The 496,196-nt window shown below is 37.1% G+C and overlaps 1 protein-coding gene across 1 annotated transcript; it reads right to left on the bottom strand.

The window, feature by feature from the left end:
• Positions 1-16,286: 16,286 nt before the first annotated feature.
• LOC124167659 (neural cell adhesion molecule 1-B-like) lies at positions 16,287-299,245 on the bottom strand. Its single transcript, XM_046545643.1, has 13 exons — positions 299,119-299,245; positions 237,059-237,267; positions 188,003-188,113; positions 161,297-161,500; positions 158,742-158,887; positions 151,841-151,985; positions 120,485-120,615; positions 82,437-82,596; positions 77,722-78,015; positions 70,929-71,414; positions 28,469-29,053; positions 24,341-24,666; positions 16,287-18,410 (listed from the first exon to the last, which is right to left on the bottom strand). Exons 1-13 carry the CDS (start codon positions 299,160-299,162, stop codon positions 18,105-18,107), a joined length of 3,147 nt encoding a protein of 1,048 aa, XP_046401599.1. The 5' UTR covers positions 299,163-299,245; the 3' UTR covers positions 16,287-18,104.
• Positions 299,246-496,196: the final 196,951 nt, after the last annotated feature.

The raw sequence follows: 496,196 nt of genomic DNA, 5'->3' as shown, positions 1-496,196 counted from the left end.
AAATTCAATTCTGGAGTGTTATTTCTCATTTTTCTTACCTCACACTGAAAACGTGTTCATAGCAATAACATTAAATCCAGGATTGGTATTTTACATTTTTCTTACCTCACACTGAAAACGTGTTTATAGCATTAAAATTCAATTCTGGAGTGTTATTTCTCATTTTCCTTCCTCACACTGAAAACGTGTTTATAGCAATGAAATTCAATTCTGGAGTGTTATTTCTCATTTTTCTTACCTCACACTGAAAACGTGTTTGTAGCAATAAAATTTAATTCTTGAGTGTCATTTTGCATTTTTCATACCTAGCTTTGAAATCGTGTTTAAAGGTATAAAATTCAATATTGGAGCGTTTTTTCTCATTTTTCTTACCACACACTGAAAACGTGTTTATAGCAATTAAATTCATTTCTGGAGTGTTATTTCTCATTTTTCTTACCTCGCACTGAAAAAGTGTTTATAGCAAAAAAATTCAATTCTGGAGTGTTATCTCTCATTTTTCTTACCTCACACTGAAAACGTGTTTTTAGCAATAAAATTCTTTTCTGGAGTGTTATTTCTCAATTTTCTTACCTCACACTGAAAACGTGTTTATACCAATAAAATTCATTACTTGAGTGTTATTTCTCATTTTTCTTACCTCGCACTGAAAAAGTGTTTATAGCAAAAAAATTCTATTCTGGAGTGTTATTTCTCATTTTTCTTACCTCACACTGAAAACGTGTTTATAGCAATAAAATTCATTTCTGGAGTGTTATTTCTCATTTTTTTTACCTCACACTGAAAACGAGTTTATGTCAATAAAATTCAATTCTGGAGTTGTATTTCTCATTTTTCTTACCTCACACTGAAAAAGTGTTTATAGCAATAAAATTCAATTCTGTAGTGTTATTTCTCATTTTTCTTACCTCATACTGAAAACGTGTTTAAAGCAATAAAATTCAATTCTGGAGTGTTAATTCTCATTTTTCTTACCTCGCACTGAAAACGTGTTTATAGCAATAAAATTCCATTCTGGAGTGTTAATTCTCATTTTTCTTACCTCGCACTGAAAATGTGTTTATAGCCATAAAATTCAATTCTGGAGTGTTATTTCTCATTTTTCTTACCTCACAATGAAAACGTGTTTAAAGCAATATAATTCAATTCTGGAGTGTCATTTCTCATTTTTCTCACCTCACACTGAAACCGTGTTTATAGATAAAAATTCAATTCTGGAGTGTTATTTCTCATTTTTCTTACCTCACGCTGAAAACGTGTTTATACCAATAAAATTCAATTCTGGAGTGTTAATTCTAATTTTTTTTACCTCGCACTGAATACGTGTTTATAGCAATAAAATTCAATTCAGGAGTGTTATTTCTCATTTTTCTTACCTAACACTGAAAACGTGTTTATAGGAATAAAATTCAAATCTGGAGTGATATTTTCTCTCATTTTTCTTGCCTAACACTGAAAACGTGTTTATAGTTATAACATTCAATTCTGGAGTGTTTTTTCTCATTTTTCTTACCTCGCACTGAAAACGTGTTTTTAGCAATAAAATTCAATTCTGGAGTGTTATTTCTTATTTTTCTTACCTCACACTGAAAACGTGTTTATAGAAATTAAATTTAATTCTGGAGTGTTATTTCTAATATTTCTTACCTCACACTGAAAACGTGTTTATAGCAATATAATTCAATTCTGGAGTGTTATTTCTCATTTTTCTTACCTCACACTGAAAACGTACAAATAGCAATAAAATTCATTTCTGGAGTGTTATTTCTCATTTTTCTTACCTCACACTGAAAACGTGTTTTTAGCAATAAAATTCAATTCTGGAGTGTTATTTCTCATTTTTCTTACCTCACACTGAAAACGTGTTTAAAGCAATAAAATTCAATTCTGGAGTGTTAATTCTCATTTTTCTTACCTCGCACTGAAAACGTGTTTATAGCAATAAAATTCCATTCTGGAGTGTTAATTCTCATTTTTCTTACCTCGCACTGAAAATGTGTTTATAGCCATAAAATTCAATTCTGGAGTGTTATTTCTCATTTTTCTTACCTCACAATGAAAACGTGTTGATAGCAATATAATTCAATTCTGGAGTGTCATTTCTCATTTTTCTCACCTCACACTGAAACCGTGTTTATAGAATAAAATTCAATTCTGGAGTGTTATTTCTCATTTTTCTTACCTCACACTGAAAACGTGTTTATACCAATAAAATTCAATTCTGGAGTGTTAATTCTAATTTTTTTTACCTCGCACTGAATACGTGTTTATAGCAATAAAATTCAATTCAGGAGTGTTATTTCTCATTTTTCTTACCTCACACTGAAAACGTGTTTATAGGAATAAAATTCAAATCTTGAGTGATATTTTCTCTCATTTTTCTTGCCTAACACTGAAAACGTGTTTATAGTTATAACATTCAATTCTGGAGTGTTTTTTCTCATTTTTCTTACCTCGCACTGAAAACGTGTTTTTAGCAATAAAATTCAATTCTGGAGTGTTATTTCTCATTTTTCTTACCTCACACTGAAAACGTGTTTATAGAAATAAAATTTAATTCTGGAGTGTTATTTCTAATTTTTCTTACCTCACACTGAAAACGTGTTTATAGCAATATAATTCAATTCTGGAGTGTTATTTCTCATTTTTCTTACCTCACACTGAAAACGTACAAATAGCAATAAAATTCATTTCTGGAGTGTTATTTCTCATTTTTCTTACCTCACACAGAAAACGTGTTTATAGCATTAAAATTCAATTCTCGAGTGTTCTTTCTTACCTCGCATTGAAAACGTGTTTTCAGTCATCAAATTCAATTGTGGAGTGTTATTTCTCATTTTTCTTAGATCACACTGAAAACGTGTTTATAGCAATAAAATTCATTTCTGGAGTGTTATTTCTAATTATTCTTACCTCACACTGAAAACGGGTTTATAGCAATATAATTCATTTGTGGAGTGTTAATTACTATTTTTTTTATCTCAAACTGAAAACTCTTTTAAAGCAATAAAATTCAATTCTGGAGTGTTCTTTCTCATTTTTCTTTCCTCACACTGAAAACGTGTTTATAGCAATAAAATTCATTTCTGGAGTGTTATTTCTCATTTTTCTTACCTTACACTGAAAAAGTTTTTTTTATAGCGAAAAAATTCAATTTCGGAGTGTTATTTCTCATTGTTCATTCCTCACACTGAAAACGTGATTTTAGCAATAAAATTCAATTCTGGAGTGTTATTTCTCAATTTTCTTACCTCAAACTGAAAAGTGTTTATAGTAATAAAATTCATTTCTGGAGTGTTATTTCTCATTTTATTTACCTCGTAGTGAAAACGTGTTTATAGCAATAAAATTCATTTCTGGAGTGTTATTTCTAATTATTCTTACCTCACACTGAAAACGTGTTTATAGCAATATAATTCAATTATGGAGTGTTAATTCCTATTTTTTTTTACCTCGTACTGAAAACGTGTTTTTAGCAATAAAATTCAATTCTGGAGTGTTATTTCTCATTTTTCTTACCTCACACTGAAAACGTGTTTTTAGCAATAAAATTCAATTCTGGAGTGTTATTTCTCATTTTTCTTACCTCACACTGAAAACGTGTTTATAGCAATAACATTCAATTCAGGATTGTTATTTCTCATTTTTCTTACGTCACACTGAAAACGTGTTTATAGCAATAAAATTCAATTCTGGAGTGTTATTTCTCATTTTCCTTTCTCACAATGAAAACGTGTTTATAGCAATGAAATTCAATTCTGGAGTGTTATTTCTCATTTTTCTTACCTCACACTGAAAACAGGTTGGTAGCAATAAAATTTAATTCTTGAGTGTCAGTTTGCATTTTTCATACCTAGCTTTGAAATCGTGTTTAAAGGTATAAAATTCAATATTGGAGTGTTTTTTCTCATTTTTCTTACCACACACTGAAAACGTGTTTATAGCAATAAAATTCATTTCTGGAGTGTTATTTCTCATTTTTCTTACCTCGCACTGAAAAAGTGTTTATAGCAAAAAAATTCAATTCTGGAGTGTTATTTCTTATTTTTCATACCTCACACTGAAAACGTGTTTATAGCAATAAAATTCATTTCTGGAGTGTTATTTCTCATTTTTTTTTACCTCACACTGAAAACGTGTTTATAGCAATAAAATTCAATTCTGGAGTTGTATTTCTCATTTTTATTACCTCACACTAAAAACGTGTTTATAGCAATAAAATTCAATTCAGGATTGTTATTTCTCATTTTTCTTACCTCACACTGAAAAAGTGTTTATAGCAATAAAATTCAATTCTGTAGTGTTATTTCTCATTTTTCTTACCTCACACTGAAAACGTGTTTAAAGCAATAAAATTCAATTCTGGAGTGTTAATTCTCATTTTTCTTACCTCGCACTGAAAACGTGATTATAGCAATAAAATTCCATTCTATAGTGTTAATTCTCATTTTTCTTACCTCGCACTGAAAATGTGTTTATAGCCATAAAATTCAATTCTGGAGTGTTATATCTCATTTTTCTTACCTCACAATGAAAACGTTTTTAAAGCAATATAATGCAATTCTGGAGTGTCATTTCTCATTTTTCTCACCTCACACTGAAACCGTGTTTATAGAATAAAATTCAATTCTGGAGTGTTATTTCTCATTTTTCTTACCTCACACTGAAAACGTGTTTATACCAATAAAATTCAATTCTGGAGTGTTAATTCTAATTTTTTTTACCTCGCACTGAATACGTGTTTATAGCAGTAAAATTCAATTCTGGAGTGTTATTTCTCATTTTTCTTACCTCACACTGAAAACGTGTTTATAGCAATAAAATTTAATTCTGCAGTGTTATTTCTCAATTTTCTTACCTCACACTGAAAACGTGTTTATAGCAATAAAATTCATTTCTGGAGTGTTATTTCTCATTTTTCTTACCTCAAACTGAAAACGTGTTTATAGCAATATAATTCAATTCTGGAGTGTTAATTCCTATTTTTTTTTACCTCACACTGAAAACTTGTTTGAAGCAATGAAATTCAATTCTGGATTGTTATTTCTCATTTTTCTTACCTCACACTGAAAACGTGTTTATAGCAATAAAATTCATTTCTGGAGTGTTATTTCTCATTTTTTTTACCTCACACTGAAAACGTGTTTATAGCAATAAAATTCAATTCTGGAGTGTTATTTCTCATTTTTCTTACCTCACACTGAAAACGTGTTTATAGCAATAAAATTCAATTCAGGATTGTTATTTTTCATTTTTCTTACCTCACACTGAAAACGTGTTTATAGCAATAAAATTCAATTCTGGAGTGTTATTTCTCATTTTCCTTCCTCACACTGAAAACGTGTTTATAGCAATGAAATTCAATTCTGGAGTGTTATTTCTCATTTTTCTTACCTCACACTGAAAAAGTGTTTATAGCAAAAAAATTCAAATCTGGAGTGTTATTTCTAGTAGCAATAAAATTTAATTCTTGAGTGTCATTTTGCATTTTTCTTACCTCACACTGAAAACGTGTTTATAGCAATAACATTCAATTCAGGATTGTTATTTTTCATTTTTCTTACCTCACACTGAAAACGTGTTTATAGCAATAAAATTCAATTCTGGAGTGTTATTTCTCATTTTTCTTACCTCACACTGAAAACGTGTTTATAGCAATAAAATTCATTTCTGGAGTGTTATTTCTCATTTTTCTTACCTCGCACTGAAAAAGTGTTTTTAGCAAAAAAATTCAATTCTGGAGTGTTATTTCTCATTTTTCTTACCTCACACTGAAAACGTGTTTTTAGCAATAAAATTCATTTCTGGAGTGTTATTTCTCATTTTTCTTACCTCACACTGAAAACGTGTTTATAGCAATAAAATTCATTTCTGGAGTGTTATTTCTCATTTTTTTTTTTCTCACACTGAAAACGTGTTTATAGGAATAAAATTCAATTCTGGAGTTGTATTTCTCATTTTTCTTACCTCACACTGAAAAAGTGTTTATAGCAATAAAATTCAATTCTGTAGTGTTATTTCTCATTTTTCTTACCTCACACTGAAAACGTGTTTAAAGCAATAAAATTCAATTCTGGAGTGTTAATTCTCATTTTCTTACCTCGCACTGAAAACGTGTTTATAGCAATAAAATTACATCCTGGAGTGTTAATTCTCTTTTTTCTTACCTCGCACTGAAAATGTGTTTATAGCCATAAAATTCAATTCTGGAGTGTTATTTCTCATTTTTCTTACCTCACAATGAAAACGTGTTTAAAGCAATATAATTCAATTCTGGAGTGTCATTTCTCATTTTTCTCACCTCACACTGAAACCGTGTTTATAGAATAAAATTCAATTCTGGAGTGTTATTTCTCATTTTTCTTACCTCACACTGAAAACGTGTTTATACCAATAAAATTCAATTCTGGAGTGTTAATTCTAATGAGGAACTTGCATGGGTCGTAGATTGCTCTAAAAACTATTTTGAATAAGTCAAATGGATACATTAGCTCGCAAAAATACCTTCATTTTCTCCATTCAACATCAAAAGAAATAAAAGAATTGCATTTAAAATCGAGAAAAATTTCTCTGAGCCGACCACTGCGCGAAGACACCCGAGCGTTGCCGAGGCCAGGCGTGACGTCATAGGTGCCTAAACAACCGTAGGGAGTAGGGAAATACGCTGAGTGCATGGTGTAAAATTTGTTTTGAGGGAGTATTTAGCCGCTCATCGTCACTTTATTTTGTTCTGTTATTCTTGGGCAAGTTTTCCTATTGCCATTGTGCCTCGATTATTACTTGGGATATTAATAATGCGACATCGGGATGATGAAGGACAAGCGTTTCACTTCGTATGTTTTAGTTATCAGAGAAATGGATGATAACGTTGCCGCTCGTTCGAATAGCACACCTGAAATTCATCTACATCTACATAATACCCCTCAACCTGCCTAAAAGGCGTGTGGCATGGGGTGATAGGACACCAGCCTTTTTATAGGACACCAAAAATTGATGCCACGACCCTCATGGAATTTGTTAAGACAAATTATTGCTATACGTCGGCGGCAAATCGAGATGTAAAAGAAACTTGTAATACTGGAGGATAACGATCGTAAGCTGTGCTGTTGACATTAGAGTAAGCTGTGCTGTTGAATTTGGCAACGCCGAATTAGCGGAGAAGGTCCTATGGTACGAATTCACAGCAAAACAGTCTGCACACAATCCACATGTGAGATCGCGAATCGGTTCCGCTGCCAAAACACACACAAGCTACAACCTATTTCAATACTATAGGTAAATCCATAAACAATATAATAGCATATACCATAAAAATAGTGGGAAATAGGCAAATACTCTTATCAAAAACTGGATGTCACTATCACATTCTTATATTCATCACGTACAACTTACAATATCAGAACTCGTTATGATGAAAACAACTATTTATTCACTGTTTTAAACCCTTAAATTAGCCCACACAAGTGATACAGGTGATTTTTCTCACTACTATTCGTTGAAATAATGGAATAACAAACTTCACACTCAGTTTTTATTTCAATAGCATGATCGTGAAATGTCATATCTACGGTGAACAACGGAGATTAGCACGCCACTGACAATTTTTACACTACTGTTAGACATTTATCGATAGCGTAATAGCACTTTTTACAATTCAATCACGATGGAACACTGATAACTCATGGCCGATATTTTTCAATCTTGTCAAACTTTGTGCATTACAGCCACTGGCACTGTGATTATTAGCAGTAGCTTAACGGGAGATGTCACGTTGAAAATAACACTATTTTGGCACAAAAATGTTCCTAGATGTCTCCAATCAGCGAGCAAAAGTTGCTTTGACTGGAATTCACACCATAATACAAGCACAGACTGTCCTAAACGACGAATTCTCCGATACCTACGAATAAACGGACGAAGTTATTGTATATAAAAGTATAGCGGACATTATAAGTAAACATCAAAATCGTTCTAATTACATACTTAAATGAATGATATGCTGTCAATAACATCAACTTACAATTAACGTATCCCCCTTCCAATGGCCGTGGCTCAGACTCCTACAACGATGTTATTTAGGTATTATAAAATTTTTGGTTTAACTGCTCCATTTTTATATTTTATGCCCTTACTCGGATATTAATATTATAAATAATGCAAAATATGAGGGCTTCCAAGCCTCTATCGTCGGATATTTATCTTTAAATATAAAATAATCAACACGTCTAACAAACGAAGCTCTAAAAACTGCTACAACTATTACAAACAATGACAACAATAGCTTCGCATGATGTTTAGGCACCTTTGACGTCATCGAGGCTTCGTCGGCAGTGGCTTGGGGGGTGAGGGAGTTTTTCCCGCGCTTTAAAATTCGTTATATTTATCATTAAATATCTCGCGAAGGAAAACTCAGATATACATGCGGGTTTCTTTGTTGTATTCAGAAAATAATTTTCTGTCCGCCTGTAAAATAAAAAAAATTCATGCAAGTTCCCCATTTTTTTTACCTCGCACTGAATACGTGTTTATAGCAATAAAATTCAATTCAGGAGTGTTATTTCTCATTTTTCTTACCTCACACTGAAAACGTTTTTATAGCAATAAAATTCAAATCTGGAGTGATATTTTTTCTCATTTTTCTTGCCTAACACTGAAAACGTGTTTATAGTTATAACATTCAATTCTGGAGTGTTTTTTCTCATTTTTCTTACCTCGCACTGAAAACGTGTTTTTAGCAATAAAATTCAATTCTGGAGTGTTATTAATCATTTTTCTTACCTCACACTGAAAACGTGTTTATGGAAATAAAATTTAATTCTGGAGTGTTATTTCTAATTTTTTTTTACCTCACACTGAAAACGTGTTTATAGCAATATAATTCAATTCTGGAGTGTATTTCTCATTTTTCTTACCTCACACTGAAAACGTACTAATAGCAATAAAATTCATTTCTGGAGTGTTATTTATCATTTTTCTTACCTCACACAGAAAACGTGTTTGTAGCAATAACATTCAATTGTCGAGTGTTCTTTCTTACCTCGCACCGAAAACGTGTATTTAGCAAACAAATTCAATTGTGGAGTGTTATTTCTCATTTTTCTTACCTCACACTGAAAACGTGTTTATAGCAATAAGATTCATTTCTGGAGTGTTATTTCTAATTATTCTTACCTCACACTGAAAACGGGTTTATAGCAATATTATTCAATAATGGAGTGTTAATTCCTATTTTTTTTACTACTTGTAATCAAATTCAATTGTGGAGTGTTATTTCTCATTTTTCTTACCTCACACTGAAAACTTGTTTAAAGCAATAAAATTCAATTCAAGAGTGTTCTTTCTCATTTTTCTTTCCTCACACTGAAAACGTGTTTATAGCAATAAAATTCATTTCTGGAGTGTTATTTCTCATTTTTCTTACCTCACACTGAAAAAGTGTTTATAGCAAAAAAATTCAATTCTGGAGTGTTATTTCTCATTTTTCTTACCTCACACTGAAAACGTGTTTTTAGCAATAAAATTCAATTCTGGAGTGTTATTTCTCATTTTTCTTACCTCACACTGAAAACGTGTTTATAGCAATTAAATTCATTTCTGGAGTGTTATTTCTCATTTTTTTTTACCTCACACTGAAAACGTGTTTATAGCAATAAATTTCAATTCTGGAGTGATATTTCTCATTTTTCTTACCTCACACTGAAAACGTGTTTATAGCAATAAAATTCAATTCAGGATTGTTATTTCTCATTTTTCTTACCTCACACTGAAAACGTGTTTATAGCAATAAAATTCAATTCTGGAGTGTATTTCTCATTTTCTTTCCTCACACTGAAAACGTGTTTATAGCAATGAAATTCAATTCTGGAGTGTTATTTCTCGTTTTTCTTACCTCACACTGAAAACCTGTTTGTAGCAATAAAATTTAATTCTTCAGTATCATTTTGCAATTTTCATACCTAGCTTTGAAATCGTGTTTAAAGCTATAAAATGCAATGTTGGAGTTTTATTTCATATTTTTTTTACCTTTGCACTGAAAACGTGTTTTTAGCTATAACACTCAATTCAGGAGTGTTAATTCTCATTTTTTTATCTCGCACTGAAAACGTGTTTATAGCTATAAAATTTAATTTTGGAGAGTTCTTTCTAATATTTTTACCTTTGCACTAAAAACTAGTTTATAGCAATAAAATTCAATTCTAGAGTATTATTTCTCTTTTTTTTTCGTCGCAATGAAAACATTTTTGTAGAAATAAAATCAATTCTGGATTGTTTTTTCTTATTTTTTTTCTATCACACTGAAAAGAGGTATATAGCAATGAAATTTAATTCTGGAGTGTTAATTCTCATTTTTCTTACCTAGCACTGAAAACGTGTTTATAGCTATTACATTCAACTCTTTAGTGTTATTTCTCATTTTTTTTACCTTGCACTGAAAATGTGTTTATAGTTATAAATTTTTATTCTTGAGTGTTATTTCAAATTTTTTTTACCATTGCAATGAAAACTTGTTTAAAGGTAAAATTCAATTCTGGAGTGTTATTTTTATTTTTTTTATCTCGCATTAAAACGTGTTTATAGCAATAAGATTTAATTCTGGAGTGATTATTCGCATTTCTCTTATCACTCACTGAAATCATGTTTGTAGCAATAAAATTCAAATCTTGAGTGTAATTTCGCATTTTTTTACCTAGTTTTGAAATTGTGTTTATGGCAATATTATTCAACTCTGGAGTGATATTTCTCATTTTTTTACCTCGCACTTATAACGTGTTTATAACTAAAAAATTCAATTGTGGAGTGTTATTTCTCATTTTTTTACCTCGCATCGAAAACGTGTTTATAGCTATAAAATGTAATTTTGGAATATTTATTCGCATTTTTCTTATCACTCACTGAAAACGTGTTTATAGCTTTAAAATTCAATTCTAGAGTGATATTTCTCATTTTTTTTACCTTGCAATGAAAACGTGATGATAGCTATAAAAATCTATTCCGGAATGTTATTTGTCTTCTTTTTTGCATCGCACTGAAAACGTGTTTATAGCAATAAAATTAAATTCTGGGGTGTTATATTCGCATAGTTTTACCTCGCACTGAAAACGTGTTCATAGCAAAAAAAATATATTCTGGATTGTTATTTCTCATTTTTTTTGCATCAAAGGAAAACAGGTATATAGCAATGAAATACAATTGTGAAGTGTTTATTCGCATTTCTCTTACCTCGCACTGAAAACTAGTTTATAGCAATAAATTTCAATTCTGGAGTGTTATTTCTCATTTTTTTATCTCGCACTGAAAATGTGTTTATAGCCTTAAAATTCAATTCTGGAATGTTATTTATCATTGTTTATACCTCATTTCTCATTGTTTATAGCAGTAAAATTCAATTCTGGAGTGATATTTCTCATTTTTTTTACCTTGCACTGAAAACGTGTCAATAGCAATAAAATTCTATTCTTTAGTGTTATTTCTCATTTTTTTTCCTCGCACTGACAACGTTTTTATAGCTATAAAATTCAATTCTGGATTTTTATTACTCATTTTTTTCACGACGCACTGAATACGTGTTTCTAGCACTAAAATTCAATTGTGGAGTGTTAATTCTCATTTTTTTTTTCTCGCACTGAAAACGTAATTATAGCTATAAAATTCAATTCTGAAGTGTTTTTCTCATTTTTTTTACCCTCGTTTAATACGTATTTATAGCTATAAATGTTAATTCTGGAATGTCATTTTGCAATTTTCTTGCCCAGCTTTGAAATTGTATTTCTGGAAATAAAATTCAATTCTGCAGTTCATTTACAATTTTTGTGCATCAAAATTTTTTTACATTTCATATTTTTCATTCCACAATTTGAAATCGTGTAATTTTCAATAAAATTCAATTCTGGAGTGGTATTTCCCCTTTTTTTTCTCTCGTACTGAAAACGTGTTTATAGCAATAAAATTTAATTCCGGAATGTTATTACTTATTTTTTTTGTCTCGCAATGAAAACGTGTTTATAACTAAAAAAATCAATTCTGGAGTGTTATTTCTCATTTTTTAACCTTGCACTGAAAAAGTGTTTGTAGCTATAAAATTCAATTCTGGAGTGTTATTTCTCATTTTTTTTACTTTGCACTGAAACATGTTTATTGCAATTAAATTCAATATTGGAGTGTTATTTCTCATTTTTTTACTTCGCACTGAAAACGTTTTTGTAGCTATAAAATTCAATTCTGGAGTGTTATTTTTCATTTTTTCATCTCGTTTTTTTCATTTCCTTATCTTTTTTTTTAATTTTGCGTCCTATGTACATTTTCTGCGTATTATGAATTTACTCCTAAAGCAGATATTTGGTCTGTCAGGCAAAAATATTTATAACAGTGATTATAAAATTCACGTCAACTTCACTTCATTTTTTCACTTTTGTGGAAAAACATGAAAAACTACACAAATTTGAAATACGCATCAAGGGAATTTATTTCCAGGGCAATATTTGAAACTCTAAATTTCTCGCTATCAAATCTCTTTCCTTTTTGCTATTTAACAATCTTTCACGCTTGTTACTAATTTTCGTCAATTATTAGGTAAATTCTTGTGTATTGTTAAATATTAAATGTACTACGAGAGTTCATAATATTTGCGCGCAAGATAGTAAACAATAACTATTGCAAAAATGTTACATTACTTACGTAACTAAGCATTGTTTTTCTTCTGGAGGAAAAATGAAAAAATAATACTTTATATATAGACACCGTTTCCGGAAGAGTCTTGAACGTGCGACCTCTGGTTTGGTAGGCCATGCCTTCGTCATTAAGGCCGCATTTTTTCCATCCTGGCGTAAAAAAGGTAAGAAACGCGAATCTTAAAATGAACTACGAGATATGACACTACATGAAATATTTCTTGAGCAAGAGTTGTACATAAATTTAAGACAAATGACAAAATTGACGTCTGATCCACATTTTCACGTTCCTGAGGAAAAATCGGGAAAAACACAACCGTGTGTATTAAAAAAAAACAGGCAGACATTTTATGCGCAAGAGAAAAAGTATAAAATTAAGATCCTCTCTTGATAGGTTGAAAATCACGTTTGATGCATATTTTTTACGTTCCGGAGGAAACGCTATAAAAGAATGTAAAAAAGTCACAACGAGAGCATGTATTTTGCGGGCAGGAGGAAAAATGTACACTGAAGACTTTTTTGTTAGAAATCACGTTTTATTCGCATACGCTGCATCCTTGAGGAAAAAAACAGAAATTTTAAAATGCGCAAAGAAGACATATTTCATGTGCAAAAGAAAAAATATAAATTTATGGCAATGCTGGCAAGATTCTTGTCTATTTCGCATTTTTTACATTCGGAGTAGAAATGAGAAAAAAATCACAGAAATTTTAAAATGAACAATGAAGGCATACATTTCGTGACAAAGAATAAAAATGTATACTTTTTTTATAATAACGATAATACTCCGGTATTACTCGATTTTTTTTACTTTCTGAGGGAAAAAAGAGGATATAGCTCAAATGCACTCTCAACCTTGTATTATGTGTTCAAGAAAAAAAATTAAATGAACATAGACTGATGATAAGATTCAATTTTTTCATAATTTTTACATTTTGACAGAAAAATGATGAAAATCAGGGAACTGCTTAAATGCAAATCCAGAGCATATGCTTCTTGCACAATGGTAAAATTATAAATTTAATATAAATAAAAAATATAATTAATTAAGTTAACGTTGTTTAGCATATTTTTTGTTCTGGTGAAAAATTGAAAAAATATTGCTAAAATTCAGAGTGAGAGAATTTATATTTTATTTATTCTTACCTTGGTTTTGCATGTGTATTTATTGTCCATCCAAAATTTCTTCTCTTGCTCACCAAAAAAGTGCTAATTGGCGATAATGGATTTAAATACATATTGCCTGTCATTCATTCCTGAGGCTGGGAATTTTCTTGTTCTTAGGAAGTAACTAAACGTGATGTTTTTCTTAAATATTAAAATTGTACTGTGAATAAAAATACTTGGAGATCTGGAATTGATTTTGATGAAAAATAATCGATAAATATAAACCTTAAGAGACCTAATAAAGATAAGTAGCCCTAAGAAAAATGTAGCAATATTTTGTGAGAAATTTCGTCAATAAAGTTTTTAAGACGGTTTTTGTAAAAATTTGATTTACATTATACAACCAGAAAATGAAAATTTTGGGTGAATTTGTTATTTTGACAATGTGTGTGATTCACACGTTTGACTGAAATTCTCAAAAAAGGGATTATTGAATGATTATTAATTGCAAGGAAGATGTGATGATTTATAAATATTTATATTGAAAATAAAAAGTAAAAAAATTAATAAAAAATCAATAAAATCAAAATCAATATATGTAGTATTAATATAAAGTAATGAAAAGTAAAAAAATGTAAATATAAATGATATTGAATAATTAGCTTGAAATGGCCTTAAAAATGGAAATAAAGATAGGTAAATGAAATCTGAAAATTGGTAGAGTAGAACTCTTCTTACAATGTTTTATATAAGGAATGACTCATGCGCTCAAAATTGGAAAATGGAATATCTTGAATCACTTTACAATGTATCACTTCACATTGAAAATAAGTGAATGGAATGGCTACATATGAAGAAATCAACTCCAGAAGAGTAAAAGTAAAAATTCAACACATTTAAATGAAATCTTTTTTCAACATTATCTAGAAAATAAGGGAATCGGAAGGTAATGCTGTACAATTTGGAAAATAAGTTAAAAATATGAGTCCTGAAAATTATCTCGAAAATGAAACAAGGTTAGGGAATATTTGGAAATTTGGATATAAAATGGAAGGAAATGTTTAACAAAAATGTGGAATATGATTGTAAAAATAACAAAAAATAATGGGAGCGTTTATAAACTTATGGGTTAGATAAGAATGGATGGAAATCTATTTTATTGATATGTATGTGGACGCAGCTAATGACTCGAATCTAAAAGTAGTTCTGGAAGGAAAACAAGGAAAATTGGCTCTAAATAAGAAAAACAGCACAGTAAACGATAGAGAAAAATAAAAAATCATAGATATATATGATATTAAATAGTTCCTTTGAAATTTCCTGAAAAATAATAATAAAGGAAGGCAAATGCAATCTGAAAATTGGCAGAGTAGAACTCTCATTAGAATGAACTCAAATCAAAGACAAGACAAAGAAAAATAAAAATTATTAACTAAGAAAACTAATTAATAATTAACTTATTTTTTAAATATTTTTATTTTGGATTGGTAATTATAATAAAGATAATTTGATTCGTAACGTAAACAAATTGTTGGGTGAAACATCAGGAATGGAAATGTTTGCAGGGAGACGACCATGGGTGATGACTTGTGAACTTGAAGTAAAAATTGGGATTGTTAGAAAAATTGGAACAAATTCAAGGTTTTTTCCAATCTTTGTTTGAAAAAATATTTTGATAAATAATACGTGGAGGTGTAAATTTTTAATAAAGTAAAGAAAATTAATAAGAAGACCCGTAAGTGTCTACCAGAGGATGAAATTGATTTGGAAGCAGAATTTTTTAGTTGAGTAGTTAATTTTTTGGATTTTTAAGCAATTCAAAAATTGATGAATCATATGGAAATACGAAATCATATTACTCAATGGAGGGGTGAAACTGATTACAATGGAAATATTTTGCAGGTTGAATATAAGGTTAAAGGTTAAAATCGTGCAAAATAAAGTGAAAATTTTTTAGCCATGAGATAAATAAGATAGGATCTCAAACACTAAAAAAAAACATCAAACTGGCGTAAAATCGAGTGATAGATGGAAGAAAATGTTTTGTGATGATGCCACATCCCATGCACATCTCAAATTCTTGTGTACTATAAAGCCGAATTTTAATTTCATGGAAGATGATCTTTTGAGCGATGAAAATGATTAGGACATACATTGCTCTATCACTTTAAACTACAATGATTTGAATGAAAGAAAGGAAAAAATTTAACCACTGTAAAAAATGGGTAAATATAAAAGATTTATGTCTATTGAAAATTAGAAGTTAAATTATGTAACAAGTGACAGTAAAATTATGTAACAGACCGTTGTCTTGTTCACCGAAATAATCCCACTTCGATGATTTATGTCGATTGGAGCGTAGAAGTAATAGTTTGTAACAAGTAACAGTTACTCCATTATTCAAAGCCAGTATTTTTTGCTATTTTGAGCTTTCCTCGAATTAGTACTTTTGAATAGGCGAGGCTCAGTGAAAGGGAAGAAGGTTTACATTGAAATAGAAATAAACTGGCATTAAAAATTCATGAACTTTATTTGCACACCAATACGGACATCATTTATAATTCATCAAACTCTCGGATTTTACAGTTCAACGATATTACACTTTTGGGGGCTTCAGCACAAAAAAGTATACATGTTAGCCTTATCTTTTTGTATTTTTTTAAGGCATGCAGAGATCATTGATCCCAGATTATTGACACAAAGGACTTGAATTCTGCTGGCAATATTCAATAACATTTAAATGGCTATTTGGGATTGATATGGATAAGAATGATATGGAATATTCAATTAACATGAGGATGCTGAATAAATAAATACCTTCCAAATGACACGTGACTTCTTGAGGGAAAAGGGTCCTGTCAACAACTGTGGCATTATCCAGAATCGCCACCACGAAGCAAGAGGAGTATTAATTTTTTTATTTTTTCACTGAAGTACTTCACATAGAGTAAATTTATTTGCTTGAAACGTAGTGAAGCAGGGATATTTCTTTAGATTTCTTCATAATATTGTCATGGGATGATAAGATTAATTTGGAGTGATAAACTTAACCTCGAAATTGACCGTTCTCTACAATTTCAGATTGTCCACTGAAATAAAATCACTTACAAAATATAAAAACAGGCAAAAGTGATAAACTATCCATCGCTATTATGAAACTGCGATGAATAAATCTTCGGGGTAAAAGTCTCATCATCTGACTAGGAGTTATCATAAAATAATAATTCTCAGACCGTTGTCTTGTTCACCGAAATAATCCCATTTCGATGATTTATGTCGATTGGAGCGTAGAAGTAATAGTTTGTAACAAGTAACAGTTACTCCATTATTCAAAGCCATTTTTTTGCTATTTTGAGATTTCCTATAAACAACTATTTTTGCAAACACTTACTCTGAGTTCTGACGTAGAAAACATGCTTCCATAGCTCAAATACAAAACTCACAGGACACGGAGGGGAAGGTTATCACTTTCGGGACACTTTTCTCTTGACGCATAGTACCATTCACTCATCCACTTCCAATTAAGTACAACTTTAAGGGTATTTTTGAAGGAACATCTCACAGTAATCGATGACAACATATTCTTAAGAAAATGTTTACTGCATCTCCTACGACTAAGTAGGTATTCGACGGCCATGATAGGTATTTGATTTGGGTAATCATCAATCCAACAAAGTTCATGTCAAATATCACCAAGGGATGCACTCACGGCTAAATTTCAAACGACGCATTTTTGATTCACTATTCCGCTTCAGATTAATTTACAAATTTTTACAACGACTACACACAAGACACTGTAACCTAGAAACCAAATCAACAATGAAGTAAAAGTTTAACCACATCAGGGTTCACTTCGTGGAAGTTAATTGGATTCAATATTAGTCATTAGTACCTTTCAGCGAGATTTAGTGAAAAAGTACGAAAATCCAATTATGAATCACGTAAAAGCTGCGATTTAGGCAGCTGAATTTCCAATTAGCACGGCTGGTTTATTATTTCTCTGCTTCATCACTTTTCATTGAGAACACTGAGCTTTCACAATAATCCTGTCCGTTTGAAGCACATCTTCGCTGCATTTCCCGTTTATTTTAATTCAACATCATGCTAAAAAAAAACATTTGAAAAATGCAATCTGTCTTTTCAGTCACATGTCATTCAGCCACAATCAACCCTTACCTTTCATGTCATTCTGTCCTCCAGAAAAAAAAACGTTTCGATGTCTCATTTCCGAGTCATTCTTTTTCGCTATAAACAAGCATTCGTCACCACCACCACCAAAGATTTAACTTCTTACGTTTTTTTAAGCTATGAAAGTCTTTATGGTTTGCTTTAGACGCAACTTTCAGGAAGACGCCTCGCCTGCATCAGGCGCTCCTTTATGACAACACCGTTCAACTCGAAGTCCGAACTCGGGTTCGCTGCCGCCGTCGTTGTCTGTTGAATCGTGGAGACGTCGCTGGGTGGTAGCAGGGGCTTCTGGGCCGCTGGCATGATGGCGCCACCGTTGAGTCGCGTGCGGAGGTTAAGGTCATGTGGTCTCTCCCAGGCGAGTGAGGGCATCGAAGTCGGTACCTGCACGATGGCGGGTGGAGGGCTGCTCAAAGATGGCGACTTATCCACCTGCTGCCGCTCACTCTGTTGAACAAAGAGAGCGGTTCGAAGTCGGTATAACTCAAATGAATATATGTAATCAGATATACAGAAGATTTCGTTTAATGGGTCCACCGGTTACTTGGGGCAGCCTTTTAATTGGGGCAGATCTTGAAGAACAGAACTCAATATCCCAGAGTATTCTCCGCTTAATTGGGACAGCATGCCGCTTTATTGGGCCATGAGTCGGCGACATACACTCTATACTCGCGACGAAATTAAACTTTTTTGTTTTCAGAGTACTATATTTTTATTTTCCTTCTTTAATTTACTCTTATTTTTCACAAATGCTCCTATTCTTGCCCTACTTTGAAAGATTTTGTTGTTATACTATCCGCAAGAGGATAAGACTTTTCTTTAATAGGACTTAGTAAAAGACATTCATTCAGCGTCGCCCGAGGCGTGAAAAATATTTTTAACTTAATTGTTATAATTCTTCAAAATGACAATAAATTAACTAAACTTGCTGATTTAATAGTCGAATTAATAGTTTAATAAAATTATTTTGCATTATGAACACTCTTTAGTCTTATTTCTATCATTTCAACGTTTGTTTATGCCCATGTATAGGGTCGTTTGCCTAATTGAAGCAGCCGCTTAGTTGGGGCAAAGTGCGCAAGTCACCATATGTCCCAATTAACCGGAATCTACTGTATTAAGATTCATTTCATTAGCAAAAAATTAGTAATCTTAAAAAAAAACAAGAGCGCTCCAGTTAAGGACACAAAGGTTAAAGTGAGCAGAAGTATACATGCAGGTATCACAAACTGAGAGAAACCGTAAGAGAAGAGTTGATTGGAGAATAGTATGAATTATTTGGAAAGGCAAAGTGATTGATAAAGAATTTGTGTAGACAAAAGAAGGTCGTTAGGAACGGGATGAGACATGGTTTCTGCATATCGCCACCCATTTTTTACAATTAATGCAGAAATACTGGCGAAGAAAGTATTGGAAAAGACTGAAGATTCCACTAGTACAGGAGAAAGAGTTACATTGATTAATTTTTCTAACAATCATACATCGCTAGCCGGCAATTTAACAGTAAAGAGCAACAGAGCAACAAAAGGTGGAATACTATAGTTTGTGAATTTTTGATCCACACAAATGAATGATTGAAAAAGATTTAGCGATCAATATAACTCATAAGAGCATAAATCAATAACCATTAATCTAAAAGTATAAAAATAAGGAGTTGAAAAGTTCGAACATGCATTGCTTTAGTTCAGATGCTCAGTTATATATATTTAAAACTTTTCCCAAGGTTTGTTTCAAAGAATAAAATTAATTATTTCGATAAATTGCTGGAATAAATTGATAGCATTAAGCTGATGTTTAAGAAATAAATCGTGTATAGTTTAACTTTGTTAATACGCTGGTACTGAAATATTTTACGTTAATATATTCAATGATAATATTTAAACTATCAAATTGTCTGTTCATATATTTATTCGTTAAGAAATATTTTACCTACTTGTAATATACCTTAAAATATACACATGGAAACATCGGCAAATAGGGGAACTCTTTCGCCCCAAATCCTTTAAAACTCCAAAATGATTACCTCCAACAAGAGAACAACAACTTACTACGTGAAATATCGTGAATGTAAATGTTCTTATGAGAAACGTGGACCGTGAGAACAAAATATAATATATGGGTCATTCTAGCTCCATTCAACAAACGGTCATCCCTTAGGGTCTCAGATTTCTCAGAATTTTCGAATAAGCGAATAATAAGTTATCCTAGAAAGTACCAGCACATATCAGACTCAGAATCGTTATAGCAACAACGGTATAGAATCTGAAATGAAAAGCAACCACACATTATACACATGAAGTAAGTCTGGATAAAGAATGATATTGAATAATACGCAAGAATAATTTCCAAGAAATTAAAATTCACAAGTATTGTTTAATGCAATACCTCTCATTAAAACTTCGACTAATTAAAATCTAAACCAATGAGTCATTCCTACTTTCAGCTTTTTCTTACAACCATTCTACGTAAGTAATACAGTAACATAAACACCAGAGAAGAGATCCCATAATTTCCAAGGAGACCCAATTTAGTTTATGGCAAAAGTGTAGAATATTGGTGGAGTTTGTCACTCTACATCGTTATATAGGGTAAATGTGAAGCGCAAAATAGTAAAATTCATATACGTATGCAAAAATGGATTGCAAAGAGGCTAAGATGTAATGCAATTGTTTTTCTAGGAGTTTCAATGTCAAGAAAAAGCGTTTTTTTAGCCGTAGTCGGTATATTAAGGATAGTAGCCTCTGAAATTGACATAAGCATTGGATTGAAGATTTGCATTGTGCATACAAGAGAAAAAAATGTAATTCAATCCTGTTAACATGACCTGCAATAAATCTATCTAAATCCATGACCTAAATACAATCTATAAATTCCCAAATTTTTAGTAGTCTATATGAGAATCGGAACAGAATAAGTAAACCTAAAAGCATTAATTTTACAAAATACAAAATATATTTCACAAATTAAGCAATATACGCTTATAGCCAAACATGCGCATTGCCGAATAATAACAATGTGAGAAGCTGCGATTAATATATCATTTAGTTTGGTTGAATTAAAATAAATTTGGAGCAATAGAATATATTTAATTTCAATCACTATGAATATTCTCTAGGCTTTTTTTTATCCCACACCCATTTCAAAAATCTGCGGAGAATGCTTTCATGTAGCTTTTTATTCAACATGATAATTTTCCACCTAGTGGCGCCTAAAAATACCTATTCCATGCTCTTATTCTTAAACAGTTCCTTAAAACTACTAAAAACGCAAAACAATTACTAATGGCTGAGAGGATTGAACAAATAAAAGTCTGAGTTTTTGGGAAAGAATAGAATTTTCAATAAGAAAAATCTAACTCAGAGTTTTAACTTCAAGTTTTTAAATATAAATTACTCTTTTGATTAAAATATTTAGATTTAGGTTTAAAGATAGATTATATTTCTTCTCCGTTAACAAAAGTCAATATTGAAGCAATCGTACACCTTAGATTTCATCAGCGCGAACATGAGATCATTCGCCACAAAACCAGGCAGTGGAGCTCTCAGGAGAGGTAGCTCAGTGGATGAAATCCCACTAGGCTTCCTCTCCTTCGCAGGCGTATGTTCAATATAATTCATTCCGTAACGCACTTATCTTCAGCGAGGCGCGTGTTTACTCTAACCACCGTCCCGGGGAAAAATTCCACCCCTGCTTGTTTGCGACGCATGTCGGGATCAAATAAAATGCCAGGGGCAGCGGCTATTTATTTTCCGGACTGTTTGTTCAGCGAGCAGATTCGAGGGTCGATTGCCTGCCATCGCCTTCCAAGACGAACCCTCAGGGGCATTCCCGCATCCCCTCCTCCTTCATTTCCAGTCCGAGTCCTGCTTTGGTTCCCACGGGAGCGAAGGGGAATAATGAAAATCGCGAGATCAGGTTCTCGTTTTAGACAGATCCAGACATCGAGCAATGTCATCAACAGTCGAGCACGATCCAAAATAAATATTTTTTTTCCTGGATCTCAAAACTTTTTTATCTTAGCTAAACTTATAGGGTCAGAATAAAATCAAATCAATCATAATAGAACTAGCAGAGCAGTTTGGGAATGAAAAAATCGTTTTTAGGTAAAGCTGCAAGCAATATTTAAGGAAAAATTACGAAAAACGCTAAGAGGACGTTACCCAACGGTTTCAGAATTATGACAATCGATTAAGCAGTCATCGCACTGAGGATTAATTTTTTTTCTAGAGATCATGCATCAATTTATGCTCACATTCTATATACTACTTGATGGTCAAATTCACCCCAATGTGAATGAATATCTGAAAAGCCTTTCCTATGAATTTTATTAATTTTATTTATTTCCTTTTTCTCCTTAGTTGTAAACACACTAATGTTGTCACAAGACAAGATTCCTGTTTTTTTTATGCCCCACAGTTCCGCACAGCCACAATTCAGAAATCATTTGCTGTTGTTGCCTCAAAGCTGTGGACCGATTTGCCGAAACAGGTAAAAGACAGTGCATCACAGGAAATATTTAAGAAAAGAATTGTCACCCACTCACTTTCTGGCAACCAATGAAAACTGATCGTTTAATTCATTTATCTGCTCATTGATATGATCCATTGTTGTGTGAGAAGTAGCAGTTTAGTTCTTTATTGATTTGTTAAGCTAAATTTCCTTTTTTTAAAGTTGTGTTATTTATTTATTGGTATGTTTAATGTTAGTTTTTTTGTTAGAAAAAGAAATTAAGTTATTTTCCAGTTCATTGTTAAATGATAACATTGCATATGTCTATTGGTAGCAATGAATATGAACACTTCCTTTATTCGTTTTCAGATTGGTGTGTTTCCATATTATCTGTCTTGCGAACCGCTTTAATATTTTATATGTTCCAAAGGAGATCTCTCCTTAAACAATAAATGAGTTAATTATTAATTATAATAAATATTGCACGTCATTGCTATTATGTTTCAATTCTTAGTTGAATAACATGATAGGTGTCTATTGAAGGAGCACTTCCCTATCCTCTCCGATGTCTCATTGTTCTCTCATAACTGTCGAAAGTTTTCCAAGTAACTCTGTAATAGGTGGGTTTTGCACAGTTCATAATAATCAAGTTTAAAAATAAGCGAGTCAGATTCTTATTCGTAACGGAGCCAGGCATAAAAAGAATAAAATGCACTTCTTTATTGCAGTGGCAATTTGCGTTTTTTAAAATTGCATCGTTTTTTAAACGGTGTTGTAAGTTTTCTCGTAAGAACTTCAAAGTGAAATTGTCAAGGACATGTATAATTTTAAATATAAAATAAATAATGGCTTCTCAGTTGGATCGAAAATATGTAGGTGGATTCCGAATTTTTAAAAAATAACGTAGAATATCTTTCCTCATGGGCTGATTTGGTTCCCAATAGAAGTGAAGTCTCAGTTTCATTAAAGATTATAGACAAAACAAAAGATTTCTTGTATCTATCAAAACCATAACTACGCAGAAACTATTTCGCTATTTATTTCACCATCATTACCGCTCCAGACTTAATTAATATGTATGTGCTTCTCGTATCCTTTTGTTTCGCCTTTTATACCTTAGTTATCATAGCGTTTGAGTCTTTGCTGTTTTTCATGAATTTAAAATTCATTTTTTTAAATACTAAATGCTTTTTTTGGTTTTTTCCTTGATTGAAGGTTAATCAGTATTGTTATAAATATCTTCCGGATCTAGACATAACAATTAATTAACAAACTTAGAAGTGTAAAATTAGAGTTCAATAATCTATAATATCCTTCCTCACGTGCTGGTTTGATCCCCTAGTAGAGTGAAGTGAAACAGTAAAATCTGCATGCATTGGAATCATAATTACCTACACGTAAATTATGATTCTGACGTCCAAAGTGCATGACTTATTTAAATTTATTCCAGACTCATTCCAATTCAGAGTTATTAAAACACTGAGTAACAATGCAAAGTGGGAGTATCTCATAGTTGCCAAAATATGCAGAAAGTAAAATTAAAATCATGAAACAATGAAAACATAAAGAAAACTGAGAAACGCAAATGAAAAAATATTCACGGCTATCCCAATTTACATGCAAAGCTCACCGTGACTCTGTTAATTATATAATGTTACATTCTATTACGAAGAAAGTAAAAATAAAATCGCGAAATAATTACATTTATAAGACAAATATGACCATAATTCAGAATACAATCAGACCTATTTTTTTTTACATTAAAGTACGAAGAAAGCAAAAATCGGATCGCGAAACAATAAAAAAATTAAGGCAGTCATTAAATGCGAATTGAAGCTAAGCGAAACGAATAAAACAAATAGAATTACCAATTATCACAACTTATTCACAATTTGAGTTTTAAATGCGTTTTTTTACAGCGAACTGACCGTGGGTGTGTTGGCCGCTCCGGCGGCTGATGTGGTGGAGTCCGCGATGAGCGAAGGCGTGGGTGCGGGCCGCATTGTGCACGCGGACGATGACGATGAGGAAGGAGGGGTGTTGGAGGGGGAGGAGGTGGCCAGCCACGAACCCAGGCCCCCTGCGCCCGAGGGCAGCGTGTTGTAGCCCGGGTGCGGAGGGCCGAAGAGCGGTCGCGCGGGGAGCAGCGGCTGCGGCGGCGGAGACACGGATGCGGACACGGCGCTCGGGCCCTCCCGGAACACGGCAGAGCCATTCCTCAGCATTGAAGCCGTGCGACCTTGAGAATACGGATCTGTGTGCGGAATATAGCATCACATTAGCACATAATCAACAAAGAATGAGGCAGGAGATAAGCTTAAATTGAGTCACTTGTGAATATTTAAAAAAAAACTTGTAAATTCTCCAAATAAATAAATAGATGCAATCAATGTATATAGTTCAAATAATAAAAGATAATATCGATTATGGTCTGAGTAAATTTGAACATTTTACCATAGTAGCTGCTTATCTGATTTTCACCACAACTCTCGCATAAGGTCCAACGAGAGAATATTGTTAATAATTGAAGTAATTTATATGATTTGGATGGATTGCTTGTTAAAGCTTTGTAACTCATATGTTCTCATTTGAGAATAAAATATTTTTTAGAAGAAAAATAAATGATATCCTAATAAAATAGTGCAAATTATTTTGGAATTTGCAGTGCTGCAAAAGATTTTCAATGCATTTGGTATGAATGCTTTCAAAAGGTTGAATACCTTAATGTATTCTTTATGTTTAATGCTCGCATGTTTTATTAATTTAATTTGTTGTTGTGCTTTAGTATATCATATAGTATTTGGCCATAGAATACAGAGGTGAATTTGACGTTCATTCTGAATGAAAATACTTGTATATAACATTTATTGCGTTGACGAGCGATGAAGTGGTAAGTAATTCTAGAAATTATTATAAAAAAGAATATGAGATTCATTGTAAAAACACACATTGTATGTCAATAAGAAATTGACCAGTTTTAGCAACATACTGTATGATACTAGATACTGCAATGTATGTGGATAAAGAATAGCAAAATACGAGGTACCAGGCATTTTGAATTACATTCTTAAGCACATTAAGAGATCTTAAAGGAATGGCAGAGGTGAAGCAAGAGGTGTTATGGACGGTTACTAGAGGAAATTAAAACTTAAAAAAAAATTATGTTCAATATATTTGGTGTTAATGCTCGTATTTTCTGAAGGTGGGATGCCTAAATGCATTCTCTATGTTTATTATTCTAATTCCCTACATCCACAGATTTGTATCATACACGTTATGCTTTTCCAATAAGGAGGCTAGAACGCCATGCGAGAGGATAATGTGAAGGCTGCAAAGATATTCTAAAAATCCATGTTTGAGGTGTCAGTAAATTTTATTTTTTAAATGGTGAATAGATATTTATAAACTAATAGAAAATATATAGAATATATAAACTAATAAACAAATATAGACTAATATACTTTCGAATAAAAGTTTGGGCCTACTATAAGAGGGAGCATCTGAAATGATTAATTATGTTTCTCATAATATCAATGGATTCGAAAGAAAGAGTGGAAAGTATCCATAATCCAAACTCTTAGCACTCTTCCACTTTTTGTTTTAAATTTAAATTCGAAAGATAGAGTGGAAAGTATCCATAATCCAAACTCTTAGCACTCTTCCACTTTTTGTTTTAAATTTAAATTCGAAAGATAGAGTGGAAAGTATCCATAATCCAAACTCTTAGCACCCTTCCACTTTTTGTTTTAAATTTAAATTCGAAAGATAGAGTGGAAAGTATCCATAATCCAAACTCTTAGCACTCTTCCACTTTTTGTTTTAAATTTAAATTCGAAAGATAGAGTGGAAAGTATCCATAATACAAACTCTTAGCACTCTTCCACTTTTTGTTTTAAATTTAAATTCGAAAGATAGAGTGGAAAGTATCCATAATACAAACTCTTAGCACTCTTCCACTTTTTGTTTTAAATTTAAATTCGAAAGATAGAGTGGAAAGTATCCATAATACAAACTCTTAGCACTCTTCCACTTTTTGTTTTAAATTTAAATTCGAAAGATAGAGTGGAAAGTATCCATAATCCAAACTCTTAGCACCCTTCCACTTTTTGTTTTAAATTTAAATTCGAAAGATAGAGTGGAAAGTATCCATAATCCAAACTCTTAGCACTCTTCCACTTTTTGTTTTAAATTTAAATTCGAAAGATAGAGTGGAAAGTATCCATAATACAAACTCTTAGCACTCTTCCACTTTTTGTTTTAAATTTAAATTCGAAAGATAGAGTGGAAAGTATCCATAATACAAACTCTTAGCACTCTTCCACTTTTTGTTTTAAATTTAAATTCGAAAGATAGAGTGGAAAGTATCCATAATACAAACTCTTAGCACTCTTCCACTTTTTGTTTTAAATTTAAATTCGAAAGATAGAGTGGAAAGTATCCATAATACAAACTCTTAGCACTCTTCCACTTTTTGTTTTAAATTTAAATTCGAAAGATAGAGTGGAAAGTATCCATAATACAAACTCTTAGCACTCTTCCACTTTTTGTTTTAAATTTAAATTCGAAAGATAGAGTGGAAAGTATCCATAATACAAACTCTTAGCACTCTTCCACTTTTTGTTTTAAATTTAAATTCGAAAGATAGAGTGGGGAGTATCCATAATACAAACTCTTAGCACTCTTCCACTTTTTGTTTTAAATTTAAATTCGAAAGATAGAGTGGAAAGTATCCATAATACAAACTCTTAGCACTCTTCCACTTTTTGTTTTAAATTTAAATTCGAAAGATAGAGTGGAAAGTATCCATAATACAAACTCTTAGCACTCTTCCACTTTTTGTTTTAAATTTAAATTCGAAAGATAGAGTGGAAAGTATCCATAATACAAACTCTTAGCACTCTTCCACTTTTTGTTTTAAATTTAAATTCGAAAGATAGAGTGGAAAGTATCCATAATACAAACACTTAGCGCTCTTCCACTTTTTGTTTTAAATTTAAATTCGAAAGATAGAGTGGAAAGTATCCATAATACAAACTCTTAGCACTCTTCCACTTTTTGTTTTAAATTTAAATTCGAAAGATAGAGTGGAAAGTATCCATAATACAAACACTTAGCGCTCTTCCACTTTTTGTTTTAAATTTAAATTCGAAAGATAGAGTGGAAAGTATCCATAATACAAACTCTTAGCACTCTTCCACTTTTTGTTTTAAATACCCCAAGCTCACACCTGGAGATGCTTATGTTAGCTGCAAACAGTGAAGTGTTGTAATTGAAACATAAAAATGGAAAAATGTTACAAATATGGATTATGTTATTGAGTGGGCTATGGAAATATGGATAATGATATATCAAATCCCATCAAATGCCATGCAATAACCAAATCATATCATTGCAAAGGAAAATATACACCAAATTCATTTGACAAGGTAAAGATAGCAATGTAAAATTTTAAGCCACGTCATATCATAATAGGTATGTCAAATTACACCTATAAGCTATTTTGACATAGGATTATTTGTTACTTTCTGAAGAATATTATTCTATGTTAAGGTTAAAATATATAAGTTTTGTTCCGTATATTCAGATGGTTTCATTTACAGTGCCAGTTTTTCCATAAAAGATAGTAAAAAATATAAGGGGAAGGTACAAAGATGTACAGGTTATCAAGAGGTACTTAAAAATCCGTTATAAATGCAATATATTCAACCTTCCATAGTGTGGAATTAAGTAATTTAAGCTCATTTTTGTTTAGGAAATGCAGATATTATGACTGAAGAGATTACAAAATCAACTTTTTCCCCCTGGGAAGACATCCGTGCTGACATTGAATGAGTAAATATTGGCATAAATAACAACCTGTAGGGTTCCACAACAATGTGGTGGTGAAATAGAAGGAACTATTCGATTAAAGTCGTAATTTTTTAAATAAAAATACGCAAAAAATGAAAACGCACCTTCTATGGAATTGATAACCCGTCCTACATAATCCATTCCCATACTCAATTCAGTTGAGATAAATAAAGTCTAGATTCCTCCATGGTGTGAAAAAGACTCACCGAAGTTGGCTGGGATGACGTCCGGCTCACTCTCCTCCCCGCACCCCGCCCTTCCCATTCCCGCCGAGAGGGTGGCGTAGCCCTGGGGGTAAGGGACCGCCTCGCACCCGCCCATGGTCTCCTCGGAGGCCGACAATGGCCTCCGGTGGATGTGATCCCTCTGGCGAGCCACCGCCTCCGGGGGCAGCTGAGTGTTCCCTCCGCCCACGGCCACCTCCGGCTGCCTCCTCACGAACTGCCCCCCGCCTGACACCACGCCCCCGGCCTCCCTCAACGCCTCCACCCCCGCCTCCAACCCGCCGCCCCCGTAGGCTTGCCTAAGCGTCGCCGACAGCAGAAGCGACTTGGCCTCCGCGGTGGCGGGCGCCGCCTTCCCACCGACCACGGCCGCAGTCGAGTTGTCCCGGAGGGCGTTGGGTTGCTGGTCCCCGTTGGTGGTGGGCCGAGGGCCCTGCCTCCTCCTGCGGCCCTCCCTTTGGGCCCTGCGGACCTTCACTGCGATGATGAGGGAGACTGAGAGGAGGGACAGGGCCGCGCCCAGGGCCACGCCGAGAAGGGGAGAGAGGGCCAGGTCACCATCGGATGCTGCGGAAGGGAGAGAAAAAAACAAATGAAAGTGCATATGGCGATACAATTCGAAGGTTTCTAAATTGGATAACTTATACTTATACTCCTTTCTTTCTTCTCCTCTTCAAAAGAAGTGGTATATGCATAATTTATCCAACCAAGATACCTTAAAATGAAATACCACACAGTTAAAAATTATACAATTTTGATACAATTCCAGTTATATTACGAAGTACTTCAAAATAAAGGACGAAAAATAAATACAGCACAAGTTTTTCGTAATTAATATTGATAAATAAATAATGCTCTTGTACATCTACTACGTAATTTCCCAAAGTATCTTGATTCAAATGTGTATTTTTTACACTTTTTGGTATGGGCAACATGAGCGTAATTTCATTTTGTATTTTTTTCCTCGCATATTTCTCTCAAAAATTTCAATCATTGTGGAATAATTAATATAATTTATATTTAAATCCTCAGGATGCAACCTAGATTGTAATTAATAATGATAAATAAATAATTATCATAAGTATCTACCACGAAATTGCCCGAAATATTTTGATACAATTCCAGTTTTCATGTCTGAGCCAACAAACCAATACGACCCCCTTAATTAACTCTGAAATTTTCCGCTCCATCCTTTTTTACACTCTTTGGAGAAAGACTTTCATTTTTTGCGACTATTTTCGAAAAAAGGTTCTTCGTAACCGTATATTATGATGGAACTGATATAAATAAAGATATACAGTATTATTTGTTGTAAACTGCCAATGAATTAGAGCGCCGAAGGTTTGAATATTCAGGGAGACCGCCATTAAAGCCGAGTATTCACATTACGGTAGCAGTTCTTTCCTCAACCGACTACGGCGCTGCCAAATGGAAACCGGGAACATCACCGATACGAAAGAATTCTCGCATATAAGCTCTCTTCAGAAAGGGGTTATCAGCAGAATAAGACGGTGGATAACATGCCGTATTATTAAAATATAAAGTAGTCCTGTTCGAAAACAGCTCAACGTCTCATTATTGTCTCGTAATAATCAACTTTTATGCTGCCGCCTATTTTTCACCTTCGAGTATAAACAATGCGCAATTGGAAATTTAGGAAAGGATCGTCATTAAGGAAAGCATTGTTGGAAGATTTGCGTGATCGCTAGAAGAGGAATAAGTTTAGTGAAACGTTTAGTAAGCATGGGATCAAAGCATCGACCGCATCTCGGAATATTACAAGGAACTTGGATGGTTAAATATTACCTTGAATGATAATATATTTCAGAAATGAGTTCAAGAAAGAATATATTTAATACTCAGGTCGCCAAAGCATTCAAATATTGGGGTACAAGTATCCTGACAATAACATTGTTTCAACTATATTCGTCTATGTATTTCATCAGAATGATCAGATGCATCGGTCATAGATTGGTTTCAGCTGCTCTCCACTCAGCTCTCGGAAGGAATTTATTCCAAGATCATGGTAAATATTTGAAGAGAAACTGCATAAGAGCCATACCGAAAGTGCGCTTGACAAATGTGAAAACGCTCAGTGCTAATATAAACAGAGCAATACAAATTCCATCGTAAACGATATCGAACGAAGTGAAAAGGCGAAAATGAATTATTTATTACTAGGCTCGAAAATTTACTATTAAAAGAGAAAATTTGAAATTTTATTGAAAATTAAATTTCTTTCGTCACCAATAAATTTAATTTAAGATAGTTTTGCCACATATTGAGACGGGACAACACCAGGATTTTAAGCATTTTAAACACCAGCATGGTAAGACAACAAATGGTAGAAGATTTCGAGGAAGACCACGACTGCGTTGCATAGAGCTAGTACTGCAAGTTATAAAAGGATTTTGAGCAGAAATGGAAAAAAAGGAACGACAGAGAGGAGTGGAAAAGGGTCAAATGCGAGGTAAAAAATCATTTCGGGTTTACAAGGCCACAGGAGTAAGTGGTTAGTAAGTAAGTAACCAATAAATGAAATAATGTTGGACGAGACACTTTAGAAGAACAAGGATGATCAAAGCCACCAATTAAATGCACTTTTAATTGAACCAATGCAATGCACAAATAAGTCTTTTCCACTCTTGATAGAGCGAAAGCATTCTCAGCCATACTTCAGAAAGCGTTCTTCCACACTCCCTCCTATCAATTCCTTTTTCCAAACCACCTTCCCTTCATTACCGTTTGGACTTCAACTATAGTATGGGGACGTGTCGAGTTTACTTTGATCATAAATTGCATGCTGATGGGAAAAGTATGTCAGTTTTTTCCTAATTGCTTGCATATTGACTCCAATTATTTATATTCTAGCAATATTACATTCCAACGCTTAGGTAATTACCGCTAAAATTTAGCATAATTGTGCCATTTTGTTACCAAATCCGCCATTTTGTTATATATCTATGGTTATTGATGGAACAAAATCTTTAAAAATCCATAAAATGAAAGAAAAAGAAGTGTCAATTAAGATGGTGTAACAGTTTTGTCGATAAAACTATTCATGAAATCACTTCATGAGGATAAAGTCGTCAATTTTCAGAAAAAATCGAGGGTGGTCGTTTTTCGCTAAATTGGTTCAACTTTGACCTCACATATATTGTTAATGTTAATATACTGGAAATAAATTATCTGGAAATTTATGCACAATTTATTTGAGAATATGTATGCGAAGTCTCAACTTCCTAGCTCAAAAAAATCGATTTTGAGGTTTTGGCCAGCTTTTTTCGATTCTAGCCCACTGCGCGACGCGACGTTTCGATGAATGACTTATTCATCGTCATCAGGGTCGTTGATGCTGGTTCTCGAGTAGCCAGGTTTCTGTAGCGTGTCTGAGTGGAGGTTGGTCCCTATCGATGGACGCATTTCCGCTTTTCTCCGCCATTTACGGACCGCTCCTGAGAGAAACGCAATATAAACCTGGACACTTGAGAACTAGCAACAGCGGCCCTGAATCTGATGGATAAGTCATTCATCGAAACGAAGGCAAGGATGGAGATAGAGAATCTAACCCGGACGTAAGCCCGAGAAGTGTTTACGTCATCCATGAGTTGCGCTTACGTCATCCATGAGTTGGAGGACCTTACAAGGTGTGAAACCCGAATAATTTTGTGCAGGAATATTTCTCGGGTTTCCCACCGGGTGTCGTATCGGGTTGTAGTTCCCAATGTTTCCATGACTAAGTCCGTCATCGTCATCAGGGGTTAATGGTCATCGTCATGGAAACGTTGGGAACTACAACCCGATACGACACCCGGTGGGAAACCCGAGAAATATTCCTGCAGAGCATACGCCGGGAAAAAAACTCAGATTCTACACCGAATAATTTTCCCTGCTATTCCGGGATGGCAAGTGAAACGAAACGAAAATGTTTCGTTTAGACCCGGAGGGGAAACGAAAATACGAGGCCTGGGTTTTGTTTCGTTCCCACACGAAATTAAAATTACCTAGGAGCTTATATTTTTACCCAAAACGAAACTTTACTCCCAGGAACGAAACTAAATTAATTGAAACTCTCCTGCTCATAATTAAGTTACGTTCCCATCAGTTGATCTTAAAAATCGAATGGCTAGTTCGCGTTCACCGTTCTCGTGTAAGTTGTAATAATATGAGTGCCCCATGCATCTAATAACGGTTGGCCGAACCTCTGCTTCATTCAACCTACGGTGCGAAAAATAATCTGTATTTCGTTTCGAACCAGAGTTTGAGTTTTGTTTCAACCCGAAGTAGTTTTGAGTCCGATTTCGTTTCAACCCTGAGTTAAGCTCCCTGGACTCAATTATTTTCTGTTACGTATCTAAATTTTGCTCGCGGGAACGAAACTATTGAAATTTTGCAGGTTTTGCCTTTCGCTTGGTTATAGATCGCCATTGTTCACCGTGAAATAACCAGAGGATACACATCGTAATTAATACATCGATCATCTTAGACGTGACACTGGAAGAGTAAAGAAGGGATCAAAGACATCAATTAAATGCACCCAGAGTCAATCATAGTGCCTTTTCCACTCTTGCAGAGAATAAAGGATTTTTCACCCACCCACCAAAAGAACTACTTCCACACACCCCAGTTCCTTTAGGCACACCCCGACTTCCTTCTAACTCACCTCCCCTCCCCAATTCACCGAAGGCAATCGCAGTTTACCTCAAAACCAGTCCCCTTCCTCTTCAGCAAGGCCCTTACTCCCTCTTCCAGTCCTTCACAAAGTCTGCTGCCCGATCAATAGATTGATTGGAGGCGAGTTCCTTAAACGAGTGGACCATCTCGTTGGCTATCGGGCCCAGTTAAGGGTCTCTCCTCATCCCACCATAAGACTCCGACCTCTCATTTCTTAGCCTCCATCCGCAGCATTTTATTTTCTTCAATAAATCCATCATTTCGAGGGTTTGCATCCCTCCTCTACCGTGTACAGCTTGCTTTGCTGGATGGGCCATTTATGTCACCTATAATCGGTGACTATAATTAATTTCGATGTTATGGTATAATATGGTATTTGAAGGAGGCGACCGACAGCCGAGGTAATTTGCGCCATGAGGGACGGGTATGGAAGAAAGGTTGGAGAGAAACCCGGCGTCGGCATTAGCCTGCTCTTAACGAAAGGCGCCAAGGGCACCACGGCTTAACGTCCCATCCGACGGACGGAGTGTTGCGCTTGAAATGTCCTCCACACAACACTCAAGCAGGGATCGGGCAGTCTCTGAAAACTCGAATTTCGATGTTTTTCTATTATACTATAATTTTAATATTATGATATTATATTATACTATGCACAGCTCCCTTGATGATTTATTTTCACTAATTCCATAGCGATCGACATTCCCGTGCGTCTAAATATGTTTTCATAATATGATTATGTGTACAAAAACGCCAATATTTACTCACTCTTGTGGCCTTTGGTTCCAGAATAAGCACTGGAGTCGCATGGAGTAACTTGGTATGAATGCTAATATTTATTGATATCATAATTAACTTCTACATCTGAATTAGGTCAAACAACTAGTTACATATTTTGTTAACGCACTTAAAGCATTAGAGCTTGTTATATGAATGCATGGAGTTTTGGAGTAAAAAATTAAGACTTGGACCACTTTTACTTATAGATATTGGTACTCAAATAGATATTGGTTTTTAGAGTAATTTACAAAATATTGCACGAAGACAGAGTGGTATAAGACAGATTCAGCGAAGTAGTAGGTACGCCTTATAGTGTAACCAGCTGATTGCAGTGAGGCACACCACACTGCTGCGATTTGTTGGCGCTTTAGTAGAACTACGACTTGAGGTCTCTTTGCCATACGGTGAATCTTTCAATTAAGAAGTCGTTTATTGACTTAAGCCCGATTTCGGAGAAGGAGATCTGAGAAACCCATCTTATATTGTTGAATTCGGATTGTTTGATGAGCCATCTGTCGCCAAAGTGCTAAATTTTGATGCTATGAGCTGAAAATTTGCATATATATGGAGCATGGTTCTTAATAAGAGTGAGGATTGGACGTTGGCAGGTGCAGAGAAGTAAAGAGTGGAAATATTCAAAATGTGGTGCCACCGAAAAATGATGAAGATAAAATCAATGGACCGAGTAAGTAATGAGGGAGTAATAACAAGAATGGGAGAGATAGAAAGTCTTTAGAAAACCATGTCGAGAATACGGTACTAAGGTGGTCACATTAAAAGGCATGGTGGCCCGATGAAAGCAATGGTAAAAGGACTGATGGAACAGAAGAAGGGCCCGAATGAGTTATGTACGAGAAATATGTTATAAGGAACTGAAAGAGAAGAAATACGTCGCGATGAAATGGCTAGCAGCCAGGAGAGCGGAATCTAGACCTGCGTCAAAGCAATCTTTAGACCGTTGACTTATGATGACGATGATAATTAGCGAAAACCAGACAAGCAATCATCACAATTAGGAAAAAATATTGATTTGTATTATTCTATTGTCCGAAGATCACGCATTAATTTACCAAAACCTAAACTTACCTACGCTGTGTAAACGTTGTTTCTTGTTCAAATAGATACATATATATAAAGTGTATAACTTATTACCTGATTCATATCTGAAAGCAAAAAATAATAACGCAATTATGAAAAATATACAGTCTTGGTTGTTTAGAATGCAAAGTACGGAGGATATTTTTCTTTGATATAATACCATGTAATACATGTACGTAGTTACTTCAATTCAAAAGCTGTGCCTAAAACGTTTCTATGTCAGCATGACCCTATGTAAATGATGGTAGCCATAAAACTGATTGTCCTTAATGGCTACCTAAAGCTACTCCTTTCTATGCAATTAATACTATTCTGTACTTATTATTTTCTCTTTAGTAATAAAACAATTTATTTATTTATTTATTTCACTGAGTCAGCGAGTAGAATATGAGCCGTAACAAAAATGCACACCCGTTCCTTCATAACCGTGTACTCTCACCCCAGATATGGTGTCCCAAGAGCCATCTTTCCTTATGGAAAGCCTCCATCGAAAAGGCACGCATGGAGGCTTGTAAGAAGGATCTCCCATCCAACATTACAATTGGGAAGGTGAAGGAAGGAAAGCCCCATTTCCACCCCAAACCTATTTCGCTCCCATCCCTCCCTCCCCCTGCTCCCTTTCCCTGATTGCCTCCCCGTGCTCTCTGCCACTTCCAGGGCACGCAGTCGATCCAGGTTTATCGCCTCGAGTAGTGCAGCCTCTGAGCGGGGGGCGGGGTGGAACGATTCCCTTCCCATAGGAGAGGTTTCCGCGGTCCCTCCATCTTAGGAGCGCGTGTTAAGGACTACAAGGGGAACTGGAGGGATCGTTAAAGAGAAAATCTTTCCGGCGACTGCCTTTACTGGTTTACTCTTGGAGATGAAATCGACAGAAATTTACCCTTCGATTTCGATTTCTCGTGATTCAATCGCTCAGTGATTCAGCCCAAAAGTTGGTCGGATAAGGCTTCACCCAAAGGTAGAGCTCACCCCAGGCTAAGGCACGGGGATGTGATTTATTGCAGATTCAGAGTACCTTTCCATGGACCAAATCGCCCTAAGCACGCTCCGCAGTCTTTTATTAGGAATTCTTTTCGGAAATGCATCAGATGCCATTCCATGGACAAATTGAGTGCAGCGGGTTACCACTGGCACCTAAGTATGCAGTGAATACATTAAAAGTACGCTATCATCTTCAACAAAATATAAATCAGTTTTCAACTCTTAAAACAGTTTGTTTTTCATTTTGCTAATATTAAAAAAATATTCTAGCTCAACTACCTTTCAAATGATACTGCTGTCACTGAACACGTATTTCGTGATGGAAACCTTAAAAGAAAAAAAAATAGGAAAAGAAGCTTCTTAGAGGAGGAAATAGTGTTTGAATAGAGTGTGTAAGTTGCAAGTACAGATCCGATCAAATTAATTAATGACTTGGTACCTCCATCGGTCCAAATCATCAAAGATGCGAAATAAGCAAAAAAGCGACATCGTTCATTGGATGGTCTAGTCAAATAAAAAACTACCGCGATGGTATTGTCTCTTCGATTTTGCTTGAAACTTGGCTCACCTATGGAAAAGTTACCTGTATTTTCTTCTTTTTAAATAAAGAATACGCAGCCACCTGACCGCCTGAAGTAATTTTCCTCGGCGCTCGGTCTTCATGGAGGCTTTCTGCACTAATTTTTCAGTGACGATACAATGCCTTAAGGAGACAGGACGACATTTCCACCGGACATTCCAATCAGTGGAACGTAAACCACGAACGAGATAGACGTTCCATGTTCGTGTAACGACAAAGACTATACAAGGCCCACGTCTAGAATTTCAAATGGAAATCTAAGCTACAGAGGATAAAAAGCCTTTATCGTAACTGTAAGGTAGAATTAACATCACTCTCCGCATATGTACCATGTGAATTGAAGTAGAGCAGGTAGTCACTCAAGATTAACCACGTACATACGATTCTCCCGGAAAAATTTTACGCTTTAATTGCGCACCAATATAACTCACGAAAAAAGTTCACCATCCTAATGCACTACCCATGGTGGATTTTAAAAGTTATTTTTTAAAAACTCTCACTTAACAAGTGGTCGCAATTTATTCAAATATTGCTGCTTATTGAGCACATGTAAGGTATGCTTTTTTTGTAATTATGTGGTATAACTCGTGTAAAAGATAATCTCTTCCTTCAGTGCACACGAAAAGCTACTATAGAAACCGTCGAATCCATTATTGAAACAATTTTAGAAGACAAAACCCCGATTTTAGTACATCACGATACAAAAAGTGCAGCAAATGATTTGGCATTTCGATTTAATGATTATTTTTAACTTAATAAAAATATTGAACTTATTTTTAGATTACAAAAAGAAATACTGCGCAGCAAATAATGCGTTCAAATGCGCATCATGGATAGAGGATTTTTCTCACGTCCTCACAAATTAATCATCACATCTACAGAGAATTTTTTCTCCAATATCCCAGAAGGCAAGAGTTATGTTTCAAAAAAAACATTCCCTAATAATTCGCTACGTTTCACCCAAACTTCTCATAAATATGTCAGTAAGTAACGCTATTATTATCTTAAAAAAATGAGAAATTTATTCCTACTTTGATGGAACATGCTTTGGAAAAGAAAATAAGAAGTATTTTATGAGAATACACAAGAAAAACTAAGCGACATGCTCTAAGTAAAATTTGATTTACAGGGTCTCCAATGGCTGTAAAATTTGGCACCACTTGCCAAGCCAAAACTAGAAAATCTTCCTGTAGTATTTAACCAGAATAATATTGTCCCTGTTTTGAATATTAATATTCCCGTAAACTACAATAGGAGAGTTTTCTAATTTTGGTTTGGCGGATGGTGCCAAATTTCATAGCAATCAGAGACTGCCTCTCTGACTGTTAATCTATAGATGCCGTTATGATTATTTCCCTTTATCTGCATAAAAATTAGGCAAAATAACAAAGCCCAGATGGGTGGTTCAAATCCCCGTCAATCACGCATGGTAATTGAAATTGTTTATGGGCGGAAGAATTGCATCTCGTTCCAGATCTAACTCTGTTTTTTCAATGACGGACGACGGCAAGAAATGGCCGCAGAATTTTCGACTCCCGACACTCGTAACGCTAGAGATACGACGAAAGGAGTTCTCGGAAGCACTATCATGACTTTGTGGATCAAGGGTGATGATTTCCGTGAACCATTGCATGAAAAAGCCGTCGCACTTGATCGTTTCCCGATATCTTCCTTGGCCGACGCTCCTATTTCATCTCTGAAAATATTCCTTCCAGCGATCAGAAATCTAAAGTTTATTGACGGTTTCCTGAGATTAAAAAATAACCCCGTCCCAGACAGTGAAATATTGTTTTTACCATGCCTGTTTTCTCAGGTCATAATACCAATGATGTCTTTGCTACCGGAATACAAAGAGATTTTTCTCATTGTTTGTATGTGCCGAAAGGCGAAAAGGTGAGAATTACACTAGATAGAAAAGGCTCATGAAAAGGATAGGTATTGAAAATCGAAATAACCTCCCACACCTCTCTGTCACCAAGGAGGAATCGCATCTCGGTAATTTATTTCCGTTTAACACAGATCGTACATAAAACTTTTGCCTAGGAAAGAGCATTTGGGTATGGTAATCCAGTCCCTATTATCGAGTAGCGCAAATGAATGGGGAACTTGCATGAATTTTTTTTATTTCATAGGCGGACAGAAAATTATTTTCTGAATACAACAAAGAAATCCGCATGTAAATCTGAGTTTTCCTTCGCGAGATATTTAATGATAAATATAACGAATTTTAAAGCGCGGGAAAAACTCCCTCACCCCCCAAGCCACTGCCGACGAAGCCTCGATGACGTCAAAGGTGCCTAAACATCACGCGAAGTTATTGTTGTGATTGTTTGTAATAGTTGCCAGCAGTTGTGAGAGCTTCGTTTGTTAGACGTGTTGATTATTTTATATTTAAAGATAAATATCCGACGATAGAGGCTTGGAAACCCTCGTATTTTGCATTATTTATAATATTAATATCTGAGTAAGGGCATAAAATATAAAACTGGAGCAGTTAAACCAAAAATTTGATAATACCTAAATAACATCGTTGTAGGAGTCTGAGCCACGGCCATTGGAAGGGGGATACGTTAATTGTAAGTTGATTTTATCGACGGCATATCATTCATTTAAGTATGTAATTAGAACGATTTTGATGTTTACTAATGTCCGCTTAGCTTTTATATACAATCACTTCATCCGTTTATTCGTAGGTACCGGAGAATTCGTCGTTTAGGACAGTCTGTGCTTGTATTATGGGGTGAATTCCTGTCAATGCAACTTTTGCTCGCTGATTGGAGACATCTAGGAACATTTTTGTGCCAAAATAGTGTTATTTTCAACGTGACATCTCCCGTTAAGCTACTGCTAATAATCACAGTGCCAGTGGTTGTAATGCACAAAGTTTGACAAGGTTGAAAAATATCGGTCAAGAGTTATCAGTATTCCATCGTAATTGAATTGTAAAAAGTGCTTTTACGCTATTGATAAATGTCTAACAGTAGTGTAAAAATTGTCAGTGGCGTGCTTATCTCCGTTGTTCACCGTAGATATGACATTTCACGATCACGCTATTGAAATAAAAACTGTGAGTGAAGTTTGTTATTCCATTATTTCAACGAATAGTAGTGAGTTAAGTCACCTGTGTCACTTGTGTGGGCTAATTTAAGGGTTTAAATCAGTGAATAAATAGTTGTTTTCATCATAACGAGTTCTGTAATTGTAAGTTGTACGTGATGAATATAAGAATGTGACAGTGACATCCAGTTTTTGATAAGAGTATTTGCCTATTTCCCACTATATTTTTATGGTATATGCTAGTATATTGTTTATGGATTTACCTATATTATTGAAATAGGTTGTAGCTTGTGTGTGTGTTGGCAGCGGAACCGATTCGCGATCTCACATGTGGATTGTGTGCAGACTGTTTTGCTGTGAATTCGTACCGTAGGACGGATACCTTCTCCGTTAATTCGGCGTTGCCAACAGCACAGCTTACTCTAATGTCAACAGCACAGCTTACGATCGTTATCCTCCAGTAATACAAGTTTCTTTTACAACTCGATTTGCCGCCGACGTATAGCAATAATTTGTCTTAACAAATTCCATGAGGGTCGTGGCATCAATTTTGGTGTCCTAAAAAAAGGCTGGTGTCCTAACACCCCATGCCACACACCTTTTAGGCGGCTTGCGGGGTATTATGTAGACGTAGATGAATTTCAGGTGTACTATTCGAACGAGTGGCAACGTTATCATCCATTTTTCTGATAACCAAAACACACGAAGTGAAACGCTTGTACTTCATCATCCCGATGCCGCATTATTAATATCCCAAGTAATAATCTAGGCACAATATCAATAGGAAAACTTGCCCAAGAATAACAGCACAAAATAAAGTGACGATGAGCGGCTAAATACTCCCTCAAAACAAATTTTACACCATGCGCTAACCTTATTTCCCTACTCCCTACGGTTGTTTAGGCACCTATGACGTCACGCCTGGCCTCGGCAACGCTCGGGTGTCTTCGCGCAGTGGTCGGCTCAGAGAAATTTTTCTCGATTTTAAATGCAATTTTTTTATTTCTTTTGATGTTGAATGGAGAAACTGAAGGTATTTTTGCGAGCTAATGTATCCATTTGACTTATTCAAAATAGTTTTTAGAGCAATCTACGACCCATGCAAGTTCCTCATTAATTGAACTAATAGCAAAACCATAAATATAGCTGGCTAGAAACTAAGCAAAATGCCGTTAAATTAGTAATTCATATTGGTACTATGATTAAATAATTGAAGAAAATTGTAAATTCTTTGATGTGGAATTACAACGTGGAATTTTGACGAAAAATTACATGCGTTTATGCTTCGTCGGATGTTAGTCCCATACTAACAATGGTCCAGATATTTGGTAGTTGAATCATCCGAAATAGCCTGTAGCTCTGAAAAAACGATATGTAAGTATTATAATGTATTTCATACAGTAAACTCGACTATTTTCGATTTTCAATTAGATATTATGCGATTGCTAATTTTTTTTAAATATTGTCAGGGGGTATAATTTTTCATTAAGAAAGCGTTAAGTTATTACGTAGCACAATTTGGGCTATTCATGTGGTTTTTCCCCATTTAATCAAAAATAATCACTTATTCTTCTTTCCTCTTACTTCTAGTTTAAAATTTATCGACTTCTCATGGTTACTTCGTCCAAAGGAAACTAGATATTTATAAATATTTTCGATATTCAAATGTATAACTATAAAAAGCGAAAAATTTATAAAATTCAACAATAATAAATATCGAATTATTATTGGTGTGCCTAACGCTGACTACAATCTGGGTGTTCTATATACGATACAAAATGCTCAACTCAACCAAACCTCTTTCTTGCTAGGATAGCAATGTGCTTGTGGAAAATGAACGATAGGGTGTCCTGGACTGCATTCTTGCAAACGGAAATCCAATATTTTAGAGCACCTCGCCCAGAGGAGCGTAGGACTCTCAAACTAGCGGTGGCATATACATGCAACAGTCTTAAGGTAACTCGCAGAGGGGGAATGTAAAAGTTAAGCACTGTTCTCATTGAGAGGCACGTGAGAGTGAGGGCAAAACTTTTCCTGCACGGAACGTTTTTTTATGCTAAAATGCACATGAATTGTCAATGCTTTTCTAAATTTCTTACAGATTAATATTTGAGTGGTGAAATAAACTGTAAAAAAATGGCGTTATTTTTGGGTCATCTCTAACTTACGGACTCATTTTCTAGTAAGGTTTATTTCCGTTTCACTATGGCTCGCGTAAGGTCTTACGATTTAAAATATCCATATACTCCGGTGTAGTACAGCTAAAGCTGAATGAAATACAGGCGTGAAGAGGTCTTAAGAGTGAAAGAGAGAAGCGTGATTGTATGTAACCAAAAGGGAACATTGGCAATTTTCAAGATCTCCGCGACTCACAGCCAACTTCTTCCCATTCCGGAGAAGAGGAAAAGAGCAAAGAAAAGAGTCGAAAAAAAAAGGAAAAGTCGCTTTCCTCACTATTTTCTCTCTCGGACGTGTGGAGCCATCTCTTAGGCATCAGTTGAACTACACCCTCGAGGACACTTCCACGCATTCCATGGCAACGACACCCTAGACTCCTAGTTCCCCCCCACCCCCAAACTTCACCCCATAGTTCTCCCAGTTCCCATGGCTACCGTTCCACACCCTTTGTCCCATGGGGATGACTGAACCCCTTGGATCACAGTTTTTGTCCAAGAACGTCACCTAGTTCCAGAACGGCAAGCAATATCCTCATGACTTGTCGCCTTCGTAACTCTCACGACTATGAATAACTGTTATAGAGGTAGAGTCGAAAATGTGAGAATGTGTGTTTCTTACCCAAAAAAAATTGGAACTGGTCTTTTGACTTTGTTCAAAAATCAATTCGTGGAAATTTCCGCTAAATTCTATTGGACAGCTCAAAGATTAAACTTTTTTAATGACATTACTTATCAAAGTTCTTAAAACTTTGGCGGTCCATATGTTATTATCAATCAATAAAACTTTTGTATTAACCCGCGTTCCTTCTCCTTCACATTAGTCCTGAAGACGTCCAAAAAGTTTACTAATTGGTAACATGTCTAAACGATCTAAACATTAGCCAAAAAACCAATATAATTCAATAAATGCTCACTTCCATTTTCTATTGTAATGAAATATATTTTAGCATTGATTAACATTTTCGAATATCTTTTTAAGTAAGGAGTAGCATAAATTTTTCTAAGCCTGTGTGAAGAAAAATACAATTTTTTCCTACTTTTCTTGCTTTTGTTTACAGAAAATCTCCACCTAAATTAAATATTATACCACTAATCGATTCAACTACGGCATGAAATGCATTTCTTGATATTCTTCACGACAGTGACCTCAACGTTCTCCATGGGATTACCCTCCTTGACACTTGAACCCCGGTACCAAAGGAAACGCATAAAAACCAGGTGCTCTCCTTTTGAACGGAAGTATTCTTACCTTTTTTCGAAGACGTGATTTTGTCTTAAGTCAACGTGAGTGCTTTGACTTAAATTAAATAATTAAAATTTTAGTATAAGGCAATGGAATTTGAACTGCTAGTCTCACGCTTAATGCTTAAAAAAATAAAATTTCCTAATTCTTGGTTCTCTTCGATTTTATTAGTTACTAACGTTTCACTACTTGAGGGGTGAAGTCCATTGTTACTAAATTCCCAATCATAGGACTGGATGAAACATTCACTTGTTTATTTTAGTGCCAAAAACGACGTTACGCACTACGTTAATGATGTCGTACAGATAAAATATCAGTTTGGAGTTTAAATTAGTTAATGTAGGATAACCTCGCTCTTCAATTGTCTTCCTCTGAGAGTGTAACAATGCTATACAAAACCTCCAACAGCTCCCACAATTCAGTACTTACTGCTTAAATGATAGGTGATCATAAAAGAAAAAATGAAGCAATCTTCTTAAAGCATCTCAATCTTTCCCGGAAAATAACTTCGTCAAGCATTTTTGGGCTCACCATCGAGTCAGTTATTCAAATGAAGCCAATTTGAATGAAATTCCCGTCCATACCTCAACAGGACATAAACGGTAAGATTCTTAAATACTATATTTACAGAAGATATTATAATACTATTGTCTAACTAAGTCATAGCGTAGTGCAATTAAGGAGATACGTATTAAAAGGATGAATCTGAATCTGAGTCTGATCAGGTTTTGCCTAGTGCCACAAATTTTAATTACTTTTCGACACAAATTGCTATGTCAATATTGTGGTATCATTTGATTAATGTGTTAAATGTACTTGTTGCCATTGCAAGGTAAATAAATATTAGAATATGAGAGCTTACGTATGATTAGCTGCTGAAAAAAATCAGCACAAACTTAGCTATTTTTTGAAAGTCAAATCGCCTTTCAAAAGGTGCTCAATTGATATTTTAACGGATATTTTTTCTTCGGATCCCTGTCGAAAATATTTCGTAGAAACAAAATACTCGTATACTCAATTTTAATCGTGTTTATTTCAATTTTTTTAGATTTTTTTCTCAGTTTCATCATTTTCCCAGAATTTCTACGACCTTTATGCGGATCAAAATGTCCTCGTATTCTCTTCCGGGCGTATCACTAAATGGCGTATGACAGGGTGATATGAAAGGCCCCATCACAATAGCCCTAGCTGTGTGTCGCTGTGATGGGTCAAGCCGATTCTATGCGATGAGACGTGCCTAACCAGGTTACCATACCTCAGTGATTCTGGGGCGGAGAGTATCGATTTCATACCATGGGAAAATGCGAAAGTAGGCTAAGTATGTGTATTAATAAAAATGTCTTTACATATGTACGCAATACAAAATATTACTTTCCGCAGTCTAAATTTTCTATGATACTTATATCAATAGATGTATAGTTATCGGGCCTTAACGAAAATTTTTACCTACTGATCAAAGATAAAAAAGAGATAATTTTAGTAGCCTAGTTATTCTGGTCACATTTCCAGAAACTATGGGAAAAGCAATGGCTTTTACTCATGGGAATATTTTTTACACAAAATTGGGGAACCAAGGCCATATCAGATCCCCAAATTAATAATTTAATTTCTTAATAACTACGGATATTTTGTCAAAATCACCATTCTTTTTTTTAGTTTAAATTGTTTTCAACAGTTGTAGATTATTAGATTTTGATATTTTCAATATTTTATATTTTTTATTATTTTTTAGAAAAAACCTTGCATTTTTTGTGGAAACGTAAGATCATATTTAATTTTCTCTTCATTCAGGTTTACGGAACTCATAATTCAATTAATTATAACAAAATGCAATATAAAAAATATATATATTCACCACTTCAATTCGCAACGGTAATTACTTCAATGCAAAAAAACGAGGTATCTATAACGCAACTAGTGCAAAGAAGAGCCGCAAGGTATGTGAAAGGTCGTTACGATAGTTTTGTTAGAGTAACTGACCTCTTAGATAAACTCGGATGGGAATCTATATCGGACCATAGATTGAAAAGTAGACTAAACCTTTTAGATAAATTCAAGACCAGTGTCTTCTCTGACGAAGTTAACAATATCTTACGAACGCCAACATACTACAGTAGATCAGATCATGTAAATAAAATAAGAGAGATAGACTGCAGAACAGACAGATTCAGAATGTCTTTTTTCCACGATCAATATGAGATTATAACGGCAGCGTTGAACTCATTAATAGATAAGATGACTTTGTAGTGTAGCCTACTAACTTACATATATGTATGCTTTGATGTATGTTTCCGAATTTTATTGTTATTTCTAACAGCATGTGGTAGTATAATTTTTAATATGCGTAACGTTTTTTGGACGGTGGGGTGTGCATGAGGGAGTCCAATTGCATGCTGGTGATTGATCACCCCTTGCCAAACACCCTAGAGGCGGCTCGCAGGGTATTATGTAGGTGTAGATGTAGTGGCGCGGGTACATACCAAGTCCCCAGATCACTTTACTCAATGTTTACACTTCACAAGGGTGAGATAGAATGACAAAAACCAGTTTGTTGGGAGGGGGGAGTAGACTTGAAGATACGTAGCAAAGCGATGTTGTGAAATCACCCGGGAAGTAAATAAAAAAAATTTACCAGCCTGAGGATCTACCATCACCCAGCTCCAGTAGATAAGGTTTAAAGAAATCACATTCATTGCAAAAAAACCTAATGAAGGCATAAATAAATATATTGAAACGTTGGTCAAACATTTTGCATTAAAATATTAAAGACGTACAATCCAAGACACTAATTATTGTTAAAAAATGAGGTCGAGAGAAAGAAAAAAAAACTCGATTCTTATCAACCGCTCTTTGGTAAACTGTTTACTAACCGCGAATAACGAACTGTTTACTAAAACACGAACTATGTTGAATGGGTGAGGTCTGCTTAGGATACAAAACGGTTTTAATCCTTTCACTTCTCTTCAATCTCCGAAAACCTTCTCACATGCGGCGAAAAGGTTGGTCTTAAATGCGTTTCGTGAGCCCATGGAACAGGTACTTCAATAATGGACGTGGTATCCTCCGAAGGGTCGCTAATCCGGCACCCTATCCTCAACGAGCTCACCCACGCAGGACTGTCTCATCGACCCTACCAGCGAGGGGCCTCCCTCCCAAAAAGTGACCGCTCTGATTGCAATTTGAAAATCAGCCAACCAATCCGATCATCAAACAATGATTGTGTAAAAAAGTGGCTGCGGACCACCGGAAAATAGCCAATTTAGCAAAGTTAACAAAATCGTTATTTTTCATCGCAGAAACACGGTTCAAAGACGTACTTGATTGCTTGATTGGCAGGAGTGCGATGAAAACAAGCATTTTTTGATGATCGGATTGGTTGGTTGATTTTCAAATTGCAGTCAGAGTGGTCGCTTTTCGGGAGGGAGGCCCCTCGCTGGTAGGGTCGATGACACGGTCCTGCCTGGGTGAGTTCGTCGAGGAAAGGGTCCTGGATTAGTGGGTCCCTTCGAAGTGCTTCGGCGAAAGTGCTGACCGCATGGCAGGGACGACGAAAAAGTATGCTCACAGGAGTCTGCCGTGCGAACGTACTAGGTACGTTCACAGCAGTGAAAGAGTTAATCGTTGTACATACCCAACGTTTCGACGGACGACTCCTTCCATCAACCGACACCATCATCAACCATCAACGGATGTCCATCGTCATGAAGACGAATGAATATTTTTTACTGAACATAAAAAGAAGACATGCTACAATAAACAGCGACAACAATCAGGTGACTCCCTATTGGCCGGAAAAATCTAGGTAATTCGGATGAAAAGGAGGAGGCCTATCATTTTTTTATTTTTTTAAAATGGCATTCCACACACTGCTAAGTTCATGTCTCTTGTTACGCTAAAAAGTGTTTTTACTAAGCCTGATATCAATGGCCTACCTAGCAAGCCTATCGCAGAAGTTTTCGGCACGGAAGATTAACTTGGCACTATCCTATTTTATCACGTAGACCCTATTGACGCTATGAACAGCCTAAGCAGACGTATTGGACTGTCCAAGGCTCAAATATCTCCGATGCTCCTTAACCTTAGTGGCTATCATAGGGTGAAATGGGAAAAACTAAATTGCATTATATTGGGCGTGGTTTTTAAATCTACATATTGCCCCGTAAGCCATATCAACAGGCATGTGGTGGTCAGGGATGGTAAGTGAAATAAAACGACAATGTTTCGTTTTGACCCGGAGAGAAACGAAATAAGAGGCCTACTGTCTGTAAAAAAAGCAAGACACTCGAGTTTGAGGAGCTCTAGCGTCCAAACGAAGCGTAAAAATTAACGGAGTTGTTGTAAACAACGCAAACCTCTGCTAACTTCTAAACCAGTGAGTCATTTGAAAATTGATTGGTACTGTTGTCTTCCGTAGAATGTTAGTAATGCAAACACATGTGAAATGTATATTAAATATCAATAATAACGTCAATATCACTTATTATTTATCTGGATGTTTCCATGCGCGTACCGGCAGCTCCGTCGTGGGAGGGGGAGGCGAAAAGAGGCGAGAAACGATTTTTGTGGTATAAACAATTTGTTTTCGGCAAACTGCTAGTAATAGATGTGGCTTCTTTATATCGAAATTGCAAGTTATAGGAGCGAAAACTACGGGAATGCCAAGCGCTCAAAGTTGGGCAACTTGATTTTACGCGCAAAGAACGAATACTTTTTCGAGAAAAAATTAAGTACAGGAAATACTATTTAGCCGAAGAATTTTTAAAGTGCATGATAGAACGTAGAAATAAATTCTCTTTCGTATGCTTTTTATTGCATTGAAATCGATTGCTTCATTTAGACTCTAGAGCTCCTCAAACTCGAGTATCTTGCTTTCTTTTACAGACAGTAGGTTTACTTCCGTTTCCCCACGACATTTAAATCACCAAGGAGTTTAATTTGCATCCGGGGCGAAACTTTATTCCCAGGAACAAAAATAAATTGATCAAAACTCCGCCGCTCAAAGTTTAGTTTCGATCCCAGAAGTTTAGTGGAAGGAATAGTTTCGACCCCTTTTATGACGGAGTAGGGAGAGGTTAAAACATTGAGCTTAACTATCGAATGAGCAGTTTAAGTTCACCTTTCTCCTGCTTGTGGTATTAATATGAGTTCCCCACTGCCCCATGCATCTAATGGCGGTAGGCCAAATCTCTACTTCATTCAACCGTACTTCTTACTCGGTGTCTGGGTCGAAATTAAACTGTTCGAAGGCGAAGCATGTGGTCCCTCCGGCGCGAAACATTATCTGTGTTTCGTTTCGGTTCGTCCCAGAGGTTTAGTTTAATTTCGACCCGAAGAAGTTTTGACTCCGATTTCGTTTCGACCCTGAGTTTAGCTCCTCGGGTTAAATTCTTTTTCATCTTTCGTTTCTAAATTTTCCGGCAACGTAACCATTGAATTTTACTAGTTTTAACTTTCGTCTAGCTTCGATTGCCATCTATGGTGTCTGGTTGCTTGAAATCCATTCGGCAACTTATGAGAACATTATAGGTCTGCGGTGTAAGGTTTTATTAAGATATTGCACGGTTAGTATTGCTGCTAAAATAATCTCGGAAAAAATTAATTGTGACACGAATCCGTTCGGCAAAGTACATCCCCTTTTATTTCATAGGATCTCATGAAATGTCTATTTTGGTTGCTCACGCAATTTAACACATGCAAACCCAGCAACGAGTAAATTCGCAAAAAGGCTATTTCTTTTTTTTAACTTTGAGGAAGATTGATTATTCAACATGACTGCATGAGTCGAGGAAAAAGTATGAGCATATCAAAAGGTTCACCTGAGATGATAAGCGAAGGATGGAGCGGTACTTGACAACACCTTTTTCATTTTAAGATGAAAATACTGTATCAGCGAGGTTCGGTATCACTAAATATACTCCAAAGCAAAAAACTGCCCTGAAAAAAGAAGACCTGGACAACACGCCAACGGTCATCACTGGAGTGGGCGGGAAAGCAGCTGTCACTGACGGTAGGTAGGTCCACGCGCGTCCAAGCGTCCCAAATAGCTACCGAAGGCGTTATCACCCACTGAATCGCCTCGCTCTACCATAGCGACCTCATCCGACCATAACGTCCTCCTCTGTCCCATAATAATGACATGCTCTCACGGCACATGACATTACCGATCACCCATCCTCACGACGACGTTTTGGCCTAGATGTTTCGCCACCGATTAAGGGCACAATTTCGACTCCAGTTTGCGGGCGCCCTCAGGGCTTTTGATCACGCATTCAAGCGGCACACATTCATACACATATATACAACGGCAAATCACTCACAAAGAGCTTAAACGTGGAAGGGATCGGGCACGATACCCCCTGGCGTTGAAAGCATGATGCAGAAAACGTGTTCGAAAACGTGACCAGGTCCAAGAGTGTATTACGATGATCGCAATGATTTAGTAGAATAAACAAAATTGAAATAGACACTTGAAATTTGCTACAAGTATAAAATTTTTAATGACATAGGTTTAAATGTAATTACATCATCTCAACACGTTCCGTGCTCATTTCGTAACGTCTGCGTAATGCCGCTAGCGAGTGACTGGACGTAAGGGCTACGTCATTATTCCCCCTTGTGGTACAATCCTTTCTGACCGCCAGCCAGGGTAAAGGAAGAGTGTCAGTTATTCGTCTTCACCCCTTTGTCATGCGGAAAGCTTCGGAAATTTTTTTTTCCGATTTTCTCTGTTTTTTTCCTTTTTTACCCGTTTTTTTCTGCAAGGATTCCATTGGAGGGAAGTTTAAATTACATATTTAAATATTACTTTCGTTTGATAAAGCGGAAAGGAGTAAAATCTTGGTGTGTGTACAAATCGATACCTCCACCTCACAAGCACTCAAATATCGCCCACTGAATCAAATCTGCTCATCTAGTAGCACAATAACACGAATGCGCTCAGCTGCTAATAGCCGGAGCAGAAACGCTAACCTCCGGAGCTTTGAGAATTACGTTTTTGCTCTGGATACTGCCAGCTGAGCTCATTCGTATTGCTGGGCTACTGGATGAGCGGATTAGATTCGCTGCAGGCGATCGTTGAGCGTTTGTGCAGTGGAGATATCGAAATGTTTTGTAGTGCATTCAATTTTTACAATTTTGACTGTAGTTGGGAAAATTAGATGTAAGGTGAAGGGGGAGGTGATGGAAAAATCGGAAGAAGTGAACGAAATAGGGAGGAGAAGAAAAGAGGGAAAGGTGATGATCCTTGGAAAAACCGGAGAAAGAGAAAGTGGGGGTTAGTAAGTGAAGAAGCACGGGTAATGCAGGTTTTTTTTGGTGGACAAAATGTTTCCACAGAACTATTCAAATATCCAGCGGCAGTCTTCCTTTCTAATGAGGTTAGGGAGCGTTTTTCGGGAGGCAGTCCGTAAATGGTGTCGGCGGCAGTGCGTCTTCTAAGCAGGCAGGCAACCGAGCGGGAATTGCCATAAACTAGGCTTCGGAGTGTGAAAAATATTTATAGTGGTTCATTTTCCTACTCACTAATTCAGGGATTCAACCCGGAGGTTGGTTTGGATAGGCGAAGGTAGAGCTCACCCTAGAAACAGCCACATACGCGTGAATATCACACAAGAAAGGTATAGGGGACAGTTCTTTTCCATAAGCCACCTCGCACTTCAAGGATTTTATTTGGGGATGCTCGATTGATTTACCATGGGATACACTACAAGGGAGCGTAATCGGTCTGCTTTTGTTCTTAACACTAGAAGGCCGAAGGGGTCAAATTTGACCCCTCGGCGTTTTTAAATTGCTGACGATTTCTTAATTTTTTTCTGATTGAATTGAATTTTTGTGACTTTTCATCTTTTATGACAAGACGTGAACACGGTGAATTTCATAAAAAACGGTTGAACGGTTAATTTGGAAATTTAACTTTTACCTTCGAGCCCGGAGGGGTCAAATTTGACCCCCTCCCTGTGATAGAGTTTTCAACGTTCCCATTTCTTTGCATCATAGCTATTATACTATAAATGTGTTTTTGAACTGTTTGAAAATACTCTAATGAAACACGATCTCATCTCTCTATACCTTCTAAGTCGTAAAAGTCCATATTTTACTCCTTAGCCACATCAACATGCTTGTTTTGCATTTCCTGTCTGATGTTTACTTGAAATATCAGTCACCGTGGTGTTTGAATTGAAACTTGATATTCGTTGAGTGTGTTCATACTTTCAATGTGTCTATTCCTTCAATTTGAAGCTTACTCATTCACAAGTCCGCGTCGTTGATTTTGAAATCTGATAGTTTTTTACTTGGCAGGCGGAGTGTTGACTGGCGAAGTTTTTTGATGCTTAGTGAGCGTCGATTTGAAACTTTGTCTCTGCGTGGTGATGGTGATTACATTTTCTCACATCATTTGTTCTCATATTTCTACTACCTACCATTCAGTGTTTGTTTCAAAAGCCAGTCGAAGACGAGCACTGTTGGAAGGTGGACTTGTCGACAGCGAACTTCACTCGTTGTCCGTGTTCTTAGCTATGGCTCGGAAAGGATTATCCCACGAGGAGCTTCTCGCAGCCTTACAGGACATAAGTGGAAATGAATCGGGTTCTGATTGTGGTTTAGGGGAAGATAGTGATTCGAGTAGCGACGAAGAACCTTTTTTGCTGACAAACCATTCCATCCCATCTTCCGAATCGGATTCAGATGTCCCCGATACAAGGTTGGAAGACAGCAGTGCACCCCCTCAGCAAGATCTAAGGAAAAATACTATTGAGCATGGTAAGTAATTTGAAATAACATGAGAATGTGATGTACTAAAAATAGTACTGGTAGATATTTATTTCTTTCCTTGAAATTATTTTTCAGAGAAAAGGAAGCTTTTAGAAGGAAGCAGGGGCCGTGCGGTTCGAGGAAGTAGGGGCCGCCGAGGGATCGGAGCTGTTCGGAGAGCAACGAGCCTACGAGGACATCTAAAAAGTCGTGGGAGTCGTGGAGGTTATGTCATGACGACAGCTTTAGATACCACGGATTCGCAAATGTGTCTCCCAAGAGGTAAAGAATCGGAGGGAGAAAATGGCATAGGTACTATTCTATATGCCGCTGATGGTAGTGAGTGGAGAGTAGTGCCCCCAAATGAAGGTCTTCCTGGGAGGCTTGCGAGACAAAATGTGTTCGTGGATAGGGCAGGACCCACAGCGCATGCCAAGCGCTTTATAAATGAAACTTGCTCGAGCGCCTGGAGGCTGATTATAGACGAAAAAATTCTCAGGATAGTAAAAAATTGTACCGAAACAGAAGCTCGAATGAAGCTTGGAGATCAAAATTGGTCTGTGACATTAGAGGAGCTAGATGCTTTTTTAGGAATTTTCTATTTGAGAGGAGTCCTCGGGGCCAAATCTCTTCCCATAAAATCATTATGGTCAGTGAAGTGGGGTTTGCCCTTATGCAAAGCCGCAATGTCTAGAGACCGTTTTCAAGAAATTTTGCGTTTTCTTAGATTTGACATAAAATCAACAAGGCCAAGTAGACTGGCTACAGACAAATTTGCGCTTATATCCGAGGTGTGGAGCAATTTCATTGAAAATAGTCAGGCATGCTACATTCCAGGGCCCTACGTAACAATAGATGAACAACTTTTCCCCACAAAAGCCCGTTGTCCATTTTTGCAATTTATGTCAAGTAAGCCGGATAAGTACGGGCAAAAATTTTGGCTAGCTGTGGATAAGGATAAAAAGTATATCATAAATGCTTTTCCCTATCTAGGAAAAGATGATTCCAGGCCAAATGATATGCGTCTCGGAGATCACGTGGTGCTACAGTTGATTTCCCCCTACTTAGGAAAAGGAAGGAATATAACTTGTGATAGTTTCTTTACTTCTCTTTACCTCGCAGAGACTCTGAGGAGTAAGAACACTAGTGTAGTTGGAACTATCAACAGATCTCGAAGGGAGATCCCTTCTGAAATCAAAACCTGTCGCATGCAGCTGCACGAAACTAGAGTTCTGAAAAAGGATAATGTCACACTCACCGTATATCAAGGCAAGAAAAATAAAAATGTTCTTATAGTAAGTACTATGCACCCAAATGTGACCGTTAATTTAGGTTCTAAACATAAACCAGAGACAGTTTTATTTTATAATGAAAACAAATACGGCGTAGATATAGTAGACCAAATGGCGAGGCTTTATTCAGTAAAGCCTGCAGCTCGACGTTGGCCTCTTCACACTTTTAGCAACATTCTGGATCTCGCTGGGATAAATGCTTGGATTCTCTTTAGAGAGGTAAACAATTGTAAGATCTCTCGCCGTAAGTTCCTTCTTACTCTCGTAGAGGAGCTAACAGCTGCTAACACCCTCGCACGTCAGGGGCCATCGCAGATCGAGGACGATGATAATCTGTGTGAAGCAAGCGCGAAGCGCAAGAAATGTCAAGTGCGTTTGAAATGTAAAAAGGATGCTAAGGGATTCCTAATTTGTAAAACTTGTAGGAAACATGTGTGCAACAAATGTATTTTTTAGAGCGAAAGGTTGTTACATGTGTGGGCTGTCAAAGTAATTGATTCTCTTCTAAGGATGCACAGCAGCTGAATTTAGTTCCGTGATGTATGGTTCCCCTTGAATGTAATCATGGCTTATAAAAATAAAAAATTGTAAAAAAGTATGATTTTTATTGTCATTTGAAATAATACTCAGTTAACCAATATAAAATATGTTTTTCTGTACTTGTAGTCTAAAAAGCGGTTAATAGTCTTGACAAATAACTGAAAAAAAAATTAAAATGAGGACCTGCTGGCATTCATGAGAAATAGGTTCTCACAAGAATAGTTTAAAAAAGAGAAAATGTTATAATAATACATCTGATTGGAGAATAAAGTCGTTATTTACAAGTATTATGTAATCCCTAATGAATAGCATAGCATAAATCCCATGAAATAAATGGATGAGTCAGAAAAAAATAAGGGGGTCAAATTTGACCCCTCCGGCCACCAAGGTTGAGCGAAATTGCCGTCCTCCTAGTGTTAATTTATATAACAATTACTCACAAGTTAGAAGTGACAACTGCATAGGTTGACAACGCTATCAGCTATCGCAAAATTGATGAAGGCTCTTGACATTGGCTACCAACGATTAGTCCAAAAAAAACACTCATGCCTTTAAGAGAAGAATGGGGCTTAGACAAAACCTCAGGATGTCAAATCACAGCATTGCCATTATTTCGAAGGCCATCTCTATGAATTTAACTGGGATAGACCGGAATGCATTATTATCACACAAATATCAGGGACTTAAGATAATTCAAACGTAATGCGGCGAACATATTTAGACATTATTTATAACACATCTAGGACTCGTTAATCATACTCTAAAAAACGTCTAGATTAGATATATGAAAGAGAGGTACCAATTTGAACTCGCCAGGCCACACATTGAGCACGCGGTAAGTATACGCCACAAACGGATTTAATCTGTGAGATTGGCCTTTCTCCTTTTCCCTCACTGCGGAGGGAAAACAAAATTCCTTAGCGTTAAATACAAGATTGAAATAATGGCATATTAGACGATGAAACATGCCATACGGAAAACGGTATCACATAAAATATGAAACTACTAATGGGTATCTAGTGCGATATATCATTCTACCTGAATAGCATAAGATTATTCCACACAATTCTTCGCGTATCGGAAATAACGCGGTGGATAAAGTCATAGTAAGCTGCTGCCATCTCTTAGAGTTTTCCCGAGCAACGTTGATGCTTCATGAATTTAGCATTGGTAGGTTATTCATGATTGTAGCATTGGTAAGTTATAGTTATGCAATTTATTGTTTATGGACGTGCGCAATTCAATGCCATTCTGCATTATGTTTGTCATAGAGTCTCTTTAGGATTTATATTTCACCTATGCATATTAATTATTTAAACAAGCCTCAGAAGATACATTGCATCATTCAATATTGATTAAAATTTATTCAAATAAATAAAATGCACTTATATCCTTTACGTTATACATACTATGCTTGCACGTAAAATAATATTTTCACCTTTAATTCCAGTTATTAACAAATTAAAGGATAATTTAGTAATAATAAACACCCAGTCTCAAAATCTGGCGTAACATTTCTATCTAAGATCGAGCCTAATGAAAACAAGGAACATGAACCTCCGTAATTAAGGTTTCAGCTATTTCATGCACGATTTTTTTAATCGAGAAATATTGGGCCATTCCTGAGGAACTCTAATAACGAAATCATTACATCAGTGACAGAAGGCATCTAATTGAAAAGTAAACACGAGTTATTGCAATTCCATTTTGTTTCCACCAGAAAATAATAAGAAAAATTTTGTGTCGAGGCCTTTGGACGAAAAATATCCACATTTCAGTTTCTCAGAATTTGTTATGCACCACTATTCTGCTACGAACTATTCCACTCCAAACATGCGAGAAATATTTGATTGCGAATCTTTAAAAATACTTGGAAGATTTTTATGAGCTCGAAATTTAAATTTTTCAATCTAACAGGATTAATTTCTTAGAACTAAAATTTTAACCGGTGGTGACTAACGTATAGACCATGGGTGAGGACCTAGCTGTCAGCAATACGGAATAACTTCAGATGCAATCGAGTTCCTTCTGCCCTCACTATGAGCAATCTATATTGCCTTCACAACGGTCATTATATTATTTCAAAATACTCAGAACAAATTAATACAGCAACTGTTTATCAGTAAGAAAATAAAGAAATATAGGAGCGCGTCGTCACAATTTTGACTGCCTAATTTCGAACTTGTGTTTACGATTAATTAAGTCAAATATTTTTCGCAGGAAAACGAATTCCTATGTGTATTTGTCAAGCTCTCTCCAAATTATCATTTTTGTGGGATGTGGAAGTAAATATTGGCTCTGAGATGACGTTCTCCGTATCGCTCTGAAAAATATACGTTCTTAATTACTATCTAAATTTTGAACGCAGTCTCCGAGGTTGCAGCACCTCCCATCCTAATTCGTTTAAAATTCTTCATGGACTTTCTGTTTTTGAAGGACCGTACCACTTAGTTCAATAAAAAAAATACTTGAGACGAAAAAGAAATCGAGGGAAAAAGCGCTAGCAGGCCATTGGAGTTTATGAAAACTCTAAAAATGTTGCGGGAGCATCGTGCTAAGGAGACTATTTTGAGCACTAAGAAGAGAAAACGGTATTAGAGAGGTAAAATGATGGCAGGAAACGCAGCACTTTAAGCTAGATAGGTTAATGAAAAATGCACACTGTAAAACTTTCTATCTTAAAGAGGATAAACCAACTGAAACATCAAACGGCTTTATACGCTTTACTATACTAAAAAACTTCCTTGAAATACCTGCGTACGGACATATTTAACTTTCAAATAGGAAGTATTTCATTCCATAGTCATCATAAATGACCGTGATTAGTGGTGAATGTATGTCGTAAAAAAAGAATATTGGAAATTACTACTGCACCAATGAGTAAGCCAAATTATAGGAAAGAGCGACGCTTTTTAAAATATTATCGGAAAATCACACGCATTAGCTTTATCATTTACCATTATTTACAATAGCACGGGCAATTACACACTAAAAGTCCTTGAGAAGTTCAAAATCTGTCTCCAAAATAAAGCATCGCATATTCGCTTTCACATGGTAAATCCACCGGATTTTCAATACTCCAAGGTGCTATTAAAAAAAATTCTTATTGGAGCAACCATATATCATTTTCAGGATCTAAAGTACGTTATGCCGATAAAGACAGAGGCAACTTTCTTAACGACTTTTTCATATTGAAATGCATTTCATTTTCACTAAAGGTCAATAATGCAAGTCTGGCTACGCATAGGTTCGTGAAAATTTTTATCTCAGCATATTAAATCGGAAAAGACCCAAATAACTGCTTTTATGTATGTTGTTTTGAGTGAATGCATTTCATTCACGCGGTTTTTTATCGGATATTAAGCTGATCCTTGCGTTTAGATTCGCATATTTCTTTATTTCACCATAATTGATTTTGAATTAAACTTGGTTTCAGCTACTCCTTCCATTTCTTTTCGCTTCAACTTCCTTTTCATTTTTATTCGCTCACTTTCTGATCCACAAAGAATCCCCTTTACTTGGTACGGTGGTGTTGGGTTAGAGTCCTCGCCTGCCAAACTGGAGGTCGCGGGTTCGAGTCCCGCCTGGGCAAGTTATCCCTATCCAGGGCATGGCTGTTTGTGTACGTTAAAGAGTTAATATGTTAATAGCCCCGATGTAAAAGGCCGTATAGAGCTATTTTCAATGGAATGGAAATAAATAAATAAACAAACAATTCTGTTAAGTTTCCCATTCCCTTCAGTATGTATTAAATTCTCTGCATGGTTAAGGGGTGAATTTACTGACATATTAGGAGAATAGGATTCAAATACGGATTTTAGCGCACGTGTCACTTACTAGAATGCAATTAACATGGTAGGTATCTTATCAAAACGATGCAAGGCTCATACACGCACAGGGATATATTGCAATACCCATCGCAGAAGTGGAGCAGACGGGGATAACCTTTATTTACACCGTCTCACATCGCCTCTGACCCCGAGTCAAGGAAAGCAGCCCTCACACGATCAAAAGCACTCGGCATATTAGTCAGGTTGGAGACGTATGAGGCCACAGCGAATACCTTATTGGTCGCAAGACACGCATATAAGACCCGCCGGCACGCTTTGGTTTCGTGCGACATGATTTCTCAAACAGCGCTTCAGGGATAGATAGCTTTGGATTGGCCGGATCGTCAAATGGGGCGGGAAGGTTCATCAAATGGAAGGGATAGTCGAATGCGGCGGGATGTGGAGGATTTCGAATGGGCCGTGCAATTTGTTCTCCTCTGAAGCGGTAGATTTCGCTTTAACTGCCGTAAAACCTCTCATTCCGAAGCCCGCGGAGGAGCACCTTAAGATTAAGGGGAATCTCACTCATCCTCATATACGGAAGAGACCTGACTACCTGCCTCTCAATTCCGTCCCGCCAAGCAATCAAGGGAGGGTTAGGGATGTTACAGTTATAGATGGCATTCCCCGAGACGGATGGATGGGCTTTGAGATGTGGAGGCACTCGCCTACAGTGGAATGGCTCATATATGATGTGAGCTGCTCTCAGTCATCGCGCCGAACTAATCGGTTTTAGTCACGCGCTGAATTAGGCGCAGCGGCGGCCAGTTTAGCCGAGACCGATTCAAATCAATATCATGACATGCTTATCAAAATGATATTACTGTTGTACTGTTTATCCCAATAGAAAATGATGGAGGCGTTGCAAGCTTGATGCTGGAGGAGGACACGTAAAGGGTGAGAAAAATGGAGGCATAATGAAAAAGAGGAAAAAAACGACACAGCGTGGATCACAGTACGCCAAAGGAGAGAAAGTTCTATTGGCCACTTCATTAGACAAAGCAGATACCTTGGAAACACAGCGGAAGGAAAAATTGATAGAAAAGTTCCCAGGAGACGATCATGGGGCAAAGATAATCAGAAAAACGTTTGAAGTAAAATAACCACAGCCATTACAATATGTTTTATATTTAAAAAAATGAAGCACTGAATGCATCTGATAAATATCAAGATTGCTTACTCTATAATAATTCCGTCAAACAGGACATGGGAAATGCGGAACACATCTTAAATATAATTTGAATCGTCCTGGCGCCAATAATTCTATCATATATCGTAAGGGCCAAGGGCTATAGATAGTAATCAAGTAATAGAGTAAATTCAGGTGTCGGTCTGATTTAATTATACATTTGACTTATTTATATATACATTGATTGAAAACCTACTTGAAACATGGAAAATAATATCTAAATACTAGGAAATGGACTAGAAAACTAACTCCTTAGGAATCAAATGATAAAACGCATCTATGATGAGAAAAAATTATCTGAGCCTATCTACAGTGCACAGCTATTAAACAGAGCGCACATCAGTGTATCGATAGAACGCTGGCACTGGATAAATAGGTACCTTCGTTCATACGAGTGCATAGATTCGAGAGATTTTCATCTCAGAGCAATTATTCGACTTCAGCATCGGGGTTGGAGTCCACTGCCAAATATTTCGTCCTCCTCCTCCAAACCCGTCAACGCGATGGGCAATTTCTAGTTTGGCACCCTCGTCGCCCGACCGGCGGGCCGCATGTCGCGGGCCGCCACCCAAAACACATTCCCCGGCGGCGCGGCCAAAGAGGGCGCGCGTAAATCACCGCTCCCCGCGTCGCGCTCTTCCATTGTTTCGGGGTCGTCATGGAGTTAACATATCCTCCGCGGACTTTCTGCCCTTTGTGAAAAACCAGCCGAACGTTGTGTTCCGGCCGTGCGCGCGACGAGTTTCAGCTCTTTCTCACAGCGCGCGGATCGTTTGTCCCGCTCATTCTTTTCACTAATTTCCAAAGCTTCCGCCGCCGCCGCAGCGGCACAAGCGTTGTTTATTGCGTCGGCCAGATTGTTGCCATGACGACGGAGCCACAGAGGAAAGCAAATATGTGCTCATGGCTCGGCTGGCTCATTGTTGCGATCACGGCTCCGAATTACGAACGAAGCGACAACGGAGCCGTCCACTTTGTTTTCTGCATCGCCTTTGAAAACGTCGCCGTGTGCTTTGTAGCTTCCCCACCAGAGCTCACTACTGTTCCACTGAACTGGTCGCGCGCCCGCTGAAGTGGTTCTAAGTCAAATGTAGGCACTACCTATTAAACCACTATGCCATTCTCGATTCCTCCATAATTTCCATAAGAATATGATTTGTACTAGTATCTCGTCACTTTTCTTCATAAATAACACTCTTTTAGTAAGATTTGGGAGACGAATTAATCATTTTTAGCCGTGTCAACTGAGGTTACATAAATGCATCAAGCTATTCTCACATCATCTTCCTTGCGAATATGGCGATAAACTGTTACTAAATATGTATTTTTATGAAATTACACTGTATAATGCAGAGCGAAGTCAATATATTTCCTCAAGTTTTGCACAAAATACTATCGATTAATAGATTTATGCAATACAATGGTACCCCTGCTAAAAATGCAATTATTAGCCCCGTCTGGTCTAGATTGACGCAAGGTCATTATACACTGGATGAGAGGAGTACTATGAATATGGATGATAAGTGTTTTATTAATTAGCTATCCTCTCCAATCTCTTTAAATCTTACGAAGGACGCGTTTGAAAATTTTGGCGATACATTTCACGCATTTTTTATATTACAATTTACGCATGTTATTACAAAACTTTATGACCTAGAACGTAAACAGTATGACTTCCTATGAAAGAGTCGCGGGTTCAAACATTGGGTGGGGCCTTCGTACATCCCAAGCTAAACGGGACTTGGCTCGGAAATAAAAAAGATAGCTCCTCTGTCTTCAACTTATGTGTACCTAACACTGGTAAAGACTCCAACGTATGAAGTTTGCCATGAAAAAATATATTTGACTAAGCCAGGATTCAAACCCGGGTCTCCCGATTTCCGGTCAGGTGTGTCAGCCAGTTACACCACGAAACCATTTTCTCAGAGTGAACTTCGGGACTTTTTTTCCTAACACTCCTGATCGCTAATCGGCAGATCCGGGTTCGAATCCCGGCTAAGTCAAATATTTTTTCGAATCCCGGCTAAGTCAAATATTTTTTCATGTCGAACCTCATCCGTTGGTGTATTTAACTTTGCACCCGTGCGCGTGACTGCGTACAAAGTCACTTGTTCCTGCAGTGCTTTGAGACACTGGGTTCAGTTGACGGCCGTGAAGAGAGAGCGAAGAATATACACTTGGGCTCTGCGTGCCCCGAAACGCATGTTCCTGTCTCTTTCCTGCTATCGTGTGAGTGTGTACCTTTCCTTTCATCCTTGTGTCCTCGTCCATTCCTTCTGTTGGTGCATGGTGAGCTGCCCCAGTGCCATCTATTGGTTACTCTTGTGGGCCAAAGCAAAGGGAGTTTACTGTGTATAAACCTCCGCCGGAATCATGGTAAATCTAAGCGTCCTGGTAGCGCAACTGGTAGAGCACCTGGCCGGCAACCAGGAGGTTCTGGGTTCGAGTCCCAGTCAGGCTTCATTTTTACCCTCTGATTTCTGGCTTTTTTTCCATCTACCACAGCACCGTTGTCCTCGTCCTTTTTCTATTACCTGTTCCTATCCCTTTCTTTCCTTACCTGTGAATTTATAACTACAAATAGATATAAAAGAATTTTATTTCAGATTTTACCGAATTTTTCATTTGGCTTTACTTCAAAATACATTTCAAAAATAGATCAAGATAGATGTTTTTAAGTGATAGTTGATCTATGATACGCAAAAATGACTGTCATACAGGCACAACTTGTAAAAACAGCTGTTGATAAAAATGTATTATCTTATTCGATTTATTAATTCAATTGACAGCAAATTCATTAAGAAATATTACGCTAATATCTATGCATATTCCTGTCATCATCATTCAAAAGTTTGAAAAATGAGATACAATGCAAAGATAAAACGTAGCTTAAATCATTTGACTCGACTAGTTGCTTTGCTTTACATAACCATAAATTTTTAGAGGTATTGCAATGCAATCGAGCCAGCCAAATGTCATGCAATATTTGGTGAAATTTGAAAATTATCACCATCCAGTGAAATCTATAATTCAAACTTTAATTTTAAGTTGAAACTAAGTCGGAGATATGTAAGGTAATAGTTTACAAATGTTTAACTCTCTGATAAGTTTTTTTACACATCATACTGCCAACTGATTTGTCGTAACTTCATAATTAATTTTACAAATTGTATGTCGCATTAATAAATTTAGAAACATTAGGCATAGATATCGATGAAATTAAGTAAAATAATTTGCAACGTCGCTTTTAAGTTTTCATCGATATCGTTTTTATACATATTATAGTTTTATTTATCAGAATTATATCATATTATCACTTCATTATTTCGATTCATTCACAGCACTATCATTAGCTTTGGTTTTTTATTCAGCATTTCTTACTGCAATTCTCGATGAACAATAATTTACCACATGCTACGGCCATGGCTTTAACTTGATTATCTCCGTGCGAGAATAAACAACATAAGTAAATTTTTGTACAAAAATCTGGTCGTTTTTGCTTGGACATGCAAGAACCGATCCATCATATATGGAGGAGATTTTGGAGGCTTCACTGAAAAACGTATTTCACTAAATAACAGGTGCAAATGGGTCTTTCAAAGACACATTTCAAAATGAATAGAAAGCAAAGATACGCATCCGTATTGTATTGAATGAAATTTATCCTAGTGTACTAGCAAAATTCCTTCCATTTCCCAACAATTTTTTAAATTTATGAAGTAAATTACCTAGGTAATGATATGAGGAGCCGAAAAATTGTTCGTTCAAGTAATATAATTATTGAGTAAATTTAAAGCTGATTTATTTTATTTTGACTTGAATGTAGACATGTTTAAGGCTGATACGCTTATAAATACTCCTCTACATCTCGGTGTTTTCCTGCTTGTCTTCAATTACTCGTTGTGGAAAGCTTTATTTGTCCGAGTTTATTCTCATTATTCTCAGCCTTTCTTGGTTTAACAAGCATCTGGAGCGGTTCCAGAATTAAACGGAAAAGGGTTTTAACAGAAATTCTTGGGCTGAATCTTTGCCAACTGTAAATGCGCTCCTAGCTTAGGGAGTATTTTTCAAAACAGGGGGGGGGGCGTAATCCGACATAACTTTAATTTAAGGTGGACTGGACGTTGATTTTGTCGCCTGGGAAAAAAAACACAGTTGCTTCTTCTTTCTCCCCATACCTGCATTCACTTTGCAGTTGAGGCGAAAACATCGCGATGGATTGAGAACTCACTTAGTTCAAACCTCGAAATTCAACAGTCCTTTTATTTTGATTTCCCCAGACCTAATATTTTTACAGTCCTATAGTTTATTTACCTACGAATTTCCAGAGCAACGCTATCATTTGGGTTATGAATATGTATGTATAATTTCTTAAATACGGTGCAGCTATGCCTTGCATTACCGTCAAACCGCCAATATGTTTATCATTAACCTCATATGAATTAATTTAAAATAGAGTATTGTCTACTTGAATACTAATGGCATAATATGGACTATAAATTCTAAGCTCAAATTCCATCAGATTTTTCTAATTCAGAAAACGAGAAGGGAATCGGATTTGTATTCACGAATAGAAGAGCTCACAACTTTTATATTATCTATGAAATATTGGTTCATTCATATGAATCTATGAAAACTATAAAAAAGAGGGGGAGCATGAATTTCACATTCAAAGACATATGTTGACGAAACATGGCTTACATCTTAGGCTTAGAACCTTTCGCTTTCATGAATTGAACTTTCTGATTCCTACTTCATAAACACCAGGGGATAACATTTCTATCCGTTTTTCATGCTGACTTCTTTTCTTCTGGGAGAACATGTTCAACAAAATACAAGCATGACATTTGTTTTTATAAGTAGCACTAAATGTAAAACATATGAAGAACGTTGCAGTGGCGTGAAAAGCCATAAGGTGATAACTAGATTCCTTTGCGTTTCCACCGATATTTAAATAATATGTAAGTATTTTCTTCGCTCTTCAAAACTTGGGAGAGAATATTTAGCTGGGTGGTGTGAATCAGAAGAATGGAATTTGATGAGAGCAGAGGAGCCTGGTTTTCCCTTACACTTCGGTGGTGGGAATAAAAACAAGCACCTCGGGCACAAAGAAGCATTATGGCTTAAAAGAAGGAGTAGGCTGGAGAGAGAGAGAGAGAGAGAGAGGCTGGAGGGGATGTTTTCTTCTTTCTCCGTTGATGTGTGGGATCGGAAAAAAACTGGTGTCACACAATTGCCATCCCAGGTATAAGCGATTTTCCCATTTTAAAGCTAGAACGTTAGGATGATGTTACTGCCTAAATAAACACTCTCAGCCTTCTTAGATACTTCAAGTAAATAGAGTGTAAAGAAACATTTCAATTCAGCAGGATAGAAATGTGATTTATGATACCTTCGACACGTTAACGGCGAAATGATACGCATTGAAATTGTTCACACAATGGTCGAAATAACGAATGTGAAAAGTAGTATTATGAGAAAAAAAGAATTTTTACACGAAGATGTAACCATAAACCGGGATATTTAGTTTCCTAGATGACGACTCCTTGTTATTGCAACCTGTTCGCTTTGCTATGCAATATCTGGTTCAATACTAATGGACTTTTACATCATAACATTAGATCACTTAAGGAAGTAGAGTCTGGCTCATTAATTGTAACACTTGCTGCATCATTATTTCAATTCCTTTTAGTTCAATCGCTGATAACCCCATTTAGACTTGCCGGAATTTAAATATTTACCATTCAAAAATCTAATTTGACCATAGATTCCCTTCACCTGACCGAAAACCTGCCCCAGTCTCTGAACATGGGACGAGTTAGCTGGTCAAAATATATCTCGGAACACTATTCCTCCATTACTTGAATCCCATCATAACTTAACCTTTACCCAGACACATCCTTATTTCTTGGATCCTCCAAGTTCTAGTAGCAAGCTAACGACGTGTAACTATGGAGTCAATCGTGGGAAGTGGAATTTTAGTGCCAAAATTTCAAACAGGAAAATCATTAGCCTAGACCGGGAGCAGAGCCCGAATCTTTCAATTATGCACCAGATCTTCTGCGACTTGCACTACAAAGGTTTCACCTCTCCTGAGCTACTCTTTAGGTGACTAGGATGTTTGTGCTATCAAGCCTAAAGTCACGAGGAGACAGACAGTGGCACGAGAAAGTGCCTCACTCTTGAGGTAAAAAGAGTCTATCATAATTAAATCGTTACACAACAAAATACGTTATCATAACAAAATCCTCCCACGGAAGTGAAAGGGTGTACCGGATGGATTTCGAGATGCTGATTACGAATATCTCACTGAGAAAGTTCCAGCACGTAAGGTTTTTTTGTCAGGGTACTGTTTCCATAATCGATTGAAAAATATTTGACTGACGTATTTTTGGTACTTAATATGTGTTTTCCGTGTTTGGAGTTCATAATTCTGAATTTTTATTTTAATCCAAGAGCTGTTACTAGGCTACATCCCAGGAACATTCTTTTCTCTAACTCAAGACCCCCGGAAACGTACCCACTCCCCTTGGTTTGCAAAGATTTGTCGTTCTACACTGCATACACTAAAACCTAGGCGTTATTGACGGATAAAGGTTTCGTAACCTACTTGCAATCATTCGTCGACTCCCGATTATAATCACACTACCATGATTCTGCAATACTTTGATTAGAATTAAATTGCAAATGCTGCGCCGAATTAAAATATATACCTCATCATTGAATTGAACTGTTAGGGATAATTCACTGAGATTAAAACGTAAGTTTCACCAACCGCGCTTCTTCAGTTGACGTGGTGAGGTAGTTAACATCACATTGCACTCATTGTCTGCCACAAGAGTTCGTAGACTTCTGTGCCGAGACGGCGAATCGTCCCTCATTATTCTAGCCAATTTCACCCGCCGCTAAGGAGACCTAGGAAGAAGTGGTGTTTCCTTTAAGGGAGGCCCCATATATCTACCTGTCACAGATGGCCGACTCTTTACTTTTTCAGCTTACAAAAAGATGTTTCGACAAAGGAAAGAATGAAGGTTATTGTTAATTGAATTCCTTTTCATGGTATAACAGCCTGATAAAAGAGACGCATCATTCCAGATCATATCAAATAAAATAATAAGAGTTTCCCGTGAACTTAAATCATGATCAGCCACGTTCTTTTGTATGGATCCCAATCATGTAGTACACGGAACATTGACCTGCATGGATTTGCGATACTTTAAAAAAGAATACTAAGAAAGCTTTTAGCTCTGCCCTTTCGAAACAGGAGAAGGAAGAAAACGACATAAAGAATAATTATAAAATATCCATAAAGAACCGAAAATTATAGGAGTGGTAAGTTGTAGGAGATTGGAATATGCTGGACATGCAATTAGAGTGAGTCGGGAAAGATTTTCTAAGATGGCTATGGATATGACAATACTCGTAGAAAGGGGACCAGTTGGGAGACGCCGCAATCGATGGATGGATTGAGTAAGAGAAGATTTGCAACAGCTAGAAACATGGCCGAGGCGGTGGAACATATCAGAGGACAGAAGATAATGGAAAGCCTTATTTGTATCATCGCACGGTCCTCTGAGCCTGATCCCGTAAAGTAAGTAATCACTCCCGATCAACTGATCTGTGACGTATTTCTGGCTTAAACCATGCGATATCATATTGAAACTTTCTTAGTGCATTAGAGTATACCTGATTTTAAATTTTTTCCGTGGATCGGCAACTTAACGGATACCTACGGCGCATCTTCAGATAACTTTTCGGTGATGATGATAGCATGCCATAGTTACCGCATTCCTGGTTGGTACCGGCTGAAAAATTCCTCCGAGGAAAAAGGAGAAGAATTTTTCGGCCAGATCGGTAAGGCGGGAGACTTTTGTTTTGCCTGCAGCAGTCAGATGGAACGGGGCAGAGGGAGATTGCAGATGACGGGCCGAGGGTTTTCAAGGAACCACAAAAAGACGAGGGGAAAAGGACAGCTATCTTGCGAAAGCAGTCCAAAGCGAAAACATTATCGATTGGCCAACCGGCGGAATTCTCTTGGAGGATCTGATATTGTGGATGATAGGAATTCCTTTTTATTCCATTTCCTCTTTTCTACAAGAAGAGAAGCAAATGATAAAAAGAAAAAAGAAAATACATAATGGCATTCTGGAAAGGCTGAGGGATAACGGATACAAAGTTGGTATTCTTTTACCATATTTTCCTTTTTATCCTTCCGGAAAAGGATTCTTTAACTTTTTGTTCCCATCTTCCTTGCGTGTTTCTTTTTGGTGATACATAATATCATTGCAGGTAAAATTGCGCCATATTTTAATTTATTATTTAATTTAAATTCCTCCTTATCCTCTGATTTAAATTCATTCATACGTGCAAAAGGGAATTAGTGCTATCGTCACAGAAGTTCTGTCATTTGCGAAGTGAAACCTCATCTGCAGTAAGAGTAAATCCTTTATTAGCAACCAGACACTCATATTTTTGAAAGTCGCATTTTATTGCTACCTCAAATCAGTAATAAAAATAACTGAGGTATGGAACATGTAAGGTATGTGGAAGCACATCCTGAGTGAACTAAAAAAGAGATGGAAGAAAGGAAAATTAAAAAAAAAAAAAGTTTATTACATATCGCAAACATCTTTTAGACGGTTTAGACGCCACGTACACTAATAGTTCACCGTGAGGAACTGCAGTTTAATTGAAAATGACCTGACGGCCGGAACGCGTTATATGGTATGCGATGATCTTGTGGAAAAGGATTTTTTCCATTATTAATTTTCGCTAACTCTACTTAGGAAGTATAAGACATCACTGTCCAAAGTACATTACGCAATAATATAACATAATTCCGGGTGTTGCCCTACGCATAAAATGATCAATAATATTAAAACAGAGGATTTATAAATAGACGTTAACAACAAAAAAGGAAACAATATAAAATCCTTCAGTATGAATTAAAATTCCTATAGCTATTCTCTTGCGTATTCTCTCAGTATCATTGTGCTTGGACTAAGATATCGGCAAAATGAATGGTACTGTCACTATAACGCTGCTTCTTGATAATTTAGGGGTTTCCTCATTTTCGCTAACTCAATTTAGTAAATTTATGACACCACTTTCCGAAGTACAATACGCTATTATAAAATATCATCCCAGGCGTTACCCTACGCATGATTAAAAATATTAAAACTCAGGATTTATAAGCAGTTTATAACGATAGAAAAGGAAAAACAAGCAACCCTCCAGCCTGAGATAAAATCCATATGTAGTTGCTCTTCCGTTTCAGCACCATTATGTTTGGACTGAGAAATAAGCAATATCAATGATCCCGTCTCCATAACACCGCTCTTTGATCATTAAAAGACCGCTTACGGTCATCTTTTCCGATGGAGTGCTCATTGAGGGCGGAGGGGAGCCTTTGATCTCTCCAATCGAGATCGGTCGCGAGGAATGGGCAACTAATTTGCAGAATTGACGAACTAATACGCTCTTCAAGGCTGCGTGATGGATAGGATCATGGCGGGATGCGACGTTTAACGTTTGCGCACGAGCCGGATAATCACTATTTGGTCTCAGTATAGCACAAAGGCTTTTGAGCTATCAGTCGTTAATGATGTGCACAGGGATGCAACAAGCTCAACCTAAAGTTACATATACACGTACTTCCTTTATGCGCTCAGGAGTATGAATAAATCCCTCAAGGTTGTAGGCAGAGGAATTAATTCTGGTAAAACAAGTATTATATTTAGATAGCGTTATGTTCCTGGATATATCACCATGGAATAGTAAGGTCATTTACAGTATTACATATGTTCTGTTTCTAATGTAGTTTTAATAAATGCCTGGTGGCTTTAGATATAAGAGTTTATTCTTGTAAAACACGTGTTATATTTAGATATTGATGTATTGCTCGACGTATCACCACGTAACCATAAGGTCATTTCCATTAATTCAGGTATGAAGTTCCTTTTATGAATTAATGTAAAAGAGATAGTGAATGCGAAAAAACTCTGTGAACAGAAAAAGAATGGCACGGTAAATATTATTATTAAGTCGGAACTTGGTAAGAAGAAAAAAATCTCTGTATCCATGATGTCATTGACATAAAAAACCGCAACGGATGATAACGAAAGAAGGACTCACAATCCTTTTAAGATGAAGATGGTATTTACTTCAAAATGACTCGTTTTAAGGGAAAACCATAGCATGTGTTTAATAGCATGTTCATCTCTACTGCTGACTTTAATATCATAGCGTATCATAGTTTGAGGAAGTAAATACATCATAAGTAAAAGTGATTGTTAATCAATTAGAAAACTTCCTGGATAATTATTTCACTTTCTTAAAATTCAATCAATGATTCGATGACCCAATGTTAAGCTAGCGGAATCAAATTTATAGCATTTCAAAAACTATGCATTTCACATGGATTTGAATTCTTTAATTGTAAGAAAGGGACTACTAAGATTTCTAAAATATGGGAAGAGCTAGCGGTTTACACATATCGGCGGAATACTACAGCTATTGACCATAGCTATAGCCAAACATGGATAGCGTAGTGCCCTGTGCAGCGGCTCGGAAAGCCTATGGGCCGTGATTCAATTCCCAGTCCGGGGGAATTTTTTTCTTATGGCTTTTCACGAATTCAGTGGTTAATGCCTAAGAAAAAAGAAACATCCGTTTATGATCTATGCACTACTTGGGACTACACTACTACTCAGGGTAAAAAAAGGAATCCTTTTATTCCTAAGGCTATCTTATACTCCAAGAATTTCCCAATAATGATTTTATCATTGTTTCTACAATGATTTGAATATCTAAATTATGCGCATGATTATCTGTGGCGTATTTATTTTTGAAGTGGGAGTTTAATGTGCTAGTTTCGTCAATGTTTTCAAAGACATGCTTAACATCTTTATCAAGTAACGAATGTACACTTGAAAGATTTATCTGAAGCTCTCTCGCTTAGGATCAAAAGATTTACAATTATCTTCTAGTTATTCCCAGAGTACGTAATTTAATGCGCAGGTGGTTAATAATGGTAAGAGATTTAGATCAAGCCATTCGGAAGATCCCCTGAGGGTAACGACGTAGCTGTTCTTCGAAATGTCGGGAGACCCGTTGGAGAATTCGAGAATACCGTCTGCGGCTAATAATGTTGTTCAATGGCTCCTAAACAGCCCTCATTCACAGAAGCGCGGTATAACCGCCAATAGAAAATTCTAAATACAGCTTACTACAACAATATTCGTGCCCATAACTGTGATAAATGGTATAATTTATGCCTTCAGAGCTTAATTAACATTTCCATATAGTTAATATCAAATCAATGTAAACAAATATCGTTTATAAAATAAACTTATTTAAGTCTCATCTCATAGTACAGGTTTTCTTATGACGTTTCACGACCCCTTCTGGTCTCTTCTTTAGAGGTGATTGGGCTGCTTCCGGTTTGGGTTGAAATATATACTCTTCAAGTTGGTGGGTTGGGTGTGGAATGGAGAATGTGCAAGGGGTGGAGTTTGAGGAGGATAGTCTGTTGAAAACAGTCAACCAGGAAATGCTCAGCTGGAGGCCGCAATCTCCGTTGAATTGTGTTTTTGATTTCGGATTTCCATCACCTATCGGAACAGCCGAAGTAGGGTCACGCCACGGTCAACAACTTTAAAGTTAACATTCCCTCTACAACACCCAAGCCATCAACTTGAAGAATATATGTTTCAACCGACATCGAAGGCAGCCCAATCACCTCTGAAGAAGCGACCATCAGGTGTCGCAAAACGTCGGGATATAATGTGAACTACCTTATGAGACCTGAAAAAGGTTTTTTCTAAAAAAAACTATTTTCATCAATAGTCGTACTCAAAACTGTAATAAACGGTACGAAGTATGCTTGCAGAATGTGGTTGACATTTTCATGTTGCCCATATCACAGCAATGTAAAGACAAATCGTTTAAATGTTCCCTTATATCTCGCTATTTGTGAAATATCGGTCAATGTTCTAATTGAATTATATTTTACTCATTGGTCCTCTTCTCGAGGCCAATGAAACTAATATTCCATCATCTAGTATGAATAAGAATCGATGAAATTGGACTCGTGAATCATGAATCTATTTAAAAGAATCGGAGTCGAAAAAAAGTGGAATCGACTCATCCCTAGTGTTTAGATGGAACGGAAGAGAGTAAGCCTTAACTTACTTCTTAAAAACTCCATGGTAACTACCTCAATCGGAGGAATACTTAAATAAAAACTACTCACCGGTCCTCTTCTCAGGGTCCCTGAACGTGACTTCGTCGAGCACGACCGCTTGGCTGCGTCCCTTGGAGTTGACGGCGAACACGGCCACCCGGAAGGACACGTCCGGCTCGAGGTCGGACAGCGTGAACGAGGGCCTGTCTGCAGTGATGGACATGAGCGGCCGACCGCTTCCATCCTCCGGCTTCGGCTGCCGAGGCTGCGGCTGAGGGTGCCGCGAGGCGTCGTGGTGCTGCTCCGTTGCGGATGCCGCTGCCGTCGAGAAGGAAGCCGCACCCGCGTCGGAGTCAGGGTCGTCGGGGTCGGGGGCGGCCGGGTGCAGAGGCACCACCACACCCGGGATGATCTCGTCCAGCCCCTCGGCCTGCGAGTACAGCTCCAGAAGGAAGCGCTGAGGGAGGCCTCCGTCAAAGCCGGGAATGCAGCTCACCTCGACCGATGTGCTCGTCTGGTTGAAAAGGGTGCAGTTCCGGACTGGGAACGGCTTGCCTATAGAAGTATAGATAAAGAAAAGTCGTATCAGCATGATTCTGCTTTTTGTAGGGTACATGTTTGAGAGGGCGTTCATATCCGTTCTCCAAAACTTCGTATTAATTCACCAACCGCGGTAAAATGGACACGTAGGAAGGAGGACGGGGTAAGACTGAAGGATTAGGAGACGTGGGCATGGAGAATTCCACCATTCATGAAAACTTATCACAAGAAGACCAAGGCAATGCGGTTGAGTTATTATTACTATTACTATTTGGGGTAAAACCAGTAAGATACATCAAATAAAAATATACAGTATACAAAACCGGATCATCAAAACGATTGCTTACAACAACAAAAAATATAATAACTTATCAGCGAACTCAGACTCTCATGATATAAATAATTTGTATAAAACCCTAATAATACTACCACTTGAAAAATTTCTGACTTATATTTCATTAATAGATAATTATCTTTCAAACAAATATAAAACATTGAAAGACAATTTTCATAAAATGGGAAAACGAAATGTATACCAATATAAAATCCCCAAATTTTTTAATGAATGTGGTGAAAAATAATGATGGTTAGTGTACCTAAACTATTTAACAAAATTACCAAAGGAAATGCATTGTTTAGATACATATTCGGCTGTTAAAAGTAAACTTTTTAATTTTCTGCTGGACTATAATTTTAATTTTAAGGCAATATGAGTATTTTTATTGTTTTTAAAAATGTTTTAGATGTTTTAACTACTTGCAAATGAATTATGGAGTACCCGCTGATGAATTGCGTTGAGGAATTTACTCGTGATATGACAGGTTGAAATTATTACAGCCTTTTGCAATTTGATGTATGTATTTGGATGAAGGTTGACTATTTTGAAACTGTTTTGTATATGTTTTGGGATGATATCGGTAGCTGAGATGACAATTGGAGCTATATAAACCTGTTCCATATTCTATGTTCTTTTTATTTCTGTTGCCAATTCTTGGTACTTATTTATTTTTCCGGCTATAGCCTTTTCAATGTTATGCGACAGTGGCACAGCAATATAAACTATGTGACAAGTTCTGTATTTCTTTTCAATCAGCATTATATTATTAGCTTTAATTTTATCTGTTTGGATAGGCAAATTGTAGTAAATTTTAAATGCGCTGTTTTCAAGCACTGTTTCGGGGTGGTACTCATAGTATGGGGTCTTGGTATCTATTAACTTGTGTTGGTATGCCAGTTTTTGGTGGATAATTTTTGCTACTTGATTATGCCTTATCATTATTATTATGGACATTGAAATAATTTATTGAAACTTTTTTGGCACTATTTCCATGGAAAGATTTATGTACCTCATTATTGTTATTAAAATATTCAGCATATCAAAGTTGGTATGCAATAAAGCACTTTGCCAATCACCCTTGTCCTTCCGCCCATACAACCCAAACTTCCCGTTTAACTTCATAAAAAAGACCCAACCCCTTTCATTCTGTCCAAATATCCTATTCTCTTCCTTTCTCTCCCTCGTTTACCCAGCATAGTAATCTCTAACACCGTGTTCAACATCCTCTCTACACTAAGTACTCCCTCCATCCATATCTTCTGTCTCCTATGATTATGAAGTTACATCAGAGCCATTATCGATGGATAAGTTCTAACAACACGTACCTCAAAAATAGCAACTTTTCAGGAGAGGAAGAAAACGATTTATTTTTTAATTGCATGTAATTTTAATTTAAATTAAAACCAAAAATACATAAAACTGAAATAGAAGCATCCATTTGCAAAAACATAGTTGTTTTTTGCTTCGATTTTATTTTTTTATTAACAAAATTAATAATATTAACTCAGACCGGGCAAATTTTGAGATACGTGTTGTTAGAATTTAGCCATCGATATAGTCATTCTCCCGATAGAACTCCCAGTAAGAGGACTGAAACGTTGGTAGGAAATGAATCAGACGCAGAAAGAGCTGGAAGAAACAGCTATTTAATGAAGCCATGGCCGGTGTCGATAAATATTCTCTGATACACGCAAGTAGTAATTTTTATTTCCCTCTCACGCACTATTGTTTCGAATACAAATGTCATTTCTACAGGTCTAGGATGATAATATTAAAGTTACATTTGTATTCTTTAATAAGGTTTAAGTGACGTACATGAAACGCATCTATTCATTTTCAAGTTACAGAAATAGGGAGTATTGTTCTTGAGATCATAAAACAGCTGAGGTTAAAATGACCAAGGTGGTAAGGTAGCATGATATAAATATGAAAATTGTTTTTAGCAAAGCTTAACATATCAAGGTCGCTTTTATGAAACCAAAGGACATTTCTCTTGTTTTTTATTAGCACCAAAAATTATTATACAACTCATAAACGTCGTTATATAAACTATTTTGTGAGTTTGGTGTCATTTATGCGCTGGTAACATGGTCGGCTATATGCGACTGCAGGTGAAGAAGGTAGAGAGCTATTTTCCATTGAAATGCATTTTAAGTCATTGTGTCAAAGTAAATGCTTGTTTTGTAGAACAGTTCCGAAATGAAAATTGCTTTGCGTCAGTAAAACATGTAAATAAAACGCTTGGGCAAAATTTCAGTTTGAGGCATCAATTCATCTCAAACTATTTTCTTTAACCTTTGTGCTAATTTATGATGGAAATAAAACGAGGTGGTAGAGCTATTGACATTTTTTACTAGATAAGAATCAAATTAAATGACTATGGGGGCTGTACCTACTAGGGATGAGCTATTTAGTGAAATCTCACTATTTTGTCTGCTGCAGTGAAAGCCAAATGAGGAATATAAAAATTCTTACCCAAAGATAACATGACGCGAAAAAAATGCATCCAAAATATTGAAAGAGCATGGTATAGCATTTTGCTATGCAGAAGGCAAACAAAACATATTAAAAAGAAACATTTGATGTATGTCAAGCCCTTAGAGGAAATAATATTAAATATTATTTATTTTGGTGATATTATTGATTAACAAGGAAATTTTCTTTTCGTTAATACTCGAGAAAGCCGTCCGTATTCATGCGTAAAATTCTTGGTCCGCGTGAAATTTTGCAGAACTCCTAGACCAATGTTAAAGAAAGGGATCAAATGGCGTACTCATTTTCCATACACCTGGAAGTGAGGCCCATCTCCTTTCCCTACCATCACAAACCAATCATTTTTACTAACTTGATCAGAAAATTCGACGGATGGTTCATAAACAATACATATTCAATGTCAAAAATGCAGAAGTAAAGGAATTAAATTCAGCTGAATGAGAGGATATTAGGACACCATTATTATTGGAACTACTAGCAAATAAAGAATAAACTACTACTCGCAAATATCATATGCCATGTGAATCTCTTAGAACAAATGGTTCAGATGGATACTTTAATTTCATTTACTTCATTTCTTGCTCCTGATTTACAAAGGATGAAACATTGCCGATTGAGTAAGATTTTGTTAAAGATAAAACTTACGTATTTCAACTTCAATAACTATAATTAACTTAAATAGTATATAATATAAATTTAATTGTATGGCACAAATACTATTCAATCAAATAAATGAACAATGAAGTATGCATGTGCAGTAACGTGACACAAAGCTATGGTTAGGCAAAGAAAATAGGAGATTACAGCATACATGGAAATTGCATTCATTGAATAATCAAGCTAATTTAGAGCAGTAAAAACGGTTTCAAATAAAAAATCTGATGATGATTTTTATCACTCTTCAGGAGTATTTTGGCACATGCACAAGAAAGAACTTTATGGAGTTGCAAAAGCGAAGTGTTGCGTGGTGTAAATACCATCCATCGCGAATTCCTCACTTTTTCCAAATATTCTACCGCTAAATCTACCGATTTTATCGGTTGGTCTTGGCAAATAAAAATCGTGTGCCCCAGATATAAATTTACAAAAAATTGATCATAAAAAATTAAAACTTCCCAGTTGAAAATTAATTCAAATTTTTGATGAAATTTGACATTTTTAAAAGATTTGTTGTAATTGCAAAAAGGTAATTAAAAAAAACTTAAATTGGATAAACAACGAAGGATAAAGCTAGGGTTTTCGACCGAATCCTTATGAATTGCACCGTTCATAATATTCTGCACACAGAATCCTACGCGCATGATAGCTTAGCACTGGTCGAGGATTTAATTTGCTTGGAAGTCACGGGCGTGCGGCGCTAGTAGTTTTGCTGGACCGCACAGCGGCAATGCGTGCCCTAACTCGCGGATATTCGCTCGGAAGCGGATCTGCACGGAATTGCAGCGCAAAATCGACTAAATGAAAACGGGCGCAAACGCTGTGAGCACTAATCAACGTAGGAAACTCTGATGATGATTTTCAAAAAAATAGAAATCGCATCTCCCCGAAACGGAATGTGAATACAAATGCGAGGAAATATTAGTTGTACGCTCGCAATGAAATTTTCATCTCGATTCAGAAGGATTTGCCACACTTGTACAAGAAAGGACTTTATGAAATTTTGAAAAGAGAAAAGTGTTACGTGGCTGCAATAGCATCCTAAGCGGGTGCCTCTCTTTTTCCAAGCATTCTACCGCTCAATTAACCGATTTCATCAGTTGGTCGGGGCAAATAACAATATTTTGCGCCAGAGAATGGAGACATCAGATTTGCGAAAACCATGGATAATCTGATTTTGGATATCGACTAATTGAAGCTTTTTTTTCGCGTTTTTAGAATGTGCGTTTGCTCTTTCCTTTTAAATATATTCATCCTCATGAGATAAATCTGAAAAATAAATGTAAGCTTGATGATTAATTTTATGAATGATGATATAATTTTAAAATGCATTTGATAGTAACTAGTGCGCCAAATAAAAAAACTAATGATTGGTTAATATTTCTGCTGTCGCCAGGAATATAAATGGAAGAGGAATAAAGTCATGGGAGCAAGTCTTTTGTAAAGTACGTTACCTCTACAAACAAACAGTATTTGTCTACCGTACTCCTTAATATTTTCAATGCATACGGATTTTATTTTTAAAAATTCGTTGATATTAAAATATAGGGTTAATTTAAGGTAAAAAAAATGCATTTTTAAGGAAGTAATCAAAGGACGATTCATTAAATATGGAAGAAGTAATAATACTAAGGAATAAGCAAAGAAATTAATAAGCATTATAAATCATGATGAGTCTGACGGCGAAGGGAATGCTTGACCAACGAAATTACTACATTCAGTCGTACCGATAGTAGCTAGATTGAACTAGCATTTCCTCACTTTCAAACTAGCATTTCCAGACACAATGGTGGACGTGTAGGCAGTTATTTTTCACAAAAATGTTGACTGAAAACTAATTGTCCGCATACCTCAAACATTATAATATGTTATACTGCATATATAATTTCATAAGTTTACTATCATTGTTGAAGTAACTCCATCACTTTGCGTGACGCCTACAGGCAAAATTTCGTAGGAGTAATTGCCAGCCCTTAATTATTATGCTGGGAAGCCCAATTTTTAATATAGTCTTGCTTAGTTAAAGGCAAGTAATTTCCAGGGGTCTGCTTTAGGAGCTAACCCCCCGAAATATATTTCCATTGTGGCGGCTACCCGTGCTTACTTTAAATATTTAATAATCCCATGCATTTCTTTAATTTACTTAGTTAAAGGGATTGTAAAAGTTACTGCTTAATTCCCGCTAAAACTTAATGAAAATCATTGAACTGACCAGTGCTGACCACTTGTGATGGCCACCCGCAATGCATCTGCTGAGAAGGCCACCAGCCCATCTATATCTAACTTGACAACCAAATCTAAATTGACAACAAAATATCAGTATAGGGAAACCGAAAATAACCCAAGTTCCCCCACTAGTAAATTTTTGGCCACGTACCTTGTTAAAGGCATTGAGCCTACGGAATTTACTTCATCGTTGTCACCATTAATTTAAGTACAACGTGGTTACTCAAGTAACTTTTAACTGACGTAACATAGAGTTTCGAAATATCTGTTGCAATGCATATATCATAATATTTCGCTGTTTTGGACGTGGTTTTACGAAATAGAATTAACATGGTGAAATGTAAATATTTTATAAATCCTTTAATGCTTATGCTTTAATAAATTAAATACTGTACAACCTTGGTTTGACGTGGTACGTCATCATCTGGTACATATGCATGGAAAACAGAAAATAAGTAGTCGCACTGTATTGAAAATGTGACGGATGCAAATACGTTAGACGTAAATGATGACGTGCCTAAACCTAGGCTATACATCGTTAAAGTGATCTGAAATTGCCCATAAAGTTTTTTTTACATTTCATTACACATATACAATTGTTAAACTGACCAGCGGCGACCACTTGGTAGACGCAGGGCGCTCCTTGGTGTCCGACCGCGTTCTCCGCCCAGCACGAGAGGGTGCCGTAGTCTAGGTCGGAGGCGGGCGAGTACCGGAGCAGCGAGGCGGAGCCATTGCTGGAGAATCGGCCGGGGGCCACGTCCAGCGTCTCGCCCGAGTTGTTGAACTTCCAGCGGAAGGAGGTGGCCGGAGGGTCAGCCTCCACCTCGCACCAAATGTCAACCTCCTCGCTGCGAGACGCACCCACCACCAGGATCTTCTCGTGACGACAAACGGGAGCAACTGCAATGAAGGGAGAGAGTGAGAGAGAACGGTTACATTTGAGTTGTGTGAGCAGTTTGCAAGGCAAAGATATAGAGAAATGAATGCTGACTGAAGATTGGAGGAGTAAGGTAGATAGATTAAAAAGAAAACTTTATATTCGACACAAGCGGTTTCACACTCAACCGGTTTCAACCTTTTCAGATCAAAATAGAGCTGAAGAGAAGACCTTGAAAATACTCTGTGGAATACCACAAAGCTTACTTTCAAACCTAAAATGCCACGATTCCCCAAAGTAACCTTGCATACTATTATTTTTATAGTGACGTAGATATCAAATCCAGAATATAGTATAGGAAAAGAAGCATAGTATCATCAGATGAAAAAGGTGTTTTGGAACTGTAATGGACCCAGGACTGAGGAAGATACTGGTGCAATGCGGATCTTGGGAAAGAATGACAAGGATAGCATCAACGCTCTTGACATGTAGGCGTGGATGTTGTTCATAATGCATTGAGGTTAGGTTAGCAGATCATAAGGCAAATGTAAGATGCTGATAGAAGATTCGAGGAGGGAGGTAGAGATCAAATGAAAATGTTTCTACAGGAAAATTAGCATTTAATAAGAAGAGAAAGGTGGTACGGAGCAGAATATACCTAGAACTGAGGAGGAGAGAGGTGAAATACGGACCTTGGGAGTAAGAGACAAGAAAGGACCAATGCTTTAGAGATGGGGAAGTGGTGGACACTATAGATAGAAAAGTGAGAAATTGTATTGGTATTTGGAGGAGGCGACCGACAGCTCAGGTCATTTGCGCCATTAGAGAAGGGTATGGAAGGAAGGGTGGAAAGGAATCCGGCGTCGGAATTAGCCTGCTTTTAACGAAAGGCGCCAAGGGGACCACGGCTTTACGTCCCATCCGCGTTTCGCTTGAAATGTCCTCCACAAAATACTCGAACAGGGATCGGACAGTATGTGAAAATTCTCTGCCACTGCCACTTATTATTTATATATGCATATTTATGGCTTTTAACTGTTATTACCGATCGCACAAGATCATTAAAAATGTATAAATTTTGCAATTTAGCCGGTTTTTCAGAGTTGTGTCATAATAACTTAAGGTAATATTTTAGTCTAGAATACATGTTTGATTATGCAGCTCCTTTGTTTATATATGATTTAATAATATTTAAACAACCCAGAACTCACCGCAGAGAGGTGGCTGCACTTTGAGTTCTACCCACACCCTCCATTCATCCAACCAATGAGGGTTACTGCTTCTACGATATTTAAATTTGTTGTCCTTCTTTTAAATTTTAACTTTTGAAACCTACTTTGTACTGCGATTTAGTGGTAAGGTCTGGCATAATGGACCTTGATTTGAATTAGCCCTAATAAATCCATCTCTGGATCGATAGCCATAAAGCTTAAGGGATGCCTCCGTTACCAATTTCACACACGGCTCCATTACTTGCGTTTGATATGGGAAGTTATAATGTCCCAATCTTGTTTATCGCCAGATTCAATGAAGGAAGCTATTTCTTCATTAGTAATTATTCTCATAGGAAGAGGTGGAGTAGATAGTTTGACTACATTCCAGTCAATAAATTCTATATGGTCAGTTATTTCGAAGTTCGTGGTAGGAGTAATGAAGTTTACGATAGGTTTGCCTTTTGGTTAAGTCTGTCTGGCTTTAAATACTCTTTTTAGCCCTAGTGCCTTCTGTAATCAAAAACCATCGCCATTAATACATTCTCTTCGTGATCAAAGTTAGAGTTCCGTTCAATAACAGGGAAAACTACTTTCTTTTAATATTCAGGTATGTATCGAGAGGTTTCCTTTGCTCTGTTCACACGAGCCATCTAGCATGTGAAAATGGTCCAGTATCCCGGTTTGCTAAGTCATTTGGAAAGTCACCACTTGTGATTGCTTGACTAATGTCAATAAGGTATTTTAGGTCCTTGCTCAAAATTTATCTATCAACTTGTAGAATTTCACATTCAACTGTTTGGAAATGCAGTTTGAAAGCTTTCCATAACCATTCATATTAGTCCAATTGGCCCAATAAATGATTTTTGGCCACTTGTTTCACCATCTAAATACTGAAAAATATGACAAAAGTAATTCAATGAAATGAAGTAACCCAACTGCCCACTGCAGCGGGTGTCATTGGTGTTTTACGAGCTTTCTAATAGTGCAACCTTTCCATCTAATGTTGATGCTCGTGCCATCACAGCAAACTAACTCTAAGAACTCTAATGATACTCCTTGATCAGAGAGATAAGATAGTATGGAGACCACTTTATCTTTAGCAGACCCGGAGCTTGGAGAAACATAACTCAAATACACAAAATCCGGTTCTTTTATTAGAGAATGGTGTTCCGCTATAACTGTCCGACAGGACTCCTTCGATTCAATCATTTCTATGACTATGGTATTGTCTACCCTTCCGTCAAAGTATAACCGTGTAGCTCACCTAAATCAAGATGGATTTGCTGTAAATCGCTTATAATATTTTTCTTTTCCCTTTTTATTCTACATCAGTCAATGAACTTAGAAGTATATTCTTCAGTTATAACTCCAATGTCTACAAGTGCACTTGATGCTATAGCAGCAGCTGTACGGTGTACCCCAACATCCCCGTATTGATCACAATGAAAAGTTGTACTTTGGAATTTTACCCTCATTTGCCATTATAATTTATATATTTTTGGATGTACTAGGCAGGTAATCTTCCTAGTCAATAAATTTCTCCTTGATTGTTGAACTTTGCGTTGCGTCATTTAAAACCTCAACATCTTCACTTTCGGTTTCAATAGGGTTAACATGCTGAATTTTTAAAGTGTAATTTTGCCTTTCAATTCTAGTGGTCAGTTTTATTGTCATTTATGATCTAAAGAGCTAATTAAAACTTCTCAAAAATTATCCTCAAGTAATTATTACAAAACTCTGAAAAATAGGCGAAATTGCAAAATTTATACATTTTTAATGATCTTGTGCGATCGGTAATAACAGTTAAAAGCCATAAATATACATATATAAATAATAACCTATGCTATTTGTAATCATTTTTTGCTACAGCGCTAAAAGATATTAATTTAATTTAATTTTTTTACAACGAAAAAAAAAACAATTTTTTTCATTTTTGTCATTTTTTCAGGTGCTTTGCGGGATCGGAAGATGACGTCCGATTTTAATAATTCTTTTTTTGTTTTTCTTGTACTAACGTATCGCAACTTTTCCGCACTATTACGACACGAAATTTGGAACTTGAGTTTTTTCGCACCACCCTAGTGGGAAGCCAACTGTCTAGCCACAACACCAAACCGATCCCGTGAGAAATAGGTAAATAGAATAATGAGGAGGTGATGGGAAGAGTTTGGGAGGAAAGAACATTGTTGAAATCCTCACCAAAGAAAAAGGAGGTTGTATCGGGTATAATTAAGTAGAGGAGGGTAATTTGAATGTTACAGCAGTTAAGGGGACGAAGGAAAGAGGAATTAGAAGAAGGCTGAAAGTGACAGACCAAGTGAGGATTAGTGGAAGATAAAAGGAAGCCAAGGAAAAGGTGGAGACGCTTTGGTTTTTACAATCTCCCAGTGGGTGTACTACCAGTTCACGATGCATTGAATTATGTAGTTAATTATTAAAATATATTTAAGACAAGACAACAGTAACACTAAGAGTTTGCAATGCTTTGGTGGTGTGCAATACCTCTCGGCGTAAAAACGTCTGATACGCGTAGAAACGGCTTTTGGGTATCCATGAATTGTTAAAATAAATAACATTTTTGGCAGCGAAATAAAAAATCAATGGGCAACCACCTTATATATTGGATATTATAATTTTTGCTGAAATTACCATTTACTTTAATGTTTTTATGACCTCGCTTTGCTGTTTGGCATCTTATTCCAGTTAAATCTTGCAACTCCATTTGATCCAACTTTCCAATTAGCTGTCAAGCTGAAAATATTTGGGTGACTCAGACCAATGCTATATCATAACACGTTTATTATAATTTTTACTGTAACTCGATTGTTATTCAGAATATAACTTTAAATATTGAGATTAGTGCAAAAGAATGACCAACAAAATCCAATGGTGGCGCTGTGATCATTTACAGGAGCGAAAATGGCAGAGAACCATGGCAACATATTTGTTTATATTAAAGCTCAGTTAAAAATTGATTGAACGAACGTTTACCAGCAAAATATTAAGAAAGACATAAAACAAAAGGAGGAGACAGATAAGGTAGAAAATTTACAATGTAATTTTATGAACGCTGTTTTTTATAAACATTTATTTTCATACTGTAAAATTTTTCAGTTGCATGATTGAATTAATGGGCGTTGAATACACTATGTATGGATGTCATCCGGCTGATTGCTTCGCTCTACATCCCCTCAGGCAATGCCTGTGGTCCTGTGACCGATGTTACTCACATTTGACCCTAAAGTCTAACTCGTTGCTGACCCCTTCACCCTCCGGGTTGACGGCTGCGCATGCGTATTGCCCGGCGCTGGCCCTCGTCACCTTCTGCAGCACCAGGCTCTGGTTACTCCGAATGACACGCGCCGACATGTTGTGGCTTAATATGGTACCCTGCCAAGAATAGAAAATACTGTCAAGTCAGAGGGAGAGAGATACATATGCATATGGTATACATGTACACTCCGAAAGCAAGGTTATCAAAGAATAGAATGGAATTCATTTGTTGCCATTTTCAAAAATCATAATAAGGACGAAGAAAAAAATCTAGCATTTCTATAATCTATTGGTTACCATCAGTGTGAAGTGGCTTCGAAATCCACGTAAACTTCAAACTTTTCTTCAAATTATGATATCAGTATATATACTGCGTATAATTCAGCAAATAATATATTGTATACTATAAAAACATGCATATATAATACCGTTTTAAAGAAAATGCTGTACGGCTCACACCAAAAATAAATAATTACGTCTCAAAAATGTATTTTAAAAATATATAAAATTAATACAGAATTTTACCACATTTCCCACTACAAATATCCATATTTTAAATCACTATGAATTACATTTTAGTTTTTTTTCCATTTAAATTGCAGTAGGAAGTAGTTGAATATACTTGGATCTGAGTAAATATAACTTATCTCCAAGGTATTTAGGTGAGTGGATCATTGATCTTTCGAGAACTGATTCCATAGGTAGAATAAGAAGATGAATTAACTAAATTACGCTGGGTTAGTGAAATGAAGAAAAGAGCGTGGAGTAAATTTTTCAGTCTACCAGAAAATATTGCGCAAAACTTGTGAGAATATGAGCAGATAATATATGTCTATAGTGTCATTATTCACTCAATATGACGGGGTGCTATTAAAGTTTTGATGGACCTTTCAGGGACAAAGCATTTTACGTGCAGTGCGATACACACTCACTCATTCAACAAAATATCTACAAGTGCTGTCAATTTGATGGCCTATAGTTTTGAGCAGGATTTTAGCAGGGCCGCCTCACCACATTAATCTTCATATCTCCCAACTTTCCTCACTTAAACCTCCTATGATCTATTGCTATTATTTTCCCCAGCTGCTCTGGCGTAAGGTGACAGATTTTCTATCCATCGAATAACATGGCGTCTTCAGAAAATGATGTGTAGTAAAGTAAAGGGTTTTTTGATTTTCTTGACGGCATAGGTAACTTTGTAGAGAGCATTAACGAACGTGTTCTGCTCGGCAGTCTTATAATTGCATGCACTTAATGACTCGCACGAGATGAGATTTCGCCGTAAAAATGAGTAACGATGTGAGGATGTTAGAACCCCCTTTTTTTAGGCAAATCCATTATCAAATGACCCAATTCAGTTGTAAATCCACGAGAAGATAATAGATAAGGTGCACTCAACCATTAAGGCTGGGCCGTTCACTTTTAATTTCCGATACTCTCATCAGGGACCCTAAACCAAGATGTCACGCTGAGATCATCAGGGAGAGAGCTGAACAAAATAGACACCAACCCTTCTGGGTCGAGAAATATTGGTCAAGGTTTAACATTTAGCGGGTTACGAATGCATGGAAGGGACTAACGCGGCTCGCTAATGTATTGCGCGAGTAGTATTGAGTACCGACGACTAGTAGCAGCAGTAAATAAGTGGATATATTGCAACGCCTTTTTACTCATAATATAGTCAAGGTACTTTTCTCCCGTATGAAGGACTTCACTGGCCTTTCCTTAACAATATACATCCCACTGGTTTCCAATGAGGTACTTTGCGTATCCACATAAATGTTCCGGAGTATACTACCGGCCCTGATTGTGGTTCATTAAAAAAAATAAATCGTAGGAAAGGAAAAAAGTGAATTGATTCCTGCATCTGCATGCGTAATATTATAGAGTGTAATAATTTACCTGTACTAACTGACTGCCTTGAGATTATACCTCGTTGAAGACTCACGTGGGATGAAATTTCGAGTTAAAAATGAACAAGATGGGTAGGCAACCCTTTTAAGGAGCAATTTTACCAGAAAATGACGCGCTTCGCTTGAAAATTCCACGAGCCGATAACATAGATCAGGTGGACTACACCACCCATATTTGGGTGGCTCACTTTTAATTTCCGATACCATCAGGGAAAAAATCCCCATCTGGGTTCCATCTATCTACACGAGGGTGGCACTCCGAGATCACTAAGGAGCGAGTTAAACAAAATATCTATCCGTAAAAAGGTGCCGTCACTTTGTGGGCTGGGAAATATGGGTCAGGGTTTTTAGGAGAGGTAGTAGTAATCTCGGCGCTAGAGAGGATTTCTCCCTTTGAGAGACAAATGGAAAACCTTCATTTCGGCGTTCCCCTCCCTTCCCGACGTCCCTCAGAGGGTTTGCGAAAGGGATGGGGGGCTCTCTTACGGCCTTTCATCCGACAAATGACGGGGACTTGTTCCTATATGAATGGCTCGCCTCATGCGTCGCGAATCTTACGCGAAGGGGTATTGCTCAAAAGGGTGTTTCACGCGGCCGCAACCACGGGAGACATTCCTACTGATTGGATTGCAGGAGAATCTGCCCCGGCGTAAAGTGCACCCAGCGAAACGCAGCCCAAGATGAAGCACTACTACGTGAGAAAGGTAGTAAAAATATCCTCTCAGGTAAAATTATTTTTCGTTACAATGTAGACGTAACACTCGTTGACTTATATCAATCCAGGCTATAAATATTTTCATGAAAAACTGATGTTTAGTTTTTGAATTAATTGCAGGACTGGTAAAATTAATGAAATTAATACTTGCTATTGCTACAACCAACGTTTTGAATTTGTATTACATCCTTATGGCATCTAAATATTTGCTTTGCCATTTTTGGATATGTAATAAAAACAGGCTACACCACTGTTGGTCGGAGGACTGCTAAATTTAATGTAATTACTACTTGAAGAAGTACCCTGCGATGAAAGCAGAAAAAATATCCTCTCAAATAAAATTGTTTCTATTAAAACGTGGACGTAACATTCATTGACTTAAATTAATCCAGGTTGTAAATATTTTCATGGCAAAATGATGCATAGCATCGAAATTTTTCGGGGGACTGGTAAGATTAATGATATTAATACTTGCTATCATTGCAACCAACTTTTTGAATTTATGTTACACATCCTTATGGGTTTTAAATATTGACTACACCATTGTTGAACTTGATATCTTTCATTTACCCAACAGAGTAGAGAATTATTCATAGTCGCCCATGTAATGATGGATAGCATAGTTGGTAGAGGATAAATACTTTTATAGGAATTGAAAATTTCTTCAGAAAAAGCCACTGACGTAGAACGAAATTGGACTTACTGAAATTTTCTTCTATTACAGGAGAAATATGCTTTTCCTTTTGTGTGTTTTGCGCATTTAAAGAATGGGAAACACAAAAATAACGTTACCGTGAAAAATTATCGAACCTATTTTGATATATATGAAGAATAACATTGGATATTATTGCTAAAAAATATTAGTTGGCGTTTCGTCATAAAAATCAAAGTTTTATTTCACGCCACCTTTTAAAGAAATCCTTTTTTAAATAATTCTATTTTATTTTTTAAGAGTTTGAATTTGAAATTGCTTTAAATTACTATGGTGTAGTTCTTTTTTCAAGCGTGTGCAATAAAAAATCTCTCATTATAGAATTTCAGGGGCCTTCATAGTTATCTTTAACTTAGTGGTGTGAAAGTAGTAAAAATTTATGTACTAATTATCTTATAATTATATGTTATGGAATTAATGTTTACGCCTGCATTAAAGTGTTTAAGGGTGTAATTATACGTTTAAGAACTTCAGGAAGCCAAAGAAATAGCCTTTTGACACGAAAAAATGAATGGCAGCAAAATGGTTACCATAAGATAGTATTGCTATGAACAAAGGGTTCATTTACTTCAAGTATGATGTGGTACTAAGTTCGGCATTAAAATTTGTGAATGAGTGCTATAATTGCAGAATCGATGACATATTTGTGCACGACACATACCTAAACTCTTCGACAAGCATGATTTCTATCACTCATGAAACATTAAGTAGCCATCTGGTAATGAATAAAAGCTCAGAGGTTTTGGGTCATAGTATATATGCGACGTAAGAATGGGTTACGAGGTAACTCAATAGTTTTTTTCTTATCGGTGACCGATAAAATCTCAGCTCCTACCGTAAGCAGCAATTCTGAATCGGCCAACTTCTTGAGCCTACTTTTCCGCAATCAACACACATTCGGGGTGGACACATGATGAGGAAAAAGGGTAACAGATGAGCGTGGAAAAGCGTTCTTTTTCCGTTTTCCGCGCCAACTCCGCTTCCACGCTTAAGCGGCGTGCTTTGTCTGGAGCCTTGATTAATGGCTCCACTCCTGTAGCTCCTACTTCTACCAACGGTGTCGCCCCCGTCTCACGACAACGAGCGCGTCCATCTCCTTCTTTTTTTTCCTCCTATCCTCCGTTCGGGAAGGGTGACGTTTTCATTTTCCTCGATTTTCCTCTTCATCACTCACTCCTGTTATTTTTTTATTATTAGTTATCAAACACGTAGTAGCAACGCGGGAAGATAAACCGGTGCAGGATCAAATTTCGTCGTTTTTATTTTTCGCCTCCACTGCTGCAAACAACCCACCAATGATGCATCGCATGATGTGATCTGTAGCCGCGAAAACAAATTCAAAGGCACGTTTTTGAGGTGGAGTGCAAAGAAGCAAGGAGAGAACAAGGTGATGGATCGATGAAATCCAAGATTAGGCCGTCGAAAACTATCTACGCCTATTGATAATGCTCGGAGCTCGTGAACGACGTACTTTGTTACACCCTGCAGGGATAACGAAAAGGCAGAGGTATTGTTAATGAACGATTAAAATTAGTTGAGAATAAATTAATGTCAGTTGGAAATTATTATTAATTTAGAAAATATTTCTTTCCTCGAAGGTACACTTGTTTTGCTCACACGATGTTTAGTTTCTCCAAGATAAAAATCATGATTAGTACGCATTTTTTGAAAGCATATTACAAATTTCAGCAATTTTTCTTATAAATTGCGATACAATTAGATGCATAAAAATTGGAAAAAAAATCATTTACGCAAATATAGAAATAATCGATATTATCGTTAAAAACTAGCTATTCTTATTAACAGTGCTAGTAAGTCACGCCCGAGACACTTTGTTACGGCTGTATTTACAAGGAAAATGCGTTGCTTATAAGCGATAACCATTAATTTGTAATTTATTCATAAATAATTTGGAAAAACACGAATCCCTCGTGCAGTCATTTTGCTTAATTCACTCTAAGTTTCTCCAGGATGAAGAGAATGATTGGTAGTCATGTTGAAGTAACAATTTTTAAATTTGAGTACTAATTTACACGCAAATGTAGAAAGATTCCAACGTCAAAATTTAGATAACCAAATGATATCTTAATAGCGTCATTCTTAACTTGATAACATTTTGGCAGGAAAGTTAAATAATGCTTGGAAAATATTGCAACATTGCAATATTTTTCCATAAATTTATTTTTGCACGATCCTTACAATTTCCACTTGATGCACACATGTTAAAATGTAAATTTTCTACCCTTAGATTATCAACGAGTTTTGATGATTTAAGTAATTCATTCTCACGGATCGTCAACTGACATAAAATCAGCTCGCTGATGAAATTTTTACCCCTAATCAACGAATTTATGAGATATTATTGCTATCATCTAATTCTTCTCATTGTGAAATAACAATAACTATCAGATCGGATTAGAAGTCATACGGTAAAAAAAATGCTAAAACTATTTTGCAGTCGTTTATCATTGTTTAACACTTTGTTATTCTGTAAAACATAGTAGTCCGCATAATAGCCTGTGGATGCAGCGCCTGACTGCGATTCTAATGGCCCCTGGTTCATATTCCGGGTGATGACTATGGACACCCCAAACCAAAACCCTCGAAGTGCATTGTGGTACAGGGAAAGGATCCGACCCTCCTACCATGAATATGTGAAAGTAAAGTATGCCAGTGGCTTAGCTTGTGCTGAGCTCTACCTTCACCGTTCCAAACTAGCCTTCAGGTTGAACCACGAGATTGGTTGACTCGATAAAATGCTACAATGAATGAGAGAGCTCTTTGGAATTAAAAGAAAATGGCATTTTCATCGGCTGCCGGTGGCACGTGCATAATGTTAGGGGAATTATAGATGATATCAAAAGTGAATAATGAATGAGAGACGAGAAGATTCACTGCAAAATTAATGATCTTAGAGGAGTCTTCACTTAATTTACACTACGTCTTTATCTTTAGGGCCCATATTAAAATTAAAAAATGAATAACTTAAAAAAATGTTTACAATTAAATTTAAACTCCCCGTGAGTTAGTTAGAGGTAAACTTTATCCAGACCTTTCGAAACCAACCTTCCACTTAAATCTTACGATCGGTTAACTCGGTAAAGTACAACAAAAAAAGAAGAGGGATTTAAAGAAACTGACATATCCTTCGTTTGCCGATTGGGCCTGCATAATCCAAGAGGATTTATAGATGATATCAAAAGTAAATAATGAATGAGAGACGAGAAGATTCACGACAAAATTAATGACTTTAAAAGAGTTAGTTAACTTTACGTTAAGTTTAACTTTAAAAGTCACTTAATTCACGCTACGTTTTTATCTTTAGGGCCCAAATTAAAACAATATATAAAATGAATAACTTAAAAATTTGTTTACACTGAAATTTAAACTCGCCTGTGGGTTAGTTAGAGGTTAGCTTTGCCCTGACCTTTCCAAACCAACCTTCGAATGGAATCTTACGATCGGTAAACTCGGCAAAGTACAATAAAAAAGATAGGGTATTTTAGAATTTAAAGAAAATGACATCCCCTTCGTTTACGGATAGGGCCTGCATAATCCTAATAAACCTGAATGAGGAATTATAGATGATATCGGAGCCCCACTGAAAGCCCTTTCACGGGGCCAAGGCGAATGAACTGGGGTGCTAACTCAATGCGAAGAAGAGAGAGAGGACTGCATGGAGATCACTAAGGCTGGCCACGCACGGTCCATTGGGCATTTGGCTAGCGGGCGTGTTGTCCACGGCGACCGCTTCTGAGGCCAAATGCGGGAGAGGCGACAGCAAGGGTAGGCAGGTAGGCATATCAGTGGCGAGGGCCATTAATCATACTCAGCGGACTGAACTCTGCCGCTTTTAAAGTTCTCTCTCTTGGCTCGTATGACGAGCTGTTGAGCTTCAGTGGCGCCGCGTTCGCCGTGTAAGCACGGGAGAACTCCGGTGTCATTGAGAACCCTTGCACCAATTGTGTAAATTCTTGAGTTAAAAATGAGAGGCGAGAAGATTCGCGTTAAATAAATGATCTTACAGGAGGAGGCAGGTGAAGTAATGCAATCAGTGTACCACGAAAGATGCGAAGATTAAAAAACAGAAGCTCTTGATTAGAAACATTACGTCGCGTCGTTACGTTACATCTTTATCATTAAGGCCTAACTTACAATCTATAGAACGATTATAACATTAACAGACTAGAAAGAACATAGTTCTAAGTAGAGAGAACATAGTGCAAACTAGTGGCACCAAAAAAATAGAAAAAAAAAGAGTTGTATCACCTGGAATGCCTTGTAATCAAATGGTAGCAAAGAGAGCTAGCCTAAAAAAATCTAAAAAACCGTGTCCATGGGGGAAAGACAACGTAAAGGACTCGTTGAAAAGGAAAATAATTCAGCAATAATATGCAATAAGTCATCAATGTATGAATTCAATACGATAAAAGAAAAAATATATAAAAAAACTATCATTCCAATGGCAATTTATATTAAAAAATCTTCACAGCAGTCAGAATAACTGTCTATTTTTCGTGGAATATAGGTCAAAAGGTGCTTTAATTAATTATTTACACTGTCATGGCGAACGAAGGTAAAATTATTCGACATACTACTCGTAAAACGAGTTCATTTGAAATGGTTTTTTTTCACAACGAGGCAGAGAGATGGAAGCTGAGTTATCGTTCCGATTGCAACGGTTAGTACCTAACCCTGTAGCCGGCTTTAAGTTTGTTTCCTTTCCAGGGTAGATGCGATTTACTGCCCAGGCAACGGAGATTGAGAAAAAAAGAAGAGCTGATGAATCTCGCCACACCTGAGCCCGCAACGCGCGCTGCATTCCGGGAATGCTCCGCCGAGGGAGACCGGGTGAAAAGGAGTTTTGGGAAGAAATGAACCAATTCCCCGACATGCGAAAGAATTATGCGACGGGAGATGTTATGGAGAAAAAGGACACTCGTCACGACCACAATTATTTCGCGGACCAACCTCTGGTGAATGACTGGTTAATTATAAAGGTATCATTTGAAAAACCCAACCACACTTTTAATATTTTGTACCGGATTAAGTAGGTACTCATAAAATTCTTGCTATTGATATTTTACACACTTCGTCTTTGCCTATCAACATTCAATCTTTCTATCATCGAAGGTTGTATGGTGTTATAAGAAAGTTTTATTTCAACTTGTCAGTCGGGAAAATATATTTATACTGTCAAATATATTTGACCGTCTTTCCAAAGCACGCCCGGAAATAGGGCAGGGCAGAGGGGGCCCCAAGCGGAAGATTTCATGGGACGGAATATTTGAAAAATTTATCAAAAATAATTGATTTAATTTTTCAGATTAAATTATCTGACAATAATGATTAATGTTTAAGTTATTAATAAATATATTATTAAAACTTCTTAATTGAAAACATACGATATGTATTTTCAATTATCTACCGCATCTCAAAAAATAACTTACGGATGCATTATATTTTAGTGATGAGAGAGGGTGAGGGAAAGAACGAGGGGGGGCCAGGGAAGGGGGGTTTAAACTCATCTCAGCCCCCCCTTACAAAACTCCTAATTCCGACCCTGATCTAAATTAAAAATGAAAACGGAAGCCCCATTAAAAACGGAACGTACGATTTCACGGAAAACGGTGGAGTGTTTTAAATTAGAGAAGGAAATACTGATAGCTAAGAATTTGTAACGACAAATGCATTTACAATTCATTTGCACAATTTGAGCATTTAATATTCATTCCAGTTCCCTTTCAAAAAGATGAAATTATTCGACACATATGATAACTTGGGGCTAGCTCAAGAGCCAATTATTATTTATTAAAACCTAAAATAGCGGAATGGAATACATTCTATCAAATATAATTATAGACCAAGGTTTGCACTAAAATTGGGGACTTTTTGACGGATTATCGTCTTCTATTAATATAGAATAAGCAAGATAGTTTTGTGAACCTGGCCGGAAAAAGAGAATAAGTAAGGATTTTGCGGAATTGTGATAGGCTGACAAAAATTTTATGTGACGAATTCTTCTAGTTTCGATATTTTTTCTCTGTATCATTCGATATTTATTCTCTGTTTATCATATTTGTTGGACGCCTATTCCTGAATATTAACGATGCATGAGAAATTATTCAGCTGCTCATTTTAATAGAGAGCAATGATATGGTGCGTTATTGGCCATAAAACATTTTTACAATGAACTTCCAGCACCAGTTATGTATTTTATAAAGAAAGTATACATTTACACCGACACCTAACATGCATATGCGGTAACCCGACATGGATATGCGGTAAATTGACAAATTTAAATGTAAGGTCATCTTCTGGATTACGGATTTGAAATATTTATTGATTATTTCTAACCAGTATTAAAGCATCAAGAGCTGCAATGATGATTGTTAATTTTCAATTTACGACAACTTTTGCGACTATTTCGGTATATATAAAAAATACGTAATGGCTTACCCTTATGGCTTTGAAGCTATTATTTATATACACTAAGCTATTGCATAAAATTATTTTAAACATGAGAAAAACGATCAAATAAAAGTAAGTGTATATGCAAAAATATAGAACTATGCTACTTTCAAAAATGAAATTTTCCATTTATTTTTCCGTGCCTAATTTTGACTGGTCTCTATTCAAAACTCATCTTGAATTTCATCTCTGAAAAAACTTCCAATCACTAGTTTCGATACAGAGAAAAATATCGAAACTAGAAGAATTCGTCACATAAAATTTTTGTCAGTCTATCGCAATTCCGCAAAATCCTTATCTCATTCTCTTTTTCCGGCCAGGTTCACAAAAAAATCGACCCCGGGTGGAGTACAACAACGAGAGCCGTCCATACCGGTCCAGACATCACTTACAATCCTAACCCACCCACTCCCTGTTCCCAACGCGACCTATTGTTGAGCCGAGGATATCCCCCCCGTGGAGAGACTGGCCCCATTTAATTTCTCCTCCTGCGCCCCATTTTACTCTCCCAGTTATTCGATTCGCAGTTGCCAGCTCGGGAGCGGTGCCAAATGTGTGGTGGTGGCAGCACTGTGCTCGGTGAGACACTGCGTGCCCTGTAGTACTGACACTCGGTACGATTGTCCCGCTCTCTCTGTACCACTCGTGCTTTCTGTTTGGATGTCCTCTCCCCCAACCCTAACTCAATGTCCACGCCTACCTCCTGTTCTTTTACCCCCGATCCAAGCCGCTCGTTTTACGTAATGAGTTTGGCTTTAATTACGTTGCGCTCCGCGGGAGAAATTAAGAAAGTTATGGGATGAAATGACAACTCTTCTTAAAGGGTACCATCACTCCTGAGTCACATACCCTGAGTTAATAAATTACAAAATAATAGGAATTGAACAATAACTCCATGATCCAGTACAAAGTTAAATAGCCATATAACTCTTCCCGACATTCTGCCATCACTCCTTCACTTGCTCAAACAGAATAGCCATCAGGCGAATGAAATTGGTTAAAAAGTAATATTAACCATGTTTCAAGCGGTTTTCTTCATGCCACTAAATGAAAAAGAGGAAATCACGTGTTACTAAACTGGTGAAGTAACTGTGATCATCTGTTTGCGAAAATTTTTTTTAGGTCTCTTCAAAACCTTCATTGCGCGTTGCCAAAAAAAGATATTTCCATCGTTATTCCACGAAATAACCTCAGCCTGGAGTTTCCTTTGCATGTAAAATTTCACGAGAAAAAATCTCGCCATATCGCATTCCGATTGAACGTGTATCGCCTTAATTTATTCACCTCGATGTTAGTAGTTATTACATTTTTCATATTTCAAATACATAGCAAATATGCGTTTCACTCAAAGGCATTTCATTGAAAAATAAGCAGCTGAAGGACAACAAATTAATTTATGTCTTTCCCGACTGACAAGTTGCAATAAAAGTTTCTTGTAACACCATACAACCTTCGATGATAGAAAGATTGAATGTTGATAGGCAAAGGAAATGTATACCAATATCAATAGCAATGATGTAATAAGTACCTACGTAAAATTTTACCGTGGAGAATTGGATATTTGATGAGTAAATACCTAATTTTTAAGAGAAAAATTAGAACTTTTTAAATAAAGTGATAGGGCAGTTTCAATACTTCATAAAATATGAATAAGACAAAAATTAAACCGCTAAATATATCTCGATACTAGAAATCAAATGAAAAAGTTAGCATATCATTACTATTAACGAGCAGGAGAATGTCTCCATGGAAGAGGTTTCATAAATTTGTTACACATACAAATAAAATTGAGAAACACGAAGTTTCTTTTTAGACTTATCTTTGGCGTTAAGGGGACACTTGAAATGCATGTTGTTTCCAGCATTGCAGTTTTGATAATTGCAATTTTTTTATAGCCGTTATACTGCAGCACTTACAAAGTTTTGGACGTATAAAGATCACTTCAATTTTTTCGTCGACATCTGAGCAAACATAGACGCATTACAAGGGTTCACAATTGCAAAATAATGCATGAATTATGCAATTTCTGGTCAAATAATACCACACCACCCAAGATATTTTTAGCATTCAGATAAAAAAATATAATTGGTAAAATGTTTTAGGCCAACATTCCCATTTCTTCAATCAATTCAATTGTGTTCTACGGAAATCAGCATACAAGAAAATGATAAAAATATTAATCTACATCTGACCGGACCAATTGACATAACAATACCGATTTTTAGCAAACATTTATGATAAGTTGGATTTTAAATTAATAATCCTAAAACACAATCGACACCTTGAGTTATGACCCCATTTTCATAAAACTATTATAATTAATACATAGTTGCAGAAAACCGCACTCCCTTCAATGCTAATAGAATTTGGATTTAATTTCAAAGAATTTCATGCTTTATCAATAATAAAATCATGCCGGGGATTTTTCAGCGTCCATTCTCCCATTGAAGGTTTTACCCAGCACCAGATGAAATTGCAGCGAGAAGTGGACGAGGGAGTGAATGGTCTCGTAATCTCTGATGGGAGGTGAAACCACAAATATTTTTTGTGACAACTGGTAGAGTGTGAGAGAGAAATGAAAGCGAAAGAAAAAAAAATCCAGTAATTTCCTAATGGACGTCGCTTTGTTTGTGCTCTATGTAGAATGCATGCCCACGTCACTGAAGAACCTTCAAGGGCAGCAAATACCGCGCATTCCCATTTTCCTCATTCGATGTAAAACTTTAATGAGAGATTGGAAAAAAAAGACAATAGAGTTACAGGGATAATGGAAAGGTTGCGATGTTTTTTTCTTTCCTGGAATCGGCCCGCGTGACATTATTTTAACGTCGTCATCATGGAAGACCCTTGCCCTCCATTAATCTATTGAACCCGTAAGAAAATTTGGCCAGCATTAAAAGCAAGTAAGGGATTCCCTTAATGGCGCATTAATATGATTTCAAGGATTTTGGCAGGATATCATTGATTAGTGTTACTGCGAAATAACTTGGTAATTATATAAGAATTTCCGCATGTGTATTCATTGTGTTGGTAAGAGTATCACCAAACTGGCCAAAGCTCTTTACAGCTGGTTTGATTTTTAATTTTTCCGGGTTCGTCATTCACTGCTCTGAAAATTCTCGTGACATATTTATAGGAATTATTCAGGCCAAGTATCCGTTTATACTTATTGAGGGGAAAAACAATAACATCGTAAATTCTCAAACAATAATATATCACCAAATCATGGGGTGGTCCAAAAATCAGTTCTCCATTCGAAGAGCTTTAAGAAAGTAATTTCTGATCTTTCATCGATACTGTGAACACTACCAAAGCATTGTACTATGAGGTGCTTGCAAAGTGGTCTCTGATGGAAGGTAAGGTCAATCTGAAACGTTAATATTATCATGAAAAATAATAGTATTCTAATTTGCACTCTCCGAAGAGAGTTTATATATATTATCATATACTGTATTCTGTAAGTAATACATAGAAACCATGAACATGGTTTGTAGCAGTGACTGACTGCGACTCTGTCGTGTGAAAATTTTCATTTACATTTCATCCTATTTCGTCATTTGGTAGGGTGTATTCAACTCAAAGCATTTTGAGAATCATTGACTCACCTATGGTGGAATTCGAACAAAAAAAAGAGCATAGTCATTCCGTTTTTCTATGCACCGTCGACTGCTCGAGAGTATTGAGGGAAAAAATTCGATGGACATACTTCTTTTTAAGATAAGCTGATGGCGTGACGCATTCCGAACGGATAACCGTTTGTCAGCCACTCCTCTAGATCGTAAATTGTCCTTTTACGGTGCGCAGATTTTCCCATTCTTGCAAGCGATTCTTTTCTCAACTAAGCACTTCTATTTGATCAAGGCATACATTTGGAATTTTAATTACACCACCATCTCACATAGGTAAAATGGAAAAAAAAATTCATAACAGTGGGAAAAGTTGCTTTTCCAATTTGAATTTACTACGCATTTTTAGAAATAGGTTGTAATGGTGTAGCCAGATTTTCTTTACACCATCTATGTACTAACACGCAAGCCACCTCAACAGGCGTGTGGCGGAGGTGCCAGCCGTTGGCCAAAAAAGGGAATGCTCTGGTGTAGCTCCGCTAAGCGTTTATTAAAGTCCCTTAAGTTGTTCGGGGAAAAAAACTCCAATACGTATCTGTACGACCAGTCGCGTAACAAGGGGGAGTCCGGGGGTTCCGGACACCCCCAAAATATAAAAACACATTTATTTCCTTTCATAAAAGAAAACAAGATATTGAAAAATCATGAAAATGCACAATATTTTTTAGCAAATGAATTTTTTTCGGTTGTGAAAATTGTTAAAATTAGTTTAAAACCCATAACTTAGTACCCTGTTTTTCAAAAATTTCCCCTCCTGATTTTGGACCCCCCCGCACGAATTACCTCGCTACACCACTGCGTTTGGAGAAATATACATATGAAGATTCTTCGTTAAAACTTTCGTGTGTGCTCGTCATGTTTTATAAAATAATTATTTCGGGTTTTCGTACTTGGCAACCCGTAATCCAAAAAAAAAACACTCAACCTCCTACTCCTCCAAGCTCCCGCTCCCCTACCTCCACCCCCTGACACGGATACCTATATATATGGATATAAATTCCCACCCCATGGGAAAGCATTCCCTTGAAAAAGCGACCAGCATAGGTTGGGAAACGTAAGGCCTCCCAAAAAAAATTGAAGCGGTGACATTGCCCAAAAGTTTTTAATTGACATAGATGTAGATTTTTTTCCCTGAATCAATATCTTGCTACTATCCCTAAAATGTTTCATCTTTTCTTATCATATTTTATACACGATTTAACCTTACATTCATCAAGTACTACGCTATCTTATATAAGAGCATGCTGTAAACGTTTGTTTTGGCGAAGGAACTCCTTGTCTTAGAGCTAAGCCTGCTATCAGCACGCGGGCTAAACTCTTGGCAAAAAGTCCCATTTTTTCTGCGATATCTACCTTTGCTTTCCTCCAGACAGTTGAGACTGGTCTCCTCAGATAACAAATATTCTCCTCCTGCTTAAATTAGGCCATCCGATATGATTTCGTTTTCCTGGGCTGGTACGGGAAATACGTTATCTCACCTGTGGTTTTCCTAGTTAATCGCAACAGGTTCTAGCATGGGTACATATCTCCATTAGAGTTCGCGACGGGTGAAGGTTTTCAGTTTCCCTCAGAATCTAATCCTTAAGTATATGTAGTTGAAGAAATTACGCTCCACAACTCTTTGAAAAGGTATCATCATAAGTGTACATGACACTTAAAAAAAAAAAAATATTTCGAAAACGTACGGAGAGATAGGCTAATAAAAATTCATGTCAAAGAATTATTTTCAGAGAAATTCGTGGGTATATCGTAGCCCTGTTTACTTCTTTGAAATAAGAAGCGGCATAAAGTAGGAGAATGTATGAACTGGATAAGCCAGCAAAATCGCGAGAAGAAACTATGAATATGAAGTGGGTAAAATTATTGAAGACAGATGTTCAAAGCGAACTTATAAACAGAAAAGTAGCTACCATTGTGATAGATTGTTTAAATTTTCTTGAGATAATAGCCTTAATAGAAGTCTTAATGAGGACCAAAATTTCGTAAATAGTTATCCATTGAATATTTTTTTCATTTTGCGTTCAATTTAAAATTGCCAAAATAGCGTACCTAAAACTAAACAACAAGTGTTGGAAGATACTGCGATAATTTCACAAACTCAATGCAAAAAACAGGTTCGGGAGCCAATACTCCTTTCCCAGCGGAAGGCAAGCACAGCTTTAACGCTCCGGTTCCAAAATTGCAACGACGAAATTATACTGCTCCTAAATATGGCCCTTTGCTATGCAACATAGCGACGTGTGAGTATCAAATAACTTGTTACAATGCGGAGTAAAGCGTGTAAAAATAATTTTACTGACATAGCTATTTAGAGTTTCAAAATTAAGTATTTGCTCGAACTACTTATTTATGTACACGTGTATTAGATCATTTGGGACAAGAATGACCTTTTCAGCGAAAAAAAAACTGAATGATATTTTAGTTTTACCGGATAGGCAAAGTGGGAATAAAATTTTAAAATTAAAACTTATTTCTGCTTTCAGAACAACATTACCATAAAATCCGTGCAGTGCGTTACAGTTAATTATGCACGACGAACAGGATAACACGGTTATACATTGACATAGCGTATGAGGTATGATGAGCTCACTTAAAATAAACTAGCATGATACCGAACAAAAAATTGGCTACCCTATTGCCCTACAAAAATGCGGGTTACACGGAAATGAAAAACGTGACTAGAAAGACCGTAAAGGCATTAACCATTCCCGAACTAATTAACGTCGCGGAACGCACTTGTGCAGCGGCCACGAAAAACTCCTACACACACTCGCAAAATCTCCTGAGCGAAGTGGATTTAACATTTTTAAGTACAAAGGAGGGAAGAAAAATATAACTGTCCTCCACCTTAATTAAGGCAACTGCTAGCGTTAGTGGAAGGAGCGACGACGCGCCTGCGACTCTTAATTGTTTTGGGTTTCCCTTACCGCCGTTAGATGTCTCTCCTCTCCTCTTCTTTTTTTCCTCAACGTTCCAGTCGAAGAAATAACGAAATGGGATGAGAGAGGTCTCTCCTTCTTTTCCCGAACGACACCTGTGACCTTCCATCCCTCCTGAGGATGCAAGGGAGAGGACATCACAGCCTCTAGTCCACTCAGTTGGTCCTTCAGTCTGAAATCGTATTATTACGCCATTCGCAGACATTAGGAGCCTGTGGGCCCATTGTTGCCGTTTCTACGCTCACAAAAGAGATATCCGGTTGGAAGTCGTCCTTGTCTTTCCGGAGAAAGATTCTCGACCCGGCTTTCCAAATATTTGAGCTCTTGGTGTGGTTATGAAACAGTGAATAACGAAAAAGGAGCCTTATTATAGGTATTAATTTAATCGTGAACTGTTTTATAATTATTTTGATTTGCTGCCCAATTTGTAATTTATTTTTTCCCCTTAACTTGAAACACATTTTCTCATAAAATCGCACTCTAAGATTTCTAATAGCAATACATCGATTCGTCTTTGAGAGTGTTTCATATAATCTCTAAGTTTGATGACATATCACTGAGATACGTCACTTGGCTACAAATAATATAAAGTGGAATTTAGGTACCAGAACATCTTAACCATGGATTCAATACACCATCAAGATCTATTCTTTGGAAAAAATTCTTTATTGGTTTCGTTAAATGTGAGAATACTGAGAAAGGATAGTAATCGCATGCCGATTACTAAAATTCCAATGATAGTAATTCCATGATTACTATCATTGGAATTTTACTTTTGTCTGTGTCAAAATATCAATAATTAATATGTAATTATATTTTGGTTCTGAATATTTATGAAATTAATATAACCAATAGAAAATATTGCTCTAAAATACAGTCTGTTGTTGACTAAGTACCTCAGCCTTCAATAAATTTACTACGGCACTCTAAAAACCCGAGAGCCAATAACCCGAGGGAAAATAAACAATATTTCCATTCCCATGCTAAAAAAAAGCCATAAACAGGTTAGAGTGTCCCTTGCCTCACCGAGGAAAGCTTGTGTATCCGTAAAATATTTTCGAAGGGAAAATTAATTCATGCTCAAGTTTGGATATGAGAAATTAAATAGCAAAATATGAACACAGTTACTTATTGTAAAATATCCTCACGGCTGTTTTTAAGCTATGATGTAGCGCTGAGTTTCTACAATATTTGCATTTATTAAAGAAATGTTTTAACCACGGGAATCAATAGATATGATAACTCATTGCTCGGAAATATCACTCAGCTACAACCAATATAAAGCAGAAGTTAGATACCAACACATCTTTCTTTGGACATAGTTTGTTTTGCTATTTTTTGTTATTTTGCAAGTCATCAAGGATTATGTGCAGCAGATAAAAAAGGCCTAGAAAGATAGACCTTTCAAAACGCAATCGTAACTAAAAATTTGTCATCTTTATTAGTGTTTCATCAAATTAAAGTTGATAATACATCTCGGAAAAGTCTGTCAATTAAAATCAACGTTCTACACACTTCAGGTACTCATGTTTGATAAAAAGTATAAGTTTTAAACATTAATTTATGGCAAAAACGGCTTTAACCAGTTGATAAACTGTTAGCAGATTAAGATTTAGGTGCTGAATTCCTCAAATTACCGTTCATAATTAAGTTGTAATTTACACCTCTCACTTAATTCAACTTAACATGACTTAAATTTCAACTGAAATTTATTTGCAAATGTAATTGGTGACAGGTGGATCAGGGCGAGAAAACGCAAAAACTTGGCTTTAACATGTGTCTCTTTCTATTGTATGCTAAAACACCCCAAAAGAAAGACCTCGTCACCTTGCAGTCAGGAGACCATGCTTTTACCATTAAAACAAAAAATAACATCGTAATCTGCTGGCGAGTATGAAAATATAATTTCCGTAAAAAAAAATGCTCTCAACGAAAGGGAATAAAGAAAGCTTTAGCTTTTTTATCTCATAGTTCTCCGCCAAGAAAAAAAGAAGGAAATATTTTAAGCTGAAGCACATGTTATCTTTGTGCCCACATACTATCTTAAGAAAGAGAAGGAAAAAGTATTTTTTTAAATCCTGTTTCCGTTAAATGAATGATAATTAGTCATATTCTAAAGAAAGGATAAGGAATAAACTAGATGAATCAAAAATAAATTTTCTGGTATAATGTACGATTCATATTCGATAATAATTCATCTTTTAAATAAAGTTAAAGGAGAAAAATGAATTCGATCAAAAATAAATTTTCCGGTATAATGTACGATTTCTCGAGATTTAACTCGTATTTAATGCCTCGACTATAACCGCACGCACACAAAAAGTTACCCTTAATGGCTTAGCTCAGTTGTGAGAGCATTCATTCATGCGATCTTGGAAATGTGTTTCAGCTGCTCCATAAGAGGAAGAAAACACTTTGGAATATTCCGAGCTAGAGTCGAAGATTAGAAGGCAATTGTTCGCGGAAATAAACACAGTTGCAGAGGAGAGGAACCCATGAAAACGTATGCTAATTGCACAGTGGAGGCAAGGAACGAATTCAAAACGGCCAAAGATATTTTCCATCTTTACATTTTATTTTCCTCCGGGATCGCCTTAATTACATCGGCATCGCTTGCCGACGGCATGTTTACGACGCTGGTTGTGGTGTTCTCCGGGCATAACGAATCCATTTACACCTGTCGCAGAACCTTTTGCACCGTTACCGTTTGATGTGGCCATTTTGGACTTCAACCCGCTTCGCAAGGTGGCGTGGCAGGGAATTGTGGGAACAACAGCTGCGACTTTTTCCAGTGGTTCAAAGAGCGCTATTTCTCCGATTATTTACGAAAATATTTATATTTTTAAAATTTATGTCTCGATCTTTGTTGAAACCAGCCGTGTTTGCAGCCGTTTCCCAAGTTAAAAAAATACACTCTTTTTCAGGGAACGTGTTAATGGATGCTTTGGCGGGTAATCATTTACCAATCATAATCGCCAATGAATTATACCTTTTAAAGTAAGTGAGTATTTTACTCGTATTAACTCGCAGTTACCAGTAAATAATTTAACTATTGACTTACGCAGGAGGGAATGACTAGGAGGATTGAAATTAAAATAATGGGCGTTGAAAAATTAACGTAAAAATCTTACTTCACTGCATCTAAAAGGATTTATTTAAACAATGCTTTCCCCTCCCTTTATTTGAAGTGCTGCAAAAATATTTGTACATGTTCTCGGTTTGCCATAATTAATTATTCCTACGCCTCTGAAATACAGTATTTGAGGCAATGAAATTTTGAACAAATCCTCAAGAACTCAACCTCGTAAACAGTAGATAATAACTAGAGATGGTAACAGAGTCCAAAAGAAAAATGGTACCTTGTCAAAGAGAATAATTTCTGCTATGTGTTTACGACGATGATCATATTGGAGTGAATTGCGATCCAGGATTTATTCGACTCCTACCCAAGACGTATGTCAAACTGGTGGCAATAATGTAAAGCAAATTGTTTCTCATTTTTTCCACAACCAATTTCGTCCTGTGAACACAAAGTGGCCACAACTACAAGGAAAACTGTCCTATCTTCCTGCTTGTATGCTTACTGTCATAGTCATAAAAAAATAAAAATTCGGATGGTTCGCAAAACTGAAAAAACTCAATAAAACCTTCTAGTTAGGTATATGCTAATCACGCGGCCATCACCATTAATTATTTTGCAATTCTCCGTATTCAAGTCAATCAAAGTCGAGGCATTTAGTCTTCTTCTAATTCCCAAGTATGGCTTTGAATATGCAAACGGCATTTATAGGGCTTGGAATGAGTTGAAAGTGGATAAAGTATATTTTTAGGAGAGTGCATAGCATACAACATATTGCTACACCAAAATATAGTCGAAAGTTTTCACATTTTCCTTCCTCTTAGAATTATGCACGAAACAGTGACTTTTCATGACCTACTCGTCCACGTGTGTACGGTGACACACAAAAATTACACTGCTCCCATGGAAACTGTCTCCTCTTCCAGCTCGCATACCTATTGTCCGAGTTACCCAAAATGCAACTGTCACCACGATTCGCCAACCTTTCCGGCCGGACGCATCGCTTTGCTTAAAAACGTTCCAATTCGTCCTCTTGCAGCGACGCCCAGTGGACTGCAATACGGACGGAAAGGCCAGGGCAGGTATGCGGAGAATTCCGCTACATCTGTAGAAGCGCACAGACGCAAAGTTAAAGTCTCTAGCCCTGCCCTCCTTCCTTGCGTAGTACAACTGCTATCCGGCCAACGTCCGCGACAAGGCTTCTGCCGCCTCTCAAAAGAAACAATTGCCGGCGAGAGGTCGCGTCGTGTGATTGAAGTGGCCGTCGCGGACGATATAAGAGACGCGCAGTCGGTACGGTATGCGGTGTTCCTGGATTCGTCGCCGCCCTCAAGGATATCCGGCGTGACAGGCGAGTTTTAGCCTCCCATCATGGGGGAAATGGGAACATTTCGGTATACGGAGCAAATTATGACTTCCAGAAACTCCTGCGGAGTCAATTTCATACCCTACCGTGCAAATTCTGCGTATAGGTGACGAATAAGATTCTTTATGCGTGCTCGGAAGATATGGTTTGACTTATTTGATTAGTGAATTACTGGTGAAAAATATTGAAGGTTATCAAGGCAAATTGATAACTAATAAATTATTGAAGAAGGAAATTAGTAACATCTACCGAAGTCATAAAATTAAAACAGAAGACCAACAAATGAATTCGATGCGCGCACATACGAATAACGCCATGATTTAACCAGAAATTTACTTTTTCTTTTAATCTATCGGTTAAGTCGTATTTTTACGCATGAAAATGGTGAAATTTTGGTATGGATATGTTTTTAATTGCATAATTGTAGAAAATTCGTAAAAATTTGAATGAATTCCATGTTTCCATAGTTTTTGTCATTTTTTCCGGTTTTCTCCGATAATGGTGAATGACAAACACACTGGACCAAAACAATAGCATTATTTTGAAGTAAAAATTGCGAACGATGGACGAAGAAAGAAATGAATAGTGTGTAGAATAGCAAAGGCGGATAGGGAACTCTGCAAAAAGAAGAATCTACTCACAGCTGAGAACACTAGCATACAGATAAGGACACAATTCATAAAATGCCACATGTGGAGGGCATTCCTATGTGGGAGCGAGGCTTGGACGTTGGAGATCGTAGAAAAGTCACAGTGTGGAAGTATTCTATATGTGGTGCCACCGAAGAACGATGGAGGTAATATGTATCGACCGATGAGTAATAAAATATAAGTTATGACGAAGTGCTAAGAAGAGAGGGAGAAAATGGAAGTATTCTAAAAACTTAAAGAGAAGATGGTACAACTTAGGGGCAATATTATGAGACATGATGACCTGATAAAAAATAATCGTCGAATGACAGGAGGAAGGGGACGGCTCCGAATGATGTACACACGAAATATTATTAAAACTATTAAAGAGAATAAATACGTCACTATGGAAACGGTTGAAATTATTAAAAGCGGAATGGATAGCTGCGCTAACCCAATATCTGCATCATGATGATGAAAGAATTATCATTTCCTGACCAACACTCCAGAGAGGACCCAATATGGATACGTATTACATAGCTTTTTACCAAGCCGTTTTATATTTACCCTTTGTCACACTGAAAATAAGAATATTTATGCACCTCAGATAAGCTAATGGAATTACCTGAGTTGGAAAGCTATGTTTAAGGCAAGTGGTGCATTTGCGCAGTCGCCGTGTCTCGCTCCCTCGTCACCCTTTCGGCCTCTAACCCCCGATATCTCCTCAGGAGGGGATGAAGATATTTTTCCCGGGCGTCTGTATTAAATTCCACCCTCGTTCATATTATATATCGATTGCTTTCGCCGGCTGTTATTCATCTCCAAGACGATGTCACCTCCCTTCTTCCCTTCCCTACGCGCCCTCTGCTCCAAAAGGAATTTATTTTGCCGGTCACAACGCGTAGCCGCCCGTACATCGTCAACTCAAGAGTAGGAATTCATGTATTCGGGAAACGTGACATCAGAATGGATAGTGAGACACGCCACATTGGTATATAAATATAAGTACTGCAATATTTAACGAAAAGTATGCAAAAAAAGAATACATAACATTTTTAAGTAATTAATGTTTCTTAAAAATGATTTATTGACTTATGGCAAAAATAAATAGTAAATTTGTGTGTCATTTCCTACTGAGCCTTTCCTAACTAACGAAGGCTTGCTCTAGATATAGGCACTTATAACAGGTAATATTTATCTGAAGATGCAGTAAATTTTTGTCTGAAAATTTTCAGAAATTCATGGCTTTTATTTTCGGAAATAAAAGTACATTAATATGAATACTTGCTCGATACGTACCGTTTCAATAATCTGTCGGTTATTCCTGGCCTATAAAACGTATTCTTCTTTGTAATTGTAAGATGGCATTTATCTTTCAACATGGAATTGATCGCTTTGTTTAAAGTTTTTCGTATTCAAATTGATAAAATGAATGCCTTATGCAATTTATGTGAAATTATGGTTACCATAATTAGTGTATCTTCAATAATTAACCATTAATTTAACATTCACGATTCGTTTGACACATTATCAACTATAGACTATTTGAATTTGCAACTACCCTACCTCAATGACTTGAAATTATTTCATTTGGAATCATTCTCTCTTCTACCCCCTTTTTCCCTAGACCCTTTGGTGGAAAATGTACAAGGAATTGTATGGAAAATGACCTTTCTTCCCACTGTCTTCAATTCTCCTTACCCTAACTCTATCCTTCCTCAGGAGAGAGGTTTTTTTTAAATAGCAGTGAAAATTTAAGGAAAAACCTGGCTGTCCATGGTGCCCTAGAAAATGTTCTTATAACAAAGAAACGAGTTGTGTGGAAATAAAGTCATTGGATATATTGAAGTGTCTTGTTTAACCCAGAACTTAGATTAACGGCTGAAGGTGCCATTTCGCGGACATCCCGAGCATCAAACATGGTAAATGAAATAAAACTTCGCATTTTCCACGCAACATTAAACTTATCCCGATTGATTATGACGATTAAGCGTCATTTAAAAAATATTATTGTGGAGATTGGGATGCATATCTGACTGTAGAACCTTTTAAAGCATCTAAGAGGGTTTAATAACCATTAAAATAATTTCAAATAGCTATATAGATTTGGTAAAATGTTGTGCCTTAAAATTTTCCATCAATTATAACTAGATTTACTCCATTGTTCGGGGGAAACAAATTAACGTACCTATTTGTTCTTATTAAACGGATATGAAATTCGGAAATTATTCTGGAACTCATGGGTCGTCAGATTAGCTGATGGCATTTTGAAGTTCTTTGTTTCCTTATGTTTTTTATGCACTTTATTACAGGTGTCAATAAAATATAAGGAAGTGTATAAAAACTTCAAAAGACCATCAGGCAATCGGACGGCACCCAAACGTCATTGTTGTACCCGCCAAACAGTCAATGCGGTTCAGTGTGAAATTGCACATTCATAAAGTAACACGCCTTGATAATGAAAAACAAGTCGTTTTCTAAAACGTCGGCTAATACGGCTGAATTAACCTGGTGTAGAGCCCGACAAGAATAGGGTAGTTTCCTTCATCAAAGAAAACGAAAGGAATTGATTGCGATTCGTTACCCACCATTAGTGTATTCATAATATACATATTATTTGGTTTAAGAAATACCAGTTTAGACGAATGGCAATAGTCAACTTTATCCTCATTTGAAAAAGGCCAGATTGTCACCCATGCGATGCAACTCAACGTGACGTCAAAGGGACCTAGTTTCTATACGAATAAATAGGAGTTTTACATCGTCTAAGATTACCAATACATGTACGAGGCACTGAGCTCAGGGACACAAAATAATCACCTATTAAAACTGGCTAAGGTCGGAAAGTTTTCTTCGTTTGATAAGGTATTAATAATCCTTATTTAAGTCAAGCGCTACCAGCTAGCAGGGTACCAGGCTACCTGCTAGCATCTTGCGTCGTATCAGCGCTCAAAGCCTCGCCCCAAGGTCACCTCAGTTGTGGCAGCGGGAACCAGAACGACGTCACACGGAGTTTTCCCAGCATTGATACTTAACCGTTGCGTTTTCGCGCGCTTGAAAATTTTCACTTTTCAATCAATCGCGAGCAATAGATATCGTCATTTAAAAATCTAAAAGCGTGAAATACGTATTTCAGGAGTAATAATATTTCGAATTAGGCAAAAAAATAATAGGAAACCACCCTATTCCTGAATATTATTCACCAGAAAAAATTGAAATCGTTCGATATGAAATCGTTTTACTTGTGTCTCGAAGCGTATATTTTTCTCCACCTATGGTCTATGGTTTACGAGCAAACCCACTTCCTTCAAACCTGCGTTCGCATTCCCCATCTGCACCTATTTTTCCTCACCCCCATCCGATCAGAGCTCCCTTCCCGTGCAATGGGAAACATACCTCCGCCCGCATCCTACTGGCCAAATCCCCAGACCCGTAAAGATGGTGGCCCAAGGCGACAGCAGCGAGGGTTCGGGGTGGCATCAATCTCCCATGTCCTTCCTTTAGCAGAGGGGATCGGAAAAAATCGTCCAACTACGTCTTTGTCTTCACTCCCGCTGCACACACAGCATTAGTCCTTAGGTCCATCTCAATTTGATTGCTCACCCATTGCCTTAAGGTGTCTACACTAAGATGCTTCGCTTGTGCACTCTTTTTTCATAGAAAGTTGTCATGCCTTTCGAGTTTAAAAATTATCCCCTTAATGCTAATAACGTGAAATAAATATTCAGTTATAAGAGCTATCAACTAAAGAAAATTTAACATTGAATCGCTTAGCTTCATGCTCAATAGTAAATCTCATGTCTCGAGACAGGGCATGGTGACGCTGTGCTGGTCCTACATTAAATTAGTTTATGTGTGTGAAGTATTCGGAAATACGTACCCATTTGATACCAAACGCATTTAAAGAAAATCTGAGTCATTCCCATATCAAATGAGAGAAAATGTATTCGCAAAATTTTAAAAGGGACATTTGTCAACCGTAAACTTTGGAGAATTATTGGATTAATGTTACTGAAAACAATTTACTTGAAGAATAACCCATCGATTTAATTCACTGTTTAAAGAGTACATTGTGTTACTGCTGTATTTTACACGCAAAACCGTATTCATATTAGAGGTCCGTGGTAACTTCCCAACTCAATCAAACGTGCTCATGTTAGTATGAAGGACTTTAGCTATCTATTTTAAAAGGTAGCTTGAGCATTCAAAGATACTTATGGCAATTTGAAGATATTTGAAACAAATTATCTGCTGCTTCGTAAGTGATGAAGTCAATGATTCCAGTGGAAGCGTTGTAGAAAAGTAAGGAAATAGGGAGAATCGAAATGAGAGAATAATGATACCCTAGCGTTAACGCATAATGTCATGGGAAGTCACTTGGGTCCAAGAAAAATGTGTTAAGTTCCGGGAATGTGCCTTCAACTCAAATGATGACAAAACTGGAGCATTAAAATTCATTAGCAAGTTTCCACAAATACTTTAACCTTACTTCTCGAAGAGTTTTAATAAAACATTTTAACGTTCTAATTTGGTGTACATGAAAAGTGTATTGGAAAATTTCTTGTAACATCTTTAACTCCTCCTTTTACATAAACATAAGAATTTTGAGGTTCAGCTCATTTATACAAAAAACTTATATTTGCCAAAGTTTTGGAAATTTATTGCTCATTTTCATGTCTGATTAAAAGAAAAATGAGAAATACGATAAATAAAAAAGTGGTCAAGTGTAAAACATTAATTTTACAGTGTCAAAACTATCAAAAAAATATTTTAACAAAGATATTTAAAATTTGAAAGGACGACTCATGGAACTTCATGTGAAATACCGTTTATGGAGTCACTCAGTGTGTAATTTATAGTGCTACAATATTACATTTATGCATTTCACATTTAACTATTAATGAATTAATATGTTGAGATTCCGCCACATTAAGACTGAAGCAATTTTCTATGAACACCATGCTATCACAAACATTCCTCATTGTGCCTTGCGTCCCACGCACATGAGGTGCTACTTGACAAAAGTCGTTCAAGAAAGTCATCAGGCGTGACGGGAGAGTAAAATGAGCAAAGTTCCTGCGCGAATGGGTGTAAACATTCGAACGGGAGACGAGGGAACTAGAATTCAAAGTGAATCAGGAACCACAAACGAAACAGAAAATGAGATCCAAGAGAGAGCCCTCCCTCTCTCTCTCTCTCTCTCATTCCCAGAAACAAGAAGCAATCTCAAATTTGCTGCAACATACGAGACCCGGACATGCCTTGTTTTCTTTTCTGATGTTGAAGAAGCAAGCATTCTCATGAGTGCTCTTTACTATTTCTTTAAAACTTATAAATGATGTTTTTAGTACCACTTTTATTGAATTTTATGTTGTGTTGTGGTAAAAAAATTCTATTCTTGGGAGTGTTCATCAGTATTATTTTTTTTATTTTGTTATATTCACAAAAAACCGGATATAGCTCTTATTGGCCATTTTATACCGGTGTATTAAAAAAAATGTAACTAGTAAACGCACATGAACATTTATGCCCTGAATAAGGGGATTTTACCCAGGCGGGACTCGAACCCGTGACTTCTATTTTGGCTGGCGAGGACGTTACCCCGCCGCCACCGAGGCCGGCAAAACTATATGTATGTTAAAATGTATTTTTTGTATGCATTAATATTGAATAAATTCGTATAATGACATTTTAAGGTTTCTGAGCAGAGTACGATATTTAATTTCGATACTTTTCTCTTTCCCCAGAGCATCTATAATTACTCATGGAGTCATTCATTCATGACAAATGTGATGTATGGGCTACGGCAAATGGTAGAGGAGTTGATATCAGCATAACCCACTAAATTCGCTTACTATGACCCTCACTAATAAGTTAAATTGCCCATAAATCTTCTCTCCTCACGTATAAATGAAAGGTCTCATAAAAACCGCCAAAGATCGAACTTCACTACAAGTCGAAGGGGTCAACCGAATTCCTTGCCAGACCTGTGGGAAGAACTACATCGGCGAAACAGACAGATTGGTGCAAAGACGCCTAGAGGAGCACGAGAGAGCAATTCCACTGGGGCAGTCAACGAAGTCCACAGTGGCTAAATAATTGACCTTAAGGAAGCGAAATTTGTTGCCAAAATGAAAGGTTTCAGACTGAGACTTGTCAGAGAAGCCATCGAAATAACAAGAGAGGAGAAGAACAATTTCAACAGGGACATCGGCCTTAAAATTGGCCGTACTTGGCAACCCGTAATAAGAAATAAACAATCAACAACCTACTCCTCCAACCTCCCACAATTTAAATACATAAACGGTCGGGAAACGTTGGGGCCACCCAAAAGTTTAGGCGGTGACATAGCCCAAATGTTTTTATTTTACATGAAGAATAACCGTGAAAGTTTTAACGAACAATTAATGAATAGTTTATTTTTATGTGTTTTATGTCAGCTATTAATTTGGAAACATTCACGAAAATTATACAGCGTCATAAATAGCTATTTATCGTGTAAAAATGGGTGAAACATCTCCCATACCCATGCTGTGATACATGGAATGATCATCAAATTAAAATTCCACGTGAGGTATTATATATTAAACCAATAATTTCAGCGGAATGTACACTGCATGAATTCATTAGTCAATGAATTACTGTGCAGCAGATTAAAACGCGGTTTCTTTGAATGCACTTCATGCATAGTTTTGCACACAGTTCATGCATAGCTTTTTGAACATAAAAGCAGAGAGCTGATTTTAATTGAAGAACTGGTAAATACAATGGCTAAAGGGTAACACGATGGAACTAAAATTAAACTATAACATTGGCGTACATAAACAATGAGTAAGGGTAATTACCGCATAGTAATAGAGTAGATCAGATTGTGCCGGCGTGGTTAGGCATGAATACATCTAATGAAACGGACCAAACTTGATTAGGAAAATTAATGAAGCATGCAGTACGTTCCGCGTTGAATGCTACGGGAAGATTCCAGAAATATTCATAACAACCAGTGACCAATGCTAATGCATACCTGTGCTTCAAGAGGCAAAAAATAAGGATATCATCAAATATACATTTAAAAAGGCCATTATTTCTAGCCTATTCTCCGATAATAAAGCAGCGGTGTCTGCTTCAATATGCATGAGAAAAAATACTCTTCCGATCAAAATGAAAAAAAAGACTACCTAAAAATCAATTTGTTGGATAATAGCTGGAACCAATAAGAATCTATACTGTAGACCTTTTCATAGATTTTCCAAAAGTAAGTATCCGAAATAAAGGTGAACAAGAGAGTGATAGGAAGACAAAATATGAATAGAACAAGGTGAACAACGTGAAAAAAAGAAATTTAACCCTCCGAAATTTGGTGGTACCGAAGTGCCACCGAAATTTGGTGTTACTAGCGAAAAGTGCCAACCTAAATTTAAGAGTTTTGTAGCACTTTATGAAAAAACACATTATGGTGTTACTATTATAGATATCAATGTAATGTTTTTTTAATTTTACTAAAAAGGAATCATTTGTTGATTACAATATTCTAATATATTGGATAAATGATACATTTAATTATTACGACAATACTAGTTTGAAAATCCGGTCTACGCTCGAGCCGATATATCGGCTCGTGGCACTTTTCGCCCGTGGAGCATAAGCCGATATATAGGGCCGTGGCACTAAGAGGGTTATGGCAATGCAAAGCAACAACTCCCATAGTATGAACACGATAATTATTTACATGACATGAATGTGTTCGTATTTTGATATATGTTATAACTTCAAATACCAAAAATTAACTCAAAATTCACAATTCTATGAACTAAGATTTCAATTGCAACCCTAGAAGTTTATGGTTGATTTGAAAGTAACAGCCCAAAGAAGTTTTGGATCGAAACTTGCCATAAAATCAGGTTGAAATTTTCTGTGGAGTTTCTGTGAAGGCTAAAATTCTGAGATGTGTTTTAATATCCAATATCAGCTCGTTCGGTTTGTGATTAATAGAATATAACTGCAAGCATAGCTTAATTCACAGCATAAGAGCAAATGTTTTCAGAAAGCGGATTGCTAACTTTCTCTTTGGTAAACTATGGTACCAATCATATGTATTACGTGACCTGGGAAGTTTTGGCATGAAGGAGCCCGCAAGGAAAAATTAAGCATAATTCAAAATGAAATACGATGTACCATAAAATATTTTTAACTCTACCAGCCAATGAAAGGCCGTTGAGCTTACCATTAATATATAATGGGCTTTCTTTGTAAACTGAGTTTACACCGTGAGTTTACACCGTGAAAATTCACATTTGATGGGACAAATTTCAAAATTCTGTTTTTGCCAATGTTGATACACTTCGACTGATTTCAATGCATTGAACTCGTTAGCAATATAAAATTAAGGTAATTTTATAATCCTGGATAACTCAAACGCCGATACATTTGCTCCGTGGAAATTAATATTGTTTAGAAAAAACATCAAATTCGTGTTTTCCACACATGAAATCTTCTTCGACTGATTTTAACGCCTTCAAGACAATTGCTCGAGGTTCAATTGATTGAAACGCATTGACTTTGAGGTCAAATGAGATCATTAGAATAGAGAAAACGCCTTTGTTCAATTGAATACGTTATCAGAAGTATGCATATGAAACACCAGATTTCGCAGCAATCCCTATATCATAAACCAATACCGTATCGAGGCAACATTACAGACTACAGGGTAAGGTGCATCATTGTCCCAATATAAGTAAGAAAGTAAAAGAAAGATTTTATTTTGCTCTCGTCCGACTGCACCTTGAATACGCAGCGAGCGTATGGGATCCGGTGCAGAAAGACTTAATCCGCGAACTGAATAAAATACAAAGGAAGGCTGCGCGTTTCGTCAAAAACAGCTACGGGCGTACATACAGTGTTACCCAGATGTTAAGCGAATTAGGCTGGGAGCCGTTGGAAACTCGGAAGCTGCGCACTAGGCTTAGATTGCTTGAACAATTGAGAATTGATATCTTTAAGAGCGTCACGGAGAACATAATATTAGAGCCACACTATATTTCCAAGTCCGATAGAAGCTATAAATTAAGAGAGATGTTTTGCCGAACGGATAGATATAGGAATTCGTTTTTCCCCCGAACCACAAAGGACTTTAATAAACGCTAGTCCCAACCTCGTTAGATCACTTCATTTTTTCAAATTCAGCTGTAAACGGCTGGCGTCCTAACACCACCTGCCACACGTCTTTTAGGCGGCTTGCGGGGTATTATGTAGATGTAGATGAATATATCCTTAAACATGGATGAAGATCATCCGATTTGCCGATGCCTCCCTGTATCTCCAAATCAACCGTACAGATCATGTTGTTTGCATCACAACATCCAGATTATCTTCGGCTAGAAGGATAGCAACAGGGAACTCCCGATGGAACACGAGTCGCTCAGAGTAGCTCCCGTCTCCGGATGAATAGGCTCAGAGAAAACCTAACTAGCACACATTATGGGCTCACGCACGGTCGTGGATTGACGAGGGTAATCGCGAGAAGCCATGCGATCATCGTCGATACATAAACTCACCCTCCGCATAGTTTCCGTTCGCCTCAAAGGGAAACCACGGAGGTCTTCGCCACCTAACCAGCGCCCTCTCTCTGTCCCCCCCCCCCCCCCTGCGATCCAATTAGACGGCTCTTTGGCGTCCAATTTAACTCCCCTCTAATTGTGAGCACGTGCGCTTACGCGGAAGACTCGTGGAGCGGTGAACGATCGTCTCACGTTGCTTAAACCCCCCATAACATCCCTCTCTCTCTCCTACTACATATAGGGGGCGCACGCTCCCCCTTACAGGGGTCGCCTGTATTGCCAAATATTACAGAACCACAATTGTAATTGTATATGTGTATAATGACTTCAGTTAAAATTTTCTTAGAAAAGCATGTTACTTACTATATGAAAAATGTGACTCAAGGTATCTTTTGCGCCCCCCTTGATTTTTCTGTATCCACTACTGTCTCCTATCCACCCCTTTTATATATACCTCTTCCATTGATTCTTCATCCCCTTAACCTCCCTTCCTAGCCCTAGACTTAGCCATATCAAACATTTTCAAGGGTAGAAAAGTTATATTCTATTTGGCAATTTAATGAAATAGCATTTCTCATAGAACCTCTCCATCTCTAACCCACAGCTTATGTACTAATACATAGCTTCTTCATTCCCATAACCATCCCTTCTGAGCTTCAGACTTAGCCCTCATTGAAATTTTCGTAAATATACTGGGTGGAGAAAAATTTTGTCACGAAATTTGAACCCTGGTTAGCTGATGCATGCCAGTAGGAACCAAAATTAATAATAATAGTTCATCATAAAATCCTTTCCTCTTGACCTTAAGATATAGAAGGGTGTAATGGGAAGTTAGCGCACCTCTTCAAAGAGTACCTAGAGTAATATGCAGTAGAAAATAAATATACGTGTGCCATCGCATTAAAATTAGCAAAAGAAGGCTTTTACCTAAAATAGAGTTTTCAAATAAAATTTTGTATTATATTTTTACACGAAATAGCATGGGCCATGAATAAGTGGCTTCGTTGATATCATGCAATAATTTATAATACGTAGTGTAAAAAAATTTACTTTAAATTAATACGATTCGGCTGCAAAGTAAAATTAAATTATTTATCATTTATTATCCTAATTACGGACAAATAAACCTAAGGCAATAAAATAACCCTAATGAAAAGTAACTTAATAATTATGGAGAAATATAATCATTAAAAACATGCTCGAATCAAAGTCTTTGTTATGTTATTCGTTAGAATACCCGTATTGAGCTTTCTGACCAATTACCAAAGCTTATACATGTATGCGAAGCAATATGGGATAGATGGGGTGGTTTTGTTGATATTACATGCTAATGGATATCAAATATGTGACGGCGAAACACTCGATTTTTAAGGGCTCAGAAGGAAATGCCAAACTAAGGATAAGATGGTCGTAGAGATTACTTAGTTATCGAAGAGAAATAGCCTGCATAATTTCTGCACGATAAGGGCTGAAGATCTATACTTTGGAAGGGTGTTAACGAGGGTATAGGTATTAAGGAGAAATATGAAGGTTGTATTTCCCTTGTTGGTTTCTTTCCTTGAAACGAATTAGTGTTTCGCGGCGGTATTCTAGCAAATAGCTAAAATAATTAAGGCGGAATGTCCTAACTTTAACTACCACGCACAAAAACTTTCCCATTGACTAGGACTTTGGCGTCGAAATACGATGTGTTTTACAATGAACAGCGTTTTTCAGATGAACATCCGACATCTCTTTCATTCATATCGGAGCAGTTCGAGCACGGTAATATATTTTGAATTCATCAATTCGGCGCGTTGTGTTGATGGCATAAGCCACCAGGATATGGTGGTGGTATGGTAACACTGTTCCCCATAAAGTCTGTGCTGTCAACTGAATGTGGAACTCTCCATAGCAGCCGCAGATCACCCCATCGTAAGGCGCTTGCCAACCCACTCGACTCGATAACCCGTAAGTTTATCGATATCCCGTAGCCCTCCAACATTTAACCCTACAACATTTAACCCTTCAACTTAACCCCCAAACATTCCCGCCCGTCTGCGGCCTCGGCATTTTCGCTCCACCCCGTCACCTCAAACATCGCCCCGCTAAACAATACACCCTCCTCCAGAACCCTCCCTGCCAAAGGGTTGAACAATCGGGGAGCTTGGATTACTCACACTCTTGACGACGCGTCGCGGAGGGAAAGTCTGTGGCGGCGTGCCTGCGAGTGGGTCTGGAGTGTGTGCAAGTTGCGTGGAATGAGAAGAGGTGTTTCCAAAGCACGGATGGCTTTCAGCAATTTGATGCCATTGTATTTGCGCGAGACGGGAGGCATCCCTTTGCCTAACATCGAGGGCTCAGGAGTTTTCCCACGCTCCATTGAAATCATGGGGTGATTAACTGACGATCGGGTAACTAGCGTTTCCTCATGTACGAAACGGGCCAAGTTAGAAGACTTAATAAGTGATTAAGGAAAAAATATATCTTTTATAATAAAAAACATGTATACCTCTTATAGTATAAAACATACTGAGCATTTTTCTCTATGGACGTTGTCAGAAACAAAGAAGTCAAAAGTGAAAGCATTCGAAATTTAGTTTCGACTTAATCAATTTTTAATATTTACATCAATAAAGCCGTGAATTAAATTAAAGAGAACGCTTAAGGTGCCAATACTCACGAAAGAGAATAGTATTCGGTGATTTTGTGGTGACATTGCAGATATAGGTGAGACAATCCTTCAAAGAAGACTTGTATGAATATGAAAAGACAATGGCCTATAATCAGCTGGAAATCATCAAATAGAAGCTAAAGATAGGTATGAAGGAGGTTAAAACAAGCATTTAACTATAAAAACAATAGCTGAAGAGGTCTAAGAGCTTTATTTTAGTAAGGAAGCCAAATTACCGGTAATGGACGAAGCAAGAAAGAAATAGTCTCTGGAATAGCAAAGGCGAAGAGAGAGGTTTCTGTACAAAGTAGAATCTTCTTACAACTAATAATAAAAGCATAGAAGCAAGGAAACAAATCGTCAGATTCTCTAAGGAAGCGAGGCTTGGCCGTTGTCAGCAGCAGAGAAGTCAAGAGTGGAAGCATTTGAAAAGTGGCGTTACCGAAGAATGATGAAGATAAAATGGGTCAGCCGAGCAGGTAACGAGGAAGTTCTGAGAAGAGTGGTAGAAAAGAGAAGTCTTTAAAAACCTTAACCAGAAGACGCGGCAACTTAGTTGGTCACATTATGAGACATGATGGCCACATGAAAACAATCGTATAGGGACAAGTCAAAGGGAAGAAGGGAAAGGAAAGTCCGCGAATGGTTTACACATTCCCGGTGATAATAAAAGAAATACGTCACTATGAAAAGGCTAGCTGATAGGAGAGAGGAGTGGAGAGCTACGTCAAACAAATCTTAGGATTGCTGAGTAATTGCAAATTTATTATGATGAATTATGATGATGGTAAAAGTAGAAGAAACATTAGTATATGTGAGGTCAGAGTAAATGATACGCTCATGAGCACTCAAACTGGTGGTAATGTAGTCAAGATCCCGACTAACAATAAAGGAGAACAGCCAATGAGATGAATTCTTCTGGGGTTTGCAACCGGGTCACGCCTTCCACTGACGACAAGGCGACAACACCCTAAAGACCTTGGCGGGGATAGATATTGAAACACCATAAGCAGACGAGCTGACCAGTTGGCAAACCTGAGTGGAATTCATCTCATTAGTGTGTCATAAAAGAACTTAATTTGATATTGACCACACCCAACCAATTCGCTATTAGTACGAAGAATAAACCAAGTTACCATATCAGTGATCGACTGATAAAAATTCCGGTACTTTTTTTCCCAGCGGGAACAAATTAAGAGAAAGCATATCACAATAATCAGTGCGTACACAAACGCTTTCATAATACATTCATTCCACTTAATTTTCGGAGGTATATTTCCTTTCAATTGCGATGCATTGAATTGACGAATCGGCGATCAAAAAAATGTTAAATTAATTTAAACAAGTAACTATACATTTAAGAATTTAGTATGAGATATTATGATGGTAATAGCAGCATCGGAGATTACGGAAGAAATTAATTTTACCTGGAAATCTAATTTTAATCTTTGTTTTGAACATTCCAGATTTCTGTCCCGAAATTACTCGTTTGACTGCAGTACTTTAATTGTTCAGTGAACATAAATAGCCACGTGCTAGTTTGCATGCTCCTTACTCCACTATCTCTCTATAGCCGAAACGAGGTTTCATTAAAAGGTTTGCACCGATAAATCTAGATATCCTCCGAATATCAAGACCTTAATTTTCCCAAATGTGGAGTCTTCAGTAATGAAGTTAGCGAAATCATAGGAAAACTATTTTGGAGATTATTAACGCTTGCTTGTCAGTCCCTCTTAGGACCCCTGGAAAATTGTATTCCGTGCTAATGCAGTTCTTGCGATGCCGTTTCCCGCGAATTTGTACTGTGGAAAGTTCCATTAGCGAAAATACTTCGTAACGTTGCAAGGTTCGAGTCTTTTCCTTGGGGCAATGGTGTTAACGTCGGCCGGCTGTGTCTCTGGCACCCACAGTACAAATATTATAGATATGAAAAATATCTTCTTTAACCAGCATGAGTGTAAGCATTGATAACATGCGATACAAATAAAATTTATTAATAAGCAGAGGGCTTTTAATTTTTGAAGGAAATAGATAAGTCAAAAGTTTTAAAAAAATATGAGCGTACATATCACCTCGATAGTCGTGAAATACATAAATAGTCTTCGATATTAATCTCTTAAAAATCATGGTTACATCATGACTTTAAAAAATCAAGTATTGTTCGATTTCAATCCTTTTTCGGCTGAAAGTGCGAAAAGGCGCCAGAAATAGAAACAAAAATTGGCAGTTACGCCGTAGCTAACACACCTCACTTAAATAAAAAATCAAAATGAGAAAATTGGAAATCTGCGATATAATTCTATACAAAATTCTTGCAATTTAGTACGTTATGATGCCAATGCCACACTTTCCCTCCATTTACCGCGAATTTTTGCGTACTTTATTCGGCATATTTTTGTTCAAAAAATGTCTAAGGTAAACAAAAATTTTCAAAATACATTAATTGAAAAATGTCACAAATGTATTTAGAATATATGTGCTACGAATGTACAATCATTAAATATTGGCTTAGTAATACACATAAAAATTTACTCATTGGATTTTTGAATGAATAGTCCACTTTAGCCCGAAAATAGCAATAATTTATTGTGGAAATGCAGCCCAACCGATAATTTTGATTTTTAAAATGTTATAGTTTACCATTTCACCTGTCGTGACAATACATATTTTATGAGGTTTTGTATTTAAAAGAACAAAAATTAGTTCACTACGACTTAAAAAGGCACAATTCCATTCTTTTATGCATCGTTTGAGGAGAGCTCCATATTTTCTAATCGTGAACTGAAAGTAACGATTTAAGCTTATCAATTATTTAGACGACGCATTAATCTCGCTTGAACAATCTTGTTTATTGATTTATTTTTCTTTAAAAATTACGCCACTAAGAGCGCATTGAGTAGACCTGCCTGTATCTACAATGGAAAACCTTCACCGCAGCATATTCTTGGAAGAAAAAAATTTGGAGCCATGAAATACCTTGCAACGAATAACGCACATTCTGGCAGAGAATTTCAAGATGATAGGCTAAGTTTGAAACCACTGGTACGTCACGAATAAATTAAAAAATACCGCACGCCAAGTTTTATTGATTGCTGCACTTAAATTCTATACAAAGCAAAGAATATCTACTATGGCAAGTGACAAAATCTCCGTTCCTGGCAGACAGTATTTGAAGGAAAAATGTCCGAAATAGTTTCGTTGGAAAATCCCAGGGACGTTGTAATTTACTGAAGGGTATTCTATGATCGGAACCTCTGGTTTCGAGCGTGGAACGAAGCGTGGCAGGCGTGCTTAGGTAGGATAAGCTTCGCCTGCTTTGATCAAAACATTGGCAATCCCGATAGGGTCAATGCTTATCTACTATTTGATAATAATTTTGTTCACGACACGTCAATGTATTAAAATTAAATATGGAAAGCACACCGTAAAACTTTTATTTTCTGACTTCATAGGTAGGCTTCGCGAATTCATCTCTCAGACTTTTTTTCCAAAGGATAAATTATAATTACTGATACGTGAAAATCACATAAGCTATAAATGCGATATTGATGCGATACACATGAATAAATGCGACATAGGCGCAATAAGTGGAATTTTGTGATATTTACCCGAAAATTTGCCTTTTCGATGGCATAATTCGTAAAATTTAGTGCAGAGCCCGCCCCTCGCTACGCCACTGGATGTTGGGCCTTACTGTTTCATAAACTGTTACACGTATTTTCACCGGTAGCTACTAGAGAGGTTGAGATAGAACCCTGGTAGCTTCTGCGATGCTAAGCAAATATTTCTTCCCAGAAAAAACTGAGTTTGGTTATACTGCACTCCACTTAATCTGGACACCAGTTAGCATTAAAATTTTACGAGTGTAAACTTGTGATTTTCCTCCACTTACATTGGTATTCAATTTTATTATAGCCAATGTAAATCTAACAATTGCATTACAAAAGTAATTTTCCGTGCTATCCCCATCAATGAAGTGGTTAGCAGGACGCAGAGTTTATAGTGCATTAATAAAGGTATCGCGAATTTCGGAATGGCAATCACCGGCTAAATACAAGTGATAGCGTTTTTCATTTAATATAGCAAATTTGTGGAAAAAACTTCAGTCAAAATATCAGTCAGAGAATGAGTCCAAAAATTGGCAAACCAAGATGGTGGAACTCTGACCAAGCCATCAACTCGGAAAGAGCACCTCCAAATATTCCAACCTCTTTTGAAAATCCAAACAATACTGACAAGTGAATAGAGAGAGAAACCCAATTACTTGGCGAACAACACTGAAAATAAGCGATAATGTACGAAAAAAATATCATAATTTTGAATGTAAAAGATAGATGTGTTTACTCACGTCGTGTATCCATGAGAGTCTCCTCCAGGGTGGGTTCGCTTGCACGTGACATTCGAAGTAGACGTCATCGCCCTCCTTGATGTCGTCCGGGTTCAAGGTGCTACCCAGCCGCAGCGACACGATCGGCGGATCTGAAAAATACCCAGAGAAAACGGTTATTAATTTGTAGGATCGTCAGGAAACTATGCGGTCATAGAAATGTTTTTAGAGTAAGTGGCGCAGATGGGGATGATGTGCAGTTTTAATTCTGCCATTGAACAAATATGAGTTTCTGATAGAGGAATCATATTTTTTTCATTATATCGAGAATTATTACGGTAAATATTAATGTCCACGCGAAGTGTTTAGAATATAATGCATATAAAACAGGAATCCAAATTACCAATGATGGGCAAAGCAGGAAAGAAAGAGTAGAAAGCACATAGCTGAGAATACAATAACAAAAGTAAGGAAAAAATTCTTCAGATGGCATTATGGTGTGATGAAGACAATCGTAATAGTACAGGTGGAAGGGAAGAAGGGCAAAGGACGACCCCGGATGAGTTACGTAGGACAGGTTATAAAAGATGTAAAAGAGATAAAATACGTCGCTGTGGAAGATTAGTGGATGGGAGAAGGAATGGACAGCTGCGTCAAACCAATCTTAGGATTGTTGGCTGATGATGTTGATAATGCTAATAAAACCAGCGGAATTTTAATCCCACTAAGGTACTATCTTGTACGAGGCCTGCTTATATAATAACTATACATAGCAATATATGTTTGAATATCTGAGTAAAAAGAAAAAAATTACTCAAAAAACATCACAACGATTTGTGTTCACATAAATACTGGATATCAGCGCAAATTGTTAAACTTTGGTTAAAGAGTAAACAGATGGGAATTTTTCCGTTCCGATGTATTACTCTTTCCTTCATGGATTTAATGCTAGCTTACATTTTCTAGTTCCATGAGAACTATTCAGATTTAATTAGCAATAGTATATATGTTATAAAAACAAAAGAGTCATATCGCCAGTACGTAGGCCATAATTACCACGTTGAGTATGATGCCACATTTTCCTACAAAATACAAATATTTCCAGGTGAGGTAAACAGTAGCTACTAAATATGTATACGAAACAATTAAAAATTTTTAATGTGAAAAATTACATACATAATGACTCACTAACAAATGGAGTATATAATAATAAATTACACCTATGATAGGAAAAGCCGATCCCAATTGTATAATTCGTTCATGTAATATAATTTAAACAGGATATACTGGGTGAAATCAACTCATCGATTTTATTGAAAAAGGTGCCGTAGCATTTTCGTAGCAATTTCAACGCTTGGGTAGCGAAAGAAAAAAAATATCGAAAATTAGAATAAGAGGGGTAAGTGAAAGTAATTTACGTCAGAATTCGAACAAAAGACAATCAGAAAATGTTCGCTTACCGAGGGAATTGCGAAAGAAATGTGGAAAAGGAAGAACCAAGAGAGAATAGTTATCAGGTGTTCAATCGAATTTGGATTGGGAAAAGGAGAAAGAAATAGAACGGGCAGGGTTCTGGGAAACAGGCATTAAAAAAGGAAGGAAGAAGAGAAAGAGAAGAAAGGGTCTGGAAAAAGGAAGGGATAGAGAAAGGAATCGAGATAAAAATTAATGGGAAGACATAAGGAACGTTGGGTTAGAGAGAGACTTTCGCATTCCGAGCCATCTCTTAGCAACGGAAAATGTCGGAAACTATAGGTGGCTACTCATTACACGGCTTCCCCGTTTGAAAATCGTATCATGAAATTCCTGCATTCATGCCTTCTTTAATTTCCTCGCAGGAGTAATTATCATTATGTTTTTTTATAAATATATGTAAGACTCGTTGGGTGTGGCAACAGTAAAGAATGAATGGAAGTCGGGAACGAAAGCATTGGGAGAATTAAAAAAAAAAATAAGTGGAACCTCATAGAAGGAAAAGGAAATGTGTGTTACATGGTTTTAAATTTATTCGAGAGTATTTAGAGAAACAAAAATGAATGAGTGTCGCCTTAATGTTCGCGAAAATTTATTTCAGCCCGGAAAAATAATTTCCTGCCCTTATTATCAAATACTCGTTAAGGCATTCGCTAAAATATATAATTTACAGAGCGGTAATGGGAAATTTATTCAATTCGAAAACGTTTAATTTGAGAAAATGTTCATAGAGAAAATAACGCTAATATGTAAGAGATAACAGGAATTCCCTTGTGTACGCTAAGTACAGGATTTTGATTAATTGCTGAAAATACGGTTTGAGTAAAAGAATTGACTAGCAGGCGTAAGGTCCACCTCCAGGGAAATTTATAAGAGACTTGTGCGAAAATGAAAGTGTCTTATTAAAAGTATTCAAATAAGATGGCAACCTTACTCACTGCAGTACAACAGAAGGAGCAGTTTAACGTATATGGAAATTGTGGGAAACTGTTTGATAAAATGGAGTTGGTAGTTACATGAAGGTAATAAGTTAATATGCTTATAGTGATATAAACAAGACCTTAAAAATTATGCTCTCATAAATACCACCGTGGACTCTTGCCGTATGGAAAGCACCGAAACTCGACCATTCAAATTTGTTCGCTGAAGTGGAAAACCATCACCTTCTTCACTCACTGATTCAAACTGAAGGTTGGCAAGGCTAGGGTAGACCTCGCCCCGTTCTAGGCTACAGTCGTGTGAAAATCACACATTTAAGGTAGGGTGGCCAGTTCCTTTCCCTGGCTTTTCTTGCATTTCGAGGATTTCTTTGAGGATTCCCGAAGGCTTCAACCGGGACTTGAAACCAATACTCCTAGATCAGCAGCCAATCGCTCTACCCATTGTGCTACCACGTTCCCCTAGCAAATAATAACCGCTAAATGACGCACGTAAGTAATTAGCATTAAGGCGCAAATGGCGCGCATATGTAAGATAAAAGAAATACAAATCAACTCGCGGTTAAGTTTAAAACCACTGAGTGCGTACACTTGATCCCGATTGAGGACCTCTACACATACAATTTAGCTGCTAAAAAAGCGAGATTACTCGGCAAATAAGTAGTTGTGGAGAAAAAGTGACGGGAGAACTAGGCTGAAATGAAAAGTTTACGTTTGAATTTTTCAGCGTTCCCATCCTCGTCGTCAGAAATGTGGGTTCAAGACTGAGTCTGTAACCTCAGACTATGTTTTTTTCCTAAAAACCCTTTAATTTTTTTTCAAATTAGAGTTTTTTCTGGAATCGGGTTGGTATGGTGGCTGGAGTGTAGGCTTCCCACTCCGTGGGCTCCGGTTCAAATACCGGCGGTGGCATGGAATTTTTGGGGATTACCCGATCCCTGCTTGAATGTAGGGTGGAGGACACCTCAAGCGTAACACTCCGTCCGTCGGATGGGACGTTAAGCCGTGGTCCCCTTGACGACTTTTGTTAAGAGCAGTCTAATGCCGACGCCGGGTTTCTATCCGCCCTCCTTTACCTACCCTTTCCTCAAGGTGCAAATGACGTGAGCTCTCGGTCGCCTCATCCAAATGTCATATATCTTTTTTGTATAGCTCTTTCAAGCAAATATCCATCTCTTTTCTCCAAAGCAATCCCCCTATCTATCCATCAACAACTCCATGACATCATTAAATAACAGTTTCTAAATATCAAACGATACCTTTCACGCAACCGTAACACCGTTCATTAGTAACATGTATCCAACTCAAGTTAGAAGCTCCAAGTTCAAGTCGACAACGTTCACAAAGTAGGCGCAAACCGTGGAGAAACCCGAGAAGAAATCGTACGAAGGAAAAGCCTTCGATTCTAGGTGCTCGAGGTGAATTGGGGGGAAACGCTTAGATAGGTATAGATCCATTCTACTCAGTCAATGAAAATGTTTAATGAATACGGGGATATGTGCAGAGAAAGGCCTCGGAGGGGGTGAAGGAAGGGGTAGTTCTGGTCCCGTGGGATTCTGGTTGTTGGGGGATACAGAATGAGGAAGGAGGGTATGAGGTAGCGGGGTTGTTTGGGAAGGAGTCGTCTTAATGAAGGCTCGGCTGCAATTAAGGGTGAAGGGAGGTTGTGCTGAAGATTGCTCCGCGGAAGGAGCTGGGCGTGGTTTGGGCTCAAATGGCCAGGAACTGGAGTGGAGAGGCAAGATGGAAGGTCAGCGCAGATAGGAGGGTGGATTTCGTCCGTAACTCCCTCTCTTTCTCGCCTTTTGATACCCACCACCGCCTCAACAATCATTGCGCACCTTTCAACCGTTTAAAGAATACTAAGCAGATAGCTTTCGCTTTGGATTCGCCTTAGCAGACGAACAATTACTTGGTTTGGAATTTTAATCAGTTTCGCCAAAAATAAATGACATTTATTCCATTAGAAATACGTGCCACACAGCAAACAATGAAATATATAAGAATTGATCTTTGTAATTTCTGAATGTGACCTTTAATGGGCAGGGCGAGGGTTGTGCGACGCATTTTTATCTTCTATCAAACCAGGACCCTCTCAGGTAATTATTTTTTTTCATAGTGGCAAGTTTTCCCATAGTAAACTGTAAAGTTATCCGTAAAGGCAGGCCAGGTTGGGATGAAAGCTTCTCGGGTTTCCAACCCTGACCCGGTTGGAAACCCGAGAAGCTTTCATCCACGCTATTCACCGGGTAAAGCTCAGATTCTTCATCGTAGGCCAGGTTATCTAAAACGCATAATAATACCGCCATACTACTGTTTTTTCCAGCTGAAAAAGCCTTTCATCCATTCGTGAAAAACAAATTAAATAATTAATTAAAATATTTAAATACCATTGTACTATTTATTACGGTAACTATTCTACTATTTTACGCTTACTAATTTTGATATTTTGGTTAGCTCATTCGTTCATTTAACATTCCTAATTAAATTTTGAATGGAAATAAGCAGCATGTGTGCCAGCCTTGGTGGCGGCGGGGTAAAGCTCTCGTCTGCCAAGCAAGAGGTCGCGGGGTTCGAGTCCCGCCTGGTTACCCCTTATCCCTAATTAATAATAAGTTATCCCTAATCATGTTATGGTTGTTTGTGTATTTTAAATTGTCAACATGTTCATGACCCCAGTGTGAAAGGCCATGTAGAGCTCTTTTCGGCGGAATAAAATAAATAAATAAAATAATAATGCGGAAATAAATAATTAAAAATACCGAGTGACGCGTGCTATGCCCGGGCAGCAGAATCAGGACCCACGTAACCGCTGTGCATTAAATATTTTTAAATGTAAAATGGTTTGCGAAACATACAAAGTTGTATTGATGAAGGAAATATCCATATTTAATGAAGCTATCAATTAATTTTATCATACGTGGAGAAATGTTAAAAATATAAAAAATATTAGAAGAACAATTACCTGTCAAAATTACGGCTAATGGTCCTTCCATGTCACCGATCCTTCTAGTTTATGAACACATATGTATAGTATAATCTACATCTATACCTACATACCACCCCGCAAGCCGCCTAAAAAGTGTATGGCAGGAAGAGTTAGGACACCAGCCGTCAACATATAAAAAAGAAATGCTCAAAAAGTTACGAATATCATTTATTAAAGTCCTATATGGTTCGGAGGAGAAACGAATTCCCACATCTATGCGTTCGACAAATTATCCCTCTTAACCCTCCGTCGGGCGCAATGGATCTGACGGGCACAGCGCGAGTGCTTTTACATTTCTTCGCGCAATTAGGCGGCATACTTAGACTCTTATACTAGCTGTTTGTTTTGAAGCGCTCTACGCAGCCTTTTCGCTTAGTTTGGCTTCGGCCCTCCCCACGAGAAGTTGTTTAATTTTGGATCAGAGAAGCTCATTGCGCCCGAACTCGTCACCATTTTAAAGGTACGTATTTTTGATAGGCAGAGTATTTTTTAGGCATTTTCACTCGATGCTTCTACGATGTTTACTACTCGATGCTTGAATACATTTAGTGAAACATAATTACCCAAGGAGCGCACCTAGCTGGATCGGTTTGGAGCCACATGAAGGGGTGAAAAGGTGTGTACTATATATTACACGTGAGACATTGTTTAAGTGTTGAACTACACTAATAATATTGCATTAACGTTTCAAGTTGCAGCTCTGAGCCATGCTTTGACTTAATAATGTCTTCCCGTATATTCGCCTAACAGGCGCATTCGCCTGAACTCGGGAGCTCAAATATTGCGCCTGACGGAAGATGATTTATTGCTTCAGTCAAACCTGGAAATATAGTGTGGCTTTATTAGTATATTCTCCATGTCGCTCTTAAAAAGATCAATTGCTCATGCAATCGCAGCATAGCGCGCAGCCTCCGAGTCTCCAGCGGCTCCCAGCCTAATTCACTTAACATTTGCATAACGCTGTCTGTACGCTCGTAGCAGTTTTGACGTATCGCACAGCCTTCGTTCGTATTTCATTCACTTCACGGATACAGTCTTTCCGCACCGCATCCCATACGCTCGCTGCACATTCAAGATGCGGTCGGATGAGTGTGAATTAGCCCCTTTCTTTTACATTCTCATCCGAATATTTTTGACCAACAATATTGCAACAATGCACTGCGAAGGTGGTAAGGGAGCCATTGCAGTGTTTGCGAAGGAGGGAGGGATACGTCTGGATTGGGCCCAGGAGTACGTCGGCGGGCAGAGTTGGGAATGGGTCGGTTGAAGATCCCATTTCCTGAGTCTTCGGAGACACGGCTCGAATACGGATGAAGCTATTCAATCACGAAGAGTCCGGCCAGAATTCCATTCGGACATTGCCGAAGCTCAGATGGGAAAATGCTTTGCGCGTCGATTCGACCCGCCAGGAAAAAAGTACCCCATTTTGCGACGAGATAGCGACGCCACCGTGCGAGCATGAAATATTTCGATTTTTTCCCACTGCCTGAAAAAGTAAATAAGTAACATTGCGTACTAAATCCATAATGAAACGACATTTGCGATAAGTGGAACCCTTCTTGTGCATCAGAAGACATCAGCGCTCCAGCGGCGAGCGAGTGAATTTAGAGTTTCAGGCTTTTACTTGATTAGTTAACTAATTAATAATATAATAAAGAAATTATCAAACAGGTAGAAGTGTAGTAACTAAAATTTTCAAAGAACCATTCATTTTATATAATCGAAAATAATTGAAACATGCCAAAATCACCGATAGGAATAACATTACCTCGACAACTTTACTTCAAATTTAAGTAAAGTTGTCGAGGTAATGAATAACAGTACTTCCACTATGCAATGTCACTTAATGAAGAATATATCCATAAAAATTGATTATGTGTTTATAGATTAAATGTAGATAGAAAAAAAAGATCCTTAGTAATTTTTTTATTCAATGAAAGTTACTGTACCCTTTTTTAAGTTCTATTTTGTTAAGAGGTAGGTTAGCCATCTAGATTCCGTCTCTTCTCACCCACCATGTCTAGCACTTCGTTGTTCCTTCTTCTATCCGTCCCATTGACTTTCTCCATTCCACTCCACAACATCATCTCCAAAAGGTCCCGTCTTTTCTCGTCCTGCTTCCATAAGTGCCCATGCTTCCACACAGTAAAACGCCACAATCTACATCAGTTCACTAGCCTATAGCGCCACCTATGTTGGCGCAATTCTACTTTGACGTTCCTGCTGCAATATCCATTTTCCTATAATGCGTTACCCAGACTGTTGTATTGTTACTCCTGCTCAAATATCAATATTGATAGTTTAGTGAAACATACTTTCTCTCATATTTAGGACATGCATTCGAAATGAATTGTAGCACCTATTCTCTATGCTGTTGTTACTCTCGCAAAAGATTTTTACAGAATTAAATGAACAGCAAAAATAACGGTAAAACTTTCACAGTTATAATTTCTAAAACTATAGTAAAAATAAAAACCAGGGTGATAAAGCAAATTTTTTCCGCAGTCGTATTCTCCGTAACATTTTTTTTGATAATAGGGTAAATAAATGCATTTTTTACCATCTTAGCTATCCCAAGGTGTGACGATTTGGAATCAAATTCAATGTTAGTGAAAGTACAATTTCGTCCATGAGCGTAAGCAGTGATGCTATGGAAAACACATTTGAATCATAGCACTTGCACCATGGTATATGATTGTTCTTAAATCCTGAAAATTTCGCCCCAAAAGTGCGACTCAGACGTGAGAAATGTAAAATTTTGATTGTTGCTGCCCATGGAGCAGGAAAAGATCCGATATGCTCTTACATTTAATCAACAGCAAAGGTGATGGGATTGAATAAAATTAGGAATGAAAGATTAATAATGTGTTCAAAATATACCACCACAATCTACGAAACAAAAGTTCGAGAAAGTAGTATCAATTTAAACAAATTTCAGATTGTGATACATACACATTATCTCTTAAATGCGTTGCTGGTCAATGTTGCCCATTATTTTAATGGTACCAACATTAGAGGATATCGATTAAAATCGAAAGAAATTGTAGTGGAAAAAAATAAATTATACTCCACCCATTTTATGAAAGGAATGGAGGAAATTATCAGCGAGTTGATTCAAAAACTAATGACAGAAGTGAAAATTTTTTCCCCTAGATGGCGACACTTTCATATAACGGAAATAAAAGTAGATTTTTGCTACTCTTTCAAGAAGTAAAGAACCGCTAAAGTGCAGTTACTCACATAAGCTGTATTGTATAATTCTCAATTGTACTAAGGGTGAATAAAAAATCTAAAGAAGTATGCATATTAATGAGTTTAAATTAAACCACCTTAAAATACAATGTACGAGCAAAAGTCGTAGATATTAAAATTGATTTCAGCAACTATCAGTGACTCGTGTTAATTAATGTATTATCCACTCTTGCCCATTCTTGCATTACACACGGGGAATTTGGAAAATGACGAACATAGAAATTAACTATTGTACATACCTATATGGGCACGTATCATCAAAGGAACCAATTTGTTCATTAGTAAATGTTATTTTCCGGTGAGTTTAAGGTAAATATGCGAGCTTTATCCAATTGATCATCGACTAAACAATTTATACCCCAATATTAAATTTAAAAAATGAAAGAAGATACAATATCTATTGAACCACTGCAAATTAGAATGCTCTATCTTATGTAAGGATATCTTAATTTTATCTCAATGGCTAAATTATTTCTGCGCAGATTTAGAAAATAAATCCTCAATTTAATACCTCATTAGGTACTTAAATGATACGTTCTGTGGTAACGTATGGGTTATGAAAAGATTCATATCATAGCATATGAATGATTGACTACCACTGTTACTCGTTTTCGTTTGATTTGATTAGTACCATTCGGATGATGAATCGCCTGAGGGTCAAATAATTGTATAAAATTACTATTTCTCGTAGGTACGAAGAGAATTTCACAACTTCAGCCTATTACGAGGACGGGATATGAAGCCCAGTTTTAATGAGAAACATAGAAGGAAAATAACGACCGGTCGTCGAATTACATCGGCCCTCGAGGGCAAAAGAGATAATTTTGGGTCAGAAATGACCCATATATGGACCCGTCACATCGGCATTCCCGGTAATTCGCTATCCATTGCGACAGAGAAAATAATCGGACGTGATAACTGGATGGGTATAATATGCATCAAAGGAAAGAAGCAATTTGCGAGCTATCATTACAGTCGGGCTGCGGTACGTCGGGCGACCCATGAAATTGACGCAAACGAGAAGGAAGGCCCCCGCGTCACAGAACACACGAAATATTGAACTCCAACAAATACCTGACAGAGAGAGAGAGACAAAGAAAGGGAGATGGGAATAGCTCTATTCCAAAGCGAATTGGAGATATAATTACTGGAATCAAACGAAATTCGGTGAAAAGGGAACATAATTGAAGAAAATTAAAGAAATTGACCGCAAAAAGTGATATTTTTTCAATGCATTCTACTGTGCTCCCACAAGTTGAATATTTTATGTATTTAATTCATTTGACTAATTGTATTTTGCATGCATGTAAAATTGAATTACGCAATTAATCTTATTACACTTTATTTTTTCATCAGGAATGTCAAAACGATATGCTTTGGAATTTAAAAAACCAAAAGTGTAATCGAGAGCGCGGAACGACTATCGTAGATCAAAAACAACACGTAACTACTGAGAAAACACCAACAGTTAGTATCGCTGTCGAAAATTTTATGCTTATTTGCATCTTATATCGAATTCGTAAATATATCATTGCGTTTTCTTGTCTTCGTGAATTCGATTTAGCAGAAAAATCTAGCCTCGCTCCGAAATGAATTACATCTAACGTTGATCAATCCTCCACTTTGAGGGTGATTGAATTTACATTCTTCGTTACTTGGTCACTCATTACGACGCTTGAAACCAAAATATTGCTTCCATATTGTCGACCCTTTGCACAACTGTCAGCGTTTTCGTGTTATTCTAACAGGTTTTACGTGAATCATTTGCCAAATTTAGCCTTAGATGATAGTTTGAATGAGTATCTATAAAAAAACATACTAATAGAGGTGAAGCATGGGGAAAGAATTATACCACATCCTAACAGAGAATTTAAATAAAAGTTTGGAAATTTATGATATAATAAATACATTATATGGTGAACATTGACGGAAAACTAATTTAGTGTTATATTACTCTAGAAACCTTTCAGTAGGGAAAAAGTTAGGACTAACCATAAGCATGTTAAATTCTTTAATTGCAACATTTCTCGAAAAATTTATACAATATGCATTAAAAATTATAAAATGAGTCTCAAAATCCAAGAAGACAGTAAAATCAAAGCGGATAAACTTTTGCAACTACGCCATGGTCAAATGGGTCAAATAGAGGAGTGGACACGAAGGAGGATTTTTGGAATTGAATCGGATATGGATACATTAAATGGACCCAATAAGTGAAAATGGGGATGCTAGCATGGTTACTTTTTTATCAGAGGTCGTTCCAATAGTCCTTTGGAGAGAAAAAAACTGCAAAGAGAGCTGGAGGAAGAATAGTTCGAAGTTGGAGCGATGGAATCGATTCCGTTCCTCGGCGTTAAATGGCTTTCGGATCACCCCTATTTGACAAAGATTGCGCCAGAATCCATGTCAGTTGCAGAGGTTATTCTATTTTTATCCCCATGGTGGAATGAGTTGATAATTATCAATGAGGTAATAGTTTAGATGAAAAGGCTGAATTTCAGCGGAAATGCAAATAAGTAATTTTTGAAATTCTACCTGTTTTAATTACAGGTAGCAGTATTGCAGTGCAATTACAGGCTGTTTCAGGTGTTTAAATTGTACAAACCTCCTACAACCGTTTCCCAACCATACCTACTGCAACGGTTATTGTTAAGTGAACGAAAATAATATATATCAATACGCATCTCACTATGAAACTATCTCACCGGGAAAAATCGTACCTTCGCATTTGAGTTTTCCTCGGTGCCTCTAATATCCTCACCGTTTTCACGTGCATGTCTTTAACATGAAATTTCAAAAATTCGCTTTATCCAACGTTCGAAAACTCTTAAGTAATCGAGACCGAAGAGCCACCTGTTTAATGTAGAAATGTTTCGCAAGTGGTGATACTTCGTAAAATCGTCCAAGTATTGAAAAACAACTAGATTTTTATCCATATTTCGAGGGCTGTCGACAGAAGGTCTTAACGGGTCACTTCCAAATAAACGTACATTTCCTACTGGCAAATTTAAAATAATTAATTTTTGCTTATATAAAAACCAAAATTGTGTAAATACAGCTTTTCAATAATTCAATCTAATGATTTAAGTGGCAGAGATTGGTGGCATTATTTACATTGTTATTTTTTAATTTTTAGTCTTGTGCTGTCTACGTAAATGATATATATGTCCACAGACACAGGTGAAGAGGAACTATTGTGGTTAACCACGAGAAAAAGTTCGATTTCTTTTTCATTGGACATTCTGTAACCAGTCATAGTGGATCATCATGTCCGTTACCATCTGTCGTATCCATGAACTACAGAGTTCACGAATATGATATCCACGGGCATGACGTCCACGGATATGACGATTACCGGTAAAATAAGTTATAATTAGGACTGTCATTACTACATTGAACTTGCATCTTATTGATGTAAAAGAAATCTCAATTGTAATTAGTACAAGATTTTACTTTTACTGATTTTTACTTCCCCACGGGCATGACTGATGATCGCGGCTGTTTCAAAAATCTGAACTGAAATTTTCCTTTCTCCGTTGAAACATTCACTAAACCACGTATGAACTCAAACCCAATGATCAGCCCAATAAGGCTGATAATCTCCTTCTCTACACACTGGTTGTTCAGGGCTGCCACCATTTCCTATGAAAAATTCCCCCTTTTCCTGTGTGTCCACGAGCACTGCAACTTAGGTAGGACTTTGCTTTGCTGGACTGCAACTTTGGGTAGGACAAATGTTTTATTTTCAATTTTATAATAAAAAATTATGGAATAAAAGCAACCGAAAAAAACTATTCAGGAATCTTTATATTGCTTTAACTTGTTTAATGATAGATTTCATAATAAGTTATTTACATCTACATCTACGTAATACCCCGCAAGCCGCCTAAAAGGCGTGCGGCAGGGGGTGTTAGGACACCAGCCGTTTAAAGTTAAAAAAAATGGAGTGCTCCAACGAAGTTGGGACAAGCGTTTATAAAAGTCATTTATGGTTCGGGGGAAAAATGTTTTCCCATATATATCCGTTCGGCAAAACATCTCTCTTAATTTATCGCTTATATCGGTCCTGGAATTATAGTGTGGCTCTTATATTATGTTCTTTGTGTCGCTCTTAAAGATATCTATTCTCAACCGTTCAAGCAATCTAAGCCTAGCACGCAGCCTCCGAGTCTCCAGCGGCTCCCAGCCTAATTCGCATAACATCTGGGTAACACTGTCTGTACGCCCATAGCAGTTTTTGACTAAACGCGCAGTCTTCCTTTGTATTTTAATAAGTTCGCGGATTAGGTATTTCTGCACCGCATCCCATACGCTCGCTGCATGTTCAAGGAGCGGTTATACGAGAGCCAAATAGCACCTTTCTTTTACTTTCTCATCCGAAAATTTTCCTTTAGTAATTTAGCAAAGGTTGTCAATACAATAAACACCCCTTTGAAAATCTACGAGGAATTGCCGACGGACATGACGGATCGTAGTATGTGGGCATTAAATTTGGGGAATATGATTTACTATTTAGTAATTTGCCAGTTAAATAAGTAAAAGGGTACAGAAAAGATGTCAGTTTAGTTTTAACAGTTTTGGTTTCTATGGCAAACGATGGACATATTTTTGTACGATAATGGGCGATTGACCCCAATCTCCTGCTAATTTCACCGATGGTTGAGGGAATGCTGCTAGGTAGTCATGGAGAAACTGAAACCACTGTCTCCTAGCCGGTCTGCTCATCATCCTGGCTTTGTGTCTCTCGTCAATTGCCTGACGATTTCGATTAGCCGGCCGGGTATTTAAGTAGAGAGAAGCAGATTTTGCTGATAGCGCCTCAAATAATCCCGAATCCTTTACATCTCGATTTCTTAGGCCCGTTTGACATGGACGGGGACGGTCCGCATTCCGCGCTACGAGCGCGGGGAGCGGTCGCCGTTGTCCACATAGGCGAGGACGAAATCCGTGCGGATGATCCGCGGGGCGGAGGGGCCACTGAAACAGGTCTGTGCTTAGTACACATGAACGCGGGCAGCTGATGCGGACCGAGCAGATTTGCCATTGGCAATAGAGCGAGCTAAGAGATGACAGTGCGAGTGCGTCTTTTCGCCATGGATAGATAAATTGATGCTGAGGAAATAATTGAAAAAATTATATTCATCAGCGCGTATTTGGGTAAATATGGTCACCTTTTAATGTTCTTCGTGCCATAATACAGAGCACCCAATGTTAGACTGTGCAATTTCTCATTAGCGATAAAGAAAAGAAAGATGTTATTGGCATCCATGTTACTGTACTAATAATATAAAAGTTGTTGATTGATTAAGTTATTGTATTCTGAACCTGAAGACTTAATAGGAAAATTAAATAATAATTACAGCATAAATTGCAATACCCAAAACCCCCTTTGACGGGAACTTTTTTTCTAACCTGGTGTAGAGCAATTGCTTGAATTGCTCTTGGCAGTATGACGTTCTTCCACCTTGGCAAGCTACACATACCTGATATTTTGCCGGAAGTGAACGGATTTCGTCCGCGCTTATGTGAGCAACGGCGACCGCACTCTGCGCCCAGCGCGGAACGCGGACCGTCCGCATCAATGTGAAACGGGACTTAGAGATGCCTCGTAGTGAGGGTTATCAACATCCCAAAAATCAACAGGCTATAGATTTCTTACCTCTGTTATACCTAATACCTACTTAAACCAGCGTTAATCCATTAAATCTCAACATGCTTAGCTGGAAGTAGGAAAAATTTTCAAATTCCACGAAAAAAAACTTTTAATTTCTAAATTCCAAGTCTGTATTACACCAGTTCAAAATCCTACGCATATGCATTTACTGCTTTCCTATTTGAACCAATATTTCTCCTGTAGAGATCCTTATAAGCACCTGTTTCACCATGATACAACACTAGAACACCAGAAGTTACGGAAAGTAGAGACTTTGGCATTTTCTATTTAAGACACGAGGAAACAGACGATAATTCTCCGACGTAGATAAACTTATGCGAATGGGAACATGAAGATATGCATTTCAACCCTGAACTTGATGTTTAACGTGGTTCACCTAAATTCAATCTTTTAGTACAACCTCGTCATCTGCCTTTACAAAAAATACTAAAATTGTAATTAAAAAATAAACAGTAATAAATAATTAGGATAAGAGACAAGAAAATTCTATAATATTTTCTTCACGAGCAAAGTGAATACCACGTAGAAGCTTCATAATTTTGATTCCTTAAGCTTGAGGAAAAGGGGTTCATCAAGGATTTATCAACAAATATCCTTTAATTCTTGAAACCTTCCCCATCTCATTTCAATGAATTCGTTTCTCAATATAGCCGTTTTTCCTCCTCCTTTCAACGGGCAGAGCTTCACGCTTCACGAGTCTGGGAGCGAATGAGATGGGTTGAAAATAACAATCAATTCCTTTCCAACAGCAAATTTCAATGAAATCTTTCTCTCCCAATCCTCCAGGAAAAGGAGGAAAAATTAACGAATTCACACCGTTCCGCGGAAACTTCACCCCTTCCACGAATTTGCGAGAAACGACCGCTATGGGGGGAGTGAAGTGGTGTGTCACGACACACATGACCCGGATGGAGGGATTAATGGCGCCCTCATTCGCACCGCGTCCGGAATTAAGAGATCCGAAACACTCAAGCTATCAATGTGGCGAGAGGAGAAAAAAGGGAATGATTTATTTGAGTGGGCAATTCCAGCTACAATGATAGAAGCGAGAGAAATTATTCCCGTGGATTTCTTTCGAGTGCTACCACGTCATTGAATTATATTAAAATTTACAGTACTACAGCTATACATTGGCTGAGCATGATTAAGTGAAACAATGGATCGTTAGAGCCCTTCTTAAGCCCTTAATTGGCCAAGGTACGAGTCTTATTGTAACAGACATGGCTGTAAAAAATGAATGAATTTTTACCATAAGAGCATCGGAGCAAAAGTGTAGCTTAAATAGTTTTCACGTGATATTTTTAAGCTCTATCCGACTCGAAATGGAAAGAAGGAGCTTACATAAAAGGGTTCACTGTAACTCATATACGGCATAAAACCTAAACCTTCCCTAAATTGCGGGGCCATGTTTAAATATCATTGTAACATAACGTTTAACGTGTGTTTGTTAACGGTAGAAAGTTTGTTTACAACTGGAACTAAGATATGAATACTTACTTCAGCTCCAACAATAGTATGGGGACATTTTTTTACAAAATAATCATTCAATTTGTAAGATTAAATGGCTCGAGATTCTAACTCTATGAGATGCGAAAATGTTCAAATAGTCCGTTAGTTACGGAATAGATGGTCAAAGAAAGAATTCCAAAAATCGAGAAATTCGAGGAAAGGTCCAAATTTCGAGAAGCCAATCACGGTAGCAAGTTGGAAAATTTGGGTTCGATAATGCAAGGGTCTACTTGCAGAAAATAAATTAGTGAAAATAGTTCCGTCCGTGCTCTTTCAACATCGATTGAAAATCCAAAGATGTTTTAACCCTTACTCGCTAAAAGCCGTATTCCGCATACGCCTTACCTTTTAAATAGTTGTAACTCATAAAAGTGGCGAAGAACACTCAAGTATTCCTTCAGGAATTTTCGCAAACCGGGTATTATTTACACCTGTGCCCTGACAACGGTGGCACCTGAGAAATTATTAACCAGCGCAAAACCTTATAACCAACAATACCTATCAATTAAACTTTTGCGACGCCAACTACAATAAAAATTGAATTTGGCAGAAAAAACGAGTTAGCTATTAAATATTACATTACTTACCAGAAACCTTAATGAAGCTCGCTGTGCACCTTTCGTTTGTCAATCTCAAGTGAGCACAGAGTGGGGTAATTTTATAGAGCAAAAATAACTCTATTATATCTGTGCTTTAATAAGAATCCATGAAATTTCCACTGAGGACTAAAATAGGATAAAAATACCATTTCGTACTTTTACTGTGTTTTTATTTCTAATTTCAAAGAGAATATATACAAGTATCCCAATTCAAGTTAGCGCCCAGACAAAAATTCATTGCTCCAGTCGTGTTGTGCTTCTGGCTAATTTAAGGAATAGTTCACGTAAACCATAACTTTAGAAGATACTGCCTATGGCACGACATTTTTCATTCGTTACCATTTTTACATATTTCAATATTGTGTTGATTTCTCGCATTCATCTTTAGGGTAATACTTCTGAATCCTTCTCCACCTTAATATTACAAAAAAATCCACATCTCAAGGTTTCTCAACAAACATGTCACGAGCTCTTTATAGCTTGAAAACCTTCGGTATACAAAACATTTTAATTACTCCACCCGTTAGCTTCTGCTAAATCTCGTCTTCCTCACATTTTATCTGCAATCAAAACATTTCTCCAGTTCGTGAGAAAAAACGACCCACATAACACCGAACGTCATACTTTCCTCAAAAAAACAAATCCCCTGAACCTTAAGCTATTTTGTTTACAAACTATTTGGGTCTCGTAATACGAACTACACCCCATCAAAGTATCCTTACACTCAACAAAACCCTTATGGGGATGTAATCCTCTGCTGAATATCTAAGGGAAAAAATTAGGGATGTTTACCCCGACAGTACGTATCATTTTTTTCTTGAAAGGGTTGCAAACGACGTATGATGTGCAGGGCAGAAGGTCGACATAGCTGCCTGAGGGGACTTGAAACATGTGCCGTCATATCCCGCGGCTGCACAACTGGATTCCAACGGAAATTCCGCCAGTTCGGAAAAAATTTAAAGGAAGCCGAATAACGAGCGTGGCAGAATAAAAAGTAAAAGAACAAAGAAATATACGCGCGCGTAACCATAAAGTTATGGGGTCCGCATAGCAGAGGGTGGAATAGTCGAGGTGCGAGACAAAGATCGCTCAAACGTGAGAAGAAAAACGTCCAGAGTCACAGGCCGTGTCGGACAGATTCCAAAATCTGGACACTCCGAGAGAGAGAGAGAGGAAAAAAAGTAAGCAAATCCAAGCTGGACTTTGGAGGGGTCCGGTTTGATATGAATGTGAGGAGGAGGTTGAAAGTTAGGCCAAAGCGCTTTGACAAAGAGCGGCACAGAAAAGATTGCCAACGCAAGAAACAGATGAGTGCCTTCGAGCGTCAAACTACCTAAATGAGACGATCAGAAGATGCAGTGCGAGATGAAAGTGCGTTAACATATACTTTATATTAGCTATTTTGAAGATTCTTAAATGAAAACGAAACGCATTAACTCAAAGAGGCAATGATAGCTTAAATTTAAAGACCGTGAACTTTTCACAATATAAGATTAATTGGCGACCCATATTTCGAAAAATGAGGTCATTTTCCGTTAGATAATTGAGAAATTTCGAATGAAGCCTCAACTAAAGTGTATTATTTGATATTGCTGTGTGTTAATTTACGGCCAAATTAAAAGATTTAGATTCCTATGAGTAGAATGCGAATTATCAATTAATAGTAATGAAAATTTGTGCTTTAATAAATACTTCACATTCACTATTTGGAACATTTTTCAAAGAAAACAAAACGCATTATTTCAGGACGAAAATGATAAAACCATGCAAATTTTACCAAATCAGATTCATTGAACACCCATTTTTCGACAAATAAGGTCATTATCAGGTAAGTAACTGATAAAATGATGAATAAAGCATCAATTAATAGATTCATAATGAGTACCTGTACTCGATATTTACGAGGCTATTTACTGCCAATTCCGAAGAGCAGAAAACTACAGTAATATTAATAATAACGAACGTAATAGGTTATAATTGGCAAAAATAAATTCATAGTACTTACAGAAAGGGCTGAGTCATGTCGCGTTGTTTTAATAAGGCTAATTGATTAACATTTTACATAAAAATAAGGCATTCATTAAGCCGACAATTTTCATATAACTCATTAAATTTCTGATTGTGCTTTTGATTTATTGTAAGTCCCGATTAATTATTTTACGGTTATTTTTGGTTTCATTGATCATTTATAAATTCACATTAGCATATTTTAAAAAATAACTAAAATGCAGCACTTCGCAATAACATGTAAGGAAGCTTCTGGGGAAAAGATTTTTAACCTCATCACGCCGTGGATAGAATAAAAAATGAAATTTATTTTTCCGGGACAAATGTATCCTTTGGGAACAGACATGATTGCACGTATCATAGAGTCAACAAGAACTCGTAGTACTTACTATAGTAAGATATACACGGCTCATCAATATCCCAAAATCCTTCATAATATTTAACAGGAAGACAAATGTATGAATGCATATAAAAACATATCAATTTGTGGTATTTCATGGTATTTGTTTTTGAATTGACTTGTATTTTCATATTATTTTACGTCGTCTGACAATCGATTCCACGCTCTTGATTCTATTCACATTAGGTGCGCCAACCATTGACGTTATTTCTTTTAACCCTTGCCTAATCGTGGGGGTCTCTCGTTTAATACGGTTGAGTTGGGAACCATAGTTAGGGACCTGTGAAAGGGGGGGAGAGACAGACCCTGGCGGGACCCTAACATCCCCCCCTCTACCCTAACCCCCCATACCCCACAGTGGACGCCTCAGCAGTCAGAAGCGAAATAACAAGAGGATATGCGGAAGAAGAGAAAAAATTACCATGCGAGCAAGTGACAAGTGCTGCATAGCTCCCCTTTTGTTTCTCGGGGTGAAAGGCAACGAGAGAATAGTTGGGTCATGCGAGGAGGCCGAAAAAGGCGGGATGACTGACTGCTTTTTATACTTATGATTCTTATTCTTCTTTTTTTTTACTCCGCCAGAGAAGCAGAAATTTCGCCGTGATAAATGTAGCGAGGACGGAGGAAGGGGTCATCGGGCACATGCGGTGAGGGGTGGGGAGATATTTGGAACCCTGGGAGGTGTGCAATCGCAAAAAAGGGTTACGTTATTATTTTTCCCGCGGCACAGAGCGAGAAAGACGCGTTGTAGGGATGGGCAGTGGAGAGGGAAAATGGTAACGTTCATCTGTCCCAGGGTCGTGTGTTATCGTTCGTGTACGGATGATAGAAATGGGCAATTCACGGGCATAAACCAAATTAATTAATATCATGCTGAAATAAGCACCGTTTTACAAATTGAAATTTATATCCAAATCATCCATCATCATCATCACTGGTCAATAATCCTAAGATTGGTTCGACGCAGCTCTTAACTCAATTCCCCTGTCAGCTAATCTTTTCATACCAAAGAAAGTATATCTTGTGAAATTGCTTATCATGAAAGTGTTGCAATATGGAAAAATTTTATTCAATCATGCTTGTATCTTTGGATTTTATAAATAATTAAAATAAATTGCCTTCTCCGAGAATTTGACCAGGAACTTCCGATTTCACACTGAGTGTTCTCTAGCATGAAAGACCTCTGCATATTCATTTACTGACGAATTAATTGATAGAGGAAGAAGATGTCTTGTTAGTAAGTGGTGGGACCCCTGGTACCATATCGGGAGGTCTAATTTTGAATCCGGATCTAGAAAAATGAATATCCGTCCTTGAAATGCACTTCCGCATGATTCCGTAAACGTACCTTGTTGACTAGTTCGCAGTTGGTCCTTGAATATAAGTCTATAATATTTGTGAAGCACTATTTCGTAGATAATTTACTCGTTTTTATCAATAGTATTTTTGTTTTGGTTATAACAATCACTAATGCGCCAGCATCGGTATCCTTTGATAGCATTTCGGTCAGCATTTTTGTCTTTCACACACCTAGCAATACATCACTCATTTTGAACCATTTCATATCGTGTATGTGTTGAATAATTTTTTTTCCCGACGGAAAATTCCCGGCAAGGATGCCAAAAAGAATTTTCAATGGTGAAAGATGTCTGCCAACTTTGCTTTTAGTTATAACGGAACGTTTTAACCGGTATTTATTAATTACATGGATCTATATTCAAGTTAAATGCAAATATATCGTTTAATAATCTATTAATAATTAGCTTCAGAGCTGCAGTAAAAATATTTTGACGCATTTGGTTACTCCTCAGAAAACAGTGGCTAAACTTTTCATCTTATGCAAAAAATCAATTTCTAAGTAAGATTTTGATATGAATTCATGTTGATTGCATAAATAAAGGAGGTGTTGAGGAACATTTGTGGAACTTAGAAGTCCCTTGAAAGTTCGCGGTCGTTTCTATATTATCGCAATTATGTAGGGCAATTATGTGGTGGTTGACGTTAGCGTAGGCAATTCCTTAATGACGCGTAGGAAAAATGCTTCTCTCCACGCCTGACTGAAAAATAGTGACGCTGACTCGAAGAGCCAATCGCAAATACGAACAAAATAGAATGAACCAAATTATCAGGATGAAATGGAAATCCTACCTCATGATAGGTTTGGATAAGGCGACCGACAGATTAAGTAATGAGACGCGGATATAGAAGGAAGTGTGGAAAGAATCGCGGTGTTGTCATTGGTCTGCTCTTTACGAAAGATGACAGGGAGGCTACGGCTTACATGTTCCATGCGACGGACACGTTGCACATGAATTGACCGCAAGACAACACAACAAGGGATAATCTCCGAATAATCTCAGCCACAGCCGGGATTTGAACTTGGGCCTCTGGGTAGTGAAGTTAACACATTACCCCTATCATTCCGTGTTCATGCTAATGCATTTATGTAATTTTATTTATTAAAACTATCAATTTTGCGATTACTTCAAATGTTTACTTTTAAATGTAAAATATACGGGGTTGGCTTATCTTAAATTTATTTTGACCAAGCTTATATTTATCTAGCCTACCCTCATTTCTTTGAAAATATATTCTACTCATTATAATATGATAATTTATAATTGATAAATGGGTACAGGGTACTAAATTATATTACTGCATACACTTGATAGCGCGGAAACTCTAAATCCGGGGAATGGGAAGTACACGAACATCGAGTTACGAACGATGCATGAAAGTCGAGTTATGAACGGTGCACGAAGGAGCATTTTGGGAGGAAGAAGATCGAAAGGGAAGATAGAAAAGTTATGGAAACGAAACTCATGGAGTAAAACTACCTCCGTTACAGATTATAGAAATGTCCTGTGCTTTACACTCGCGGTCGAATTCTTGGATTTGGCTCGATCAAATGAGCGTAACAATATTAGTCATGGAGGTTGGTTAAATTCACCAATTTTTGATTTGCACTTATTTCGTACATCAAATATGATTCGAGGAGTCGTTTAGTGACTGGACTTGTAGACTGATATTTTTTGGAGCATAGGTACTTTATTCTATTTAATTTAAATTATGTAAGACCTGCTTTTTCGACCTCTTTCAAATATCAAGGCTTGGATGATAGTATAGAAATTATTTAAAAAATATGAAAATGATAAGGCATGTGAAAAAGGCGTTGGAAAGGTTAACATTCTATTTTTATTTCAGGTTTGAGTAAATATTGTAAGGTCTTTTGAATTGAATACATATATACACGTGCAAGGTCCTTTACTTTGATTGATTGCTGCATTGTGTTTCCCTTGTATTTTTTAAAACTCGTTCAATAATTTATATGCTCAGTAATAGTGACACATTATTATTATCTTAAAGCCTTTTCAATAAATAAAATTTTCACACATTTTCATCCGAACCATAGTGATGAAACAGTGGTAAGATACCCTTTATCCGAAAAATAGCAGTCTAAAAATATGTATTGAGGCCAAAAAGATAATTCAATACAGCAATATGAACCGAATCATCAAAATGACCTGAAATTCCGGGTGGGATCTTCAAAAGTAAAGCTGGGAGCTGGGAAGCGAACTATTACAGCCTACGCCGAGCTATGGCATTATAGGAGGAGGGAGAAGATGGAAAGGTTAGAGGGGAGGAGGTTTAGGAAAGTGGAAATAAAAGAGGATTGCATGAGAATTCAGGGTGCGCTGTCAAAGTGGCAACTATTCTTCAAAGAGCAATAAATTCATTGGCCTTTGCAACACCTCACGGACTAAACGGGGATGGGGGGTGCGAGTCTGAAAGAGGGTTGGATTCGATTGCCCCCAAAGGGATAGAGACGAAAGAAAGAGGGTGAACAAAAAAGTATGCATTCCCCACTACTGACCATTTCAAAAGGGTGTGTGGACCGCATGGGCGCTTCGACAGTCCAGGCACACATGCAGGGTGCTACGTAATTCGCCCGACGCGAGAGATTAGTGGGGCAAAAGTGTAGGAGAGGAAACATTCAAAGTCTCCGGAACCCCCTTTCCTTTTTTTTTTTTAACAGCAACATATCCGAGTAACGTATCGGAATAAAAATTCAAGGAATGCGGTTAAAAGGTCGGAGTGGAGGGGGTTGAGTGGAGGCAAACTACGAGGGGTGAAAAAAACCACCCCCTTTTTGAATTCCTGAGGAAAAAAAAACACTCACGATACCTCTTACACTTATAAAAAAAATCCTCGACCCAAAGCGCAGAACCCTCCTCCTCCGACACCGCTCTTGTTAAAGAACACGAGAAACGGAAATGAATATGTATAAATATAATTCTATGGCCTAAAACCCCCTTTTTTCCCTCTCGTACTGCGACTGGATTCGCTTTCTTCCACCCTCGGAATGAAATGGAAGGGAAAAAATAATAATTTTTAAGAGGGACGAAGGGGTGTCCAGAACACTTGCGAAAGCAAGGGGAAGAGGGGCTGGTTACACAGGGACGCGGTTCAAAAATAAATATTCATCCCCCTCTTCTTTTGCCCATTCTTTCCACCCTTTCCCAACTCGTTTCATGTATTATAAGGCTCCGAGGGGCTACTCCCCCAGGAGAGAGACCCCGAGTATAAGGTATTGCTGGCACACATTCCTTTTGAAGGGATCAAATGAAAAAAAAACGGAAATAAAATGCTTTCAAAATATTCCTGGAAAATTTGTTGGTTTCCACGGATCTCCCTAAACCGGCCGCTACCCTGAAATTTTCTGTCCTCCCTCTTTCCTACCCATGAGAATATTAATTTTTCGGATGAACGGTGCGCCACGCAAAAATTCTCGCGTCTTATGGGCCCTGCGAGTAAAATAAAAAATGGAGAAAGAAAGAAATTACGTCTGGGAAATGGGACCCCCACAAAAAACATTTTGTATTTCTCGCAAGCCAACGCATACCCAAAGTTCAAAAACATGCAGAAAAGCAGATTCGCGTACCGGTCTCACACACATCGGCCTTGCCTGCGAGGACGTTTCATCTCTTCTAATGGGTTAATTTTTTACATTATTCCACAAAAAGGAGCGAGCGAATAAAAAGAGACTTTTTATATATATGTCGGAGATTTGAAAAATATGCAGAGACTGAAATGGACCCAGATTCATGGTCGATCCACGCTTATAATCGTGACAGCGTTGGTCATAATTAAATGAAAAACAGAGTTTCACGAATATAGAGTTTAATTCTTACTTAATAAGGAGGAGATTAGTTTTGCACGTAACAAAAATAAGATTTCGGTGGAAGAATGCATGCTATAGATTTCGAAAATAGTGTCGTAGGTTTAAAATGCATGCTATCGAAGGGGACCCGTTAAATTTTACTATGTACTCCCTTACTCAGTGCTTCAACCTAGAGGTAGGTAAAACCATATATAGATGAGGGTAGAGCTCTCTCCAGAATAAGCCACAGGTATTCGAATATCAAATATTTAGCGTAGGAGGGCCATTTCTTTCCCCTGGGTTAACTCGTACTTCAAGGATTTTGGTTTCGGGCTGTCGGAAGGCTTCATTCGCATTTGAACCCGGGAAACCCTAATGAGCTGCCAAATACTATACCCAGTAGGATTCCACCTCTTCCAACAAATATTGAAGACAAAATTATGCATGTGCATATCTTTAAGCGGTGGCTTACTGTTAAAATTGGGTATTGATAAAATCAATGTCATTTTTGCATATGCTATGAATGCATGTTTTCACCCGGTTTTTTCGGGTTATTTTAATTTTTGAAAAATAAGAAAAATGGATACTATTGTGTCTAAAAAAATCAACGATCATAGTAAAATGAGGCGTATTAAAAATTTAGCAAAACAGATCCTTTCCTCGCAGAGGTATAAGAATATCAGTTTCATATTTATATCTATCAAAATCTTGAGTGTAAGTAATTTTTAAAAAAGTATCAGAAAAAGGTCTGTTTGGCATACGATTCTAAAAATTCGTTACAGCAACCCCAATAGTGGAAAAATCCTTTTGTAGCTCTCCAATATATAACAAAAGGAGTATATTCTTAAAATCTATTGACTGCGTTTTAAGCTAAGCGTCAGAACACATTGGTTCATATAATAGATTAACGATTTTATGAGTATTTGTCCTTTCTACATTTCTAAACCATTCATCCCATTTCCCGACAAATTCTTGTGATAGATTAATCCTTGACCTTCGTATAGATGATCATATCTCCCATCACCTCTACAGTTTCACACGGCTTTCAACGGTTTCACGGAGGAAATATTTATCTGGATATTTGTTTTCAATCCCTGCTAAACTAAATATCCAGCATATCTTTTCTGCGTGTTCAAACCAAAATCAGCCTCTTATTCAGGAACCATTTAAACTGTTCCATACTATATATCACCTACCTTTTACATCTAGGACAAATACTTATGTTAACCCATTAGCGAATAGCGTCCGATAATAGTTTCTTATTCTTGGAGAACCCATATCTTACCGCAATGCACCCGCATTTTGCTAACCACACTCTCCTAGGTCTTTCATTGCTCCCATTAGCTCAAACATTGGAAAGAGCTCAAGGGTGGCGGCGAACACTACCCTGCCGGCCGTATTAATCCCTATTGTGCCCGTAAACCCTACCTCAGTCTTACGATTTTTACTTAGCGTTTATGAAATTTGTTACTCAAAGCATAGCTGTCCGTTTTAAAAATGCCACTTATTGCTTTATTGCCTCGTTATATGAAGAGTTTTTGCCATTTCCAGGATCGCTTCTCTTCGATACGGGTGACTTCTACCAGGCGGCTCGAACGGAGATTTCCACAAATGCTTCTTCCCAATAGATTGGAAAAGAATCCTTTCACGATTTTACCGAGCAAATTAGTCAGCTTTTACTAATGAGGGCCAAAGGATCTCGGTGCTCGTGCTGCGGAAGCGAAGAAACAAGGTTTATTTCCCCTAGAGCGTGAGATTTCAGCGTTGAGGACGAACTACCACTACTGGAAGATATCTCGCAATGATAAAAATGTTCCCATGTTTTCCTAGATAAATATCTCAATGATTTTATGTGTTGTATTATGCAGGAAATTTTATTCTACTTTCGATATTCTTCTTTGGTGATTCAGATTGTTGATATTTTGGATAATAAAAAAATGACCGCATGAAAGTAACACGGAAAAAAGACATGACGTTATTGTTAATGGAAGTGGAAATTCGTTGTCCTCAAAACATAAATTTACCGTTCAATGTCTTCTCAACAAGTTCAACTTGGAGCAAGAAGTGAAGACAAAGGAAATAATGCAGTATGTCATAAAAAATACTTTTTCAATACGTAATTCCAGAAATGGAACGAATTTAAGAGAGCCAGCAACTTTGAAAAAAAAAACGTCGATGTTGGTGAGAGAAGGATACGCCCAGCTGCCCTGCATAATAATCTCCTTGAGACTCCTTGTAGGTAGTAACCTCAGGTAGTAACCTATTATTGTTTAACGTATTTATTGGCTTTACGTTCCTCCAAGGCGATTTTGTATCGTTATTGCTATCTAATTCCTGGTTTTTCTTGGTAAAGCAGCAAAGAAAGGCCTAAGCAACACTTTAAGAGGTCTTGTGATAGGTCTAACAATGAGAGAAAAAGAGTGAATGATTTGAGAAAGCATCAGTAGCTGAGCTATCGCTAGCCACATCTATGACACTGCGTTCGCAAGGGAATGAAGCGGCAACGAAGATAATTACGAAAATGACCACGACCACCCCCACCAGAGGGAAACGGATATTACAGAAATGGAGAAAAATACCTACAGTTCAAAATGCACTGAAGCCAGAAGAAGCTATTTCGCCGACTGTTGATTGCAATTAAACAAAATTTTTCGTCAGACTGCCAAGCTCTGTAGCTACCAGCTTTATCCTAGTAATGAAAGGGCTAGACGCAAAAAAATCTTCATACCCAGACGGGACATCAGTGGAAGAAAAACATTTAAAGTGGATCTTCAAGGGCTTCTAAACCACATATCCTTGCGCATCATAGCAGCAATGCAAAGATTCAGTGATGATCAAGGGGTCAACTTTTCCCTTGAACGCAAATAAAAACTAGTTGTAGATCTGGTGAATTTATTTCTTATGTTTTCTAATGATTTAAGTATTTATATTAATTTATAATGGTTCATATTTAATTTCATGTTCTCAATCGCATTTTTTTTCAAAATATAAAATGCTTGCGAGGTGATTTATGATGAGAGTTATATCGGAAAAAATGATGACCCAAAAATCAGCTATTAATTAACTAGGTACTAATTATGTCTTGAAACGCAGGTTTCGGCTCTCCCACAGAATTTTTTTCATCGGTGTTAATAAAAAAAATATTTTACTAGTAACTTTAGTAACCATTGTTTTTCGCATCCAAGTGTGGCTTTCCGGCAAGGTAGTTGACATATATTGTTACATTTTAATAATAATTTATTTTGTTAGTTGAATTTTTTTCGCCTAAGTATATAGCAAATGGGAAACCTCTCCATTTTTTGCTTGCCACCCGTTTTTCCATTCCGTTTCGAAAACTGCGCGCGATGATATCTTTATTACGTAAAAAGACTCCACATTCCGTCTAAATAACATCATAAACCACAAATCAATACTGAAATTTTATTTTTTTAAATTTTGTTTTATTCCCAAACACCGAATACAGATCATATTGAGCCATTTTATATTGGGTATTGGAAATATTTAACAATTAATTACACGAACAACCAACCTCTGGATAAGGGAAACCTAACCAGGTGGGACTCGAACCCGCGATTTCTTGTATGGCAGGCGAGGACTTTACCTAGCCGCCACCTAAGTCTGTAACATGATATCGACGAAATGCCTGCTTACATAATATAAATAAAATCGTCAGCAAATCCGGAAAAGGTGTTAACTCAAAAGGACCTTCTCATTCTCAGGCATATTTTTTCAGCGCCTGAGAGAAGAACACGGCCCCCACGGCTTCTGCTATTTTTAATTGGCTCGCCGGCATTTAGGTGTCACGTATCAGCTCCGACCTAACCAAGCGACCCGTATCATATTTTTCTTGAGTATCAAATTTCTCCCAGGAGTCGTCCTGGGTGAAGTTGGGAGGCGAGTTGCCTTTCCCCTCCCCTTTCTCTCTCAAGGCGCTTCGGCTTAGGTCTCCAAGTCCCGGCGCTGCGGCTAGAGGCCTTCGTGAACCGTTAAATTGGGAAATTCAAACGCTATGGCGCCCCCATAAGCTTTATTTTGAAATTTAATGTCATTTTCATTTGATTTGATTGCTGCTATTTTTGCATAAATCTCTATTCCTCTTCCACCTAGTAATTTATACGGATATGGTTGCATAGAAATATACTTTTGCAGGATAATTTTTTTCTGGGCTTTGCAAATATCTTGAATACATATTATTGCTCACGACTCAAGTGGCTGTGAGGTTGAAACAAGATGCGCTAAAGCGGTCAATGAACAAATAAGAAAAAAAGCAATTATTTTATTACACTCGCGAAATATTTCCAGAGGTGGTACTTGAGGGAATATTTCCATACTCTGCATTGTTTAAATGAGTTTTGTCTTTCGTGAAATGGGGCTTTCCATGAATATTTGAATTTTTCCCATTTTGATCCAATAAAATGACAGTTCCGCCACGTGTAATGCTTGCCTGACAACTACGATTTAATTATTTACGTTTCTATCACTCAAAAGTGTAGATTTAGGCCGTTTTTATACTGAAGTTTAAGTTCTGATGAGTATCTATACACAGGATTCTATTGTATCAATTAATTTCAAATACAATAAAAACATCTTCATTGAGTATAACACATATTCTATGAAACTAAAAATGCTCTCAATGCCCTTCCACTCCACCATAAATAGTCCAAAAATTTTTGAAGATAAATTCTCTGTTTGCTTATTCATGCGAGACTGAAATGATCAAACTGAGGCAGGAAAAAAGATGAAATATATGTGAGCTTGCCTGAATATGTGAATTAAACTTATTTTTTCAAGGTAAAAATAATAAAGGTATCCTCCATACATTAAATAGGTATGCAACGATAAAAACATCTATGCTTCTAAACAAATATATGAATTGGAAGAGGCATTCCTAATTTTTGTCCTGACACCATAAAAAAAGCAAACAACATGAAGTAGAAATTCCGCAGCTGATTAAAATATTCAGGGAGGATTTTCAAGTGGAATTTCAAAGAATTATACTAACCCATTTCCGCCCAGAAAACTTAACGCTTGTGATTGTGAAGATATATAGGTACGTTGCTCTCTTGATCGTATTTAATAATCCAGTGAGATATTGTGGTGATACATCAACTTGTTTCTTCAGAATGACCCATAGCCATGTTAGCCAGGTTAACGAGGTCGGAATATAATTTTGTTAAATTTCTACGTTTGATCTTGATGGAAAGGATGAATCTTTAAAGCAACAATATCCGGAGTGTCCAGATATATCGAGATACGAGTTCTCAGGGTTCTAATGTTGATACTATGACTCTTCTAAAATGGAATAATGGACTCTTCTAAAATGCTTAAAAAACTTAAAACTCACTACCTATAAAATTTCCCGGGCCCAGATCCCCGGTTGGGCCCCCCCGATATTTTTCGCAAGTCGGCGTCCCTGTCGGTGGATAGACTATGTCAAAAGACGCGGAACTTCAGTTGATGATTTTACAATTCGATTTTTTTTCTACTTTCTTTCAAGGGAATTTCACTTAAGGTAGAGAGCTGGCATTTTGTAATCAGATGAATAAATGAACTAACTTCATAAATATACAAATGACGATACTTTACCTCATAAATTTGCCAAAAAATTATGATGTTAGCTCAAAAATCACTTATATTCGTATTTTATATTGATACTCCCAAGGCCAACATTCTTCTCGCGTTTGACAACGGGTAGGGCCGTTTAAGACCGACGCGACGTTTCGAGAGAAACCCCTCATCTTCATCATGGATAAGACTGTCAATTCTGAAACGTTGGCCTTAAACAACCTTACCCGGTGCCAAACTCGAAAAGATTTCATCACGCCCATAGACGATAACTCCTATCTATTCTGCACAGGCTCCTCGAGTAGCCCAAATGTCTCGTGTTTCTACCCAATAATTCAAGATATATGCAACCATGTACTTGTTGCGGCTTATTTTCTTTGGTAGTCAGGACATTTGGGAATCATAGGAAATAGAAAAATCTGACTATTCAACGAAATGGAACTCGGGAGAAGAAAGAGGCCAGAAGTCTGGTGTTAGTGAATGAGGATATAGAAACATCCTTATGCTAGCTTTTTTGCAAGATTGGCATGGCGCGATATCACTCATAAAAAATTCATATTATGAAGTGCGACATATTGGCGGATATTTCGTCATTTAGTGTGGAAAAGAGAGAGGAAGAGGCAATGAAAAGCATCAGCATAGGTCTTTGTGCTCCTTTCATGGATAATTTTTAATTAAGAGATGATGAGATCTCTCCGCGACAACTGTTATTTCTCTTTTACCTTCAAACACATCCTAGAAGTGCATAATAAATACTGGACCTCCAGCGAAAAGCCGGAGATCTGAGGGTCTCTGGAAGTGCTCCGTGATTATGACCATAAGGTTGATAAAGTGATACATTTTCTAAAATACACCTCCCTTATGACCAAATTAGAATTCATTCCATTGAGGACAATATGAAAATGGCGAGGAAAATAAATGAACGAATTTCATCTGAAGTAGGTATATAAGTGATTAAAGTTAATTTAATTTAATAAATGAGAAACAAGTTTTAACCCTTGACTTTGGAGGCGCAGCCGACCAACCCCTAGTATAAATACTATTACTAATACTTGCTACGTGAAGAATGTAATGGAGGATAAAAATTAAAGGAAAAGTTCGCCGAGGAAGGCTTACCAATAATGAGCTCAAAGGGTAGATGAAGAGGGATATAGGGAGAACGACATGAGGAAAATGAAGAACGTAATTCAGGGAAGGGAGAAAAGGAATGAAACAGTGAACCTATGATTGCTACCTAATGAATGAACGAATGACGTAACTAATTTGTGATTCTGTCACACAAAATCACTTCGTTTACACACACTCAAAAGGAAATTCGAGATTTGGAAATGGTCGTGTGATTTTTTTTTCAAATCAGATACCTCAGACATGTATAAGATAAGATTTCCACATAGTTATCATAGGGAAATATTCGAATAATTTCTTGCCATTTTACCGCGGTTACAAAATTTATTATGACTTAGCTTTCAATGCTTCTACATCATATTCAAGGTCTTTAAATGTAATAACATTGAATCCTAGGTAATAATAAATTTTATAATAGTGGAAATTTGCAAGTATTTAATTCAATATGGAAAAATTCCACTCCATCACGCTCGAATCTTCGGATTTTATTCATAGGCACATATTAATAAACTAGTGGAGCTGTAGAAAAACCGCAAAATATTCACAAATTCCTCATTTTTTCAATAAGACCGTCTCCTTAGAAATTTTTTCCCAAGCAATACTAGCAAACTGAAATGAGAGAGTTGAAGGAACTTGGACACCGATATTAGGATGAACAGATTATGAATAAACAAAATGTACTCACAGACAACCTCTATCCTCCAGGTATCTTCCAGGTATGCGCCCGTCACGTTGGGGTTCTCCGCTCGGCAAGTCACGTGTTTGCCGTCGTCATCGGTGGTCGGGGTGAAACTCAACTCGCTGACAGTGGCGTTCTCCCGCACCTCCTCCTGAAAGAAAGAAAGCAACGATTGGTATACACCAGCATAGCTGAATATCTTCAGGATATATTACTCCCATATCGAGCAGTCGTGTTTTGTATTTTTGGCTGACGTTCTTAAAATTTATTTACGATAAGATTTCATGATTACATACAGGGTGAAGAAAAATGTGTCACGACATTTTAACAATGGACAACCGATGACAGCAGGAACCAAAATTACCTTTGATGTTCAGGTCGAAAATGCATCATTTTTAAAGTAATTTTTTTATTAAATCACAATCGGTGACATAAAAAATACTTGGTTGAGCTTGCTCATACACTCACTGATTATGTGTCCGAAAGTTGGCTCGGATAGAGAGCTCACCTCGATCTAAGGCAAAGGCGTCTGAACCTGTCACTCATTCAAAGTAAGGGGACCAGTTCCTTTCCCTGGGCCGCCTAACTCATCCAGAAGTATATCATTAAGGGTGCCCGAAAACATTATTAATTTTTTAGGTCCACCATTCACCCTACATATGCTTATAAAGCGCTTCAGTTAACTTAAATTGGATAGAAGCGTTTCAATGGATTGTGCATCATACTTCACTCCTTCAGTGATGGTATTACCTTAACTATTTTTGACGAATCATAGGAAAAAAAACTGAATCTCTAAAAATTTCTCAAATTCGTGAACTGTCCATTATTAGGTTATATATTGAGGAAAACACATCTACTGAATTGATAGTCTGAAGCGTAACTTGTTGGAAGCGATTCATTATGAAAAATGCTTTTTCATATTTCACACGCATTGAAAATTTTCAAAGCCGGTGATGTATTTAATTTACAAAAATACCGATATAGATACATTCATGCATAAATCTTAAATGTTGACGCTCTGGATTTGTCTTTCTTTTGTTTGGGCGAAGCCTGCCTTTCAGCCCTTCTGCTGTGTCAACTTCTGGGAAAGCAAGTCTAGTGATAAAACTGTAATGTTTTATTGCAACGCGCACTCTTCATTTTATATATTGACATCAAGGAGATAGAATGACTTAAGTATCAAATGGAAAAGAAATTATACTTAAACCAACGGGACGCACGTGTCATGAATACAGGCAATTTTTCTGGATGTAAGTAAATTTACGATCATGATTAGTCTATCAACTACCTCAAAGTTCCAAACCATTAGCAATTTACAAGAACGTCATCGTAAAACCATCACCACAATATTAGGAGGTGGATGACTGTGACAGTTATCCAACCCCAATTCCATAATATTTAAAATCTATTCATAGGTCAGCCATAGTTGGTCACTATCAGCCCTCTATCAAATTAATCAAAATCCAATCAACACCTGTCAAAATCATTCCCACTTATTTTCAGTCGGAAGCCAATCGCATTTTCTCAGATAAATTCAGTTTTTTTTCAAGTGGGATCTATTATCCGCTCGAATTCCTCTTCTTATTATCACCAAAATTATCTTATTTTGTCCTGTCAGCATCATGCCCCATCTTTTGCCAATTATTCGGTCCATCACATCCATTATAGATCTCATTTCAACTCCATTATAATGACCATTCAACTCTAGCCTTACATTCCTTAGCATGATTTCCTTCACTCCACTTTATATCGCATAATTTGGATCTATAGTGATAACCTACTCTGCCAAATATCCAAAGGGTGGTTTCGGGGTAAATTGAAACTTCAAATAATTTCAAAATCAAATCCATATTTAGCATTGTAATGAAATTTGAAGATGGTTCTGAAGCTTTTTCGGCGTGCAGCGTCATTAAAATTTATCTAGGTCACTCACCAGGCTCACTCGACATTTATAATTCCGTCAGAACAGAAATTCCAAATGATACTGTTTAAATCAGTATAATTGATTTATATTTCTATTTCCTGGAAAACTTTATAAAAGCACGAAAGATAAAGAGGTTGCCAATTTATGCTTTTTAAATATGTGATAATTGTAAGTAGTCCATCAACTGCCGACGTTTTTTCCTTTAGAGCTGGGCCCTCAGGTTACAAATACCCGAAGAAAGACGAGGCCATAAACGTTGGAAGCTACGAGAAACTGAATTGGTGGGAAACCTGAAAACAATCTGATGGCAAGTGAAATTTAAGGAAATTTGGGGTCAATATTATGGAATGTGTCAGATGAAATTCCTAACATGTACGTTTTTTCAATTTTTCTTTACAGCGTATCAATTTAAGCTATCATCTACGGATTTTAACAGGAAAATTTGTTTTTTTTTAGTTGAGCGTTCCACAGGTTTTTCTAACCGTTATTGAGGTTAAAATGATTCCAAAGTCACCGTAAATATTATGTAAAGCTAAATCATTTATTTGTATTCCTTGTACTATACCTCGTAAAACATTCCCAATAAAAAGAACAAATAATTCATAGAGAAATCTTTTTTGTTGCTGTGAAACAATGAAAAGAATGTAATTAGTCCTAAAAGTTACCTTCGTGCATCCATTCGGTAAATAAATTGCCTTCCGAAATGGAGTAAATTAATTCCTCCATACTAGATGTGTTTTCATTCAAGAGACTTGAGTTTTTGTTTCAAAAAACCTTATTTTTCATTAATGCCTCAAATATCCCTTTCAAGATTTTTATGTTCTTATACTTAGTTAAAACCTAGAAAAAAATTTGAAAATACCAGTCATAGTATTTAGATATGGCATATTCAGTCTTAATTTTCTAACTATGATCTGCATTATCATGTGAAATGTTTGTGCTTTAAAGGCTCATCTTAATAGCATTTTTTGTAGGCCAGCGAAAAAATGTTTATATCACACGAAACGAATGCAAATGTCTTCCAACAATGAATGTCACAATATTTAAAATATTTGGTTACGTCGAAAAACCATATCTCCGAAACGTCGAATTCTTTTCTAAGAATGCGGAAAAGGTAACCACCAGATAAGTTGAGATCTAATTTTCTAAAGCCACGTATATTTTGCCCAAATGGAAGTTATGCCTAAATGCTAATTCAAATAATTGAGTAGAAAAAATATGAAAAATCTAAATCCACTAAAATAAATGTTTTTACATGGCTGCATTATTTTATGAACGCAAGCATAATATAAATCTAATTCCGAACATTTAAATGCCCATGGATATAATTTGGAAATCATAACTTCTTTTGAACCAGTCAATCACAAATTTTTGACAAATTCAAATTTTTCTCATACGAAGTTACATAGTCGGATAAATCTTTTTCGATGCATAACTTTTTTTAACGAAAACGGATATTTTTTATGGACCTTAAAGTCTATTTCAAACAATGCCACTTACTATAATGCTTTTGAATTTTCTTCCATCATTCTCGATTAATATTATATCGAGCTTATTACTAATTTTAGAGCCGAAATTTCCTCTAAATTCTGATTACTTATTCAAGACCCTTATCATGAGATGTGAAGTAATGATTTATTCATAGAATAAGCTAGACTTTCCGTATCAATGGTTTTATGTTTTCAAGCCTCGTGTAATTTCGTGCCACGCGTAATCTTTTCATAGCTGACACTCAACAAGGTCTACTAGGATGGAACATCAAGGATTCATTTTACAGCCCTCACACTCCAGAGGATCTTTCACAAACTAGTTTTTGCATCACCTGAGTCTAGGTACAGAAGCTAGCGTGAAACTAGAGCAGCCGCTCTTCACTAGTTGCTTGCATAAAATCTTCTCCTCCCCACCTTAGCATCCGCCGATTGCATCAAGGAAAACCTTCAAACGGGTTCAGCTCCTTTTATTCTGAGGCGCCAGAGTGATTAACTAAGAAAATGCCAGAGAGAAATGCTTTGAAAGTTCTTGTCACCAGTTTGTTAGCGTCTTTAATGAGTTCCCAGAGCATATCCCTTGATGACGGGCAAGCGGAGTGCATTTTTATCGCGGATGCGAAGAGTTTGCGGTTTTAGGCCAACGACTCTGCGCAGTAATATTAGAATACGGGACGTCTTCTTGCATCAAGGCCCTTAGAAGTTATCGACTGCACAAATTGAGTTTGCACAGCCCGGTGATTCCGTGCAAATTACATGTTAGAGCTGGAGCGAAATTTTTAATCATGTCTTTAAATTAAAGACAGCGAAGGGAATAATTCCATTTTTTCATAAGATAAGCTCTCAGTATTTCAAAATTGCTGTTACATATTCTGTTGCATATTAAGCCATCAGTGGCACATAAATTCATTTACATAATTATAATTGGAATACGATATCATAATTTTACGAAGATACACATAATTATAATGGCCCAAAAATACACGTTGAACTGTGATCGATGCTGCGAATAGTTTACGGTTTCAGGCTAGATCATCTTCTAGTTCTGCATAGTATCATTAGAGCATTAGCGTCAAGGCTTTTAGAAGTTACGAATTGTGCAAATAATATTTCCAGAGTTAGGCATAGGTGCCAATTGCTTAAAATTGGCCTTGTGTCGAACTCAAAGTAAATACACGCAAAAATGAATTTTCGGCTCCTTGGTATATGACCACGACCGACATGGAAAAATGTGAAAATTGCATAGAAACGCGATCCTTCTTGGGTCCCTTATCGTCAGATTCAAACGTTTCATTCATATGGTCAATATAGCAATCAATACTTTAATTTTCGATAGTTCATAACACTCGCAGTGAAGAAAAAGCATGAGTATCTTTATGAAATTTTGGTCTACAACATTTACGAAATATTTGGATTTTTAATAGCAATATTGAAGTTGAGCGTTTGATACCTGCGAAGATAAAGGCCTTCTGGGCTGTACTCCGCGTTGGTCCATTTGTTCGGACGACAGTTCCACCGGGAGTGCATTCGGCTCGGTTTTGGTCACGGAGCGATAACCAAACCCGATGATATGATACATAACCTCACTTTGCCTATGCGTCCCAATCCTGGTATATGTCATTTTTTCCATTGCAACAGGTAATATTAACTCTGCTTCAGCTTCAGACAGAGCTCTAATGGCCTGTTTCTCTCTGTACCGAGAAAAAGCTCCTTCAGCTATCTGGGCAACATAAGCTGGCCTTGAGAGTCTTTCACCCTTAACATCACAGTAACTTGCACAGCAAAATATTTTTATCACTGGTTTACCTCTTCGATATGTTAGATGATAACCAGCAGCACCCTTCATGCACCTCACCATATTAATTACATCATTCCAAGTTCTAATCTTTGGACCCACATTAACTGAACCAACGACATGACAAGCATAACATATATCACGTCTACCATAGCATTCTAAAGGCTTTTGTCACCGCCAATAGCGGCTTGCCATCCGTATAAAGAATATTTGCCACATATAAAGAATATTTGCGGTATAACCCTGAAGAAATTAGGATTCGTCAAGCTTATTGTGGGAAGATTTTCGGATGAGAAAGTAAAAGAAAGGTGCAATTTCGCTCTCGTCCGACCGCACCTTGAATATGCAGCGAGCGTATGGGATCCGGCGCAGAAAGCCTTAATCCGCGAACTGAATAAAATACAAAGGAAGGCTGCACGTTGCGTCAAAAACTGCTACGGGTGTACAGACAGTGTTACCCAGATGTTAAGCGAATTAGGCTGGGAGCCGGTGGAGACTCGGGAGCTGCGCTCTAGGCTTAGATTGTTTGAACAATGTAGAATGGATAACTTAAATACACAGAGAATATAATATTAGATCCACGCTATATTTCCAGGTCCGATAGAAGCGATAAATTTAGAGAGATGTTTTGCCGAACGGATATATATAAGGAAAAACGTTTTTCCCCCGAACCATAAAGGACTTTTATAAACGCTTGTCTCAACTTCGTTAGAGCACTTCACTTTTTTTTACTTTAAACGGCTGGTGTCCTAACACCCCCTGCCGCACGCCTTTTAGGCGGCTTGAGGGGGGTATTATGTAGATGTAGATTGGTCCTGCACATTCAACTCCGGTGTTACGTTGAGCATATTCTTATGCTCTTGATCTCCACGCCATAGTCTTGGGCGCCCCAATGGTCGTCTGCCTCCGGGTAGATTTTCTGTCACCATCATCAGTGTTCAGTCCAGCTCCCTCCTGTCCACCTTACAAGCCCATCTTAATTATTGTTTTCTTTCAATTTGGGCGTTGATATTGGGATTTTCATAGATAACTGTATTTACTTTTGGTCTGCATCATCCAAGAAGAGCACGTATAATTTTATTTTCGAACTCTAAAAGCTTTTTTTCCGGTTTTATGTTTATTGTCCAGATCTCGGATCCATAAAGACAATAGGTGATACCATATGCTTATATTACCGTTTTTGCTTTACTGAGAATATTTTTAACTTTTTGTACAAACGACTCCAAAGGATGGTAGGTATATCAGGTGGCAAAAACTCAGTGACCTAAACGAGTCTACTGCAATCCTGGCGAAGATGTCGCCCGAAGAAATAGACCAACGCGAAGTAAAGCCCGGACGACTTGGATCCTAACAAACTATCACTTGTGGCTAAGGATCTAAATATATTTTTCAGTTATTGCTTGACGGGTGAAGGCTTTCGACACTCCGAATCAACATTTAAAAAAATGAAAAAGTAACCGTGAAGTTTACACAGCTGTGACCTATTGCAGAGTGAGCTCTACCCTCACCTTACCAAACCAGCCTTGTGGCTGAATGAATGAGTGAGTGAGTAAGCTGCCCGTTGACGTTCATTTACCTTGAACGCTTTGTTTTTATCACCGAGGCCAAATAATTGTCAAAAATTACGTCATTAACTAAATCAATTGTGACCTTCAGTGGAGCGCAATTTCATGGATTGCGCGGAACGTTGTACACACTCACCTTGACTCGCCTCAGCTGCCTCTTGCCCTTGTACCACGTGATGACCGCGGGAGGTCGCGACCCCGCTGATTCGCACGTCACCTCGTATCGGCGATCCGCCACCAGTGGGGTTGTCTTGGTCGTAATCCTTACCGTCAGCGGCTTCACTGTTGAGCAATGCAAGAAATAGTACCCCGATTAGAAAAGACAATAGAATGGAACTATTTAAAACAAAGTCCAGCGGCTAAAAAGTATACTTCTTCATGCAGCCAAGGCCTAGTACATGCATTTATTTATTTTAGAGTAGCCAATGGTAATCTGTTGCAGGAAAAACCATGTGTACAGCAAATATCATAAAAATTTTAGTAGTATTGAGATTACCTCGGACCAAATATATCGTCTAGAGGGGAAAAGATAAGGAGTTTTTGGAAATTAGCAGTCTAGTGCGATTCTGCCACAGTCTAAAGGTTCTTGATTTCCCTTTCCACTCAAAAGTAGTCTTAAATTAAAAGCCTTTTAAAATTGTACATATTTTTTCATTTAATATTCTTTTATTGCTATTTCACAAAGGGTAAATAATTTATCCTTGTGAGGGGCAATACATCTGGCAATGGGGCGGATCCAGGATTTCTTTCTGGGGGGGGAGCACAAGTAAGGCCATATCCAGGATTTTGTTCAGGGGGGGGGACAAGGATACCTCGTAATACAAAACGAATGCAATGATAATGGGACTTTATTAAAATATTTCATATTTTTGAGGGCCTGTGGGGGCATGTGCCCCCGTGCCTTACCCTATATCCGCCTATGTCTATCACTCATTAATATTTGTATCTTCTTTTGAACTAAGTGGTTTACTAATGACAAGAAAGCAGTCAACTCCTAAAGTCAATTAACTGATTCATGTCACCACAGGTTTCCAGCTTTCAGAAAGTAAATCAGTTCCACAGTCTTTCATGCATTGTTGGCATTCCGTATTTTTTTCCCATGCATAAATAGTTAATCTACACCCAACTAATTTGGAGCTCAGAAAAAATTGATCATCGATTCAGACCAATATGACAGAGAGTAGACATGCATAAATACGCAACAATGAAATTACAGATCTAGGCAAGTTATTTCCGATTCTGAGAGGGATGAGAGAAAGAAACTAATTCCAATTTTTGTGTGACAGATAGAAAAAATCAATAAAATTTGCGAATTCGTTCTACCATAATGTTTGTAAAGCTAAGGTAGAAAAATAAAAATATCCCAATCATATTACGCATTTATAAACATCCAACCAACTTATTTAAGATTTATAAGTTCAAATTTATAATGCATTGATCAAGTTATAATTAATCCAATTAGGAAACACAACGATCCCTGGCGATTAATTTTCAAATGAAGAAATATTAGCTTCATAAAAAACGCAATTTTTAACTCCACACGAATATTAATGTTAACCGAAGTGGGTTTCAGCAGCTCAGTGACATTATCTAGGTTTTACCACCATTTCGCTAAAAATTTCCACTGAACGGCTTATCATTTTGAAGTTCAACAACTTCCACAAAGTATCAACTGAGAATATTTCTTATGAAGAAATTCTTAAATGTAAACTTAAATTTTAGTCAAAATTAAGATGGACACACCTTTGGTTACATCTACAAAACTCTTACTTTTTCAAGGCTGTAAGTAGTGTAAACTACAATACAGACTTGGTGATGAAATTAAAAGTTAAATTGACAGTGGCTGTGATGAAGAAAAAATTGATTTATTTGATAGAATGAACTAATATTGTAAGCCGCCATGGCAACTAATGTCTCCTTTAGGCTCTTAGAATCTATGATACCAGTAGAAGAGCCCGGGGATAGAGAACATTTCTCAAAAAAATACTTAACTAACAACTATGAAATAATACATGACTGTAAGTACAACATTTACCATAAATTACATTGGGATTATTTTTCTCTAAGGAAGTGAGGGATGGACAATGACAACAGTGGAGAAATCAAGGGTGAAGGGATTTTAAATGCAGTAATGAAAAACAATGATGAAAATCGAATGGATAGATCGCGTTAGTGATGAGAAGGATCAAATAGGAGTAAGGGAGAGCTGAGAAACTCGACAGGAAGGCGAAACAACTTAATCGGCCATATCTTGAGGCACTAGTCCTCATGATGACGATCGTCGAATGACAGGTGGATAGCAAAACTGATACAGGAAGAACTAGAATATAATATATTGAGCAAGTAAAAGAGGATGTGGAAGAGAAGAAATATGTTGGCGTAAGAATATTAGCTGGCAGGAGATTTTAGTGGAGAGTAGCAGACTAATTTTAGGATAAAAGTTCGTAGGTTTTGCCGGAGAATACTGTTGATAAAATCTTCTCGGTTTTGACTATCTGGCAATGAGCAAGGGAGTCTTAGCCATGATGGCGATAAGGGAGCTAGTCATCGAAACGTTTGCCTCAAACAGCCTTACTCGTCGTCAAAAAAGAGAATATTTTATCAACTTACCTTGGTATTGTATACCAGTGATGGTGATGATAGCATATAGACAGTTTCTTTCATTAGTCACTGGCAGCAGTGAATACTCACGGTATAATTCGAGGACTAGAGATGTTTCCCTCGGCTCAGCCAGTCCTGAGTTCGACGCCTGGCAAGAGAAGATGGCTCCAAGAGCGGATCTCGCCACCGATGGCCAGTTTAGTCTGTTCTCTATCACCTCGCCTGTGTTGCGCTCGTATTGCTCGTCAATTGTTTCGCCATCCACCAACCAGCGAACAGTCGGCTCCGGCTTGCCTGGAAAGACGAAAAAGGGAAATATTGAAAAAAATGGCTCAACCACAATTCTAACACGGATGCATTTCTCGAGAGGCAAAACATACTTTCTTGAGAGAGAAATTTTTCTCCTTTATGTATTTTCCAATTCCATGTTTATTATTACTTTTGAGGCTAATTTCTTAAAGATAATTAGTTACAATATAATAATACTTTATATGAGGTGACATAAATAAAAGGCATTTATATCACCTCATATAAAAAAACCCAATAAAATTGCAGCCACATTTCGACAGTATGTAAGCTTTTTATTTTTAGCGATATTTCATAGCGTTAAAAATTAATCAAATAGGCCCTTAAAACAACTAAAACAACGTAAGCCGTGTATATGTTATTTCTGTCAAAATATGATACGTAACTTAATTGAATTATGCCAGATGAAATTACCATTAAAAAGTTATTATTTACTTAAGGTGTTATTTATTAAATATATTAAATCATGAACAGTTAATATAATAAAATTTTATGCTAATTTTCCTTAAATAGCAGATTTTAAACGAACGGGTAATGATTAATGAAAATGAATGGTGAAGGTTATCGTCAAAGAAATGTTCGGTAAATACAAATTATAATATCATAATAAATATTAGTAAACATACTTGAAATCTTCTGTGATTATAAATTTTATTACAGCTTAGGCTTCAATTTTACAACATCATCTTCAAGGTACATACAAGATGGTGACGGTAGTTACAAGATCATTATCTTCGTACGTTGAAGATGTATACCTTGGTCGGAATAAATTTCATAATCGTGGAAAATTGCAAGTATTTATTTTAAAATGGAAAAATTCCACTTCATCACGCTTGAAACTTCGGATATTATTTTTTTCTTTACATGCATAATTATTAATACTCTCATCAGCTTTTATTCATTCATTCAGCGCTATTTGTTAACGAAATTATCTCCCTGATATCCTCACCGCTGTGCCGGTTTACCTCTAATGAGCCACCCTAATAGTTGAATTGCTCTACTTGTTCAAGTTTAAGACCACCTACTTTCATCTTGAGCCTCGAATTTCTAGGCCACGGTACTTTACAAAACCGCATATCCTTGGCCTTATTGTAATTAATTGTCACGCTCTTTGCACAATATGTTGAAATAAATTCCATCACCCTACGAAGATCATGTATTGCTTTACCTAGGACTAACCTTACGTTGTATAAACGTTGTTTCTTGTTTATAGGGCCAAAAGTGTACAACTTATTACCCGTATCATGTCTGAAAACAAAAAACAATAATGTAATTATGAAAAATATTCAGTCTTGGCTGTTTAAAATGCAAAGTGTGGAGGATTTTTTTCTCTGATGTAATACCATGTAATATATATGTACGTACTGGTTTCAATTCAAATGTTGTGCTTGCTTCAATTCAAATGTTGTTCTTGCTTCAATTCAAATGTTGTTCTTGCTTCAATTCAAATGTTGTGCTTGCTTCAATTCAAATGTTGTGCTTGCTTCAATTCAAATGTTGTGCTTACTTCAATGCAAATGTTTATATGTCAGCATGACCCTATGCAAATGATGGTAGCCAAAAAACAGGTTGTCCTTAATGGCTACCTAAAGTTACTCCGTTTTCGGTAATTAATTCTATTATGTACTTTTATTTTGTGGAGTAATAAACATTATTATTATTATAAATTCGGAAATCATAATTCTACACTGCAAATAGAAAAGAAAAGTATCGAAAAGGTACAGTCGGCTCTGGTTTGCTTGGCTGAGGTGAAATTCAATTGTAGCAAAAAAAAATTAAAACGTTAATTGCATGCATGCATTTCAAGTTTTTCCTGGAATGCCATGACGTGAGAGAAATTAATTCCAAATCAATTTCCATAACTTTTAATCCCATGGACGTGGGTCAATTTCAATTACCATTTTTAAATTAGCAATTAGGTGTTCAAAAATGTCAAGTGAAAAATTCGATATGGAAATAAACGGAATATTTACTCACATCAATAGGAGTGGTTATTTGCTGAGTAATTCGTTTATTTGGTTTTAATTGGTAATTATTCCCGAAAAAGAAGTTGATATTTTGTCACGACTGGATTTACATCTCCACGTTTTGCGTAGTGTAACTTCAGGAATAGTTACTCACACGTATCACTGGATAATGGGGAATTTCTAGGGAATACTATAGCTATTTCCCAGCTCAAACCCTTTAATCAGTGGATACTTCCCAGGAAAGTAAGCACTAGCTTGCATAAAATATTAGTTGACTATTGCCTTGGAATGTAGATCTTAAATTATTTAAAGGCTCTTTTTTTACAATATTTAGATGTGATAATACACGTTCATTAGGGCTACAAATGAATAGGTATACATGAATTTTATGTATAATAATTGTTATCAAAATGTTTTTTTGCGATAATGAAATAAAAAATGAAAAGAATAGGTGTATACGAATTTTATACATAAAAAGGTTAATTAAATGTTTTTAAAAAAAGGTGATTTAATTGTATTTTGCAGTATTGAAATAAGAAAATAAAAAGAATTCAGTTTTTAATGAATTAAAAATGTGAGACAAGAATTTTGACATACCTTTTTCCAATGAATTGGTTAGGTTTATTGATGGTAACCAAGTTAATACAGTTCAATCACACCTAAGAATTTTGATTAACAGATAAAAACAAAGTTTTCTTAAATTTCGCCATCACCTAAACATAAACTCTATCTTATATTTTATTGCAAACTTTAGGCAACTATGAACTGTATTATGAATTTCAAATGTATGCACTCATATTCTTTCATAGACATAATGTAGGTATTTTAATACACAGAAACGTTGGCAAGCATTAGCATTTAAATTATTGAAGACCTGCACTCCGAGATACTAACCAAATTTAATAGTACATGTCGTGAGAAAGATAAAGCAAGCACTTTACTTGAGTTCCCAATACAAATAGGTCAATATTGGCGTTCATAGAAAAAATTGCAAAGAACTTGGTAGAATTAATGCGAAGAGTAGCGTTAAACTCATTAACGTGGCATTTATTGTTTTCGTGCGCTCAGCAACCGTGTTTTGTCACCTCTCAATTTATCTCCTCAAATCTTTGAAGAGAAAATCTCAAAATAAAAAAATAGCATGATTAAAGAATGGAGTTAAATCATCCACTTAAAAATTTTTAATCTATATATTTTAATTTCCTAATTTTCTTTTCATTGGATTCTTAACCTAGCATAAACACTTAAGTATTTGCCTTTCTTGAGAGACGTTTCCTCAATTCTTACATTTTCTCTACGATTACTTTAATGACAACGTTAAAATCTATCCTCTTATTCATGCAAGAATCCCAAATTTAGATGACTCCAATTGGAAATATACCTCATTGACCCAAGTTAAGGAATACGTGGCAGAAGGTGCAAAATTCTGTGTCATTACGTGACTGAAAAACTGACATAAATGAGAAAGAGAGAGTTTATGATTTCATGATAATAATGGCTGACTTCAGTCGCATCGGGGTACATTCCTCGCCTGCCTAGCTGAAGGTCGCGGATCGAGTCCAGCGGTAGGTTGCCCTTAACCAGGTTGTTTGCGGTTATCTTTTATTAATTTATGTCACCCCCCAGCAATGTAAAGGTGTTATGTAATAAATATAGGAATTAATAAAATGAAATATCAATGCCAATGATCGATTCATTTGAAGGAAATCAGCCCGTTGAACCTAATAAGACTACTAACGAGGGGAGAGTCCCTGAATTGTCACCAGATCTCGTCAAAATTTTTCTATAGTGATAGGAAATGGATTCCTATCAGATGCAGCTTTTTTTTACGCCACCAAAGCTTAATAATGTTTTCAGATATTAGCGACGAATGATACCAGGAAAATACCTAAAGGGTCTAGCAGGTTAAGCCGGTGATAAGTGCTCCCATGTATTTTGAAAAAAATACACACTTAAAGTGCATAAAGAATTATTTGTTTTCCCAAAGTTTCAGGCCTCAACAACTGGAATTGACGGCAAAAAATTTAAAATACAATATATCGTATTTTAACCATATCTCTAGTTTTTATTTTTGGAAACACGTTTTAATGATTTTAAAAGGTACTTCAATGCTATTACGTTCTACTATCCTGATGTTTTCTACATTTTTAGACCGAAAACTAAAAGTTTACGTAAGTTTAAACATTTCAAAAATAAATTAATAACTTTAGGAAAAAATAGACTTGCCGAAAAAGATATATGTTTTCACCTCTACATCAAATAATAGCCCTAATTTTTGAGGATTTTTAAATTGGTGGAACACGGTCAAAAACAAGAATAAGTGCTTTGCGCCGCTTGCAACAATGTCTTCCAGGGGGAATGTATTTGATTTGATTGTTGAGAGCAATGATTGTTGATCAGTTTGTAATATTATTAAATAGGAATAAATGTAAACATAAAAAACGCCTATCACAGCAAGATTTATCGTAATTAACGTTTTTAACCATTATGCTAATTTCTTCAAGCTTTGAGAAATGCAGCGTTTGCCGAAAATGATATTTTTCATATCTCCTGACCTTAATTAGCAATGAAATTATTGCCAGTGTTTGAGTCAATTTCCTAATTACTGCGAGAATATGACTGGATATTCGGGGAACAGTTTTCGACAAAGCGATGACACTTCATCATTGTTGATGCCAGTGTAAGGGACTATTGTTGTGCGGCGGATTGAAAAAATTTAGAAGTTTTCTTGTTACTTTCCGTCGCTATTATCTCGAAACGTATTGAGGGTCGGCGGCTGAAACCAAAATTGCAGCTCATTGGGATCAATTTCCTATGAACTAGAAATATTTGAACGAGATCTGATTGTGACCCTTGAGGGACCTCCCTTATAATGCATGAAGAGAAGGTACTTAGGGAACGTAATATTCGTGTAACGCAGCCCTTCTAATCTCTGATCCCTAAGCCAGTTTCTTTAGTTAGCTATTTCCCCAACGTCCCTATGCCTTGAATTCGCGCGAAATATACGTACGGTATCTTCATAGACACGTCCCAACAAACACAGGTAAAGAGGATACGGAACTCGTCGAAAGAAAGGTCTGATTGGAGAACCGACATGAGGGTGAAAGAGACAACAGGGCTGGAAAATTCATTCTGATGGGAGTGGAGGCGGTTTTTTCAAGGAATGACGCACATTCCTCATCCTGATTACATGAATTTCTTTTTTTACGTATACATATTTACCTACCCACAACACCTTGCCACACACTGTCATTGCCAGGCCCACACCTCCAACCCCCCAGGTGTATACCTCTCCCTCCCCCGCTGCAAGGACTAAAAAGCCCATCTCTGCTTTCACGGTTCTGTCTCTCGGATCCCAGGGGTGAAGAAGAGTAAAAAGTGGTGGTTGAAGAACATTCCCTTGTCTTTTACCCCTTCCACAAAACCCTCTCCACAACAAACAACACGTTGTCGCAAAAATAAAAACCATGGCGACCAAACGCGCGAGCGTATAAAAAAATAAAAAACAATGTCTTTCTCCTCGCGCCTTTCCACCTCCCTTCATCCATTCCTCGCACTTATTTTTACCACATATTCTCTTTCTCTTCCGCTCTTCGCTCGCTGATCCGAAGCCAGGAAGAAAGTGGAAATAGCGGCGGGGAATGAGAGCAGGGTTGAAAAATTCCCGCCTTCGCCGTAAGAGGACGAGTCACTTCCCCTTGACAGGGTAAGTTTTCCTGTAGTGATACTCGCCGTAAAATTTCACTGCCGGCCACATTGAAATTTTTACGGAATGTAATAGGTATTTGAAGCGTTATTTTAGGTTAAATTAAACGATTTTTTAATTCCGTCGAAGGCTATTCGGGATTTCCACCGGGTATGGTTCTCCATCACGACCAACGTTTTGATGAACAAGTCATACATCGTCATCAAGGCCTGGTGATAATGGACGAATCTTTCATTGAAACATCAGCCGTGACGGAGAACCTGATCCGGTGGAAATCCCGAATAACCCCCCACGATGCAATACGCCGTGAAACCCTGCTGTAATTCGGTTTTTTTATAGTTTTCAATAGTTATGAAAGAGGAATGTACGTCCAAACAATCATAAGATTGTTGACTAATGACGATGGTGATGATAATCACCCCGAAATAGCACTATTTGGCCATTAAACCGGGTAGGTACAACAATGCACCACCGCAGCCATACTAGCCCTGTTCAGGTGTACCAACCCTACCCAGGCAGGACTCGAACCCGCGACCTTCAAATTGGCAGGCTAGGACTTCCGCCGTTACCGAGGCCAGCAATATATTAGTAAACTAGAGGACACAGTGAACTTCATATCTCCTTTATGTATCTGCACTAAACTCAACTGCCGTTTATGTTGCTTCATTAGCCATTTTTGTATACGATTGTTATGCCCCCTGCTAAAAGAATAGTATATATTGTAAGGCGTCATAATTCCAGTCCGTTTCATACGCACGTTTCAATTCATTGTATCGAAAGTGATGCACCATATCACTATCAGGCATGGCAAGTGAAATGAAACGAAACTGTTACGTTTCGACTCAGAGGGAAACAAAATTATGAGATCTAGGTTAAGGTTCGTTCCTGCACCAAATTAAAACCACCAAGGAGTTTAGTTTCGACCCGGGAAAAACTGTATTACCAAGAACAGAACTAAATTAAGCGGAACTCCGCGGTTCATAGTTAAGTTTCGATCCCAGAAGTTGAGTGGAGGGGGATAAGAGGGAATAGTTTCGACCCATTGCATGTGATATACTTTTAGAGGGGTCAAAACATTTAACTTAAAAATGGAATGGCCAGGTTGCATTCACCGCTCTCCTGTTTGTGTTCGTAGTATGAGAGCCCCATACTTTCAATGACGGCCGGCCGAATATGTACTTCATTCAACCCTACTTCGCACTCGGTGTGTGGGTCGAAACTAAACTGTTTAAAGGTGTAGCACGTGATCCCTCCGGTGAGATTCGTTTCGTCCCAGAGGTTTAGTTTAGTTTCAAGCCGAAGCAGTTTTGACTCCGATTTCGTTTCGACCCTGAGTTTAACTCCCCGGGTTTAATTCTTTTTCGCCTCGTTTCTACATTTCGCTTCCGGGATCGAAATCCATTGAAATTTTCCTGGTTCTGCCTTTCGTTGAGTTTCAATTTCCATCCCAGATATCTATAGAGCAATATTTCTCCGGCAACCACAATAGTCACTTTGTCAATTGTCGGTGAATTAAACTTCCTTCCATGCTCATCGGTAGGTGCTTTGTCAGCTATCATGACACTTTCATACCTATCGGATGAAATCCAATAGTCGGCTGTTTTTAACATATTGACAAAGTCATTGTTCGGATGAAGAAACGTTTGTAGTTCTTCGGCAATAATTTTCTTCTTTGTTGGATTTTGAGCATAACGCCTATCGTCAGCTCATCTGGATTGCACATAAAATAAATTTGTAACATATGGTTATCAGCATCTGGCAGTGGTAACAGCGCTCCTAGTAAGTGATACATTTGTACTCGTATACGTAATAATTTACGATTTGTTATACTATTTCTGGTATGAATGCAAATGAAAATTATATCAGATTCTTTTATGGTAAAACACCTTTTAAATGGGACGAGCGTGCTGCGCCCGCTCCCAGCGGCCTACCCGCGCTCTTTTCAATGCAGGTCCGCAGAGGGATAGGCGCGTTTCTAATTTTAAAATGTAGAAAAAAGGCAGGGTCTTATGTACAAATTCAATTGGAATTTTCATGTACAAATTGAGGTCAGAGGACCTCTTTAAACACAAAATTGGAAGTAATTACACTATCCTCTGTTAAACGCACGTATTGACTCATACTTACGTATCAACAGGAGACTTGAATGGGGAATCAGCCGAATTTTGATAAAAGTTATTTAAAGAATGCGAGACATTGTTGCAAATGAACAAATGTATCAGTTTGTGCGCCGTTAACGTCAGGAATATTTACCGGTTTTTGTTTTTTTTTTAATTATTTAAAAACCAATTCAGGAAACAATAGCAATATTTAGGAAGTTAGATATACCTTCGCAGGTCCTCTGATAAATTCTGTGCATTTTGGTACCTCATTTGTAGAGATTGGTTGCGTATAAGTTGAGAAAAAGGTATCTATACAGTAGAAATATTATAGAAGATTGAAATATTTTTGCACAATATGCGTTGCGCCAAACGAAGTCATTTGAAGACAACTTCAATATTTTTGAAATTCACCAAGAATGTTTTAGTCATTTCCCATCCCAGAAACTAATGATCTTAATGGAACTGGTGGTGGAATCAATCGTGGCAATTTTAATGTTCCACCAGCACAACATAATCCAGTAGATTCACCACTGCGCTGTATATTAACGGCTTAAAAAATTGGCAAATGATTTTCACTTCCCCAATTTATTCATTTTTTCAAAATAATCTATTTCCGTATCCTTGTTGAATACTATTTGTTCCAGGATCACAGGAGAACTGCGTCCGCAGAATCACTCAATTTCATTGTGTTGTGTCGTACTTGATGTGCACGAACTCTTTATATAATTAGGCTATCCGCTTCGTTTTCAGTCACTCTAGAACGCAATTTTGTTATACTAATGCGACTATTATTATTTTCAATCGTCTCAAGCTGATCATCAGTACGGTTAGCACATATACTTAGTAGCTTGTTGTACATTTGATTTAAGTCGACGACCTAACTTAGTTCGTTTTATCCTTGTGGTTGTAAATAATCAAAGAAAGGAGTGTTATTGGGCACTTTGTGGCAAATAGTGTTTCTAATTCAAACTATATAACCAAATAAATTCCTTTATATTGACAATAAACGATCAATAATGAAATTAGCCAAAAGTAACTAAAAACTTCTCTTGCACTAAAATGTTGAATAAATTGTGACAGTTGAACTTCATAACGACTAATAAAAAGGATTAATTTTGTGAATAAAATTTGAAAAAAAAGATATCAAACTACATTAACAATACTGACGGTCGCAAAGGGGATAGTAAGTCGAATAACCTAAAATTTCATCATGTTTAAGAACGTCTATTCAAAATTTACGCTAAATCGACGGAAAAATAAAAATCGATTGCAAGAATAATAATGGGTATTTATTTATTTTTTTCAATGGCATATTTTCCAATTGTATGTTACCATTATCATTAATTTAAATACGCAAAACCAAAAAGGTCTGCAGGTATTTTCAAGGAACTTTACGTATATTTCTCACTCGGGGCCCATTCAAGGACCTCATGGGCCATGAAAAATAATATTCTCACCTTTCAAACCTTTCCTGAACTTCCACGAATATTTTAAAACCAAAATTAGCAAAATATGTCGAGCCGTTCCAGAGTTTTAGCGAGACTGACGGATAGCCATTCATTTTTAATAACGAAATCAAAAAGGACAGAAAATGAAAAATGAACCGCAAATATCCAAACAGAGTTCAGCTACACCTTTAGACAGTTTTAATGCAATATGATAGAAAAACAGGCGTGAGGTGTAGTTAAAGTATTTATGGAAAATTTCCACTTAATATTAATTCACTCATGCACAAATCATTCATCTACATTTGCCAGCATATGAAACACTTTTCACAAAATTTTCTTTTAGGTAAATTATGGTACCTGTGATGATAGCTAAACTATAACCACGGTCTTCTCTACATAAACCTGTTATTATCAAGACAAGACCGTAAGTATTTAATATGTATGTAATTAACTAGTAAACAGGAAAAAAATACGAGGACGGTGCTCTCGAAAGAAATTAAATACGAATGGGCAAATCGTCACAAATATTTGCTGAGTAAGAATTTTCCAAAGTAAGAGCTTTACATTAATAGGTGACTAATGCCATAAAGCTAACTATGGATAAACTAAATAATATTTTTTATGCCTAGAGTACAGTGTAAGACCTTTTTAACGCTGGGGAAATGATCCCACTACTATTAAAGCAATTAGTTACAAAAAAAATCAAAAATTGAAATGGTAATTTGCCAACTTTTAATATTGCCATAACTGCCGTAGCATATCAAACTTCATTTCACATTTTCTAGACAGGGTTGCATCTATAGTCTAGTTATAAGCAACGTTTATTCTAAGCATAGGCCAGTTTCGCTATACGTACCCATGTGAAAACCCTGATTTGAAAGCGGTGGAGAGGAAGAGAATTTGCCCTGAAAAATATCCTAAACCACGAAGAAACACAAACAGCCGCGTGTGGAATGGGGTGAGCAGAGAGGAAAGGAAAAATGAAAACAAAATGAAAAGGAGTTTCGAATAAAAAAGAGATAAGGTGGTGTCTCCTTTCACTCACCACCCGCGTTTGAAAAGGAGGGAAACAACAACACGGCAGAGAGTATTTAGGTGAGTGTGTGGGTGAGAGAAAGAGAGGGAGAAAAAAAAGAAAACCGAGCGAGACAGCGTAAGTGTATGCGCTTCTGCTTTTTGCTTCATTGTTTTCGCACTCTTGCAATCCCAACCAACCACCCACGATCTCACCCCGCAAGCCTCTTCTTTCAGACCATCCAGACCAACACCACAGCCTCGGCTCAAAATTCCATCACTCTCCTCTCAAACCAGACCTCTCTCTCTTCCCTCTCCCTGGACCGTAAATACTACCAGTTTCCTCCTCTCCTCTGTTAGGGTACGCTCGCGCTGTTCTGAGGCCGCTCTTCTCTTTCATCCATCTTGCTGATTAAGAGTCGAGCACACGCCGTTGGGTTAGTTGTGGGACGGGGCGTCGGATGGCGCGACCTTCGCGGGACACGTGTGCGGAACGGCGGCGGTGACATCTAGTGCGAATTTGACACACATTCTCTCTGAGGTCCGCGCGCTTCGCCACGGTATCCGCAACCCTCTGCCTCACCCACAACCCTTTGGTCTCTAGGTGGATAAGTGGTTTCCTCCCGTCCCGAAAACCTCGTCTCGTGGTTAGCGGTTAAAAAAGGTGACATCCAGCTAACGGTGAAACTTATAACATACTGGGGACTTCTCAGAAGTGTAACCAGGAGTGTAAGGTATTATTATACCGTAAAACATAGACTAGTTTGCTATTTTGCATCGATATGGCTATGAAATAGAAGCACAAGTTTCTCCAATAAATTTCGAGGCAATGTATTTTAAGTTTTATTCGCGCAGAATTCTGTGATCGCCGCGAGTCATTTTGAGCGCTAACACTTCTAAAATGTGTCGTTTCTATCTTTATGAGCAATTGAATTAGGTATTCAGGCAAGTGAAGCGAACAGCATAGAGCAATTACAGCGATGGAAACATAGCTTAATATCCATTCTATACAATAGTAGACACGATGACAGCATTATATTTACAAGCTGAAATAAAATGATGTTTACGTGTGTAACTAACAGACATACATCGCTAATCTATTTGAAAAATTTGGAGCAAAAAAAATGCTTTCAGGATATTTTCATCGTAGCTGTAAAATTATAAATTCTGACCCAAAACATCATTTTTCCGTTCGCACTGCTGGTTAAGGGTTCCTGCACCACTACGATCGAGAAATAATGAATTATTTGGAAAACCATTACTTGTTTCTAACTTTAGGTCATCTGGTGGATAAAAATTAGAAAACCAAATTGTTTTCTTATTTTACTCTTTTACCATTACAATGTTTCAGGGACTGATTGATCCCTTTCTTAAGCTGGGCGAAAGAAATTCATATGTTTATGGGAGAAGACAATTGCAAGTAGAATTCCCTATCCTCTCCTGTACCAAGAAATATCGCCGTTCCTCTCAGAGACTAGGTACGACACGCCAGAATCGCCAGTCGCCAGAATTATATTATTCTACGTCAATCACAGCAAAGTGTCTGCAACCCCCTAACCCTTGCTACGTCCGGTAGAACTGATGATATTAACACCTTAATGGCTATATACGCATCTTTAATACAGACTTAGACCATTTAGAGCCTTAAAAGGACATTGACTACGATAGTTGAAAAATAAAGTATTTAACATTTTTTATTCAATCATGTCTCACTTATACTATGCGCACCACGATTGCGGATTGACTCTTAGTTTATTCCTTCTAATGAGTCGGCGGTCTCAGTCTTGAGCAGATATCTTTGCTTTCAACCCACGCTTAATCTTCATTGGGATTTTTAACTACTGAACACCTTATGCGATCAAACGTACTTAGTTTCTCATGCTAACGAGAATTAAAACTAGAAATCTTAGTCAGAGCTTCCGCATTTCATAAAATACCACTAAATAAGTAGTTTTATAATTCCTAGCGTGCCACGAAGGATCAAAGCAAATGTGCTATCAATGAACAAATTCTGCAAAATAACTTTTAATCTCTAAACAGTTACTTAGAATACAATGCAAACCACAAAATATACATTTTTAAATCCATTATTTACGGCAAATTAACTCATTTAAAGACACTAAAAGCACCCTGTACGTCTCACGAGTTCCCAGAACGATACATTGTGAAGGGAGTTTAAGGAAAGAAAGTTAGAAAATTAATAGAGGCATGTTAGGATTTACATTCATGGATGTACACACAGGGTTTGAAGGTGAGAAATCTGTCTCCAAGGATTTTTAAGCATCACGCGGGGAGAGTAGGAATTTGAACGCAACACGGGTTGAAAATGACTAGGTGTGTATTCAGGTGGATAATGCACCAAATAACTCCCGAAAATTGTAAAAAAGAACACACATATTTTTGATTGGAGTAACCTAAGTTGTGTTTTAATAATCAATGCTCACTACCAAGTATAAGGGGCGGATAGGACACTGGTCAGGGGGGGGGGTAGACGGAAATCCACGCCTGGACTTCCGGTATTTGAATAGGTAATTCATCAATACTGACCGCGCCCAGTACCCGAGTAACATGAGAGCGAATGTTCTTTAAATTCAAGGTAGTAACTTCCGTTCTGCATAGCTCTTTGTCTCAAGAACAATTTGAGCAATTTTCCGTGATGCATGACTGTTAGCAGGTAAGGTAGACTAGTATACAACTGCGGACATGTTCATTCACACAAAAGAAGAGATAAAAATACTGTATATTCGCATTGTAAATTGAACTTCTTTGTTGGAATTATTTTTTTATCTTAATTAAGGATTCTCTGTAACATTTTTAAGGGGTGGGGGAATATTTGTCCTTGGGGCCCGTTGACTGCGTCGCCACGAAGGAATTCAGGTGGCCACTTCGTCCCAGCCAAGAGTATGTCTAGTGTGTTCAAATAAGGGTGACCTAATGCACTGCGATGACAAGATATAGATGTCGGACGTCTCTAAGCAATCCCATGAGACGAGGATACCTGGACTCCACTTCACTTTAAAAAAGCATTTAAACAAATTTTGAAGAGTCCATCATCAAAAGAGTCAGCCAGAAAAGAGGAGTGTTTAAATTATTTAAAATACATAATACTCGCATGATTCATGCTGGATTGGAGTTGAATTGCCGTAATGTAAACTAAGACTTAAATTTTAACACTCTTTAAGTGTCTAGTACTGATTTTGGTGACTAGGGAAGCGTGAGATACAAATGAATAGAGATTTGCGCAATTAACTAAAAATGTGACGGATTTAAAATTTAGAAAGGCCAATGCCCAAAACTAAATGCAACTCTAGAAATTATTTCATAAAAAATCTCTCTTCGAGTTTATGCTAGAAGAGAGATTTTTTATGAAATGACTATGAGTGAGTGATACCGACAATGCAATTCATTATTTGGAAACTTACTCAGTGATTTTCCACATGATTTTTATTCAATCCTACCGGTTTCGACACATAATGTGCCATTCTAAAGTAGGAGTTGTAGCGCCTCCATTTCTTCCCACGATATATCTCTGAGAAGGCCACTAACCCAGGTACCTACTTATATCCTCCGACATTCAATTTTTTATGTGGTTAAATTTCATCATGCATGCCAATAACGAACGATGAATGTATTTTTCAACATTATGCCAACGAAATATATAACAGACTTAATGAAATGGATGATTTGGATGGTTTTTCGGTGCGTGAGAGTGGACAACAAAATACTTATATATTCAGGCTGCCCTCATACCTCGTTATATTTAAAATCGTCTCCTTGAAAACAGCGCTATTACCTGTAGACTGTAAAAAAAGCAAAACACCCTAGTTTGAGGAGCTCAATCGTCTAAACGAAGCAATTGACATCAATGAAACAAAAAACATACGAAAGAGAATTTGATTTGACGTTGGATCATTTATTTCAAAACATTTTCCGCGCTATAGTATTTCCTGTACTAAATTTTTTCTAAAAAAAAGTACCCGTGTTTTGTGCGTAAAATCAAGTTGCCATTCTTTGAGCGCTTGCTATTCCCGTAGTTTTCGTTCCGAAAACTTCGAATATTGATATAAGAAACCCAAGTCTATTTATGACAATTTTCAGGAAACAAGTTGTTTATACTGCAAAAATTGATAGATTTGTTGTAAACCACGCAAATCTTGGCTAACTTCGAAATCAATAGAGTAATTGAAATTTTATTTTGATTTTTTTAAATTTATTGATTACCCCCTTACAGATGGCTCGCTAGGTATTATGTAGGTGTAGATAATTGTATCCCATTGCCACCGAGGCCGAAAAACCCACGTTCTTCTCTAAAACATCCTCCCTTTGAGGTAATCCTCTGGGCTCTGGCTACGTGCCTGTTTACACGCGTCTAATAACCGCGTAGATATTTTTACCATCCGCGTGAATCGAGAGGAGAATGAAGAGGGAAATGATGCTAGCCACCCAAAGCCATGAGATATGCATGCATATATCCCAGCCTTGCCGAAGCCTCCTTTGGCTTAATTAATGTTCGGGGCAATAAAGTTTTTCACTCAAGGATGCATCCGTGAGAGAGGTGAGCTCTTCACCGAGGCTTGACTCTTCCGCCCGTATATGTGTGTTGTGTTCCTCCTATTTCCTTCCACGCCGTAGTGTAGTGTACTTGGAGGTGCGCATAAATTTCCCAGCGGTGAGAAATGTCTCAGTGGGAGGCGAAGCATCATTCCATGCCGGATGAGGCGTCCTCATTTTTCATACGTGGGGACTACGCAGCTAGCGGTGGCGGAGGATATCTACGTGTGGGGCCGGCGAGAAAGCTCATTTGCCAGCAAGTCGTCTTTGCAGACAATGGCAGCGACTGCATGCATGCCATTAGAAGAAGAAGGAGACTCACCCGTAAGTTGAGTATTTCTACTCCGAGGTTCCCTTCTAAGTAAGCCTTTGGAATCAACAAATATTAAATAATTTATGCACACCTGTACTGGCCGCGGTGATGACTTAACGGAGTCACCCGCAATGCAAAAATTGTGCGAACTTTTGACAGAGAAAAAAAAATCATCCAAATATCTCGGTTGGTTAACTGGCTGAAGCACTCGACCAGATATCGGTGGATCCGGGTTCGACTCACGGTCGAGGAAATTGACTTTTTCTTTCAAGACTTTTCGCGCATTTATATAACTATTTATTTATATTTAGACCAAAATACATTTTTCAATTATCTAACTATTCGTACACATCGCCTTCATTACGAAACTTTACAAAGCAAACATATAGCAATAAAAATTCGTCAATCATACTCCCAAAATGAATATAAGGCACATAAAATTCATGTCGTTTTTTCAGCTATATATATATATATGTGTAGGGATGCATCACTGGATAACTGTTGGTCCAAATAATTATTTACTTCGGTTAATACCCTGATAACGGTCACGGCATTTGTAAAAGTTACTTCGGTAGTATCAACGCCTTATTAGCTAAAATCACCGGAGGCGATAACATGATTAACAGTAAAAATTGAAAATTTATGAACAGTAAATCGGATAATGATAAGGTCCAATCAAAAATTGCAACGAAATTTAATCTTCTGTAGTCATCAGCTAGTTCAAAAATTTAATTTTACTCAATAAGAAGACAGAACAACCCTACTGGCCACATTTAAGATATAATGACCTGATAAAGGCTACCGTCGAGGGGCAAGTGTATGGCGAGAACGGAAAATGAAGACCTTGAATGGAATATATGGAAAAGGTAAAGAAGGATGTGGAAGAGAAGAAATACGTAGGTGTGAAAAGATAAACTGATAGGACACTTGAGTGGAGAGCTGCATCAAACCAATCTTAGCATTTTTGGCCTGTGATTATGATGAAAAGGAGCTTAGCGTAAATACAATAATGAGTGAGCTAGGCCTTAGAAATTCCATTGTTTGACGCAGTTCGTAATGCTTACGGGTGGAATCGAGGACCATGTGAAACTGAAATTCGACCGGGGACGACTGTATTCGATGACGCATGGAGTGTATTTGAGCAGGTATGGTTTCATACCGCATGAGGCGCCCTTATTTTTCATACCTGGAATTGCGCAGCGGTTGAGTTTACGCGTGAGGCTGGCTAGATAGCTCATTTTCCAGCGAGCCATCTTTGCAGACAACGGGAGCAACTGTATACCATAAGACGAAGAAGAATCACCCGTAAGCAGAACCTCTACTCCATACTTCCCCTTAGAAAAGTGCTCTGCATAATCAAATATAGCTATTTGTAGATCAAAAAATATTTTATGCATGATGCGTTTCAAAAAGTATCCACCGGAATAACGATTACTAGTTACTAACTACTACGAATTACTACGAAACAAGAAATATTTATTTCAATTCCATACAGAGTGGCGAGCTTAAATATCTATAGGCTGTTATTTAGAGGAATCTGTAACACTCAAGGAGGAAATAAGGGAGAAAATCTTAAGCTTTTTGTCCCATAAACATGGAGTCGCAACTCCTTTGTTACTGAGCTATAGCAAAACAAATGTTTTTTGAATGAACTTTGCCATCTCCATGAAAACGGTTGTCAGCTTTTTAACACTATAAATATGTAGGAAAATTTAATAATTAAGGTTAAGCGAAAATAAGCGATTATAATTGAGTGGGTGAGAAGCTAAGGGGTACAAGAGATTTTTTAAAACTCAGAGTTAGGTACAGAAATCAGGTATAGAAAACAAACAAGATCAGTTAGATAATTAGCAGTGCATTGAATTTTCCACTTGATATCAGCGCAGAACAGAGACTCACTTGTATCCCTTGGCAACCAAGTTTTTGAGAATTTCTCCTAGCAATTAATTACCCCTAACTCTGAGGAAAAAACCACTTGTACCCCGTGCCCTCTTCCCCATCAATTTTCTGCAACAGTAATTCTTAGTGCTCCATTAAACTAGAGCTTTGGCCAAAGTACCAATGACATGATTGCGAAATCTAAACCATTTCGCCTTTAATTGTTTCAGACAATTATAATCGCATATTTCACCGAATCTTAATTATTTAACGTCCTTAAAATACAGATTTCCAAAATAGCATGCCTAAAAGGATGATTATCGAAGAAAAATCGTTTTCTTGGTAACAGAAAATTACGTTCAAAAACTGTCTGCGTTGTCATAGCACAGTAACTAAGGAATTTCGACCCCATGTTTACGTCACAAAAATGCTTAAAATTGTTTCCCCTACCACCTCCTAAAGTATTTGCTGATACCTCCTAAAATACCCTGTATATACTTCAACATATTCTACCTTAATTTTTTGAGATGTCATGCCGAATTATGTTTACGTGGACACAAGATCTTCATCTTGAACCACCCGCACAGCTGTGACGCAGGATAAGGAGATTTGGGTCCAAGAAGAACTGAATTTTTAGTTCAGTTCCGATATTACCTCTCCCACTATCTCCGTACTTAAGTTCTTCCCTTTCCCCCACTTGTTCAATGATTGTGGAACCCCCTACCTAAGTATATATGCCGCCCTTTTTGTGTATCTATTTTATTTCTAAATAATGACCAGGAAAGCTTGAAACCAGTAGTTGTCTTTTAATAAATATGTGAGGAATACCAAATATTTTTGATTGTTTAGTCTATCGTGTCAATATTCCGCAGAGTAACCTCAGAAACCATTAATTGAGAGTGTTCAGAAATTAATAAATAATTATGGATGATTTAAGGAAAAAATTAACGAAACACAATAAAAACCAATGATCGCTGACGCCTGAAGTGGGTGGGTTTGGACAAGGGTTATCCTCTGCCGAATGATGCGTCCCCATTTTCCATATGGAGCTTCGCTGCGGCGGTGGTGTACGTGTGAAGTCGGCGAGAGAGCTCATTTGCCAGCGAGTCATCTTCGCAGACAATGCAAACCGCTGGGTGCCATTAGAAGAAAATTCGCCCGGCACTAGTAATGCTCCACAGTTCACCTTAGAAAAGCCCTAGAGGGAAAGCCCGCGCCCCAGTTACGACATGACATCACACGAGGAATATGAAGAACGACTTCAAATGAAATGGGAAACCCGGTGGTGAATTATCTGAGGTAACCACGCTACTCCGGGCACGAACACCAACGATACAGGTTCCTTCTCTGCATTTTTCGCAGCGTTTGTTGGCTATTCTTGAGAAGAGGAGAACTCCTGTGCTTCCGAAGGAAAACAACCTCATTCGGAGAGCTTTTCATTTATGCAAACTAAACCTTCAAAGAGTCTATGAATAATGGCGTTGATAGGTGATGTGTTGAGTCAAGAGTGGGAGCATTAGAAATGCGGTGTTTAAAGGAGAATGACGAAGAAAATATGGAGAGACCAAATAAGTAATGAGGAAGAGCTAAGAAGAGTGAGAAGAAAGAAAAGTCTTCTAAAAACCGTAATGTGAAGACGGGATAACTTAGTTGGCCATAGCAAAAGGCATGATGGCATGATGAAAGCAGTGGTAGAAGTACAGGTGGATGGGTATAAGGGCACGGGTCGGCTCCGAATGAGTTGCATAGGACATGTTGTTTGACAGAAATGAAATAAACCGTTCCCATGGAAGTGAGTGCCGTTGGTAGTTACTAGTTTAGATTCCAAAAATCCGCTATCCCATTCCAAATTAAATCCCTTATCAATTTTTCAATTTTAACTTTTCAGATTTTTTATTCCCCAAAAAGAAATAAACTGTGTGGACAGCTTTCGAGGTGGTTTATGCACTCCAGAACGTACATTTGGAGTGTGGAGAGTTCAGGCGGGAAAAATGGCTGCAGCAGAAAAAAATCAAGGGTGGATGCTTTTGAAAGAGGGTGCAGTAGAAGAACGATAGAGATAAAATGGTCCGACAAAATAAGCAATGCATTCTTTAGAAGGTTAGGAGAGAATAAAACCTCGTGAAACCCTTTATAAGAAGAATTTAAGTATACCGGGACTAGCCACGGTGAAATTTCCACAGGGATGAATGACGCCACGGTAGCTTAACTGGCTAAAGCACTCGGCCGGAAATCGAGGGATCCGGGTTCGAATCCCGGTCAAGGCGAATGATTTTTTCTCTGTGGATTTTTCGCACCTTTATAAGGAGAATGAAAAACTTAAAGACTATACATTGGGGTTTGATGACATGATCAAGGTAATCTATGAGCTACAAGTGGTAGGAAGAGCGAAAAGAAGACCTAAGATAAACTATATTGAGCAGGCAAAGTATTTGAAGAAAAGAAATGCGTTAGTATGAAAATAGTGGCTGATAGGGGAAATGTGTGAACAGCTGAGTTAAACCAATCCAGGATATTTGACAAGTTATGATGATGAGTGTATGCATCGCAGTAAAGGAAATGATGAAATTAAATGTTTATGAAAAATACATGTCGTCTTACGTATTACGTATCATTGCCATTTGCAAGGTATTTGTTTAAAATAGTGAGGAAGATCGTTAACACGAACTAGATAGCCTTATATATTTCGAAAAGACTAACTATCAAATTTAATGAGTCGAGAGTCAAAGCCATATTAACTTAAATTACGCATGACAATTAATATTTCAGTTATATCAAATTTTATGAAGACGCTCATCCGGAATGTTTGCTACGAAGCTTCCTTACCCTAATAAAGACTTGCTCTTTATGATGGTACTTAAGTGAAAACATCGAAGAAGCTGCCATCTAACCCTCAGTTAGGCTCTTACCAACGATTCCGGGAGGTAATTTAGGATTTTTGGGTGATGCGAAATGATAAGGTGGATTGCCAAGGGAGATATCAAATGTTTATATTCCGCGACGCGGCGTGAGGACTTGAAAGTGTCTCCAGTGCAACCCCTCTTTGGCTCCTGCGCATGCGCCAATTACGACTGCTGGGTTTCTTGAGCATCTCAAAGAAAACGGCCGGTCGTTGAACGAGTTTCTTGAAGTACCACCACCTCGAAAGTCATAACAGTGATTGTCATTGAGACTACCGGGGGAAGTTGGCAGGTAAGGTCATTTAAGGTACTTGAGTTACGGAAAGTAATTATGAGAAAGGAGACGAATTTTAATATGGCGTAGTATTTAATATAAATTAAATAATCCACCAATTAAGATAGGTTTCCATGTATTATAGTATGTTTATTATACTCTAGTTTCCATGTATTATAGTATGTTTATTATACTATAGTTTTCATGCATTATTTTCCATGTAGTATATAAGAATTATTCTGGCAGTCTCCCTTCTCTTCTTGGATTTATCCTTTAAATTGACAACAACAGCTTCATTCTGTCTAAAAATCCTATACTCTTCCTTCCTTTCCCTTTTATACCCAACATTTTACCCTGCAACACAGTTTTCAACATCCCCTCCAACTCACTACTCGCTCCATGTATTGTGAAGCACATGTGGGAGGAGAGTAATTTTAAGTATCCCATCATTTCAAGGCTAGCTGAGAAAGCATGAGACTTAATATTGAACCAACCTATAAAGATATATGCAATGTTTATATTTTTGATGGTATTTAATAACCTTTTCTTTATACTCTTACATAACGATCCTCTCCTAAGCTCCTCCTTGTTCATGATCACCTCCTCAGCTAACGAATATACCTTCCGGACGTCCTTAATGCAGCATGCGATTTTTTCTAATGTGCGGCCCAAATAGATAAATTGCTTTATCTCCTCAAGTTTTTGCCCACCTACTTTTATCTTTAGTCCAATGCCTCGTCTAATATTCTGCGTTTCGATAGAATTTAATAGGATTACTAATGTAGTTCCAGAACTTTTATAGCACGGGAAATTTATCAGAAACTTTAATTTAAAAAATCGGAAACTCGGAAATATTAACGAATGATAGAAACAAGTCGTACCAGTGAGACCCACTCTCTGCTATGATACCTAAAGATCTTTTTTCCCCGATAAATATAGACCATCGGGGGACCCATTAAAGGTTCCTCCCTACGAGTAGCATAAATTCACGCGGCTCAACATAGTATGACAGGCAGCTGAGGGCTGTACACGATGAGTTGGGTATGGAATTACTCCGTCGAACGGTTCCTCTCCATGGATCTGCTTTATCCTTCTAAAACTTTGCAGTTATTTACAAATTATACGCATTTCTTTTTACATTAATTTCCATATTATTTCCACGCATATGGATGCATTAAGCAATTCAAAACTTTACCGTAGTAACGTTTCGCACAATGGAAGCTTAAAATGTGGAATTATATGATACTTTTTAGACAAAAAACTGATAAAAGCATGAAGAAATATCAAATGTATTGAGAAGCACAGATGCTACAAATGAAATTTGAGTATCCAATCATTGGAAAGCTAATTGAGATAACATGAGACCAAACATTGCCAGACCGATAAATATCTATGGAATAGTGACAGTTTAGGTGGGATTTTATAGCATTTTCAATAAATTATCACTGAACTATCATCTCGTAAGCAAATTCCTGTTCATAAACACCCCTGTAACTAATGCAATTGACTTCCAGATGTCTTTAATGCAGAATGCGAATTTTTCTAATGTTTTTCCCAAATAGGTGCATTGCTATGACTCAATGTTTTGCCCACCTGCTTCTATCTTGAGTCTAATGTCTACTCTGATTTCTGCATTTTGATAGCATTTAATACCTCTCTTACATAGATTCAGAATGTTTCTAGCGTAGTGAATTTATTAGACTCTTAAATTTCAATACCCAGCAATATTAATGAGTGATAAAACAAATAGTACCACTGAGAACCACTCTCTCCTATGATAGCTAAAGACCTTTTTTCCTCGATAAATATAGACCCTCGGGGGACCCAACAAAGGTTTCTCCCTGCGAGAAGCATAAATTCACCCGGCTCAACATGATATGACAGGCTGTTGAGGGTTGGGCAAGGAGGAAAAACCCTCTCCGGATGGAACTCTACCTCACGCCCGCTGGCTCTGCATGGCTTTGCATCCACCGACCTTCTCTCCGCCTCTGCGCTTGCTTCTCTTTTTAAACGGCGCGGGGATAGGAGGATGGGAGGAAGAAGAACGACCCTGGATAATGGAACTCGAGAGGGAGATTCCGGGCCAATTGTTTGCTTTTTGATATCATTTGAGATTTCCAGGAGGCAACAGATTAATGCTAATCCTCCCTCTTTTCTCACTGGCCGCCCACACCACGGCCGCCTGAGGGCAAATATAAATGGGCCCAGCCCCTCATTTCAACCCCAACCCTTGAGGAGGATAAAAAGGAAAGACAAGGGTTGGGGTAAAAAGGGGGTGAAAAAATAGGGCAGCCAGAGAGACTTCAACTCCCTTCTCTTGAGGGAGCAATCCTTTAAAAAAAAAAAAGAAGTCCCGAGGACTGAAAAATAGACTGCAAAACCTTTCCTCTTTCTCCTTTCCTCCCTTACCCAAGCAGTATCATATGTCATTTTTCTATCAAAAAGATATAAAATTTATATAAAACCGACATCAATTATGCACCGCTACCCCATAGGTGACATAAAACCGATATAATTTAAGTATAAATTTGGTTATTAAAATTTGATAACAATGCAAAACACTGCGTGGAACTGACTTAAAGGTGGATGGCGATATTTGGTGGAAGTGTGCAGCAGGAAACAAAATAACAAGTGTACTAGTATTGTAGGGTCCACAAATATTTTAATGGTCAGACGAAGATTTTGACTCTATACAAGATGTTCTTCTGAAATGTCACCTCTGAGAATGACATAGGGTGTAGTGGTGAAATCTGGGTTATATCATTAAAACAACTGTGCAATATAAAATACTAGTGTATCTGTGATTATTTTTCACTGCATTAATATTTCGAGCGGGTACAAAGTTATGAATAAAATATCAATTGGCTTTGTGGGAATTTGAACCAAAATAACAAATAACCCCTTTTTTTAACCAAAAAGATATAACTTATAAATTCAGGATCGATATAATTAACATGTTTGCAGGAGTTCCACACAATCAGAGGAAGCCTAAGTTATATCGTTCTCTCTTTAACCTTATAAATGGTTATGGGACATAAATGAAATTTCTACCTTCATACCAATGCAAAAAAGTAATTGCGATCTAATGGTGAGTGCGTTTGCGGTAAAATGGGAGAAATAGCCCTTCAACTCCTCCCATTGAAGGGAGAGGTACTAAAACTAAAGTCCCGGGGACGGAAAAAAACTGCCACTTCCATTAAAACCTTTCCTCAAAAAACCATACTCCGTCCCGAATCTTTCTTCCCCACCCAAGTTCCTTCCAACAACATAGCCGTTGGCGGCGGAGTAGGGCAACTTGGGAGTTGGTTGGCATTCCCCGGTATCCCTAGCCAAGGTACCTTATCATATTCTCTTCGCTGTAGGCTTATCTGACTATGTAAAACCAGGAATGAAACTTCTACCTCCAACCCTCTAAAATAAATTAATCGCCATCAAAAAACCAAGTTTATGGGAGACATGATCACGGATACACTTATATTTTATGATACGGAAATGTTTTAACTGCCTGACATAGGTTTTGTCGCTATACACTACAAATGACCTATGAGAATGGGATGGTGTATAGTGATGAAACCTTGGTCAAACCACAAAGAAATGTGGAACAGGAAATATTAGTGTATCTGGGATTACGTTTCTCGTAATACCACCAAATATCCCATTCTACCAGTTAACCCTGCACATAATTACGCAGGGACACTTTTAATCTAGAAGTGCCGGCTATTAACATAACATTTTAAAACGGTAATGGGACTTTTTTGACTGAAGATCGACTTTATTCCCAAATTTTACCTTGACGAGGTAGTGCTATCGTTTCTGGATTTGAGTAAATCCAGTTGCTGCTGTTTGAAAAATTGTGTCTTAGGCGATAAAAATGGAATAGAGATATGGAAAAAAGGAATAAAATAAAATGTTTGCCTTTACAGTTATACACACATGTTCCACCAAACAGAATGAGTAAACATTGAAGGATTGGGAATATTGGTAAAATAGAAGTACGTGATGAAAAAAATATAAGTATATACTAATTCAGGTCGGAAACGTTTGGATACTAGTTATTAGCATCAGATGAATTCTAATTGGCTGTGAACTCTGATGATACCAATTAAGGATCCCAAGATTAAGATATTAAGATACTGACCCTATTATAGCTCGAACCATTTCAATAACCTAAGATGAGACACTTATGGAAAACAAAATCTCAATTATAGCATTGGATTTTCTTTCCTTCAACGGATTTTTTCCTTCATTTTATCATAATCATAAAATGAGCATGCTCAGACGATATATAATCTTTGGTAAAAAAATGAATTCTTAAGAAATATTTTCCCTTCCTCGATTGCTCATACTGTGTCATACATCATCCTCATCCGTCTCCCTAATTCTTTCTAGCAACAGCACCGACGACGGTGTATGGGTAAAAAAGTAGAAGTCTCCAAGGCCTTTGTCATAGGGACGGACCCTTCGGTAATTATCTCCCTATGAATCATGCTGATGGTTAACTTCTCATAATTTAATTCCTGAGGTGTAGAGTATACAGACCCATTATTTCGATAATAACGGGACTTTATAAACATTATATCACATTCATTACAAATTTTTTACCCTTACGAGACTAGAGATAGTCATCTGTAGTGACAAACAGACCTAAGTTAACGTTATAAAAACGCTGTTTTATCTACATGGGGCAAAGGTTCTTTCATTTACTGCTCGATAGAATAAAAAATATAAATCCTCAAGTGTAATGTTAAGACTTGCCAAAGACTGGCTTTTCTCGGAAGAAATAATTGAATTTTTCATGTTATTTATTTAAAACAAATGCGTTATTTACTGCATCATTATTTTTTTATTGCCATACATTTTGTTAATTCATGGAGGCCAAATTCTAGTCCTATGACCTTGCCACCTAAAACTACCACCTAAAACTCCTTCTCTTGTTATTTTTGTATTCAGATGTAAAAACAAAATGTAGGCGTTAATAAATTATTGTTATTAATATTATTGATTTTCTATCGTTTCTTCTATTCTAGTGGTATTTTCATGCACCTGAAAAGTGTTTATGTCATTTTCTAGGTAAGAGAAATATTATCTCGACAGTAAAATAGAAGTCTCCATAAAAGTCTTGATAGCTACGTAAATGAATCCTGATAAAAAATATGAGTATCGTATGAAGCATATCGGCTAGTAACGATAGAGAAACCAACTGAATAAACGAAATATTTTCACTCCAAAATATTTTAATTGAAGTTATTCGGGAATGTTTATCCAAAAATTCCATATTAATCCGCACCATAACATCGAAAAAATTCCCTAAATCACAAACGACTACTTTCGCTCTGAGAAAAATTTAAGAAGCGGAATAACGGCAGAGAAAAACCTCCCAAGTAGTCTCGACGGTCCACTAGTGTTTCCTTTCCATTCTCTTGACTGGACCACTCCCCCTCACTATCCCGAAGGCAATGAAAATTCCTCGCATGGTTTAACTGATGCCACGACCCCGAGATTCTTTCGCTTGAAACTGCCACCCTCAGCACGACCAGTATCATTCCAACTTGCACCTCAAAACAAGGTCGCAACACAAATTTTATTAAGTTCGGAAAATGCAAGGAAACGCGGACAAATATTTTTCGTCCTCTTCCTTACGACTTTCGGGATATTAAAAAAAATTTTCAAGCAGCAAAAGTTTCTTCTGAACGGCTTGCTCACTCTTCTACATGATAAAAAACATTCACTCGAACACTATTTTCTTCGTCATCTCAAAATTATGTTTTTTGTGTACTCTATACGTTTGAAACTTTATTGCATTAGCATTCGGTATTTCTTGTTTTGAAAATATTTCTTGACACTTTACATTGAATAAACCATGAACGAAATATGCTGAAAAAGAAATTTAATGTTTAATGAAAATGTTTTTCTGAACTGTGTATAAATATATTTTACTTATTTGAGAAATATTCTTCCTGCTACATAATTTATACACTGTCGTTACATCTGTCTCTTCTAAAACTATGACACAGCATTTGTCTATTAATTTGCGTGATATTGTACGACCTTCATTCAAAATCAATGTGACAGAAGTAATGTTGGTAATAAAACTTTAATATTACCTACTGGTTTGCTATAATTAAAGGATAATTGCACTTGAACTGAGCAAAACTGTTCTTTCTTGTCTATCGCAATGTGGACTAATGCTATTTCAGAAACACCCACACAAAGACAGGAGAATCGGACTAAGAGATGCGTATGAACAACTGCAAATAGGCGAGGATACACCTGTTTAAGTTAATGCATGTGGTCAGGATGAGGTGCCAAAGGCATATGTGTTAAGAAGAGAACTCACCCCCTTCCACTCGACAGTTGAGGATGACGTCATCTCCCTCGTTGTAAGGCCCAGCTGACGTAGTTAAGGCGCGACCATTCCTGTCAAACACCACCGGATGTTCTGGAGGCACTGTGAACGATAAAATAAAACAATAATTAAAATTCGAACTCAAAATTTTCATCAAATTATTTAAACATTGCGATGGACGAATGCATGAGGGTGACTTTTGAGGTAAAGAAGCGGACCGCTGAAAGAAATACACTTTATTCAACACTTTGATATATACTTCCTACGCACTGAGACAACGGATAAAATTGGAAAAGTATAGAAAATCCATAATTGTCAAGAAATTTACGTTCAACTGTTCGCTCATAGTTACCTATATATTCGCAGAGGCTAATCAAGAAATTAAAGAATTAAGAGGAAAGAAATTAAAAGAAGACAAAACAACTTAATCAAGTTGATCGACCGAAAAGGTAATGAGGAAGCCCAGCCCTTGGGATTATCTTGTATTCAGAAAAATACAAGATAATCCCAAGATTTATGATTCATGATCACATAAAGATGAATTACTTGTGATATCTCACTATTATTCGGGATTCAATACAAACGATTTCGGCGAAACCCGTTCAGATACTTAACATTCCCCTTCGAGCTATGGAAGGAGAAGGGAAGGATTTAACCAAGATCCTGGGAATACGGAAGGACAATCACTCAAATATGAAAGAAGATCGGATGCTTTCCCGGCGTATGCTGGTAGTGAAGCCTATTCGAGTTCTCCACCGAGTAATCTCCTCCATGACTGCCGACGTTTCGGGATACGAGTCGTACTCCATCTTCAGGGCTGAGAGCTGAGCTGAGGGAGAGCTGAGCTTCACTCAGCCCTGAAGATGGAGTACGACTCGTATCCCGACACGTCGGCAGCCATGGAGGAGATTACCCGGTGGAGAACTCGAATAGCCTTCACTGCCACTCAAATATATTTGACAAGTACAATCCCTGATCTTTTTCCCAGAATAACTTCCAGAATGAATACTATGAGAAGGCGGAAGGTTTATTTACTAATTGGAAATAAAGTATTCGTGCATTTGTGCATTTCCAAGATAGCATAAAATTATACCCCTTATAAAATAAAATGCTGTGTCGGGGTCCACTTTGTCATCATCGCCAGTGTTCAACAATCCTAAGATTGGTTTGACGCAGCTCTCTACTCCATTCTTCTATCAGATAAACTTTTCACACCAACGTGTCTATTCTGTTTGGCATCTTTCTTTTCCTGTTTCATATATTTCATTTAAGGTCTTTCTTTTCCGTTCTTGCTATCTTCTTCTTGTCCCTTTACGGTTGTCTTCATCAAACCAATATATCTCAAGGTATAGCTTATTGCGATCCGTCTTTTTGTCAAAGTTTTCATTTGGTTTTTATTCTCTCCTATAATTCTTAGCACTTCCTCTTCCTTATTTAGCCTTTATCTCTTTTCCTAAGCAACGGCAGTTGCTTAATCAATAACATATTGTGTCCGGGTTCATTGCTAATTATTTTATTATTTAGATTATCTATTAGCTTTAATACTTCATTGGGCAATGTAAGATATAAAATACTTTGCGACAAATTAATTTGCGACAAATGCAACATATGGATCACAGCATGAATATTGTTGCTGGGGTGGTGAGCGAAGCGCTGGTCGCTGAAAAGAAGACACGTGAGACGACATGTCGAAACGTGTAAATCAAAAGAAGACATGACAAGTACGAATCGATAAGGGTGGGAGGAAGGGGTGATGGTGATCATGTGCGGGGATGAAGGGTTTTGACACAACGAGGCGCTGTACGTGGAGTGGATGAAAAAAAAGTGAGGAGCGCTTTGCGCCGATAGCCGGGTGCTCCTCCCGTTGATTGATATATTGGCCGCAGTGAAAGCGAAATCCTCCGGCAAAGCCCGCTCAAGCCAGGAGGGGAGAGAGAGAGAGTGTACTCAATCAAATTTATTGGACAAAAATTCGAGTAAAATATTCCCCATCCCACCCCTATTCGTCCATCTGGGTGCTATGGCCACGAGTCCCTTCGCTCGTCATGCCTGCGGTCCATCGGTATCCACGCACACTAACACCTATATATATAGGCCCTTGAATATGGTGATGGGAAATATAGGAAAAAGAGTGTTGCTAGCCCAATAAAAAAACTAAAAACGAGCATTCGTGGACGAGGAATGCAGATCGCTTTTCGTCATCGTATTAACCCAGCAAAAAAGAAAACAGAGCATTCCTGCATCCACTATTGCCTCTAAAAATATCAATCCTTTTCCACGAATTATAATTTTTATCACTCATAATGATTTTTACCTGAAGGATGATAGAGGTAAGTGTAGGTAGAGCTCACCCTACACTAAGCCGTAGGCAGAGATGGGCAAAATACACGTCCAATGTATTTTAGATACAAAATACAAATTACTTTTAAAATCTGTATTTCAAATACAAAATACAAATTACTTCTAAAAATTGTATTTTCGATGCTAAATACAAATGTAATTTCAAAATACATTCTTAAAATACAAAATACATACCTTCACCGAAGTTCTTATCTAATAAAAAATTAAAATCAATTCAAATATGAACTATTTTTAGAATGAGAAGCTCAAACATTCTTACAATGTATTTATAATTAACTGGCAATCAGACCATTATCCAGGGCAAAATCTTTTAAATAATATGGGGAATATATGGTAATAATAATATGTTTATTTCACTAGTCTCACTTACTCCTCCTTAATGCTCCTTTCCCTTCAAAAGCAATAATGTTTCAAACATAAAGACTGCTAAATTACTTCTTTTGCAATTGTGAATAAATCCTGCAAAGGATAATAACCTTTCCACAGGAGCACTGGATGTGAGGCCAGAGTTATAACGTACAAACAACTTTTTTACAGCCGGATATGCACTTGCACATATCGATTTGTCACCTAGAAATAGCAATACTTCAATTTCATTCCTATTTAAAATATTGAATGAGGAATGTCCCGGGTCATTTGAAAAGGTTTTTACAGAAGTAAATTAAGGGGAAATTTATTGTCCCATAGATGGCAGGCTAATACCGATTCGGTATCCCTGCCATATCGTCGCGCGCTCTTACAAATTATACACAAAAAAATTATATGTATTTTGATTTTGAATGTATTTTTCAAAATACAAATTACTCTTTAGATGTATTTTCATTACAAAATACAAAATACTCTCCGAAAATGTATTTCCGATACAAATTACAAACTACAAATGTATCGAAAATACGTATTTCAAATACAAGTATTTTCGATACTGCCCATCTCTGGCCGTAGGTGAGTGAATTTCCACGCATTCACTGTTGGAGGGACAGTTACAATCCTTTAGCTCTCACTTCTAACCAGAAAGCAAGATAAAAATAGGCCCGAATTGAGTGTGAGGAACTATGAGATTACAGAGAGATACTTAAATATGTTTTCATTGACTTCTGTGCTGCTATGTATACGATTTCAAAGAAATGAGAGGGCGTAAAATATTCTATTATCAATTTTTATTCGCCCAAAAACAAGTAATTAATAAAATATTGAATGTAGAAAGGCAAGATAATTTACAAATGAATGTAGGAGAGAACAAAAATTGTTACGAATTCCGCTAAATAAAAATCTCGATACATTATTCAAAATAAATGAAACTGTATGGAGTTGAAATAATGATAAATGTACAAATAATGTCAACGAATAAGATTTTTTTCTTTATATTTTATCGTGTATTCGTGTCGGTGTTGTATCTTTCATTGCTAGCTGGGTATTTAAATATTATATTTAATTGAACATGGAGTTTTGGTATGGGGTACTGCACATATGAAATAGAAAATGCTGATAAAAGTTGTATATTTTAATGATGTCACCGGCTGACAAGTTCTTATTGACATATCGGTGAAATATAGATTCATTTTATTTTATGCGCATAAATATTTTGTAGTTTTTGTTAATTAAGCGTTTAAGTTAAGAATCAAAAGTATCACGGGGAGAAACTAACCGCTAATGAATGCTTTAGTTCTCAGTGATATTTGAGTATACGTGTATACGTAGGCATTAATGCAAAGCTAGGTATGTAGGCAACTTGGTTCTTGCATGTGCTTGAGAAATTCCTCTGTAGCCACTTAACTTTGGAGACGAGAAGTTATGAAAACTCTGTTACCACATCACGACACAATGTTGTCAACAAATCGTAAGCATCTGGATCCACTTTAATTGACACGTTTCAATAAAACACTTAGAGTTGGCTGTTTCTGTATTTCAGCGACACATTGTTGTTTCTGGGAACATAACGTTAAAATCTTGTAGGGGGGGTTATTAAGTAAAAGGCCATGCTCTGAGATTCCTTTTAGTCAAGACTGTAAAAGTGGTGTAACTTATAGAAGATACGTATAATTTTTTCAACAAATTTCAATAATTCTCTATCAGTAGCACATAATGTTTTTAATCACACACCTATCCCAGCTATTTCTGGATCGCACCGTATCTTTTTCTGCATATTTCAGGAAAAATTCTTGTGCGCAGATCAGAAGCTTGGGCTATAGGCAAAAAGATATTAGAAAAAAATAGAGACCTTCAAGGCCTATTGCTGGAGAGGGATGTTGGAGGTAAAATGGACGGATGGGGTGATAAATGAGGAGGCAATTCAGAAGAAAAGGAGAAGAAAGGGCAAAATGGATTTCTGTATGACAAAGAAGAACACGGTAGATTGGCCATATAAAGAGAGACTATAGCTACATTGGAAACATTAATTAAAATAATATTCTACCGATTAAGGTAGGTTTCCAAGGAGTAGTACTTAAGAAGTAATCTGGTAGCCTCCTTTCCTTCCACCACTGCCTTCTTTAATTCAACGCAAGGCCTTCAATCTATCTTCAAATCCTATTCCCTCCCTTCCTCTCCCTCGTTTACCGAACATTCTACCCGATTTCAACATCCTCTCCCCGCTGAGTACTCCCTCCATCCATGACTTTTATCTCCTCCGTACCTCATCTAAAAGCTGCCTCTCCTCAACCACCATGTCCAGCACTTCGTCGTTCCTACTCCTCTCTGTCCATTCTACCTTCTCCATGCCCTCATCTCGAATGCTTCCAATCTCTCCTCCTCCTTCCTCAGTGTCCATGTTTCGGAACTATAGAGAGTTACACTCCCGATCACACACTTCTCCAATCTTTTCTTTAATGTCTTGCATAAAGATCCTCTCTGAAGCTCCTTCCTGTTCATGAACGCCTCCTTTGCTAATTCAATTCACTTCCCGATGCCCTTACTACTGTATCCGTTTTCCTCGAATTTGCTGCCTAAATAGTTGAATTGCTCTTCCTACTCAAGTTTTTCCCAATTTTTTTTCAGTAAGTTTTCCATTCCTCGCTCGCCATGCTTTACAAAACCGCATTACCTTGGTCTCCTTGTGATAAATCCTCACTCCATATTCCCCGCACCGCTCGCCTAACGAATCTGCTGGAACCTGCAGTCCCCTCACTGACTGGCTAATGAGCGCCTGATCATCCGCGAATCTTACCGATTTAAACATCATTCCTCCCACTTTCACTCCTGCGTCCGCATAATGGATGTAAAAATGTATTTATATGGTCCTGAGGAAGACCAAGGGGCAAGTACCTAAGGTGAAGAGGAAAACATGGAAGAAGAGACTCACGAGGATAAAAGGATAAGCTTAGTTGAGGGGAAAATGGAGGGCTGCAATATACCAATCTTAGGATTGCAACACAATACATTTTTGAGTAAAAATCTAGAAGGTCATTCAAGATATGTAATTGACTGTATGGCTTACTTGGAATACACTCATTTCTTTCGGTAAGACAAATTCAGGCTGTGCTAATAAGTGAAAACAACACCGGAAATAACGTCGGAATGAACACTGGAATATCGGCCTTATCAGAACATGCCTGTACTCCGGGACATGAAATTAAATTTGACGAGACCAGGATAATAGTAAAAGGAGGCAGATATTATCTCAGACTTATCCGATATCAATTGAGATAGCCAGGACAGACAGATGGCTACCACTTGAATGCCAACTGAAGGAGAATGATTAAATGGGCCAACGAGACTGAACCCGTATATACGGAGGACGAGAATCGTGGACAGGCATCTTCGACCTGAAGACGCTGGGAGCAGTGCCAGCGAAACTGCTGTCTTGACCAACAAACAACGCGATAGCACCGGAGGATTGGGGGCATTGGAAACTCAACACCGCGAAAACAACCGTAGTCACACTGAAAACGACAATTTTATCGCCTATTAACCGTCATTAAGATGCAATGAGCGTATACTTTTTTGAGGCACGAATGGTCAGACGGATGCATCGAATTTTTCTTTCCAAGCTGCCACACCTGCGCTCACTAGATGGCGACACTTAGTTAAATTTACCGAGCCTATTAAATAGATTGCAGTCGCGTCGGCGCGAGTGTTTTCGATTTGGAACGGCAGAGCGAAAACAAACTAATTGAGCCGACGGAGAAAGCAGCTGGGTCGCGTCCGAAACCGATCGACGGGGAAGGTGAAAGACCATCATCAAACGGGCGCTACACTCACTCACCCTCGGCCAAATCACTTCCCCACCCAACTATATCATCGCTCACTTTCCCTCTCTACCGCCAGGCCGCGCCGCTAACCGGCCATCTCAATCACTTATCCAGTGGACTGCATAGAAGAGGCCCGATTTCATCCCTTGAAGGCCGATTTTTGTTGCCATTTTGGTCGCATTTTAAACGGCTTTCAAAATTGTCCACAGCGCGATGATGAGAGGAATGCAGTCCGCTTTTACCCAATAATTTGCAGTACAATGTTTTTTTCCTCTTGTCTTTTCCTCATTTAATTAATGATAAAATAATTCTTGGAGTAAGTATAGGTCAAATGTATATAGTGCAAAAAAGTTGTTAGCCAACGTTTAAGTTTATTTAAAACCATCATCCGGGCTTATCATTGCTCATAAATATTGATAAAAAACAATAAATATAAATAAATATGTGCAAAGCTTAGGCCTGATGATGGTTTTAAAGAAACTGAAACGTTGTCTAACAACTTTTTTGCATTATATACATTTGAACTGAACTCCAAGAATTATTTTATCATTAGTAAAATGTTTGTAATTGCATGGAATAGCATTAAAATGTAACGAATTTGATAGATAACATCGCCATGTGTATTAATTTCGAGTCGATGGGCGCTTGAATTCATCAAGCGGGTTTTAGAGGGGGGTGGGAACATATTTGTGTCACGTGTTTTCAAGCATTGGGTCCATAAGTTGCTAAAAAAAAAGCGAAAAAAAAACACTCAAAATGTCATTGAAATTGGCGGAATGGGCGAACAACTCGCTCATTCGCCCTCAACAATACTTAAGGTCGTCTTAGTTACCACGATGATATAAGCGTTGAGGGAACGTTTGGAATTGAATATTTACGTAATGGAGTGATTGATAATAGATATCGATATAAAATGAAAAATATGGTTGGCAAGGAGACGTAATTTTCGCTAAATACCCCTAATTATACCTTATTTCCCCGCGAAACTCGGATCAATTTGTCCTTCAGCGACACGAGTTGCGATTTTTCTAAACCCATTTCAATGCGCGGTGGTTGACAACACTTTTAAAGGCCGACTTGAGAATTCACATTTGTAATATTCGTGCACTTATCCATCGCGTTAGGACCATCGTGGGCCTTTCCCAGTTTTCCCTTTGCCCTAGTGTAACGGCCAGTCGAAATTCAGATTTCACTCTATAGTACAGTGTTGGAAAAAATAAACGCAAAGCTCATTGACGACCGGGAGTTGTCAGCCCAGGAACTACTTGAAATCGCCTTTCCTCTAAGATACTGCCCTTGTAATTCTCTAATGCAAATGAGAGTTAAAAAAAATATACTTCCCTTTTGCCCTTTATTCCTTATTAAATTAATTATATCCGTCGCATTATGACAACGCAAAAAATACTGCGAAGTGCAAATTCTTCCCTATGTTCTCCAAAGTGTGCTTCGTCCAAGTCTCCATTCTACGTTAAACGTAGGCTTTAAGTCGACTCATTGCATGCTTTTATTTTTTCACTCACCTTATCTTGCATGGATTCGCTTTAGGAGATACATGTCTTAGTCAGTTTTTCCCTATTCCTGAAAATGCACGTATTTTTTGTTATTTTTCGTAATATTTTATTACCGCATGGTGCTCAAGTGGCGGTTCTCTTACATGCTGCATGTTGATGATTGATCATCCCTACCGAACATCATAAAGGTGGCTCACAGGGTAAACGTGGATTTTTCAGAGTTGCATTGAGAAATTATTTTTCCGATATATCTATGGTAGGCTTTACCTATCATATTTGATTCTCTCATATTTTCTTAATAAAGGTATATGGAACAATTTCCATCACAGCTGTTCTATCACACTTATTAATCCACAAACCAACAATGCATCTAAATTACCGCCTTTCCCTCTGAATGCAAGCCGAAGTGGCATTGCACACATTACGGCGTCAGAAAAGATTAGCACGAGCTCGATGCTATGTTTCGGATCACCATCACATATATCAGAACCACATCACAAGATGTCATTACATTTAGAGGCCGAATAACACTTTTTTCCATCTGGAAATTTCATTTTATCTCCCGTTCCCCATAAGTATCTCATATTTTCTCTCTGATGCCACAATGAATAGGACGAAAACACATAAAACGCACTCCGGTGCTCTTTTTAATGTCTTTTAAAAAGTATTCATTAGAGTGAAAGGCTACAGAGACGTAAAAATATCTACGGAAAAACAAACATAACAAAAAACACAAGTTTTCAGGCCAGTGACTCCACCATTAAATATTATATGGCCATCAAATAAAAGAGGATATATTTCATGCACTATACAATATTCTATTAAAAGTTTATCGATTGAAATTCATAGAAGTGTGCTGGCCCATACCTCGACCAAAAGAATCCGTACATAAACTTGAAAAATTAAATTTCATAATTTTCATCCCATGAGCAATCATCAAATTTAAGATAAAAATACTATTTTTCTTCTGACCGATTTTTTAACGCCCATCTCATGCATAGTCCTAGAACGCATTTATGTCAGCTCAGAAGTGAAACAACTAGAAGCGCAAATCTTGCTTCTAAGAACTCAACATAGATTCAGGAAAAGAACACCTTGCTAAACTCAGTCAGCGCTTTTCGCCATGATATTTTATTTCCCAGAGAGGATAACATTCCAGTAGAGACGATTTTCCTCGATTTCAATGAGCATTTGATAAAGTGCACCACGGAAATTTATTAATAAAACTGAAATCTTACGGCCAAGATGATGATGTCATATCCTAGAAAAGAAAACTTTGGAGCGATTGCGGGCAAAGAGTAGTATTGGACGGCGCAGTCTCAAAAGAGGTTAGAGTCACTTCTGGCGTCCGTCAGGATGTGTCATAGGCCCACTGGTCTTCCTTCTCTATGTAAACGGTATTGGTGAAATAGTACACAGTAAACTACGACTATTTGCGGGCGATGGTGTAGTTTACAGAGAAATCCACTGCAGTAAAGATGGGGAGGAACTAACGAACGACTTTGCTTCTATTCAAGCATGGTACGATGGGTGGCAGCTAGAGTTAAATAAAAAAAATACGTAGCAATGAATTTCTGAGGAAAGAAAAAACCACAACAGGGCTATTTCATTCAAGGTACCCAAATAAAGGCTGTAGAATCCAAAAACACATTTAGGTGTTAGACTCAACAATGATCTATCGTGGAATAAACATGTCCGAAAAATATCAGGCCAAGGTAATCGTAATTTGGGTTTTGTTAAAAGTATAGAAGGAAAATGTGAGAAATTTGCTAATTCTCCCTCAATAGATCCCATTTGGAAGACGCTACCAGTGTTTGGGATTCTGATGAAACAGGGATAAAAATAGAGTTATAACGCGTATAGAGAAGTTACGATACGTTACGATAGTCTTACTAGTTGCCGACCTCTTAGACAAACTCAGAATCTTTGTCAGACTGTAGACCGAAAATAGACTAAACCTATTATTTTAATTTTAGAGCAATTTACCTAGTTTACAACGATGTTAGCCATATCTTATGAGCGCCAGCACACTACGAAAGATCAAACCATAAAAATAAAATAAGAGATATAGACGGTAGAACAGATAGATTCAGAATGTCGTTTTTTCCACGATAGATAAAACATTATAACGGCAGCGTTAGGACTTATTGATAAGTTGTTTGACTTTTAGTGTAACGCACCAACTTTTTTATTCCTTAATGCATGTTTCTGATTTATCCTATAAGTTCTAACAGAAGGCCGTCGCATAGTCACGGTGGTATGCGTGCGCCGTTGCCTAAAAATAATCGATAACGATATAGAGCAAGAGTCATCAGTAATAAAGCACTTATTTAAAGTTCAGATGACATATTTAGCGAAAACTGATGCATGTAGATGTTATGTATCATGTTTTGAATGTTCTGGCTTCATACGCATTTGCAGATTCTGCCTTCATGAGTAATTGGCAAGTCTTGCCTTACCACCCAAATTTCAATCCACGGTAGTCGATTGCTATATAAAGAAAATATATCGCTACACAAGGCACTAAAATTTATCACGAAGGATTGAATCAAACCACTATATATCCACAATGATTGAAATGCATTAAAATATATGAAATTTTATGGGCGAAATAACTCGGTGAAAAACGTAAAAAGGCCCATTTCACACTAGGGTAGATAAGTGACTTATAGAGTATACAGTACGCGTTAAAAATAGGTTCGTCAGAAATTTAACGGTACAAGAATAGCAGCCGGAAGAGAAAAGTGCAACATACTTGTGTAATAGCGGTAAAATCAAAGTATATAACAGTAGCCTATCTACGGCAATTTTAAGTTCAAATGATTGATTCATCATTTTTCACTCGGGAGATTGAACTTACCTCTTCAATCCAAAGACGCATCGACCCTCGGAAGCTAATTGTAGTGGCCGACACGATTGTGGAACAATGGATACGGACACAATAGAATCAGCATCTCCTCAGTGACTACGCCAATCTTTAATTTTTATGTTGCACACGTCCCACACAAACTGGTTACATTCCTTATAGCTATCCTTAAGCAAACAAAAGGACTCCTCCTACAGTCACGGAATTAAACTGTACCTTTGAAGCACGGTTCAGCAGCAGTTGACGTGTTCGCCGAGAAACTTGGTGTATACTTCTCTTGAAACAACACACGTTCAGAAGTTTCTTTCATTGAACTATAATCACCTTAATCAGCACATCGTAAAACTAATGCATCCTCTATGACACACGCACTATTCCGGGATTTTCAGCGATGAAACAAAATGAAGCGATCGAGGGTCGGAAGCTCCGAACTGTTGCGAGTCCAAGGAGAATGTGGTTTCGCACGCCTGGCGATGGTGAGCGGCGGGAGAGAGACCATTTGACCATGGCCTTCTCAGCGAGTGTCTCGGGATTGGCTCCCGGGGAACGACTTATCTCCCTTGGGGTGTTTAAAGAAAGGGGGTGGGGATGATTTGGAGGCCGTCGCATAGTCACGAGGGTATGCGTGGGCCGTTGCCTAAAAAAAATCAATAACGATCCAGAGAAAGAATCACGAGGAATAAAGCACTCATTTAAAGTTCGGATGACATGTTTAGCAAAAAACTGATGCATGTAGATGTTATGTAGCGTAGTCTACAAACTAATAACATTACTTTGATGTACCTATGTTTCTGTATTTTTTCGTTATTTATAACGGAATATTTTGCATCTTCTGTCTTCATTGGCAAATTTCCTTATTAAGTGGTTGGGCAATTTTGTCTTTGCATAACACACGCACTATGTGCAGTTTGTTGGTGTGCGTAGCGTTTTCTGAACCATGCGGCGTGCATGTGGTAATCCTATTGCATGCTGCATACTAATGGCAGGCTGGCAAACACCTTGAGGTGGCTCGCAGGGTGTTATGTATATGTAGACGTCGAACTGGAATTAGAATACTTTTTCTCTGATATTTAATATATGTATTTGAGGGAGCTTATTTACTGCAGTAGAAATGATCAAAAAGGTAAAATCTCTATACACAATATAGGAAGGTAATTACTATTGCAACTGCGATCAACAATTGACTAGGAAAGGAAAGTAATGCTAAGGGCCATTGTCATTCACGCCTTCACGACAGAATCACAAAACTTCCAGTAGTGTTGGCTTGCACGGGACATCTTAGATGTGGAAAAAGACCAAATAAAAAAAATAAAAATTACATTCGTAAGTAATCTTCACAAGTAAAAATTACTGCATAAATAATCGTTATAAGTAATATGTTTACATTTCACTGCAATACTTTCCAGCACTTGTTTTTTGTATCAGGGGCAAAGCTAGGAATTAAGGATAGAGAGGGTTTTAGGCGTAACTAATATTGACGGTTGTGAGGGGTATTGCATACCCACCAGGGTAAGCAGGAGTTGCGGGGACCCTCCTCCAGAAGAAATTTAAGAATAATGGTTCAAAATGAACTAGTTTTACGGCTTTCTGAGGGATATTCGATAAATCCTAACACTATTCTGTAAGTAATACTGATCCAAGTAAGTAACATGGATTAAACTTAAAAATTCTCTCAGCTCTGGGGGGGGGGGATTTATCCCCCAACCCACCCCCCCCCTCGCTGCGCCACTGGTTTGTTTGATGGCCTTCATCAAAATGTTTCTTTTCCTTTCCTTTAATTTGCCTGTTATTCGCACAAACCGCTGCTGACTGCCTTTACGTCATCCTGAATTCTTCCACACTCCTCCCCCACGTATGGCCTCCTTCATTACTCACCTCCGCTGGCAGACACTTGCTTTCTTTCTGGCATTCTAATTCCTCCCCCTGTGCTAAGCCCACATTTTGAAACTCCGATATTATGTTCTGCATGCATCATTTTCCCACATCATTGAGCATAGACATATACTTATATATTGAGAGAGAGAGAGATTTAAAAGACACTAGCTTTACCTTGATTTACCTTGATAAAAGCAAAAAGTGTCAAAACCAGGCCAGACAACATTAAAATTGCGTAAAATTAGTAGCTTCATCGGCAGATTGCATTAAAACGTAGAATATAGATTTATTCCAATACTTATGTGTCGTATGTAGCATACATGTTGCCTGGTGCATGTTCGTGGAGGTAATTTTTAATTTTCTGGTGCGCGTTGATGCTGGTTCTCCCCCGCCTTCTTAATTACCTCTATAGGAGGCTTGCAGGGTAGATGTTTCATTCTCATTTCAGGGCCGTAAGTGCTCGGAACAGGAGAGTAGCGGACGACCTTGGCAATGAAAGCTCGTGCTCTTGGAAGCGAGTAACGATGAGGAATGCAAGTAAGGGCGGTGGGGGGGGGGGGGGGGGGTGGTCACTCTCTGCTAAAACGAAAGTTGTCCACTGTCTCGCATATCGCCCTGCCAAATTATCTCCTGACTACCCAGAATATGTAAAACGAATTAGGTTGGGAGCCACTAGAGACTCGTAGGCTTAGATTGCTTTAGCAATTAACAGTAGATATCTTATTTATAGAGGGGCACGGATAACGCCATTTAAGAACCACACTGCATTTCCAGCTCCGACGGAAACGATAAATTAAGAGAGGTATTTTTCCGGACGAGTAGGCATAGGAATTCAATGTTTCCACCGAACAATAAAGGGTTGTGATGAATAATAGGCGGATCTTTGTCACAGAATTTCCTTTTTATTTGCTGACGGCTGGTGTCCTAACAATCCCTGCCACACACACATTTGAGGCGGATTGCGGGGTAGTAAGCAGATGCATGTGTAGATGTAGATGACATTGAAGGGATAACCTCTCGCATAAGCATAAATATGTAGTATTGTTTAAATAAGAAAATACAATATTTTCCTCTGAATTTATTTTTGAATGACGCGGTCCATTGTTTATTGTTATTCCCAATTTCTTCTTACTCTCAATATAAATTATTTCCACTACATCTTACCACATATCATACAAGATATAAATTAGGTAGGTAGATCAATGAGAGTTTGCAAACATGGGTACAATGAATTATAATGTGCCTGAAGATCTTACAAATTACATATACCAGTGGTCGCTAATTTTTGATAAGAGCAGATTATACTTTTTATTTAGTATTTTAGAATTTTTTGACTCTTGGAAACGCTTTCTCCGAATTCCAGTGAACACCTTAGCGAAGTCATCACCGTTATTCACCTCATTATCATCGGCATTTATATTCGTATAAATAGATGAATATTTCTATTCTCAGTCCTTGAGAACTATTCTCGACACACCATCGAGAGAGGGATATCTCGGTAAAATCGGTTTTGTAATACCGTAGATATAGGATTTGGAGTCGTAATGTTCAATTGAATCTCGGATTGGAGCTCTAAGCAGGTGTCTTTCTCACAACTGTGCCATGGGAAGGACAACGTGTTCAGATGCCGGCTTATCGCTTTTGTGCTGACGCAAAGCCCGGGAGGGAAGAAGAAGCATTGCGTTAGATTTATACCCGAAATGTTATGGACGAAGGATATTCAGTTTATCCCTATAAATGACCTCCTACCTCACGAAACTTCCCAAACCAAAAGAATGCCCCTTCCAATTCTTTGTGGTCACGGCCTTGGGTTGAGTCTGCTGGTCTAATATTTTCACCCCCGACTGCAGACTTTGCAGACTGCAGAATGCCTTCAACCACGGGTCTTCAGCCTATTTTAATGCAAGGGATAGAAATCGACTTCACAACGTGTGGAGGGTCACAAATTCCTTGTAACTTTACCACCACATCAGTGCATTAAAAAACCATATAATTTAAAGCGCAATAATCTCTATTATTTAAAAATTTAAATCAATCAATGTGATTTTTGACATTGATTATTTGTGACGAGGGTGTTGATATACATATTTTATATAGTTAGGGCAATGTAATATTTTCCTTAGCCTCAGGAGGTCACAAGGAATTAGCCGGTGGGCCGCGGGTTGAAGACCTTTGCCTTAAACAGTAGTACCATTCAACGTACTTGCACACGTTTCCAACGTTAGAATATATTAGAAATAAAAGAAAATGTTCGAGAATTAACTCAGCCTATTATATTTATGTTAAATGTGATTGATTCAATTCGTATTGCGAGAGGAGTCGTTGAAGCATACCAAGCATTTAAAGGCTCAAGCGTCCATCGAAATTTACTAAACTTGCGGAAAACTATTGTGAGCGGCGGAATATGCGCAAATTATTAAGGCCCGTTTACACGATACATTAACACGTACGAGTTAATGTCTGCTTGCGGGAATGATTTTTGTGGACCGGAACGGAACATGTACGCATGCATGAACCAAATTAGAACAGGTTCTATTTTCCGCGCATGCATTCGCACAAGTTGAGTGGTTACACGGTACATTTTGGCGTGCATTCTCGCGTTCATACATTTAGACATTAACCCGTACGTGTCAATGTACCGTGTAAACGGGCCTTTAGTCAGCGCATGGCCATTTTAATAAAAAATTACATATAAACTCTTACTTTGAAAAAATCTGTGCCAATCTCTAAACAATGTTGCCCATATAGCAACGGAATCTCTTCACTAACGGCATTTGAAGAGATTGTTTGACTTACATTCCATTTAGCCGCACCGACATAATTTTTTACCTTTGTGCCTCATTTAAACAGAAGCATTCAAGATAAATTTTCTTGGATTTTAAAAATCACAACTAATGCAAACAGCAATAGATTTTACCCAATGGGCCAAAACTGATGAGTGAGCCAATAAAATATCCAGTCAATTGAGTATCACTACTTTTTAAAACAAGTATAATTTTAAGCTAACGATTACTTTAAACAGTCGTCAACAACCAAGCATAATATATGAAACAGGATTGTTGTTTCCTCACTTCTATACCTATATTTTGAATTGTAACTAGATTCTTCTTTTTTCAGAAAGCCGTGATCGCCTGTGGTATTCCATCGACAATTTCTTCATTGCTTCGTCCATAGTCGATAAGTCGGCCTCCTAGGTAATTAAAATCGTTCAGCACTTCAAGCTTTTGTTTTCAATTTTTCTTTAAAAGCTTGAAAACGAATGAAGTGTAGCAGATAACTATTGAATGCTTGCCGTACAAACTCAAAAAGTACCTTATATGTTATATAAATGTTGTTCTGATTTCTGCATAACAGAACTTCGTGAGTGATGAATGAGAAATATCCCCATCAGTGATTTTGTTTCTCTCTCAAGGGAAAAATATCATCAGCCAAATAAAGCCCATTCGACATGAAGCCATTGTTTGAAGTGACAGTCGGAAAACAACGCAGTTTTCCCCTTTCTACATCCAGTGAACGAGTGAAAGCTTTGGATTTCTGTGACTGCTGCAATCGTTTTGCAGACAAATTGACTAATTACTGATCCGTATGAACAAGGCTTGAGCGATTTTATTCCCTGTTTACAAATTTAATATAAAAAGTGAGACGTTTGTAACTGAAATTCTTCTCGACTGATATTGAAAAAAAAATTTCTACTTCGGGTATGACGAGAATGATTTATAAAATTGAAAATATTCTTTTCCATTCTAGATATTGGGCCTTATTGGAAGAGCACAAGTTGTCTTTACTCAATAAAAAAACTTTTAAGCAGAGCAAAAAGTTTTTTTTTCAATTTCTTTTGCAAAAATAAACTCAAAAAGGAGATAATTAAAAGCAAATGAATATCTCTTAACTAATCTGTGAATTTTTAATCAACGAAAAGAAAAAAATCAGCACGTTTGTTTTAAATTCAATGCCTAAAAATCTTCAACAGAAAATGCATTTCTAAATCCATTATAAAAACACGAATGGTATTCTTCACAATTCAATTCAAAACTCAGCTACCGACCATGGTTACCATATCCTTGATAATAACAAAATATGTTGAAACTATGATTGGTAATTGAGTTTTGAATTTAAGCATGGAAATTACCATTTGTGTTTTTCTCATAAATATATCGAACTTCCAAAAAGTCAAGCCTGAAACGATTTGATACTTGAATTTCAAAAGATATCTGTGCGGCGAAACTAACAGAATTATATTCAAACGCCAACTCTAAAGTCATACAAAGTTGTTTATAAGACTGTCACATTTTTTTACTGCCATCGACTTGGCTACGAACTCTGAAAATAAATTCGTGTAAGAAACATGTCAATCCCAAAGAACATCATCATGACAATAAAGGGAATGGGACGCATTATCAAAGTATTCTAAATGGTCAAATATTCATTATTTTTTCCGTGTTATAATTTAACCCTCGAGCGCCCACGGTTGCGTATACGCAACCGAAGTTACAATGTCGCGAATACTGTCCCTGATGCCACACCGTAATTCCTATCGGCGAATGAAACTACTACATTGTGCGTAAGTGTTCTATCTACGTGTTCCAATGATTTCTTTCGGCAACCAGTCGAGCACACGGCAGAAAAGGTGGCAGACATAGCTCGCGGTGCAGTCTACGCTCAATAGGGATGTACGCTTCGTGTAAGTAGAAGTCTAATTTTTATTCCTTGTATTTTCCGGCACATATTTTGCAATACTTCGTTGACAGATACTATAATGATACTAACTATATCATGTTTTGGCAAATTAATGACTATATGTTCAAAATAATTGGTCTTGATTCATGCGGTTGCGTATACGCAACCACGGGCGGTAATGGTAGCGATAAGAATTTTTCTCAAATATCGGCGATTTTTTAAATTATTATGTCATCGTGCAGTTTTTAATATAAGTTTCACAGCTATGATGTATATATTTGTTTAAATGTTTAATACCACAAAGAAATATTTTTGTGCATATATTGGGAAGTAAATTATTTATAGGTTCTCCCCAATTATTGATGGATTATTATTTACTTCATACATTTCTTATGATCTTTTGAAAAATGATTATTATTGATTTGCATTATTAAAGGCAGTGACGAGTATCATTATGCATTAATTATAATTTTCAGTGATATTACATTGAAAGAAGCCCTTGATATCCTTGAAGCTGATGATATTGATGGCGATTTAGATGCCATTTACATAGAACCTCCGGAATGCAACGTCGCGTCTGATGAAGATTCCGCAGAAGAAGATGATGCCGGTTGGCAATTTATCTGGTCGACAATTGGGTGCAGGTGCTGAGGTTGTTTTCCGCAGGATACCTGGCGACCTTTTCCTGATATTGGGACTGTGCCTGCCGTCATTTGTGGAGAGCAGAATTACACATCCGCAACGCCGAGTGAGTCAACTGCTGCTCATAATTTGTCTTTGAGTGACAGAAGAAATATTTACAAAAAGAAAATAAAATGTGTTCATAATCAAAAGGACGTTGTTTGGGAGGAAAAAGACATAAGTTATTTCCTGCCCTCTTTTCCGGAGCAAAATTACTCTGAGTTTAGTAATAAATCATGCGTGGAAATGTTTGAATTATTTTTTGATAGTGATATTTTGGACCATTTAGTGACCGAGAGCAATAAATATGCGCTCTTCCTAAATTTGCCACGTCCAAATATCGAGAAAGATGAGCTCAAAGTTTTTCTTGGAATTCTTTTGCTTTCGAGTTATCACCATTTACCCAACAAGAGAATGTTTTGGGAAGAAAGCGGTGATACCCGTTGTGAAATGGTTGCTGGGGCTATGCGACGGAATCGCTTCCTAGAAATATGTAGATTCCTGCATTGTGCGGATAACAATAGTCCAATTACAGGTGACAAAATGTGGAAATTGCGCCCTATTCTAGAGAAGTTTAGCCTAAATTGCCGCAAACACTTTAGACCGGTACGAGAAATTGATTATGACGAGTGCATGAATGCATATTATGGCCGACATTCTTGTAAGCAATTTATTCGCGGAAAACCTATCCGTTTCGGGTACAAGACGTGGTGTCTGAATACAAAAACTGGCTATCTAATTGATTTCGATTTGTATCAAGGTAAGAATCCTTTTGGGAATAATGAATATGAAACAGAGTTTCGGAAATGTGCTGCACCGATGATGGTAATGCTAGACCGTCTACCTGAGCAAGCAAAAGGCCTGCCTATTAGTCTATATTTTGACAACCTATTTACTAGTGTTCCTCTCCTACAAAAACTAAAAAACCGGGGATAGGGTGATACGGGAACTCTAAGAGAAAATAGAATCCCTAAAGACTGCCCATTACCTTCCAAGGGTGAAATGAAAACGATGATTCGGGGAAGTTATGCATATCGTTGTGAGACAAACTCGGGCGTAATCGTGTGCAAGTGAGTAGATAATTCAATTGTTACTGTTGCTTCAACGTGCCATGGTATTCACCCTGCAGAAAAAGTGAAACGCTGGTGCAAAAAACTAGGTAAACGCATTGAAATACAACGGCCACACATGATTCGAGAGTATAATACTTTCATGGGAGGGACTGATAGAATGGACGAAAATATAATCAATTGCCGAATCGCTATCAGAGGGAAAAAATGGTACTGGCCAATTCTAACTTGGATCATTGATGCTGCGGTCCAGAATGCATGGATTTCAATGCGGCATTCAGGGCAGGCTTTGACGCAAGTTCAATTCAGGAGAAGCATTGTCCAACATTACCTTCTGAAATATGGCAAGCCTTACCAGAAAGGAAAACGAGGGAATGTAAGAAATAGAGCCGCTACAGAAGAACTGCGATTTGACTTGATTGGCCATTTTGTAATCGTGAATGGTGATAAGAGAAGACGTAAATGTGCAGGAGAATTTTGTAAAACAATATGTCAAACATCTTGCAAGAAGTGCAATGTCGGTTTGTGCGTGTATTGTTTTGAAAAGTACCACCTTTTTGTGAAGAGCTCTTAGAAATTATATGTATTTTGTGCCATTAGAATTAATGACTGGTTTATTTTATGAACAATTTGAAAATATTTGTGGCAATAATATATATAAATAAATGCTGCAATTAGTTTGTATGGTTTAAATTTATTTAATGAAATATAAATATTTACAACTGGTATAAGTTGCCTATTTTAGAGTATGGCGTTTGACACTCGCTGACATGGGGAACGCCCACGGTTGCGTATACGCAACCCATATTTATGACAAAATAATATTATTAATCATTAAAAATTATATGTATTCCATCGCATGAAGTCTATTTAAATAGAAATGACTCAAAATTAATACATTTATACGAAAAAAAATCTCTGGGCGTTCGAGGGTTAAGGTTTAAGGTAATTATAAACAAAGGTGAAAGTTGCACTCTGACTAGTATGTATAAATGTTCCAAATAGTCATAGGCGCCGACTCCATGGGGCCTGAGGGGGCTCGAGCCCCCTCAATAATTCGTTTGGGGGGGCTGAGCCCCCCCAATAATTCAAGAAATTAATTAAGTTATGTTATGCTTTGTAAAATCACAAAAATATGTTGGTATTTTTTATTTTCCTTGTTTGACGATAGTTACCTTTTAAAATAAATTCAGTGATGATTTAAAACAAATAATTATTACGGTATTAAACAGGTTAACTGAAAAAAGTGGTTTGAATCGTGATAGTGTTTCGGGGCTGTGACACACTTTGAACTTTTCCCGGTGCGTGAACCTTCGGGTACAAACTGGCGGGCCAAGAGGGATGTAAGCTGCCTCCCGGTTGATTTAAATGGTAGAATGACTAATTTTATAAGAATGGAAGAATGACATAAAAAATGTGTCATGCTTGTAGAGTTTCCCGAAGTGACGAGTTATAGAGAGTCGAGTTTTCGGGGTTCTAATATTGATCATATGACCCCTCGAAAAGGCTTTAAAAAAACTTTAAAACTCACTATTTTTCATCTAAAATTTAGAAAATTTCCCGAGGCAAGACCCGCGGTATGGGCCCCCCCAATATTTTTTATAAGTCGGCGCCCCTGCAAATAGTAATGTATAAGCGAACTTTTTATGCTATGAATGTTAAAAGTGACTGCCGTAAAAATTTATATTTAAATTGAGCTTGTAATACCCTGAAAATACTTTGTAACGGCAATCATTTATTTGAGCACCTGAAGAAATTTAGCTGGGAGGTAATGGATATTTTGCACCAAATGGAATTGTAAATTAAAATAATGTTTGTGCATGATCAGTCTAACTATGTTATATATAATTTGTATTTATTTTTGTCTTCATCGTTCATCCAGTAATTGTACTCATATGTTGGATGTGTGTTAAACAGAATAAATAAATAACAAAAATCTTAAACCGTGTTTATTTTCTTCGCAGTGGTCATATGTAAAATCATTCAAAATCTAACTAAAACTCGGTCGTTAAGGATATTTTGATCTATTACTAACAACGATTTATATTTTGCATTGATTGGGTTTTTACGGGCTGTGCTAATAAATATTATCATTCAAATTCTAAATCTCTGTTTGGATAAATTTCTTTCGTCTATAAAATGATAACTGAGACTAAGTTGATAAGGAAGTTTTGGTCAATCGTTCATCGTTAACAATAATTTATATTTTGTATCAAATAGATTTCATGGGTAAATCCTTTGGGTAGTACGAGCGTGATGCGCCCGCTCCCAGCGGGCTTCCCCCGCTCTTTTCAATGCAGGTCCACAGAGGGATAGGAGCGTTTCTAATTTTAAAATGTAGAAAAAAAGGCAGGGTCTTATGTACAAATTCAATTGGAATTTTCATGTACAAATTGAGGTCAGAGGACCTCTTTAAACACCAAATTGGAAGTAATTACACTATCCTCTGTTAAACGCACATGATGACTCATACTAACGTATCAACAGGAGAATTGAATGTGAAATCAGCCGCATTTTGATAAAAGTTATTTAAAGAATGCGAGATATTGTTGAAAATGAACAAATGTATCAGTTTGTGCGCCGTTAACGCCAGGAATATTTACCGGTTTTTGTTATTTTTAATTACTTTAAAACCAAGTTTAGGAAACAATAGCAATATTTAGGAAGTAAGGTATGCCGTCGCATGTTCTCTGATAAATTCTGTTCATTTTGGTGCCTCATTTGTAGAGTTTCGTTGCGTATTGTTTGAGAAAAAGGTATCTATAGAGTAGAAATAATATAGAAGATTATTCAAAATCTTTATTTATCTTTAGTTTAAGTTTATTCAAAGAGATGATGATAACTAAAACTTGATCGTTAAGGATATTTTGATCCATCAAGTATCATAAACAAAAAATATATGTATTGTGTCTGAATGGATTTACGGTCGAAGCACCGAAAGCAGAAAAATGGATACAGAAACCTTAAAACCAGCAAACAATCCTCGTAGAGGGCAATTTTGTGTGACATTTATATATGAGACACGCCCACCAGAATACCCCTTGAAACGCGTATGACGGACGTCGCTGTAAAAATGCGAGAATGTGAAAGTTTTTCACGGCCCGAAGAGACGAGTGAAATATCGCACGTGGCCCAAATTGAATCCTAAACTGCGTCATTTATTTTCCCTCCCGGGGTCGTCTAATCTCTCAAAAATCTATTGACAAACGCGATGGGCGGAAAAAAATGTGAAAAAAATTGAAAGGGACGGGTGAAAAGAATAACGGACAAATTAGAAAAAAATGAAAAATGAAATGGAAAAAAAAAACAAAAAAAATCCTTTCCAATTTTAAATTTTTTTTTTTGCGGGACAAGGATTAAAAACCCGGTCGGTCCACTATCCCGTTCCCTCATTCAGTTCCAACGATTCCGTTCCTCTTTTCTCTCGTATTTCCGATCCTCCATTTCATCGAAACCATGCAAATTTCTCATTCCATCTCAATACCGTTCCTCCTCCTCAACCCCTGCCATACGCCATTCCATTCTCGGGGACAGTGATTTGTGCACCCCATCCACTTAAAACCATCCCACTCTGTGTCACGTGCCCATTCCCGGCATTCAATGCTTCACCCACACGCACACACATCTGTCCCCACCTCCGAATGGCAATTCGCAGTTCGGGGTGGGGGGGTTTGGGGGGCCGACCCCTTCCCCACAATTCCAATCGCTTTATAACTCGTCAGAGCAGAGCCCACCCTCTTCCCTTTCCCCTATTCAACTAACCTCTCTCGTCCTTCTCTCAAATACATTGCTCTCATACAGCAATCTGTCTCACACAAATTTTCCCCCCTGCTCAATCACGTCATAAATATTTTTATTGTTCCCAGTTTCTCTCTACCAGGCAGGCTTAAAGGATAATCCATAAGGATGATATGGTATTCTACAAGAAATAAAAAATGCAATTAAGTAGTATTTCTCTCTGGTCAATTAAGGCATGCTTACTTTGTTAAATCCACATCGTACTGGCTAAAATCTTAGCTATAGGACTAAGGGCCGATTTCACCAACCTCTCTTTGAATGGCATCAATTCCCTGATCCGAGATCAAATTTCGCATCCTTTTCACCAACATCTGATCCTTGATCAACAATCAAAATTACTTGACCGGCAATCGCGTTGCGTTATTATTCTCATAGATTTCTAAGTAGCTTTCCTATTGGCTGTCTACAGCGCATTACAACGGCATTTGTTATTACCTACGTGAAAACCGCGACTTTCGAGTTCAAAGGACCAAATGTCAACAGTACAAGCCAAATAATTCCTCTGAGTTGGAGGAATCTTATCTCGTAAAACTGGTAGACACTCACTCAAATATGATATAAAACAAAAGAACAGGTGCAAATACATGCAATGACAAGAAAGAAAGAAGAAAGCATGGAAAGCATAAGCGTAATATAATGGACTGAAAAATGGAGTAGGTATTAGCATTGGAAAATAAAAAAATATAAATTGCGATAAAATAGGCTACCCTAGCCAAAGTGATGGAAAATAAATAAATCATATTTCTCAATCCGAGGTTTTTTTATCCTAAATCATGTTATCAAATCTAAATCCCAAGTTATACTATCTGGAAATTGAGGTAAAAAATGATTTCTGTAATTTATCAGCAGGTTTTAAATGCTATTGGCTGATTGAAATAGATGACATTTGCCATTTAATTTTTTATGCTCAGGTAAAATTTAAAAATGAGAGGAAACCATTTACCATGAGGAACTATGCTATGGTTATCATGAACAAAGAATTTATTTTTAAGAAAACTCATAAAATGTGCCATTAATTAAGGCTAGTCAAACAGCTGCTCCAGTGGATCTATCATTTCCCTCTCCCATGGGTTGATGAAGATTCACATTAGCAAACTGAATGAGTACCCTTCTCTTTGAATATTTGAAATTTTGTGTAAAACCCCAGTAGTCACAATAATGAGAAAATATGTATTTATTTCAATTCTTAGTCCAATGGAGAGTGAAGGAAATCTCCATTTCAATACCCCAAAACCATGGGCATACCCAGCGAAGGGGGCAGCAAAAGTGCAGAAGCAAAAATGTCTTTAAGGAAAATAATGTATTTTCAAGGAAATAATTTTAAAAAGTTACAGTTTCCTTAAAATATTGATTTATTCATCTTTTCCATGCTTAAATCTTACCTACAACTTGAACAACCATGGCTTGCCCCACCTCCCCCCATAGTTTTGATCCTGCGTACGCCCTTGCCCAAAACAACGTTCAAATTGGTTTAGACTTTGCTCATGAGCAAGGTTGTACTTCCTCTCTCCTCTATTTACAGGATGCTACAAGGGAGTTGGGAGATATGGCCTGAAGGGATAACTGTCATCACCTCTTTAATAATCATCTGATATCTCTTCACTTTAAACTTTAGCCCTCAAATGAAAATTTTTGAAAATAGTGCTATGGTGAATAGACCCAGGCCACCAAATTAGTCGATTTTAGGGTATGGGAGCAAACTGCCTGGGTATTGATAGAAAATTAGTGCTTCTTATTTCCAAATAATTCCACATATTTTCCTCAAGGTGAAGTTATTGGGATGTGAGTGAAATCTATTACCCCAATAGTCTGCCCTGGGAATCCAGCAATCCCAAAAAAATCTTCATTTATTCTCACAAATTCCTCTCTTCCACTAAGAAATTGTATGAATTCTTGGTACAGCATTGCTATACAAAATGGAATCTTTAAATTAGCCTGCTCGATTTACTCACTCTAAGTAGCTCACCAATTATGTACTATGTATCTGCAAAAACTTTTAAATCTCAGGAGCTTAATAGCTTCCTCCTACCTAATTATATAAATGTATATTGCAACTTGAGGCAAGTTGCATGACTGTCAATTACATAAAATAAACCTCAATGTGAAAATAAAATGTCAATTAAGCTCATTCAGACCATTGTTTGTTAGGCAATTTACAATGCCATGTAAAAAATTTTAATGAGACACAATCAAGACTGCTATTTATGCATAGATAGAAGATATATTGGAACAATTCATTTAGAAATTTTAAAATTTATTTTCAACATAAATATCACGAATGTCATTTGGTAACCACTGCTACCGTTGCATTACTCCCACCACCACTACTGTCAACATTAAATTGATGAAAAATAAATCTAAAGGATGTTACATTGCCATGAAGAATTTATAAATATGTACATAAAAGGTTGGTAAGAATTTCAATCACCTACATCAGGACAATTTCTCCTTAGAGAACTACCAACTGACCTACCAGTTACATTTGGTATCTTATTATTTAGTAAGAAGTCTATCGCAATACATAATTGCAATAATCTGTATCATTCATTTTAGTTACAGTCTAGTTACGCGCTATGTGATGAGCTTCACTTTTAGTTGTACATAATTATTTCCAGGCCTAACTCTAATCAACTCATCCTAGCATCAAAAAATTCCAACAGCAATTTTTTCTTTTTATTTTATTCAATTGTGCTTTATAATGATAACATGTGAAGTTTACGGACCAAATGAAGAAAGAGATTGCTTCTTTAACATGCCTTGATTTTAGAAGAGAATCTTAAATCCTTAAGTTAATTCCCGAACGTGTATACCGAGGATGGTTATGATGAAATGATGACAATAATGACACAACATAATAAACTAATGAAGTATACACTAACAAAGCTGCAATATATATCAAGCTATTATATATGTGTGAACATTGTAGCATGTTAAAATTTATACTTCCCATATCTAAATTGTTGTGAACCATCACATACTATAGTTAAACGACTCTGTTTTATATGAACACAATTCATGAATTTGCGCCCACGATCTAATCTCACATCACATACCTACCAGACATCTATTTATCACTTCCTTATATTAGGAGCAACAAACTCATCATGCCCAAGAATTTATGTAAAACAAATTGCGATGTACAGTCACTTTCAAAAGTCGGTCCACATACCTGGCGCAGCCGTCTCTGTTATTCTCCGAAGTCGACCTTCGCGTATTGCTTACGCGTTCCTTGTCCGCTGGGGACCAATTTGATCTGATCGGGTTGTGCAAATGGTGCAAGTTGACTACTTTAACTCTCGCCAAGATCCCCGAGCACGATTTCAGAGGTAGGAAGGTCCCGGTGAACCCCCCCCCCCCTTCCCACAGCCAAACAATTCCACCATCGACGAAAGCGGAGAAGAATTAAGGGATTTTTCTGGCGAGTAACACATCGTGAGAGGAATTGAGAGGGACATCCGAATCGTTAGGTAAACTTATACAGCACATATAGTACAAATAAAATTTTCGGAACATTTCGAGCATAATACTCCAATATTTTTTTCTCAACATGGTCTTGATAAAAATACGAAAATATATACGCCGATTGTCGTTTGCGTCACGGCTACTATCCATGCTCGCGTTCACCCGTGTCGAGGGCAAAGTTTTTAGACATTTTTCAATGTTTACAAGTGAAATATCAGTTACTCCCCAAGTTTAAGTTTATTCGGAGGACAAGTGGTGCCTACATTTTGAATACCGTAACTAATTCCCATTCTGTTAATATAAAATAAGAAGTATTTTAATTTTTCACCTAGAAAAACCAACTGCAAAGAAGTTGTTTTAAGAGAGAAGATAATTTTTGTATTATATTTTTCAGATGAACAGTCGGATTGCCTTGAATTGTTTTGAAGATGAATTAATTTTTCGGTGAAAAATATAGCGAGATTTTTATGGGCATTGAGAAAAATGGCAAGCTAGCAGACCGCAATGCGTCGTAGCAAATGTTATCCTTTTCTTTCTGGGGAATACTCGTACATTAATATTGTTCAGTGTTTTTAAGAAAAATAATGCGAGCAACATCAGCGTGGCATTGTGATTGTGAAGCAACCATTTATGGTGGTCATGAAAAAAACAGAACTTACATGCCCTTCTGAAATGAAAATTTTATTTGATTATTATGAAAGGTATCTTGATAATGTTGGATTACATGAAATATTTTACGAATCACCCTGCCTGCGCCCCTTCCAACTTGAACTTACCACTTTAATTAACATTAACGTCCATTGCATTAGGGCCCTTTCATTCTATCCTTACCTTCATTTTTCACCTTCCCCCGTACCTCAAATCTCTCCTCTATGGATAGCACTTCCTCAATTCTTTTCCTCTCCGTGCATCTCACCTTTTCCGTTGTTTTTTATACTCATATCTCGGATACCTTCATTCTTTTCTTGTCCATCTTTCGTCGTCGTCGAAGTTTCCGCGCCGTAAATCACTGCATCACAAGCATTATTTTTGGTAGCTTATACATATCGTTTTTATTAATTGCGCAGAAATAGTCATGAGGTACCCGACATGGTATATTTTTATCGGATGAAAACCATGCATGCGTAGTTTTTTTGTTTGTAAGTTAATGATCAGTATTTGTTCACCCGTAGGACTGCCACAAGGTATTCATTACGTGAGAGTAAGTAAGTGTTAAACCAATTATACATAATGTAGAAGACATTGATATGAATGATATCACCAGGCGCCAATTGCGATTGAATATAGCAGAAAAAAAAAGAAACAAAAAACGGGAAAGACTTCGTTTGACCTCTCAGTGAAAGGGTGTAAGATAAAACATATACTAAATGAGCCTAAAAATTGTAAGAAAGGGGCAAACAAGTCATGTAATTAATGTTTCCGAAGGTTTTTTATCCATCGAAAGTATATTTATGATAACTATTTAGACATTCCAACTTTCGATGAACACGAAAAAATGTGTTAATTACTCCCTGATACCTGGAATACATTAAGCATTATTTAAATATTTTCTTAGGAAATGTTAGTAACGACCGGAATAAATATCATAACGAAGTAAACGTAATAATGTGGCGCACATTAGTACTTTTTTCTCGTATGATGAGACACGTAGAAATCTGTAGGATAATATATATCCCAAGAAAATGCTTAGAAAAAATGAATGCGCCTGTCTAAAATACTTGTATATAGAACAATATGCACTGATCGTGTTTGGTAATAATATGTTAAAGGTATAATCTAGAATTTTATTTTGGAGGCAACTTTTAGAATACTCTTTCAGACGTAAATTCCGATTTTCGTTTCTTCCTTATATGTGCATTGCGACGCAGATACGTCTCGGTATTTTTGAGCACAAGCCAGACTACTCAGACCATTCGTCTTAGAATACTATCACGGTGAGAATCGCGTGACTGAGAACTTATGCTTAGCCTGTGTTCTGGCACCCGGGGTCGGGGAGGTCGCGAAGAATCTAGGAATAGAGAAGAATGCCTCGGTAAGATTTTGCGGATGGTGAGAGAAGTCAAACTGGCCCATTCAAGGCACAGAAGACATAAGCAATACCCGAAGTTCGAGCGCAGCGGAAAACGTAGTTCCTTGCGCTGGCCGTGGGGACCGACTTTTGAAAGTGACTGTACATCCAACAGCATTAGATTACTCAAAAACAATTTAATTTCGCTGATACATATTATACTTCCTTGAAGATTATGGTAAAAAATTGCCTAATTTACATTGCCAACATCTTATGCAATACCACATATACAGGGTTTGTCCGGAAAGTAATAGGACTGAGTCGATAAAAAAAAAATTATTCAGCCAATCGTTACAATTCTTTAAAAATTTTCAAAATAGGCTCCTTCTGCGTCGATGCTGCGCTGCCAGCGCGATTTCCAAGCATTGAAGGCGTCACAGAAGACATTCTCCGAAATAGCCTCGAGAGCCGAGGTGCATGCTGCTTGGATCCCCTATGTCGTCACAAAATGCTTGCCTTTCATCGGCCATTTTACACAAGAAAACAAAAAAAAAGTCTGGGGGGCCACATCTGGGCTGTAGGGCGGCTGCGGAAGCGTTGGGATGCCGGCATTGGTTAATTAGCTATTCACATGAAAGGCGATGTGAGCCGCAATTTCTAGTCGTCAGTGAGCACTTTTGGGACCATCTTCGCGCACACATCTTGCGCATATTCAAATGCTCCGTCACAATGTCATGAACCACAGATTTTGATAAATTTAACATCTGGGCAATTAAACGAATTCTTAGTCGACGGTCTGAGTTCAAAACTTTGTGCACACGAGTCAAAATGTCGGTGTTTGCCGAAGTCACAGGTCTTCCAGCACCGTCTTCATCAGCGACCTCTTCCCGGCCCTCCAAAAAGGCCTAGTGCCACCGAAACGCACCACTTCTTGCTAAAGCAACATCTGGGTAAGCCGACTTGATCATAACAAACGTCTCTGTCGCACATTTACCGAGTTTCACTCAGAATTCAATCGCGTACGTCTGCTGTAACGAACGCTGCATTTTCGGTTTGCACCACTCACAGAAACACGTCGCGCAAAAAAGTCTGTCCTGACTCTCCAGGGGCTCGCAGACAACTGACCAGCCGCTGGTTCGTTAGCTAGAAACATCCTCTACCAAATTCAGTCGGTGCAAATACGCTCCGAAGTATAGTCGCGGTGGAAGAAAATCAGTCCTATTACTTTCCGGACAAACCCTGTATGTAATGTATGCAATGAAATTGTCGATTGTCATGATTTTACACCTTAATGTATTTATTTTAATGCTGAGTATTCAATAGGTAGTTAAGAAAATTAATAGGATTCTTTCACTGGTTTATGATTAGCCATTAATTTAACTTTTACATAACATAGTGGGTTATGTGACCACCTCACCTACATCAACTTTATGAAGTAAGATATTTTAAAGTGCACCACTATACATTAATCATCTTTAGGATAACTTAAAAAAACAATATTACCAGTTTGCTCCAAATCCTTTGCAGCAGTGCTATCTGAGTATATCACCTAGCTGAATATCAATAACACCTGAGCGTGTGTAATGAATAAGACTACATCGTTTATTACTTCTTATCTCTTGACCATTAATTAATAAAATCTACCCAGAATTTAATCTAGGTTCCACAATATAGCATACCACATACTGTAATCTTCGGCTACCTTTGTGATATAAAAATCATGTTCTACTTTCACATTCGCTACTGTTAAAATAATCAGTTTAGGTTATATTAAGTTCACTCAGTAAAGTTTCTAATTAAAAAGTGTCATCTCAAACATCACCGAAAGGCAACGCCAACATCGGTGAAGCGAAGGAAGGGACACATCATTTTGAAGGTACTTATTCAATGGTTTTGATTTGTACGGCCATTACACTTGATTTACAAATATGAAACAAAAATGTGAAAGTGAACTCCTTATGTAAGCTGAGGTACTAGGTTATCTAGAAATAGAGGTTAACTAAAGTGCTTACATGGAAACTTGACGTGACTATTATTATACCCACAATATAATTTTACATACTATTTACACTAACAAAGCAGCCCTAATATCAACACTAGCTAATAAATTAAATTTCTTTCCTCAAGATTATATCCTTCTAATAAACAACTTGAAATTTAGCGTTACAAACCCTGACAACTACTGACCAATTGAACTACCGTCCAATCCCATGCAAGTATACTTTATATTACATACTATTACCCGAACACATAGAAGTTATAATAAAACGCATGATTTAAATACAAAATTATCAACGAAACAAGTCCAACAGTAGGATTATCTTCCAACAACATCCCGTTGTCTTCAAAAAAACGTCATTCTTAGCGTTACGATATTCGTTACTCTCGTGTTGAAAACCCGCTAAATTTAAATACGGTGTGTTAAAGCCACTCAATTTAAGTGGAGGCTTTCCGTTACGTAGAATCTCGGAGCTATTGGAAGTTGTTTCAAGGGTGATGTGGAGGATTTCTTCTGTTTCTTTTGCCCATCCTGTTACGAATACGCTCTAGGACGAAATCAACGGCAGGTTTGGATTATCTAAACTTCATTTAAACTCCTTATTCTTCGTATATATCATTCGCGTTTACTTCCAGGGACCTGAGGTGTGCACGTAAGTTGAAATAATTTATAATTATGTTCAACTCCTCGTCAGATGATGACAATACGTCGGTCATCTGGTTGATCATGGTTTGATCAAAGAAAATCCATGATCAACTTGATCAAGGATGTTGATCCCCGATCAGCGCTGATTGTCGTTGGTGAAACTCAAACATTGTGATTTGAGATTATTTGTACGGTTGATTCAAGATCATGCGTTGATCGGCGTTGGTGAAGTCGGCCCTAAATCTGTGTTCTACCAAAGAATGAGACGTGGTATTTATGATTACAAATCATGAATGAAAAAACTTAGTGCTTCCCAGAGAGCCTTAAAAGCTACATCGATTGATTTCAACCAATATGCGTTATTTTCAAGGGGGGAGCCGACTTAAAAGTTCCAAATATCGACCAAATATCGCCTCCATCCATAAATATAAAGAAATTTATGACCCGGGATATTCATATTTTCTGATGAGAATCATTGTTGGAAGTAGGAAGGTATTACTTCGTTATTTTACAACAAAATATGCGTTTTAAAAATACGAAAAGGCCACTTTATTAATCTACATTAATGTTTGAAACTTTTTGTGGAAGATGAATGTTGTAGACATAGCAGTTTTCCCTAGGCAGACTTACAAAGTTCACGAAGTTGACAAAACGGCTGATTTTACGGTGTGCGGAGTCATTTAATTACACTCGCGTGTCTACATTTTTAAATTTTTCATAGAATAAAAAATAAATTAGAATTGAGAATAAAATTTCCTTTAAAGTGACATATTATTCATTAGTATAGCATGCACTGAAGTCCAGATATAAATTTGCTAAATACAGCGGCACATCATTTTGACGCCGACAGTATGGGGAAAGACAGCTTAGGTCATTCACACCGTTATAAAGGTCAAAGGAAGATTGGAGAGAAACCTGGCGTCGGATTTAGCCTGGTCTTAATATTAAGTGCCCAAAGGGAACATTTCTAAACGTCCCATCCGACGGACGGAATGTTGCGCTTGAAGAGTGGTACGCACAACACTGAAGCAGGGAATAGGGAAATTTATGAAAACCTACGTTTCAAGGTATCCAGTCTCTACGGGGAGGAAATTCGCCAGAAGACTCGAAGATTGGAAAATCTACGCAAGAAGAAATTTATGTAAAATCACTTCCACGGCCGGAATTCGATTCCGGGCTCACGGAGTATGTGACCAAGACTCTTGTAAATGCAGGAAACTGAGCCCCAGTATCATAGTTCGTCATTTTTGCGCAACGAGGTTCATTGTTTTGCCTCGCCAAGTAGGTGGAGCACTTGGCTGCTGATCGGGTTCCCGTTTGGTGCATCTTGATATCCCTAAACCAAAACCCTCGTAGTTCGAGGAAGCTAAGGAACATTGCCCCCCCCCCCCCTGCATTGGATTTGTGAAATTCACAAGCTTGCAGCTTAGTTCAAGGTGAGCTAAACCCTCACCTACTCAAAACAACCTTCGGGTTAAATCATTGAGTGAGAGAAGATATAGCTTCGATGCTTACTGGCTAATACCTTATATGTAGTACGAGAGAACTTTAGTTAAGCAAAAATATCGTAAACACATTGAAATCACCTGGAGTTTGCTTTGGCTATTAGGCATGGACGATGAAAGCAGCAATGTATTTAGGTGTGGGAAATTAGTTACTCTAATTCCTTAACTCAAACAGAAGGCGTAAGTCCGCTTTAACTCGCATGTTTCTAAATGTTTTCAGTGTATGCCGGTGTAGCCCTGGGCTCAGTACATCCGCAGAAGAACCTTGAATTGAACTCTATATTCTCGACACCAATGAAATTTTCAATCAATGTCATCATTTCACAGATTTGATATCCGAATGGTTAAAGACATTTTTATACAAGGAAGCTACTTGGCAATTGTATAGCATAACGTGCATTTGTTCACCTTAAGCATTACGATCATAAAAAGAATTCGAAAAAAAAACACTTATGACGCGCAAGTTAAACACGAGAATTTCGGGCATAAGGCGTTGCAAAATAATGTTGAAGAACAAATGAATCGACCAATTCAGTGTTGAGGAAGTTTTAAATAAATCTACATCTACACACTACTCCGCAAGCCGTCTCAATAGGTGAGTAGCGGGATTTTAGGACACCGTTAGGACGCCGTTATTTAGTAAAAAGGCTGTGTTCAAACGAAATCGCTACTGGAATCTATTAGTCCTATATTTTGGGGGAAAAAAAACTCTCATACCTATCCGTTCGGCAAAATATCTTTCTTTATTAATCGTTTCTGCTGGACCTGGTCATGCTGTAGGGATCTAATTATATTTTCTGTGTTGCTCTAAAAGATTTTCATTCTCCATTGTTCAAGCAACATAAGCCTAGCGCACAGCCTCCGGATAATTTGTGGGCCTTGGTAGCGGTGGGCTTAAGTTCTCGCATGCCAAACCGAAGGTCGCGATTGGAATCCCACCTGAATAGGTGGTTGTCATGGGTGCTTAAGGTTGTTCAATGCTGTAATTCGTTACATTTCACCCTCGTTAAGGCTTTAAATGGGCTGTTTTTGGTAAGGTGAGGATAAATAAAATACTAAATATAGCCTCTTCAAATCCATGAAAAAATGCGGGAGAACCTCATCGGCCACCGACACTTAGGGAGGCAACGGCCACGGGATAACTTGGTTAGACATGACCAAACAAAGACCATCGTAGTAGGACAAGTGAACACGAAAAATGGCCCCCGTGCGATATAAAATGATCAGGATACTATAGATGACGTAGAAATGTCATATAAAAATATTATTCAGTACTATGGGTATGAATTCATTTTCACGAAATATTCGCCTATCTTAAGCGACAGGCTCCAACCCACATTATTTACTTCGTATGATATTTCAAAAGAGAATAAAGTTCAAAATACATTGCCTCGAAAACATATAGAGAAGTTGAGATAAGGCGGTAGTATCGATGGATGGATAGAAGAGCTAAGTAAATACATCCCATAATTGATGAATATTAGCAATGTTGTTGCGTAATATTAATTTTTTGCAATTACACCCTCAGGAACATAAGAATCTAGGCACTGATGACAATATCAGCCACTTCTTTGAACACTTAGCCTTTAAACAGCTTACAGATGGGTGGAAGTGGGATGAAACTTACCGGGGCGAAATTTACTGCGTGGTACTAATCAATATGAGATACCAATTCATGCATAGACAGCTTGCGTTATTCCTAGATGTTGATTAAGCAATCGATTATAGAACGCTTCATGCAGCCACGCTTCAATGAAGATTTATTGACCACAATAAAGTATTGGATGCTAATGATGAACATCAAAGAATCAATCAAAGTCAACCCTTATTTTGGGCCGATGGATTAACAAGGAGTAGACAACGATGAGTGTGTAGCGGAGATTCTTGTCTCCTCTCATTTGTAACCCCTTTCCGGTGGAATTAATTGGCTGGTTGTTCTAGAATTACTATCGCATGACCTTAATGATTCATATTTTGTGTCTCATCACAAGGATAAAATGAAGAGAGAATGAGGTTATGGGTGTATGACTTGACAAGCAGGGGCAGCGCTATCACTTCCGTCAAATTCCTGACGATAACATACAAGAGTATGATCAGTATCGTCACTTGGATCTGACTTTAAAGGGGATACGAATCAGATTGAATAGCACACCACACCGGGTAATAACAGCCTCGCAATGTGAGGTTATGGTGTATTAATTAGAAAAGCCTGCATGAATTTGGTAATTATTAAAGTAAACTTCAACTTTAATCTACAATGGAGGCGAAATTAAAACTATACCATTCGCTTACTCTATGTCAAACAAGTAGGACTGCCGTGATACGAGTATTTTGTGATACGCAACGACTAAAAGCTTCTAGTGTCTCGCGGGTCATAGAAGCTAAAGATCGAACTTTTGCCCACTAATCTTCCACTTATCACTCTCACCAGTCACTTTAAATATTTTTTTCACTGATCACGTGTCGCCCTAGTCCCTTCTCCTAAAGATCTACCTCTGTCAAAATACAAGCCTACAATTTAACAAGTGCCCCACTTGAATAACTGTTAAATAATGGATGTTATCTCCAATTCCCATCAATATTACGATTATTTATCAAAATAAAGTGTTTCATATTAAAATGATGGCGTATAAATTACTCACAAGTTGTTCAGGGCAATGTATTCATCCAGTCCTTTAACAAGATGTGGTAAATACTCACTCCAGACTACAACATTACGTTGGACTAATTGTAAGACAAAAGTGTGTATGAAATGCGTGCTTTTAAGGTAAAAAGGTCCGTTTCTTCCCATAGGCAACTTTGTTGTTTTATTACATTATTTTTACGGAACGAAAAAGAATTCACCAGTATTAGAGACTCGGGTGTTCTAAAATATGGCTCAATGCACCGCCTTTTCAATCACAGGTTGGGTATTAGGCTACTTTCCGATGTGCCACGATTAGTGTATCACGATACCCTTCAATGTGTTTACAGAGATACTAATGGAATACACGAAAATTCCTCAAAATGTAAGTTAGCCAAAACGACTCCTTCACTAGGAGAAACGCGAAGGAATATGAAAGTTTGCTCAACGAATCAAACGAAATTCTGGCACACCCTTCAGCTTTGCGACAAGAGGAAATGGCTGGAGAGAGAGTAACGTCGAGAGGAACCAAAAAAAATACATTCCTCAGCATACGCAAGAGGAAGGGAATCAAATCAGATAACCTGGCTGCGACATGAGCGCAAACAGGCCCGCCAGCTAGCTACACGCCCACCAACTTAAAGGCGTTTCCCGCCATTGGCTCCCATCGAGACTCGCCCCACACCTTACGTTACCCAACTCCCTCTTTTCCCATTGCCCAGCGAAACAGTCTCTAGAATGTTTCCCAGCATGCTGCGAGGGCCCACAACCAGTGAGGTCTCGGCTGTGAAGAGAGCTCTCCCACAATGGGAAAGGGTTATTGAGTGGGAGGGCAAAAGAAGAGCGAGTATTTGAGGTAAATGCTCGGAACCCTTTGGGAACATCTCTTCAGAGAGGCATTGAGAAAGGGGAGAAGGGGAATTGGGAGTTCTTTTCTTCCTCCTCGCCCAGATGCTGGAAGCACAGAGTGCGGAAGGCGGGATTTTTGGGTGTGGAAGCGGGAGATAGCGCTGGGAAAATCGGAAACAGGAGGAGATATAGTTAGAAGGATAGAATGTAATGGAGTATTGGGTATAAACCACTAAAAGCAACATGGCGCTGACATAACAATGTAATAAATAAATGAGATGGTATTAAAATGTATATAATTTAAACGAAAAAGATAAAGTGTGCATCAAATGGATGATGAATTAACAACTCACTTTATGTTAGTCAAATAATGAAAAAATTAAGGCAAACATATATAGGTACCACTTTTTCCTGACATCCTTAGTGGGGTCCCATCAGCTCTGCGAAGGCTCCAAGGTTACAACCCAAGGTTACCTTTCTGAATTTTTTACAGCATAGCAAAGGTTTTCTTTCAGTTGGTGCAGATGAGGTAGCGGTAATCTTTGGCAAAGAAGTAGCATTCCCATAAAATATCTCAGGAGGTTTTTCTGGCTATGGTTTGACGATCGGAGCCAAGTTTTACGTCCATGGAAAACTCTTTCTTTATCTGTTAGTGTATAGAGGCTGTAGAGCTCATGTCATTTGTTTTATCATGTGACCTTTTTTGTATCTGCTTATGGCTATTTTTGCACTTTAAACCCTAAATTTGGTTATATCTTTTCAAATTACATTCCCAAACACGGTAAATCTGACAGAGTATGATTTTTAGAACATACTAGGCACATCTGCAGGCAGGACGAGATCAGACGAGAGAGTCCAGGACTATATATTTTTCGTTTCCAAAAGATATCAGGATCCTAGATTCTTCAGGCTTTCACCTAAGAGTAAAAAAGCAATAAGCAATAATAAAGATATCTTCGTACCGAGGAAATATCCAGATGGTCAGAAAAGTCTTTCCCTTCATAGGGGAATGAGATCCTTTTCAAATTGTTATAATAGTTCCTGAGAGCAACTTCTACGTTAAATTTCAAGGTTATAACCACGCGTCGACGGAATAATAATCATTACCACGGAATGATAGATGTTTATTCGATTTATAAAACCTGGTTTGATTTACCTATTCATAAATACACTCATATTTTGTAGAAATCTGATTAATGGAGGGTATTTGATTTGAAAATAATTGCAGTTACTCTTGCTGTTAATTATGAGTGAAGAAAAATAAGAGCTCGATAGCAGACTAAGTGTTAACCGAGGTTACAAGACAGTGCAGATTGGCTTCATTTTTCATCTTTCCCTTAATAGGTACCTCTTCCCTCAAGGTTAAATTCGATTTTTTGCTGAATATTTTCACGGTAATTTTATCATTCCCATCTTCCTAATCGATTCTTCTTAAGGTTCTCTTTCTTGAGTTTCAATTCGCCCCCCATCAGTGGAAAAGAGTACAAAAATCAAAATGCGGAAAAAGTTTGGAAGTAGAAAAAATCCTACCCCTAGATTGACTTACCCAGATTCAGCTGATCATATCCACCCACTGTGGCTCACGACCTGAATTCAAACATGCACTTCCGTGACGCAGAAGAGGGCAAAATGAAGCCAGTTTAATGAAAGTATTTAAAAACGCGTGAAATAAATGCAGAAACTTCAGATCACGCAGGATGTTTTACAACAGATGTAATTCTACATACATTCCCTCGATCTACATTCCAGGAGCAAAATAATTGATTTTCACAAAAACTTTCGAAGAGAAATGTTCCCCGTCAACGATAAAAGAATAATAACCCTATAGATGATTAGATTTTGGGGTCATCATCATTTGTCAACAATCCTAAGATATGTTTAACGCAGCTCTCCATTCATCTGCCCCATCCGCTTGCCTTTTTATAGAGACGCATTTTATTTCTTCTAGATTCTTAATAACCTGTCCAATGTAAGTCATCATGCAGTCATCCCTTGCCCGTTTTCCCTTCCACCTGCCCTTCTATGTTTGTTTGCATCAGGCCATCATGTCCCAGTGCAGGGGCGCAGCCAGATATTGGCTGGAGGGGTTTAGGTGCAACAAATACCGGGGTGTATGGTGGTATGGTGTACCCACCAGGATAAGCGGTAGGTGTGAGATTAATAAATTGCAGATTAACGGATTGCGGGTTAATAAATAAACGGTTCAAAATGGTGAGTTTTACGGCTTTATGAGGGATATTTTATTAATCCTCACTCTATTCTATTAGCAATATCAATCCTATTAAGTAAAATGGATTTATTTTAAATATTTCTCTGAGCTCTGGGGGGGTTTGACCCCCAAAACTCCCCCCTCGTTGCGCCACTGGTCCAGTGCTATTCTTGGTTTTTATAGTTTTCTTCCACTCTTTTCAGCACTTCTCCATTACTTACTCGGCCGATCCAGTAAGTAATGAGGAAGATTCGGGGGAAATACATTAATTGTAAACAACTTTATAGCACTTGAGAATTGTAAGGGGGAGACATGTTTAGAGAGGAATGAAGATAAGGGGTTATGAGCTTGCTCCGACTGTGGGATGGAATAAGGTTTCTAGGGATGAGATTTTCGGGTTGGGATTTGGAGAGAAATTCAAAGTCGTCTCCTCCTTTTCAAGAGACTCCACTTTTTTTCCCCACCCCGTCAACCCCTGCGGGAATTCCGACATGGAATTCCCTGGCTGCTACCTCCAGTCAACCACCTCTCTTTTTCCTTTCCTCGAGCCCCCTTTTATATTTCGCCACCCCCCAACAATACAGAATCCTCAACCCCAATCCGACAACCACCCCCCCCCCCCAAACGTGCGGGGGTGGTTCCTTTCTTCATTATCGCCTCCGGAGAATTCTTTCATCGAACACTCCTCTCGCTCTAAAAAATTCGGACGGCTTTCAGCGGATTGACGCGATAAATACGCAAAAAAGGAGCTGGTACATATGTATGCATGCTGCGACACGTAGCGTCGTATGCGTATTTCTGGGCATGCGAGGCGTTTGGATAAAAGCTTCTACTGCCAAAGAGGAGGAAAACTGGGAGAGGTTTAAAAGCATTTCGTCTGAGACGCATATCAAGGTTGCAATATTCTAGTGGGCGCTAAGTTTGGTAGAGAAAAGAGGGATGCGAGAATGGTTAGCCAAAACTAGTTAATGAAATTGATAGTTTTCCTCACCTGTACGTGTGGTGACAATGCATTAAGTCTTGGATCTATAATAAGGTAAAATAATTTTTAAGAATATTTGATTTTGTAGGAGGCTAACTAAATCAATTTTTGCGAATTTAAATGCGAACAAGGAGATGTAAAAATGCGATTTTTTTAATTTAGTATCAGGGATAGTTCAATGTAAAATATAAAAGAATTTCACGCGAGATACTTGTAAAAGTTGGAGTCTCAGCAAATAAAGATTATACCCAAATTTTGGTAAAGTGTAGTAAAATCTAATTTAAAAATTTGATGAAATAGCAGTTTACAAGGATGAAGTTAACAGAAGTTAACAGTTATATCCATGAAATGAAAAATCTTTCTTCATTCGCTTCATGAATCAGTTTATGCGAAAGACCAAATAGTAAAAAACATGCTCTATAAAACCTTTTCTGTATTGAAAAATGCCTATTTATCCAAAATTTAACTCCATGATTTAGTAAGTTCTGATTCAGTGAATGCAATCGGTTTATAAAGCGATTGGGTGGCATCTCTATTTGGTGAATATGGAGTGCATATTATTATCCCATTAAATTACGATAGGAATGCATTGGATACATTGATTTGCAATATTACTCATTATTTGTGACTTGCGCATAATCACCAAAGATATTCAGGAGAAAGTAAAAAATGTTATGTGAATTAAATTTTGATAAATGTGAAAAGGAAGAACTCAAACGCATGAGTGTCAATAGCGCATTTTTCTTTGCGAGATTAGGAGATGAAGTTGAATTAATTAAGTGAGAAATATCGAACATTTTCTACAGATAAATAAAAATGACATTTTAGCCTATATACATTGACAAGTTAAAATGTTTACTCGCCAGCGAGGTTTTTACTGATTACACGAAAGAAAAAAATGTTTACATCCACCCCAAAAATTTCCACATAAATTGCAAAGAGTAACTTTAACTCAAGTAATTTATTCTTAAGAATGTGAAATGTGGTGCCTAAGAAGAATAACTGATTTGTGCAAAGAGCAATAAAGTATTCCGAAAGGGTGTGGGGGAGAAGGAAAGCCTTTCCTTGGTTAAATTGATTAATCTCTTAAAGGCCGTTGAGTTTTCTAAGCATCAAGCACGAGCTTCTGAGCATCCTGTGCATGCATCAACAAAATTTATATTCAACGCTGGCAGATGCAAACGATGGAGCGATTGGTGAATGATATTTATTTATTTATTTAATCCAGTCCAAAAACAGCACGAGGTCAATTACAGAGGACTACAATAACAGGAGAAACAATTTAATAATATTAAGCAACGTAACCAATAATGATCAAAAAATATTCAACAGTATTAAAAAATAAATAACAAAGAATAGTAAATTCGGGTGGTGTGAGGTATAGGGGAGAAATAACGATAGTGATGATGCAAGATGGATGAGGGATGAAGAAAAGGGTCAAAATTTGGGACACATTTGGCATAGGAGTTAATGGAAGAAGGAAGTTTGAATAGAAAAAAACGTTTAGAGACAGAAAGGCGGTGGGTGAAACAATGAAATAGGTCACTCGACCTCGTCGTGCGCGAAGGAACACGAAGCGGAAAAAAGAAAGAAGGTCAGATGATCTGTATTTGCCATTAATGATATTAAAGAAGAGTCTCCGGTAATTGAGGATACGGCGATCAGCCAAAGTAGCAATGCCAAGAGAGGATCTAATCTTATTGAGGGAGAAGTTACGAAAAGGCAAGTGGTGGTAGCGGACAGTAGAAGGGAAAATTTTCAATGGGCGTTCTAGGAATATAAATTTCATACACCAAAAAAATTAGGAAAATCGGAAGATAATAATAGACACACCACAGATTATTGGAAAAAGAGGAATTGAAATGTATTCCTCCTGTGATTGGAATAGATGTTAATATTGTTATAATTTTTATAAAGACATACCACCCAAAGTCATACTTCGAAGGGTAAATTTAACCAATTTCATAAGCTACGTAGTCGAACGTTTAACAAACGTAGGCAGTTAAAAATTAAACGATAAAATTTCCAATGATAAGCTTGGAATTGCAGACAAAAAATGAAATAAACACACTTTTTTTGGGCATTTTAAATTTTTAAACTCTAGGTAGACTGCCGACTTTCATTTTTTTCTAGATTTATAAGAATTCACCAGCCGCATCACGTTTTATATTGGAAATACTTTATCCGGCGACGAAAAAAGTCCTATCCCCTAGATGGACTCACCACGTCAAAGCCTCAGCTGATCATATCAACGCAATGACCTCCCTGCGAGTCACGAACCGAATAGAAACGTGCACCTCTGCCACGGCGACGCAGAAGAGGGCCAAAAAAGCAAGCAAGTTCAACTCGGGGAATATTTGAAGAAGCGTAAAGTGTAAAGAAAAACTTCAGAACACGAAGAGAGCTCTTTAAGAGAGGTACCTACCACAAAAATATATTCCATACGGCTTAGTCCCTCTAATAATGACCCTAACAACGACTTTATATTGGCGTTAATAAATTAATGATACACTGCAATGAGCTAAAATAAAGAGCTCAAATTCCAGAAAAATATCATAAAAAATTAACGATAAATTTCAAAATAAAATCAATGGCTACTCCAACGAGCGCTACAGAGGCATTGATGTAAATGAATACCCAAAGATGGATAATAAAAGCTATAAAAGTAGATTATTACGGCATGAGAAAGTTTCGCCAAGGAAATCAAACCTGAGAGTGAAAAATCATCACCTTTCTTATTTTCAAAGGATACAGTGAAAATTACACTAATTCTCATTTCAACCTTAACCCTTAACCGGTGACGTGTGGTCTGAGAGACCGCTGCGTTTCTAAAATTATGAATATTTTCAAAATTAAGATTTCAAAATATCTATAATTCTCGTTAGCTTCATATTTTTGCATAACAAGGACATCCTACTCTTAAAAATTAATGTTCCTTTTATTAAATTTTGTAAATTTGATTTTCAATTAGATTAGCGGTCTGTGAGACCGTACGTCACTAGCATAAGAAAGCATCAAGAAAGAAATAAGCTGGATACATTCCATAGCCACTTACTACTTTGCCTTCAAACTTTAACATTTAAGGCTTTTTTTCAATCTGGCGACATATTGATGGATAAATAGAATAATTATAACTCAAGTGCTTTGGGCATCAGTTTTTTGAGCCTGCTTCAAATCACAATTTTTAATGACAAATTGGTTCGTATTGGGAGTGTAAACATTTTAATATAAGTTTAAGAATAGTTAAGCATTCAAACAAAAATTAAACAAAACAATTACAATGGCGTTGTAACATTTTATGAATTTTTGATTTATTGCGGTCTCCAAGACGTCACTGGTAGTGTAACAAATATTTCGCGTCACTGGTTAAGGGTTAAAATGAGTACTTGTACCTAAATTAAAATTCAATCAAACACGAGTATAAATGTCACAAACATCCATAATATATGTGAACAACTATATAAAAACATTATAACAAAGTAATAAATGTACGACAATGAGTGCTCTTAAGATAAATCAAATACATAAGAACCTTATCGAATAATTCGGTGATTATCCAAAACTATGCGTGAAAAGTATTATTATTCTTTAAATTTATTTTATTCCAGTTATACGTGCGGGGATACCCAGACAATCGGGTATAGTAATGCCAAAGAAAATCCGGTATACAGCACTGAGGGAGCAGAGCCAAAATGACACAAATACGTTCCCTACATGTGCATCGATAAATGTTCTAATCTAAATCCTCTTGCATTTCTCAGCGACTTTGTTTGTAAGTTCGAAAGAGTCTGGTTCCTCAAATTATACTCTCTCTTTAGGTTATGATTAATAGTTTACTACTCACTGGCAATTTGCAGCTGCGTCAAAGTCAAACCCATGAATTATACTCATGATCTTAACTTTAACGGCATAATATCTCGCCCTATTGGTATCAATCCATCACAATAGTTTTTATACGATCTTAATACATAAAAACCGCCATTTAAGATGGTATAACGGATGTGGAAAATGACGTCATGAACTCAAAACCATGGATAGCTGGTGCCAGTAGGGCCCAAAATCACTGATAATGTTCCGTTCATGAACGCACCATTTTTAAAACTTCAGAGATTTCAGCCAAGCGCTCCGATTGGCCTCGAGTTTGCCCTGTTGCCGGATGCTCTGGACAGGTCATGACTTCGAATGCTTTGCATGTTGGAGATCGCGAAGTATCCAAGGCATCTAGCAACAGAGAAAACTCGTGGCCCATTAGAACTTAGTGGCCAATGAGAACTTAGCTCAAAGTTTCTATGGCTTAAATACGGAGCGTTCTCGACATAAACATCATCAGTAATTTTGGTTCCTACTGGAATCAGCTATCCAATCTAACGATCTGATCGTTGGATTATTCTTCCTCATAGAATAATCCTCCAGGATCGTTGGAACATTAAAGGCTTGCCTGGTTTCGCTTATAGTAGGGCCCTCTTCGCTTCTATTGCGTTGAGGTGTTTTTCCCCGCCCCGTTCCTTCCGTTCCTATCCTTTCCCAGAGGCGTCGGCGGGCTCCCATCGCGGCGGCGCCTCTATCCTTTTTCCTTCCTCTCCAGCCCCTCCCCGGGTGATTGGCCGTATAAGCCACTGGCTTGGTTCCCGGCCCCGGTGCGTTGTATCCTCGAAGAGTTCGCCCTGAACCCTCATACTCTTTGGAATCAGCAATCCTTTCGCTATTTAGTGGGTCCTCGTCGCTTCGGCGTCGGCGAGGTGTTTACCCCGTCCCTCCCTTCCAACCCTTTCCCTATGCCAGAGGCGTCGACGGGCTCCTATCGCGGCGAACGGCGCCTCTTTCCTTTTTTTCTTCCTTTCTTAACTCCGGGAGCGCGGGCGTATTAAGTATCTGACTAGGTTCCCGGCCCCGGTGCGTTTAACCCTCAGAGGACCCACCTTGGGTCCCGATTCTCTGGCATCAGCTATCCATGATTAAAATTTCGTGACAAAATTTTCTCCAACCTCCATATGCCTTGTAAAAAAATATCTAGTAAAAAAACGGGTTTGCTACTCAAATTTAGGATTTTGTGCTTCGTGGACAGGCCTACACTGACCGTTGTCGGGGCTATGAATTTGCAATTGATCCTGAAAAGCAACTTTTCCTTGCTATAAAATTTCCGAAACTTTCCAAAACCTTTTGCAATTCGATTTGTATGCCCACGACCTGTCGCTCTAAAAAGACCGGCAAAGGTTTAATTAAAAAACATATCGATGAGGTTCATAATGCTCCGTAAGCAAAGATGACGGTCGAAACGAGCCACTCATTAGGTGTACTTGCTATTCGTCATCGTGTCCCTTCTGCTCCTCTGCCTTTCCCGCTGCGCGAGTTAAAATTTAATTCCCAAATGTGAAGACATGGGAGACATAAAACAATATCTAAAACTCATAATTCTCAACAAAATTAATCACATACTAAATCTCATAATAAATCAATAACTCATAGTCTCCCAGGAAAATATAGGCTTACAGCATGAAAACCCTGACCTGGTTGGAAACCAGATAATAATTCCTTCAAGTCATTCAACGGGAAAAAATTGAATATTTCACAATATTAAATTCTCATAATTTCTGCAAAAATTTAGTATTTAACAATATTCAATTCTCATAATCTCTGCGAAGTCCCCTAATAAAATGTAGGCTTACAGCATGAGAACCCTCACCCGGTTGAAAACCCGATAATAATTCCTTCAAGTCATTCAACGGGAAAAAAAGATTCTTCATTTCGGCCCGTTACCCCATATGAGTCAATGGAGACAATGAACCAAAATAGACGGAATGAAGGTAAACCAATCTTAGCATTGTTGACTTATGATGATGATACTCTGGTTAAGAGATATAAAGAGACAGAAACCACGCCGGGATTTCATAGCGTAGCATATGAACCGGGAGAGATTGAGAGAGAGACTAGAAAAAAAACAAGAAATGAGAAACACAAGATGGAAGCCTTCTTTTGTGCGAATGTATGAACACAAACACACCATCAACCCTGCTCGCTATTCCACACCCCCTCCAAACTCATCCGGGAAACCTCCCACGCCGAAATTTTTGCTCTCCTCCGCAGCCCTGGCGCTGCGGTACTATCCCCAAGAAATCCTCTCCCCAGCCGCGCTTTTCTTTAAGAAATCTCCGCCGATTGGGTTCCCGCGTTTATCGCACTGGAAAATTGGATTCTATTGTTGGGCGAGGAGGCCCTTCCCCTTCGATGCGAAGCGCTTCTCTTTCTCTCTCTCTTCGGCTCTGCAGACGGTGTTGGTGGCGGCTTTAGCAGCCGGCCCTCCCGCGGTCTTTGCCCGTGGTTTCCGAGGCACCCAGGACCGAAGAGGAGGAGAAGTTTTCCTTTTTTGTCGGCAGCGAGGAATGGGGCAGGGCGATGAGAGATCCCCAGCGATATTAGGGAGAAGAAGACAAGTAGGGCATGGATATATTCCAGGACTCTCCCGTTAAGCTTGTGAATGGGGAGTTAGCGCCTTTTGGGTCGAGCTATAAGGTCAGGATCCCAAATGCTGCTGATGATAGTGGAGTTTTGCATTCAGAGATGGCATTTGCAAGAGGGCGAGAAGTCAGAAGCCCCTGATGTCCCTCTTGGCATACTCTCATGACTAGGGAGTGCGTTGGGATGTTATTGAATTGTATAGCATAGAACTGAGATAAGGGAGGCCTAGAGAATGAGGTGACACTTTTCCACAAGTTTATTACATACCTCATAACGTGTTTCAACCGATAGATCATTCTCAAGTACACTGCAATATTGTCAATTACTGGAGCTGAATTAACCCTATCATCTGCATAGACTAAATACATGGCGGAGGAATATGATTGAGGTGAGTTTTGAGTCACCGGTATAGTCAATGCTTGGCAGCTTCGGTCAGTGCAGTCAATCCAGTCGACGAATATCTGGGGAATTTTCTCTATTGCGGTTTTCAATCCGGGAACCGGGCAAGCGCTTAGTTCAAAGTTTCTGTACCTTAAAAATTGTGCGTTTTCGAAGAAAACATCATTTGTAACTTTGATTCCTGTTGGCATCATCTATCTAGGATAAAAATTTCCTTATATAATTTTTCTCCATCCTATATAACTCCAGAAACTGACAGCATGTCGCAGTGTAATTGAAAATGATCTAACGGTCGAAACGCGTCGTACGTTACGCAATAAACTTATGGAAGCGTGCCACCTCTATTTTGTTTACTCAGTATAGTATAGTATTGCATGGTCTGGCAAGGTAAGATATGATATTGTATGATACGATTCGGCATTATTTTGAGTGGCATGCCAAGGCAGAATATCGCTACCTCCACTGTAAGAGCACTCAACTATCGCCCGTCGAATCAAATCCGCTCATCTAAGGGGCCCAACAATACTAATCTCCTCAGCTGGAACTATCTGGAGTACAAACGCCGCCTCCGAAGCTTAGAGAATTGGAGAATTTACGCTCCGGCTTGTGCCAGCTGAGAAAATTCGTTTTGTTTGACTCCTAGATGAGCGGATTTGATTCGGCAGGCGATATATGAGCGCTTTCGCAGTGGACGAATGGATATACTATGATATAGTGTGGGGTAGTATGTTTTGGAATTAATTATTCTTTTGCTCCATAAATAACTATTAGACACGGTATTATTGTAAATGATTATCTTATTAATCTCAAATTATATACTTTGTTGTTGTCTCTTTGACTGATTATTCTTATGCTGTAACTAATCAACAACTTTTAACCCTTTTGCCAATTTATTTTAATTTAAATTAGCGATTTATTAATTTATTAACTTCAATAGTAGGGTAGGTGTGGTTTAGTGTGGCATAATAGAGTATGGTATGGTCTTATATAGTCTGGTGCTCTTGTCATGGTATGATTTTATAGAGTGAGGAAAGGTTTGGTATCGTCTAGTATGCTATAAAATTTGTAGAAGGTTACCGAAAATTTAATCAAATGATGGATTAAAAATGAAGGAAGATTAGACGTCGGTGACATTCAGATCGAAACAATAATCACGACAGAGACCATCCAGACCACTCTTTGCAGCACCCAGACAAAATCATGCTTAAAATTCAATACATCAACTACCTTTGGAATTTGAAACCCTAAAAACCGATGAAAAAATAGAGAAATATTGTAGCCGCGTCACAAACTTAATGCCCCACTCCAGAACATTGTTACTGAGTAATGGAAAAGAGTGCGAAACGTACGGAGCACATAAATGCTGCGTAATTGGGCTTATTTTAACTAATATGTATGCGTTGAACATTCGAGGTTGTACAATTTCTATACTTTATGAGGGTGAAAAGAGTTCCGTCTTCAGTATGTTGAGTAGTATGAGCGCTAATCACTAAAATTTTGCTACCCATTTCGTAGAATTGCGTCATGAAATAGTTACTCAAATCAAGAGCAATTAACTCGTCCATGTAAATCGGGAATCTTTGAATCCAAGTGATTCTTGGAATTGTGAAGAATCGATAGAAGGATTCCTATAAACGATACTTGAGTCGCACAAAGAAACGTTCACAGTAGGCTCAAAGATAATTATACTCTTCTTCAAATGGTGAAAATTGGTCGACCCTCACTCAATTTGAATCCCTAAAATTTGAAACCCACGTCAATGATTAAAGACATTTATGAATGAGATGTGCCGTGATTTTAAATAATATTCACTTGAAACACCTTAGTTAACGATTTTGGTGCATAAATATTAATAATTTAAATAATTACGCTAATAAACGATGAACTAAGGAAATAAAAAAGGAATAATTCTGTAGTTTTTTACCTTTTGCCACAGTTCAAGCAGACGCAATATTAAATTGCCCGCAGTTCTACGAAGCATCTCTGTAACGCAATGCTATTACGTTCCCATAGGTAATAACGTAATTTTATTGCGTCATTAGCACTCAATGTGGTAGCAGATTACCAATTTCCACACACATACATCCAGTTACAAAAACTCGTGCTCGCTACGATTTCATTTCATGTGATGCAATTTTTATCTGTATTTAATCTTTTCGGTGAAAAAGAAATCGTTACTTCCGTCGTAATCGTTACTTGCTCGAAATCGACGATTACTTTACTAATTTCAGTGATTTACCTAGGCCCTACAGATAATTCGAATCCCCAAGTACCATAACTTGCTTGTTTAGTTTTAAATACTCTCATGCTGTTGTTGTCTACTTATAGTTGGTACAAAATATGACACCCCTTAGGTTATTAAACCAGTTATAACCGTATGCATTGCAAGTGATATTGCAACTTAAGCAATTGCTATGGCTCAATAATTCCACATTTTTACTGCACTATTAGACAGTTTCCTCTTGAGTGGACAATCTTACGAGAAGTAATTGTATATTTTTAACTGTAATTTTACTAAAATCAGTTACTTGTACTCAGAGGCGGATCCAGGATTTCTTTCTGGGGGGGACACAAGCAAACCGTATCCAAGATTGTGCTCTGGGGGGGGGGGGGGCACAAGGATACCTCGTATTACAATATGAACGCAATGATAATGGTACCGTATTAAAAATCTTGCATATTTTTTAAGGATCTCGGGGGAGGGGGGGCACGTTTCCCCGTGCCCCCTCCCTAGGTCCGCCTATGCTTGCATCGTTAATGTTTACTTTTACTACGAAGTAACTGAAATTGAGCCCAGTTTTTTCTTAGTACTTTTACTATCACTGCCGATTGCCCATTGAACACACATTATAGCATCCAACCATCGCAGGTGTTTGGTACTCACCGATGACGGTGAGGTTGTATCTGAATGATCGGGTGGGCGTGTTCCTGTAGTCCACGCGGCACCTGTAAACTCCCTCGTCCACGCGCTGGACGTCGTCCACCACGAGGGACGCCGGGTCGGACACTGTGCGGAAGTACGCCCGGGAACCGAAGGCAGTCGGCGACGACCAGTGCGTCGCCTGGCTCAGCGCCTTGCCCCGAACGTCGAAACTGTGGAAGGAAAGAAGATAATCAAATTTAATTTGGTGTTGCTCATCAGAGGAAGCAAATTTTAACCTTAAATAGGAGTAAGTACACCAATACTTCAGAATATAACGTACTATATCTTTCAATTTAACCCTCCGACTCCACCTGGGGTCTTTTTTGACCCCAAGGTTGATTAAATGCCTGCATTATTAGACTCAATTAAGAGAATCTTGCCATGTTACAGATATGCCTTCCCGCATGTTTCATCTTTAAAATCATACCATTTTGTAATTAAAGTTTTGTGTTATTCATGAATGGGATTATTTTTCCTGAGTGGGGTAAAATTTTACCCCAGGTGGAGACTGCGTAGATATTAAATTTTGAAACGTATATCTATGGCAATATAATTAATAAAAGGTGTTGAAAGGTAGATAATTCTTATGTAGGTTTTCTTGGTGGGGTGAAGAATCAGATGCAAAGTTTCCGGGTTATACATCGCGTGTGTCTTTCTTCATGTACAACTGTTTCGCCAGCATTGCAACTAGCATCTTTAGGTCACTGAAGTGCAGAGTGGAGGTAGAGATCGTCTTTTATATCACACGTTCAAGGCTGGGCTCATCTCATTGGTCGATCCTTCCTCAGGCTTTCTTTTTTAGTTTTTTCCTTTTCCTAAGTAAACCGACACCAACTACGGTAATAACTTAACAGAGTCAGCCGCATGAAAATATATCCGAATAACTTACATAAATAAAAGGGTTTTGTTATAGGATGAACGGTTACATTTTTTTTTTAAATACTAATTTATGCGTTTCTACGTGATTATTAATAAAACAATGGAAAAGAAAAAGATTTTAGCTTTTCACGGTATGCTAACCGAAGTACCTATATTCCGCCAAAGGTGCGAAAACGCACCATTATTTTTCTGGTATAAACAAATTTTTTAGGGCCTCAAATTTTTCAAAATATCTTTTCTAGTTCCGGTTACGTCTAAATATGATGATAAATTTTTAAAAAATTCTACTAAATATGAGCCTTGGCCGTTAATCGGTTAAATTATGCGTAAATTCCTCTGAGGAAAAAATCATTCGCCTTGTTCGGTATTCGAACCCGGCTCCCGGTTGTCAGGAGAGTTATTTAGACAGCTCAGGTAATGCAGCGTCTTTCCCCTACCTGGAAATCTCTAGCAGACTACGTTGTCCGGTATAATCCACAAATTTCTACAAACAGGAATGATGCCTCGTAAGCTTAACTGGCTAAAGCGCTTGATCCGAAATCGGGGTAGCCGGGTTTGAATCCCTGTCAAGGCGAATGCTTTTTCACTGTGGAATTTTTGCACAACTGCATCATCCTTTTGGATCTCTTAATTTATGTATACAACTAAAATATCGGGTGTGGGTCGTCAGTTTGAGTGATTAAAAAATCATTTTTGCCAACGTTTCGGAATTTCATGAATTAACCCTCAAATGGACGCACTGGCGTATAAAGTACGCCAATCTTCGAAAACCAAAGATCTCAACATTTCACTTACATTCTGGTCTAGAATGGCCTCGTTTATTCTTACAATGTACTCTTACTGTCTATAGTGCGAGTTTTCAAAGCATTGTAGCTCATTTATTTTTATATCGGCTAAAGGAACCGACAAGCATGGCGTACAATGTACGCCGCGTGACCGGCCATGTACGTCGTGCTTTACTTTTCTTGAATGGCCTCGTGTATTCTTACAATATATTTCATTTTGACTGCCTATAGCGTGATTTTTAAAGCATAAGTATTATAGCATTTTTCTTTAGATTGACAAGAGGAACCAGAAACCCGTGGCGTATAAATTACGCCGCGCGACTAGCAGTGTACCACTTGTACCACATGTGTAACTTTATATCTGTATCACCTATAAATGTACAAGCTTAAGGTAATTTATACAACTAAAGAAAAATTTTAACAAAAATCAGGTATAAATGCATCTATCGAGCACAAAGAGCGCCTCGCGCCTGGTGGTATAAAAATATCATGCGCGCCTGCACGAGGGTTAAAAAGAATTTAATGCCTTTTTAATGTTGTACACGTTGACTCATAGTGGCCTCTTTTGGTAGTACCGAGAGGAATTGTGCAATTTTTTTTTTAAGTTGTGTTATTATATTTATTCCACATACCATAAGTGTTGTAGGATTCATGGAAATATGAAGTATCTTCTATAATATTTCTGCTGTACTTTTTTACTTACTCTGCGATACTTTTTTCTCAACTTATACGCAACCAAACTCTACAAATGAGGTACCAAAATGCTCAGAATTTATCAGAGAACATGCGACGGCATACCTTACTTCCTGAATATTGCTATTGTTTCCTAAAATTGGTTTTTAAATAATTAAAAAAAAACAAAAAAAAAACAAAAACTGATAAATATTCCTGACGTTTAACGGCGCACAAACTGATACATTTGTTCATTTGCAACAACATCTCGCATTCTTTAAATAATTTTTATCAAAATGTGGCTGATTATACATTCAAGTCTCCTGTTGAAACGTAAGTATGAGTCATCATGTGCGTTTGACAGAGGATAGTGTAATTAGTTCCAATTTTGTGTTTAAAGAGGTCTCTGACCTCAATTTGTACATGAACATTCCAATTAAATTTGTACATTAGACCCTGCCTTTTTTCTACATTTTAAAATTAGAAACGCGCCTATCCCTCTATGGATCTGCGTTGAAAAGCCCTCTGGGAGCGGGCGTAGCAGGCTCGTATATTCATATTTCGATATATTTGAAGCAGATAATACGCATCAGCTAAGATATTTAGCACTCAGGCCAATTTCGGTTCGCGCTTTAGCTGATGAAGTCTAGTCAAGAGAGCAGCCAAGTTGGCAACTGCCTCCTTCTACCTTTTGCATCAATATCATTAGGCAAGCATGGTTTTTTGATATGAAACGGAATTTTTAGAGAATAAATAAATGTTAAATATAACTCTGGTTGAAAATGTTAAAATTGGCCATACGCAAGGGATCTAAAACCAATGGGCAATAAATACATTCGAATACTTATGCATCTTTAGAATGAATTGTTTAAAATATTATATAAAATAGGTTATCTGTGCATAATAAGAAGCATAAATTTTGGAGATTAAATAACTGAGTTCTTTATGTCGACCTACACTCGATATTTTAATGGATATTTGTCATGGTGACGAATATCATGAGTGATGGAGCGATGATGACAGTCGAAATTTGTGCCGATCCGGAAATGAAAAAAAAATACTCTCTTCCAGTCCAAGTTCATAAGTCCTGGACTTTTATTCCGGACCTCAATATGAGAAGGAATTGTGGCCACCATAGTCCACTGCCGACGCACAGTGGTAGAGAGAAACGGACAATATAGACGAGGCCCGAAAATGAACTTTATTTTTCAACGGTTTGACGGAACAGGGGGATAAGGAAAATCTCTGCCACTTTTAATAGATATAGGTTGCTAGGAAAACACATTTTGGGACTGGCTAGTAAAATATTGATCACACTCAAGACTGCCTGCCTATTTCTAGTCAACGCGGAATAATGGCATTACGAGATTGCATAGAATATGAGGATATTTCCGCACGTAGTACTTGCTGGTAGTACCTAGGCCAGTTACCAGCACACAAATGGGTACGCCTCATACTACAGTAGGTAGCCTAATGCATCAAACTATTTACAATAACGTGGGAAACTAAAAAATGGCAAAACAAATGAAAATATATAAAACGGTAAGTATACCATCCAACACGAATTATTCTCGAAATTGAATGATCAATCATCAATAAAACTGTGTGTATACTGAATAGATCCAAACCCATTATTGAATGGGTTTGGATCTATTCAGTATACACACAATTTTATTGATTTTGATTGATTGATTTCAATCGTAAATACGTCATTCCAGAATATGACTAATAAGATTGCAATTCGTGCATAAATGGATTTACTCGACCTCACCAGGAAATATGCCATAAATTTGCTAATGGATTGCAACACTCTGTTCAGAAAATTATATTATAAAGACTCGCAGGTAGTAAACACCAGACGTATCCTTAAAGCCTCTAAATTCTTTAAATTCATGAAAATTTTCGGACAATTTTTATCCTAAAGATCGAACACCTTCAAACTTAAATCAACCTAATTAATGGTAGAACGATAGATAAATCTACAGAAGTCACTGCAAGTGAAAAAATAACAAATAGAATCATTTAATGAACTTAATAAAATGTACTTCGAATAAGTTAAACAGATTCAGACTTCAATTGGTGGAAGTGAGACATATTTAAATAAATGAAAGATCGTAGCACTTTTCCACATTTTGTTTTCACAATTATGACTAGACTCCTCCCTCTAACGTGGGTTCCCAATATCCCGTAGTTGGTAAAGAGTTCTCGGGATCGCCACTGGGTCTGGAACTCCATATCTGCCAACGTTTCGATGTCCGACTCGGTCATCGTCCTCAGGGCTGTGAAACAATAATGTGGGAAACTAAAAAATGGCAAAAACAAATGAAAATATATAAAACCGTAAGTATTCCATCCAACATGAATTATTATCGAAATTGAATAATCATCAATAAAACTGTGTGTATACTGAATAGATCCAAACCCATTGATGAATGGGTTTGGATCGTAAATACATTATTCCGGAATACGACTAATAAGATTGCAATTCGTGCATAAATGGATTTACTGGACCTCACCAGGAAATATGCCATAAATCTGCTAATGGATTGCAACACTCTATTCAGAAAATTATACTATTGCAACTCGCAGGTAGTAAACACCAGACGTATCCTTAAAGCCTCTAAATTCTTTAAATTCATGAAAAATTTCGGGCAATTTTTATCCTATCCTATTCACAGCCCTGAGGACGATGACCGAGTTGGACATCGAAACGTTGGCAGATATGGAGTTCCTGACCCGGTGGCGATCCCGAGAACTCTTTACCAAGTCCATTCGCCGGGAAAGCACGAAATCTTTCATCCCGTAGTTGTATCTTTTCCCACTGTCTCTACTCTGTAGCCTTTTCCCACCTCCTTCTTCAAAGATGTCAAATTCTCCCCAACTTCTCAAGGGTATGAAGGTGATTTTCAAATGTTTTGCAGTGTTTTGTACCATATGGTGGCACAGTGAGCCGAAACGCGTTGTACGCAGTAAAATATTTTTGTGGACAAGTGCTAGGATCTTTCATTTATTTAAAAATGTATTTCATTATATATTTCCACATGTTCCGTAAAAAAATCTCGCCTAGGCCCTTACATCGTGGATCCCAACAATGAAAAACTGTACAGGCATGATCACCCAGGACCTGGATAGAGGTTACTTACCCAGGTGGAGCTTGAACCAGCGACCTATGCATTAGTAGGCGATGACTTGACCATGCCGATACTGAGGCCGGCAAATTTTAAATTTTATTTACCATACCGGAAAATACTACCCAAATATCACACAGCGTATTATACCATTTTTTCTACTAGGTGAACGATAACTTTTACAAAATTGTTATACTCTTTCACGTCAAAAAAAATAATTTACAGGTTCCAGCAGAACAGGGGCCCTAGGAAAATTGATTCAAAAGTTTGAATTAAATATTTAAAGGTATTCTTTGTTCTAATTGAATAAGCTTTGTGTGCGGCGAAAATTGCAAATTTTTGAAACTCCAAAATCCTTAACCTCTCGATAGGATGAGCTGGAGCAAATTCAGACGTAATTTGTCTGAGAAACTCTGAAAAAAATAGCAATAACGGCTTTCGTATTTATCGGGTGAGAAAAAAAAATTCGTCGACACAGAATGCGTCAAATACAAACGCGGCGTTCCCACTCATTCATTTGTTTTCCTCGATAAGCCTGGACAGGCGGAAATAATTTTCGCATCAAAAAAATAAAAAAGGAAATATTTGTTGTACGTACAGGAGCCATTTTCTCCCCTTTCAGTGACATTTATCGGTGCGTTTGCGAAACCTTACATCCGCTAAACTGCGGGATGCCCTTTAGTAACAAACAGCCCGTCACCATGACTCCCACACAGTGCTCTGGGAAGGACGATGGCATTGTTAAGAATTCATGCAAGACGAAGCGTGACTAATCAATGGTGCGTGGAAATTTATACGTTAGTAATACAATGTAACAAATGAGAAAGGGGGTCCGCATCACAAATTGGAACAGGGCGAGACAACGATGTAAAGGGTGGAACGAACAATTCAGTACAAAGAAAAATGTCACCAAAAAAGTCATTGACCCTATAGATATTGAGGAAAAGGTTAAGCGAATGAAGCAAATATCTCATCACCATATCAACTTGTGGCTCGCATTATAGTTAGCCTGCCATTTGGTGCTCAGTTAATCGACAAATGATATTTAATGGTATTTATTTACAGGGAGATATTAATGACTATAAATTAATAAAAACTAAATGTGAGTCGTGTGGGTTTGATCATTATTCCGCCTTATGGCGATAAGCTGATAAGCTTACTATTTAATTTCGTGTTAATAATTAAGAATGCAGTTTCAAAGATGGCCAAATGTGATCAGCAAAGCACCAGCGAAAAATGAAATTATCCCTAAACAAGTAAAAATTGGAAATTAGGTGGATCAAACCGATCCTTCGATGAACATTTTCGCGCTTAATGTTAGGTCATATGTTTGAGATTATTATTATACCGAGCGTGCACCCTTGTTTGAAATACAGCTTTTTGCATGAAAACTATGAATAATATTAAAATGAGGTCGACATTAAACTAGCATAATTCCAAACGGTAAGAGTGCTCGGTATTAAAAATAAAAGGTTGTTTGGTTAAAAATGAAAGCGTCAAAAAAGAAATTTGTGAGTAGCATTAATATTTGCAGCGTCAGAAATATTTGAAAACCTATCTTGATATGCAATTTACATTTACCTTCAATTAGGTACCACCTTCTGCAAGGCTCTCTGGAGCTGTCGTATATTTTAACGATATGAATCTCTAAGCCTAATATCTCTAATCAATAATTTCCTCCGGGATTGGGTTGATACGGTGGTTAGTGTGTTGGCTTCCCACCCGGTGGGCCCGGGTTCAAATCCCAGGAGTGGTGGAGAATTTTCAGAGACTAACTGCCCGATCCCTGCTTGAATGTTATGTGGAGGACATTTCAAGCGCAACACTCCGTCCGTCGGATGGGACGTTAAGCCGTGGTCCCCTTGGTGACTTTCGTTAAGAGCAGACCAATGCCGACGCGACGCAGGGTTTCTCTCCATCCTTCCTTCCACACCCTTCCCTCATGGCGAAAATGACCTCAGCTGTCGGTCGCCTCTTCCAAACACCATACTTATTTCATAGACTTCTCCAATGACCTGGGGTCCTGTTATGACATCAACTTCTCTCCTTTCTTAGAGGTGATCACTGCCCTGTACAGTGACAAATTAGTTAATTGATTCGATAAGCGCCCAATGGTTAAGGTGACTCGTCAAAAGTTGAGTTATTTCTGCAGGAATATTTTTCGGGTTTCCCACCGGGTGTCGTATCGGGTTGTAGTTCCCAACGTTTCCATGACTAAGTCCGTCATCGTCATCAGGGGTTAATGTTGAGCCAAGTTTTTTCTCCGGTATTTATACACATGAGGGCCGTTCAAGTGGGCCCTGATTGGTCCTTTCTGAATTGGGGTGATTTATAGTGATTGATCACTGACTTCCACGTATTACTTAACTGGAAGCCTTTGTCTCTGTTTAGGTTCTTTTGGTGTATGTTGATTTGTATGGCTTCTTTGACAATTCGTTTGAGTTTGAATTGAGTTATTTCGTAGATAAAAAAATAATAGATGTTTGAGCCGTTCGCGCCTAATATTACTGTTGGTCTCAGAAGGAACCATTATAGGCGCTGCTATACAGATCGCCCGAGACGAGCAGTGACGCATTACTCAGCACCTGAGCGGGAGAAGTCCATCCAAGCAGTCATTAGTCAGTCGCTTAGTCGCCTGGGAGCCCCGTCTCTCAATGTCAGTCCAATGTAACTTGAAAAATTTTCCAAGAAAATTAATGCATAAGTTATCCGTATTAAGTCATTTTGGTATCGCTATCCTGTCTAGGAGTCTGAGAGCAGTGCCATCTGAACAATAGGTGAAAAATATCTGCAAAACTTTACGAGCAGTGACGGTTCCTGGAGACAGAGAATATCACTATAAATCACCATCAGTCATTTGGCAAAGAAATGCACGGCCCCCTCCACTTTGTAACAGTTTCTTTACTAGGTTTATCAAGCATTGAAATTGCTTTAAAGAAATAGGTAAATGTACCTATATTGCACACAAATTGCGACTGCATGAAACCTTTTCAGTGATTATTAGATAAGGATTACAGCCTGGCAAGTAACACCGCGTCCTCTGCACAGATTGATTAAAGTAAACAGCATAGCATTCTCAATACCCAGCTCACAAAATTAAAGCATGCATGTAAATTGGCTTTTTAACCCTTCCGTGTTTGTGCGGGGTAACTCAGTTACTCCAAATTATGTTGTTGCTGCATATTATTCTATTTTCACCCTTTAATATTTTTTGTATTCAAGCTCAAACACAGTGTCGTGATTTAGGCGACGAATGATTTTTTTTACATTTAAAAGTTGTTTGAAAATTTCAATTTAAATTGGTGGGGTAACTAGGTTACTCCGCACAGCTATTGGCGTGAAGAAAAAACAACCTGTTTGTTTTATGAGTGCAGGGATAAAAGTGGAATGCAATAAATTTGACTATGGTATAACTTCAATATTCTACTTGATGGTGCCGTTTTTACTTTTTTATCATAGCATGTTAGTTAATGTAGAGTTACAATGGCGAAATATGAAAGATTCCAGCCTTTGCGCACAAAATCAATGTTAAAACCTAAATGTAGCCCACTATGTATTTACAAATTATGCAAAACATAATAATATATCATAAAAAAACAGCCATGGTGTTGGATTACAGGAAAGACTAAAGTGCAGAATATAATTTTTGAATTATAAATGGGGTACATGATATACCCTACAAAGTATTCACGTAAGTTTTCTAGAAAAAGTCACAGAAAGGTTAATGAGGAAACATGAAAAGCACGGGATTTAAAGATGGTATAAGTGTTACCGCTAAAACAAATCATTTAATAAGGAGAAAAAATAATTTGCTGGCCTTTAAAATATAAAATTGTAATACGAAAGCGGGACAATCATAGGATTGCAAGGAGGAACATGTTTTACCATTGATAAGAATCAATTAGTAAGGAAGAAAGACAACTCATTCGTTTTCGTTACCTCTAAAAAAGGCTACATGTGTAAATGATATTTCCTAGAGTGAAATAACTACAATCCCTACAATTAAATGAGTCTCAGGACAGAGATGTTATAATTAGCAGCAAAGGGGCATAATGAGTTTTTTCTCCTCTCTTCATTTTAATATTACATGAATAAATAGCTTATTCCTCCACTAGAACTCCATTTCAATCTGGCAGAATTTCTAAGAAATCGAAAAAAGAACAGTGCTTAATACATCCGCTGTGCCTACTCTGTTTTATTGTTGAACGTAGAAGAACAAACCTGACTCCAACTGACATTTTAATTGGATAAAAAAAATTGAGAAGAGAATAATTTATTCCTAGTAGGAGTAAAACCTATAGAGAGGAAAAGGTATTCTCCCAAATTTTATCATTTTTGTTTACCTATGGTACAAATAGCAGGGTTCATTAAAGTGTCGTGTCGCTCCTGTACCCAATCCGTTTTCATGGAATTTCATTTCAAGGAAAATCCCATTTTCATATTTTTTCACATAGAAGCTACAGTATTCACTCCAATTTGTCGTTTTAACATACTTCGGCATCTGAGATCCAGTTATAGTACCGAGAGAGGCAACTGTACAACTTATGTTCCGGCAGAGGAGACCGTGATTACTGCAATTAAAGTTGTACAATTGAAAATATAAATTAAAATGCCATTCATGTTTCCATTTTTTGTGTGTTTCATTTTCTGAAGTTTACTAGTTGTTTGTTGCTCTTGCTTTTTGATTACTTAGAGCTTTGGGTTGAGTTGGCACCATGGATACAGAGAAAAAAACAAGGGATTGTTATAAAGAATCCATAAGGGATAGTGAAAGATAAAGTGATGTCAAGTGAAGCTTTTTTTATGTAATATCTTTGATAAAGTTTTCACACTTTATCCCCAGGAATTGTTTAGTGCCTCGCATTTGCTTTTTCGATTTTAGAGGACCGATCATCAAGTATCCGAAAAGTTCCCTTGTTATGAGGCAGCATACAATCGGAGGGGCATAGAAGTGCAAACATCTTTTTTAAGTGTAACAATTCTTAGTTGGATTTGGTCTGATTGCTTACATAAAATGCACACGCCCATTTGCATTAAAATTTGACATTTCTAATACCATTTAAATAACAGGATATGATGGATATTTAATTTATAAGCATTACGGAATAAACAGGACCAATTATTTTCACATCAGTTTTAAATTTTATTTTGAAAGATTGCTACTGCTGTTTTGCAAAAACATACGCATGGATATGGAATGCATATTTTGCAATCTTCGTGAACTCAACGCAAATATTTTTTATGATATTTTTTAGTAGCTGAAGGGTTCTTTTACTTGGTCACTTTTGAGTCTTATCAGTAATGCTATTTTCTACACTAAAAACTTGGTATTCAAATTATAATGACGCAAAATACCCTGAAATATATTGTAAGATAATATAATTCCTCTCTTTATCCGACGCTGTGCGAAAAGCAACAACATGTAAACATTTTAGCAGCCAGTTTAGCTGCTCCATTACAATCCTCTAGCCTAAAATATTGTTAACATACCAAAAAGAAAAATACCTGAATTATGCTTACATGGAAAATATTACGTTTATTAGGTATAATTTGTGTGAGTGTATCAAACCAAGTAAAAGATTCTAAATTTAAAGGATCATAAATCTGTATTATTACTCCTCACAAAATATTAATAATAATAATGAAATCAATACAACTTATATTTTATATTATAATAATCTAATATTTATCTCATAATTATCTATTAATCCTAGCAATAAATAATAATAATTTATTTATTCTACTAAGATGAATAAATTCATAAGAGTTATGATGAAACGTATGAAAAAAATTCAACAAAATACGTAGGAGGTCATACGATCTTACATCATCGACAGAGTAAAACAATTCTCCAATAAATAAATCCAAAGTTTTATCTGTACAAGCTGGCTGTTTAATATGCTAAAATTTCAGTGGGTGATTTGTTATAAAATTTAGTTCCGGCATGCTACGGATTCATTGACAGGGTCTGAAATACTAGCCGATGTCTCCACCGAGTGTTATAATTTATAAATATAAAAAAAACCTTATTCATTATTACAGTACTGATATTATCTTATAGTATTATAAAAAGTTTTAGGCTATAACACTGGAAAACAACTGGATCTCGTGTTTCCTTGTAAGATAGTCCTGCTGGACCTTTTTCTTCAATTTGATAGTCTTCGAGTGTAAAGGGATTCAGACGACAACACCGGGTATGACCTTGGAGTACCTATATCATCATTATCATTATTGTTGATTCTGTCTGTAGGCAAGTTTTGACGGGATAGCCGTCTCCGCAGCACTCTTTCCCTCTTTACCGGGCCTCTCTCCTCATCTCACTGAAATTCCTTTTCTCTTTAATGAATTCATCATTCTATAATAATATCTTTCCATCCAATCTAACCCATTAGTCGCCATACCCATATTTTGAAGCTTTTTCTCCATTCTTCGAAGTCCACGCTAAGGGTCATTACACACATACATTAGATTGATCCATATAAAGCATTTTGCAAATATTTTCTTAATATCCATCTTATACGTAGCAGTCATTAGTTTTCAAGGATCGTGACCATTTGGAATAGTTGTAAAAAGAATGTTGTGTCTCCATGGTGGACTCATAAATGTTATGACTCAACAGGTTGAATATCTTGACCAATATTAAGCCTAAATTAGTGACGCAATTATTCCCTGTTATATGCAAAAACACCAAGTTTCTCCTGAAGGGCCGTTAAGCTGATTTAATGACGGACAACCAAATCCTTGTATTTGGGAATTCGCTTTCCTCTCCCCCCTCCCCAGAACCCCATTACAACTCCTCTGCCACCAACTCTCCGTGCAAAATCTTAGCCGACCAGCCGCTCCATACACTCACAGAGGCTGCCGGTGGGGTTATAAACTACTGGGGCCTACGCTCTGGGGTGATAATCAACTCATTCGAGGCAACTTTTAAAAGCAGGTGTGACCTGCATACTGATCGGCCAGATTCACCTCAGCTGCTCGGCGTCCCTACTTCCTGAGAGAGTGGGGCAGCGACGCTTTGGGACAAGGAGAGATGTTACAGCAGCTGGACGCTCCGTCACTCAAGATTTAAGTTGGCACATATCTTCCCATCTCCTCATGCACAAGATATCCACAGCTAGCTATCCCGCCCCCTTCTTTGGACAGAGCCTTGAGGCACCCATCCCCCCTCCAAACCCACTCGAAACATCATACAGGGGGGATATACCCCCCCTCCCTTCCCCCGAGGCCTTTCTCCAGGGTGTCCAACTTTGCGTCGCGTAACAGGACCAGGGCGTGACAATCCCTTAAAGTGAGACTTCGGGCTGAGTGAAGGTTCTTGAGCAGGGAAGGGGAGCACGAGGATAACTTTATCCTGAGAAGTTTCGGCTGCAATGGGGGGAGGAAAGGCCGAATCTCTCCGTAGGTGGGACGCGGCAAACCGGGCTCCAAAGAAGTCTCCACGCCATCCGACGTAATTATAAACTCCGAACTGGTAAGTTCCGGCTCGTCCCCATTTTCGAGCGGTTCAATTTTCGGTTCTGGGACGACGAGACGCGACGTCGGATAAAATCTACCCCACCAGCAGTCTCATTTTTAACCTGCACTTCCCACGGATGAACCACTTCAACGGTATTACTTCCATGTTTGCCGATCCCTAAAGCAAGCATTCTGGCTGGCAGAGAGTTTTCAGCTCTGCCTTCGTTCAGCTAGCCTCTAATGACGCAGAATACCTCCTATGTCTGTTTCTTCCTGAAGCCACTAAAAATATTTTAACACAGTAATTTTCCCTCTTCTTTAGGATATTTAAGCGAAATTTGCTTGAGCATTCATGATTAACTTCCTACAAATAACAGCTATCCTGTTATACCCCCTTAATGTTGCTAACGTGCTAAAAATAAGAAAAATAACCGATTAATATTGGTAATTTCAAGTTTAAATGCGCAATTAATAGATTTAAAAAAGGATTTATATAATCTTGGCCCTCTAAATGACATTGATGAGATACGAATGAGGCTTAAATGGAGCTGGTACTAGGCAGGTAGGAGATAAAATAACCATTATAAGAGAAAGCATTTCTAGTTAAGCGAGAGAAAGAAAAAAGATGATACATGCCATAGAATGGAAGAGTTTAGTCCTTACTGCGAAATGAAGAGGGAAGTTCCCTCAGGAAAGGGAGACAGGTCGGGGTGATTCTCAAAATTCCCGTTGTAAATCATCCTAAACCAGTAAAACACATTACTCTAATGCTTGACTCCACGAGTTTTCACTCCTTCTCGCGGACGAATATTGCGAACAACGGCATTAATATAAACTCGGAACTAATAAGTTACGGCTCAGCTCCGCTGGTGCAATATTTTTTGGTTCTGGTACTATACGAAGTGACGTCCGATAAAACCTATCCCCTCAGCTGGGTTTATTCTAAACTTGTACTTGCAACGACAAAGGGGGGTGAATCGGACCACTGAGAGGAGTTTTCCTTACATGGCTTAACTCTCATATATCGACCGCCCACCGAATTGAATCCGCTCATCTAGTACTATATGGGCTATCTAGATGAGCGGATTTGATTCGGAGGGAGTTTGTTGAGCGTTTATGCAGTGCAGGTATCGATATATGAGAGTTGAGCCATTATTCTGTTATTGTAGTCCTCTGTAATTGGCCTCGTGCTGTTTTTGGACTGAATTAAATAAATTAATAAAGTGAAAAACGACGAGAGAGCTAATATTTGTCTAATTTGAAGGACAGCGCGATGCCAGATAGAACCTACCTCGCGAGCACCTCTTTTTTAAGTCACGCTTGCCAAAGATGAAAGACTTCAGCGGTATTACTTCTTTGTTTGCCGATCCTAACAGCAAGCTTCCCATAGATTGAAACTCCGTACAAGTGGAGAGTGCTCAGCAGTAGTTAGGCAAACCTACACTTTAATGACGCCTAATACCTGCAAGGACTGTATCTGCGCATTAAGAATCTCATTTTACTGCTAAAGAGTATTCTAAAAGATTAGAAAATGAAATAGAAATAATAGCATATATAAAGGATACCGGAGCACTTAGAGAAAATTGCTGATTTCCAGATCTAAGAGGCATTAAATTCAGAAATTGATAAAGAAAAATTGATAAACTTATGGAAGATATTTGTCTAGAATTACGTTATAATGCAGCACAGGATAAATCATACCATATTATAAAATATACCTAGTTACATTATAACCAGTGGCGGATGTATAGGAGTGGCTAATAGGGGTTTAGCCCCCCCATTGGACATCCAATTTACACTAGTTAGAATGGAAATTTTTGTTCGGACCCGCAATACCCATTGGGAGAGTACCCCATTATTAGCCCCCCCCCCCGTACCTATCCAGGATCTGAAACTGATTATAACCCTCTTTCCATATCTAGAAAAGGAACCGAACTTTGTAAACCTGAAGTAGTGCGTGATCAAGTACAATCGGGCGTCTAAACTTCTTCAATGGCATTACTTCCGTGGCTAATATTTCGAGCAAGAATATCTTCACGGAGAAACAGAAGCTGGTTATTAGTTTTCAAAGGCAGGTATATAACGTTTTGCTCGAATGACGTGTAAAAATCCCACGAAATGCGTGTAAATTCTCTACCTATCTGTGTTTGTATATAAGTAGCAACGAGGATGATTATTTCCAGCAGTGTCACGACGTGAGTTAGTTTTGATTAAAAAAAAGGGTTGCTTAAATGAATATTTAATGACCAGATAAAATGAAAAACTGAATAACCAAGTGGAAAAAACTTTCAGTGAAATGAACAGGAAAATATTAGGAGATATAAGCTTTGAAAAATACAGAAATCGGAAACTTTTTCAAGAAAAAAAAACGTTCTTTTTTCGCGTTTTTTCCTCGTCACATTAGAATTATTTCACTTTTACCATACGCTTAGAAGGATACAATATTTTACAAAATAATCAATTACGCTGCAAAAGTTACCGTGGACACTTGCACTTTGATAAATTTACGATAAAAAGCTATCTTTTAGATTGCAGAAGCAAAATAGATCGCAGCTGGTGACCACTTACGTAAATAGAATGCTTTAAATCATTTTTGAGGAAATAGCGTTGACTCCAAAGCTTTGAGGTTGATGAAGATTGAGCTTTAAGCTTAGTGCCATCGGAAACAATCAAAATGTCATGCTTTCATGTTCGGTATGAATTGGTTTACCGCAAACAATGGCGGAACGGTTTCCATTCATATGGCAGGTCGACTCAACGGCAAAGGAGGGACTTGGCCCCTTAGCTGACTGGAAACCTTGCCCTGCTGGGAGGACACCTTTAGCGCAAGTTATCAACTGTTGGAGGGATGCGTTTGGTGTAAGCGCAAACAGTAAGCCAGGAGTTCACTTTCGCAAAATAGTTCACTTACGTGAAAAGGCACAGCAAACAGCTATAGTTCGAATGAGAATGACTTGATGAAACTTCAGATCTTAGCTGACATGCATAAGCTTCCTCCTAATACCAGTAATGCTTTCAACTACTGAAAAGTTTCATCTTTTTCCCTTTTCTAGTTGGGAGAGATATATAGAGAACTTTTCCTTAATTGGGAACTTTACTACCAGTCAATAGAGTCTAATGGCTGTTACTGCATAGAATCCATTTTGACGTAAAAAAAAACCTTATGGTATTACTTTCATGAGCAATGAATGAAAAATTGGACTTGAAATTTGTGAATAGAACCACCAGACTTACTATATCAATTAATAATACTCGTAAATACACATTCGACACAAGAAGGCTACGGTAACCCTTTTGAAACGTTAAAATCTAATTAAAGAGAAGTTAATGATAAATTATAATAAACAAATTTTCCAAAATCTTTCCAAAGCCACGATATTTTTCCATTTTATCATGCCTTACCAACTATTTAACTGTGGATAGTCTAGTAGATCACATTGTGGAGGGCAATCATCATTCAGGCATAAATATTTATGGTCTACTGAAATAAATGTACTAAGGTAAATTTCTCATAAATTCTATTTAAAGAAAATGTAAGTATATTGAGTGGAATTCAATTGTTGTATAATTAAAAAAATTGCTTCAAGAAAATAATTTTGGCACATCTTTCGTTAGTAGTATTTCTTCCACCTACAAGATGGCAGGGATAGGTATATTACTTCCAATCACACCTATGGTAAATTAACTATTATTATTTGCACACAAAGCAATAAAAAACGAACTCAGATAATAACATTAAACGCTGAATGCATTTAAAAAAACTGCATTCTATAGCCGTCATCTACATTGCATTAAAATTCCTACTTAACCTTCATCACATAGAAAAATTTTCAAATATTTATTTTCCAGCAGAACACATTAGGAACTGCAAACCCACGCCCGGAATACATTTGATATATTTCACCCTCATTCATCATTGATCACTCGCATACATTCGGAAAAAAAGACCTTCAACAAATGATTTAGTGCTTGATATATATGCATGCAACAAAGCTTGAAGAAGACTCGTAAATTTCCGAAAACCTGCTTCCGCACAGCGCTCATGTAATGATTGATATTCCGGGGTCGCATTAACGATTTTTATTCCTCACAAAAGAATGCTGCCTAAAATTCCAGATTGTTCCATTTGCTTGCGAACCGCGTAATTAAATGCTTCTCCGCCGCATGAATAAGTTATTAAGGTGATGTATGCAGGACAGATAGAAATTCTTGCAAATCGAGTTTCAGTGCTCGTATTTCCAAAATTGCGTAAATGAAAAAAAAGCCCTTCTGATCTTCGATATATATATAATTATAATATAATATAATATAATATAATATAATATAATATAATATAATATAATATAATATAATATAATATAATATAATATAATATAATATAATATAATATAATATAATATAATATAATATAATATAATATAATATAATATAATATAATATAATATAATATAATATAATATAAGTAACCATTTCCTCCCACCTTTTAGATAATTGGCTGAAATTTTTGTACCTGTTTATTGATATGCAACGATTCGTAGCACTGATTCTATCAAAAGGGCCGGCATATTAGGTTTTAATGAAATAACCTCATTAATTATTCTCAGAAATCCATCCTTTAGAGTCGCCAGCTCTTGAAAATAAATTGGCAATGACCGCTATTATTAGTGCAAGAAGAACCGATTAATTACAAAAGAAAATTTGAGGAAAAAGTATTTATTCACAAAAAAATTGCGAATATACATTCCGGAAGGAAATTCGCCGAAGTATTTATATTTTTGACTGGACTTTTTACCTCAATCAATTAAATTGAAAAGCAACCCAGTTCATTCATTTCTTGGTTTTTTTTTCATAGTAGATTGAGTTAAAGCTAGTATTTTGGTTCTAGGAATGCCACTCGAAAAATTACAATCGAAACTGGACTAATGTAAAAAATTCGTTTGGTACAAACATTTTATAAATTGTGTGTTGGAACAGCTGCCATTATTTTGCTAAAGTGATGGTAATGGAAGAAAAATGTAATGATCATCGGGGTAGCAGTCAGTGACGAAATAAAACTACTTTACTCTTAACGATTAAATATTTGGTAATTGTAACTTGTAATTGATGCATTTTGAAAAAGCATTTTTACTTATAATTTACTCCAAATTTCGTGCATTTAATCGTTACATTTTAGAAAGGGAGAATTTGAATTACACGCGCTGATCAAAGTGCAGTTTCAACTTTACTAACCATATCAACAGCTGTACTGTTTTGGGAGAATATAATTATTTATACCTAAAGCGCCATTTTAAATAAAACGTTTTAGTAATAATTCTATTCAATATTGTTAAATAGTATTGATAATGTACCAGCTTTCATGTTAATACTACCCGTTTGGGAAAATTTTGTAAAGAACTACGTCGAATACAGGAGCAAACTTAAAAATAAATGTTATCCTAATTTTAATCATACTCAAATCATGCAAAGAGTAATTTTTAATTTTAAATGAGTACAAGTATGCATACTTTTTAATGAGCGTTTAAATACACATTTTTGCGACTTTTATCATCACAGGTATTAATGAACCAGAACTTCCAATATCTACTGAATGCAAAAACCCCATCAGAAATATTCCCTACGAATACAAAAAATTGTTATCATGTGCCATTTCCAATAAAACATTTTAGTAATTATTCTATACAATGGCATTAAATAATGATTAAAATTCTGCTTTGTTAGTTATCACTGTTTGAGAAAATATTGACTGATAATACGTCATGCACAGAAGTAAAATTAAAAGTAATTGTAATTCTGCTGATAACTTATTCTAATGCAATAATAAATTGTAATTGTTGAAAAATTTGAGAGTGCAATTTTAACAGTGCCGTACCAAAGCAGCATTTCTTCCAGCACTTTTCTCATCACAGTGAATGGAAAAAAAACTAGATGCACTGAATATAAAAATCCCATCTGAAATATTCTCTACGAATACGCAAATTCGGTCCCGTGGGTACACGATAAGAACGCACAAATATACATATTTGAGCGCACAACTCACCACACGAACTGTTCAATTTGGGAGATAAAAGGCTCGGACAATGGCAGGATGGAAATTCTATTAGACTGAGAAATGGATTGGGGGGGAAGGGATGCTTTTTTATTCAATTCGAAAACATTCGATTTCTCTCCCAGCCGGCATTGTTCCTTCGCCCAAAATGGGGAAAAGAAAATTGGAGGAGGAAGTCCTTCTGAACCCTCCCTGCAAAATCCCTTGTGCTCCGTCCTAACTCATCCCACCGGCCCAGAAATGAACGATGCGCGTACACGCGATAAGACATAAAAAGAAGTCCTTTTCATATTCCACTCCATCGCGAGGATAATTGGCAGGGACGAAGCCACGGGGAGAAAGAATAAAAAAGGGGTTGTTTGCGCCTGCCTATGAGATCTAAGATTATAAAGATGAGTATAGTATAGCGAAAATAAGTGGCATAAAATGATGTAAAATGCATTCTAAATACGCTGTGACGTTTCTTCAGGGCGGTACATGCACATGAAATCTTCGCACGTGAATGCCCATGCTCAGATTTGAATCTTTTTCTTGTTTCATATCAGATATATGTATAATATTTTACAGATAAAAATAATGCATGAAAAATAAACATGATGGGTGAACATGATGTAATATATGCTCTATAATAACGTTAAGACGATACTACTGAATGGTTCCTGCAAAAGAAATCTTCGGATGTAAATTCCAATGCTTAGTTATGATTCATTTTTTTTTGTTTCATATAAGATACATGTTTGCCCCTTCCTTACCCTAGGTATTGTAAGACTTCCAGTAATCCACTACATTCCTACCTATATCTCCATGTTTCCTGCGCGCATTTTTTCTCTTTAACATATAAATTGAAGTACGAAGTTTGATTTCAATCGGACGTCGTTGACCCATGCCAAATGGGACGAAAGATTTACTTAGAGATTTCAATGGCGATTTGGTATTTAATAGGAATTTTTGACTCAAGAAATAATTGGCGGTAAACATATTCTTTAAGAATATGGGGTGAAATGATATGGTTTATTTAAAAAATTCTGTATCCTTGGTACTAGATACTTTTTAGTAAATATTCCCATCGTGGTAAATTGTTACTTTTCGTGGCTGTAAAATCAGAACCAAAGAATCGATTTTGTTCCCCATTCATTCTATGAAGAAAGTAAAAAAGCATCATTTCACTTTTTAACATAACTTTTGTCGTAAAATGTACTCTCTGATTATGGTATTCATCCACCCACCCAACCCTCGCAAACTCTGAATTTTTTTGTATCTTATCAGTTTTCCTTGTCGCACTTTTTCATCGGCAGAAGACGAAACTAAAGTCCGATCTGAGTGGAAAAATTTTTATCAGAGAGGAACGGACCCCTACTCAACCATTATGAGTAGGGAAAGTGATATTTTACAAGAAAATTTGCACTGATTCATAATTTGGATCCATTACGTGACCTAACCGCTATTCAATAGTGCCTAAATGTCTTTATTGTTGCATTTGGCTGGAACCAAATTTAAAAAAAAATTCGGGGTTTAGCATTTTTCATCACCCTACGGGTGAATGGTAATTGTGAATGAGAAGAATTTAGCAGGGTAATATTCTAAAAGGAGGGCAAAAAATAGAATAGTGTGAATAAAAGGGGTTAGGAAAGCAAATTGCTGAAAAAAAGGAAGGGAGAGAACAGTCAAGCAAAGATATTGAAAAAAATATAATTATTTGAATAACTTTCATAAATATTTAATTGAGAATTGAAAGAGGATGTACATTATGGTGGTACAACCACAGTAAAAGTAAGCCTCACAATGGTAGGCTATATAAGAACAGAGTAGTTCATATGGTACGGGCTCGTGCAACGAACGGAAAATGAAGGACTCCAGAAGCAAATATCGCAGTGGATCTCTGAGGGAAGACAACAGAGAGGCAGGACAAGGAAACGCAGTTACATGAGGTGCAGAAAGAAATGGATGAAAGAGGATTAGATGATAAACTATTGAAGGATCAGGAGACACGGAGATTGTGAATCGGAAGACGTTGGGGTCATATACAAATATACATGAATACAGTTTTGCCTTGATGATAATCTTATGGATATATGTATTCATCCCTCCAAGGGTAACCGAAATCGCCGAGTAGGGATCGCATGAGTACTTGATCGTTCAATTAGACTACTCCAATTTTCTAAGAATAGAGAGCGCTTTGTACACTGGTCAGTCCTTGCGCAGGGCCCCTCACGAATAGCAGACTCTAACACTGTCCATGGCAAATTAAAATAGCGGCGTGAATTTCCGGAAAACCGCCAGATAAATTTCTAAAGCTTGGTATCCCAATGCCAAAACTCTGAATTCGAATATAGGTCTCGGCTGACCGCCACTAATCACCAGCAAACCCCTTGGCTAAATTCCCATAGAGACATCCCGGGTCCCTTTCTGCTTTTGACCAGTTGAGGGTCACAGCTAACGCTCCTCGTTCTGACAATCCCAACGTGCCCGCGCTGTATTTGAAGAACTTTTGGCATAACGGTGTGAGAAGAATGGTTCCCTCTTTTTATGTTTAAGGGATAGAGGATAACGCTTTTAGAAAGCCGGGTCCAAGTCGGTTTTTTTTGGTGATCCAGAAATTGGAAGGAGCGTTATGGGGAATAACGCTTTCACGATCAGAATTGTGCGAAACGGCCTTTTGGATTTTCTGTCGAGGGTCAAAGTTCGTAGGAGGAAGGAAGAGAAAAAGGTCTTCGCGCGAGGTGCCCCTAGAAAAGGATCGTGATATTTTAAGTCTTTTCCTCGAAATTTTGGCCCTATATCCAAAACCTGAACCACTCTCCTTCTCCACATCTGGACCGATATACAAAGGTCCTATATACCTCCCCCCCTGACCCGCAGATTTACGACAATCAAGGTCTGACTTTATTTCGTGGAATTAATTCTGAAATGCCTTCAGCGAAAATGGGGATTTTGGGTTACCTAAAAATTTTTAAAGTGGAACTGCTGAGAATATTTGGCAAGAATATTTTCAACTTTTCGGGCAGACATATTTATCCTACATGTCGTCATGACCTGAATTTTTGCTAATCTTCTATGCTAGCCTTCATTATACGTCAAGGCAAAAGTTATTTTTCTGCTCATTCAAGCGCGCAAATGGTACTTTCAAATATAACTTAGAATTTACATAAGAATATTCATGACAAATTCAACAGTTAAATCAATTAAAGCATTGTGATGAGAGAATATCGAGAAATTTAAAAGCAGATTCATGAATAATGTTTCTTAAATTTTACATTAATTTCAAGAAAACTGCTCCTTACGTTAACTTCAAGAAAAGTTCGCCGTATGCATAAAAAGTTTTAACTGAAGATATACTAATGAAATCCTTTTCTTGAACAACAATGAATGTGATGTTTTCCAATGATTATTATGCATTCACGTGAAATTATGAAATGTTAAATTTATTAAAATTGGATAAACGAGCAAAGAGAGCAAAAAAGTTTCCATTACTCATAAGCATTTATCATGTATTTTTTCTATCAGAGCATCTAAGTTAGAATCGTGATCCTTATGCTTGCCATTTTCCAAGATTAATGAAAATGTTAAAAATATCCATGTCAACTACCTGATTGGAATTTAGTACGGAATATCTTAAGGAGCTTTGGCACTCCTTTTTTAAGAACCCTCTGTGCATTTTTCTGATCTTTTTGCAACATTTTAGTTTTAATAACTCTGACAATCTATACTTACATTAACATATTTCAAGGCAAAGGTGTCCCGTTGCGTAATGGTGATTCGTAACTATCTAATCACAGAACGATTTACAATATCGGTAATTGTCACCATCATTACACAGTCGAATAGTATTTTAAATCTATTGCAACATAATTCTCAAAATAGCGTAAAACTTTTACTAAAATTTTATTTTCTCTCATTAATGCCCATTATATCTCCTATCTACTTTGCATCGTGGTATAAACTTATGCATAGAGAAACATTAAGTTTCAGGTCAACACGCAAATGGAAGGGGGCAAGTAACAATATTAGGATAGAGTGAGTTCCAATCCGCATAATTAACGCGATTGTGTCGCAAAGGTATGACATGTTTTACTCCTCCCAAAAGAATTCCTTTCCCCGGTCACGCTTTTGTCTTGAAACCTTGCTTTCTCTCGTCACTACGCCTTTCTCCCGAATCTCACGGGGCCTCCAACGAAACGTCCCGCTGCCTACCACCAGAAACCCAACACTCTGGAACAAAGGGAGATAGGGGGAGTAAAAAAGCAGACGAGATTCCCTGCGTCTGCAGTGGACAACCAAGGGAATAATGCGGGATCCAAGGGTTCAATGTTATAAGTACTACATACCACGCCCGCCTTTCCTGCCTGCCTTCCCGCCCTTTGCATACCGGTCAACTTAGCAACGGAACCTTTACGCAACCCCCGTAGCTCTTTGGCCGCTCTGAAGACCTCTACCCCCAAAAATTGGCCTCTCCCTACCCCACTTAACCTTTTCTACTGCTCCCTCTGGTGAGAAAATTTTGTTTTTGCTCCCACATTATTCCACCAATTCAGACCTTCTGACGTAACGCGTTCCACAACTTAAGAGCCATCAGCACAGTAAAGGGTCTTGCCTCTCTACATTTCTACCCGGAGATCTCACGAAAATTAATGAAGAGAAGCATAAAATGTATACATTAGTGCGGGCATATTCAATCTATTAATCTATTTCCTTTAAGGGTTCTCCATTAGATATGAATATTATAGATGTAAGAAGATGAGTGGAAAACATCACGACGAAAAATGCGAGGGTAGATGTAGGAATTTTATTGTAAAAAATAGGGATTAGAAAGTCCTCAATAATGGGGTCGTACCCAAGGCACTAAAATGAAATGTAATAAGATATTTCTCTAGATGGCAGGGAAGAATAAGTTATCACTAAAAAAAAGGCTATCGCATGCAACCGTTTGATCATAGGTTGAAAATGGAAAAGGTACAGAAGTTGCCATCATCATCACCACAGGTAAAAAATCCTTGGTCTGATTAGAAGCAGTTCTCCACTCAATTTTCCTATCATCTAATTTTTTTCACGCCTATGTACTTCCCTTTCACATACTTCTGTTTGATCAATGTATTTTATTCGTAGTTTTCCTTTTTTCCTATGTATCCATCAACTTGTCCCTCGAAAATTGACTTAATCAGGCCATCATTTCGCAATATATGTAAGACACGGTCTCCGGCGTTACTTTGTGCTTGTGCTATTTTTCAAGTTACCAAAAAAATGACCTGATCATAGCATGATATGCAGAAACCCGGGTCGTACTATTTAAAATAAAGTGTGGAATAGAACAAAGAGTTTTTATTTTATGACTCAACATGTGGCCTATTAGATTGTTCCATTTCCCAATCAAGATTTTCACTAGGCTCCTCCTACTATTCTTAGGTCTTCCGCATTGCTTAATTCGTCGATGATCAAGCAAATTGAGATCGAGATGGTCAACAATATACATTTGATCCTCATCATTCTCCTGTAGCACCAGTTACCAATTCAAGTACTGAACGATTTGAAAACAAAATTTAAGAAGAAAATGTGGCAATTTCCGAGAGTTGAAGATAAAATTGACATTATGTATCATTAACATATCATATCATAGCATTCTTACACTCAAATTCGTTGAAGCACAGAGATTATGCAGACTCTGTTGCGCAATCGTAAGGCACGATGGGAAAGGGGCCAAAATATTCTGCTGTATGAAAAAATTACGGTCAATAACTACCTTTGACCCTTAAACGCAAGGAAGGATATGGACGCATGTCCAGAATTAAATACGACGAAATTTGGCAGTGGAGCGTTAATGAATTTCATTCCCAAACTACGGATGAGGGAATTTCCGAGTAAGAGGCCAATTATTTGGCCACAAGCATCTCCACTTGACATCCCAGACCATGTTTTCCTCAAAACACATTAGTGAACACCAAATTGACTTAATCAAATTAAAGATAATAAATGGCAATAACCAGAATCAGCTCCAGAGTCCTCCATATGGTGAGAGTATTTTCTAAAACCTAAACATGATAATTTTGGACTTAAAGGAAACCACTTCAGAAAGGAGATATTTAATATTTAAGGGTAACAAATGGCAAGGGAATTCTTCAAAATATTTTTCTACGATCAGCAGCTCATGTAAAGCAAAATTAAAATAAAGTACCTTAGCTTATTCCTCACTTTTCACCGTTAAATAAAAAAAACTTGAGCAGTAGCTTAAAATTGATCGAACAACTGAGGTATGCCTTTATAAAGGGCAAAAGAGTCATAATTGATATCTTGATAAAAATTTCACCATTCTTCTGTGAAGTAATATTGAATATTGACTACCAATTTTAATGCAATAACATTTTAATGAAAACTAATACACTTTCATATAACATATCTATATTTTTTCAATTTCATCAAATTAAATTTTTAAGGATTTCAATCGAGCAAGTATTATTAAAACAAGGAGAATAAATATCCTAAAGCCTCATTAAGCCCTTTTGTCTCGATGTTAGCACAATAAAAAATGCATGTCTTCATTATTCGCACAAAACACATATGTCTACCGTGTTCCTTTAAAAAAGCGATGCAATATACAGTTTATAATATTAAAATATACGGTTGTTTATTGCAAGGTTATTCTTATGTCGCAAAAAAACCTAGGTGTACGATCTTGAAATATTCGCATTTATATTTTCATAATGTACTATTTTTCCATAAAGCCCGTAGAAATTCTTTCAAAAACAAATACCTTGCGTATATAAACGACCAATCTTTGCAACAATTAAGTGGCATCTTTCTTACACGGTCAAAAGTTTCATAACAGAATGCCGGTACTAGAAAACAAACTTTGCATTTAAGTTTGCTTCCTCTATGAATCCACAAAGAAGTTAATTGTAAAGAAAAATTAGCGGCACATACTAACAATAAGCTGTATTGTTGGAATTTTGCTTTACATGAAATGCCTGACCGCGAAAAATTATTTTGATGAATTTTCTTATCATAAAGCACCCTTTAAATAATAAATATCCCTTTCTCAAATGCATTTTTATTGAAGTAACCATGTTTCTAAACGACTGCCGTGAGCCGTCTGTTTTCTCAGGGCATGTTGAAACCTTAAGTGTGTAAGCGCCAAAGTTAAGGTACTGACGAGAATGTTACGATGCGTAGCTGTGATGCTTCGCATAAAGGCGTTTCGCACACCCTTAAGAAGTCTCTAGACTTAAGGACAAACTCTTAAGCTTGCCGGACACGATCTTCAAATGGTCGTCAGATAGCCTCCCGAAATCGACCTCTTCCGGGATGCTTCTTTTTTTGGACCAACCATTCGCGTGATGGCCCACGATAAGGCGAAATCAGGAAGCATGGGGATGATGATTGGATCAAGACTTCGGACGGGACGAGAAAGCGAATCTCGATCCACAGTAAGGTAATCGCTGCATCCGTTAAGAGGGTTCAAAACTTAGGTGGAATGCGTCGCTGAACAAGGCAATAATAAAATTCAAAAACTCATTACCAACTTTGTGGTATTCCAATATAAGTTTTCTTGGATGTGCACTTGGGTGTCTATTAAAACGGTCACAATAGCCTTTCTTTTAGAATAACTCCGGTACTGGTGTGATTAAACTATTTAGAGAAAATTATAAGGATATAATGGGCCTATCCTGTCGTGAGGAGGTGAAGCTAGTTTCAGCTTCAGTGTATCGGAGTATAATAACTCAAATCAACGTTCAATTCCGTTGAATATCATGATTTCGCATGCGAATTTTGAGGAAATGTAAAAAAATACGAAATGGTACAAAGGTCCTTTGCCTTCACGCAAATGCATTGGGTAGCGAATTTTGAATGTGAAATGCACGAAATATAAGTACCAAAAAAGGAAATTCGCTCTCGAGAATGTTATACATTGTAGTTATATTTCAAATTAATTTTTCCTGAATATCTTCATTAATAAATGGAGATAAAATTGCTATTGATACTAACAGCAGTTTTAAGGTGAGCTGTCATAGTTAATACCTAGGTATATGCCCGCAGTATAATTTGCAATATTAATGCATACTCGGTACTGACGCGATACCTTTCGTTTACCACGTGCCACCATGTACTCTTCTAAATATAAAATGTGCCATAAAATAACGTTCACAGATACAGAGCATAAAAATTGGGCAATCTCTTCATACGGTCCAGTATATCGCTCAGATTTTCGGATAAGTTTATATACGAGATGAAATTGACTGTTCTGTGACGAGTAAGCAGAAACAATAAATGTTCGTTTCAGTGTTTTCCGTAATCCGCTTGCCGAATATGAATTCTCCTGGGCGCAGCAGCAAACATTTTTTGCTTATGCAGTCCCTCTGCCGCTCTCCATGGATTCGTTCGGGATTTCACTCATGGCTGCGTGGCAGGTGCTGACTCCCTGCGGCTGGCAGGGGAACTACCCGCGTCGGATAAAACAAGCAATTTGCCGGAAAGCAATCCCGCAAAACCCTGTGTCATACGTATCGGGAAAGGATTAGGAATGATTACGAAATCGTCAATTATTGAATCGAAAACATTATTCCACAGACGCTGGATAGCTTATTTTGCGAGAAAAAAAACGATCAGTCCATTTCCAAATCAGTAAAGCGGAACAGTTTCGTTTCAAATTCATCGCTATCTAAATGAAATGACAGGCAAAAATTATTTTTTTATCAAAGATATCTGTGTGAGACAGTTCATATCATCCCTTATGTAGCATAATATTTAGGTACTAAGTTTGCACATGAGTCCTTAAATAATAAAATAATAATGAAATAATTTATATTAATCTTTAAAAGTAGCAGTATTTGAAAATCGAGTGGCCCCATTTTTCCCCCTGCATGATATATCTTTTTGATTTTGCGAAAGTTTTCGGATTTGTCCCATTTTTATTATTTAAGCGTGAAAGTGAAAATTTGTGTTGCACACAGTTCCATAAAACTCGTTACTATACGCGAAGCATCGAAAGACTAATCATGAATCTGACCCCATATCGGTTTTCATTTGCTTCTGAATGTAAATTCAAAAGATATAGTTGATTTTCAGGATTGTAGCTAAGGAAAATGTCCATCACATAAAATTTTCAATAAGGTTTAGGTTTTTCCCACTAAAATTATTAGGGCATAATTGTGCTTATTACCTAACACATGCATTGGCATTGGAAAACATCCAAAGTAATAAGATATTCAGTACTATTTTCATTAATATCCAGCAGCCTTTAATAATAGGCGCATTATTATCGCACATACAGGATAGGGTAAATGTCTTTCCCAAGGCCAACTTGAACTTCGAGGATTTTATTTTGGGGTGCCCGAGGACTTCATCCGGGATCTGATCCTGTGACACTTCAGTCACCAGCTTAGTACTATACCCATAGGTGGATTTAAGGTGAAGGACACGGGGGCACATGCCCCCTCCACACCATTAAAAGAAGACAAGATTTTTGGTACAGGCTCGAAAAATGCCGTTTTTGCATTCTTAATTTAATAATGTTTTTATATTAATAACTTCCATATTAAAATAAAGAGAATATATCATACAGTAACTGTTACATGTGGTTTTAAATCTCAAATATGAAAATACCGTTTCCCTGTCAGACCCTGCATATAGCTCCATAAAAATCGTTACCATACGTAAAATATCGAAAGTCTAATCATGAGTCTGACGCCATATTGGTTTTCATTTACTTCTGAATGCAAATTAAAAAGCTGAAATTAATTTTAAAGGTTTTAGCTAAGGAACATGCCGACGTCAATAACGTAAAATTTTTAATAGGGTCTAAATATCCTTTATCCACTCTTTTCTGTACCTACGGCCCAACCAAGCTCCCCATGACCCAAATCAATACTATTCAAAAGTTGGTAGTATGCATTTGTAACAATGTTGTTGGATTTTTCTTACAAATACATCGAAACCATTAGCTCCGTTTCTGAAAGTACCCATGGTTGATTTTCGTGCGGAATGTTTTGCTAATATGGTTTAATTTTTGCATCGTTCCACCTATACTCTCATTGTACCACTCCACCAGGACCCTTTACTCATAATGTTTAAAATAATCTGGTCAGTTTTTGTTTTCGATTAATATTTAGGTCTTTATTTATTTGTATTTTTAACGTAAATATTGTTCCATTGAGGTTAAAATGATTAAATATTGTTTGCACTAAATACCACTTTGGGCTAAGGATTATATTAACTTAGCTAGGTTCCATTGTAGATGAAAAGTATGCGTGCAAGAAACTCACAAATGGGAAATGCCAAATCCAATGGTAAGAAGCAAAAAATTACTTGATTTTCATCTTGCTATCCCGCCTGTAGTTTTTACTCATCACATTTGAAATGATCTTGTCATTTTTTACATGTTAAAAAGGCATTTAAGAGACCTTTCTCAGTATTTATTTATCGTTAATATTGCCCCACTAAGGCTAAAATTATTTAATATAACTAGAACTACATACCGCAGTGTTTTCGGTCCAAGAATTATGTTACCTCGGCAAGGTTCAATTGAAGTTTGAATGGAGTAGCGTGCAAGAAATTCACAAATGGTCAGTACCAAATCTAACGGGAAGGGGAACCAAAGAATTACAATGGGCGGGACCACGAAGCCGTATGAGGGATGGTCAGTAGAAGGTTTCTAGAGAGAGAGTTGTGGGAAGAGGAAAAAGGCTTCTCCTGAAAGGATGAAAGACGATTCGAACACTGCTGAGACGGTCCGAGGACACCATTATCTTTCCGCAGATATGGAGCGATCTTAAGTGGGCGGGGAAGCCGAGATAGCTCTAGAGGAAGAGACGGAACCAGTCCAGGTAAGAGGGGGTTGATAACATATGGAGGAGCAGCAGCAGGGATGATCCCTTTTCTAAAGGCAATCAGGGGGTGGAGGGGACACAAGGGGGGTCAAGGGTGATATACACTGTAGAGGGCAGTGGGCGGTTCAATGTGCACGTTTGGTAATAAACGCTCGCTCGATGGTATTTGAAAGGTAGTATGCGTCCCCAGGGGAGAGAGGGGGGTGAGATAGGGATAAACATGCCCCTGAGTAAGCCGTAGTGTTTAGGGGAGGCACGATAAGGAGAAGGATAAGTGTGGGATGAGCATGGCTAGAAAAGGTTCTCCTGGGTGGAGACCTACAAACAAAGCCGTTTATAAAATGATCGTTTGGGGAAGCAGGGAAAATAAATCATTGATAAGTTCTAAGTGACGATAGCAGCGATACCAGCGCCGTAAGTGTAATTCTCTCATGAGAATTACGAGAAAGAGCAGTACTCTACAAATCAGGTTTATTTTTGTTCCTACATCACCTTCCGTGGATGTTTAAATAAATAAGCAAAGCTGACACAATTTTGTGATGCCCAAAAAGTTGTAAAGTTTATAATTAACTTCCCATTCGAATAAAAACAGTTTTGTTCAATTAATCACTTATCAAGATATCATCTCAAAACAAAGACATTTTCAACATTCAATTCTCATTTGCCCCCAAAATTACAGGCATATGATTATTTCCCTATGAAATAAATCCTGAAAATATCTCACTTTTCTCTAAAGAGAATTAATAGGGAGAAGTATTACAAATCAGTTATATATTTACTCCTACAGCACTTTCTATGGCTGCAAAACAAATAATCAAAGTTGTCACAAGTTATGGCATTCAAACAATTATGAAATTAATAATAAACTGCCCATTCAAATTGAAATAAATTTTCGCGATTATGTATATTATCAAAATAATAAGATATTGCTTCAAAGTAAAATTATTTTTCAATGTTCAATTCTCATTCGTACCCGAATTACAGACAAAAAAATTCACTGTCTTCCCCATGGAGAATGCATAGAGGAGGCCCAATTCCATCCCATTGAAGGCTGATTTCTGTTTCCACTTCGGTCGCATTTTAATCGGTTTTCAAAAATACCCGTGACACGGTGATTGGTGCAATCCGATGTTTTAAAATATTTGCAGTATAATGTTTATATTGCGAAGAATAGCAGTGAAAAGCATGAATTTGATAAATCACATCATCATGTGAATGAATTACTAATTATACCTTATTTCCCTGTGACACTCATTTGAATTCTTCAAAAGAAGCAGGTTTGAGAGCCGAAAACAACGCGAAGAGTCGTGTACAACTGCAGCCATTTTCTCCCGAGTAGGATATCAGTCGATGTGGATATTTTCCACGAGAGAGCAAGGTTCGCCCAACTCTAGATTTATAGCGACGGCGAGTTGACTCGAGGCGAAGTTTCTTCCCTTCGCCCCGCCGTTAAACCACCTGAATCTCACGCCACCTCTCAAAATCCCACTCAACGAGGGTTTGCTACACTTCACACACATGCTTTCCACCAAAAATGTCGCCAAAAAACATTTCCCATCTCTCCATTGACAAGGTACACAAGAGAGACCATAACACAACAGAACACCTCTCAGCAGCACACACGTATATTGATGCCTGAGAAAACATTCAAAGAGTTACCTCATACAGGCAGAGAGGGGTTCCTTTATAGTCAGGAAGGTTTTGAGTACAACATATATTCGTATGCAAGCAGTATTTACATTTCTTCAAAGGAGTGCGATGTGGCTTTCACTGGCACGTCTACTGTTTGACAATAATATTACCATAGTCAAATATCTAAGATGGTGAAACAAAAATCTAGTTCTGTTCCACAAACTTTTACTTGCTGCCCATAGAGAGACCATAACACAGCACAACACCTCTCAGTAGCACTCACATATATTAATGCCTGAGAAAACATTCAAAGAGTTACCTCATACAGGCAGAGAGCTCAGAGAGAGAGGCACTTCACAGTAAGGAAGCTTTTGAGTATAAAATATATTCGTATGCAAGCAGTATTCTGTTCCAAAAACTTTCTTTTGGCAGCAAGTAAACGTTTGGGAAAATTATTGGGTTTTTGTTTCGCAATGAATATCTGATCGTTCCACCAAATCACGCCAAAATCAGTTGATTTCATTAGCAAAATATCTGGGAGTTAGGTGCTTTAACTTCTAGTCTATCGTGGGGAACTCAAGTAAGAAATATTTGTCGCAGAGCCCCGATAAAGATACGATTCGTCCGGTGTAAGTGGGAGGGTTTGGTACAGATAAAACTGTAATAGAAGTGCAATTGCGCACCCGGCAGGTGGTCAATAGGATCCGATTTAAAAGGACTCAAGCCCACAAACTCAATAAAATCACAAGTTAGAGCTACACGATTAGTCAAAAACTTCTATGAGCAAAGAGAAAGCTCTACAACCGATTTTAAACGAAATACGCTGGGAGCTGCAAGCGAATGCTCATGAGAGTTATGCCCACGTGCTAGCCTTAAATCGCTGGAACAATTAAAAAGATATCTTTGAGAGAAACATATATAACACATGTCTGATGCTATTCCGATGATCAGCATTGATGAATATCTTTTGTTTCACACCGGGTGATATTTTTCATCTCTCCTAACAATTTTGCATCATTTTTGGTTGAAAAATTTCATACCAATCTGTTCAAACATTTTAACTCTCGTATAATGGTTATTTAATTTCTGGAAACAGTGGGCTAGTCTATTTTTCAAATTTTGTTCTAGCTATAATGGTTTTTTTTTGCTGTACCATTTTGTCATTTGTTCAGTTAAGATTACATTAGCTTTTGTATAGTATAAAATGCAGCTAGGTTTACAACTCCGTATGTCTTTCCGTAAGCACATGCATTTTTTATGCTTATTTAAGCTATGAAATGGGAAAAATTATACTCAGGCATTTCAAAAAATGAAAAATTTATCTTTTTTGGAGTTATCTAATTTGAAATTATATTACGGTAAACGGTATTACATTATCTTTGTTATTACGGCTTTTTCCTGAGAAATAAATATTTTTATTTCTTTCTACCTACACGTTTCGGGGAGTGACTCGGTCATCGTCTTCTGGGATCCAAGAATCCAAGTGATTGGATTCTTCTCCAAGTGATTGAATCCAATGTTGAATTTCTGACGACGATGAGCGTGTTGTTCGTCGAAATGTTGGAAGGAAGAATAGTTTGGATGAGAGATGGAAGACTCATTCGGGCTTAAACCCGTGAAATCTTCACTAACAGAGAAGACCATTAATTTATAATCTCACGATATTTCTCGGTCCAACAGGTAGGATATTTTAGAGATTTATTTTGCAAACGCATAGGTATTCGTTTTATTCCGAACAATAAATCACTTAAATAAATGCTGTGTGGGACACTGTAACGTATCTCCTTTCTCTGTGCCATAAGTACGCATATTGAAGCAGTTTGCGGATTTGTACGTAAATACAGTGTGGAGTAAACTAGTCTCACGAAATTTAACCATAGCTATTTGATGCCAGTAGGCACCAATATTACAATTGATGTTTTGGCCAAATAAGCACCATTTTTAAACCATAGACACTTTTGGTCTAGCGCTTCGATTGGCCGCGAGTTTTCCCTGTATTGATACCTCGTAATCTCCGGAAGGCAATGCCTTATCAGTCATTAGCTGTCCAGAGCATCCAGTAACATGATAACCTCTTTGCCAATCGGAGCGATTGGCTAAAAGTTTCTGTTTTTAAAAACTGTTACGTTTTCGACCTAAGAACACCATCAGTAATTTTGAATTGTACTCGTATCTATTTAAGGTTAAAATATCGTTACACAATTTTTCTCCATCGAGGACCCCTTTCTGAAATGGCAATTGTAATTTTTTTGGCAACAACCGCTAGTATTCTAAGTTGAATAAGGCATATTTTTCCCGCAACTGCGTTTTTTACATTATTTTTCCTTAAAATGCCATGGTTATCGTGTAAGAATCCGCAAGTCAAATAAAATAGACGAATGAATGAGCATCAAAGTTTAATAAAATTTGGTCTATCACGACACCGACGCAATAGCGTACCCCCTAATGCATTCCTTACCGCATCATCAAAAGTAATTTATGTTTTGAGAATGATATAATGAATAACAATATTTATTCGATGACCAAGTGGTAGTAGACAAAAAAATGACATGGAATCCCGAATTTTTAAACTGTTAGCTTTTAGTAGTAAACTAGTAGCTAGTAGCAAAAATTTGGAATTTTGTGCAGCCCTCCATTCACCAACGTCATCATTCCAAACGCACAACCATAATAATCATTATTTCCACAATATACACTAACACTCAACAAAACAATATTTTACTGCGTATAGAAGCACAATCATAATATTACTAGCGGACGATTTTTATGTTGTTCTTAAATATCCTGAAAAAAGAGGCAAATAGGTATGACAGAAGGAAGAAATTGTTTTATAGAGTAGTTAGAACGTACAAAACTTAGCTCGTACACAACATATATGGATAACTCTCAAAAATGGTACAATGGAGTTTGTATTCATTTGTTTCGTGGCGAGAAAAAAATAAACGAAAATAGAGTGACGTAGGAGGCTCTAGCAAAAGTATAACTACCTTTTATCACCTTCAACGCTCGTCATGCTCGCCGAGATACAAAACACACGTGGACAAGTATATACTTCAGCCGAAATCCAAGCTACATTCCAGGCATCACTCGTTCGCCTCTCCTTATCGCGATACGAGCTCTTCAAACTCCGATGGCATCATCTCTCGCCTTCCCAATAACCTGGAAACCTCGTCGTGCACCCAGCGTGGACCAAGTATAGAACCTTGAGGGACTCCACTCGAAAAACATACTCCCGCCAGCATATACGTCGTTTGAGTTTCTCCTCATAGGCCCTTGTCATTGCATCGCCACTGATATAGGAAGCGCTCTTACGCCTTCTTCGGGAAAACGGAATTCGGCGTGGAGAGTGGATTCCTCAGCTCAAGTGACGGCGTGATGTGGGTAGTTTCTCGCTGAAATAGGAGTTCTGGCAGAACCAGGAGACACGGTAAAGGTTGATGGGCAGGGCTAATTGTGCGTGTGAATGCATGTAATTGGGTATTCAACGACAGTTTCGGACCGAATTCATTTATCTGGAGAACCTAAATGATGATACTTACCAATGAGTAAATTTTATAGTACTTTGTGTTTGAATAATATGCACTCATTTCATATCCTCTGATGTGTCAAAATATACGTGTAGCATTCTTATAAATATAAAGGGTAGTTCTTAAAGGTAATGTTAGATGAAGATGTGTTCAGTTGAAGATTAATAATACAAACAATTTTATGGATACGGCGATTGCTGTTCTGATAATAAGTAATTATTGTTAGAAATTCGTATCACAAAAATATATGTCTATGCCTAGTTAGCTTCAAATGCCTCCAATACCAAATTTATAGATATTCTGTGGGTACTCAAACAATGAAAATGAATGAAATTGCAGTTTTGCTTTTTCAATGCCGTTTTTATGATAGATTTTTGTGGTAGATTTATATCTGTCAGTAATACTCAGACTGTGAAACTGAATTATCAACTTTTTCGCTTTCAAAAAATAAAGGAACACAAATAAAACCAATTAATGAGATGTGCCGTCGTGAAGTCAAACGGAAACATGAAAATTGTTTACAATTCCTGTGCCAAAGGCAGACATTCAGTCCGTTAAAATAAAGTTCCAGAAAGGATAAAATGTGTGTAGGATGCTTCTTAATTGCAAAGAAGTCAATGAAAAAGATATTCAAATGGCACAAAACGCAAACCGATCCCTTTTCAGCAGTACAAAATGAACGTTGTATTTGGTATAGCGGGTAAGTTCCGGTTGTACCTACGCCTTTGTCTATAAAACGTTCAATGCTGAGCCAGCGCTAGATCATTATCTTGAATACACCAGGATATTTATTTACCAAATATCAGTCCCTGGTACTATTTACTCCATTAAATACAACACTGTCCCACATGTCCCACGGATATTGAAGACCCTTTAAATTAAAAAAATGCATTTAGGGAAAACGCAAAAAAGTACAACAAAAAATGGAAATATCTATCTGACCAGAATTTTTCTTTGAGTTTCATGATCACTTTCATTAACTGAAAGCTGTTTCTTATACACATTGGCAGGAATCGATTGAGGCCCTTAACATTTCCGAGCATGATAAACGGTAATAGTATCAATTGTTCTACTATTAAAATAAGCGGTCTTTGAGTCACCACTTATTTAAATATTAACACCGTTTCGCTATCCCATTAATTTAGTCTAAAAGAAGTATTAATATTCATAGTACAAGATAGAGAAGTATTTATTTCATCATTACTCGTCAATAATCCTAAGATTAATTTAACGCAGCTCTCCACTCAATTCCCTTACCAGTTAATCTTTTCACACCTACGTATTTCTTCTCTTCCACATCCTTCTTTATCTTCTCGACTATTTTATTCGAGGTCTTCATTTTCTATTTGATTCGCCTTCTACTTGAGCCTCGCCGATATACTCATGCTTCCTCTTCCACGCGCAAGGCTTAGATTGATTGAACAATTGAGAATGGATATCTTTAAGAGCAACACAGAGAACAAAATATTAGAGCCACACTATATTTCCAGGTCCGATAGAAGCGATAAATTAAGAGAGATGTTTTGCCGAACGGATAGATATGGGAATTCGTTTTTCCTCCGAAGCATAAACGATTTTAATAAAAGCTAGTCCCATATTCGTTAGAGCACTTAATTTTTTTTTGCTGCTAACGGCTGGCGTCCTAACAACCTCTGCCGCACGCCTTTTAGGCGACTTGCAGGGTATTATGTAGATGTAGATGTACATTAGCCAGCAATCCTAAGATTGGTTTGACCACTTCTCTCTCCTTTCAACTAGCCGTTTCACAAAGACGTATTTCTTCTATTTTACATCCTTTATGGCCTGTCAAGTGTAAATAATTCGCGGCGTTCTCATCCCCTTATTCCCTTCCACTTGTCCCTATACGATTGAATTCATTTGGGCATTATGTCTTTAGTTGTTAAGTCTTCTTATCAAGGTTTAAAAGAGGTTTCTCTTTTCTCCTACTCTTCCCAGGACTTCATCATTACTAACTCGGTCGATCAATTATTTATGATTAATCTAATATTATCTTGCATTTTCAGGGCTAAAAACAGCTATCACTCCTTCGCAGCTGGTTTTCGGGACATGCTAAAAGGGAAGTGATTACGTTTCTTGAGGAGGGAACGAGAACTGTAGAGCGAAAGAGAAATGGAAAGAGGCTTCACCGTTTGCTTCATTTATAAGACGAACTGCCTTTAATAATGCGTCTGATGACGCATATCAAGTTCACTTTCTTGGGAAGTGTTTCCTGGCCCCTGGGCTTCGCCATTAATTACGCCATCCGTTTTTCCAACCTCGCCACCTTGTGCGATTCCCACTCGTAGAGCGAGATCCCCTCTTCGTCCAAAACTCTCCAAGAAAAGCTATCCGTCCGTGCCCACGGGGTCTTTACAGCCTCCTCTCTCAGAGAAACACTTCGAAGCAGCTGAGATATCCGTCTTCAATTCCCTTTCCTTTCCAGCCCGTCTGACGGACCGCTGGAAAAAGTAAAAGTTCTCTCTCATTGAGGTCTCAAGCTTCAAAAGATGGTAATTGCAAAACGGATTTTTTGAAGAACGGTCCAAAGGAGGTTTCAATGGAATTCCTTTGCGTTACTGAGAATTTGAGTTTATATTTACTCACTGTAACCTCATTAAGGAGATGTTGAAATACATACTTGAAATATGACACGGTTTTAAAATTTGTTACGACCTAGATTTCAATGTTTCTACAACATCTTCAAGGTACAAAAATGATAAGAGATTGTACAAAAGGGTTTTAATTAAAATTTTTAATGAAAACAATATTTTTTACTTTGAAGATAATTTGCTAGCACCAAAGCCTTGGTCGTAATAACTTTTAAAATCGTGAACCATTCCAAGTATTTATTTCGATATGGAAAAAATTACACTCTATCAGGCTGGATTATTTGGATTTTCTTCATCAATTAGAGTCAGAAATTTTACAGAATCATCAAAAACAATTTTAAAATACGCATATTTACTGCATCCTCATAAAGACAACAGTGTTGTGAGAATTCTAGGATTAAAACAAAGAAAAACAAAGAAAAACAGATGTATTGGTATACTTGGAGACTTTTATCCATTCTCGAAAATCTACCGCAAATAAGAGCTAAATCTGCATGCTATATTTAAACCTGACTAGAATACTTAAAAATGTTTCTTTTCTGGGTGAAAGGGGGAAGAGGAGAGTGGAATAAAGGGGAAGAGGGGAAGTTGTGAAGGGTAGGCGGTGAGGGGGGATATCTGAACGAACATTTTAAATGCAATATTACCTAAATCACTTTTTGAAAAATTGATTTCAAACCAATCACGTATTCCATAGTCAGGACGCTTAACAGGTGATATAACTCAGGAACCATTTCTGCCGATACCTTATATCTTTCATGGAAGACGGAAAATGTATTCCGTCTCCTGTGCTTAGAAATAACGACTATTTAAAAAAATTCTGATGTAACAAAATATTCTATCCTAAATTACATAATCATCTTAACAATTCATAGGTAATTTCTACGATTAATCTCGGTTGCTCGTGTTAGAACAAGTTTTCATTTTTGTCTCTTACTATTTTCATAAATTTACCGTTGCCGAAAACCTAAACAAGGTCATCTTAAACTATTTTTTTTCACGATGCAAGGAAAATGAAGGAGAGAGAATTATGATTAGGATCGTATAAGATTCTTTAGAGTAATACCCAGAAAATGAATCAGGAGAATATTTCAAGCGGCGTGAAAAGGTGAGCAATGGGCTACCCACGAAAAGTGTCATATGCTCTCTTTGACCCGCTAAACGTGCGATGAGACGCGAAAAATGTTTGTGGAAGGTTTCGTGTGAGCATGGAGTCCGACTCCCACCGCACACGACTTCAACCAGCACATAGTGCGTTGAGGGAGTCGTGAGCGCTGGGATTCTGACTTCGCCTCGCATGATTTCAGCGCACATTGTGCGCGGAGGGAGTCCCGACTCACCAAATAAGACTCTCTCGCCTCACAGCTCTTTCTGCTGAGTCGCACATTTGAACTGACTCACTAGCATTATAGTTTCGCCCCCCCCCCTTGCGAGTCCGCCCGTATATCCGAACATTGCAAAACCTCAATTACAATTTTTTTTTATATCATAAGATGGCATTGTCTTTTAGATGTATCTAGCGATTTGATCGTTGCATAATTCTTCCTCATAGAATGATTCTCCAAAGTCGTTAGAACATTAATAGCTTTGCTTGCTTTCGCTTTTAGTAGGGCCCTCTTCGCTTCTATAGCGTTGAGGTGTTTTTCCCTGTCCCATTCCTTCCGTTCCTTCCCAAAGGCGTCGTCGGGCTCCTATCGCGGCGGCGCCTCTATCCTTTTTCCTTCCTCTCCAGCCCCTCCCCAGGTGTTCGGGCGTATATGCCACGGGCTTGGTTTTCGGCCCCGGTGCGTTGTAACCCTGAAGGGTTCGCTGTGAACCCTCATACTCTTTGGCTCACTCGCACAGTGCCCATCACTACATGTTACCACATTTTCTACAGCACGGAAAGCTCTTTGAGTGTTAACCCTTCCGTGACTGCGCCTAAAATACTTACGCGGACGACTGTGAGGGGTATCTCAGGTACCCCATTTATAATTCACAAAGTGTGTATTTTATTTTTGTCTTTCTAGTAATTCAGCACCATGGCAATTTTTTAAATGATATAATATCTAGATTTGTATAATTTATAAATACATTACAGGCTACCTTTAGTTTTTTTACATAGATTTTGTGCGAAATGGCAGGAATCTCTCTTATTTTGGTACTGTAACTGTACATTGGCGAACATGCTGTGAAAAAGAAGTAAAAAAGGTTCCATCATGTAGAATATTGGCGTTATTGAAGTTATAATACAATTCAATTTATTTCATTCAACTTTTAATTCTTCATTCATATAACAAACAAGGTTTTTTTCTCGTCGCCAATTGATGTGTGAATCAATAAAAACTGAAAATTTAAAAAAATGAAATGTCAAAATAAATTATTCGTCACCTAAATTAAGGCTAAAGTGGTTGAGCTCAAATACAAAAAACACCAAAGGGGCAAAATAAAAAAATGATGCAATATTAATATTATTTAGGATAACTGAGTTACCCCGCGCAGTCACGGAAGGGCTAAAGACCTATGCTCCAAAAAGAATTTTTCTGTACCTATAAAAATCCACCTGAACCTAAACGAATTAACGGGTAGAAAAAAACGGTAGGTCACGCAAAGGCTCGTCTTCTATCAGAATGACTAGAGGTGGTGCCGCACTCGGCGGCCTCCTGTCAACAGAGAGAGGCCCACTGCAACCAAGGGCTATGCTAGCGCCCCCTCTCCCCAGAACAATGTCTCAAGAATGTGGCTTAGACCCTCGGCCGGGACTCGGCGCCGATAATGACAGCGCTTCTACAGTCTGATCATATGTTCCGTTATGTCTAGCTATAATCATCTCCATCAAAACCTCGGTGAATAGGCAATAATCTAAGGCTCGCGTACTCCCGTTTAAAGGTCGTGCTATCCACGATCAATAAAATATAAGTATTATAAGCAGAGTAGATAAAATGAATGTCTTTTGCAAAATTAGTAACAATTGCAGAAAAAATTGCCCTAAAAATATCACAAGTTCAATCAATCCATCAACACCAATGTAGTTAGACGCCAGAGTTTTAGCCATCCATAATAGTTAGTACATGAACCAATTGCTTTTAATGTTATTTCTATAAAGTAAAGAAAACTCAGTAATCAAAGTCATGATGAATTCTCATTATTGATGGATTAGTCACAAATATAAGGCTTGATAACGGCGTAATTAATGTTAAATCATTTTGATACTCAAATTTAATCCACAAAAAAAGTGGAAATTTGTTTATCATAATTAATATTCTCATAAATTAATTTTAATAATTGTGAAATATTATTTATTACCGTTGCATCATTATTAATTGCGTACTGAGGGAAAATTTAATTTTTACCACGATTATATTCCATGAAATAACGCCTCACTCAATCCCATTCCTTCTACCTATGTTTTTCCACCATGCCTTTTCCTCCCCAAAACCCACCTCAGTTCAAAGCCCTCCCATCCCCGTCAAAACCCCTCCGAACAGGCAACAACCCTACGCTCACGCATAAGGGTCGCGCTATCAACGCACCAAAAACTGAATGGTGGTGGCGAAAACTTTTCATGGCAAAGTTTTGCGGTGGGAAGACTAAAGAAGGGAGCCGAGACATGAGGCAACTCGAACGCGGAGTGGAAGATCCCGGGGATTAAAGCAAAAGGTGAGGAGCGAGTGCGTATGTATGGTTTGGTGAAGAATGAAATTCGACATCGGCAGGCAGAGAGAGAGAGAGTAGTGAAAGAACAGGATGTATGAGGTGGGAGGGGTTGAAGTTTTCCTCGAAAGGGTTGTTTTTGGCGAGAGGAAAAGGCGTTGAAATGGGGAATTTGGAGTTTCGCGAATAAAAAGAAAAATTTGAGAGGGAAACATTTTCGTGGAAGTCAAGGAGGAAATTAACTCCACCGAGTCACCCACATAGTTTATTAAACTTTGCTCCTGACCCTCCTATTCCCCCCCCCCCCCGAACCCCTGAAGATCGCATTAAAGAAGAATCCATCACGGATGTAGCGAGTGCTGAATCATTTAAACCTTTACAAGCTCCATTTGAGAATGGGCTACATTATAGTTGCCGCTTTGAGCGTAATGAAAGGAAGAACGGGCTCCAAAATTTGATTAAAACAAAAGGTTTTATTAAGAAATTTTAATAAAAACATTCAGGTGATTCAAATCAATATAAATAAGCCATTGATACATACAACAAATATTCCAAATGGGGACTGGGGGAAAGCTAGAGTGCGAAGGATTTTTATCTGAAGATGATCACTGATACGCCTTGCTAATTTCTGATTGGCGGCATATTCAATAGTTCCTTGATCGATAATTATCATTATTAAGGTACTCTTCTGGCTAAGGTTGGGTTGTATGGAGCATCTGAAAATTACACCGGCCGTCTCCCTTTACAAGATGTACCACCCTATTCAGTTCACAATGAGGGCTATGAATTAATCAAATTCTCTTTCTCCTTCTCCTCCTTCTTCCACACTTCATTCTCATTGGGACAACTTTTCACGTACCCTTTCTTCTCAGGTGTTGCTTCATCAAAAGTATTTTGTCTAGTCCGTATATCGTTTAGATGCATTCACTTCTCCCCCAATATATCTAGGGCATCAAAATTTTCCTCCTAATATACCCTAAATTGTTTCGGCAACTCAGTACCCTAAATTGTTTGGGCAACCCAAAGAAGATATTGGCATGTAACAGAGCCTTAAATGCAATAGCATTGCGCGTGAGAGGCTGACATTACCGCAAGTGCAAAACATTATCCAACCAGCACCTACAGTCAGACTGCACTAAAAGGTACTCTGTGAACACTAAAGAAACACAAAAACTAAAGTGATAAAATAAAGCCATAGTAGGTACAAAAGGGATTAAATGAATGCTACTATCGTCAGGAAAACTTACTAAAAAATACCGTATCAAACATGTTTTCAAATGGAGGGTACTTAGAAGATGGACGAATTCAATTTCTACAATAATAACAATGTCATGACTACGCATTTTACATCAACTAAGTCATATAGAACTGGATAATTCGTCTAGATTATACTTAATATCTATTCATTACAGTAGTTAAAGGAGTCCGTTTAAAGGTTTTTATCAAATAAATTAATATTGCTATAATTTTTAATCCATTGTAAAATAAATTTATTTTTAGCCATAATTCGCAAGGTGAAGAATAAAAATAGTATGTTAAATAAATAAAAACAATCCCATGATGCAATGTACAAATTATTTGGGACTGCTAATTCGAAAATGAAACCTTCTAGCTCAAAAAAAGTCTTTGGAGGATTTCGAGAGCTTTTTCCAATTTCAGCCTTCTACGCAGTGCGGTAACTATGTACTTCAAAATTATACTCATGTTCAGAAACTCAATGGTAAAATGTTTATCGTCACAAAAGATAAATAATAAAAAAATTACAATAAATTTTAATATCCGAAAATAAGTGAATTACACAATGTACAATTCATGTCATTATTGAAGTAAAAATTAATAGAGGACTGAATAACACACAATTTTGAACAGCAACACTGGACTGCTATAAGCGTGCGATGTTACGACATGCCGGAGAATGACTGAAAGAAGAATATTAATTCCCTAGTTGTACAAAATAACGCAAGAGTTTTGCCCATTTTGACAAAGGAATTTTACTAAACACACGAATTAAATAGCTTTATTCATTGTAGCATTGCTAAGGAATTCAGCTGGCTGTAAAAACAGAACCTTGGGAATCGCAAGGCCTCTGCACAAGGCATTTCTTAATTAGTCTCGAAGGAAATGCCCGAGGATAAGCTTTGACTGAGAATTCTTAAGTGATGAACTGCCGGGGAAATGAAATGCAAACAGAGGTTTTCGTGAGGACAAAAATGCTTCCCTGCAATCAAAACTGGATTCTTTTCCTCAAAATGCCATTCACTCCGCCTTTTATTAATTAAGGCCAAACACAAGATGACTTAGCATTAACTGAACTCCCTGCTCTTGGTCGTTTTGCTATAAACATTTCTCAAAGCCTGAAGGGTGTGGTTGAAATTTTATCTTCCTCTGGCCACCTCCTTACTGCCCAATATCCTACTTACACTGAAAATACGAAGATAAGCATTCGTAACGCGTCGATGAAAAGTACCTACGCTAGGCTAAGAGTAATTGTCAGGTAAATATTGGGGTATGAATCATTATTAAGGGATTCCGCCAATCATTATATCATATACTTATTCACACAGAAACCACAGACCAAATTGAAACACGATTAGGCAGGAAGACCCTTTCGCATACCAGTTTCATAAATAGGCTTTATATGTGCAAAATAAAGCACTGAAAAGCCGTCACTGGGAAGTGGGACCCTTCACTGCTAAACCATCTTGGACCTAGAAGGAAATTAAGCGGTCGTGCAAAGGTTTCTCAAAACCAATTTTTCAATTACTTAAAATTGAGATTAAGGGTAGTATTTACACAGATAAGAGAATTGAAAAAATTGCTTATTATTTCCCTCACTTTGATTCTTTGATGATAATCAAGCAGCAATTTCGTTTATAAGTTATAAATAACTAAATTACTCCATTTTCGATCACAGTATATTTGAATGGTAGCAATCTATGTGCTCTTACATTTTAGCCTACGGTTGACAACCGATAAAATAGTAACGAATTTAATCCTGAGGGCATGACATTTATTTTGTTTGCTTATCTTAAAATGCTCCGTTTTCCTTTCATTCCTCGTAGAATCTCAATAAGCACCCCTCTCTAGTACATGATGAAAAAGAAAAATTGCACATCAAGCGATCAAAAGCAAAGAAATATGGTGGTGGTAGAGAAAGAGGTTTGTCCTTTTAGAAAGGCGAGTGGAAGAAGAGAAGTTCTCGCGCTGATTGCTTGCGCTCTTTATTTCAGTTCTCGTTCCTTCCTCTCACGTGGAGCGGAAGAATAGGGGGCGTGGTGGATTTGTGAATGGCATGGCGATGGCGTGCCAGCAAGAGAAAGAAGAGGCCACGAGGAAGGATCCGGGAAAATGGCGGGGATAGAAATGGAACAGAAAAAGAGGTTCCGGTGAAGAAATTTCCTATATCATTCCGGAAACGGGGGGAGGGAATATAAAAAGAAACCACAAGGTTAAATTTACCTTCAAATAGTACCATTAACCAACACAAATTAGCATTAATGCTTCAAAAAGGACGCATTAAATAAACTTGTATAATTATAAGCTATGAAAATAAAATATAATGCCTATTTTGTGTCATCGGAACTGGTCGACAATTATAAGATTTGCTTGAAGCTGCTCTTTACTGAATTCTTCTATCAGCTAATATTTTCACACCTACGGATTTATACTCTTTTACATTGTGTCTAATATGTGATGGGAAGACATTTGATATTTTACATTTAAGTAAAAAAAAATGCTCGCATTATTTTTACTCGCTAATTGCTTAGTAAGTTTTGAAATTTCTTTTGCTATTTCTAAAGAATGATAACCAAGTTTTGTACGAAACTGGAAGTAAAAATCTTCAAGGTTCTAAGGTTTCTCTTGCATTCCTGCTTGCATTTTCCATTCTTGATGTCCAAAAAACTGGGTTAAGGTTTGATGTTGTTATGCAGCTGCTTCTTCGGGTCATTCTCCTTGTAATTCTATATTGTAGAATGAGATGATGAAGATATGAAAGTGATGATTAATTTTCCTCCTAGGTTGATTAGATAATTAATTTTTTTCTTCTTATCCTGACTTCATTAATTAATGATAAAATAATTCTTGAAATATAAGTCACCACTCCAAGAATTATTTTACTATTTTTTTCTCTTTCACATCCTCCTTTACCTGTTCCATATATTTCATTCGAGGTCGTCCTTCTCCTTGCTTGCCATATACTTGTCCCTCGACAGTTGTCATCACCATGCCATCATGACTCAAAATATCGGCTATAGGTTCTCTTCGTCGTCTAAGGACTTCCTTATTACTTACCAGGTTCATGTATGATAAATTATTTATTTAATAGAAGTCAATAATATTTCTATCTGACCTGATATTTTTAAAGGTACTTGTTCAGAATATTATGATATTTATCATTATCCTTAACCTTCATTCAAGAGTAACTTTTCTAATATGAAGCATTCATTACCAAGCCTCATTTTGACTATTTAAATAGGAATCTCTAGAGTGCGAGAAAAATATGCCGATTATAGAAAATAATATACGTAAAAAGTAAAAGAGAATAAAAATTCAATTCTCGAGAAAATGCGGAATTATCTCGATAAGGCTATCTCTTTTAATGATAACACAACTTTATCAAAATTTGCTAGCCAAGGTCGATGCCAGGAAAAGTTTCTAGTTGGAGGCGGCTTGAAGTGAGCAGGGTGGGGAGGTATCAATTAAATGTGGGTAGAATACCTTTCTACCAAAAACAATGAATATAAAGGAAGAGTCCCAACACCAATTAAATGAATATTTTATCATCCTATACAATCACTAAGTAACAAAGGCCTTTTCTGCTAAACTGTTGGCATATTCTTTTTTGATTTATATGCTTTTCATTTTTCGTAATTTTGGCACTAATTATTTTGAAACATTGTTAAACCATTTACAAGTTTTTTTATCGCGAATTGTTAAATAAATTCATTATTGCTTAAATAATTCAATTTCATCAGTAGGCATTATTTGTATATTGTACCAAAAGATTATTCTAAAATGAGAGAAATAAAGGTCCGCTCACATACCTACCATGTTCGAACAATCACCTAAAGATATTCGAAATATCAAAAACATGAATAGCGTGAATAAAGTTAAGGAATGGCAATTGAAATAAATTACCAGATAAATCAATTGTGCTGCGCGATAAAATAAAAAGGAAACAAATTTTTTTATTGTAAACAATTTGACTTAGGACATTAAAGTGGTGTTTTAACACGGTGAGCTGTCTAAAAACTAGCACCTAGAGTTAGCATGTTCAAGATTTTAACGATTATTTATAAAAGAAACACAATTAACGCTTTTAAGATATTCTACTGTCTTTACATAAACTTTTTATTATGTTATGCTGCATTGCTCATGTGTTGTTTGATGTTAAATATCTAGTACCAATAGATGTAATTATTTTTCAAACATTTACCTTGTAATATTTTATACTGAAGCAACAAAATATTGTAATCATTAAAAATAATACCAATAATATACAGTTGCTTCCGAAAACGCTGGCCTTAAAAGATTCACATATTTTAAACAATAATTAGAGACCAAAATTCTATAGTCTACAATTATTTTGCCAAAACTTTAGTTTGTTATCCACGTAAGTCACAGCATATAATGATATTGGCAAACTAATGTCATCAGTTGGTTTTTGGTGTGGGAACAAAGGCCCCAAAGAACACTGGATATAGGCCTCATCATGAACGTAATGGAGCGGGGAAAATGCTCATTGATAGCGAAAGCAACGGACGCCCGCACCAGGAGCGGCGATAATCTGCCGCACCCGGTAGCCAAAGGAGTGGTTATAATTCATCCGTTTGACTGCGACGCCGATAGAGGCGCTGGCTAATGCATTTCCGCGGAGCCATGATATCTCCCCATTCCCCATCGCAACCGACGTCAGGGATGACAGCAAAAATGAAACAATGGGGGCCTCCCCCCCACTGTCGTTTCTGGCACACAGAGAGAGAGAGAGAGAAGAGCCAGTCAAGACGATTATGAAGTGATGACTGCCATCAACTCGGAGGTGAATGGGATGTTTGAAATATGGCCCATACCTTATCCGCTCCAGAGAGGAGATGGGAAGAAACCCTTTTTTGGTCCTCCATTGAGTGAGGTGTCGGCGAGAAACGGTTTTGCTTGCACAAGGATTCCGACAAGGAACACCGACTCAAATCATTTCCTTGGCTAAAGGCATGCTTGGATCGCGTGTTTTTATTCACCGTACGATTGATAATTTACATGTTACAGCATTGGATGGAAACATTATTGAGTTATTAGTCAAATTAGACATTGCAATATTAAGAACTTCCACCATACCGTGCCCAACATCAAACAAAGTATTGATTTATTTAACAATTCAGTTTTTAGTAATACCAAACAAGCAAATGTCCACTAATCAAAATAATATAATGCGATAGAAAAATCTCTCCTATGCTGAACGCACACATAAACCGAGGACAGTGAAATATAAGCGATCAATTTTAAAATAGATCAAATTAGAAACTTTTATTCCATTCAGCAGATGAGATATCAAAACGGCCGATTTTGTCAGATTTGTGTCCCTAAAAACCTCATATATTGACTTCATACCCTAAGGGGTGCCATTGCCCTTGGGAATGAAAATGTGCTATGGAAAACTTATGGTAAGAAACTGAATATCGTCGCAAAGTGTTTCACTTATTTGCATTGAAAAATCAAGAGGTCATAAGGTAAAAGAGATATAAGCGGGAGATGTTGAGTAAGTTCCGTGCAGTAAAAATATGCTGTTATACACGGCAAGTATATACGAAGAACCCTTGTATTTTAGTTAGGGATGGTATTTGGAGGAAGCGGCCAACATCTAAGGTCATATGCAACATACAGGAAAGGTAAAAAAGATATGGTGGAGAGAAAACTGGCGACGGCTCCTTACGATGGACGCCCAGGGTACCATGGCTTAACGTCCCATCCGAACGCCTACATGCCTACATTCAAAATGCCTACAAAAAGCACCAAATCAGAGATGGGGAAATCTCTGACGAATCTCCGCCACCGCTGGGATTTGAACTGGAACCAGCAGAGTGGTAGGCCATCGCAGCCCATAATCAACTTTCTTCAGTGCCGAACACAAGTATCAACCGAGCATTACAAAATCTAAACATTCAATCTGTTTTTGGATTAAATTAGACATTTGCCTTCTAAAAGCATGATGGATTGTTTGATTGAAAATTTAAATACCAAAATGGCCAAAAATTGATATATTAACTTTAACCTGCGTAACTACTTTCATATTTTTCATAAAATTTCGTTGAGTGACTAGCTTTCCGTATTTTAAAAAAGCAATTCAATCATTTAGTAAACCCAAACCATCAAAGGTGCATTAGTCAAATTATTTAAATACTAAAATATTTCCCGCATTAGACTAGCTTTGACGTTCAACTCAAATTCTCATGCACTAAATGGAAGATCTTAGATAAAGATAGAAGAAAACTTAAATCGTTAATATTTAAATACGAAATCATATTAGGAACATCAAATTACGCATATTAAAATATTCATTATTACTTTTATCTTGATTTTCTGCAGCAGGGAAACAAGATTTTACGCGATAAATTTAATTTAATAATTTCCATTGATACCGAAAGGTCCATCAGCTTAGCTGCATGAACTCTTGAAAAATTCCAGTTTTTTGACTCTCTTAGCCTTCCATTCAACACTGCTGGTGCAATCGGATTGGAGAAAATTCGTATATTCACTTACAACTTGCGGAAAAAGGCCTGCATTATATACCCTTCGCTTCCGCTTCTGCGCTCTTCCAACCGAATATAGACGGATGACTGGGTAGAGAGTGAATAAAGATGACAATTTGCAGTGACCAGTGCTTGTGGACAATTTAGCCATCCTGATCGTGCCTTCAACATCCACTCCGTACATGAAGACTTTGCATTAATCGGAGAGGAAGATACGTAGGTCAATAAATGATCAGGAAGAATGGCGCTGAGAAAGGTAAAAAAGAAAAATGTAATATAGAAGAAAATATCTAGACTTTTAAAAACTATGCATGGGACAATCGAATTTCTTTACAATATTTTAGGTTTTAACTATAAAATGTAAGTCAAAAAGATATCACTACATGAAAAATATTTTTCCGCTTTCTAAGAAAACTAATTTATAAATGAGGTTCTTCTGTTTAAACCGCCCTATAAATTTTATCCTTCAGCATTATTTAAAAGCTAACTACACAACGCCTACATATTAGTACGTTTTGTAACCCATAGATCCGAAAAATGCATCTTAAACTGAAGGGATAATCAGTGAAAATCAGAAAACCCAATGAGGAGGGAAAAGTAAAATCCAAACTTTACTTCCAGACTAAAATGTGTGGTATTTGCATTCCAATTTTTTTCAATTTTAGGAAAATTAAAAGAATTACACAAAATATATTTCTTATTCATTTAGACTTGGCTACGTAGCAGTGAATTCCCGTTTTCATACATATTAAACTCACACAGAATAAGATTTCGTTCCGCAAAAAAATATAACTTCACCCAGTCACTGCAAAGAAAACATCGTGATTTTCTTAGAAGCCGAAAGGATAGACTAGACTAGGATTTAGAAAAGAAGATTATAGTTTTGCAGGGATATTGTTGTTGTCTGTAGAAATTAGATAAGTCTGAGATGAAGAAGTGGATCGTTTTTTGGATTTACCACTATAGGTTATTACTGACCCAATTACAAGTGGCAACGATTAGTGACGAAGCAGTTAGGCTGTTAAAATAATTCTTCATAAACAAATACGCAAAATACACAATATTTATATATTCAAATATTACAAATCATTTCTTCCACAGGTTGGGTGCAATTTGTGGATGCTAAAAAATATCGATAATTCTGAGGTAAATATCATAATTTTTGTTATTGATAATCTTTATTTTCGATATCTTGATATCAAAACCAAATAAAACCTGCATTTTATTCTCGATATTTGATATCGATATTTTTGTGCGTCACACAATTATCCATGACAAAATCACTATATACGCTCTTCTGTAGCGCTATGAGCAAGGATAGACTAGAGTAGAGTATACCTGTGCACCATGTGCGAATTTATGTAGTTGAGCGTGGCGTAAGGAAATCTTTACGTGCTTCGCTTATAGAAGTTCGTATTTCACAAAGTATATTTTTTTAAATATTAACAGATCTATTAGCAGTGGCCAAACTGGCATTTTAGTAAAAACACAACAGTTAAAGGAATAAGGAATGGTATTATAAATCGTTGATGGTGTTTCAACAGCGATACCTCACCTAAAACAAAATCACTGTATCTTAGCAGTTGCAAAAAAATGACTACATTCAGAAAACGACAAAAGTAAGAAAATCCAAATTTTTTCCCTTAAGGTCACAATTGAAACAATAAAAATTTTGAAAATGAAATAGCAAATGTTTAAATTCAGATATTATGTGACGCTCCGTGCAGGGGTGGGGCGATATTTAAATCGACAAATATCTATAATTTCAAGGAGAATACAGGAATTTTTGTCACTGGCATTCTAAATATTCAACATTTGATATTTTGGACCCGATTTCGACATGTAGCTCGGAAATGATATCAGAAAAAAAAACAAAAATTTCGGCCCAACTCTATTAAGAACACAATGCAATTTAGATATTCCAGTATTTGTTCACAGAGGTCACAGTTGAAAAAAATATAACCATAAAAATCGTAATTATAATCGCCTGAACCTCTGGTAGTATTTTCAAATATAACATTAAGCACTAAAAATTCACATCATGTATCAATAGCTCGTCCCAATCCCGTTTTTATGCGGTTCTTCTCAGCGATTGTTCTTGGAACATGCACTTTTACGCCACTTTCGCCGATTAGAATAGAATCCTCTAAGCATTGAAGCATGATGACATCGGAATATTCTCGGAAGCGGAAGTGATGGAATAGAGAGGAAAATTCGGGGAAGAGCACAAAAGGTGTTGAGAAAAGGGTTGGTTTGTGCGATAAGACACGCGCGTGGAGTGTAGTCGGGTGGATGAGTTGCGGGAAAGACTCAAGGGACAACAAGCGACGCCTGGGAAAAGGTTTTTAAAGCGCTATAAGGAGAGAGAGGGGTGAAGAGATGGTCGCCTTAAGAGAAAGGAAAGAGAGTAATTCTCCGGGAGGCGTTGAGAAGAAGAAATATGGCGGAATCCTCCCGGCAATTGTCGTCCTTCGTCTTATAGAAAGACCTCGCCGCTCGTCCGCCCGCCTCGAGTCAACCTTATTCTCTCGCAACCCCCTTATTATACCTTTCGTCGCACCTCTTCTAATCTCCGATTCACTAAAACGGAGACGAAAACGCACCCCACTCCCTCCCTCTCTCGCAAGTATTTGATAAATGCGAACCCGTCTGGGCCTGTGAGCTGGGGACGCGAGTCGCTTCGCCGCGCCGAAATGAGAACGCTTGGCTCTCTTGCTTTGTTTCCTCGCGAGGAAATGGGCGCGCTCCGCTAGATGGCTCCACCGGTGGCGCTTTGGGATTCCGCGGAAGAAGAAGAAGAAGAACACCCTCGCGTCTCCTACACCTTCGCCTACTATTACATAAACGTCTGCCCTTACATAAAGTGCGTCATTGCGCGCGGGAATTAAAACGCTTGGGTAAAACCTTCTGGGGTGGGAATGCGGCGACTAAGAAAACCTTTGGCAGCCGAGTCTCCTTGCGATTCTAAACGCTATGGCGTGCTCTCGGGCGGTAATTTCGTTTTGTGATTCTTGGGGGGCGTGAAAGGTGTAAGGAAGATGTTTCGCCGCCATTCGCCTTCGCAAGACACTGTTGAGTTGACACCTACTTCATAATTATGAGCAGCGCAAACACGTAAACGCGCGACTTGGAATTGCTAACTTGATGTGCGCTCGTTTTGGACCATTGAGGCGAACATGAGTAAAATCCAGGATTAAACCCAAATGGATGCACGAGAATAGAGTTTCACCACGCGGCACGCGGAATTCAAACAATTGATACTAGAGATATTTCAGCCGTGGTTGCGTTAGTGGTGTGCTTCATGTTATACTTTCAGGACAAACGTCATTAGCGAAACTTAGTAGCCCAGCGGGCTCTCAAAAAATTACTTTTTTAAACCCCTCGTCCCGTGCCAAAATGTTGATTCATTGGGTTAAGCTTGCACAAAACAATAAGCAGTCATGGGTACATCTTAAACGCCGCGGTGCAGATAGGTTACCAATTATTGTACGTACATTATGGGAGTAAGAATTGGTAATTGATTTTTATAATTTACGAGGTACAAATCACGGAGTTGCTCATTTTGCACCATACAATTTACCACCATAGTATTGATATTAACTCTGTTTTTTGTCAAAACTGATCCCACAGCTCACCTCTTTAGCACTTCAAGAATACAACGGGTCACATAAACCGGTGCTCCTGATTTCTTAGTACACAAAATTTAAAGATAAGCTCAAGAATAAAACCCAACAAGATGCACAAACACACTGGATGCGTATTATATCGGACCTTTCTTTAAAGTGTTTCGCTGTAAAAATCATATCTGACGAGAATGACCTCTGCAATGAAAAAAATATGGCGTAGCGAAATAGATGTCTTTAAATCTCGATCGCATAGCTCTCCAAAGTTGCAGACTTTAACTCAATCATTTAGAAAATCAGTCATAAAATTACCATTTTACAGCGTACCGAAAGAGTTTTTACTGATTCAATGCATAGCCGAGATTTGACTGAGCGTCAAATGTGATAATTAACATAATACCATTTCCAGAATTGATTGAAATAAAAAAGCCCAGCTCACCACATAATATATTGCATTCAAAGTACTCATTGATATTTGTTTCGATTGATAAGAACCAGTAATCATAAGTTTTTAACTCTTTACTTTAACTTACATGGAGCCATACTTTATGAAGTATCTATTGAACAATGTGTTATAGTGTTGCACGTCAATATTACTCAGGTATACAGGGTAAAATATGTATTTTTTCGTCATTGATATCATTCTTATTAGTACCAATAACATTAAAAATTTTTGTTTTACATTGATTTAAGGCTTCATTTTCCGAAGAATATCCTTCTACTTCTTCGAGCGTGTTCGTAAATGGAATGTAAAATGACAGCAATTAAAAAAATTAGAGCAACTGCCGTGAAAATTGCAGACGCTCAACCGTGAGATCACATTTGCATTCTCGCGAGCTTCGAAGGTAATTCCAAACGCAGCTGCAAGTTCACAGACAATTCTAATTGAGCAAGTGCGTATCCTTAGGAGCCCGCGATGCACGGATGCACCTTAAGGCTCGTGGCAGTAACGGCCGACAGCAAATGCTGGTAAATTATGCATTTCACAGCCTCGTACGTTACGCGTCACAAAACTGAATAAATCAAACAAGGAGGACTCCAAGACTCAAGAATTACGAAGTTACACCTCCCTGAGGCGACGCTCAAATCCAAGGACCGCCTTTTTTCGGTGCTTAAGGAGAAAATTCCGAAGCAGTGTAGGAATGAATTACTCACTAGGCTTTGGAACTTCTAATGAACGAATAAAACAGACATTTTTGCCCTCTTTTGAAGACAATTTCCTCTTTCAAGTTTTTTTTTTTTAATAAAGAACATACGAAGGCAAAAAATCAGATACACAGGGTTATAAATGAGTAGGTACTCAATAATAGCTACAGTGCCACAATCAATATTAGATAAATATGCATCAATATTTTAGGTGTACTATCGAGAATTCAATATCCTCGTCAGTCAGCCAGTCAGACGACTTGCAGTGAAGTGTTTTCGTGACTGTGCGGGGTAACTCAGTTACCATTATATTAATGTTGCATTTTTTTTTGTCCCGTTGATATTTTTATATTTGAGCCGGACCACTTTGTCGATATTTAGATGACGAATGATTTTTTTTATATTTAAAAGGTTTTTGAAAATTCAATTTTTATTGCTAAGATAACTGAGTTACCCCGCACAGCTGTTGGCGTGTAGAAAAAAAACCTGTTTGTTATATGAGTGCAGGGATAAAAGTGGAATGGAATATATTTTATTATTGTATGACTTCAATAACGCCTATATTCTACGTGATGGGACGTTTTTAAATTGTTTTTTCCTATCATGTTAGTCAATGCACAGGCACAATAGCAAAAATGAAAGATTCCTACCATTTCGCACAAAACCAGTGTAGTAAACTAAATATTGCTATATAATGTATTTACAAATTATACAAAAGACGATATTATCTCATTAAAAAAGGGTCATAGGGTTGAATTACCGGTAAGACTAAAATATAGCATATAATTTATGAATTATAAATGGCATACTCAAGATACCCCGCACAGTCGTTCGCCTAAGTTTTCTAGGCAAAGTCACAGAAGGGTTAAGTACGGCTCAAGGTGTTTATTTATATAGGTTATCTATCGTCCGATTGATTCATCGTTTTGATTTGCTGGTTTAGGTATATACATTTATTGCAATTTCATGAAAAAAGGAGGGTATTGGTTAGGGTAAAGGAGGGTAAAGGTTATGAGGGTGTTGTTTTTCTTGTCATGGTTTCAGATATTTAGGTTATGGCCAAAAGAAATTATCTGACCCCCTTTTACCGAAGCTTTGAATGTTTGTAAAAAGGAACTTTCAAAATTAAACCTGTGTGCACTTATGAAAAGAGTTTAAGGCTACCACCATCCAATTGTGACAACTTGCACTGAAGTATGAAAATTACTATTTGTTTCAGTTTTGTAGGCGATCCTTGTTTTTATTTTGTACCTCAAGTTGCAGGTTGAAAACCTTGATGGGATTTAAAAGAGGAAAAAAAGCACGGATAGTTAGGCGAATCAGATATAATTTGTGAGTTTATGTCATAGTTAATTTATAGTTCAAGAGCCTAACGCAAGCGTCTTAGAAGCCCTTTTAGACGGTTCGTGGAACAGTGTTCAGGATAATCTCCTTATCTCCTTCATTCTTCTCATCTCTGTAAGCATCATCATGGCTTAAAGATCATAAATGATGACCAAACGCTCACATAAAAGAGATATATGCTTGTGAGAAGCCTATAGACACGGCTTGCGAAGCATAATATGTCCAAGAAGATTTGTTTTAGATCTTCCTAATTTAATCAGTAGGTACCTGCTGGTGTATGTATAAGGAAAATACTGATTGGAATCAAAAGAGGGAAAAAAAGGAGTAATGGAGGAATTATGCGAATGAGGCAGCATTTGCGAGTCAATTTCAGGGATGAATGGGCGTTTGCGGCGGAAGGCGAAGGGAAGGTGGAAAACGAGGCCAGGTGCGATTCTTTTCGAAAGAGCGGATTGCGGTGTCTGGCGGAGGATCGTAGCGGCTACAGAGGGCGGAGGTCCCGCGCGGGAGAAACACCTTACCGTCTCTCTCTAGGTGAGGAGGCTTGCGAAGTTCAGGGAAGCTTAAGCGTCTCAATATTAATGTATTCCCCAGAAAGGGGTAGGAAGGTTGCCGTGGGAAGGAGGGATCTCTCTCTCAGTGCCTCGGACTGGGGAATTGGTGATGGCTCGGGAGCTTAAGGAAAGGGAGGAACGTTCTCTTCTCAGGGAGAGGGGTGCGATGGCGGGGGTTTTGAGGAAAGGGTGTTGAGAAAAATAAAATTGTAAGAAAGAATTGAGAGCAATTTTGGCCTCGCAAACAGCAAAAATATTTTGAGCAATGTAATTTATCTCCATATCTGCAATGAGCTCTAGCATTAAGAGAAACGCCGAAATTCTTCGTGAAGATGATAGAAATAAAAATATAAAAAAGGCACAGCTTTTGCCGTAAATTTTCAACGCTACATATGATTCACCAAACAATGTCATCATGAGAATTTTAAGATTCGATACCACCGAACAGAGAGAACATCAGTCAACATTCGTCTTCAGTCTGAGTTGACAAACTCCTAAAGGAACGAAGGGAGGTTTTATTCAGCAAAAGAAGGATGATTCGAGAGACTATCGTCAAAACGGCGAAATGATTCTCCGCTTATTTGATGGAAACGCTATCGAAACTTTTATCATAATGTAAAATTTCCTTCATTCATAGATTTATATCTAAATAAAGCCTTGGCTGTGAAAAGATTAGCTGATGGGAAAACTGAGTGGAGAGCTGCGTCAAACCAATCCTAGGATTGTTGACCTGTGATAATGAAAGCCTTGGCAGTATTTAAAAGTACGTTTTCCGTAAAAATGTAAGGGGGCATTTACGTTTTTATAGCTGCAACGTATTCATCAACACGGGCGAGGTGATAGGTGTACAATGTATTCACGCATATGATTACATTACATTATTTCAGCCAAATAAGAGAAGGAATGCTGCATGAATAAGAGGATACATCGTAAACTTCTTGTTTCTTAGAAAATTATAATTTACTGACGATGTTCCACAAAACCTTAATATCCCTCCACGATTGGTTCCAATGCATTTCATGCTATTGCTACGTCCAATATATTTCATACTATCTTCACGAGGATCCAAGCGTGGTGGAGTAGACTTTTTCCATATTGATATAAATATTTGAAATTTTTAATTATTATAAAATGCATTACGACCTAGGTCGTCTAGGTCTTGGCAATCTTCACCAGATGATGCAGTTACATCGAAACCTTGGTCGTAATAAATTTGATAATAGTGGAAAATTTCAAGTATTACCTACAATACCAATATATTTTGTTTTACCTTCTCCTGAAATTAATATGAAATTATTACCTTCGCGTGAAAAAACCAAAGGCGTTAATCGAAAAATGTACAAAATTATCACACTTAGCAGCTACAAATCAATCGTAAAATTTTTAAAATTTTACAAGTAGCTTTTAATTTACTAACATGTTAGAATATCACCTCTTGAAGCCTGAAACAGATTTGTATATTTGTATATTACCTTTCCTTGAGGAAATTACTGAATGCATAACTAAAGTTTACCATAGTTAAACAATTTAATGGTTTAAAACTAACTGCTCTACCCTGGATAACAGAAATTTCGATGTTTGCGGCTTATTTCGAGTTGAGCTCTATCCGCACCAAACTTCGAGATTAATCACTGAGTGTGAATGAATTAAAAACTTATATGTTACATATATTTTGTATAAAAACGTTACGTCTCGTATTTTTGTCAACCATACAAAAATTAGCCTGAATTTGCCTCTCCTTTTAAATTCCTCATTTCTATTGCCACCAGGAATGGCACTTATTATATAGTAGCTATGAATTCATAAGTAACGACCCATAAGTACCAAATATATCTGTTTCAGTTCATGCTTTCTGCCTTATAAATTGTTGGTAAATGTTTAGGCTCTTTTGAAACACTTCTGAGATTTAATAGATGCAATACATTATGACCTATAAAATAGCTAGACGAAGATCAAAGTACAGTTAAATTTAGCCTAACTTTATGGACGACACAATATTTGTTTGCTCGACATTGGTTTTCTCATAGTTTCCTCAACAATCATTTTGATACGGTCGCGGTCAGTCATGAAATTACCTTGATTAAAAAAAACAAGCACCTAATTAAGTCTAATGATACTTTGATGGAGAGGATGAAATCATTTATTTGAGTATGCTTCGGTAACACTTTCAAGGGAAAATTCTGGTGGTCTTTGGTTTTTATGCCTTTGTACTGTTCGTAACTTCAACATAAGTTACTTACAAAATGGTTCTGCTATTTTTTTGTAATGCTGCAATTCCAACTGGTAATTATTGTTTGGGTATGTAGGTAATCTCATACATTTCAATACACTGCAACTATGAAATACTATCTATGGCTCCTGGGGAAAAATTCTCATCAATCAAAATATTTTATTCAATGATAAAGGTAAGCAAATATACAGCAGGGTGTCTTGTCGATAGGGAGTAATGGGGAGCATGTTTTAACAAACGGCTAAAATACCGTAGTTGAGTCCAATGAAAACAGAATATGCTATATAAATCCTTAAACATTATTTAAATTGCCTACAGTTATCTCAGAGCCCATGTTCCTTGACTCTTAAGCGTATGATAAGTCTTAAAATCATAAATCAAACAAATTCTTCATATTTGTGAAAAATTCTTATCGTCAATGCATAAAAAAACATCATAACATCAATCAATAAGTACTTGAAAAAAGTAGTTTCTCGTCATACTTCGATTTTTTTCTGCGGGAACGAAATGACGTGATTCTCCAAGTCTATAGACAACCAGATCAGGATTTGAGGAACGAAACTTTCGATTAGCAGTGTCCCCATGATAACCATTCTGAAAGATGTCAAGCATTCGAAACTTCGACCTCTGAAGTCTCAACTAGCTGCCATTCCTAAGGATTTCGTAAATCTTACCCACCGTCACGTCGGTTAAATCAAGATTCAAATTCACTCCATGAGGGATGATGGCCAGATCGTAAATGGATAATGAGCTGAGGAAAATATTGGTGAAAGTATATTTTTGTTGATTTTAAAACATCCAAGGCAACCAACCGACTCTAAAATAATCTATGTACCTAGAAACTTAATGGTGTGAGGCATTCATACACTTGGCACCGCCAGGTAGCAGCACATACTGAAAGCCCTCAGCACAGCTCTGACTTCTTTGCGAATCATAATGAGGTGAGCCTAATTGCACCATTGTGTATCTAAGCAGCTGAAGCCAACTGATGGATCACAACATTGCAAAATGTTGTCCAATGGTGAAGAAAAGTTAAATTAATTGACAATATCAATGCAGTGATTATTCCGATGAAGTTAATGATTATAATTTTTAAATAAATGGCAAACGCAGTAGTTGAACTATGCATTACTTTAATTTTTGACTTTTGTAATAGGGTTGTTAGCCATCACCAATTAAAACTCAGATTACCCGTGAAAATTTCATCCGCCTTTCAGCAGCAAAAATTTCTGGATAGGTAAAACTACTATGTGGAACAGGTAGAAAAGGCCATAAGACCTTGAATGAAATATAGCGAACAGCTAAAGAAGGATACGAAAGAGAAGACATTATACGTAAGCATGGAATGATTAGTCGATTGGAGAAATATGAGACCTACGTCATACCAATTTGAGGATTGTTGACCAGTGATCTATGCTACGAACGAAGAGGGAGCGAAAAATATTTTTAAGTAAATGAGGCTAGTTGTCCCGATAGAACCAGAGGTTAAGCGATGGGCTTAGTTTGTTTAAACATTTAACAAATGATTTAATCTAAAATGACAGCTGGGATATGGTCAGAGAATTGTAGAGGCCATGTGAAACGATGAAATAACAAACCTACACTTTGGATAATATTTTAACACACCGTTCCCGGAAAAAAATAAAGGAAGTCTGCTACATGCGTTTTAATAATCCCATCTACCCATTGAGGTGGGTAACATGTATGCACGTAGATGTTCATTTAACAATATGGCCATTCTGATAAAACACCTTCGCGTCCTCCATTTCAACTGAGTGGTAAGCAGTAGGAATGACCTTTGCCGTGACTAAGAGCTGAAGGCTCAACAATGGGCAGGTGCTAAATCCGTTCTTTGGACGTAAGAAGAGACAAATGAATGCGGAGATGCGGTTTACTCACCCGCTGGGTCTCCTCTTTTCAAGCCGTCATCTCCCTCTTTCGCGCAGAATATGCAATCTTTCTCTCCTCCTCCGTGGCAAAGAACAATTTATCTTGACTTTTGAAGCCAATGCACGCGATGCCGTTTGCTCAGCGAAATTCCCACGTCCCATAGCCTAAAAACTCAATCATGAAATTGCCAAGGAAAATTGTAAGGAAGAATTGAGAGCTATTTTTGCCTCGCAAACCGCAACAATTTTTTGAGCAATGTAATTTATTTCCATGTCTGCAATGAGCTCTAGGATTAAGAGAAACGCCGAAATTCTTCGTGAAGATAATAGCAATAAAAATGAAAAAAGGCACAGCTTTTTTCAACGCTGCACATAATTCACCAAACAATGTCATCATAAGAATTTTAAGTTGCGATTTCAATACCACCGAACAGATAGAACAACAGTCAAAACTCGTCTTCAGCCTGAGTTGACAAGCTCCTAAAGGAAAAAAAGGAAGGTTTTATTCGGTAAAAGAAGCATGATTCGAGAGATTATCGTCAAAACGGCGAAATGATTCTCCGTTTATTTGATTAAAACGCCATCGAAACTTTTAGCATAATATAAAATTTCCTTTATTTATAGATTCATATATATGTAAAGCCTTTTATTTTTTAGCCGTATGAAAAAGCATATTGTCCGCAAAAATGTAAGGGGGCATTTAAGTTTTTATAGCTGCAACGTATTCATCAACACGGGTGAGGCAATGGGTGTGTAATGTATTCACGCATATGATTACATTACATTGAATAAAAATATTTTGAACTCATGAATTGAATAAATACGCGCATATATTAACCCTCGAGCGGGCGCGACTCATATTTTTACACGACCTGGCACGTGGCGTACTTTTTCCACGACATAGGTATGCATTCACATGATAATCCTCGATTTTAGTTCAAATTTATCTTTACTTGTAGAAATTAGATTAAGCTTGTACATTTATAGGTGATATAGATATAAAGGTACACAGGTGGTACAGGTAGTACACGGCCGTTCGCGCAGCGTAGTTCATACGCCACGGGCATCGCGTTCCTCTTGCCGATTTTTTAAAAAATTTGCTATAATACTTTGTGCCTTAAAAAATCGCACTATATACAGTCAAAATGACATTGTAAGAATACACGAGGCCATTCAGGAAAGGCAAAGCACCAGGTACACGGCAGGTTGCACGGCGTAATTTGCATGCCACGGGTGTCGGGTGTCCTTGCCGATCTTAAAATGTTAGCTACAATACTTCGAGCTTTCGAAACTCGCACAATAGACAGTCAAAGTATATTGTAAGAATAGACGTATGCCAGCGAGCCCGCTCGCGGGTTAAGGGTTTTGCACTGTTATGTAACCGAAAAGAGGAGGACATCGTAGCCAAACCGTTAAAAATTAATGCACATAATCCGAGTTTTCCGGAATTGCGATCGTAAATACCCCAAATATATTTTCACTACCATGATAAATACTAATTATACAACACTATTTTTGCACTTGCTCATTTTTGGAACTCAATTTGTAATCGTTGTTGACTAATCGAGGCCGTAGAAATCATCGCCGCCGCCATTGACATTTCATTGTCACTCTCCATATGCTATTTCAAACATTTGATTTAATAAGAATTATAACACAGGCCAACAAAAAAATTTAAAATCTTTATAGATTTTTATGTGCCGAATCCGAACCTGGCCTTACTTTTTTTGTATCACCCATAGTTTCCAAGCAATATGTATTTAATATTTAGTCTAATACCCCTATACGGTATATAGGGAAATCAATGAAACACTATGTTAAAACATAAAATTGTTTGTATTTACTGCTCACTAAATCCTGAGAAAATTGTTAGTATTTACTACATCGTGATAATACAGGGTTCACTTGTCAACAGGAATTAGTCTATATTTTCTTTCCCTTTTTTCCTTGAAGCTTCTTGTGTAGCTTTTTCTGCAATGAATCGCTTGCTGAACTTCTCGGTGAAGTACCAACATTAGTCCCCCAATATCTTCGTTCATTATACCTACTTTTTCAATTAAATTATAACTACAAAACCTGTTAAATTTTAAAAATATTGCTTGATTTCATAAACTTAACTGTAAAATGTAAATAAATGGTGGGTGATACAACTTTAAAACCATCATATTTGGATTCAGAAACTTTAAAAACATAAGAATAAGGTATTATCAGTAAAAAAGTTTTTTCATTGTTGGCCTGTGTAATTTTGTGCGAATTAGATACGCAATGGGTGATGAAAAAATAATCGTAATGTTGTAATGTACTCACCTATAGAGTGGTATTCCCGCGTCGTCCCGAAACCAAAACACCATGTAGACTTTGTCGTGACCCGGAGGCGTGACGTCACATGGAAGCTGAACGCTGCGTCCAAGTACTGCCTCGACATCCACCGGAGGAACTGAAATGAAAAGACGAAATATATACTTATTTCACTTCACACGACCATATCATAATTTTATTTCCGATATGACATTGCGAAAAGTTATTCCACCAATGTTTTGATGATGCTCTTGCGTTTTAATTTCGTAGTGTCCCAATAGAATAACCGGCTGTTTTTAACCAAAGCCATTAAAATGTTTAAACCAAAGGCATTACGCCCTAATAGGCACATATTTCCAAATCGGCGTTCCTAGGAATTTGAATACCCCGGTACGCAACGTGTTAACTTAGGCCTGATGCAAAATAATGAACAATAATTAAACAGCACACCTTGAAACAGACTGAATTTGCCATTTCCAACTGTCCGTAGCGTTCTTTGTTTTCACTTTGTAAATGATTTTTTCATGGACTATTTATTATTCTAGTTTCGAAATTTTTCACATCAGCATGTGGGGTAATTAATGAAAGAACTCCCCTCTATTTCCCGGGTAAATTTTGCGAATATGGCCTTGATTTTATTCAATTCCAGTTTGATATTTTTTTATTCGTGTCAACAAACGAGTTTAACCCGTTTTTCTCGTAATTATGCCAAGGATATGAACTTATTTAGCAAGAAATCAATTCGATACCTGAAAATGGAACCCATGACCCCCGACTTCTGTGCTATATTCACACCTGAATCAAAAATTTCTTGCGCTACGCGCAGTGAAAGTACAATTTTTTTGGCGAAAATTTCCCTTTCATTGCATGCAGGATATAAATTTTATGTCATGAATTGATCAATTGCAATTTTATTTCATATAGAAAACTTAGCACACTTCAAAATGTGAAAAAATAAGAATGAAATTAGTCAGAGGCTAAAGGGAGGAGAAAATAAGAATCGAATTTTGACGGAAAACAGTCGTGAAGTGGAAAAACATCCGATAGATATTGAGAAGGGATACGAAAAGTTGTTTGAGTGGTGGGTGGATGAGGAGGTAATGAGCGGGAAGGAATGGGAAAGCGAGGGTTGTAATGGAGACCGTATCAAAGATATTCCTCGCAAGGAAAGGCGAGGCTTAGAAAGTTTCATTAAGTGACGCTCGAGCGAACCCCTATCTCGACTTCTGAAAGTGTTGACACAATATTAGCGACCCCCTCTCCGCCCCCCCAAACCCCCCTCAGAAACTCAAATAAAACCTACCTTTTGTTCGTTCTATAACCCCTCTTCTTCCTGACTTCTGCTCTCTGCGATGAAGAGAGTGAAGCCAGGGTCGGAGAGGAAGAAGGGACGGGTTTTTAATGGATGGGCGACACGAGAGGGTGAGTCAGGGTCTAGGCGTTCGCTCGTCAGGGAACAGAGGGGTTGGTAGGGGAGGGGGTGAGAAAAAAGGGGCGAGAAGAAGGACATAGAGATGGGAGTGACGAAAGATGCTCGCTGCCAACAGCAGGAAGGAAAAGAAGAGAGGTATAAGATGTCACGATGAGAATCGATGAGAACTCTTTTGGGGCATCGAAAACACAAACGTGCGTTTGAACTTAAGTATTTTTTATTTCAATTGAGCAGGAAAAAGACACAGTTTTTAGCCTTACGGTTGAATCCATGAATATTGTAATAATATTAGCAAACAAATTTTCCAAGTATCCAAGCAAATAAATTTTTTTCCAAGCTTCCCAAGTATCAATTCTTAATAAACACTGAAAAAATCAGTCAAAATGTCAGGTAATCACAAAATAAATGTACTTTTAAAGCAATTTAGTTCAATCAAGGAAACTTTGGCATGAGCTGTGGTAAATATGCTTAAAAGACCATTAATAGCGTAAAAAATGGTTAGCCTCATGGAAAATAAGACGGTAATAAAGGTAATGTGCCGGTTTTTGGAGTTTTGAGGAGTGATGATTGCTACCAACATAAGGGAGGAGGAGAAGAAGAAGTGGTTTTTCCTCCCTTCTTTTTGGACCTTCTCGCGAAGGGGATTCTGGGAAGGAGGAGAAGACTGAGAAGGGAGTTTCGGATATTATGAGTGGGCGAGCGACGGGGGGAAGGAGGGATGCTGTGCGTCTCCTCTCAGCGTAATGGACCACGACCCGTTCTCGGGTGAATGACTGGAATTCACGTAAGGTAAGGTGGGGTAAGTGCGACCCCTAAATAGCATACATCAACTTTAACTGGCTTAGGAAAATTTTCTATGCTAGCTAAAAACAGGAGATTCAATGTATAATACACATGTGAATCACTGAAAATGATAATTAGATTAAAAACCCTCTCTCTGTAAAGTGGTAATTTTTATAAATTTTTACTTACAATCTTGTAGAGGGATCGCACTTACCCCGTACATGGGGCAAGTGCGTCCCATGGCTGTTGTGCAATATATTTATACATTATGCGGCACATGGGGTAAGTGCGATTTGCCCCGAAATTCAGCTGTACATTGCTTTTTAAAGTACCAAATTATGTCTAACCGTTCTTGAGAAATCAACTTTTATCTTAGGTAATGTAAGTAGATTTTTTTTCGCGTTTTTTGGTTAATTATGGCACAGTATGGAATTGTTGTTTAATGTGTTTTTTTAATGATAGTAACAGTATTCAACTGTTACACATTAATTCAAAAGTGTATTTAAAATATCTAGTGTGCATAAAAGCCGAATAAATAAAAAAAATAAAAAAACTATAAACCTTGCATATGACAACAAATCTGAATACAAACTAGATTGTAATGAATAAAAAATTTCATCTCAAATGTAAATTACGTTATTAATATAAAAAAGAAAAATGAAGAAAAACTTATGGTCTTCAACCAATTGAACATTGAATATTTATTTGTTTATTTTAAGTTTTACCCCGAGAAAGATAGGCAAAACGTTAACTTTCCTCGACGGCCGACAGAGGGCTTCGGTTATATTTTTACAACATCTTCTCTGTGTCTGTACCCATCTGGAAGGGTAAAGACGACGTCGCAGAATACTCCAACTACCGCCCGATCCGGCTTTTCTGCAACGCCATGAAAATATTCGAAAGAGTGATTGATGCTAGGCTCAGACACATTGTTCACATCACACCCAACCAGTGTGGATTTGTAAAGGGGAGTGGCACAACAGACGCAATACACGTAGCTAGGCTGCTCTTGGAGAGGCACCGAGAGAAGAACAAGACAGTGCATATGTCTTTCCTTGATCTGGAGAAGGCCTTCGATCGCGTGCCACACGACCTTATCTGGCATGCCCTCAGATCTCACGACGTCCCTGAAGTCTACGTGCCATTGGTGAAGCTTCTATACACCAATGTCACCAGCTCCGTCCGTTGCCCATCAGGAATATCACCGCCTTTCCCAATCACTGTTGGCGTCCACCAAGGATCGGCCCTCTCTCCGCTCCTTTTCATCCTGTGCATGGACACACTCGCGGCCTGTCTCCAAGAATCACATCCGTGGTCACTACTGTTCGCCGATGATGTCTTCCTTGCCAGCACCACCAGACCCGAATTACAGCAGCGAACTCAACTATGGAAGGTATGACTCGACAACTATGGGTTGCGATTAAACACCAAGAAGACTGAGTACATGGAGTGTGGACCTCAAACCGATGGCACGATAAGCATCGACGGCGAGGACCTTGAAAAGGTCGAGAAGTTGAAATATTTGGGCTCTGTCATCAGCAACGATGGAAGCACAACCGCCAACACACGAGCTCGAATTAATGCAACATGGCTGAAATGGTGCCAAGTGACTGGCGTATTGTGCGACCGACGAACGCCCGAACGATTCAGGGCCAAATTATGCAAGACCGTAGTCCGCCCAGTGGCCCTATATGGAGCAGAATGTTGGCCAGCCACAGCAAATGAAGAACAGGCCATGAATGTCATGGAAATGAGGATGCTGCGATGGATCCTAGGCATCTCCCGCCTGGATCACATCAAGAATGAAGACATTCGGAAAAGAATGGGAGTTGCACCGATCACAGACAAGATGCGGGAGGCTCGACTGCGGTGGTATGGGCATGTGGTGTGTAGTGATGAGAACTACGTGGCCAAAACAGTAATGTAGCTGAGTACTGAAGGACGCCGACCACGAGGACGACCAAAGATGCGCTGGCTCGACAAAATTAAGGCGGACATGAAGACCATCAACGCCACGCCAGTAGACGCCCTGGATCGAGCCAAGTGGAGAAGACTTTGCAGAACAGTGGACCCTGCAATAGCGCGGGACAAACGCTAGGATGAAGAAGAATAAATCTTCCCTAGGTATTTCGCTGGAATCCTCATTCCGTGGACAGGTGAAACTTAATTCAGTTCCAAAAAATATCCTCAAAAAGAAAACCACGGCATCACCTTATTCATTAATCTCCAGAGTTTTCCCTACAAAGTGAGCAACAGACTTTTTGCTGCTGAATCTAGCCAGAATCCAATCTCCACTTTGAATGTTAGTCACCGAATTTGTTAAGCTTTTTCGACTTATACTATCTTGTTTCTGGCATTAATACCATGTCGTCTACATCCTCCTCGTCAGAAGACATGATATCCAATGCCCTATCATAATCAATCAACAAACTGAAGTAAGCTATCTTTATCAAATAAACCTTCAAAATAAAAGTTGATGAGAGGACTCTAATTTAAAGACCTAGTTTTATAAACTTCGGTGTTTTGCAACATTTATTTAAGAAAGTTTAACGCAAGAACTGCCAGACAGAAACTAAAAGTTTACCGCAAGAACTGTTAGTCAGAAACTAAAAATTAAATCCATTCTTCAACCTCGTAGTCTGGGGTAAGTGCGACAGGGGGTCGCACTTACCCCAGGCAACGGGGTCGCACTTGCCCCGGAAGGTAGGAATGGATGATTACGACGGGGAAAGTGCGACCCCCCATCTAAACTAAATATAATGACCCGAATTCCTAAATTTAAAGTAAAGCAAGGAAAACCAATCCATGAAGAAGAGAAAACAAGATATAGTTCTTACCTAACACCTCCGATGCGTTAATTCAGAGGAAACTGCGGTATAGCCTCTCCTCACAACCAACTAAGACTACGAGATGAACGGACGGGTATATTTCCTAAGCATGTGGAACGAGAAATTAAGGGATAAGTATTACAAAGTCGTTGGCTCTGGTTTCATTACTATGTGTAGAATATGTTGCACGACCGCCACCTGCTTCGAGAACGGAAATACGATTTTCCTGAAGGGGGGTCGCACTTACCCCGCAGTCGCACTTACCCCACCTCACCTTACGTCCCTAATGGACCCTGGGAGTATAAAGGCTTGGCGGTCGTGCGAGCGTGTAAACAAAGGAATTTCCGCAAGTATTACGCTCTTGGCCAAATGATAAAGATGTCTCCACAATCGACAGGAGCAAAAGTTTCGGGAAAAGGAAAAAACTGCTTTGAAATGAGAACAAATTAACTGCCAGATCAAGAAATAATTTGAATCACTTTTCCTTGAATCATCATTACCATTGTAAATAAATTTTTGCCTTAGATACATTTAGCCAAAAGATTAAATAAATTTAGTAATTGTAAATAAAATAAAGCCTTTGCTATAAAACTTTCTCGGAATGCCATCATTTTCATAAAGATTACCGAGAAAAGACCCACGAGGAGGAGTAATAGTCTAATATCATATAAAAGGGATGTATTTTCATTAAATGATTATCATTGAATAAAATAAGCCAGAGAAAATAACTAAGTTAGTTATAAAAATGCACTTTCGATTTGCAGACGCATGCTTCGAGAAAAATAGTTTTACGGAGCTTATGCAAAGAAAATTTCGTAGAATTATCCATTAATTAAAAAGGTAAGGATGCTTTAAATTATTTAAAATATTAAAGTATCTAAATATAACACATTGTTTTTTACAGTAGAGATATTGAAAAATACCCAGAATCAATTGAAAATACAAGACGCTCACCTATTTTTCCTTTAATTTTTTGACAAGAGCATAAATGTAGAAAAACTGGAAGCAATAAAATTTTTAAATGGAAATCAAGAATAATATTTCATCCAAACGATAAAAAATCAGTTGGGATTCGGTAGAAGCTAAAGATTCAGGGGAAGAAAAATATCACTTTGAAGTCTGAGCATATTTATAACCAGGAAGAAATACAGCCTTTTTTCGGTGAATTTCTTCATTCAAGTATTAAGTGCTAAAAGGGTTCAGCAAAGGAATCTGCAGCCATTTTTTATGAATTTAGTTATGAATGAATGAAGTGTTACAAGTTTACATACATATAGTGGCATAAAAAGGAAGTAAGTTCTGTAAAGTCATTTCAAGAAATGCGTAAATTATACGATTTGGGCAAAAAAAAATTCTAGATAAGTTTTAATCTTATTTTTGCTTACGGATGCATAAATAGAGAAAAGTTATTTTTAGAGGTTTTGAAGCAGAAATTTTCCTAACAATTATTCTCTAACTCATGGTATAGTAATTGGAAATTTACGGAACTGAAAAAATATTGACGGGAGATGCATTGAAAATTTGTAGTATTTGACCTAAAATAGCTTAAAATATCACCAGAATTAAATTGACTTGCTTGAATCACTGATATTTTTCAATATCTTTTCGTAAAGGAAATTATAGCACAGAGAAATTGGAGCATAACTTGGGAGTTTCATGGTGCAAATGAGAGCCATCACCTGGAAAAGCTAGAACTTTCGATAAAGGACGATATTTTTTTCAGACTTATCGCACCTGACACTGAGTTAAGATGAGATGAGGAGTTCTCCTGCATTTTGGCGCTCCTACACAGCCGCAGACTTCCTCGAGGATCCAATAATAAAGCGATTCCTTAGCTCGCGGAGGGGGAGGGAAGTGTCTATCATGCGTCCAGACAGGATGACAACCACCGTTCTCAGCTGCTCATCCCAAGTCGGGATAAACCTCGAACTGAAATTTGATTTTGGGGCGCCCCGTCGCATTAGTGACCCGCTAAGCCATTTCCCGGCTGTCTGCCGCGGAAAGCCCTCCATCCTCTTCATCCGCCACCTCGCGGAGAATTTTGGTATTTCTCCTCCTACGGAAGTTAAGAAATGCAGGAAATGGCCCACCTTCGTGGCTCGGTGGTTGATGAATTTATATAAAAAGCACGAAATATGGTTAATAAAACGAAATAAAGACCTTGAATCGGAACCTACAGGAAAACTAAGTTAGTTACGCCAACTTTTTCAACGAATTCTTCGTTCTGGAACGAACTCCGGTTGTGGTTCATGTCCTAACGTTCAATTTTTTCCGATTTCCTCTTGACAACTCTGTTTGAAACTCCATGGACACCAAAAGGAAATGTAAAGAAGTTGCGGTAAATGCTAGGCAGGCATTTCGGAGACTAACCACCATAAAGAGTATTAAGTATTGATTCAACTCATTTACTCGTAAGAAGCTAAAAAAACTCTAATAAATAAAATAAAATATAATATTATGAGGTTTTGCACTACCAAACAAAAAAAATTGTACGATTCTTTTACTGACTAAACATGATATATATCGATGACTAAGTTCTTATGACACGTATCTCAATAATAGCAAATTTTCAGGAGAGCAAAAAAACGATTTTGTTTTATTTTACACTGAAATTAAAAACCAAAAGTTCATAAAACTGAAGAAGAATCGTTAATTTGGAAACAAAGAGTTGTTTTATGCTTGTATTTCATATTTTAATGTTATTACACTCTATTTAAGATACTTGTCTCAAACCGGCCGAATTTGAGATACGTGTTGTTAGAACTTAGCCATCAATATGCGTCAATAAAACATTCCCGAAATGCGAGTAAGTAGAAGAAATTCTTCTCTGGTATTCTTGAAAGAGGTATTAGACAATGCCTATGGGCCAACCGGCGTTGGTCGGGAAGGATAATACCTAGAGAAGTGGTAAACTTGGAATGAACCCGGTAGGATACTCAACCACAGAAGTTGTGTGTCGTGACGCAAGAAAAGGTAACGAGAAAACGACGCGTTGGACATAACCAGAAGTAACACTACGGGCTTTTGGAGCCATTGATGCACTTACGTACTAACTTTGGTTTAAATTCGTGCAGCCATATGGGTATTCATAGCGGACAGACAGTAGAAACATTGTGATACCAAAAATTGTCACATTTTAATGGGATGAAATAATTTTAAAGAATTTTATGAAAAACGCATTGCCGTATTGCCAAAATATCGTGATTCACATGCCAATTAGGTATGAAAACCCTAATTTATCCAGTTATACTGGAGCACGTTGCAGATGAAACGGTGGACTTCACAAAATATATGTTACTAAGTGCGAAAGTGTGCAAAGTGTGATATGATACGCGGCCAATTTTTCAAGCAGTTGCACTGTTGGCATAGATTAAGATGGAGAGGGACAAGAAGGAAAGGGTTCCGTTGCTGAAGCAATTAATTTTCCTTTCATTCATAAAATAGGCTGACCGGTTTAGTATTTAAGGAATCATACAGTATTTCCGTCTTCTGGGAATTTTTTCCCACTCTCTTCTAACAAATCTCGTTTTGTTAATGCCTTTCCCACCAACTTAAAATCCTCAAACCGCCGCCATCTATCTCAACTCCGTCCAGGCCATCGTCTCCGCATTTGCCGCCAACTTGCCTCCCGACATTAATAGTGAACGCATTCGCAAGAGGTTTTAACAGGAGTTTCGATTCCCGTGGGAGACCAGCACATTCCAAAACATTCCCTATCACACTCTCCGCCCTTAAGTACTCAAAATACCTTCAAACCCCTCGAAAACCTTCAATCCTTTCAGTTTCCAGCCTGTCCTCAATCCGCGGTCCACTTTCGATAATGTCAGAGGAAACTTCAACCCCCTTTCCAGCCTTTTACTCCCCAGCCATTTCGGTCCGCTTCGTTCCGCGTTCCCTTGTCCACTTTCCGAGCGGCCCAGGCGGAAATGATAACATTAGGGAATGCGATGTTTGTGCACTGCCGATGCCAGGCTGACCGAAATTCGGACGAGGACACTTCGCGAGAGTAGCCCACTGAGTCTCTTTGCCACTGGACCACGCGTCAACGTGTGTGGGGATAAAGTTTGCCACTCTATACTAGCCCATTGAAGCTATCACAGGCGAAGAGCAGAAGTGCTGCGTTGCTTCGCTAATCAACTGCGTTGCTTAATCTACTTAAGTACGTGAAAGTGCATCATCAAGTGAAAATTTACTGATGATGCATGAAAAAATCACGTATACAGATAACCATGCTGCCTACCAGATGGTCTACCTTTGCGACTTGCTAAATTATCCATTTATTTATCAAATGCACAAAATATTGTTATGAAAACGAAATTAGGTGTATTACTCGGAAACTGCAAGAAATGTTTGCTAAGTCGTATAATATAAGTTACTGATGATGATTTAAAATAAATATTTATGATATAACGATAGATCTCCATGTATTTGTTGGTTTAATACATATAACAAACACATGAATTGATACACTTAATCTTTTAGATAGCTGTAAGAATATTCTTGTGGGGAGGTACTATCTTGACATAGGCGAAACTTTGAGTTTAGCATGGCAATTATTACACAAAGTGAATGGTGCTATTAAGACTATGAATTCTGACAATGTTGAAGGCACATTTTTATTCTGATTGCCGAAAAACGTATTCCATGCCATTGAAAGAAAGCAAGAATAGCTTATTGTTTTTATAATGACAACTGATTTTTATGATCTCACACCAAAGGTGATAATAAATAAAACTACATAGGTCCAGGATGCACAAAATAGCTTTTAAAAGCAGTTAGAGCCATATAGAAAAATATAAATGACCAATCGGCATTCTTAATCCGTAGCATATTTGATTAAATATGAAAATAAGTAATAGGCATTGTGAAAAACTGGCAGGTGTACCGAAATTGCAGCCAAAAGATCATCATTAATTTACCTCATGCCAATCGCCATCCGTGACTGCAAGATCTTTTTTTATAAAGTGATTACTCGATGTACACTGGGTCAAATCGTGCTTTTTTTGCATTAAATTACCGCTAAGATTGTGTAACCAAGCTTTTAAACCATTAAATTTAAATGTTAGCCATTAATTGACTCTAAGTGTGTACCCTGCCACATTTTAACGAGTAAAATTAATTTCATTAAAAATTCTATTAATTTAAAACAAACAATACAAAATACGTTTGATCTTTTGTGATTGTATCCCTTTATTTTAATCATTGAGGCAAGCTAAGAAAGGGAAAATACAAAAACCACTTTTTTGTATTTTCCCTTTCTTAGCTTGTCTCAATGATTAAAATACCCTTTGTGACACAAAAGGTATTTTTGGATATGTTATAAGATTTTAATTCTTCACTAAGAGCAGAAAACCTATGAACATTACATATGACTTTGCGTAAATTATTACTTCTCCATGTTATACGAATGGCATAGATTTTGCGCATGAATATGCTGTAGCTGTTTTTACTTCAATATTTTCAATTGATAATACAAAGCGCGACCCATTACCTTACTGCCGCGATCCTTTCTGTTGTTTAAAAATGGTAAAACGCAATTTCTTTTCAAAATTTTACAGTTGAATGGCTTTTACTAAGAACTTTTATCATGGAACGATATTTCACAGTTGAAGAACTTAAGATAAAGGAAGAGAACTTAAAAAAAAAAGATTTATTCTCAGAAAGGCTCTTCTTCACTTACAGTGAAGTTTTAACAAAGAACGCGGTAAAATCCTTAGGAGACCAACATAATCCTAAAAATAGATAACTTAGTGAAAGCACTTAAGTAAAAATCCTCAAAAAAGCCAACATGAGACTTTTTCGAGGATTCTAATTTAATCAATTGCATAAAATATTACTTTTCGATATTACATTTATAATTTCTGATTTACAATTACGGAATATTACATTATATTTGAGAATTTTCCCGTTGGATTATCAAACGAATAAAAATTAAATTTTGCATTTGTCGCATGCCTAAGTAAATGAAATGTATCCTCCCATATATCCTATTTTCATATCTGGAGTGAAATATTTGTCCTTTCCGTGCTTGAAACTCAAGACAGCCGCATCTGTTTTGACCTAGTTTTCTGGAATCACCATAGTCTCTCATTCTCGATCTTGAACTTTTGCTCGACTAGATATCCTTTCGGAAACAGGAACAGTGATAAAAAAATACCTCTTGCGTCCAGGATGCAGGCCCTCTCTCGTCAACTTTTCAAGCAGATAAAGGTTGACTAGCAGCGACGGCAGCACACTATGACTCCAACCGATGTGATCGGTCTCAATTTTCGGATTGAACTGTCCGTCGCTTTTTCGTCCTGGGAAACACATCTGACACTTATCGTGAGCAGATTTCCGAAATCCGTGCTTGCATACTCCCCTTCCGGTGGCGCGCCTGGTCCCTCACACATGTGTCTCTGTACTTTTCCTGCTAAGACGAGAAAATTGATATTGATCTATTCCTTCTGGTTCATCACTCATTATTTTCTCAAGAACATGTTTCAGGCATGCTATATTGTACTCATTCTACGTTGCTTCTGCGAGTTTCAATAAAACGCAGCATTTATAAAATAAATCTCAAGTATTCTTGTTCTAATTTCCGTGATTTCAAAAGTTTTGGCACGCTGAAAAAATTATAATTGTAAAAATGGGTTGCGACTTACAATGAGGTATAATTTAAATTAATGATAGTAATGTGTTCAATTGTTTTTCGTTTTCCTAAAATTTTATAGTTTGGAGAGAGCTTTTTTTGGTTTGCAAGTACTTTTTATACTGTATAAAAATATACTCTTTTTCGCCGTGGAATTTTGAAAGGCCATTTTAAATTGAGTAAAACTATAGAAATTTAAAAAATACCAGTTGTAAAACAATTATCAAAGTAATTTTTTCTTTTTAAAATTTACTGACATTAAAAATAGCTGTAAAGTGTTTGCTACAGTTCCTGAGAATTTATAATACTAATCAGCATATTAAACCGTGTAAAGTTACCATAGTACAATTATATTAGTTCACACACAGCCACAATATGAGAGTTTTAGTTACATATCGCAATGGTACAAAGTAATTTTTCTAGGTTGACTTACAACATGATTGTTTAGCTTGACTGACTTAACCGCACTTGGTGTGGAATATCATATTTTTAATTTTAAAGTTATAAATAACATAAAATAATTAAAAAAAGTTAATTATATCATAATTTTTTTTAAAATTATCAATCGCTTTGATTTTTACGCTAGATGAATAAACTACTATACATGAAGCATAATTTTGTCGATAAATTCTACAGCAAAATAGAAAACAGAACTAAAACCATAGCAAAATAGAAATAAATATTAAGTAAGATGAAAGTAAAGGTAAGACAAGCCATTCGAAAAAAAATATTAAATTAAATATGAAGAGAAGAGAAAGTCAATTGCTGTAATATTATTGTTGTTTTCGAGGGCATATTAAGGGAAGAGGAACATATGTTCAGCCACAATATGAGTGTTTTAAATAATGTACGCTTCCCCGTGCAACCTAATGAGATTTTGGGATGAGAAATTTTATTCGCCAATCCTCGAGGGATTTGATGCCTTCAATTCTATCTCCAGTAGACGAACGGCTCACGAGTAATTGAGATGTCGAGGAGAAAGGTCTTGAGAAGGGCAGATGGTAGGATAAAAGTAAATTGAGATGAGAACGTGTACATACCTACACGAAAAGTTACTATGTGATTACCAAGTAAATAGACGCCCGATTTAAGTACACATTCATGGCCACGAGAATACCCACACATATATATCCGGACGTTTTTAAGTGTATAAATGCTTCAAAATGTACATAGCGCAAGTAAAGACGTGAGCTGGGAGATATAGTCCTATGTACTAGCCGTGAGTCGAGAGACGTGAGCTAAATGATGAACAGTGCGAAAAAGAGATTAAATGGGGCCGCGAATTCTTTGTGGGTAGGGATTGAATGGGCCTGATGGTTGAATAGTGTGGTGTGCGATCGAATGGGGCTGGTAAAGGGTTTTTTAGAGATGGGTTGAGTGCCAAGATAGGATGGCTGCGGGATGGTTGCATGGTGTAGGGATATCTCACATATGATATTAAAAAAAGGGAATGGGGATGAACGGGGGTGGAGTGGAAGGGGTTACATATATGTACCTACTCACTCACACCGGTACATGCTCTCCCCTCAAGGTTGCAAGGCGGCCTGTTGTGTAGGCGGAGCCCCTGGTATGGAAAATAGATTGGATGAGGTGAGCCTTCAGAGCGTATGTGAGGCCTGGCTACGATACGTGTGTGTTGGACTGAAGTGGTTTCAGTTTTATCATTTTTTGCCACGTCTCCTTCCTTCTCCGTGCCGGCGCACTTATGAATATATATGTGTTCGCCTCTGCATGCCTATAAAACAAATGAAATTTCATCACTCCGAAATGAGTAGGTATGGTCCCGCATATTATTTTTATTATTATTTTGAACGCGTGGGAGCGCAAAAAAATGATAAATACATTTGGCAAGCAAATGTATTAGCTTTCAAAAAAAAGAAACAGAGCCCCTTCGCGGTTGAAATGAATTTCATCTTGAATGCCCCGGAGAGTGAAAATGAATTGATGAAAGATACCCACTTGAGGAACACGTTGGTGGTGATGAACAAAAGCACTCGTTCACTTCGCCCGCATACATTTCTTCCTTCGGCTGTCCAATGCATCCAAAAAATAATATTCTCCCCCGTCAAATGAAAAATTGCTCCGCGGGATAATATCTCTCAGGGTTGTGAATGACAAAGTTCTTCAAGGGGGACCTGGCCTGACGCATATGATTGAGATCCCAACTCACTTCATGCGGTTATTTAAGACTCACTGGATAAGAATGAAGATGAATTATTCACGGCGGACTCTGCTTTAAAAGTCAACCAGCACAAAACAGTACCTACTCTTCTTGAACCGACGTAATGAATGCATTTATTGCCAATCACTCTTATCCAATTTCGCTCTTGCGTGTCTGTTGAACGGGAGAAGTCCTGTTTTATCCAATGATTTTGAATTTACAATCCTATATTAAAAACCAATTCCCAAAATACCGTAATTTATGATGATAACTCATCATCGTATGGTAAAATGACATCATGGCAAAATTAGCAGAGGTGGAACGCAGTTTCCTTAACTTTGTTTAGATGTGAAATACTCTGTACGTTTTTTATTAGTTCCAAGTCATCATTTGCATTTTATCACTATTTTTTGTTTTGGTAACGAATTTACAAATTAGAAATTTTGAGGCAACAAAATTGCCAAAAGTGTTAATTGATTCTCATATTTTTGGTTGACCAGAGCCGGAACGATGTTCCGGCAACATGTCACCACTGTTCATGTCGCAGAAATTACATATAGATTCGTTACCTCGTTTTCATCATGAATTCGGATGCTTAAATCACAACATTTTCTTTGAGATTCTATTGAAAGTTTAAAAATCAATGCTTATTGTAAAAAAATATTCAAAAGGCTAAATTTATCAAGTTTATCTTCGTGGGCATTTCTTATTTTCCAGAGTAACTACTTAGAAAAGTAATGGAATAATGACGTAGAAAATAAAGTAAAGAATTAGAGAATGCAAACGGTAAATTTAAACGGTACTAGTTACAACTGCATAGAAATAATACTTACTGAACGATTCGTTCGGATATACGCATTTGAAGATATCGTAATAATTTTATTCATTGGATATTGCCCTCATTGTAGCTGGTGGTATGATATTTTTCCTGCTATATTGCAATGCTAAGGTATTAGGGGATAATATCAAGCATTTAAATGCCCCATATCTACTCTCTTGTTTAGATGATAGTTTGTGAATACTTTTTTTTCATAAAAAATAAATTGATTGAGCTCTCACGGTTGTCTATATGTAAAAAAAGTTTCATTAGCATTGATAGCAAAAATTGAAACGCAAAAATAGAATCTTACTCTTTGCTTTGTAGAGCCGCTTAAATATACATAATTTTATAGTAGATTTATAGACTAAAATCACTCAGTGAAGTTCCACAGATAAATATTATTCCGACCAAAGTTTCGTCTTCAAGAGACATTGTCAAGGTGGCAAGTTTACAATGGTCTCGATAGCGACTCTTCAAGTGAAAACCTAGATCGGCATAGGAAAGGAATATCCTTGGAACTTTGCAAAGTGATTCTATTCCATGTAACAATCATTTTTTTAAGTTTACTATGCTTTTCTTTTGTTAGACCAACAAGAAAAAAACCTAGAAATCTCCAACAGAACAAATAAGGGCGATTATTGTCGACCTAATCCGGAGATCTTCACCTAATGATGGCGACTACTCGATGAAGCCAAATTTGTGTAATAGACCATCGTGTGAACTTGAAAAAAGTTTTTCTCTTGTTGTTTTAATAAGAATTATAGATTTCTACGGAATAATTACGTCCGATGCCATCTTATTTACAAATTAGCGGTAATTCATTAGTGCGCACTGTGGCGTTATTTTATTTTTCGGGTGAAATGCGAGCACCGATGAGTGAGCGGGAAATTCGGAATGGAGAGGAGAAAGTATTTAGAGGAAAGGAGAGGAGATTGTGGATCGGTTTGAGGGGGAGGCGAGGAGGAATGGGAGGAGGTTTTCTAAGGGAGGCAGATAGGTTCGGATGGGAAGAATGCGGACGGCGAAATTAGTCTGTCAGGAGCACGTGAGCACCGGAAGGAGACAGAGGCAGGGAAACCACACAACTGAGTCACTCAATACAGCGCCGCCTGGGCCCCACCGTCCGAACCCACCCCATCCCAACAATCTCCCTCCGACACTTCAACAACTGCGGCTCAGTCACTCTTGAATGAATCGTTCAAGAGACCGGTTCATGACAATGAGGGTACTTGATAACTATATTTAATAGTAGCGGGTGTAACTTGGTGGAAATCCATAATCGCAGGAATACAAGGGTCAACAGCTTTGCTATTTCCACATAGTAATTTATTGACACCGACCATGGTTTCGTTATAGAGTAAAATTATCAAGATGTTCATTATTCACCTTGATGACATTATTCACATTGATAATGTTAGGTACTCTTTAACGAAACCATGCTAGGTGTCAATGAATTACTATGTAGAAATAGCAAAGTTGTTGAACCCTCTATTCCTGTACTTGATAGCAATAATGTTGGTTGTTATAGTAAAGTAGACAACTGAGGTGTTTAGATCGACGCAGTAAACTGATTGATCTTATTTAAGTAAAGGTAACACTTTTCCACAGTAGTTTATACACCGTACGCATTAAAATATTGCGGAAATATGATGCCATATTTTATTTAAATAAGTCGAACTTCCACCTCATAACGCCTAAATCTGCTGAACTTATGATTGATCATAATGTAGAAACGAATTTTCGTATACATCTGTTATGCTCTAGGCATCACCCCCGAAGCGAAAAACAATGTACAAGTAAGAAATGCATTCCCCGTGTAATAAAAAATATTTGGGACCAAATTTAACACATATTTGCCAAATTGCATCAGTAAATATATATAAGCAATAGTTTTATTTGAGATGCTGTGTAAAAGTTCTTGAATTGATACGTTTTATGCGCATATAAACACAGGACACGCCTCCCGTTCAATATTCTGAACACAAAAATTACACGGTTAGTATTATATCCGAAACATCGGCTGCCACTAAAGGCCCCTCTAAACTATGGCGAAGTTTTATAAATAAAAACCATATTAACCAACGTATCTGATTTTTTGTGTCAAATTTAACATTCAATTGATATTAAAAAGCAATTTAAATGTATATAACGATAGAATTAGAGGCTATAAAAAATATAGATTGATGTCGGAGGTTTCAATTGATAATTCTCATTTACGGAGGATTCAGAACAATTCAAAGAACCGAGACGAAAAACCAAATCTCATGGTTCTGGTCTCAGGTTCTGATCTCATGGTCATCCAAATGAACGGAATCCAACGATCTGCTCTAAGCAACGGAGCTTCCTTCCTCTGCCACTACCTTCTTGCGGCGCTGACCTTCCTGCCTTAGGCTCTTTCATCGTCCGAATAGACTTAATCCATTCCACGGTCCACACCCGCACAAAGCACCATCCCGCACCCATAGGAGCACAAATAGATTTCCAAAGACTCGTTAGGTGCCACATCTTGGACAGGGGGGTCGCCTGGGGAGAGGATTCCTACGGAGGTTTCAGCCCCGTTATTTTTTCCCTGTGGCAACTGCCTGCCTTACACATATTTATGGGAGAGAATTAGCCCGGCAGAACTTATTCTCTGGATTTCCCTCAACTACCAGGGATTCCAACTCACAAAAAATATTGGGGGGGATATTTCCACGGAAATTTTTATAAGTGTGTAGTGAGTTTTAAGTTTTTTAAGCATTTTAGGAGAGTTATATGATCAACATCATAACCGTGTTAACTCGAATCTCGATATCTGTACACTCCATGGAAAATCGACAAACCTGACACATTTGTTCCTCACACCCATAACAAATTTTTAAGGGGGCTCGGGCCGCCACAGGCCGCATAGAGGCGGTGCTACTACTGCCAACTACTAAATGATGTGGACTGATGGCAGGGTCTCAGATCCAAAATTATCTCAAAATTGGATAACATTAACTGTTATTACATTTTATGTTAGTAAAAATCTGTTTCCAGTGCTCTAAGGTTTGAAAGGTTTTCCGAATCGGATTTCTGAAGCACTACATTACCACTGCGGCCGTTTCGGTAGAACAAATAATGACCAAAAACCTCAGCACTATGCAAAAGAAATTCGCAGAATACTTAGGGCCAGATTTGTAATGTCTGGTTAGCCTTAACCGGAACGTGTACAGCCAAAACAGCTGGAGAATGCTAACAAGCTACAGTAATTAAAAGTAGTTATAATCACGTGTTGGTAAACTCATGATCTCAAACGCAAGGATTAGTTAACTCCAATTTTTATTTTCCACAAAATTTTAACCAGAAATTATAAAACCGGCCCTTAAAATATGATTGTATGAAGCGCGAATATTGGAAAAAAACAATCTAACATATGCAGCCCGCCTACCATCCAAACCCTCCGATAAGCAAATACCTGCCTACCTGCCTGAGCTACGTCATGGCCTGAGACAGTATATCTCTTCAGCAATAATCTCTCTTTCTGCTTGAGGATGGTCTTACTCTAAATATATTCACCTCGTTTTATTTCATCCTATGCATGATTAATGAGAATTGCTCGAGCCACCAAAACGTTGCAGGATGATTACGTATGTTTTTACTATATTTAATTACACCCTGTCATCAACAATTTTTGGATAATTTTAATCAAAGGTTTTCTCAAATGAATGATTAACCATCACCATGGGTCGGCGACATAAATTTCACGTTTTTAATTAAATATATTGCTGCGACATAAATATTTCCCATCACATTTAATACTGTTTCCGAGAAGGGTTATGTGCTTGTGGAACCAAGATGAGGTAACGTTTTAGTGGAGATTAGGAAACGGTGTAGTAAATTCAGATGATTACCGTGATACATTTAATGAGCTACCCGCTTTTGGAAACTCTGATTCAATAACATTAAATAGTGTTACCATTCACATTCAGCATAATTATCAATGAAGTAAGCAATCTTATTTTGTGATACTTAATAGAATATTTTTATGCCAGATGTTGTAGAACAGTACATATACCACTGTGATAACTTACGAATGAGTTATACTTTGTATAACATTCATAGGTAGGCATTAGCTGTTTATTTGATCGAATAACACATTTAAAATGGCAGTGTCTTAAATCGGCTTCATTACATAATTTTTCTACTTTTATTCTGGGCCAAATAGTAACATTCAATTTTAAATACTTACATTACTCTTGTAACATGGATTTTTTCCTATATTCCTACGTTAAATTCCCTGATTAAATACATCAGATTCTTCTAATCGAAAATTTCATGTTGACAATGAAGCAAAATCTCACCAGCTTTAAAATATTGAAAATTAAAAAAAATATAAATTCAATACGTTTGAGAGTACTTGAATGAAAAATCCACACGATACCTATTACAACAGCTATTTCATAGACTAATTTACGCCCGCGAAAATGAATAACGCGGACAGATTCCTCGAAATAAGTGTCTGAGTTAAATTATGGAAAATGGATGCCTCAATCAATCCTCCCTGCATTAAGTGAACCGCCGTAAAACACAACGCACTCAAATTAAGGCAGAGCGTCACTCCCGTCAGTGTCATTTAAGAATTTCCGCCCACACCTAGAAGGGAGTCCGGCGCACCTTACCAAGCAAACGCCCCCTTGTCATTTCGCGTCAAGAACCGCTCCGCTGAAAACGAGAGAAAGTTCATGGATTCAAGTCGAGAAACATTGTCCCTCTGGCGACGAGTTGGTGAAGTCTGGGGAGACACGGAGCCTTTCGGCGAACGTGTTACCCACTCGGAACAAAAGTCTGACGGGAGGACGGACCATAAGGGAAAGGATGGATATATAGTCGAGTTAGCCAGGGTGGGTATGTGTGTAGCAAGCCAAGTTGATGAAAGGACGAAAGGCCAGGGAATGGCATAGGCATACACATTCAACGTAACCGTAACTTCATTACCGACAAGGGACCTCACAATCACACGTTCACTTACATTATCCATGAAAGGATTCACCTTGATAGTTCCACCGATTTCAGTAATAATTTCATGAAAAAGTCAGCATTGTGTACCTGAGGTAAATGGAACGTGGTTTATGTAGACTATAAATGAATTGCATGAATTACCTTCAGAGAATATCGGTGACTTATCTGCACGGGTAAAAAGAGAGACTTTATTCCAAATTAAATTTAATAACTGACACACTAAATATTATTTGTAGGTTTAAAATGTAGCGTTTACACATAAAGTATATTTTATACAACCTATATTTGATTACTGATCCAGTTTTCATTTAATCCGTAAGCATTGCTTCCTTTACTCCCCACCTTAAATCCTTTAGGGTATATAAAAGCTTGCAAACTGCTATTTGCACCTTGATAACGATGAAAACAGGGTCCACTTTTAATATACCGTAGAATATACTAAGTCTATATTTTTTATCTATGCACTAAGAATTCAGTTTCACGAAGTAATTCCAGTATCGATTCAATAATATACACGTTTAGATACCCCCTTTATTCAGTTCTACCGGTCCTTGAATAATTTTGTGACATTTTTCTTTCATTTTCAAAATTTCCTTGTAAATCTTGAATTCACTGTTAGCATATAACCAAAATGGGTTGAATCAAGTGGTAGAGAAGTGATTTAAATATTAAACTATAGATAAGTAATTCTTACTGCATCCAACTTCGGACTGTTCACAGTATTTGAAAATGAATACACGGGGTATGTAGGCTAAAAACATATTTTTGGAAACAAAATATACGTATACTTCACAGTCCGGGGTAAGTTCAATTAAATCAATCTGAGAAATTATCCTCGCCGTGTGTGTAAAGAGCAAAGTAGCGGAAACTAAAAGAAATATTGTATTTGATACTAAATATGTTCTATTATAATCTATCAGAAAATCAAAATATTATTAATATATCTAAATAGTAATCTATCTGGTACTAATCCAATTTCAAAAGAGACTCACCAGATACAGGAAATACCTGGTTCATCTATGGTGCCACTAGTTAAAAAATTATAATTATATGATGCAAAGCTTATAGAAATAATGGATATATCGTAATTCAATAATTATAAAAGAACTTCGATAAACCAGGGTCTTTGGAGAAAAAATCATAATGGCAACATACAAACGCTTTATCTTACCAAATATTATGTAAAGTTCATTCAAAGGGACATTTTATTAAACCAAGAAGAAAAAGAGATAGCTTTACTCAATTACTGCAACATTGACTGACACTATTTCAGGAAACTTTGCACTATTTAGACCATGTAAAATAAGTAAGCGTGACTTAGTGGAATTACATTCTTTGTGAATGGATAAAGAAGAGAGACTTAGTATACTGTACACCATAATTGAAAATAAACCCGAATTTCACCTATTCTGTAGCTATAATCATAATGAAAGTTCCTTTAATCAATTACTGCATTATAGACAGGTAATATTATAGGAAATTATGCACTGTTACATGCACGAAAAATAAAGAAATAGTTATATCTTGAATGCATTTTCCGAACAAAATATCTTCGAGCCTAACGGAGATCCACTGAATCGACATCTTACGATAAAGCGGCGAAAGAATCTGACGCCAAATCCGAAATCACTCCAGAACTAATTAATGACTCGACATTAATGTTTCCGGGGGAGGATTATCTCGTCAAAAGTCTTCGAATTTCAGCTATAGAAGGGGAATTGGAAGAAAAATGTTTCATCTCCTGGAATATTGGCGGAATCGCGGAAATGTGTGGAAACAGGATTTTCTTCGAGTTAGAAAAGGGTGCAGATTAGGTTTTCTTGGAAGAGGATGTGGACGGAGAAATTGAGGAATAAAACTTAGAGTGGAGAAGGTAAGCTGGAAAGTTGTTGGTGATGCAAGAGAAGGGCTGAGACGCACATGACGAAGGTAAGGAAGTTGAGGGAAGGATAAGAAATTCTGGCAGGAACAGCGTCAAAAGACGTCTGAGCGCCGCATTGTCGGACCTCCCCTTCAGAGTGTAATGACAGGAGCATAGCGAAATGATACACGCGACACGGAAAGATGTTAACTCTGCAATGGTTTTTGAAGGCATCGTATAAACTGCAAGGTGCAAAACCCATACATTTGATAGATATACTTAGCGTTTTCGCGTAACCAGTGAAACAAAGCACACGAAACGTATACGAAGAGATGGAAACAGTGCTTCGTCGAGGCGTTTGACGCTGGTTAATACATGAGTTTCATAATAATTGATTAATCATTTTTTAACGAAAATCGTTGCATTATGAATTCTAAGCCAATTTAACATTGTCAAGGATGAGTAAGATTACCTTCCGCAGGAAATAACCCCTCGTCAGAATCTAGTAGGTACCGTACCGGAAATCTGAGATGATATCAATTATTTTAAGATGATAACTTCGCACTTTTCGTCAAAATATTATGCTCTGCACTGTATTAATCATGCTACACTTCGCATAGTTTACTATGCTGGTTGCACTTCCACGTGTAGTCAAAGGAAGGCAAGCGTTAGTTCATTCAGCAAAAAATACGTTGCATTTTCAAATCTATTAGCTCTCACACCTTTGGAAGCAACTGATCATAGCTATCTTGACCTCAATTAGTTTTATAACAAAAAAAATCGAACCTAAATATTAATCTCAACAACGCAAGTAATGCTAGGCATTGTAAGAGGAGTAGGAGGTTTTTATAAGTCCTGAGCCCTTTAGTTCTTTAACTCCTGAATCGTATGGATGCAAAAGGTAAACTATTGCCCTTTAAAATAGCTCTATCTACAGCTATTTCCAGGAAACTCATACCAAGTCAGTATCTTTGAAAATTTAATTGGTACCAGATGGAGCAGTATTTTATTTGCTGATTCGTGATAATGGAATATTTTATTTACTCTGCCCTTTCTAAGCATTGATACAGATGTTGTCTATTTCTTTCAATTCCTAAAATCAAAACTTCAAATAGCGATGAGTGTGAAAAGAATGACAGTAGTGGAGGAGAAGGCAGGGACATTTTAGAGCGGAGTGGATAGAGCGGAAAGGTACACAGTATAGATTGCTTGTGTGAATGCATATCGCCTCTGAGGAATGACTGAGAGTCAGTGAAAGAGACAGACACCTGTAGTGGCGCACCTGTTGGAGTGATTGACAATGTTACCCATCAGCTGTGGCGTTCTCAGTCCCACAAGTACGGCAAAAAATGAGCGGAGGAATCGATATTGAAGTGATAACATCGAGTCTCTAGCCTGAATGAACTGCCGCAGGATATTTGAGTATGGTTCGTGAAATAACGAAGTGCGAACCAATCCGAGAAATCATCTTCATCTCAATCAGGGCTCAATAAATACCATTGTGTATTAGGGAATCGAAAACAGTCTTCTGTGTGCTCTGTATTATAGCAGTGATTATCCTTTTCTTTTTCCGATTGAAAAAAATCAAATGAGCAAGAAATGAGATGCTCCGTTCATTTAAGACTGATTAAAGTACCACTGACCCAGTCATGAAATAGCTACACATAAAAAAAGGTTTCCTTTTAATGCGCAAGACACTGTTCTCATGACGACATTTGTTTTATTTTGAAACGCACAACAAACTAAAAGGAATAAAGATAATCGTTTTTAGTAAAAGCATTTATTTTATGAAATATCATAGAAATATGAATGCAGACGCATGGTAATAACTACGTCAACATATTCCCATAATTTTGCGAGATGTTTTTATCGTATGGATTTCGCGACCAAACTTGAAAATCGCTAAATAGAGAAGCTGGGCAATAGGACCCCAGCAGATAAATTTGAAGTTAATTATGCTGTGATATATAAATGATAAAAGATGAAATATAAGACGAAAACTAACCTAATGCAGATACCAAATAAACAGAATATGTTGGAAGAATTAGTTGTCAACTCCATAGTTGGTTGTAAACGTTTGTGCATAACCAGTGGCCAATAGCCAGTAACCACTTATACTATATTCTCTCCGGGCTTGTGATAAAAGGGGTTGTGTATCAAGCTCAACATATTAGTTCATCTAAGTCGGTTCTCGGGTGCTAAAAATTAGTTCAGGACAATTCCAAGAGTTTTCATCAAAGAGTTTCCCATTCAACGTATTGAAATAGAAGTAGATTCAATGGAAAAAAATACATATAAAAAATATTGAACTGTAAAAACTCATTAGAAAATACCTATCATCCATTTCTGAACTAAGTAAACATGCCAGAACTTATTTACGAACGATTTCAGGCATGAAAAACCTTAATTTCTTCACTTATAGCATTAAAAGAATGAGATAATGGGTAATAAAATTAACAATATTTGGGAAAAAACGTAAATATCCGTCAGATAGAGGACCTGGCGTAACGGGAGAAACCACTTTGAAGAAGTCCATAGCTGACGGGAGACAGCTCTATGTGGGACCAATATAAAATTCACAACCAACTATAGAATTAATAAAAAAATGTCCAATATACTTTGCTTATTTTGCACTCTGCATTAAGCTACGTTTCCTCTGATGTTTTATCTTTTTTCATGTCACAGCATAATCAAATTCAAATTTCTGAGCATAGGTCATATTAACCTGCTTCTCTATTTAGCGATTTCGAAGTATTTAACCCAATATTTTGCCATCGATCTGCATTGTCCCTCCCATCTTTCACTTAAAACCTCGCATTGTTATTTGCAATCTCATTTTCTGCCCGATATTAATCATAGAAAATTAGACAATTAATTAGAGAATTAGAAATGTGGTGTTTCAAACTCTATTACACATGAGAAATTTATTTATGCCGATTATTAAACAACTAATACTCCGGTAAATATAAAAATTGACCCTTGCATAAATTCCCAGCTAGCTGAAAATTTACACGAAGGTTAGGAATACCACCAGGTTTAAAAAGTGTACTGGAGTTATCCAAAAATATTCGGAGAGCGCAACAATGTAGTCATGCACATTACGGAGGATAGAGCTCCAGCTAACTTACAAATGACTTTTTCTCAGAAATGGTAAATCGTAGAAAAAAAAGTTCAGTAACAATATTATAGATAATTTCCTGATCTACAATTTTGGTATGTATAATTTTTATCTTAAAACTAACTGTTTGGCCAAAAAATGCAAAAACACCATTTCTGTGACCTTTGACCTCGAATTAAATTTTTTGCACACACAGGATCGATTGGGACTTTTCAGGATTTCATCATGGTGGTATCCTTAACGTGCATGAAAATTTTCATCCTGTTGGGATTTTATGTAAGTGTACTCCTTTTTAGGGCTGATTTGACAGGGCTATAAAATTTCAAAGAACTTTGTATGCATAGGCTAAGTAGAGTACATATTTTTTCTATCTTAAATCTCAAAATTCAAAATTATGAAATAGTTATTTCCAGTGTAGTGTTAAAAATTATGTTTTTTGTACCGGGTGTGACACTGAACAAAGAGGAATGACGCAATCACCAACGGCATTTTTTTTACCAATAAACTGCGAGATAACTAGTTGAATGCATATTATCTAAAGCAGCAAACGATCAAATTGAAAAATTATGGCTTTCTTTATTTCATTTTCGGTCTGTTAAGTACACGTCGTTTCCAACTTATCAGCTCTTCTCGTTCAGCAGCTTAAAACCAAGAAATATACATAGACACTAGGAGGACGGGAGTTTCGTGCTACCTAGAAGGACGGCTAGGGGTCATTTGACCCCTAATATGTATTTTGGAATAAAACGCCTAATTTTCAACATATATTCAGTTTAATCGTATTAAATGTTGGATCAGTTCATTAAAAACACTATTTAACATAATTAAATATTATTTCCATCCTCAAAAGTTAATAACAATTATTTTAAAGAATCATGAATTAAACCGTACGTAGTAGCCGATTGCAAATCAAATAATGAAAATACATACACTCAATACAAAAGTTGTGTTGCATGTTTAAACAATAGGGGTACTGGGTTTACAAAATTTGCATTAAAATTTTTTAAACTTATTACTTTGTTGTAAATCTCAGGCATATAGTATTTTTTCAGCGCTGTTTCCACAAAATATTTTTTTGCGCTGAATGCGTTCATTGTACGATTTATTCATCTACATCTAAATCTACACACTGGCCCGCAAGCCGCTTAAAAGCGTGTGGCAGGGGGTGTCAGGACACGAGCCATTTGCACATGAAAAGGAATTTGGAAAATGGAAAGGAAATTGGTGCAATGATTCAATTTGACGGTATTTGGCATCTTTTTCTTTTTTGTGCCCGTGAAGATATGGCTGTTGGATTTGGAGACGTGTAAATAAATTGATACATGCTATCCATCATACCTACTCCCGCTTTGTTTTTGTTATGAAGTAGGATGGTCTCTGGTATTCTTTTATTCGTTTCGGAAATAGTGTCGTCTGAGATCATTCTTCTGAGTGAAAGTACATTATTGTTCTAGTTTGCCTGATTCTAGGTAGGAGTATGGCCTAAGGTATTTTTGAACGCTCGCGTTGAATGGATTACATGGCTATTTTAGGAGTCATGGATATTTGTGCGTAACGCCTGTTTTTATCAGATCGTCCATGCAAGAGAAGTTTTCCATTTTTTTATGACTTCCTGCCAGCTGGATGGATGGAAAATAATTGTTACAAGTTACTGAATTCTTGTATGTACTTTAGTAACTAGTTATTTCCCCAACGCTTGATTTGAAGGCAAATCATCATCTTTGCCACAATATGGAAATTCATTTAGGCTGTATTCTCATTTCATATCTGTAAAAACCCAGTACTCGATTCCAAATGTGTCCGGTTTATTTGGAATTTACCTCATAATAGGACAGTTGCATTTTGTTGGATAGAGCTGTGCATTTGCTATCACGCCAAAGTCGCCATCGGATTCACTATCTTGGACTTCATCGCTTCCATCACACGCAGATGTTGATGGATTGGTCAGAATGTCCTTGAACTGATGTTTACGATTCACTTCCAGACTGATGTTCAAAATTCCCTACAGCTATTTGAATCACAACGATTCTCTTCTCTTGATATATTTCTCGACTTCTTACTTTCTTCCTCAACTCGCTCCTGATATGCATGCGAAAAAACCTACAAACGAAAGCGCACTGTGGTAGAATCTTCTCTTGTTGCATTGGAGGTATAGAGAGCTGGAGAGCATTAGAAATTCATACAAAAGGGAAAAATTTTCAGAAGTAACGCTTATTGCCGTTCGAAAGGCAGGGACTCAACCGCCAATCGTATCCTGATTCGCATCTTCCAGGAACTTGCAGTAATGCTTCTTCTTCAACCAATGTGCGGATTCCAAGGGTAGGATTTACAGTAGAATTTTACAGTCCACCCAATTCCTCCGCTCACCCAAAAAGAGACAGGATTTTTCCCCAGGACGCAGCGTGCAGGTAACCCGCCCCAAACCCCGACGGCGTCAGGCGGCACTAATGCTGGACACACGGCAAAGAGGCTAGGTCAAGTGACAGTACCGTCAGGCCAGAAAAATGAAAGTTATTCGTAAACCTGATGAGTCGATATTGAAAATAATGTCTCTAAGAGCTCTGAATCTTGGACGATGGAAAACAATTTTTGGGATACGTGACGATTTTCCGGTGTGGGTAATATAATAACCATTGAACAATAAATAAAACAAAATTAAAATATCATAATTACATGAATTTACGCAAATCAAGGATTGAAAAGGTTTTATTTCCCTTTGCTGCCCAAAAAATATCGAAAGATTGTGCACAACAAGTCGCTATGCCTAGGTTTTCGAATACCGATAGGAGCCCTTGGGACGAAACGGGCATTGAACCGGGTACTTACAGAATCAAAATGAAGCAAATCATCTACCACACTAGCCTCTTGCTGATTATATGATATACATGGCACTGAAGTGCCCACGGGCAAGAAAATAGCGCGAAAACCAGTTGTGGGTCAAATGACCCCTAGCCGTCCTTCTAGGTATAACACGTCATAAAAATTTAAAACAAAACATTATTGTTGAATTTTCACTAATTTATCAAAATATAGACCAAAATGAACAAAGTCAAAAAGTTTCAAAATTTAAAAAAATATTTTAATGAGAGAAAAATAAATTTGAATTCTGAAAATGGGTCAAATGACCCCTGCCGTCCTTCTAGTGTTAATATGTATATAAATGATTATATAATTTACTAAATGAATATATTTCAAATGATTAAAAAAAATGGATTAATTGGAATTGCTAGGAATAAAAATTTTTAATGGTGTGTGGCGCTTTTCATCAGATGTTAGAGCATTAATTTATTTAAAATTTATTCTTACATCGCAATAGTCGCAACAGAATCTCCAAGAAATAAGTCTACGCATAGCCAATAATGATAATGAAAGTATTACTGCTCGGTCTCCTCTTACCTTTCCTAGTTATACTTAGATTTTTTAGATTGACATTTAGGAACGTGTTTTTTTTTATTAGGTAGAAAAACAATTATGATTACGAAAGCTGTGACAAGTTTCTTCCCAGAAAAAATATTTGCTATATCAGGCGTATTTGAGGAAAATATCCTCTTAACGCTTCAAAAACTGGGTTTGCGACAGTAGAGGGTCATAACTGCATTAGCCTGAATCTATTCCCTCCCGGATTCAGTCCTCAGGTGCATCCTCTCGTGGAGATAGCGGCGATGTGCGCCTTTTTCGCCGCCGGCAAACACACACCGCCTTTCTTTGAGGGAGAAAAGACTGGCCTAAAACATCCGGGGAGTGTTATTACGGCCGGCCAAATTCCTCGGCAAACACATCCTTTCCTCCTCGGGTCTCAAAGGAAGCCAAGGCTCGGTGTCCCAATGACCGCGCCGGACGCGAGACTCCATTAAAACTGCCGACACTATATGGAACGCTGGGCGCACACAGAGAATTACTGCTAGAGTAGGCTCCTTCAAAACCCTCCTGCACCTCTCCCACTCTCTTCACAATCTGCTCGGATACATTTCACCGCATTAAGGAAGGCTTCAAAACAAGACTTTCGGAAGAGGATAAAATATTTTTTCCGTGGAACCCCTTCTCATGCTCCATTTATTTTTCGGTTCAGAGTGCTTGGCATCAGAGGCTGACGATACTAGCAAGTTATTTAGTAGTTATTTATAACGTACATGTATGAATTCATGGAAAAAAGCGTCAAATTCGCGAAAATTCAATCCTAGCCCATTCCGAAGCCAACTGCTTACCATTAACCCTTTTACTGCCAGGCTATTTCAGTTGGGATGTACGAAGACTGCCGAGGCTATTTTCCGGAATTAGCAACATTTCAGATTTAAAAATTTTTCAGCTACTTAATTTTATTTAATACGTCTAGATTTTTTCCCAATTCATAAGATGTATTTACATCTAATAACCATAGATAGATTATGGGGGTTTACATAAATTAAAGTCGTTAAAAGGCCACAATCACAAGAAAAAGTGAAATAATTCGGGCCATTAAATCGGCCCCTGGCAGTTTTCAATCAACCAGCGAGGGCAGTAAAATGGCTAAAATTAATAAAGCAAGAGTTGATATTTTTTCAAACATTTCAAAGTGAAAACATATCATTGATTCGAATATTGATGCTATTTTTAGCAAAATTATATGTTTGTGAGGATTATTCGTACCCGAAAGGTTGTGGAAAATTATTACGATTTCGTTGCAAAAAAAAACTCCTAGCCCATGACTTAGCCTGTTGACAGTAACAGACACTATTTTCGCATCAGATGAATGTACTTTTTTCTCGTCCTGTCATTTTATTTACGGTTGCTATGGCTAGGATTGTTTAGACGGTTTCCGAATTTCAATAAAACTCACGTGTTTTAGTATTTAATTCTTAAGGTACGTATTATATCCATCAATACATATGGCAGATACTTTACTTAGATAAAAAAACTCATATTTGGTCCTAAGTCTGAATTCATAAAATATATGAGGACATGGAGTAAATGAGGGTACCTACTTCGTAAATCCTGTTTTACTGTTATAGTTTTTAGAATATATATTATTTATTAAAGAATAGAATCTATGGTTACTCTTGTAATTTAATATCATAGCTGGTTTAAATAAAATAATGAATACGAACCGAGATACCGTCATAATTATTTTATATAATGGACATCGTACTAGGTACTGCTGACACAATAACGCATCAACTAATTTCAATCCGCAATACGGGAAATCCAGCTTGGCAGACCTCAACCTTCGGATCCACATCTCCCGCGGGTTACCCATCTTCGTATGTCCACCCAAAAGCGGCGTTGGCTCTGGAATCGTCGCGGGAGAATATGCTATCCACCCGCCAGCGGCTGCAAAGCGCCCATCCTTGAAAGGCTGTCAAACCCGTCGACCCGTCGAACTCCTGGCCGAAGGGCTCAGGGAAAGAAAGGCTGCGACTGATAGGAAGAAAGTAGACGTTGGAGATGGGAAAGAACGGAGCGGACGAGGCAGGCGGAGAGGGAAGATATTTGCAGAGAGAAGTTGGAGGACGATCGCTTAAAGAGCTGGTAAAAGTTGTAGGATTCTCATGTACGCGGACTGAAACTGCAAAGTCAATATTTGAGCAAGGACGCTTCAAGAGCATATCGGCAATGCTTCCTTTTCCGGATCGAACCTTACGTAAGTCTATAATTGTAAGTAATGATAAAGGTTTTCCAAATTATTCTTCAATTACAACAGAGAGAATATTTACAAGGACGCAGCATCTTTTTAAAAAAAATAAAAGCATATCGCTAACGCTTTCTTTCTGGATTGAACCTTACAAGCTTCTCTAATGGTAAGTAATTTTGCAGATTTTCTAAATAACCCTTTAATCATAAATGAGAAAATATTTACAAGGACGAAACTTATTTAACCATACACGATTTAAAATTTTACAAAATACTGGTGTCTTTTTTGAAAGTTTTAAGTGAAATTAAAGCAAAATTGTATGAAAATAACATGCATGTGAATTAAAAATATTTAAAATTGCACAATAATGCAAAAAAAGGTTTCATACTAAAAAATTATGAAATTGAGAACCAACCTATATTTTGCCTTCTAAATGTATGCAGAAATTTCATTGCAGGTAACTGAGATTACGGACTTCTAAACAATGATTTATTGGTCAATGGCATTCCATGCTTGCCCAATGGGAATAAACTCTTAAATAAATAAAAACTCTAAGGATTTTTTACGCCTGTTTACATTCACTTTTATGCCAGAAATTCGATCTGCACGATATGCTCTCTAAGCTTTCCGTTGGTATCTAAAACTGTTTTTTTTTTCATGGAGATTTCAATGTATCAGATTTCACAGATATCCCGCGGTAGCAATCCAGAGGCATAAAAAAGAAAACAATGGAATTTTCTTTTTGTGCTGCTTCATAGAGTTTCGGCATCCTACGTTGTATCAATGTAGAATCATCTGGAGCTAATTTTCACTTAATATTCATGATAAACTAGCATGCAGCAAACGATAAACACGAGTATTGCACACGAGAAGCTCAAACTTTGCCTAGGTAGGACGGTTTTAAATTAAAATCTGATTGAAAGGAGGTAAACTATAAGTGATAAAAGAAAGGAATCAATGCAGGCAAACAGTCAATAAGTCTTCCATTTCGAAGCTACATCCACGTCGCATATCCATCCCGAACGAAGAATTTCAGCTTCCGAAAGAGCGATAAAAAAACAACCCGTCACTATGGTGACGAAATTGTAAAGCGACCAAAAATTCGGAATGCGCTCAAAGTGGGCGTCCATCGTTGACCACATTGGTCGGAGAAAATGTGACGAGGAGCCAAATAAAAAAAAAACGGGCAATAAAAACCTTAACTCAACCATACACGTGGATTTTTGGGAGGGTTTTTTTTTAATTGAAAAATCCTTCGGATAACAATCGAATGGCGAAAAAAAGGTATAGCGTCAGGATGAAACCCAGCAGGCACTCAGCGCCCGAGAGGAATTTTGAATTTGATTAGGGAATTGCGCACTAAGGTCCGGAATGAAAAGAAAACAATCGATATTTTTTAATGCTGCATCGAGTTTAGACATCATAAATTGAATATACATCGATTCTTTTGGAATTTATTTTCATTTTATACTGGTGATGAGATACAAATTCTATGAGGTATCAATTTTTATGAGATTTATTAATATATTCCGCGAAAAAGAAGACCATTTTTTTTGCATTCTGAGACCATCTGATTTAAAATAAAAAGTCATAGAGTTGTTTTTAAGAGCGAGGTTAAACATTTTCGTATTCATTCTTGGCTTTAGCCAGAAAATATAGTTCAGAGTTTCACAGCTCGAGGTATAATGCTACGACGATGCAGTTGAATGTTGCAACGAAGTTTTGATTTAATTCTTAACAATGGGTTACCGAGTAATTAAAAAAAAAAATGAATTATAGGTCGTAGATATATCTTATTAATGCAAAATAGTAGTAATAATCAAAACACCATGTCTTTCTTTAAAATATACCGGTACCTAGACCAATAGATATACTTGATTTAAGAAAGTATTGGTTTATTAGCGCTTCATATGTAAATTTTTGATGCTGTATGCTTCCTGGTATTTTCTACGCACTTAAAAATACTCTTTCATGGCAGGATTTCCAATGTAGTTTCAGAAAATACTACAGATTAATGTAAAAAGTCGATTAACGAGGAAAAAGTTATGAAAGGACATGTATGCTTATTAGATTTAAGCTTACTAGATTACAATTTGTGGTACCTCTTCTTAGCACCATTGTACTTTGCTTTCCACAGTAATTTCCGCGGAATAACTTCCTACCTAGACGACTCATGCTAATTAATCTCTGTATCTATCAGATATGTGGTGCTTCTAGATTTCTCATGTTCCACTATATGGCAGATCTCTTATACCATTTAAGAAAGAAAAAATTAATTTTCCACGAACCACCAATGACACATAAGAGAACCAATTCAAAAAGACAATTTGAAACCAATACAAAGGAGATAATTATCACCTCTTAGGATTGCAAGAATCTTTTACATTACAATTTAATGAGATATTCCCCTAAGAAGGACGGCTATTACGTCCTACCGAATGCGTATACCTACTATTTATTTCACTATTGTGGAAATCTTAAAAATTTCAACATAAGTGATTTAAAGCCTTAAACGAAATATATCTAAAATACTTTCAGACAAGCGATATTAAACAAAGGTTTTGAACAATAATAATAATTTTTACTTTTAGCAGCCAGTAAGCGATAGTTGCCGCGTCAAAGTAGGTAATTTCGACCTAAAAAAATGTTCCACAAGCTCTGCCATTGTTTCGGCTGAACCGCAGCCATTTGGTAGGCATAGTGGAGAAGGAGTCAAGTCGTTCCTGAGATTGAAGTTCCAAATTACCTACTATGATCAAACAAGCAACCGGAAGCAAAATGGAATGAACATTGCGTTTTCGATAGCTGTGCTAACTAGAGAGAATGTGAGGATTGAGAAACAAAAGAACAATTCGGGATAAAATAAAAATAATTTATTGGTGGATATGAGCCGATACAGTTTTACTGTGATATTTATGCATGTTTTTTATGCTTTAATGTGTGATATTTATGCATTCCAATTGGAAATTCATTAGCAAAAACGATGAAATGGGAACAAAGAAATGAAAAATACTGGAAAAGATATGAAAATACCCTGAATATGCTGTCTCATTTAAGCGTCGGGCCACCATTGCTAAGAAAAAGACTGGCGAATTGTATCAATAAATACAATTTCCGAATGCACAAATATGGTAAAGAATAATTTAATAAAATATAAAAAAAACATTTATCATTAATGAGATGCGAAAAAACCATGCAAGGTGTTCTAACCCTTAAAATATCCAGTCATCTTCCTCCTCTACAAAGCTTCAGGATTTATTTACATGTATGAGCGTTATGAACGAGTTTTACTGTATACGTAGGTGGATATATAGAGGGGGGCATCCCCCAGACGCTTAAAAAGTAGACAATATTCTTAATGCAGTTATCATCACATCCATTTTTTTGTGTTATACTGAGCATCCATCATTTAACTTTCATATCAAAATAAAGAGAACACTTCGTATAGTAAACATTGCATGTTGTTTTTAATCTCAATTATGAGAATACAGTTTCCTGTCAGTCGCTTGTGACCCCCAGAAAATTCTGGATCCAACCTTGACTGTATATAATAACGAAATTGGGACCCCGTATCCTTCAAGACGGTCCCTTCTTCAACGTGAACTTGGGGGAGGCACAATAAAGATTTACTAACTGCAACTCCCTGGTTACTTCCACGAAGAAAATAAGAATTTGGTAAATTGGGTAACGGCGCAACGAAGATACAGAATCCGAATGGGAAGAATGTAGGAATGATACGGAATGAAATAAATGTGAGCGCGGGGAATATCTCCCGCCGCGGTATAGATAAGCTGATACAGGCAAAGACAGCGACAGGGACAGAGGGAGGCGACGCCCGGGCCTATTGGGAGTGAAGCGATCGCTGGAAGCCATTACGGCGGCCGGATGAAACACAAACACCGGCCGTTGGATGGGGCGGGAAATACGCGGCCGTGGATGGCACTCCTCATACTGAAGTTGAAGGGAAGAGAGGATTGGCAGTCTAAAACGAGACTCCAAATTTGATAAGGAGGAAGATTATGGAAAGACCCTTAAGCTGAGAGAATGTCATCATCCAAATTTTTCTCTCTTTCCGCACTTATATATCCCACTCTCGAAAAAGCTCATCGAATTAAAATCATCCCATGCAGGCGAACGCTCCACTTTGAAAAACACTCGGGTCGGGTTTTCGATTTTTAATTAAAATTTTAACGATCTCGAGCGACGTCACGTGTTTATCTGTCGCCTACGCTTCTGTGTTCCCAGATTAGACAATGTCCATTTTGCGATTTTTTTGCGATTTGCACCATATAAAAATTGTAAATCATAAAAGTGAGGGGATGATATCAAGCATTTCTGGTGAACAGTAAAACTAGAGGCTTGTGGCAGCATTCTGAAACCTTGGAGAAGGCAAGAGGTTCAGCAGTCGAAACGTTCAAAGGCATAGAGACTATAGTAAAAAATATTATGCCTATAGGTCTATTTCGAGTTGCGAAATTGTTATCTATGCAGACCAGAACCCATAGCTTAGGATACCATGTCATGTGTTCAATTGCCACCTACTTGTGTGACCTCTAGGCTAAGCAGTGTTCTGGCAAAACGAATGCGGGGACATATAAATCATGCTGCACTGCTACACAGGTACGTAGAGTGTGCGAATTGTATTACGCGTTTATAATAAAACTATTTTCATAAAAGCTTTCAAGAAACATCACATAAACGTTGTGAGGACAAAAGGTCACAGGTCAGCAGACTTGGAAGCCATGGACACAGTTTTATTAGAACCTTGCCCGGTGTAGAGCAAATAAAAGGAGGTGGAAATTAATCACATGAAATGGTTCGTTATAGCTATGGGTTCTTCTGTATAGTGACATAGAGGTTAGCATTGTTGACCCATTCAGAGTACTTAACTATTAAGGTATGCATCATTGCAAGACAGATCATATTACTCCATGATATCACCGCTGTCAGCCACATTTTTTCCGGGATATAATGTGTCGCTTTATAACCATGTTATCAGTTAAGTAGTGCCGTATGGCTGAAATGCTGTGGTCATCCTTAAATACGTAATCGCTTTAATTAAACTTTTGAAAATTAATAACCTTTCTCGTTTCAATCCCTCGTCAAAATACTGGGTATTTATCATGATTTACAGGACACAATTACCTAATTTATTCATAAATTAATGGAATTATTCGCATGTTCAATAAAAAATACATTTACTAACTGCTTTTAAGGTGAATTTGGTTTACCGTTCGCTTGAGACGAACACCGCCCAGAGGTAGTATACTTCATGGAATAATATGCTAGCACTTAGACACAGCTCTACATTCCGCTCTCCTATATGCTAACCTTTCCATGGTGACGTATTTCTTTTCTTTAACATATATCTTCTCGCTCTCCTTCCCTTCCACTATTGTCTTCATCAGGCTGTCATGCTTCATAATGTGGTCAAGTAAGCTGTCCTGTCATCCCTTTAAGGTTTTAGAAGGCTTCCTTTTTCTCCCACTCTAGCTATCACATCCTCATTAAAAGCTCATTTTATTCATTTTATTTTCATCGTTCTTTCATTAGCTCCGCATTTAAAATGCTAACAGATAGTTATAAGTACGTTATTTTATTAACATTCCAATAAAATATTCATTCAAGTAGTTTCATCTGTATTCATATTTTAAGATTTTAACCTAAAATAATATTTTGGTATCCTTAATAATTTCTAATACACTTTACCCCATATTAAGCTGAGACCCTTATAACTCTAATTAAGATGAGACCAATTATTACGTGTACTCAGTCATGAGATTATGATTAAACCTGAAACTAACATCACATAATTTGGCCGGGATATTTTGCACTTTTCCGTACCATATTAAACTTACTAACTAAAATCATTTTAAGAACATTCTTTCGGCCTATACAGCTCATTTCGTATTTTAACCTTTTCCGTCCCAGAGTATAATATCTACATGTTACATAAGTTTTTTTTATCATATCCCTATCTAAGAGTGTCTACAAGTGATGATCGCCGCTTGTATTGTATTCTATACTCTCTGCGCTGGAACATAATCAGCTGTTTTCCGTCTCTCTTCGGAATATCAGGCGTGATTAAAATACTCCATTTTTGGTGTTATTCTACAATAAGTGGCAATAAGAAAGGTGAATAGCATTTATTTATACTATTTTACTTGATTTAAATAACATTACCTTTATATAACATCAACACTATATACATGAAATGTATTTCTGCATGTAAAAAACCTTTTACTTTTGATTGTTGCATTATTTTACATGTCATAGGTGATACGTAAATTAGTGGAAAAAGTATCTAATGGTAATGGTAAAAAGTTTTTAAGCGGATTAATATTTTTCACTTCTGTTTATGAAGAAAAATGAGAGAAACGCATTTTTTTGCGAAAAATTCGCTTTCGGGTCTGAAGAGGGCAAGTAAATATCAGTGTCTCTACCACTTTTGTACTTTTCACATATTTTACCTTCCGCTCTCCATATCCCAGATATTTTGCGGAGCTTGTAATCTACGCAGAAACAAGTCGATGACCTGGAACCGAACACTTGAGATTCATGTTTCTTTCGTCAGTACAGAGCTTTCATTAAACTTAAAAAAAAAATCTTCCAAAAATTTTCTTTTTCGAAACTACAAGATATGGATAACGGTTTCAAGATAGCAATTATTTCGTTTGGAAATGTTACCCGACGACAAGCAGCTCGCTGCTTCCTGCTCAGCAGAGAGATATTAATTCTCGAATGGTTATATCTCCGACGATCTCTTGTCTGAAGTGTCTCTGCATTCTTTCCGAGGACCTTTCACTTTTGCCCTTGTTCGATAGCTTCTCCACTCCATGAGACATCGAGGAAGAGGCCTAGAGATTGGGTCTGCCTTCGATAAGAGTCGCTGTCCAGGTTATCACAAAATGTATCGTATTCTTCCTCCATCAACCGATTTTACTTTAACCTTGAAAGCAAACTCAAGTAGCAAATAGCCATCTCTCACATGTTTGCGTTGTATGAGGATGTGTCAGTAATATTCATCTACATCTACATAATACCCCGCGAGCCGCCTAAAAGGCGTGTGGCAGGGGGTGTTAGGATACCAGCCGTTTACAAAAAAAAATGTAGTGCTCTAACGAGATTGGGACTAGCGTTTGTTAAAGTCCTTTATGATTCGGGGGAAAACGAATTCCCATACCTATCTGTTCGGCAAATCATCTCTCTTAATTTATCGCTTCTATCGGACCTGGAAATATAGTGAGGCTCTAATATTATGTTCTCTGTGTCGCTCTTAAAGATATCCATTCTCAATTGTTCAAGCAATCTAAGCCTAGCGCGCAGTGTTATTGTGCGGTTGTAAACGTCTCCTCTGGGGTTCAAGGAACTTGGAAATTTTTGCAAGGACGGGTAAGGTCACTTTTTACTCTTTGAGTGAAGCCTGAATCGCACAATCATTTTTTCCGTCCCCTCCGACCATTGGCTCCACGAGAACGCGCCAATAATGTCGGAAAAATGACCATTGCTCGTCATATGCAGCACTTCAAATTACCAGATTTAAAGTCTCAACCAATTTTTGCAACTTAATAATCAGGAACCGTTTGATGAAGTTATTGTTTCTTAAAATTTAGAATCAAATTTGAAGAAACTTATAGAACTTAAAAGAAAAAATTAGAATCTTCAAATTTAGAAATTTATACTTTGTCTGGTTTAGATTTAATCTTTCTTGGTCACCATACCGTAAAGGTCACTGTATCATCGTTTGAAACAATGAAAAATCCTTGAAATCAAATGCAAATACTAATACCAGTTCACTAACGTAATAAACTTAGCATTTTGATAATGTAAAAATAATTTAGTCGTATTTATCATGAACAAGTTGAAAGGAAAGAATCATATTTTGGATTCCTACTGCTGTGACAGACAAATCAAGAGATATAACTAACTATGGTGGTACCTCATATACAGGGTGTCCCGTTTATCTGGGCCACCCGAAATAACTTTTTGTCCAGTTGAAAATTCAAAAATGTGTCAAGCAAATGTTCATTAGCCGTCAGGGGGACATAAATCAGCATTACTGCCTTCCTTGTAGCCTTGCTATTTACAAAGATATAAACAGCGGTATGTCTTTTTTAAACGGCACCCTATTTTTTATGAATAGCTGGTGTGCATTTACTATGTTTTCATTTGTTCACTGTCAAAGTCAGCAAGTGGAGTAGTTCCAATACCCGCGTACCTGCACTAAGCGCTAGTGAGTGAGTCATTTTTCATAGCACTGTGTTTATGTTAATGGTCCACTGTGCTACATTTTTGAATAAGTCTTGGAAAGGAGAGGAAATGAATTGCCGAATAAAAAATTTAGGGTGCCATTTAAAAAAGACATACCGCTGTTCATATCTTTGTAAATAACAAAGCTACGATGAAGGCAATAATGCTAATTAATGTCCCCCTGACGGCTAATGGACATTTGCTTGACACATTTTTGAATTTACATATGGGCAAAAAGTTACTTCAGTTGGTGAAGATAAATGGGACACCCTGTATATAAATACACAATGTGGCAGTATTCCTTCACTTGGCTTCTATTTCTCCCCGCCATGTCACTCCTTTTCTGATTCCTTCCGTTCCCTTTGCTCTCTGCATTCTCTGTCACCAATTTACTCTTGGTCTTCCTCTTTTCAGTTTCAGGTCTGCAATTCAATATTTACTTGAGGTACCTGGTATCAACCATCCCATTAACATTGCCTAATCAGAGTAGTTTCTTTCTTTCTAATTCATCCACTGCATCTTATCCCTATTCCACTATCTTAATTATTTTATCATTTCAAACTTTTTCAAGTTGACTCTATCTCCAACTCCTTCTCATATGATCTTTCACAGCTGTCAATAACTTATTTCTGTTTCATATTGTCCCATATCTCTGCTACATACGTTACTAGCAAGCCACCCGGCGTTGATCGGGAAGAATAGTGCCCAGAGAAGTGTGATACTTAGAAATTTGTAGGCATGAAGATGAAATACATATGACTCACTAACTGCAGAAAGGCATCATGTCCAAGTTGGACGATTTATCTTTTTTTATTTAAGTTGCTGCTAGGTGCAAGACGAAGCGTTTCCTACTAAACAGAAACATGTCGTGCTAATAACACCGAGAATATGTTTCCATAAAACGTTTACTTTTAGTAGGAAACCTTGAGCCTTGCACCTAGCAACAACTAAAAGAAGAAAAAAGAAAAATCATCCAACTGGGACATGATGACTCACTGTAGTTAGCGATTCATAAGTAGGTAAAGCGAACAATGGAAAAACTATTTTCGTGTAGCGCGCACGGGATCAGCTTATAACCCGCTCCAAAATATGGATCATAATGTGTGTCAGTTGTGCCTGGACCAAAAACTTCCCGTGAACGCATACCTACGGGATGCCTACCCGGCAGGATTTCCAGCCACAAAAGTTGTAGTACGTGACGTAATAAACGGTAATGAGAAAATGACGTAAAGGAGTAGACGGACACAGCCATAAGTAGCACTACGGGATTTGCGAGCATGAGATGCACCTATGCACCAATTTTGGCTGCAATCCGTGCAGCCGTGTGGAAATGAATAGCGGACAGACAAACAGACATTAGATCACACTTTCAAAACATTTTAAGAATATATCCTTTTTTTCTTTTATTTCTGAAAATATTTCGATCAACAATGAAAATGTATAAAAAATAAATTAATGTGAACCTTTGCTTTAATTCTAATTATTTGATTGAAAACTGAGGGTACATATATAAATATCTAACCACCAGGCGCTTGCCGAGCAGAGGGAAGCAATGAAGGGTGGCTGGGGTGGAAACGACATGAATGCAAAAGTAATTAGGATTTCTACGCGCCGCATCTTCTTCGAGATTAACGGAAAAAAAGAGGAAGGGATAGGAGGGCGGGAGAAGACTCTTAAAGAGTGGCGGAAATTAAAAGGAGATGGCCTGAGTCGGTCTGAGTACGTGAACGTGGGGAAAAGGAAATCTCCCACTCCCCTTACCCACATAAAAGACAAGAATAACTGAACGCGCCGCGCTCGTCTTAAGCGATTTAATTTATGACGTCCAATTTCTTAATACCGACGATAAATAAATTCCAAGAGCTCAGCCCGACGCATTAGGAGAACGAGCCGAGGGGGAATGAAGAGGGGAAACGGTAATGGAATGAGGGAATGAGAGTTGTGACCGAATGCCTTCCTCATTCAGCGGTGCCTGCTCACGTCCTGAGGTGGGAAACGGTTGGGGAGGGAAATGTTGGTGATTCGGTTCATTTGAAATGGATCATAGTTTTGATTCCGGAATTCCCGGTACATTGGATACCTTAATATTTCCTGTAATTATCTTGGTTTTAAGGATTGAATTTACTTTTTTACTCAGCGAATACATTTTCTTATGAATTTTTATGATAAAATAATAATATCTTGATGCTATCGCAAATTGAAAGTAAGGATAGCATCTCATTACAGTTACTGACTTCTTTTGTAGCAAGACTTCGGTTTTTCTTTTAAATTTCCATTGTGATTTTCTTTAAATTTATTATCGTTGTTATTGTTTTGTGGGTTTGCACTTCGCTCCGGGTGTGATTTTCATATTGTTTCTTGCTGGTTGCCAGATAATTTAATCATAGCATAGGCTTAGCATTTCAGCTGCTAATTACTTACCACCTGGCCATTGGCCTAAATACAATGCGTCTTAAAATAAAAAAATGACTAGCAATGATAGTGATTATAATTTCAGTTGGCTCAGCAATGTGTCGAGCGTGCAATATATCCAGAAAGTTTTTGCGTCCATGTAGTACATGCTGTTTTTTACTATGCCGAGGCGTGTGATAAAGGGATTTGCTGAGGTTATTTATCCAATTTTTCTATGCTTTTAGGTACTAAGTATCATGCCTACTCTGGACATCGACGATTTAAAATGTTATTTAAGTAAACTACACGTGCATATATACATAGAGATATAATCACGCAGCATATTTAAACCACCATATAAGTAGCAGCTTGCGGAAAAATGCAAATTTTATTCTTTTATCCTTAGTTATTAGACTCATGAGTAAGCTTAAAAATGATATACATGCAGTATTTGGTTACAAGTTTTCTTTTTTAACTCTTTAAATAAAGTTATAATACCAATGTGCAACAAATTTAATACATATTTTTAAAAATTTTGATCATATGAATGTAATGGCTTTGAGGTCTTATTGGCTTCGAAAAATGCCGAAATCCTGCAGGAACAAGATGAGATGAGATAACATAGATTCTAATGCATTTGAATTTTTTAGTATTATTTTTCATGTATTTTATACTCTGGAATGTGAAAACCTATGAAAAAACTAGTTTATATAAGTTTGGTTTAAAGTTTACACTACTATATTCACTGCAAATTGGATCTTAAATCCTACACTAATGACTGATTGACTTGCTGAAAAAGGTTAGCAAATATTCGAGGATTTTACAAAACACAATTCTTACTATCAGGGGAGGGTTATTGTGGTTTTATTTCTCTCTGCTCTAGTAATTTACCTTCGTTGAGTAATCCGCTATCACACGGGTAAAATAAAACTTTCCATTTACTGTAGTAACCTGTAATATATTACCTAAAAACGGTATGATGTACATGAATGTGACAAAGTTTGCGTCTGTCTGGTACCAGATCTATTTGTACGAGAACATGTTGCCTAAGTTGGACTGGTCCAATTTAAGAAACTACTGATAGATGTTTTTTTAAAATTAACTTTTCATCAATATAAGTGTCCTAGCCTACCAAACAGAAGGTTTTGGGTTTGAGTCTCGCCTGGGTAGTTTGCTCCTATTCAGGCCTTGGACTACGGTGTACGTTTAATTTGTTGAAAGTCATGAGAACCCCTTGTAAAGTACAAATAGCGCTGTTTTCGGTTGTTTAAAAGCAAATAAAATGAAAAAAGTAATATTTACGCAATGGAAAAAATCAGAAATATAACTTTCAGAACGGTGAAAATAGTGTTTAATGTAAAACGTTAATTTCGAACGAATCGTTCACGAGTTGAAGAGCTCCACTAAAGAAAGGATAAGTGGAGAATGAGAGAGAGGGCGAGGAAGAGAGAGAAATGAGGAAGAGGAGGAAGGATGTAAACGCCTTGAAAAGCGATAAAGAGGAAGATAAAGAAGAAAGGAGTGGAGAGAAAGAGATAGAGGAAGGGAGGGACGTGGTGGGCATGGGATGAGCGCGCGATAAGAATGTCTAAAGAGGAAAGAGGGGGATCTAGACGCGAAGGGATTCTGGAGGTGAACAAGGCGATAAAAAGGCGGATTACGGAGAGAAGGAAGACCCGGAGGGTTGGTAAAGGGGGCGCAGGGGGCACGGGGGTGGGAATTAAGGTGAGGCAAGGTTGGACAGAGCGTTGGAATAGGCGGTAGCCAACCCTCTTCGCCATCATTCCACCCAAAGTTAACTGAACGCTAAAGGCGGTTGCACATTGTCAAATTCACGACAAAATCCGTTCAAGACACGTCGAACAAGCTACCTCGAATGAATGTGACGTCATAGTAATCGTTATGATTGTGGACATCTTGCTATGAATGCTCTTGAATCCTTATGTTTCCATCGAATTTGTCTTGAATTGAACGGTTTTAATTTTTTTTGCATTTCGAATGGTGTTGACTCATTTCGACCAATGACGGAAGGCCTTCTAGCCTTCGTAGCGCTCCCTTGGAGATCGAATGGGTATCGACATTATGCCCGCTTTGGAGAGAAACGCCGTAGAACCACTAATCATATTTGAAATTAAAGGTGAAATAGCACACGAAGGAGAAAAGTTCGGCATTGCAAAACATTAATTCAAATTCGTTGCCTATCAGTAAAATTATGATTATGATTCTGTCTCGGTATGCCCTACCAGTGGCGCCGACTCCATGGGGCCCGAGCCCCCTCAAAGATTCGTTTGGGGGGGCGGAGCCCCCTCAATAATTCAAGGAAATAATTAAGTTATATTATGCTTTGTGAAATCACAAAAACATATTGGTAATTTTTAATTTCCATGTTTGACGATAGTTACCTTTTAAATAAATTCAACAATGTGTGTTGAAACAAATAATTATAAGGTTAAGCAGGTTAACTGAATCAAGTGGTGTGAATCATAGTAGTGTTTCGGTGCTGCGACACACTTTGAATTTAACCTCTTCCCGGGGCAAGACCTCCGATATGGGCCCCCCCAATATTTTTTATAAGTCGGCGCCCCTGTGCCCTACATTACTCATTCATTGATCTTGTTGACTACCGCTATTCAAGTCAATTCATGCATTACCACAACTTTGTGAAAGGCCTTTCAACTCGATTTAAGGTGTAATGAATAATCACTTTTGAAAGACCGTGTGAAATGGCCTTGAATCTCATACGAGCGTTCAAGACAACTTTTTATCTTCTACTCATCTATGCATCCTACATTCTCACTGGAAAAACAGGGAAACATTTTTCAGTTTTATCGATTCATTTCGTTACTCTTTCCGTATTCATCTTACTTTTTTTATCATCATCATTTGTGAACAATCATGGAATTATGAGGTTTATTGGATATTTCACTTTCACTTATGCCACAACTTTTTTACACAACGTCAACCGGGTTTCGATGACTTATCACCATATTCAGGCGTAAATTAAGGTGCATTTATCTTATTATTGTTACCTAGTTAACTAACGGAGGGAGAGATGAATTTTAAAACGGGGCCATCTCTTGCCCTTCCTCCCTTCCATCTGTCCTTCTAAGATTGTTGTCATGAGGCCATCATGTCTTGTAATATGGCGAACTATGCTCCCCGGTCTTCACCTTGAGCCCGTATGACACTTCCCAATTTATTTGCCAATCCATTGGATACTGGAATGAGGTCCAACTGACACACACCAATTTCAAGTGCAATATCCTTTTCACAATATTGGACACAATTTCTCGCCCAATTTGGAATTTAGATCAGGTTATATTTTCTCGCGGCCAATCTCCAATCAGAAGTCAGTTATGTAGACTCCTAGTGGCCAAAACAAGAAGCTCTTTGCAAAGCATTCTGTTTTGGTGCAAAACATTGGTTTTTTTCCGAAAATTCGCTTGAAGTTTCTAAAATTTTGGACGAAAGAAGTCGCTTCGCTATTGATTGAAGCATACCAATCAAACAAATGCTTATGCAACGTAAAATCATCAAAATACAATGGCGTACTCTAGCGGGACATTAGAACACTATTTCGACCAATATTAGTGTAAGTATGAGTACGTTTAGTACGGCTCGCAACGTCCAATATGTTAAACAATATTGCGCGCCGATATATTGTCCAATAAATTGGAAAGTTTCATAGGGGCTTTAGGCTTTTACAAGTCTTTTTTCCCAATCTTCTCAGCACTTACTTATTACTTACTCGATCGACCCATTTTATATTAATCATTCTTTGGTAGCACCACATTTCGAATGCTTCCACTGTAGACCTCTCGATGAGCCATGGACACGCATTCCAAGGGAGGAAACTGATATTTTTCTACGACTGTCGCAATTTATTTATAAAGCCATTTCAATGAAATACTGATAGGCTAATCAGAACTCCAATGTTTGCCTAAATCACCACTTGCAGTTAAAATATATTTACTTCATTTATTTTCACATCATTTCCTTAGTAAAACTGAATTAAAAGGCGATGATTTCAACTTGTCGACGATGCTTTGACATTAATTCAATAAAAACTGACACCCACTCGGAGAAATATGCGAAAAGTATATTTTTAAATAAAACCCTATAACGCTAATAATGTTACAACAATAACTTACTACTATAACTACATGCATACTAGCAGAAATAAAATGAGCACCTACTAAAGGAGTGAAGAATACGATAGGTAAAAATATGAATTTGTCCCTCTTAAAAATTATGGACTGGCTGAGTTCACACATATATTAAAATTTAGAACAGCTCCTAACTGACAGATGTAAAAAATACTGAGTCTGGTGCATAAAATTAATTGGAAACAAGAAGCCTTGTAATAAGTCAATGAAGAAAAAATTAAGGAAAAGATAAAACAAATGAACAAAAATTAAGGAAGGGAAAGATAAAACAAATGAACAGACAAAATGAGTTTAGCGCTGAGAATTAATTTTTCAATTCAATACACCCACGTCCTTCTAAGAATCTGCCATATCACATTATTAACAGTTTTTTTTGTGAGTTTTTGAGAACATTTTGAAAGTGAGTGTAAACTAACGCGATATTTTATTTTGAAGCTTATTTTTCTTGATGAAACAAATCAGTGCGTCTAATTTCCTTCCACCTGACTGCCGAGAGCAGGTAATATTCGGATGAGGAAGAGACAATTTCGTCTCGTTAGTGAATTTTGAAGGTGAAGGATGGAACATACAAGGAAGCCACTGTGCAACTGGATATCTCGGAATAGTGTGCAGCAGAAACGAATGCCGGCAGGGACTTGGATGAGGTTCTTTATGACAAAAACGAGCGTTTTATTAGAGCAAGAGGAATTAGGCTGCCTCGGGGGCATTTCCCCTATGTCCTTTGTTTTCAAAGTAGGAACTTCAGTTGGCTTCAGTGGCGTAGGGTATGCTTCCATTTTCGCAGGGGCAGTTCATGTCAGGGCCAGACGAAAGTGTGCACAACGCAAGCAAAATGGGGAAAAATAGTTCCTTATGCCTCCAGTACTCGGATAAGCAGATATAACCATCCCTTTGTGTTGACCCAAAGAGGGTTATACACTCCTGCAGGAGATTTCGGAATTCCTTTGAAGCACAGAGCTCTGTGTTATTTGAAATTCAGAAATTCATGGTGTTGGTGAAGCATGAATTTAACGGCTGCCCCATGAAAAAAATAGTCATGAAAATATACTGTTTGAAGAAGTGTGTGGAGGGTGGATAATTTCAGTTTAAGAAATTTATTTTAACATGAGGGCGTTCATTTAATTTCTTTGAGCTAGCTCTGGAATGAATATAGGAGTGGAATTATTATTATTATTAACCAATATTTGAATAAGTTCATTTAGAGACGTGTTTAAGTTAATAATAACTTAAGTTAATAATTAAAAGGAATCGAAAAGTAAGTAATATTTTCGTTATTCTGTAAGATTTTAGATTTTACTCTTTTTCATCGTAAGTATATTGGAGCATAATGATGTAAATTTGAGATTGTTATTAATCAACTGATTCTTAGAACGTGGGATGGTAATATGATGCATGTCCATGCCACCGTGACATGTGCATAGTAGGTATAAAATATCAAGAAAATACTGATGAACAGTGACAAGCCTGGGAATTAAAACTTTTTGAGACAATAGGACAGAGATCATATTTATGCATGAGCTTGCCATTAGCAGTTCTTTTTAAATTGGTGGTTTTGGACAATATTTTGACTTAAATTTTACAAAAGAGTTTAGAAAATAAACATTTCGGTACGATAAGAAATCTCGATCGAAAAAAGTGCTCGGAAAATAATAAATTGGTAAACGGTGCTCAATTATTAGGATTCCTGCTAATAATTGGACCCATTAAATTGTTTCTTATATGCTGATTTGATCCTTTGTCTAGAAATATTAAATTTGGCACAGGATACGTAATTTCAACTGACGTTGCACGCATACCACTGCTAGCATGATAATCATTAGCCAGGAATTCCCACATCCAAGGAAAAGTTTTTTCACGTTGATTTTCAATAAAATTTCGAATGATGCAGATGTTATTCACCCTACCGCGGTTGGAATTGTATTCAAACCATAAATTTTGAAATACAAAATTCCCGTTTATGGAAGCTAATATTAACGGGGTATCATCAAGATGTGATTAGATTTGGATTCAAAGTCTTCTGGACATGCTACAAGAGTTTTGGATTCCTTGGTTAAATTATTAACTAAATTTAAATGGCCATTAATTTCAAATTAACTGGTTGCAATTTAATACATTTACGTGTAAATGTGTTTAATAACTTTGAAAGTTATAATCATTTTATTAAGGATTTACAGCAAACATATTGGAATATAATAATTAAAAAAGCTAACAAGACATTTTTAAGAAAAATTGGAACTGGAAATAATTACTAACTTCGAGCGCCCTTGGAAACCTTGAGGTGAACACATGATACATCTCCCTTTCTTCCACAGTGCCCTAGGGTTGAGAAGGGGAGAGTTCCTTTAGGGAATTGGTAGGGGTGTAGGCGGGGATCACCAGGGTAGGAGATTGTACCGTATGCTCGATACCCCCATTCCCATTCGAAGGTGTCACTTCAACAACTTGGTTACGACCGCGACGAGACGGATATATTTCGGCGATAGAAGATTTATTTGTAACAATAATTTAAAATTGTGACGAATACCAATTGATTACTTCACCCTTTATTACTTTAAATACATGAAATCTATGTAGAAAGTTTTTGTTCTATTACAATTTATGTTCGAGAGTTTTGTATTTTAATTCTGAAAACTATACGTATAACGTAGAATTTAAATGAGTTGCCTCCAGTGATTTAACTACCTAATTTTAAAGTTTCATTGGCAATTCGCAATCATGGTCTTTTGGTTCTTTTTTTACAATAAAAAAAATGTATTTTCTCGAATGGGTTCATTCGCCATTTAATCAAATTGTTAATTGTGTTATAGTTTAAAAGCAAATAGACACATGTAATCCGTTTTTCAATCCGTCACCTACTTATTCAGCTGTTCCCGGAGAAAAAAAAAAGATTGCCACCAAACCCTTTTGAAGATAAGTCTGTGACGTCACATACTTCTGCTGCGCGGGTCACCGTGTTTTATCTTCATTTCACTCGCTTCGCGTGGTTCGTTATTGATTATACTCATTTCACCAATATCTTCCTTCAATGAGCGGTTCTCTCTGAACGCGGCAATAATCCAAAACGTTGATGATGCCACCAACTCACGAAAAGCAGACGGCAAATCTATAGTTTGTATTATTAGAAAATTACGAGAGAATGGTTTGAAAGAGTCCATTAGAACCGATATATTTTTCCTTATTCAAGTGATTTTTTATCCAAGGCATTCCGCAAATCATTTATCGGAAGCATTTCCACAGCATACATCCATGGACTCTGAAATGTAACAAACGAAGCTCTTTGATCATAAAAATGCATTATCTAGTGTTGTATATATTATACAAGTTGCAGACAATTTTACTCTTTTCAAATTAAAAACTTCTCTCAAATATTCTACTTAAATTCACAGTGAAAATGGAAAACTTCATTTCATTGTATTCCAAGTGCTTTACGACCATATCTCTTAAAATTGAGTGAATGCGGTATTTCATTACAACTTCGGCGTTCGACGGATACCTCGAGGTGATTAGGGGGCACAGTCCCCATTTTGCCCATGTACCCTAGCCTTGTGGAAGGGAAAGTTTCTCGAGGGAATTGACGGAGGTGTAGGCGGAGGTCTTCGTACGAATGTCCCATCGCGCTCAATAGCCACCTTCCCTTTCTGGCGTGCCACTTGAACAATTTGGTCACGAGCGTGTCACCGCAGCAGGTCTCTTCAACGAGGGAAGACTTTCGCTCAGCACGCCTTCCTTGAACTCCGCGTGGCCTAACAACGCAACGCTAGGACTGTTTCAACGGTTGAATGAATGAATGACTTTAATACTCCAACCTTGAATGTACACTTTTTTAACAGCAAAAATTAATGGAACTTTAGGTAGTTTCAATGGTTGAAATAAAAAAAAACCAGCATGGAAGCTACCATCTTAAAAATAAAAAATTCAAGGCAGGCCAGAAAACAAAAAGAAAGTGTATATAATTTTTGAAGCATTATCATTATGAAAAATATATGTGACAATAACTTACAATAAATAAGAACAAAGTATAATATATGGACAGAACAAAATAAATTTCTTTTTCCTCCTTTCAAAAATATATAAAAATAATATATAATAATATGTATATTATTCACAAACACATCAAAAAAGAACATTTATATTACCATGGGATAACAACCAATCTTTGGCCTTTTTACAAAATGTATTTATACTCTTTAACTCTTTGATCGAACAAGGTAATTTATTAAAAATCTGCGGCCCCTAATAAAGAAACGCCCACGTTGCCCACGCACATCAACGCTCCGCGCTAGGCTTATATTGATTGAGCAATTGAAAATAGATATCGAAAGCGGCAATAAATAGCGAAATAGATAGCGACACGATGACAACTGAAAAAGTTCTGTTGCCCATGAATTAACATTAGCTCAAATTCAATAAATTAAAGTTAGGCAAAAATATTTTTAAACAAATAGGTACATATCTAAATTTAGGCTTGCATCCTAGGCCTAGGTTGCTTAAACAATTGAGAATAATCATCTTTAAGAGTGCTACGACGTGGAGAACATCATATTGGAGCCCTAGCATATTTACAAGTCCAACAGAAAGGATAAGGAGATAATTTGCGGGACGAACATATGGAAATTCGGTTTTCCCCGAACCATAGGACTTCAATAAATACTAGCCGTAATTTTGCATGAGCATTTGCTTTTATATGTAGATGGCTCGTGTCCTAACACCCACTGCCAAACGCCTCTTTAGGCGGGTGGCGGGGCAGTATGTTGTTGTTAATGCAGACCGATTGGCATTCTAGTAACAATAGATAGATTCCGGTTCTTTGGGCCACCAGATATTCGGATCAGTCGATTACTTATGACTAACGTACCTCATCAATTTCCTGGAGAAAAACGAAATTAAATAATTACTTTGGAGTTTTCGGTGATAATTGGAGTAGCTCACGGAGGTAACGTAATAGAATGTAATACGTTATGGAGAAAAAGATATTCCTATTTCAAGCCATTCTTTATAAATTTATAAAATTAAAAAAAACGAGAGTGCTGCAGACCTTTTTGAATAAGTTGGTGGTGTCATTAGATTCCCGCCTATTTCACTCGTTCGGGGAAAATGTTTCACGGAGGGAATAAATTCTTCACCCAATCACAAGGCAGACTAGTAACACAAAAGGAGTTCATTTCTCGCCTTCATCGGATGCCCATGCACACCGAAAGTCATTCAAAAAATACTAGACAGACTTCGGTTATTTGAGCCTTTGGATATTCAAGCCAGTCGCTCACTTATAGTTTACCTACTCAATCCCCCGGAGCAGAATCCAATCGAGGAATTACCTTGAGTTTTCGGTGGTAATTTGCGTGGCTTACCGATGCACAAAATTAAAATTTCATAAATAAAATTATAGATATGGAATTTAAACATATCTAATGGTAAAAAAACATTCCTCATTCAGGCCTTTCTTCAGTAATTTCAAAATGTGAAGAGGCAAAAGTTGCAGACATAGGATGAGTTGGTGGCGTCATTAGTGTTCTGGCTAATTTACTCGTTCGGGGTGAATTTTTCATGGAATTTTCATTTTCAATATCTTAAGTCTACGTTCATGCCAAACTCTAATATAGAAACATTCTTTATATGTAGTTCAAAATGTTTTTCCTCACTCATACGATTGAAAATCAGTGGATACTCCTTAGAGCTAAAGTGTCTCTTTCCCTAAGACCATTACCCTGAGTATTATGCCGACTACTGTCCACCATATACTAGTATGAAGAGGCAAAGGAAACCTAACAAGAGTCGTTATTGGACTAATTGGATGGTGTTGGCTATAGTTGATTAACCAGTCGGTGAGCTCTGTTGGCTCTCAGGCGCTAATGAATGCGTCAGATACAAGTGGTCTATTCTATTTTGTAAAATGCAAATAAAAAACTGAGCTATGAATTCTTGAATATAAAAGACATAGGATTTAGTATATTCCTTTCCAGTCTTCCAAAAAAAAAACCTTCAGCAATTAAAAGAAACCCTTTAACAATTTCTGCATTCACAAATCTGGTTCCCTTGCCATTGTTGATGCTCGTAATGAATATATGTGAAGTCTTCCTTGCCAACAGTTTATTTACATCTACTTAATTATTATAAAAATGAAAATTAAATTAACTGCGTTATATTCTGATTATTCATTTCCATCCATTTTATAAAATATGTTATCTTCCATCTCGAATCTTTATTTTCGTATCCATTAAACTAACGAGTGCAGGTCATTAGTTTATTAGATTTATTAAATTACGTATATTAATATAAAATAATTTAATAATCAAACAAATTCATATAAAAATCTTATGGTAATATTCCTCTTATAAATTGTAGCAATTTTTTTTTTTAAATAAGCTATTATATGCAGGCATTGTAATCTCATATAATTCTTCCAACGTAGCCCTCAAGAAGGATTTCTTTTATTTCCAAACGTTGGTAGAGAATGATTTTATAATCACCCAAAGTGACGACCTAACATCGATACATTTAAAAGATATACTATACTATAAGTTTAGCAAATATTTTTTCTCCTTTCAGTCCAATGAATTTCATCCTGCTCCTAAAAGAAGAAAAGATGATATACCTGGTTCAAAGGTCAAGCGGCAGCCGACTATTCGTCTGTTTCTGTCTTTCTAGATCCACTTACGGAGAAAGCTTACTTCAGAGAGAGAGGAGAGCCCAAAGCTCTATGGGGAGGGAGACAGAAGTGGACCTGAGAATGGTGTGTGGTTTTGACCGAGTATCATCCGCTTGATGAGGAAACGCTCTTAAAGGAAGGAAAGACGAAGACGAGAAGTAAGCCAATATATATAAGATCCCCACCTAGAGGCAATAGAGCTCTCACCCCCTTTAATTCGTAGAAATGACACAAAATACGTTTTTACCCATTTATTTTTGATGACTTTAATAACTGGCTCAAAACATAAACTTTCGCATAACTTTCAATTTTACCCTTGGGTGTACCCTTGGGAGTGAAATAGCAAAAAAAACCTTATCGATGTATTTCACAGCTTTAAAATGAAGGTAAAAGTCCAAGTTCTTAGAATAATTAGGCCGGAATAATCTGCATAAGGTCCAAGTAAACGTAGCTTAACTGGTAGAATACTTAAATAATAATATTTTCAACACCAAACCCTGCCTAAGTGAGGCGAAACCAGATGGTTCAAAATGACACGAGAATTACGAAACCGCTACGATTTGTTATTCGAACTCACTTCTTAGCGATACATCGATTAGTATTTAATTCATTAATTTTTCATCCCGCTCTATCACGTGACAGTGACGTCATGGCTATCTGAGCAGTGCCTGAACGCACTTTACTTAACTTTTTTGTTACTAGTTATTATTTGCGTTTTATTAAAATATTTTAAATTTCGGTTACAAATTTACATATTAGATATTTTGAGGTAGTAAAATTGATAAAAGTGTTATTTGAATATTATTTCTTTTGTTAATCAGTGCCGGAACCGAGTTCCAGCACCATTACACTATTGACGAAGAACTGCCTGACTTGATCCAGGTAATTTATTAGTGAGTACCCCAATTTAAGGAACAGTCTCCAAGAAAACATTCACTTTATCAATTAAGCTTCTCATCATTGAAAGACGAAAAACTTTAAACGATTACTCAACGCAAAAAAACAAAAACATTGCTGCAATTTAAAAGTGTGATCTTTACAATTACCCAAGGTATACTTGAATTATTAGATTTTTTTAATATCCACTTCGGCAACCCAGTGTAAGTACATGTAAGTAAGAAAATCTGAGAACACAAAATGGTTCATAAAACAATATTGAATATTTTATGATAGCTGGAATCAGTTGCGAGAAGGCCAGCGGGGTAACTTCATGGAGTTACCCACAAGTATAGATGAGGCAAAGTTTTTGGCTATTAATATACCTGCATGAAACTTACAGTTACACTCACTTGAAGTACATAATTTGAATCTGATCCATTTTTGCATTACATCCAATTTTGTCGCTTTTCCATGGATGATGTAGTCTTATACTTTTCACTATGAAAGGAAGGGAAGGGTACGACGCATAAAATATCAAATAAATGTATAAAATATTAGTTCAATGTAAACTTGCTCAACAAAACAGGCAATAGAAATATTGAAATGATGCATCCGTGAATGGTGAGCCACACACTTAGTGATTCAACATAAAGGTTGATCTTTATAGGTGAGAGGAAGGACGCGCTTATTCGCATGAGAGTAATTGTTACACATTCAGGATAGGGGACAGATCCTATCCCAGGTCCACCTCACGCTTCATTGGTTATAGTGAGGGATTGAGGAATGATCGAAGACTTCACCCGGGATATGAGCACGGCACCATAAGATCATCGGTGAAGCGAAATGTGCATGAAATTTAAAATATTTTAATTATTATTATATCAAATTTATAACTGCTTATACTGCGAAAGAGAGAATTTCCGACAGACCATAAGAAAATCAATGGTCGAGGTGCCATACAAGGCTGTTCGAAATCACCTTTTCTGGTTAGAAATAATTTCAACATATTTTTATTTCATAAACTCTGCGAGCCTTTAATAATAATAATAAAATCGATGATGATAGTTGTAGATGTTACCATTGAAATTGATTACAAAACATTTTAATAAGCAAGGTACTCCTAGCAAGATATGTAGAGAATTTGTTCAGCAATCTACGATATTAGATCTGCGCAGCCAAAAGATCTGCCAATTACGACTGCCTACGGCTAGAAAATGCGAGAAAAAATAATGATCAACACCCATGATATAAATATGACTTGATATTTAGCATGCCGTGCAAATATTGTGATAACTGCTGCTAGGTCGCGTTTACTTTGGCGCTTCTCGGATGAACGAGTCTTGCGGATTTTACGAGCGAAAAGCTCGTATAACATCCCAGCCGAGTTTCCGACGGAAGCCACACATCCGACTCGGAAGAGGAAAGAAAACATGCAAAGTAAATAATCGGCATCCCGGCGTGCCGTGTTTATGCCCGTGGATGAAGGATATTCCACGAAAAACACCCTTTACTTCTTTACGTGGAATTCAATGTTTGCTCTCCTATTGTGTCGCAGAAACACGGTTCTGTCATATTGTCCTTCCATGCAAAAGGTCATTTTGCATATGGTGATTGCTTCGTTCGCGTCACCAACACAAAGTATATTGTTTTCCAAGGATCGTTCAAGCGTGACTAACATGAAACAGTGGACATGTACCTCAAAGCATGCGTAGCTCCTGTATATATGAAAGTTTTTTTTCCACGCTTTTCTTAATTTTAAATTGCCTCAAGAATCGTCGAGGAAACGTTTTAAAGTCGTTTTTCTAACTCCAAAAGCTAATATGACAACGATGTTTTGTGATAAATAAGAATTGCAATTCTAGAGGTATTGCAACTACAATAATATAATTTTGAAGTGTGTTTATCTACAAGAGCACCATCGATTCGATTACCCGTAGAGGCATCAAAGTGGACATCCAAGTTATGCTTGTCTCATAGACAATAGCTACCTTCCCCGAGTGATCAAATGCATGAATCTCGTATTTCATGTGCATTGTACGTATATATGAGTAAAAACTACATGAATTGGATATGTTTTTTTCTATCATAGGTTTTCAATAATGCCAAAAATAACCAGAAGTCTTCAACTGAGAAATAAGTAGTTTACATTGCAGTGAAGTTTTCTCGGGTTTCACACCGGGTCAGGTCCTCCATTTCTCCTTCCAACGTTTCGATGAACAACTCAACCATCGTCTTTAGGGATTCAGGAATCCAAATTCATTCATTAGATTCTTGAATCCCTGAAGACGATGGGCAAGTTGTTCATCGAAACGTTGGAAGGAGAAATGGAGGACCTGACTCGGTGTGAAACCCGAGAAAACTTCACTGCAATTGTTCGCCGGGAAAAAACCAAAAATTATAAGTATTTTACATTTCATTAGGACTCGTGTAAGATAATTTTAGAAATTTATAAACAAAGCTATGTAGAAGTGTAATATAAATTGTTTCAGCATTTCACTCCTACGTCGCGATATTGAATAAGAGGAACTATATTCTTTTACTTCTAAAAAACGGAGTTCTACTCTTTTAATTATTAACTATAATCAAAGTAATTGCCTCGTTAAATTATTTACGAGGCATTTTCATGGTATTCAAATTAAGCTATAACGATTTAACTCATACCTTATGGAGAGGCCATCGAACGTGAAAAAAGATATAACTATAAATGCTGTGACAACGATCTATTTATTATAATGCCAAAAAATTAAAACAGGAAACTGTCTTTGCTTGTTTTTTAACTTTGGTAATTTGTTTGTATGATAACTATGATGGCTATTTCGATTGTTGCAGTTATGCTGCGCATATATAAGGCTGCAATTTCACTCACTGACTGACTGATTCATTTTATATATAATTGTTAATTCTAATTCCAAAAATGTCATTTATGAATATACTATGTATAATATTTTTCTATACGACAAACAGGCTTACTTACTGGAATCTAACGGCAGTCTTTCATATTTAATACTAGCTGACCCGGCGAACTTCGTACCTCCTAGCAATCAATGAACTTGCAGTTTAGTTACATCATTTATAAATCAAGAGCGGCTGTATAGTTTTTAATTATATTTGACTTATTATAATAAAGTAACGATACAAATTCAATAAAATTACGTAAATGAGTATCAAAATTGCTTGCCAGAATTACATTTTTTTATTGAATCTACATAGGGTGGATCGGAACACGTTTACGCGGATTTTTTTCAATGAAGTTTCTTACGTTTTAACTTAAGAAATTTTGGGCATTGTGGTTTTATAAAGCAATTAATGAAATAAAAGTTATACGGATTCGGTTGTTGGCTATTTGTGTTATTAACCGTAAAAAAATGTTTTTAGGTCTGAGTCTGTTGCGTAAACTTGGCCCGTTCACGGGGTAGGTTAACGCAACGCTAAACCGACGCTTGACTGATGCTCAAAATCGTGTAAGAAAAGCCGCTATGAAGCAGCATTATTATCAAATGACTATAGGCGCGCCAGTTATAGTATCTCTGTTTGAAAAAAATTCACTGCGTAAACGTGCTGCAAGCGTAAACGCACCACGGTGTGCCCCGCTCATTCGGGTTTAATGTCTTGCGTCAAGCACCGTCTGAAAAACAACAGCTTTCGTTTTGTTATCAGGCGCAAGAGAAAGTAAATGAAGCTAAATAAATGTAGGGAGGTGAAGCAGTGACGCAGCAAAGGTGGTTTGTTGGGGGATAAAACCCCCTCAAGAGCTCAGATAATTTTTTGATAAAAATTTTGTTACTAATATTTGGGGGACGAATGAGTCAGAAACAAAACGTATTTTACTATTCACACAGCCGCAAAACTCACCATTTTGAACCATTTATCTTAAAAAATGTCTGGGGGAGGACCCCTACACCTCTCGCTTACCTTGGCGGGTCTTCTTTACCCTATAGACCCGCGAGTATTAGCTTCGCCTAAAACTTAATTCCTAGCTGCGCCCTTGAAGCCAAGGAAGAAATACAGCGGATGGTTTACCGACTCTGAAACATACCACATATAATTGACCATGAGAAAATCATGGGTTTTCAGTACCACATGAGCGCAAACATCACAAAAACTGAAAGACTGACAGTGCGATTTGTTAATCATTATCAAGAATGAATTGGGAATTGAATTAGTTTAAGCTCAAAAGGGCATATAAGTTGAGATCATGGAATCTTCGAAACGAGAACTTCCTCATCTTTGAATTTTCCTTCGAGTAGAGCCGCATGACTTACATTCATTATCGGTGTTTTTAATCACCAAACGCGTTCCGTTGGATAGTTTTGGTTGGTTTCGGTTTCGTAAGATCATGGACACAGAGCCTACATTTAGCTGTAAATCATGCCTTGGTAAGCCAGGTACGTCCAAGGTCTTTAGATATTCAGATAGATAGTTCGTTATTTCATCTTCGTTTGTTACACAGTTAAAAGATTTGAATTCATGCAGAGTACCAACTATTTGATCCTGACTTACCTAGTTTGAGTAATCCACATCTTCGTTCTAGGCCGTGAAAATTGTTCGCTCAATCAACCATTTTTGATTTTTGTCGTGTCATATTCTGGAACACTTTGATGATGAGCTCACCTTCCGATGAAACTAATTTGCAAACATTCCGACGAAGTGTAATCAAACTGCTCGATTCCTCGACAGGAACACGGATATTACCAATTGTCAACAATTGCTTGGAGATTTGTTTACAAACACAGTAGTGAAGAGTCAACTCGAACTGGGCTTACAATTAGCTAGCATTAAATTTTAAAAATACAATTTAAATATTTTTAATATATTTATTATTTAAAATAATAAATTTGTACGTAGTTATTAAATTGGTAAAAACAAAACAAATAAATTAACTTGTAGTTTTGACCGATTTATCAATTGTTGTTGTGTTACTTACTCCTAAAAACATATCCGTAAGAAATAGATGATTTTTTTGTGAACTTTTCAGATTTTTTTAACGTTCTATATGTTATCCGGGGCTGAGACGAATGCAAAGAACCTAATGTCATTAAAATCGATGTAGCCGTTCTCGAGTTATAAGTGTTATAACTAACACGATTATCAACTTTCTTTTATATATAGATATGCACAAGCATTTGCTTATCATTTTTCTGTTTGCCAACCGTGCGCTTTGGAAAAAAGTATTATGTGACTACATTTTTATAACTAAGAACTTAAAACAATTAAAATCAATGTTCTAAGAATTGAGGTGTTGAGAAGCCATGGGTTATTTTTCTAGTTATTTTTTACTATTTTAATTTCATTTTATTTATTCTTATTTATTTTTCTCAGCACAGTTATTTTTATCTCAACACAGTTAAGAACAAAAATTAGCTAAAGAAAACAAACGAGATCGGCTAGATAATTAGCTGTGAATTTATTTTCCACTCGATATCATCACTGAACAAACATTCACTTTTATCTCTTGGTCATCAGGTTTTTGCTATTTCTTCTATCAATTCCTGTGCCTAATTCAATTTAAAATAAATATCACAAGTACCCCTTGGCTTATAATGCCCTCAGTTTTACTTTTCCAAAAGCGAGTGTATATTCCATAAACGGATAATTTAACCTGTAAAAAATATTTTTCGTTGAACGTTTATTCTTTACTTTAAAAGTTACACTTACCTTACAAATATTATATTTTTTTAATTAAAAATCTTTATTCACCATTAGTGTATGACAAATGTAAACCTCATGGGTTCAAAATTTCCAAAATATGTCAAGTTATTACATTACTACACATAATAGTACAAATTCGTTGATCTAAACCGTTTTGCTAAAACCCCTTGAAAGTGAAACCCTTAAGGGAGCTAAACGAGGGACATGAAGAAAAAAATTAAAACAAGGAGAGAGAGAGCTGTGGCGATACGAGTGCTTGTTCGCTAAGGGTGCCCCTCCCGGCCCATAATCCCTTGCGGCGGGGACCGCCATGCCATAAGGAGGAGAGAGAGAAAGAGAAAGCAAGCACTTATGTCCGCGCTATGGCGGCATTGGAAGCAGGTAGAGATAAGGACGGAAGGAGAAGGAAGTAGAGATAAGGTGGTAGGACGTTAGAAAGGGAGGCGAGGCTTCCCTGTTGCTGTCACTGCGGGCTCTAAAGGGGGTGGTCGGGTGGGCTCAGACTAGGGTGAGAATCGTGGGTGCCTGCGGGAAGTGGGAAAAGTAAGTCCTGACCACGGGTGGAATATACGCCCAAGTGAACATGAGCCCATTGCCACACACACGGTACCGTACCTTCCTAATCCAACAATGGTCTTATGTCCTGTTTCATTCCTGAAATTAGTCATTCCCACCTTACTTTGGCCTGTTTCCACAGTGTCCTGACTATTTGGTGCGCCAAAAATAATAGCGCGGGTATTTTGTATGGCCATTTAAGCCATTTGACATGTTTTGGGGTGTTTTATATTATCTAGCTGCTTTAATATACTGTAAATATAATATGATGCAGCCTTTAGCTTAATCTAGAGGAGGTTGAAAGTTCTGGTTACCTTCTGAATAAGATCAGACTTCAAGCTAACCAAAATTTTCAATCTCCTCCATGTTATGCTTAAAGGGTGTATCATATTATGATTAACGCTTGCTGGACACAATAAAACCGGCTTCAAATCATTATTTCAAAAGTAAGTGTTTGCAATTCAATTACTAGTTGCTCGTAAATTCGTGGTTTACCTAAAATGTCAAGTATAACGCCCGCGTTCGTTATGTACTTTAATTGTAAAATATTTGCCGTTATTTGATACGAATAACTAGTTAGGTCTATATATGGGATATTACTGAGCAGGGATCCAGGATAGGGACAAAGGGGACTAAGTGGAAGTTAAAATTCCAGCAGTAGTGGGGGTCGGAAAATATCACCATTCTTTCTAGTGTTAATTGGTTACTTAAGACGGGGGCCATAGCATGCTTACCCCCCCATAGATCCGCCACTGTAACTGAGTATTCAAAGATTTTATCATTACAATTGTAATCTATGCTTACGAATTTCAATGGTTCCGAGAAAATGTATTTCATTAGCCAAGAATCTACGCATGCTATTCGAGTTCTTGTTTTGGATGAACTTTTGGATGCCTGCGGAAAAAAGCCAATGGTTAAATCATGTTGTAGTCGTTTTATCATTTCTCAAAGTACGCAATCTCGCCTCACTTTTTCAATAGTTTACTCCAAATAATATTGTAGGAATCTTATTGGGTATTAAACACTAATCATGTTAATTATTTTCGTCACACAATGAAATGTATTGAAGAGCATCAGATTCGGTTTTCTTATTTCCCGCCATCAGTCAATTAATCAAGCAAGTCCACATGTCAGAAAAACCCAGAAAACGTGGCGTACATACTAACTTCATGTCATAATTGCTCGTTTTTCTCTGCGTGGAATAAGGGACCATAGGATACTTACGATAGGATAGCTTGAATTCGACTTGGGAAAATAGGTTCTGCAAGTATTTTAGTAAATAGCTACTACCAATCTGCATACATTTTTCGGCATGTTGTAACTCAGTTATGAATCAATTACTACGCTAACATTTCGTTTTTCTATTTCAAACGAGAACTTTTATTTGCATGCTATTATTTACGTGTCCATTAGCACTCTCTTCGTTTTTGCTCTGACCGAGGCTCGCTGTATTGATTGCCATTGCCTGTGTCCACTGAACGACAGCATTTCACGGTACCTCATGAATTTGCAACGTTGCTGATAAAACCTTTCTCTATGCCCCCTGTCATGAAGTTACACACTCTTCCCTAACACTGTCTTCCCTTACAAAATTTCTGAAATTCCATCCGTAACTCTTCCTCTTTCTCATTCTACCTCAAAAAATGATTATTCGATCTCCAAAGACAGGTGACAAAAGACTTATGCTACATAATGAAGACTGTTGCTGTAGTAGGTAACTACACAGGTAGTTACTATAGCAACAGTCATTCTCAGTAAACTTCGACCGCGAGGGATTGTTAAGGAGCACTCTCACTCACCCACTATTGTCACAACAGATTCCCAAGCCTTTCAAAAAACAGGATCTAACGGAACGAAAATCCAAATTCATGGTTCAGATTAGGTAATGCATAAAATGATAAGCACCAAATATGCCGGTCAACAACTAATTTCGATGAAATTTGCGCTGTTTCTTTTATTCTTATTTGATTTTAATCTTGGGTTGAGAATTTCTCCTCCTCCACGATATTTATATTTTGATGTAGAGATGCAGGGAAGTGTTTGCAAAGATCTAATCTATACTCAATGAAAATTAAAGGCAGATAGGGTAATTTATAAATGATAAATACTTCTGGAAATATTTTACACAGAGATATCAAAGAAAGTACCTTTTTCTTACATATTTCGACCGAAATCTTTTCTATCACATCACAAGATTGGATCATTGGTATATTTATATTACATCTACGTTAACCTTGTTGTATCAATACGCTTCATGCAGATCCCGTTTGTAAATGTGATGCATTAATTTCAAGAATTTTTCTATTAGCTTTATTCCCCCTTATCGAGAAGAACTCATGAATTTAACAAAATTTGACTTTCATGCTTGTGCCACTGATACTCATATGCTCATCAAGGCTAAACCAATTTTAACTGTAGCGTCATATCTGTTCAACTTTAAACAAACATGGCTGAGGATCGTGTATTTCCCTTTCTCTCTAAACCCTAGGATTGCTATCTAATGATGATGGCGTAAAATGCAAATCGTACATTGACCTCTATAGAGTCTATAGTTCAGAATTCCGGCAAACATAATTCGAAAAATTTTTAAACACAAAGAAAAAAAAACTTTAGGTGTATTTTCACATTACAACTTCTTTTGATTCGGAAATAACGTAGAGATGAACAGTCTAGAGCAGAAAATTAAGTCCCAAAAATAATGAGAAGAATATTAAAGGAAAGTGAGAGAGGGGTAGAAGGCCCCTTAAACTGAATGTGTACGGAAAATGCTGGATAAGTGGAGCGGGGAAGTTGAGTTAAGGGAAAGGAATGGAATCGCCCAGAGGGAACGTGTCGAGTTATGGGTAAGCTCGTGTTAAGCAAGCGTGATGGAACCAACGCTGTAACGCAATTATTAAAAAAAACTCCGAAATGAAATAATGAAAAAAAGAGAGGAAACTTAATATGAATAAGGACCCTTCGCATACTTACCCATACCGATTGAGTACTTGCTCTCCATGAACGTTCATTCGTGGCAGTGCCGGCGGAATGATAAAACGAAAACATTTTCCCAACGAATACGGCGAATTTGGCGAAAGAAAAAAAAGAGACGGACGACCTCCGTAATAATCCGATTTCTGAACGCAGGGAATTGAAAAAAGAAAGTGAGTGCGTGAGGAGAGAGAAAAAAATTTAATGGAGCTCGCTTACAGGGAAAAAAATAAAGAATGAGATATTTGGAGAATAAGGGCATTACGTGTAAGACGCAGAGAGGTTAAAGGGAAATAAAACAGAAACCCTAATGCGCGTTTTACGGATATCGAGTAAAATTACCATGGGAGTGAGTTCCATTAAAATTTGGATAGTATAATTCATTGATTCTATAGTTTTGGAGAGGTCAATCAGGCATAATTTATTTTCACCACATGACCTCAAGTAAGATAGACCACTTTTCGGTAGTAGAACTTATGAAACTAGAGAACCAACATAAGATATTTTTAAAATATAACTTACAACGAACTTTAGGGCCATCTTAGATATTTTCAATACCTATGAGATTCTACACTTTTACACTTATCCACCGTCAATTGTTGACCGATATATGTATTTCAAGGATGATTGATACCATATTTCCTTTAAATATGCAGGCTGTCCAAATTGATTATTTTCTGGGTTAGTATATACATAATTCCAAATTACAAATATTGAATATGAATGCATGGATAAACCAATTCAAATCTATTTTACTCAAAAATTGCACTGTACAAAGAGCTTAACAAACATTGATAAACCAGTGGAGAATTTGATCTGTAATTTTCTTTGCCTCTAGGGAAATAATACCTTTTTATTCCTTCATCAATGGTACTTTTTCTAATATTTTCCTATCTGGGAAATTTTTGTATCTATTTTATTGTATTCCTTTCCACCGGCATATTATTAGAATATTTATGCCCCTGAAAGTAGTATGGTGTAATGCCATTAATTACATTTCGTTTCTATAATACTTTCCTGCTTTCAGTTATTCGATAAGTGCTTTTTAATTATTTAGTTGATTAATAATTACTTCAATACTAATGTTTTTAGTATGTTGCTAGCTTAAATAAAAGATATATGTTCCTCAAATATATATGTATACCCTTGGCTGTAATTTTATAAAAGCATTTTCCTTTTACTATCCACTCCTTAACAATAAGGTATGTACTTTACGTTAATATTATTCCATTGGTTTTTGACGGGCATATCAGAAAATTTTATATGTGCCTGATAATTATTTATTAAATACCACCAAAACACTCAATTAATCACGTAATTTCTTAAAATATAATACCGAGGTCACATGAGTAAAATTTCTTAGCCGAGGCGAATAAAATTCAGATTATGTCGTTTCAGTTTATGCTCATTGGATCGATTTTAGCATCAAATTCGCGTTGGAATGTGATTTCGAATTTGAGGAGGAGGTAGCCGTAATTCTCCAGGGAAACGGTTGACAAGGGATTAATTGAGAACGAGGGTGGGGTTCTGGGGGTGACGAAAGATATCGGGCCCGTAAAGACTAGCATGACGGCGTCTGATGCGAGAATGTTTTTTTTTTCGCGGCGCAGTTAATAAGGTGGTTGAGCAGCTTTTCCCAGAATTCAGGTGGGCTTCTCTGAGAGTATTAACACGGCCTTGGACCGGAGTGAAAGGCATATCGATTTCTTTGCTCGAAAAATTAGACGAAAATCACACAAGAATGCTATTAAAACGTAAACGGATGACTGCGCGGAATGATTGGCCACAGGAATTTCACCTTCCCTTTTTATTCATGAGAGATTTTTACAAAAAAATCCCAATTCATTTAATACTCCTACTTGGATTAATGTTAGATTGCTTTTTCAAACTACGGATATTCTCAAACAGATATACGAACGGTTTTTGGAGATGCGTGTATAAAAATTAGAACAGTTTGACTTATAAAAAGTATCCATTACCTTTTAAGATAAACCAGAACGATGGTGTAAGGGGAAACTCGTAGCAAAATCCATCAATGAAGTTGATAACTGAAAGACAATATTGTACGTAATATTCTTCAGGCAACGAGTCCGGCTTAGCCGGTCCATTTCTAAAACAGTTGTTATTCACAGGAAGCAGATCATCCCAGAAAGACTTCGTGTGAAGAATAAATCATCAAATCAATCGTTGTGCATCAAAATTCACGCAAACCTACAAGAAAAAAATTAGATTTTTCACAAGAAATATTTAAGTAAGTTGAAAATTTTGCCAAATGCCTACCAGGGCGGGGAACTAATTTTAGTAGCCCATTTATGCTGATATTCAAGTTCGAAGACTTAAACTTAGATTTTACGAAAATGGCTTCTACAAAGAAGTTAATGCTGTATCATACTATGCAAAAAAGGAAGACGATAAAAGAAGTTTTTCATGTTGCTTCAAAGGAATTGTGTTTTTATTGGGTCATTTAAACGCAATAAAAATTAACTTCAACTGAAATCAATAAAGTATAAGAGATCCGATTGATTTCATATACTAATTTGATTTCAATATTAGCAGAATAAATAATGACAAAATAATGTTTTGGACAACTAGTGATATAAAATGGAATAGCTTTCATGCTATGTAAAAATTAACTGAACATTATAAAACCACATCTCAGTAAGGTATAAAATAGTTTAACTAAATAAATTTTGTATTGAGTGACAGATTAGAAGCGTAATGTTGTAGCTCAAGGCATTAAGTTTTTTATAAAGACTTACGTCGCAATGTTGGAGATGGTCTTGTCGTTCACCAACAATAACTTCGTTTCATTGCATAACGACACGTTCTAAATTATAACCCTATGATCCGTACGCCAGATGATTCGCTGCAGTTAGAATTGCCGTCACTCACTCATATCTTGCCGGAAGCGTCTCCTTGGAAATCCATAAAAAGGGTGTGTCCAGTGTGCGATTGCCTATCTCGGCGAATACTTGACGATCACATCAACGTCAATCTGACCAGTCCAGTTGACCACTGCCCTTTAGCGGCCACTTCAGAGAGAGCGCGATTGCGGTACAGAAATAATGGCAGTGAGAATGACTTTGCCCCGATCCGAAGGGATGGATGGAACTAAAAGTGGAGCTTTTAATAGCAGATACGGAAATACGCATAGGAATGAGAACTGCTTAAATTTTTGGAGCGTCAAGACATTGTAAAAAGCGAAAACTATATCGTAATTTTCCTTGTTGATGAAAAATAAATATAATTATATATTTACTGAACGGGAAAAGCCTATGGAATTTTTGTAAGATATTTAAATATTTACATTCACAAAAGGTTTTTCAACCAGGTCATCTAAATATATTCTGATATTTTTTTACGGCCACAAGCTTCCATTGGGGGTAATTTCAAATGTGATCAATGCTTTAAAATTAAGTAACTGTTTAATTTTTTGGAGCGTCAAGATATTGCAAAGAACGAATACTATATCGAAACATTGCTTGCTGACAAACAATTAATATGTTTATTTATTTACTTAACGGGAAAAACTTATGGACATTTTTTAAGATATTTAAATATTTACATTCACCAAAGGTTTTTCAACCAGGTCGTTTAAATATCTTTTGATACTTTTTTACGGCCATAAGCTTCCATTTGCGTTAATTTCAAATGAGAGCAATGCTTATAAGATGGCAACTGCTTGAATTTTTGGAGCTTCACGACATCGCAAAGAACGAAAACTATATCAAAACTTTTCTTGCTGATGAACAATTAATATGGGTATTTATTTATCTACTCATAAAACTTTATGGAATTTTATAAGGTATTTTGATATTTACATTTAGAATTTTTTTTCAACCAGGTCATGTAAATATTTTTCTGGTATTTTTTACGGCCATTAAAAAGAGTTAATTTCAAATGAGACCAATGCCTTAAAAGAGAGATAATTGTTTCTAACTATAACTTTTTAGCCTCAGCACTTTAGTTAGCGTAGTTTAGAGAAGCAGGTTCTAAAAATGACAGAATTACGAGAAACGTTATTCCTCAATTTTTTAAATTCACGCTTATGTATGACTTGAGATGTCGGAACAGTCATTAAGAATTAAAATTTTTAAATGATTATACGATTTTATAACGTGAAATTAAATAATCAATAAGCAGTTACATTGATAAAATAGTATAATGAAAGTTTCGCAAATTGCTGTTTAAGTAAATATCTGAAAATAATAATAAAATTTGGTTATAGGTACTAAATAATACAACAGGGCAATTACAATTATAACCATTGTAAAACGTAAAAATTTACACTGAAGATAATACCAAGAGAAAAACACAGTTATCAGAAATATAGTGGATTCCTAACACTCAACTTAACAATTCATTTCATTTCTGATATTATGTCGTATAACAATGATGGCGACGCCGATTGTATTATTTTATCAAATAGAGAACCTTACATTATGCGTGATAAGTAGAGTAGAGAAAAAGTACGACTCAAATTATTTAACAGAATAATTAAACATTCGTAAAGGGTTTAAAATGACTAAATTATGGTCAAACTGAGTTAGTTATTACGCAAGTACATTTAAACAATTTTTTCCCCGTAACTTATAACTCAGATCATCAAGAATCAATAACGAGTTCTCGTGCCCAGCGGGAGTAAAAAAAATGTTGACGCCGATAGTGGTGAGCAACGTGTTGTAATCCGAAATCGACGGTCGATATATTGAAATTTCGATATCGACCAGTCTGCGACCGCGAAGGGTTTCGCACTCATCCAGCTTCAGGCATTGATAGTCCGCCTCCTTTCTCGACAGCGACATATTGCCTGCAATTAATCAACCAACACACACTCACGTACTCCCATTCGGAAAATGTTCCCCTCGTAACGTCACTGTAAGAACCTCCAACTCTCATCCCTACACAACCCTTATTTCACCCTCTTCTTTTCCGTCCTGGCGCCCTTTTTTTCCCTTCGGTTCCCATCAAACAGTCAAGGGTTTCCTCCTCCAACTTTGCGCGGCGCCGGGAGAGCCCTGACAAGCCCCCACGAAAGGGTACAGGGGAGAGGAGGGGGGCCTGTCATCGAGGACATTGTTTCCGCCAATCTCCCACCGCGACCCTGTCGTATCCTCCGCTACTTCACCCGCGCGCCTGACAACCGGACCAGGGCTACCAACACTCTCTCACGAAAGGCGACCCGAGCGATTCACAACACCACGGACACATCGATTTCTCTATCTTTTTTATTATTTCCCCCCACCACTCAAAACAAAGGCAATGAGGGAAAAATGATTGCGGTGTCTCTTTCTTTCGGAGGGATTCCCAGAGGTGATACCTATGGATACATTTGTGATTTGCGAGGATGATCATTACCCCTCTCAAAGTATTCTAATAGCAGTAAAACTTGCTTAGGACGAGTTTCAGTGGGGCATCGTTCTATTTTGTTATAAACGAGATTTCGTTTACTTGATTAAAACCTTAAAAAATAAGTCGAAACAATTGTCAATTTTACACACCGATATTCGGTAAAATCTCAGCTGGACACTACATACCCGTCTATTTTCAAGATTATATAAAAATTAGGTAAAAAATTCAAGATAACGGCCACCAAACATTTTGTCCTGTACATCACAGGAGGTAGGTATTCCGCAAATTGTCTTTCTTCTAGCGAAAGATTCTTAACAATAAAAAATCGTCCCACCCTCTCCATCATAAGGCTGCAAAGGGAAGGATTTTAAGATCAGCAGCAGAAGTAGGGGGTGACAATCACACGTGAGAGCAACTGATGATACGGTAAGAAAAGGTTAAGTAGCGAAGAAGACCGTAATTTATTAATAAAAGAGGAAATAATTCCCCATGAGACCAATCAATAGTTCGGAATAGCAGTGATTTCGTATCATCCATGTTAGTTAAAATTTGGGGAAATTGACATTGGTGATCAAAGGAATGTCAAAGGGACCGGAAAATCAACTCATAGTAGGCAGGATTTTGTCACTTGCGTTATCGTTGTGAACGATTTTTACTGTATTCAAATCCCTGCTCACCATGGAGGGGTTGGTGTGGTGACTGAAGGTGCAAGCCTCCAGCCCCGTGGGCTTGTGTTCTACATCCTGCAGTGGCAAATATTATGAGCGATTTCTGCTTTTTTCCTTTGCTTACTTTAACATTACTCACATTGATGCCTTTGATGCCAGGATACAAAGTTCCAGGTTATCCTTTGCCTTCCCATCAATTTTCCAAACTCATTTTCATTCGTAGATTTTTAAGTACATGGTAAGACGGCGCCTGGATGTTATGCCTTCCGTTAGTCAATGGTGACCACTCTTCTGCCTGAATCCACGGCGCTATTTAAATGTAGCACGGGCTCATATCCAATCATTGCAAATAAAAATTTGGTATTAATTATGAGACACTTTGTTTCGTCCACAAGTTTATAAAAATTTATATTTTATTGCCGGTTTCGGCTATTACACGTAATAATGCCTTTAAATTACGTATTTGATAATGGTTTTGTTGCGTGTCCGGTCCATTTCATTGCTATTGTTGCGCTGCCTGAATTCACGGCTCCATTAAATTATAGCACGGACTTACATTGAAATGTTCAGGGATTGCACAATAAGTTGTATAATTTAAATATCACAAACTTGGCATACTGAGTGAATTTGAAGGATATATTCTTATTTCTAAGTTAGATACCGTCCTTTTCATCCTGTTACTTAAATTGAATTTGCTTAGAGCATATCATTAGATTTAATTTGTTAGAGGATTTCAAATCATGTGGAGCAAAAAGGACACCAACTTTATAACATTCACAGAACTGTAAAACACAAACACTGTTACTAAATTTACAAACATTATATCCTTCATTTTCAAATCTAATCACAGGACTAGTAAACCAGGGAATAATTAAAATCGTAAATATATAAAAAAGAGGATATGATTAACTTCCCTAGGGTGACTAGTATATTGCCGGTATAAAGTTTATTTTAGAACACAAGTAATAAGTATTAAAAAAACCTCTTTCCGTACGCAATTATTATTTCAAGTAAAAGTTATTTAAAAAAACGTGTTACATTCGTATGCATATAATATTCTCTCTTTTTTCATAATAAGTATATACAATCATTGTGCTGATACTTTTACCATGATAACAAATTTTATGCAACGGAATGATTTCATATACGCTGCGTATGTCACCGCTCTTAGAATCGCAGCAACCAAAATTTTTATGAGTTAAATTAAATTTGAAGTTTCATTGAAAAATTAAGTTGAAAGATCCTTCAGGCTCAATACAAATACTAATTTATCATTATGAAAATTTTTAAAACGATTAGCAAGAAACGAGCATGTAATAACAGCTAAACTGTACAAATCCCAAGCAGGAATAAATGTAAGAATTATTATTTGTAGTCAGAAATGGAGAATTTTCCGGGATATTCTTCTATTTTAAATATTATGACGGGTACCAAAGCATATAGGCATTAAAAAAGAACAGATTAGGTATCGTGGAATTCCTCCATCTTCTCTTTTACCGATTTGGCGTACAGTTAAAAAAACCTCGGGTTTTTTTGTACCTAACCGGCCACTCAGATAGTTGTCAAAGGGATGCACGGTAAGCGGAGAAATGTTCAACCCACACACGGCCTTGTTTCACAACGCTGTGACTTTTATAACGCGGATAACAAAGGACAAGAATCCTTTTGTGGCCAGCAGAAGAGATCAAAGGGAGAGGACGGATAGCCCCTAATAGATACTGCGGATTTCCATGCCTTATTCCCAGAAGCAAAGAAGTTCCGAGTGCAATGGACATGAAAAATCACCGAGCAAGAATAAAAAAGGGTAGTTTGCACTTTTCCGCTTAGTCTACGACATATCCATTCCACCGTCGCCGCATACGGACACAAAAGCTACGCGACCCTGAATGCCTCAAGATAAACACCCTTGAAATTTCTTTTCACACACGACTTTCAATCTTGCGTTTACCCAGGGAATTCAGCGGCGAGTTCTGTTTTTTTTTCTGGTACACGGAAAATAATCTGCTACAAAAAATCCACCCATTCACAGTTGTGACGGAAAAATGTGTTCTCTCCTCCCTCTATTTCAATTTCGAACACCTTATGTAGCCGATTAAAAAAAAATGCTCTATCATTCATAATAGTGATTACTGCAACCAAAGTTCCGTTTCCCAAGGCTACTGCAAAATCTATAGCATTCAATCCGTATAGTACCAATATCAGTATAGTATCAGGAATATTAGTGAAGATTTAACTATAAATACGGGCAGATATTAATCCATTATTTTTTATAATCCGTATATAGAATAATAATGAAATGAAAGAGATGTACAGAAATTAATATGTGAGCAGTATCAAATTTATCAAGAAATTTTAAAAATAAATAATCCAAAAGTTATGTATGGAACTGATTCCATCAATTATATTATCTAACTAATTGTTTTTAATTGTGAAGTTGCCAATAAAAACAATAAGAAAAAAATAGATATGCAAATATAATGGACAAGCAATACACATCCCTAAGCTTGACGCCGAGCGAAGGATCCTTGAAGCATGCTTGAAACATACAGGAATCGAAATTATCCAAAAATAAATTGAAATTAAACGATATTGAAATACCCCAGAGTATTAAAATAGTCATTTAAATGTAGGAATTGTAACTTGAACCAAAGACTGTTTATTTGGAATAATTTCAGTCTTGAGTATTACAAAAACTGTTCTCATATCTAGATGGCAGCACTGTCATCATAGTGGTTGTAACAAAAGAGGTATTGTTTTTCGGCTCAATCTCATGGGAACTCATCTTTTATATAATAATGCAGATGACGGGTAACTGTCTTTTAAAAGCTAATTTACTTCGAGCGGTTTGAATTAAGTTCATACAACTACAGCCATATTCAATGCATTTCCTCCTGATTACAATACAAACTGCATCATAGCCAATTGATAATAATAGTTAATTTTTCAAGTAGCCTTTTTATTTGCTTTAGTTAAAAACAACTGTTACATTTTATTCTATCGTTTCCGAACCTGAAAAATGTTATGAATAAATATTGCGGTTTTGCCTGAAATGAAATGTTCAAGCAACAGATAATTTTGAAACCTTAAAAATTAGGGTTGATATTCTCTCCGTTGCAGATGCTGGAGTTTTACCCCATTTTTCATTTGAATGAGTCCATAGTAAAACAATTGAAAAAAAAATCCCAGTACGATTTCACACGACGAAATTTCAACAAAATTAGTGCGATGAATGAATCACCACGTTTTTAGATGGCGCATTTGCGAAAGATATTCCACACATGCAGGTGAAGAGGGAAAATAGAGAAATAAGAGCACTCTTCGTATAAATTCTCTCCTATAAAAGGTGAGTGAAATATTCTTAAACGTTACAGCAGCGGCAAACGCATAAGCGAGGGCAATGCAAAAGCTAGGAAGGTTCGGAGCGACAGCTGCTATAAAACTCATTTCGCAAAAGCTGCTTGGATAAATCGTTAAGCATAAATCGCTCTCTCCTCTACGAAAACTCCAGCTTCCGAGCCCCATAGCGAACGAACTTCGAGCTCTGCCTCTCCTTCTACTCTTTTCCTCGCCTGATTAATTGCGAACGCAAGGGCCGGGCCGTATTATTCATCGCACGGGGAATAGCCATAAATGTGTCGCAATATGCAATTCGCGGGGAGATCTAAAGGGAGCAAAGGAACGTTTTCAATGGCACCAAACAAATGAAGCGCTCTAGCGCGCACACACCGCGCGCGGGAAAACGCCCGCGAGGTCTCGCGATCGCAGCGCCGCCGCGGCGTGAATAAAATTCCTCGCAGTCGGTTGAATGGGCCCGTGGAACGCGACGCCCTCCTGCACGTAGGTGGCGAATTTGACTGGAAAAATACCGGGACGCTGTGTAGGCGATGGTGCGAACTTTCCCTGGTGGGACAGGGAGGCTAGAATAGGATAGAGGGTTCAATTCATTACGCACCAACGATAGTAATGCGAATACGCTATTAAACCGTATTTATTATAGTTGTATTTTTTAACAATACGCCCAATAATGTACATATGTTAAAAATTCTTTCGCGTAAAATTTGATAGGAAATATTAAGGACATGAAGATATTTATTGAGTAATGCAAGCCAGAACCATTTATTATAAAATAATACTGCATGAAATTTATGAGTCAATTTTAGATGAAACCTAAACGCACATGATATTTTTAGTGTTTGAACGTCATTGTGAACTTCGTTAAGCTAAGAAAATTCCGAAGGATGGCAGGGATATTTTAGATCTCATGTACTCATTATCAGATGATAAACTACTATACAACAACTGGTATCGTTCAACATTGCAGAGAGTCCAACATTTACCATTTATTGTCAAAAAAGTTTTGAGCGAGTGCCAAGTATGAATATATGCACAAATATCAGATATATTGTGTTAATATAATTAAGTACACCATAATATAAAGGACAGATACTGAAAGTAGAGATTGTAGAATAAATTAAACAGTATGTGTCTCCTCAGTATGCAATCTCAATCAAAAGGTAAAATTACGAATAGCATTTTGTGTCTATGATATATGAAACGAAAATAGAGAACACTATTTTTTCCTTTGATTCAGAATTTATTCAAATTACAATTCACGGTTGCACACGCCATCTACAGTGGAAAACGTGTATCACGAGTATTCATATATGCCATCATTTCAAGCATGCAATGAAGGCCGTATACGATATGCACTGGCATACATTTTCAAATTATTTTAAAATTAATAAATGACTTGCATAAAAATGAATTATTCCTCGTAACCGGCAATCTAAGTAGAATAAATTAATATGTGAAATACGTGTTAACAGCATGCCGGATCCTGTAATTATTTGTTAAGTTCCTATTTAGAAAATTAAATGCTACTTGAATGTTCATTCAGACAAACGAAATACTAAAATAATGCGGGTCAATAAATTAAAATGTTATTTTTTTGGCGTATGAAAGTTGAAGGAAAAACTCCACACATAAGAATGCCTTGTCCTTGATGAAAAAATATTGGAGGAATAAAAAAGGAGGCAAAAGTTATTTTTAATTCCTCCCTAACCAAAAACGAAAGATCCTTGCATGTCGTACCCGCATATGCATAGATTACGGTCATTTTCTTATGCTCCCTTTGCCACATAATAAACACGTACCTTTCTTCGACCGTAGCCCCGAGATGTGAGAAGAGCTAATGAGGACGGGATGATTTGGCCAATACCCAAAGTATCCAAGGAGGTAAAAAGACCAGAGATATAAACAAAGCGCGGGAAAAAATGGAAATTCATACATTTTTTGCCCGTTCTCCGAACTCCAAAGTAGAAGAAAAAAATGAAACAGCCGTATTATCAGCATTCCGAAGTCTGCGAGGTTGTCTCTACACTAGGCCACTTGGTTTTTCTCGCCGGCGGAGTCTGCTTGTTTCTTCTAAAAGCTACCACTGCAGTAGTTGTGAAAAACAGGCTTTACTCCGGCCGAAAGAGGACTGCAGGTTGAAAATGATAATGAGCTGATCTTATTTTTTTCTGGGTTCCTTAAAGAGTCAAGTAATTCCATTTTGTATTGCAGTACCCGCAGGAAAACATCGTTTCACATCCAAGTCTCCTCTGAACGTCTTGCTGGGGACCGCGGAAAAATTTAATGTAATCGCTGCTAATTATGACTAAAAAGTGACAAATGCGTATTGACAATGTCGCGTGGTATATCGGATTTGATAAAAATTGCCATTTAAACGAATGGACAACGATCTGATGGCAATTTCATACCTTGCAATTTAGGCCAATATCTTATTCCAAAAAATCACTTTATCCATCTAACTTTTGATATGCACGATTATCGATTCATTTAATTGAAATTAGGAAGTGGCAAGTAACTTCTTCAAACCATTGTTGAAACCAAACCACTACTTAGTACAGCTTACATATGAATGATTTTGATAAAAAAATATTTGAAACTTCCACTTTATAATCGCTAAAATTTGCTTTAAATACAAATTATCAAAATATAATTTCGATTATAAGCAGTTTTATGGAATTTATTTGTCACATTTTTCCAATAGACCTTGATTAATAATAGCCGATTCATAAATAAATACATGAAATGTTTGTTCAACCTTTCAATTACTTTTTTCATTGTTTATAAACGTAATACCAATGTTTTCTTTCCGTGTTTGACAAAAGTAATCCTCTCATTCTGGTTCACTTTGTTGCTATGGCTGTGTAGTTCCTTCGGGAAGAACATTTCCTCGGGAGATAATAAGGTGGACGAAGCACACTCAAAAACGTGGATATGGAGGCAGCTTTCTTCCTCTTTCCACACTTACTTCCTTGTAGGGAAAGAGAGTGGACATTGAGGAAGAGAAGGAAAATTGAGGATAGAGGAGCCTTTTCCGCTCTCCAAAAGTAACTCCCGCGCCACTATAACAAGGGTCCGGCCCCCTGGCGGTTGCCAACAATCGGCCTACTTCTTCCCACCCACTTACCCTTCTAATATCTGCACCACTTGCTTCTCTTCTCCCTCTTTACCACCCTCTTCCCCAAAGCCGAAATGCCCAAAACTCTAGCGAAGAAAATATTAAACTTTATATACAGGATGGAGAAAAATTATGTCATGAAATTTTAGCCCAGGATAGCTGATACCAAACTAATAAATGATGTTTAAGTCGACAATACAGCATTTTTAAAATGCAGAAAATTTGAGCCAAGCGCTCCGATTGGCCGAGTATTTGCCATGTTGCCGGATGATCTGGACACAGGCAAAGGCAAAAGAGGCGAAGAATTCGAAGTCATAGGTTGTGCAGAGCACTCGGCAACAGAGTAAACGCACGGTCAATTAGAGGAAATTATACAGAAAAGATTAAGCCTTTAGTAAACATAGCGGAGAAAAATTATATCACCAACTTTTAACCCAATATAGCATTAGCCATTAGGAGCCAAAACTATCAATGATATTTCGGCCAAAAACACACCAAATTTACACTATAAAAACTTTTAGCCAAGTGCTCTGATTGGCTGTGAGTTTTCCCTATTGCCGGATGAACTTAACAAAGGCAAAGACAAATGCAGGAAAGGAATTTGAAGTCATGAGTTGTACAGAGCATCCGGCAACATGACAAACTCGCGGGCGTGAAATCTATGCTTGAAATACCCTCCATAAAGCACTCAAGTGGAGCTCCAGCAGTGTCTAATAATAACCACAACTACCGGGATGTAAACCCGGACCCATAAAGTGGGAGGAAAACAAAATTATCAGCCCTATACGGGATGTGTTTGCTCTAGGTAAGTTTGATAAGGGAAAAGAGTTTATTTTTAAGGTTTATGCCTCACTGATTACCAGAAAATTTGGGTATTTGCAACCCTTGAAGACTTCCAAACGGTCAGAAAAATAATTATTATTACAGTTCCTGGAAAACTCGCTGAGCGACCTTTAGTTAGCAACATCATCATGGTTGTCGTGCCATGGTAATCGTGCCTTTGATCCCCATAGCTACATATTGGTTCCTGAAACAACACGGGGTCAACTGAATGATACCGAAAATATTGGGGGTTATAAAAAAAACATAGATCCAACGATTGTCTCGAAGAGAATAACACCATCAGTATCACCCTAAGAAGTAACAAGTTCTGATAACTTCAATCCTTAAGTATTAAGTTGTGTCATTTACTTGTCTAATGTTGTATCAATTAATAAAATAATGATATATATTAAACTAGCCAACCTACAATCACTTCAAATGATCTGTATATTATAATATTGACTTTCATTTGAGATCATCTTCAGTCGTTGCCAAAGATATTCCACATGACATATCATTTCCAGCAGAGCATCTCAAGAACATTTAAGGAAATCAGAAAGGATAGGTTACTACTTTTCCCATTATTGGATATTGCTGCTTTACATTTTAGAAAATTCTTTAAAAAATGTAATCAAGAATAAATATCCTTGGCTGAAGGCTAAGTCCTTAATAATAAATGACGGTTCCTTTCATAAGAAGTGTTGTTGATATGCCATAGAAAAGAAATAGTGTTATCGATGAACATTGATAAAGCAATGCAATCCTGCTGGAATACTCAGTGAGAGCCAATGTGAAAAGTAGTTGATTTTCAGAAACGATATCCTTGAATAATATTACACATTCTTGAAGTGGTGAACATTTTAAACTGGGAGAATATCAAGTTATCATTAAAGCAGTATGAATTGCTTATATTTATAACCCTTGAATTAGTTTTCCGTTTTTCTCTAGGTATCACTTTATGGTATTTGAATATGCGATCACTTTAAGTATCTATCTATCCACATAACTGCACCTGGTCAACCTACCCTAGCAGTGCCCAATTTCAAATAAATCAAGCGAGGAAAGACTTCATATATCGTTGAATAATCTAGAGTTACATTTTTCACGAATCATTTTGTAATTAAACGGAGTGATAGGTTAAAAGTTGAAGATAAAATACTTACAGCTTAGAAGTATCTGTATAAAATGTCTTGTTATTTCTAATTAAATTTGCATTAGAATCCTTTACAAATTATAAAAGTTTATGAAATGATAATGGAAACAATTTACGAAGACAAAATAATCCGATGCTAGTTGAAAAGTACTGTGAGAACCATCCTTGGAAGTTTGTGTTCTAAAGAAAATTACGCAGAAATAATAAACATTGAACAGAGTAAATGTTTGATAATTACAGAAACAATAACAAACAATAAATTTCTCACCCTGCATTCATATTTTTCGCTAAATTCTCCACACATATAATTGTGGGCTATAACTGTGTGAATAAATAAAGTACTTATCAAACCAAAGGAAGTCCTCATGGCCATGCGTCTCCAGGAAGGCTGTCCAAAACTCAAGGGACGACGGAAAACGGAAAAGAGACGAGGATAGGGGCCCACCTAGAAAATCGTCCTCAAACTGGTCCTATTCCCATGAATATTCCTCTTCGTCCCTCGCCTCCTTCGTCCCTAGGCAACGCAGAAGCGAGCGGGAAGCAGATTCGGCTGGTGGCGAGAAGGAGAACTAAGTGAAGGGATTGTTTTATTTTCTGGTGAAAGGATAGTGAGGAGGGAAGAAGGGGATGGGGTCTAGGAGGATCTCCGGAAAAGGCGGCCGCGTGTCTGTGCGGAAAAGCGGTCCCCTAGGGTTTTGAATCTCATTGCTTGGAGAGAGAGGGACCAAAAGCCCGATGGAACTGTGGGCTTGGCGATAGCCACCTTTCCCTAAACCGCCTACTCACGCGCTACTTCTGCGAAATCCATGCGCACGGAAAAGGGGTTTCGGCTCAAGATGTTTACTCGATTCCTACGAAGAGACGCAAAGCTTGACCATTCGAGATGTTTTCAAAAGCTCAGGAATCATATCCCTCAAAAAATACTCCCCTCCAAGTACGTATCTGACGGTTCATTTTCATAGATAGTGGGCTTTTGCATCTGCATATTTCTAGGAGTGAATGAATGAATGCTGTATTGACACTCTGAGAAACACATCAGACCAAAATATTTAGTGTATATAAATTTCTGCAAAAAATGTGTATGAAATATAAGTGGCTTAAAAACACGAATAATGGAATACAAAGACTCAAACAAAAATCAAATTAATCAACGCAAAAATTCTTGCATTTCAAAATAACAGTGCTACGATTTTAAATATTCCAACAATATAATCTTAAATGATTCTGGGGTTGAAGGGCATTTCATTGAGAAGGGTAAAAAATACCATAACTTTGATGCTATAATTAGGAATGAATTTAGGTACTGGTTGGTACGGGCTTGGGGTATGTGACAAGGTTTAGGTCTTCCCGGGATCTTCTGACGGAAACTGCTGTACTGAGGGTGAATAGGTTGTAAAGTTATTAACCCCTCAAGCGCGGCTGGCATTTAATTAAATCCCATCTCAGCGGCCGGATGAGATTTAAATAACTTCGCCTTTTTGGCATACTATCATTCAATAATTTATATCTTTCATAATATGAAATCAGTATCGTTGAAAATTTGAGTAAACTTGCGTAATATAATACGCTACTACATAATAATTTTTCGAGCGATTTGAAACAATATTTATTGTTTCATGTATCTCCTTTTATGAACTAATGAATAAATTTTCAATTTCGAAAGATTTTAATTTGGTTTCGAATATGCTACGAGATGTCTAACATTCCATGCATTAAAAATACAATTAAATGATGTAATTTAGTTACTTGGGGTTGAAAATGTCATAACAGGTTGGATACTTTCGATAGGATTATAAGGTATATAGGGTAGGATTATATAGGGTATACCCGTTTTGCCTACTTGAAATTTACCGCTCCGCCCACTTCTCTGACTTTGTTCCATTATTACCGTATCATTTCATTTAGGTAATCACGTGCTAATGTTTCAAACGTCAATATGTGAATATTCAAACGATTTACCTTAGAAAATCTGCTTTGTGTGACATTATTTGAAGAAATCCAAACATATCCCACTGCACATTTTTCACACCAGTACACGTAGTCTCTTCATTTCCCATATTAGGCACAAACAGCACACCTCCTTTGAGACTTTGATTTCTTCCCAGCTGCAGGAATTTTCTTTAGGAAATGTATTTCTGCGAGTCTTGGTACTAAATTGTGCAATGAGTGACGGCCATGTCCAAACAGTTCGTATGACGTCGGATATTTCAAAAATATTACCTCGACCAATGGCACGCGAAATGATAAGTCAAATTTTTATACGTGTTTTTCCTATGATCAACATATGAATTTAGGACTGCCGCATTCAATTGTCTCCTAAATAACTTCATACACCACTTGTAATGGCGTTTTCTTTGCGTTAGTTACGAATGCAATAACAGGTCTTTGAAGTTCACCCCACCAATGAATTTACTATAACCTAACACACTGACAGACTTCCGAGTCTCTTTTTTGCCTTTCAATACTATTTCCATTTCGTAGGATCCCCAATTGTAAAAAAATACCACTCACAGTAAGTACACCCGATGAGAATTTCAACACACTGCCTGAAAGAACACCACACAGCATGAATGACTCCAGTGGACTGAAGCTCGTGGTTTAGAATAGTGATGAGCGATATATCGCTAACTGTGACTGAATCACCGTTACTGAAAAGTAGCAGTCACTGTCGGTGATTCAATATTCGAAATCACTGTGATCGGTGATTCCGGTGATTCGATCACTGGATTCGGAGAAGATAGCTCTGGTGGCTCTGGCTGCTACCAAGTGATATGCGATATATCGCCACCTGTGATTGAAGAGAAGTAGCCGATCACTGCCGGTGACTAAATCACCAAATACTCGAAATCACTGCGACTGTGAATACGGTGAAGTTAGCCTCGGCAGCTACCATGATGCTACCAATAGTAATATAAGGATGTCTTATTCATATTTTATCATAAATAAGACATTCTGTACTAAATATCTGTAGGAAATATACAGCTAAAGTTTTGATTTATGATGGTTTGATTAAAAAAATGTTTAAAAAATGATTGCCCCTTATTTTTTCTTTTACCCCATCAAATTGACTTAATTATTGAAAATAAACTCGGAATCAGAACTATTCCCTTAAAAAAAATATTTCGCCTATTCTTCTGCAATTTTCTATAAGTTTATTCGTTTCTATTGAGGAGAGCTCACTCCTTGGAATTGGACAAAGTAGCAGAAATAGCAGCGCCACAAATCACCGCTGGCTTCTAAGAGTGATTCACCTCGGTGATCGAAATCACAGTTAAGAATCACCGTTACTGATGAGTAGCAGTCACAGGTAACGAAGTGATCGCAAAATCACAGTTCCGCTCATCACTAGTTTAGAAGCTCCCTCAAGAGACGAGAAAATATTTCGAAGGGGCCCTAGTATATGCTGACTGTTTAGATGGAATCTTATCTTCGTTGATTACAGTCCAGAAAAAAAATATAAAAAAATAAATGCAGAGCGAGGCACATGGCCCCTTCGCCTAGGACGCTAAGGACTAACGAGGCGGGACAAACACACTTGGGGCTCGAGGTGACGACAAACAAGCAGAAGACGGAGAGAAGGCATTCAGTTCTGAAGATACCGTATCTCAAGCTAAAGTAGCTGACCCTTCTTGACGTCTCTCAAGCAGAATAGGCGGAAGTTTTCATGATAGAACAGTTGAAGGAAGGCGTTGAGTTTTTGGACCTAAGTCGTCAACGCACTGGTTTAAAACAGAATTTTATCGAAGCATTTTAAAAACATTTTGAAGGCATAAAGCCGTTGTAGATATTTTATTGGAGAGGAAAAACATTTCTTCAAATGATAGAGTAATTAGTTTTAATTTAACATGCAATGTCTGGCGGAGAAAAAATATTATATACAGTAGGTCTGGAAGCGTACTGGGTACGCATGACGGCGTTGAGGGGTTAAGGCATATAAGTATGAAAGAGAGAGAACAGAAAAGACTCCAGGAAGCAGCTCCTTGTAGAGCTAAGAGGCAGCCAATGCAAGAAAACAAAGTATTCAGATACGTGATCATCTCTGCGACGATCGAATATAAATCTAATGCAGCTGTACATTAATCGCTTGATACGTATTTAGAGAACACTTGTTAAATAGTTATAAGCTCTTTCTATACGCTATACAATATTTCAAAATTGGAAAATGATTCAATGAGATCCCAAGTGAAATTTTGTGTGAACAAATAAGTTTTCTTTTGAAGCTTCAATAAATGGAGAATTTTCCTGCCCTTGCAGCACATTTCCAATACAAGCTATATCCATGCCAATCGCGATGCGATTCAAAAGTTTAGAATTTTCGAAAATTATTGCGAGTTTTCATTACGTATTTTGTGTCCCAATGTACCAGCCCAAAGCCAAGCATTTTGGTATTCAGAGCTATTCAACTGCATGGCTTCAACATTAAAATAAGGCTATATTAATACGTAAAAATCAACTAGAGTCAGATTGTAGGTAGAGTAATCATGCTGGACAATCATGTGTACTATGGTAAATTTGAACTTTCCAAAAGTTATATGAAAATTATCTGAAAAGTATTAAAATAATGACAGTTAAAGTGACATTACTGTCTCTACCTTTCAATAAATTGTCGCTTTTATACCTCCATATATCACATAATGGGGAATTATTACGGGATGAGCTGCAGTTGCTGAAACAATATTCTCAATGGAATCCGTCGGAAAAAATGGTCAGTGGTTCCCGTAAGATTTTGATCAGCCGAATCAGATCAGAAGAATAGAGAGTGGACCAAAATCCCGGTAGAACTCTAGGATTGGCAATAGCAACCTCTTTTTAACCACCTACTCATGAGCTACTTCGGCGAAATCCATACAAATGCAAAAAAATGTTTCGACGAAGATGCTTATTCCCTCCCCGGAGAGGCAAAAATCTTGGTCATTTGATGTTTTCCTAAGATCAGGGATGATGGTTCTTTTAAATGCTTCCATGTGTAGGTGATTTTCACCAGACATCGATTTTTTTCCAGGGTGTAGAATTTGGGATCCATATTTTCTGTAAAAGCAAATATATCATCCTTCAAGGGCTATGTGCTCTGGATGGAGCCACGGCAAGAATTGACGGATTCAACCTTAATTAAATCGCGTAATAACGTATTGAACTCAACTAGGACATGAATATAAGCCGAAAAGAATCTAATGACGACAAAATCACAGACATAAAAGTATCACATCTGAAAAAATTAACAGAAGAATAGTAAACAAATCCCTGAAAATTAATAAAAATGGGAAAGATGAAAACTAGTATGTATATTTTCTTTGAGTGGATAGCATAATGTGATTAAATATGCCGCTCAGAAAAGAATTTCCTTTACAAACAATGGGGAATTTTCACATTTTTTGAAAACTCTGTCAAAATGTAGTAAACCTCTAGGAAAGAATATCTACCGGGGGAAATTTCAATACTAGTGGTAGTTTTCAAGATATTAAAGGTCAAAGTGGAGGAGTGGGGGGAGCGAGCGAAAGTAGTGTGTCCAAGAGGAGTGACGTCATTTCTCCCCAAACAGAGTTGCTAACGTCCGAGGCGTGGAGTTAGGAGATTGTTGCGGTATACGTACGCCATGAAGACGGTATGTTTACCTACGTGAAGTGCTGTTAATAATCTCGAATAATAAATATTGCTTGATGCCTATGTGTTCAAACACATCAAGAAATTCCAATGAAATATTCGTCCTTATGTCGAATAATAATGCGAGAAGGAAGAAGTGTGTTAAGGCGATGAAGAGGAAGAACGATCTGTCGACGAAAACGACGGGATTTGTTCGTGAAGATCACTTTACCTTAAGTAATTACAACAGAATTATGCTGAGAAATAACTTGAGTGTGTGGTGCGGAGGGCATGCAGTTGCCCTGTTCGCACAGTACCCGCCTGTCGCTTGCATGCTGTTTTTGCTGAGCTAGCGTAGGTTGACGGCCCTCGTAGTACCCGATGTCTTATAATTATTGTATTTTTTGAATTTATCAATTATTAATCATGATAATAATACTTAAAGGGTACATGCAGTAGGCTACCCTCCTTCTCTCCGAAATCAATTGATTCTCATGCATAGTATTCCAACTGAACTCCCTCGACACCATATTTGCTACCTAGGAGTGTACAATTTGTAAGAGTTCACTGGTATATAATCACGACCTCCTCCAATCAACTAACTCAGTGCCATAGGAGGAAATACAACCTGAGGAAGTGATGGAAAGCCGAGTTCAGGAAAAGTCCTGCCAATTGAAACCAGAATCAAAAACTGTTGGTGTTCAGAAAAAAAAACCATCAGTATACTCTGTTTTTCTTGGAAAAAAGGCAGCATTGTATTTAAGAGTAGACTGTGAAAATTATTTTATCGTCAATTTGCTATCAGGAAAGACTGGTTTACCTGTTATTGTTATATTCAGGAAAATTTGACACAACAAATTCTTCAATATTTAACTCAGAAGATCTCAATGTCTCGCCCTCGACAGCGGCACGATATTTTTCTGCTTCCATTATTCCGATGGCTAGTCTTTTGAAAAATCTGGTTTTTTGGGTCGACAAAAATAAGATGTTGCTTAATATAGTTTAATCTGAAGTGGATCATAAAAAAATAGATGAGTACCCACTGCAGTGAGTGACATTTTCTCTTGTATGAATCAGTCTTTTTACTGCGATTAGTACAACAAATTACGCTTAATTTATCACGCTACGATAGGTATAAAGTAAAGACTTGCGAAGGAAACTCTAAATCCGTTTTTTACGGTAATCATTGCATTATACTGCTGATAGTGAAGAAAAATAGAAATAATGTTTTTCAAACGCAATTATTTCAAAAGGAATCAATTTTAACAATGCTATACAATTAATGAACTGTTTATAGCTCAAATATTTCTATCTAAACTCAATCAAAAAATAAATAAGTCATTTGATTCTTCTTTAGAAAATTTCATTTCGAGGGGTTATGGTGACCGGGCAATAGATAGTGTCATTCGCATAGACGGGATTTCTTGAGCAAATTCCAAAAGACTGTGGGGTAAAAGTAGATCGCGCGTTCGAACTAACTGCTCACTCATTCAGAGGTAAAATTTGAGAGTTAATTAGACCACCAAGAGTTTCAAAGAATGTAAAGAGCTCTAAAGATGAAGTTAAGCTAACTAAGCAAATAGAAAGCTTTAGGATCCATGTGGAGAGAGTAGTAAGAAAGGTCAGAAAATACAAGTTGCTTGTCCTTCATTCCTGCATTGATAACCATTTGGTGCACAAAAGTAGGATTAGAGGATAGCTTTAAAAAAAATCACTTCTACCATAACGATATTCGGGCTCTGCCTCAATGATGGGGAAATTTTGTAGGAAGCGACGGAAAATACTTCGAATGCATTTAAAACCAATGCACACATTTTTAACCATTAAAAAAAATAAAGTTGTCTTTTTCATTAAAAAAAAACGATTGCACACCTAATGCTATTTAACATAAATGATTGAATTTTGTCATAAGTTTGCTAAATAGCTTATAATTATTTTGTAGTCATCTAATAGAAGTTTCATAGCTAACATTAAAAGCTGTACTATCTTATGCTAATCGTTAAACAGCCATTATAAAAGTGGCTCCAAAAGCTCATAACCTATCAAAACCTGCACACACTTCAGACAGTATGCATACAGAACACACCTTAAAACTGTACATAGTATGATGTGCATAATGTGTACAGAAAAATTACCTTAAATCTGGGCTCAGAAAGTATTTCACAACATACTGAATCAACTATCCGATATCATACTGAAAGTAAAAAATCATAACTCGTACCATATAAACTATATTTGCGCTAACTAGATGCATCAATATTTCATGCATACATTTTCAACGGAGGCCGAGTGGCAACTTCTGTATTCATAAAAGCTGGTCCAGTAACGGCTTAATAAACTAGAAAAACTTACCGCGAAGCCTTCACTTCTTTAAACTCTGCAGCCAAAAAGTCCGGGTTACTTTTAAAATATAATACCATCATTAAGGAATCCACCTTTGGGAGATTATCGCAACAGTCTATTCACGAAACCGTCTTCCATTTCGCATGTGTTCGATACATTCTTGTTGTACGAGTACAGAAAATGGATAAAATATGCTTGACGTTTCTAAACACCGTCATAAAATGTCTGAGAGAAAACACGGATTAAAAATATGCCGAAATATTAACTTACTTAACGAGTACTTCATTGTAGCTTCTGCGGCCGTGCACGCAAAACGAAAACGCCGCGGCGCACCGTAGGGAGAAATGACGTCACCAACAATCAAAGCTAACTTCGCGTTTGCAGACGGATTTCACTGTTTTAAATGAATTTCATGATAAAATCAATGGTTTCCGAGAAGTTTCATTGGTGAAAATGGATTCCTGGTGAAAATTGCTATAAGTATCATGTATTATTTCGATGAAAAAAATTTCATGCAACTTCCCCATTGAAATAAACCGTTCCCGTGGAAGTAAAGACGCTAAGGGAGTCGTTCCTGGCGCACAGTATGCAATCGTCTATTTAAGTTCCAACAATGATCACACCTGAATAAATCTGTGACGCGATCTGAATTAATGTCCATATTCGGAAATACAGAATAACCCTTCAGAGTACGGGTTTACACTGTGAAATCAGTTGAATGAACCATAGAAGTGTTTCACAAAACAAGATCTTCATCACTGTGACCATTGAATTGAATGGCATATTCTGCATTCAGCATGAATAAGCCTGCGTAATAATTCAATTTCTTCTGTGTCCAATGCACCTAGTGGTTGACATATTCTAATAACTCTAGGTCACAAAATATCTACGTATGAATCATATGTGGTTCTACAAAGTGTTTAGAATTACAATTTCATAATTATATCAAGAGCTGTATGAATTAAAAAATTAATACCCATGTGAATAATACATCTAGCGCAAAACAATAAATAGAAAAGAACTTAAAGTTAGCAAATAATAAAATTCGCAATGCATTGTGGTATGAGGTCAATACACTGACAATAGAAACTAAAATTAACTGCGTTATGTTGAAAATTAAGAAAAAACTGTTAGCATATTTGGTTTCCATGTAAAACATTGCATGTATCATCGATTTACGAATGTTATAATACATATTTTGAATGGGTGATACAAGTTTTCAAAGAAATATGTTTCAATATATCAAACGTTTATCAAAATTCATTTTAAGCAATCGAATTCTTTTGTGGCGATTCTGACATCTTTCGTTCACCCATTCGTCTAGGCTTTTGTCGAAATCTATGCAAAAGGAAAAGTGCTGTTGGATAAAGATGTTCCCCTTTCTTTGGAAGAAATGAAAAGCTTGGTCATTGACGATGTTTATCAATGCTCCAGGATCACCACTCCCACATTATCTTCTCTATAGGATGGTTTTCGGATTTATTTGGCAGATAAAATGTGTTTTTATTTCAATGATTATACAAACCATATTGAAAATGATATTGTTCCAAGAAACACGCGTTGTGGAAAAGTACGTTGGACAGCAAGAATTCAACCCCCATCGAAGGCCAATTTCCTTCATAAAGTCACCCGTGGGAAAACTTAATTTTTGAGAATGCAATGATAATATTTCTGCGAAACATAATAGGTGTTTTATGAGAAGTTGTCAAGTTACACTACAATTTTGCTGCCCGCGTGATGAACTAAAATTCTTAGGGGTTAATGTGTAACAGAGATTTTGTAGCTATTCCTTCCGAAAATTTTGAAACAGAATTGGGCTAGCTAGTTTGTAGGTGGAGGAGTCAGATAATGGGCCTTAGGCTTACGCTCTACATTATTATATCCTTGGATAATTTTTTGCTATTTTACCTTTTCAAAAATATTCTTCGCTCCAGCTGGATTTCATAAAGCAATAGGCCATGAATCCAGAATATTTTCGAGCGCCAGTTATGGGATTCAACGCATGTATCATAGATTAGATATAAGAGCAGCTATTTGAATGTATTGTAAAACTATTATTTTCTTTTTAGTGCACGAAGCAGTGTAAAAAATAACATTGGCTAAACATGTGCGTGCTGTATGGCAAGCTTGCTAGCAAGAAGTTGATAACCTAACCTAAATAAAAATGTTTGCTGCGGGTACTCACTCCGAATTCAGTAAAAAACCATTTCGAATATTCACACCCTCTGAGTAATAACCCTTCTCCCACGGATTCAACCATATCATCTTCTGGACAGCCTTATGCTATTATTTTCACCGGTGAGATTCAAAAAATGCAAAGTAACACTGAGCCCGCCGCCGTGTGTGGCACCTGGTCACAGTACTTAGACTTGAGCGAATCTAAGATTACGCGAGGTTGGCCGGACATGAATCTCATCGGAGTTTCGTAGCCGAATAAACAAAATAGCCAATTATATCAAGGAAAATTCGGAGCTGGAAATAAAAATAATTTGAGAACCGGTCACCCGCATCCCAAACTTGTAAGCTTGCGTACGCAAAAGTCTGTCGGTCGCTGCATGAATTCGTTCTTCCCAATTTTTCCGTTGATGAAGTGGACGAAGGCGGAAGATATTAGCAACGATATGCATATGTGATTCTACACGGGAAACGTGGGAATAACTGGCTTAAAGGGGGGTGAGAATGTGTGCTCACTTGCCTGACACCAGCGAAAGAGGAGAAATATATAAATGAATGTGTTCCCACCTGGCAGGGAGAAATGTTTTCAGGGAAAACAGTAAAGAAGCACGAAAAAGTTCATAAAAAATGAAGGTCTATCTAAAATTATAGAATATATTAATTGCTCGCTTTAAAATTAAAAATGAGCGATATACCGGCTTTTACATCATTGTTATTAAATTTGAGGACATTGAAATAAAAAAACTTATGTATCAGTAAACGTAAAAAAATGGTGTGATTATTGTCCAATTTAATCTCAATTATTAAAAATATACCGCTCAAAGGTATCTAAAGAATTAACTACATAAAGTTTATTTTCCTAGTTGCAACATTTTATTAAAATACCCTCCAAAATTTTCGGCTGTGCCCCAGGAAGAAGGACAACACTTAAAAGGGTTAATGCACAAATATTAGAGTGTATGATTTTCCAGTCAGCCACTGAATATTTTGTCATCCGCCACGCATTTAAATGGGATCAAAAAAGCCACCACTCACCAAAAGTCACTGACAACGGAGCGATCCGAGTTTTAAGGTAAAATTGGCTCTTTTTACGGCTGTTAGCCACAATTTATTCCCCTATAATCCATCAAATGTGCCTCTCTTCAATGGTATTTCTCAGGAAAGTCATCATCAGCTCATCATCATCATAAGTCATCCATTTTAGGATTGGTTTGACCCAGCTCTCTCTTCCGCTGTCTACTCCATTAGCCTCTTCATAGTAATGTATTTATTCTCTTTTATATCCTTTATAGCCTGTTCTATGTAACTCATTCGGGGCCGTCCCTTGCCCTTCTTTCCTTCCGTCTATCCTTCTACGATTGTTACAATCAGGCCATCATGCCTCATAACGTGGCTAACTATGTTGTTCCATCTTCTCCTAATGAATTTTAGGAGGCTTTCCTCTCGCCCCACTCTTCTTAGCACTTCCTTATTTATTACTCGATCGATCCATTTTATCTTCATCATCTCTCTTCAGCAACACATTTTAAATGCTTCCTGTTATTACTTCTCTGAACCAGCCAACGTTCAAGCCTCGCTGAAAAAGAAAAACGTGCTCCATTTGTAGCATTTAATGAGTTGTTTCCTCACTTCTATAATTTTCAGCTGAGTGGAGATTCTTGTTTCTCTAGCCTGAGGAATTCCTAGCCTGTGGAATATTACTGACTATTTCTTTCTTGCTTCATCCATGGTTGATGATTCGGCTTACTAGGCTGCAAAATAATTTCAACTCTTTAAGATTTTTTTCCGATTCTTCTTTAATAGCTACAAAATGTTGCTAAAGAGAAGCATGGGAAGGTAATATTGAAAATATATAGATCACTCTGATCTAATCGCCGCGCTATGGACAATTTTGAAATACGATAATGATATGCCTTAAGTGTCAGCACATATGAAGCTTCTAAGGGACTGACTGAGGCCTTTTCTATGCATTCCCCATAATGTCTGCTTGGACTCCCATTTGCAGAGAGCAGTGATATGTATGCATGTGCTCCCACCTAGCGGCGGGAATATTTTTCAGTTCCGGGTCATGCAGAAAAAACATACGAGATGCGAAAGAGCGCAAAAGAAACGAAAGTTCAATGAAAACCCAAGCAGAGAGAGAGGTATCTGGTGGATCTAATCTGCATTTCTAACACGCCGCGCGACATGAATGCAGCGGACTTGGCGATGACACGGGATTCCGCCGAAGGAACTCCAAATCCCGAATCAGTCCGAGTTGTCACGTTTCGTTCGGACTCAAGATTAGCCCTCCCTCCGTGTCTTTTACTTCCATTTTCACCACTACAAGCCTGAGTTGGAATCCCTCAACCGCTTTCATTAATGCTCCAAATCGAGTTCAATATCCTAGTGAAGATTCTAAGGTTATGCAAGATTCATTTTAAAAGTTTTATGACACATTTTGTGGCACAACGCACGAATATTTAGTTTATCTTACTCCTTTTGCAGTATTTGGTTGCACATCATAAATAATTGGTTAGTGCGTGAATTTGAATCTGTTCAAAGGAAGAAGTTACTTAATTGCAAACTTATCGTTCTTTTCTCTATTTTTATTGCATTTAATGATTACTCCGTGTGCATTTGCAGCGTAACCATCCGGTTTTTACCGTTGGTTTGTATTTTGCGTATTTTAGATATCAACCGTAAAGAACTGCAGTTGCTTTGTGGGCAGTTCAGGTTGCCGAGAAAGCATGATGAAAGGATGATAGCATTAGGTGCAGAAACCCGGGTCGTGCGTGCTATTTAAAATAAAGTGTGGAATAAAACAAAATTATTTTATTTTATTCTCTAATGAAACAATTCCACAAAGTAACGCCTCAGACCGTGTCTTATATTGTCGAGAAAGTGTGGATGAGGGATCGGGTCCTCGTCGTGGGATGTATTTTACAATGGGTAAATACATTCAAATAGAGGAACTTTGAAAGTGAACTACCATAAGTTTTATCTTTAAGCTTAGACACATTTACTCAATACTATTGTAAAAATTTGAAGAACATATAGAAAGGTTCCCAAAACTTTCCTAGCAAAACTTTTTAGATGGCATGAAGCCTGACCTATTCTGCACACAATCATTTTATTTTATCACGCATCGTAATTTTAAACTTGATATTATTATAATAGATATTTTATACCAGCAAGGAAATGCTTTTCTGCTTCTTTTTCTGAAATTAAATGAACTAAAATGCCGAAGCGATACGAATCATATCAAGATGCAAGTTCTAATTTGGTACTCACCACTACTCATCGCTCAATATCACCTCATTTCAATGCACTGTGACACCAAACTCACCTGTAATGTAAAGAAACAAATGTTAGGTGTTACTCATACCATAAATTTTATAGACAGTACCTATGTATTTTCCACAACTATGTTGAAACAGCCACAAGCTTCATAATACCTCCTAAAGATTAACGTAATATATTTATGGTTTATTTTTGACCATGGCTTTTTATTTGATTGTCTTCACGTAAACAATCTATCAAAACTTATCTGAAAATAGTCCTAGTTCAGCCATATGAATAGTTTTTAATGCATTTGGTTTATTTGAAGTTAATAGTATATGAATATGAACGTGTTCTTCCAACCAATGCCTATTGGAAGTTTAATAATTCTAGTGAAGTGTATTAAGAAATTGTAACTGGTTGCCAAAGTAAGAAAAAATACAAAATTAAATCAGTTTAATTTGATGCAAAGACAATTACTGTGTAAATAGTTATATACCACTACCATATTATGTTAGTTTGTTAATTTGCTGAAAATACACTGAAATTGGCAGTGGTTTATTTTCAATATGTCAGAATTAATATTCAAAGAGCTTTACTAAGTAAAAAATATGGAAAAATATATGATTATACGATTACCTGTCACAAACAAGATAAAAAATTCACTAAAAGCACTTTTGAAAACCTAATTTATCATATTTCATTTGTACTACCCGACTCATCGGTAACCAGCGTGTTTCGTTGGAAAATATGCATTATAAGATGTTTATGAGATGCTGGCGAATATTCCTACCGCGCATAACAGCTCAAGTTTCCCATGCATCTACACTGTGAGAGCATAAATATATTAAGGGGTGAACGTTGTTTCCTCGGGGTGAATAGAAGTTTCGCCATCACCCTATAGTTACCTTAGATGCTCACCTACATCACTGACCCATCCCAGTGTTAGCACTTGTCGATATGCATGTATAATCGATATTATCGGACCGGGAGCGGACAATTTTCCCATCTCCAGCAACTCGGATGGCAGGGTAATCAAGCTCCTTATCATAACTCCGCCTCTCCGAAGGCCCAGCTTAAAGTCCAGACGGATAGCTGATTCCCTGGCGAAGGCAAAACGCTTCCAGGCCCTCATTTGTTCTCAGGCGCGAGACGTACCCTCAACCCCCTTACCCAATACATCCGTATCCTTCCTCGTCCCAGTTCAGGGCCGCTCTACCTACCTTCTTCCTGACCCTGACGTCCCTTTCTAGACCCCTTGCCCCAACCTTCTCCTACCTCCAATCTCCTTACACACCCTCTTCGGATCCCTTGCATTAGTAATAGGCAGTGCACCTGAGTCCGACTACTCCCCCTCCATCTCCGCTCAAGAAGCTTACTCATCTCCCTCCCTTCTTCGCCTCCCGTTCTTTCCTCGTGTTCCTCACTCTTCCTAGTCTCTACTCATTCTTCTTCCGCCTCTGCATCCTCCCAGTTCACCAGCCTCTCTTCATCCGCACGCAAAGGTAGGTCGAACAAAAACTATATCGCTTGCTGTGCAAAAACAGAGGTCAGAAGAGCTAAAAATGGACTCGAAAGATTGAGATGCGAAAAAAATGGATTGCCATATTGGAGAAAGTTATTCAATTCATCACCGAAAAAAGTTAAGGAAGAATTATGTTTAACTCATTGAATTGTTCAAGGAAAGACTACGGACAAGTAGCCATCTCAATTATGGCAAGGAAATGTTATAGATATTCGCGAAATAAAGAGAGGTAAGGATGGACCCAAATGATTAATACACGAAAAAATGAAGTGCTATATTGGAGGAATATGATTCGGTATGACACCTACAAAGCACCATGACAGGAATAAACGTTAAAATATGAATTATACATTAAAATAATGACAATTAGCCGCCATTTTCGTCAATTCAAATGATTTTTTCCTCCAAAATTTCCGAATTGCGCACTTGATTATAATCATGCCTTCATCCCAAAACATACCAGCTAAGAACAAAACTCTGAAGATCTAGGGATGAATGGATGAAGATTGGAAAGTTGGAACATTATTAAAAGTTATAGCTGCTCTTATGGCAGTCACTAAAAGATGAACATACTCTAACAATGGTACTGGCTATGCGGCCGATATTAAAAAAGACCAAAACTCCTGTTGAATGATGAAGAATGGAATTCTACAATTTTACAACGATAATAGCTCAAAAGTGTGTTTAAATTACTCCACTTACACCGACTTTCAGAATGGGCATATTTTTCCCTCAACCGTGAATAAAATTTTGTCATGATGATCAAGTGAAAGAAATCGTTATAAAATGTTTAATTGCTAAATTACGCACCGACTGCTAAGAGAAAAAATTATAAAACTAAGTAAATCAAATTTTCTGCGATATTTACGCGAGACGGCCCTGAGAAGACGAATCCTCTGTTTTTACTCCAAAAATAATAGCATTTGGAGTTGTTTGCATATCGAATAGAATCAACGGATTAAAATCTAAGTATATCAATAATAGATTCAGGGTTAGTGAGAAGATTGGCTTAGTGGAAGACTAGGCAGTGTGCCTTCGCACAATGTTGGCAGAAGAACCCTATCCTTAAAACAGTGATAGGTACGTTTCCCGAGGCCTTGTTGACATCGGGGTGGGCTATTTGTTCCTCAAACAGGATGTCTGTGAGTTTGCATTCGGAAGTCACTAGAGGAAACACATTGAGAGGTTGAGGCGATATTGACTATAGTGTTTGGAGACGAAAAACGGATATGTTTGGCCGAGATTATCCCCCAAAAGAGCTAGTTTAGCTTAAGGTTCTCGGAACATTTCAGCATTGAATCACGAAAAAATCACGACTTTGATTTATCACAAAGGGAATTAGTGGGTAAGTATAAAATTACCCAGGTTGATTTTGAATACTAACTTTTCCATCTACAGAATTGTTTCAGTGAAATTGCATTCATACAATCGCTGACCTTTACTTTTATGGTAACCTGTTTTTTGCTTGCCGAGTAAAATTACATATTAAATCGGAACCTTCTCGGACCTTTCTCAAAAAGACAGACTCAGGGTAAAGCTAAGAAGGCTGCTGTTTTACTCCATTTTCAGAGAGAGAAAAATTTGAACAAAAACAAAATTAAACACATTCCATGCGGCCGACAAAATCTTGGGTGTTCCGGGTGACGGAATTTTTTTATTTTAATTTCCAATAGATTTCGGTTTATAATGATTACCTTGATATCTAAAGTTGCCGGTAACAAACGGGAAATATTTATTTTTAAACTTTTTTTTCGTGACATCTTAAGATGTCGTTCGGCATGGCGTAATGTACGTATGCTACCGGCAATACACCAATACCCGCAAATTCTATTTTTCAAATTGAAACAAACCCCTTATTATTCTAAAGTCCATTTCAATTTTAGTTGCTAACATTAAATAATAATAAGTACTGGACATAATTTTGACAGTTAAGCGAATTACCCTGACACTGTAAAGTGGAGAGACTGTTTTGCAGTGAAAAATCTCAATCAGCACATATTCCCTTGCGTACGCTCTCACGAGCCTTCTTTTGGCTCACTAAATCTATGTATCAAAGTGATTTATTATGATTTTTAAGGAAATTGTGGACATAACATATGTTTCATCAACGTTTTGGCATTTACATTTGCTCTTCACATATTTTTCAAGTTTTAAATCTCTTTGAAAATTTTATAAATACCATGTGGACCTTATGATCTACTTCATTATTTACTAGTGCAAATATTTTAAAATTAGGCCAGCATAGGGATTCCCATCTTGAAGAGCCGAAATTAATTTTATCACTTTTTATATTGAAAAGCGTCACCAAATCAGGTAAATAAGTTAGATCAATGTCAAAAAGGTAAATGTTAAGTGCTCTAAAAAGTATTTAAAAAGCAATTAAAATAAATTCAATATTCCTATTACTCGAAGTTATCATCAAAATTTGGATCAAGGAAATTTTACGACACCCTTCCCTTATTAAGACGTTAAAAGATAACATGCAAGTATTTCAACATTTTTGACCGAAATGTTGAAATATGAATTTATAAAAATTCGAAGTACAATATAAAATGGATGAACTAACTACAGTGGCGCTTTTCATATAAAGTAGAAACAATTTAACGGTCATTAGTATTTTAAAAATGCTCTCTCTTTAATGTGATGTGTAACGATGAATTAGGTACAATTTGCTGAACTGGTAGCATTGAATGAAGTATATGTTGGAAAATTTTTCCACCCCATTATACACTATACTACTCCTTTGTTCCCTGGGACATGGGGTTATGAAAATATGTTCTCAGAATGACATTGCCCTTATGAACATATCATACTTCACCCGCTCATCTGCTCCCAATATTCCGTTTTCTCTCATTCTCTACTCAGTAGCATAAAGTATAATGGTCTAGAAAATCTGAGAATGTACTTAGGTACTAATGCACGAAAGCGACTACGCATTGTACTATGGCATTGTAAATAATTGCGCATTAAATTCTTGAGTTAACCTTTTTTAACTACACACCATAAATAAAGTTACGAATGTATTTTTTTAGGAGTTCCACCAGCCCAAGGAACAACTTTTTCCTGTTTTTCTTAAAACTGTGTTCTTAGCTACTAAGTATATAAAGTTTACCACTTTACCTTATAAAGATAGGATATGGACTTCTTTCTTTAGGCGTTTTCACATTACTTGCTATTTATATACGTTATTTTTATTTGTTATATGTTATTGTACCCATCACCCAAGGGAAATGGAATTCCTCAATGCCGGACTCAGTTCTGCACCCCTAATAACGAAGCTTCTTCTTAAGCTCCAAGCAATACATAGCAGTTCTCTATGTTACCTACAAAAGCTCTCAAAAGATAATGTCTAAAATTATTTGTTCAATTCGAAGGTTGACAAATGGATCAACGCTTTCTTCTAACTATGTAAATGCTTTGACTATATTGGAGTTAGGTTTGAAACTATTTTACACATCGTGGGTTCATAATAAGGCAGTTTGTTTACAAAAAAGTAAACTTTTTTCAATTACAGTATTAATCGACCAACAAAAATTATTGTTTACACAACTGAGTCTTTCTATTCCCTACAGTACAAGGTCATTTATAATAGCTATCATTAGGAAATTATAGGAACAGAACTAGTACGTAACCATCCAAAACTCTAAGTCGAAGTTTGAAATAGCTATTGTGAATTCCAGTGCAAAAATAAAAATTTTAATCGAATCTAAACGATGCATAGAGCAAATCATATTTTACAAACAATTTTAGGTAGTACTAAAACTACCTAAAAACACGTACTTCGAATAATTTATGGAAAAATACTCATTTTGCTCCCCTGCTGACGTCTTTAATTTTTCCCCAAGCCTTCTTATCTTTATTTTCCTTACCCACAAGCCTCTTGGAGAATCGCATCCATTTGAGGCCGGCAGAAGAAGACGTATTTACGATCGGAGACATCCTAACAGCTATTTCAGACACAGATTGTCGCGTCATAGTCAGCCGTAAACAATAGTGCGCTTAAAGGAGGCGGCTGCCGTTGCCATGGAGTTTAACCGGCAGTTACGGAGGCCTTTTGTCATCCGCCGACGGTCGTCGCGAAGGAAAAAAAGATATCGCAGACAGCTTTGAGACATGGACGTACACGCCGTAGATGAAGGCATTGTCGCTGGTGCTGGTTCCGAAGAAGATTGAATGGAGGTGATGGCTGGCATGAAAGACAATGAAGGTTTGAGCAAAAGCCAGGGGCCGGAAGACAATGGGAAGGCCATAAGTGACGTCTTCTTCGGGCATTTTGAGTCGTGCTGGAGGAAATTTATGAGCCAAAGGGCAAGGAAACCTGATGTTGATTTAACCTTTAATAGGGAGAGGTAATGGGTCATTATGGTGTTAGGAGACGGTTGCTTGATGGCATACTTCGCTAAATCGACATGGTCTTTTTATTTCCTGAAATGTGTTACGGCCGATTTTGTTCAGCGTATCCGATGTTAACAGCATAGCCTGGTCTTAAATTTTTTTCAGTAAAACAATTGTGAGCGATTCAAACTTCTCCAGCGTGATATTCACTACACATATATAACTGTGTTAAAATTTGCTACTGAGATTTTGGGTTTGCTTGTAGTGAAAATTTGGAAGGAAATGGATTTGAAAATACAATGGAATTAGTGGGAAAGGGGCGCAAATCAGCCAATACCTCTGCTATAAAAATCAAGTATTCTTCATGGTTTGGAACACACTTTATTCACATACCCTTTGGGTACCTAAAATTATATTCCCTGATAACTAAAATACTGAATATATAGGTGATAGCGTAGCGTAGATGTTTAAATAATGAATAAATTAGAAATTGAAAAAAGTAAAATTAACTCTAGGGAGTTTCGCTGTGTTATCATTATTGTGTTTCATTTTAATTTATTGAGGGCTAATGTCTTGACATCCCCCGCCTCCCGCCATTTAAATTTCTCACATTCAGAGTAAGGGGGCTAGGTCCTTTCCGAGGATTTCCTTTTGGGAGTCTGAGGGCTTTGCCCAGGATTTAAATCCGAGACCCCTGAATCAGCTGCCAAACCAATTAGGCTACCACACTTCCCTAAACTGTAAAATATAACCCAATTTTTCGGCATCTTGGAATTTAGAATTTAAATTGAGATAGCGATTTGATAGAGCAATGTTATTCAAGAATTCCAGCTGACAGCACAACCTTTTTTCTTCCTCTTTCCTTATGTGGACGATACTTTAATAATGCTGTCTGTCTCATCTCCCCCATCCCTCCCTGTTCCCTACGTTTCTAGTAATTTAGTATGTAAATGGATGCACACACCTCATATGTGCTCACTACTTGTTCCCTGCATCTTACCTGCCAACTGCCAACTCTACCTCCTACACATTTTCCTTCCGAGCGAGAGACTCGGCGCCTCGTCTCGATCGGGCCTCCCAACTTGCACTATCTCCCGCTAACTTATGCGTTAACTCGGGCATATTACTCGACCGGCATCCACCGTATACACGATAGCTGGTCGTAAAGGATAGCGACCATACTCAATTCTCATTCCTCGCAAGGTCCTACGCAACCTCCCTCCTCGCATTTTGTTTACACAAGTTGTTTGGCATACCTCGCTTCCGGAATTGGCTCCTACACATTCTTCCTGCCTTCTAAAATTCTACGAAAAAAAACCTCTCCTTATTTTCCAACTCCGGCATCACTTCCAAACAGCCTGGTTTTTCTCCCTCACTCCTCCTCCCTTCCGCAAGATAACTCCCCTCAATTTCTTCCCGTACCCAATCTTTTTTTTTATCCCGAGTCCTCCGCAGGCGGTGTGCTGGATCTGTTAATACTTCTCCCTTGAAGAAGCCTTGAGCGGTCAATTTGCTCAGTGAGCCTCTCTTCCCCCCTTCTCGATACCGGAGACCCATACATTTCCCAAACACTTCCCTTCTTCTTTCTAGTGTCTTCATCCACCCATCCCCCGCGCCTGTCCCAAGACCTCATTTTTCACGTTGTAATGCGAGGTAGACTCCCATCTCCTTGATAGCCAATGTTTTAGCGGGACGGCAGAGAATATTGGAATACTTCATGCCTGCAACGGTGGAGAACTACTCAGGTTTCTTATACGAAGGAAGAGTTGAAAGGGTAATTCTTAAGATAGCATGCACTCTTTGGATACTGTATCACCTGTAATCCTTTTCACTTATTACTAGAACTGGTACACTACGGTCACAATGTTTTCTAATAATTATATGTAAAATAAAACTAGTACATATTTATATTTTAATTGAATTATACTCAAGTATTTGTAACATGTCGCATTTTAACATATCTTTATGTTGTGTTCCCAATTTATAATTCACTTATTCACTATCAATTTATAATACACTTATGCAATCTAAAACACCATACAGAATTAATAGTGTTTAAGAAATTATATTAAACTTATATCTCAAGATTGCTGGCAGCAGGCTTCCTGTCCAGTGGCTCCGACTCCATGGGGCTTGAGTGGGCCCGAGCCCTCTTAAAAATTCGTTATGGGTGTGAGGAAATATTGTGTTAGGCTTGCTGATTTCCCTGGAGTGTACAGATATCGATATTCGAGTTATCAGGGTTCTAATGTTAATCATATGACTCTTCTAAAATTCTAAAAAAACTTAAAACTCACTACTTAAAAAGGTTTCCGGGGCATGATCCCCGGTTTGGGCCCCCTCAATATTTTTTTGCAAGTCGGCATCCCTGTCCCTCCATTCCGTAAATCCCAAAAAATTACCCCATCACTTACTATTAACATCTTACTATTAACAGTCAAATCATTCGGATGCTAGGCAAAAGTAAAATATTCGGTTAAAATACCGCAAAATTAAACATATATCGTTAGACAGCCAATAGTTTTGTACTCACAAGTAACAGTCGGAAAAATGTGGGTAGTATTTTTTACTCGCCAAAGCTGTTATGTCTGAATTAGTGTTTAATGCAAAAATATATTGATCTGTCGCGATTTGTTACCGCAATAAAAACCATGAATTATATATCAAATAACAAGAAAATCAATGAAAGCATAGATATGTATACATTCAAAGATGTTAGGAGTAATATCACCTGAAAAAAACCTCTTCCTAGAGCCAAAAAGTCTGAGAAATAATTTCCATGCTCGACAGCATTAAATACCTTAAAAAGCGTTTCTGAACAATATAATGTCACGATTCTGTAATTTCATATTGAAACATTACTTGTCTCAATTGGATAGATTTTTAGGTGATACTAGGATAACTGTGCGTTTTATCTCGAAGGTTAGTAGTTACGAACAAATCTTGTCAATTAATTGTTTAGGAAATTATAAAAAGTAGTGATTCCTGTGGGCAATGAAGCATTTTGAAAACAGTTAAAGTAAGTAATTTTCATGTCAAAACTTGTGATGCGTGCAAGGTCTGTAGGGTTATGCATATTTAATCTCTTTAAATGTACAATGGGGAGTAAAATTAGTATGGTTAAAAAATCAGGTCGATCATATTACACGCATACATCCCTCAAGATCACAAATTGAAATAACTGTTAATTTTCTCAAACAGATCAAGTGAAATCATTCCCAAAGATAAAATGAAGATCAACAGTCCTTAGTACCACAATTTCCTCATTCTTTACGTCCAAAGAACCTTTTTGAGGAAAAAAATATTTTATCGTCCAACGCTGCGACAGTTGCTCACTAGCCATACTGATGGTCTTCTGATTGGTTCTGTGCCCCCAATTTCCCTAGATACCTATTGCATCCCTCCTGGCAACAGCCAAGAAAGAACTTCCTCATAGTCCAAAGTGGAAGAATGGCAATCATTAACAAAAGAATGGGTAACCCAACGGCTCTATTATACTCATGTGCCATTGCGAATTTTTAAGCCTTGTGCTGTTATAAATTTATCACTTGAATATATGCTAAAAATAAGTAAAATTACTGTAAAATTAGAAATACGCAAGTAATTCCACATCAATGTAGGACTTTCTTTGATTCTCTCAGTCACAGTGAGCGATTACAGTAATCTTTAAGCTTAATAAGAAATTTTCCGTTGAGGAATGTTATCTCTTTTCGAAATTTTAGATGAGCCAAAAATAATACATGAAATTAAAGAATATTATAAATACGCATTGGACCGAATTAGTTGATTCATACATATCTTGTATGAATAACAGCGGTGAATGACATTAATAACCATGTTGATATCTCTACAGCCATATTTATTAGTCAAATACTAATGTTGCAAAGGCAAGAAACAGTATTTCCAGAGTAAATTTTTTGCAAGGCTCATATTAGAAATGCGCAAGTATTTTGTAAGTATTGCGAATTATTAAAGGTTGGAAAATATTTTGCTGCTTCACTTATTTTGTAAAAATAGTTCATACATAATTATTTTTAAATTCAAAGCTGAATAAAATCTGAGGTAGCAATGAAAAAATTTTTGCTGTCCATGTTTTCTGCTACCTTCAAGGAACATAGAAATAGGAAAAATATACATAAATTAAGAGACTAGAGTGTGGTGAATGGACGCACAAATCATGTCGAGAGAGCTCAGTTATCGCATGATCAATATTTTCGGGATGTGTCCAATAATCAACAGTGATAAGAAACCAAACTGCTTACTCTCGTCCTGGCTCGCCCCCACTAACCCCCCCCCCCCCCCCCCCCCCCACCAGCCTCCTCCAGATGCGCCCAAAACTTCGCCTCTTCCTTCTGCCGATGCCAACACTTTGCTATCTCAGGAATCTGACCCTCGCAAGAAGTTCGGGTCAGCGTATCTCTCTTCCCCTTAATGGTTCCCTTGTATCGCCTGCTCCCACGGCTTTGTTGTCCGACTCGCCAATAGTTCCAGCTTGCTCATCGAACGTGTATTTGAGACTTGCCTGGCGCCCGCTGCTGGAATTCTTGGACACTCACTTCCTTTCAAGGAGGCGGTCTGCAGCTTATTGGCAATTTCTATGCAGGCGAAGCTGAAATAAGTGGCTGGCTGATTGCGCAGTCTATTAAACTAGATCAATTGCTGACAAATACATTTTTAGAGTATTTCCTCACTCGTTTTTTACAGGCGTAAGATTTTTTTATGCTAAGCAAATTAGGTAAATCCCATTCTGCGCATTTCAAAAGCTGCATAAATAATCACATCTACTTTTCATCTTGAATTCATTAATTACTACACGCATACGGCATCTATAAGTTGAAAGATGTCAACTCAAAAGATCTGAGCTGCTCCAACCTTATACATAAAACGTGTCAATCCCAAATTCCTGCCAAGTGGACATAGCCTACAAATAAGTAATGTTTTGAAGCTGAAAATAGCATCAAAGGTTCTATTAAAGGTGCAAATTTTGAGCAGCAAAGAGTATGACTCTTTCTAAGATTTATACTAGCGAGTAGCAATGAAATTTGACCTGAGAAAGTGAACATTTTTCACGAATAATTACTTGAGCATTAAATATTTTCTACGCAAACAAGGCAATATCAAGAAATCTGAGGGATCCGACAGTTTCAAATGAAAACGAGTCAGTGATATTTCTTCAAGTATACCTTACCCTCTGTAATTGGACTTTATCAGAGTACTATTGCTACTCCAACAACTCGCTACCTGAAATATGCCTCCCACCGCGCAATAACTGCGTAGTTATAAAAAATTCTGACTTAATGAAACTCCGCTGCTTTGTCTCCGTCTCCTCATACTACCTCTTGCATGAATATATATGCACTGACACAGTTGGGAAGGTCTCCAGGTTTCCACGTTATGACTCGATTTTTCTCTGACAGTGAATTCCAAACGCAATATTTCCTAAACTGTATTAATGTTATAAATATTTCTTTCTTCAAATCGATTGACAACTTCTGTTAGAATATTTGCAGATATTTTAGAAATTCAAATAAAAATGAACATAACGTTTATAAATTTATTTGTGTGCATGGTTGCATGTTATCTTCAACTAACAAAAACTGTGAGAAATTTGGCATTATGACTGGTGCTCTACTAGAGGTGAAAATGATTGGCTACTCCCTCGGCATGTGCAAGAGTTTCTTAAGTAGGCAAAAAAGCATTAGAGATCATTTATTCCATCAATGTTATAAAATTTTTTAGGCTCTATTTACATGTCAATCTGAAGACAAAACGCTATGAAACCTAATATATTTCCGATGGAGGGGTAACTAAATATTTGTGATGATTTAAAAAAAAAACTAGAAAATGACAGATCATGCTGACTGATCAGGCAAATTGGAACCTAAAAAAAATTTAAAGGTGCTTAGAATTTTTGAGTTTGACTTTAAAATAAATTAATTGTTTTTCGAATAGTCAAGTTTTGTTCTCTACAAAAATAATGAATAAAAGAAGTCATTAAAAGCAGCGAGTTGGGAGAGTTGTTGGTCTCTGGGAGGCAGGAAAGTGTTGGCATAAAAAAGCCACAGTTGGAAAACAAGAGTGGGTTGAGGTCATTCCCTGCAGAAGGGTAAGAAGAAGAAAAATAATATACCCCGTGGAAAATGAGGGGAGAGGAAGAAGATGCCGTGAACTGGGAATGCAGAGAAGGCTGAGTAGCGGAGAAGGGGCAAGAAGGAAAAAGGGGCAAAGAAAGCGTGATATTAAATTCAATTTCAGCTCATAACTCAGAATTTCATCGCACTTGACTTTTCCCTGGGACAGGATTACAACCGCAGAGGGTTTCAGGGTCTGGAAGGGAGGAAACTGAGTGGGTGGAGGCGTAGGAGTAGGGGGATAAGGGGATTTTTTCATCGGGGTGAGAACGGAAAGGAAAAGATGGTGTGAGATGGTTAAGTTTCAGTGAGAGAAGAAGTTGACTCGGAAGAATAAAATACAGGGGCAAGGAGACCACCCACTCGCAATTTTTTCCGACTTATTCTTTCCTCCAGTTGCGTAAAAAAGGTACAGCAGAAGTCGAAACCGGGAAGAGAAACAGAATATAAATTGAGAGAAATTTTAACTATTGATGCACCCAAAAGAAAGCAATGAAAAATAAAGGTTGTGCGGGAAAAAATATTTAAAGCATGAAATGTAAACCTGAAGAAATTGGGGTACATAATATTATTTGATAGTAATGGAGACCGAATATCATTCCCCTGATCCATGAAAATTATGAAAAAAATAAAATTCAAAGACTTGCAAACATAATATTGTACCATTAAGTTTGCGTATCATATAAATATATTTGTATATCGTCCCTTAATCATTTTCGTAAAAAAACTAATGAACACAAAAACACTTATACGATCTTTTTGGTCGTATTTGAGAGTGCAAATGTCAAATTATGTTTTATTTTTTAGCTTTAAAAATTTCAGAAGGTAAATTTTCCTATGCTGATGAAAGTATTATTTTGGAATAAATATTTCAGGAAAGGTTAGGTAGCTCCTTTCAAAAAGTTCATTGTCACCTGGAAAGGCAAAGCGGTTAGTGATACCACGTAAATAACACCATGTATTGATTACCAGCTTAATACATTTTGCACAATATGCAGTAGCTTCAAGGATATGCCTATCAAATGCCAAATAAGGATATGGTTATAAAAAGCAAATGTTGATTAGACGAAAAAAATGGGCAAATAGTTCCGTAGAAAAAAAATATTCCTTAGGACACTAAGACGGTTAGTAAGACCAAATTTTGTTCATGTAAAGATCTGCATTTGAAGACTTTATGCATGATATTTTTCTGCAGAACACAATAATTCTGAAGGGATCAATTTTTAATGCCAAACAAGAATGGAAAAATAACAAATAAAGGTTGAGTGGAAGGTAAAAATGAAATGAAACAGTCAAGGAAGCAACCCACTCACGATTTTGCCCAACTTATTTTTTTTCCTCCAACGGGATAAAAAAAGAAAGGTCAGAAGTGGGAGTGGTAGAGAAAAAATTATAGAATATATATTTAGTACGACACTAAAGGCGCAGCCAAGGAACACAGCAACACCACCAGACTCGGAAGAAAGAGAAGAAGAAACAATTCAGCGCTTCTGTCTCCTCCCTTCTTTCTCTCAGCCCATTAAGAATTCCGCAACTTCTTTAAAAAAATACGCGGGGGAGAGAATGTTGAGGAATAAAAAAAATCGCAAAAAATAAAAGAAAGTGCTGCTACTCCTGCTTTTCCTCTTTGTTGGAAACGAAAAAAGATCCCAAAAAAGGGGAGTTGTATAAGAAGAGAGCCAAAGGAGGTGTATGGCCGCGAATACTAAGAATATAAGTTGGTCCTTCAATTACTGTTTTTCCTGACCCATGTCAACCACTCAAGAGCTGGAAAAGCTGGGACAAGAATGCTGGTTCACTCATTTTCGTTGCCCTTGTATCATCATTTGTCTTCCATCAAAGGTAGGAACATGAACCACCCATTCTCATTACATGTTCCCACCCTACGGTGCTATCATTATTGCTCCCAGACTGTAGACTACCAGAATGTGGACTACTTATTGTGAGCCTTAAGCTGTCATAGTGACTTCACAGGACATAACCTGTCCTAAAAATGGAACTGAAAACTGTTTGGTGTTGATTCTCAACAGTAAAAAATGGCAATGCTCATTATTGGGAAATCATGGCGTGACAAAAGCAAGCATTTCCGTCGAAATGAAACTGAGAGGGAAGATAGCTTTGCCTGTTTTGGGCTGTCTTTTTAAAAAAAAACTTGCCGTTCTGAATGAGTTTGTCATTAATTGGTCTGATTACGTCATACACAATTAAATGGTCTATTCACGCATCCAGATACGCCACATTTAGCCTTGTAGTTGAGGTGTTTTGCTTAAATGGCACCGTAATTAGCCTCGCACGATTCTCTTTATGCAGAAAATATTTTGAGTAATTCAAAGCAACCGTGAAGCTGGAAATCTTGCTTCATCCCTACTGAGATGAGGTAGTATACTTGATGTCATCATTTCTCAGGTCCTAGTTTCATTTTTGCACCCCCTAGAGCCTAGTTTCCTTTCAAACATCAAGTTTAATATCAAATGTAGACACGGTGATCGTTTTATTTTTATGTGAAAAATTACCTAATGTTTTTCCGAACTTAAATATTGCCTTTATGTTATTCCGCATTGTCATTTCAATATTAAAGTTTGCATTCTGTTTTCATTGCAACCGTTCTGTGAGAAAGCTTTCCTTGATGCCATAACGACAAATTTTAATCATAATATTTACAAAATATCTCTGCGAGTACAGATTTCGTAATATACCCGCTAATACTAGCTGGGCAACTCAAAGAGCCAAGATTAATGAAAATTTTCCTATATTTCTTGCAGTTTGGAATAACAAATAATCCAGGAAAAAGAGCAGCGCGGTATGACTGAAGTTAGATGATTATTTTTGCTTGAGAAAAGTGAAAACCATTTTTACTATCAGGAATAGGATTTATAACCTGAACCAAAGTTGTATCCTGCAATTCTAAGAGCAATATAAAGTTTCAGACTTTATGGAGCTTCATTCCTTTTGCGCCTATCACCTATCATGTTAAACATTCCTCTTCCATCTGAAATTCTTGCAATGCGGAATAACACTACCAGAGATGTCCAAAAGCGTGTCTTGGTCAAAGAATTAGCTGCCATAGAGAGCTGTTCAAAGGCCTAATTCTAACTGATTTAGCTCAAATTTTGCTGTTATATTCAATTACTTGATTAACTATTACTATGCATGGGATATTTTGAAAGACATATATTAAAAAGAAATATGAATAACTACTTTTTCATCAGAACATAAAATTCGTGAACTTGAACTAAGTACATAGTTTCACACTTGGAAAATATGACGCAGTTTTGATAATCTATGCAAACCTACTGAACAATAAGATTGAACAACTATATTTAACTTTATTTGGAATAAGAAAACTATATTTAAATTAATCAAGCATAAGAGCAACTATAATTAACGCCTTCATCGGAAACTATGACTCTTACCCGAACAAGGGATTCACATCCGATAGTATAATATTTCTTCTCCACTGCCCTTTAATTCAAAAGACAAAGTTATCGTTGTCACACAATATTTTTCTTTTAAAATAAATTCTCAAAACAGTATGACATTAAAGCTGAAAAGTTAAAAAAATGATGTGTAGAAACTTTTGGCTGCTCCCTATTTCTATTAGCTTTACTCCTATATAATATTATTACCCTGCAACTCATCCCATTCTTCTTCCCACCATCATTTTCTCGCGGTTCAGAAAGAATACCCCAGAAGTGGCAAACAGCGGGTTTTGGTTGAGAGGGCCTTCAAGGGCCGTGTTTCTTCCAAGGCCCTCATTTCCATCCCTGCGGCTTACCGCTCCAACCTCTGGCTGGTGGCGACCTCATCATACAACTCACCCCTTCCATCCTCCCCCTTATGGAAAACCCTATTCTCTTTCTTTCCCACCGAAAAAAGAAGCCTTTTCTTTTCCCCCACCACTCGAACCCTGGCTCACTTGAGGAGAAACTGCCCCATTAGGGACAACTGTTGCGGGGGTGAGCCCCTAGAATAAGGGGTGGTGAGGATGCTCCGGAAAGTCCCTTCAAGGAGGGTGGGGTGGAAGGGGTTTATCATCTGAAACCCTCTTCTCCTTAATGAAACACATATTTTAAGTCGGTTATTTTTCCTCCTCGGAGAAACGAAAACTATTCCTCACGAGATAGTGGGATAGGGTTGGAATTATGGAATAAGGAAGGAGCAAGGGATATTAGGCTTTTCTTTCGGACCTGTAAGTGGATGCACAATTGAAAACAGAGCCACCACTATTTCATATTTTCGCCCCTTATTCTCCCCAGTTCTTTTACCCTTTATCCGTTAATTAAGCTTACGTATTTGTGGAGAACGGATTGCACAATTTTCCGCTTATTTGATAAATTTTGCATGAGAATCTTTGTTAAGTCACTTAAATGCATGGGGAAGACTGAGAAATTAAAATGTAATGTTCTTGTGACATTTTAACTATGCAAGCTAAATAGTGCGACCTATTAACAAGTATGAATTTTTTGCATAGAATGCAGGTTAGTCCAAATCCTTTATGAAAGAACTTTGTTTTGCTTAGCTGAATTTTACTTCTCAAATGCAAGAAGAATATCAAACCATATTTTTTGTGACACTGAAGTCCTCCTGGAAATTAGGAATATTACTAACAGCCAACAGGAAAACAGAAAAATACCTAAATGAAGATATTTTATAGTAAAATAGGAGGCTTGCCCTTCATGAGGTATTCTTTCTGAACGTAGGATAGCAAAGGTAACCAAAAGAGTAACGTTTTATTTTGGTTATGGAGAAAAGGATGAAGAAACATTATCCTACAGATGTATCTCTTTTTCAGGGAAGTGCGATAGTTACTGATGAAGTTGTTAAATATGGTACTGGATTCATTTTCTTATCACAATCTTACTGTTCAGTAGGAAAATATAAGCTAAAACACTGCATAATATTCAGAAAGGTATTTGAGTGCCCAGATAATTTCTCGAGCATCAGTGCATAAGTTTGTGTGCACAAATACCTTCAAAAATTCATGGCTAAGCGACAGTGTTCAAAAACACACTTCTGTTACATTATTTGAGATATTTGAGTAATCACAGAGACACTCATGCTACTGCCACAAGTCACGACGTGTCTCTCTTGTTCACTCAAGTGCGCATTCATAGACAACAATAATCCACCAACCTGATTACTCAGGTTATCTAAGTCATGGGGCGCAAAAACTTTTTCACATTTTTACATGACCATATAATTGTACTTTTATGAAGAATACATTCTTGCGACCTTTAAAACAATGTATACAGACTTCAGTATTCATTTTGTAGAGAAATAAACAAAATTATTTGTTTTGCCAGGCCTCATGAGTCTGACTCACTAATACACTCACTCTGTAGCATATGGAAACATTCGCTTTGAAATAACTCATCTTCACGGTACATCACGGATAAATTGCTATAGTAAAAAAAATAGAAAATTCCTTATAAATGCAGGCATAAAGTCGTCGAATTTCAATAGTAAAATTTTCTTATTATATGTATACCTTACTAATTAAAATTATTTACGTAAACAAGTAGCATGCTTAATTTTTCTTGATTATTACGTGCATTTTATTACCTCAGAAGCATCTTAATATATCTCTTAATACTTTATAAAGACGTTCTCAAGTACCTAATGTTTCCGGATATCATGAGCGAGTCGGCTGGATAGAATTCAATGTAAGGACGCTGAATCTCCCACGCATCCAATCTCCTCCAATTTTCTCCCTGCTCGAATCTCCGGTAAAACATCCACTAAAAACATTCCGGGCATTCCTTCCCTGTGGGCAAAGAGCGATGAGCTGCACGGCGAAAGTGATCCCCCTGCGACGCCTTCGATTGATGGCAAGGGAGGAAGGGGGAAGGTCGAGGAACTCAAGAGCTGCCACCCATAGCGCGATTAAAGAGATTGACACGGGTCCAAAAAAAACAAAGAATCCCCCTTCCGAGAACAAATGAGTGATAGGCCCCGGATACGGTAATTCCTGAGTAAGATAGACTGCGGTTAATTAGAAATCATAATAGAGGATCCTCAGTCGTGGAAACGAAATGGCCTATTTTTTCCGATACTCCCTAGTGAGCTGTAGTTTTTTGCTCTCCTATTTGGATGTTTCAGATGAGCTTTTACGCCTCGCCCATACTGATGCAAATTCCAATCAAAACCATCACAAAACGTCTGAATACTTTAAGAATATTAATAGTAATAGCTAAATTAAGTAAATTATATTATTTTCAATATTAATACAAGGCTAGTTTTGAAATAATTCATAATAACAATATAATGCATAACACTATAATAATTTAAAAAGTTGGTTGGCTGTATTATTTCAGGTCGCATTGCAACTTGCACTGAAGTCAGTACTTGAAAAAATATTTCAAAATCCATGTACTGGCTACATAATTTCAGGGAAGACAATAGTTAAATTGTAACTAACATTAGTATGGTATGGACGGTATTGTGTAAAAGAAGTTGTGAGGACTGTACAAAGGGCTACTGCCTGTGTGGCTGACACTTTAATATTTGATATCAGTAAATGTCAATTGCAAAACAGTGTTTGCTGTTCAATTCACCTGCATTATTGATTGCTTTTTGCAAAACCCAATTGTTGGCTGAATTAATTTACGATGCAAAAAAATAAACACTGAAAGTAGATCATTGACAATTTCAAAATTAATGTATCTTTTTTTCCAAGATCGCTAAAACTTCAGCTCAGGCTGGAAAATTTAAGCATTTTCAGAAGTATTGCAATAAACTGTATTATATGACGATGAACAATATCGTTTGTAGGTAGTATACTTTTTAATGCTCAACTTGATATAATTCACAGCGTAATGTAACGATTTTCTTGGATCTAATGATGTTTAAATTGAAAAAATGTGGATGTGCTCACATGTTTAAGGAATTATGTTTTTAAACCTTTTTTAATCATTGCTCTTATGCCAGGAAAATAATATCCTCCCTTATATTTAGGGTAATAATCACTGGTAACAGAAAGGGAATTTATGGTTTCACATGGTATTCGAAGAAATTCTTATTTACTATCTGATTTCTCGGCAAGGTGAGGCAACATTAGGATGTTTCCCGATTTGCGAGAATGATTGGTTACCACTGAATTAAAGCGGTTGATATGGCGGTAGCTCGAAAGAATTTTCATCTCAAGGGCGAATGAATGATAAGCCGGATACTCTCGAAGAGAGAGGCTGCGGATGAATTATAACTTGAAAATTTTCTACTTTTTTGCTTTTTCATTAATCTGGCGCCGAATGAAGTGTCGCCTCCTCCTGAGTCTCTGAAAAGTGTGAAGTGAGCTGGTGTTAGAAAACTTACGACCCCCATCAAATATCTGTCAGCGACTTAATTGACGCAAGGGACAGTCGTCTCCTAATTGTATTGCTCTTAAATTTACTCTAAAGTTAAAATTTTACGTGGAGAAAGCATCAGTTGGCCTAGCTGGGATTCGAACCTGATACACCAATTACCAGTCAAGCCTGCTTGAAATCAGTTACACTGCCAAATATTTAGTGGTACAACTTGTATGAATTTTTAAGAGTGAATTTCACTGTTGGTGTTAAAAAATACCTTACCTGCATGCCTTGCCGAGGGCAAAGTCATTGGTTCATGCAGTACTATCGCAAATGGATATTTTATCTAATTTTAAATGCCGCTTCAGTTCCTTCCAGAGGGATAATTCTTTTACAAATTTGTGCCAGTTTATGCGAATTAAAACTTCCAAATATCACAGTGTGAAGAGCGAATTTTAGAGATTTTGCGAGACAGCTGTAAAAGTAGAATTTATAATTTTTCAGTTTCTTTACCTGATTTCAGTTGGGTCGTATGCTACATGACATACTCTAGATAAATTGGTTATTTAAACAATGCCAATTTCTGTTTCACCACAGTTGAAAGAAAAACATTAATTTTATGTTACACGACAAATGCGGTTTTTTCATGTAAGTAGTTTGGTATTAATTTATTCAAACAGAAATCTGGGGTAAAACCTTTTTTGATTTTTTATCAAATACATCTACTAATCATAAACAGAAAAGTGAGTCAATGAAATCCTTCGGATTAAAGGACTGCTGTGAATTCATGGGAAATTTTAGCTTAAGTTATTTATAATATCTTATAAAAGCCATAAACGATGAAAGTTAAAGGGAAAATTTTCTACAAATAAAATATACGTTAGTAAAAAATATCTCACATTCGGAATAAATAAGCCGTCTATCTGGTCTTTAAGGCGTACAAAATTATTCACGAAATTTTAAGGCTGAAACTAAATTATCATACGAAAGCTAATTTTGATTGCTATCTCAATCACTCTGAATAGTATTTTATGCTGATATTTTTACCTTTTTCCAGCTCTTTTCCGTAAAGGAGGAGCTTTTTCGATTTCAGGGTTAGGATTTAGGATTAAGATTTCCACACCAAGTCAGTATTAGTAGTCTTAAATTGACATTGCATTAACAATAAGCAATATTATGGATCAAAATCAATTCTAGAAGGTAAAGGTAAGTAAGACATAAAACCTTTTCGTTGATACGCAACATCAAAAAAGGGAGACGAAACCTGTTTGCACTGCGATGGCCTTTCTTTGCCGCTAAACTGATTAGAGAATTAAAGGGGAAAAAATACTCGGAAGGATCTAGTTCCATGGAACAGGATAAAAATAAACACAGTGATACGGAAGTTTCGAGGTAAGGTCTTCGTTCCCCATGTTCCATCCGCGGCTGAAAAGTTGGATATTTGGTTTGGAGTACGTGATACGACTACTACATCCATATCAAAGACCGGAAAACGTGGCTAGAACGAAAAAAGTGATTTAAAACTCTTCTTATTTTTGGCAATTCCTAATCGAGTTTTACTCTTTGAGGATTTAATATTTCCTTTCATAAATTGCACAAACGATAAAAATCTTTCCAATGAAAGACCCAAACGTCCAATGTGATTTAATGATTGAATAAATGAAAGGTTGTGCATATCTACGATGAACGAATTGAATAAAAAAATCAAAAGACGGTTTTGGTGACAGGGATCAGCGACTTTAGAGTGAAAGTAATGGAGGATTATACAGGATGTAGTGGAGACACATAGTGAAAGTCAAATACGCCCCTCTGAATGAACGATAAGCATGGATATAAAAGCTGCTTCACAGTGTGCAAAAGGAAAATATGGGATTATTTTCAAAATGAGTTTTTTAAACTGAGATTTCGATAGCATCCCTAAAATTTATTTAAATTACTACAAACGCAAGCGAAAGGCCCTGTGACTTTTATGGGGTTAATATTTCACTTATCAGTAAAAAAAATATTCATGATGAATAAAATGCACCCGTGGGCATAATACAACGATATTTCATTAATATTAGATTTATGCGAAGATATAAAAAATGCTGGCAGAGAATATTTCTTGAGTCTCACACTGGTAAGATCCTCGGTATGTTTAAAAGTTCGATTCACCCTCAGTAAATAATTTAGTCACTAATCCAATTCACGATTTTAAAACAGTATGGTTAGAACTAAGATGGATTTCAATAACAGAAGAAAATGATCGATCGAAATTATGTTTGCTTTTTAAAGAAAATTTTAAAATAAATAGCGTTATTAATAATATCTTTCTACCAGGTAAAGAATCCATTTGAATATCTTGTGGACAGAATTGTCATACAAACTGTTTGCAGTACTGCGCCATTAGTGGAGCAACCGGCTCTATAACTACAAAATGTTTCACTAAAACAAACATTTCACTAGTAATATTTATCTCTTGGATTCATATCTGAATACTGGCCCTAGAGACTAAATAAATATGAAAGCTTTCAAAGTTACTTGGCAGAACTTGGCTCTATAAATGTCAACGCTAACCATTGTGCATTATATTGAACGTTGCAAAATTTTCTGAGCTCTTTTATATGAAAGCAGAACGTTTTAAACTTAGAGATTGGATTTAGGTTTTTGATATCCCTAATAATTCAATAGCGGCAGTCTTATATTGCAGTTGTTTTTGCTATAAGCAATATTATGGATTGAACCCAATAGAGGAAGGTAAAGTTAGATTCTTTGTTTCACACGCTGCATAAAAATTAAAGGGGAAACTTGTTTGAACTGGGGTATTTTTCTTTGCCACTAAAATGAGAATTTAGGGAACATAAAAGTAATATTAGGCATGAAACTCAATCAACCAATAAATGACGTTGCAAAAAAATTATCGAGAAATTCTTAGCTTTGCAAACTTCATTTCCCAGCCAATGTATGGCCGTCGTGAGATCATAAGAAATGCACTGTGATTCCAGCTTTTCTCTGGAAATCCTATGAGAGACAAACCAGCAGTTATTTGCAAGGATCGTTAAAACCCTATCCATGGGCTCTTGGAATCAGGCCACGCGACGTGGGTAAAATGCACAAGGAAGTGAACAGGCGGTGAATGTGCAATAGCTTTTGTGGTCAAGTCTACGTTTTTTGTGCAGGCCTTCCGGGGGATAGTAGGAAAATTCCCTTACATATTGCAATGGAAATAATATAAATCCAACCAAACGTTTTTGTTTGAGATGGCATTATTTATAAAACTTTTATTCTTTCTGGTTACGCGAAAACCTTTGGAAAACGGACGGATAAAATAGAGTGGATGGAAAAAAAATATTTGCGCTTTTATCTGTGTGTTTGTCCTGGGATCATTCACGTTTCTTGCTTCGCTAACAATGCCTCTTTTCATAGACTGCATAGCAATCCCTCCGCGGCTGTTGTTAAGGGGTGGCAGACAAATGTCGTGGCATTAGGGACGCCGGCTTCTCTTCCTGTGCTCCCTCGGAATCACCTGCATTATCCTAACTGGAAGTAAAAACGCGAAAACCGGTCCACAAAGAAACCCAGCGTCCAAGAGGGTGGGGTGAAAACTCATTGTTCCTTTTGATTAGAAAAAAGTAGCTCTAGTCCCTGCCCTTTTCCCGGCAAAATGCAAAAAGAGCCCCCTTTTTAAATCTCCAGAAACATTGTTTTTAAAATTATTTTTCAGTCTTCAAACATATCTCTCTCAGTCCGGGAAATTCTAGGACCGAGTTATTATTTCACCGGCTCGTTGTCCCATCGTTATAAATATTTCATATGCAATTCAATGGTACCCCTTTTAAGTCAGCGTGTACCAAAAGAAATAAACTTCTTAACATTTAAATCAAGGCATGGCTATAATGCATTAGAGGAGTAGCATATTTTCCTTTGTAAAAGAAACATATAAGTACCTGATTTTATATATTGTGCCAAAGGAAACTTTTATCTAATTTGTTTTATGAACCTATGGTAAACGGAAAGCGACTGCAAGAAATTACCGTTAATAATTATTTTGTTAACAATAAAGTCAAGGCATGGCTGAAATGCATTCGGAGAGTAGCATATTTTCATTTATAAAAAAAACGTAGCCACATGCTTTTGTAGAGCATTTATGATGTGTTACATATTTAAGAACCTATTGCGAACATAAAGCAACTACAAAATATTATTGCTAATCATTATTATATTCAGCATACACTTTTTACTATCGTGAAAATTTTATTTCGAGTGCGTAACCGATTTCAAAGAACGACACGACATTATGCACAACTATAGTTCTCAGTATGAAGTGCATCTTTCTCCCCTAAAAAATCCGTTATTATTGCGTCTGCGGCGGGCACCAAGTGCCCTCAGATTTTTCCCACGATCAATGAATGGCCGCTGCAGGTCTTCTAACGATATTCTTCCGATGTTTTCCCTTAGTGTCCTCTCCCCTAGAACAAGAAACTTTTCTCTCTTCCATCTACCCCACTGCTGTTTAGTCGTGACACATAGTTCTCTTATGTGCCGGCTACCCCTTAGCTTTAATACATATAGCAGCTCTTCCTTTAACATAACAGAATCCATTTTGGCATTCACAACCGCCATCGGCAGACCTCCTAGCTAACTTCGTCAATAATTGCCTCAGTCTAGTTAATAAGTTCAATTTTTTTCATAGGGACGGTCATATATATAGCTACCTTACATATTGTCTGTTATAAACAGGAATGGCAAGTGAAACGAAACAAAAATATTTCGTTTCGATCCGGAGCGAAACTAAATACGAGGCCTGGGTTTTATTTTGTCCCGCACGTAATTAAAATCACCATGGAGTATACTTTTTAACCAGGATGAAACTTAACTCCCGGGAACGAAACTAAATTAATCGAAACTATGCTGCTCATAGTTAAGTTTCGATCCCAAAAGTTGAGTGGAGGGGGATAATAGGAAATAGTTTCGACCCATTTCATGACAGAATGCAAATATGTTAAAGCATTGAGCTCAAAAAATCTAATGGCCAGTTCGCGTTCACCATTCTCCTGTTTTTTGTCAGAATATGAATGCCCCATGCATATAATGACGGTAGGTTCAGCCTCTTTTTCATTCAACCATACCTCGTACTCGGTAGGTGGTCGAAACTAAGCCATTTGGGGGTGAAGCGAGTGGTCCCTAAGGTGCGAAACATAATCTGTTTCATTTAGTCCCAGAGGTTTAGTTTAGTTTCGAACCGCAGTTTAGCTCCTCGGGTTTGATTCGTTTTCGTTTCTACATTTCACTCCGGGGAAAGAAGCTATTGAAATTTTACAGGTTTAGACACTCGCTCAGTTTTTATTGCCGTCCCTGGTTATAAGTTACGTTTTTATGTAGGATATTTTGCTTTATTTTGCTATTTTTTTAATTCAATTGGGTAGTTTCTTTCATCAAAGAAAACGAAAGGCATTGATTGCGATTCCTTACCCACCATTAGTGTATTCATAATAAGCAAATTATTTGGTTATAGAAATCCCAGATTAGGCAAATGGCAATGGTTATTTTAACCGCATTTGAAAAAGGCCAGATCGGCGCCCATGCGATGCCACTCCACGTGACGTCACAGGGACCTAGTTTCTATTCGAGTAGATTGGAGTTTCACATAGTCTGAGATTATCAATGCATGCATGAGGCACAGAGCCCAGGGAAACATGTCTTAATAATCACCTACTAAAACTGGCTAAGGTCGGAAAGTTTTCTTCGTTTGATAAGGTATAAATAATCCATAATTAAGCCAAGCGCTACCTGCTAGCAGGGTACTCTGCTACCTGCAAGCATCCTGCGTCGTATCAGCGCTCAAAGCCTCGCCCCAAGGTCACCTCACTTGCGGCAGCGGGAACTAGGATGATGTCACACGGAGTTTTTCCTGGTATTCATACTTACCCGTCGCGTTTTCGCGCGCTTGAAAATTTTCACTTTAATTTAATCGCGAAAAATTGATATCATCATTTAAAAATCTAAATGCGTGAAATTCGTACTCCAAGAGGATAATCTTTCGATTTAGGCAATAAAAAATATTAGGAACCACCCTATTATTAGATTGATAAGACATTGCAGTATTCCCAGGAATGTGTTTTTGCACTTCATTTTCAAATGCAGCCAAGTTTTTTCTTACATATGTCATATTGCTGAAATAGAGGGTCAAGAGGAAGTTTAGGGCTTTAGGAGTCTAGAAGTGGTTATATTGATGGTAATACCACACCAGGTCGTTGTTTCAGGAAAGGAAGGGGGAGAAAGTTTCCAGGTTATCACGTGCGTCTTCACTGTCACCTTAAACGTTGCGGTCGTCAGGATGCGTTCTGGATAATCTTTTGGTGCTGGCTGTTGACCCCGCGTCCATATTCAATTGGAATGTACTTGAAAATGCTGTAGTAGCAGCGAAACTCGTCGTGTGGAAATAAAGTCAAAGAAAATGTTCCAATGTCTTATTTAATTAATACTGTTAACGTCCACCATCACGTATCTTATAACTTATTACAATTGTTTAAAAGATCCAATGTCAAGATCTTTGGCTGATTTGGTTTCATGTCAAATAAACAAAAATAAAAGTTTATCGCAGTTAAGATATCCACCTATTCCACGTCCTTTTCGCAAGTATTTCGGGCAGTGCATTGACAAATTACTGGTTATGGCCCTGAGATAAAGGCATTTTGGGTATGTTTACGAGAGTGATGAACTTGTCCATAGCATATGCATACAATACCCAATGAGAATACGTTTCTCTTCGTGGTTATATAGAAAGGAGGCCGGAGTATTCACTCCATTGATTTCATTCTGGAGATATTAAAGAGTGGAAGAACTGAAGCAACCTTCCTCTTCACTCCAATGAAGGACTAACGTCTGTGGTAGCATTTGGCTCCTTGAGATTCGTTGAACTGAAGATGGTAGATAATAGAGAGATTGATTTCATAAAGGAAAAGAATACTCTTTGACTTTATGTCAATAAGCATTATCAATGTTTCAATTTTGTCTTGATCTCTGTGGTGAAGGTATTCTTTCGGTGTCCAAGCAAAGAAAGACTTTCCTCTTAAAGACCAGCAAATTTGTCAATGTGTAGTAGTATGAGTAATCTCATAATTGAAGTCGGTATTGTTAAGGAAAATATTATCTTACAACAAAATAGAATGAAAAAAAATATTTCTTTCAAACGGTTAACTTTACAATCCAATATTTCAACTGTAAGGACCTAAAATAGGCAATTAAAAAAGTATTTGCATTTATCCCTTTGACTTCCTTGTGTGATGGTGTCTCGGGATTTAGGGCTTTTTAGGGCTCTTTTGAGCCTAGGTATGTAACGGAAGTTTGCTATTTTTACAGGGGTTGGGTCAACAAAACACTCAATTTGAAGTAATATGATGAATGTTCGTCGTTTAGATGTCGCTGCACATTTTAAGCATACAAATAATTTAGCGAAGACGTTCTGCTTTATATGCATGGTTAGATAACTTGCAGGAAAATGTTTATCTGTATAACATATTTATGAAATATAATAACCATAATCCGTACATTCGTAGTCGCTATCAAAGTTATAAGACAAGAAGATATAATCAACAAAAAAAGTAGCTCAACTCAAATGCATGACTATATGCTGCATTAACTCAACATTAGTGACGTGAACTATTGTGACAAAAGTGGTGATTTCGGTCTCCAATGCCAACGGACAAAATGCTTTATATTCATCCACGTAAACACGATGTATTTTTTGGTAAAGAAACAGTGATCTCAAATAGTGTTGCATTAAAAGTTTAAGAAATGCACATAGCTCAATTACATCTCTAAAGTAGTTTTTCGTTAACTCAAAACTCAAAAAACAATTACAAAATTAAAAGAGTTAATTTTGTTAATTCTAAACTCAAAGACATCGCAGGAAATGTATTGAATGCGTCATTATTATTAATTAATCGTAAAAAAAACAAATTCAATTCGTGAATACATGCGACGCACAATTTATTTATGAAGAATGAATCCCAACAGACAACCAAAAAATTGGATGAGTCCTAATGGACAAGTTAACAAGCGGTAAATTGAAGAAATTTATTTCTTTGTTAAATTTTTCAGTTCCTTAAATTGAAAAAAAAGTTTAAGAAAGTAACAAAATTAAGATGGGTAATCAATAAAATATTAATGCACATTTTCAGTTATCTTACGTATAATTATTAATGAGAAATATTTAATTGGCTTCATGAGAGACGTGTCAGCAATCTAGGTTCAATGATATTTCGTGGATAAGAAGATTCAATTGCTACAACAATGAATGGAAAACAAAATAATATATCGTTGAAGGAATATGACTTCGGTCAGCGCGTAACCTTCCTCAATGCCCGGGCTTTCAGGGAAGTGTCGCCCGCCTCTGTTAGAATCCAGGCTACCTCGGCAGACTGACGCTATCGCACTCCCTTGAGGGAGTAAGTTTGAAGGGCGGGAAAGAGACGAAGGGGTGGATACGGAGGGAATTGAGGCGACTGGAGTCGGTGGCACGTCACAGGGGCCGACTTAAGCGAAGTAAAGAGGAGGGGGGTGGGATGGGGATTGAGGGAATTATGGGAAAGAGGGGGAGAGAGAGAGAGATTACACAGCCACCGATGCTCCAGACGGGATAAGCCATCCCGTCGTACGCCCACCTCCCATGCATGAATGTGGCTGGATTGATTACTCCTGGCCTCAAACGTCGTCGTCCAAGAACCTTGCATCAATACACTGACAAAAAAACATTGCAAATAACAATGAATGATTGCAGACGTGGAAATAAAAAAAGTATGTGGAAATCTACTATGGAATTTTATAGAGTCCCGTTAGTCCAAAGAATCAGGACAAAAAAGGGGTATGGATATATAACGGTGATGGAGAGGTGTATTATGATGGCTGGGCGAATCGTGGTGGAAATGAATAGGAGTTTTAGGCTTATATCGTCGAATAATAACTTATCAAGAATCTTAAAATCAATAGTAACATTCCACAATTAATCTAAATTACTTTTAAATTTAAGGCAGGTTTTAATTAATATAACATTATCTTCGTAGATGCACTGAAACCAGTCGTAAAAATTAAGCAACTGCGGGAAATTGCCGGTGATGTTAATTTTTTTCATTTCAGTTGAAATGGGGGGGGGTGCTTCGTAGCATAGTAGGTAAGAGGCTGGACTGCTGATCGAAGGTCAAAACATCCCCAAACATAGTCCTCAAAGTATGAGGTGAAGTAGGGAAAGGAATTGCCCCCCCTACCCTTAGTGTGTGATATACACACGCCTTAGCCTAAGGTAAGCTCGAACCTAACCTATCCAAAACACCCTTCCTGTAGAATCACTTAGTGAGAATCGATATGGTTGATTTTAGGTGCCTCTGGTAAGTTTATGTTAAAGCTATGGGAAAATGATGTAAATACGATCGCCTAGCAGAAAAGGCTTTTGAGGATTTTCCTTCCACGGAAATTATGGATTTCATTATCGATGGCGAATTGATTTCGCTAAGAAGCCGGACCAATGCATTTCAATATTTCTTAATGCCCAGATGCCCAGAATTTCTTAATCCTTAGGTATTTTTTGGAACATATTGCAACGACATATGTGTAGCAATGTACCATTAGTGTTCATAAGATACGATAAATAGTGTTTTTTCATTTCCAGTAGTGTACATAATCCCCTTGTTTTGATAAGAAAAGGATAAAAAAATAAATAAGTGTGAAATAAACAGAAAAATTAATATATGTGGGATAAGTAAGGAGAAACTACATAAAAAATGCAAAGACTAAGGAAGGACCAAAAGACGATTTTTCACTGCCATGAATAATACAGAATGTGTAGAATAATGGTGAAAATGAATTCTTGAATTAAAAGTCAGAAGAAATAAATAAGCCGAGAAAAAAATTTTAAACTCGTACTTAAGCCGGTGTAGACAATTGAAAGAAACTCAGACGACTGCATTTAAAAGTTGATCTTACTTAATAATATATCAAAGAAAACTTCTTCGTGTTATAAATAAATTCCTGCAACCCTCCCATTTGGTAACAATGAAGAGACTTCGATACCAATCAGACATTAGGTATATGGCATTAAATTAATTATTCTGAAGATTATATCGGTGGACGTGTTGCGGTAGCATGGAATTATGTGCCTAACAGTGTAGCTGGAAAGAAGCTTGCCGCACTGTCGAGGAATGCTAGGTTTGTTGGACCTGCGAAGGGAAAGCAATTGTCTATGACATGAAGGAAAAATACAGCAAAGCATGTTTTCATATCTTGAGGATTGGTATTATCCGTGTAGCGATGAAGAAGACTTAATGTTTACGCGGATTTAATTTTGACTGCATACATATGCTCAAACAAGTTAAGCTTATTTTCTGTTATCACACCTAAACGGCTCTAGGCCGAAATCCATAGGATAGGCTCTGAATCCCAAGGATAGTGAAATTACAGGGGATATTTAAGATTGTAAATATTATTGCATTTTCTGGGGAATTGCATTTACATATCGTGGTGAAATTCAAAGTAATGAACCATAATGAAGATATTTGTAGCCTGATACTTTTCAATTTAGTTAAAGATTCTACAGTTTTCGGCATAGGAAAGTATATTATCCTGGAATCATGAGATAAGAGAAAATAATTCAAGTTTAATGAAGGCAATAGTGAGGGGTAGAAAACACAGGAAATCGCATCGAATCGACAGGCGGTGAATGTATCTTGCCAACTTTCAAACTAGAATTAAGACTATTATTTACTCCAAGGAGGCGCGAGAGGTTTCACGGCATTCCTGTCATACTTATATTCTTCCTCTTGGGTTCGAGAAGATTGAAACGGTGTAACATTCTCCGAAGGAGGGAAATATGGCTTTGAATTCTTTCCGTGGCGAAGGGCAGGGATGGAAAAGGATGGGAGAATTATTAAATATTGACTGCGATACAAGATTCATTCACAAAGTCGTCTCGGGGTGGGATTTTTTCTGTTTTGCCAGAAGGAGGGTAGAAACTTCCACGGCGATAGGATCCGGAGCACTAAAGTTTATAAGGGGTGGGAGGGGGTGAAAGGAGGGTGGGGGGGGTTGAAAATGAAGACGAGGGTACGGAGGGGGTGAGGTTAAAGTCCTCCGCACTCCAGAGCAGCGACCAGAACGCCCTCTCTGCCTTCTTTCGGCAGAGAAAGCCACCCTACGCTTGCTATCGAAGTTTTCTTCAAAGTAAACGGGCAGAAACCTCATCTCGGGGAAGAAGATAAAGGCAATGAAATGGGAGGTAGAAAGAAGAGGGGCAGAACCACTTCGAGTTGGAACAGATGGGAAGGCGAAGGAGAGAGAGTGAGACATAGATAGAGAGAGGGAAAAGGACGAGGGATACGCAAAGGCCTTGCGCCAACGACAGATATACGAGATGTTTCGGAGGATATATGCATAATTCAAGGGTAGATGGTGATTCCATTTTGAAGAAATGCTTCAACTTAGGCCTATTGGTATGCAGCTCCTTAGTCGGTGTCCACCAACGCGAAGAAGCCTCAGATACAACTGCAGTCATCAGGAAGACGCAAAAAAGCATTGAAATTCCGAAATAACGCTGTTATCAATCAATCAAAGATACAACCCGAAGATTGATTTGGACGGGTGGGTTAGTAATTACCACAAATTAGTATTCAGGATGGTGTACAATTAATAGTTAGTACACTAAGTAGTATATACACTTACAGGGTGGGAGAGAGGTGTTGCTTCCCTGGGCTGTCCCGCATTCCGAGATTTTTTAAGTGGTGCCCGAAGGGTTGACCTGGGATTTGAACCCAGGAAACCTCTCTGTACACAATAGACTACTCTCCTTCCCTTGAAAATACTATATTCTAAAAAAGTAATATTCCAATCTTTATTGCCTTCCATTATGTTAAATAAGAATTTTCAAGTAGTAAGGTAAATTATTTGTTTGGCCAACAAAAACCCTTCCTTGTACTAATACAATTAAGCAATTTATACCTCCAGGGTTAAGAAAATAACAGAAAAATATGCATTTAGCAGAATAACAAAGAAACCAAAGGATGAGAAAACAATTGCGATGATTGGTTCAAGGCATAAATATGATGGTTGTTATGGTGTAGACTCTTTTTATTTAATTATGTCTGATTCTTTATTACAGTCTTTTAAAATGTTCTTTTCAGAGTAGATTTAATATGGCACAAAATCATATACACTGTATAACATTTAGAGGTCACTCAAGAGCCTCGAAAACTCCTAATTTGAAACTCGATAACTTCTAACTTGCAAAACGGAAGGCAAGAAAGAATGCAGTATTATTTTTTTCAAAAATTACTTTCAAGGGGATCTGGTACCAGGGGGTAAAGAGGAGGCATTCTAGTGTGGGGAGCGCTTGAATACTGACTGATGGATCCTGCATTCAAATCCCATCCCATCGGACACCCCAAAGAAATCCTGTAAGAACGAGTTGGCTTAGGGGAAGGAACTGCCAAATGCAGTAAAGATTAATTATTTTAAACGTAACTATTTTCATCAATTATTGACCTAAAATGAAAAAATAAAACCTCATATTTTCAAAATTCACTCTGTTATTACATCTGAGTAACCTTTTTTTTTCAGGGTTAAACATTTTGACGCCCGGCACGGGCGCGCGTTGACCTTAAACGCCTCGCCAGGTACCTACTCACGACCCGAGCACACGCTCAGCTGACTGATTCTGAACACAGTATTTCCCTTATTCTACCTCAAAACCTCCCTGACAAGAGCCAAAGAAGTAATACGTTGCAGATAAAAATGGAAAGTGTAAATTATTCTCAAAAGTTTATCCCAAATAGATAAAAACTTAATCATTTGCGAGTTAAAGTCGTAGGCTTTTATAATTTTCCTATCAGGATAATTGCTCAAAATTACGTATATTTGACTGGAAACTGTTAAGATGCATGGGACGCTAACTGAAAAGCTTTCTTCGTTTCATTTAGCCGTAATAAATCAGTTTATCGCTCTCAGGCATGATGCCTACAATCGCAATTTGCTTAGTAAATTGGTTCATCCATTTGTTAAACTATTCCCCTTTTTTCAGATATACATGGGTATATTTTCCTTTCGCTTGAATATTAACGCTCTTCATCAGTTAGTGTAAAAGGAATGACAGTGTCAAAGGTATGTGTTTGGGATGGATACCATTGACCTAAGGGAGAACCATAAGGTTATGCGGGGTATTCAAAGCGTTTATAAAAGAGAAACTAGTCAATAGCTGGACTCACCTTGCTACTTAGGATGAAAAAATCCTAATTGAAGAAATTTATAAGATCTTCTCCGCAAATAGTAGAAATTTTAAGAGAAAACGTTGGTTGATGTCATTTTATTTCATGAGGAAGCGTTGGAAATTGGGATGTTAGGATAAATTTCATTTTTTAGTCGTATAGTAATCGTTTCAGCGTATTTTTTGTATCTTATTTGTGCATGTTCTGTTCCATCACCTTTCTCATAGGTAGTTAAGCTTTTTGTTAATGTATTTTTATTCAAATGTTACCACCAGCCGATACTGTAGCATTATGTATTAAATACATAAAAGAACATAGAAGGAGGATGATTTGAAAGTAGTGGGTGAAATGGATGCATGAAAAGAAAGGTTGAGATGAGACGAAATGGAAATTCTGCCGTCGAGAAGTCGGGTGAAAGGAAATTTTTTGTATGAACAAGCTCAAACAATAGCCGAAAGGCTGCACCAAGAGGCAAAGTAGGATCGAACGCAGAGCTGAGCTTGTAGCAAGATTAGAGAAAGGCATTTAATGCCTCAAAGTCAGGTCATTCCTCAAATTTAACCCTTTTTTCTATATCACCTACTCGGAAAACATTTTCACAACTAAGATGCCTTATTGAAAGAAGCAACCTAATAACAATGACTTAAATCAGGAATGAAGATCACTGTATCATTCCCTTGAATAAATGAAGCAATTTAAGAATGTTATCATATGCCTTATGGTTGATGGTTATTCAATAAAATGGCTAAGATGACTTAATCTTAAATGAGGACTTAAATGCATAGCCTAAAAATGTAAATTGACTTTAATGAAATTAAATTGAATCTAGATAAAAAATGTGATTTAGATGGAAGTGATCATGTAGTATATTATTTGAAATATTAAGGAAATTCAGTAAAAATACCTCGGCAATCCCTAACATAAATTTCGGAGTTTAACTGAATTTTCCTCTGATGACTGCTCAAATATACACCCTTCACTCATTTATCTACCTCATTGGGTTATTTGGGTTAGAATTGGAGTACATTCCAGTGAATTTAATCACGAATTTAAGGCTAAGGGCACCGGAGCCTTCCTGTATTATCTTAGCCATTTTATTGAATTACTATCAACCATGAGGCATGTGATAATATTCTTAAATTTCTCCATTCATTAAAAGGAATAGTACTAGGTTCCTTCTTTCAATAAACTTAAAGCGCGTTAACTTCGATCAACTACCTATCTATCGGAAAAATATCTACTGAGAAACATGAAATTGCATATGATAATGGAATAGAACTGGACAATCCGTCCAATCGCGAATGCTAGTGCCCGTATGGAATAGTTAATTCTTTTTTCCAGCCATCGAAATTCCACCAGAATTTCCAAACTGAAAGTGTTGAAAAGATGCAATACAATTCACAAAATACTTTTCATTTTTTATTTTTTCAGCAAATAATTTCTTGGGAAAGAGCACCGTCAAAGGCATTCCAAATTTTAAGGCGAACCACTGTGACATGTAAATTAAGCCATTCAGAAAATGATAGACTTAGCTAGATCATCTATTCAAAAACTGCCACTCCAATAGCAAAAGGATTTAAGAAGTTCAGCCTGATACTTTGATCTTTGAAACACTCATTTTAGATACTTTTTTTTATTTTGAAGCCTTAAGTCAAAAGCAGAATATTTATGAATGGTACCAAAAGCATAAATAGATTTAAAACAACTCATCTGTTTTACATTAATCCATAGGTGAAGGATGCCTCAATGAGATCAAAATTAGAGCCAGAGGCGCAGTCAAAAAAATTAAGGATAGCGTTTGGCGAGTTTTTTGTGAAAGGGTTTTCTTATGAGTTTCCAGCATTTTAAATTACGTATATCTATACAAAAAAGGATAATCAAAGAGAATATATCACCGCCATGCAATAGGCTTAACATTTTGATAAAAGATATTTCTAAAAATGAAATTTAATTGCCTGAGGGAATACCATCTCAATTTGAAGGAGGGTAAAAAACTCATAATTGCTACACAGACTGGCGTGATGACATTAACATCCTCATAACTGTTGCCTTTTGCTGCTAAAAGACAAAACTAATTATGTAAATAAACTGTTCATTAAAGAGAAAATTAGCCTTGAAGCAATAATATAATATAAAATGCAAAGAAATAACCAACTGTGTAGGAGAAATTTTTAAATTATATAAGGGCTATGGGCAAAAATTATCTTTTTACCCTAACAAGGATGTGAATATAAAGTAGGTAAATGTGCAGTCAATGAAATTTACAAACAAATTTTTAAGTAAATTAAAAAAAGAAGTATTTAGTATGATACCAAAAAATATTTAACGATTATTTTAAGTACATTATTAATATTTCATTAAGTTTCAACACGAAAAAAATTTGTTTATTCTTATTAAACCAACATAATGGAAATACGTTCATTTTATAATTATTAATTTTTTAACCCGCACATTATCATCAAATATTGCTTAATTCAGAAAAAAAAATTATTTCAAAATACTTTATCTGAATTTTCTTTCAACTATCGTAAAACTTCTTCCCTCGCAGCACGATACAATTCATACTAATCTGCAAATGATAAAAAAATTACGAAATAATTTCCCCCGAGGCACCCTAAATTTTCCGCACTTGGCATTCGTCATTTGGTCCTGGCATAACATACGGCATAATAACTTTCGAATAAGCCCCATTTTCCACTCGCGACAGATGCAGCGCAGAGCTCAGACCTCGACCCCGAAAGATCCTCCATAAAAAAAAGAGAGGATAGATACCTCACACCAGCCCCAGAAATGATAATCCTTGGATATTCACCCTTTCCAAATCCTTAATCCTCTTGCACAATTCTTCCTCCTCGCCTTTTCCTCAACCGTTCCTTTTTATTTTTTTTCTAGGGGTGGCATGAGAGAGGAGTAGGTGGCCCTGGCTCCCGTATACCCTATTACGATCCCCTTTACGAAAACCCTGACCCCTTGGAAAAACCCTGTTCCACCCAAGTCGACCTCTCCTCCCACATGGCCGATCCCTTATAGCAGAGCCATAAATCCAGCGCACCTCCCCGTGGCACTCCCGCACCACCTCCACCCCAACCCCCCCCCCGAAAATTTCCACCGTCCTTTGCGCCCTCTCACCCTCTATCGCCTCCGCACTACCACCCCCATGTCTTTCTCTTCACACCCCTTTTTCCTCTGAGAACACTCTCTCGATGTTTCGATTTTTTCCTTCAAAAAGGCTTACCCAATACCCATATTAACAAACCCTCACGTGTGCATCTGCAGGTAAACCTCAGAAAAAAATTATTTTGGCCATTTTAAGTCAAATGATAAGTGAAATGGAAGACATTACAATTAAAAGTTTTATACCGCACAAGCATTACAAACTAAACTGTTAGGAAAAACTTCCGTTCATAAATAAAACTTTATATTTTCTACAAATCTATATAAAATGGTCTAATCAGCCTTAATACACACTCAGGTAAACCTTAGAAAACCATAACTTTGGGCATGTTTAATCAAATGATAAGTAAAACGAAAGATATTCTAATTAAAAATGCTAAAAGGCACTACTAATACGCACGAAAATGATAAAAAAATTAAAGCTTCATATTCTCCACAAATCCGGATAAAATGCTCTATTCAGCCCCCTCTTTTACACCTGTAGTGTAGGTAAGCCATATAAAACAATAAATTTGACCATTTTTAGTGAAATGATGTTTAGTGAAAGTCTACTGAAAGATAGTCAAATTAAAAATGATAAAAGGTACGAAAAAAGCACACCCAAGCTTAAGTAAAAATAAAGTGTCTCTATTTTCTATAAATTTATACAAAGAGGATAAATCAAAACTTTACTTGTCCCTCTCGTTTTCATATGCATGTAAGCCTTTGAAAGCAATTAATTTGTCTATGCTTAGTCAACAAAATTTCAGTGATAAACGCTCAACAGTACGGAAATGACACACACAATTGATAAGAAAAATGAAGCGTATCCATTCTCTACAAATCTATACAAAACAAAATAATAAAACTCTACTAAGTATTCTCGCTTATAAATGTAGGTAGGACTTGGAAGACAACTAATTAGGCCACACTTAGTCGAATGATAGGTATAGTGGCACAAATACCAATTAAAAATGCTAACTGACATAAAAATGACCTACACAATTGTAAAGAAAAATTGGTTGTTTTTATTCTCTACAAATCTATATATAATGGTCTTATAAATCCTCTAATTCACCCTCACGTGTATACATACAGGTAACTCTCAGAAAAAAATTAATTTGGTCATTTTTAGACAAATAATAAGTAAATTGAAAGAGATTTTTAATAAAAATTCTAAAAAAAAGGTAATATATTGTAGGTGTTGTATAAGTGCGAAACATGAACCTTGGGAAGAAGAGATAGGAATGGGATCAACGCTTTTGAGGCGTTGTGTGGAGAAGGCTGGAGAGAGTAAAGTGGGTGGATTAAGTGAGGAATATGGAGGTGCAGGAAAGAGTTAGTGAGGAAATAGCATTATTGAGAACGTACAGAAAAGAAAAAGGATTGTGATGAGCACCTTTTTAGAAAGAAGTAATTTAAATACAGCAGATGAGGGAACAGTGGAATTAGGAAAAATTGCAGTTTCTCAACATAGCTATTTAAGCCATTGCAAAATTACAAAAATGACTTTTTGTTTTTTTTTTATAATAAAGTAAAGAAGATTAGCCAGATTTTGTTGAAATTGGTCGAATTCGTGTGGATTGACTCATTACACCTATACATGTGTCCCTTCATGTAGTGTAACATTATGAGCACCTAATCATCTTTATACACTCCATGCCCTTTCCTTCAGGAAACCTCCCCTCTAAGTGTAGGTTTTTTGTTGCAGAAAGGTTTACTCCAACCTCTGAGCTTTCAAGGAATTCTAAGCGTTTAACAGCTCTATTTTTATAACAATATTAATGTTATCACAGATTTGGTATCATTGCGGAGAAATTGCAGAGAGCCTCGGCATCGGTGGCTTTTGCCGGAAGTGTAGAAAAATCAACAAGGACGATCCGATAAACGATGCATTTGGGTACGAGTTAATGTTACGTGTGAAAAATATTTAGGGAAATAACATAATAATGTGTAAAAAGTGTGTTTGAAAAGAGTAATAGTTTTATTTTCTCCCACACACGTAACAATATGCTTGATTATTTATGAAAACACAATTTTCCGTCCATCTTCCTTTCTCTCTTGTTCACTCCAATCAACCCCTACTTGTTTTTCATTGCAAATCGCATCCCCTCCTACTCAGAGAACATTCGCTAGATGCTTCAATTGTTTTCTGCAGATCTAAGTTATATGCCAAACTCCAAGTAAAATGTAAATATGGTAAATCAGTAAAATTAATGTATAAAGTATAGGATGAATAAGTAAGAATAAAGAAAAATGATAGGCTTGCAAATGTTTAACAATACAAAAATCTTAAAACTGCGAAATAAAGTTGACTGATCGTTACAAATGGCAAATGATGCAACTTTGCAGTTAATACAGCTTAATAACTCCCGCATGCAATCAATTTACCATGGCAGCGTCATTACCTAATGGAAGAGTCACCCAAATCTTTCTAAAACTCCCGAAGTCAACTCTCATGCCCACCCTTAGAAAATTAGGCGTAGTTTTCGCAATTGATTAGGGTAGTATCTTTGAGGATGATTTTAAGATTTTTCACTTACTACGTGTCACGATCGGATTCACACAAAGTATCGCCATCATCTTCTATTTTTTTACATTCCTTTGAATGATTTATTCCAACGTTATTTAAAATAGCGTAGAAATAGGTACAATATACAAACGTGGATTTAATTTTTGTATTAACTCAATTTTGGAATTTATTACTTAGTAAATCTAAAATAAATGTGAATACGTGTGGAGGCTTATTTTTATAATAACTATTACGCTGTGACGTAACAACCTCATGGGCCATATTTTTAGACATGATTATCTGATAAAGCAGTCGTTGAGGTAAAAATATATTTGCAAGAACCGAAAAGAAAGACCTCGAATAAAATATGTGAAATAAGAAATAAAGGATGTGACAGAGAAGAAAAATATGCAGGTGTGAAGAAATTAGCTGATAGGAAAATCGAGTAGAAAGCTGATTCAAACTAATTCAATGAATTGTTGACCTGTGATAATTTAGCTGCATTATCAAGATAAAGTTAGAGTCATCGATCGATACGTGTTCGAGCAAAGGATAAAAACTTCCATGCTTTTCAATATCACAGACACTACGAAATCTCGCCTACCGATGCAAAACATATGCAGGATATTAGGACGAGGCATGAAACTCTCCCTTTTACATCCGCGATGACAAAAATAAGCCGTTCGACATCCTCCATATCTGTGTCGTAATGCGCCTCTTTTAAGCGCGATACAAGGAGCTAGCTCGTCCTCCTTACGACCCGTTCCGCTTTCTATTCCACACGAAGACCCCGCCTCCTTTCCCAAGCGACCCTGCGAAGCCCTCTCTCTCGCTCTTCCCTTCTTAAAAAGGTAAAGGTTTATGACCCATGCGCCCTTCTCCTCCCTACGTCTCACACGAACTCCTACGACCATCCCGAGCACCGCCTCTTACCCATTCCGCTCCGCCTTGTTTCCTCCTTCACAACTGCTTCACCGTGGGAGAAAAAGATGGTGGGAAGGATGGGAAGCAAGACGAGGCATAGCAAAGAGGGAAAGAAGTAGGATGAAGAGGATGGAGTGGAATAGAAAATGATAACTCCTTTTGAGTGAATTAATTACTTATCGACTCTCTCAGAAAGGCATTATAAAAGCAAAAAAATTAAGTATATTTCACACTCTGCCCAATTATAAAATAATTATGAAATAAGCATAGCATAAATCAGAGCAATTAAACATGCGTCAAACAAAATTAAATGAATATTCTCAAATATTCTGGCAACAATAGTGTTGCTGTTTTAAATATTGATGTAATAATAATGTCGTCTTTATTTCACAAGCGAGTTTAGGACTAGATAGTCCTATTACAATTAACTTGTTTGACATTCACATACATCCATGCCCTGAATGGTGGTCATACCACCCAGGCAGGATTTGAACCCGCGACTTATAGGTTAGCAGTCGGGGGCTTTACCCCGACGCCACCGAGGCCGACATTTTCTACTCCACCGCCGATGTAAGGGTGTTCTGGTAGAATCCCAAATCAAGGATAATATACTCAGGAAAAATTAAGCTTAGGTTAGTATGAGCTGATGGATATGTAGAGAAGGATAATATCAGACCGGAAAAACTAGTCTTATAATTGAACTAGTTAGAGAGATATTCAGGAATTTTATTCAGGAAAGACTCCAGGAAGGCTTTTGGGAAATATTGAGAGTTTAAAGTCCCTTATACCATTTAAATCTTCTCCGAACAATGAAAAATATTCACAAAGGAATTCAGCTCACTCACGCAGTGATTCGACATGAAGGTTGGTTAGGATATATGAGGGTAGAGCTCAATCCAAACTTAACTGTAGGCGTGTGAATCTGACGCATTTTGGGTGGTGGGGATAAATTCCTTCCCCTTCAACTACTCTTAGACTTCAAGAATTTTTGTTTCGGGATGTACGAAGGCTGCTCTTGGAATTTGAGCTCTATACACCGCCAAGCGTTCTACTACCAAGCTCACCAGGAATTCAGCATGAATTTCTAAACGAGAATTTAGCGAAAATAAAAATACTTGAGAAAAATATAAGAGGACTCTCAGAAAAAAAATCAAATTATTTTAAATTAATAGTTGCGGGCGTAACTTAGTGGAAATTCATAATAGCAGGAATAGAAGGAATAATAACTTTGCTATTTCCACATGGTAATTTATTGTGACCAACCATAATAATTGACAATGTTACGCTGTAACGAAACCAAGGTCGGTCTCAATAAATTACCATGTGGAAATAGCAACTCTGTCGATCCTTCTATTCCTCCAAATTATTTTCGTTTCAGCCTGCTACGCAAGCATTCTCATTAGTCGCGTAGCGGTGGGCCATAGCAAACTTATCGATATCAAGAAAAAAAGAGTAAGAGTAACTGCTGTACTGAGATACACGTAGCATTAATCAAAGTTTTTATTATTCGGGAAACGATTACCTGTACTTCTAGGGAAAATATCACTTATATCTATTCGTTTCTGATACACCTGGAAATATAGAGGTTTTTGATGATTTTCTACGAGTTGTTCCAATAGATGTTAGCGATTAATTCTGCAATGTTAAAATTTTGATTTTGTCAAGTAATTTGATAACTACAATATTAACATATACGTATTCAAGGAAAGGATACGAAAATTCGTACCTTCCAATATCTGATTCAGAACAAGTGCAGGGTTTTACAGCAAAACACAAAACTCCAAAGATCGCCTAGAACGTAGCGTCCGAGTCTATCACCTCTCAACCAAATTATCGTGTAAATAATAAACGAAAAACATCAATGGCTTACCTCCAGACTTAAAAAAAAACGTTGATATCTAAATAGTATTGCATTTTACGTGTACGAGTACATATATACATTGAATGACGTTTGGTATCAGATTTTTTATTAACCACAAAAATCAGCATCCAATGTGTTCAATATCTCGTAATACGATTACTAAACATGGGAGAATTCGGCCCAGCGTAACTTCTTACGGTAAGGATTCTGGGTAACGACACGGTGAGAGCTGAAAAAGTTCTGCTACCCCTTAATTAATATTAGCTCAAACTCGATTAATCAAAATTAGGAAAAAGATTTTGATAAAAACCAGTACATATCTACATTTAGGCTTGCACTATATGCTTAGATTGCTTAAGAAATTGACTTTAAGACTGAAACGACGTGGAGAACTCCATCTTAGAGCTGAGCTATATTTCCAGGTCCGAAAGAGCGATATATTAAGAGAGATATTTTACCGAACGGATAGACATGGGATTCAAATCTTCCCCGGACCATAAAGGACTTTAATAAATACAAGTACTCATTTTTCGAGCATTTTATTTATGTATGTAGACGGTTGGTGTCCTAACATCCCCTGCCATACGCCTTATTCGCAGCTTGCGAGGTAGTTTGTAGATGTATGTACCAAGAATCTTATTTCAAAGAAAATGAGTACGTCAAAATTTTCATCTCCCATTCAAAAAGAGCGAAAACGTTTAATTAGTAGTGTACTGATATATTGTAATCGACATGGATAAGTGTCTCTTAAAAATGAATTCATCATCAGATTTTTGAGAATTTACTAGGAGGATATTGATGGCCATACTTTTCGGAAAACAAACCACTGCCAGTTAAGTACCCATTAAAGGAGGTTGAAAGAAAATCCAGCGGAGGAAACGGTAAATTGCGGGGAAGAAGAAAAAAAAGAGGCAAGGAAATAAGAGAGATGGCCCAATCGATATGCTGAGGGCAAAACACACAAAGGGAAAATTATGGAAGGTGGGGTTGAAAAGAAAAGTTTTTCTCTTTCCTTCTTTTATTTTGGTAGGTGGAGGAAAGACTCGGGTTCAATAAGGGGGTAATTACCCTGTCTCTTCCCTACCATTAAAATTTCGGAGCCCCGTAAAATATTACACCTCTTCCCATGAATGGAGTTGAATTTTCATTAAAAACCAGCACCTTTTTCTCTAACGATAAGAGTAACTATCACCTTCGGATAAAAAAGCAACACTTTACTATTCTCGTGCCGAGCTTAATAAATGTTTGCGAAATCCGTCACCACGATGATAAATATCTAAGCAAGATACAATGCACAAAAGAATAATTCAAACCCTTGCCTTTAAACAATACCATTTGGTTTTTACTAAGCATTATAATTCCAGTCATTTTATATATATATGTTGCTGATTGTGATGAATGGTGAACGTTTATGCCTTGAACTACGTGACGGTGGATTTCGGACTTCAGGAAATTGGCTAACAAAATATATCATTGCATTTCTTCATGGTTTTTGCCCGTGTCAGCTTGTTTGTACACAAACAGTGTTCTACAAGCAAGCTGACGCAGAAGAAAACCCTGAAGAAATGCAGAGATCAAAGCATCGCCGCGGAAACCTACGTTCTAACAAAATATATCAGCTTCACAAATTCACACTACCCACAATGTAGTATTAGAAGAATCTATTATATCGATTTCACACCCTACCCATTTGGCTAAATGCACCTGGGAAAAATTCTTTTAACTTATTGTTAGAGAAACTTATGCATCTATGTTTGACATTCAGATACGATCATTTAATCATTAAATATCCATAAATGGAATTTATTTTAACGGTTATCTATTCTAAGCAAAAAAGGGGCAGTCATTTAAGACAGAAAATGCCTTTCTTTCTTCAAAGAAACGAAGACATTATTCGATGTTTTCTTAAAGGGAGTGAATTTACAGCAGTGTTTTTAGAAGTCATCAACATCATTTCCGGACTTCAAATGACAGTTTGGCTTTAGATTTTCGAGCAAAAAACATAAAAAATTTGGGCGGCGCGCCAAAAAATCTCAGAGAACCTCACAAAACTCAATTCACATCCTCAGGCGGAGAGAGGCGATGCATCTAGTGAGACGTATAAGGCTCAGATCGTATTTCGAAGTCCCCTCGAGGCTAGGAGTGCCTCTCTCGGAGGCGAGCAGAGTTTTATTCGCGAAAGGTGAGCCCACCGTCCGCCGGCCCAAAGTGGGCGCAGCCCTTAGCGCGGCAGTTTGTTACCTGCCGCGCGGAGGTCGCGCTCTTCCACGAGGAAAGATTGCGGATAAGATCCCAGATTACGTGGTTTTCAGCCGGGTCAGCAGCAGCAGCTATGGCGGGCGGAGAAGTAATGGGTTGGCCTCAGCTAGACCTTTCGAATACTACCCGCGAAGGCTCTTAGATTTTTCGATTTACCTCGCTCCACACCATTGCCAGAAACGGAGAGAGGGAATAAAGAACTTAGTGGGCGCCCAGCAAAATAATAGCAAGCACTTCTCACCGTGAGAAGTGCGTAAAGGTTCCAAAAAGATTTTCAGGCCATAGTTCACACGGATCTTGCACCCGTTTCATCGTCAACATAATCCACTTAGTCCACGCCAACTAAACATAAACATAAAATGGTAACACAATACTAACGTATCCTTTACAGATGATTCTTGATTTTTGTACTTAGGATATACCTATAAACTGCGAGCTTATAGTGTGAATTTTAACAAATACAAGCGTTTTTTACGCGTTCAAAGTGAAATTTTATGGATAATGAGCTGCGCCTTGAAAATGCATGCCTTCAAACAGATGGATTAGAATGACAATTAAAAGCTTTCGTCAGGGAATACATGCATGTAGAGGGATACGTTTCGCAATATTTACCTATTGTGATCAAGGCTTAAAAAAGAGATACGTCATTTCAGAAAAAATCTAGTGCCAAAACTATAATATTAATAAATCAATATTGCCCAAAAAGAAAAAATTTCAATTCCCACTGGCTGAAAGGTTAAAAAAAAACTCCAAATCAGAATCATTTTAGTCGGAACAAACGAAGATGTTCTCAAATTATGAGAAATCATATTTTTATTTTAGTTTATTAGAATGAAGATCATATTTATGGCAGAATTTATAGAATAAATATAGTAATTACTTTATACGAAGTTGTTGAATTCATTATAAGAGCACTCTGACCAATAATAATAATTAAATCAATTCAATTGGAAATTTTGTACTAGTTTGGCTGCTTCATAAAAATAAGGCTACAGATCTTTACCACTAACTGTCAATCAAACACCAGACTAGCATTAGAAAATTAAATCACAAAATTATCGCTCTATGAGCGAATTGATTGAAATTTATACCGTATTCTGAATTTAAAAGCATTCATTTGATATTTAAAAGTATTTACTTGTGACTAAAACGCATTCCTGTGATTAAATATATGAAAAAAGATGATTAGAGGTGTACATTTTTCATTTAGTTACATGCCGATAAAAAAAAACATATGATACAATTAGCCAATGAGTGGGTGTGTTGCAATAAAATCACAGATTTATTTCTGTCCTTAGCCTCTTCTGTTACGCCACGACCGTAACAGTGTACTTCTTAGGTAAATGAAAGCAAGCCATACTCAAACAACTCGTTTTAGACGAGCCACTAATTGGTGGAGATAGATACTGCATTATTTCATTGATTTGTAGGTAATTTATAAATTATATCAATTGGTGGTTTAGAATAAATTATCAATGATGTAGAGGAAGAAAATGATTTTTACCAAAATAGTTGCACGTGCTATCATTCTCGGTAGCACGTAGAGCACTAACATTGCAGCTATATGTTCTAAGATAAGGTATTTCAGAGCGATGGTATTCGAAACACTCGCGTAGTTCGCGCGGTAAAATGTCCATATTTCACTAAGGCACCAAAATCCGACTTTGGAATTGGGAGAAATTTAATTCATCATATTTTTTCAATCAAATTTCTGCGAAAATTTTGCATAATCACCAACATCGATTACGGCAAATCTTGTAAATAAGTAACATATCTCCAGAGATGAACCTTTATCGGTTGCTACAAAGTTGCATTCTGTATTAACGAGTAAAGGTAAGATGGTAGAATAAGAGGCTTGCAAGAGCTTAATATATGTAAAATCGATATCCAACTGGTATTTGTTGAGCTAAGAGCCTACTTGTCACTTGGTGATGGATTTCTTTTTGTAACTTAGTGAAAAAAGGCACCAAATATCAGGTCTGAACCAACGAAATCCGGATGGGGAATCGTGAATAACGACGGAAAAAAAATATCAACAGTGAATTGTTAGCAGTGCGTGGAGAGATGAGTTCTGCTATTTTTTTCCACAATTGGTCCGCATCCCAGTGGTGATATTGACAGTGGTTGCGCACTTCCGCCTCCTTTCATTCAAGACACTGCTCCTTTCGAAGGTCTCCACCTGAACAGCTCCAATAAACAGACTTACCGAAAACTCCCCATGCTCCAAGGCCTTCTCCCCATTTAGCAAATCCACCTCCTTCACACGTTTCACTCCTTCCACCGAACACCTCATTTCGTAAATCGAGCAATATCTCACGTGCCAGTTCCTCAGCACCGCCACCAACCCTTAGAGCCACCCCTTCCTCAAGCCCTCAAGAGACCTCCTCCCCCCTTACACTCTCGCATCGTCTTCAGGGGCAATTTGGCTGCGTAAGAGAGGGTGATGGGGATAGCAAAGGAGACCAGTGAGGGTTGATGGAGAACGGTGCTCATGGTTCAACATAGTGGTGGAATGTGTAACTAGCTTATAGAAAGGTGGGTAAAGTTTTCTCGGGATTTCCACCGGGTTAAATTATCCATTTATGACAACTTAAAAAAACTAATAAGAAATTAAGTAATACTTAAATAATTATTTTTTCCCCTCTTTTAATTCATGTTAAAATAGTTCCAAGTTTAATAGTTTACCTGAACTCCAAGAACTATTTTAAAATGTAATACTTAAAGTATTTGTTTTAAATTTAAGCATGGTAAGTAAATGTAATGTTTGGTTCTTTCCCGACCAACAATAGCAGTGAAGGTTTTTCCGATTTTTACACTGTGTAAGGCCTTCCGTATCTCCTTCCAACGTTTTAGCAAGGAACTTGGCAATCGTCTTCAGGAATTAAGGAATAAATTGATTTTTATTATGAATTTGGATTCCTGAATCCCTGAAACGATGGGTGAGTCGCTGGTGGCAACTTTGGAAGGAGATATGGAGGGACCTTCCCGGAGCAAAACCCGTAAATCTTCATTTCTACGTTAGGTAAATTTTAAAAACGACTTTCAGCAGCCCTGAGGATGAGCCCCAAGTTTGAGCTCGAAACGTTGGCTAAAATGGATAATTTAATCCCGTTAGAATCTCTAAAAGAGTTTACCCACATTATTTACCGGGAAAGTATCAAAACAAATATTGAAAAGTGTTTATTCTTTCAAAAGAACTTCAAGAAATCACAAAAAATTCAATATATAAATAAAAAAACGATATATTTTAAAAGAAACAATACGTAGTTCGACAACGAAGAAAGCACATCTAAAGCGTACTCACAATTGGTATAGCGGGCTAAAATAAGGAAAGGCGTCACTAAAAGGCGATGATGATGTTAAGGTTCAGGAGATGAAAGATATTAGCGGCAAAAAATTGTGATGAAAATGTAGGAATCACGGAACTATTGAAGGTTTTTGTGGACAAAATATTTTATAACTTAAAGACATTTTAATCTAATGAAAGCGTTTCCTGAAGAGAGCGTAATGGAGAAGACGTTGAAAAGAAGTTTTATGAAGAAGACCCAATGACAGTAATAAGATATTTTAAAACTAATTTCAGCCACAAATTCCTAGTCAGTTCGAGTCAACATGTCATTATTTAGATAAAGAGCTTTGTTTTCTATAAATGGGTATTATGCAGCGAGATCTACCCTTAAGGAAAATTGCAAATGATGGGTTTAGAAGATGGGCAAAAGAAATGATTTCTCACAAACTTTCAATGCAATGACGCTTTGGAATTCATAATCAAATGAGTCTCAAGACAATGTGTAATTTTTTTATAACTTACACAGGCATTCTTTGGTCACTTAGCGATGGAATGCGAAGCCGATTTAGTATGTGAGGTAGAGCCCATCCCAAAGTAAGCTACGGGTTTTTGTATATCACAAATTCAGGGCAGGAGGGCAAGCTCATTTCCCTAGGCTTGTCTAGGCTAGGCACTTTGAGGATTTCGTCTGGGGATGTCCGAAGGTGTCAACTAGGATTGGAATCCGGGACTTCTTTGTTAGCAGCTAAGCGCTACTTGGCTACCATGCTTCCTGAAGACATTACTCTCCGAAAATATAAATAGAAAATCGTTCAAATAAATAATTCTTAGTTGACATCAATAAAAAATCCAATGAATTGCAAAAGCGGTACGTAAAAATTTTAGTGTTGTCTTTTTAACATATCTACTAATGAATTTCTTTTTCTTTTTGATTTTATTATTCTTAAAACATTATTATATTCACAAGTGACTTTTATACATCAAAATTATGTACTTATATTCATTCATAGACCTGATAAAACGGTATAAATAAACCATGACATAGGGGAAAAAATTATTAAAAATTGCATTAAAAATTATTCAAGACCTCTACTCCATGACACTGAATCAATAATAACAATGCTGCTACTGAAATTTAAAAATGAGGAATTTAAAAAAAGCAAAAAATATGACTATTACCTCGGGCTTAACTGAGTGAAACCTTTGAATAATAGAAAATAAAAGAATAAACTTTGTAAGATTAATTAACGTATTTCAATTCCACGATTCGGGCTTGGAGTAATGAATTTTATTAGCGCGGAAAATTGCAAGTATTTATTTCAATATCAAAAACTTAGGCTTGTGCGTAAGTAGAGTAGTGACGCATTATATGCGGTTCCTACCAACTCAATAGCATGGACTACAAGGGAGGATGCTGAGGATAGATACGGTCTCGCTTGCCTTAAAACCCTATCGGGTGCGCAGTCTATCGTGGAGAATGCTGTGGGCTCTCCTCTTTGGAGAAGGGGGGAGGTTGCATTTGAGTGGGCAGAGAAGCCTCCCCAATCCATCACTGCCTCTCAATACTAAAAGCTCCCCCGCCCGCAGACGACCTGCCACCTTGAGTGAAATCTTAGTACTACTCCTCCACTCCCCCTGTGTACTCAGGGAGCTAGGGCAAGGCGCCAAGATGTTGGCAGGAACATGGATCTCGCTCCATCTCCCGATATCCATTATCAAGTGAATCCGAGAAGAATGGCCCACAGAGGTAATTAAAAAGGAATAAAAAACCGAGAGAAGGAAAATGTAAAAAAAAACAAATCGCTTCAGGTTCAAAAAGTCCACAATATCAAAGTAGCTGACAAAATTGATACTGAAGATGCTCCACCTTTTTTGATACTTTTTTCTTAGACCATTTAGCCAATAAACTTTCACAGACATATCTCTCAGATTGAGAAGCAAATAGCTAATCCGAAATGAAGAGAAAACAAAAGATGGAAAATAGACACGCTTGACGGTCGCGAAGCCAACTAATTTATTCAATAAAACGTAATGAATGGTGGAGACTATTAATTTTATTTAATTATAAAGTTAAGAAACCCCGATATGAGTTTGGCAGAGTCAAATATTCATTTTATGAATAAATTTATGTACAATGCACGGCCCATCCTCAGTTTTTGCGAAATCATTTGTAGTTATACTGTTTCATGCTGAAGAATCGTAATAAGCAATGTATGCCATCAGGTATTAAAGGGACACACACTAGCTTTGGGATTTTTATACTTCATTATGTAAATCTTTGCGGTGTATAGGAAAAAGTAATATTATGTTTTACCACGGATCTTACGTTCGTCTAAATTATAACTTTAATTTTATTATTAAAATGACTTATTGGTCTCCAAAATATGAATTTTTCTACTTATTCATAAATATTTCGACATCCGTTCAATTTCATAAAGATGAATGATTCACATGAAGCTCATAGAAGGCCAAGCAAAATGCGTTATACAGAAGAATCGAGGAATGATGACAAATAACGGTAACGGACAAATAAGGGTAATGGATCGTATAATAATTAATTCTAGTGGTATTGAACTGCGTAAAAATTTAGAAGCAGTTGAAATAAATATTTTACAGCTAACAGAATAATACACATCCCATATTTAAAAAAAAATACAACGGTGCAAAGAAAACCAGAATCGATTCAACCACAGAAACATTCTCTTTGCAAAGCATATTATGGGTCATCTATCATTATCACTTATGCTGAACACTTATTTTCGTCATGTTAGTTTGAAGATAACATCGGATAGAGTACGGTAAGCTGCGGAAGAAACCAATAACCACGTTAAACACACAATTCATTCAACTGCATCTGACCAAATTTAAATAACATTACGCCAGGGTTACGAAAATCGTGAGGGCTTTAATCTATTCATTACAGTTACCCTCTAAACCAGGGAAAGAGGTTAAAAATTTGAATGGAGATGAAGATAGGTCAGACTGAAACGTATTAGCATTTCATGAGGTAACCCGCGAATGGAATATCACGACGAGTTAAGTCCAAACTTCTCGCTCGGAATAGCAGAGTAAGAATGTCCACCACCAATCTGAAAAACAATGTCTTTGGCAAGATTGGGTCTAAGAAAAGATTATAAGAGGGCCATTGCTCTGAATAGATATTACTAAAAATTTGTGTTTCGCAATGAATTTTTTCACGAATTAATGACCAAAACTAGATAATATGCTTAAAATGACTGCATCCAATGACATTCAAAACAGATTACCCGAAAACGGAAAAACTTTCAAGGGATCTGAGCAATTCTTTCAAACTTACCCTGGCTACTCGAGAAGGAAAAGTAAAAGACCCGAGTATATAGAAAATGAGTCAAAGGAAACGTTTTAGAGCTTCACGAAGCCATCCGCAAACAGGAAAAATAATTAGTTAGTAGATTGTAAGATGAGATGTTGTAGAACATGTTAAGAGGATTAGTTAAGAAAAGATTCTGCAATGTCCACTTATTGTTAGACTTTCAATTGAGTACCATGCGTTTCAAGACTATTGCGTTATCATCAAGTACATAAGTGTAGGTACAGAGCATGCTTTGTGATGATGAAGTAGCATTGAAACGCGTTATGCTCAAGTAAAAGTCTATATTGAGAGAGTACAAATTTTTCTTTATCACCCGTCACAACAAGTTAAGCCCACATTTTTGTGACGGTTAAAACAAAACCATAACCATACAATGTATATTGATACAATGATGTGTTCTACCATTAGTGTATCTATATATATTATTATGTGCATACCTTATATATTTTCTAATTATTGATCCGAATAACATATGCTAGAAATATAATTCCACAATGGAGTTAGAAGTAAAAGAATGCAATCGACATAAAAAATAGAGCTGTAGAAAAGGAGAATAATCTTGTAAAATGCAAATATTTCAGCCGCGTGTGAAGAAATTTAAATCAGAATACGCGACACCGAAGGGAACTGAGTAGGAATAAGACAATGTATAGCACTTAGTGCTGGCCACCAGGGAAAGAAGAATAAAAAAAGACCCGAAAAAATCAGATGGAGATGGGTCAGTGGAAACGGTTTAGCATTTCATGAGGACATCCACGAGCCGGAAAATATGACCAGCTAAATCAACAATTTTGAGAAGACTAAGGAAAAACGATAAACCTATAATCTATATTGATACAATAATGTGCTTTGTTATTGCTGTAACAATATCTATCTAATATAATTTACAAATTACTGATCACAATTAAACCTGCCTAAAATGTGATTCCACAAAGAATGCAGTTAAGAAGTTAAATAGATAGAGATGTTTATTGCGTGAAACTATTACGAATCGAAACAGTATATTTATATATGTCCTGATAGCAAGCTAGGTTGCCTCAAAATAGTACTTGTGTTGAGGCGGCCTTCATATGATATATACATATACATCTATTATTGGTGTACATAATAATTTGAAAACATAGAAAATAAAAATAAAAATTGGACGTAGAAATTAATTATAGAGTACCGGTAGCGCCAAATAAACAATTTACTACTAATAATACAAATTAGACGTAAGAATTTATAATAAAAATTATGATACAAGTGAAAGAATACAACAGAAAAAAAATAATCTGTTGAAGAGAAGAAAATCGTTTAAAATACGAATATATTGGACCACGTGCAAAGAAATTTAAATCAGAATAAGCGGAGCTGAGGTGAACTGCGAAGGATCTGAACAATTTCTAGCACTTAGGGCTGGCCACTCGAGAAAGAAGAAGAGGAAAAAGGCCCAAATAGAGATGAAGATGGGTCAGTGGAAACGTTTTAGCATTTCACGAGGTCACCCGCGAACCGGAAAACATGACAAGTTAAGTCCACACTCTTTGCTCCGCAAATCCGCTTAGCCTTAGACTTTATCCCTCTTTATTCTCCCCTAAAACCTCCCTCTCCTCCGCATCCTCCACGGCGAGTATTTCCCTTGGAGCTCAGATGTGTTTGCTGGGAGGACCCAAAACCCCCAGGAGAGGGACCTCTCCGACGACTTAGGAGGCGACCTCTAGCCCAGCGCGCGTGAGTATGTGTGGGTTTGTATCGATAAAGAAATGGAGGGTCCAGAAACTTGACCAGGTCGCACTCCACCACCACCGCTACTACTACTATATACGGCCTAACCTCTCTTGGACTTCCCTTCTCGCTGCGGCCGTGGTTCAAACTGCCTCCAAACTACACTTGCTCTTGCCACGTCCAATAATCCAAAGGAGAGAAGACCTCTCCCTCCCACCCTCCACCTACTCGGAAGAAAACTCTTTTAAAAGCGGGGTAGGAGGGGTCCGGGAAAGGAGTGCGATTTATATCCGACCCTGTTCCCTTCTACTCCAACCCCGTCTTCGCACAATCGCAAGTTTCGGCATCATCGGAAAGCAATAGCGCCACTCTCCGGCCAATCAATTCTAAATAAGGCGACACGCTTTGGTCATTGCTCGCCGCTATAAAAGCCATCCGTCGGGGTTCGCACAGACTCGCGGTCGATATGGCTCTAAAAGGTGGCCATTTCTCAAAGCACTAACCGCACAGCACACCCCAATTAAAGCATAATATAAGTATATTAATTAAAGTATAGATTTAATGGGAATGATGGAATAGATTTTATGATAAAGATAAATATAGATTAAACACGTTTTTTTTCAGATCCTATCAAGATAATTTCAAAAATATCCTAAAAAATACACTTGAAATTAAATTAAAAAGTAATTCTAAACTCAAGTATCGAAATAAATAGCATAAAATTCTTTTTCTAAAAAAAATAAGACATTGCAGCCGTAGTTCTGATTTCATACTAAGTCAAAAGCATATAGAAATTAAGGCTAATGATAACTATATCCCACACTAGATTTCAATTTAAATAAAATACTGTTTCACCCCTGCATGAAAATTTATGCTTCATTGTTATGCTTATGCTTCACTCTGCATCTCCTCATAAGAAGGGATAAAAGTATTTTCAAATGGGATAACATTACAAATAGTATTTGGTAGAATAAAAATCTATTCAGCACTTAAAATTGTATAATTTAGTGATTTGTCACTCATTTGTCGTCAAGAAGGCAAGATTTGCAAAGAATAGATATAACTTTGAGAGAAAATGTAAACAAAATCAGAAAGGTTATTGTTACTTAAATATTTTTGATGGAACCTGACCAAGTCTCAAACCTCAAGTTAAAAAAATTAGGTTTTCTTTGTTGGAATACCAAATTAATTCTTCTAATACCTATAACTTCAATAATATTTTAAGGAACAATAAATATAACACATGAAAATACTTTATAGAGTGAAAAAGTTTTTTTTATAGCAACCAATTGTTTAAATGCATTTAGGAATATTTGTTGTTCTACGACCAAGAATGTATTGGACAGTGAAGTATTTGCTTATCTTTTAATCCTTGAAAAATAATTTGAATTTTTCGCGTTTATTATTTAAATTTATTAATCTCCGACTTCTGACAAGATGGCTTTATATCAATAAAAACATGATCCAAAAAGATTTAAAAAAAACAGAACAGGAATAATTTATAGACCTCAATAAATCGCCAACAGCTTATACAATAAAGAAGAGATAGAAATGGTCAATGCGATTGCAATCAATACATTCTGTTCATAATCCGCCTCCTGTTCAAGTTTGAAAACTCTTCCTTACACATCAATAACTTCGCTGCGGGTGAGCACGCTGAACTCGAGAGGAAACTTCCCCCGTCAGTAACAACCCCAAAGTTTGATGTGTCGCTAGATACGCGATGCGCACAGGGCATTGCGTTTTTTCCTCTAGATGCACATCTTTTTGGGAGAAAAAGGATGAAGCGGCGGATAAGCGAAAATAAAATTAAAAAAAGAATTACAAAAGCAACAACAATGTATAGAGAGTACACGGAGGGCTTTGGGGAAGGGGATATTTTTCATCTCGTCAGGTCGTTCAAGAGAGTCGATCTCGGATGGATCGATAAATCGATACCCTCATCAATCATTTAATCAATCCCGCTTTGAGATGGGAAGTGGGCTCAAGATGGAGTTCGGAAGCGGCAAATATGGCCAGAACCCGTGTCCCAGTCGGAAAACTTCGTCCGCGAGCATCGGGTTTTCTACCTGCCTCATCTTCTTCACTCCGATGACGAAGAACTTGCGCGAACGTCGAGGAAAGAAAAGAAGAAGAGCCGGCACGTCACCCATCCTACTTCTCCACCCCACACCGTCTCGATACCACATAAATTTCCTTCCTTTTTCATGTATTTTTTTCCTTTTTGAAGAGAGCAAACTTTCCCGAAACATCGATTTTCAATGAGTTGGTTATACGCGCGTCGATAGCCAACCAATCTTATCCTCCTCCTCGCCAACATGTACACACGCATGCTGAGTTGCATTTTCGACCAATCTTGGGGAATTTTTTTATATTTTATTTACCCACTTTTTTGCTGGCTCAATAGGAGGGAAAGGATGTGTAGAAAAATAAGGAAATAAATGTTATTTTCCCCCCCGCACGGAATTATCCTTCCACCCTCTTATGCTACACACAAGAGCTTCAAAACTCAACCTACCTCTCTCACTTCGATTTCCTTCCTTTTCTCCCGTTATGAATGGGACCGATGGCAGTTGGGAACCCACCTTCGCCTCTTCCCCTATATCCGGCCCGACAACCCCGAGACCTTCACGAACCGTCCGATAGAAGGATTTTAATCAACCCGTCTCCTTTTTCGTAGACTGTTTGATGGAGAGGGTGGGATTGTAGAAGGTGGTGCTGGTCGCTCCCTCACCCGAGTCACCCAATCACTCATGGAAGACGTATGACGTCACGATTTATGAGAACTCGAGGCGCGATATATATCGTCTCGTTCAGTTCGATTCTCTCGAAGAAAACTTCCAGATTTAACCCGACCCATTCACTAGCCCTCCCATTCAGCATTGGCCTAGCTGTTCCTACTTGGCAGCTACATTTTTCAGTTAAGAAAGGATAGCGCGATAAGATTCCATACAGTCGAGACGTTCGTTCATTAGGACGTCCAAATTTCAGCAATTGGCCTATCTAACGTTCATTAATATGGCATTGAAATAGGGAGAAATATAATAAATCGTTTTTTTATTTTATTGCTGCATGAATTCTATGTAGGTATTCGTCAATAGAAATTATGATTAAAATGTTACCTACGGAGGTGGGGCTTCATCGGTTGTCACTACACTTATTAGCATGCCTTACTAACAAGTAGAGATGAGACGGTGAAATACTTGGCTTCAAGGGACTAAATGACTGTTGTATTGACATCCATTGGTATTTCGGCCATTAACCTAATGCAACCACTCATTGACGATGCATGATGTCACGATTTATGAGAACGAGGGATGCGATAAATATCTAATCGCTAATTTCAATTCTCTCGAAGCGAATTTTTCGATTTCAACACAGCTCATTTACTAGCCTTTTTTGTCAACATTGGCCGTTATCGACAAGGAGTGTTCTAGTTCCTCCTCATTGCAGCTACATGATCTCCGTTAAGAGAGTACAGCGCAATTGGTTTCCAACGCTCGCGACGCTAATTCATTAAAACGACCACATTTCAGCAATTAGCCTACCTAATGCTCGTTAATATGGCATAGCAGTAGGGATAAATTTAATTCATATTATTTTCAATCTCATCGCTGCATAAATTGAATATAATCGTCAATAGTAATAATAGCAAATCTGGTAAATACTTAACATGCATACGTACTAATAAGTAGTGGTAAGATGATAGATTACTAGGCATACAATAACTGAATAAATGTTACATCGACATACCATAGGTATTTTGTCAACTACAACCTTAACCCATTCAGTCACTGACAATGCATGGCGTCACGATTTATGAGATTGAAAGACGTAATATATGTTGCCTCGCTAAGTTCAATTCTCTCGAGGCAAACTCATCGTATCTCCGGAGATGACCCTTTATTGGTTGTCACAACACTTCCGCAGTATTCCGTACTAACAAGGAGTGGTAAGTTGATGGCATACCAGGCATAAAAGAACTTAATAAATCCTAAAACAACATCCCATTGCCGCATAGTCAGCTACTAGCCTAATCCAATCACTCATAGGTGATGTATGACGTCAGGATTTATGAGAACGAGAGAGACCCCATCGCGATGTATATTGCCTCGCTCAGTTAGATTCTCTCGAAGCAAACTTTCCGATTTTAACCCGACCCATTTACTAACCCTCCCATTCAACATTGGCCGTTATCTACAAGGGCAGTTCGATTTACTCCTCTTTTGCCGAGACGAGAGAACTTTTCATCATGCCTAGCACTTCACGAAGCTCCCAATTTCTCGCGAAAAGTGGAAAATATGAATCCGTTTCCCTGCCTCCGCGCCCGCTGCACTTTGTACAATGCGGGAGCGCGCTTCATGATTGAAGTTGGATTACCGTCACACATCACGCAAGAGGTGAGTCTAGAAATCCTATATTGATTTGTTTCAATCCTACCTTTTTCTTCTTTGAAGGCGGGAGAAGTTTTTATCAGCTTCTCAGAGCAGAGCGCGCAAAGGAGTCGAAGGAAACTTTTCAAGCGTGTGCACTAAGGAATGTCTTCTGATCACGGAAACTTTATAAATTACGAAAGACGATATAACTCTCGAAGAATTGAACGAGAGCAAGGCTAAGCAGTGAAATATTTCATATGTAGGGTGATAAATTTATCTTCACCTCTATGTGATAATTTTCAATGTGATTTTCAACCCTCTCTTTCCGCCATTAAAATTCCTATGAAGAATCAGTATATGCATAAATCCCTAACAGAGGTATGACCAAACGCACAGAAGTGTACACTTGTTAGAGTAGTAAAATGCTTACATGTTCATTGAAGAATACATCTTGAGTATGAATATTTGATACTAATATCTAATAAAAAACTTTTTCAGATCTGGAAAATGATTACTCTTTTTGGTCATCTTCATCCATTGGTAACTAAATTAATCAGGCAACAGGGAAATGCACAAGAATGAATCAGAATGCAAAATATTAACTTTCAGCACGTGTTATAAAATCACTTTACGAAAAATACATGTAAAATGGCATTCACGCATGTTTACAACTATCAATAGACTGAAATTAATTTTAATATTTTTTTAAATAATACATTTTCATAGATTTACGATATTAGTGTTAAGATGAAATAAAACTGTTGCTGCGTTTGCAAATATAAAAATTAAAGAAATATTTCAATGAATATTCAGATTAAAAACCTTCCGTTATAGCATTCAAAATGATTCCACTCGAGAAAATATATAACATTTTTAGTCACGGAAAAAAAAAGAAATTCTTCATTTATTTTAAAGGAATCCGTGGATATTAATAACGCAGCATGGTTAGCTAAAAACAAGATACATAAAACATTGCCTATGACAATAAAGAATAAACGAATAAACACAACGAGGCGCGTAATCCGAGCGATAAAAACGATAAAATGGGTATTAATAGACGGCATGAGCGCGGCATAAAAATAAATAATTAAGGGAAGAAGTATTTAACAGAATAACGTTACCACAATAGTATAATATGGAATCAAAATCGAAATTATTTTCTTTCATAATAAAAGGAGATAATGCGTTGCTGATAAGTATATTTTAAACGAATGAATTTTCATTTTTGAGTGTAAGAAGTGTTTAAACTCTAGAGCCTTAGGGCGAAGTGAGTGGGCAGATTCTAATGTAGGAAGAGAGAGAATATTGAATGGGAAGGGAAGGGTAGAAAGCTTTTCGGGCACAAAACGGCTTAAAAGGCGCTCGGGTTGAAAACCTGGGAGTATTCCGAGTTATGAGGGAGGGAGGAAAGAGTTGTGGAGGGGGTTGAAAGAGGTAGGGGGTGGAGAGTGGGGGTAAAATGGTCCATGAATCCAACTTATAAATGAGATACGAGGCGGGCGGGGGAAGAGGAATTAACGAAGGATCCCAGTCGAAAACCCGGCCTGTCACCTTGAGTAGGTATAATCCTTGTGCCATTGTGTCCTCCGCCATATCCCTCCTCTCATCTTACCCTTTTGCCCGCTAGGGATTAAGGATGCGCACCGTATGCCATGCGGATAAAAAGCCAAACCCCCCTTCCCCTCAGAACGGGGTGTGGAATTCAATGGAAGCACAAAACCTAAGTGGCCCAAACTTTTGAATGGATATTCTGCGGTTCGGCTCCGCTCAGAGCAATGCGGTTATAAAATATAAAAGCTTCCTTTTATTTTACAGTACAAGCTTATTGTATCTAAAAAAGATGCCTTAGTGATATCCTTCATATGCTCACAAGCTCTTTTAAGAGGACTCAAAATCACTGTTTACGAGCACAATTTGGGGCTAAAGTAATTTATGGAAATTGTGTCCGACATGAGATAGATTTCTTGCACTATAGCAGCTGTTTTCGTAATGTGAATACCGTTTTGAGGCAGAACGCGGAATTTATACCAATCAGAGGGCATTGGAATACCTGTAGTTTTGGTTGATCATGACCAGGGTTTCAAACTCATCAATGACAGAAACATCAGTGACACAGAACATCAATGACATTTTTCTTGAAAAAAATACAATTTTCAAGAAGGTATTCTCAAAGGGAAATTAAAAAATCAACTAAATCGAGGTTGAATTAATTCAAAATTGTGTAAATATATTTTACCCTACAAATAATTGACAGAAAGAGGCTTCCCGACTATTCATAGTATCTAAACTTTCTTTTTCAGCTGTAGTATGAGTTTATTTATAGTTAGAAGATTATGTAATAATTGCCATAGCCTTTCGCACTAGCATAATTTCAAACAACCCCACTCCTAGGACAGTAGTAATAGTTAAGCCAATGCCTGGTATTGTTTCAGAGCTGATAGATCTTGATTCATGTTAGAATGGATAATTTTTCAGGTGAGGAATATATGCATGAACCTGATCTTTGAATGACGACATGGAGTATTATTTCAATTTATGGTTATTATTCCTAAAGCATTACTTAAATAAATCGAACAATTTACCACATACATTTCTCAAATGGGTCTAACAATAAGATTAGCGAGACACGCAACATTCCAAAGGTATGTTCAAAATCTAAAAACGATTCACCACCCAAAAATAAAATAAAAGCGGGGATGAAATTTACCATTTTTAATTTTTCCGCAGATTTCCAGTGTTGATTACACCCTTAAAAAAAATAAACTCTATATTTAATTAGGCATTAATTATCGCGTAAGCCGGCATGGAAAAATGAGAGGCGTAAATGCTAAAAAAAGAATATTCTGAATATGAGATGAAATGAGGGTAATAAGAGAGAATGCAAAGGCCCTGGAAATGATACGACTTGGGCTTTAGGGGATTCATAGCAATTTAAGGTCAACCGAATTCTCTAGCCTCTTGTCCCGGGCGTTGATAACCAAGACGATGGGGTGTGAGGCGCGCAGAAATAAAGGGGTTACCGGACTCATAATCCCAGCTTTCCTCTTTTGAAGTCTTTTATTCTAAATTATATTACTTAAACCTAATCGATTATTCCATTTCCTCGACCTCCTCGACTCCCTTCCATTATCCTAGCTGGATTAACCACAATTATCCCCCTCTTGAGCTGAATAGGGGGTTAACTTACCCTTTAGAAATCCCAAGATCCGAAATCGGAGGGGTTTCCCAAATGTGGAATCGTAAAATTGGTAGATTATGGCGGAAAATTTGGCTCTCTTTCTAATTAAACGGAAAACACTGTAATCGTTAGCTAGAATTAATTTATGTTACATCATAAACCAAGAAATCAATACCATTGATTGTAATTTAAAACCTAATAATTATTTCCTGACCCCAAATATTGCACATTATGACGATCCTCTGACGGAATAATCTTGAATATCCACTCAGAGGGTTACATAAAATTGCGTGGTATATGTTAACGGGATTCATATTTTGGAGCTACATTTGGAGCTATTTAGAGCTACGAATCTATCTTCATGGAAGATGTCAGAATATGGATAATGGTACGAGTTTGATGCCCTCATTTAGTCAATGAAAAGTAAATTAAGTGACTCACCAGCTAAATTTCCCATTTTGAGCACTTCATCATTCTTAATGCATGAAATTAAAAGCATTTTTTCCTTATAAATATGAACAAAACACCCATGCCCTCCGTACTTCAATTCTGCAACATATGGAGCGATAGCGAATAACCATGCATAAGGTTGATATCTTCATACTAGGAAGCAGCTAAAACAAGCCTACTGGCTACGCCTTCTTTTAATATGGGGTATTGCATCACCAGTTCAGTAATTATTCTTTAAATTGTACCCTAAAGGAAAGATTCTAAGTATTTATGTATTCAAAGACTACATGCTCTCATTCAAAATCCGTAAGTTAACTTAAGGCTAAGTGTATCTGGAAGAAAATAATAAGAAGAGTAGACGAGAGGTAAGTTACCGAAAATTTTCTTAGCCTTTCATTTTTATAGATTTATGATCCTAAGTTCTCAATTGTAAATTACAGGGATAAAACAAATAAAATATTCAATCTGACTAATATCCAAAGTAAAAAATACCGATGAAGTTGTTTACAAAGATATACTGCTATCTAGTAATCAATAATTCATTGAGTATCAAGCCTATCATTACATTATTTTGAATATTTTGATTGCATGCGGTAATTGAAAAAAATCTGAAAGAATTTAATACTATGGAGCAAACTATCAGATATTTTATTTCTAAAAGCATAAGTGGTAATAATTGGATTAATTCGTAAGGTCTGGAATGGATAATGCTTCAATCGCACAGCTGTCGAGGGCAAAAATAATATGCAGCATCATTCAGACGACGTTTTCATTTAATTCTTCGCATGTAAATACCATTTGCCTAAAATTTTAACCTTCTCGTATGACATTTTGGTGAAATAAGAAAACACTTCAAAATATTTTTAGCACATAATTCAAATTTAATAATTATAAAATTGAAAATACAAATTAGATGAGGATAAATTATTATATTTTTCATTTGTATGTATTGATTTTTGTTATTGTTACCATTTTAAAAACACTTTTCGAAACCCCATGGGAATTCTTTTCTTTTGTCACATATGTGCCTTAATAATTGAATGTAAAAAAATACTATTTTCTGGAAAACTCATTACTGGATCAAAAAGGGGCGAAAAGACTAAAGGCTCATTCAAGAGTAGTTAGCATAGTTATTGTTGTTTTTACATTCCACATTAGTAGAATGTGACCTATAGTAAGTGTATCTTTGTCATAAGCCTGGACAAATGTGACAAGCGGAAAAAAACGGAGGTGTGAAAACTAGAAGGACAAACCCCTTCAGTACCACGCTGGTGTCGCATCGATTTCCATAGCCATTGCGTCATTTACTTTGGAGGTCTCGGTGCCATCTCCAGGGCGATGGGTCCCGGAGTCCATAATGCATAGAGTCTATATTCGTGCGAAGCTTCAAAGTGAGAAATCGAATCACACGGCCGACAGCGCACTCAAGCGGCTCGTCTTGGACCTCTAGACGCAAAATCCAGTCCGATAGGCAGGTATTACACCACCTTGCGCTACGCCGATTCAACAGTAAGGGGCTGCTCGAATCTGGACTACTACTACACTAGGGTATTCATGCACGAAAGACTAGGACTCGAGACACGATGAACTCTAGCAAAGGATTTCGAACATAGGCTGAGGGATATTCCAAAATTCTTCTACAAAAGACTTCGTGGAAGTTAGAAAAGATAATAAAAACTTTGTAAATTATAAAAAAGGCAAACTCGAAAATACTGTTAATTCTCGCGAAAAATTAAAACTTATAGGTGTTCCTATCACCTTAATAACATATTAAAATCGCTTGGAACGAACGACCGAGCGGCTCTAAAATTTTCTAACCTATATGCGTCCATAGTATTGCAATCCTAAGGTTGGTACACAACAGACCTCAATTTATCCCTGTCCTAAGCTGATTCTCGAGGAGCAAGGTTGGAGGTTGGCTTCCTATTTTTAGCTCTACTTTCGCAGCTGCACGATTTTGCTCGGAATAGAAAATGTATTGTACCTTAAACAGGGGATGGTAACCTAATGCCTATTTAATTGTTTATTTTTCGAAAAAAATATATTAATTTTTTGTTACAAGTTTACAGAACTCAAAAATGAGTTATAAAATGGCCTTCTGTAGTCAAGGCCTATTTACCTGCCCACTAAAAATACACCTGAAGTATTCAGTACGCTCATATTGAAAATAGACTATGCCAAGAGGTGTAATGTAAGGCAGTGGCAGATCTATGATAGGGACAAAAAGGGGTGGGGAGTTAAGTGGGATTAAAAATTCCAGCAGTAGTGGGGGTCTGAAATTACCATTCTATCTAGTGTAAATTGGATACAAAATGGGGGGCTCTTAGTCATAACCCCATAAGTCATAGCCATCTTAGCCCCCCCCCCCCCACCCGCCATAGATCCGCCACTGATCCAAGGTACTTCTTAATATCACTAATAGATGTAGTAGAGACTTTTCCAGTACTCTAAAACCGCCAAATTGTTTAGAAAGTTCATTCCTGGGTCTATGCATTGTTTTCGTCGTCTCTGGACCACCGTGCGTCGTCAAATCCTAAGGTTTCGATAACTTCTTTCTTGGATCCTTCCTCACTCTGAGGTACGGGAATGAAAGTCCTAGACTGATGAACCCAGCTTCAAGGGCGTATCCCCGTGTGCCCACCTCTGCCGTGCCGTGGTTTCCTCTGCCGTGGTGGTTTTCACACGAATACAATGTTATTCTTCATTGGCTTTCATCCATTTTATCAATTTCCGTCCCAAATCCTGTTCCTTCAAAGGTGTCTTCTTCAATAGTGGCATAATTACAGTGTAGTTAGTTTCACAAATAGAGCTGACGAAATCTCCATTTGTTCCGCAAACGCAGTGAAGATTGAACCGTTGTTATCCAGCTGTCTTGAGTCTAAGATGCAGCCGAAGTTCCACGATGCCACGTTTTTATACTTGCGTCAGAGCTCTAAAGAAGCTAGAATTCGTTAAGCGTGTCGTGAGAAGATTCTCGGATGTAAAAGTGCAAGAATAATTCTTTTTCGCACTCGTTCAGCCACACCTTGAATATGTTACAAGTAAATGGGATCACTCGCAAATATGTCTTCATGAAATATCCTTGAAATCTATTAAATCCAAAGAAAAGCGGCGCGATTTGTCAAAAATTTCAGGGGTGAATGAAGCGTTACACAGATGTTAAATAATTAGGCAGGGAGCTATTAGAGTCTCTTAGGCAACGCGCTAGGATTTATTCAGCGATTAAGAATATTAATCCTTCGGGGTGACACGGAGAGCATCAAATTCTTAAAATGTTTCCAGGCCCAAAGCGATAAGAGAGCCATTTCGCCAAACAGATAGGTATAGGCGTTCGTTTTACCCCATTAAATGGCTTCAACGCATCTCAAGAATGTTAGTAATTTAAAAATTACAAATAATTTGATGAGTTAGTAGTAAAAATGGCTCAAATAACATTGAAAAATTTGGCTGGCATTCTAATAACCCCAGCCATACACCTATTCAAGAGGCTTGCAGGGTAATATATGCGGATGAATATTGCGCTCTGTGGAACCAGGGTCCGATTTTTTCCTTCTGCAGGCACCCGAAACAGGACTAGTAGCTCACGAGCGGTTTTGTGTCCCGTCAACACGTGCACTGTGACTCCTAAGACCGCAGAGAAAGCGTCCTACCGTCGCCGCCTCGTCCTCCTTAATCCGGTACTCCAGCACGCAGCCCAGATGAAATGTGGATCCCAGGAGAAGTCCGGGCTCTGGGATTGTCTGCGTCGGACAGCAGTGAGTCCTAAGAGGATTCCGATTGGGCTCATTTCTCATCGTGACCACCGCGTCTTCACGGAGGATGCGTACCCCTCGGATTTGTGCGAAGTGCTCCGTGCTTGCGAGGGCCTTAGCTTTCGAATTAATTTGGCCTCGCGTTTCTCAACCGCAAAAGCAGAGAAGGCATTAAAACATCACGTTCCTGTACTGGCACCAAGTCACTAGAAATCTGGAAAGTCATCAAAAAAATATATCTCACAGTAGCCCACTTAATTGTGACAAATTTAGTCAAAATGCAAATTCAACAGCCTCTAATGTAAAGTAATTAACGCATGAATTAATAAATTGATATTGCACTGTGCTGATGTAAAAATAGGCGCATTTATTTATTGCTAGTGAACACGCTATTAATTGTTGCTCTTTCGATTGACCAATTTATTTCATATATTATCTAATTTATTATTATAAAATTAAACGAAAGTATAAATTTGAATTTCCTAAAATCTATTCCCCAATAGATTCAAATTAATGGAAACCCTAACGCCATTTGCTTTTGGTTTTTACGGTCTGTATCTGTAAAAATATATAAAAAATTCTGCGATATTGGAATGTGTTATATCTGAAAATCCCAAACCTCTGCAGATTGCTTCTTCTTAGGAGCCATCCCCATCGAAGAAAAAAACAGTGGGGGTTGCGAAAGATAGGGATTTCATCATGAATCATTTCTACAAACACTCGAATAAGCTCATTCAAATTATTTTCAATCTGAAATAACTTCATAATTTTAACTTAAAGAAGCATGAACGTAACGAAAACTATATTAACAAAAGAGCAATGCCACGTGAAGAATGCCATTCTATTCTGCACTTTTTTCTTTTTGGAGTAATGAACAATTCATTATTATTGTTATTATGAGTATTATTATTATGTATTTAAACTTTAAAAAACAAATCATACTCCAATTAAACATTGAATTCAATACTTGTGAACCGCCATTCGTCAGTGAACGATTTTGGTGCATCGACTGATAGTAAACTTAATTTCTTCTGACACATCCAAACCGTTCAATCTAAAACCATTTATCTCTTAGGCCAGCTATAAGGAGACATATACATTAAAGATCCAAAAGCAAAAAAAAAACATTCTTCTGAGCGAGAGTCAAATATCCCACCAAAATTAAAGACTAATAAATCCGAACTACAGAATGACTGGTTGAAAATGGATATTAGCCATTCAAAACAGGAAAGGTAATGGGATTTTCTTCTTATTAGGGGAAAAGGTATGAGAAAGTTTCTGCGTTTCTTCGAAATCGCTTTATATTTCGAATTAACGACCACAGAAATTTTTGAAATTCAACTGAGATATTGAAGAAAACGTTTCCTCAAGAACGCATTGATTTTAGGATCACACAAATCATGCATTACTAAGTCATTCGAAAATAAATACTGATATTACATCATTCCAATTCAATGCCTATCATTCTTTTCTCGCTCTCCAACGTAAAAAGAAAATGCAGTTTGTCATAAAAAGAATTCTCAGCATAAATTGTAACTGCAGCTTTATCCAAATCACCTCCCTTTAAATGGAAATTACTGCTTACTTACCTCCTATGGAGCACCATAACCAGTTAATCAATTAATAAGTTATTTTATCATAGAAAAAATTAAGATATGAACCTTGGAACATTGACTGAATTTCCATAGGCAAAGGCACCCTCTACATTAGTTGACTCGCTTCAGGAATAAATCCTCCTCGTCAGCACAAGCTAGAACATCGACCCAAATCCAGTGATAGAAATGCTCATTGCAGATTACTAGCTTTCCTTTGAATCGGATGCGTGAATGCTAGCAGCAGCTCTCTCACGTTAATTTTCTTATCACAGTAAAAGTTATCTTCAGACCCGAAAGAGAAAAAGGGCGTGCGTTCCCAAATGAAGGAGGCAAAAAATTTGCTGCTACCAAGTTTAGCTCACCATGAGAGTGAATGACCGCCACCGAAACAGACGCGATGCACTGAATTCAAAATGGTAAAGAGATCCCCAGATGCCACTCGCAAAACTAACGGATGAAGGCAAAAGGAAAAAAAAATCATATTAACCGGGGCCAGCTACAAAATCGTCCTCAAAGGTGAAAACAAGAAGTTGACTCTAAAGGAGGTATACTCGAAGCGCAGAAAGCAGTGTGATCATCAGGGTAAGCAATGGAAATTCACTTATCAACGAAGCATAAATAAGCATGACTATCTTGAACATAGCTTACATCTTTATGTGAAGAGTGCAAATTATTTTCCGACGAGAGGTTGAATTTGGAAAGAAAGCTACACCGCAATCCGTATGGGCGAATAAGAGATGGCTAAATGTTAAAACTAATTAGTAGATAAGTAAGGAAACTAGATCGGCGTGGAAGCTAATAAATTTATTCTTATGCAAAGAATTGTATAAAATTTCTCTCTACCGCATTAAAGCTACGATTTTACTTTGGAATAAGCAGTGCTACCTTATCGTTTATTTGAACGAAAATGATGTGAATATAGCATTTTTTGCCAATATTTTCCTCAAAATTAGTAATTTGATACTAGTGAAAGTATATTCTTGATTAGGTAATAAAATCACGGGACGGAGGTAGGGTAAAACAATCAACAATTATTCATAAATTTCATTTTTTGGCTCCCAGATAACGTACGAGGAGCAGAAATAGCAGTCATATAAAATCGTATCATTAGGTTTCTTTTCACCTTTTTTTACATTTATTCCAGTTTTCTGCATGTTCGTTACTTGAAAATGCTCTCATAAATTAAGTTTTAATTTAATCTGAATTATAATTAATTTAAAAACTTCTCATGATTAATTTAAAAATCACAATTTTCCATACTACTAAGTTAAATAGATGAACTGTAAAACACTTTGTAAGCTCCATTTATCTTTGCAGAACAAATTTATGAGTTTCATAATAACAATCTGATGTTGCAACGATTAGCTGTCGCCTGTCATTTAAAGTTGGCAACCCCATCACACGTATTTTTTATTCCTCTTAGGTGCCAATATCCAATTTTGATTTCTTTTTTGCTATTAAATGTTACACTGTGAAAGTGGAATAAATATATTGCGAATACTGTGGGAGTCCTGCTGCCACAAGGAAGTGAAATTTCCCGAATCCCAGTTTCCACCTCCTTCGCTGGCCAATCCCCTTTGCAAGCCACGATTCGCTTCCGGAGCGAGGGATCGGTAGCGTATTAAGCACGGTCAGTTTCACCGGTTGTGAAGCGGTTTTGGACAAGGATGTGGATGCCAACCTCCATACCCTGGGCGCCGATACCTAGACACCATGGAAGCCAGGAGAAGACCCTTCCCACTTACTATCCGTAATTAGCTACGCCCTAAAGGAAGGAGAAGGCGATTGTCGTTTTTACGGGGAAAAATCTATGCTCTAATGTAATTATAACTTACTAATGAAAATTGCAGAAAAAAATTATAAATTATCCCGTTATTTCAATCTCAATCATTGAATAAAAAGCTATAGCACAAGAAAACAGTATATCAGTTAGGTAAATTTCGTCAGAACTGGAAGCTCAGCGACAAAATTCCATTTTAAAATCGATTTAAATTTAAAAAATCGAGTTTAACGGCTTAAAATGCATTAATTGCATGATTAAGTGGACTAAATGATGGATAAAGCAGAAAATAGCAGTAAATTAGTTGTAAGCACATAAAATAGCATATGCTCACTTCTTTGCCGCAGAAAATTTAATTGTTGAATAAATAAACTACTCGCTTTCCATAATCAAAATGAAAACAACGGATATAAACTATGATTTGAGCAAAAAAGGTAGAAAGCTAAACTTTAACCAATTGCACGAAATTCTGCCAAAGCTCCGTAAGGTCGAGTCATGTATACTGTTTTACTCATTCGGCCACAAAAAAGTGTCATAAAAAATTGTTCAAACTTAAACTTTAAGATTCAACGGCGGAAAGAAAGAAGAAGAACGCGCGAAAAGCTATGAAAACGGCGAAACAGTCGTCTCCTTCATCTCGTCACGGGCAAAATATTTCATTGGTGCATTTCATTGTGTTAATTTACATAGAGAACGACATCTTCACAATACAGAAAGGTTTTTAAAATTAAATTTTATCCACACCTATATTTATAAATTGGCCAAAGTTACATACCAATTTCCCAGGTTTAGAGGAATACATGGATACGAAGTACATTAATATTGAAGTTACATATGATATATGTAAAAAAATTTCTATAACTTTCATGTAAGGACATGTTCATATTGTTCCTCTTACTTAAATAAACCAAAACGACAGAAATTGTCGATTTGGTAGTATGCATTTCCACTGGGCGTTTATTGTCTTCTTGATAGTAAACGTTGCTGCATTTGAGATAATATCAAACTGAATGTTTCAATGAATATTTTTGCCGATTATATACCGCAGTTCGAATATCTTATAAATACTTCAACTTTCTACAGTTTGTACTTTTTATTGTGGAAATTACAATATCGTACAATCTGTGCAAAACTATTGCTTCAACCTTATTTTATTGCAGGATTCCTTGACATGCCACATACGTTCAATAAATATTTTAAAATGTGCCTTTAGAAGTTTCCACAGCAAAAATAAAAAAAACACACAATATAACTGAATTTCGTATGGCTTTGCCAATTCAAATAAAAAAAATGAACCACGATTACCTAAAGGTACGGAGAACACTCCATATTTTGTAATAATTACAATCTCACACCATTATTAGTGAAAAATAATGTGAAAAAGTTTATAAAAGGGCAACTTGAGGTAAGAAACTGGTATTCCCAAATCTAAAGCTAGCAGTGGAAATAAGAAAGCAAGGATCTCTCACGTGACGCCTGTCTCTATTGCTTGCAGATGACGCAAAGGCATAAATCATTTTATGTAATGCAGTCCAATTTCCCTCACCTGAAAAGAAACAAATATTAGAAATTAATATTGTGGCAAAGGGAGAGTTTTGATTAAATGAATCGAAATAGAATAAAAAATAATTGGTTACAATTTCAGTTTATCATTATCAAGCGATGACCTCGTGGGTTTTAATTTTTAACAAATCTAGTTATGGCTAACTCCCATGCCCTACTGTTTCAGCATTCTTCGAGTACAGTTAAACAGGAAAACATTTTTTTTTCACACCATTATTCTTAAACTTTATGGAGGACTCATTTGCATGGAAAAAATTACGGTTGAGAAATTACCTGCGCTAAGAAAATGTCAAAGTTGGAACACACGCAATGGCGACAAGGATGTACAATATAAAAAGTAAAACGCAGCACATGAGGACTGTTTAACCTGATGTGTTGAGTTTTCTCGATTATTTTTTTGTTTAATATAAGGCGCATAGTATAATAGTTAGCTAAGGTATGGTCATTACATGCATATACATTCAAATAGAATAGTCAGGAAACGCCTTTGGTCGGTGTACTCCTGATAAAGACGAAACCCCCTCTCAGGTCGTTTGGAATTAAGGTAACACTAACTAAAATCCTCTTATGAAGGCACCCGGCAGTTAACATTTCTATGTAGGCATACAAATGGTAATTGCAGGGCATGGAAGGCATGCTAGTACGCTAATTTCAGTGGTTTTAATCTGGGGAAACCGAACGAGAGATCGTATTTATAGGAATTTCAGGACGAGCGGGAATTGTGCAAGAAATGAAAAACTTAAAAATAAAAAAAGGAAGATGATTACCATATAATACTGAATAATTAACGCACCACAAAAATAATTCTATTAGAGCTGGCGGTTAACACAGGCTAATCTAGATGCATGAGTTACAATCTAGATACATGGCTCTCGATAGTCACTCACTTTTCCGTAAAGCAAATTTTTAAAAACTCCTCTATTTACCTAAAATTTGCCTAAAATCATAAAAATAATGGTGTATATTCGTGATTTCTCTTAGATCTGAGGAACCTGTTTATTTAATCAATTTTGAATTTAGCATCAGGCATGATGCGCAAGTAAGGTTAACTGAGACAAATTTGCGTTGAATAGTTACAGGGAGTGCGTGGACTGGAGACTTATTTTGATAGAAGCCCCCTGATTTAAACGAAACCTCGGCTACTGCGCGGGCAGTAATTAAGCACAAAGCGACCTCCAGCCAAGGGAACTCTCTCTAATGAGGTAGTCCTTGGCTCACCATTTGTCGCGCACTGACTGGACTAGTCGAGGATACTCAGCGCCACCGTGTCAAAATGAATGAAAACACCGAGAATAGAGGAAGAAAAGCAAGTGGATTGGAATTGACTCAAATACTGAAGGGAGATATTTTCATTTTTTCTTCGTCAAGGACATGCCTGTATGCCAATTTTAACACTAGGAGGACGGGAGTTTCGCGCTACCTAGAAGGACGGCTAGGGGTCATTTGACCCCTAAAATGTATTTTGGAATAAAACGCCTAATTTTCAACCATTATTCAGTTAAATCGTATTAATTATTGAATCAGTTCATTAAAAACACTATTTAACATTATTAAATATTATTTCCATCGTCAAAAGTAAATAACAATTATTTTAAAGAATCATGAATTAAACCGTATGTAGTAGTCCATTGCAAATCAAATAATGAAAATACACACCCTTAATACAAAAGTTGTGTTACATGTTTAAACAATAGGGGTACTGGTTTTACAAAATTTGCATTAAAATTATTTAAACTTATTACTTTGTTGTAAATCTCAGACAGACAGTATTTTTTCAGCGCTGTTTCCACAAAATATTTTTTTGCGCTGAATGTGCTCATTGGACAATTTATTCATTTACATCTAAATCTACACACTAACCCGCAAGCCGCTTAAAAGCGTGTGGCAGGGGGTGTTAGGACACCAGCCATTTGCACATGAAAAGGAATTAGGAAAATGGAAAGGAAATTGGTGCAATGATTCAATTTGATGGTATTTGGCACCTTTTTCTTTTTTGTGCCCGTGGAGACATGGCTGTTGGATTTGGATACGCGTAAATAAATTTATACATGCTATCCATCATATCTACTCCCACTTTGTTTTTTTTTTATGAAATAGGATGGTCTCTGGTATTCTTTTATTCGTTTCGGAAATAGTGTCGTCTGAGATCATGCTGCTAAGTGAAAGTACATTATTGTTCTAGTTTGCCTGATTCTACGTAAGAGTATGGCCTAAGGTATTTTTGAACACTCGTGTTGAATGGATTACATGGCTATTTTAGGGGTCATGGATATTTGTGTGTCACGCCTGTTTTTTTCAGATCGTCCATGCCAGAGAAGTTTTCCATTTTTTTATGACTTCCTGCCAGCTGGATGGATGGAAAATAATTGTTACAAGTTACATTTATTCCTGAATTCTTGTATGTTACGGTCACTTTAGTAACTATTTATTTCCCTAACACTTGATTTGATGGCCAATCATCATCTTTGCCACAGTATGGAAATTCATTTAGGCTGTATTTTCATTTCACATCTGTCAAAACCCAGTACTCGATTCCAAATTTGTCTGGTTTATTTGGAATTTACCTCATAAAAGGAAAACTGCATTTTGTTGAATAGAGCTGTGCATTTGCTATCACGCCAAAGTCGCCATCGGATTCACTATCTTGGACTTCGTCGCTTCCATCACACGCAGATGTTGATGGATTGGTCAGAATGTCCTTGAACTGATGTTTACGATTCACTTCCCGACTGATCTTCAATATTCCCAACAGCTATTTGAATCGCGACGATTCTCTTTTCTTGATATATTTCTTGACTTCTTACTTTCTTCCTCAACTCGCTACTGATATGCATTCAAAAAAATCTACAAACGAAAGTTCATTATGGTAGAATCTTCTCTAGTTACATTGGAGGTATAGAGAGCTGGAGAGCATTAGAAATTCATACAAAAGGACAAAATTATCAGAAGTAACGCTAATTGCCGTTCGAAAGGCAGGGTCTCAACCGCCAACCGTATCCTGATTCAAATATTCCAGGAACTTGCAGTAATGCTTCTTTTCCGACCTACGTGCGGTTTCCAAGGGTAGTATTTACAGTAGAATTTTACAGTCCACCCATTCCTCCGCTCTCTCAAAAAGAGACAGGATTTTTCCCCAGGACGCAGGGTGCAGTTAACCCGCCCCAAACCCCGATGGGGTCAGGCGGCACTAATGCTGGACACACGGCAAAGGGGCTAGGTCAAGTGACAGTGCCGTCTGGCCAGAAAAATTAAAGTTATTCGTAAACCTGAGGAGTCGATATTGAAAATAATGTCTCTAAGAGCTCTGAATCTTGGACGACGGAAAACAATTCTTGGGATACGTGACGATTTTCCGGTGTGGGTAATACAATAATCATTGAACAATAAATAAAACAAAATTAAAATATCATAATTACATGAATTTACGCAAATCAAGGATTGAAAAGGTTTTATTTCTCTTTGCTGCCCAAAAAATATCGAAAGATTGTGCACAACAAGTCGCTATGCCTAGGTTTTCGAATACAGATAGGAGCCCTTAGGACGAAACTGGCATTGAACCGGGTACTTCCATATTCAAAATGAAGCAAATCATCTACCACACTAGCCAGTTGCTGAGTATATGATATACATGGCACTAAAGTGGCCACGGGCAAGAAAATAGCGCGAAAACCAGTTGTGGGTCAAATGACCCCTAGCCGTCCTTCTAGGTATAACACGTCATAAAAATTTAAAACAAAACATTATTGTTGAGTTTTCACTAATTTATCAAAATATAGACCAAAATGAACAAAGTCAAAAAGTTTCAAAATTTAAAAAAATATTTTAATAAGAGAAAAATAAATTTGAATTCTGAAAATGGGTCAAATGACCCCTGCCGTCCTTCTAGTGTTAATGGTTTTATTCGAGGAAAACAATGATGATATTTATGGAGGATTCCGGGCAATCCGGAACAAAGGTCGTGTTCACGAAGAAAAAAAGGCAAAAATAAAAAAAAAATGCGTCAAATACACAGAAATCACCCCGCCAAAAAAAAAAATTAGCGTTTAGGTGAGTGATTGGTACACTCTGATCTATGAACAATAAAATAGTCCGCGACAATCTTTTAGTCATCCGTAGTACAAATAAAAATCCTTATATAAGCATATTAAATGCAATAGCGCATATTTATTATTCGATTTATTCTAAGCCTTAATCGACCAGAGAAAGACATTGTACTTAATTGATTTCGAATCTCGTATCAAGCATGATTCTTAAGAATGGTTAACATAGGCAAGTTTGCCTTTTTGTAATATAGTTTCAGTCTCAGGGTGGACCGAATAGTTCATCGGTAGGTGGACTAATAATTTTGATGAAACCCTGAATACCTGCTTCGCAGAATTTAATTCAGTATTAAGAGACCGCGAAATACGAAATTTTTAGGTGTTTTCTTCATAACGAGCATGTCTGAATTACAATTTTTTTATATTTTCTTCCCATGTAAACCTTCCAAGAAGTTTCATCTTATTTATTATCAATGTATTCATGAACAAAAGCATTATCCGAGAAGAAATAATTCACGCATTAAAATAGGCCTAAGAAAACTCTAATTAGTCTAAAAGTTGACACACTGTGTTCTAAGAATTACAGATAACCCATGCTTGTCATTCAGTCGTCCGTAGGACAAATGAAAAAATCCTCTTTAATCAACGACCATGCTAGTAACTTGCTCCTTAATTGATCTGACAAGCAATTTGTTACCTTTTTGCTTAAAGAAAACTATTTTATATTATCAATTTTTAATTAATACCAAGGAGAGACGCTTAAGAATGGTTTACTCAGAGCCTGGACACTATAGTTTCAGCCTGAGTAGAAGGGAAAATTCTGATTTACACGAATCCACGAAAACTTCGCAGGCAGTCATTCAGCATTTCGTGACCTCCAAGCCAAGGGCCGCCTCTCTTATGAGGATACCCTTGACTCGCCATTTGTCGCGCACCGACTAGACTAGCGGAGGATAGACTGCACCGCCGTGTTAGAATGAATTCAAACACCTTGAACGGAGGAGAGGAACTGTAAGTGCATTACGACGACGGAAAATCCTTTAGTACCGCGTCGGCGAAGGAAGAAAAGCAGGACGGTGGATATAAATGGACCGGGTCCACCTGGATAGCCGCGTCGAGGCTCTGAGCCTGAGAGCACCTCACGGCAAACACTTATGTCTCCAACGGGTCCTCTCCATGCCCATCCTTTAATCTATTTCATCACTTTGCACTTAACCTCTGACCCCGTTCATCAAGTGTGGCGAGTAGGTGCCCACTTTTTCCTTCCGTAGTAGTACTATGCATACTCTCAGAACGCCTCTATCTTTCTTCCAGACTTCTTACCAAGCGAGATAGAGGGTCTCGTGTTAAATTTGCAAAGAAGAGGGGTATGGGAGTTACACGGCGGGTGCACTTCCCGGACGTTTAGATTCGCGGCGAACGGAATGGCACCACATACGACGTGGCTTGGTGGGATTGGCCGGAGTTAGGGGAACAGATGGAGTAGTAAGGCTCCCTGCTCTCAAGAAGAGGTAAAAAAAGGGGTCAGCACTTTACTGGGATAACGGGATCAAAAAGGGTTTTTAAGGCAATCAAGTCGACGGTGAAGATTTGATGCTTAGTCATTCTGGCCCACTTAATTCATTTGACTTGAACTTCTTAAAAATGCTTTCAAGGGGATGCTTGACATACTCTCTCTGCAATAAGTTCTTATATCATTTTGCACTGTGGCAGCGTATTTACCGGAAAAATACAGACAGTTTAAAACTCTGTTCATAAATTTTTCAACATCTATATTTCCAATATGTGTCTCCAGGTATAAGATAAGCAATAAAATAAGTAATAAAAGGTATAGAAATCCGGTTTTCCCCCCTAAAAAAAGGTATTTCAATAGCTGCAGGGTCGTATCCTAATCATTTCACCAACGCCTATATTATATTTTGTACAAGTAAATCATTTTAAGAGTTATTTTAGGAAAACATAAAACATTTTGCAAAAAATAATAGAAATTATAACTCCAAATGTTTGGGCTCCTGTGAGTATTTACTCTTTTTCCACTGAAATCAATAGAACTCGATTAGTCGTCGCATATTTTCCTATGATATTAATGAGAAAATTCATACATTTTTGTAGATAGCACTTTAACCCGATGAACTCACTCTCTAATGCATATTAATGTGACCAATGACCAGAGCAACTTTTATCAAATTCAGTTTAATTTTAAGCTAATAATATATATTCAAAAAGCATAGTCTTCAAGCCCCTAATACAACGATTCCAGAAGTTAACGGAATCTACCTTTAATATAACTGCCAACTAAAATCAAAATGACCATTTTTTTTCTCTTCAACTACAACAGGAAAATTTAGGATAAGTATTTAAAATAGCTAAAAATTATGCACCTTCAGAATTATTTCCAGACATTGAATTATAAATGGGGTAATGGGGACAAAAATGAACTATTAAATCAATTTTTCAAAAATGTGTAGACATAAATTTCTTTAAATATGATGAAATCCGTAATTGGTTGACGAAATGAAAGTTTTAATCACTTAATTACGTGGTGGGTATTTTAAAAAATCCTGCGTCACTACTGTGGTAGTGAAATAGGTTTTGATAGTATGTTGTGACGATATTAGCTGCTGCGAATGCCATACAATTAATCATCATTATCTCCAGTCAATAACCCTAAGATTGGTTTGACGCAGCCCTCCACTCAATTCTACTATCAGCGAATCTCTTCACTTTTACGAATTTTTTCTCTAATACACCCTTCTTTACTTGTTCCCTTTATATCTTTCGAGGATAATTACATATTCATTTAATTACTTTCAATTCCTGTTTACATGGTTCTCTACCCTTAACTACTCTCATTTTACAATTAAAACATACTTATAAAATAGGATAATATACATAGTATATATTGTGGACATTATTACGAAATAATTTTCGTTGCTTTATGTTTAAAACTTACTTGAAACATAATTTTATAGATAAACACCTGTGCACCTGTCATCATATTAGTATTTCGTACGTTGACTTTTTTTTATTTATCTTTGCCTCAACTTTTGTCGTTGATTAGTGCCTTGGTGGTTAGTTCTTTAGGAATCAAATGCAACATTTTTGGCCAACGTTTGGGCATGTTTTCATACCTTTATAGGGTTTTTTTTGCAATGAATATGATTTAAATAATAACTATGATTTTTGCAAAGAACTTGATTTGTATTTGAATAAAAATATCATATTCGTTGAAGGAAAAGAGCCCTGATAAAGGCATATAAATATACCAAAACGCTCGGCAAAACTGTTACATTAAGTTATGAGAGACCTACACCTACAGTCTAAGACACTGATCAAAATTTGATATTCCACAGATGAAAAAAATGAAAGAAGTATAGCATAGGAAAGGGTAAGGTTGACGACCGTGAGAGTTGTGGGCAATATTTGCGTTGCTCAGGTTTGGACTCGGTTGGGCGTGCTAGGCAGACGCGTCATTTGGTCGGACGGCTCTCTAGTTGTGTTCTGCTCTCGAGGGACGGAATGAAATGGAGAGAGACTAAGCAGACGGACAGTGAACACGGCATTAAGCAGCGGAGGGTGGCTTGGTCGAAGAGATTGGAGCGATAAGAAAAAAAATAAGAAAAAGGAAGCATTAGGACAAGGGAAAACGAGGAGGCACATTTGAAATGCGTGGGGCGTTAATCAGGACTCGATAATTATACCCAAAACGGTCGGGGTTGAATGATTTTTTGGCTTATGTTTTTTGTTCCTTCACAAATCTCCACTGCTCCATGCTATTTATGCTCATTAAAGGTCTCGTTGGCTAGGGTTTCATCGGCAGTCTAATTCCAACACGCCACCGGTTTCCATTACATCTTTTACCTTCTCACAGATACCAGATTGAGGAGGGAGGTATTTCTAAAAAATCCTTCAATATACGAGTTAACGTCAAGGTTGTTTTGCTTAGGTGACGGACAAGTCCAGTTCTTGTTAGTTAGGATTTCACCGGGAATTTAATTCCACCAGACCCACTAGTTCTTTTAGTTCTTCTGTCTTCCCTAAGTATTCAGCTTCCTCAATAGAAAAAAGAAGATTAGTAACGATCGCCCACTTAGAGAGTGAATCTGATAATTAATTTAGATTGGTGAGGTTGAAAAATCTAAAAATAAGCTAAAGGTGTGTGAATGGCGCATGAAAATTAATAAATTCATGAGAAAATCACAAGATATTTCATAGCAGCTTAAACAAAGTTACCATTGACCGACGATAAAATTAATTTAGCTCCCAAAACTATACTTTATGGGTATCAGAATGGCTAAATTATTACATGGGGTCTTAATTTAAATGTATGTTACGTTCTGAGGTAAATTTATATAAATTTTCCTTTTTTAAAAAATAATGTTAAAAATAATAAATTTTACGTTCAGAGTCAACTCTACATGAATGATTTTTGAGGCCAAGTTCATGTTTGTTTCAGTATAATTGCTCTAAAGATAACTCCTATATCTTTAAAAACCATTAGCTTATAAATATCAGTTTTGAATTTCACCCTTTCGAAATATTTGGATTATAACGTTAGTAAGACGCCTAATAACGTACATTGAAGTCATCTATGAACAAGAAGACTCAACATAACATATATGTAAACAGTCTTCAGAGGCGCAGCTTTAAACAAAAAGCCTTCACCTTGAATTGGATGAAGCATATTTCCATAAAGCTTCACCTAACACCATATTGGAATACATTTTAGCAATTTTCAACGCAATTATAAAATTTAATTCGTCCTTGGTGTCGATATTACTGCATCATATATGCGGCGGACGGTGGAAACCTTGGTCTTAATAAATTTCATGATCGTGGAAAACTGCAAATATTTATTTCAATATGGTAAATTTAAACTTCATCACGATTTAGTCTTCGGATTTTGTTGTTAGCCTAATACGCTTATGAGCAAAGCAATTCCGCATCATTGCTCTAAGAAAGTGCCATCACTATTCAATTATTCTTCCCAGTTAAAACATCCCTTTGTTATTTTCGAATGCCTTCAGGGACCCGGCCGAGATCCGTGCGCCACAGTTCCACTTTGCCGCGCTATAATTCCTCTCCCCGTAATCTAATTTCCCGCGAGAGAGCAGCACCGTCTGACCCTTCCGGTCTTTTCTCTCCATTGCGACTTGCGTGTATTTTAATCCGAGCATAATTAGCGCAAGTGGCACACATCCGCTTCCGTGGGGGGAAAGACATAGATAAAGCTAGACCACTGCCTCGCCTATTAGAGCCGCTGAAAGTTTTAGCTGAGAGAGAGGGAGAGAAAAGGAGAGAAATACAACTTTTGGCGTTCCGCTTCACCTGCATAACAAGTCGCAAATGCCGGCATCGCCCACCAACGAGACGTGGGCTGAGGTGGTCCAAAATCCTTTCCGTGAATGGCACAGGTAACGAAGTTATAGCCGGCACCTGCACCGCAATGATGAACAGTGGTCAGGGTACATTGACCCGGCACAACAGTGCCCTTATGCATAATCACCTGGTTCAGATACTAAATGACGAAAGGATGGCATATTTTTGCAGGCATTCTATAAAATGATGCAATGATCCTGTAACTAAATTAATGTGCATATGCTTTTTATTACTTAAAGCTTGCTACAGAATTAGGGACGAATTATTTTATTACAAATGAGAAGTAACATTTTTTTTAGAAAATCGCAGCGCAAGTAACTAGAGAGGCTGATAATTTTCTAATAATCTGCGAATAAACTATTTTGATGGCTCCTATTCATTTAATAATATCTTCTTATCAATGATTTCAGTGGCACATTTTGTTATGATGTCGTTGAATTCATTGCTACTTCTGAGATTTCAAATCTCTTACGACAGATTCATTTGTTTTACGTTATGCACTTCATACGTGTTACCAATTGGATGACTTACATTTAAACACGTTACGAGAAAGGTTTGATAATGGAAATATAAAGATCAGTGACCTTGGCTTAGAATAGCTTCTTTACTTTAAAATAATTAGAGATCCGTATTTCACGAAACGTACTATAAATACGAGAAGAGGTCAAGTGGAAAACTCACTTTATAAATAAGAAACAAACATGTTACCTGTTTTCGTAGCATAATTTACTAATTCAATGACAACCGGTCAAAATACCTGTATAACAGAGGATACTTTTCTCACTACCATCAAAAAATATCTTGTTTCGATTTATACTCAATTCATGGTACGCCTACCATATCTTCATCTACCAACATGAGCAAAAATCTATGACTAAAACGTTTTCCAAATTTTCGAATGCTTCGTGTGATCGGAAGGTTCAAGTAGAGTTGCAATTACGTTTTATGAAGTAACTTTTCTGCAGTATAAGGGCTATACGAGAAATTATATTTTCTTTGCGCCTATTTATGGTTCACTTGCAGCCGAAAAATGCATTATATTTTTCCTGAAGAGAGTTAGTAGATTGTTGGAAAACATTATATATTATGCAGTTATATCAATGTATATTATGCAGTTAATCAATAACTCAGTGGGAGAAATGTTGAAATCACCATGAGGGAAAAGAGCATGTTTTTTAACTAGCCCTAAAATGTTTGTTTCTCTGGCCCAACCATTCCTAATGACAATTCATGTCAATCACCATAGATACAGAAAAACGAGTTGAAAATCAACTTAAGCAGTGGAAGAGAAAGGCATAGATATACAATGTCAAAATAGTATTCGGGTAAATGATTAATAGAAAAGTTGGAAAGAACTAAGAAGAGAATAACTGCCCAAAGATCCACACAGTGTCGTCGATAAAAGTTTTAAAAAACATGCTATTTTGCCTCGTGGTAATTTTAAACAGTTCCCCCACTGAGTTGGAAATTGATATACCTAGACGATGTATAATATTTTCCCACGATACTCTGACCCTATTTGCGGAAACAATGGCTCACTTCGTATGCCATGTCATTCTAATAGTCATTCTTTGCCACCTCAAGTAGGCACATGGCAAGTGGATAAAAATTTATAGTAGTGAAAAAATATATAAGGAAGAAAATAAATTACGTGTATAATAATATTGAAGGTAAAGTGTAAAATTGCAAATATAAAAAAAAATTCAAGCCATAGGAGTCCAGATATTTGGAAACAGTGTTATCCGCAGCTTCCTCCCGTTGATTAAAAGCTATACATTTTAGTAATAAATAAAAATACTGCTTGTTTTCATAGCATATATCGTGCTGCAAAATCATAACAACAGGTTTTAATCTTAACTGTTAATTGTTTTAAAAGCATTTTAAATTAATTTTTATAATGATTTTAAAACATTTAAATTAATTTTGTTAAATGCTTTTATAACAATATACAGCTACGTATATTTTCCTTGAAATAAACAGCAATGTTTATTACTTTCACCAGGATTTATCAAACAAAATTACATTGAGTGCAGCAAAAAAAAACATAAAAACAGTTTATCATTTCAACTACACTAAATCAATAAGAGCCAGTCAATTTAGCAGCATGATAAAGAATACCTCTCTCACACCCGCATAAAAAAACCTAATTTCCATCGCAAGTCAATTCATGCCACTCACTGTGAGTACGGAGAGGAGTGGAGATTAACGGAAGGTAGTGAAAGCAATAGAGACAGAGAGTAACGTATAATAGAGAGATAAATGGTGAGTTCGGGATGCGTGTGCCTAATATCCTTCAAGACGAAACCGGCGGCGGAGCGAGGGAAGTCCATTAATTTCCAAGGATGACAATTTTCCACCTGCAAAATACACCCGGCTGACCCTCACACTCCCCCTAACCTCGCCACAATCCTTCCCTGAGCACATAACGTGCGTATGGAGAGACGGAGGGAAAGGAGAAAGACATATACACATATATAATCCCCATCTGTGCACTCAAATACCATATATACACCTCCTTGCCACACACGGTTCCTCGGGAGACCCCTGAAAACACAAACCTCTTAAGCTGGTTCACCCCCGTGAGGTACTTTCCCCATTATTTATCATCTCCGTTCTGAGCAGCTGGACTCTTACCACGGGTAAAGAGATAGTTGAGCTAAAGAAATGGACGCTACCGCTTATATCAGTTCTCCTTGCAGTGTCCGAGATATACCGCTCTTTATTTTTCTCTTCACTCAGCTTTCAAACCATGAGTTAATACCAGAACGCCAAAAACGCACGTATCATTGCGACTCAAAGTTTCAAAAATATTTGAAAAAGTATATTCAATTATCCAAGCCAATTTTTAAAATATTTAATCGTGAAATAGACACTTTATTGATGGGGTGAGAAGCCAAGGGGTACAAGTGATTTTTTTATCTCTAACCTTTAAGACTCGACTTTGTGAAAGTTCATTGTTAAACATTTTGTTCTAGACAGAGTAAGGTACGCAAATTGATAAAAGAATAAACAAAAACTTGGTGACAAACAGATGCGAGAATGTATCTGTTTTGAACTGACGTCCATCAAATGCACTACTATATACCTTATTGATCTCGATTGTTTTCTTTACCCAATTACTGTGACTAATTCTGTTGAGAAAAAAATATCACCTGTGCCCCTTGGCTTCTCACCCTCTTAAGCGAAGAATTAATTGCAATTTTCAATAACACTTTATGGTTTCTGATTGTTTTATATTCGCGCCTTCAGTGAATTTTCTTTTTATGGCCTTAACCCTTTCTAACCCAGAGCTGTTTTTGGGAGAAATCAAATTTCAAGATTTTTCATTTTGAAGACTTGAAAATTTTACACTCAATGATAATTATCCTGCTAGCTAAATATTTCGTCATTAAAATGTACACTACAAAATAATATTTAGTTTAGAAATCTCCTAGATAGAGCTGAAAGTTTAAACATTTTTGATGTTGCTCAGAAGAAACATTGGGTTATAAAAGGACTAAGAGGACAGAGAGGGGTTAACTCCTTATCCCTCCACCTCTCGGTAATTTTTTTATTATCTGACGTTTTCCTGGGTTCATGAGGCTACGCACCTCGCCTTACACGCAGACGCACCGTGCTACGGGTAGCATCGTTATCTTCAAGACGCCTGACGTATGCTGAAGGTGGAACCTCTAACCTGAGGTCACTCAGTTCTCTCGGCCAATTATTTTTTTCGATGAATTCCGCTTTTTGTTTTAAACATGGAATGTCCGGCAAATCTATAGCTCTTTCAATTTTTTGGCCAAGGGCGGACGGAACGATGAATTCACATGATTTAATGCAAGCAAGAAAGAGTGCCTAGCGATTGCTCTCATAATACTTAAAGGCCTCAGCTGTAACTTGATAAAAATGTAGAGGACTCCTCTTTCGTTGTTACTTGAAAGCAAGGAACAAAATTCAGTTCTTATTCATAAAAAAGTTATAAATGGCAGCTAAGAGTGCACATATCTTCAAAACGATAAAAAATTAAAAAATAAATAATATTTTCAAATAATAGCATACGGGAGTTAATTTAAAAAAAGCGACCGGTCAACCGTAACCAAGGCAACCTCTATAGAACACGCATCACTCCCTCTCTACTCCTGGTCATGTTTTCTACATTTTGGTGAAATGTTACCGACTTTAGTCACCGCCGAAAAATGTTCAGGGCATGCAGAGCAGATATTTATCAATATTGCCATTTATCTTAAAGGTAACAATATTTAAAAATAACATACGAGAAACCACCGAAGTAAAATTTTCAAATTTGAGGCATAGAATGTGCTGAAAATGGTATTTGGTATGTTGAAATGATATTAAGTTTCAAAACGTTTTCCGTAAATATTTTTTTTATAATTAAAGAAATGGAGATTATAATGTCATTATTATGTCAGTCAACCATTTTCAATGTGAAATATTAAGTTTAAAACAAAAAATGCGTCACTATAGTAGATCCGTGAAGAGGATGCGTTATTGAGAGTAAAAATAAGATGAATTTCCACACGCAATGCAACTAATCAGTGGAGTTAAATGGGAAGTTAATTTGAATCAGTTATGTTCACAATTGAAGTGTGGTTTGAAGGATAAAGGGATATAGAAAATATACATAAATAATTCACCTCCATCGGTAAATTATTTCTGTTGGCCATTGCTAACATGATGACCATATATGTTCATATTCACAAGAAACACTCTCCTGCGTTCCTATTTATACAACACTGGCGAAGTAAACAAGGAAAATAAATAGAGGAGAAGAATCGGAGATGAGAAGCATAAACCATTATAGCTTCCGTATGCGTTTTACAGGAAAAATGATAGTGGACAGCCTCACCTCTTAACCCTTTAAAGACGGGACTAACTTAATGACATTTTTATTATTTTTTGTATACCCTATTAATTTTACAACTAATTAAGAGATTTAATGAAAGAGAGCCGGAACAAAAATTTGAAATGCGTCTTCAAGCATGCTCAAAATTGGGAACACGCCACGAAATTTTGCTATTGCTTGAAAAATAAATATACATTTGGCCAAAAAACTAAGTTTAACAATGTAATGTACAGTTATCTTTTGAATAAATGAGCATTTGTTACTCGACAGCGATTGTAGAGAAAATATCGACTGAACCGCATAATAACCAGAGTTAATGAAAATAATCAATTTTGAAAAGGCATTATTAATGGCAAATGTATGAACAAGTCATGCGATTCACTTTTAAAAATACTTCTATTATTTATTTACATAACAAAAGCTATAAAAGTAATCACAGGTACGAAACATAATTTTCAATATTATTTATAAATCTGTTCCCAATTGGGAGCATTGGACTGTGAACGGTTAACCGAATTTAAATCTCAAACTTTTACTGATCAGAGGTTGCTTAGTATTCCTCGAGAATTGTACAATGATAGCGTACTTATGATGGCTGAAACAAATACCTACAGTCATTGGTAGCATAGCAATCTTAATATCTGTATGCCGAGCTAGTTCTTTTATGTTTCTAATATTTTTCTTCCTTGCGTCCATCTTCATTTCCGCAAATATTTATCTCTTGGTTTTCCTCACGTTTGTGAATAAGAAATTGCTCTAAGTAATATTAATTTACGTAAGTTAATTTATAGTCGAAAAATATTCATAAAAACCTAAGTGTTGATTCAGTGTCTTGGAGTATAGGTCTTGTAATAAATTAAGGCAATACAATCAACATTAAATATAGAGGTCAAGGAAAAGAAAAATAGGGCGGCTAAAAAACAAAAAATAGTAAATAAATAATACCCATATACCTACTCCCTTTTATCATCGCCGTTGATTATTTTTCTTATGAGGCCTATATATACTCGTATTCTCTAGAAACATCCTGCTGGGCATCTATTTATACGTCGTTTGAAAAGGAGACGAGGGAAGGAAAGGACAGGGTTGAAAAAGAAGAAAGGGCACGTGGGCGTTGCTATGTTCTTTGCAGATGGAAGGAAGGTTGGCAACACAGCCTCTCTCTTCTTCGAGCATAAATATCAAACGGAGTCACCCGCACATCCGATTCTCCTGCAGATTCTCAACTAGCTGGTGGGCATAAATACATATGAATATGCTTCAACCACTTTTTCCACTTCATAACTATTTTTTTTAATACAGCAAAAAAATAAAAAAATCAACTCGAATTCATTCTCAAGAATGGAAACAATTATCAAAACATCATTTTTTCATATTTAAAATATTTCAAAATAGTGGTATCGCACGTTGTATTAGAGATTATTAAAATTTGAAAACAGAATTCACATCACCAGTGTTCCGGAGCCATGAAATTAAAAGACTAATCATAGCAGGAATAGTAACGGGATAGGAATAACCATGGCAATCTAATGGCGAATATGAGCCAACTTTTTAATTTCTAGTCGCCATTTTATTTACATTTGGAGAGTACATTTCATGCATGGCAACAAGCTCTACATTTTAGTCTCAGGACAAATAATCAAATAAATATCTTTGAAAGAGAGATGCGTCGGGTTCGGTGTGCGCAGTAAAACTTTCTAGTCCTTCATTGTATTTAAATAAAAGACGGGAGCAAATTTCCACAATACTTTGGAAAAGCATTGTAGAAATGTGCTACCATGCCCATCTTTCACTTAAATATTCGAACATCCACCAAGTAACGATTGAATCTGTTGAACTTATCCCTTCATTGTCTCAGCTTTGTAAGGTACTGCTTATACTTTCAGAGGAACATGTTTGTTCTTATTGTCTAGAAACACTATCCTTGGCACATATTGCGGTACATGTGAAGGAAAAGGAGGGTAGGAAAGAGGGCAATACAGGAAGATAAAGGAAGACAACCTATGAGGGGTCATTTATATTTTGAGAGTTCATTGAGAGATAATTCCATGAATTACACCGACCACATGGCAAAAAGCAGTAAATTTTAAGAGCAGACACACAAAAAACCATTTAAAAAGAGACATGTCGGGTTAGGTGTGTGTAATAAAATTTTCGCGTCCCACATTGTCTCTATTCTGTACCGCACTTATATTTTTAGAGCATATATGTATGAGGGGATTAGTAGCCAAGGGAAACAAGTATTTTTTTCTAAACAGAGTTAGGTACAGAAATAGGGTAAAGAAAACAACTAGATATTTAGATCAACTAGATATTTAGTAGTGCAGAAGATTTTCCTCTCTGTGTTAGCACAAAACAGAGACTTACTCAAATCTCTTGGCCATCAAGTTTTTGAATAATTATTCAATCAATTTCTGTACGTAGCTCTATTTAGACAATAAATGACTGGTTCCCTTTGGCTCCTAACCCCCCTCCAAATTTATTTATTTCAATTGTTAAACAAATAGTTACGTGCCGACCATGGTTGGATGGTAACATCAGCACAAATCTATGCACGGTTTAAAATACAAAATTGTATTCGTTCAATAGCATTAGGCTCAACTATGTGGAAGTTAATACTCGAAAATGAAAATAAGATTTCGTTGATTTCTACTGATTTATTTCGTCCGTACGACATGTTTCGAACCATAGAGGTCATTATCAAGTATAAAAAAAATTTTCTATCATTATCAAGTACAAAAAAAGATTCTCAATACAACCTCCACTCGGGCTTTCCTACCCAACACCTTCCCCTCCCCCTCCTGACATCCACTCTCCCCCCCAATCCCCTTTAAATAGTATTTGTGTTTGCCTAACATTCAAATTTTTTTGTACTCGATAATGACCTCTATGGTTCGAAACATGTCCTACGGACGAAATACATCAGTGGAAATCAACGAAGTCTCCTTTTCATTTTCGACAAAATTATGTATTATAAAATGTAGTTGTTATGTACATTCTTATTGTTTCGCAACACTTTCCTGGCCACCTATGGCGGCACCTGCGAAGGAAATGGGAGGGTAGGAAATAGAGGAGGGATAGAGGAAGATGGAGGACATGTGAGGACTCCTTTTGCGTCGTACGGAGAAAAGGGTGGCGGACGGGGTCTCTCTCTCTTCGCCTGCGAGTGTAAATCTCAGCCGGCGTCACGGGCGCATCCGGTCCTCCCGCAGCATCTCAACTGACTGGTGGTTTTCCGGTTTGCCCCGACAGAGACGGAGAATGGCGAGAGTTGTTGACGACGGGCCTCCGGTCCACGGCCCGGAGAGGAAGTGAGCGCCGCAGGGCCCTCGCAAATTTGGAAGCCCTTTGTCCGACCCGGCTGCCTGAGAGAGGAAACGGTAGGCAACACTCTTTGCTTCCCCTCGGAACGACGGTGATGATGGTGACGACCTTTCATCCGAAAGTCCCTTACTCTTGGCCGTACTTAAAATCCTTACAAAGGATATCCGCTATGCACTACCCACCTGAGAATCATGGTAGCTATAGTGCTTTAACGTGTACGTCTCATTTAAATTATCTTGGATTCTTTGAAGCTTACCATTTCATTTATTGGGAAAGTATTACATTTATTACGCAGAAAATTACAGCTATAGCCTAATAAATGAGTAAAATAATGAGGCGGTTAACTATCATTTAACTCATTTTTTGGATGTTGGGCCCATGATATTAAATATTTTCCCCACTGCAGTTAAAAGCTATTACCCCAAACAAAAATTAGTATCGGTATTAGTCGAACGGAACAAAAAATAGTATCGATATACATTTTCATACCTTAAATAGTTACTTTAACTGTGTTTCCCACCAACTATGAAGTGTAAACTGTTACAAGGATTACTTTTACTGATTTTATTTCCATTGAGTACATTTTTTGTCCCTTCCTGTTGCTCGTTTAAGTCTAATGGCCTTGGACCCCAAATTAATTTCCGGTCAATTGGTAGTTATATTTTAGGCAGTCTGAGATTATCATAAAAATATTAGAAAATATTGCGGTCGTAAATTATGGTAACACACACAACGATCAGATACTAAATAATTTTGATAGCCTTCATTTCTTCTTGAAACAATTACATTTCGAGTTGAAATTCTGTATAAAGTACAAAGACGCAATCCGTAAACTTAAAGTGACTGGGAAATTTTCACTCCAATCTTAATTTTAGTGCATGAAGATTTCAATACGATGTTAATACATTTAAAACTGCTCTTGAAGTTCGATTTAAGCATCTGGAAAAAACTGCCAATGGATTTAAATTTACAAATTATATTTTCCTCTCTTGATTTAAATTTTAAATTTTTATTAATGTCTTGGAGAGTCAATCTTTAAGAATTAAATGCAAAATCTTTGGCCAACGTTGGGGCACACTTTTTTTCCTTCGTCAGGGCCTTTTTTGCGAGAATGTGATGTTGGTCTACTGAGAACAAACATGAGCAAAACATATTCATTGAAAAAAATGGTCAAGGCATAAAAATGTACCAAAATTGGTGGATTTAGTTTGTAAATACCTACACTTCCAGACAATAATCAACGTTAAAAATATTTCCAGAAACATTGGGATTTCCAAGAGACTAACCTTGTATGTAAGAGGGTAATGGCTTTCGTTGAATTCACGAGAATTATATTTACGATAAATTTACTTTTAATTTAGGATTTGCGAAGATTAGAAAATATCGTGCAAAAAATATTGTATGTCAATTTGAGAGTATATTGGAATAATATATGACAAATAATACGACAGAAATATTGGAATTTCCAACAGAGTAGCTTTGTATGTGAGATTGTTATGGCTTTTATTAACTTCAAGATAATTATATAAACCATAATTTTACTTTATATTAAAATTAGCATAAACTAGAAAAAATGTGCTAAAATATTATATGTATGTGATAGGATAATATATTTAATATAGTAGGGCTGAAATATTTGAACTTCCAGCAGGTTAGCATTGTACATGAGATGGTTATGGCTTTCATCGACTTATGCCTTATCAGTCCATATCCTTGCTGTGAATTATGGGACGAATCAAGGAATAGGAAGAGCCCAAGAGGGTGGTTGAAGAGGGAGTAGGTACATACATTATATGTTTGGAGGGTGGGTGGTCGGAGATGGGTGTGTCAACTTGTAAATTGCCACCGCCGCTACTCCCCATCTTGGCCGATGAAGTTAATGTGCTCACGCATGGATGGACTAAGTCCCTCCTCGGCCGGCGAGCCACGGTCCAGCAGCAATATCCGTTGCTCCCTCCACCCGCGCTCCCCTATTTAACCTCCCCCGTATCAGAGTGGTGGCACATGGGGCTGTGGCTGGGAAATTGACCACGGCAGCGGAGTAGCCTGCATGGATCACCACCGAAGGGACTTCTAGAGGCTGCTGTTTGATCGACTTTTGGACGTCTTGCAAACATATCGATAAGGGAAGGTCGAATATTTGGGGTGGAAACTTATACGTGTGAAGGAAATCATTTTTATATTTTAAAAAATCATGATTGCCTTTTTTCGCACAAATAACTTGGTTGCAAACATAACATAGGTGACATTTATATGATAATGAAATATTTTCAGCAAAATATAAAATGCAACAGCAGACGTCTATGGAAAATATATAAAAGAAATGCTGAAAAGAAAAAAAGAAAGAGGCAATAAGGCTGATAAAACGTGATTAATTGGCACTGAAGCATGTATTTTTAACCAATCAGGATTTTACTATTGATATTCTATTTTGATACGTAAAAGAAAGTAGGAAAGATATACTAGGGAGTATTCAAATAAATGGAAAAAAATATCATTAAAATTTATGACATTTTATTATTTAATCTTGGTATACTTCTTCTTTTCTCAGTGATATTTTCCAAAAAGGACAAAATATTTTGTCTTAAGGTGTTCTAATATTTCTAAGGCACAAGGTTTGTGAGAACGTTCCATTTATATTGCATTGTGGAATACTGCACGCATGACATTTGCATTGCATTCAACATTTAAATTCATGAATAAACTCAATAAAAATATGATACAATTTTTTTAATAATTAGTATTGAAAGAAAAATAGAAGAATTTAATATTGCTTCTAAATTTCAGGTTATATTAAAGGTTTTAATAGCCTAAAGTGTCACTAACTGACCGTTTTTTTCACTTTTCTTTTAATTAGGCCAAAGATTTTAGATGTGGTGAAATGAAATCGAAATACTTAAGAAAAAAAGCGCTTTACCAATAACATTTTAAAAATCCTCTACAAATTAATGATAGGCTTTTTATCGCTCAAAGGATAGGGCGAGTGTCCTAATTACGTTTATAAGAAATGAGTGAAGAAGAGTCTTAAATCAATTTTTACAATGACACAATATTAAATACAAATTCAATGGAATATTTGACACATTTATTAGTCATCTCACAAAATTTTAATAATCTAATGTCGGAATATTGGCCGTCATATCACATTTCGGGTTACAGAATTAAAAATTCCGTTTAAGATGTCTTCGTTTAAGCTTCCGTTTCTTTATGTCCCGCAAAAAAATGCCACTCACTTTTTTAGAAACTAGCAATGATGAATCACAAAAAAAAATACTTACTAATTTTCTTTTTCCTATGGACTCGGAGAGTTTGGCTATCCTATAAATACAACTTGGAGTAAAAGTCGAATATTTTTATACAATGATATACGTTATTGGTGCATAAATAAATGTTACGAAAGATTTCTTTTCCAATAATATATTTTTTTTGAATAATAAGAATAGAATACAGAAAATTTTTGACTTACATTAGTTTTGCACATATTGATTGATATTAGGTAACCAAGCTATTACCAAACCTAGTTACCATTAATTTTGATTAATAAAATAAAAATAAATGTTGCTAAGGTTTTCAATGTCTGTTTTTTATTACAGCTGCTAATTGATTTAGATACGTGAAACATTTCTTTGAAAAGTCTTTTTCTCAAATTAACCTCATGATCTAAAATGTCCAAGCCTACTTAAGGAGCTGGTTGTGAATATAACTACGAAGTATTTTAACGGAAAGATGTACTTCCATGACATGTAAAACACCTGTCATTTCACACGGAGGCATTATCCCTATTCTGTGCCTTTATAAAGATATGTTTCAACATTTGGTGATTTTCTATGGATGCTTGATTTTTCTACATATTTTGGTATTGATTAACTCGAAAATAAATGAACAGAATTGTAATATGATGTGTGCATATTAGGGCACACAGCTAACATGTTTGCTGTATGCCCTAAAAACTCATCCATTGTATTCGAAAGACGTAATTACAGAAGTTTCTTTGCACTATCCACACGGATTGTAAGTTAACGGGGTTAAGGGAGGTGTAAGAATTAGACTTTGAGCCATCATCCGCTGAATGGCATGCCCGTCCATCTCCTTTTAATCCGTATTTCCTGCGGATTAAATTACGGCCGAGCGAGTCCCAGATTTTGCGGTCGCCGAATAAGCCATTTCTCCACTCCAGCAGCATCCTAGTTTATGCCTCCAGAACTTATGGCCAGTCGGGCGTCGTTAGTCCGCCTGAATCGGATTCTATTCTGGTTACACTGTCCTGCATCCAAGACGGAATGTATATGAAGACAAAAGGCAGATTCGAATGAATGCCGTGCATGTATCGTAAAAGGCGGTCTCAAATCCAGGAATCGTCCGACGTGAAGTAATCCTATTCCTGCTGCTTAGATGAACATGCGTTTGGCCGTGGTCACTATCCCAAATTCATTGAAGTTATATGTTTTAGACCAACACTTGTAGGAACATTAACCCTTTCTAACCCAGAGCTGATTACGGGATAAATCAAGTTTGAAGTTTTTTCATTTTGAAAACTTGAAAATTTAACACTCATTTATAATTATCGTCGCAGCTAAATTAAGCAGCCATTAAAATTTACTCTACAAAATAATGGGTAGTTTAGATACTGCCAAAATAGAGCTGAAAGTTTAAACATTTTTGATGTTGCTTAGAAGCAACTTGGTTATAAAGGGTTAACAGCAGAATATGGAGTGAAGTATTGCATTTATTACAGCATTGTTTTGAATATACTTGTACAAGAATACATGCTAAATTTACGTTCGGCAGATCATATCAGAATTTTAATTTAATTTTTGCCGCATTTGCGTTATCGTTGCCCGTTTTATGTGCAGTATGATATTTTTCTATGTTGTCATTTTAATGTAACTTTAATCATTCACTTTTTGAATGCATCTAGGTTATTCCACACCTACTTCTACCGTATTTGACCCTTGAACTTTCAGATTGTGATTAAAATTGGCATGGCCCTCTTAGGTATGAGAAATACTTTTCGCAGCTTTGTGCAAAAATAAAAAAATTAAATTGCTGATTTAAGGTTTTTATAAAAATAGTGATTGTTGCCGAGCAAAAACATTCCGCTATGCACTTTTAGGGTGACATGTAAGGTAAAAATCGTATTTGACAGCTCATTTACCCTTGTTAAATTGTTGAGGATGCTTTACTCAAACATTACGGAGGATGATATATATTTAAAGAAGAACAAAATCGTTTGATGAATCTGTGACACGCCTTAAGTAGACCATTTACGAAGAGGAGGGTCGAATTTACGAAGGGTCCTATTTCTTACATAATATTTATCTTCGATATTTGATGATATTTCTCTTAACTTTTTAATGTCTACGTCCATTTCATACCATATACCAAGTTCAAAAAGCTATTATGAGAGAAAAAATTAATCTTCATTTGTTATTTATAATATTGGAACATGAATATGGAAGTCATGACTCTGTTAGGTAATCGTAATAATTTATTCGATCGCTGATTTTGGATATCATAGGTAGTTCCTAAGAGATGTAAATTGAATGACCTAATACATGCATGAGAAATTAATTCAAATCAAAATCCATAAGCCTGCTGCAAGTGCCAACGTTGAAATCGAAAAAATATGACCGACCGATATACAAACTAACACTTTTTTTTTAAATCGAACACAATTGTATTCTCGGTACACCATACGCTATGTGAAACCTCCCGAGAGAAGTACTACGCTAAAAACTTTGTATAGAGATAAAATATAACTACATGTTGTTTAAAAAATACAAACGCGTAATCAGTTATGTCCTGATACTTTCGTGATCTTCTCAATGTATTTGACATTTTTATGTACTCCCAAAATAAAACAGTATTTGACTCTTAAGAAATACTAAGACGAATGCTCTACAAATACTATTCTTCATCGATGGTGTCATTCCTAAATAAGTTTGATACTTGTACTAAACCACGCATTATCTTATAAAGCCGCACACCCAACCGCAGTGACTGGATCAGTTTCTCTTCTCCCCGAAAACTTTCGCCCTAAGCAATTAAGCCAGCAAACCCGCCCCGTCACTAAGTCTTCCTCCTTAGTCAGTCCTACCCCGGCCGAAGTCTCCATTCCAAAATCTGTGATTAAAGGTATATACTGGCTGATACTAATTAATTATGAATACATGGAAAATATTTCCGATGGAAAATCTACAGGTATGCCTTTGTCGACAATCCAATGAAAGGAAGACGACTGGTGAGGGTTTGAAATTTTAAACATTTACTCCGAAACTTATCACGCTTTTACTCTTTTACTGATCAATTACTAGTACTATTCGTGACGAGAAACCAACCAAGAAATTCATAATTCAAGCCCTGTGGAAAAATAATGTTGCACCTTCGGCTTGTCAACATAAATGAAATGTCGTGATTTAAAATGGACTGTATTTCAGTTTCTTATATCGTTGTTACACCTTTCTATGTATCGTTCATACAGTCGTGGAATATTCACCATGCACCGACCATCGATCTGTTGTGACCGTTGCTTCAGTCTCTTCCGTCCGTTCACTTTTTATCATATCTTCTCCCTTCCCCTTTTGAGGCACCCTAGACAATACAACCCCCTTCCGGGGCACCTTTGACGGTCCATCCCCTTCTGGGGCACTACTCACACACTCATATCTCTCTAGGCATCTGTATGACATCTTTTTCTCCAGAGAGCAACTGTTTCACTGCCGTAACAGATAATGTATCTAATTCCGGCCTCGGTGGCGGCGGGGTAATGTCCTCGCCTTCCAAAACCAATGTCGCAGGAAAGTTCGAGTCCAGCGTTCTGCCTGGTTGCTTCTATCCAGAGCGTGAGTGTTTATCGTACTGCATTGTAATTAGTTACATTCCCCCGCTGTAAAAGCATTAAATGCGCTGTTTTAGGAGTAGTGAGGCTAAAAAATATAAATCCCGTGACCGAAAATTACTGACACTACATAAGTGGAGTTTTGATGAACTCCTGATCTTCCCAACGGAACCGATTGCCCCACGTATTCCAAAGAGTACCTTTTTTATCATATGACGTTCTGGCATCCAATTTAGCCAAGGTGCAAACTAATACGATTGTTCACTGTTTTTACCATATTTTTAAATAAGCCTGATTCTTATACAACAACTAGCATAAATATTAACTATTCATTACGAGTTGTAATATTGGAATACAGGTTTAAAAATACAGTAAAATTATATTCTGCGTAAAATTATGAAATCCTCTGTTAGCGACAATGCAGAAACAGAAGATGACCGATGAAATTGATCCATTGAGGACCTGCACATGCATTTTAAAATTAAGCATACTTATTAAGACTAGCCTACCAAGAAAGCTGTGTTCAGAACAAAATATGCAGAAAGATAAAATGTCAATGCGATTTTGTCAAAAAATACAGAAACACTAAATGTTACGTCTTTATATACTCCTAATACTCTCCATACCATTGCTTCCTTCATGAATTTCCAAAGTCCCGGAGCTTACTCTGTAGAGTTATTCATCGATATTAGCATTCTTAAACAAAAGGTATATATATATAAATTCCATATTGCTTCACAAAACTCAGCATCCAAAAGCAGCAACAAGACCTCTTATTTAATATAAATTAATTTAAAATAAGAACATAAGAAGAACCAAATTCCATTGAGGCCAAGGATCACACTGACTCAATATCCTTTCGTATCATTCTTAAACCTGATCATCCTACCAGACCATTCATTGACCCTAAAAACCGTATGCCGTACATACCAACATCGGCAGGATCAGTTTCCCTCCCGGAAACTTTCACTCCAAGCGTCCTTCGGCTCTGTTTCACCAGGGCCAAAATCTTCAAGCTCCTCGCACGCTTCAACCTCCGCCTCCAATTCTACTACTCCATTAGCCCCGCGCTACATTATCACCCAACTTCTCATCGTCACGGTACGCGTAATTCTCACATTCGCCTTCCCATAAGATCCTCCCTCCCAAACAAACTTGCTTCTCCTTCAATCTCGAGCGCCCTCAGTATATATCGACGTGGCTTGCTTCAACCACACCCCTCAGAGTAACCTTTATCACGCTACTGCCCATCCTATAATCCCACAGCCCTCACCTCCTCATTCTTCCCACGCCTTATAAATCTACTGGCCATCCTTCACTCCCGTCCGGCCTTCTTCTTCCTTGCGCACCCCTTGGAAGTGAAACCCGTGCAAACGAACTGCGCTTACCCTCATTCTCCACGACGTATGTACTCCATCAGTTCCTTTCCACTCCATTTGCTTTCCATGCGCTGAGATCTTGGCCCATCAAACGGCTAAGTTTCTCAGGTTAAAAAGAAAGCAAGTGGCGCGATCAATCCAACAATAGCCTCGAGAAGCTCAGCGCAAACATCGGAAATGTATCGAGACTGCTCATGGATAAAATTTGAGTGCAAGAATGGATGGTATTATTTTAAGTGTAAAATTACGCCTGGCTTTGAAATTTACTGGTTCACAATGATATAATACAGGCGACAACTTCTTTATTTCTTTTAGTTTATCCATGAGGTTTTATTTCCTTCTTACCCTTCGGCAGGAAATAATCTCCACCCATTTTTTCTCGATCGTCCTATAATCACTCTAAAATCGCTTTCCAAGATTTCCTTTATTCATACTTAAGCAGATATTAAAACTAAATCACTCGAAATAATTATTTTTTTCGAGTGATTAAGTTGGTAACTGCAAAGTGCATCCAAAAATGTTTGCGTTGCCATATCACAGTAACTAAAGAGTTACTACACCATGTTTACAGGACAAAAAGTGCTTAAAATTGTCTTCCGTACCACCTACTGAAATACTGCCGATTCCTCATGAAACACCCTGAATAATAAGGCATAGTGGCATATTCGGTGAAACTTTGTATAAATGCCTAATATCCATGGGATGAAAATGAAATATGCGTATAAAATATCCACATAATTTCAATATTGACTGATCCGCATTATACCCGTGGTTTTGGTCAAATTTACAATTGTGTGGACATTTTGATACCGCCCCTCATCCTCATCCCACACTTATAAGCCGTATAGCCAAATATTACCTTAATAAAAACTGAGATATTTATATTTCTCTTGACCCCAATTTTTAACCGTAATTATTGCCTTGCAGTGTACGCTCTGACGGATTAAATGCTAAATTTTTGGTCAACTAATCGGTATATTTTTAAACCTTCATCGGGGCTTTTTTGTCAATGAATGTGATTTCCTTATTGCGTACATGATGGAAACAAATATTATTTATCATAAAAAACAATATTTATCGAAAAACAGCTCTAATGAAGGTATAAACTTTAACAAAACGTTCGCCAGTAATTTTGAATTTAATTCTTCAAGACCTTCACTCCGTGAAAAAATCAACGTATTCATATTAACAAGGATCATTCATATTAACATATTGCAAGGGACAATTTTATCCTCATTTGAAAAAGGCCAGATTGGCGCCCATGCGATGCCACTCCACGTGACGTCACTGGGACCTAGTTTCTATACGAGTAGATTGGAGTTTCACATCGTCTGAGATTACCAATGCATGCATGAGGCACAGAGCTCAGGGATAAATTCCTTAATAATCACCAGTTAAAACTGGCTAAGGTCGGAAAGTTTTCCTCGTTTGATAAGGTATTAATAATCCTTATTTAAGCCAAGCGCTACCAGCTAGCATGGTACTATGCTACCTGCTAGCATCCTGCGTTGTAACAGCGCTCAGAGCCTCGCCACAAGGTCACCGCGCTTGCGGCAGCGGGAACCAGAACGACGTCACACGGAGTTTTTCCCGGCATTCGTACTTACCCATCGCGTTTTCGCGCGCTTGAAAATTTTCACTTTTCATTTAATTGCGAAAAAAAAAAATCGTCATTAAAAAATCTAAAAGCGTGAAATACGTACTCCATGAGTAATAATCTTTCGATTTCGGCAATAAAAAATAATAGGAAACCACCCTATTGTGTCACGGAAGATAAATCGCAGTGCACCTAATGATTCTCTGGGCAATGTAGTCACCTTTCTCAGGATTCACAACACTCTTCGCAGTTAATATAAATATACTCCCACGATCTAAACCTCCTTATCCCACGAGTCCCACACATGCTTCACCCACACTCTAGACCCTAGACTCGGGATGACGTAGGCCCTCCATCCGTGCATTCCACGCTAACGAGCATCCGATGGGCTTCTAGTCAACTCTCCACCCCCCTCTCTCTTCCCACCCCCTTCACATTCTACCGTCCATCGACTCAAGTTGTCCCGTACCACCCACCCGCAAAATAGAGGACACACTTGCTCGGCGACGTCAACTGCTCAAAATGCGAGGACAACGATTAATCGAAGAATGAAAACAATCGATTCGTTTACGTTCGTGCATTATTTTGACAGCTTTCTCTAAGTTTTCTATCCACCACTCTGAAGAACTGAGTATCATAAATCTAAAGGCTGGAGGAGCCCTCTTGATGTAAGATTAAGCCCCTTTTAAATAGTGACACAAATTATTTTCTTGAAGCAAGAGGAGATTCCACTGGAATTGAAAAGAAAATATTCTTTCATTTAGAATTATCCTTTGACATTGCAGACGCAGTACCTTAAATTATGATATCAAAACACACTCTTGGTTGATTGGTTGAACATTGTTTATCATTATAGTAAACTCAGCAACTTTTAATCTGCGAATAACAGATAAAATAAATTTATAATAGTCAGATAAAATTATTTTTTAGCATCTTGAACCACCTCCAAGATGTCCGCGCTAAGATTAATTTCCTCGTAATTTGAGAAAGAATTTCTTTTGCATACATTATGAGGAAAAACATAAACATTTCAATATCAATTTTTCAGTCAGTTCAAAATATACAGTTTAAAAGCAACGCTCATTTTACTTTACTAACGGAGTAAATATTCGATTTGTCACACGGTAGTTTCATTACATTCAAGGAGATTTACTTCCCATATTCTGGCATTGTCATTCAAAATCTACAACCTTTAGCAATCGAAATATTACATAAAATATTCCAGCAATTCCATAAAATAAGAGTGAAATCCAAGCGTGACATGCTTTATTTTTTTGTAGAAATTATTCGCTCATAGCAGAAGTATTCAATGAAGAAAGCAAATACTGGGACTGTAACGCACACAAGCGGCACACTGAAAAATACGAGATAAACGATCAAAATGTAACAAAAAGAGTAAATTTAAGTATCTATGAAGATTTTGCAGGATGAAGATTTTTACGGTATGTAGCCCGAAATTATGGAATAAGATTGATATGAGAGTGAAAACTGAGTATACAAAATGTGAGAATGAAGTGCATAACAAGAGAGGTGAACGATGAACTGATGGAATCGACTGCTGCTCAGATGAAATCAGGGGATAGATAACAAGTTATGGCTCATGCAGTGGCAGATCAAAGGGAGGTAGCGAGGTGGAATTTACCGCCTTATAGTTTCTTGAAACATATTAAATACGATAATATTTAATATGGCTATCCAGAAAAAAAATGTTGCTCCACATTGATAAGCAATGTTTAAGAAAAATCTGAGGAATGCTCAAAAGCCTTATGACTGCCTGAGACAGACTTCCGACCAATTATCACTGACTATCACTGAATAGCATCACTGGACCGCATTAAATGATGCACCTCCTTTTCAAAGCAACGACATTAATCCGACATTAGGATCTGGGAGGATAATGATGCTGAAAGAAAGAAACAATTCAGAAAATTAAGAAAGCAAAAAGATGATAATTAATTCAAAATACCTCGATGCGATTTCTTAGGTGACAGGTGAGCTAAGGGAAAAATCTAAGAAAAATTCTTGGGAGGGGAAAAAAATGATGATTTAGTAAGGCGGTATTTGGTTATGCCTCACGGGGGTAATGAAAGAGCAGTAATTATAATATTGGGAAGAGGGAGAGCAAGGAAGATTGGGTAATAGCAGGGGTAGCAGGGGATGATTGCCGTTTATTTTTAATTCAGAAAAGTAAGATCTCACAGGGGTTTACAAATTCCTTTCCCGTATCTCACGAAGCACCAGTGCTATTCGATTCGACTCATGAATTTTCTAGAAATTCCAGCATGACCTTCATTTAAGCGTGTACAAGGTGCTTTGCTCCCGCCGAAAAACGTACATCGGTGAGACTTTTCGTTCACCGAAGGTTCGAATACAAGATCACCGAAGGGCCACGAAGAATAGGCAATTGCAGCTGTATGCCATATCAGAACATGCCTGGACTAAGAGACATGACATAAAATTTGACGAACTCAGGGCAATAGTAAAAGAAGGCAGACATTATACCAGACTTATCCGAGAATCAATTGAGATAGCCCGGACGGACACTTTTAATAGGGACGATGGATACCACTTGGATGCCAATTAGAGGACACCAATCAAACGGACCAATGGGAGAGTAGTAGCATCAACTGGTGGGACTGAGCACCTATATAAGGAGGGCAAAAATCGTGGACCGGCATCTTCGACCTGAAGACGCGAACCAACACCGATGCGGTAGCACAGGAACAATGGATACACTGGAGACACATGAAGTTTTTAAATGTAATTATGGGTGTACGGTATTTCAAAAGAGATTTTGGCCGTAGAAAATATGCAAAAATTATAATTTATTTATAAAACATGTATCGCAAAAATACATATATATATATATATATAAAGTCCAAAAATACCTATATGAAAATTAGCCAAGATAATAAGGGACGAGTAGACACACATGGCTATCATACATGTGTATAAGGGGACCCAAGGGATGATATATCTAAACTCCAGGTGTAATTTAAATGGAATTTATGCCCCTTAACGAGCTAAAATATATGAAGAATTTTCACATATTCCCTCCCTCAGCTGCTTTAAATCTAATGCGATGCAGTTGAGGTTAAATCCAAACTTGATGAAATTTATAATACAAGTATAGCTGTGCTTCATTCCATTCCTTTCTTCAAATCAGTCGGATAAAAAAAGAATGAACCTTGTTTTTAGGATTAATGAAAGCATTTTTGCTGACCCACGATAATCGCGGCTTAAAATCTGATTACATTGCTACGCTGAGACTACAAAAATTCATGTACGTGCTCAGTTTACATTAATTAATGATTTAAATAAGGATCATGCGTTTCTTTCATCGTCAACACAGCAATCGTTTATTATTCAAAGGCCTCTTACGACATTTTTGGTATCCTATAGCATAAATAATTTTGAAAAATGAGGCTTAAAACGGATGAAAAACTTTAGAGTTTAAGATATAATCCAAATTATAATTAAAATGGACTCATGGGAGATATTCATGTTAAAATTTTACTCACAGATTTAAAAATAAATACAAACTAAAGGGAGTCCGTTTCTGATTCTCAGCATTAATTAATCAAAGAAAGCACATTAAATGAAGTAAATAAAATGCGAAATGTTAAATGAATAGGATATACCTGAAAAAATATGTACAAAGGTTTGAAGAGGCGGAATGATATTTAAAAAGAGGCTTCGTTCTTTACAAATATTTATAGACTATTCCAGCTATAGATTCAGCGGGTGTTTGTGCTATATTTCCAGTGCAATTAAATTTCTAACTTTTAAAACTTTCTAGTGCGCCATCCTCAAAAAAAAATTACGGAAGAAATTAGAAAAATTTTCGCTGGTCGAAATCAAATTGTTTCCCTTGCTGCGAAAGCATTAAAATAATTCCCTTCGAGAGAAATGTTGCTAAGTTATAATCGCAAACATTTATGGCATATTTTGAAAGAAACATAACGTAGTTTATTTTCACAATGGTTATTAATCCACCCTATAGAAAAAATTGCACCTACACGAAGAAATACTTTGTGTTTATTTCAATTAACATAAATTGGAGTAATGGAATAGTATCTGAAAAATTGGACGTAAAAAGGGGACTGAAACTCCCTGGCGTAGACGACGTTAATATAATGATCGTCAAGATTTTTTCAGTAGATGGGTATATTCAAAGCTATAAATATGTTGCGGAATAGAATTATAGAATAAGTATAAGCCTCAGCATGCAATATTACAAGCAACTTCCATCCCGTTAAAGAAATTATTAAATGCGTTTGCAGGGATGCTATATTAAGGCGCATACCCACTAAACTCATTGGGCTAAGCAAAGTATATATAATGAAAGTCTAGCTTTTTGTCAGTAGATAGGCAAAATTCAAAGTGATAAATACGTTGTGAATAGATCTAGTGACAAAGTACGAACCTTTAAAAGTTATTTTACAAAAAAAATGTTCCATGCATTTTTATCTAACTAAATTCATTAATTAACAGATATCCGATACATAAGCAAACTTGTCTACGTGGAAACCTAAAAAAAGTCCTTTTCCAAAACTTCTACAGTACTTTCTCAATCCTATATCGATTTTTACCCCGTGAATAAATTGGCACGCTGAATATCCAGCTGGCCAAAATTGACCGTTCGTATGTGTGACTGTCAAAGACTAAAGCTCTGCCCATTGAGGGAATTGCCGCCAACTTCAAAATCCTGTTTTGGAGCAGCATATAACACCCCAACTCACGTCCCCTCCTTCTGGATTATTAAGTATCATAAATCTTCGGTCGGAGGGAAAGAGAAAGGGGGGGAGTAGGTTGTGGGGAAGGATTTAGATGGTAGAAACCCGGGACCTGACGTGTATTTGGCTTAATACCTCACACATGAGTCAAAAGCTGTGTGCACGTTGTTGTAACGGGAACCCGAGCGTATTTCATATTCACTGCGACCGAGAAGGACGGGAGACCGTAGAACAGCCTGTCACACGGCTCAGAGGATACGAAACGAAGCTACGGTGGCTCCGCCGAGTTTCAATAACATTGCTTGCGGGAACTAAACCACTCGTACAAAAGGCAGTGCCTGCGAAGCGCGCGCACACGCTACACACAACCTTCCACGAATACTATCGCGTACACCCTATATATTTCAGCATTCTGAAGGGAAGATGGGAAACAATGCCTTTATGTTTATAACCTACTGCGTTCCTACCCTCAGCCCATACGTTTCGCCCCGGTGAAAACGCAATATTTATAATCGCCTCCTCCTCCTTCCCGCCCGTGCTCATATCGTAAAGCACGGAAAAATATTCTCAATTTAGGTGGCTACGCGCACCTGAACGCATCGTGGTAAATACGACGTGAAATTTTGATAAATGGAAGAGGTCGTTTCCTCTTGCTCAAAGTCTTCTTCTCTCTCTCTCCCTCTCTCTGTGTAGTGCTGAGTTTCAAGCTCATACAGTCTGCCTCTCGGAAATTCAGCTGAAATTATTTATTGTGCCATTTCTCTGGAGGTTTCGTATTGATCGATGTCTTAGCTTGCATCCCCGGTGGGGATGGGGTCATTAAGAGACAACAGCCATGCAGCGCTCCTGTTTAGCGGAGGAGACTGCTATGAATGGATGGTGGCTATGACATCAATCCTCCCTAACCGAAACATGATTTCCGACTGCGCACTACGAGCTGCAATGCTCGCGGTATGAATTTCAGCTCCGAGACTTAATAAATCACTTCTCCGTTGATGGCTTTTTTTCCATCTCCACTGCGGTTAATTTTTAGGAGTTACACCTGGTATTCGCTCTGCATATTATTCAAAGGAATGAGTAGGTACCTATAGAATTAATTCAATCGCGTTTGATATTAGTTATATATTCATAGAATGAATATCCTTCGATATCATCTGATGATGGCTGAAACATGCGCTGAATACAAAATTCATTATCGAGTCATTTGAGGAAATCATTTCCAGAAATGTAGAGTCACGAAATATGATCACATTTTTAGAAACATACTTTGAGAGCAATTTTTACATTCACTAGAAGCGGAATGAACAAAAGATATAATACGTCAGTAAGTAAGTGATACTGAAAAGATATAAACACCATCGGTCACGATTGAACTGCAAAATAGTCTTAATACGACGGAATCAAAATTCACGAAGTTGACAGCAGGTAAAAATGAAGGAAATCTAAACACATGCTACTCCTTCAAGGACCCCAGGAGGAAAACCGGCCAGAGCATAATCGGCAGATTAAAAATCAAAGGATTTAATTAAAGGCTATGTAACGGAAAAAATAATTTTTAAGAGAAAACGGTAATGATTTATTGGCTAATTATCACGTATAAATCTCTTGATCGTTGTGATGCTATAACATTTATGCAGAAAGAAAATTAATCCCTAATTTTCAGAAACATTTAATCACCCTTCAAAAGCAGTAAAAATGTATTTTATAGAGATAAAAGTCACTACCAGTTAATAAAAGAATCACCCAGATGACAGAACGTGAGTTTTCTCTACATGGTGGAAAATTTTATATTAACTGAGAGAACATAACCCACATCATTTCTCATAGCAAAAATCCCTTGGGAGAGCAACCATAACCTGTGTACATATGCTCTTGAAATGGAGGTGATTCTGGCTGTGCGTCAAAAATGAGTCACGGATACGATTGCGATACGATTCCTGAATATCGCGGTATCTCTTTCCTATAACCCACCAGAAATAATGCCAGACATGTTTAACTTATGAAGGATAGTGAACGAGAGCTTCTGAAAGATAACTTGTTTTTTCCATAGTACTCATCCTTTCAATAAGACCCTTAGGATGTCATATAGCTCACTCCAAACTAACCTCGTTAATTATTTTTTTGCGAATAATTGCTGGTTTAGAACTCTCATTATCAACTTGAAAATTTCTGAACATGCAGTTTTGGAACTTAACCCAAAACTTTCTGTGCATCAAACATAAAATCTTAACATTGTGAAAATGCCAATAAAAATTTCTCACATATGAGCTACTGATAAGTGTTATATATAGCCTATTGAACATGCCCTGAAGATTTCAATATAATAACGTCACTTTTTAACGACTGATTCTACGCAATAAATATTCCGTTGAAACGGGTACTATGCATTTTCCTCAATTCTAGATTAATATGTTTCAAAATGAAGAATGCAACTCAAAAAGTGGGTCATCAGGCCGCTGAATATACCGATTCGGCGAATGTATTTCCCCTAATAAAACTACGCGAAAGCGCTTCAATTACACTGGCCTATCGCCTCTTCCCAGGAATGATTCTGAACAAAACGGAAATTATAAAACAAATCCAGGTACTCATCGTGTGAAAAGTCACCGTGTTACAATTTCAACGCATTGTAATCTCAACAACCACTAACACACCAAAATGATGCCAGCGAATTTTCTCTTATATATCACGATGCACGACAGTTATTGAAAAACTACTAGTATTTCACTGAAATATGCAGTGGAGAGACATAGATTCCGTTCCATAGGTCATATGTTGACCATGTTTGTAGCGATTTAATCATTTAAGTTGTGTTAAAACTTTGAAAAGTTCTAAGTACGTAGAACTGACCTTCTTCTGCATTTTCCTCAGCTTTAAATACGATGCTATCACAGGAGAGGAAATACTACTGTAAAAATTTCAAATTTGAGAAGCCGAAAAGTGCTGTAAATTGTCTACAAAACCAAAATTCTCAAGGCGGTAGCGTAATAGTCATAAAAATAAGGGAGTGAATGCGTAAAACAGACTCTTTGAACGGAAGTGATTCGCCGTCTTAACACTAGATATTATCGAAATGAAAATGCTATAGCAAAATTTGAAGGACAGGTTATTTGCAAATTTACTCTAACCGCATGTGCCCGACTGCACTACGCTCTGCCACCCCCATTTGAACAGCTTACCCCTCCGACGTGCGTGAATTCCTAAATGTATGAAAATGCCTCTAATAGATGGCTAAATAGTGAATAATTCACATCGTTACTATTCACGCCTGAGAGAGAGTTCCATTTCTTACACCACACATAAATAATGCTAGGAAGTTTTCACTTATGAAGAATACTATGCGATAATTACTGAAGTTAACTTGTATATTCTTGGACATGCACAGCAATCACTGCTTTGGCCAGGCTAAATATTACGCATCATTTCCGATCAGTGGGCCTCATTTTTTTTTTCCTTTTCGTAACGAATAACTCAAGTTGCATGAGTTGACTTATGTCCATATTTTTCCTTTTTTTTTAAGTTAAGTTTAAAAATTTTTCTACAGAGGAAACAAGTAAGTAAAATTTTCATATTTGAAACACATTTAAATTCTAGAATAAGAGGACTGGACTTTCAAATTTTAGGGTGAATAGAAATGAACTTCATATATAGTTTCCTATGGTGAAAATACAATTATATTACATGAGAGGATATGTACTGCAGTAAACATTTCAAACTGTAGATACACGAAAATTCTCTACTGTACGTATTTTATCGAAAAAAGGGTGGTTTACTATAATTTTTCATTGCCTAAATCGAGAGATTATTACACCTGGAGTACGCATTTCACGCTTTTAAATTTTTTAATGATGATATCTATTTTTCGCGATCAAATGAAAAGTGAAAGTTTTCAAGCACGCGAAAACACGACGGCTAAGTATGAATGCTGGGAAAAGTCCGTGTGGCGTCATTCTGATTCCCGATGTCGTTGTGTGAGGTGACCTTGGGACGAGGCTTTGAGCGCTGATACGATTCAGGCTGCTAGCAGGTAGCAGAGTGCCCTGCTAGTAGGTAGCACTTGGCTTAAATAAGGATTAATACCTTATCAAACGAAGAAAACTTTCCGACCTTAGGCAATTTAAATAGGTGATTATTAAGACATGTTTCCCTGAGCTCTGTGTCTCATGCATTGGTATTATCAGACGATGTAAAACTCCTATCTACTTGTATAGAAACTAGGTCCCTGTGACGTCACGTGGAGTGGCACCGCATGGGCGCCAATCTGGACTTTTTCAAATGCGGTTAAAATTGACCATTGCCATTCGTTTAAACTGGGATTTCTAAAACCAAATAATTTGTATATTACGAATACACTAATAGTGGGTAACGAATCACAATCATTGCCTTTTGTTTTATTTGATGAAGGAAACTACCCTATTACATAATGCTAACGAAAATTAAAGAAAATTAATTCACCTCGTAAAAATATTCTCCTAGCGGTAATGATGCATACCCTTAAAATTAGATGAAATGAAAATGCCACGTCATAATTCGTATAACAATCCACTTGCACATCCACCCCCTACGCAGGTGTATATCTCTCTCCAATAAAATAACCCACCTACGCTCCGGCACTTACCCTGGCCTGAATCTCCCTTCGTGCGTAGAGTCCGAAAAGAATGAAAACGATGTTCTCCCTCACTCGAGTATTTTCAATCTCTTTGCGGGACCGCCAAAACCCTCCCGGTTGAACGAATCAATCACAATATTGGGATTCGCAGGTAAGAGGAAAACTGGATGGGAAAGAGCGTAGGTCGTGAAAGAGTGGGGGCGGGGGACTTCCGGACGAATGACAAACGATTCCGCCTCTCTTTAAACGCTTCGTCATATTGGCGATGATATTGAGGCACTCCGAGAGGCCCTTCTCGGAAAAAAAGGGCGGACAGTCGTGGACGTGGGAGTTGTCAAGGTAAAGAATGGAGGCAATCATTAATCCATGCATGAATACCTCTACTGAATGAATCAATTGAAGTAATTGTATGTGCTTAAAAATAGAATATTGAAATATATTTTATTATTAATGTAAAGAAAACTAAAATATTCAATGAAGGTCATGTAGATGGAAATAATCCAATATAAGAAAAGAAATAAGAAGATAAAGTGATTGACCTCGGACAGCCGCGTAGAACATTAAATTAATTTAGATGCATTCATGTTGAAATAAACACAAAACGAAAATATTATTAATACAAAAGCCATAAAGGCCAAAGAGTAATGTTTTCTGGGATAGTATTTTATTTGGGATTCAAACCCAAACATGTGGAATTGCATAGGTGCCAGTAATTGAGGCGATCATTAATCCAAAATCTAATTCTTATCTTCAAGTTTAAATAAAAGAATTTTTCAAGGTGAAAATATGAATGAGTGAATAATGAGAATATTGAATTTGCATCTAATCTCGCCACTAACACCAATATAATTCATCTTGATCAAGATTTAAACCTTTGATTGTGCGTAAAAATGCATTTGTGCATTGCAGGTGACTCCGTAAAGTTATCACCGCGGCTAATTCCGGTATACTTAAATTTAAACCCTTACACACTAATGAATGTTGTCATTTGCATTACCGAGCCAGAATTAGCTAGTAGACGAATTGTGAGTGAATTTCATCGAAGAAGTAGTTTGCGTGTTGTAAAGGCGACAAGAACAAAGTTTTTTCGCAATTATCGGAAAGGATATTATTCTCTCTCTCTCGCTTGATTCAGCTTCAGCTTCCTAAAAGTTTATTAAGATTATGCACCTTTTAAGAATAGGCATCCTTTAATTAGCGCACCGCAGCGCCGCACTTACTCAGGGCTCAAATGGCCGCACTAAAGGCTCATTTGAAATTGTCGTCCCGGTCAGGGCAATTGATCACCCCAACCAGCCATTTTAAGTAAACAATGATTTTTAGTGCGATTTAGCTTCATTGTACGGTTGAAACACACGATTAATCACTCCCCAATAACTGCCAAGGCTCCAAATAACATATACAGCTATGTAAATTTATTATTTCCGTGCAATCGTGGTTCCAAAATTATGACTCATTTGTCCATTCTAGTCACATCATAGTACTGGTTATGCATCAACCTGGTAAAGTTGAAAGCAACTTTATAAAGAGAGATGCTATTCAGTTGACATAATCTGAAATATATTCCCAGAGTTAATTTTCGCCGATTACTGTCTCCTAATTCCATAGAAACCAGTTATTTTTGGCCAAATATAGCACGCAATCATTCGGTGAATACTTATATAAAAAGGTGTAGTAATAAAAATTAAAATCACAACAATAGCTTCGAGAGGTAAAATATTCATTTAATGCAGACTATGAAAATATAAACTTAAGGATGAAAATATTGGCAAAAAGGAGGAAATAAACGGATGAAAAAGACAGATGAGAATATGGTTTAAATCAGCAAGGGCATTTTTACAGAACGCGGATTGAATGTAGCGGAGAAGTGCATAAAACAGGAATATACGTGAAGCCAGAACTGGTTTGGTATAAAATATGAATCGACGGAAAAAGGTCATCAAATAGGTGCGCGCCTGGAAAAGCCGCCAGGATATTTTGAACCCTTTTATCAAACACATTGCTCGATAAAGCGTTACGGGGTGTTTCCCACAATCGAGGACAATACAAAATAAAGAGAAAAAGACATATTGTCAACAACCTCGTGAAGCAATGTCGTCAATAAATATTAAGGAGAGATAGGTACCAAGTACCAATGTCGCGAATGCCCAGCTAAAGCACAGCCACGATAAGAAAACGCCGCTTCCAACTCCTCATGACGGCGTCTTATCTCCCTTAAGCTACATGCGTTCTGGCGCCCTTAGGTACATGGCCTGCAGATGTATCGACACATATGTGAGGGTTGTGCTTAAGGAAGCTGTACAGAGACAGCGAAGGGAGAGGGATGAGAAGAAGTAGGTGTGAGTGGAAGAGAAGCATGTGGGGAATTTGTGAGACGTGGAAGAGGAGAGACATGTGGGTTGGAATAGGTCGATCAGGGGCACAAAACTCCCCCTGCTGACATTGGTAACCTTCCGCTATAAATCCACGCGGGCCCCAACCCACCGGCGCCCTCTCACGGGTTCAAATGGGGCCATCCCTCAAAGCGAACC

The sequence above is a fragment of the Ischnura elegans genome, chromosome 11 (assembly GCF_921293095.1).
Source record: "Ischnura elegans chromosome 11, ioIscEleg1.1, whole genome shotgun sequence".
NCBI lineage: Eukaryota > Metazoa > Arthropoda > Insecta > Odonata > Coenagrionidae > Ischnura > Ischnura elegans.
The sequence above is the reverse complement of the archived record's forward strand: the minus strand, read 5'-3'. Positions and strand labels throughout refer to the sequence as shown.

Coding starts and splice junctions, on each gene's coding strand:
- LOC124167659 (XM_046545643.1), bottom strand. CDS start 299,162: ATGGTGTTTTGGTTTCGGGACGACGCGGGAATACCACTCTATAG. Junction 82,597..120,484: donor GACTCTCATGGATACACGAC/GTGAGTAAACAC, acceptor TATTCTTGGCAG/GGTACCATATTAAGCCACAA. Junction 71,415..77,721: donor CTACCAAGTGGTCGCCGCTG/GTCAGTTTAACA, acceptor ATACTTCTATAG/GCAAGCCGTTCCCAGTCCGG.